The 576716-nt window shown below is 41.9% G+C and overlaps 1 protein-coding gene and 1 non-coding gene across 2 annotated transcripts; one reads left to right on the top strand and one right to left on the bottom strand.

Annotated features, from left to right (window-relative positions):
• The first annotated feature begins 401346 nt into the window (after nt 1-401346).
• On the top strand, nt 401347-401421 carry Trnat-ugu (transfer RNA threonine (anticodon UGU)). The gene has a single exon. It is a non-coding gene; the product is annotated as a tRNA-Thr (tRNA).
• Nucleotides 401422-433124: 31703 nt separating this feature from the next.
• LOC126471251 (piggyBac transposable element-derived protein 4-like) lies at nt 433125-434777 on the bottom strand. The gene has a single exon (XM_050099369.1). The coding sequence runs from the start codon at nt 434775-434777 to the stop codon at nt 433125-433127; it is 1653 nt and encodes a 550-aa protein (XP_049955326.1).
• Between the last annotated feature and the right edge of the window lie 141939 nt (nt 434778-576716).

The following is a 576716-nucleotide window of genomic DNA, read 5'->3' as shown; positions in this document are numbered from 1 at the left end:
TTCCCAACACATTAAATTTTCGTCATGGCTATCAAGCCATGAGTTCTGGAACCATTCTATCCACCGATTAGTGAAACAAGATACCTAAGGTGACAAACCTAATAGTGACAAACAATAGAGAAGTATGACATAATTAAGATAAAATGTATTGGAGTAACAAGTATGTATAGAACCCTGGTAATATTGAAAGTACAAAGTGTTGTTTTATTGGAAATGGTCCAACAATAATATTTTAAAAAGATGTACAAATTCGTGTTCAAGCAGGATCTGAAGTGGCAGTGAAACCTAGTGTATGCATTAGAGCTAACTAATAAATAGTAAGAAAGAGATTGCTTAGTGTTATGGAAGATTATGCAGATAAGTTGTAAGAATGAAGTCACCTTGTGTAGCAAGGAATAGCAGTGTAATAGAATTGAGCAAGTGTTTGTGGTTGAGACGTGAAGGACACGTCCCTGAAGTATTTATAAGGTTGGAGCCGGCCATTATTTTGGTATAGTGTGTGACAGGACACACCTACAAGTATTGAGGTTATGAGTTGGAGGCGTGAATGCGACCATAGGTACCCTTATGTTAGATGAGACAGAGTAGCTCATGGTGTCCTATAGGTTTAAGGAATTTAGCATTACGCTCGTCCATAATTACTTGATGCGCTTTAGTGGTAGGTCGAGAGAGCGACTACCTGTGGTTTCAGCGTCCGATCGAGTGGAAATGGATTGCCACGTGAGCAAGCTGATCAGCTGCAATACACTAAAGATATGAAATAAATGTGCTATCCTATGCTTTAAATATTAATACAGTGAGTATTACTTAAGTTCATACACTAGCAAAGTAAATAAGTAACATAATGACAGACGTAAAACATTATTTATAGCTCAGCATAAATACACTTCGATGAAGTAAGTACATAATTGCAGATGTGGAACTGACACAGCAGCAGTGGACCAATAAGTGGATTTAGTAGTCAACTAAGCGTAGTGTGTTTTGAACACTCAGAACTGTACTATTACCAAAAGTTACTCACATGTACAAAGAAGCTGAGAATACAACTACTAACCAAATATACTCATACTACCTCTAAGAATAAGGTAATCAAAGATGAGTCAGCTAAGTGAATAAAATACAAATGTATCAAGAATGTACCGAGCATTGGTTCAGTGTTCCGGCCCAGAAATAATAAATTCAGATTAAATAGGAGTTATGATGGTATGCCTTGAGCATAAATTTTCTCTAGTACGTGACTAACGGCGTTTTGAGCCATTTGTTTATCGATTATGACAATTAAGTAACCATGAGAGTAAAAATTGAAAAAGTTCTGTTAACTTTGTTCCAGCAAAATATTGAAGGATAAAATGTATATATCCCCATTTCATTGTGACCCACCCTTAGATATTAAGTGAACAGAGTCTGAGGCACTCTTTTTGTTTGTTCTACAGGACAAACCAGATAATGGCAGCCTGGTAGCTGCGTGAAAGCGTGGAGTGACTTGGACACAACTCACAGTGAACCCTCCCCTTTCCCCATGTAATTTAGAGTGAACGTGAAGGACGCACACCATAGCAACTTCCCCTCCTCTACCCTTGTGAATGGAAGTGAGGAACGCCAGCCAAAGCGGCTACAACCACGTGTGAAAAAAAAAATATTTGTGAAATTTTCTTTCAGGTTTAGAAAAGACTGTTAAGAGATAATCATCTGTTTATGTAGCATGAATAACTTATTTTCTTTGAGTTTGTGTTTGTAAAAATGTATTTAATGGATTTAAGATTTCCATAATTATATATATTTTTATGTGTTTGTTTGTCTAAGGCAATATGTATGCCAAAGGGTTTCATTGATTTTGCTTAAATTTTGAGCAATAATATTGCTTAAGAGGCAGTGAACATGCCCACAATTTGAATAATTAATGTAGATAATCAGTTTTCTTTTAATATTTCTACATGTTTACATTTCAATTTTAATTTTTCAAAGGAAGTTAAGCTGTACTCTTGCTTCCCTTTTTGTAATTAAATTTGTTTTTCGTTCATTAACATTCAAACAAACAAAAATTTAAGTAGAGGGTGATGTAGGGAAGCAGCCTACTCACGCCGTAGTAAATTCGCATCAGTCTTTCCATTGTGTGCCAGCCAGTCCGCTGTAACTAGCTCTGACGTCATAAATGTTGCGCAATACTTTTAATATCAAATAAATAACCTAAAATGTTTCTAGTATGTCAGGAGTAATACTAAATTAATGTGTGTTGAATATCAGTTCGATAACTTTAGCCATTTTCGAAATTTGGACGTTTTTCTGCAAAAACCATTGGCGCAACAGAAAAGAGCTAGAGGCTTCAAAATTTATAATTAGATTCCTTTTTCATAATTATTTAATAGAAACAGTCTTCTGGATCTCAAAAATTAAGATTTTAGTTGAAATTCATGATTTTCTGGTTTTTTGTCTTATAAATTAAGGAAGAAAGGTAGATTAAGTAGGCTAATGAATAAGGGTAGGATGTTTATATTTAAGTAGAATGGAGATCCGCTATAACCATAAAGATGTGACAAGTTTCATTTGAATAACTATAAAACTATAGCGATAGCGTATCTCCAAAGGGCCAGTTCAGAGCTCGTCTACTGCGTGCAGTGTAATTAAATTAATTCTCTCGCCCAAAATATTTAACGTAGCCACGTCAAAATTTTATTATGAGTACTTACCTGTGTGCTGAGTGCACATTTAAATTAAGAGCTTCATCGGCCATCAGCGAGAGAAGCTATGATTTATTCGGTAAATTAATGTGGTGCATTACTAGCCCAGCGGCTAGTCGGGAAAGCCGATTTGATCAGTCGTTCCCTTAGCCGTCCGCACCGCGGCTTTATATATAAGAACGCTGCGAGAGGAAGCAAGGCCCCAGTTCTCTCCAGACGCTGAATAACACGCCATCTGTGTCGGGATTCGCGTCGCGTCGGTATCACTGCTACAAACAGCCTCGGATGCCGTATTAAGTTACTCGAGATACGCGTAACCATGAAATCATTTGCGGGTGAAGTGTTAATTCTGGGATGATTTTCATTATCTAGCTTCAGTTTGCGTATTGTCGTATTTTCACGTGCCGTCGCGGGACAGACATTCTACCAATTATTTAGCGTGGCGTTTGATGAAATATTATCATCAAATTATGGCGAGCATTCATTTTAACATTTAATTCGGACGTTTATAGTTGCATCAGCGCATTAGACTCTGAACTGCTCTGTTAGTTAGGTTGTATGGATACTTGTGTTTTTCATCAGTGACTTTCAGAATATACTCGACTATTTTGGAATATCGTTTTTGATTATAAATCCCGGACAATCTCCTAATTCCTCAGAGCTATAAGCTGCAGCTATAATTGTATTCTCAGATGAAGTGGGCACTAGGAATTCTAATTACAGGCTTCATGGTTTGTTAAATCACTTTCTGGTTACTAAAGTGTAATTAGAGAGCCAGTGTTGAGAACGGCGAAAGACAGCATACATACTAAATAATAGGAACTGTTTCTACATTCTTCAAACATCTATACAGCAATTATATATATATATTTTTAAAAAACAACACGCCGCCCCACAAGGGCCCACTCGTTCGATTTTTTTCTCTCTCCAGTTTATTTTCAGCTTCCATCTGCACATCAATATTTCCATTCCGACCAAGTGTTGTATATTACGTTTCATTAAGACCCATTTTCCCAGTCATATAACAAAATACTCCAGACAACCTTCTTGACGAATTCTTTCTTAATTTTAACACATATTATGTGCCTGCTATTCAGAAGCTGTTTCTTGTTACTGAAGGCAGATTTAGCAAGGGCAGTTCTCCTGCTGATTTCCGTGGTGTACCTATCGCCTTGAGTGACAACACATTCTATCTAGCATAAATGCCTCCATTGTTGTATGGTTTCATGACCTGTTTTAATATTTGTTCGTCTCTTCATTGGATTTTTCAACGGTCATTACTTTGGTTTTTCAAGTTTCCCTTTTTGTTTTGGTACCTTTAGTGCTACTGATACACATCACACCACTTTACTTAGATCCACATGAAATGTATTCTCAGTTGCGAATACGGACTACCATCAGATGAATAATGGAACGACGACTGTGAAAGTTGTGCCGGACCGGCACTCGAACCCGGGTTTCCCGCTTATCCCGAGCGGTCGCCTAAACATTAGGCTATACTAGCACAACTCACGGCCAGACTCAATCTTCCGTATGTCGTCAGCCATGCGTCCTCAACCTGTACTCGTACATCCATTATGTATATTCCCGTACAGGGGAGACATTTTACCTTGCCCGGTATCTGCGAATAAATAGAATACTGCAATGTCTGTATTATTCCGAATTACGATGCAAAGTTCCTTCGGACATGCATGCTTGTGTGAAGGAACTTTGCATCGTCATTCGGAATAATACAAACACTGCAATATCGTATATATCGCATTGCTTAGTTCCTTCTCCCAGCAATGTCATCTGCAAATCCTATAAAATGGATTTCCTGTCCGTTGAGTTTGCTGCCTTTAGGCTTTTGCTTGAATTTGGTTATAACCTCCACAACGAACAGTCTCACCCCCTTTTAATGGAACCTGTTTTACATTTCCATTCACGTTTGTGAATGGAAATGGGTTTTTTGGTTTTTGTACAGCAGTAGAATGAGTCTTTTGCCCCTCCTGTGTTTGTCATGGCCTTAAGGGGGAAAATCACATTAGGAGGTTCAAAAAATCCGATTTTTATTGCATAAATCGTTAGCTTAACTACCCAACAATACGCTGTCGGAACTTCAAAGCGAAATTCGCATTAGTTTAGATTTTACGAGCATAGAACCGAGTGCACATCGGGTATTATGGCGACATACTATCATATGATTTCCACGTATGAAAATCCTCAACACGAGTATTGCCCGGAGGGAGAAGAGTGCTGGTGTGAGTGGCAGAAACGAACAGCCCTTGGATGGAACATGAACTGCACCCTGCTCCATTGCACCCCGACGTATAGAAGGAAATTCTTCCAATATATGAAGATTTATCAAGCGGTGAGTTACTGGAGAGATGTTTCGGTGGCCACACCCAAAATGCGAATGAAAGTTTTAATTCCACTATATGGCGATTAGCTCTTTAACACTTGTACTCCAGACTAAGAGTCGTTGAATTGGCGTCGTATTTAGCAGAGGGCTTATTCAATGAAGGAAATTCATCCCTTGACATGGTCATGAACGATTCAGGAATTGTAGTAGGCACGCGAAACGTCAATTATGCAGAGCAAATGGATAACCAGCGCGTGAGGCGGCAGAATTGACTTACTTCATTGGAAACGAAGGAAGGTAGGAAAGCTCGGAAAGCACTGCTGCAAGTGTAAAACGAAGCCTATGAGGAAGAAGAAGGATTACCTACGAATGCAATTTATGTCTTCCTGTTAACGCTCAGTCTTCTTTCGAGATTAGTTTACGGCGGAAGAGAAAGTTGAGGAACGGCAATACATCGTCCTTTTCTACCTCCATGTTGAACTGGATGTTACTGTTAATGCCGTTGAGGTATTCCAAGAACTCGTCAAGTGTCTCACGTCCGTGGGGCCAAATGACAAACTTGTCGTCAACGTATCGAAAGAAACAGCTAGGCTTTAATGACGCCGTGTCTAAGGCAATCTCGTCAAAATTCTCCGTGAAGAGGTTTACATCAACTGGAGCTACGGGCTACCCATTGCAACACCGTCCATCTGATCATAATACTGTCCGTTGTTCAGAAAATCAGAAGACGTAAGAGTGTGCCTTAATACAGGGTGGGGAAAATAAAACTGGCCAGGACAAGTGAATACGTATGGACACCACTTGTGGCAGCATTAACGGAGGGGGAAAATACTTGCAGTTACTTTCAAACCGATGGAGCAACTGCCCATAGTGCCGACCGAGCCTTGGAGCACATTTACACAATCTTCACTCTTGACAGAGTCGTTGGCAGATGTCAGCTTGGTCGTGGCCCTAGTTGGTCACCCACGTCACCTAATCTATCAGTGTACGATTACTTTGTTTTGGAAGCCCTCAAGTCTAAAGCGCATCGCGACAACCCTCGCGGCCTTCAAGAACTGCAACAGAACCTTTCGGACGAGATTTCAGCAATATCAGGGTTCTAGCTTCGATCTGTCTTCAGTAACTTTCTGACCAGGGCTCAAAACTGCCAAAAGACGAATGATTTTCACTTTCAGCATCCTGCTACAGTCAGGTTAATACTGTCTTTCCTTTCCTCTGCCGTTTTCCTTTGTATCCAGGAACTCTGTTCTCCGGGCCACTTTTATTTGCCCCACCCTGTAGCTCGACCACTTCACTTACAACGAACTTCGGTATTAGGTCAAAACAGGGGCATTCGTAAACAGCGACACTTCATCAATACTGATCATAATGTCACCTTCACTAAATCGAAGACGGTTAATTCGTTTGCAAAAACCAGCTGAATCTTTAGTATGATGTTAGAGTGCCCCACATATGTAGCGAGGAGATTGGCCAAGCACTGCGCCAGCTTGTACTTTATACATGAAATGTATTCGCATATGTGAGTATGGATAACCATCAGGTATATAACGGAATGATGACTATGAAAATTTGTGCCGGACCGTGATTCGAATATGGATATCCCGCTTATCGCGAACAGTCGCCTTACCATTAGGCTATACGAGCATGACTCACACCCAGACCCAAATTTCCGTATCTCGTCAGCTATGTGTCTACAACCTGTACCCGTACATTTATTATGTGTGTTCCTGTACAGGGGAGACAGTTTACCTGAAAGTCGCTTGCCCGATGTCCGCGGATAGATACGATATGGTAATTGCGAAATACGATGCAATATTCCTTCGGACGGACGCCGAGTCAACATATGCCCGTATATGGCGATTCCGCGGACACCAACGACGTCACTTGTCTATAAGGGCGTACCAGCATCCCACTGGCAGTCATACCACGTGGCAATGTCCAAGAAGTGCTTGGGTGAAAGACCGTGTCATTTTAATTACTTGATGCGGCTGGAAACCCGAGAAATTTTAATTCAGTTTTCTTTTTAATCCAGTTCTTAATTACATTGAGCAATATTTTCGATGCATGCGACAACAGTATTAGTTTTCAATGGTCAGGATACTCACTGACATTTCCTTCCTTCGGTAAGGTGACTGTCCTGTTTTCAGCAAAAGTCTTCCAGGATTTATCCACTGTAATAGCTTCTTACAATGACGTTGTACAGTTTTTGATTCACTTTTTCTCCTATTCTCTTCAGAAGTGCTGTTGGGGTGTCGTCTGTTCCTGTTGCGTTCTTGTTCCTCAACTGCTGAAGTGCTGGATCAGATTCTTCCCCTATGATTATCGGTATTTAATTATCTTCGTACACTATATGTTCAGGTTAGAGATGGTTGTAATATCCAACACTTCTTCATCGTAGTACAAGTCTTCAAGACCTACCTTCCTGCGGTACGTCACATCTTCTCTGTCAATAAGTAAATGTCTATTCGTATCTTTTATCGTAGTACCTCTTGTTTAAGAATGTACCGCAGTGGCTTTATCTCGCTATATGCTTTATCTGTTCTTTCTACACTACATCGTTCTCTGTACTTCGCCTAACTTCCTTCATCCATTCTTCTTTGGCCCCTTCAAATACTGTCAATGATATTCAGTATTTTTCTGTATTGCATTTGGCTTTCTTTGTATTATCTTCCTATAATGATCTCTGTAATATAATAAATCTAGTATTTTTTTAGTAATCCCAGATTTCTTGCACCCCCTGTCAGCTTGAAACTATATGTACATCAACCACTGGCAAAAACTGTACATCTAACCGCATATTTTAAAGCATTAATCAATGTATTACCCCAACGTTTAGGCAGTTATTACATGTACACATATAATCTTAAGACCCCCTGCTTTGTAAAGTTTGCTCTCAATACAATCACACCTTTTACCCTCTCCCTCCACCTCACTTTTTCTTTCTTCCTCTCCTTCTGCCTTCATCCTAACTGCGAATCCCAACCAAATGTGTCATTTGTGTACAATTTTACGACTGTAGCCAACATAATTATTGTACTTAAAGTTTGTAACATGCCACCTGATTGTATAAACAAGTATGAAGTTTAACTTGTCAAATTAGGATTGATATGCCACCAGAAATATTTATTCCAAAGCATGCATTCGATACCTCAAAACAAACATCTCTAAAATCCTTTAAAAATTTATTATGTAATAATGTTGCAAGGATGTATACACATAAAAAAGAAGTCTTGATTCACCTCGGTTCCGAGGGTTCCGAAAAATGTACAAAAAACTGGAACAGAGATCAACATAAACATCATTTCCGCCCTTTTATTGCTCATGAAAAACGCGCACTGCATGTTGTACCACCATACTGCGAGACATTCAGAGGTGGTGGTCCAGATTGCTGTACACATGAGTATATATAATACGCAGTAGCATGTCCTCTTGCATTGATGCATGCCTGTATTCGTCGTGGCATACTATCCACAAGTCAATCAAGGCACTGTTGGTCCAGATTGTCCCACTCCTCAACGGCGATTCGGCGTAGATCCCCGAGAGTGGTTGGTGGTTCACGTAGTCCATAAGCAGCCCTTTTCAGTCTATCACAGGCATGTTCGATAGGGTTCATGTCTAGAGAACATGCTGGCCACTCTAGTCGAGCGATGTCGTTATCCTGAAGGAAGTCATTCACAATATGTGTACAATGGGGGCGCGGATTGTCGTCCATGAAGGCGAATGCCTCGCCAATACACTGCCGATATGGTTGCGCTATCGGTTGGAGGATGGCATTCACGTATCGTACAGCTGTTAACGGCGCCTTCCATGACCACCAGCGGCGTACGTCGGCCCCACATAATGTCACCCCAAAAGAGCGGGGAACCTCCACCTTGCTGCACTCGCTGGGCAGTGTGTATAAGGCGTTCGGTCTGACCGGGTTGCCTCGAAACACGTCTCCGACGATTGTTTGGTTGAAGGCATATGCGACATTCATCGGTGAAGAGAACGTGATGCCAATCCTGATCGGTCCATTCGGCTTGTTGTTGGGCCCATCTGTACTGCGCTGCATGATGTCGTGGTTGCAAATATGGACCTCGCCATGGACGTCAGGAGTGAAGTTGCGCATCATGCAGCTTATTGCGCACAGTTTGAGTCGTAACACGACGTCCTGTGGCTGCACGAAAAGCATTATTCAACATTGTGGCGTTGCTGTCAGGGTTCCTCCGAGCCATAATGCGTAGGCAGCGGTCATCCACTGCAGTAGAAGCCCTTGGGCGGCCTGAGCGAGGCATGTCATCGACAGTTCCTGTCTCTCCGTAACTCCTCCATGTCCGAACAAAATCGCCGTGATTCACTCCGAGACGCCTTGGCATTTCCGTTGTTGAGAGCCCTTCCTGGCACAAAGAAACACTGCGTACGCGACAGAACCGCGGTATTGACCGTCTTGTCATGGTTGAACTACAAACAACACGAGGCGTGTCCTGGTGGAATGACTGGAATTGATCACCTGTCTGACCCCCTCCGTCTAATAGGCGCTGCTCATGCATGATTGTTTACATCTTTGGGCTGGTTTAGTGACATCTCTGAACAGTCAAAGGGACTGCGTCTGTGATACAATATCCACAGTCAACGTCTATCTTCGGGAGTTCTGGGAACTGGGGTGAGGCAAAACTTTTTTTGCAGTCAGGTCCGATTAAATAGCCCTGGGTCAAATCTGTATTTATGTTCCACTGCTATGATGTTTACAGACGATGTCTCTTAAATAGTAGCTCGGACAGTCATCATGGAAATCTTGAGTCATTTGACCAAAGTGTTCAGGGCAGACAAAACGATTTAAGACCTTCCACAAAACTCCTCTGCTCATTGTATCAAAGGTTTTTTCTAGGTCATAGAACACAAGCAGTAAGGGCTTATGTTGTGTGCTGCACTTCTCCTGCAGCTGTCGTGGACAGAAGATGATATCAGTTGCTCCTGTGGAGAGGCGAAATCCGTACTGAGATTCAGGAAGTACTGTCTCGGAAAGAGTATGGAGGCGATTCAAAAAATTCTAGCAAATGTTTTACCACTCACGGAGAGCAAGGATAAGTCAGGGTAATTGTCACATATGGGTCCGTCTCCTTTTTTTTTAAAGATGATGGCAATTGTGAAGTTTTTCATGTCAGCTAGTACCTTACGGGTTTCTAACATTAGAAGAAACAGGGAGATGTTTTGAATGGTTTCCAGGGGAATGCTGTCAGGTCTAGATGCCTTTCTCGGTTTCATACTATCTAGAGCCTTGCTGAGTTCATGAAATGTCGGTGGAACTGCCATACAAGGCTGTATTGGATGTTGTGGGACATGTTCGAGAAAGTCGGCAGCAGCAATAGAGCTATGGTTTGAAAGTGAGTTGTAAAGCTCTTTCTAGCCGTTTAAGATGTCTGTGATTGTAAGAGATGATGGCCATGCTGTCGGCGGCTTTCAGGATTCCTGATGAGGAACGAGCAGGCCCATATATATTTTTTTATTCCATGATTAAAACTCGGCAAGTCCCTAGCATCTAACAGACTTTGACGTTTTTGGCTTTTTGTTGTCACCAGTCGTTCTTGATTGTTCTTATTTCACTTTGACATTTCTGCTTGATCTCTTGAAAGAGTGTTTTCTTTTCCAGGTAGGATGGACCTTGAGCAATACATAGGAGTACATCCCGCTCTTTACTTATGAGGCTCCTAATCACTTCATTGATGTCATAAAATGAGTCATTTGTCTACTTTGCATCAAAACCAATGACCTCTGCAGCCTTCTTGATTTTTTGTTTTTAAGTGGACCATTCCTTTTCAACATCTGATGTGTTAACAGGGGTATTGCTAAATCGTTCCAAAAGTGTGTCTTGCAAGAGAAAACGAACCGTTTCATTCTGGAGGACTTGATGCTGAATTTTCTCCTTGAAGGAATTAAGAAGAAGGCTCGTGGTTTACGATAGACGAGAATCCTCAGATGGCTAACCAGCAGTTTGTGATCGGTCTAGCAATCATCGATGTTTGGAGTCGTTTTTTGTGATTAGGACGACTTTCTTGTCATGCTGGCGAGTGTTGACATAGTCACTTCGATGCCGGTGTTTGGAGCGGGGGTGAAACTATGTTGCCTTGTAACGATTAGGTAATCGGAAACGTATGTTGGTGATACAAAACTCATGCTCACCACAGAGACCTCGAAGCAGCAGCCCATTTGCAGTGCAGTTTCCGACACCTTGGTTACCCATTGTTACCCCAAAAACGATTTTCTCTTCCCACTCTAGAACTGAAGTCGCCTAGTAACAAGACTTTATTTTCGGTTGGTATCTTGACGAGAACATTACTCAACTGATGGGAGAACTGATTCTTTGTATCCCTCTCGCTGCCTAATGTGGGAGCGTAGGCAGAAACGAGAGTGACAAAGCTATCTCCAGAAATAGGAATTCGAAGAGTCACAGCTATCATTGATACGAATAGCGGTTAATCGACGTTGTTTCACTAATTTTGTTTTTACTGCAAATCCCACACCACGGGTACGTGGTTCTCCTGCATCCTATCCTTTCCAAAATATGGTGTACCCTGAGCTAGCCACAGTAAGGTGTCCTTCGCCTGATAGTTTGATTTCATTTGAGGCAGCAACATCTACATCTAATCTAGCTAGCTCGTGGATGATAAGAGCTGTTCTTCTTTCTGGTTCAAAAATGGTTCAAATGGCTCTGAGCACTATGGGACTTAACTTCTACGGTCATCAGTCCACTAGAACTTAGAACTACTTAAACCTAACTAACCTAAGGACATCACACACATCCATGCCCGAGGCAGAATTCGAACCTGCGACCGTAGCGGTCACTCGGTCCCAGACTGTAGCGCCTAGAACCGCACGACCACCCCGGCCTGCTTCTTTCTGGTCTGTTACCATTTACATCCAGAAGAGTCGTGACATTCCATGTTCCAGTAGTCACTATCATATTGTTCTTTCTTGGTTTTCGTCTGCAAATTAGGAGTAACTATCTGGGTGCGGATTCCCAGCAAGGTACAAGTGAAACTACTGTTGATTAATTTGCATTTTATGGGGCCTTGCTCATTCAGGGCGGGCAGAGGTTATCCTAAATAGGCCTGTCCAGTCGCAGACGAATGACCACATCCCTGAGTAGCCACATGAGTTCTCAGGAAGGCGACCATCACAGACCTGCCGCTAGTATGCAGGTCCAGACTAGTAGCTTTCAGCCTTATTCGAGGCTGCTACAACCGTCTTTATTCCATCGCCACTGGCCTTCAAGGAGGATGGGAGGAGAAACTGCCAATCGCGTGTCTTTGTTTAAGGTAGATCTCAACTTACGAGGAAGTAACCCGCTCACTATGATTCTGGAACAATTCATCGCGGCACGTGGGTGTGAGACATGTGATTTCAGACCCCAGAACTGCAGCGAAGTGCCGCGAGCTCTAGGACAGTAGAGCAGCGCGTTTACAGCCAGTTCTTGTGGCATGACCTCTTCCGCCTACGCGACCGTTGGGAAACTCGGTTGTGAGATGTTCCTCTTCCATCCGCTTCGCTGTTGGGTCCTAGTATGTTAGGGAGAAGCACTATGGAAAGAGATGCGAAAAGGGATGGGGCGTTGTGGGACACACTTTGTCTGGTTCATCCGCTGAGACCTGTCCAGCTTGGAAGACCCGGCCAGTAGCTACGCTACCGCCAGCATAGCCCTCAGCTTGACATTAACACGCAAACCTCTCTTCCCACAAGAGCAGTGCTACGATAATGCGTTGTCCTCTGGAAAAGGAACGCGTATAGTGTTGATGACAATCCCGCATCTTATCCAAAATACAAGAGGTTCACCATTTACTTCGTTACAGGTACGCGATATACGGTAATTCCTCACCCGTTTCCTGAGTATCATTTTTTTTTATACCCACAATTAATAAAAATCATTTTCCAACGAAGGAAGGTTGCTCTAATTCCAAATGGGATAAAAACACTCCAGTGTCAAAGTAAAAAACTCTTGCAGGAAGTGAGTGATGAGTGGGATTAGGAAAAAGCATACAGCATGACTGTGTTTGACATGAAAACAGTCGGCCACGTAATAATCCTCCAGTCTGCCTCCCTACATGTTTTGAAATTATTAACTGAAATGAAATATAAGAAAAGCGTTACAAGTGGCATATGCATTTGGAAGATCGTAGTACTTTAACTGCAAAATTGTGATAGAAACTCTAAATTAGAGCACCAAACAATTTTCGTGAAAAGAACGTGACACCGTTGAGTATATATCACTTAAAGAAGAACAGAACAGTCCGTTTACTAGTAATATCCTGTTTCCGTACTTCATCGATGTAAAAAGAAGTAGCAAGTTTAGTACGTTTAGTGTCGCTTTATTATATCAGAACACGAAATACGGTATAATTTCCGCCAGCAAATGCACATAACTGATACTGGTGAGGTATTTAAGCCTATCTAGATCGGCAAGACAATATGGAAGAAGCTAAATTTGAGACTGGGAGCACATTGGTAAATCAATAGCCTCACAAGGATGAAGATCATCCACCGTATTTGCCGTAATGCAAGTTATTCTATGGCAAATATGTACGGGATGTACATTTATAAGCCAAAACATTATCACTTCTGCCCACTGTGAGGTTCAATGGATCCTGGTGGTGTTGCGGTCAAGTGACGCAGTAAGGAAAAAATCTAAGTGGAAGAGACGAATGGGCAGACCTTATAGAGAAGATGCGGGCCACAAATACGGAAATCAACTGATATAAGCGGTTTTGACTAAGGGCAAATTGTTGAGGTGCTGCGGGTAGAAACGAGAACCTCTGAAACGACGAAGTTGGTCGGCTGTTTGCGTACTGCTGTCGTGAGCACCTGGGAAAGTAGTTGAAGGATGGCGGAACAGCGCGTGGGCCGTATGGTACTGGACGTCCACGTCTCAGTACAAAACGTAGAGGTCGGAGGATCCCCCACTGTGCAATCCACGATCTGAGGCGGATATGACGTCACAGTACAATGCTGGTGCAGGCACAAGTGTTTCGGAGCACACCGTTCAACGGCCATTGTTGAACACAGAGCTCCACATCACACATCTCCTACGTCAGTTACGACTGCAGTGGGCACAGCATCACTGGGTTTTCACAGTGGATCAGTAGATATGTTTCGTCTGTCGAATGAGTTGCATTTCTTGTTACACCATATCGATAGCAGGGTTCTTACACGCCGTCAAAAAGGTGAATGGCTGCTTGAAACTTGCATTGCGCCACAGATGCGGGCCGGTTAGAGCAGAATTATACCTGTACCTGTTGGAACACATATCGGGCGCCAGCTGCGTGCCCACAAACCGTGGTTCCGTAATGTGCGAAAATTTAGAGACCTGCGAGTAGCCATCTGCTGCCACATGCTTCTGGAAACCTAGCAAGGACTTGTAGAATAGATCGCTGTTGTACTCTTGTATGTGTTTGAAAAATGCCCCAACACACTATTAAACAGATAATCATAAAGTTTTGGTTCATCAGTGTAAATTTCATCTATTAAAGTATAACTCAGCCTAACAACTCAGATTAACCAGTTGTTGTTGTGATCTGCAGACCAGAGTCTGGTTTGATGCAGCTCTCCGTACTACTCTATCCTATGCTAGCCTCTTCATCTCGAAGTACCTACTGAAACGTACATCCTTCGGAATTTTCTTAGTGTATTCATCCCATGGTCTCCCGCTACAATTTTTACCCTCCACACTGCCCTCCAGTACTAAATTGGTGATCCCTTGATGCCTCAGAACACGTCCTACCAACCGATCCCTTCTTCTAGTCAAGTTGTGCTACAAATTCCTCTTCTCCCCAATTCTATTCAGTACCTCCTCATTAGCTACGTGATATACCCATCTAATCTTCATCATTCTTCTGTAGCACCACATTTCGAAAGCTTCTATTCTCTTCCTGTCCAAACTATTTATTGTACACATATCACTTACATACTTCCATACAAACACTTTCAGAAGAGACTTCCTGACACATCTCTACTCGATGTTAACAATTTTTTCTTCTTCAGAAACGCTTTCCTTGACATTGTCGGTCTACGTTTTATATCCTCTCTACTTCGACCATCATTGGTTATTTTGCTCCCCAAATAGCAAACCTCGGGACTTACTAGCAGTTTTTCCATTCGTCTGTAAAGAATTCGTGTTAGTATTTTGCAGCCGTGACTTATTAAACTGATAGTTCGGTAATTTCCACGCTTGTCAACACCTGCTTTCTATGGGATTGAAATTATTATATTCTTCTTGAAGTCTGAGGGTATTTCGCCTATCTCATACATTTTGCTCACCAGATGGTAGAGTTTTGTCAGGGCTGGCTCTCCCAAGGCTATCACTAGTTCTAATGGGATATTGTCTACTCTTTTTTCCGACTTAGGACTTTCAGTGCTCCGCCAAACTCTTCACACAGTATCATATCTCCCATTTCATCTTCGTCTACGTCCTCTTCCGTCTCGATAATATTGCCCTCAAGTACATCGCCGTTGTATAAACACTTTAAATATTTCTTCCACCTGTCTGCTTTTCCTTCTTTGCTTAGTATTGGTTTTCCATCTGAGCTCTTGATATTCATACAAGTGGTTCTCTTTTCTCCAAAATTCTCTTTAATTTTCCTGTAGGCAATATCTATCTTGCCCCTAGTGATATGTGCCTCTACATCCTTACATTTATCATCTATCCATCCCTGCTTAGACATTTTGCACTTCCTCTCGACCTCATTTTTGAGACGTTTGTATTCCTTTTTGGCTGCTTCATTTTCTGCAATTTTATATTTTCTCCTTTCATTAATTAAATTCAATATCTCTTCTGTTACCCAAGGTACTCCTCGAGCGTTTGGGACCCCTACCAGGTCGAATTGAGGGAGGAAATAGAAGAAATTCAGAGGCGGGCTGCTAGATTTGTTACTGGTAGGTTTCATCATCACGCGAGTGTTACGGAAATGCTTCAGGAACTCGGGTGGGAGTCTCTGAAGGAAAGGAGGCGTTCTTTTCGTGAATTGCTACTGAGTAAATTTAGAGAACCAGCATTTGAGGCTGACTGCAGTACAATTTTGCTGCCGCCAACTTATATTTCGCGGAAAGACCACAAAGATAAGATAAGAGAGATTAGGGCTCGTACAGAGGCATAGAGGCAGTCATTTTTCCTTGGTTCTGTTTGGAACTGGAACAGGGAGAGAAGATGCTAGTTGTGGTACGAGGTACCATCCGCCTCGCTCCGTATGGTGGAGTGCGGAATGTGTATGTAGATGTAGATGATTTCTACTAGCTCTCGTCTTTTTACCTACTTAATCCTCTGCTGCCTTCACTACTTCATCTCTCAAAGAAACTCATTCTTCTACTGTATTTATTCCCCCGTCTTGTCAATCGTCCCCTATTGCTCTCTCTGAAACGCTCTACAACCTCTGGTTCATTCAGTTTATCCAGGTCCCATCTCCTTAAATTGCCACCTTTTTGCAGTTTCTTCAGTTTTAAACTACAGATGATAGCCAATAGATTGAGGTCAGAGCCCACATCTGCCCCTGAAAATGTCTTACAATTTAAAACCTGGTTCCTAAATCTCTGTCTTACCATTATATAATCTGTCTAAAACCTTCCAGTGCCTCCAGGCCTCTTCCATTTATACAACCTTCTTTCACGATTCGTAAACGAGGTGTTAGATATGATTAAGTTATGCTCTGTGCAAAATTCTACCAGGTGGCTTCCTCTTTCATTCCTTACCCCCATCGCATTCGGGAGGACGACGGTTCAATCCCGCGTCCGGCCATCCTGATTTAGGTTTTCCGTGATTTCCCTAAATCGCTCCAGGCAAATGCCGGGGTGGTTCCTTTCAAAGGGCACGGCCGACTTCCTTCCCCGTCCTTCCCTAATCCGATGAGACCGATGCCCTCGCTGTCTGGTCTCCTTCCCCAAACCAACCAACCAACCTTACCCCCATTCCATATTCACCCACTATTTTTCCTTCTCTTCCTTTTCCTACTGTCGAATTCCAGTCCCTCATGACAATCAGATTTTTGTCTCCCTTAACTACCTGAATAATTTCCTTTATCTCATCATACATTCTTCAATCTCCTCGTCATCTGCGGACCTAGTTGACATACACTCCTGGAAATGGAAAAAAGAACACATTGACACCGGTGTGTCAGACCCACCATACTTGCTCCGGACACTGCGAGAGGGCTGTACAAGCAATGATCACACGCACGGCACAGCGGACACACCAGGAACCGCGGTGTTGGCCGTCGAATGGCGCTAGCTGCGCAGCATTTGTGCACCGCCGCCGTCAGTGTCAGCCAGTTTGCCGTGGCATACGGAGCTCCATCGCAGTCTTTAACACTGGTAGCATGCCGCGACAGCGTGGACGTGAACCGTATGTGCAGTTGACGGACTTTGAGCGAGGGCGTATAGTGGGCATGCGGGAGGCCGGGTGGACGTACCGCCGAATTGCTCAACACGTGGGGCGTGAGGTCTCCACAGTACATCGATGTTGTCGCCAGTGGTCGGCGGAAGGTGCACGTGCCCGTCGACCTGGGACCGGACCGCAGCGACGCACGGATGCACACCAACACCGTAGGATCCTACGCAGTGCCGTAGGGGACCGCACCGCCACTTCCCAGCAAATTAGGGACACTGTTGCTCCTGGGGTATCGGCGAGGACCATTCGCAACCGTCTCCATGAAGCTGGGCTGCGGTCCCGCACACCGTTAGGCCATCTTCCGCTCACGCCCCAACATCGTGCAGCCCGCCTCCAGTGGTGTCGCGACAGGCGTGAATGGAGGGACGAATGGAGACGTGTCGTCTTCAGCGATGAGAGTCGCTTCTGCCTTGGTGCCAATGATGGTCGTATGCGTGTTTGGCGCCGTGCAGGTGAGCGCCACAATCAGGACTGCATACGACCGAGGCACACAGGGCGAACACCCAGCATCATGGTGTGGGGAGTGATCTCCTACACTGGCCGTACACCACTGGTGATCGTCGAGGGGACACTGAATAGTGCACGGTACATCCAAACCGTCATCGAACCCATCGTTCTACCATTCCTAGACCGGCAAGGGAACTTGCTGTTCCAACAGGACAATGCACGTCCGCATGTATCCCGTGCCACCCAACGTGCTCTAGAAGGTGTAAGTCAACTACCCTGGCCAGCAAGATCTCCGGATCTGTCCCCCATTGAGCATGTTTGGGACTGGATGAAGCGTCGTCTCACGCGGTCTGCACGTCCAGCACGAACGCTGGTCCAACTGAGGCGCCAGGTGGAAATGGCATGGCAAGCCGTTCCACAGGACTACATCCAGCATCTCTACGATCGTCTCCATGGGAGAATAGTAGCCTGCATTGCTGCGAAAGGTGGATATACACTGTACTAGTGCCGACATTGTGCATGCTCTGTTGCCTGTGTCTATGTGCCTGTGGTTCTGTCAGTGTGATCATGTGAGGTATCTGACCCCAGGAATGTGTCAATAAAGTTTCCCCTTCCTGGGACAATGAATTCACGGTGTTCTTATTTCAATTTCCGGGAGTGTATATACTTGTATTACTGTGGTAAGCGTGGGCTTCGTGTCTATCTTGGCTACAATAATGCGTTCACTATGCTGTTCGTAGTAGCATACTCGTGCTCCTATTTTTTATTCATTATTAAACCTACTCCTGCATTACCCCTACTTGATTTTGTATTTATAGCCCTGTATTCACCTGACCGGGGGATTTGTGTCCCCTGCCACCGAACTTCACTAATTTCCACTATGTCTAGCTTTGATCTATCCATTTCCCTTTTTAAATTTTCTAACTTGAATACCCGATTAAGGGATCTGACATTCCACGCTCCGATCCACAGACCACCAGGTTTGTTTCTCCTAACAACGACGTCCTCCTGAGCAATCCCCGCCGGGAGATCCGAATGAGGGAGCATTTTACCTCCGGAATATTTTACCCAAGAGGACGTCATCATCATTTAACCATACTGTAAAGCTGCATGCGCACGGGAAAAATTATGGCTGTAGTTTCCCCTTGCTTTCAGCTGTTCGCATTACCAGCACAGCAAGGCCGTTTTTGGTAATATTACAAGACCAGATCAGTCAACCATCCAGACTGTTGGCCCTGCAGCTACTGAAAAGGCTGTTGCACCTCTTCAGACTCCACACGTTTGTCTGGCTTCCCAACAGATATCCCTCAGTTGTGGTTACACCTACGGCACGCAAGCCTCCTCACCAACGGCGAGCTCCATGGTTCATGGAGGGAGGGGGGGGGGATTAAACAGAAGGAGCATAAATTTATAGCGAATAATTCTCATAACTATCTCGTTGTCTTAAAAACTGAACCACCGACTTCCAGAAAAAAGAAGCACCTTGACAAAGGCTTCTATTTAATAACAAAATTACAGAATGAATGCGATTTTGCTGAATTGTACTGAATCTTGAAACGATTCACTATTTTATCATCTTTGAGAAGGCACAGGAGTATTTGTCAGAGTGATTACAATACAATTCACGCATTTCCCCTCGAGCGGGTCTCATGCTTTCATTAAGAAAGATAACATTTAAGTACGCGAGCTAAAGAAGATGGAAATCTGATACAAGACGATGAAACATCAGTAGCTGTGAAAATGGGAGGCGCGGACGCTCATCCACGGAGATTTAAATTAACTGAAGATTGCAAAATAATATGAGAAAAGAATTTACTCGCATGGACAATGGAAGAAGAGGATAACATGAGAATTACAACAATAGAAACTTCATTTTAACTGAATTTTCCGTCGGTTCTTGGTAGAACAACATTATAATAAATTAAAAGCACTAGATATTCACTTCATATGCGATAGAGGCATAACTGTACATAGTTAAGGTACTTGAGCCAAAGACACGTATTTTGAGAGGATCTATCGTGTGATCCAAAGCGACACTGGACGCTTTCCATTCAGCTGCCACATCTCTGTTTCATAGAAATCACATTCTTTGAAAGTAGTTAATAAAAACAATTACATATTAACAGAAAAAGTTCAAACTTTTAATATTCAGCTTAATGATTAAAAATATTTTAATGATGTTGCAAAGGTACATCTGTCTGCGAATAGAAATTGATATTACAGAGGTGACTTTACTCAGGCGTGAGCATGGGCTTTCGGACGAAACAAAAACTTCAAAATGCTAACGTAGTCACTCATGTTATTGAATAACGGTGCAACAATGTCGACTATGGGAAATAGATATCAAATACTAATGAAATTCCGTACTAGATTGGAAGCCTGCAGAAAAACATGATTGATAAAATGCGAGCATGAGGTAAATCGACAGACAAAGAAAAAATGGTAGTATGACAGAGACAGAAAAGAGGTTTTTCATTTAAGTCAATTTACTGTAGTAGCACATATTCCACCAAACTGTGATACTTGGTACACGTAGATAACATGACGCATTTTCTTTCAGCAGTAGCTACCGAAAGTAACAAACGACTGTTTTAAGCATCTGAGACACCAGCGAAAGAGTTGCCAATGAATATGAACATCAGCGAAAGAGTGGCCAATGAAGAGAGAAACTTCAAGCTAAGAGAGAACAATGTACATGGCTTCATCTAAACAGATATCAAAGGGCACAGTATACCATACGTCCCAAAAAACTGCTAACAAGCAATAATGACACGAATTTCATTTACTGATGAAGTGAAAAAATGGATGACGATGTACACGCATTATCATTATATTAATTTTTTGCATGGCTGATGGTGCAAAGCTTCTGTCATCAAAAGATATATAACTGATGATACTCTACAGTGGAAAAAGAACTATAATTTCACAAAGGGCAAACGGAATTAACCACAGAGCATCAAAGGGCTAAAGAAAACGATCGCAGTATTTATTTGTCAAGTATTTATACGACAGAAATGACATACCTTTTAGCAAAGCAAAATCATATTGGATCCTACGCTTACCAACTTGTGTCATCATTTTAAACCACCGGGAAATATTAATATAGCATCTATAATTTTTAGAGGGTGTGCAAAACAATGGAAACGTATAGGAGGATGGACAACTGAGAAGACAATGATAATTTTTTACTTCTTTCAGCTTCTATTCATCTCGAAATTGATCAAAAATATTCAAAAACAATTTCTAATAATCTCCACGTTTCACAGGCTATACTAGAGCAAATTTATATCCTGTTGTTATTGTTCGTCAAAGTTCCTACATGATTCGCAAAACATCCGTGAATAACTTCTCCCAGAGTGCAAAGAATAAGAAGAAAAAAAGATTTCATCTATCTTCTCTATCCTGAGACCACAAAAATCGTCGAAGAGGGTCGTAGGCGGCCTCTAGCATGACTTAGGTCTTGAGAAACAAGTTCTAATACCGAAGGTACATCGTAATGCGCTAAAGTGAAAGAGCTTCTTGTGATGTTGTTTCATCTTCTATGTTCGAGTTTCTTGCTACGGTAGGTATACAATTTCTTAAGAAACAGTTGGTGATCAGTATCCCTCAACGTAAGAAGGAAGCAATGGCTTCGATACGTGTAAGATACCGTATGCCACATTATCTGTAGTGTGTCAGCTAAGCGATATTGCCGGATCTGGTACATCGATGAAGATACCTGCCGGTGCGCTTATAAGCAGCTGATGGATGAACTACGCACCCACCAGAAGCTGGATGAAGGTTTGTTGCTTTTCTTGTTGTCCTGCCATTCCCCGCGCCGCAACGGCGCATCACTGGTGGAGCTGCTTCATGGACGGTGCCACCGCACCTTGCTCCAGTTGCTGCGTCCACCGCGGTGGCCGGCCGGGGTGGACGAACGGTTCTAGACGCTACAGTCTGGAATCGCGAGACCGCTACGGCCGCAGGTTCGAATCCTGCCTCGGGCATGGATGTGTGTGATGTCCTTAGGATAGTTAGGTTTAAGTAGTTCTAAGTTCTAGGGGAGCTCACTGAGCTTATGAAGCGCTTAACTTCTAAGTCCCATAGTGCTCAGAGCCATTTGATCCATTTTGAACCATTTTGAACCACAGCGGTGGCCGGTGCCTACTCCACTCCCTCATGCTACGAATCAAACTAATAACTTAGTTTTTTCTTGAGGTCAAGTAGCGATCAGAAGTGCTGGGAATTCGGCTTCGTTGTTAGGTTGCTTGGTAATTGCATATTTTTGGTAGAGGGTCCAGGCGCATTGCAGCGAAGGCACCTGAATAAAATTCGCACCTGTAAATTGCGTTATCCTACTACTGACTCGTTGTTCACAGATTCACTGCCTGACCGGGTGATGCACCCTGTATCTCCTCTGGCTACCTGGGGTCCTGCGTCGCCAGCACCTGGCCATGAACCTATGGTCCTGGACCCTACAGCTCATCCGGCGCCCAGCGGACAGCAGACGTCCACAGGCGTTACTCCTCTCCACTTCACGGTCTGCCAGGGGGCCGACGCACCAATTCAAGACACCTTATCGGTTCGAACACCAGAAGACCTCATACTATTGCTGGATGCAGAGAAGCACATTGCGTCTCGTTTCTCGCTGGCGTTCCACGTCAAAGCGAATGCCGGGGCGCGGACAGGAGCTCGGCACCAGCACAGCTTCGGCTCCTGCCTCCTCGTCTCTTCCTTCATTCACGCCTCCCGCCCCGCTGTTGTTGCAGTTGTCGTCACTACACGACAATGGAGAGGATGTTATAGGGGAGGAGTGTAGTGTCCAGCTTATCGATACTGCCAGAGCTGGTGTCTCGATGAAAATTCCTTCGGGCACTGCGAGCGGCGCTTTGAATATTGTCACCAACACGATGACCTGACCAATGAAGAACATCCAGGTCGCCGACTAATGAACACTACCAGGACGGTGTTACAAGCGACGGCCAGCTTGGCATCAGTCATATAGTTCGAGATTAGTTCCGTGTTACTAGATGGTGCCGAACATTAGATCGAGCTGTCGATAGCTAACTCTACGGTCAAACTTTCGGTGTACATAGCCGCACGCATCACTCTGCTTCCATTCGTGCCTGTTTTTCTTATCGCTTTCTGGATATTTTTTCTTGCGCTTTTACCATTTCTGGTTCTCGTTATATCTGCTTCAGATCCGTGCATGTCATTTGCTCTTATTTTACTTGTTTGTGCTGCCACATATTGATTTAGCTTTAGCATTTTTTGCTTTGCCGTGGCTACCGCATCGCCCCAAGCCCCAAGCTAGCCTGTCTCGTAGTTAGCGGCGCCACAATTGCAAGCGCCTTTGGCATCAACGCTCGATCTCACACAGCTTCTTCAGATAGAGAGGCCGCAAATGACGCAGCTCACTGAGCTTATGAAGGGCTTCATTCGGATGCAGACGGCAGCCAATGAGAATCACCGTCAGGCGCCACCAATTACGGCAGCGCCACAGCTTACACAGCCGTCCTTAGCGCTTCCATTTCGCCCATTTCAAGAGGACAAAGTGGAGTGTGTTGAGTAACTGGCCCAGTTTGAAGCTCATCTATCTGCACACCAATGCCAAGTACCGTTAAACAGTATCTTTTTTAACAACGGCTTTTGTGTCAGTTAATAGGATGTATTGCACATTGTTCCCCATTTCGTGGCCAGAACTTATGATCTATGAAGAATTAATCCACGCTTGGAATAGATATTATGACAAGAAATTCCTTTTGGTGGATGCCAGTTTTAAATATGTCAGACTAGAGGAGCAGCCAGGGTGGTGTGTGACAGACTTACAAGAGTTTACGTAAGATCAAATGTGGCTGTGACAAGTATTATAGTGACCTCATGATACGTGGCGCCGTTACTCAGAACGTGGCTGATAATAGAAGAAGGAAACTTGCTGTCAAGAGTCCCTACTTTTCCTAGCCACGGCTGCCACAAACTGTTAACAGTGTATCAGTTCTTCAGTAGCCACTTGAGTAAAATATGTTTATTTGTAGTGCGCTTGTGTCAACTAATCTTTCGCTAGCCTGTCCAGATTCCTACGGCGACATATCTCTTTGGGCACCATCTTCACAAAATTTCCATTCTTTTGTCCAAAATCTGATCGTTTTCAGTAACAATTCTTTTTTAAGAATGGTTTTGACGAAAGAGATAAGAGGCATGTTTTTATCAAGAGCCAGAATTAGAAACACAAAAAAAATGACTTAAGGGGCTCTGGAAAGGCTCAAAATCATGAAAAGTTCAATTTTTACTTTTTTGCGTTTTCTGAATCTGCAGACTATTACCTTTTAATAGATATATAATTTATTCAATTCCGAAGACTACAACTATTTTTAAATTTTTTTTGAAATGTGTTCTACATGGGCGTGACCCACTGTGGCGCTGTTAAACTGCTGTCAAATGGTGTTATTATTAACGTCCGTGTTCATCAGGTACATTTTAATGATGTGAGATAAAGTATGTGTTGTGGCTAACCTGTGATGGTTCAATATATATCGCTGGTGTGATTGTCGATTGTTTCATGTTTATCTACTCTGTCGTTATCTCGAAAATATTCGTAATTAATTCTGTTTCTTGAGTCTCTGTTTTGTTGAAGTATAATAATGAGTAAAAGTAAAGTTATTAGAAATCCTCTGAAGGCTTTTAAGAAAATGAGAAATGTTGGAAAGCCAAAGGTATGTGTTATTACTGTAAACAATAAAGACGATAACCAAGTGAGTGAACCTAACCTCTCAAGTACACCTGCCCATAGCAGTCAAAGTGGGAAAGAAAATACTTCACAGAAGAAGCTTGGTTCAATGAGTGAAAACTATGAATGTTTTATGGGCGAATCGGATGTGAATGAAATATTTGATATGTCGGTTCTCAAAGGAATTTTTTCAAACTGTGTAAGATGTATTCATTGTAGTGAAGTTGGTCTGGAACTCTCCATAATAAAGCACGTAGGACTTGCTAGTGAAATACAACTGAAATGTGATAAGTGTTCATACATGACCACCTTTTGGAACAGTGTTGCAGTAACTGCAACTGAAGAAAATGGTAGCAAAATCTACGAACACAACAACGAGCGATGCTTGCTTTAGACAAGGAACGCCTTCGGGCTGCAGACAGGGCTGTAAAGAGTCTAGAAATACAAGCAAGAGTAAACAGGAGGAGGAATAAGAGGAAGCTGGAGGAGGAGTTTGCAGAGGATGAAGATAATCCATCCTATGGACCTGGAATGCACTAAAAAGTTAATCCAATCTTTGTCGCTCGATTCCCAAAACTGTTATTTTCTCATACTAATTACATGTTTTCTAAGGATCTTCCAAACATATTTGTTTCAAACTTTCAGTACATGTTACACAGTACCTTCTGCATAATTTAACACAGCCTTTTTCCAAAAAACTGTATATTTTTGAATATATAAATAAAAATTGCAAAAAAATGTTGTGAATTTTCATTACAATTGAAAAAAAATCATCTTTAATAACTGAACTAAAATTTTGTAAAATCTCTGTGTTAAGTTGTAGCCCATATTCCAATAAATAATCTGTAAAAAGTTCAACTTCCTACCTCAAATACTTTGTGAGGAAAGATGTAATTTATAAGCGTTATTTTAACATTGCAAGTATAGGGCGTTCCGGAGCCCCTTAAAACGCATCAAAAGATAATGTATTTCAATTCGATAAGTTATCTGTGCTGAACAGAAAAAAAATTTCTGCAGTATCGTCTCAAAACGTGCAAGTTATGTAAGCTGAATGTGATGTGGATCTCATGTTTCTAAAAGCGATGTATGGATCCTCACGAATGTATTTGATTTTATAAAAGTCATATACTTTATCAAAAACAGCTATTATTGTATCACAACGAATGCCACAACAGACTGCTTCGTAAGAACAACTGAAGAAAACCAGACTACTGAACAGGTAGAAGAATGAAGGTATGAAGAAAAGAAGTCGATAAGAAGAACATAGAAGATACAGCACGAAGTAATTAAGCTTTTCCATTCGTTTACCTTACAAATATCAAAGAATACTTCCACAGGAATTTAATAATGCAACAGAAAGAGTTTTCTGAATAAATTCCAAATCGGAATACAAGAAAGTTTTGATTCATCGTAATATGCTGGATGGACTTTTTACCTGACCACCAAATCCCGAGAGACAGTGATAGAAAGAATGGAATATTTGTTAGAAATTCATGTGATGTTACACTCTTCCGGCTGATCTGTGAGTGTTGGAAGTTCCCAAGGATTGTGTGTGATAATATCAGCTGATCTACGTGTCTTGCAGAGTCCAAGAGTACTATGTGAAAATATTTCAAGTGATAACATACTTTTACAGTTCTTAATAGGCCTGCAATACTTTAAATAGCTTTAAATGCTCTAAAAAAGAAATATTAGTTCTCGGATAATAATGAAGATTGATAAAGAGGGCAGCAGACGAATCAGTGCGGATCTGCCGTCCTCTACTGTCTTAAATCGACGATGAAAAACTTTATGAATGTGCAGTCATTGTATTAACTGTAAAATAAAAGAGAACCATTTCCAACAAATTAGAGCACTTAAAATTTAGTAGAAGATTACTTTCAAAAGAAAAAACGGATAACTGACTTTACCTTTTAAGAAGAAGAAGATCGCGCACCTGTCTTGCCTCTGCACATCTACCTCAGAGATACTGCACGGACAGTGCTGCACAGTGATATAGTCGGCTGCTGCAAGCACGATGTGAGTATCAACTCTGCTGACTCTGACACTACTGCCGAGCTGCGATGAGCAAGCATGGCCGTCTACAGGGCACTCAAAGAGCCTGTGGTCGCCTAAATGTCGAGGCACCAGCAAAGAAGACAAAGCCGCCGCCAAATCAATGTGGGAAGACGACCAAGTCTTCCCTATCAAGTTGGAACCTTTCCCTCCGGTCGTGGACCCTAACCCACATTGCTTCAGTTGCCGGGGAGAGGGTCGAGTGGCAAAGTACTGCCGCAACACACCGAGATGCGTCAGAGGCTCAGGCTAGCATCACAGTCGCTCCAGCAGGCGACAAATGGAGGTCGCGGGTGCTTGCTGTGCCATGCACCGTGTCGTCAACTATCGTTGCTGCCCGGCCGTCTCTAGCGGCAGCCAATCCGATGGCGAAATGCGGCCCCAGACTCAGCGCACGCAGATGCAGGAGAAGACGACAACGCCAGTCGTCAGCAACCGCTGCAAACCCCCCCTTTCCTCTGAGTGGCTGTGATATCCCACCAATTATGAGGAGGATCGGCCGCCTTTAGGGAGGCGGGAACAGAAGCCGCGATCTGGAAAGACACAGCAGCAGCAGAAGACCGTCCACATGCTCGTCACAATGCGTTTTAACGTCTCAGGAACGACTACGGCCATCCAAGCTGTCATGGTACAGAGAGGACTGCGTTCTTAGCATCACAGAAAGACTGCGTCCAGAGTTTGCTAGAGACTTTCTAGCAGGCAGAGGGGTACGTGCCCCTGCCACTGCCCCAACATAGTCGTAGGAGAAGGTAGCTGTCAGGCAGACATCCACTCCTCAGACAATGCCCCAAGCCACTAGGACTGCCCCTGACGAACAGTCAGCAGTATTCAAAGACAGAGATGAAATGGAAATGAGCGTATGCTATCGTTGGCCAGGAGGCCCCATTCAGGGATGTTTGGCCAACAAGTGCAAGTATGATTTCATTCGATGCCACACTGGGCGACATGCGCGCCGGTGATGAGGATGAAATGATGAGGACAACACCCAGTCCATGAGCTGAGAAAATTTTTAATTCGGCCAGGAATCGAACACAGGCCAACTTATATGGGAGGCAGGAGAAGACGACGACGCCAGTCGTCAGCAACCACTGCAACCCCCTTTCCCCTGAGTGGCTGTGATATCCCACCAATTGTGGGGAGGACCAGCCGCCAGTAGGGGGGCGGGAACAGCAGGCAGGATCTGGAAAGACACAGCAGCAGCAGAAGACCGTCCACATGTTCGCCACAATGCGCACTAACGTCTGAGGGACGACTATGACCTACCGAGTCGTCATGGTACAGAGAGGACTGAGTTCTTAGCCACACAGAAGGACTGAGTCCAGAATTTGCTAGCGACTTTCTAGCAGGCAGAGGGGTATGTGCCCCTGCCACTGTCCCAGCATAGTCATAGAAGAAGATAGCCGCCAGGCAGACATTCACTCCTAAGGCAATGCCCCAAGCCACTGGGACTGCCCCTGAGGAACAGTCTACAGTATTCAAAGTATGAGATGATACGGAAATGAGTTTATGCTATCGTTGGCCAAGAGACCCCATTCAGGGAAGTTTGGCCACCAAGTGCAAGTTCTATTTCATTCGACACCACATTGGACGACATGCGCGCCCGTGATGAGGATGAAATGATGAGGACAACACAACACCCAGCCCACGAGCAGAGAAAATCTCCATTTCGGCCAGGAATCGAACACGGACCAACTTACATGGGACGCAGGAAAAGACAACGACGCCAGCTGTCAGCAACCGCTGCCTGTCCCCCTGCCCCTGAGTGGCTGGAATGTCCCACCAGTTGTGGGGACGACCGGCCGCCAGTGGGAGGGAGGGAACAGTAGCCGTGATGTGGAAAGACACAGCAGCAGCAGAAGACCCAGCTAAGCAGGCAGACTTTTTTTTTCACTAGCTGCTTATATTTTATGACCCACCGTCTAATTTCTTATGGTGGGTCGTATGTTGCCACTTAGCCGCTGTGACTGGGTCCGGGGTCCGGAGTGACTGAAAGTAACACCACACCGGCTCCCGTCCCCACTCACACCGTTGCCCGTGTCCCGCCACGTGGAGGCGGGCACTGTTTAGATCCATTTGATATCTTTTTTTTGTGTGTGTGTGCAGCATTAAAAAAAACTTACAACTAATACAAAATCAAGTAAGATATTAATAAACAAAACGAAATAAAATATTTAGAAAGAAGGAAGGAAGAGAACTGAATAGAGACGGGATAGGTATAATGTTGCCCGTCACCTGGTTGTGGGCGGCGGCCCGGGTCTTGGAATGACCCTCAAGACGCTGGTCGTCGCTCACCATGCCTTTAACATCTACCATCCTAAAAACTAACTTAAGTAGAAGAGATTAGGGTACGTTAAAGCTAGAAACTAAGACTAAGACCTCCATGTCCAGCCTGCTAAACTATTTACGATATACAATAGAGAGGTAACTGATTTTGTGCTTGGCTCAAAGTTGCTAATTAAAGGGTACTTGTGGTAAAAGTAGTAAGGTAAAGACGCTAACGGTTTGTGTTGAGCCTACAAGGCTCCTAGTAGAGTACATCAGGCGCAAGCACCTCCCGGCCCCGCCGACAACACGACCTGAACGGTGGTTTTCCCCGATCTACCATAGGTATCCGTCGGGTTGGGCTCAAAAGAGAGCAACCACAATTAAGATCCTTCCATACAGGCAGTGCGCCGCCTCTTACCAGGGGGCGTAGGTCCCTTGAAGAGGTGCCTAACTTTAAGCTTCAGATCAGAAGTTGATAGTGTAGTGGCGGTTGAGGTATAGGCTGTGTAGGTTGACCGTACAAACAATTCACGCTGAGCCAATGAGACTTACAATGATACGTGGTGTGGCAGTTAGCACCTTCCGGTCCCGCCAGCAACACAGCCTGAACGGTGGTTTTCCCCGATCTACCATAGGTATCCGTCGGGTTGGGCTCAAAAGAGAGGGACCACTATTAAGATCCTTCCATCCAGACTGTGCGCTACCTCTTAACGGAAGGCGTAGGTCCCTTGAAGAGGTACCTAGCTTTAAGCTCTTATTAGACATGGAGATGCTGTTAACTATTTACATATAAGGTGCAATCTGTTTTTAGGATTGTGTGTGACTTGTGCACCTCTTGTCGGTTGTTCCAGACTGTTCTTTGAAGTTGACTTGATTGACACTATGGATCATCCGCGCTGGACGCTTCAATATCTGTGTTGGTGCCCTGGTCTGTATCTGTTTCTTCTTCATCACTCGTGGTGCTAATCATATCTGTGTCCCCCTGGGCATCGTGACGTCTGTTTGGACCGACTTGCCTTCGGTAGGGTCTGTTGCGCAAGTATTCTATTTGTTGGATCTTCGAGATTTCGTCCGTTAGTTTGTTGAGTCCAGTCCACCTTTCCGGGTCGCGTATTATGGCATGTAGTTCGTTCTGTGTGTTCAGGCGATTTATGTGTACTGTGTGTCTTATGTTCGTGCGTTGTCCGCAGAAGAAGACAGTATGTTCAGGGGAACCTTCTTCCCCGCATGTGCATCTATTGGTCTGCTGCAGACTCACGCGGTACAAGTGCGTGGGATAAGGGCCATGTCCTGTGATGAAATGTACCATACCGCGGCTGGGATCAATATGTTTTAGTTTTAGTCTTTCCCGGATGTCAGGGAAGAAGTTGTATACACGGCGGCGCTTATCGCTGTTGGCCCACTCGCTCTGCCAGGTATCCACTCGCCATGCTGTGAGTTGGCGTGTTGTCTCAATCGGTACACCAGTGGTCTGCCGAACCTGGTCTATTCTCCCCATCCTAAGCCAGTACAGGGAGACTATGAGATGGAGAAGTAACTCGACGGCAAGTGTTTGCAAAGACAAGGGGATCGTCAGGAGTGACCCAGGGAAGTGTGATAGGACTGCTGCTGTTGTCTATGTACATAAATGATTTGGCAGACATTGTGGGTAGCAATCTGCGATTGTTTGCTGTAATGTACGATAAGGTTTCGAAGTTGAGTGACTGTAGGAAGATACAAGATGACTTAGACAAAATTTCTAGTTCCTGTGATGAATGGCAGCTAGCTCTAAATGTGGAAGTATGTAAGTTGATGCAGATGAGTAGGAAGATCAAACCTGTAATGTTCGGATACAGTATTAATATTGTCCCGCTTGACACAGTCAAGTCGTTTAAATATCTGGGCGTAATGCTGCAAAGCGATGTGAAATGCAACGAGCATGTGAGAACTGTGGTAGGAAAGGCGAATGGTCGACTTCAGTTTACTGGAAAAATTGAAGGAAGGTGTGGTTTTCATGTAAAGGAGACCGCATATAGGACACTGGTGCCACCTGTTCCTGAGTACTACTCGAGTGCTTCGGATCCGTACCAGGTCGCATTGAAGGGAGACATCGGAGCAATTCGGAGGCGGGTTGCTAGATTTGTTAGCGGTACGTTCAAACAACACGTAAGTGTTAACCGGCATTTGAAGCTGAATGCCGAACGATTCTACTGCCCCAAAATACATTGCGCTTACGGACCACGAAGATAAGAGATGACAAATTAGGGCTCCTACGGACGCACATAGACTGTCGTTTCCCCTCGCTGTCTTTGCGATTGGAACGGGAAAGGAAATTACTAGTAATGGTGCACTGTATCCTCTACCGCAGTTGCGCCCCACAACAGCGTACTGTGCCTGCCGCACAGATTCGAACAGATCTCATTATGACGAACAAATGGCTATGACACTGTATCGGCTCCATGATACCCACTACTAACACAACCTACCTTTTCATGACACATCGTAAACAGCAAGAAATCCGCTAGTGTTCTTACTAGTCATCCATATTCTAGTGCATTCTTCTTTTCCTTGACGCTTGCTTTGGTACTTTTTTCCCTCCACCCTTAAAACCACTCTTCTTTCAAACGAATTTCTACCACTTTCTATCACGCGGTGGGCCCGTGTTGATGGGTAATCTTACCTAGATGGACGGACATCACAGACCCTGCTTCTGTGTTCTCCTCGATGTAATTACTAACAAATGCAGAGGCGGCAGTAGATCTTTTGAGATGCTCATCATGCTAGAGCGGGCTTGGGGGGCCTCCACTCAGTGTTTCCCACTGTGTCCCTTGCGGCGTGGATGACATTCGTCCTGCTCTCCCTTTCCCACCAAACACTACTTGTGTTGACAAAATTATACCAGTGAACTTCAAAAACTATGTTACACATTATTATGACAGACCAAGTAACTTTTCTTGAATGCTGCACTACACTACAAAGTGACGTAGATACTGTCGTTCAACATAGTCACCAAGTATCTAGAAATTCAGGGCAGGACGTTTTTCTAACTGTTTAGTTGGTCGACAATAGAAATCCATTCCTTGGTGACGAAACCATTCGAGAACTGCTGTCTGAATGTCTTTATCGTTGAAAATCTCTTTCCCCGTGATATTCTCCCTCGATACCCGGACATTGTCGTCTATGGTCGATGTCGATGGCCTGCGTTCCCGACGACAATAACCCACGTCAGTGGGACCTGGGTCACATTGTTGACACCATTTCTCATTTGGTCCAAATACTGCCATAATATCACAGTCAATCTGTGTAACTGAGACATTTTCCTCACAAGAATCGTACGGTCCAGCGCAGTTCGACTTGGGAGTGTGTTTCCAGTTGCCGCACCATTACACTCCCCCCACCACCCATGTTATCCGTACTGCAGGAGGGCTCTGTGCACAGTCCTTTGATTTGCTCCCTTAATGCTTCAACCAAGTGAGCCATTTGTTCTTCAAATAGTTCGACCTTAACTTCGTCTTTCTTTTCACCCTTCTGTGTCCCATTTGTGGTAAAGAAGACGGACTTCTGTTCATGTGCCCATAAGAACAACTTTCTTTGGGGACGAAATTTAAAATAAGAATGGCCAGGAGACCAATGGAGAATTAATCCTGCCTTAGCAATCCAATCGGCTCCGAGGATATAATTGGCAGCTAAATATTCTATCGCCTTCATATCCATCTTCCAGACAAATTCCCAACACTGATTTTAATTTAACACAACCATTCGCTCTTAAATTTGTTTTATTTGCCGTTCAGTACTCTCCTGTCTCTCGCCTTAACCTTCCCCATATGCATATATGTTTATATTTGACAAAACAGTCTTAATTTCCATTAAATGACAATGCATAAGTGCAACAGTCCACACATAGGTTCCCCATTGCGTTAAAGGCTGCACATAAACAGTAACCGAGAACCCGTCTTTTCGAGAATCGCACTCATAATCTTTCCCTGACTGTTAATTTTCATAATACTTGCTGGGCCCTTTGCATATCTGCGCACTCATTCTTCCCCCTAACATCTGCGTTCCCATCTGCTCCTCCATATACTGGAGAGCAAAGGCTACGGCACTCTTTCTAACGCGTTCCACATGTTCTGCTAATGATTCACCAAGGTCTTGTTCACATTCGGCTGCGAGACTTACCTTCTTGGGGTCCGAAATCTTACATGCGGATGGTATATGGTATTTTGACGTAATGCTTCCATCAGTTCCCGAACAGTACCTTCCGCTTGAATATTCCTTATTTGCAACTCACAGATCAGCTCACCCCGCTGCAAACAAGTCCCATCCCCGGACATACTGAAATCACAACGATCGATCTTCTTTCTACAAGCAACAGTACGAGGAATAAATATATTACTGTAACTACAATAGTTACACCTCAGTCAGTCAGCCACACTCTGCTACTAAAGTGTTTTGGAAGCATGGAGTTGTGGCTCTAAATAATTACTCGTGGAGTCGACTGATTGAGTATACTATACAAAGCCAAATTTTTTCGTCAGATTACACAATAGTGATCTCAAGTATAAATAGTATACTTAATACAACGTAAGAAATGCTAGTTAATATAAGAATGACCAACAGGATGAAGCTACTAAAAATTGAATTGCTGCAGCAAAATCTTGTCAAACAACTGCTTCGAGCCTTTACCTTCCGTAATGCTTTGTATAGTTTCTCATAATCAAAGACAACAAGATGTTAAGATCAGAGTTATTAAAAACAGCAAACACAAAATCCAAAATTATTATTTTGATGAAACCACCGAACAACCATCTAGATTTGTCCCTGAACAAATCATAATCATGGAATCCACGAGTTTTTCGATCCAGGTTAGAACCCAGTAGGTGAACACGCTTTTCGGAACTACAGAAATCTATAGTGAATACAAACTGAGGCTTCCCTTCTGTTGCAGGACGCCAGTAGAGCTGCCACTATCCTGTCCAGTAATTCAGCAGCATAGGACGTGTATATAGCGTTTTTTCCTTTTACAGAAGCAACATCACATGGAGTTCATCGGCACAGACCGTGCCCTCATATACATAATACTTGAACACTGGTTTCATTAACCTTAATTCAAACGTCAGCTTCGTAAGTTCTTACATCACAACAAAATTCAGCTGCCACGTTTTTCGATTAAGCACCGATACTTGTGCAATAACAATGTCTGAGCATGGCTCCAGGTACACCATAGTCCCCGGTCAGTTCCCCCGATCTACCAACCACGCTTCCGGCTTGCCTCACTCCAGGTGACTACCACCTCTCTCGCCGCCGACCATTGTGCCAGAGTGCCTCCCACAGCCTCCTAGCCCCAAGATAGGTCATTGCTCTGTGATGCGACAATCGGCAAGTGCCGACATGGTACAGCGAAGAGAGAATTTAAAATAAGTGTAAGAGGTCATAAAGACCAAATACTTGGTAATAACTCCGTCGTTTCAAATGCTGTCGTTCCATTTTGCATTTCACATCTCGATATTGTCGCTTATTTGCGATTCATCCGCCTTAGAGAGACATTCCGACCTAGTATAAATACTGTATTGTAGATATCTCCATGCTTCACGGTTCTTTTATTATCAGACTGGGAGGCACAGAAAGATATACACACTTCGCCCAAAAGGTATTAAAGACTTCTCTTTCATCAAGTTTCTGTTTGTAGATTCAATCGTTTGATTGCCAGTAATTGCTGGTGTCCTCAACACGTATTTGCACACTTTAGTTAGAGTTTGGCATTTGGTCGCCAGTAAACTGCGAACTGTCCCAAGAGCATATGTCTCTACACATGCTTTGTGCATAAGGTAGGGACGTAGGCTCTTGGATTTTGGGCGGCTTACTGGTCCCCCCTGTGGACCCCAGACCTTGCTGGGGTGGGGGTGGGGGCTTAACTGTTCCATCCTCAAAAAACCTGACAGTCTCTTAAGGACTGTACAGGCCTGGGGACGGACCAGGACCAACGAGGGGTTCATAGAAAATCTGTATAGGGAAAGTGTGGCCAGCTTTCGGCTGCTGCTGTTTTGGGACCACCGTGCTGCTGGTCATGCATTAACCACTACAGTATATTTAGAGGTTTCTATTGAAGAAGCATGCTCCACTAGCGCACATGTTGCTAAGGTAGAGCAACAGCTTCAAACTGAACGTTTTGAATCTTCAGCAATAGAAATGTGAGCAAAATGTTTCGAAAAGTATCTTCGGTGACGACGATAATCCCTAATTTTCACGCAACTACCATCTGGAGAGTGGAAATTGAAGGCGTTCTAAGTGCCACATCATATCCAAAAATGTGAGAATGTATTCTGATATTACTTAATTATACTGTTCACCGCATCATCGCAAAAAGGAGACAATTATAAGTGCCAACAAGTTGATTCTTGCAAAGCAGAAAACAGCAAGCACTATTTACACAATTAGCGTTGTTACCGGTTTTGAACCGACGGGTTCATCTTCACACGCCTGTTGACGATTATATTAAATTTAGTGTTGTTTTCAGTAGTTTTTTTCAACAGAAAATGTAAACAACAACAAATGCAATATAAAACTGGGCAGCCGTTGGAAGGTGAACCTGTCGACTCGAAAACGATACGGCGCTATTTGCGTACTTAAACAGCATTATGGAAAGTGGATGGTTACTATTTTGTTCACTGTATGAATCAGCATGTATTCTGTTCAAAGCCACAGTCTCAATAATGTCATTTTTCGAGAAAATAGGCGGAAGGAAGTATCTGTTCAAGTGCCGTTAATACTAAAGCACTATGTTTTATTTCTGATAATACAAATGCAGATACACAGCATTCAGTATTTTAACTGGTACAAGTGTAGTCAATAAAAACCACTTCTCATATCTTTTACATTTTTAAATTCCAGAGAGAAGGCCAGCTTGTCAGATAGACCTTGCGCCATCTACAAACGCATATTTGAAAAACTGTCCCCTTGGTTTGGCACCTGTATCAAGTCTAGAGGCACGCAGAGTACCGCGAACACAGTAGCACAGAGAAAGGGTTTTGTGACATAATGGCCCGTAGAATGTTTTCCATTTCCACTCCCCTTTTATTAACGTCGGCATGGATTGATTTAACAGTTCGTGTTATGACAACTAGCTCAAATAATTACTGTTAAGTGAGTAGCTTGAAACTGATCATCTCGAATCTTCATTAACAGCAGTAGGAAAAGGTAAGTAACGGCTATTACATTTAGAATGTCGTTTCTACAAGAAAAAATCAGAGGTGTGGGACAAACTCCAGAGTTCTGAAACAATCTTCGTTACATAAATTAAAATACCTAAAACTAACCATTTACTGCCCGCCAGACTAGCTGTTAGGTCTAACGTGGTGCTTCTCGAGCGGGAAGGTGTGCCGATCCCTGGCACGAATACGCACGGCATAATAGTGTCGAGGTCCGGTGTGCCGTCCAGCCTGAGCAAGGTTTTTAAGGCGGTTTTCCATCTACCTCGGCGAATGCGGGCTGGTTCCCCATATTCTGCCTCAGTTACACTGTGTCGGCGATTGCTGCGCAAACACCGTTTCCACGTACGCGTACGCCATGATTAGTCTACCACGCAAACATTTTGGGTTACACTCGTGTGCTATGAGATGTTCCCGTAGGAGGGGGGGGGGGGGGGGAGGAGGGGGGGGGAGGAGTGTCCATTGGGGGCCGAACCGCACAATAACCCTGGGTTCGGTGTGGGGCGGCGGTGGTGTGGCGTTGGGGTGGGTGGACTGTTATGGAGTTGTGAACCACTGAGGGCTACAGCGGGACGCAGCCTCTCCGTCATTTCTAGGTCATCGGTTTAATATAATACAATACAACCATTTACTAGTAAAGAAACTGTGCTTCCCGACGACTAGGTTTATTTAAGAAATCAGATTAAAGGTTTTTCTTCTGCAAGGTTCTATATTACACTATTTTGGTAAGGTCTCATTAGCAACCAGACTGAATCAGAGTATATTACATACTGTGCATGTTGTAATATTATTGTATCTCAGACGAGGAATTTTGAACCAAGGCATATCTCGACTACAATGCGACTTATACATGTCATGCACAGATAACTTTATTCTTTCAACTTACTGTAGAAATTATTGTAGCCTACACATTAAATACGAGGGTAGGATTTAAAGTAATGACAAAAGTGTACATATTGCTTACTAATACGGGATGACTTTACTGTTCCTTGCCCTGCGGCACAATACATAACTATGCTCTTCCACAGAAACTGATAAATGAAGAATAACATGAATTCAGTAATCATCCTTAAAAGGTCAACGCTATTTACCGGAAATGACCTTTACACTTTACGTTTTTTTAAACATATACTCTTCAGGACAGGTCCACTTACCGAAAAGCATAATATTTAACGTTCGTTATCTTTCATGGGTAACAATGAACATTGTTGGCACATACACACTGAGCAGCCAAATCGTGATGACCTCCACAGCGGGTTAGTCCACCTTTATAATGCAGTACATCAGCTTTTTTGCGTGTCGCGGCTTCTACTAGTCTTTGGTAGGTTTCCAGAAGTACGGTGGCACCAGATGTCTACCCCCAGGTCACGAAGTTCCCGTAAATTATGACCCGGTGGTTTGTAGGCGTTGAGCTGACACCAGATTGCGTATCACATGTGTTTCATCTGGCTCATATCAGGCGAATTTGTGGCCAAGATATTGAAACGGCTTCACCATCCTACTCCTCTGCTGGAAGATGTCATAGTCGTGTGAGAAGACATGTAGCATTGAAGGATGCAGGTAGTACACAGTAATTTTCACTTAGCGCACACCTGTCATGGAACCTTTCATTGCAAACACCAGTCCCACTGAAGTCCAGGTAATGTTGCTCATAGCATAATACTACCCCCACCGCCCTGCTTCCGAGACGCGATGCATATTTCGAATAGACGTTCGCCTGGATGACGATGTATCTGGACACGAACATCAACATGGTGTTACAAGAAACTTGAATCACCCGACTCCGGTGGTCTCCGGTCAAATACCGACGATCCCGTATCCACTGTATTCGCAGTTGACGATGTCGTTCAAACAGAAAGGAAGATTACAGTGTAATGTCCCGTCGACAGTGAAGTCATTAAAGACAAGGCACAAGCTCGCTTAAGGATGGAGAAGGAAATCAGCCGCACCCATTTCAAAGGAACCACTAAGACATTTTCCTTAAGCGATTTAGGGAAATCACGGAAATTGGATGGCCGTACTGGGATTACGACCGGCGTCCTCCCGAATACGATTCTAGCGTGTTGATCATTGTGTCACATCGCTTGCTCACGTCATTAACGGGCAGTATCGTCAGCTACGGAGTCCCATGTTCAACAATGTGCACTGAATAGTGTGCTCCGAACCACTCGTACCTGCACGAGCATTGTGCTCTGTCGTCAGATGTGCCACAGACAGCCGCCTATCCTGCGCTACAGTATGGACAAGCCCCCGATCTCCAAGTTCTGTGATGAGGTGCAGCGTCCTTGATCCATCTTCCATAGATATTCACGGCAGTAGCATGCAGAGATGCAATCGGCTTCGCCGATTCCGAGATGCTCAATCCCAGGTGCTGGACCGTAAAAAAAAAAGCTCTTTGTCAAAGTCGCTTGTGTGAGTGGATTTCCCCATTTTCAGCCCTTATCACAGTACCACTGAACCCCGTTCATCTCTTCTTTAGTTCGAAATTGCTTAGTGTTACATAAAATATCTGTCCATATATTGTCTCTCACAGAAAAAAGGTAAACTGAGGAAGAAAAAAGTATTTCAAAAATTAGTCTAATTAGTTTTTAATACTAAAAGGGAATATAATCTTAGCAATATTTTCTCTGCTGTATCAGTGTTACAAACGTCTCTGTATTCCTACACCATCGTCCGTAGCAAATACTCTAAACTACACAAACTAAATTTTATCGACATACAAAAACAAAGTTTTCTTCATGAAAATTTGTTGTTAACTAGTAAGACCTCCTTGTCACGTTCGAATAAAAACATTGACAACTATACACATAAAAAGAAAGTTTTACATCACCCCAGTTACCAGAATTGCTGAAGACAGACGTTGACTGTGGATATTGTATCACAGACACAGTCCCTTTGACTGTTTAGACATGTCACTAAACCTCGCTCTGGCCGCCAAAGGGCTACTACTGCAGTGGATGACCGCTACCTACGGATTATGGCTCAGAGGAACCCCGACACCTATGCCACCATGTTGAATAATGCTTTTCGTGCAGCCACAGGACGTCGTGTTACGTCTCAAACTGTGGGCAATAGGTTGCATGACGCGAAACTTCACTCCCGACGTCCATGGCGAGGTCCATCTTTACAACCACGACAGCATGGAGCGAGGTACAGATGGGCCCAACAACATTCCGAATGGACCGCTCCGGATTGTCATCACATTCTCTTCACCGATGAGTGTCGCACATGCCCTCAACCAGACAATCGTCGGAGACGTGTTTGGAGGCAACCCGATCTGGCTGAACGCCCTAGACACACTGTGCAGCGAGTGTAGCAAGGTGGATATTTCCTGCTCTTTTTGGGTGGCATTATATGGCGCCGACGTACGCCGCTGGTGGTCATGGAAGGCGCCGTAACGGCTGTACGATACTTGAAAGCCATCCTCCGACCGACAGTGCAAACCATATTGCCAGCATATTTGAGAGGTATTCGCCTTCATGGACGATAATTGACGCACCCATCGTGCACGTCTTGTGAATGGCTTCCTTCAGGATAACGACATCGCTCGACTAGAGTAGCCAGACGTGAACCCTACCGAATATGCCTGGGATAGATTAAAAAAATGCGTTAATGGACGACGTGACCCACCATCCACTCTCAGGGATCCACGCCGAATCGCCGTTTAGGAGTGGGACAATCTGGACCAACAGCGCCCTGATGAACTTCTGGATAGTATGCCAAGACGAATATAGGCATGCATCAATGCAACAGGACGTGCGGCTGGGTATTAGAGGTACCGGTCTGTACAGCAATCTGGATCACCACCTCTGAAGGTATCGCTGTATGGTGGTACAACATGCAATGTGTGGTTTCCATGAGTAATAAAAGGTCGGAAATGATGTTTATGTTGATCACTATTCCAATTTTTTGTACAGGTTCCGGAATTCTCGGAACCGAGGAGATGCAAAACTTCCTTTGATATATTTTTGTCCAATACAGAATACATAATGTTAATTTAAAAATAATTCACAAGTATGTATTCCACGTTCAGTATGAACTACTAGTAAAGTACATGTGGTTGGTGAACTAAATTTTTTTCTTAATTAAAATATTTTTTCCTATTTTATGTGAATGAAGAATTGCTTATTTTAGGAAAATCGATGTTTCGTGCCCCTTCGTTTTCGTATTATTGTTAAGCCACATAACCGTTGTTGACTCACTGCATAATGTAAGCAGTATTTGATTTTTGAAAAAGAATGCTTAGATTTTGCAACAGTCAAAGGTACTCTTAGGTACGTTAGAACTTGGGAGTATACGTCCTGGTAATTGAATATAAGTGAGCTAAGATTTAATAATGAGATCTCTGCTAACTAGTATAGAGTTCAGATATTCGTGCTTTAAACTGACTTGTTATGAACATTAGCGGTGCTGAAAACAGAGGACAAACGACATCAGCAAATGTCACTATAAACTTAAACGCTTCATTTTAGGACCTTCGCCAGACATGGATATGAGCGAAGGTTGTAACCCTCTGTGACTTTGTCTTCATGATTTATAATTATATCCTATTTTCATAGCAGTACACAGGAATGGTTAACGCTGGTCAAGGTCATTCGCCAATTGTCTGAACCGTGGATATACACTGTGGTCAGAAACAGTCTGAAAAGCTTCTAACGGTGTTGCAGGATACGTTGTGCTGAGGAATAATTGTTAAGCAAAAACTCGGTACTTTGCACCGTTTGCGAGTTAGTTAACATTAAAGTTAGACAATCAGGTCGTAGCCCACGCAAATTCAAGCTGTCCGCCAGAGACAGTGTCTCCGAACGTGTACTTCGTTTGACTTGGGACGGTAGTAAGTAGAGAAAAAGACTGAACAGTCCAGTACTCTGTCATCTACGCTATGAGAAAAATGACACTAATTCTCTCTAGCAAACTGCTTCAATTTGCGTTCGCAAGGACCTGATTGGGTACTTCAGTTCTAAATAACTCGGAAAAGGCACAATGTATCGAACTTTTTTGGTATAATTATGTCTTAGGACAATCTCCCCACCAACAAGCTTATCAAACTGTTTGTGACCATCCTGTGTAGACTACCATGTAACTGTGAATAGACATACATAGATTCTACGAAGAAAGTAGTGAAAACGAACAGAGGGGCATAAAATTAACGTTCAGTGGAATGAAATGGACACATTAGCTGCACTGTCACACGCTTTGCCAAGAGGAAGCTATAACATTCTCTTTGATATAACCTTCGTTGTCCTGGCCACGAACGGATACTATCGCCGGCTGTGCACAGAAACGACAGAGGTCACAACACACGACAATAATTTTGACCATAAAGAGGAAAGATACTAATACTTCGTTATAGAGATGAAGTGTTTCAGTGATCAGTCTTATAATGTTAGTTGGTATCGGCAGTGTTGACAACAACCAATAATGACGACATGACACTCTAAATTAAAATTAAGTGACGTCACGTCTCTGTGCCGAGATATGTAGCAGTCAGTATTGAGCCAAGTGAAACAGCCGAAAAGGAATTTTTCCCCTCCCCCGTAAGCAAAAAATTCCCAAACATGGCATATTAACTTACAACAACAGCTCACATCCCACGTTTACTGTATGTGCAGCGTAATTTGGCACGGTCTGCTGGGGGCGATCGTAAGAGATTTTGCCCATGTTATCGCATACATCATCAGAGTGAGGTGGGAAGTCGCATTGCGCGTATATTATTGACCACGTGGAGAAAAAAATCGCGTAACACTTCGAGGTTCTCAGTTTCTTAAGTCTGAAACATCTTCCAGAACAATCGTGTTGTTGCAGGTAACATGATATTCAGCCTAAGCGAATGAATGTGTTACAAATCGTAAGGTTCAAATGGTTCAAATGGCTCTGAGCAATATGGTGGGACTTACCTTCTAAGGTCATCAGTCCCCTAGAACTTAGAACTACTTAAACATAACTAAACTAAGGGCATCACAGACAACCATGCCCGAGGCAGGATTCGAACCTGCGACCGTAGCGGTCACGTGGTTCCAGACTGTAGCGCCTAGAACCGCTCGGCCACCCCGGCCGGCCAAATCGTAAGGTAAAGCTGTCATTCAACCGAAGGTAATAATCTTGCAGCATGATGATGTTGCCTTATTAGGTAGCAAAACGTTGCCTTGTCTCCAACTGATGCATCTGAGGCTACGAAAAGAGACGCATTTCGTCGCTGTGTGGCTCTTCCTGGCATCTTGTTGGCTGGGGGAAAAAGAACAGAAGCTTGCGTTCAGCTGAAGAAACACAAAAGATGAGATAATAATTGGCGATGGATGGGTGTGGACGCATCAGGAGCGGTCGCACATCTGCGAACAAGGCAGATAGATGTTTACTGTGTTTAATAGAACGGTACGAGTCCTTTGGTGGACCTGTCAAATTCGTGTGCAGTAAGCGAACATGGCATTGTGAATACTTTCGTTAATTATCAAGTCGAAGTCAGTACAAAATGTCTTGACACCCTAAATGATTAGTTGAATCATTGTCAGTTGTGATGTAGTACCATTGTAACATTTAACTCTTTTATAGTATTATTAGTACTGTGACAGGAAAAAGCCACGTGTAACATTTAAACGTCCTGTCACAGAGAGGCAAGTACAACACTATCCATGTGTAACATTCTATTCTAAATGTGGCCTCCTGTCGGTATCATCGAATCAGCACTTACTCTAACAATTCCTAATAAAAGTTATCCTAAAAGCAGATTCTAAATCACATTCCCTGAGTTAACGTTGCCCCTTTTACAGGAATTTTAGAAGTTTGTTTGACCATGTAGTGTATTCCTAATAGATGCAAGTGTCAGACTACTATTTCAAATATGAAGCAATTTCACGCAATCAGAAATCGAACCAGTAATCTTTTGGTTCCAGGCCTTTTATGTGGTCAAGACTATTTATGATCCGTCGCCAGTCTAATTAGGCACGAAATTCCCTTCATTGGAGTATTCTGAAGCCAAATTGTGATTTCCTGTTTTGTATGTATCTTACTGTGCTTAGGAAAGCAGAACCAGTTTCTCATGTACAGCAGAACAGCTAACTTTCATTCTTACTTTGTCAACTCCAGAATAATTATACTACAGCACCCAGATACATCAAAACCTTATTCTTGTGTAGATAATATTATTCAAGTGCAAACAAAGAAAAATCGGCCATGAGGGGTCTCTATAAATAAGATTTGATGAACCAGTTATTATTCTAAGTTAGCTAAGCAGAATTCCTGCGTTATAATACTATCACAGTATTAAAACATACCTTGAATTTATCATTCTTTCATTTATGCATCATTTCAGCAGGTAACCAAACGCTGGCCCTTAAACTGTATTTTGTCTGAGAATGCTAAAAACTTTAAACTCTTATGAAATCTGCACTGAACACTGTTCGAAAAATAAGACAGATCTAACTGATTAATTTCTATGTTAATTATAGCATTATATTTCAGAAGTTTAATCTTTTATAAACATTACAGTATATTTTATAATAACCATTTCAGTATACTACTTTACTTTTTATTATCAGAGTATGCTACTCTCGAAGTCATTTATCAAAATCACAAGATAATTTGTTTTTAAATAAACAATTTTCTTTCCTACTTTTGTTTTCATTAAGGAGGTCTTTCATGTTACAACTAACTTTAGGTTAGAGAGTCTTAGGAAACCACAGAAAGGGCGTCCGTCTATAAGGGGGCAGGTAAAACACAGTAGGGTAGTTGTAGCAACGATCGGTATTGTAGTCGTAAATTGTCGTAGCTGTTTTGTGAAAGAGCCAGAGCTCCAAGCCCTAATAGAAAGCATTGAAGCTAAAATAGTTATAGGTATAGAAAGCTCGCTAAATCCCAAAATAAGTTAAGCCGAAATTTTTTCAAACAATCTAACAGTGTTCAGAAAGGATAGATTAAATACAGTTGGTGATGGAGCAGTTATTGATGTTGGAAGTAGTTTACCTTGTAGTGAAATTCGAGTAGATAATTCCTGCGAAATAGTGTGGGTAGAGGTTATACTTGACAATCGGACTAAACTATTAATTGGATCATTCTACCGATCACCACGCTCAGAAGGTACAGTTGCTGAACAGTTCAACGAAAACTTGTGTCTGGTTTCAAGTAGGTACTCCATTCACACAATTATAGTCGGTGGTGACTTCAATCGATCGTTGATATGCAGGAAAAATTATACGTTTAAAGGCGTCGGCAGGGCTAAAACGTCATCCGCAATTGTACTTAATGCTTTCTCAGAAAATAATTTTTTACAACTAGTTCATGAGCCTACTCGAAGCATAAATGGTTGCGAAAGCATACTTGACCATTAAGGAACAAATAATCCTGGACAAATTGTGAGTATCTTGACGAATACAGGGATTAGCGACCACAAAGCAGTTGCCGCTAGACTGCATTTCGTAACACCAACAACCATCAAAAGGAGACGCAAAGTACATCTATTTAAAAAAGCTGCTAAAATGCTCGTAACGCCTTTTTAAGAGACAGTCTTCACTCCTTCCGATCTGATCATGTAGGCGTAGAAAAGATGTGGAATCATTTCAGATAGATAGTATCGATGGCAATTGAGAGATATATACCACTTACAATAATAAGTGATGGTACTGATCCCCCATGGTACCCAAAACGGGTCAGATCGCTGTTGCAGAAGCAACGGAAACAGCATGCCAAATTTAAGAGAACGCAAAATCCCCAAGATTGGCAAATTTTTTCGGAAGTTCGAAATATAGCTCGTACTTCAATGCGAGATGCTTTTAATAACTTCCACAACGAAACTGTGTCTCGGAATCTGGCAGAAAACACAAAGAAATTCTGGTCATACATAAAGCCCAACAGTGGCCAGACGCAATCAATACCTTCACTGCGCGATAACAACGGTGAAGTCACGGTTTTCCGAAACTCCTTCACTAAAGAATACGAACTAAATATTCTTGAATTCCAATCAAGAATAATATGAGAAACATAGAAGTAGATATCCTCGGTCTAGCAAAGCAACTTAAATCACTTAATAAAGGCAAGGCCTCTGGTCCAGACTGTACACAAGTCAGGTTCCTTTCTGAGTATGCTGATACAATAGCTCCATATTTAGCAGTTATATGCAACCGCTCGCTCACAGAAAGAGACGTATCTGAAGACTGGAAAATTGCTCAAGTCACACCAATACCCAAAAAGGGAAGTAGGAGTAACCCGCTGAATTACAGGCCCATATCACTAACGTGATTTACAGTAGGTTTTTGGAAAATATTCTGCGTTCGAACATTCTGAAGTACCTGGAAGAAGCCCGTCCGGTTAGCCGTGCGGTCTAAAGCACTGCTTTCCGGGCGGGAAGCCGTGCCGTTCCCCGGCACGAATCATCCCGCCGGATTAGTGTCGAGGTCCGGTGTGCCGGTCATTCTGTGGATGGTTTTTAAGCCGCCTTTCCATCTGCCTTGGCGAATGCGCGCTCGTTCCCCTTATTCCGCCTCGGTTACAATATGTTACACTGTCTCCACGTACGCGTACGTCGTAATTACTCTACCACCCAAACATTTGGGGTTACACTCGTCTGGTGTGAGACGTTCCCGGGGGGTTCCACTGGGGCCAAACCGAACAATAACCCTGGGTTAGATTTGGGGCGGCTGTGGGATGAGTGGACTGCTGTAGCCTGTTGAGGGGTTGTGAACCACTGAGGGCTACGGTGGGGACGCAGCCTCTGCGTTGTTTCTAGGTCCCCTGTTCAACACAGTACATACAATACCTGGAAGAAAACGATTTATTGACACATAGCACGGATTCAGAAAATATCGTCCTTGTGAAACACAACTACATAGATCTTTACACTCATGAAGTAATGAGTGCTATCGACAGGGGATGTCAAATCGATTTCATATTTTTATATTTCCAGAAGGCTTTCGACACCGTTCCCCACAAGTGTCTTCTAAACAAACTTTGTGCCTATGGAATATCGCCTCAGCTGTGTGATTGGATTCGTCATTTCCTGTCAGAAAGGTCACAGCTCGTAGAAACGAACGGAAAGTCATCGAGTAAAACAGAAGTAATATCCGGCGTTCCCCAAATGAAGTATTATAAGCCCTCTATTGTTCCTGATCTACACTCCTGGAAATGGAAAAAAGAACACATTGACACCGGTGTGTCAGAACCACCATACTTACTCCGGACACTGCGAGAGGGCTGTACAAGCAATGATCACACGCACGGCACAGCGGACACACCAGGAACCGCGGTGTTGGCCGTCGAATGGCGCTAGCTGCGCAGCATTTGTGCACCGCCGCCGTCAGTGTCAGCCAGTTTGCTGTGGCATACGGAGCTCCATCGCAGTCTTTAACACTGGTAGCATGCCGCGACAGCGTGGACGTGAACCGTATGTGCAGTTGACGGACTTTGAGCGAGGGCGTATAGTGGGCATGCGGGAGGCCGGGTGGACGTACTGCCGAATTGCTCAACACGTGGGGCGTGAGGTCTCCACAGTACATCGATGTTGTCGCCAGTGGTCGGCGGAAGGTGCACGTGCCCGTCGACCTGGGACCGGACCGCAGCGACGCACGGATGCACGCCAAGACCGTAGGGTCCTACGCAGTGCCATAGGGGACCGCACCGCCACTTCCCAGCAAATTAGGGACACTGTTGCTCCTGGGGTATCGGCGAGGACCATTCGCAACCGTCTCCATGAAGCTGGGCTACGGTCCCGCACACCAACATCGTGCAGTCCGCCTCCAGTGGTGTCGCGACAGGCGTCAATGGAGGGACGAATGGAGACGTGTCGTCTTCAGCGATGAGAGTCGCTTCTGCCTTGGTGCCAATGATGGTCGTATGCGTGTTTGGCGCCGTGCAGGTGAGCGCCACAATCAGGACTGCATACGACCGAGGCACACTGGGCCAACACCCGGCATCATGGTGTGGGGAGCGATCTCCTACACTGGCCGTACACCACTGGTGATCGTCGAGGGGACACTGAATAGTGCACGGTACATCCAAACCGTCATCGAACCCATCGTTTTACCATTCCTAGACCGGCAAGGGAACTTGCTGTTCCAACAGGACAATGCACGTCCGCATGTATCCCGTGCCACCCAACGTGCTCTAGAAGGTGTAAGTCAACTACCCTGGCCAGCAAGATCTCCGGATCTGTCCCCCATTGAGCATGTTTGGGACTGGATGAAGCGTCGTCTCACGCGGTCTGCACGTCCAGCACGAACGCTGGTCCAACTGAGGCGCCAGGTGGAAATGGCATGGCAAGCCGTTCCACAGGACTACATCCAGCATCTCTACGATCGTCTCCATGGGAGAATAGCAGCCTGCATTGCTGCGAAAGGTGGATATACACTGTACTAGTGCCGACATTGTGCATGCTCTGTTGCCTGTGTCTATGTGCCTGTGGTTCTGTCAGTGTGATCATGTGATGTATCTGACCCCAGGAATGTGTCAATAAAGTTTCCCCTTCCTGGGACAATGAATTCACGGTGTTCTTATTTCAATTTCCAGGAGTGTATATTAACGACATAGGAGACAATCTGAGTAGCCGTTGTAGATTGTTTGCAGATGATGCTGTGATTTACGATCTTGTAGAGTTATCAGATGAGCAAAACGAATTGCAAAATGATTTAGATAAGATATCTGTATGGTGCGAAAAGTGGCAATTGACCCTGAATAATGAAAATTGTGAAGTTATTTACATGAGTACTAAATGAAATCCATTAAATTTCAATTACGCGATAAGTCACACAAATCTGAAGGCTGTAAATAGGGGAGATAATGCCACAGACATTATACGGGACTTGGAGTGGCAATCATTAAAGGAAAGGCGTTTTTCGTTACGACCATGACATTTCAGTCACCAGTTTTCTCCTCCGATTATGAAAACATTCTGTTGGCACCCACCTACATGGGGAGAAATGATCATCACGGTAAAATACATGAAATCAGGGGTTCGCACAGAAAAATTAAAGTGCTCGTTTTTCCCGCGCGCCTTTTGAGAGTGGATCGGTATAGAGACAGCTTGAATGTGATTCATTGAACCATCTGTCAGGCACTTTGTTGTGAATAGCAGAGTAACCACGTAGATGTAGATGCAGAAGTTCAGCAAAACTGTAATTTCCAGAAAACTATAAATTTATTTGTCCACAAATAACATTTACAGATTATGCAAAAGGATGGTCAATGTATTTTACTAGATTAAGTTTACAAAATTATAATTCTTTATAAGTTTAGGATACTGAGATTCATTTTCACTGGGAGAGGAGCGTGTCTAGAAATACGTCTTCCGAAAATGAACTTCCTTGAACCAGTGTTTAGTAGGAACAAATTATTATTTCTAAATGCACAGGCAAAAATTTACAGGTTCAACCTATTACTACAGTTCGAAATGAACTTGTTAACCATTTGCTGTAGGTGATGTGTGTGGTGATGGGAGTGATGACTATACAACCTATGCACTAGCAGTCATGGGTCTTTGAGTTTTGGGGCTTAATAACTTCCTCTTGGCGTCGGTTTATATATATAATGTAGCCCAATTGTAAATGCAGTGCTACTGTAAAACAGCAGTCTCCATCTGAGGCTATTTGGGCATTCTTCTTCGTTCCACTTAACTACAGCGCACCAAGTCCTTTCACTTTTTCGCCTTCCAGCCTTTCTGTTCCTTTTGTGATAGGAATTACTACCCCTTTTACTTTTCACTTTTGTAAAATTAATGCCCTCAGCATGAACCTGTTTTCATGTTGACAATATTTCTTTTAATACATATATCTTATTCAGCAATAAATTGTTTTCAAACATCTTTATACAAAAATCCTTTACAAATTCATCTTATTACTCTATGGACATAAATGTTCTTACAGTACCTTTGTTTAAAGCTATTGACTTTCACAGATAAGACATAAAACTTACAATCAAGTCTTATAAGCTGGTTGTAAAGAAATATTTTTTATTTAGAAAGTTACATATGCATCAGGGCTGTTCTGTTACATATGTCCCTGTTTCCATGATGATTCTCAGTAGGTAATCGTCATTAAAACACTAACAGGAAACTACAGCTCTATTATCATTAACTACAAGTCTCTTTCAAAATAACATTTTTATGCATCACGCACAGCATTTATCAAAACATATTTTAAAAAAAACTTGAAATTTACTCAGAAAATTCATTAAATCTTTTCATTCCTTTTTATATTAAAGTCATCATATTTACTTATGTTTTTATAATTTTCATTTTAAATGAATCAAAAATGTAAGTTTAATAAGTAAGTTTATTACATACAGCACACATATTTTACATAAGATCAGAAATTTATGTTCCTCCACATACATATATGATGACAGTCAGTTTTCTATTTTTTTATATAAAAACCAATATTTTCGTTGCATGGCACTTGTCTGCCTCTTCATAAGAGTTTGGCAGTCCATTTGTCACATGTCTTCCTTATCACATTTCACAGAATACCTGCTGCCCCTTTTATATACAAATTAGGCAGTTAAATCTTTGCCATGTGATTTCATCTTCCATTTCATACAACTTTGGCGGCAAAAAACATTGCTTTGCTGTCCACTATATGACACTTTGGGGTTATTTGCATATTCCATGTACATACGTATTTTGGAATCTGAAACGTTTGTAAATGTTGGAATTTTGCTTTATATCATAACACAATAATTATTTATTTATCATCATCATCAAGTAACACTCACTTCCTTTCAGTTCTAGTTCCATACGTTTTTCAGGTCAACTATATTTCTGACCACAATGGATTTTTGGATCTAGAGTATACCAGAAAATATGCGTTTGGAGGCAGAACCCCTGTATTTCGTGATTTGCTTCACAGGATTTCTTGTGTGTCTTAATGGGAACTAATTCGCACATAGTTAATTTTACTGCTTTTCATATTAAATCATTTCTTTTAGCTACCGATTCTGCTTTCCTTTTTATCAGTTCCTTTACCATTGCCTTTTTTCTGTCCAGACTTATTTCTTTGCTGGCTGAAAATTCAAGTATTTCTTCGACTAAGCTTTTACTTTTGTAGCCTACCATTATTTCTTCAGTTGTGAAACCAGTGGATTCCTGTTGCAGTGTATTCATGACTACTTCAAAATATGAGATAAATTACCTCCAAGTTCTATGTCTTACGTAATAGTAAGTTCTACATAATTTTGCCAATTCTCTCAAATACCGTCCTATAGGATTGCTGGACAGGTGGTGTACCAGTGCGTATGTTACTTGTACTCCCATTTTCTCCAGGCCCTCTAACCATATTTTAGCAATAAACTGACGTCCATCGTCCGACAGTACTGTTTTTGGTATTATTATTTCGTTAAAGTATCCTAACATTTTACTAAACACTGCTTTAGCTATAGCTATTCTAATAAAATTCTAATAAAATCCATATAATCCGAGGAAAGCTTTTAATTGTGTCGATCTTTCGGGGGACGACATTTTTCAATGGCTTTGAGTTTCTCAGGGTTCTTTTCTATTCCAGAAGTCATAATGACATGGCCTAAGAATTTTCTTTCCTCACTAATTAACAATTTTTAAATTTTAATCATAACGCCTTTTTTTTAGAGCAATGAATACTTGTTCTAATAATACACAATGTTCTTTCCATTTCTGCGTAGCTATTCATGGATCTTCTACGTAAATTATGAGTTTTTTACTTAAGGCTCTTCCTAGTACCCAATGTAGTTCATGTATAAACACAGAAACCTACGTGTTTAAGCCGAGAGGTACCAATTTGTAACGTCAACACCTGCCAGCAAAGAGAAAAGCGGTACATTTTCTAGATTCTGCATCAAGGGTGATTTGGCAGCACCCTAACATCAGATTCAGACTGGTTGAATCTCTAACACTATACAATTTTCGCAACATTTCGTCCAACGATTCTGGCCGATCTGTTTCTCTTTCCACAATTTTGTTCACTGTCCTGGTGTCAATGATTATTCTCACTCTTCTATCCTTTTTGCTTATAATAATCATTGGATTATTGTATTCAGTGTTACTATACTCTATGATTCCCCATTCGATGACTTTGTCAATTTCTTACTGAACGGCTCGTTTTTTCGCTAACGGTTTCTTCATCATGTGACTTCTTTCTTCTTTCGATTGCAAATTCTTTCAAGATAGCCATTCGTTGCTGATTACTGAAATTTTTGTACAGTGGTTTTTTTTCCTTTGCATCCATAATGTCTTCTGGATCCTGCATAAAAATAGCGTCTACTTTACTTCTTTCATAATGTGGTAATGTTACATTTCCTTCATAAATTTACTCTTCTTGTTCCATGTTTCGATTTGGCAGATTTTCATACAGAGTAAGCGCTTCCTTTTGAACTAACATCTCTGTAGAACTGAGGTTTTCAAAAATTTCTTTTTCTCCAATTTTTGAATCACGTATCTCGTCGCTCTCTTTATCTTCATCTGAGTCAGAATCTTCAAAGTCGATATCTGGTTTCAACATAAAAATTGTTTCTAATGTTGTCATGAACTCCATAACTCATGCAGTACTCCATGCATTGTAATTAGATCTTTCTTTCCTTCTGGAGCAGTAACATATTTTCCCTTATCTACAGTTTTTCAATGGAACTGTCTGCTTTATCTTAACGTATGATGTCACCTCGAACTTCTGATTGATTATAATCCTCATGGATTTCTATACCTTGCATATATTCATTCTTAACAACTTCTTCAGCATCTTATCTTCTTCGTTATTGCGGAATGATTATTATGCAATTCTCATCATTTCACCTTCCGCTCAACGTTTGTTCACGACTTCGTTATTTTCCCTAACCATTGCAGTTCGCGATCTTTGCACGGCGTGATTAAATTGAGACTAAACCTTTTCTTTTTGTCGGTAGCACACGAGATCTGAACAGCTCATTTTAATAATCTCTCTGTTTCCATTTCATCTCTTGTTTCCCCAAAATTTTTGGTCGTTTCAACGCCACATTTTTCGCCATTACGTTGCCTTAACCTGTTATAGAGATAATCCATCTCTAAACGCCATTCATTAATTCCGAATAACTCTTCCTTTGATTCCTTTAATAATTGTTTAGTATCATTACTGTCGTTAGCCTTAAATTCCTTTCCTACTTTCCCCACTCGCCCCTGTGACGTCACACACAACCTGCACAGCTACTGACACGGGTGTTTCCGCTTCTGCTCGCCGCTGGCGGTCTTCACTCGCTAGAGAGGCGCTCTTGTTCTTAGCCGACCATGAATCATGCTTCTGACCATCTATTGCGGCAGTCGCATTGTCTCATACGTTATTAGCATGGTACTGGTGTGCTTTAAAATTTCTGTCTATTCCGAGCAGTATTCCTTCGTCCATCAGGCCCCTAACATTTGTGGATCTTAGTTTTCTGCTTCACATTTACATAATCATTACGCCATACATTTCCCTTAGTGCATTTTTTTGGCCTAAGCCTGTCTCTGTCTCTTCCCTTTTGAATCATTTATACTCTGTACCTGTTATCATGTTTGTGATTGTTGTGTCCATGGTTCCTAAGCCGCCTTGAGTGGCTGCGCGGTTAGAGGCGCCATTTCACGAATCTGGTGGCCACTCCCGCCAGAGGTTCGAGCCCTCCCTTGGGCATGGGTGTGTGTGTGTGTGTATGTTGTTATCCTTAGTGTAAGTTATTTTATATTAGTTTATGTAGTGTGTAAGTATAGGGACTGATGACATCATCAGTTTGGTCCCATATAAATTCACACATATTTGAACATTTATGGTTCCCATTATATTCGTTATGCCAGAAATTATTATTTTCACGCCACTTGTCTTCGTCGATCGTATTTTCTAAGAGCGATGAAAAGGATTTGTGGTTGTTACCCAAATAATTTTTTTAAGTCTTCTGGTAATTTTTTCCAAACTTCTCAAATTATATCGGAACACGACCTTCGATTCCGAAACAAGTCAATTTCCTATACTGTGACTCACAGAATTGTTTCCTTGTCATTTAACCTTTCCCTTCCAACATCTTCACGATTATAAATTCTCTCCGATGACAGTTTCGCATTTGTTCAGACCAATATTCATCCAAAAACTTGTTGTTTCTTCAGCACTTCGTTTGATCCCCCTCCGTTTAGCACCGCTGTTAACAGTATTTACTTTTTCCTGATCTGTGAGATTATCTTTATTGTAGGCAATCCTGTCTACCACGTATGTAGTTGCAGTGTTGATTTTTCCTTTGAAAGTGACGGAATTTTCTGTAAATACCCTAATTTTTGCTGTTACACTTCTTTGTGTATTCTTTATTTTAATAATTTCTCAGATTCGCGAGCAATAGTTCTCGTTTGCCTCCAGCAGTTGCCGTTCTTACACACGAAATTTTGTCCTGAACTTTAGTTTCTACAATAGGATGACATTTTCTTGAACTTTCTCTATTTCAGTATCAAATCTTTCCTTAATATCATTGATTTCTCCAGCATGCTATTAAAATTTTGATTTAGGTAGTCAGTCTCTATTCTCATGTTTTTCATTTCATTAGTTATGATACCTGATTTGTTGTCAACATTTTCGAGGTTCTGGTTAACTTTATCTCCTTGTTCTTTCATATGTTTACGATGTGCTTTACGTTGGTCATTTATATTACCAGTTTGTTTTTTAAGCTGTTCATATCACTAAGCTATTCATATCACTAGTCTGTGCTACTAAACTTTGCAGTACTTTATACATGTCTATGTGCGCCTGTATGTTTTGTTCTGGACTGTTTTCCTCAATTGAATCTGCTTCCTCCTAGTTTGAGGTTTCTTTCTTGGTCTGTGAGAAGTTCAATATATCAAAATATTGACTCCGATATTCAGTATGTCCTCCATAAGTTTGCTTCTGTAAAATAGATTGCTCTGTCTACCAATTAACACACCTACTTTCTGATGATGTTTCTGCCCTCCTATCTTGTTCTTATAACTCCCTGTTCTGTTCTGAATGTTTGTCCTGCCTTTTCTTTTCCATTTTGAAATATTGTTTGAACCACATGTACTAATTTAATTTCGTGTTCTATTTCCCTCCTAATTACCGTAATGGGTTAATGTCACTAGACACTTTCTATCTCTATGAGTTTGTACTGCAGTCAGTATCTTCTTATTAAAATGTGCCATGTAATGATAGTTATCACTGATGAATGCTTTGAATAAATATATAGACAATGCCCACTAAAAGCCCCTGTCAAGGGACAAATATAGCATTTAACTCTAACAGAGTTTTAGAGTATTCTTAGAACTGTCACAGAAAGAACTCATGTGTAACATTAAATCGTCCTGTCAAAGAGAGATAAGTGTAACAATACTTAAGTGTAAACTTCTCTTCTAAATGTGGGCTCCTGTTGGAGTATTTGGATCAGTATCTTCTATAAGAATTCCTATAAAGCTCATTACCAAAGTAAATTGTAGATCTTAGACTTCCTAAATTAACGTTGCCCATAATGGATACAAGTATCAGACTACTACTTCCTGTCCTGAAGGAATTCCAGTATAGAGAAATACCAGGGATCGAACCAGTAACCTTTTGGTTCCAGGCCTTTTATGTGGTTAGGACTATATATGAACGGTCATTAGCCTAATTAGACACCAAGTTACCTTCATTTGGCTATTTTAAAGTGTATTTGTGATTTGCTATTTTGCATATACTGTACCTTAATGTACTTACGAAAGCAGAATCAGTTTCTCATGTACAGCACAACTACTAACCTTTACTATTACTATACCAGATCCAGAGAAATTACAGAACAGCACCCAGGTACATTAACTCTTTCTCTGTTCTTTGTGTAGATAATATTATTCAAGTGCAGGCAAAAAAAATCGACCTTGACATGTCTCTACAATTGAAATTTGATGAACAAGTTATTATAATAAGGTAGTTAAGGCAAATTTACATTATGATACTAACACAATTTTAACACATACTTAGAATTTATCATTGTCAGTAATTAACCTAATGGTGGCCCTTAAACTGTACTTCGTCTGATAATGGTACAAACTTTCAGCTCTTATGAAATCTTCACTGAAGACTATTCCAAAAGGAAGACAAATCTAACTGATTAATTTCTAATTTGATTATAGCAGTGGATTTCAGCAGTTTAACCTTTTCTACAACAGTTTAGCATTTTTTACTGTAACTATTTCAGTATACTACTGTCCTTTATATTATCATATATTATTTATCAAAATAACAACATCATTTACTCATAAGTAATTAATTTTCTTTGCTATTTTTGTTTCACTAAGCAGTCTTTCCTTTCATTTTATAACTAACATGTAGAGTTCAGCAACAGTGTAACATCCAGAATACTAACAATTTAATTCAACACAAATAACATTTATTGATTATACCAAAAAATTTGAAGATATTTTACTAGATAAAGTTTGCAGAATTATAATTCTTTGTCATTTTAGAATATTCAGAACCATTTTCACTAGGACAGCCGTGCATGGTAGCCGTTCATTCTAAGGTTCCTTGTAATGGTTTGCACAGCTCTCCCCTGTCGGAGGTTCAAGTCCTCCCTCGGGCATGGGTGTGTATTTGACTTAGCAAGGTGGGACAGTGGTTAGCACACTAGCCCACTGGACTCGCATTCGAGAGAACAACGACGGTTCAATCCCGCATCCAGCCATCCTGATTTAAGTTTACCATGATTTCCGTAAATCGTTTCAGGCAAATGCCATGATGAATCCTTTGAAAGGGCATGGCTGACTTCCTTCCTGATCCTTTTCAAATCCAGTGAGACTGATGACCTCTCAGTTTGGTATCTTCTACATAAACAACCCAACCCTCACTAGTACAAGACTCTGACTAGGTCTATGTCATAGCAAGATGATCCAAGATGCTACTCCACGTGGGTACAAAATTAAGGCATGCAATGGAAAATACTGAATGTGAAAATGAAAATTTGGCTCTGTCTCACCACCCCTTGAAGGTGATCTTAGGATCTCTTAATGGTAATATTATTTCCTCTTTGTTTCTCTTTAACATATAAATTACAACATGACACATAAATGAACGATTAGGGGATCTGGTAATTAAAAATGATAAATGTTGTTTGAGCTTATGCATTCACTGTAGATTGAAAAGTCGTTTATATAACACAAATGTTTATATACCAATGTCCAATGGACATATTACCAATCAATTGCCGAAATCTGATTTTTTGGGTATGTGATCTGATATAAATAACAAGAGATGACTGAAATCATTTAGGTACCAAATACTAGAAGACACTACCTTCAAAGATGGTTTACAGTGGTGCACAACCTCAGTGGAATTAAAGATATGTGACTACAGCTATTTAGCTTTATAGCCCTAATAAGCTGAAGCGATTAGCAATATCACTGTTTGTACTGCGTCCGGTATGTCGGAGTGATGATTCTCATAGACGTCTGCAACGACGGAAGAACTCCAACCACAAAATATTTAAAAAACTCATTCAGACACTAGGATGGCAGAAAGCAGTCCTCTGACTATTAGAATCTAATACTGTCTTCTCCTCTCTGTGTCCTACAGACAAGAAACTCAAACACCCAGCTACAAGGACGGATTTCAGATAATGTCTCAATGTGAGTATAGACAGAAGAAGTGCTCTCAATCACGGAATGCTGCGTACTTAATGACGACTCCCTACCTGGAGGCAAAATCCATAATCATATAAGTTCACAACAGTACAATGCCTAACCATTCACTAACTATAAAAACTCCTGAGAGTAAACACAGTCCGTCTGTAGCAACAAAAGCTGATACTGAGCAACCATCAAATACGAGCACTCAAAACGGCAGAAGTAGATACATTTTGCCAGTTTTGGCACACTAATGCAATTTAAAATAAATTCTGTATTTTATAAGTAAAACAACTGATTTTTAAAAATTCAGTATAATTAATTAAGTAAACCGATTTTATGACATTAACTAAATACCTATTTTTTGCAATAACACAACTAAATACAATAAACAACTGATTTCTACCTTTATTATTTCATTTACAATGTGACTGTGACACAATAATTTGTATTAGTTAAGAAAAGTGAGATATTTTTAAAAATTTTACATTGCAGACATAAGTAAATTAATTAAAATGTATTAGTTAACAAAGTACATTGTAATAAAAAATAACATTGTGAATGTAAGTAAAGAAATAAAAACATATTAAATAACAAATATTAAAAATTTTACATTGTGAATATAAGTAAATTATTAAAATGTATTAGTTAACAAAGTACATCATTTTAAAATTTTAATTTTTATTTTTCTTATCTTTCTTAAAATGTTTCAGAAATGTATATAAACATGAAGTTAACACTTTTATAAATTTTTTAAGTTTTTCATTTATTTACATATAAGCAAATATTAATAATTTAAAATTTTCAGTAAGTAATCTATATTGTGCATCATATGTAAGGCTCTTTTAACCTAACATAATTATATAATCAAGTGTATAACTTGTTTTTTGTGTAGTTGTAACATTCTTTCTACATGTCATATTGATTACATAAATTGGATAATTAGTTATAAACCTAAATGCATTAAAATCTAGAAATACATCATATGCTTTTAGAAAATTATTTAGTGGATTAATATTCCACATTTCTTGTGGAAAAAAGTCCTTTTTACTACTTTTTAAATATATATTCTATAGTTTAACATGATGAATCAACTATTAGATTATTTTTACGATTTTTCTGAAATACAACAAAAACAAAATATGGCTTATCAAATTCTGTGGAGTTATGGTAATTTTTTATATCTAGATCAAAATTGTTATACCAGTTAATCCAGCAACTTCTTCTGTTTGAAGTTCATAAAAAGAAATAAGTATTATAGGATTTCCAAATCGTTCAAGTTCATAATGTTGTTCATATTTAACAACATGTACAGGATTTCCATAGAATCTATAACTATTTTACCTTCTTTAGGAAGTGTATCTTTTATTTCAACACCAGCATCAGTATTATCAAACTAGCATAGAACTGCATCTCCAGAATATGAACTATGTGTAAAAACAACAGTTAAGTTTCCTTCTAATATAATTTCCTTATAATGTTTAAAAACACACCAAGCATTGAACTGGATAAATTACTTCATTTTTTACTATTTATTTCTCCTGTATAAAGAATATGTCCTTCCAAACTTATTTTGTCAGTAACAGATGAAGTCAGATGTATGATACTGTTGATGAAATTAAACGATTCTAGAGAAATTATTATTTCCTTTTTTATTTTTATAAAATCAAACAATTTTCGCTACATAATTATCAATTAATATTTTGTTTGATTTTCCATCATAAGTTGGATAATCTGTACCATCATTCGAATAATACTAAAATTCAAGTATAAAGCCAACCATCACCAATATTCATTTATATTTTTGTATTTTTGTTAGGAACATTTAAATTATTTTTACATTTTTCATTAAAAGGAAATGAACAAAACTGATAACATTCAATTTTATTCATGAATGTCCTAGCAATTACTTATTTACAAAAGAAACAATTTATTAAGAAATATCTAAAGTGACTGTTACAGTAGCACCATTAAAATCAGTTAAATTTTTATTTTTATCAGTTATATTAACCTTTAGATCTTGAATTGTTTTAAAAACAGGAACATTTATAGGGTAATTTGGTTCATAAATTATTGGTTCAAATGGTTCAAATGGCTCTGAGCACTATGGGACTCAACTGCTGAGGTCATCAGTCCCCTAGAACTTAGAACTAGTTAAACCTAACTAACCTAAGGACATCACAAACATCCATGCCCGAGGCAGGATTCGAACCTGCGACCGTAGCGGTCTTGTGGTTCCAGACTGCAGCGCCTTTAACCGCACGGCCACTTCGGCCGGCCATAAATTATTGGTCCACCAAATTCTGCATTATGTTTAAATGAAGCAATAATGGTACTTTCTTTATTAAAATAATCATAGTGTTTCACATACATTCCATCAGCAATACAAAAATTTGTATTGATTAATTCAAAAGTAATTATTATAGGAACATCTTTAGCTACAAATTTTCCATTGGCTTGAACAACTTGATTATTAAAACCAAGTAAACTACCAGTACTATCTACTGTATCCATGTACTATTTTACATCACTGTCATTAACAGTTCTCTTTAAAATTTCATCTGCTTTAATGTTGTAATATATTTTTTCAAATGTATAATTTTTTTAAAAATTTCAACCTTTTTTGACCTACAGAAATTTCTAATCTTCCTCCAACAGAATTAAGTTTATTATTCTTTGTTGTAATATTTGTTGTTAAAAAATTAAAATAAAAACCAACTAATGAAACATTAGTAAAACTATCTGCTTTAATGTTATAATAGATTCTTTCAAGTGTATAATTTTTTTAAAAAATTTCAAACGTTTTTAACCTACAGAAATTTCTAATCTTCCTCCAACAGAACAAAGTTTATTATTGTTTGTTGTAATATTTGTTGTTAAAAAATTTAAATAAAACCAACTAATGAAACATTAGTAAAACTATCAAGTATTAATCCTCTTCCAATTATAAATGGTTCATCATTAAGTTGAAATAGGTGGCTCATTTACTACTGAAAAATTATTAAGAAGTGAAAAAATATTAATAAATGAAAATCTACTAATAAATGATAAATTATTAATAAATGAAAAAATATTATTAATTAATGAAAAAATTGTTAATAAATGAACAAAACAGATCGGGAACCTAAAGTAAGAATTCCAGAAAAAAGATAAAAGCAAACATGGTAAACTTCTACCAAATTCTGTTAGATGTGCAATAATTGGACCAGGAGGTTGTGGTAAAACAACATTAATGATTGACAATTATATTATAGCTAAAGGATGGTTGAACTGGAATAAATTTAAATATTTGTATGTTTATTCAAAAAGATTAGAATTACCAGAAAATGAAAAATTTATAAAACAATGTACAAAATTGAAGATAAAATAAATAAGCAAATTGTTAGTTTTATTAAAATAATGCAGGAATTATTCCATTAGATGAATGTAAGGATAATTTAGTTGTATATTTGATTACTTTAGTCTAGAAAATCAAGATATTGTCAGAAATTATTTCACTCGAGGTAGACACAAAGGTAGAGATTGCTTTTATTGAGCTCAAACGTATTCAAAAATTTCGAAACAACCAGCAAGAGAAAATTTCAAATTTTTAAATATTTTTAGATAAGATGATACAAAATTAAATGATATTTACCATGAGTCTGATGGTGGAAATTTACAGTTTGATAATTTTAAAGAAATGTGTAATAAATGTTGGAATCATGAACTTGGTTTTGTAACAATAAGTATGTCAAGAAAACCAAATGAAGGTAAGTTAAAATAATTTATTACTTAAACTTAACTAAAAACATTAAACAAAAACATTAAACATTAAGCTTTAAACATTTACTTTAACATTGACTTTAACATTAACATCAACTTTAGCTTTAACATTAGGTTTAACTTCATCTTCAAGTCTAACATTAAGTTTAACTTAAACATAAACATAAATAGAAATTTAGTTATAAACAAAACATAAAAACAAACACAAACATTAAATGTTAAACATAATATGAGAAATATACAAAGGAAGATGATCCTGTTATTGATGATATTGAAAAAGTAAAGCAATTGAAAAAAATGAGGAAGATCAAAAACAAATAATTCCATATAGCCATCATATAGATAATTTTGGAGATTTATCACCAATAAAAACCATTAGAAGATTAGTTTGATGATATTCCTGGAAAATATGATTATACATCAAGTGAGACAGAAATTAAATATGTCCTGAATAAATATGGAGAAGGAAATAAAAGTAGAAAGATAAATTAAAGTAAAAAGGCAAATGTTAGTGAAAGAATGTTAAAGTATGTTAATCACAATTAAGATAAAATAATTGGTTTAAAACCTGTTGGTATGTTAAAATACGTTGGTAATTTACGTCTAGAATTTAATGGTGATAAATTAACAACTGGTAAAAAAAACATAGGAAGGTACAGATGGATTAATGAGACTTTTAACTGAAAAAGAATTATAATAGAAGATTTAAATAAAGGGTTTAGTGGTGAAGATTTATCAAAATATACAGATATGTTATTAAATTCAGTAGCATTATATTCTGATAATAATCCAAATAATCCAATAATGTTTGGATGATAGGTGTTACTAAATTAATTGAAGGATTAGCAGTAATTCAGTGTGAAACACTAGCAGGATGTAAAAACTAACGTTATGAAACGTTAGTATTGCACAAATGTTAACAAATAAACTTTATAATTGATAAGCCAAAAGGAATTTAATATTTAATTCGATTTTTGAATAATCTTCCACATACATTTTGGAAAAGTGAATAATATGGAAAAGTATTAGTAAACACTTCAATTAATTTAAGAATTTAAGCAAATGATGGTTCATTTGGTAAAAAATTGCTGCAACAGCTGTTAGAGGAATAATGTGTGGAAAAAGAAAATTATGTATAGGAAACTATATAACACATATTTAATCATTTTGCAACTACATACAAAATCTTTATAAACATTTTACTATATCAAAAGTGTTTATACCTTTTTGATCTATATCAATTATTAACCTATATAAATTTTTAATCTATATAAAAATCTTTATACATTGTTGACTATGAAAAAATTTTAACAATATAAAAAATCTTTATTAAATTTTTAACTATATATAAAATAACTTTAGAATTGATTATTCTTTCCTACCTAGTGGTAAAAGTAAATCAAAGTATGTTAAATTAAAATTAAATAATGAGCAATTAAATTAAATTAAACCATTTTAACAGATGTTCAAAAAAGAAAAAAGAAAAGAAAGTTGGTGGAAATTTACTTGACACATTTGCTATTAATGTTTCAAAAATATAATAAAATATTTAAAAAATAAAGATGGTAAAGATTAATACAACATGAAGGTGGATATCATCCATTGTTATTAGCTGCATTACCTTATTTAGCAACAGTTGGTTAACTAGCTGGAGGATCAGCCACAATTGCAACCAAAAATAAAAATGATAAAGATTTATAAGAGCAAACTATACACAACTTGGAAATGGTGAAAAAAGATGATAATGTCATAAAGGAAACAAAAAAAATGAAAAAGTATTTGGTAAATATCCTAATGCATTAAGTAATTTTGATATAGAAGAACTTACTAAACAATTAAAAATTAATCACATATGTGGTGTATACATAATTAATGAATTAGTAAAGAAACCATTAGAAATTGAATGTGACATAGCAAATTTTTTATACATCTGATAATTCTGGTACTCTTTGGATTTCTTATTATAAAAATAAGGATCAAAAATTGGTTTTAGATTCATGTGGTGGTAATATACCAAACCAATTAGTGAACTATTTAGGAAAAAATTAACTATATTGCAATGCAGAAAGAATACAATATTTTGAAGTAATAATATGTTCTTATTTATGTTTGTTTCTTTTGCTTTATGAGAATTATAATTTTAATGTTCCTTTAGATTTATTAAATACACATTTTTGGGATTAGATACAATAAACCTATGTACAATTTAGAAAAATTGAAAAAATTGAGAAACTTGAAAATATTATTAAACAACGACAATTTACAATAGATCCAAAGAAAACTAAGCAATTAAACAATTTCAAAAAGAATTTAATGCTATTTTTAAAGTAACTATTGGTAATATTGGTTTTAAAAATAGAAGACTTGCTAATGTAAAAGATCCATTTGATGCCAAAGATGTAGTTAACACACAATACTTACAAAAATAATATGTTACAAAACCACAATACACTAGCATTTTAACACAGTTCAAAACGTAATTTACCAAAAAAGAAGTAGCAATAGTTTTTCAGATTATTTCTCAAAAACAGATTAAACTCCACAGTGAGAATAGTTAAATAATCTTAAAGAAAAGATGCATCATAAACAAATAATTCAATTTACTTTTATAACATGTGGTGACAAATTTATGGACAATATTGAATAAAATTTCATACTTAAAACGATTATTGGAAAAATTATAAATAGAAATTTAAATTTTGATGATTTTGATATAACAGTATGTGTAGCTGATAAGCTATATCAAATAAATATTAGTAATCAATCAATATTGGTACACATATAAAATTTGTTAACTGCAACACTTAAATATTCTGTCAAAAATGTTCCTGTCGATGTAAATATAATTGTATTCGGTGAAATAATTTTAGCTATATAAATTTTTAATACATATATATATATATGTATTAAATTCATAATGTATTAAATTCATATATGGAAATTCATAATTAAAATTTAGTTCTTATTGATGGTTGTATTTATTGTTTGAAATGTAAAGAAATTTCAGAAACACTTAATCCACATAGAATAAAAATAAAAAGGAAGACATAGAATTGAAGGTATTTGTACAATCTGTAAATTTATAAAAAGGAATTCATTGAAAAGTTTTTGTAGAAGGTGAAGATTTAAATAATAATCATGAAACTATAAAGAATGAATTACATAAACCAACTTAGAAAGAAGTTTAAATGTAGTAATTTGTTTCTTTTGGTATAGATGATTTATAACAAACTGATTCAATTGAGATCGTTTCAGGTAATATCAAAAATAAAGAAAGAGTATAAATATTTAATAACAATTATTGATGTTTTGTCAAAATATGAATTTTCTTTTCCTATTAAATATGTCAATTCTAAAAATATAGTCGACATTACAACAGATAATGGTAAAGAATTCTATAACAAAGAATTAAAATAATTAAAGAATAAATATAACATTAGCCACTATTCAACTTTTTCAGAATTAAAAAATCTGTTGTTCAAATTTTTAACAGAACAGTAAAAGAAAAAATGTTTAAGAAATTTGTTTAACAAGGAAATTACAAATGGTGTAATTTAGTAAAAAATTTAATTGATGAATACAATAATACAAGACATTCAGTAATACAAATGACACCAATAGAAGTTACTGAAAAAATCTAAAATTAAGTAACACTGTATGTAATGAGATTGCTAAATAGAAAAAATGTGATAAAATTAGAATTAGGACACTAAAAGGTCTTTTTGAAAAAGGATATTTAGCTAATTGCTCAACAGATATATTTGAAATGGAAAATGATTTTCATTGCAATGTAAGTAGATATAAATTAAAAGATATAAAAGGTAATTTGAACTGCCAAGAACTACAGAAAACAAAATATTCAGATGTATACTTAGTTGAAATTTATTTTATAAAGAATGGCAATCAAGTCTATGTTAAATGGTTAGGTTTTGAAAATTCACACAACTTTTGGATATATAGAGATAGAGTATTTTAGAAAAGAATTAGTTTACTAATAAGTTTAACAATCATTTACTACTTAAAAAATTAATTTTTTTAAAGAAATAGTTTATCACTTAGTCTAACAATCAATTAATTTTAACAGCCAATTAGTATTTAAAAAATTATTTGGACTATCCATAACTTTAATAATCAATTAATTTTTAAAAAATTAGTTTAACAATCAATTAGTTTTTTAACTATTAGTTTTTAAAAGAATTTGCTTACTATTTAGTCTGCTATTTAGTTTAAAATTAATTAGTTTTTTAACAACTGTATTTTAATAGAATTAGTTCATTATTTATTTTACTATCGAGTTTAACAATCAATTAGTTTTTTAAAGATAATTGTGTACTACTTAGTTTAACAAGTAATAAGTGTACTATTAAGTACAACAATCAATTAGTATACTGTGTAGTTTAACAATCAAATAGTTAGGCAATCGCCCAGTGTTTTAAAAGAATTAGTTAGGTATGTGGTTTATCCACTAATTATTTTTTAAATATGTATCAAAACTTTCCATCAAATTTTTGAATTTTAACTTCATTTGATTTAATAATTCCATTTTTTACTTTAATTCATCCATCGTACACTTTAATACTCTCATTTTTCAAATTAACTGTATTATCTTTTGTGTTTTATTAGATCATTGTAAAAAATTTCTATTTATATCGAAAATTTTTATATATAAAATATTTTATTAATTTTATATAAAAATATTTTAATTAATTTTATTTATATAAAATTTTTTATAATTTATATATATAAAATGTTATTTTAATAACTTATAATTACCATACGGTAATGAATCTATTTTATGTCCCAATACATATTTAGCTACAAGTTTAACACATACTATGCTATTTGAATCTAATTTCGTATCTTGTGTTTCTTATATTTTCCATTGTTTTACCAAATACAGTATAATACATTACCAAATACAGAATTATTCGGTATTTTATAGAAATGCTTTACAAAATCATTTGTCGCTTTAGTTCTTAACTGTGACTTTAAATCTACAAACATTTTTAACCAATTAGTTTGTTAAATTTTTTAAAGTTTATGTATTTTGTTAAGTTCTATTCCAAGAAATAAGTATTGTTTAAAATTTATATAAAGTACTACATAATTATGCTTTTATCTAAAGTAGTTATTAAGTTACTTTCATTTGTACCTGGAACAATTTTTGCTTCAGGAGCTAATGGAAAATCTTTATGTAAATAAGGTAATTTTTTGGATATTTTAAATCTGCTTCAACCATTTTCACAATAGTTTTATATTTCGTTTATTTTTGTTCAATGAAAATTATTTGGTTCATCTCATTGAAATCCACCACATGGTAAATATTTGTTCATAGTATAACCATTTTAGTTATATGCAACTAGATAAGCCATATGCATTGATATTTCTTTATTTTTAAAATGTTTTAAAATATTCTTATTTGCTTTTACATATCTTTTACATTGTGATACCTATTTATTTCCTTATATAATCATTCGAAACATACCATTAAGACAAAACATTTCCATTTTTGGTTCAGTCATTTTTAACATTGCATCCCAAGATTAATCTGGTGCTGTAAAATACCATGAAGAATCTAGATTGTATGCATTTATAAATAATTTTCTAAAATTTTCAAAAATATGACTTAAGAATAATGCATCAGTTTTAAGATAAAACTGTGATATTCTCCATGATTTCTTCTACTGAATTTTTCCCAAAATAATTTTACATGTTTATAATTTTCATCAGTTATGTGAGAATCATTCTGTTTATTGTAAAATTTTTGATTTGTTGGTAGTTTGTTTCTTCAAATTTTATCCAAGAATTCACAAAAAATATGGATAAACACCTTTTCTAATCACAAAATTAAATAATTCTGGAGGAATATACTTTTTAATTAATATTTCTTTAAATTTGTTGAATGTTTATCAAGTGCAGAAGCCACAAAATCTAAATGTATAAAGAATCTGATTTTCTAAATTTATGTAAGTACACCAAAAATAATGTATTTATTTTATTGTTTGGTAGTAAATTTATTTTATCATCATAATCAAGTTCTTTTACAAAAAGAGGTGAATAATAACCATATAAGTTATGTAAATAAATGGGTACAAAATCAATTATAATTATTGCACAATGGAGCAATATGTTTTCCAGTTTGATGATCATGATGACAAACCTTTTTTATTATTCTTCATATAATGATATTTATGCAATATACTAACATTAGAATTGTTGTGCAATTGTTTTCTTCAGATGTAAGTGGTAACAGAATAATTTTTCTAATTTCTTCAACTTCATGTTTCATACATTCAATAAATTTTTTATTACAGTTTGGTCCTCTATAAACATGATTTTTAAAATTTCCATAAACATATTTTGTATAGTAACAAAATCCACTTATTTGTGATTTTGTTATTTCATTGTATATGATTTTCCGAATTTGGTTCACGATTGTCCATTTTCAAAAGTAAACTTTCAAAGTCAGCATGAATAACAATTGGAACTTTTTGTGTGTTCCGATATTTTTTTGAAATATACACATTCTCCTAACACTTTGTATTTCAGCTTTTAATGGTCTTCTAGTTAAACAATTTGGTGTATGATTATTTAATTTTTCTTTACTACAGAAATGTAGTAAACGTAAATCACAAATAAAATTTATGTTTTCATGTATATTGATTTGACTTTATACATCTCTAGATAAATGTTTTATATTACAATAATGTGAATCATTATCATTCGTGAAATAATGTGGATTCACATTTTTTCCATTTTAGATGTTGTAGTTTTTAATGGCTACACTTGATGTTTTTCATCATCAAATGAATAAACACTAATAGATACATTAATTATATTTTCTATTTTACAAATATGATCAACAAATAAAGGAAACACAATATTTTCAATTTTCTTAATCAAGATCAAGACCGACATTTTTATTTTTATTATTCCTTTAGCATCTTTATGTACAGGAAACAAAGCTGCTTTTACAGACCATAAAATCATTTTTCATCATTACTTTTTACTTTAATAGATACTTTTTGTTTTTTATTATTTTTGTTAAAACTTTGTAAGATGATCATTTTAGTGGAATATATATATTAAATGCTAGTTGCAAGCCAATAATTCTATTTAATGTCCATCCTGATCCTTGTGCTTAAAAGTTATATATTGTTTCTAAAATATCTCTTTTACCTTTTAAATATTTTATTGAAGTCATTTTCTTGATTCGTGTTTGTTGTCCAAATGCTTGATCTTTTTCATTTAATTCATTTGTGTGTAGTTTTTATTCACAACATAAATTAAAATTTATCTTTAAACCATAATACTTTCAAACAGTCTTTAACAATTTAAGAGGCAAAAAGAGAAGGGGATGAAGCACAGAAAGGCCCATACGTAGCAACAAGACCAAGAAAACTTGCTTATACACCAATTATAGATGTGATGGAATAGAACACCACATCAGTAAGACACTTAACAAAAAAGGAATGAAGACACCCCCAAAGAAAGAGAAACAACATCAAACTAAGGAAAAAGACAATGTATTGGAACCTGTAAATGAAGAAGATGTAAAAGAAGTAATAAAAGCACTGAAGAACAAGAAAGCTGCAGGAACCAATATATATATATATATATATATACATATAAAATGAGCATATAAAAGCTGTGAAAGAGGCCCTCCAACATGTATGGATCAAATTATTTAACAAACACCTGGAACTTGAGAGAATTCCAACACAATGGAGACACTCGACAATAAAAGTTCTATACAAAGGTGGAGGAGACCCAATGGACCCAAACAAGTACAAAGGCATTGCCCCAGAAAATACTCAGTTCAAGATGTTGTCAAAGTTAATTACACAAAAAACGAGAGCCTCTATGGATAGTCATCTCCAAGAACGACAAATGGGTTTCAGATCTGGAAGATGAGCACTTACGGTAGTCAGGCTTCTTCTAAACAACATCAACAAAGCGCTACAAAAGAAAGAAATTTTCTACACAGTGTTCATAGACTTTGCCAAAACCTTTTGACTTACTGGAAAGAGATCTTATAGTCCGAAAACTGGAGAACAAAATGGGAGAAGATAGTGTATGGGCAAGAATAATAAAGTCAATCCTCAAATACTACTTAATCACAATATCAGACAACCTCTCTTTTTCGAACCTCATTCCTCAATCGAATGGAGTCTTACAGGGTGACCCAATGGGCCCTTTGCTGTACATTCTTGGCACTGAAGAAGGACTCCAAATTGGAGAAAATGTATATATGTATATGCATATGCTGATGACATAGCTGTAGGTTCAACAGATATACAGAATCTGAGAAAATAGACAAATGGTGCAGTGAACACAAAGTACACATAAACATAACAAAGACAGAAATGGTGATTTTCAGAAAAGGAGGCAAAACACCCAAGAATGCAGAAATCAACATCAGAGTACAAAAAATAAAAATCTCATCAGACTTTAAATACCTATGGATGACACTGCAACCAACAGCCAAATCCTTCACAAAAGATACAACATAACATGCAGCCCAAACAATAGTAGCAATACAGGGCAACAAAAACATCTGCCGGCTTAGTCTAGAAACAGCCATGAAATTATTCAATGCAAAAATCTTGCCAATCCTGGCCTATGGGATGGAGGTTTTATGGGACAACCTGACAGAAAAAATCTAGAAACACTAGAAAAGGTAAAATCGACTTATCTAAAAAGAGCAGTAGGTCTCTCAAGGGCAACAAGATCTAGACTAGTGTACCTGCTACCAAGAGAGACATTCCTAATTGAAGACATCCAACTTTGATATATGACGCCACACACCAGAGCTTCCTGAAGGCAACTGAAGATAATGGAGGACAAATGAGAAAAAGTGTGGCCAGAGTTCTATGGCACCAAAGCAATGACGAACCACTCATGTACAGCACCAATCTTTGAGCTGTGACATGTCATAACTAGACTTTCTATTCACGGCTTTCATCATCTAATTTGCAAAAACAAAACTTATCACGACCCAACCACAACATGTGTATGTGCACTGTGTAACGAAGCCTGTGAACGATATCACATAGAACTGTGCTGTAAAAGAGTGAAATCGATAAATGAATATGCAAAACTGTAAAGGTAAATGTAAAATCTTAAGCAAAGTAGCTGTATGTGGTTATTTGGCTGCAATTTTACTAAATAAATAATATGCCACCTCATCTTGATCATCAAATATAGAAAAAATATCAATTATATGAACTGTTTATGGTGCTTTATTTTTAATAATAATTCTACAAAGTGGACAATTTTATTTTTCCTTTAACCATTCATCGATACATTTTTTATGAAAAATATGATTGCAATTTGTTTTCACAAATTGATTATTGTTTTCCTTACTTAAACAAATAGGACAATCAATAACTTTTTCAGATTGCTCAATTAGTTCATAACTTTCTTTTAGTTTAGTTAGCATTACCTTCATGTTTTCCATTTACAAGAAATAATTTTTATTAGATGTATAAAAAATAAAAAAGAACAATTTTCAATGAATCATTTAGCTATAAGTACAAAATTACAACTTTTTAAAAATATGTTGAATACAAACCACAAATTAATTTTTGAAAAACTAATAAAAATTTTTCTTTATAAATAGAAACTACTTTATTCAAGAAGCAAAACAATGTAAATAGTTCTAAAGAAATTAAAAAAGTAAGTGGGCTAGAGATAAATGTTTTATATAGTATTATGAACTGTGAATATTTAAATACTAGATATGGAGAACAACTTTGTCTAGAACTCAACAATGCTTTCAAAGTTATTTTCCAAATAGAATTTCTAAATTAATTGATGATTTTGATTTTGAAATAATTAAAAAAGGATAAATGAAATTGAAATATATAGGAACGAAGAAATTTAAAAATAGAAATAATGAATTTCATGATACAAAGTTCCCAATGTAAAATTTTTAAAATAATGTACTTTTGTTCTAACTAACACATTTTATTATCTTGCAATCATGCTGTAAATTTGTTTATTTTACTTTCGTTAACTAATATATTTGCAATTTATTTACCTATGTTCACAATGTTATTTTTTAAAATAATGGACTTTGTTAACTAACACATTTTAATTAATTTATTTATGTTCACGATGTAAAATTTTTAAAGTTAACTTACTTTTGTTAACTAATACATGTAATTGTGTAATAATCATGTTGTAAATCAAATAATAAAGTCAGAAATCAGTTGTTTATTGTATTTAGTTGTATAATTGTAAAAAAATAGGTATTAAGTTAGGGTTGTAAAATCGGTTTAGTTAATTAAATATACTGAATTTTTAAAAATCAGTTGTTTTACTTATAAAATACAGAATTTGTTAACTAACACATTTCAATTAATTTACTTATGTTCACTATTTACAAGTTTTAATGTTAACTTACTTTTGGTAACTAACATATGTTATTGTTTTACAATCACATTGTAAATGAAATAATAAATTCAGAAATTAGTTGTTTATTGTATTTAGTTGTGTTATTGTAAAAAATAGATATTTAGTTAATGATATAAAATCGGTTTAGTTAGTTAAATATACTGAATTTTTAAAAATCTGTTGTTTTACTTATAAAATATAGAATTTATTTTAAATTGCGTTAGTGCGCCAAAACCGGCAAAATGTATCTACTGGCAGACCTCTTTCTCTCCACCTCTGTCTTCCCAGCAAAGCTCGGCTCCGCTCCCTCACAACTGCAGAAAGCGAATCATATTCTCGAAACTATGGAATATTCTCCCTCCCTACAGATTCTTCTGAACGGCAGCCAACCATGTTGTAGTGTTTTGTCGTCCAGCAAGGAGAGTTTGCGAGGAAATACCTATTCCTGTTAATTTTCGGTACACTACTGGCCAGCCACTGCTGTATTGTGCTTCAGTGCTCAGGTGTCCAGACCGTTCAACTTCGGCTACTTACTGTGTTATGAAGCCAGGATGTCACACCAGCCGTTTTCTGACACTCAACCTGTGTTAAGCTGGACCAACACACCTGTGTAAAGTTTTGCACCCAGGGTCTGAGTTACACCTTCCATTTCGTTTCTTCTGGCGTTCCCAGGGTCTGAGTTACACCTTCCATTTCGCTCCTACCGGCGTTCCAACCTTAGCTAGCATAAGCAATTATTCATTACGCCATTTCGATAATAAAGGCAATTCAGCACCTTTCATGCTATAAGTCTTAACAACTATTTAAAAGGTGTATGTGACAATGTCAGTCTTCCTTAAAATGTTCAAATATACAATGTGCAATCAGTCAAATAGTACCTAATTCCGATTGTAAATCACGCAATGTAAGTAGATGAGTCCTTGTAAGTTTCGAAATTATAGCCACCTTATGATGAACTTCTTTGAACCATTGTATGGTAGCAACAAATTATTATTTCTAAAAACACACAAAAAATTACTATACACTTATATGGATATGTCCAAAAGAACAGACACCATATCCATGTAAGTGTATAGTTCTGGTAATTCTGGCCATGACCTTCTTCTTCTGTGCTGATGTACACATATTACCAGAACTCTTACTGGACTTGGTAAGAATGTCTTCCACGAGTAATGAGTGCGTTGGAGTGGGACACTATGAATGTAGTGTGTGGACATACAAGGAGAGAATGGGGGTCTCACGGGAGGAGTGTGCGAGATAGTCCCTGCAGTCGCACTCTCCTCTGTGTCCTCAGTGGCTTAGATGGATGCTGGCACATCAGCTCAGCGTGTTTGGTCAGAGAGCTGGTTGGCCTCTGTAATAAAAAACTGAGTGAAAGGATCAAACAAGGAACTTGAACTGATGTCATGTGACATCTGTAACGACAAAACACAACAAAAAGAAACGGTTGGATACAGCATCTGCCATGTAAGCAGGAGATCCCAGGTTCGAGTCCCGGTTGGTGCACACATTTTCACCTGTCCCCGTTGATATATATCAACGCCCGTCAGCAGCTGAAGGTATTAATATAATTACAGATTCCAAAAATTACTGGTTCAAGCTGTTGTTACAGTTCTGAATGAATTTCTTAATCTTTTGCTGTAGGCGATAGGCGTGTCTTTTCATTGTGGCGGCTACAGAACCTACGCATTAGCAGCTGTAGCTCTTGCAGTTTTTGGGCTTAACAAATTCTTCTTGGCATCGATATATATCCGGCTGGAAAGTTGGTTAGTACAACATCGTTTGCAATGTTTGTAATATTTCTGGCTTTACAGCTATAATAATAATGAGCGTATGGCATTGGTGGCCGGTGACCCCTCGTGGGGCGGTTCGGCCGCAGCTCCACAAGTTCTTTAACGCCACTACGGCGACTTGCGAGTGAATGAGGATGAAATGATGAAAGACACACAACACCCAGTCATCTCGAGGCAGAGAAAATCCCTGACCCCGCCGGGAATCGAACTCGGGACGCCGTGCGCGTGACAGCTATCATATTCGGCTACAAGAAGGTCTTCTTATGAAGTTGAGAAGGCAGCTGTGGCATGATTACGTAATTTGGTGTGAGTTACCGATGACAGACGGTTTGTTCGATCGTGATAGTCCGCGATCGGCTATTGCATTCGAAATTTGCGAGCCAAAATGATAACCTTCTGTTATCAATATTAGAAAAACTGAACAGTGTATTTACTTCAATTACATGTAACAGCATCTCTCAGTAGCGGGCTATCATTCAGTTACTTGAAAAGTGTTAATTACCAACAGGATAGTAAACAATTTCTAAATGAAAAGACAGACGAAGCACTTTGGAGGCTTTCGGATCGCGCCTAACTTGAATGGCGGGCGAAGCGGTTTGGCAGTCTCGGAGGACAGACATGTTGTCTGCCGCGGTCGGTATCGATTGAGGACTTAAGTAGAAATCTCTGGTTATTTGGATACGTAATTGAGAAAAATTTTGCCGCCCGGTGTGGCCGAGCGGTTCTAGGCGCTACAGTCTGGAACTGTGCGACTGCTGCGGTCACAGGTTCGAATCCTGCCTCGGGCATGGATGTGTGTGATGTCCTTAGATTAGTTAGGTTTAAGTAGTTCTATGTTCTAGGGGACTGATGACCTCAGCAGCTAAGTCCCATAGTGCTCAGCGCCATATTTTCAGAAAAATTTCACAGTAATTACGCAAATTCGCAGTTCCTTGTTTTGTTCTTATTAAAGTGTGAGGATTAGAAATTATTTGTGATTCATAAAGTGGAATAATTGTGTAGTTTCTCGTATTCTGCTAATAAAAAGTGAATGACATCCCGTATAAGCAAACTAACAGAAAAAATTTTTATTCACCCAATATCAGTTTCTCGCTAAGACCTCACGTGTTCTGCCATCTTAGTACAAGTGTGATAAATGGCACGTCATCTGTGGCAACACAGAGGAGGTTTGAAGGACAGAAGTTTTCGAGAAAAGGGTTTATCATACACTCGTATATAACACTCTCTCTCTCCATCCCTTTTCTCAACTCGCCGTATTTTACAGTGGTATCCGAACCGCTATGTGTGTGTTCAATCGAATATTCGTTCACACCTGAATCTTTCTGGATACCGGGTTCATGTAGAACCGCTAGGCCACTCTGTCCGGCTCTGCGTTTACAGTGTTCTAATGCAATACTGTCCTTTCCTCATTCTGATACGGTGGAGAAACAGGTTACTTCGGATTTTCTCATGGTTAGTCAGATGATGCAGACAGCTTCAGGTGATGCATTGCCTGTCTCTCCATTATCTGATGATGCTGTTCATAGCTCCCGTTTGTTCCTCGCATTCCGCTGAGTGGAAAAGGGATGGCTCCCCCCCCTAGCCCCTCCCCAACATCAGTCCTTGATGAGCCCCCTATCCTTCCGCATTAAGAAGTTACGTTGTCACAGAGTGGTGTGAAACAACGATCTTAACCTGCAAAATGTTATGCTAAGAGCCCCTAACCAGACGTCTGGAGGGTGGATCCTCTATATCCTCCACGTGATTGAAACCAAACGATTTAACGTCACACAAATCGTCATGGAGATATAAAAGCAGCAGCCCCAGAGCTGGAGCAGTGATAAAATACAGAAAGAACGTTCGAGAGGCGACGTCCCCAAATCCCTTTCTATCTGGTTTGATAAAAAAATTCCTCAATAAACCTAAATTCTGAACAGATATAAATTCTCTACAGAGCCCGTGTTGTTCATCAATAGATTTTGGAATAATTAAGTGATGTTCCCAGCTGTTAATGACCACAGTTTCGTCCAGTATTACAAGTAAATTTGTAAAATGGTGTGTACCTGTGAAGTGTGTGTGTGACAGATACATATATATATGCAGGGTAGTCCATTGATCGTGACTGGGCCAATATATCTCACGAAATAAGCGCCAAACGAAAAAACTACAAAGAATGAAACTTGTCTAGCTTGAAGGGAGAAACCAGACAGCGCTATGGTTGGTCCTCTAGATGGTGCTGCCATGGGTCAAACGGATATCAGCTGCGTTCTTTTTTTTAAATAGGAACCCCCATTTTTATCACATATTCGTGTAGTACGTAAATAAATATGAATGTTTTAGTTGGACCACTTTTTTCGCGTTGTAATAGATGATGCTGTAATAGTCACAAACATATGGCTGACAATTTTAGACGAACAGTTGGTAACAAGTAGGTTTTTTTAAATTAAAACACAGATCGTAGGTACATTTGAACATTTCATTTCGGTTGTTCCAATGTGATACATGTATGTTTGTGAACTTATCATTTCTGAGAACGCATGCTGTTACAGCGTGATTAGCTGTAAATACCACATTAATGCAATAAATGCTCAAAATGATATCCGTCAACCTCAATGCATTTGGCAATACGTGTAACGACATTCCTCTCAGCAGCAAGTAGTTCGCCTTCCGTAATGTTCGCACATGCATTGACAATGCGCTGACGCATGTTGTCAGGCGTATATCCTTCCACTTTCCTCACAGAAAGATATCAGGGGACGTCAGATCCGGTGAACGTGCGGGCCATGGTATGGTGCTTCGACGACCAATCCACCTGTAATGAAATGTGATATTCAATACCGCTTCAACTGCACACGAGCTATGTGCCGGATATCCATCATGTTGGAAGTACATCGCCATTCTGTCATGCAGTGAAACATCTTGTAGTAACATCGGTAGAACATTACGTAGGAAATCAGCATACATTGCACAATTTAGATTGCCATTGATAAAATGGGGGCCAATTTTCCTTCCTCCCATAATGCCGAACCATACATTAACCCACCAAGTCCGCTGATTTTCACTTGTCGCAGCCATCGTGGATTTTCCGTTGCCCAATAGTGCATATTATGCAGTTTGCGTTACCGCTGCTGATGAATAACGCTTCGTCGCTAAACAGACCGCTTGCAAAAAATCTGTCATCGTCCCGTAATTTCTCTTGTGCCCAGACGTTCAAAGTCGTCGCCATGCAATTCCTGGTGCATAGAAATATGGTACGGGTGCTATTGATGTTGATGTAGTATTCTCAACATCGACTTTTTGAGATTCCCTTTTCTCGCGTAATTTGTCTGCTACTGATGTGCGGATTAGCCGCAACAGCAGGTAAAACACCTACTTGGGCATCATCATTTGTTGCAGGTCGTGGTTGACGTTTCACATGTGGCTTGAACACTTCCTGTTTCCTTAAATAACGGAACTATCTGGCGAACGGTCCGGACCCTTGGATGATGTCATCCAGCATACCAAGCATTATACATAGCACACGCCCGTTGGGCATTTTGATCATAATAGCCATACATCAACACGATATCAACCTTTTCCGCAATTGGTAAACGGTCCATTTTAACCCGGGTAATGTATCACGAAGCATATACCGTCCGCACTGGCGGAATGAGTACACGAATATGTAATAAAAATGGGGGTTCCTATAAAGAAACGCAGTTGATATCCGTTTGACCTTTGGCAGCGCCATCTAGCGGGCCAACCATAGCGCCTTCTGGTTTCCCCTCTTCAATCTAGACGAGTTTCGTTCTTTGTAGTTTCTTCGTTTGATGCTTATTTCGTGAGATATTTGGCCCAGTCACTATCAATGGACCACCCTGTATAAAACATATATGTTCAAGAAATGTAACACATGTTATTTGTTCTTAAGTGTGGCAAACTGCAACGCCATGCCTCTTCACACTATATTCACTATACTCTGCTATAGCACGTCACTGTATATCGCTGATATATATACATACACACAGGGTGTTACAAAAAGGTACGGCCAAACTTTCAGGAAACATTCCTCACACAGAAAGAAAGAAAATATGTTATGTGGATATGTGTCCGCAAATGCTTACTTTCCATGTTAGAGCTCATTTTATTACTTCTCTTCTAATCACATTAATCATGGAATAGAAACACACAGCAACAGAACGTACCAGCGTGACTTCAAACACTTTTTTACAGGAAATGTTCAAAGTGTCCTCCGTTAGCGAGGATACATGCATCCACCCTCCGTCGCATGGAATCCCTGATGCGCTGATGCAGCCCTGGAGAATGGCGTATTGTATCACAGCCCTCCACAATACGAGCACGAAGAGTCTCTACCTTTGGTACTGCGGTTGCGTAGACAAGAGCTTTCAAATGCCCCCATAAATGAAAGTCAAGAGGGTTGAGGTCAGGAGAGCGTGGAGGCAATGGAATTGGTCTGCCTCTACCAATCAATCGGTCACTCAATCTGTTGTTGAGAAGCGTACGAACACTTTGACTGAAATGTGGAGGAGCTCCATCGTGCATGAACCACATGTTGTGTCGTACTTGTAAAGGCACATGCTCTAGCAGCACAGGTAGAGTACCGCGTATGAAATCATGACAACCTGCTCCATTGAGCGTAGGTGGAAGAACATGAGCCCAATCAAGACATCACCAACAATGCCTGCCCAAACGTTCACAGAAAATCTGTGTTGAGGACGTGATTGCACAATTGCGTGCGGATTCTCGTCAGCCCACACATGTTGAATGTGAAAATTTACAATTTGATCACGTTGGAATGAAGCCTCATCCGTAAAGAGAACATTTGCACTGAAATGAGGGTTGACACATTGTTGGATGAACCATTCGCAGAAGTGTACCCGTGGAGGCCAATCAGGTACTGATAGTGCCTGCACACGCTGTACATGGTACGGAAACAACTGGTTCTCCCGCAGCACTCTCTATACAGTGACGTGGTCAACGTTACCTTGTACAGCAGCAACTTCTCTGACGCTGACATTAGGGTTATCGTCAACTGCACGAAGAATTGCCTCGTCCATTGCAGGTGTCCTCGTCTTTCTAGGTCTTCCCCAGTCGCGAGTCATAGGCTGGAATGTTCCATGCTCCCTAAGACGCCGATCAATTGCTTCGAACGTCTTCCTGTCGGGACACCTTCGTTCTGGAAATCTGTCTCGACACAAACGTACCGCGCCACGGTTATTGCCCCGTGCTAATCCATACATCGAAAGGGCATCTGCCAACTCCGCATTTGTAAACATTGCACTTACTGCAAAACCACGGTCGTGATGAACACTAATCTGTTGATGCTACGTACCGATGTGCTTGATGCTAGTACTGTAGAGCAATGAGTCGCATGACAACACAAGCACCGAAGTCAACATTACCTTCCTTCAATTGGGCCAACTGGAGGTGAATCGAGGAAGTACAGTACATACTGACGAAACTAAAATGAGCTCTAACATGGAAATTAAGCATTTCCGGACACATGTCCACATAACATCTTTTCTTTATTTGTGTGTGAGTAATGTTTCCTGAAAGTTTGGCTGTACCTTTTTGTAACACCATATACAGAGAGAGAGAGAGAGAGAGAGAGAGAGAGAGAGAGAGAGAGAGAGAGAGAGAGACTATCCACAATTCCAACTCCTGTACTTTCTATCCCTCTGCCAACGTGCCCCAAGGCTCTTTCCTTTCCCCTCTCCTCTATCTCCTGTACACTGCTGATATGCCGAACTCTCCCCCACCTGTTCATCTTCTCCAGTTTGCTGATGACACCGTCTTCCTAGCCCTTTATCCTACCCTTCAACGGTCTCAACGTACCCTCCAAACCTACCTTGGCCAATTCAACGCTTGGTGCAACCAGTGGTTCCTCCATATCAACCCCTCCTAGACCCAGGCGATCATCATAGGCTGCACCACCCGCTCCTGTCATCTCCATGATTTCTACCTCACCATTTATGGCTGTTCTATCCACCTTACTCCTACCCTCAAATACCTTGGCCTCACCCTCGACCGCCACCTTACCTGGACTCCCCATCTCCTGACCATCCAAAACAAATCTCACAACCGACTCCGACTCCTGAAACTCCTGTCCGGCCAGACGTGGGGTCTGATCCTTCCACTATCCTTCACACCTACAAATCCTTGATCCGCCCCATCTTCTGTTATGCCAGCGTAGCTTGGATTACCACCCCTCCCCAGTTCTATAAAGCCCTCCAAATCCTCGAACGCCATGCGCTCCAGCTCCCCTTCGCATCTGCCTTCCGTCCCCCATGCACACCCTCTATGACCTCATTCCCTTCGCCCACCTTCTCCTTTTCCCTTGAACACATCTGCATACTATATATTGTCCACTGCATTGATCCCCCTCAGCCCCTGGTGCCTCCCTTCCTCTCCACCCCCAACCAATTGCCTCACATTTACCGTTGTGTCCCATCCTCTCTCCCTCTCCACACCCTTTGCCTCCTTTCCCAATGCAGCTTCCACCATCCACCCCTCCCGGATGGTGAGCTTCACCCTGACATCTACCCTTCCTACCAACTCTAACCCCATCTTCCTGCCTCCTCCTCAGGGCTACCTCTTCTCCCAATCCCTTCCCCTGAGCGGCTTCCCCCTCCTAGTCCCCTCCCTCTCTTATGCTCCCTTTCAGTGTCTCTGCACTCCATCTTGCCTTGTCTCCCCTCTTCATCTCCTGCCCCACGTGTTTCCTGCCTCTTAGTGTACCTGCTTTCACCTCTACTCTCTTCATCCCACCACCTCCCCTGCTGCTCCTTGCTCTTCCATTCTTTTCCATTCTCTCTGACCTTCCCTCGGCAGGTCCCACCTGGAAGTTTTATTCTTCATCGTGTATGCTCCAAGTGGGTTTTAAGTGTGTTGTTCTCGAGTGTTTTTAATACTGTGGCTGACTTTCAACTTGTGCATGTGCATTCAGTGTCTTCATTGTGTTTTAAGGATCACCAACTGTGTTTTTTAACTTTCTGGTGGCTTTTTTAATTGTCCCCCATGAACGTCTCCATGTCAGTGTATTTTTACCTCCATTTTCTCCCCTTACTCTGTTTTATGTTCCCCTTTTTATCGCCTTATATATGTAACATTTTATTCTTGTTTTAGTTGTCATGTCACTCAGCTGAAGAGCGGCGGATTGTGCCACTGACAGCCCTCCCCTGCCCATATTGGGCAGGGGAATGAAATCACAATAAAGAAAAAGAGAGAGAGAAGAGACAGACAGAGAGAGAGAGAGAGAGAGAGAGAGAGAGAGAGAGAGAGAGAGAGAGTGGGAGAGTGGGAGAGAGAGAGAGAGAGACTAAACTTTAAATAATATATAAATTATAAATTCCGAAGAAAACGCAAAAAAAGAGAAAAAGAAACATGTTACCCTATGCACCTTCGTACCTGACCAGCTTTCTTCAATATGATCTTTGGAGTACTTATGCATAACATACATCTAAATATTGCCTCCAGCTTGGAGCAGTACGACTTTTATGTAATATATCTTCTTCATTCTTTATTATTTAAAAAAAATGTTATACTCCAAATGCGAAGAGATGCTGATTAATTCTTTATTTTCTATTGGATTCAATTTTCAGATTACGTTTGGGTATTATAAAGTTATTTACAACAATGTACATGAATACGTTATTACTACTGGAGTTAAATAAAACAAAAGCGATTCTGTAACACTTTCCACACTGGTACCTTCCATCAATAGTAAAATACATTATACAGTCGGCAGATAAACGTACTAACACAGTTAAGCACACCTCGTATGTTGATGTTATTACGGTACACCTCTCCTGTAGAGGCACACTACAGCAGACAGAGAGATTGCAAGGCACTCTCACTTCTGATTCGGTGTCATGCTGCTTAATGTTCTTAGGGGAGATAATCTTTATTACGATCAGACTTCATACATCATGGTCAAATGGTGGGCAGTAGTTAACGCTCTTGCTTGTGTGCTCTGGTGAAGGAATAGCGGTAAGCTTTAGCTGCGTTTAAAGCAATAGGGTGCCGATTTAAACGACTGCAGTAAAAGCATACAGCGACTACGGGCCAAGGGGAGCGCATTTTTTTTCTTCAGACCCTGGGTGAAAACATTTCTGGACTGCCGAATTCCAAGGTCTCATTGTGCAGACATGTTTGGATGGCGACGGTTGGTCGCCGGTCGCGTCCAGGTAGGCTGAGTAGCGCCAAGGAGATGGCGCCAAGGAGACGCCGCTGCAATGGACAAAGCATTGAACATCGGCAGCAAGCAGAGGATGGGCCCTTGTTAGGCAGGAAATCGATGAGACGACTGTAAGCGTTCTGCGAACTTCCGTGGGAGGTCACTGGCGCCCAGATGTCCAGGCTCTGTCACAAAAACATATTTGTAAAGGCACAAGGCTTTTAGCGAGTTTATGGCAGTTCTATGGAAACTTCTAAATGGACGCAAAAGGGAAGATAACAATCTTTTTATGGAGGGCTGTGGTTCCATCCTGGTCATATTGTTAGCAAAAGGCATAGCGTAAATGCATGAGAAAGAGGCTGCAAAGCTGATTTTTTTTTCTCCCAATTAACTTCAAAGCCTCTGACTGGTCAAATTGGTGTACGAAGAGCAAGGAGCAGTCCCCATCTTCGAAGACGGCACTCCAATTCGTGATTGGCTTGTGCTAATGTGGGAGTAGTCTAAGATGTAAATGTGCATTGCTACCGATCTGGCGAGGAAATCAGAGAGAAGGAGAAGTTACTCTTGTGCTGGCGCTTCGCTAGTAAAGAACTGCAGGTCTCTACTTAAACGGTGAGACTTGTGTCCTTTGCTATTGTGCCACCTAGAGCCTGTGGCAGTCACCTTCTGAACCATCAGAAGTACTGCTACTAGCATCACGGACACAACAAGTGATGCGTGGGTGTACTTATTTGCCTTGAGTCGGCCGTCTAAGATTTGACATATTACGTCACGCATAGCCGTCGGACGGAGTCAAATTGGTTTGGCAGATCAGCAAACGAGCTCACCTGCACACTGTAATCCACCGGGGTTTCAGAGGCTCATAGGGAAGTATCTGCATTACGAAGTAGCCGAACACAAGAACGTGTACTTGGATTTTTCGGGCGCGCGCCGTTAATATCAGATTGCTGCCGTCCATGACTTCAGTCGTCGAACGCATCATGGTGTGTCGCCCTGACCAGCAGAAGTGTAAGGTATCCACTGCTACGGCGTAGGGCTGCAATATATGTTTCTCAGGACCCAGTTCTTTCAAACCACTTTTCTTTTTTTGAAATAGTAGACTGTAGATGCTTGATTGTGGGGTAGTTTTTGTGCCATACCCCGAATTCAAGTGTATGAAGTCAGATAGACCGATTAGCGTTCTGGTTAGTGTCGTGTGTCTATCCCGGGCTTATCACTTTGTCCACCATAGACACCAAATTAGTGTAACCGTTTGTCAAATGAAAATGTCTGTGTGACGTTTCTTTAGACTTTTTTTTGTCTTGTGATGTTAAGAATGAGTGAATCTATTGTCATTTATGTCTCAATTTCTCCCTGTGTTCTGACTGACACTACCTTTTCCATATTTATTAAAGTCCTGATTATAAAAGAAAGTAGCAAGATTGCAGCCCGAAGGGCACTTAATTGTGTTAGTACGAGGGTGTGCTGGAAAGAAGGGCCACCGAATTTTTATGGAAAGGTTTTTAAATAAATCTAACGTTTTTAACATTCTATATCTTTATTCTTCAAGTCTACAGCTTTCTGCCGCTAGAGGGCTCGGAACTGTGACATGTAACATGGCGGTTTGTAACGTAACTATTGAGGTTTGTGCAGTAATCTAATTTCGAACTCGAAGAGTTCGTTCACACATGGAGCACCCTCTGCTTCAACATAAAAATGCCAGTCCACACACAAACGCTGCGATATTTGCAACAATCCTATGCCTTGGGCTCACTGTCATCGATCATCCTCCACACAGTCCCAACTGGGCCCATCCGATTTTCATCGGATTAAAAAACTTATAGAGAACCTTCGACGACGTCATTTTGACAGTGCCAAAGCGGTGCAAGCAACGGTGAGGTCGTGGCCCAGCAACAAAGTCAAACATTCGATAGTGACATAATCAACAAACTGGTCTCTCAGGGGGGGAAATGTGTTCGTTGCCTGGGTGATTATGCTGAGAAATAAATACAGAGACATGAGGAGTAAAGGTGTAGGATGTTAATAAAGTTTGTTTTGTTTAAAAAGCCTTATCAATTATCATGGAGGAATTACTTTTCAGCCCAGTTTTTATAGATGCATTTACAACTGAAACTAAAACAGTTATGTTATTGGTTTCAGTATATAATAATTACCTTCTTGCGCAAATGTGAAACAGGAAAAGCTTGTACACTTATTTCTGTAGCACAGGTTTATAAATAACATACGATAAAATAATCTCCACTACATTATATTCGTATTCTAAGTTAGTCAGACTAATTATATCACGTGCCTAATAGATGGGGCACTAGAAGCTATATAGATTCTTCAAGTAGATATAAACCAGACCCGGTATTCATTCTTGAAACGGACCACGAGGTTACAGGTCTTGTATCCAGCCCTCGCGCAACGAAATCAGACGTACTAGCACACATGAAATTACATGGGCTATTAAGACCCTGGCCCAGATGCCTTTTAGAACCGTGTCCTCCGGGAATTCACGAGCAAAGCGATAGAAAACCTAACACTCATTACGAAAGGAAATGACTGGTTGTGGTACAGGGTACCCTTCGTCGTGCACCGTGCGGTTGCTTGCGGTGTATCTATGTGGATGTAGACGTCGAGTACCATGCTGAGAGTACCATCCCGAACGGGAAAGCGTGTCGGTCCCCGGCACGAATTCGCCCAGTGGATTAGTGTCGAGGTCCGATGTGCTGGCCAGTCTGTGGATGGTTTTTAAGGCGATTTTCCATGTACCTCGGCGAATGCAGGCTGGTTCCCCTTATTCCAGAAATGTTCAAATCTGTGTGAATTCCTAACGGACCATACTGCTTAAGTCATCAGTCCCTAGACTTACACACTACGTAAACTCACTTATTCTAAGAACAACACACAAACCCATGCCCGAGGGAGAACTCGAACCTCCGGCGGGAGGGGCCGTCTTGTTCCACCTCAGTTACACTATGTGGGCGATTGCTGCGCAAACACTGCCTCCACGTACGCGTACACCATCATTACTCTACTACGCAAATACTTTAAATACTAGGGGTTACACTCGACTGGTATGAGACGTTCCCGAGGTAGGAGGGGGGAGTGTCCGTTGGGGGCCGAACCGCACAATAACCCTGGGTTCGGTGTGGGGGCAGCGGTGGGGTGGGTGGATTGCTGTGGCCTGCTGTGGGGTTGTGAACCACCGAGGGCTACGGCGGGACGAAGTCTTTCCGTCGTTTCTAGGTCCCTCGTTCAACACACACACACACACACACACACACACACACACACACACACACACACACACACACACACACACAAACACACTCACACACCAATCTAAGACATCAACAACACTTCCTTGCGTCTAGGAAGACGACCAAAGTAATGATTTAAGGAAGCCAGAGAAAGACCACTCCCACCCACAAAATTACCGACTCAACAGCTTTCTGTGCTCGCCGAGGGAGACTGTCGAGAAGAGAGTCCTAAAACGACTCACTAGGCACTGCATCAACAACAGCCGGCCGGTGTGGCCGTGCGGTTAAAGGAGCTTCAGTCTGGAACCGCGTGACCGCTACGGTCGCAGGTTCGAATCCTGCCTCGGGCATGGATGTGTGTGATGTCCTTAGGTTTGTTAGGTTTAATTAGTTCTAAATTCTAGGCGACTGATGACCTCAGAGGTTGGGTCGCATAGTGCTCAGAGCCATTTGAACCATCAACAACAACACCCTGAGACCGGAGCAATTCGGCTTCGGGAATTACCACTCCACAACAGAACAACGCCTTCGCGTCGTTGAACATGTAACAGACGGCTACAGTTCCAACAAAATAACAAGGGCTGTGTTCCTAGACATCGAAAAGGCTTTCGGTCGTGTATGGCACGACGCAGTCCCCCTGCGAACCGGGGCAAAAACTTGGTAGTGCCCCCCCCCCCCTTCCACCCCCCCCCCCCCGATAATTCCACCCCAGCGTTTCAGATAGAACGTCAAAAATTAAAAAAAAAAAACGATTTTTCGAAAATATGTTGATTTTATTGCTCACGTCTCTGTGGAGGGTTTGATATATAAAACATATATGTTCAAAAAATGTAACATATGTTATTTCGTCAAACTGCAGTGCCATGCCTCTTCACACAGCATTCTGCTATCGCACGTCACTGCATATCGCTCTGTGGAATTCAAACGTGTATATTTTGTAATGGAAGGCATCACATCTACATTCACGTCAGTGGCAATTAAAATGTCCTATGGTGCCTCTCCTATTCGCAGTCGACTGGTTTGATATCCTACCCCCTTTATAAAAACTCACAATTAAATAAGGGTGGTATTATTTGTGACCGGGAGAACAAGAACTCTTCCGAAAATTTGCACTCTTTATTGCCTATTAACTAATAACTTTCTCTTTTGTGTGACATAAAATTAAATATAGGAAACAAAACCAGTAAAGACGAGAGACAAGCAAGACAGTACACATTTCTTCAATCCTTAGGTCCCAGCATTTTTTCTCTCTAATCATGCGACAGCTTTACACGGCGTGCATTCATTTCTGCTAAAGAATCTATTACGTCATCGAAGTGCGTCAAACGTTTTGCTACATGAAAAATCAAATTGTCATTGTCTAATACTGAAAACGCTGTTACTACAAATAGTACCCAAGAGTGGTGTGATTTATCTATTTGATCACGTATATTATGTCCCTGTCTGCTAGACTAAGCGAGACTGCTCTGACACAAATGGTTTTTTTTATGTACCTCATTTACATAAACAACACGACAGAATATAATTCACGAAGTACCAGTCTCAAATGCCTATAAGGCCTATTACAAGCATAAAGTTTCATGTTAAGAAATAGTTTCACATTTCATTCATATGCTTCAGTTTCTCAAACATCAGATCTAAAAGTATTAATAGTACGAAGTTTCTATAGAAATTTGAAATCATCATTTTCTTCCATATAATTTGTGTGATGTCTCCTTTTCTTCTCCTTCCTCGTTCTAACAATCAATCTTGTCATCACTAATTCAGTAACTATTCCCGCCACTGTCAAAATTTATTATCCGGTTAACTTCATTAACCCTGTCAGACTCACCGGTTTAGTTATCCCGAATTTATTCTCCAGTTAGGCATTATTGCGTGTTCGTACAACGCGTTTTCCGCGCTATTCCGAGAATAGAACTTACGCGTCCGTTAACTGGGAACTGTACAACTGGCCCTTAGCAGTGTAGCGATCTGACCAAACGTTTTGTGTCAAAATTTCATTTTCTTGGATACACCGAGAAGCTAATATGTAATCTTTCTTACTTGTTATTCCTGTTAGTCGTTTATTTCTACTCTGATAGTCTGAATCTATGGATATCGCTAATAATAATAACAACGCTTATGAATCGCACACCCAATCAACTACATAAACAAACAGCGATTAGTATTCACCCTTTCAGGTTTGTTCGGCTCAGCTCGTACAGCCTCGTCCCCTTTTGCCTGCGGAAATGTCTTGTTTATTTCTTGATGCAACGGAGATTCCCTTGGCAGAGGCATCACGTACACTATGCATGCATTCAAAATTCAAGTTATTATTCGTTCAGAAATTAATTGAGAATGTGTTAAAAAATGTTCAAAAACCAACAGGGATGCGTTTTAAAATCACATGAATAAGCGATAGACCAACGCGCGCCGAAAGCTAGGAGCTTTATGAAACAAGATTTTTTTCTTCAAGAATATGAATTTGGCGCCTCCTCAAACTGACGCCCGGGGCAGATACCTCGGTTTTCCCCGCAGTCCCTAGATCCACGCCTGGCACAACGACCTCATTCGCAGGCCCAGCGACTCTTGTTTCCCTGTCGGACTCTTACTTTTCAGATGCTTGTACCTCACCAACACAAGCATCAACACCAATATTTAGGGCAAACAATCAACAAGGCCCGGTATACAAGATGGAGTACCTTCAGGGCAGCATCCCGGCGCGTCTCTTGTTTAACCTCTATATTAATGATATCTCAACTATACAAAACGCGGATGAAACCGTAATCCTAGCGCAAAACTGGAGGCCATCGAACATCAACTCACGACTACAGGCAGCACAAAACTGTAATGCCGAGCCTTGGTTGGAACTGTGGTGTAATAAGGTAAACGTGGACAAATGCGAAGCAGTTCTGTTTACCCGTAGACCGAAGCAACTACGTAAACACCAACAATAGAGACAAATAACACTACAGTCGCGCCCAGTACGTTTCCGAAAATTAACCTGGCTCTGAGCACTATGGGACTCAACTGCTGAGGTCATTAGCCCCCTAGAACTTAGAACTAGTTAAACCTAACTAACCTAAGGACATCACAAACATCCATGCCCGAGGCAGGATTCGAACCTGCGACCGTAGCGGTCTTGCGGTTCCAGACTGCAGCGCCTTTAACCGCACGGCCACGAAAATTAACCTGGGGGAACCACAACCAATGCTTTGCCAGCCGAGCACACCCGAGGCTCAAACAACTTTATCCAGCGCTGAAAAGGCAAAGGACACTGAACAGGCCGGTGTAGATATTCAAGCACATGACAGTGATTAGACCTCTTATGACGTACACAGCCCCAGTCTGGGGTTGGCAGCTCCAACAAGCCTACGACGCCTACAGGTTGTATAAAACAAGGCACTACGAATCATAAGCAGTGCTGCACGATACACACGCACAGCGGAGCTCGACAATAAATACCGCCTCGAGACTCTATCAGAGTCAGAAAACTCTCCACACGTCTGCACAGGAACTCAAGAAACGCGTAAAATCCCTTCATCACTTCTGATGATCTACGATGACAGCCACGCGGGATTAGCCGAGGGGTCTTAGGCGCTGCAGTCCTGGACTGTGTGGCTGGTCCCGGCGGAGGTTCGAGTCCTCCCTCGGGCATGGGTGTGTGTGTTTGTCCTTAGGATAATTTAGTTTAAGTAGTGTGTAAGCTTAGGGACTGATGACCTTAGCAGTTAAGACCCATGAGATTTCACACACATTTGATTTTTTTGAACCATAGCAACAATAAGGTAAGAAAAATACAAGCAGAAAATGAAGCTGAATCCAACACAAAATTCTGTGTAATAACGATTAGATTCTAACTTATAGGGAATATCTTAAATGTTTTCGGAGGGTAAAACCACTCAAGGAGCTCAGATATATACACAGAAAATCAGCTACTTTAAAACACTGCAGCGTTTGTTCAGTAATGAGATTGGTATAATACGTACAAACGTTTGGTATCAACAAGAAACAACCTCCAGGTGTCTGTAGAAGGAAAACTCAACTGATACCCACAGAAAATCTGTGAAAGACAGATACACGTCAACAAGGAATATAGACACGTGCGGTTCTAGGCGCTACAATCTGGAGCCGAGCGACCGTTACGGTCGCAGGTTCGAATCCTCCCTCGGGCATGGATGTGTGTGATGTCCTTAGGTTAGTTAGGTTTAATTAGTTCTAAGTTCTAGGGGACTGATGACCATAGATATTAAGTCCCATAGTGCTCAGAGCCATTGTTGAAAGAGTGCGATGAAAATAACTGACTCCTTCGTTTCACTCAATCCTAATCGCTTTCCATCCATTCATTACAAACTAAAAGCCAATCATCTGTGAATTCAGAATTATGTACTCTAAATGACACACACTTACGATATGAAACAACAGAAACGGTAGACACACAAACGTACACAATGTCATCACAAGTATACGGACACCCACAGAAGCATACGTTTTTCATATTAGGTCCATTGTGCTGCCACCCACTGCCAGGTACTCCATATCAGCGACCTCAGTAGTCATTAGACATCTTGAGAGAGTAGAATGGGGCCCTCCGCGGAACTCACGGTCTTCGAACATGGTCAGTTGATTCGGTGTCACTTGTGTCATACGTCTACACGCGAGATTTACACACTCCTACACATCTCTAGGTCCACTGTTTTCAATGTGATAGTGAAATGGAAACGTGAAGGGAAACGTACAGCACAAAAGCGTACAGGCCGACATCGCCTGTTGACTGACAGAGACCGTCGAGAGTTGAAGAGGCTCGTAATGTGTATTAGGCACACATCTATCCAGATCATCAAACAGGAATTCCAAACTGCATCAGGATCCACTGCAAGTATTCTGAAAGTTACGCGGGGGGTGACAAAACTTTGATTTCTTGGTCGAGCGGCTGCTCATATGCCACACATCACGCTGATAAATGCCAAACGACGCCTCGCTTGGGGTAAGGAGCGCAAATGTTGGACGATTGAAAAGTGGAAAAACGTTGTGAGGAGTGACGAATCATGGTGCACAATGTGGCGATACGATGGCAGGGTGTAGGTATGGCGAATGCCTGATGAAAGTCATCTGCCAGCGTGTGTAGTGCCAACAGTAAAATTCGGAGGCGGTGGTATTGCAGTGTGGTCGTGTTTCTCATGGAGTGGGCTTGCAGCCCTTGTTGTTTTCCGTGGAACTATCACAGCACCTTGCTTCCCACTGCTGAAGAACAATTCGGGATGGTGTTTGCATTTTTCAACACTATTGAGCACCTGTTCGTCATGCACGACCTGTGGGGTTGTGGTTACATGACAATAACATCCCTTTAATGGACTGGCCTACACATAGTCCTGACCTGAATCCTATAGAACACCTTTGGGATGTTTTGGAACGACGACTTCGTGCCAGGCCTCACCGACTGACATCGATACCTCTCCTTGGTGCAGCACTCCGTGAAGAATGGGCTGCCATTTCCCAATAAACCTTCCAGCTCCTGATTGAATGCATGCCTGTGAGAATGGAAGCTGTCATCAGGGCTATGGTTGGGCCAACACCATATTGAATTCCAAAATTACCGACTGAGGGCGCCACGAACTTGTAAGTCATTTTAAGCAAGGTGTTCAGATACTTTTAATCGCATAGTGTAGTAGCAACTCTCTGACTATTTCTTCAAAATCATTTGGCAAGGTGCTTAAACTGTGAAGTGGTGCTCAATAATTTCTCATACGTGAGTCTTGCAAAAACTTTTATTCACATATTCCTGCATCTTCCGAGATTTATTTCTCTGTACAGTACTTTGGTTCTGATTTTTCTGTGTAACTGTTTTCATGTGTTCAGTCCTCACCACGTTTCTTCACCTCCCTATCCCTGATATCCGTGTCTGATCGACATGACTGTGTCCAGAAGCTGGAGGAAAAAGGAAGGAATTACTTCACTATCATTAAATCAGACAACCAGTTTGTGGAAACAGAGGGACAAAACGTCGAATTTGTACGTGTATATTTCCATATTAGGATTTCTTGCTTCAATTCTTAATAAGGTAACCTTAAAGGATCACTTCGTGTTTATTTGTCTGTCTGTCTGTCCGTCTGACTGTTGAAAACTATTTTTCTCAGGCTCAGAAACAGGTAGACGTGTCAGATTGGAATTTATGTCGCATATTAAGGTCTATAATGCCTTGGCGTTGTAATAAATGAGATCTTCAGTGCAGTTAAAAGGCACGGCCATTTATGTCACGTAATTTGATTCTTGCAGACTCACTCATCAAAACCTATAGAGTACTTCCCGCTGCCCTTGAATCATGAAGTATGGTAAGACGCAAGGTTTCGCGGTGCAAGTAAAGGAAAAAATTTGGAAATTGATAACGTCTAACAACATCACACGAAAAAATATTTTTTTGTCATTTGTTTTTCTTCTGCCTTCTATTATGACCCCTTTTCCTCAGGAGTATACACGTATATCTTGCTTGTATCGATATTGACAAAAGCCAAAAAATCGTCGAGATTCTTGATGGTGGTTCAAATGGCTCTAAGCACTATGGGACTTGACATCTGAGGTCATCAGTCCCCTAGACTTAGAACTACTTAAACCTAATTAACCTAAGAACATCACACACATCCATGCCTGAGGCAGGATTCGAACCTGCGACAGTAGCACCAGCGCGGTTCCAGACTGAAGCGTCTAGAACTGCTCGGCCACTACGGTCGGGTCTTGATGGTGGATGAACTATTTATATACATAATGAAGTTCGTACGGGGCCCTCCGTGCATGAGTCCTCTTCGAACATACCCGGATTTTAATAAAATAATTAGAATAAACCACTAACACAACGTTTATGAGCTAATCTGAATTAGGTTAGTATACACAGGATATTAAAGGATTTTATAGCTATTCAATTTAGTCACTGGCGAATTATTGGTCTTCGCAAGTGGATGTTTAAAGTACATTATGTGATTTAAAGTATCCGGACACCCCCAAAGACATGTGTTTTTCGTATTAGGTGCATTGTGCTGCCACCTACTGCCAGGTACTCCATATCAGCGACCTCAGTAGTCATTAGACATTGTGAGAGAGTAGAATGGGGCGCTCCGCGGAACTCACTGTCTTCGAACGTAGTCAGGTGATGGGTGTCACTTGTGTCATACGTCTGTACGCGAGATTGCCACACTCCTAAACATCCCTAGGTCCACTGTTTCCGATGTGATAGTGAACTGGAAACGTGAAGGGACACGTACAGCGCAAAAGCGTATAGGTCGACCTCGTCTGTTTGACAGAAACCGCCAACAGTTGAAGAGTGTCGTAACGTGTAATAGGCAGACATCTATCCAGACCATCACACAGGAATTCCAAACTCCATCAGGTTCCACTGAAAGTATGACAGTTAGGTTGGTGGTCAGAAAACCTGGATTTCATGGTCGAGCGGCTGCTCATATGCCACACATCACGCCGGTAAATGAGAAACGACGCTTCGCTTGGTGCAAGGAGCGTAAATGTTGGACGATTGAACGTCATCTGCCAGCGTGTGTAGTGCCAATAGTAAAATTCTGAGGCGGTGGTGTTATGGAGTGGTCGTATTTTTCATGAAGGGGGCTTGCACCCCTTGTTGTTTTGCGTGGCACTACCATAGCACAAGCGTACATTAATGTTTTAAGTATCTTCTTGGTTCCCACTGTTGAAGAACAATTCAGGGATGGCGATTGCATCTTCCAAAAGGATCAAGCAGCTGTTCATAATGCACGGCCTGTGGTGGAGTGGTTCCACGACATAAACATCCCTGTAATGGACAGGCCTGCTCAGAGTCCTGATCTAAATCCTTTAGATTACCTTTCGGATGCTTTGGAACGCCGACTTCACGCCAGGCCTCACCGACGAACATCGATAACTCTCCTCAATGCAGTACTCTGTGAAGAATGGGCTGCCATTCCCCAAGAAACCTTTCAGCATCTGATTGAACGTATGCCTGCGACAGTGGAAGCTGTCATTAACACTAAGGTTGGGCCAACCACATACTGAACTCCAGCATTACTGATGGAGGGAGCCACGAAATTGTAAGTCTTTTCCGCCAGGTGTTCGGATACTTTTGATCACATAGTGTATCTTGAAACTCAAGCAATTTCAGGCAGAAGAGAACGGCGGCTTCGCGATTGAAAAAACAAGAACAGCACCAAACTTAGAACGTCATTTGACGCAACATCACTTTTACATTAAAAATTGGTGCATAATGTGTACCCAGGAATCATTCTTTGCTGTCACGTGGATTCGATAATGTATGCTTTCAATAAGTATTCATGTACCAAAGAACATGGAGCGATCCCAACAAATACGCCGTTTCATTCTATTACAAAAAATGTGTTTCTTATTCTCATTCTAGGCATAACGAGGGAAACGGAGTGTGCTGCCTAAATTTTAAAATATTGTCAGCCAACTGACTGCAAAATACGTAATAGATAACTGCACTTATATCGTGAGAAACTCGACTAACGTTTGAACTACATAGTGTCGCAGCTACAAGTTCTCAAAATAAAAACCCGGTTGGAAATTTAACGGCTGTATCGAGATTTCTATACGAAATAAGATGTATAGCCAGATATGAAAAAAGCATTAATTGAAATATCCGTAACTTTTAGGCCAAATAGTTTATTTTCTAGTAAATACTGCGTCTAAATGACTAATGCTGTAATTAACTAAACGTAAAGTAAAGATCGATCAATATATTTAGATTAACGAAGTATCCGGTCTCTTTTAAACTGCACCAAGACTCAGTCGGGTGAAACACAAACTATACCCAGGCGTGGCAGAGTGCATAGAATTAATAACAAAGTATAACACCGTCTCCTTTGTAGAAAACTCAAATGTTCGGACAACGTATATCCAAATGGTGGATAAGTGATTTTAGCTACACGAGGAAAAACAAAAGCTTGTATTTTATTGTAACTCAGTAGCTTCCTCACCTTCAACCTTCAGAGCTGTTGTTGATATCAACTGTATAACAACATTAGAGTATTTACATTAAGTATTGCTCTTGGTAGCAAATGTAGTGATTCAAATGGCCGTATGTGGATGAAGTAAGAATCTCGCAGTGAACGTGAAAACAGTGACACAATAATACCTCTATTTGGCATTGATTTATGCCTGATAATGGATACAGAGCAAAAAAGAGTAAAAAATTAATCAGAACGAAACTAAACTCCCCCCGAACAGGCCATGAAGGGCAAACCGTAGAGAGCGGATGCCGGGTCATCCTCAGCCGATAGTCGTCACTGGATGAGGATAAGGAGGGTCATGTGGTCAGCACACCACTCTACGTGCCGTATGTCTGTTTCCGAGAGCGGGGCCGCTACTTCTCAATCAAGTAGCTCCTCAGTTTGCCTCACAAGGGCTGAGTGCACCACGCTTGCCAACAGCGCTCGGCAGATCGGATGGTCACCCATCCAAGTGCTAACCATGCTCGACAGCGCTTAACTTCGGTGAACTGACGGGAACCGGTGTTACTACTGCGCAAGGCCGTTAGCAAAAAATTAACTGATAGGTTGAATGTTGCAATAAGTTCCTGTATAAACAGTGACAACTCCAACAGTAAATAACACCGTATAACAGCTAACAGAAAAATATGTGTGCATACAACATTCAGAAAAAGTTTTATATAAATTATCAAACCTGTCACGAGGAAGGAATATCTTAGAGTTAACTTTTACACTAATAACTAAATAAAGAAGAAAATCATCCATAGTATTCAAAACAAGAGCAAGCCTTACATTAGATTAGGGATATTTAGACTGAACTGCAGTTCACGTCCAAAGATATACACTGATTAGCCAAAACATTATGAATACTGCCCACTGTGAGGTTGGATGCCGCCTGGTGGCGTTGTGGGCACGTGACGCGGTAACAAAGGTATGTAGACGGAGCAGACACGGACGGGGGATCACCCTAGCGAAGACATGGGCTGCAAGTGGGGAAGTCCATTGAGATAGTCGACTTTCACAAACGTCAGATTATTATTACGTAGAGCCTGTGAACGAGTATCTCGAAAATGGCGAAGCTGGTCGAATGAGCTCGTGCTACTGTAGTTAGTATGAGGGATGGAACTTTAATAGTGGCAACTATTTATTTACAGCTTGTACAAAATAGATACGTGTTTCAAAGTCTTACTAAACTTCAAAGTAGTCACCAGCATTGTGTATAACCTGTTGCCAGCGATGTGGAAGTCGTAGGATACACTTAGCAGTGCCAGTTGTGTTGACAGTTCGAGCGGCCCGGTCTATTGCCCGACAAATTTGTAGCAGTTCGGAAGCGAATATCGCGAAGTGTTTCCTTCAGGTCCTGCAGAAAGTGTCCTCACTTCTGTCTCTATGCTGTTCATTTTTACAACACAACCTACGACCAGCTTAGAGACAGAAGTGATGACACTTTCCGCAGGACCTGACCATCATACCGAGCGAGGTGGCGCAGTGGTTAGCACACTGGACTCGCATTCGGGAGGACGACGGTTCAATCCCGTCTCCGGCCATCCTGATTTAGGTTTTCCGTGATTTCCCTAAATCGCTTCAGGCAAATGCCGGGATGGTTTCTTTGAAAGGGCACGGCCAATTTCCTTCCCCATCCTTCCCTCACCCGAGCTTGCGCTCCGTCTCTAATGACCTCGTTGTCGACGGGACGTTAAACACTAATCTCCTCCTCCCTCCTCCTCCTGACCATCATTTTGCAAGACAATCCTCAAGCACGTACAGTGCAAGCTGTTACTGATTTGTTTGACTGATGGGGCTGCTAAGTAATACATCACCGACTGCACTCCGCTGACCTAATCCATCGTGAGTTCAACTCGATTTCTAAACTGAAGGGAACACTTCACGGCATTCGCTCCAGAACTGCTACAAATTCGTCGGGCAATAGACCGCGCCACTGAAACTGTCAACACAACAGGCACTGCTAAGAGTATCCTACGACTTCCACATCGCTGGCAACGGGTTATACACAATGCTGATGACTACTTTGAAAGTCAGTAGAACTTTGAAACACGTATGTATTTTGTACGAGCTGTAAAGAAATAGTGCCACTATTACAGTTCCAACCCTCGTACCTACTACAGTGAAACTACCACTACAAGCTAAGTGGTTGGACATCAACGACTATTCACGGAACGTGGGGTCGGAGGCTCGTCTGCTCTGTAAAGCAGGGTAGATGGCGATCTGATCTGTGGCATCTCCGCCGAAAGAGCACAATGCTGGTGCACACATAAGTGCTCCGGAGCACACCGTTCATCGTACATTGTTGAACGTGGAGCTCCGCAGCAGGTTATCTCTACGTGTTCACATACTGAACCAACGACATCTGCAATTACGGATGCAGTGGGCACGGGACAATCGGTATTCGACTATCGGTCGACAGAGACGTGTCGGCTCTTCAGGTGAATCATGTTTTTGCTACACTATGTCGATGGTCATCTCCACAAACGCCGTCATCGAGGTGAACGGTGACTCGAAACGTGCAGAGCGCCACGGACGCTGGCTGGTGGGAGCAGTATTATGCTATGGGAGACATTCTCCTGTGCTTGCGTGGGACCCGATATTAATCGAAGACACGCTGACAGCTGCGAACCTCCTGAATCCCGTCATGCTTGATGTCTTCCCCGACGGCGATGTCATCTTTCACCAATACAATTGTCAGTGTCTCGGAGCCAAAACAGTGCCACTGTGCTTTGAGGACCATTACAGTGAGCTCACGTTCATGTCTCGGAAACCAAATTCACCTGATGCAAATCCAATGGAATATGTGTGGGTCGCTATTACTCACTATCACTGCGTACACAAATCAGCGGCTCGTATTTCCGCTGATTACATGACCTGTGCGCAGACACCTAATGCCGTATATCTCCACAAACCTACCCACAAACCGTAGGATCCCTGATACGCAGAACCAACGATGTATTTCGTTCTAAAGACGGACGAACAAGCTGTTAAGAAGGTGGTCATAATGTCTTGGCTCGTCACTGCACATAGCCCAAAAAGGAAAATATTTTAGTACACGATTTCTCGAACATGTGGATACTCTTCATTTAAAATGTCTAAACGAACCGACTTTTGCCTTTCACGTTGCTGTAGACGGACATCAAACGTCAGAAATGCTGCACCTGGTCAACAAAGGCAAGAGAATGAATCTGCTTCGAAGACAGAAATTAGTTCCCACAAGTGCACATCTCAAATGGCATCCTAATGGCTCAAACTCAGAAATCCTTAAATCACTCGTAAAATATACCCATCAAATACAGTCCTTGCAAAAATTTAATAATAATAGATAACAAAAAATGACATAATTTTCTGTTCTTCTCCCTAAAGTGACTGCTTAGTTGTTGTTCTTGTAGTAACGATTCCGAAGACTTCTTTGAAACTGCTCTCCTCGCTACGCTGTACAAGCATCTTCATCTCCTAATAACTACTATAGCCTACACCTCAATGGTCACATGATTAACCCATCTTGTATTCCTCATTCTGAAATTTTTTCCAGTATGTCAGTCCATTAACTGCACGTAGAGTATATGATATTATTTGTTGTGTGTAAAATTTCCGTTTCACTTTCGAAACATTCAGTCAGATTTATTTGTCATTCTGTTAATGACAGCCATTCTATGCTAAACTAGTTAGATAAGAATTCACGTAAAATGCTAGTGGAGTCGTTGTACATCGTTAATGTGAAAAATTAAAAACTAACTGTAAATAGCGTAGCACTACTCAGTACAGTATATAAATGATATGTTAAGCAAGTAACATGACACGATGTCGTTTCTTAGTCATTCAGAGGCATACATGAAGTTTTAAGGTCGACAATATTAATTCGATAATCACAAATGCCTTATAAATAATTCCAGAATGTATAAGAAAGTTGTAACTTGATTATAAGTGCAATTTGCGATATAAACAAATCCATAAATCATCCACATGGGGAAAGCAGCACACCATCAGTGAATCTAAAAGTGTGTGTTATATAAGGAAATGAGGAAATAACTTCTACTTAATGAATAAAATTAAGGGCATCAAATTATTAATTAAGCATAATTATGCAACTAAATACCTAGGAATTACAGTTTTACGAACAACTTAAATTTCAACATATCAATTACGTCATGAAATGCGTTTTGGTTGAACTAACTGAATATGAAAATTGTCTGGTTGCTGAATTCCTAGAAGTAACGCAGTTTGGATTGCTGAAAGAGTGAAATACTTTTCTTAAAAAGATTCTACTCCCTTAACGAAATTGCAGACTCATCACATGAGTGTAGTTTTTACAATTAACCCAATTTTTATTGAGATTTTTAGTTTCTCTCTTGGAGAATGCGTGGTCCTCCCAAAGAACTATCAGAACTGTTATATGTAAAGTGTCAGCTGAGTGTCAGTGGTCCACGAAAGGCTGTCATCCTAGTTGCGGACGCTACTAGTCTAAAAAATGGGCCGCCGCATAAGGCGATCAGCCTTTACTGGCCACACTGCGACCGCTACAGGAACTGAAACAAACATTATTCGCAGAGTAACAATTGAGAAGCGTGCCACTCGAGAAAGCCTTCTTCCACACACTTTGACCAGGAAGTTTATTACTGTCGTGACGACACTGCGCTCTTGTTCTGAAAGAAACCGTTTGAAGCCGTTTTCCGGTCCTTTTTGATTTATATTTTCTCCCACCGTATTTAGAGCAGATTCCATCATATGGTTCCTTTCCCAACGTTTGGTGAGCTGAACTACTTCTCTAAGCATGGGAGCTTTATTGTACAGAAATTCGATTCACGTTTCTGCCCTCCTCGATACTTTGACTTTTCTGTGGTTATCATGAAACCTAATTTCGGTGCGACTAAATGCAATTACTTCCCACATATTTCTCCAGTTCAGCACATAAGCTGAAGCGCCAAAGAAACTGGTATAGGCATGCGTATTCAAATACATACTGCGCTGCGGTCGGCAACGCCTATACTGTATAAGACAAAAAGTGCCTGGTGCAGTTGTTAGATCGTTTACTGCTGCTACAATGGCAGGTTATCAAGATTTCAATGAGCTTGAACGTGGTGTTATAGTCTGCGCACGAGCGACGGGACACAGCAACTCCGAGGTAGCGATAAAGTGGGGATTTTCGCGTACAACCATTTCACGAGTGTTCCGTGAATATCAGGAATCCGGTAAAACTTCAGATCTCCGACATCTCCGCGGCCGGAAAAAGATCCTGCAAGAACGTGACCAACGACATCTGAAGAGAATTGTTCGTGACAAAAAGGCAACACTTCCGAAAATTGCTGCAGACTTCAATGATAGGCCATCAACAAGTGTCAGCGTGCGAACCATTCAATGAAACATCATCGATATGGGCTTTCGGGGGCCCAAGATCCACTCGTGTACCCTTGATGACTGCACAACACAAAGCTTTACGCCTCGCCTGGGCCGGTCAACACAGACATTGGGCTGTTGATGTCTGGAAACATGTTACCTGGTCGAACGAGTCTTGTTTCAAATTGTATCGAGTGGATGGGCGTGTACAGGTATGGCGAGAACCTCATGAATCCATGGACCCCGCATGTCAGCAGGGGACTGTTCAAGTTGGTGGAGGCTCTGTAATGGTGCAGTTGGAGTTATATGGGACCCCTGATACGTCTACATACGACTCAGACAGGTGACACGTGCGTAAGTATCCTGTCTAATCACCTGCATCCAGTCATGTACATTGTGCATTCCCACTGACTTGGGCAATTCCAGCAGGACAATGCGATACCCCACACGCCCAGAATTTCTTCAGAGTGCCTCCAGGATCACTTGCCTGACTTCAAATACGTCCGCTGGCCACCAAACTCCCCAGAAATGAACATAATTGAGCGTAAATGGAATGCCTTGCAACTTGCTGTTCAGAAGAGATCTCCACCCCCTCATACTCTTACTGATTTATGAACAGCTCTGTAGGATTCATGCCCTCCAGCACTACTTCGGACATTAGTCGAGGCCATGCCACGTCGTTTTGCGGCACTTTTGCGTGCCCGCGGGTGACCGTACACGATATTACGCAGGTGTACCAGTTTCTTTGCTCTTGAGTGTATAATATCCCTAATAACACCGCTGACAACGGGACACTAAGTACTAGCATTTCCTCCTTTGGCCTCTCGTCCTCTCTGAAACCTCGCCACGATTGACTGTGTAGTCTGGAAGAAGTGCCTTATAGGGCAGATGAGACCTTGTACAGAGCAGGATGATAAAGCATGTAAGTTTAATAAGCAAAGTGAAGGATCTGCTACAGTAATGTAAAAGTAAGAATAACTGACAAGCAAGTGATGCTGGCAGAATGTTGCTGAAACGCTCCGTGGTAAAAGGTTTTACAAGAAGTGACTGAAGTGGCAAGAATTATTCCATAAATTAGAACATATTTGTCGTGCCGAGCAACAGGTGTGCCAATCAGAAGGCGTGACATACGTCGGATGCTGCTCGTCTATCAATAGAAGGATAACCACCTATCTAACATGCATCTGCTCGGTTCATTCCACTCTCTAATTTTGCTTCCTCATCTTAAACGCAACAGACTTTATGTCTGGTGTCTGCTCCGAGATATATACTAAGAAACTTAAGATGAGCTGATTGCTAGATTTTAATTGTTGGTTTAGCGGTCCAACAGTTAAAGAAGAGGGTACCTCAGTATTTGACAAACCAGGAGCATATGCGTGGAGCTCTGTTAACACGACTATTTTAATCTTGGAAGACGGAATTGTACGCAACGTATTCATCACAAAGATGTAGAGCAAAAGGAAACACTTTGTCTTCGAGAATGTTGAAATAAACGTATTGGATCAGTGGGCCCAAATCACGGTACGAGGAGTATTCAAAAAACATTATTGAATCATTCCCTTCGCTGAACTATACCATCAATATACTGGGGGCTTAGCGTCCCATTAGGCCGTCAGTGTACGTGATGTCTTGAATCACTTGAAAGCAGGCAGCATCGCCACTTGCTGGACCACACTACCTGCCTCCAGTCGTCTATTGCCCAGTTTCTACACCACTGGCCATTAAAATTGCTACACCAAGAAGAAATGCAGATGATAAACGTGTATTAATTGGACAAATATATTATACTAGAATTGTCATGTGATTACATTTTCACACAATTTGGGTGCATAGATCGTGAGAAATCAGTACCCAGAACAACCACCTCTGGCCGTAATAACGGCCTTGATACGACTGGGCATTGAGTCAAACAGAGCTTGGATGGCGTGTACAGGTACAGCTGCCCATGCAGCTTCAACACGATACCACAGTTCATGAAGAGTAGTGACTGGCGTATTGTGACGAGCCAGTTGCTCGGTCACCGTTGACCAGACGTTTTCAATTGGTGGGAGATCTGGAGAATGTGCTGGCCAGGGCAGCAGTCCAACATGTACTGTATCCAGAAAGTACCGTACAGGACCTGCAACATGCGGTCGTGCATTATCCTGCTGAAATGTAGGGTTTTGCAGGGATCGAATGAAGGGTAGAGCCACGGGTCGGAACACGTCTGAAATGTAACGCCCACTGCTCAGAGTGCCGTCAGTGCGAACAAAAGGTGACCGAGACGTGTAACTAATCGCACCCCATACCATCTCTCCGGGTGATACGCCAGTTATGGCGATGACGAATACACGCTTCCAATGTGATTTCACCGCGATGTCGCCAAACACGGATGAGACCATCATGATGGTGTAAACAGAACTTGTATTCATCCGAAAAATGACGTTTTGCCATTCGTGCACCCAGATTCGTCGTTGAGTACACCATCGCAGGCTCTCCTGTCTGTGATGCAGCGTCAAGGGTAACCGCAGCCATGGTCTCCGAGCTGATAGTCCATGTTGCTGCAAACGTCGTCGAACTGTTCGTGCAGATGGTTGTCTTGCAAACATCCCCATCTGTTGACTCAGGGATCGAGATGTGGCTGCACGATCCTCTACAGCCATGCGGATAAAATGCCTGTCATCTCGACTGCTAGTGATACGAGGCGTTCCTTATTCCATCCTGAACCCACGGATTCCATATTCTGCTAACAGTCATTGGATCTCGACCAACGCGAGGAGCAATGTCGTGATACGATAAACCGCAATTGCGATAGGCTACAATCCGACCTTTATCAAAGTCGGAAACGTATTTCTCCTCCTTACACTAGGCATCACAACAACGTTGCACCAGGCAACGCCGGTCTACTGCTGTTTGTGTATGAGAAATCGGTTGGAAACTTTCCTCATGTTAGCACGTTGTAGGTGTCGCCACCGGCGCCAACCTTGTGTGAATGCTCTGAAAAGCTAATCATTTGCATATCACAGCATCTTCTTCCTGTCGGCTAAATTTCGCGTCTGTAGCACATCATCTTTGTGGTGTAGCAATTTTAATGGGCAGTAGTGTATTTTGCTTGGTGCTTTGAAGACGTGAAGCTTTCAAATGGTTCAAATGGCTCTGAGCACTATGAGACTTAACATCTGAGGTCATCAGTCCCCTAGAACTTAGAACTACTTAAACCTAACTAACCTAAGGACATCACACATCCATGCCCGAGGCAGGATTCGAACCGGCGACCGTAGCGGTCGCGCGGCTCCAGACTGTAGCGCCTAGAACCGCTCGGCCACTCCGGCCGGCCGTGGAGATTTATGAGGCTCTGTGAGCAATGACCTTATGTGAGGTACCCGCCTCCTGTTACCTATTACCTGTAGCTCTCTTTGGCTGCGACTGGTATAGCGGTCCCAGCAGACCAGTTGGTCTATCTCTGTTGATATACCAGCAAACCAGGTAACTTCTATCGCGGTGTGACCATGAACACGTTCAATAACGATAGTTCCATTCTTTGATTCTATGACGTCTCCACGTCGACTATCCCACAACACTGATTCGCTGCAACCAACTGACATTCACACGACGTCATTGTCCCCATGGTAGCTGAGTGGTCACCGCGATAGATAGTCATACCTAACGGCCCAGGTTCGATACCCGGCTGGGTCGGAGATTTTCTCCGCTCAGGGACTGGGTGTTGTGTTGTCCTTACATTTACATGGTTTTCTATTTGCGCAGTTCTATTTTAGGACTTTTCCTACAGACTCATTATGACCTAATAAATCCAGCGGTTTTTCCAGTGATGGTGTTGATCGTCTTTGCTTGCCTGCCAAATTATATCACATCCAAGATTTTGGAAAGATTGTCCTATATGTAGCACCTTTTGACCTGAAAAGACTGACACCTACATCAAACACGTAGATTCAGTGATTCAAAGTCAAGTACTTATTTCTGTTACGCTCAGCAATATGGTCCACCCCCGTAGCGAAAAGCTGGAAGAGACGGCTAGCAAATACATGATTCTGTATTTATCTGAGACGAACGTATTTAACGAAAACGTTTGTAAGAGATTCTGGTCTTACAAATTATGTTGTCTGAATAACGGGAAAGCAAATATAGTAAATCAGAAACTATTAGAACAAAACCGGCAAGTCGAGCAAAAGCACATGTGTTGAATGCAGCTTCCTTAACACTACGTCGCATATGAATTAATGCGGAAGGCCCTGTTTTGCTATCAAATCCAAAAAATGTTTGTACAAACTACTAACTCGTTTGACATTATTAATACTAATGTTACCATAGTTATCACTGTTTTCTACGTTAGCAGCCAGAAAGAAGAAAAGAAAATTCGAGTTTGACAGTGTACGGATGACAACGCAATTACGGCCGGAAAGAAGCTCGAATTGGTCAATCAATCGGGAGAAAATCGATCGTGGCCTACCTACAGAAATCATTCACGTATCTGCCTTAATCTTTTTAGGTAAAACCTAAATCTAGATGGCCGGAGTGAGATCAAAACCCTTGTCTTCCCGAATGCGTGTCCGGTGACTTAATCACGGCCCCAGGTCTCTCGGTCTAGCGCAGAGAACTTATTTCCTTGATATTACGGGAATTGCAGGTGTGGTTAAAACTGGGAAAAGACCGCCCTTAAGAAAATGCACTTGAATGGGTCCTTACAGCTGAATTCTGATCCATGTGCAAAAATGGAATCTTACGCTTATACAAATTATTCTTCCCATGTACACTATCTAATCAAAAATACCCGGACATTAATATGGGGTGCGTCTACCCTTCGACTTTATGACGGCTTCAACTCTGTTGGGGACACTTTCAACGAGGTGACAGAATGTCTTTGGAGGGACTGCAGACCATTGTTTTGTGCAATATGTCAGTCTATTAACTATGTGCGAAGTATGTGATATTACTTGTTGTGTGCACGATTCCCAAGTCACTTTCGAAACATTCAATCCAATTTATTTGTCATTTTGTTAATGACAGTAATTCTCTACAACGCCAGTTAGGTAAGGCGCTGCAGACATAGATTGTGCGGCTGGTCCCGGCAGAGGTTCGACTCCTGCCTCGGGCATCGGTGTGTGTGTTTGTCCTTAGGATAATTTAGGATAAGTAGTGTGTAAGCTTAGGGACTGATGACCTTAGCAGTTAAGTCCCATAAGATCTCACACACATTTGAACATTTGAACAGTTAGATAACCGTTCGTGTCAAATTCTAGCATAGTCATTGTACATAATTAATGTGGAAAAATTAAAAACTAACTGTAAATAACACAGCAATACTACATTCAGTATATACATTAAATATTAAACAATAATATGACACAACGTCATTTTTTAGTCATTCAGAGGCATTTATGAAGCTGTAAGGTCGGCAGTATTAAGTCGATAAGCACACCGGACTTCAGAAGTAATTCCGAAATGTATACGAGAGTTGAAACTTGAGTTTAGGTGTAATTTCCAGTATAGACTAACTCATAAGTCGCCCAAATGGTGAACACTGCACATCATCTGTGAATCTTAAAGTGTGTGTCTTTTGCATACAATTTGGAAAAACTGACTTCTTATTACAGAAAAAGTTAAGTGCATCTTATTATTAATCAAACGTAATTATTCAACTAAATGCCTAGGAATTACAGTTAAGAACATCTTAAATAGACGCCAGTAGCAGATAGCGGAAAACCTAAGAGGTGTCTTGGCTGAACCAAATGAATACAAAAACAATTTCTGGTTGCTGAATTTCTTGAAGTAACGCAGTCTGACTTACTGAAAGAATGGCCTTTTTTGAAACATTTTGCTGGCGTAAGGAACTGAAGACTCATCATATGAATGTAGTATGCATAAAACTGAACAAAACTGAATTTTACAGTTTATCTGTTGGAGAATGCGTGGTCCTCCCAAACAACTATCAGAACTGTCATACGTAAAGTGTCAGCTGTGTGCCAGTGGTCCAAAAAGGTCCAACACCCTCGTTCCGTACACCAAAGGTGTACAAAATGGGCCTCTGCATCATGTGGTCAGTCTTTACTGGCCACACTACTACCGCGACATAAACAGAGCGACAGTTGAGAAGCGTGCCGGCACAAGCAAAAGCTTTCTCTCAGACCCATTGACCAGAGATCTTCTCGCTGTTGTGACGACACTGGGCTCTTGTTCTGAAAGAAAGTATTTGAGCCGTTTTCCGGACATTATGATTTGCATTTTCCCTTAAACATTTAGGGTAAATTCCATCACACGTTTTACAGAGCCAGGACCAATCCCATTCCGAACGCTTAGTGGGCTAAGCTACGTGTTCTTCTGCGCTGACTTGTATATATGTATTTGTGTGTGTGGGTGTGAGTGTGTGTTCAAAATAGTTCAAATGGCTCTGAGCACTATGGGACTTAACATCTATGGTCATCAGTCCCCTAGAACTTAGAACTACTTAAACCTAACTAACCTAAGGACATCGCACACATCCATACCCGAGGCAGGTTCGAACCTGCGACCGTAGTAGTCGCGCGGTTCCGGACTAAAGTGCCTAGAACCGCACGGCCACCGCGGCCGGCTGTGTGTGTGTGTGTGTGTGTGTGTGTGTGTGTGTGTGTGTGTGTGTGTGTGTGTGTGTGTGGACGAGACGTGAATCTCCAACTACTTATAAGCGTTACAGAGCGAGGTGCCTCGCTGATTAAAACACTGGACACTAATTGTAGAGAAACTGCAGTCACTTCCCTCCCTTCTCGGCGCTTTGATTTTCTGTGGTTAACATAAAACTTTACTTTGGTGTGACTGAAAACAATTACTTTCCATATACTTCTCTAACTGAGTACATGTAATTGCTATAATGACATTGCTTGCTTTCGAAGAGACACTGAACACCAGCATTCCCTCCTTTTACCCCTCGTCCTCTCTGAATCCTCAGTATGTGTTACTAATTTGTCCGCTAGTAATACTTTATAGCTCACATTAGCCCTCGAATGGAGCAACATTATAAAGCATCTTAGTTTAGCATACCAAGTGAGGAAAGATTCTACTATACCGTCACAAACGTATGTAACTGTAATGCACCTGACGATAGCAGCATGCTGCTCAAACGTGTTGTACTAAGAGATTTTAGTAAAAGGTGACTGAAGTTATAAAAACTGTTTTGTAAGTTTATAAATTATGTTCCGTGCCAAGCGGTAGGTGTGCGAGTCAGAAACCGCGATAGACATGACATGCCGCGCGGACGATCAATACAAAGGCAATCCGCCTGCCGAGACTGCGTCTGCGCGTCTCTCGACTTTCATTTCCTCTTCTGAAACGATACATCTCTGGTGTCCGTTCAAAGATCGAAAAGAAGAATGTAAATATATTAATGTTCAGGCCAAGGAAGGTAGCAACACACCGGACAAATGTCTACCCGATATCCATCAAGCTAATACGAGTGTCGTTCAAAAAGTCATTCAAGGAATTTTCTTTTTTGGCCAGTTTAGGTTGAAAGAATGCGGAATTTTCTGTGGGACATCGTGGAATATTCTCGCTTTAGCCCATATAGTTTCTATAAGAATATACCGCCTACAGTTGCAGGTTAACTTTATCATTTACCTAGGTTTCAACGTTAGTAATACCGTCTTCTTCAGAACCTGCAAAAAGTTAATATTAAAATGTGCTAGTAAATTAAATTAGATATGGTCATCCTACAGGATGCAACGTGTAGTACTTACATAAAATATTATTTACATGTTTGCCTAAAACAAGCCATGTCCTAAGTCAACTTTATAAAACTTGATGCATAACCATAAGGTTTTGTCACTTCTATTAAACAAGGTGTAGCAAATTCACTTTAAGCCCGTTGTATGGGCCTCGTCGTCTGACTAGAGACTGCGGACCGCGAGGGCTTTGCGATCTTCCTCACGGAGGGCGGCACGCATCCGCGAGACGAATAGAATCAAACTCTTATTACGCACGCGTCAGATAACATTTTTGCTATGAATTAATTTTATACTTTATTATTCTAAGTTAATTACATATCCAGCATGACTACGTTTTACATTCTACTACAGAGCCTTATAAACTGACCAACAAATCTCCTATGAACATCAGTAGGAAAGGTTCTGTTATTACAGAAACAGTAATGGTCACGTGCATTATGAATTATTGTAAACCTAATATATGCTGGAAGCCTTCGAAGTATGCCCTATTTTTTAGATACAGTTGATCGTTCAGTAAATTGCCTCTATCTGTAATTAGGTGTACATAAATTTTTAGTTCCTCAACCGTGCCGAGTCTGTATCCCTTAACTTCATGATCTAGTAGCTCTATGTCACGTAAAGATTTAGGTGTATGAGCCATTTGCACCACATGCTCCGCAAAGGCTGACCCCCGTGTTCCTACGCCCTTTATTGGAAGATGTTCTTTAATCCTTACTGCTATAGCTCTGCCTGTTTGACCTATGTAATAACATGGGCAATCATCACACATAATCTTATATACGCCTGATTTCGCTGACTTATCACAGTCTTTCTCAAGGGAATGAACCAAATTTTGCTTTAAACTATTCCTTGTCGAGAAGGAAATTTTTAAAACCTGAATTTTTCAGCAGGCGCCCTATCTTGTAGGACACATTACCTATATAAGGATCAAACAACCATTTCTTGGTCTGATCTTGGGTTTGAGTATTTGTCTTTACTAAAGTCGTTGACCTTTTTCGCGTTTTCTTATGATATAACTGCCTCACTATCTTTGGATCGTAGCCATTATTCTGTGCAATACTCTCGAGAATTTGTAATTCTTTTTCGAGGTTGACATCTGACAACTGGATGGAAATCGCCCGATGGATACTAGAATAGAAAAACGCCATTTTATGCGCTTGGGGGTGGGTTGAATCGGCCGGGATGATGTTGTCTGAATGAGCTGCCTTCCGGAATATGTTGAACTCTATTTTAGCATCTTTAATAGTTAACGTTAAATCAAGATAATTTAGTGATCTATCAGCTGATTCCAATTCTTGTGTGAATTTTATTTTTTCATGTAGACTGTTAAACGTTCCAAAAATTTGCTTTATTCCTTCTGGAGAGTTGTTAACCAGTAGAATAATGTCATCCACGTATCTCGCATGAAAGATAATGTTGTTCACTAATTCCAGGTAATTTCGGAAAAAACCAATTCCAGAGAATTTATAAAAATGTCAGACACGATACATGCAAGTGGACTCCCCATAGGTAGGCCACATGGCTGTGAATATAATTTTTTATTGAATGAAAAATAATTGTATTTAAAAGTCGTTCTAAGATGTAACATTAGCTCATCAATTTCTATGATGGATAATTTATTGTGGTACCTTAAGTTTTGATCTATAATGTTCAAGGTCTGACCCACTGGTACGTTTGTGTACAAGCTAATGATGTCAAATGACACCAATTTGGTGTTTTCGGAAAATGTTACGGTTGTAATTCGGTTGGGTAGGTCCACTGAATTTTTAATCGAAAAATTATTTTGAAACACGAAATATTCTTTAATTTTATAATGTAAATGTCTCGCTAATTTATGATAACCACTATTGGTGCTATCCACAATAGGGCGGATCGGATGGGAAATTTTGTGGAGCTTAAATTGACTCCTTAACGTCGGGGGCTTGGAGTTCATGTTTATCGATGCCTTTTTTCTAAATTCTCCGATCAACTTCTTAGTATTGCTAAGACTCGCTCTAATATCCCTCTGTATGGCGGGCGTCGGGTCTACCTCTAGTGGTACGATACCATTCTCTTCAAAGAACATTTCCGTTTTCTGAATATATTCTTTTTTTGTAGAAACGATAATCGTGTTGCCCTTATCGGCCTTAGTTATTTAAATAATATTTTATGTAAGTACTACACGTTGCATCCTGTAGGATGACCATATCTAATATAATTTACTAGCACATTATAGTATTAACTTTTTGCAGGATCTGAAGAAGACGGTATTACTAACATTGAAACCTAGGTGAACGATAAAGTTAACCTGCAACTGTAGGCTGTATATTCTTATATAAACAATATCAGTTGCTGTCGCTGCATAAAAATGATAAAAATTATGAAATTCTTGCCAGCCGAGGCCCAAAAAGCAGCTAATAAGTATGTAGATGTTATGCATAATATCTGCAAAACAGGTATGGCCATTACTTTTATTAAACAATGTAAATTTTGCAACGTAATACCAGAATTTGATAAGGTTTTTTAAACTGTAAAATGTGCAATAAGTCGCCTAGTCTGAAACGGAAATTGATACAGAAAATATTAGTTGAAAGAACCGCGGAATTTTACACTAAAAAAGATAACCTCAACGCTGAAGCATATGACCTCCAATTATATGTGTCTAAAACCTTTAGAGATAACTACAATTTTTAGATACATGGGTTCTGGCTACACGCCAACTTATGGTTAGATAATCGTAAAATGGAAATTGCTCAACGACATGACAAAAAGTTAAAGAGTTAATCCTGGTGTATCCCAAAATGCGCGCAAAAGGGAGGCTGCCCAGTCTGTGTTTCATCAACAGGTTGTAAATAAAACAGATATCATTATCACAGAGGACGAAAATAAATTGTGAAGTAATGTCTTCGAATACAATATAGAACCTAGTCTGACCCCTCAAAATCTTCGGAAGTTGGTAGTGGATCTTAAGGTTGGCCTTAATAGCGGTAAAGTAGATAAAAGTATCCACACAAGGCTTGCTTACGATGCTTGTAAAATAATACAAAAACAGTGTCTAAGTAGTAATACGTTCACGAAAGATATGTGCAATGTTAAAAACACTAACGAAGAACTAAGAAATAACGAAGCCCTAATAACTAAAGCCGATAAGGGGAACACGATTATCGTTTCTACAAAAAAAGAATATATTCAGAAAACAGAAATGTTCTTTGAAGAGAATGGTATCGTACCACTAGAGGTAGACCCGACGCACGCCATACAGAGGGATAGAGTGAGTCTTAGCAATACTAAGAAGTTGATCGGAGAATTTAGAAAAAAAGGCATTGATAAACATGAACACTAAGCCCCCGACGTTAAGGAGTCAATTTAAGCTCCACAAAGTTTCCCATCCGATCCGCCCTATTGTGGATAGCACCAATAGTGCTTATCATAAATTAGCAAGACACTTACATTATAAAATTAAAGAATATTTCGTGTTTCAAAAGAATTTGGCGATTAAAACTTCAGTGGACCTACCCAACAGAATTACAACCGTAACATTTTCCGAAAACACCAAATTGGTGTCCTTTGACATCATTAGCTTGTACACAAACGTACCAGTGGGTCAGACCTTGAACATTATAGAACAAAACTTAAGGTACCACAATAAATTATCCATCATAGAAATTGATGGGCTAATGTTACTTCTTAGAACGACTTTTAAATACAATTATTTTTCATTCAATAAAAAATTATATTCACAGCCATGTGGCCTACCTATGGGGAGTCCACTTGCATGTATCGTGTCTGACATTTTTATAAATTCTCTGGAATTGGTTTTTTTCCGAAATTACCTGGAATTAGTGAACAACATTATCTTTTATGCGAGATACGTGGACGACAGTCTTCTACTGGCTAATAACCCTCCAGAAGGAATATGGCAATTTTTTGCAACGTTTAACAGTCTAATTGAAAAAATAAAATTCACACAAGAATTGGAATCAGCTGATAGATCACTAAATTATCTTGATTTAACGTTGACTATTAAAGATGCTAAAATAGAGTTCAACATATTCCGGAATGCAGCTCATTCAGACATCATCATCCCGGCCGATTCAACCCACGCCCAAGCGCATAAAATGGCGTTTTTCTATTCTAGTATCCATCGGGCGATTTCCATCCAGTTGTCAGATGTCAACCTCGAAAAAGAATTACAAATTCTCGAGAGTATTGCACAGAATAATGGCTATGATCCATGATAGTGAGGCAGTTATATCATAAGAAAACGCGAAAAAGGTCAACGACTTTAGTAAAGACAAATACTCAAACCTAAGATCAGACCAAGAGATGGTTGTTTGATCCTTATATAGGTAATGTGTCCTGTTAAAAATTCAGGTTTCAAAATTTTCTTCTCGACGAGTAATAGTTTAAAGCAAAATTTGGTTCATTCCCTTGAGAAAGACTGTGATAAATCAGCGAAATCAGGCGTATATAAGATTATGTGTGATGATTGCCCATGTTATTGCATAGGTCAAACAGGCAGAGCTATAGCAGTAAGGTTTAAAGAACATCTTCCAATAAAGGGCGTAGGAACACGGGGGTCAGCCTTTGCGGAGCATGTGGCGCAAATGGCTCATACACCTAAATCTTTACGTGACAGAGCTACTAGATCATGAAGTTAAGGGATACAGATTCGACACGGTTGAGAAACTACAAATTTATGCACACCTAATTACAGACAGAGGCAATTTACTGAAAGATCAACTGTAACTAAAAAATAGGGCATACTTCGAAGGCTTCCAGTTATATTAGGTTTACAATAATTCATAATACATGTGACCATTAATTTTCTGTAATAATAGAACCTTTCCTACGGATGTTCATACGAGATTTGTTGGTCAGTTTATAAGGCTCTGTAGTAGAATGTAAAACGTAGTCATGCTGGATACGTAATTAACTTAGAATAATAAAGTATGAAATTAATTCATAGCAAAAATGTTATCTGACGCGTGCGTTATAATATTAACTTTTTGCAGGTTCTGAAGTAGACTGTATTACTACCGTTGAAACCTAGGTAAACGATAAAGTTAACCTGCAACTGTAGGCTGTATATTCTTATATAAACAATATCAGTTGCTGTCGGTGCATAAAAATGTTAAAAATTACCATACAGTTTCACAAAGTTCGATACGTGGCGGCACTATACGGAGTCTGTAACGGAGGTGCGTTCCAAGCAGAGAACCAGCTTTCAGAAAAAAAATGTGTAGCATTACTTATGAACACCCCTCGTAGCATGTAACACCATCTAGCACTGATAATGTCTTCGATTCAGCGAATAAGAGAATCCTTAAATTTCTTCATGTATACCATATCCAGATGAGCCGTTCGTGCCGGCCGAAGTGGCCGTGCGGTTAAAGGCGCTGCAGTCTGGAACCGCAAGACCGCTACGGTCGCAGGTTCGAATCCTGCCTCGGGCATGGATGTTTGTCATGTCCTTAGGTTAGTTAGGTTTAACTAGTTCTAAGTTCTAGGGGACTAATGACCTCGGCAGTTGAGTCCCATAGTGCTCAGAGCCATTTTTTTGAGCCGTTCGTTGATGATTAGATTCCGTGGAGCTACCAGATTGAAGGGACGCTGATTAATTCATTTCACCAGCTGTTCCAAATGGTTCAGATGGCTCTGAGCACTATGGGACTTAACGTCTGTGGCCATGAGCCCCTAGAACTTAGCACTAATTAAACCTAACTAACCTAAGGACATCACACACATCCATGCCCGAGGCAGGATTCGAACCTGCGACCGTAGCATTCACGCGGTTCCGGACTGAAGCGCCTAGAACCGCTTAGCCACCACGGCCGACCCCAGCTGTTCCATTTTGTATGATATTCAGATCGAGTGACTGAGCGGACGCGTCAGACACAACGGTACAGGACTACGGCAAATATGGCAGAAGTAAAGGATCGAAAACTCTAAGACATGTCTGTGGAACGAATGGGACAGTTACAGAGGTACTGCAGGGATGAGACTTTAGGTGCGGTGGAAAAACCAGAAGTCCCTTCTGTTTGTGTAATACAAGTCCATCCGGAGCCAAACACAAAGTCAAGATAATAATTGAGAAGGGCAACGTGAGATCCCGTAACAGAAAGGAACTAAAACAATGTAGGTAATGTCTCTTATCATTCTCGCGGTTTTTTGTGGCCGGGAAGTTATAGTGTACTGTAGGGATGTGACCCAGGCCATTTCAGATATATGTTCACCGACAATGAACGTGGGAATAAATGCGAGTGATCACTTGCAGCCGGCCGAAGTGGCCGTGCGGTTAAAGGCGCTGCAGTCTGGAACCGCAAGACCGCTACGGTCGCAGGTTCGAATCCTGCCTCGGGCATGGATGTTTGTGATGTCCTTAGGTTAGTTAGGTTTAATTAGTTCTAAGCTCTAGGGGACTAATGACCTCAGCAGTTGAGTCCCATAGTGCTCAGAGCCATTTGAACCATTTGATCACTTGCAGTAGGAAAACGATATGTTTAATTCTTTCGTTAACACTGAACTGAAGTCTTCAAGATCACTTAGCAGCTCACAGAACTGAACTTTCCTATTTCATTCATTATTTATTTTTTGTAATAAATCAATTCTCATAGTAAAAGCTATAGCTTCTTTCGTAAATTTTTTTATGTTCCTGAAAGTTTTATTGCAAAATTCTACAGCCGTTCCCTAATACGACTGATTAGCAATCTTAATACGTTACCCCTATGTGTGTATGGGGTTATCCATTAACTTACCTTTGCTACTCAACACACATGAAATTAAGAAAATATCGAACCTACAATATACAAGAAATCACCTGTCACTGTTTCTCCCTATGTCGCGAATGAAGTTTCTATTACGTTCTTGGCAAACCTATTTTGCTATATGAGAAGCTGATTTTCATGTGTTGTAGTATGCGTTGTGGGAGACAATAGCTAGTTGTTCTAATGTGTGTGAATTTCTAAGGGACCAAACTGCTGAGATCATCGGTCCCTAGACTTACACACTACTTAAACCAATTTATGCTACGGACAACACATACACCAATGCCCGTGGGAGGATTCGAACCTCCGGCGGGAGGGACGAATGGTTCAAATGGTTCTGAGCACTATGGGACTTAACTTCTGAGGTCATCAGTCCCCTAGAACTTAGAACTACTTAAACCTAACTAACCTAAGGACATCACATACATCCATGCCCGAGGCAGGATTCGAACCTGCGACCGCAGCGGTTGCGTTGTTCCAGACTGGAGCGCCTAGAACCGCTCGGCCACCCCGGCCGGCTGGGAGGGACAATAGCTAGTTAAAATAATTAACAAGTTATAATGTTCGTAGTCATAAACGATAACGAAATTAGAATCTCAGATAATCTTAAAGTTGAGGAACAAGTTTTTACTTTTCTTTTTAATTTTTTATTTATTTATTGCAAAACTAGACCTCACGCTGGTTAATTTGTCCATTTCTCACTGCTTGTGTGGCTAAGGAAGTTCTAAGAAATACATTGTATAATTTTTACCCATATCACTAATTACGTTTTTATTAGATACCCTGATTACCTTAAAATTAAATCTCTCACTGAAAAATTACACCTCACCCCATTTTTCCATTTCCTTCTGATACTAGACCCTATTGGCAGTGGCTGATTAGGGGAGAAGGACAGACACACAACCAAGGTACCCAAAATTTATTTTTAAATGACAATAAAAAATTTTATTCTTCCTTCGGAATTCAACAACACTTGCTGAATTTTCCATATACCTTTTACTATATTACATTAACAATACATTGTATTGACACAAATTCACCAGAATTAAATTGTAAAACACTAGGAATTCCGCTGAGATTTAACCAGAGAGATCTTTACAATCAACAGTTGAAATTTTAAAAAGGAAAAACAAGGTAAGTCAACCACGTAAATTTATAGTCCAGATAATTAAGCTGACCAAGACCTTCTAAATTAAAGCCTTGTGAAAAGACGTATATACATGCAGTATTTTAAATTTCTTCACATTTCCCTGCCATTTAAAATTTTTCATACTTTCTTTCTCTTTGTCGGGCGCCAAAGGGCTCTTTCAAATGGCTCTGAGCACTGTGAGACTTAACATCTGAGGTCATCAATCCCCTAGAACTTAGAACTACTTAAACCTAACTAACCTAAGGACATCACACACATCCATGCACGAGCCAGGATTCGAACCTGCGACAGTATCAGTCGCGCGGTTCCGGACTGAAGCGCCTAGAACCGCTTGGCCACCGCGGCCGGCAAAGGGCTCTTTATGGCTGTGGATATTAGGATGTTGTTCCTGTCGCCTCAGTTTAGTTCAGTAGGTGGCACTATTTCTTTCATCACGGCCAGTGGTTTACATAGCAGCTTCTCGTCTAGCTTAAGGGATACTGCGTTCACTTACGAATCTTGGATCAAATGCAACGGAGAAACGACCATTGGTCTGGTGTGCAGAAAGCCAATGTTGTTTTTTAGGAGTTTGCGAAGATCAATGAGACAAATGCCTCTACGTTTTCTCCCTATAAAACAATGTACACAAACAGTTAAATTCAACGAGCATACAATAGAGTTCAGACGACTCACAAACGACTTTCCACCTTTGCGAAGTTTTTTTTTTCATTTTTTAATAGATTTCGTCCGTTAGGTTAACTGTAGCAGTAGGAAGAGCATTCTGCTGCAAAATTGTAAATACTAACAAGTAAAACCGCGAAAGAAAAGTAAGGTTAACCACAAGACTAAGGGCAACGATATTCAGAAAAAATGGCTGATATAGCACAAGGGAATTGTCAGGAATAATAAGGAATACAATTAAATAACCTTCCTCAATTCCTGAATCTTAATATTGATGTTGATAACCCATCTACAATATTAGGACACGTCTTGTTGTCTTAAAGTAGCAGTAATTTTCCTGTTAAATGTAGTTTCCGTAAATAAAGACAGACCATCTTCAGTTCCACTTTTTAAGTAATGCAAAAACACTGAAGAGTCACAGAAACTGGTACACCTGCCTAATATCGTGTATGGCCCCCGCAAGCTTGTTTAAACTAGGAAGAGTGTTCCAGGAGGCACCCTGTAGCAATTCTGAACGTTTGGGGTGTCGCATTGTCCCGCTGGAATTGCCCAAGTCTGTCGAAATGCACAATGGACACGAATGGATGCAGGTGATCAGACAGGATGCTTACGTACGTGTCACTTGTCAGAGTCGTATCTAGACGTATCAGGGGTCCCATATCATTCCTACTGCACACGCACCACACCATTACTGAGCCTTCACCAGCTTGAACACTCCTTTACTGACATTCAGGTTACATGGATTCATGAGGTTCTCTCCATACCCGTACACGTCCATCTGCTCGATAGAATCTTAGTCAAGACTCATCCGACCAGGCAACATGTTTCCAGTCATCAAAAGTCCAAAGCTTTGTGTCATGAAGTCATGAAGGGTACACAAGTGGGCTTGGGCTCCGAAAGCCCATATCGATAATGTTTCGATGAATGGTTCGCCCGCTAACACATGTTGGTGGCCCATCATTGAAGTCCGCAGCAATTTGCGAAAGGGTTGCACTTTTGTCACGTTGAACGATTCTCTTCAGTAGTCGTTCGTCCTGTTCTTGCAGAATCTTTTTCCGGCCGCAGCAATGTCAGAGATTCGACGTTTTATCGGATTCCTGATATTCACGGTACACTCGTTACATGGTCGTACGTGAAAATCCCCACTTCATCGCTACCTCGGACATGCTGTGTCCCATTGCTCGTGCGGCGACTACAACACCACGTTCAAACTCTCTTACCCCTTGATAAGCTGCCATTGTAGGAGCAGCAACCGGTCTAAAGGCGCCAGACACTTGTCTTATATAGGCGTTGCCGACCGGAGCGCCGTATTCTGCCTGCTTACATATCGCTGTATTTGAATACACAGCCTATACCAGTTTCTTTGGCGCTTCAGTGTAATTAACTTAGGACAGTAGTTTGAAATTGCTTTAATACGTCTGATTTATCTTTATCGGTATCTGCAGACGGAACTAATGTCGGGAGCTTTTAAGGTAGGGCAGGGAAATTCAAGTACTAAGAGCAATAAGTAAGGACAGTCCAGTCAGTATGACCCACCACACGTACTATTTGCTACACAGTTAGTCCTATAAGGAGAAAGAAACGCAAGGGTTTAATGTCCTATCGACGAGGAGATTAAGTTTTTGACCACTTGCCCATATTGGACAGATATGTTAAAAGAGATCGGTCGCGCCATTTTCGAAAGAATTATACGGGCATTTCCCTTAAGTAATTAAGGGAAATTACGTTCAACCTAAATCCGGATAGCTGAAAGCGGATACATTCTCCTGTTTCGACGGGATGCGATTCCTATGTCTCAACCACTGTCCCACCTCACTTGCTTGAATCTAAAATTTAGTGTATTCAGTTATAAGAATTGTTTGTAAATCATACATTCCCGACAGTGACAGGAGAAAGCTAAATTTTCGCTAATACTCAGCAAGTCCATACAGTGTTAGAAAATGTAGATTCAGCCTCCACTCACTGCACAGTCGCATAGTTTCTGTGTCGACAAACACAAGTGCGTTCTCTCTCCCTGGTCAGACTTCTTTCCATAGTGCTAGATTAAGGCAGCGCAATGCTTAAGACACTGGACTCGTATTCTGGATCAGTGGGGATAGAATCCCTGTGCAGTCACCCTGCATTATAGTTTACTTGGTTCTCCCGCGTCACTTAACGTGTATGTTGAAATCTACATCTACATTTATACTCCGCAAGCCACCCAACGGTGTGTGGCGGAGGGTACTTTACGTGCCACTGTCATTACCTCCCTTTCCTGTTCCAGTCGCGTATGGTTCGCGGGAAGAACGACTGTCTGAAAGCCTCCGTGCGCGCTCTAATCTCTCTAATTTTACATTCGTGATCTCCTCAGGAGGTATAAGTAGGGGGAAGCAACATATTCGATACCTCATCCAGAAATGCACCCTCTCGAAACCTGGCGAGCAAGCTACACCGCGATGCAGAGCGCCTCTCTTGCAGAGTCTGCCACTTGAGTTTGTTAAACATCTCCGTAACGCTATCACGGTTACCAAATAACCCTGTGACGAAACGCGCCGTTCTTCTTTGGATCTTCTCTATCTCCTCCGTCAACCCGATCTGGTACGGATCCCACACTGACGAGCAATACTCAAGTATAGGTCGAACGAGTGTTTTATAAGCCACCTCCTTTGTTGATGGACTACATTTTCTAAGGACTCTCCCAATGAATCTCAACCTCGTACCCGCCTTACCAACAATTAATTTTATATGATCATTCCACTTCAAATCGTTCCGCACTCATACTCCCAGATATTTTACAGAAGTAACTGCTACCAGTGTTTGTTCCGCTATCATATAATCATACAATAAAGGATCCTTCTTTCTATGTATTCGCAATACATTACATTTGTCTATGTTAAGGGTCAGTTGCCACTCCCTGCACCAAGTGCCTATCCACTGCAGATCTTCCTGCATTTCGCTACAATTTTCTAATGCAGCAACTTCTCTGTATACTACAGCATCATCTGCGAAAAGCCGCATGGGACTTCCGAAACTATCTACTAGGTCATTTATATATATTGTGAAAAGCAATGGTCCCATAACACTCCCCTGTGGCACGCCAGAGGTTACTTTAACGTATGTAGACGTCTCTCCATTGATAACAACATACTGTGTTCTGTTTGCTAAAAACTCTTCAATCCAGCCACACAGCTGGTCTGATATTCCGTAGGCTCTTACTTTGTTTATCAGGCGACAGTGCGGAACTGTATCGAACGCCTTCCGGAAGTCAAGAAAAATAGCATCTACCTGGGAGCCTGTATCTAATATTTTCTGGGCCTCATGAACAAATAAAGCGAGTTGGGTCTCACACGATCGCTGTTTCCGGAATCCGTGTTGATTCCTACATAGTAGATTCTGGGTTTCCAAAAACGACATGATACTCGAGCAAAAAACATGTTCTAAAATTCTACAACAGATCGACGTCGGAGATATAGGTCTATAGTTTTGCGCATCTGCTCGACGACCCTTCTTGAAGACTGGGGCTACCTGTGCTCTTTTCCACTCATTTGGAACCTTCCGTTCCTCTAGAGACTTGCGGTACACGGCTGTTAGAAGGGGGGCAAGTTCTTTCGTGTACTCTGTGTAGAATCGAATTGGTATCCCGTCAGGTCCAGTGGACTTTCCTCTGTTGAGTGATTCCAGTTGCTTTTCTAGTCCTTGGACACTTATTTCGATGTCAGCCATTTTTTCGTTTGTGCGAGGATTTAGAGAAGGAGCTGCAATGCGGTCTTCCTCTGTGAAACAGCTTTGGAAAAAGGTGTTTAGTATTTCAGATTTACGCGTGTCATCCTCTGTTTCAATGCCATCATCACCCCGGAGTGTCTGGATATGCTGTTTCGAGCCACTTACTGATTTAACGTAAGACCAGAACTTCCTAGGATTTTCTGTCAAGTCGGTACATAGAATTTTACTTTCGAATTCACTGAACGCTTCACACATAGCCCTCCTTACGCTAACTTTGACATCGTTTAGCTTCTGTTTGTCTGAGAGGTTTTGGCTGCGTTTAAACTTAGAGTGAGTCCTTGAACAATGGTACTCCAGATTTCCTTCCCCATTCTTGTTCAAACACGCGTATGATTCATCGCTAATGATAAAGCTATCAGAAAAGAGAAAATTTTCTTTATATTGGTTTTGCAATAAGTTGCAAGAGAGACTCTGAAAGAAGGAGTGAGTGACAAATTGTTTTCACTCTCGTTTCTTTCTTTTGGCTAAGAGTATAAGAACAGAATGACACAATTCTCGATGAATAAACAAAGATGAAGTCTGAATTGTGTCCACTGATAATGGAAGTAACTTTGGTGAATTAGATATCGTGTAAACATGATGTCCTGATGTGATGTGACGTGACGTGATGTACTGTGATGCCAAACTTACTGACCGCGCTAATGGACTTGAAGAGCAGCTTGTGAGCCCATAACAAGCCGGCCGGCTGGTCGATACTCCTTCTCCTCCATGTGATGTAATCCAAACGATTTATGGGCACACAAGAACACACAATCTCGACGCCCTGCTATAAAGGTGCTAGTTCCACAGCTGGTGCAGTGGCGTCTACAAATATTATTCTGGCTTGTGTGATTCAGAATTTCCTCGGTAAACCTTAACTCTGAATAGAAATAAATTCTCTACACAGCCTTTGTTGCGTCATCAAGAGGTGTTGGAATAATAAAACAAAGTAATGGTCTCAGCTCATAATGATCCCAGTTTTGTCCGATATTACACGTAAACATGTAAAATGGTCTGTGGGTGTAAGTGCGACAGAGAGAGAGAGACAGAGAGGAAGAGGGAGAGAGGGATATCGTACTTGCCGAGCTTTCTTCTGTATGATCTTTGACGGAACTCCCTCCCTAGGCCCGACAAGACGCCTCCTGAGACGCAGCAAGGTAGGAGTAGGCAAAATGCAACAGGGAATAACAATATTAATGTGCTAATAGTAAACTGCAGGAGCGTCTACAGAAAGGTCCCAGAACTGCTCTCATTAATAAACGGTCACAACGCCCATATAGTACTAGGGACAGAAAGTTGGCTGAAACCAGATGTAAATAGTAATGAAATCCTAAACTCAGATTGGAATGTATACCGCAGAGACAGGCTGGACAGTGAAGGGGGAGGCGTGTTTATAGCGATAAGAAGTGCAATAGTATCGAAGGAAATTGACGGAGATCCGAAATGTGAAATGATTTGGGTGAAGGTCACGGTTAAAGCAGGCTCAGACATGGTAATTGGATGTCTCTATAGGCCCCCTGGCTCAGCAGCTGTTGTGGCTGAGCACCTGAAGGATAATTTGGAAAATATTTCGAGTATATTTCCCCACCATGTTATAGTTCTGGGTGGAGATTTTAATTTGCCGGATATAGACTGGGAGATTCAGACGTTCATAACGGGTGGCAGGGACAAAGAATCCAGTGAAATTTTTTTAAGTGCTTTATCTGAAAACTACCTTGAGCAGTTAAACAGAGAACCGACTCGTGGCGATAACATATTAGACCTTCTGGTGACAAACAGACCCGAACTATTTGAAAAAGTTAACGCAGAACAGGGAATCAGCGATCATAAAGCGGTTACGGCATCGAGGATTTCAGCCGTAAATAGGAATATTAAAAAGGGTAGGAAGATTTTTCTGTTTAGAAAAAATGACAAAAAGCAGATTTCAGAGTACCTGTTGGCTCAACACAAAAGTTTTGTCTCAAGTACAGATAGTGTTGAGGATCAGTGGACAAAGTTCAAAACCGTCGTACATAATGCGTTAGATGAGTATGTGCCTAGCAAGATCGTAAGAGATGGAAAAGAGCCACCGTGGTAAAACAACCGAGTTAGAAAACTGCTGCGGAAGCAAAGGGAACTTCACAGCAAACATAAACATAGCCAAAGCCTTGCAGACAAACAAAAATTACGCGAAGCGGAATGTAGTGTGAGGAGGGCTATGCGAGAGGCGTTCAATGAATTCGAAAGTAAAGTTCTATGTACTGACTTGGCAGAAAATCCTAAGAAATTTTGGTCTTATGTCAAAGCGGTACCACCTACCAAACAAAATGTCCAGACACTCTGTGACCAAAACGGTACTGAAACAGAGGATGACAGACTAAAGGCCGAAATACTAAATGTCTTTTTCCAAAGTTGTTTCACAGAGGAAGATTGCACTGTAGTTCCTTCTCTAGATTGTCGCACAGATGACAAAATGGTAGATATCGAAATAGACGACAGAGGGATAGAGAAACAATTAAAATCGCTCAAAAGAGGAAAGGCCTCTGGACCTGATGGGATACCAGTTCAATTTTACACAGAGTACGCGAAGGAACTTGCCCCCCTTCTTGCAGCGGTATACCGTAGGTCTCTAGAAGAGCGTAGCGTTCCAAAGGATTGGAAAAGGGCACAGGTCATCCCCGTTTTCAAGAAGGGACGTCGAGCAGATGTGCAGAACTATAGACCTATATCTCTAACGTCGATCAGTTGTAGAATTTTGGAACACGTATTGTGTTCGAGTATAATGACTTTTCTGGAGACTAGAAATCTACTCTGTAGGAATCAGCATGGGTTTCGAAAAAGACGGTCATGTGAAACCCAGCTCGCGCTATTCGTCCACGAGACTCAGAGGGCCATAGATACGGGTTCACAGGTAGATGCCGTGTTTCTTGACTTCCGCAAGGCGTTCGATACAGTTCCCCACAGTCGTTTAATGAACAATGTAAGAGCATATGGACTATCAGACCAATTGTGTGATTGGATTGAAGAGTTCCTAGATAACAGGACGCAGCATGTCATTCTCAATGGAGAGAAGTCTTCCGAAGTAAGAGTGATTTCAGGTGTGCCGCAGGGGAGTGTCATAGGACCGTTGCTATTCACAATATACATAAATGACCTTGTGGATGACATCGGAAGTTCACTGAGGCTTTTTGCGGATGATGCTGTGGTGTATCGAGAGGTTGTAACAATGGAAAATTGTACTGAAATGCAGGATGATCTGCAGCGAATTGACGCATGGTGCAGGGAATGGCAATTGAATCTCAATGTAGACAAGTGTAATGTGCTGCGAATACACAGAAAGATAGATCCTTTATCATTTAGCTACAAAATAGCAGGTCAGCAACTGGAAGCAGTTAATACCATAAATTATCTGGGAGTACGCATTAGGAGTGATTTAAAATGGAATGATCATATAATGTTGATCGTCGGTAAAGCAGATGCCAGACTGAGATTCATTGGAAGAATCCTAAGGAAATGCAATCCGAAAACAAAGGAAGTAGGTTACAGTACGCTTGTTCGCCCACTGCTTGAATACTGCTCAGCAGTGTGGGATCCGTACCAGATAGGGTTGATAGAAGATATAGAGAAGATCCAACGGAGAGCAGCGCGCTTTGTTACAGGATCATTTAGTAATCGCGAAAGCGTTACGGAGATGATAGATAAACTCCAGTGGAAGACTCTGCAGGAGAGACGCTCAGTAGCTCGGTACGGGCTTTTGTCAAAGTTTCGAGAACATACCTTCACCGACGAGTCAAGCAGTATATTGCTCCCTCCTACGTATATCTCGCGAAGAGACCATGAGGATAAAATCAGAGAGATTAGAGCCCACACAGAGGCATACCGACAATCCTTCTTTCCACGAACAATACGAGACTGGAATAGAAGGGAGAACCGATAGAGGTACTCAAGGTACCCTCCGCCACACACCGTCAGGTGGCTTGCGGAGTATGGATGTAGATGTAGATGTAGATAATATACATGTAGTGCAAGCTGTCCGACATCTCAATATTGCCTTCAGCGTAGAGCACTACTACATATATACAATACTGGCTGAGATCCCGACGTTCCCTGGGTATGTATTTATTCTAGTCATCTATTAAGCCATCTCCTCTGCCCCGCTGCTCGTTTTCTCTCTGTCTATCTCCTCCTCCCTCTCCAGTTCCATCTACTCCTACCCTTCTCTCTGTCAAATCAGAGAGATTAGAGCCCACACAGAGGCATTCCGACAATCTTTGTTTCCACGGACAATACGAGACTGGAATAGAAGGGAGAACCGATAGAGGTACTCAAGGTACCCTCCGCCACACACCGTCAGGTGGCGTGCGGAGTATGGATGTAGATGTAGATGTAGGTGTCCTCGTCCCCCTCTCTCTGTTCATCTGCTCCTCACCAAGTCTATTTCCATCTCTTCGTCTCCCACCTCTCCATGTGCATCACCTCCCCTTTCCTTTCCTTTCTGTGACAATCTCCTCCTCTTCCCTCTCTCTGTCCATTTCCTCCTCTTCCCTACCTCTGACGATTTCCTCTTCCCCCTCTGCCTGTTTATCTCCTCTTTTCCCATCTCTCTGCCTGTCTCTTCCTCCTCATGTCTCTGTCCATTTTCTGCTCTGTCCATCTACTCCTCTCGCCTCTCTCTGTCCATTTCCTGCTCCCCTATCGGTGCCCATCTCAATTTCCTCTTTTATGTAACAATCTCTTGCTTCCACCTTGCCATCTCTCCATCCCTCGTCCTCCCTTCTCTCCAGGCGTTATCACAATCACCCCACCCCAATAGGAGGCTGGTGGCTCTTACCCCAACAGTATTTCTTTCCAAACTGCAAGTAATATGTGTAGCAAATTTGGTTCATTTCGTTCCAGGAGTTTAGGATGAGCTTTCTGCTCATGACTTTTCACACATGTTTAACATATTTCATGAGTATTTGTACACATATTTTACTAGTATGTCTAGTGAATTTTGCCCAGCAGTTTTTATTTTCACGCATCCAGGGGCGAAGATAATTTTTTCTTCTCGGGATGGCTGGGGGGGGGGGGGGGGGAGGAAGGGGGATGGCAGTTCGGTTCAAGTACAAGATGTTCATTCAGATCAATATTGCAGAATACCAGCAGCTGAATTTTCATAAACATTACTAAATATTCTGGTATGATGGTGGTAGATAGAAGTCGTAGTGCCAGGTTGAGAAGTATGCAACAAGATCCATGAAACATTTTTATTGAGCACACAAGCACATGAAGTCTTAACTGACATATCAGAATCAAGAGACGCTACCCTCCCCCACCCCAGATAGCCATTCAATACAATACATAGCTTGTATGGACCTCAAAACCCGTCCACTAAAGCAAAATACAGAAGAAAGGTCCCAACAGAACTAGATGCGTACCATCTCGAACTAAACAATATGATATGCATATCTGATGACGAACTACAGTTTCAAATACTGAAATTTATTCCTGTAATTGAACTTAACTGTAGTAGGTTTAGGTGTAATATCTAAAGTGATACATGAAAATTTGTCCCGGATCAGTACCCGAACTGAGATCTCTCGCCTATCGCGAGCAGTCGCCTTACCACTGAGGCAATCTGAGCGCGCCCCCCACAACGACCATAACTGCCGTATGTCACAAGCCTACCTATTTCTTCTCATAAACTACTGGCCATTCAAATTGCTACACCACGAAGATGACGTGCTACAGACAGGAAATTTAACCGACAGGAAGAAGATGCTGTGATATGCAAACGATTAGCTTTTCAGAGCATTCACACAAGGTTGGCGCCGGTGGCGACGCCTACAACGTGCTGACATGAGGAAAGTTTCCAACCGATTTCTCATACACAAACAGCAGTTGACCGGCGTTGCCTGGTGAAACGTTGTTGTGATGCCTCGTGTAAGGAGGAGAAATGTGTACCATCACGTTTCCGACTTTGATTAAGTTCGGATTGTAACCTATCGCGATTGCGGTTTATCGTATCGCGACACTGCTGCTCGCGTTGGTCGATATCCAATGACTGTTAGCAGAATATGGAAACGGTGGGTTCAGGAGGGTAATACGGAACGCCGTGCTGGATCCCAACGGCCTCGTATCAGTAGCAGTCCAGATAACAGGCATCTTATCCGCATGGATGTAACGGATCGTCCAGCCACGTCTCGATCAGTGAGTCAACAGATGGGGACGTTTGCAAGACAACAACCATCTGCACGAACAGTTCGACGACGTTTGCAGCAGCATGGACTATCAGCTCGGAGACCATGGCTACGGTTACTCTTGACGCTGCATCACAGACAGGAGCGCCTGCGATGGTGTACTCAACGATGAGCCTGGATGCACGAATGGCAAAACGACATATTTTCGGATGAATGTAGGTTCTGTTTACAGCATCATGTTGGTCGCATCCGTGTTTGGCGACATCGCGGTGAACGCACATTGGAAGCGCGTATTCGTCATCGCCATACTGGCGTATCACCCGGCGTGATGGTATGGGGTGACATTGGTTACACGTCTCGGTCATCTCTTGTTCGCACTGACGGCACTCTGAGCAGTGGGCGTTACATTTCAGATGTTTTGCCACCCGTGGATCTACCCTTAATTCGATCCCTGCGAAACCCTACATTTCAGCAGGATAATGCACGACCGCTTGTTCCAGGTCCTGTACGGGCCTTTCTGGATACAGAAAATGTTCGACTGCTGCCCTGGCCAGCACATTCTCCAGATCTCCCACCAATTGAAAACGTCTGGTCAATGGTAGCCGAGCAACTGGCTCGGCATAATACGCCAGTCACTACTCTTGATGAACTGCAGTATCGTGTTGAAGTTGCATAGGCAGCTGTACCTGTACACGCCATCCAAGATCTGTTTGACTCAATGCCCAGGCATATCAAGGCCGTTATTACGGCCAGAGGTGGTTGTTCTGGATACTGATTTCTCTGGATCTATGCACCCAAACTGCGTGAAAATATAATCACATGTCAGTTCTAGTATAATATATTTGTCCAATGAATACCCGTTTATCATCTGCATTTCTTCTTGGTGTAGCAATTTTAATGTGTATATTTTTGAATCATTTACACACCCTCGCACATCTTGTGATAACCTTGCAGATTTTTAGAATCAAGAGAACGAAAAATCATACACTACCATTGTTATTTTCGTCACAGGCCCGTCTTCGCTTTATGTATAGGATGAATCAAAAATGGCTCTAAGCACTATGCAACTTAACATCAGAGGTCATCAGTCCCCTAGACTTAGAACTACTTAAACCTAGCTAACCTAAGGACATCACACACATCCATGCCGAAGCAGGATTCGACCCTGCGACCGTAGCAGCCTCGTGGTTCCGGACGGAAGCGCCTAGAACCGCTCTGCCACAACGGCCCTCGTGTTGTAGGCTACGATAGTTTTCGTCGTGTTTCAGTGCCTTATTCTACAGTACTGTCAACCCTGGGTACGTATTATGGTGCTTTAACTTCTTCCAAACACGAATTCACTTATGTGTTTACTGTTATTGCGCTGTTTGTACTTACAAATGGTGTAGTACATTTACATTTTCTATCTTCCGGCACTTATTACCAATAGAAACCTACTAATTGACAAGTGAAATGGCGGATATGATATTCTGCTATGGTTTAGCAAACGGACGTAACCTGGGAGCCCATGCCCTCTAATTCTTGAACAATTGCTGTACCCATTTATGTACAGCACTTTCCGTTCGGGCCATAAGGCCACAGGATCATCATTGCAGACGGCGGTTCTGTCAATGGCTGTTGGAGAATTGTGCCACAGATCCCCTGTTCACATTCAAGATCTGACACAGACGTTTCAGGACTGCTGGATTGGTCGGGAATGGGGGAGTGGGCTTGGAGGAGCGGGGGGGGGGGGGGGGAGAAGAGGGGAAACACACCTTGGCCTGCCTGTTCCCAGATCTCAGTCCCCTAAACTTTTGGTTATGGGGACACTGGTCAGAGGAGGGGGAGAGGGGAAGCACACCCCTTGGCCTGCTCGTTCCGAAATATCAGTCCCCTAAGCTTTTGGTTATGGGGACACTTGGAGGAATTGGTCTACACCACGCCAGTCGACGACGTGCGAACAGCACACGGTCGCGTCTTCAATGCGTGCCAGCAAGCACAACAAGAACCGCGTATACTTCAAAGGATGCGTAATTCCTTACGCCGAAGGGCAGAGGAGTCCATTGTCATGAATGGACGCCACATTGAACACCTCCCGTACACCTCAGATAGTATGCATTTCCAGATCTACTTTTATTGGTATTAAGTTTTCTTGCTTCGGTATGTACTGCCACCTTTCAAGGTACTCGATACTTTCGTTTGAACACACTGTATTTATGCAAGCAAAATCTCATTTTTTTATGTTTCTGCCGCCATAATGGCACACTTGCCCGTCGTGAACTTTGTAGAAAATCACAACCTACTAGCTGCAGGCAAGGGCGGTGTAGCGCGGGCGCCTCCTGTTTGACAGGGACGATGCCGTAGCAGCCTTAACGCACTCGTACGTGGGATATGTTATACATGTGGTCTAGTAGTAAAATACGAATTTAATGAAAGATACAAATATTTGTCAACAATTTGCTAATAAATTATTGAATGGCTGGGTTCTGACGCAATGAACTCTAAAAAACTGAACTAAACTCCATCCGAACAGGCCTTTGAAGACCGTGTCATCATCAGCCCACAGGTGTCACTGTGGATATGGAGGGGCATGTGGTCAACACACCGCTCTCCCGACCGTATGTCAGTTTACGAGACGGAAGCCACTACTTCTCAATCAAGTAGCTCATCAGTTTGCCTCAGAAGTGCTGAGTGCACCCCGCTTACCAACAGCACTCGGCAGACCGGATGGCCACCCATCCAAGCGCTAACCTAGGCTGACAGCAGTGTTATCACTGCGGTAAGGCTGTTGGCCAGTGAACACTAAAACTACACATAAATTTTTTTCACTACCGGCCATGACCTGAAGTGGTACACGAAGCGTCCCTACACCATAACGCCTTAAGTAACACAGATGTGCTTCTCCTAAACATTAGAAGAATGGTAACTCTTTCCAGGTTGGCAAAGTACTCGCCGATGACTGTCAGACGGGGTGGTGTAGATACGCGATTCGTAGTTGAAGACATGCGGCACCATTCAGCAGTAGTAATGGCTTCCCGGTCACGGTACCAAATCAAGCGTAGTCGTTTGTGTTGCGGTGTTAAAGACAGCCGGGATCCTCTAGCCCAGGTGCTTCCAGTCTCCGACCAGCCATGCACGATGAGACAAAATATTGCATGGAATCCATAACCTGATCTCGAATGGCAGGCGCGGATGTGCCGGGGCTACGACGTTCTTAATGCACAATTCGGATATTCTCCCTTGTGGCGGTCAGACTTCGTCGGTTGGAATCTTGACCACGAGGATGCTTGCCCTCACGTTTCCGTGCGGTCCAACATTGGGCCACTGTCGCACCCGAATGCCCCACAAATCTGGATTCTGTCTGTTCGACCAGCCAGATAAACGCATACCCACAACGAGGCCACTTTCAAATTCTGACAGCTGCTGTGACGCTCTCTTACACGACTACGTGGCATCTCCGTGTTCGTCATAGTAATCTCTCAAAACATGATACAGTTCACGCCCCTGATACAGGGTGATTCACGAAGATATGCAAATATTTTGATACATTACTCAATAAGTAAAACTAAAAAAAGGTTCATATAAACGTAAGTCCGCAAATGTTTAGTTGCGGAGTTACGGCTAATAAAACATTTTGAACGAAATTTAGCAATTTCGCTAACATGAAGCCATCGCAAAACTGTACGAGTTTAAAGTCAAGCACGGTTTCCATTTATTTTGTTGTCATTGGTCTGGTGAATGTAATAAACCATGTTCCAGAAATGTATCTGCAGTAGTTTTCCAGAACATCCAGGGAAGCGAAGATTATTGTACACTATGTGAACTAAAGTATCTGGACACCTAGCTGAAAATGATTTACAAGTTCGTGGCGCTGTCCATCGGTAATGCTGGAATTCAATATGGTGTTGGCCCACCCTTAGCCTTGATGACAGCTTCCACTCTCGCAAGCATACGTTCAATCAGGTGCTGGAAGATTTCTTGGGGAAAGGCAGCCCATTCTTCACGGAGTGATGCACTGAGAAGAGGTATCGATGTCGGTCGGTGAGACCTGGCACGAAGTCGGCGTTCCAAAACATCCCAGTGGTGTTCTATGGGATTTCGGTCAAGCCTCTGTGCAGGTCAGTCCATTACAGAGATGTTACTGTCGAGTAACCACTCCGCCACAGGCCGTGCATTATGAACAGGTGCTTGATCGTGTTTCGTGTTGAAAGATGCAATCTGTTGTGAACTGGCAGGAGCCAATTCACGGGGTTTGGAGGAAGCCGAAAGGCACGCGTTTAAGCTCACGCAGGCGGGCGTGAGGTCTGGAACATTACAAGGAAATGAGAACTTAGAAAAACGGACGCAGTTGCTGTAATACTTAACTTTAATCCATAATTGTAGAACATCGCTCTTGATGATACAGAATTATAATCTCAATATAAACTGGTAATGGCGCCTTGCTAGGTCGTAGCAAATGACGTAGCTGAAGGCTATGCTAACTATCGTCTCGGCAAATGAGAGCGTATTTGTCAGTGAAGCATCGCTACCAAAGTCGGCTGTACAACTGGGACGAGTGCTAGGTCGTCTCTCTAGACCTGCCGTGTGGCGGCGCTCGGTCTGCAATCACTGACAGTGGCGACACGCGGGTCCGACGTATACTACCGGACCGCGGCCGATTTAAAGGCTACCACCTATCAAGTGTGGTGTCTGGCGGTGACACCACACAATCTCCATTCCCGAATTGCTCTTCAAGAGTGGGAAACAAGAAGGTGTTTAAAACATCAATGTAGACCTGTACTGTCATAGTGCCACGAAAAACAACAAAGAGCCGGTCGGTGTGGCCGTGCGGTTCTAGGCGCTTCAGTCTGGAACCGCGTGACCGCTACGGTCGCAGGTTCGAATCCTGCCTCGGGCATGGATGTGTGTGATGTCCTTAGGTTAGTTGGGTTCAAGTAGTTCTAAGTTCTAGGGGACTGATGACCATAGATGTTAAGTCCCATAGTGCTCAGAGCCATTTGAACCATCTGAAAACAACAAAGGGTTCAATCCCCCTCCAAGAAAAACACGAACACACCGTAACACCACCGCCTCCGAATTTTACTTTTGGCACTACATAGGCTGGCAAATGACGTTCACCGGGGCATTCGCCATACCCACACCTTGCCATCGGTCGCCGCATTGTGTACTGTGATTAGTAACTCCACAAAACGTTTTTCCACTGTTCAGTCGTCCAATGTTTACGCTCCTTACACCAAGTGAAGCGTTGTTTAGCATTGACCGGCCTGATGTGTGGCTTATGAGCAGCTGCTAGACCATGATATCCAAATATTCTCACCTCCTGCCTAACTGTCATAGTACTTGCAGTGGATCCTGATGCAACTTGGGATTCCTGTGTGAAGGTTTGGATAGATGTCTGCATATTGCACATAATGACCCTCTTCAACTGTCGGAGGTCTCTGTCACTCAACAGACGAGGTCGGCCTGTACGCTTCTGTGCTGTAGGTGGCCCTTCACGTTTCCACTTATCACATCGGAAACAGTGGAGCTAGGGATGTTTAGGAGTGGGGAAATCTCGCATACACACGTGTGACACAAGTGACACTCAATCACATGACCGCGTTCAAAGTCCGCGTTCAAAGTCCGTGAGTTCCGCGGAGTGCCCCAATCTGCTCTCTCGCGATGTGTAATGACTACTGAGGAAGCTGATACGGAGTAACTGGCAGTAGATGGCAGCAAAATTCATCTAGTATGAAGAACATATGTCTTTCGTGGTGTCCGGATACTTTTGATTGCATAGTTTACGTCATGCCCTAGCACTCTTTCCTGCCATGGTAATTGATAATGTTAAGTCTGATTTACTTCTCTTGCTGACTCACCTTGTTGTGGATGTGATATATCGTTGTACAGAATGGTTCCGTATTCGAATTGAGAGCCTGCCGAAATGGTATTTACTTGTGGAGAGGCAAATGGCAATGGACAGTGAGCAGCGAGGTTGTATCAGGAGACTTATCCCTGCTGACAACAACCACAGAATTCAATGTTTACAAGAGTGTTCGGCCGTTTGTCTGAGACAGGGTCGTTTCAGGAAGCAGGAAACCATGAAGGACGTACCCGAAATATTCGGACACCATACTTGGAGGAAAATGTGATTAACACCAAGGAATGCGACTGCCGAGTCAGTACCGGGCAGTTGCCCCGCCAGAACAGGGTAAGCCAGATGACAGTGTGGAACTTTCTCCATGACAGTTGTTACTGCCTTAACGGGTTACTACCTTATCGTTTACAGAGTGTGCAGGCCTTATTAGCGACAGACTTACCACATCGGAAGCAGTTTTGTCACTGGTTTCTTCGCCAGGCACCCATGATTCCGGGATTTGTGTCATCAATCCTATTCACAGAAGCCACATTTACGAGGAGTGGTATCTTCGACATTCATAACAGTCATTTGTGGCATAGTATGCGGAATCTCCGTGGTATGGTGAAAGGGAATCATCAACATAGGTGCAGCCGGAACGTGTGAGCCGGGATAATTGGCGACCGTATTTTGGGACCAGTTTTCCTTCCACGTCGCCTAACAGGCCGGAACTATGGGCGTTTCTTACGTGTGACTTTGCCTCTCCTGCTGGAAGAATTGCCATTGATGATTTGAAGGGTTGTGTGGGTGCTACATGACGGTTCTCCAGTCCACTTCGCCATTAACCTCCGGGCGCATCTTAATCTGGTCTTCCCTGGTCGATGGATCGGACGAGGGATTCCAGTTACACGGCCTGCTCGTTCACCGGCTCTCAACCCGTGCGATTTCTGGTTATGGGGCCTTCTCAAAAGAATCGCATATGCAGAGCCCGTTGCAGATGTGGAGACACTGGAACAGCGTATTCATGCTGCATTTGAAACTGTTTGGATGCAGTCTGGACAATGTGAACGTGTGAGACAGAACTTGCTTCAGCGTGGACACGTATGCTTTGAGGAACACGGAAACCATTTTCAACACATGCTGTAACTGTGGCTGCGTGGTACAGCACGTATTAGACCAAAGAGGACCATAGACACGGGTTCACGGGTAGACGCCGTGTTTCTTGACTTCCGCAAGGCGTTCGATACAGTTCCCCACAGTCGTTTAATGAGCAATGTAAGAGCATATGGACTATCAGACCAATTGTGTGATTGGATTGAAGAGTTCCTAGATAACAGAACGCAGCATGTCATTCTCAATGGAGAGAAGTCTTCCGGAGTAAGAGTATTTCAGGTGTGCCGCAGGGGAGTGTCATATGTCCTTTGCTATTCACAATATACATAAATTACCTTGTGGATGACATCGGAAGTTCACTGAGGCTTTTTGCAGATGATGCTGTGGTGTATCGAGAGGTTGTAACAATGGAAAATTGTACTGAAATGCAGGATGATCTGCAGCGAATTGACGCATGGTGCAGGGAATGGCAATTGAATCTCAATGTAGACAAGTGTAATGTGCTGCGAATACACAGAAAGATAGATCCTTTATCATTTAGCTACAAAATAGCAGGTCAGCAACTGGAAGCAGTTAATACCATAAATTATCTGGGAGTACGCATTAGGAGTGATTTAAAATGGAATGATCATATAATGTTGATCGTCGGTAAAGCAGATGCCAGACTGAGATTCATTGGAAGAATCCTAAGGAAATGCAATCCGAAAACAAAGGAAGTAGGTTACAGTACGCTTGTTCGCCCACTGCTTGAATACTGCTCAGCAGTGTGGGATCCGTACCAGATAGGGTTGATAGAAGATATAGAGAAGATCCAACGGAGAGCAGCGCGCTTTGTTACAGGATCATTTAGTAATCGCGAAAGCGTTACGGAGATGATAGATAAACTCCAGTGGAAGACTCTGCAGGAGAGACGCTCAGTAGCTCGGTACGGGCTTTTGTCAAAGTTTCGAGAACATACCTTCACCGACGAGTCAAGCAGTATATTGCTCCCTCCTACGTATATCTCGCGAAGAGACCATGAGGATAAAATCAGAGAGATTAGAGCCCACACAGAGGCATACCGACAATCCTTCTTTCCACGAACAATACGAGACTGGAATAGAAGGGAGAACCGATAGAGGTACTCAAGGTACCCTCCGCCACACACCGTCAGGTGGCTTGCGGAGTATGGATGTAGATGTAGATGTAGATAATATACATGTAGTGCAAGCTGTCCGACATCTCAATATTGCCTTCAGCGTAGAGCACTACTACATATATACAATACTGGCTGAGATCCCGACGTTCCCTGGGTATGTATTTATTCTAGTCATCTATTAAGCCATCTCCTCTGCCCCGCTGCTCGTTTTCTCTCTGTCTATCTCCTCCTCCCTCTCCAGTTCCATCTACTCCTACCCTTCTCTCTGTCAAATCAGAGAGATTAGAGCCCACACAGAAGCATACCGACAATCCTTCTTTCCACGAACAATACGAGACTGGAATAGAAGGGAGAACCGATAGAGGTACTCAGGGTACCCTCCGCCACACACCGTCAGGTGGCGTGCGGAGTATGGATGTAGATGTAGATGTAGAATCTCTGTAATAATGTATGACTGAATAAATGGTCTCCAGCATGGAAACCATGCATTTCCGGACATAAGTTCAGTAGACCTTTTTTGCTCCGTATCCTCTCATCGATAAAGTTCTAGAGTTTCTACACTGTGGAAAAATTGACTCTGTAGAAACGTAGCGCAGGGAGACTCAGACGTCAGCGGGGGGCTGGTGCCGACCGCACGTGGTCCCATCCAGCTCGTAAGTAGGCTGTTTTGGTTTTTATATTGGTAACGCCAAGTAGCGCTCTGTATGAAAATCACTGGCTGTGCTTTGTGCACTCTGTCGCTGGTTTGCATTGTTGTTTGCTATTGTAGTGTTGGGCAGCTGGATGTTAACAGCGCGTAGCGTTGCGCAGTTGGAGGTGAGCCGCCAGCAGTGGTGGATGTGGGGAGAGAGATGGCGGAGTTTTGAGAGCCGATGATCTGGACGTGTGTCCATCAGAGACAGTAAATTTGTAAGACTGGATGTCATGAACTGCTATATATTATGACTTTTGAACACTATTAAGGTAAATACATTGTTTGTTCTCTATCAAAATCTTTCATTTGCTAACTACGTCTATCAGTAGTTAGTGCCTTCAGTAGTTTGAATCTTTTATTTAGCTAGCAGTAGCGGCGCTCTCTGCGTTGCAGTAGTTCTAGTAACGAAGATTTTTGTGAGGTAAGTTATTTGTGAAAGGTATAGGTTAATGTTAGTCAGGGCCATGCTTTTGTAGGGATTTTTGAAAATCAGATTGCGTTGCGCTAAAAATATTGTGTGTCAGTTTAGTGATGATCAGAATAAGTAAAGAGCGAAATGTCTGAGTACGTTCAAATAACGTAAGGGGTTAACCAGCACTGTAATTCAATAATTTTTCTAAGGGGACGTTTCAAGCTGAGCGGGGTGACGTAAAAATCATGCGAAGGTAATTGGCGAGGAAGGTGCGGTATCGCAGTCGGTGCTCCATTTCATTGCCGGCGGTTCGTAAGTAGTGCCAGAAGTCAAGGCGTGATTTATCACCGTCATTATGCAGGTAAGTGATCGTCGTTCCCTTGACCCACACAAGAGCGTGACTCTTAATGGCGGGGATATGAGTGTCCTCAGGATGGATGAAAGTCCTTGGGTCAAACGAATCCGACGGAACGCGGAGTTAGCAGGAAGCGAACAGTCGACCCAGTTTGCAGAAGTCATTGGTGGCAGCACAAATCAGGTGGCAGTCATCATCGTCCACGAGGTGGTACCCAACAATCCGATTGCGTGAAGACATTGATTTGTGGCGCATTTTGTACAAACAACATGATAACATGTTGGAGGGAAGTAAAGGCTGGTGGACATGGCGCCAAACCGTGGACCACCACGTCGATGGATGTTTGATTTCTACGTTGTTGAGAGATATGCAGCGCAGTAGTGGAGTGTAGAAACCTGTGGTTCGAGGAAGGCCCGTGTTAGACGAGTGAGAGCGTTACTGAAGTCGATAATGAAGTCAGAAACGTGTGCCATATAGGGTTGATGTGCCTACTGATACCGGCGGTATTATGGTTGTGGGCGTAAAGATATCCAGCAAGCTTCACGTAAGGGAGGCGCCCGTCACAAACCTGGTGCATGGTGGTCACGTACAGTCGTGTTCAAAAGTATTCGAACGATCTGAATTGCATTTCGCCTGATTCGCATGCAACCCACATAACGCAGCTATCTAACAGGTCCTCTAATCGCTCCTTCGTACAGTCGTTTGACTATAGAAAATGGCTCCAACAAATCACCACTAGAAAATTCGGCTCTGTATCGCAATAATTCAAGATCTAATGTAATACCATGATACTACAAATGTCAGGGAACGCCTTATCACAGATAAGAGTGTCCTTAAGGCTTGTAAGCTCACATTTATTGCAACAAATGACATACCTGAAATGTTACCACTCTCATTATTACGTCAGATAGGTAATGCATGGAGTAAGTTCGTCGCATTCATGATTTCCTATTCAAAGTAACATACCGTACTTGTTATTTAACACCAAACGATATTAAAAATTTACGTTAATCACGAGCAGCTAGTAGAGAATAAGTATGAACTTCAAATGACACGACGAACCGTCTCGTTCTGCATTTGGATTCAAACCCAGGTCATGCAGACTAAGATTTCGTGACCGACGGAAACTAACAGTAATTCCTGACTAGGCATACAGAAAGTGATATACCACGATTTTAGACAGTATCAGTTAGCAAATATCAACTTTAAATTACATAAACATTTTTAAGGGACGCGAATTCCTACCCAGCATCTATTGTCCCTGTTAACGAACTACGAGAGATGTTAAATATTGCTTCTACACAAGTAACTTACTTGAAACGCCGTGATGTAAAGCTTTGTGTTGGACAGGGATTCGAACCCAGAACCTAATCGGATTGTCATCGAAGCACAATCAACTGTGGCATATCGGATTTTCTCGGCAGTAGCTAGATGTTGTAACTGAAATGACGAGACGAAACATTAATTTTTTCCTTCCCAGGACTCCAACGCAGAACCTGTCGCTGTTATTTATTAGAGAAAACGAACGTTAAATATGGGATTCTTACATCAGCAGCGACATGTGAGCATGTTTGAACTAGAGATAATATGACGAAGAGTTCAATGCTGACTGGGAATCGAACCCCACACATACCATTGTTGACTACACACAAAGAGACGTCAGCTACAGAATTTTTCTCCACCAGCTGCTCGGAATAACAGCCCTGAACTTAGAGTGATTTCTCAAATATTTCTGTGTCTCACTGGGAATCAAAAACTTCAGATATCGTTAGTGTTGACAACGAATGAAAATGCGTTAAAAATCAAAATTATTATCCATCAGCAGATAGGTGTTCACATGCTAGAGCTTGAAAATACATAATGAAAACTTTAGTGCCGGGCCAGCATTCGAACCCATTCACGTGCAATATGTGGAGATGTTGAGGAATCTGCAGTTTTGAACAAACAACAAATTGTAGTCGAGCTGTATTGTCTCGAAGGGATCAAATTCCGCATTAAGGGCGATCTGAGTTGCATTCCAAGTTCAGAACCAATTTTATCGACATACAGAAGCTCAAATAAAAGATGGAATAAGGGTCCTGTGACTCTACATAGCATTTGCTTCGTCACTATAAATAAGTAACTAGTATAAGAAAGGATACTGGTGACAGAGTTCCCACATTCCCTCACACCTGACTTTCTTGTGTTGCAACCTAACGACTACTTGGTAGAGAAGGAATATCATGTTTAATGTGAATTTCAGACCACCATGCCATTATACCTTCTTCACTTGGTGTAGCCACAAGAGAATAGAATCTGTCTCTCCCTGTTAAAAATAATAGACGGAAGTTGGAATCAAACCCGGACCATCATCGTAGCAACATATCATCAGTCCAACAGACCACCAAATCGTCTTCTGTGTGCCTCATTTTTCTTTCATAACACCGTTGCGACACACTCGATGAGAATTTTGACACACAGGCTCCCTGTAATGGTTGGCAGCATGTACAGTACATTCATTTACTTGGTTGACCGAATCGCCATGAACTACCTCCCTCGGCTACCCAGTGCATACATTCGACTCTATTTTGTAATCACCGAAATAAAATCATATAACTGCCACCTACACAGAACTGCCAACAGTGTAGGATGCAGAAATTTAAAGAGGAAGTGTTCCTTTCCATTTGAGCTACTCCATTGCGTAATCTGTTTGTTGAAAACGTCGTGCAGTGCAAAAGAAAAACTGTAACTGTCTGTCTCTCAGAAGTCTCGATCCGGACATATGTATTATCTCACAGCACTGTGAAATGCGGAAGTTCTGGAGGAACTATTGTTGACTCCTGGAGCTGCTGTAGGTAGGTGACAGCTAGTAGCGTCACGGTAAGCGTCACACACACAGTAGATAAGATGTCGCGAGTTCCATTTCATTTGCTGCTACATTTTTTACAACGCAATTCTGCTGTCTGCTGAAGTTACCAATTTAATGGAACTTTGAACGTAATTACCTTCACTTCTCAACCAAAATAGCCACATGTGGAAAAAGGGCTAACTTCTGCGACATTTTGTTCTTTTCATTTTTAATAGATGGCCAGGCAGCAGATGCATCTCGAAGCTTTTGTATTATGTATGGGGAGAGCGCATCGTGCCAAACTAGTCAGAAAAGTATTTTCTACATTAGCTGTCGTCTGGTAGTGGCATTTTATTCTTCTTCAAACTTTGTTTGACAGCTTTAAAGCAGAATAAGTTTTCTACATGCATGTAATGAATAAACTGCATGTGCAATGTCAGACTGTTATAGATCACATCAGAGAATTCGCATATATCGTTGATGATTAATTTCTCTCTCATGTTTAGTGTTGTTTTAACAACACTAAAAGAAACCTTAGGAAAATTGTCACTGTATTAAAAGAAATTAAATACCCTTGATAACCTTACAACGAAAGTCTGTTTTGTTAAAACTGAGTATCTGTGCACAAGCGTGCCTCTATCGGCACCAATTAGTAAAATACTACTCACTTCGATTTCGATTGGGTCTGTGTTTAAATGGTATGCTGTGTCATACTCAACAGGTATGCAAATGTGGCATTTCATAAATAAAGTTATGTATTCCTAGAGACCCAAAATTTGCTTGTCAGCAGCGGAACGAGGAGTTACCTGCTGTGCAGCATTGTAAGGTTTTCACCATTGCACTATGAGCTGAAAGTATTTTCTTGCGATTTCGTTATCGAGGTTTGATCTGACTGCTTGTAGTTCTTTCTCAGAAGGGATAAAAACGTTACATTCAGCGAGATTAGAACCGCGAACCACAACTAACGCTTTTTTAGAGGTCAGCACGTCGCCACAGAGCTAGCGAAGAGGTATGTGTTGCGCATTTCTCTTACGAGGCCAGTAGAGTCTAGGACTCGTAAACCGCTATTTAAAGGACGAGTTTAGTTGCGATTTACACATGCAATGACTTTCCTGGGCTGAAAACCGTAAATTTACAATCTTTTGTTACACCTGAAGCGATAATAACTCAGATTATGCAATGGAAATGACAGGAAACAATCAAGTGAACTTTGAGGCTTAATTCCGTGCACACCAGGAAGTAACTCGTCGATCACAGAGTTGCCAAATATACCTTGCCTTGTTGCCAAATCTCAGTTACAGTACTAGCAAGAAGAAGACGAACTGATGTGATCCTACAGTGGGCTGGGAAGTGACCACAGCTGGCCTTTCAAAGACGCGGCTGTGACGGCCTGGAATACGTAATGCGTCTGCTTCGCATTGCTGTAACCAGGTTTAGGGACTGGAGCGTAGTTACAAATAATACTCAGAAATGACTGCAAACTAAGCATTATAAATCAGTCACCTTCATAGTTGTTTTTATATTTCTTTCGTAACTATACTCAAACCGAAGAAACTCATTCACGGACGTTTTCGTGCCTCGCCGATACTCGAGCACACCAAACAAATGAAAATAAAAAAAGAATGTGTGTGTGTGTGTGTGTGTGTGTGTGTGTGTGTGTGTGTGTGTGTGTGTGTGTGAGAGAGAGAGAGAAAGAGAGAAGAGAGAGAGAGCGAGAGAGAGGAAGAGAGAGAGAGAGAGAAATAGGGATAAAGAAGAATGAGAGAGAGGGTAAAAAATTGTTGTAAGGAAATTGAATAACGGTATGTAAAGAAATCTTTCATTAAAATAACACGTTCCACATCATTACGAAGTGTCGTATTCATGATCTATAGAACAAGTATTAATCCAATCTAATCTAATCAATCATATTGCTCAGTAGCCTTGAAGTGTCATGAATTACCGAAATTTTGGCCAATATCAGTAACCAAATCTAAACTTGGAAATAAAAGACGACACTTTTTGAAATATACCGGGGCTCCTATCAAGACCCTTTCATCCCTGTTAACTAACCACGAAAGATGTCTGATATACCTCCATTCAGAAGTAACAAAGTGTGTATGCATTTAAAGATGAAGTGCATGATGCGAAGTTCTGTGACAGAGGAATCGGTTTGTTAACTAAGTAAAATCAAATGTTTCGTTTCGGTTTGAATCTAAAATAAGGATACAAATTTTTGCGTCTGAGCGACAATCGAACAGCACTCCTATCGTTCTTCTTTATCGTCCACGAATATAGCTTAAGTATCAATTGCTAACTCACCAGCAGTAAGATGTGTGCGTGTTTGACCAAAAATTGTTGGCAACACTTGAACAGGCATTAAAAATGCACTTTAATTTTCACTAGCAGGTCGGTGTGCACGTACGTGATAGAGCTTGAAATGAAATTATGAATATTTTTGTACTGGATCAGGAATCGGACCCACATACTTACCTTTAGAGGTGACAGAGAGAAGATTGCAGTATTGGAAAAAGGAACGAAATGATTGAACTATCCTGTTCCGAGAGATTCAGATCCTCGAAAGAGGAGATACGAATTCGAATCATAGTCCAGCACCAAATTTTTCAACGTCTCTAGTTCAATGAAGTACAAGTAAAATAAGAGCCATGTTTCTTTAAACGGCTATCGGTTCATCAAATAAAATAAAATTTTGTAATGTACGTAAGTTTACTGGCGACAGTATTTCTGTTTACAGTGACCTCCGCCTACGTCATTTCCCAAAGGAAACCGGCTCTGTCCAGTTGGGCATGAAGGAACGTGATGTTTAATGCGGATTCTTTATTATAACGTCTTCCTCTTGAGGTTACCAGAACTGAAGTAAATCTGTTTGTGCCTCTTAAATGTAAATGCTTCTACCGACACATTGCACTTGTGATAGTTCGTTCCACCAGACCACATTTCCCAGTCCCAGGAGTGTGCCGTAACGGATGATGTACTTATCTTACAAAATTAGTTACGGTGGAAAAAATGAGAGTCTATTATGTGGTTAAGTAGAAGGAAGCTTGTGACGCCGATATTATGCTATTCTCACGTCAGCACTATGTAAAGACTCTACTAGACATCATAGCCTTGATGTGAAGCCATTTTGAAATTGTCACTAATTCAGGAAATATCTTAGTTCGAGAAAATCTACTGTGAAGTGTGAAGTTACCGGATAATTCAATTATTACCGTACTTATTATTATCACTTTCTTCATACTGCTGCTGGAACACATTTGCTTGAAGATCATTTAATGCCTTTTAGTCATTATGGAAGTACATCTACATCTACATCTACATTGATACTCCGCAAGCCACCCAACGGTGTGTGGCGGAGGGCACTTTACGTGCCACTGTCATTACCTCCCTTTCCTGTTCCAGTCGCGTATGGTTCGCGGGAAGAACGACTGTCTGAAAGCCTCCGTGCGCGCTCTAATCTCTCTAATTTTACATTCGTGATCTCCTCGGGAGGTATAAGTAGGGGGAAGCAATATATTCGATACCTCATCCAGAAACGCACCCTCTCGAAACCTGGCGAGCAAGCTACACCGCGATGCAGAGCGCCTCTCTTGCAGAGTCTGCCACTTGAGTTTATTAAACATCTCCGTAACGCTATCACGGTTACCAAATAACCCGGTGACAAAACGCGCCGCTCTTCTTTGGATCTTCTCTATCTCCTCCGTCAACCCGACCTGGTACGGATCCCACACTGATGAGCAATACTCAAGTATAGGTCGAACGAGTGTTTTGTAAGCCACCTCCTTTGTTGATGGACTACATTTTCTAAGCACTCTCCCAATGAATCTCAACCTCGTACCCGCCTTACCAACAATTAATTTTATATGATCATTCCACTTCAAATCGTTCCGTACGCACACTCCCAGATATTTTACAGAAGTAACTGCTACCAGTGTTTGTCCCGCTATCATATAATCATACAATAAAGGATCCTTCTTTCTATGTATTCGCAATACATTACATTTGTCTATGTTAAGGGTCAGTTGCCACTCCCTGCACCAATTGCCTATCCGCTGCAGATCTTCCTGTATTTCGCTACAATTTTCTAATGCAGCAACTTCTCTGTATACTACAGCATCATCCGCGAAAAGCCGCATGGAACTTCCGACACTATCTACTAGGTCATTTATATATATTGTGAAAAGCAATGGTCCCATAACACTCCCCTGTGGCACGCCAGAGGTTACTTTAACGTCTGTAGACGTCTCTCCATTGATAACAACATGCTGTGTTCTGTTTGCTAAAAACTCTTCAATCCAGCCACACAGCTGGTCTGATATTCCGTAGGCTCTTACTTTGTTTATCAGGCGACAGTGCGGAACTGTATCGAACGCCTTCCGGAAGTCAAGAAAAATAGAATCTACCTGGGAGCCTGTATCTAATATTTTCTGGGTCTCATGAACAAATAAGGCGAGTTGGGTCTCACACGATCGCTGTTTCCGGAATCCATGTTGATTCCTACATAGTAGATTCTGGGTTTCCAGAAATGACATGATACGCGAGCAAAAAGCATGTCCTAAAATTCTACAAGAGATCGACGTAAGAGATATAGGTCTATAGTTTTGCGTATCTGCTCGACGACCCTTCTTGAAGACTGGGACTATCTGTGCTCTTTTCCAATCATTTGGAACCCTCCGTTCCTCTAGAGACTTGCGGTACACGGCTATTAGAAGGGGGGCAAGTTCTTTCGCGTACTCTGTGTAGAATCGAATTGGTATCCCGTCAGGTCCAGTGGACTTTCCTCTATTGAGTGATTCCAGTTGCTTTTCTATTCCTTGGACACTTATTTCGATGTCAGCCATTTTTTCGTTTGTGCGAGGATTTAGAGAAGGAACTGCAGTGCGGTCTTCCTCTGTGAAACAGCTTTGGAAAAAGGTGTTTAGTATTTCAGCTTTACGCGTGTCATCCTCTGTTTCAATGCCATCATCATCCCGTAGTGTCTGGATATGCTGTTTCGAACCACTTACTGATTTAACGTAAGACCAGAACTTCCTAGGATTTTCTGTCAAGTCGGTACATAGAATTTTACTTTCGAATTCAATGAACGCTTCACGCATAGCCCTCCTTACGCTAACTTTGACATCGTTTAGCTTCTGTTTGTCTGAGAGGTTTTGGCTGCGTTTAAACTTGGAGTTGAGCTCTCTTTGCTTTCGCAGTAGTTTCCTAACTTTGTTGTTGTACCACGGTGGATTTTTCCCGTCCCTCACAGTTTTACTCGGCACGTACCTGTCTAAAACGCATTTTACGATTGCCTTGAACTTTTTCCATAAACACTCAACATTGTCAGTGTCGGAACAGAAATTTTCGTTTTGATCTGTTAGGTAGTCTGAAATCTGCCTTCTATTACTCTTGCTAAACAGATAAACCTTCCTCCCTTTTTTTATATTCCTATTAACTTCCATATTCAGGGATGCTGCAACGGCCTTATGATCACTGATTCCCTGTTCTGTTCATACAGAGTCGAAAAGTTCGGGTCTGTTTGTTATCAGTAGGTCCAAGATGTTATCTCCACGAGTCGGTTCTCTGTTTAATTGCTCGAGGTAATTTTCGGATAGTGCACTCAGTATAATGTCACTCGATGCTCTGTCCCTACCACCCGTCCTAAACATCTGAGTGTCCCAGTCTATATCTGGTAAATTGAAATCTCCACCTAAGACTATAACATGCTGAGAAAATTTATGTGAAATGTATTCCAAATTTTCTCTCAGTTGTTCTGCCACTAATGCTGCTGAGTCGGGAGGTCGGTAAAAGGAGCCAATTATTAACCTAGTTCGGTTGTTGAGTGTAACCTCCACCCATAATAATTCACAGGAACTATCCACTTCTACTTCACTACAGGATAAACTACTACTAACAGCGACGAACACTCCACCACCGGTTGCATGCAATCTATCCTTTCTAAACACCGTCTGTACCTTTGTAAAAATTTCGGCAGAATTTATCTCTGGCTTAAGCCAGCTTTCTGTACCTATAACGATTTCAGCTTCGGTGCTTTCTATCAGCGCTTGAAGTTCCGGTACTTTGCCAACGCAGCTTCGACAGTTGACAATTACAATACCGATTGCTGCTTGGTCCCCGCATGTCCTGACTTTGCCCCGCACCCGTTGAGGCTGTTGCCCTTTCTGTACTTGCCCAAGGCCATCTAACCTAAAAAACCGCCCAGCCCACGCCACACAACCCCTGCTACCCGTGCAGCCGCTTGTTGCGTGTAGTGGACTCCTGACCTATCCAGCGGAACCCGAAACCCCACCACCCTATGGCGCAAGTCGAGGAATCTGCAGCCCACACGGTCGCAGAACCGTCTCAGCCTTTGATTCAGACCCTCCACTCGGCTCTGTACCAAAGGTCCGCAGTCAGTCCTGTCGACGATGCTGCAGATGGTGAGCTCTGCTTTCATCCCGCTAGCGAGACTGGCAGTCTTCACCAAACAGTTGCCCATAACAGGTTCTTTACCTGTCTACGGTATTCTTTTCATGTTAATATCAAACATCAGCAATTACTCGTAGATTACATCGAAACTAAAGTAATTGATGAAGACATAACTTGCTAACAAAAACGCGCTGCCTTTCTTCATTCACTTGCGGCTAGAATTGGCTGTCGAATACTTCCAAACCAAAAGCCAAGTGATCTTACTGCCTCCCGAAATACGTCGCTGTCAGTTCTTCCATATGATTTGGTCGACGTGACCTGTTTCAAATTGAGTATGACAGAGAATGTTATAGAAAATCAATTGTATTCCTTTGAAATAAACAGAAAGATTTTCATTCTAAGCTATCCAAGTTCAAAATTTTCGGAATATTAGTTCAAATTCAATATTCGCTTCTATAATGTAGGAAAGTATTTCACAGTTGCAAAACCTGCATCCGACTCATTGTCCTTACACTTAGTCGCTGACCACAAATTCTAGCTCAGAGTGACACCAATTTAAGTAACCTAATGTAGCGAAGACTGTTTCCCAGTGCTCTTTCTCATCGGAAAATATGCAATTCACTAATTGGGCTCCATTAGTAAAGTGTAACAGTAATTTCTATGTGTATGCAATGCATACGGGTTGTAGAATTTAGTGGTGCTCTCTGTTCCACTTCTGTATGCAATATGCCTGACCCAAACGGGCCCTTTATCATTACAGGCCCTGGGCGGTGCAACATCATACTCACAACAGCAATGTGCTTACTTACATTACAAAATTTTATTTTATTTGATGAACCGATAGCCATTTAAAGGAAAATGGCTCTTATTTTACTTGTACTTGATTGAACTAGAGGCGTTGAAAAATTTGGTGCTAGACTATGATTCGAATTCGTATCTCCTCTTTCGAGGATCTGAATCTCTCGGAACAGGATAGTTCAATCATTTCGTTCCTTTTTCCAAGACTGCAATCTTCTCTAGGTCACCTCCAAACGTAAGTATGTGGGTCCGATTCCTGATCCAGTACAAAGAGATTCATAATTTCATTTCAAGCCCTATCACGAGCACACCGACTCGGTAGTGACAATTGACGTGTATTTTTAATGTCTGTTCATGTGTTGCCAACAATTTCTGATCAAACACGCACACATCTTACTGTTGGTGAGTAAGCAATTGATACTTAAGCTGTATTCGTGTACGATAAAGAAGAACGATAGGAGTGCGGTTCGATTGTCGCTCAGGCAAAAAAAATGTGTATCCTTATTTTAGATTCAAACACCTAGCAGCTGGTAAGAAAACCGATATGTAACATTTGATTTTACTTAGTTAACAATCCGATTACGTGTTGGGTTCGTACCTCCATCACAGAACTTCACATCATGCACTTCATCTTTAAATGCATACACACTTTGTTACTTCTGAATGGAGGTATATCAGACATCTTTCGTGGTTAGTTAGCAGGGATGAAAGGATCTTGATAGGAGCCCCGGTTTATTACAAAAAATGTCCTCTTTTATTTTCAAGTTTAGATTTGGTTACTGACATTGGCGAAAATTTCGGTAATTCATGACACTTCAAGGCTAGTGAGCAATATGATTGATTAGATTATATTGGATTAATACTTGTTCTATAGATCATGAATATGACACTTTGTAATGATGTGGAACGTATTATTTTAATGAAAGATTTCTTTACATACCGGTATTCAATTTCTTTGCAACAATTTGTTACCCTCCCTCTCACTCTTCTTTATCTTTATTTCTCTCTCTCTCTCTCTCTCTCTCTCTCTCTCTCTCTCTCTCTCTCTCTCTCTCACACACACACACACACACACACACACACACACACACACATTCTTTTTTTATTTTTATTTGTTTGGTGTGCTCGAGTATTGGCGAGGCACGAAAACGTCCGTGAATAAGTTTCTTCGGTTTGAGTATAGTTACGAAAGAAATATAAAAACAACTATGAGAGTGACTGATTTATGATTCTTAGTTTGCAGTCATTTCTGAGTATTATTTGTAACTACGCTCCAGTCCCTAAACCTGGTTACAGCAATGCGAAGCAGACGCATTACGTAATCCAGGCCGTCGGAGCCGCGTCTTTGAAAGGCAAGCTATGGTCACTTCCCAGCCCGCTGTAGGATCACATCGGTTCGTCTTCTTCCTGCTAGTACTGTAACTGAGATTTGGCAACAAGGCAAGGTATATTTGGCAACTCTGTGATCAACGAGTTACTTCCTGGTGTGCACGGAATTAAGCCTCAAAGTTCACTTGATTGTTTCCTGTCATTTCCATTGCATAATCTGAGTTATTATCGCTTCAGGTGTAACAAAAGATTGTAAATTTACGGTTTTCAGCCCAGGAAAGTCATTGCATGTGTAAATCGCAACTAAACTCGTCCTTTAAATAGCGGTTTACGAGTCCTAGACTCTACTGGCCTCGTAAGAGAAATGCGCAACACATACCTTATCGCTAGCTCTGTGGTGACGTGCTGACCTCTAAAAAAGCGTTAGTTGTGGTTCGCGGTTCTAATCTCGCTGAATGTAACGTTTTTATCCCTTCTGAGAAAGAACTACAAGCAGTCAGATCAAACCTCGATAACGAAATCGCAAGAAAATACTTTCAGCTCATAGTGCAATGGTGAAAACCTTACAATGCTGCACAGCAGGTAACTCCTCGTTCCGCTGCTGACAAGCAAATTTTGGGTCTCTAGGAATACATAACTTTATTTATGAAATGCCACATTTGCATACCTGTTGAGTATGACACAGCATACCATTTAAACACAGACCCAATCGAAATCGAAGTGAGTAGTATTTTACTAATTGGTGCCGATAGAGGCACGCTTGTGTACAGATACTCAGTTTTAACAAAACAGACTTTCGTTGTAAGGTTATCAAGGGTATTTAATTTCTTTTAATACAGTGACAATTTTCCTAAGGTTTCTTTTAGTGTTGTTAAAACAACACTAAACATGAGAGAGAAATTAATCATCAACGATATATGCGAATTCTCTGATGTGATCTATAACAGTCTGACATTGCACATGCAGTTTATTCATTACATGCATGTAGAAAACTTATTCTGCTTTAAAGCTGTCAAACAAAGTTTGAAGAAGAATAAAATGCCACTACCAGACGACAGCTAATGTAGAAAATACTTTTCTGACTAGTTTGGCACGATGCGCTCTCCCCATACATAATACAAAAGCTTCGAGATGCATCTGCTGCCTGGCCATCTATTAAAAATGAAAAGAACAAAATGTCGCAGAAGTTAGCCCTTTTTCCACATGTGGCTATTTTGGTTGAGAAGTGAAGGTAATTACGTTCAAAGTTCCATTAAATTGGTAACTTCAGCAGACAGCAGAATTGCGTTGTAAAAAATGTAGCAGCAAATGAAATGGAACTCGCGACATCTTATCTACTGTGTGTGACGCTTACCGTGACGCTACTAGCTGTCACCTACCTACAGCAGCTCCAGGAGTCAACAATAGTTCCTCCAGAACTTCCGCATTTCACAGTGCTGTGAGATAATACATATGTCCGGATCGAGACTTCTGAGAGACAGACAGTTACAGTTTTTCTTTTGCACTGCACGACGTTTATAATATACTCTCTCGTTCCATTTGTTAACAGGTTCGTGTTTCACGCCACATTTTTAATCCATAACTATCGGTTTATGTGGAACTTCCCGAATTTTAAAAAGGGGTTGGGATCGGTCTGTAAAAGAGGCTTGACTACTATAAGCCTTGTGGCCACTTTTTGTTACTGTGATATGGTCTTTGCGTACCACTGTCCACGGTCTCTTTCTTGTTTTTACACAGATTTGCGTCTGAGGATGTAATTTCGATTATGAAACCGGCCGTGCCTTTAATAAAGGATTTAGAACAGCTGCGGCGGATTTTATTCAATACGCTTCTGTTTTTTATTGTCTGAACGGCTTATCGCCACGTTTCACTCGCGTACAAGCCTGCATTTAAGATAAATTCGGACTGAAAAGACTTCCTAACATTTAAATTTATTATCAGTGTAAGCAACTTCACAGTACACTTTATAGTGGTTTGCGTAATATGAATGTAGAGGGAATGCTCTGTTTTATCTTGCGTTTCAAGGGCTGGCTGGACAGTTCTGGCGATATGTGCTGTCATATGTCCTCCGAGTTCATTAAGTCATGCGCGACGGTGTCAGTGTTGGCATACTGTAAACAGTTTCTGGTTTCCGCATCGCTGAGCGCCGCCTGGCGGGGTAAGGCGTTGCTATCCGCTCACATTGGCCGGGCGGGACAGTGCGTAGAGGGAAGCCTTGTGGGCGCGCGTGTCTGACCATCTGGACAGCTGCCTGTCTGCCCGTTCCTCGTAGCGGACGGTCGTGGAATCGGATCCTGCTCCGTCACACGGCGCCCACGCATCGCCAGCCGGCTTTGTTCCGCCGCGACACCATCCTCATCGCAGCCCGAAGATGCAGGCAGTGAGTGTTGAACTGTTATTGTTCTAGGCCACCGCGAGACTGCTGAGCCGGAAAACTGAATAAGAAAACCCGAGAATATTTATTTTAAGTTTAGCTTTATTTGCAGCTTAACAGTGTCACGAAATGGTGCCTGGCTAGGAAATGCCGAAGCGTCCGATACCGCCCGTCTGCTTTGACCCATGACGTCACAAATATGGCGGAAACAAAAACACACACACACACACACACTTTCCACAAGAAGCCTAATGACACTAACGGGACAAGCGCGGGAAATGAGGTGTTTTGGGTGGGGGGCAAACTAAATATAAACAAATTTAGACGCCTTGCGTAGCTACAACGTGTAAGTGAAGACAGCCATGCATGAATCCCCACCCACCTCCCCAAGGGTCGTAACCCCTGCAACCCATAGAAGATAAAGATGCTTCAGTAGCTGATTAGTGTTTTTTGTCTTTTTTTAAAAAAATCTCATGGGATAGAACGAACAGATCAGAAAGATAAATATAATAAACTAAAACAGAAATTGGAGGAAACAGATAATTAAAATAAGTAATAAGTGTTCTTAAATTTAAAAAAAAATCTCACGAGATAGAACGAACAGATCAGAAAAGTAAATAAAATAAGATAAAACAGAACTGGAGACAGCCACACTCAAACCAAACTCCGCGCCGTCATGACGTCACACACGACAACAACCTTACGTCACGGGTCAAAGCCGACGCGTGGGATCGGACGCTTCTGTCGACCCCCTGGCTACTCTACTTTCATTGAAGCTGCATTTGTCAACAATATCTACATCTACATACTTACTCCACAAGGAATTGTACTGTAAACATGGCGGAAGGTACCTTTTAGTACTGTTATTCCCTCTCCTGTACCACTCACAAATGGAGAGAGAGGGAAAAGTTACTGTCTATACGCCTCTGTACGAGCACTAATTACTTTTATCTTGGTTTCGTGGTCTTTATGGGAAATTTACGAAGGTGGCAGTACAATTGTACGGTAGTCATCAACAAATGCCGCAACTCTAAATTTTCTCAATATTGTTTCGCGAAAAGAATGTCGTCTTACATGCAGGGATTCCCATTTGAGTTAACGAAATATCTCCGTGTCGATCGAACCTACTGGTAACAAATCTGCAGCACGCCACTGAACTGTTTCGAGGTCTTCCTTTAATCCAACGTGGCGGGGATCACTAACATTCTCTCAATAATCCGAAGACGACCATTCGCCCTCCCTACTACCGACCTTACGCTTTGCGACGTTGCGCCTGTATATTTAATCGATGTTACTGTGTCAAGCAGGAAATCACTAACACTGTATTTGATAAGTAGTGCAGTGTTCTGCCAAATCATCCACATCAACTTCGTTTTCTACATTCAGAGCACACACTAAATAGATGTTGTGTCTAAGTCATTATGTTTTCCTCTGTACTTACCGGTACAGGTATACGACAGAATCATCAGCAAACAGTCGCAGATTGCTGCCCACCGTATCCGTCAGGTCGTTTATGTATAAAGCAGAGTTTCACATGACCTATGCTTTCTAAACCGTTGCTGATTTGGGGACGGAAGCTTTTGTCTCAAGAGACTTCATTATGTTTGATCTTAGAACATGCCTAAGAATTCTGCAGTGGACAGATGTTCGGGATATTGGTATGTAATTTTGCTGGTCCGTTCGTTTACCTTTCTTATATACGATAGTCACCTGTGGTCTTTTTCCGTCGCTTGGAACTTCGCACTGGCTTTGAAATTGGCGATAAATGCAAGCTAAGTACAGGTCTGACGAAGAGTACTTTGTATAAATCGGACTTGGGAGTCCATTCGAACTTGGCGACTTTCCTGTTTTCAATTGTATCAGTTGCTTCTCAACACCAGGGATTATTTCTGTATCTAGTGCGACGGTTAAACGATGGTATGACTGTACGATCCTCCTTCGTGAATGATGTTTTAACCGTGATATTTAAATATTCAGCTTTCTTTTTTCTGCCTATTACACCATTTTGTTTCGACGAGTGGCTGCATAGAATCCTTCGACCCACATACTAATTTAGCTTCGGACAGAATTTTCTCAGATTCTCGCCAAGATCTTTCGGTAAGGTATGACGGGGGACGTTGTGTGCTTCACGCAACAGTCTTTTAATACACGCCAGATTTACTATTAACTGTTGCCTGTTGCCACTTCTTTGTTGTTGTTTTTTTGACCGAGAATGTAACAATTTCTGCTTTCTCAGCATTTTCCTGATTTCGTTATTAAATCAGAGCGGGTAATTTCCGCCTCGGCACATACGTCTCCAGAGCACGATTTACAGTCGGGTTAAATCTGGCCACAATTCCTCTACGTCCGTCATATCGGAAATAAATGATGTCCATTCACTGCTTAGTAGGATGCTAACAACTGCTAATCTGCTGTTTCTAGCATAAAAACTCTCCCAGTATTCTTAATAGATTTGTTTACTTTGGAAATCGTCGTTATGTCATGATCACTGATACCTGTCTGACACTGTCCATAAGGTCCGACTTCTTTGCACCTAGAAGGTACAGAATATTTCCATTGGGTGTGGGTTGTCGAACTAGCTGCTGAAGACAATTTTCGGAAAATGTACTCAGAACTAAACTTTCTGTCCATACCACCTGCAATGAATCTACAGAGGTCCCAGGCTATATTCTGTAAGGTAAAGTCGCATTTCCGCGTTTCTGAGTGCAGACTTCCTTTGAATGATTCTACTACTGTTACGGCGGAATCGCGTGGCCGGTAAAAACATAAGATGATTATCTTTTCACCTGCACCGGTTACACCCATCCACATGAATTTTGCAGTCAGACCTCTATAGGCACAATAATTTTGTCCGCTGCCGTTAAGTCCCTCACCTATGGTGTCTAACCTGACTTTTCGATATACGTTCCACACCTCGCTAAAAATTTCACTGCTTTCTATTTTGGGTTTCATCCAGCTTTCGGTTCCGAGTGTAATTTGTACGCGACAACTTTCCTGTAGAGCGTTAAATTCAGGTACTTTGTTACAAATACTCCGGAAAAACTTGCCGTTAAAATTTTGACAGTCTAAATGTCAGTATTTTGTACGCGGTCTCATTTAGCCCCACGCGGTCGACGAACGAGCATTCATCAGAAGACCTTAAACTATCGCATAGCCTTCTTCCTTAAAGAAAAAAGGGAATGTGCGCTCCGCACGTACTCTATCCTACCCGACTAGCTGCTTGCTCTATATAGTGCAGTACAACACTGACTTGTCATGGCGAGTCCTTCAACTCTCCACCCCATAACGCAAGTCCGTAAATCTTCAGTCAAGATTTTCACAGAATCGACAGAGCCTCTGGTTCAGACGCTCCACTCGGCTCCATAATAAAGGACTCGATCAATTCTAGCTAAATTATGAACTCTGTTTGAACCCCGTGAGAGAAGTCAGCAGTCTTCATCACTTCCGCCAGCTTCACCCATGAACGGGGGATGCCCTCAGAACCCATGCTACACGCATCACTGATGTCGACATGAGCCTCAGATTAAAGATGACTGCACCCTGTACCCTCGATATTTAGTTATTATTATTGATTTAATGACTTGTTTAATTGTAGTGTGGCACTATGCTATTTCTGTTACTAGTTTACTATTTCTGTGAAATGGGGGAAAATTTTTAGAATATAGGTAGAGACAAGAAATGGTTACGACTAGCAGGTGTGATGGTAAATGGAGCAACACAGGTGTTACTAGTTGCCAGAGTGGCTACTATTTCTCTTGTTATTTAATTAATGATTGAATTATACGTTACTCACTTTAAATACTGATCCACGAGAAAGATTTTTGTATATAATTTTAAACATTCTGTACAAATTGTCGGAATTACAATGAATTGAAATAGTTATGAAAACGGAGCCACTGCCACCTACGAGACAGAGGCCGTAACTTGAGAGAGCAACAGTGCCTTGACTTGGCAGAAAGAGTGGCCAAGTTTGCATCAGGTGTTAAGGTTCTGCCTGTTCCCGCCTCTATCGTAACGCTGCGAGAGTTTCCTTGTTTGCCCTCAGTTCTGCGTGAGTAGTCGTTGTCCACGTCACATCGTGGTTTGTCTCTCGCCGTCTCGTGTTTGTTATTCCATTTTGACGCGGCGTTGTCTTGGTTCATTTTGACGTCCATGTCTCCCAGGAGCGTTCCCGCAGTTTTAGTTCTGACAAGTCCACGCATCATGTGCCTCCCAGTTTGTTAGAAATTCATGTTTGGCTTGTAGATACGATCAAGGTCACTTCAGACCAGGTTCACACGTCTTGCTTAGATTCTGAATCGTTTGAGTTTTTAGTCAAGATTCTAGACCCGCTTCAGATTAACAGGTTCGCTTTACAGCACGGACAAGAAGTCCCTTTCATTCGTCGCCATGGCTCTAATATTTTGGTTATTGTGGCGAATGCGGAGGTAGAATACACGAACGACTGACGACAGTTTCCTCAAGATAGTTCTGCTTCCGTTTGGGGATATACGGAATATATGGAGCGAACGCTGGTCCGCTCAACATCGTTTGCAATTTCATAGCGGAGTCCGATCCGTGGACATTGGTGTCAAACTGAATATTTAAAGGGACATATAATTTACACAGGACAAGAAGATACTTGTCTTATATGTAAGGAGAGTGGACACTTCCGAACAAATTGCTCGTGTCGTGTTACGGTCTTAAACTCCACTTACTAACAACGTAAGAAGCTAACTTTAACGGACCTGGATTCCCAAGTGTCAGCCACAGTGCCTAACTGAGTTTCTGAGGGGCGAAACGAGTCATTTCGTGATGGTCCTAGCGCATTTCCGCCGTTACCTCCCGTAGGCACTTTGCCACTGTAGCTTCCGCGCCGGCACCACCTCCACTTCAAAACAAGCGTAGACGGATGCAAGATGGTGAGGAGTCAGAAGATTCCTCTTCGCTGCTCCGCTCTACTGAACAGATTCCAGTGAGGAAGCCTCTCATCTCCCTGAGTTTAGATCGGATGATAACATGTCGGTTACTGTTCAAGATTCGAAAGCGTCCCGCAATCCCTCCGACTTGACTCCCTAGACAGAGAGCGCCCCTTCGGAATCACGCGAGGATAGACATGTTCCGGAGCTCCGTAATATATCTATGGACTTGCCAGACATCCCTGAGTCTGTAATATATTCCTACCATTCTTCTGCGGCCCCGTTTGGGGAAAGAACGCCACAAACCGTAGCTGTTTAGAACCTGATCGGTCCAAATGTGCAAGCGGGACATGTGATGGTAAAAACGTACCGTCAGTTTCCTTTTTCGTTGATTTCTAGGAGCCGCACCACCCACCTGTGAAAGAGTGGGGTGTATCCTCTGTACCTGATGCTGAATTTCCGCACGATTCATCCCCCCCCCCCCCCACCCCAATCCCCTTCTCCACTCACATTACCCCATGAGGCAGTCGCCTTCCCCAACAGCCTCGTCAGTGTTTTCTACCTCAGCGTGCGGCATCGCGGAAAAGTAAAAGCAGAAAGATGGTGGGAGAGAGGGTTCCACCTCTCTACAGTCAGATTCATTCGTTGACTCTGCCATGCATTGTTAGCGGTCATTTGCAAGTAACAAACTGCATAGTTTTTGTACTAAATAGATGCGTGCCTATACCTTTCTTACTTTGAGTGTGAACAGAATTAGTTACAAGCTTAGACTTACGGCGTTGCGACAGTTCATTTACGATTCGCCGGCCGTTGTGGCAGAGCGGTTCTAGGCGATTCAGTCGAGAACCGCGCAGCTGCTAAGGTCAAAGGTTCGAATCCTGCCTCGGGCATGGATGTGTATGATGTCCTTAGGTTGGTTAGGTTCAAGTAGATTTAAATTGGCTCTAAGCACTATGGGACTTAACATCTGGGGTCGTCAGTCCCCTCAAGTAGTTCTAAGTCTAGGGGAGTGATGACCTCGGATGTTTAAGTTCCATAGTGCTCAGAGCCATTTGAACCATTTTACTTAGGTTCAAGTGAAGACGTGATATTTTTTGCAAGAAGTGCTATTTGACAATTTTTCTCTTCCCAGTTTTTCTACTTTCTTTAATGTGGCTCCTGAACTATCTACTGGTACAGCGTTATTTTACATACAGAAAAACCCATGACTGATTTCTAAGTTCTTTATATTGGACGAAGAATAAGCTGCATTTCTTGTGACCTTAATTTAATTCTTTTTTATTCCTCTTAGGAATATGGTAGTTCCACAGATCACGCTCGTTTTCATAAAAAGGATATACTTCATTTATTTCGTAAAACTCCGCAGAAACTTCTGTTACGCGAAGATTTTAATTTTTTTGCGTCCTGTGGATGAGACCCATAATTTTAATTTCAGGAAAGAACTAGACGATTTGGTCCGTTCTTCGCTAATACGAAATGGGTGGATCTGTCAACATTTCACTCTCGTGTACGCACTTTACAGCTACTTCCCGCAGCCGATTCGATGGCTTTTATCTTTCTGACACTTCATGTGGACAGCTTTTAGCGATAGACGTGATACCAGCTTGTTTCACTGATCGCTTTGCCGAAGCTGCAACTTTAAATCATGTGCTGCAACCAGTAAAACTATATGGCCTGCTGTTGATGCTGAACACATCCCTCATAAAGGCCCCTTCCATCGAGATTATCGTTAGAGAGGTTTGAGCTCGTAGCTTTCGTTCGCAGGACCGTTACCCTTGTCTTATGGAATGGTGGTCATGGCATGCCAAACTTTTGCTCCGGAAATCATTAATGCATTACGGCGCTGAGAGAGCGAGGTATCTCCGTCGGACGCAGGAATTTTATTACTCCGTCTTGCGTCAACTTTATGACGGTGCCAGACAAACTCCCTTACGGATTATGAAAGTCCTCCATGTTAAGGCGAAGCATTTTCGGTTAAATAGGCAACAACTGGAAGGACTCAGGGTGCGATCAAAATCCCGCTCCTTCCCACAGGATGAGCTGACCACCTTACATCACCTTATCCGGTGGCGGAAGCGTCGAAAAAGAGCATATATCACATCCCTTACAAAAATTGTCACATACTGACATCCCGATGTTACATTTCTAAAGCGATCTATAATTACTTAAGACCTTTACGATATCCGTGCTACTGATGCGTTTCTCCCTGATGGATTTAGTCCTCTCCTGGACTGTGGGGTTACTATCGCATTAAATGATGACTTTCTAAGTAATTTTACTTGTGTGGTGTCCAAAATTAAAGGGACAAACGGAAATAATTATGAGCTTCACTTCACAAGGCAAATCACAGAACCTTAAAAATAATATATCTACTTGCGAGCCTAAGAGACCGAAAAGACTAAAGCTGGTCATTTAGAATTCCAGACTGTCGCTATTTGACAATTTTTCAGAAATATATGTCACGTAAATACTTTACGAAGTCTGGAAGCCTCTCTGTCTCCGATATTTCGTTCGTTTTAATGTTACGTAGAAAAAAGTGACTTCTTTCAAACCTTTACGATTTTCTCTTTTCGTTCAGCGATGGTATTCTACACGCTGCTGTTGCAGCCGATAATTGTCTGTTACACTTAAAACGTTCCTTTCGGCCGTGCCTCGTCGTTTCCGCAGCGTCGCGCTGACTCTCACGCACGGCCGCTGCCAGAATACCCGCACTCATAACGTACATCGCGCGGAGTAAGTTACGCGATGCACAGAGTGCCAGAATCCTGGAAACTTAGCCAAAAGTTTAAAATCTGCTCCAATATGGGCATGATGGGGTTTTGACCCTTCTGATAACGATTTTTATATCAAAATTGAAAAATTCAAAATAGCGTATCCAATATGACGAAAATAATCTGGAATAAATTAATGGACAGGCCATGTAAGCGCCAAACGGAAAGCGCCACCGCAAACACTAGATGAGAAGCGAAAGCACTCTGCCTGGCGCGCTTTTCGAAGAGCCGGACACAACTACACCTCAACCCCGCCCCCCCCCCCTCCCCCCCCCCCCCCCCCCCCCCCCCCCGCCCATAGGTGACCGATTGCGATTACATCTCAATGCCTGTCTACCACGAGCGGCAGCAATATTTCGGCGCGCCCCATTCCAATTCTTCTTAATCAGACATGGGGTTACCCGCTCGGGGATTAGGACTTGAATCCGCCACAAGTTCGACAAGCGGGAATTGACCAGATAGGCGAACAATAAAGAAGCTGAAGAAACTTTCAACTCCTCGTGTACCGCCGTATTAAGTGCGAAAAGTTGATCCACGGTAAATTGGAGTCCCACCTACTCGGACTACTTTGATGGTAAATTATGAGGGCTGATTTCAAGTTCCTATTCACCCGCTCTTTAAAAGATCCCTGAGGGTAGTGTGGGGTAGTGGTTCACCATACGAATGAACTTTGCCACTCCCCGCTTATCCTTATGGGGGGGACAAGGCGCGCAAGGCTTTCGTGCGATCCTGATCGATCCGGACTGACTGCCCCGAGACGGTATGGCCCAAAAAGGAAATTTGTGGTTTCGCCTGCGTAACCTTAGGTGGTTTGACTGTTAGAACGGCCGTCTGGAGCCTAGCCAGGACCTGAAGCAAATGTTCTTCAAATGACCTACTATAACTAGATCGCCTAAATAATTGCAGACGCAACGTAACTTTAAATCGCCCAACAATAAACGGGTCAAAACAGCAGCCCCAGTACCAAGACCGAATGGAACGCGATTGAATTCATACAGATACCAATCGGTACACAAGGCAGTAACATGCTTACAATTTTCAGTCAAAGGAATCTGATAATAGGCCTGATTCAAGTCAAGTACAGTAAACCAAAACGCGCCAGCAAACCAAGTAAAGGAGTTGTGGAGGTCGGGAAAGGGTACTGATTCCAAAATGACTTTCTCATTATAACGTCGGTAGTCTACTACTGGCCTTAAATATCCCCCCCCCCCCTTTTATGTTTGGGGACCAGAAATATCGGGGAGGCATACGGAGATGTGGAGGGACGAATAACCCCCTGGTCTAACATTTTACGTACCTTCCCTCGTAGTATTTTCATTTTGGGAGGAGACAACCGGTACGGGGACTGCCTAACAAACGCCATCGGTCAAACGAATGTCATATTCCAGAATGTTAGTCACCCCCAGTTTATCTCTCAGTAAATCCGGAAGCTCTCCTAATAACTCACGCACCTGCCGACCTTGCTGGGGCGAAAGGTGGCTAATATCCCCTTCATAAACAGAAGCTACCGGAAAGGCAGGGACCACCGACGACAACGCCTCCCAACATTCACAGAGACCAAACTTCTGCAGAGGAACAAACTTACAGATGAAAAGCCCACCAAAATAACCCAACACCAGCTGCGTTTTAGAACTAAAGTCACAGCCAAGTACCAGGTTCACTTGCAAAAGGGTCACGAGAGCGAAGGTGATTGGCCAAGAAAACTGCCCTACCGAAACACTAACCTTAACCACCCCACTAGAGTCAACACATGACCATTAGCGACAAGACATCTCCGAAGCGGGATGTTCTCGGGTTTAAGTTTAGTAAGATGGCCGAACTCCAAAAACCAAGCCTCACTAAGTAAGGAGTACGTGCTACCAGAAGCCAACAAGGCGCAAATGGATTCGTGGTTAAGTTGAACACAAATATAGGGAAGACGCGATCTGGACTCGGCTATGACGGCACGCCCACAACAAGCTGTAAATTTACCAAACAAGGTGCGTCGCTTTCCCTTGTGTCATTTGTTACTCCTACTACAACGGGGAACAGGACAATCCCGAACTAAATGACCACCCTCACCACAACGAAAACATCGCCTTGTCTCAACCCCGGTGGTTCTACCCCGACCGCGCTCCTCGGCCACAAGTTCTTTTACGGGCCTAGAAACCCTAGCGCCCCCTGTTTCCTCTAGCAACTTTAACGCAGACGCCGTGACTATTTCTCCACGCAAATCCTCCCATGTAACCGGAGGGGATTTGAAGATAAAATGCAATTCATCTTCAGCAGCCATCGCTTGTTGGCAACTTTCACCCTCTCCACATACTGCTGTAGGCTCTCGCACTCCCCTGTACCCTCCAAATGTAGTGATACTAAATGCTTCCTAAACCCGCAGTAAGTCTCTCAGTAATAATCTTCTGCCTAAGCTGAAGCAAGGACATCTGTTCAGCGAGAGCTGTGGAGACAAGATCTCTAAGACCCCCTTTGGCTAAAGGGTAGAGTAAAGCTAGAAGGGTGGAGTGCGCTACCCCAAAGGAGTGGGCGTGCTGTTCAAAGTGAACCAGCAACTAAAGTATCTCCTCGATCTTACTCAAAGAATCGACACTTAACTCTCCTATATCCTTCAAAAGAAGTCCAATCGGGTTAGGTAATTTAGCAGAAGGTTCCAAACTAACTTCCATCTTCTGGTTTTGAACACTAGGCAAGACCCCCGCCTGGGCCCGATCCGGTTAGACCTGCCCACTGAATTCCTCAGAATCAAACTCTAAATAAGCTAAGCTTAGCTGCAACGCAGCCACCTTCTGCTGCAACTCCGAAACGATCTTACGATCAGCGTCACTCGAAACTATTTGCTCCAAGTCAGAAATCCAGTTAGAATTATGCACCAAATGTGCACGTTATCTAGTAAGTTTCCGGCTAGGCTGATATACTGAAAACCAACTAAGAGACTTTTCCAACTCACCCATCGCCTCAACGGCCGCGGCTACGCCGGCCGGCTGACCAATGACTTCCTTAGTAACAACAGGCCGCTGCAAGGAATCTCGTAAACATGTGGTCAGCTCTAGAACCGTGCCCTCCTTGTCAATCCCATGAATTTTAATTTCGTACAAAAGCTGCTCGCGCCGGAGCAATCCTAAGCCCGGGCACTCCCTCGCCGCCATCACACCCTGGAATATACACTTTAAGTAAATGTGAACAAATAAAACAAAATATTAATAAATACTAACTAAAAAACTTCCACCAGCAAGTAAAGAGGATCAGGTAGCGAACGTACAACCACGCTCTGCTACCAGTAATGAACCGTCAATTAGGGCGATTCAGAAACCTCTAGAGTACACATTTTATTCCAAAACGTTATCGTGGAAGTGGGGGCCAGGAGGTGCTGGTGAAATAACACACTGCTAAAGATACCTGTTCATTTTAAACTTTCTCAATAATAAAATTTTAAGTCTGGCACTTGTTTAAAAAAATAATTTCAAATAGCTTGACAGTTTTCATTATGAAAAGATTACCAGGTATGATATTAGCAACTTGCCAATAATAAGATTTTAACTTAACACACACACACACACACACACACTATAAAGACAACAGTAAAAAAAAAAACCTTTTTAAAAATAGCTCTATGTAAAGGATATTGCAAGGTTTGACGTTAACAGCAGTAAGAAACCTAGCTAACCGAAGGACATCAAACACATCCATGACCGAGGCAGGATTCGAACCTGCGACCGTAGCAGTCGCGTGGTTCCAGACTGAAGCGCCTAGAACTAGAAACGCTCGGCCACGGTGGCCGGCTATCGAGAACGTTTTGAGATTTTTTGAACAGTGTTTCCCCTTTATTTATTTTATATATAAAATATTAGCCTGTGCCCGTCTGAAGGTTCATTAGAATATCGTGTAAAAATTGGTTGAAGTAAATCGGTCAAGGAATTTGAGATTTTTGGTTACGACGTTTCAATTTTATGTATTACGTGTTTTCTATATATAGTATATATTTAAAAAATAGGTACATGAAAACAAGCTCTTTTTCGAATGCAACTTTGTATCAAAATTTTCGAGTTTTGCGAGCACAAACATACGCAGGATGAATATTTATATGTTACGTAACTGACGAACCGGCCGGCTGCTCATGGTTAGCATTAAGTATATACGGCCAGACGACTTAAAGGAAAGACAGATAGACAGAAAGAGAGACATTCATATAACTTTCTTAACGACCAGTTAGTCAGCTGACCATAATTTTTTTTAGCATTTTTGATCGTATATTATGTTTAGGTAAGGTAGTAGAAGAGACTGTGTTACAAAATTGGCTGGTTTATGACTAAAGTGCGTGTTAACGGATATGCAGGCGCTTATAGTAAAACAGTCTGAATGTACCATGGCATTACTCCCAAATCTCATACGTAACCTGTCCCACAGGCAATCTTCACACTGTATGTTTGATCCAGCACTTAGCGGGTATCTCATATGGCAGTCATTTAGTATTTAATCGTCTCGTGCATTAATTTGAAGCTTGGTCAGTGTACACCCTCAGGAGTTGCAGATGTATTCCGTCTCATCCCTTAGCCATTATACTAAATATGGACCTCGTACTCACCACATTTACTTCATTTTCGTCATTGCTACTGCCCCTGTTTACAGTAATCTTTGACGCAGGGCATGGATTTGCCCTATCCACATACGCACTACTACGACCTATTCTTATTTTTAATTTTATTGTAGCCGTCTATATACTTTTTATATTATCATTTCGATTGATTCCATAATAGACACCTCGCACCAGATAAGGCTTGCCCTTGAATTAGATTTTGAAGTACTGAAACGCAACAAGTTATTACGAGACGACATTCGTTGCAGTAAGGCACGCAGCCTTCTAGTACGGTGGCAGCAGGATAGCTACTTTTTTTCGCTCTGTTCAGAGTACAGTTGACGCTGCCTGCTGTGAGAACTGCATATCGTAAGATCCAGTCGATACGAAGATTCATCCCCTCTACGAATCTGAATCCATATTAGTTATTATCCGATTTTGTTCAAATCTGGTTCACAGCCTTTTGTTATTAATGGAATTATGCTGTCAAAATTTCAGATTTTTGTTTACTACGGTTCTTTAGGTAAACAGAATTACCTAAAACCCCCAAAACATACGCTTGTTTTTTAAAATCCAAGTTAGGAACAATAACCGATTGACTTTCATTATCATATTACGTAAAACATTGTGTACAAATGAACTGTGGGGAAGTTATGTTGCAACCAGGATTCAGGTGACGTATGTCGGTGTGTGCTTGCTTGTGTATAAAAGTGGCCAGAATGGAAGTGAGAGGCGGAATAAGTTCATCAATTTGATGAATATTTCGCACTTCGTTTTTTTATTAAACAAAATACAAGAAATTGAAGTTTTGCTGATATTAGTGATTGGATAAGGCAAGATTTGCCGCAAGAATGATCTGGAAAAACTTCCTGATTGGTCGTTTAGATCAACAGCCAATCAGAATTAAGCTGTTCCCGTGCGAAAAGTGGAGTGGGCATATAGGAGAGTATCTCGAGGAGAGTCGCTTGCTAGCAGGTTGTGGGGCGGCGGATGGCTATTTTTTGTTATATAAGTGTTTGAATGTAGAAACACTTCCCGGCCGATTAACCATATGTGGGGCGGCGGTTAGAAAATTTACTGTTGTATAAATGTTTGAATGTTGAAACACTTCACGGCCGATGCACCATATGTGGGGCAGCTGGTGAAATTAATTGTTTATATAAATGTTCCTGAATGCAAAACCAGTTCCTATTATTTATGCTTTTTTTTGCCGTTCTCAACACTGGCTCTCTAACTACAATATTGGCAACCAGAAAGTGATTAGCAAAACGTGAAGCCTGTAATTAGAATTCCTAGTGCCCACTTCATCTGAGAAATACACTTATAGCTACAGCTTATAGCTCTGAGGAATTAGGAGATTGTCTGGGATTCATAATCAAAAACGATCGTGAAAAAAAACGTTGTCTCTATTCTGAAAGTCACAGATGAAAAAAAAGAATCCACACAACCTGACTAACAGAGCAGTTCAGAGTCTAATGCGCTGATGCAACTATAACTGTCCAAATTAAATGTTTAAATGAATGCTCGCCACAATTTGATGATAAGGTTCATCAAACGCCACGCTAAATAATGGTAGAATGTTTGTCCCGCGGCGGCACGTGAAAATACTACAATACGCAAACTGAAGATAGATAATTAAAGTCAACCCAGAATTAACACTTCACTCGAAAATGATTTCATGGTTACGCGTATCTCCAGTAACTTAATACGGCATCCGAGGCTGTTTGTAGCAATGATACCAACGCGACGCGACTCCCGACACAGATGGCGTGCTATTCAGCGTCTGGAGAGAACTGGGGCCTTCCTTCCTCGCGCAGCGTTCTTATATATAAAGCCACGGTGCGGACGGCTAAGGGAACGCCTGAACAAATCGGCTCTCCCGACTAGCCGCTGGGCTAGTAATGCACCACATTAAGTTATTGAATAAATCATAGATTCTTTTGCTGATGGCTGGTGAAGCTCTCAATTTAAATGTGCACAGGTAAGTATTCATAATAAAAGTTTGATGTGGCTAAGTTAAATATTTTGGGCGAGAGAATTAATTTAATTACACTGCACGCCGTAGATGAGCTCTGAACTGGCCCTTTGGAGATACGCTATCGCTATAGTTTTATAGGTATTCAAATGAAACTTCTCACATCCTTATGATTATAGCGGATCTCCATTCTACTTAAATATAAACATCCTAGCCTTATTTATTAGCCTACTTAATCTATCTTGCTTCCTTAATTTTTAAGACAAAAACCAGAAAATCGTGAATTTCAACTAAAATCTTAATTTGTGAGATCCAGAAGACTGTTTCTATTAAATATTTATGAAAAAGGAATCTAACTATAAGTTTTCAAGTCTCTAGCTCTTTTCTGTTGCACCAATGATTTTTACAGAAAACGTCCAAATTTCGAAAATGGTTAAAGTTATCGAACTGATATTCAACACATATTAATTTAGTATTACTCCTGACATGCTAGAAACGTTTTAGGTTATTTGCTTGATTTTTAAAGTATTGCGCAACATTTATGACGTCAGAGCTAGTTACAGCGGACTGGCTGGCACACAGTGGAAAGACATGTGCATTTATTACGGCGTCAGTAGGCTGCTTCCCTACAAGGTCTATGGATAACATGTCACATCACTCCTTAAAAATGTTCTGTAAGATGAGGAACTAGTAAGCTAATTTCGGTATAAAAAGCAGAGGTAATCTAATTTTAAACTCTTTTCCGCAAGTAGACTGAAGACTCATAACGCGCGACTTTTGAATCAGAGACTTTCAGGAAGTGACTTTCAACAAGAGTTACGCGGCCTGTGTGGTAGGTATTAGGTGGTGGTTTCATCAACGCTGCTTTACACTGCTGGCACGTATCTGCAACCACAGAGTGAAAGGACATTATCAAGATCCTATTGAGGTAGGTGGAAAGAACGATAGTGTTAACAAAAGCAAATACGTAGAAGAATCATTGCAAAAATTTAAAGGTGCAAAATTTTTCACATCGATGGATATAACTGGAACCTACCCATAGTGAAAGAATCTAGGAGATACACAGCTCTCCTGTTGTCAGATAAGTTTTCAGAACATCACAGGGAAAGGGGTGGAAAGAAACAAAAAATAGACAAAATGGAGTTTATGAGGAAAGAAATAAAGTTCCTGGGACATATTGTTACTCGAAAAGGAATTATGCCCGATCTTGAAAAAATTAAAGCTGTTACGGGTTATTTAGCACCTACTACCTGCAAGGAATTAAAAGGTATGTTTGGCATTTTTCGATTCTATAGAAAATTCTTACCTTGACAATTATTCAATGCACCTTGTCTGAGAGAACTATAAATGAAAAATGTACTGTTTAGATGGACAAATGAGTGTGAGAGAGCCTTTGAAGAACTTAGAGGCGCTGCTAAGTAGTCAGATATTAAACCATCCTGACTTTACCAAGGTTTTCTCTCTTGGATCAGATGAATATGATTGTGGTCTGGGGGTGGAACTGATCTAAATTGAAACAGAAGAAGAAAACGAAGGTCACAAAACGATAGCGTTTGTTAGTCGATCGTTGCAACATGCGGAAAATAGCTACGACATTTCGGAGATGGAAGCACTAGCAATTATATTTGGACTACAGAGATTTGAACATTACCTATTAGGCCACAAAGTAATTGTTTACAGTGACAATCGGGCTTCAACATATTTGGAGACGCACCAACAGAAACACGGCCAACCGAGGTCGGTGGTTTTCGCGAGGTCGGTGGTTTTCGCGAGGTCGGCGGTTTTCGCGAGGTTCTTCATACATCTATTGCAATGCAGTGATTTATTCGAGATATCGATTTCTTTCGAGATAGCGGCACTTTTCGAGATAGCGGCACTTTTCGAGATAGCGGCACTTTTCGAGATAGCGGCACTTTTCGAGATAGCGGCACTTTTCGAGATAGCGGCACTTTTCGAGATAGCGGCACTTTTCGAGATAGCGGCACTTTTCGAGATAGCGATACCTTCCGAGATAGCGATACCTTCCGAGATAGCGATACCTTCCGAGATAGCGATACCTTCCGAGATAGCGATACCTTCCGAGATAGCGATACCTTCCGAGATAGCGATACCTTCCGAGATAGCGATACCTTCCGAGATAGCGATACCTTCCGAGATAGCGATACCTTCCGAGATAGCGATACCTTCCGAGATAGCGATACCTTCCGAGATAGCGATACCTTCCGAGATAGCGATACCTTCCGAGATAGCGATACCTTCCGAGATAGCGATACCTTCCGAGATAGCGATACCTTCCGAGATAGCGATACCTTCCGAGATAGCGATACCTTCCGAGATAGCGATACCTTCCGAGATAGCGATACCTTCCGAGATAGCGATACCTTCCGAGATAGCGATACCTTCCGAGATAGCGATACCTTCCGAGATAGCGATACCTTCCGAGATAGCGATACTTTTCGGCGTGCCGGCAGCTTTTTCGGGGTGCCGACAGCTTTGTAGTGGATCGATGGGTAGGCAATAGCTCGCCTCAGGAATCCGAAATGACAGGACACATTCTCGCAAATACTGTAGATTCAGGTTTTGGGTCCTCACCGTTTTCTCAAATAAGTCAAGACACATTTTCTGCTTGTCAAAATGTGAATGTTGCCGGTGCAAATTCACTGCCAAAAAGCACTGAGGAACATGTTTCAGACACCAGCCAATGTGACGATCTGGCATTACGTCGATGCGATAGCAAAAGGAGCAAATGGGCCGATTTTTTAGGTTATTCTACATATGAACACTTTTCACATTCTCTCGTGTAACGTGGCTGCCAGACCCCGTTTCATGCCAAATCTTAAGGTCCTCGGTCATGTCCAAGGCACCAAAGCCGACTAATAAGTGAATAATCGATAGCTAAAACTTGAAATGTACTGCTTCTTACTGGCCGTTAACATCAACCTAGAAACTTCTTCTGTGTTGTAGTGTGATGCTTTTAGTGTCTCCGCATACCGCAGCACGCGAAATATGTTTGCAGACGATAAATGTAAGCGTTTCAGACAGAAAAGCGGCCAATGTGATGATTTGGTAAGACGTCGATGCGATAGCTAATGGAGAAAAAGGAGCAGCTTTCTTAGGTTTTTACTACAAATGAACACTTTTCACATTCTCTTGTGTAACATGGCTGCCAGACCTCGTTTCATGCCAAATCATAAGGTCCTCGGTCATGTCCAAGGCACCAAAGCCTGCTAATAAGTCAATAATCGATAACTAAAACTTGAATTGTACTGCTTCTTACTGGCCGATTACATCAACTTAGAAGCTTCTTCTGCGTTCTAGTGTGTTGCTTTTAGTGTCTTCGCATACCGCACCACGCGACATAAGTTTGCAGACGATAAATGTAAGCGTTTCAGAGAGAAACGCGGCCAATGTGACGATCTGGAATTACTTCGATGCGATAGCAAATGGAGAAAACGGACCGATATCTTTGGTTTTTACTACATATGAACACTTTTCGCATTCTCTCGTGTAACGTGGCTGCCACACCTCGTTTCATGCCAAATCGTAAGGTCCTCGGTCATGTCCAAGGCACCAAAGCCGGCTAATAAGTCAATAATCGATAACTAAAACTTGAATTGTACTGCCACTTTATTGCCGATTACATCAACTTAGAAGCTTCTTCTGAGTTCTAGTGTTTTGCTTTTAGTGTCTCCGCATACCGCACCACGCGACATAAGTTTGCAGACGATAAATGTAAGCGTTTCACAGGGAAAAGCGGCCAATGTGACGATCTGCCATTACTTCGATGCGATAGCAAATGGAGTAAAATGGCCGATTTCTAAGGTCTTTACAACATATGAACACTTTTCACATTCTCCCGTGTAACATGGCTGCCACACCTCTTTTCATGCCAAATCTTAAGGTCATCGGTCATGTCCAAGGCACCAAAGCCGCCTAATAAGTCAATAATCGATAACTAAAACTGAATTGTACTGCTTCTTAGTCGCCGATTACATCAACTTAGAAGCCTCTTCTGTGTTCTAGTGTGTTGCTTTTAGTGTCTCCGTATACCGCACCAGGCGACATAAGTTTGCAGACTATGAATGTAATCGTTTCAGACAGAAAAGCGGCAAATGTGAGGATCTGGCATTACATCAATGCGATGGGAAATGGAGAAAACGGGCGGATTTCTCAGGTTTTTACTACATATGAACACTTTTCGCATTCTCTCGATGGAAGGAGCAGCTGAGCCATAAATTTGGCAACCATGGACCAGAAGGGACAAAAACAAAGACGGTGAGGAGTCAAACAATCTGCACCCCCCCCCCCTCCCCCCCAGAGGTGTGGGAAAGGAAGTGGAGGACCTTGAGTTTATGGAGACAGCCAATCTCCAGAAGGCGGATATGGGGTGACCTAGTAAATTTCTTGTCAAAAAGAAGACCCAAGAAATGGAACTGGGGGATCACAATCAGAAATTGGGTCTCGAGATAGAGCTCCAGAAGGTATCGAACACAATATGGTGACACAAATGCACCACCCACAATTTAAGAGGAGAAAACTGAAAACTGTGTGAGAAGGTACATGCAGAAGCATACCACATGGCACCCTGGAACTATCACTTCACAAAGGCCACCAAGTGTTAAATAACTCAGACACAGAAGTCATCCACATGCAGAGCAGGGGTGACCAACAGTTTGACAGAGGTCACAAGTCCTTTAATAGTGATGAGGAAAAGGATACTTAACACTGAACCCTGTGGAATGCCATCCTCCTGAGCAATGAGAGTTTCCTCATCCCAGGACTTATGTTCCTCCTTCTCTTTTATCAGTAGAGGAGGACAGAAGCCAGAGGCCAGAGAGGCAAGGGGATGGGGAGAGAGAGAAAAATAGAGAGGCTTCTGCTAGTTCTATAAAGAGAGACCAGGCAACCTTGGAGATGCTAGAGCTGACGGCTCCACGGCCAATGTGTACCAGCAGACACCAGAGAAGAGGCACTTCTCTGCTGGATGAAAGGAGCAAAGGGAGTTGTGTTCAGGGGAGAGGGAGAGAAGAGTGAGGCATCACTGGGGTAAGGAGGAGGAGGGGGAAAGGATGTAACAGAGTCAATGGTAGATGTCGTAGACACAAGGCGAAGCTGATCATATTTCTGAAGAGCACATGGTATAGGGGCTGTTGCTGGGAGTTCCAATGCTCCACAATGACAAGCCACTACTCCTAGGCATACACAGGGAGGTAGCAGCTCGTGTATCAGAACTGTCATCCCTGTGTTTTCAGAGGACTCCATCAAAAGAGTACATAACACCCCAAGCACACGAAATGACTACTGTGCTAGCTGTATAGCACAAAAAGGACAATGGCTTCAGGTAAAAAATGGAAGAGGTGGTAAGGCCACAAGCCAAAGACTTCATGTATGGTGTTGTTCCCCAGCTGGCTCACACCATGGAGATAAAATTTAGAGGAGTTGAATCCCCAAAGAGGGACCAAAAACTCCAAAAAGGAAAGTGTAAAGCAAGAAGAATAATACTGTAAGGGATAGAAAAAAAAGATAGCCAGGCCAATGTAAGCAAGGAAACAGAGATGTAAAGAAGGGAAGAGGGTAAGGATTGAGGACAGGGATGGACGAGCACGGGAAAGTTACTGCAGATAGGATCCAATTACTAGAAGCCTCATGTGCTCCAAGCACAAACTCACAAAATAATTGTGACCCCCTTCCACTGGGGAGTGGGGAGGGGGTATGGGGCAGATATAGAAACATGATTCCGTGATGTCAAAGATAAACAAATCTTCATATCTGAGTATTAATGGATTTGCTCCAAATACCCACTGGCCAACATGCAAACCTGCGGTACTGAGGTCAGACTGGCCATCGTGACAACTCTATTTCTCATGCACCACCATCCAGTGAAGTAGACAACACTACCCAGTGCTGTTGACACCGTTACAGTCGCATGCTGTATTGCCATGCTAGGGGTCACGACAATGGACCATAGTGCACACAACTACACACTGCTTAGTCTAGAGCCCTGCAAATTAATATTAAACTGACTGAGCATATACTAATTCAGAGATGACTCACAATGCATTTCAATAATGTGCATAACAGAGAATCAGTTTCATACCTAGCGTGAAATGAAATGACAGTATGGCATTTCTGGCCAGGAGATCGTATGCAGGAGCAATCGGCCGCCTACTGCAAGTCTACATCAGTTGATACTGGTTTTTTTTTTTTTTTTGCATCTAAACAAAAGGTAAAATGGTGATAAGCGCAACACAACACCCAACCTCTGAGAGGATAAATTCTCCAAATCGGCCAGGGATTGCACAAAGAACTTATTTGAGAGGAAATAGCGTCAAATTTAAATTTCCTTTGTTTCGTATATTTGCTGTAGTGTCCATTCTTGTCACACAACTGAATATTTGCATCCCCATAGAGCTTATTCTTGGGGGGGAAAAAAAAAACATAGTGTAATCTGAAGTCCCGATAATTGCGACGTAACGTGAAATTTTGCATGCCAAAACACAAAAAATTCTATTCAAGTATTCTTGATAGTGCAAAATTCGTTTAAGACAGACAGCTACTAGTTTCATCAGTGTCTATTGTCACAATAAAAGTATAATTAAAAAATTTTAAAATGTATTTAACTAACACATTTCATATTGTTAACTAGTTAGAGGTGATCAAGGCATAAATTTTTGGAGTTAAAAACATTTAAAGCCTGACCAAACACTAAAGTAAATTCTCTAACAGCAACGTAATTACTAATACATTCTTCTGTCATTCTATCTCTAAATCAGTACAAAAACAACAATAACGGCACGTAAGACCTTCGTGTTGTTTTTGTTTACATATAGCAAATCTCGTGTCCTTGACAAATTTAAAACTTAATTATTCTTTCGAAACTGATCATGAGTGAGAAATGTCGAAGCTGTTATAGCGTTGTGAGTAGAGTGATTTGTTACTAATCTTGTAGGAAATATTTTCACTGGAGGAGGGAGAGGTGGGGGGAGATGTAGTGGGGAGAATGTTGGGAGAACAGAAGAGGCTCTCTCCTGGAACTGCAGAGTATGCAAGGAACATTTTGATTGGGGTACAGGAAAGGAAAATCTGTGCCCTTGAGGCACAGTTGAAAGAAGGAACTGATAAGGATCAAGAGAGCTAGGGAGTAGGAGGAGGGTGGTTGTGAACTGGCAGCTTGTAGGAGGATAGGAAGAAAGAGAACATGATCTGATAGTTTTATCATCAACCCCAAAAACATGCGTCTACCACTGCCAGAGCCTCTGGTAGAAAGAGGAGCAAGAAATGTGCAGCACACTTCAACTGAGGCCAAGAAGCTTAGAAATATACAAAATGTTAGGAAGAAGAAAGTGCTGCTGCTAGGTAGTAGCCATGGGTGAGTTGTAGGCCCTGAGTTACAGGAAAGTTTAGGGGCAGCATACCAGGCCACCAGTATCTTCCAGCCAAATGCAGGGCTAAGTTATGTGATAGTGGACTTAGGGTCTTTACGTAAGGACTTTACAAAAGAAGACCATGTAGTGATAGAGGGTGGGGTAGGAAACAGTTTGGACAGGGATGGGGCATATGACATAGGTGGTGACCTGGGCAAGATAGCTTCCCTGACTCGTGGCACCAACGTACACTTTGTTGAGCTGTTCCGGTGTCACAGTTGGCCACACCTTGATGGAGATGTGAGGCAAATCAATGGGGGTTAGGGATTGCACTGAGGGTAGCCAACTTTGCTCACGTTTCTCTGGTGCCCGTCGGGACTATCGACAGACGGGGTTTTACTAGGCCTGGCCTATACCTAAACAGAACTGGCAAGAGAAGATTGGTACAGCTGATTTGTGAAAGTATAGGGGGTGGATCTCGGGCCACACATGGGCAAATACCTGTTGTCATCCGTCTGAGAAGTAGGTCTTTTTAGGATAAATCTAGACAACAGGTTCCCCTGCCTAAAGAGTATCTCCAGCAGTTTGAATTAACAGGGCTTGATATCACCAAGATATTAATAATTTTGTGTGTGTATAGATCTCCCAGTGATAGTGTGGACACTGTTTTTCAATAAATTAAAAGAATTTCTAAATAAAGTCTCAAGTGGCTCAGCACAATACTGTGTGGGGACATTAAAATCAACACGAACATCATAAATGAATCCAGCAGCACCCTCATAAATATACTTCAAAGTTTTGGCCTGTCCCTATTGGTCAATAGTGCAACAAGGGTTACTACAATGACTTCATCAGTAATTGACCATGTGGCCACAAATATGGAGAGGGAAAAATGTGATGTAGCTGTAAAAGATCTCGGATTATCAGACCATCTCCGTCAAATAACAACAGTAAAATGAGACATCAAATCATTCCCTAAACTACAAGCCTACAAACGACATCCATCAGAAATGAAAATAAAAGATTTTTCAAAGGAACTAGCAAAACAATGCTGGGATGAAGTGTATAAGGAAACCAATGTAAATAAGAATCCACATTATTTAAATTGAACTTTGAAAAGGCATTTCCAAAAGTATGCATGTCTGTATCCAATGTCACACAAAAGTAGATGGATAACAGCAGGTATTAAGAAGTCCTCCCAAACACTTAAATACCTCACTTCCATGAAAAAAGTCACAATGATCCAGAATTCTTAAATTTCTATCATAGATACAAAAAGATCTATAGGAAGGTGCTGATAGCTGCAAAAAAGTCGTTTAATGACACAGTAATATATAATGCAGGGAATAAAAGCAAGGCAGTCTGGGATGTTATAAAAACGGGAACGGGGAGAGGCAAAGAAACACAGAATAACATACTGCTGAGGGAGGGGGATAAGGTAATAAATAAGCCACAACACTTATCAAACTATGTAAATGAGCATTTTTTCAAGTATGGCAGGGAAGTTACAACAAAAATTCCCCAAAACAAATATAACCCCTGTAAATAATGTTGCACTAAATACAATGATGTTACTTCAAATCACAAATAATGAAGCCAGTAAAACTGTTCAAGAATTAAAAAATAAAAAGTCAGTAGGCTTGGATGAAGTACCAATGTGTGTACTAAAACAATGCATAGAGGTTATACAAGGTCCCTTAACACACATAATAAATGAATCCTTTACATCAGGGACATTTCCAGAGCAGTTAAAACAGGCAAGAGTTGTGCCTTTGGTTAAGAAAGGTAATGCAGAAAATTACCAGCCGGTTTTCCTGTTGTCACCATTCTCAAAAATAATAGAAGCAATTATGAAAAACAGATTAATGAATTACCTGAATAAATACAATCTTTTAAGTGAATCAAAGTTTCGTTTCTAATGTGGCAAACATATGGAGTCCGCTGTGGTAGAATGCACAAAAGTTGTACTTGATGCTCTTGATAAAGAAGAGTCTGTCAGAGGGTTCCTTTATGATCTTTCTAAGTCCTTTGATACAGTCAACCACTAGATTCCATTAAATAAATTAGAAGCATTAGGAATAAGAGTGGAAGCTAAGGACTGGTTTTGATCATACCTAGCAGATAGGGTACAAAGAATAGTGATAACACATACTTCCAATAGACCTAAACATTTAGTAAAACACTTATCAGAACAAACCTAAGGACTTCACACACATCCATGCCCAAGGCAGGATTCGAACCTGCGACCGTAGCAGTCGTGTGGTTCTGGACTGAACTGCCTAGAACCGCTCGGCCACCACGGCCGGCCAAAAATACTTTGATATGCGATTTCCGCAAGGTATCAAATTATGACCAATACTATTCCTGATCTATATCAATGACTTTCCCAGTAGTGTTTCTCATGGCGAAAAAATTCTCTTCGCTGATGACAGCAATATTCTAGTCACTGAGAAAACAAGAGAACTACTCTCAGAGAAAGCAAATGAAAATCTCACGGAAGTTTACAATTGATTGATTTTTATTGTCATAGAGACCTCAAAGGGCATTACAAAAGTCAATATTACATAGTATAAATGTTACACAAATAGTTACAAAAACAAGACAATATTACACAAGTAATTATGGTACCTTCACACAAAAACAAAACAGAGAAACTTCTGGTACAAATTGATATTGCATAATAAATTTAGCCAATTACAGACTTACTCATATATAGAAGCATATAAAAACTGATCAGAAAGTGTAGTCATACCATATTCTTTGCCTCCCTTAAAAATTCATCAGTTTCATAAATGCTGAGCTCAAGAAGAAATTCTTTTTTTTGGTTGACACAAAGGGAATTAGCTTTACACCAATTTTCAACTTTGACAGTGCTCTGGTCTGCTTCATATTTCACCTTCTGTGCTGTTTCTGCAGTTATACAGACGGCAAGATCATCTGCAAATAAGTACGTCCTAGTCGACGGCCCAACTATGTTACATGGTAAGTCATTTATATAAATAAGAAATAGAATTGGGCCAAGTACAGAACATGCCCACAGGTAAGTAATCTGATTCTGCACCATTAAAAACCACCTTCTGCACTCTATTACTTAGATAAGATTTTATCAATTCCAGAGCACTTCCTGTAAAGCCATAGAATTGCAGTTTGTTCAATAAGATTTCATGAGACACAGTGTCGAATGCTTTTGATAAATCAAAAAGTTTATTCTGAACCACCAGCTTGCTTTCTAGTTGCTTCACACACTGTGTTAAGAGTAATAAGGCAGATTTAACAGTTCCTAACCCTGATCTGAAGCCAAATCGACTATGAGTGAAGACTTTTATTTCTTCAAAGTATTTTACTATTTGATTATTTAATATAGCTTCTATCACTTTAGACAAGATTGGCACAATTGAAACAGGCCTAAAATTATCACAACTTGAGAGGCTGCCTTTTTTGTGTATTGGAGTGACTTTAACACACTTTAGTGCCTTTGAGAACTGAGCTTCCAAAATACATGTATTTACTACATGTGTTATCAATTCTGGCAGTTGAACTGAATCACACTTTAACATGGCTGAACTTAAACCATAAACGTCATTACTAAAACTGTTCCTCATTTTCCTCAGTATATTAGTAACATCCTGTACCTTGACCAGTTTAAAGCTAAATATACTTTCAGGCTTTGTGGTGTTTCTCAGGTAGCATTTATGGTCAGTGGCTATATTGGAAGTGCCAATCACCTTTATTATTTCCTGCACCTTCTCAGTGAAGAATGTATTTAACTGTGCAGCATTCAGCCTGTGAAGTCATTTTCCTGTTGCACTGACTGTTAATGATATTCCACATTCCACATTGCACGTGTCTTATTTTCAGATGTTAGTATTATATCTTCATTTTTTTTTACACCTAGCTTCGCTTAAAGCCTGTCTTAATCTTTTCTTTTTCACTGTGAGCATGTCTTTAAATACTTCAGAACCTATACTTCTATACCAGTCATAATATTCATCACACTCCCTCTTGATCTTCAACACCTTTTCATTCTTGACCTTATTTACTCTTAGTGCCTTTTTATTATTTAGTAAGTTAATGGGAAAGGACATCTTAGCATATACAGAAAGAATAGATATGAGTTCTTCCACCTTTCTATCTATTGCATGTTCTCAATAAACCTGCAACCAATTACCTTTATCAGTTTGAGACTTAAACATATTTAGATTATCATAATTGACCACACATACTTTCTCTCCTGCCATGTGCACTGAGTCAGTGTTACAATTTCTTGTTATATCTGTTCTAAGAAGTAGTGGCCAGTGGTCAGATACTCAGGTCTTAATTATCCCTGACTTGAGATGCATTAACTCATTTGATACAAATATATTGTCAATACAGGTACTAGTACCTTTATAATGTGGCCTTGTTATTTCAGTGGTTGGAATATAAAGACCAAAAGAATTTAATAAATTATTTACATATGAGTTATAGATAGTGGACAACTGAAAATTCAAATTGAAATCTCCACAGACTACTTTCCTACACTTATACTTACAGACTGTCTCACATAAAGACACTAACTTGTTAACAAAATCATCTGTTGAATTGCCTCCAGTCTTAGTTGAGTACAAAGCTACAACTATTAAATTTAAATCTGTTAACCTAACAGCTGCAATTTCACATAACATTTCTAGAGATAATGCTTTAACTTTTGCTCTTGGTTCATATTTAATCCCTTTTTTAGAAATATAACACACCCACCATGATTTTTATTAGTTCTACAATATTTGTCAGCTAGGGTGTAGCCCTCAGGCCAGTATAGATCTATTTCATCAAGCTTTAACCAGTGTTCTATGAGACAGACTACATTTAAGTGATAAGTCTCTATGACATCTCCCACTACTTCCAACTTATTAGATAAACACTGTACATTCCAGTGAAGGACGTTAAAATTGTCTAATCTGTGCCTTGGTCAATAATCGACAAAGTGGCATTTAACATAACGAAAATTAATGCCATGAATCTCAGTTTGAAGAGGGAAAATGACAATGTTAAATTAAATGTAGATTTCACCTATATAGACTGTCTAACAAATGCAAAATTTCTAGGAATGAATATTGATTCTCAGTTGAAGTGATGAGAACACATAAAGATACTTGCAAACAAAATGTCATCAGCATGTTATGCCCTTAGAATCCCATCATCAGTGTATAACATGCCAAGTCTTCTAGTTACATTCTATTCATAAGTACAGTCAGTTATTAGCTATGGCATTCTGTTTTGAGGAAAAAATGCACAAAATATGAACAAAATTTTTGAACTTCAGAAAAGAGCCATAAGAATGATAACCAAAAATAGTAGTTGAGCTCATTGCAAAGATCTGTTCTAAACACTGTGGATTCTAACTGCACCATGTGAACACCTTTACCAGTCAGTTGTACATATCAAAACTAACATTAGTAATTACTGCACAAACCTTCCTGTCCATGACGATGGAACAAGATCAAGACTCAAGTTGCATTTACCAAGAAAATATAAACATAAAACAAAAAATAGCATTCAATTAAACTTAAATCAAAATGCAGTCATTGTGAATTGGAACAGAAAAGTGACACTGAGGATATTTGAATTCGTAGACGTATCACAAGGCATTTCAGTTTTGTGCATAACACAGAATTAATCTCATAACTAGTGGGCTGTGTGGAAGCTCTTGCTGTCATGGTATGCCAAAAGCTTCCCCCCCACACTCGGTACTGTTGGACATAAATGAATATAGGGATAACTCACGAGGCATTTCAGTAATTTGTGTAACTCAGCATAAATCATGTAGCTGGTGTGCTGTGAGAAAACATTACCTGCTATGGAATACCAAAAGATTTCACCTTACACTCAGTCACAGGCACTGTAAGTAAACAATTAATCATTAAAGCAGAATACAGGCATTGTGCATTGGAACAGGAAAGTAATATTGAGCATATTTGAATTTATAGAGGTCTCACAAGGGATTTCAGTATTGTGCATAACACAAAATTAGTGACATACCTGGTCTGCTGAGTAGAAGTTATTGCTGCCGTGATATGTCAAAAGCTTGCCCCTCTTAGTCAGTGACAGTCACTGTGAGTAAGCAATTAAACATTAAATCAAAATACAGGCATTTGGCATTGGCACAGAAAAGTAACATTGAGTGTATTTAAATTCATTGATGTCTCACAAGGAATTTCACTACTGTGCATAAGGCAGAAATAATCGCATACCTGGTGTGCTGTGTGGAAGCTGTTGCTGCCATTGATTTGAGTTGTTTTGCAACACCTAAAATATCTACTTTTATGTCACTCATACTAACAGCTGCTCTGTTTCCAAATTCTGGAATATTTACTTTGTCTTCGTTCGTGGAGGAATGACAGAAAACTGTATTTAGTAACTCCGCTTTAGTGGCACCATCATTGGTAACATTTCCATCCCTATCAAACAGTGACGGCATTGTCTGTTTTTTGCCACTGGTGTAAATTACATATGACCAGAATCTCTTTGGGTTTGCTACCATATTTTGAGACAATGTTTCATTGTGGAAACTATCAAAAGCATCTCACAATGACGTCCACACTGAAATTCGAGCTTCTGTGAAACTTAGCCAGTCTTGGGGATTTTGCATTCTTCTGAATTTGGCATGCTTTATTCACTGCTTCTGTAACAGTGTTCTGACGTGTTTTGTCTACCACAGTGGATCAGTCCCGTCTCTTATTAACTTATGTGGTATGAATCTATCTATTGCTGTCGATACTGAATCTTTGAATTTGAGCCATATCTGGTCTACCCTTACATAATTAGCTTGGAAGGAATAGGGAGCCTTTCTTAGGAAGGCATCAAGTAATTTTATTAAATCAGAATGTGACCATTGTCCATATGAACACAAAAGTAACAATGAGCATATTTGGCTTTATAGATGTCTCACAAGGTATTACACAATTCTGCATATCACAGAATTAATCTCATTCCTGGTGTGGTGTGTGGATGCTCTTGCTGGCATTGTATGCCAAAAGCTTGCCCCCTTACACTCAGTGACAGGCCCTTTAAGTAAAGAATTAAACATTAAATCAGAGTGCAGGCATTGTGCATTCAATCAGAAAAGTAACGTTGAGCATATATATATATCTCTATCTCTCTCTCTCTCTCTATATATATATATATATCTCTATATCTCTCTGTATCTCTCTCTGTATCTCTCTCTGTATCTCTCTCTGTATCTCTCTCTGTATCTCTCTCTGTATCTCTCTCTCTATCTCTCTCTCTATCTCTCTCTCTATCTCTCTATCTCTCTTTGCTGGTACAAGCAACATGTATGCAGGTATACCTTTATCCAAATGTTTTATCTGCTTTGCGTTACCATGTATGTATTTCAGTGTCTTATGCATACTCTCCAGGTGCATGTCTGTGTTGAGCCGGTTCGCATCCTATGACAATATGCCCAACACTTCATCTCTTTTTCATAATACATCTGGAAGTAGTGACTATATTGTGATGTCTCTGAATCACTGTTGAGTTTCTGAAGTGCTTTTATCAACGATTCCTGAAACACGGCAATGTCTCTTACCTGAATTAACGTCTTAAGGAGTTTGTACACCTCATTTCTCTTGTCAAAATTTTGAATTTTGCTCTTAATATTGGTTCTCCAAGCTCTGTCGACATGCCAGGTACAGAAAAGTCTCATGTCAGGAAGTCCCATTGATTTGTTCCAAGCAATACTATACGATTCTGCCAGAACTGTCATGAATACTTATGGGGAAATATGTTCAAACTGAAACTTGACACAATTGAAAAATATACTCAAAAGATCAGAGTCATTCCTGTTAGATATGAGGAAAGCACACAGAAATCCTTGCCTCATATCACCCAGTACAAGTAATTTTGTAACTTCAAAATCGTACCCATTTAGGCTATGAGTTCCATCAACACAAATACAATCACTTCCATATTTTGCTTATATGTCATTCATTATAATTAACACAAAGTCTTCACTTCTCAGTGCAGGGTGTAGATCATTAATTGTTTCTTGAGGCCTATAGAACAATACACATGGATTATCATTTTGCTGCACTTCTTGCACCCAAGCTTCAACACTGATCACATCATTTGTATGTCTGACTGACTTTGAAGACAAATCCTGCATCATTGTAAGATGCACTTTCTCCAAATTTGAATTGTGCACTATTTCTTCAATTGTTTGGAGGACAGTAGGAAATGAGATTCATGCAGCAATGTCTTCAGTTATCTTCATCCATTCTTTTTCTGTCAGATTCAGATGACCTAGGTCCAGATCGTGACCAACATGAGTTGACACAAAAGTAACATGGCATTTTGTTTCCTTGTATTAGATTTTAATGTTTGCAGGGCACTTTTCACTGATTTTGTTGCTCCCTGTCAACTTTAGATGTCTGCTCCCATCACCTTTGGAGATAATGACCTGAGCGATGGCAAACATGACAACATTTGGTGCCATCATTGTAAAATTTAGTGCCACAGCTTTTAATGAATTTGGAATGTGCTACACATTCCATTTCTTATTTCCATTTTAAAAATTCTTCTTCACTGGAGAATTCTAAGGCTTCTGGTTTCACATATAAGGCATGTGCAGACTAGAAATGATCCATCCAGTACTTTTGAGAATCGGTTTCATAATGTACACATCATGCTGTACAGTGGTTCCACTCATATCTTACATGCCATCAGTAATGCATAATGATTGAAACAGAGAAGTCACAGAGAAAGAGCTTAGTATCAAGGGACCCACAAGGATCTGTATTGGGCCCATTACTTTCCTCGTTATATATTAATGATGTGTCGAGTATTGTCTCCCACTGTGAATATGATTTATATGCTGATGACCTGCAGTTATACGTAAGTGCAAGCCGAACAAATCTTCGCTCAGCCATCCAGAAAGTAAATGCTGACCTACTTGCCTTATCACAATGGATGCAGAACACTTCATTCACTACAGAAATATAAAAAGATATTTCCTCTCGAACTTAAAAAGAAACTTGTAGAATCAATAACACTCCCCTCGTTGTTTACGGTGATCCTATTCTCTGAGGAATTTCGTGTGAGAGCTCATGTCAGTTGGAACTGATGAAAAATGCTTCTGTGATACATTTGTGCCTTACACTATTTCTACCATATCACTCCTATGAACAATTGCCATGCCTATGTGCTGATAGACATACACTGTGTTTGCTGCATCGTTCAGATGTTCAAATGTGTGGTAATTCCTAAGGGACCAAACCTGTGAGTCGTCAGTCCTTAGAGACTTACACACTACTTAAACTAACAATACACACACCCATGCCCAAGGGAGGACTCGAACCTCCGGTGGGAGGGGGCATGCAAACCATGCCACGGCGCCTCAAACTGTGTGGCCACTCCACGCGGTTTGCTGCATCATCTTCTCAATCATTGCACTCCTGCCTATTTATCTTCAAGTCTTACACTGCTGCCTGAATAGCACAGCAGATATACTCATTCTCAATAAAGTAAACTCCTCTCTGCGTCACAACACAGCACTGCCATTTTCTGTAAATCATTTTCTGTATGAGGATCCTGTTTTTGGAACAATCTTTCTCAAAAGATTAGAGAAATAAAATCATTTCAAACTTCAGAAGAGAGCTAATGACTCACTTTCTATCACAACAGTGAAGTATCTCTTCTTGCAACTCACTGTCATCAGCCCTCCCTCCCCCTCTACTTTTCCCTCCTCTTGTTTACAGAGTTCTCTGTTGATATTACCTTCTTTCCTACAAGCCATTGTCACTTTAATTTAAACCCTTTCCTCCTCCATTATTTCTTCCACTTCTTCTAATACCAAGGAAGGCTTCAAACTAATCAATATCATTCATAATGTCTCTGTTATTTTATTGTTCTTATTACTATAACTTTATTATTACTTTTTTCCTTTCTCAGACGTTACGTCTGGTTAAAAATGGAAAGTGACACGGACTTTGATCAACTGTGATTTCCTTTTAACTGTACGGTGTATGTTACATTGCATTTAGGAACTTTTGGGTAATTGAACATGTATCAGTAATAACAGATTTCTGTAGTTGTATATATACGTTTGGATGTAGCTGTATTGCGTTGATGTACTGGTGGATATTGTGTGGTATGACTCCTGTAGTTGACAGTATAATGTCAACTTTATCCTGATGCCACATGTCCTTGACTTCCTCAGTCAGTTGCATGTAGTTTTCAATTTTTTTTCCTGTTATCTTCTGTGTATTTGTTGTATTGGGTATGGATATTTCGATTAGTTGTGTTAATTTCTTCTTTTTATTGGTGAGTATGATGTCAAGCTTCTTATGTGGTGTTGTTTTATCTTTTATAATGGTTCTGTGCCAGTAAAGTGTATGTTGTATGGCAAGTTGTTGATGTATTATTTTTGCTACATTGTCATGTCTTCTGGGGTATTCTGTATTTGCTAGTATTGTACATCCGCTTGTGATGTGATCTACTGTTTCTATTTGTTGTTTACAAAGTCTGCATTTATCTGTTGTGGTATTGGGATCTTTAATAATATGCTTGCTGTAATATCTGGTGTTTATTGTTTGATCCTGTATTGCAATCATGAATCCTTCCATCTCTCTATATATATTGTCTATTCTTAGCCATGTGTTGGATGAATCTTGATCGATGTGTGGCTGTGTCAGATGATACGGGTGCTTGCCATGTAGTGTTTCCAATTTACTTTCCTTGTATCTGTTGATGTTGTGTGATCTAAAGGGTTGTAGAAGTGGTTATGAAACTGCAATGGTGTAGCCGATGTATTTATATGAGTGATTGCTTTGTGTATTTTGCTAGTTTCTGCTTGTTCTATAAAGAATTTCCTTAAATTGTCTACCTGTCCATAATGTAGGTTCTTTTATGTCAATAAATCCCCTTCCTCCTTCCTTTCTACTTACTGTGAATCTTTCTGTTGCTGAATGTATGTGATATATTCTATATTTGTGGCGTTGTGATTGTGTAAGTGTATTGAGTGCTTCTAAGTCTGTGTTACTCCATTTCACTACTCCAAATGAGTAGGTCAATATTGGTATAGCATAAGTATTTATAGCTTTTATCTTGTTTCTTGCTGTCAAATTTTTTTCAGTATTTTTGTTAGTCTTTGTCTATAATTTTCTTTTAGTTCTTCTTTAATATTTGTATTATCTATTCCTATTTTTTGTCTGTATCCTAGATATTTATAGGCATCTGTTTTTTCCATCGCTTCTATGCAGTCGCTGTGGTTATCCATCACGTAATCTTCTTGTTTAGTGTGTTTTCCCTTGACTATGCTATTTTTCTTACATTTGTCCATTCCAAAAGCCATATTTATATCATTGCTGAACACTTCTGTTATCTTTAGTAATTGCTTGAGTTGTTGATTTGTTGCTGCGAGTAGTTCTACATCATCCATGTATAGCAAATGTGTTATTTTGTATGGGTATGTCCCAGTAATATTATATCCATAATTTGTATTATTTAGCATGTTGGATAGTGGGTTCAGAGCAAGGCAGAACGAGAAAGGGCTTAATGAGTCTCCTTGGTATACTCCATGCTTAATCTGTATTGGTTGTGATGTGATACTATTTGAATTTGTTTGGATATTAAGTGTGGTTTTCCAGTTTTTCATTACTATGTTTAGGAACTGTATCAATTTAGGATCTACTTGGTATATTTCCAATACTTGTAGTAACCATGAGTGGGGTACACTATCAAAAGCTTTTTGGTAATCAATGTACGCATAGTGTAGTGACCTTTGTTTAGTTCTAGCTTGATATGTCACCTCTGCATCTATTATCAGTTGCTCTTTACAACCTTGTGCTCCTTTGCAGCAGCCTTTTTGTTCTTCATTTATAATTTTGTTCTGTGTTGTATGTGTCATTAATTTCTGTGTAATGACTGAAGTTAATATTTTGCATATTGGTAGGCATGTTATGGGGCAATAATTAGCTGGGTTTGCTGTGTGTGCTTTATCTTTAGGTTTCAGATAAGTTATTCCTTGTGTAAGTGTATCAGGGACAGTGTATGGGTCTGCAATGTAATTGTTAAATAATTTAGTTAGATGTGAATGTGTTGAGGTGGACTTCTTCAGCCATAATTTTGCTATTTTATCTTTCCCAAGGGCTTTCCAGTTGTACATAGAATTAATTGCTCGGGTGACTTCATGTTGCAACATGATCACTTCAGGCATTTGTGGTATCACCTTGTATGTGTGTGTTTCTGCTTGTGTCCACCGTGCATGTCTGTTATGTTGTAGCGGGTTTGACCATATTTTGCTCCAGAAGTGTTCCGTGTCTGTTATGTTTGGTGGATTGTCTATTTTAATTTGTGTGTTATCTATTATCTGGTAAAATTTCTTTTGGTTTTGTTTCATTCTATTTTCACTCTTTTTGTATCTTCTAAGTCGTTTGACCAATGCTTGTAATTTCTGCTTCTTTTCATCTAATTGCTCTATCACTTCTTGTGAGATTTTACCTAACCTTTTTCGTTATTTCATTTCTTATAAATTGTGTTAGCTGTCGGATGTCTTTTCTCAGTTTTTTTATTCTGATCTGTAGTCTGTGTTGCCATGCTGGTTTTGTGGGTTTCTTGGTTCTGATGTCTGCCTAGTGTGTATATTTAGTGTAGTGAGTGCTCCTATATAAACCAGTAGTTGTATTTTCATCTATTTTGTTGTGTATGATTGTGTTGATAGTTGTTATTGTTGGTTTGACTTGTGGGTTATTTGGTGGTCTATGCAAGAATGGTCTAATGTCTGTATTTGTGTGTTTGTATTCTATATATGTCAGCTGAAATTTTTCTTCTATATCTAACATGTGTGTTACTTTGTGTTCTATTTGTGCTTGTTCTGGTGGCTGTCTTAAGATTATGTTTCCCTCTGATTGTTTAATTGATGCGTGTTGTTCTTTGTTTGTTTGCTCTGGGATGTTTGAGTCCATTACTGTATTTTCTTCTTCTTCTGATTGAGCATTATTTTGTTCCAATATTTGTTGTACTTGTTGCTTGATGTTTTCTAATTCTGAGTGGGGTACCCTCTTATTTTTGATTATTACAAGGATCTGATCAGCCAGTCATTGTTATGTTAAAAATTTTAATTCTGGATATCTGGTAACAAATGTTGTGTATACTTGTGGTCTGTATCCAGTTGTGTTGGTTCCTAGGTTTGTTGCTTGGTAATAACAGAACATGAGGTGTTGATTAACTTCATCTGACCATCTCATCCTCTGTCTTCGTTTTCCGTCTAGGGTGGTTGCAGGAAGCATATCCTGCAAAACACCTCTGTTTGGATTTAAATCATTTTCCAGTTGCCTAGCAGTGTCGTTACCATTGTGGGCGGGGATATGGTTCAAGCGTCGTCCCCGACCATGATGGCGCTTGTCCAAGGCTTCTTTAGTTCTGTCCTGAACCAAGTAATCACACTAAAAGGGGGGTTAGCCCTATTAGTGGTTTGTTCTTTTTGTCATCTTTTACGACTGGCAGAACATACCGGAGGCCTATTCTTTTCCCGGACCTCCACGGGGTTTGTTGTTATTATTATTATTATTATTATTATTTATTATTATTATTATTACTTTTTATTGTTGTTCTTGTGGTCTTCAGTCCTGAGACTGGTTTGATGCAGCTCTCCATGCTACTCTATCCTGTGCAAGCTTCATCATCTCCCAGTACCTACTGCAACTTAGATCCTTCTGAATCTGCTTAGTGTATTCATCTCTTGGTCTCCCTCTACAATTTTTACCCTCCACGTTGCCCTCCAATACTAAATTGGTGATCCCTTGATGCCTCAGAACATGTCCTACAAACCGATCCCTTCTTCTGGTCAAGTTGTGCCACGAACTTCTCTTCTCCCCAATCCTATTCAGTACCTCCTCATTAGTTATGTGATCTACCCATTTAATCTTCAGCATTCTTCTGTAGCACCACATTTCGAAAGCTTCTATTCTCTTCTTGTCCAAACTAGTTATCATCCATGTTTCACTTCCATACATGGCTACACTCCATACAAATACTTTCAGAAACGACTTCCCGACACTTAAATCTATACTCGATGTTAACAAATTTCTCTTCTATAGAAACGCTTTCCTTCCCATTGCCAGTCTACATTTTATATCCTCTCTACTTCGACCATCATCAGTTATTTTGCTCCCCAAATAGCAAAACTCCTTTACTACTTTTAGTGGCTCATTTCCTAATCTAATTCACTCAGCATCACCAGACTTAATTCAACCACATTCCATTACCCTCATTTTGCTTTTGTTGATGTTCATCTTACATCCTCTCTTCAAGACACTATCCATTCCGTTCAACTGCTCTTCCAAGTTCTTTGCTGTCTCTGACAGAATTAAAATGTCATCGGTGCACCTCAAAGTTTTTATTTCTTCTCCATGGATTTTAATTCCTACTCCAAACTTTTCTTTTGTTTCCTTTACTGCTTGCTCAATATACAGACTGAATAACATCGAAGAGAGGCTACAACCCTGTCTCACTCCTTTCCCAACCGCTGCTTCCCTTTCCTGTCCCTCAACTCTTATAACTGCCATCTGGTTTCTGTACAAATTGTAAATAGCCTTTCGCTCCCTGTATTTTACCCCTGCCACCTTCAGGATTTGAAAGAGTATTCCACTCAACATTGTCAAAAGCTTTCTCTAAGTCTACAAAATGCTAGAAACGTAGGTTTGCCTTTCCTTAATCTAGCTTCTAAGATAAGTCGTAGGGTCAGTATTGCCTCATGTGTTCCAATATTTCTACAGAATCCAAACTGATCTTCCCCAAGGTCAGCTTCTACTAGTTTCCCCATTCGTCTGTAAATAATTCACGTTAGTATTTTGCTGCAGTGACTTATTAAACTGATAGTTTGGTAATTTTCACATCTGTTAACACCTGCTTTCTTTGGGATTGTAATTATTATATTCTTCTTGAAGTCTGAGGGTATTTTGCCTGTCTCGTACATCTTGCTCACCAGCTGGTAGAGTATTGTCAGGACTAGCTCTCCCAAGGCTGTCAGTAGTTCTAATGGAATGTTGTCTACTCCGGGGGCCTTGTTTCGACTCAGGTCTTTCACTGCTCTGTCAAACTCTTCACGCAGTATCATATCTCCCATTTCATCTTCATCTACATCCTCTTCCATTTCCATAATATTGTCCTCAAGTAGACCCTCCATATTCTCCTTCTACCTTTCTGCTTTCCCTTCTTTGCTTAGAACTGGGTTTCCATCTGAGCTCTTGATATTCATACAAGTGGTTCTCTTTTCTCCAAAGGTCTCTTTAATTTTCCTGTAGGCAGTATCTATCTATGGTGATATGCGCCTCTACATCCTTACATTTGTCCTCTATCCATCCTTGCTTAGCAATTTTGCACTTCCTGTCGATCTCATTTTTGAGACGTTTGTATTCCTGTTTGCCTGCTTCATTTACTGCATTTTTGTATTTTCTCACTTCATCAATTAAGTTAAATATTTCTTCTGTTACCCAAGGATTTCTAGCAGCCCTCGTCTTTTTACCTACTTGATCCTGTGCTGCCTTCACTACTTCATCCCTCAAAGCTACCCATTCTTCTTCTACTGTATTTCTTTCCCCCTTTTGTGACAATTGTTCCCTTATGCTCTCCCTAAAACTCTAAACCAGAGGTTGTACAATCAGTTTATCCAGGTCCCATCTCCTTAAATTCCCACCTTTTTGCAGTTTCTTCAGTTTTAATCTACAGTTCGTAATGAACAGATTGTGGTCAGAGTCCACATCTGCCCCTGGAAATGTTTTACAATTTAAAACCTGGTTCCTAAATATCTGTCTTACCATTATATAATCTATCTGATACCTTCTAGTATCTCCAGGGTTCTTCCATGTATACAACCTTCTTTTATGATTCTTGAACCAAGTGTTAGCTATGATTAAGTTGTGCTCTGTGCAAAATTCTACCAGACGTCTTCCTCTTTCATTCCTTACCCCCCATCCATTATCACCTACTACATTTCCTTCTCTCCCATTTCCTACTACCGAATTCCAGTCACCCACTACCTGAATAATTTCTTTTACTTCATCATACATTTCTTCAATATCAGCAGAGCTAGTTTGGCATATAAACTTGTACTACTGTAGTAGGTGTGGGCTTCGTGTCTATCTTGGCCACAATAATGCGTTTACTATGCTGTTTGTAGTAGCTCACCCACACTCCTATTTTTTTTATTCATTATTAAACCTACTCCTGCATTACCCCTGTTTGATTTTGTATTTATAACCCTGTATTCACCTGACCAAAAGTCTTGTTCCTCTTGCCACTGAACTTCACTAATTCCCACTGTATCTAACTTTAACCTATCCATTTCTGTTTTTAAATTTTCTAACATACCTGCCCAGTTAAGGGATCTTACATTCCACACTCTGATCCGTAGAATGCCAGTTTTCTTTCTCCTTGTAATGATGTCTTCTTGAGTAGTCCCCGCCCGGAGATCCGAATGGGGGACTATTTTCCTCCGGAATATTTTAACCAAGAGGACGCTATCATCATTTAACCATATGGTAAAGCTGCATGCCCTCAGGAAAATTTACGGCTGTAGTTTCCCCTTGCTTTCAACCATTCACAGTACCAGCACAGCAGGGCCATTTTGGTTACAAGGCCATATCAGTTGCCCCTGCAACTACTGAAAAGGCTGCTGCCCCTCTTCAGGAACCACACATTCGTCGGGCCTCTCAACAGATACCCCTCCGTTGTGGTTGCACCTACGGTACAGCTATCTGTATTGCTGAGGCACGCAAGCCTCCCCACCAACGGCAAGGTCCATGGGGGGGGTTACTTTTTATTAATAATCCAAATTATTAGCATTGAGTTTTTTGTGTCTTAACTTATTGTTATAATATATTATTTTATCAAAATGGCTCTGAGCACTATGCGACTTAACTTCTGAGATCATCAGTCGCCTTGAACATAGAACTAATTAAACCTAACTAACCTAAGGACATCACACACATCCATGCCAGGCAGGATTCGAACCTGCGACCGTAGCGGTCACGCGGTTCCAGACTAAAGCGCCTTTAACCGCACGGCCACACCGGCCGGCTATTATTTTATCATCATTATTAATGTTACTGTTATTATTATCAGTTACTATTTTTCATTAATAATGCAAATTATTATTATTGTGTTTTCTGTGTAATATTGTTTGTATGTGTTGTTCCTGGTCATACATAAGTTAGGGCCTTAAGCATCTAATCTAGTCAGCCTAAATAAGCCATAAGTAAATAAATAAATAAATTTGGGAATTTTCTTGCAAATACTTCAACAATTAACTGATAAAATTTTTCAAAGTGTCTTCACTCTGAATGCAGTCTGATTTTGTTATCTGCATGTCAACTGATGAGTGTTCATCAGAGTATCTCAGACTACCATCTAGCCTAAAAACCACCATTTGCACCCCGCAAGTACTTACCTAACTGAGTAGCTGCTCCCTTTGTGTACTGTACCCCGACCTGTCAAGGAGAGTCCTACAATTATCCACCCAATAATGCAGGTCCAGCCAAGACTGTCAGACTCAACAAAGCCTCTGGCAGAGATTGTCCACTCGTCTCCAGACCGTAGGACCCCAGTCAACTCTGGGAACAATACTGCACATCATGAGCTGTGCTTGCACTCCATACGTGAGGCTAGCAGCCTCCACCACCTACACCAGTCATCTGTACGAACTGAGGATGACCTCGGAACCCTTGCAAAAGGCATTGTCGGAACTGATGCGACTCCTCGCAGATGACTGCACCCTGCAAGCTCGATAGCCACAGGCAAAGCCACCACATCTCGTATGACGCTCCCTGACAGACATACCGAGTGCATATTGGCTATCTTTCTGGCTCTGAACAATATTTCTCTAAGGATCTCCCTAATGTGTCCAACACTAGTGGTCCCAATAAGTAGTAAACACCCCCCCCCCCCCCCCCCCCATGTGCTTGCTCAGACGCCGTCGGAGGAGTGACTCACAGAGGAATGGGCGAGGCCGGACAGCCAGCCTCCACATTGACGGTCCACATGCCTACCCGAGCAGTGTAGTTAGTCGTTCAAGAGAAATGATGACTTTGCTACACACTGCCTGAATTTACACTTTAAAGTTACAAAAATGTGTGACTGCACCTCTTAAATAGAAGACAACTAATGGAATTTAAGAATTAATATATGAAGAAAACAGAAAAATCTAAAGACATAACTAGCTGTTCTCCTCATCTTTCACAGGTGACATCTGGAACCTGTATGTAACTCAGCTTTACTTGTTTCTTGGTGAAGACGAGATTTAAAGAAGATTGTGCTCTGGGTTGATCTATATTTATTTTTGTCGTTATGAAATTTTGAACTTTATTTTCAAGTCAGTCAGTGGCCCATTGTGAATTTACAGAAAAGCTGAATGATACAGTAATAGTGAGCATTAGGTGAAGTTTAGATATATTAGGAACCTGTGAATACTATCAGTCTTTTAGCCGCCTCCTTTCAGAGAGTCGTTGTACATATGATGGGCTACAAGCACACTTTTATAATGACAGCTTCATAATCATATATTTTACTCTTGCATAAAAAAATTTTCTAAATAACAATCAGTACATTTGAGCCATGACTTGAACCTAAAAAAAAAAAATCTATGTGAACAGGCCTTGGACGTCTAAACAGTGATGGTACAGACTTACAACTGTGTCATCCTCAGCTAACAAAATTCACTGGAGGGGCATGGGGTCAGCACACCTCTGTCCCGGCCATTGTCAATTTTTTGGCAGTGGCGATGCTACTTCTCAGTCGAGTAGCTCCTCAGTTGGCCTTACAAGGGCTGGGTGCTCCCTTATTGAACCTTGCCCACATAGCACAGTACAGAGAGCTTCACTCACAATGTTTCATCAAGATGTGCATCAGTTAAAATCACACTTGGTTTCTTACAGGGCTCAGGATTTGGCTGCCAGGCTGGATAACAGACATGTCTAATCGCAGAACCGTAGTTTTTTCTTACACTGCCGATGTATTTGATTAAATTGCTTGCTAACAAATGAATACTTCACTTACCAACATTTACAGGCTTTTTGAAAATTGGCTACATCTTTCAACAGAACTTTGCCCACTTTGTCATAGCTTGACATGAGGAATATCGTGGTCAAAATTTTGTTTTTGCTTCCCATAACAGTATGCTGTTAATCACTTGACTTAAACCATATGCTAGTGCATTTGTATGTCATCCTGTTCCCAGGTTCTCACCATATATTTCATTCCCTTGAGAATCAGCTAGCAAATCTTCTTACACTCTATTCATTCATGATACTCTATGAGGGTATGATGTATGACGAGCTGTCTGCCATCCTGAATGGACTCTTCCAAACTGTGACCACCTACACTAACTAATGTGATGGAATGGGGCATTTACACAACATTTTAAAATATTTCACATTCCAAGCTTAAATTTCAATTGAAACAGGAACTTTCTTTCTGTGGCCATAAAATGATGTAGACCTAAGTATGAAGCTATAATAACTGTCACAGGACAATATTTCAACACTGTCATACAACATACACAAATTCTTGTGAGTTCATAGTAGAGGCCCACCTTGAAGTGCAAAATTAATTATGAATGAAGCATGGTATTGATATTAAATGTGTGAGTGATTGTCAGTTTAGAGAGTAATTTAAAACAGATTTTTACGTTAGCTGGGAATAAGGGGATGCTGGAAGCACATTCAGTGACACAGACTGAGCTGAGCAATTGAACAGTCGGGGACCCAGCTGAGCTCGTCTGAAAAGCAGCAGTGAGGGGAAACATTCACTGTGGCAGCCTGGCCCAGTAAATGTCTTTATGATCCCTAACGGCACCACCGTGCAATTGGACAACAGTCGAGACATTCTGTAGTGTTCGCTCACACAAATGTTTTACGAGTTGGAGTGAGGAGTAATGTTAGTGAAAGATGCTATTGACTGCCAAATGCAGAAAATTTGGCTTTGGGATGCGTGCCAGAGATTGCTATCTTACAGCCAAAGTCCCAGCTAGGCCTATGAAATTTTTGAGATGCCACCAAACACATAACTCTTACAAAATTTTTGTTTAAGGATTTAAGACCTATGGACAGTGGTTCATCTTGATGTTTTTCAGAGTGACAGAGAGCCCAACAGAGCCAAAAAGAAGCTGCCTCATTGACGGGGGATAGAAATAGGAATAACGAGGCACAACTTTTTCTGAGGAGTATAGTAGAAAGGGAAGCACTGGTTACCCGAGTAAAACATAGCCCAGGGAAGGGGAGTTGTGCTCTCTGAGGAGCATTTTTGACAGTCTGAGCTTGGAAGATCCAGAACACAGCCATTAAAATTAAGCATGTATTGAAAAATTTGACAATTCGAGGTTTCTCTCACACTGAGAAATCAGATCAATCAACACAATCTCTCCTCACAGATGAACTTCGATTCACAGCTGCTACACCAATGTGTAAGGAGACTTGTCAAATATTTGGCCAACCAACACACAGCCACAGAAGAGGTCTGCTGGTGTTGCCACTGCCACTACGGTGAGACCAGCCGCTACTGAATGGGATCGAGGGAACTTCAAGTCACCTTATAAATACAATCTCAGAGATTCATTCTGAATATTTGTATTGCAAAGTCATGAACACTCTGCTTCTAAAATCCACAAAAAGTATGGCAAATTACCTCCCATAACTTATTAGCTTCAGTAGTTCTATTCTGTGCTAATAAACCTCATCTCCTACCATCCGAACTTCACAGAAGCTGTCCTGCAATGCTGCAGAACTAGCACTCCTGGAAGAAAGAATATAGCAAAGACATGGCTTGTCACAGAGTGGGGGATGTTTACAGAATGAAATTTTCACTCTGCAGTGGAGTGTGTGCTGATGTGAAACTTCCTGGCAGATTAAAACTGAGACTCGAACTTGGATCCTTTGCCTTTAGCAGGCAAGTGCTCTCAAAGCTTGTCACAGTTTGGAGTTACCATGTACACAAAGACATTGCTGCTAATTTTGGCTAACAATAAAAGACAAGCAAAAACTCTTCGTATGTAGCATAACTGTTACAGATTTATTTGCTTGCCTCATCTAGCTGCTCCATTATACTCAGTCCAGCACTTGCTCCATCTAATATATTGTTGATAGAGTAATTTGTATTAGGAAACCTGCAATACAGTTCTGTGCATGCACATGGATCAGCATTTTACTTAAGTGTCAGTGTACACCATTTTCCTAAAACTGCAAAAAAGATAATAATGTATCATGTAATATAAATGTAGGAAAATGTAATGTAGCCCGTTTGATGCATCATTGCAATTGTCACAACCAACTGGAGTTGAGTAAAATAGTGTCAATAGCAGACTAAGTGTTAAGTGTGAAATGGTATATTGAAACTTACTTGTAGGTAGAATGTCAGGGACACAGATTATTAACAACAACTTTTTCATTTATGGTCTTGTGGTGGTATGAACTACCAATTTTTTGTTTTTGGTTCCAACTGTATGGAATTGAATTCTTGCAATCTTTTTGCTGAGTACTCGTAAACTGATATCAGATGGTAACTGACTCTCACACCAACCATGACCTCATTCACAGCCATGTTGCCAACACTATCATGAAGATGGCTGCAGTATAATTGGATAAATAAGATGATCTACTCACCAAGCTGGTGGCAGCAGAAACTATGTATAAAGGATATAGAAATGTGGAAGCTTTCAGAGCCAATGGCTCTTCCTTCTAGCAGAAGATTTGAAGGGAAAGAATGATAACTGAAGAAAGAAAACTGGCAAGACTTAAGAAATGGAGAGAGTTGTGGAAAAGTTGCCCAAAACCCTAGGTCGGAGGAGACTTACCAGACAGGATGAGAAGGAAAGACTGATCCTTGGTGCCTGAGCTGGATGAGATTTGAAAACCTGAGACCTTAACGATGGAAGATATGGTAATCAGCAAGACACAATTTACTGAAAAAAATCATGTGGAGTCAATATGAGCTGAAAGCTAAGTGCATTGTACATTATAGGCATATATGGGGAGGGGGAAGAGGGTGGAGATGTGTGGGGGGGATAGACAGGCTGCAAAATGAAAGATACAGAAAAATGAAAGGGGAGCAAAGAAAAGGAATAGTTACTGAGAACACTAAGATTCTATTTTACTTTTTTAAGCTGATGTTTCTCATTGATTCAGTAAACAAACCAAACGGATCACAAACTATGTATTTATATGGCCAAAATTAATAAATAAAGTAGACTGATTATTGGCTTCAGTGTCCAAGGTTGTTGAATAAGTCAGTTTGCAGTCTGCTTGTTTCTATTAAATCACTGTCCGCCCATGGTAGCTGAGTGGTCAGTGTGACATACTGTCAATCTTAAGGGCCCGGGTTTCATCCCCAGCTGGATCAGAGATTTTCTCCGCTCAGGGACTGGGTGTTGTGTTGTCCTGATCTCTCTGCTAAAACTGTTAATTTTGAAAACTAGGTGGCCATTTCATTGATCCTTTTTACTATTAGCACATTATCTGCCCCCGGTAAATCGTGAGAATTTACTGCTTCTGATTCCGTTTCCATATCTTGTGACTCTATGTTACTGTTGGTTGCTACGGTTAGATTATTTAGGTTCTGTATTTCATTTACTGTTTCGCTTGTTTGAGCATTAGTGTTTTGAGCAAGCGTAATTTAATTCTATGCATCTTCATTGGATACGGAACTTGCAGTAGGCGAACTGTTTATATTATCCATTCTATTTGCCATACGGGTCATGACCATATCAATAGCAAAAGTGTAGTAAGTTTTTTTTGAAAATTCAGTAAAGTAAATGCATGAAATATTTTTAAACTCATCTCTACAGCAAATGAGTATCTACAATGTTTAGCTTGTATATAACTGTTATTCAAACAATGCATAGAGTTGATCTATTATTGACGATGTATCTACACGCCATGTTGTCTCCACTGAGCTGTGTATCAGCCATTTTGCAATAATTATTGTCGTACTTTGAAAATCTGAATAATTTAAAAAAAAAAAAAAATCACACTCAGCAGTAAAAATCACTTTTTAACTTTTGCAAAACTTCACTATATATCGCGAGTTAATGAAAGATTGCACCAGAGTCGAATGCGATAGATATGATAAGTCTGTCCTACCTTCTCTGTTGTGGTCATTGTTGTCACAGTCTGACCAGATTTTCCATTATGCTTTCTGGATTTAATATTCTTTCCATTCCTTCTTGGTGATTTCTCAGAGTAATGTTTGCGATGAAACATGAAACAAAAACATAAATAAATAAATTTGCTCACCAATAACGTTCCGGCCAACGTGTTGCCAATGTAAATAATTTAATACATATGTATGTAAATATGATTATTTATATTACTTTATGTTTTCTTATAATTTTTGTTGAACTGAACTGAGATGGATGGAAATATTTAAAAATCAGCAAATGTATTTAAACCATGATAAGGTGGCATTGGACATATGCTTTGACAATTTCGTCACCGTAAGGAGGAGGTTTGTGGGCCATGTTATTTCTGAGCTAAAATGAGGTAAATACTGAAAATACAGTTTACATATAATGTCGAAATTTTAGGATCATGGATTAAACAAATAACGAAATCACAATAGCGTTAATCATAACTATAATGACTGAAGTGCACTATGCTACTTACATTGGGAATACAACATGAATCACTAGTGATATGTTGATTAGCCGCACGTCGGTATCTCATCTGTGCGCAGTGGAAACTTCCTTACATAATTACTAGTATGCGCCCTGCAGTACGCAGTGACTTTTTATAAAATCAAAGAGTTTAAATTAGAACAGCTAGTCTAACGCGCCCCCCCTGTGGGTCTGGGGTAAGAATAGGCCCAAGGTATTCCTACCTGTTGTAAGAGGCGCCTAAAAGGAGTCCCTCCCCCTCAAGGGGGTAGTTTGCATCTGCGTCCAGAGGTGGACGGTTCAACGACTTACATTTGTGGTTATTTTGGTTTTTCGCTTATTCTGGTTTCGTCCTTCCTTTGATTGTTTCCTTTCTTTGTTCTCCCTGTCTCACTGTCTTCCTTACTTTTTACCTTGCCTTCTTCTCCTTGCCTTCTTGTCCACCCTATGGTCTCCGCCTCAGTGTTTGAGACAGTCTGTCCTTTATCTCCCTCTCTCCCCCTTTTTTTCCTATTCTTCTTTCCTCCACGTGTGTGCCTGGAGGCCAACCCACGCATTCACATGCATAGCCAATGATGGGGTAATGCATAATTCCCCGCCCTGGATAGACAAGTAAGGCACGCACGTACCCCCTGATTAAGGCCAGGCCCAGGGAGAGGCGATTGCCTGAGCTGACACCTTCCGACCATGCCGATTGGTCCCTCCATCCATTACTCAGGAGGTGTGACCTGAGGTGTATACATTCACCTAAGGTGGGAGCGCCCTCTGAGAGGGTCCCCACAAGGAAGAATCCCGCCATCTGAGAGTCTGGCAATGATGGGGGATTCATCCGCAATGGATTTCTCTTCTTCTTCTCTCGCAACTTCTGCCCAAAAGCGGAAACTTGTCCAGCCCCAGAAACAAAAATGCTACTGCCTGCCCCAAAGTTCCTCGTAGTTTCTAGATCTGAGGACGGAAAAGATTTTTCAACTGTCAACCCTTTCATTGTTCAGAAGGGCGTAGATGCCATAGCCGGACCTGTGAAGTTTTGTACAGTTAGAAACTGAGAGCACCTTTCAGGTATAAAACCTCCTTCGGGCCACACTCCTGTACACATTCCCTGTCCGGATGGTTGCTCACCACACTTTGAATTCTTCGCGTGGTGTGGTATATACTAGATCACTCAACTTGCTGAGCAGGGCGTGACGGCTGTTCATTGGGTCATGAAAAGGGTCGACAATGACCTTGTACTGGCCCGGACCCTTTTCTTGACCTTTGATAGTGTTCAGCTGCCGTCGCGCATCAAAGCGGGCTATGAGGTTATTTCTGTTCGCCCCTATGTCCCAACACCTACGCGCTGCTACCAGTGTCAGCATTTTAATCACACCCACCAGTCGTCTTCTGATGCAGCTAAATGCGTCATTTGTGGCAGGGACACCCATGAGGGTGACTGTCCACCTCCATCTCCTCATTGTGTGAACTGTCAGGGTGACAATGCAGCATCCTCCCGCGACTGTCCCATCTACAAGGATGAACGCTGTATACAGGAAATTCGGGTCAAAGAGAAAGTGTCCACCTCGGCTGCTCACAAGCTATTTGCTAGTAGGAAGCCAACGCTGCTGCCAGTGGGGAAATACAGTACTGTCCTCACGTCTCCTCTACCTACCAGGGAGTTGTAGACACAGACATGCGATCTGACCTTTAGTGCTACGGTCGTTCGCTCGGCCAGTGCTAAGATTGCCCGGTCAACATATCCTCTTCCTCCCATCGCCCCTAAGACACAATCACCTTCATCAGCTTCTGCCAAGACTAAGACCCAGAAGTCAGATGCACTTGCCTTCAAGAAGGAACCGTGCCGTGAGGACTTCCTACGTACCCCGAACTCCCAGCCATCGACCAGTACTTCAACTAAACAACCTTCCAAGAAGGCTCATAGGAAGCAAAGTTCTCCTTCTCCACCACAGCGCGTTTCTTCTCCTGCATCACCCAGCGATTGCTGCCCCAGGCCGTCATCCGTTTCGCCTGGCCGCACCACTGGTAGCGGAACATCTGGCTGTTCACCAGCGGAGGAAGCTCCCCCTCCTGGCCATCTTAACACGGTGGCCAACAAACCTATTGAAAAAATGGAGGATGACTCTCCACCTATTGATGGCGGCAGCAGTGCTCGCTCGAAGCCAGGCCCTCAGTGGCCTTCGAGGTGACCCCTTCTTGCTTCTCCTTTTCCTTTTTCTTCTCATGAAGGCACTTCTTCATTGGAATATTCACAGCATTCACTCCAACCGCAACGACTTAAAGTTGCTGCTATGCTTGAACTGTCCACTCGTAGTAGCTCTCCAGGAAACAAAGCTATGCCAATGTGATCGAATTGACTTGGCACACTATGCCTCTGTGCGTTTTGACCTACCCCCTGTGGCAGGTATTACAGCTTTCGCAACCAACGGCCGCCCCATCAGGAAAGAGGGAAGGAGAGGGAAAGACGAAAGGATGTGGGCCTAAGGGAGAGGGCAAGGAGTGGAAAGACCCACCTTAGGGCGAAAAAAGGACAGGTACACACTTGCACGCACACACACAAGCAGACATTTGTAAAGGCAAAGAGTTTGGGCAGAGATGTCAGTCGAGGCGGAAGTACAGAGGCAAAGATGATGTTGAAAGCCAGGTGAGGTATGAGTGGCGGCAAATTGAAATTAGAAATTAGCAGAGATTGAGGCCTGGCGGATAACGAGAAGAGAGTATATGCTGAAGGGCAAGTTCCCATCTCTGGAGTTCTGACAGGCTGGTGTTAGTGGGAAGTAACCAGATAATCCAGATGGTGTAACACTGTGCCAAGATGTGCTGGCTGTGCACCAAGGCATGTTTAGCCGCAGGGTGATCCTCATTACCAACAAACACCGTCTGCCTGTGTCCATTCATGCGAATGGACAGTTTGTTGCTGGTCATTCCCACATAGAAAGCTTCACAGTGTAGGCAGGTCAGTTGGTAAATCACGTGGGTACTTTCACATGTGGCTCTGCCTTTGATAGTGTACACCTTCCGGGTTACAGGACTGGAGTAGGTGGTGGTGGGAGGGTGCATGGGACAGGTTTTACACCGGGGGTGGTTACAAGGGTAGGGAAGGTGGTTTGGGGATTTCATAGGGATGAACTAAGAGGTTACGAAGGTTAGGTGGATGGCGGAAAGACACTCTTGGTGGAGTGGGGAGGATTTCATGAAGGATGGATCTCATTTCAGGGCAGGATTTGAGGAAGTCGTATCCCTGTTGGAGACCCACATTCAGAGTCTGATCCTGTCACAAGTGGGGCACTTTTGGGGTTCTTCTGTGGGAGGTTCTGGGTTTGAGGAGATGAGGAAGTGGCTCTGGTTATTTGCTTCTGTACCAGGTCAGGAGGGTAGTTGCGTGACGCGAAAGCTGTTTTCAGGTTGTTGGAGTAATGGTTCAGGGATTCTGGACTGGAGCAGATTCGTTTGCCATGAAGACCCAGGCTGTAGGGAAGGGACCGTTTGATGTGGAATGGGTGGCAGCTGTCATAATGGAGGTACTGTTGCTTGTTGGTGGGTTTGATGTGGACAGATGTGTGAAGCTGGCCATTGGACAGGTGGAGGTCAATGTCAAGGAAAGTGGCATGGGATTTGGAGTAGGACCAGGTGAATCTGATGGAACCAAAGGAGTTGAGGTTGGAGAGGAAATTCTGTAGTTCTTCTTCACTGTGAGTCCAGATCATGAAAATGTCATCAATAAGTCTGTACCAAACTTTGGGTTGGCATGCCTGGGTAACCAAGAAGGCTTCCTCTAAGCGACCCATGAATAAGCTGGCATTCAAGGGGGCCATCCTGGTACCCATGGCTGTTCCCTTTAATTTTTGTTATGTCTGGCCTTCGAAACTGAAGAAGTTGTGGGTCACGATGAAGCTGGCTAAGGTAATGAGGAAATAGGTTTTAGGTAGGGTGGCAGGTGATCGGCGTGGAAGGAAGTGCTCCATCGCAGCGAGGCCCTGGATGTGCGGAATATTTGTGTATAAGGAAGTGGCATCAATGGCTACAAAGATTGTTTCCGGGGGTAACAGATTGGGTAAGGATTCCAGGCATTCGAGAAAGTGGTTGGTGTCTTTGATGAAGGATGGGAGACTGCATGTAATGGATTGAAGGTGTTGATCTACATAGGCAGAGATACGTTCAGTGGGGGCTTGGTAACCAGCTACAATGGGATGGCCGGGATGATTGGGTTTGTGAATTTTAGGAAGAAGGTAGGGGTGCGGGGTGTTGGTGGGGTCAGGAGGTAGATGGAGTCAGGTGAAAGGTTTTGTAGGGGGCCTAAGGTTCTGAGGATTCCTTGAAGCTCCACCTGGACATCAGGAATGGGATTACCCTGGCAAACTTTGTAAGTAGTATTGTCTGAAAGCTGACGCAGTCCCTCAGCCACATACTCCCGACGATCAAGTACCATGATCGTGGAACCCTTGTCTGCCGGAAGAATGATGATGGATCGGTCAGCCTTCAGATCACGGATAGCCTGGGCTTCAGCAGTGGTGATGTTGGGGGTTGGATTAAGGTTTTTTAAGAGGGATTGAGAGGCAAGGCTGGAAGTCAGAAATTCCTGGAGTGTTTGGAGAGAGTCATTTTGAGGAAGAGGAGGTGGGTCCCGCTGTGACGGAGGAGGGAACTGTTCCAGGCAGGGTTCAATTTGGATAGTGTCTTGGGGAGTTGGATCATTGGGAGTTGGATTAGGATCATTTTTCTTCATGGCAAAGTGATATTTCCAGCAGAGAGTACGAGTGTAGGACAATAAATCTTTGACAAGGGCTGTTTGGTTGAATCTGGGAGTGGGGCTGAAGGTGAGGCCTTTGGATAGGACAGAGATTTCGGATTGGGAGAGAGGTTAACTACTGAATTAGGCTGCTGTGGCTCCAGATTGTGTTGATTGGAATTTTGAGGTTTTGGGGGGAGTGGAGCTGGAAGTGGGAGATTGAGTAGATGGGAGAGACTGGGTCTGTGTGCAATGAGAGGAGGTTGAGGTTTGCTGGAAAGGTTGTGAAGGGTGAGAGAGTTGCCTTTCTGGAGGTGGAAAACCAGGAGATTGGATAGTTTTTTGAGGTGGAGGGTGGCATGCTGTTCTAATTTGCGGTTGCCTGTAGGAGGATGCTCTGAACAGCTGGTGTGGATGTGGGAGAGGAAAGACGGAGGACTTTTATTAAGGATAGGAGTTGACGGGTGTGTTCATTGGCTCAGTTGATGTGTAGGTGAAGGATTAGGTGGGTGAGGGCAATGGATAGTTCAGTTTGGAACTGGTATAGGGACTGATGGAAAGAAGGGTTACAGCCAGAGATGAGAACTATAAGTGTGAGGCCTTTGGGGGTAATGCCAAATGTCAGACAAGCTTGAGAAACTAAAATATGGGAGTGTAATCTGGCTAGGGCAAAGGCATGTTTGCGGAGGGAATGTAAATAAAACTTAATGGGGTTGTTGTGGGGATGGTGTGAGGGTGACATGGTATTAGAAGGTGGAAAGTGTAACATGAGGTTGAAATGAAAATGAAAATAAAAATATAAATATATGGGGAGAGATAAAGGTGAACTGGAAAGCAACTAGAGATCTGTGTGAAAAAAGGCGAAAAAGTGTTGGTTATAGCTGGGCTTGTTGATCCTGTGGTGAACAGGGGGAGGGATGGGGGGATGTGGGTTTTTTGGGGGAGAGGGTGGGGAGTCGTTCCTGTCCCGGGAGTGGGGGGACTTGCCTTGGGGGGAGGGAGGGGCGGGTGTTCGCTCGCACACACACCCGTGTCCGGCCGCATGTGCACAGACACAAGCAGACATTGCCATGGATGCACAAGAAGCAACTATTATGAGCTTATTACAGTATAGTAATGCCTTTGACACTGTCAGCTTTGACATTTATCTTGCCAGACTTAGCATTCTCAATTTCTCGGCAAGTGCAGTGCAAAGGTTTCACTGATATCTGACATCCCACCAGCAATACATCATGCCACAATGGAGGCAGGTAGTATTAGGCAACCCCCAGGGTTTGTGTCTGTGTATGTGTATGTACGGTTGGATATGGGTGTGTGTGCGCGAGTGTATACCTGTCCTTTTTTCCACCTAAGGTAAGTCTTTCCGCTCCCGGGATTGGAATAACTCCTTACCCTCTCCCTTAAAACCCACATCCTTTCGTCTTTCCCTCTCTTTCCCTCTCCTTCCCTCTTTCCTGATGAAGCAACCGTTGGTTGTGAAAGCTTGAATTTTGTGTGTCTATCGACCTGCCAGCACTTTCGTTTGGTAAGTCACATCATCTTTGTTTTTAGATATATTTTTCCCATGTGGAATGTTCACTGATGTTGCAGTTTTCTATAACAAAGTAGCAATGCCATAAGACAGTAATGATTTGCCGAATGAGCTTCAGAGAATTGATGAATAGTTGGCAGTTGACGCAGAATGTAAATAAATGTAACATATTGTTCTTACATAGAAAAGGAAATCCACTATTCTGTAGCCACACTATTGATGAAAAACCACTGGAAATAGTATCTGCCACAAAATATCTAGGAGTAACTATTCAGAGCAACCTTAAGGGGAATGACCACATAAAACAAGTAGTTGGAAAAGCAGAAGCCAAACTTAGATTCATATGAATAATCTTAAGGAAATGTAACTCATCCATGAAGGAAGTGGCTTGCAAGGTGCTTGTTTGACTGATTGATGAGTATTGTTTATCTGTCTGGGATCCGTACCAGATAGGACTGATAGCATAGATAGAGAAGATCCAATGAAGAGTGGCATGTTTCATTACATCATCACCTTGTTGCATGAGAGTGTTACAGAGATGCTCAACAAATTCCATTGGCAGATGTTATGAGAGACACATTGTGCATCACTGAGAGAGATTTACTATTGAAATTTTGAAAGAGCGCTTTCTGGGAAGAGTCAGACGACATATTACTTTCTCCCACATACATTTCATGTAATGACCACCAGAAGAAAATTCAAGAAAGCAGAGCCAATACGAGGCTTCTTTCCAAGTGCTGTTCATGAGTGGAGGACTCAGTTAGTGGTACAAAGAGTACCCTCCACCATACACCTATATGTGGCTTGTGGTGTATGATGTAGATATAGATGAACACTGTTTGCCCAAGTTATCAGTTACAATTTGTGGGCATAGACAGAAGATGTATACTGGCAACACACAATATCCTGTATCAGAGGATGCTCTACAACATGACTGTTATGACCTCAGTGCCTGTTTCCAGATATGTGCCTCACACAAGTTTCTCAGAATTCTGCATGTTGCAACTGCCATGTGGTTGGTTCTTACCAGCCACCTGGTCTTCATTTATGCTAGTTTCTGTGATCTCAGCTTTTATTTTCAGTAACTGTTGCTCTTTTTCACTCCCCTTCCGTTTTTCTATATCTTTAATTTTGCAACCTGCCTATTCCCCCACCTCACTGCCCTCTCCAACACCTGTCTAGCATGTATAATGCACTTTACTTTCTGCTCTTATTGACTCTTGCATGATTTATTTTTCAGTAATCTCTATCTTGCTTAGTACCCTATTCTCCATCATCCCATCCATAAAGTCTCCCATGACCCTAGGTTCGGGGCAACTTTTCCATAACTCTCACTGTTTCCTAAATCTCACCCACCTTCTTCCTTCATCACTCTACCTTTCCCTTCAGTCCTCCTGCCAGAAGAAGGAGCCAATGGCTCCAAATGCTTGTGTATTTCCATGATCCTTGTATGTGTTTTCTCCAGTCAACACTTGGCAAGTAGATCTTGTATCTATCCAGTAATATTTTCAAACATTGGTTATTTTTGTTGACACATTATCCCTACAGAACAGATTGGGAAGCTTGCATTTTTTTGAAATTCTGTGGTTGGAGAATATTTGTCAGTTCCTGAAGAGGCAAACTGTTATACCAGTCTTCAGGTCGCCATGGAATATAACTGTTTAATATGCTATCAGTGATGAGGTCATCAGAGATTGGGGATGAGATCATATTGGGAAAGGAAGGAAAGAGAAATTGAGTGTGTCCTTTCTAAGTAACAATCCAGGCAATCACTATAAGCAGTGGAAAAAATGGGAAACCTAAATCTGGAAGCCCAAAGAGTTTGGGCCACCATTGGCCTGAAGATTTATTTAGGTTGTTACATTTTATTTGCATAGAGCCAGCGGAATGATGGATTTTGCAAATGTCATAAATAATAATATGACAGTAATTACATTAGCAAAATATTATGTTAACAGAATCTTCCTTCACTTCTTGGTAGAACAACATTATAATAAATGAAAAGCACCAGTTTGTTTTTGCTCTACAACATTACTTTTGTTGTGTTAACCGGTTTTCGGCTTACAAGGCCATCTTCAGATATTTACTACGTATTTTCACCAAAGAAGTTGCAAGTTTACAAACAACATTGAAAGAGAAGCAAAAACATACAGCAAGCAACATCTTTGACAGTGTGGTTGTAGTGCATTGAAGACTGGGATGTAAATAGATAAAAATGGACTAAACAGGAAAAACTTTAACACAAAATAGGAACAGCATGCCTACATAACAGTTTCTATTAATAAACAAAACTAATAAAATAAAATTAGTACTTGACAAGGCTACATCAGGAGGTATAAACAATGGAGAGTGATACACAAACCTATTAAAAGAAGAAACAATCATCAGCATGTTATACCCCTATAATCCTATCATCAGTGTCTAACATGCAGTGTCTTTTAGTTGCCGGCCGGAGTGGCCGTGCGGTTCTGGGCGCTACAGTCTGGAGCCGAGCGACCGCTACGGTCGCAGGTTCGAATCCTGCCTCGGGCATGGATGTGTGTGATGTCCTTAGGTTAGTTAGGTTTAATTAGTTCTAAGTTCTAGATGACTGATGACTCAGAAGTTAAGTCGCATAGTGCTCAGAGCCATTTGAACCATTTTTTTTTGTCTTTTAGTTACATATTATTCATATGTTCTCTCAATTCTTAGCTATGGCCTTCTTTTTTGGGGAACAAATGCACAGAATATGAATGCAATTTTCAAACTCCAGAAAAGAGCCATAAGAACAATAACCAAAAATACTAGTCAAGCTCATTGTAAAGATCTGTTCAAAACACTAGGGATTTTAACTGCTCCATGTGAATACATTTGCCAGTCAGTTGTACACATCAAAAATAACATTGGTAATTACTGCACAAACAGCTCTGTCCATGACCATGCAACAAGATATAGACTCAACTTACATTTACCAAGAAAAAATAAACATAAAACTCAAAACAGCATTTTCTACCACGGAATAAAACTGTACAATAAATTACCAAAAGAGATTAAAGAAATTGCCAAAATACTTATTTAAAAAGGCAGCTAAAAATTACCTGTTATGCAATACATTTTATACATGGAAGGATTACTTAAATAAAACAGAGTAGGGGTTTCATAAAAAATGTTATACAAATAAATAATAATAACACTGCAGGAGTAGATTTAATGACTGTCTCTAACTAGAATTCTGTAAATATATGTGTACACAAATTAGCTTATTTTAAATTGATATAAACTTATAAATACTTTGCCATGTCCTATGTCCTTGTAAAAAGACATCTACGGATGAATAAAGATACTACTACTACTACTACTACTACTACTACTACTACTAATGTATCTACTGAATACGTAAGGAACTTAAGCAATATCAATAAGATAAACAGAAATAAATAGATGCAGGAAAATGGAGGCATCTGAGGGAACATACTGTAAATGCAGCCTTTGAGAGTGTGGCGGTACAGAACTTTGTAACAGTTTGCATTAAATAAATGAATCAAGTAATATATAAACAATATTTGGTGAGACAACTGCAAGAGGTGTTAAACATGGACAGTAATACAAGTTAAGAGAAAGCCTTAACAATTGAAACAACAGTCTAGTCTCTTGTTAAATTTCCAAAAATGCTGAAACACTAAATTCTTTATTTCTGACCAAGAAACCAAATACCAATTTTTGTAAGTCTAGCTTCAAAATTGCCTTAATAGAAACATTTTTGAAAAAACCCTTCATCCCATATTTCACCCCCTTGATGTTGGTATTTCAAAAAATCCCTGCTTAAATGACACCGGCAATATAAGATCCACACCTCCAAATTTCAAGTTTCTATCCTATCTATCACTGGACTGGGCAATGATGAGGCAGTCAGTCAGGGCATTATATATAGAGATTGTGTTTGGATGTTTCACCATCATGTCTTATGCTAAATGGTTCATGTTCATCATCTTTGAACTTAAATTCATTCTTTAATTAGTTCTCAGAAAGCTTTACTTTTATTATCAGACTGCTCTATTGTTTTGTTGCTAATCCATTTCCTAAGATTAGCAATTTCAGTTTTAAAAGTTTTCTTTGCCTCATTTCATTTCTCCTTCAAAAGCTGTACAGCATTAGCTTTATAAAGTAGGTTTAGATGTGTATTTGACTGAGCCTAATCAGATTTGGGGAGTTTCATTCTAGGATTACTTCCATTTTGGTAATGTTTAAGTACCTGAAGGGTTTCTCTGAAACAGTGGCAATAGTCATAATGTCTCATCAGGGTTTCATAGAACTTATTCCATTTGTCATCAGTTCCTTACACCTGGTACACAGAACCTCATTTCTCCTCTGATTGTATTTAAAGGCATTACTATTCAATCTATTCAGAGTTAATTTCACCAGAACATCCTTTGTTACTTTTCTATAGCTGAATTTATGTACTCTACCACATGACAAAAGTGATCAAAATAATTTAAAGCTAGGCTACCTGACCTATAAAATTCCTGGTGGTTATAGAATAATCCATTTTAGTGGAGTATTTGTCATTTACTCTAGTACCTGATGCAACAGGAAGCTGAGGCTTCATTGCAGTTAACAAAAATATTGACTCTACTGATACTGAATTCGAATGTGACAGTGAATTTACCTGGTCATGTCTAACAGGTCTAGATGAAATCAAGTTAATTGTTGCATGTTTTTACTGGTTACCCAATTTCATTGTGACAGTTCTACAGTCATTCAAGAAAGTCTTCAGTCAGAAGCACCTAAATACCCAGATTATACAATATTAGTTTTAGGTGTCTTTAACCTACTGAGTATGGACTGGTACATACAGATTCATTGCAGGGGTACAGACAGACAATCCTGCAAAGTACTTTTGAACATATTTTCCAAAAACTGTCTTGAGCAGCTAATTCAACAGCCCACATGCTATAGGAATATTTTAGACCTTGTAGCTACAAACAGGTGTGGCTCTATTGATGGCATCACTATAGAGTCAGGGATTAATGATTATGATGTCATCTTAGTAACTATGGTTACTAAATGAATCAATCAAGAAAGCTTGGAGAGTGTTTCTGCTAGAAACAGCAGATACACTATGTGATCAAATGTGTCAGGACACCCCCAAAGTCATACGTTTTTCATATTAGGTGCATTGTGCTGCCACCTTCTGCCTAGTACAACATATCAGCAACCTCAATAGTTATTAGACATCGTGAGAGAGCAGAATGTCACTCTGCGGAACTCACAGACTTCCAACATGGTCAGGTGATAGGGTTTCACTTGTGTCAGACATCTTTATGCAAGATTTCCACACTCCGAAACCTAACTAGGACCACTGTTGTCAATGTGATAGTGAAGTGGAAACGGCACAAAAGCGTAAAGGCCGACATCATCTGTTGACTGACAGTTTAAGAGAGTCACAGTGTGTAGTAGGCATACATCTACCCAGACCATCACATAGGTATTCCAAACTGCATCTGGATCCACTGCAGGTACTATGATAGTTAGGTGGGAGGTGAGAAAACTTCGATTTAATGGTTGAGCAGCTGCTCATAAGCCACACATCACGCCAGTAAATGCCAAATGATGTCTTGCTTGGTGTAAGGAGCGTAATCACTGTATGATTAAATAGTGGAAAAACATTGTGTGGAGTGATGAATCATGGTACAAAATGTGGTGATCGAATGGCGGGGTGTGGATATGGCGAATGCCCAGTGAACGTCACCTGCCAGCATGTGCAGTGGCAACAGTAAAATATGGAGGTGATGGTGTTATTGTGTGGTCATGTTTTTCATCGAGTGACCTTGCACCTCTTGTTGTTTTGTGTGGCACTATCACAGCACAGGCTACATTGATGTTTTAAGCACCTTCTTGCTTGCCACTGTTGAAGAGCTATTCAGGGGTGGCGATTGCATCTTTCAACATGATCCAGCACCTGTTCATAATGCACTGTCTGTGGTTACATGACAACAACATCCCTGTAATGGACTGGCCTGCACAGAGTTCTGACCTGAAACCTGTAAAACACCTTTGGGATGTTTAGGAATGCCGACTTCATTCCAAGTCTCACCAACCGACATCAGCACCTCTCCTCAGTACAGCACTCTGTGAAGAATGGGCTGCCATTCCCCAAGAAACCTTTGAGCACCTCGTTGAATGCATGCCTGAGAGAGTGGATGCTGTCATCAAGGATAAGGATGGCCAACAAGCATATTGAATTCCAGCATTACCGGTGGAGGGCACCACGGACTTGCACCTCATTTTCAGCCAGGTGTCTGGACACTTTTGATCATATAGTGTAAGTAGTTGTTGGCATCCCCACTTAGATAATGAACTGACATCATTTTGTTCCAGTGAGCCGTGGTGCCATTGAGTTAGTAGACTGGAGCCACTGACTCAAGAGTAGTACCAACTGTCCCTCGTGCAACCCCATTGTCAATATCTATGAGGAAGAGTGGGTATCTGTGGGTTGTGTCCTTAGAAGGCCTTTGCTTGCTGATATCTACACGGGGTTCACTGGCCTGAGAAGGGAGGCACGAAGTTTGGAGATTGGTGGTAGCATTGCGACAAGAGATGGTCATGAGGTCTGAACGGCCAAAGCCGTGAGCTATGCAAGGAGGGCCTGCACAGAGTGAAGATACCAGAGTACTTCACTGGGGTCAGCATCAACTACAAGCAGCAGGCTGACATTTTGTTGGTTGGTTATCAACATTAATGTCAGATGACCACTTGGGGCCTGGCTGCCCTCTTCTACCTGGCTTTCTTTGGCACACTCAGTAAGCACCGTGGATCCATGGCACTGCTTGCTGATAAAGGGGAGTAACATTCTGTAACACTCATGGTGATTTGTGTCATTGCCTACCTGCCCTCCTTACTATTTTCCAGTTAAGTGAACTTTTGGGAGAATTTCCCGAAGTACTTCATGACAGGTTGGGAGTCACAGACATCATTTGATACCATATTCATGTTATGGATGATGTGCTGGTTTGCCAGTCACCATATCACTTGTCACCTTCTTAAAAGATGGAGTCATAAGACCATCCACCTCCCCCCTTTTCTTAGTACCTAAAGATCAGGGGCAGGATTTCTGACCTGTGGTTGATCACAGGCTTCTCAATTAAAAGGTGATCTTGAATTTCGTGCCACTCCCTGATCTCCACAGCTGTTTGACCTGGTTTTAGGGAGCATATTGGTTTACTGTGTTAGATCTTAATCAGGCTTATTACCAGATACCCTTAACAGAGGAATATAAGCATCTCATTGCCTTCACCCTGGATTGGAATTTATACGAGTTCATCTGAGTTCCATTTGGTTTGTCAACCAGTGCAGCAGCTTTATCCAATTTATTGGATAAAATTTTAGATGATTAAAAGTTTAATTGTGTCTTCAGTTATTGGGACAATGCAGTCATATTCAGTGCCTCCTTTGAATAGCATTTAGAGCACATTTCACATCTGGAAGGTACTCTCCAGGCTTAGGGGTGTGGTCCTGACTGTGAAACCCTCAAAGATAACCTTGGCTAAGCGCGAAGTGTCATTTTTGGGTCATTTGGTATCTGGTGATGGAATTAGCATTGATCCAGAATGAACTAAGGCATTGATGAATTTTCCGCAACCACGAAATAAGAGGGAGGTTGCTGATTTGTAGCAATGACTAATTATTTCCACAAATTTGTCCCAAATTCTGTGCAACCTTCAGCTGCATTAAATTTGTTACGCAGAAATAATGAGAAATTCATGTGATCTAAAAGTCAGCAGGCAGCCTTTGAGGGAATCAAAACTGTGATTTCCAACCCACTGGTTTTAGCCATACCTGACTTTAAGAAATGATTTGTGATCCACACTGATGCTTGCATTACTGATATTGCAGCAGTTCTTTTACAGAAAGATCAAGATATCAGGCATCTGCTTCCTGACATCTGGAGGGGCCTGAACTCAATTACTCGGTATATGAGTGTGAAGCGTTAGCTGTGTTATTTGCTCTGGAAAAATTTTGGTTCTATCTCAAACATAATGAATTTGATCTAGAGATGGATAATTAGGTCCTTAGTTGGGACCTAGCTTGTCCTAAGAAGACAGAGCGTATTGCAAGATGGGCGGTCCGCATTTTGGCTTTCCATTTTAAGGTTCAGGACATTGAGGGCTCTGATAATCAGTCTGCTGATGCTCTTAGCAGGATGTTCCAACAGCATGAGCTTGATGAGGAAATGCTAGACAGTTAACTAGTACTATCCTTGCTGAGGTACCCAAACTGTTTAATAATTTGTAAACTGAACAAGAATAATACCCACTTGGGGGGGGGGGGGGGGGTGGCGGATCAGGAAGCAAATACTAGATGGACAGGAATCCAGTGACTGTTTTCTGAAGAACGGGATTCTGTGTAACTGCAGGGGTAGGTCTGGGGTAGCTAGATTTTATCTCCCTTGACCCTTAGTTATTCTGGTCTTCCGGTACTTTCATTACTTTATAAAACATTAGAGATAGTCAAGGAGCAGCTGACCTGGCCAACACTTTTTAAAAACATTAGAGGTTTAGTCAAAGAATGCCGAGATTGTAAGAATGGAAGACCAAGTAACTCCCTGGCGAGGGGATTGCTGCAGTCGGAATGGGAAGAGCATCCACTGGACAAATTGTTTCTTTATTATGTGGGTCAGCTTCCCTGGACAAAAAAAGGCAATCTGTATATTCTCATAGTAGTGGACACCTTCTCCAGGTTCATACCTAGCTGGGGTGAGAGCGCTCTTATCATCATCTCTCATGGTACTAATATATTTACGTGGTTTGGGCCACTGCAGCCATTGGTTATGGATAACATTCCTGGATTTCTGTCAAGATTGTTTAGACAATTCTGTTTTGGCAATGGGATAAATCATGTTACCACCACACCTTATTATCCTTATGGTTCCTGTGCCAAAAGGATTAACTGCAACTTGAAGTCAGCATTGATTATTTACCACCATAAATCACCCGAGAAGTGGGATATAACCACACCCTGATTAAACTTAGTGTTTAACTCCATGTGGGATGAAGAATCCCATGCCACCCCAGCTAGCCTAATGCTCACATATCCCATGAATTCCTGACTCTCCAATTTATGTAAGATAAATCATCTTTCACCTCCATCTATCAGTCCGAAGGTACTTAGAGAGCAAAGGGACCAAATATTAGGAATGTTCACGATTTTCAGGCCTGTCACTATAACAGAAACAAGTGCCCCTTTCAAGGGGAGATAGGGGATCTTGTCTACATCAGAAATATTTCTGGGTGGACTTCCCAGGATAAATGTTTAGAGAAACTTGTGCCACATTTCCTAGGTCCATATTCCATTGTCAAAATTTTAAGCCCAGTCACTCTTTTAGTCAAGGACCCAGAAAAGAGGAAGCTCATCTCAGGCAGATTAAAATTTCCAGCAGAGTGAAGGGTTCTTAGATCTGGGGGAAGGCTTGTTCAGGTTTGAGAGGAGGATGTTGAGATGTGGCGCCATTGAGTTAGTAGACTGTTCTGTCTGGCACCAGTGGCTCAAGAACTGTATCGACTATCACTCTTGTGGCCCCATTGCCAATATCTGTGAGGAAGAGTGGATATCTGTGGTTTGTGTCCTTAGAAGGTCCTTGAGAGGGGTCTGCTGGCCTGAGAAGGGAGGCACAAAGTTTGCCGATTGCAGTAGCATCACAACAAGAGGTGGCTACAAGGTACGAGTGGCCGAAACCACAAGCTGCACAAGGAGGGCCTCTGCAGAGTTACGATACCAGAGTACTTCACTGGGGTCAGCATTGACTACAAGCAGCAGGCTGACATCCCGTCAGTTGGTTGGCAACATTTGTGTTGGACGACTGCTCGTGACCTGGCTGCCCTCTTCTACCTGGCTTTCATTGGCACCACTCAGTAACCACTGTAACGCACCATGGATCCTTGGAACTGCTTGCTGATAAAGCAAAGTAACATTCTGTAATCCTTGTGTTTATTTGTGTCATTGCCTACCTGCCCTGCTTATGATTTTCCGGTTTGTATCCGATCCTCAGAGTTTTACTCGGTCAGCTCTTTGGTCATTAATAGAGGCCATAATATTGTACTGAGACACTAGTTGTCATTTGAAAATTTGTCCTACTATTATATTTCCTTTCCTTTCTGGTTTTTACCCAATCATTAATGTTCTAATGACCAGCTCCTGGCCATAAATACAGCCAAAACAATTATACTAAGGCACATGTTGCCATTAAACAAAAGAGGGACCTTCTAGTTAGATTTAGGTGTTAACCAGTTCAGTTCTTTGATTGCATTTACATTTTTAAGTCTTTAGTTATAATCTGAACAACCTGTTGTACTAAGGTGTGTTTGAAAGACCGGATCATTATTGGTGTATTTTAGCTGGATCTTGTGGTTCTGGCAAGTGAGTTCTCTTGTACTAAGTATTCACAAGTGATGTTTTAAGACGTTCCTTCAGAATGGTCTTAATAACTGAAATCAGTTTAACTTTGAAAATATTAACAGCCAACTGTCACCAGGGCATTAGTCAAAATAAGATTGTCAAAAGGGACAGGTTGGGATCCAATCGCACCTTGGCTGTTGATTGAAATTAAAAAGTTGGTTGCTTTTAAGTAAGCTTTATCATTGTCATATTGTTTCCTAATCTGTTTAATCTTTAAGCACATATTAACCCAGAACCTTTAGACATACAGCCTTCTAATTAAAAATTATGTCATCTGTTTTGAGTAACTTAAACACTCTTGTCATCAATGGTGCTTATATAATTTTCATATGTTGCAGAAAGGCATGTAATAGCAGAGGCTTTGTCCAGTGCAATAGTAAACACTGCCATTTGACCCAATAACATGTAGGCTGCAGGTATGGTTGTATATTGTTAAATATACAGGTTGTGTGAAAAGTAAGTTACATGTTTGGGTCCTTCCTCCCACATTTTCTTTAATTCTGGTAGGTACCATGTTTCATTCAGTATGATGGATGTAGAGGAATTATAGAAAATTTTAAATGGACTGTATATCATGCTCTGGAGAAGTATGTACTGATTAAGTGGATGAAGGACAGAAAATATCCTTTGTGGTTTAACACTGAAATTTGGAAAATACTGAGAAAGTAAAGGCTGTTGTACTCTCAGTTCAAAAGAGAATGAACAAATGATTACGGGAAAAGTTAGTAGAGATTCAAGCATCTGTAAAAAGATAAATGTGCAATCCATACAGCTGTCATACCTAAGCAAAAGATATTGTTTAGAACACAAGAAAATTCTGGTCATCTATAAGACTACTAATCAAGTCTTATGCTTTTATCCAGTCACTCATTGATCAACCTGCATGCAGGTAGAAGACAGCAAAGAGAAAGCTGAGGTTTTAAATTTTGTGTTTAAGAAATCATCCACACAGGACAATCATACAAACACTGATCTGTTGCAAAGACTTCCATATGGTGGACACAGTAATGGTCACCCCTGGCATAACAAAATAACTGAAATAGTTAGAAACAAATAAGTCACAGGTCCAGATGGAACCCTAATTAGCTTTTACAAAGAGTAGTTTATGGCATTGCCCTTTTACTTAGCTTGAATTAATGAATCTCTCATCCACTGAAAAGTTCCAGGTGCCTGGAAAAAGGCACAGTTGACTCTTGTGTATAAGATGGAAAAATGAAGGACCCAAAAAATTACAGACCAGTATCATTAACATTCGGTTTCCTGCAAAATTGTAGAACACAATCTGAATTCGAATGCAATAAATTTCCTAGATACTGTGAAACTTATGTCCACAAATCAGCATGGTTTTAGCAAGTATTACTCATGTGAAGCTCAGCTTGCCTTTCTCTCACATGATATACTGCAAACTATGGAAAAAGGGCAACAGGGTGACTTCATATTCTCAGATTTCCAAAAAGCATTGGATATCGTGCCCCACAGCAGACTGTTACTGAAAGCATGAGCATAAAGGTTAAGTCTCCAGAAATGAAAGTGGCTCAAAGACTTCTCACGTAGCAGGACCCTGTGTGCTGTCCTTGAGGGCTGGTGTCAGTCAGTGACAAGGATATTGTAAGGAGTGCCCCAGGGAGATGTGAAAGGACTGCTATTTTTTTCTGTATACTCAAATGATGTGGCACACAGGGTGAGCAGCAATCTACAGCCGTTTGTCGATGATGCTGTCACACACAGGAAGCTGTCATCATTGACTGACTCTAGGAGAATACAAGATATCTTAGACAAAAATTTCTATTTGGTGTGATGAATCTCGGCTAGCTCTAAATGTCTAAAAATGTAAATTAATGTGGATGAGTAGGAGAAACAAACCAGAAATGCTTGAATAAGTGCTACTAGTGTAATGCTCAAAACATTCGTGTCGATTAAATGTCTAGGCATAATAGTACAAAGCGATGTGAAATGAAACAAGTGTGTGAGGACTGTAGTAGGGAAGGTGAATGATTGACTTTTAGTAAAGTATCGTTCAGATGACATACTAACGAAAGCCATGGTACTATTTGAGTTTTTGGGTCAGATTAAAGGAAGACATAAAACAATTCAGAGGTGGGCCATTATATTTGTTACTGGTAGGTTCAGTCAACATGCAAGTATTGTGGAGATGCTTAGGGAACCCAAATGGGAAACCCTGGAGGTAAGGAAACATTCTTATCTAGGAACACTATTGAGAAAATTTAGAGAACTAGCATCTGAGACTTATTGCAGTACAATTCTACTGTCACCAACTTACATTTCATGCAAGGATAATGAAGATTAGACATGATAAATAAGGATTCTCATGGAAGAATGTAGACAGTCATTTTTCCCTCGTTCTGTAAGCAAATGGAACAGGAAAGGAAATAAGAAGTAATTGTTCAGGGCATCCTACACCATGCACCAGCTTGTGTAGTATTGATGTAGATGTAGATGTATTATATTTAAAAGATTTTATGAGTTTAATATGTCAGTGAGCTTCAAATTTACTACATTCTTTGGATTTGCATCTATATTAAAATCACCAAATATTTCAACACTGTAAAATCCAGGATTAAATGTAACAGTACTATTAAAAGGAAAGTTGCTACTAACCATATAGCAGAGATGCTGAGTCGCAGATGGCCACAACAAAGAGACTCACAAAAGGCCTCGGATGCAACAATATCATTTACAATTACGGTTACAGGGCGAATTAGAAACTGAGCACACAGGTTTTTTTACAGTAGACTTACTTGTGTAGATACATATAATAATTAATGAAAAGGAAAAACCAAAACTTTATTTATAATTTAGTTTAATAAATATAGGCAGTCAACTTTTCTTTCAGCTGCAGTACTTGAGTGTTGACAGAACATAAGAAACTTTTCACATTTACTTGTCATCGATGCCTTATATGTAACACATTTCTGAGGAAAGTGCCATAGTAGAGCAATTTCTTTCCGATTCTTTTGGACTATTCCCAAAGTATTCCTTAACTTTGTACAGCCAAACTATTGTCTAGAACTCTCTTACTTTTGTTTTAAAGACTGGTAATGCCTTTGTATTTTGTAAACTGTTTGGTAGCCTATTGCGTAATAAGCACCCAGCTTTAGCAGGACCTTTATCAGCCAGTTGTAGTCAAGTACCATTGATGTGATAACAGACTATGTGATAACAAACTTTAACTTTTGTGCTACAAATGTGTACTTCACTGTTTAGCATTAGTGCACAGTTTGCTTTGACATACATGATAGTTTCACATACATACATAGATGGAACTGTCAAAATTGTAAATTGTCTGAATTTGATTTTACAAGATTCTCTTGGTGATAGCCTTATATACCAGGTACAGGGATTTCTTCTCATTTCATTCACATATGGAGTGCAGGAAGAAAGATTGTTTGGATACCTTCATGTGTGCTGTAATTATTATTAAGAGCCTGCCACTTCCATTTCTTCAGCATCTCTGTGGCACTCTCCCTTGGATTAAACAAACCTGTGACCATTTGTGCTGCCCTTGCCTGTATATGTTCAATATCCCCTGTTAGTCCTATCTGGTACGGTTCCTACACATGTGAGCAGTATTTTAGGATGGGTCACATGAGTGATTTGTAAGCAATCTCCTTTGTAGAGTGAGGACATTTCCGCAGCATTCTCCAATAAATCAAAGTATGGCACCTGCTTTACCCATGACTCAGCCCACGTTAACATCCCCCTTTAATATCCTCACAAAGTGTAACACCCTGGTATTTGTATAAGTTTGCTGATTCCAACAGTGACTCATTGATATTATAGATACAGGTTACTATGCTTTTTTCATTTTGTGAAGTGCACAATTTTACACCAGTGAACATTTACATCAAGTTGAAGAACACCACTTTCAAATCTTATCAAGATCTAACTGAATATTTATGAAGATTCATTCAGGCAGTACTTCATTATAGATAACTGCATCAACTGGAAAAAGCCTGAGTTTACTTCTATTATTGTCCGCAACGTCATTAATACACATAATTTACTTGTGCATACACCGATCAGCCAGAACAGCACGATCACCTACCTTATCACCGGTATGGCCGCCTCCGACAGGGATGACAGTGGCAATGCATTGTGGTATGGAAGCAATGAGGTCTTTGTAGGTAGCTGGCACCACATAAGTTACCTAATTCCCATAAATTCCAGGGAGGGATAGTGATCTCTGACGCCACGTTCAGTCACATCCTGACCAATTTCAGATATGGTGAGTTGGGGGACCAGAACATCAACTGGACTTGCCACTGTGTTCCTCGAACCACTCCGTCACTCTCTCTTTGCCTTGTGACACGGTGCATTATCTCGCTGAAAAATGCCACTGCCGTTGGAAAACATAATTGTTAAGAAGGGGTGTACAATACTCCTTGCACGAGCTCCACCAGACCTATGGATGCCCACTTGAATGTCCTCAGAGCATAATAGAGCCACCGCCATCTGTTCCTTTGGAAGACAGAGGCTTTGCGCCCTCCCATCAGCGTGATTAAAAAAGTATCACAATTCACCAGACCTAGCAATGCTCTGTCACTGTACTAATTTCCAGTGCCAATGGTCACATGCCCATTTCAGTTGTAGTTGCCAATGTTGTGGTTTAACGGTGGCACTTTCTACCTTCTTCCTAAAATCCACAAACCCAATCATCCCGGCCGCCCCATTGTAGCTGGTTACCAAGCCCCCACAGAACGTATCTCTGCCTATGTAGATCATTACATGCAGTCTCCCATCCTTCATCAAAGACACCAACCACTTTCTTGAACGCCTGGAATACTTACCCAATCTGTTACCCCCGGAAACCATCCTTGTAACCATTGATGCCACTTCCTTATACACAAATATTCCGCACGTCCAGGGCCTCGCTGCGATGGAGCATTTCCTTTCTCGCCGATCACCTGCCACCCTACCTAAAACCTCTTTCCTCATCACCTTAGCCAGCTTCATCCTGACCCACAAATTCTTCACTTTTGGAGGTCAGACATACCAACAATTAAAGGGAACAGCCATGGGTACCAGGGTGGCCCCCTCGAATGCCAACTTATTCATGGGTCGCTTAGAGGAAGCCTTCTTGGTTACCCAGGCATGCCAAACCAAAGTTTGGTACAGACTTATTGATGATATTTTCATGATCTGGACTCACAGTCAAGAAGAACTACAGAATTTCCTCTCCAACCTCAACTCCTTTGGTTCCATCAGATTCACCTGGTCCTACTCCAAATCCCATGCCACTTTCCTTGACGTTGACCTCCACCTGTCCAATGGCCAGCTTCACACATCTGTCCACATCAAACCCACCAACAAGCAACAGTACCTCCATTACGACAGCTGCCACCCATTCCACATCAAACGGTCCTTTCCCTACAGCCTAGGTCTTCGTGGCAAACGAATCTGCTCCAGTCCGGAATCCCTGAACCATTACACCAACAACCTGACAACAGCTTTCGCATCCCGCAACTACCCTCCTGACCTGGTACAGAAGCAAATAACCAGAGCCACTTCCTCATCACCTCAAACCCAGAATCCCCCACAGAAGAACCACAAAAGTGCCCCACTTGTGACGGGATACTTTCCGGGACTGGACCAGACTCTGAATGTGGCTCTCCAGCTGGGATACAACTTCCTCAAATCCTGCCCTGAAATGAGATCCATCCTTCATGAAATCCTCCCCACTCCACCAAGAGTGTCTTTCCGCCGTCCACCTAACCTTTGTAACCTGTTAGTTCACCCCTATGAAATCCCCAAACCACCTTCCCTACCCTCTGGCTCCTATCCCTGTAACCGTCTCCGGTGTAAAACCTGTCCCATGCACCCTCCCACCACCACCACCTACTCCAGTCCTGTAACCCGGAAGGTATACACGATCAAAGGCAGAGCCACATGTGAAAGCACCCACGTGATTTACCAACTGACCTGCCTACACTGTGATGCATTCTATGAAGGAATGACCAGCAACAAACTGTCCATTCGCATGAATGGACACAGGCAGACAGTGTTTGTTGGTAATGAGGATCACCCTGTGGCTAAACTTGCCTTGGTGCACGGCCAGCACATCTTGGGACAGTGTTACACCAACCTATCCGAACTCCGGAGATGGGAACTTGCTCTTCAATATATCCTCTCTTCCCGTTACCCACCAGGCCTCAATCTCCGCTAATTTCAAGTTGCCGCCACTAATACCTCACCTGTCATTCAACATCATCTTTGCCTCTGCACTTCCGCCTCGACTGACATCTCTGCCCGAACTCTTTGTCTTTAAATATGTCTGCTTATGTCTGTAAATGTGTGGATAGATATGTGTGTGTGTGCGAGTGTATACCCGTCATTTTTTCCCCCTAAGGTAAGTCTTTCCGCTCCCAGGATTGGAATGACTCCTTACCCTCTCCCTTAAAACCCACTCCCTTTCGTCTTTCCCTCTCCTTCCCTCTTTCCTGACGAAGCAACCGTTTGTTGCAAAAGCTAGAATTTTGTGTGTATGTTTGTGTGTCTATCAACCTGCCAGCACTTTCGTTCGGTAAGTCACATCATCTTTGTTTTTAGATATATTTTTCCCACGTGGAATGTTTCCCTCTATTATATTGATATCATTAATTTGAACCCAACAATTACGTTTGTTATTGTCACTGTTGCATTTCGAAATCTTTTCTGTCGCCTTATTTTCTCTTTCTGTTTTTGCCAGTAGTTTCACTTTGTATTCACCTTCTCCTTTTTACCGTAATCTGCTATACAATTTTATCCCGCCTATATATACTCAATAATACGTAACCCACTTCCAAACCATAACCAAAAAAATTTGTTTGCCGCTTTTAACACTACCGCCGCTATAAAATCCACCATTTCTGGTTCACAAACAGTTCCTTTCACCTTTTAAACAACCATTTCGGCTAGTTCTAATAACTTTCACTTTATTTCCATTTCCGTTTTTCCCACATCACTGATAATTTTTAGCCGCTTCCCACAGGTTTTAACGTCATTATTTCTTCGTCAGACAATTGTTAGCCTCATTTTCATAATCTGCCACCACAAAACCACTCCTTTTAATATATTACACGCAGTTTTTTCGAAATTTTCCCGAATTTCTCCGTCCTCTAACGTGTTTTGGCGACAACACAACCACCTAACCTTTGTGCACATCATTGTCTACCAACCCAAGTCCAACATAGCCCAGCTGTAACCAACACCTTTTCGCCGTTTTTCGCACCAGATCTCCAGTTACTTTCCAGTCTACCTTTATCTCTCCCCATATATTTTTATTTTCATTTTCATTTCAACCTCATGTTACACTTTCCACCTTCTAATACCATGTCACCCTCACAACACCCCCACAACGACCCCATTAAGTTTTATTTACATTCCCTCTGCAAACATGCCTTCGCCCTAGCCAGATTACGCTCCCATATTCTATTTTCTCAGGCTTGTCTAACATTTGGCATTACCACCAAAGGCCTCACACTTAAAGATCCCATCTCTGGCTGCAACCCTTCTTTCCATCAGTCCCTATACCAGTTCCAAACTGAACTATCCATTGCCCTCACCCACCTAATCCTTTACCTACACATCAACTGAGCCAATGAACACACCCGTCAACTCCTATCCTTAATAAAAGTCCTCCGTCTTTCCTCTCCCACATCCACACCGGCTGTTCAGAGCATCCTCCTACAGGCCACCCGTAAATTACAACAGCATGCCACCCTCCACCTCAAAAAACTAACCAATCTCCTGGTTTCCCACCTCCGGAAAGGCAACTCACTCACCCTTCACAACCTTTCCAGCAAACCTCAACCTCCTCTCATTGCACACAAACCCAGTCTCTCCCATCTACTTAATCTCCCACCTCCAGCTCCACTCCCTCCTAAACCTCAAAATTCCAATCAACACAATCTGGAACCACAACACCCTAATTCAGTAGTTAACCTTTCCTCCAAACCTCTCTACCAATCCGAAACCTCAGTCCTATCCAGAGGCCTCACCTTCAGCCCCACTCCCAGATTCAACCAAACAGCCCTCGTCAAAGATTTATTGTCCTACACTCGTACTCTCTGCTGGAAATATCACTTTGCCATGAAGAAAAATGATCCTAATCCTACTCCTAATGATCCAACTCCCCAAGACACCATCCAAATTGAACGCTGCCTGGAAGAGTTCCGTCCTCCGTCGCAGCGGGACCCACCTCCTCTTCCTCAAAATCACCCTCTCCAAACCTTCCAGGAATTTCTGACTTCCAGCCTTGCATCTCAATCCTTCTTCAAAAACCTTAATCCTACTCCCAACATCACCACTGCTGAAGCCCAGACTATCCGTGATCTGAAGGCTGACCGATCTATCGTCATTCTTCCGGCGGACAAGGGTTTCACGACCGTGGTACTTGATCATCGGGAGTATGTGGCTGAGGGACTGTGTCAGCTTTCAGACAACACCACATACAAAGTTTTCCAGGGTACCTCATTCCTGATGTCCAGGCGGAGCTTCAAGGAATCCTCAGAACCTTAGGCCCCCTGCAAAACCTTTCACCTGACTCCATCAACCTCCTGAACCCACCGACACCCCGCACCCCTACTTTCTACCTTCTTCCTAAAATCCACAAACCCAATCATCCCGGCCACCCCATTGTAGCTGGTTACCAAGCCCCCACAGAACGTATCTCTGCCTACGTAGATCATTACATGCAGTCTCCCATCCTTCATCAAAGACACCAACCACTTTCTCGAATGCCTGGAATCCTTACCCAATCTGCTACCCCCGGAAACCATCCTTGTAACCATTGATGCCACTTCCTTATACACAAATATTCCGCATGTCCAGGGCCTCGCTGCGATGGAGCATTTCCGCTCACGCCGATCACCTGCCACCCTACCTAAAACCTCTTTCCTTATCACCTTAGCCAGCTTCATCCTGACCCACAACTTCTTCACTTTTGAAGGCCAGACATACCAACAATTAAAGGGAACAGCCATGGGTACCAGGATGGCCCCCTCGTACGCTAACTTATTCATGGGTTTCTTAGAGGAAGCCTTCTTGGTTACCCAGGCATGCCAACCCAAAGTTTGGTACAGACTTATTGATGATATTTTCATGATCTGGACTCACAGTCAAGAAGAACTACAGAATTTCCTCTCCAACCTCAACTCCTTTGGTTCCATCAGATTCACCTGGTCCTACTCCAAATCCCATGCCACTTTCCTTGACATTGACCTCCACCTGTTCAATGGCCAGCTTCACACGTCCGTCCACATCAAACCCACCAACAAGCAACAGTACCTCCATTATGACAGCTGCCACCCATTCCACATCAAACGGTCCCTTCCCTACAGCCTAGGTCTTCGTGGCAAATGAATCTGCTCCAGTCCGGAATCCCTGAACCATTACACCAACAACCTGACAACAGCTTTCGCATCCCGCAACTACCCTCCTGACCTGGTACAGAAGCAAATAACCAGAGCCACTTCCTCATCCCCTCAAACCCAGAATCCCCCACAGAAGAACCACAAAAGTGCCCCACTTGTGACAGGATACTTTCTGGGATTGGACCAGACTTTGAATTGGATTGGAATGACTCCTTACCCTCTCCCTTAAAACCCATTCCTTTCGTCTTTCCCTCTCCTTCCCTCTTTCCTGACAAAGCAACCGTTTGTTGTGAAAGCTAGAATTTTGTGTGTCTATCGACCTGCCAGCGCTTTCGTTCGGTAAGTCACATCATCTTTGTTTTGAGATATATTTTTCCCACGTGGAATGTTTCCCTCTATTATATTTGTAACATTATAAACACATGAAATATTTTCTTGAACTTGAAATAGCACTTCATACATGTTTTGTCTATTGGAAGGAGAACATGACACTCAGCCAAGATTTTATGAACCTAAAATTTTGTATCTCAGTCTTGCCTTCTGTTTAATTTTGAAAATGTGACATAATTTTTTTTTATACTTGACTTTATGGTGTTTAGCAAACATATTGATGTATGACAAAGTACTTCTTATAATATGAACATTTTACATTTGTATGATCTGCCCAACGAGGCAGTTAGTTGACTTTGTTTATTAATTGATATGGGATATGTTGTAATTTGATGCATTTGGCTACCTTATTTCTATATTTTCATGTTTATGTACTAATTTATGTTTGAGCAGCAACAGATATCAGAGGAACACAGTAATTCTGTACCTCTCTTTATTATTTTCATGTTTATGTCTCAGATATGTCAGAGGTTCCAATATTTCATGTTTATGTAAGATCAAACCCAGATATTAGAGGGGCTGCTTGTAAGTCAGTTGGTAGTATCTAGCACTTGTTACTTGAATTAACCAATACGGCATTATATATGTCATTTACTCTGTCCTGCAGAATGCAAATTGTTCACCCTTTGTTGATTAGTCAGTAGGGAGTGTTGGGGTTAATATTTGAGGACTGGGAAGGTGAAGCAGTGTCAAGTCCATTCTGCAGGGAATGCTGAACACTCTTTTCTCTCCAGTGCCACAGTGAAGTTCCGGAACAGTGGGGGTCCTGGGTAGGGGGGTGTGTTGTCTTTGGGGTCTGTCATCTTTTCTTCTTCAACTACAACACTCTGAATCTTCTGTTTAATTTCTTACTTCTCATCAGAGTACCAAGCTCTCCTTCCCTCTGTCCACATGCATATGCCTCTATTGCTGAGATCCTTCTAGCTTACCGTGTCAACAATTGCCATTGTTGACAAAAGCCTATTTCACAGGAGGATCTGGGAAACAAGCTAGTATTTCTGCACTCTTGAAGATACTTGGTCAGGCATGTCATCTTATAAAGCAGTCTGCGTACTGCACACTTCAAGATTCTCTACGAAGCAGTCTGCATACTGCAAATATCAAGACTATTTACATTTATGTAAAGTACAGACATTACTGCATTTACGCTTCGGAATTTTTACTAGCTTTGAAACTCTAAGTTACATATTAGCTCATGTAGTTAAGAAAGAACTTGTTCTTTCCTTCTGCTATTGAGTAATAATTTTGTATTATGCTTCATATTAATTTACATACTTAATCAAATAGTGGATTTATTTCATACCATAAGTAAAATTCTTGGTCCTCCATGTGTCAGAAAAGGTTTTGTTCAACTTTCAGTTTCACAAATCCCTTTGGGTGTGTTGAAACATAACAGACTCACTTAAAACATGCATTCTCCAGATGAATTCAGAATTACACATGCATACAAAAAAATATGTAACTCATCTAGAAAAATTTATAACTGCAAAAATAACTGCTTGATTTCATTTACTTCAAAGTGTAGAAGCTCTATACATTAAGGGAACAATTTCCATGAAGGGAGACTCAAGTACTTAACGAGATATGTAAATGCATTATTGCAATTATGTATTCGAAAAATTATACTCAAATAGTATCACAAATATGACCCAACATAGAATTGTACTTGTCGTTCTGGAGTAAACATACGTTTATACATGTATTTTCAGTTTTTATATGTTAATTTTAATTGTTAGTTAATCAAAAAATGATCCTAAACAACGCTGCAGATTGTTCGTGATTGTTTGGAATTTATACATAGGGGTAGACATATTGGCATAGGGGGTCAGTACTTTGTGTGTATTTGGACAGAAAGTATGTTGCTTGTTGAGCGTGTTTCATTTCATTATTGTAAGTATGTTACAACTTATTTTAGATTTGTCAAGATGGTTTTATTTACTTTGAGATGATAATAAATATTCAGCTGAAACATTATACTAGATTAAAAATTCATTTAACTTTATGGTTCAATCCTACAGTCGCTGTTTTCTGCTGTGACAGATCACCAGCAATGGTGAGTACTTTAACTTAAATCAAAATTAATTCATAGTAATGTTTTAGAGATGTGATAGGAATGGAACATGTGTCAGTGAAGAATGTGCAGGACAATTGTCTGACTCGTACCACTTCCTCTTGCGATTCTGTAGGAACTAATGTGCAGATCAACTGCAAACAGTAGCAAGAATATTAATTGCCCCATCTTCTGTCCTAATTTGTTTATTTCCATTACAATGTTTAGGTGTTACACTACCATATTTAGTAACTCATTGAAGATGATAAATAATTGCCAAGATGGTCAACATCTATTGGGATATCTTGCCTCGTACACTGTACAAGAATTAACTACAGTCTTATGAAACTCTTTGTACATCATGAGTGTGTCTGCTTTTTAGGCATTAGTAAATCCCGTCAACCACTCATGACCTACTGCTTGGACTGTCACATATTAACTGATTAGCAAGTCTTTATGCGCTCAAGAAACATACAAGTACACTGTAAGCAAACATAAGAACATTGTACGTAGCAACTATGCAGGTTCAGTGGCACAGACAAGTGTCAGTGTGGAAACTGTGTACAATATTATAATGCATAAATGACTCGTACTAGATTCCTGCAACAAACGCCACTGACATTCTGAGGCATACCACTTTTAGTTTCTTAATGTCAATAGGCATTGTTCCACTTAAAAAATTGTATGTTTGCACAAACAATACACTTTCTAAGTATTATTTATGATCTGTTTCTTGGTTAACAATATGAGCTCCTGACTACCAATTCGTTTTGTGAAAACCACACCTGTTCCCATTTCCACAAGATTTGCCGGGAGTGTTTTAGATGATTCACCCTGCCTTTACTTGCAGAATCTCTTCTACTTCTTTACAGTAATTTCTTTTTTATATCCAGTTTAGCATCCTGATATTAGGCTCATTATTTCCACCTACATCCATTCTGTAGCATGGGAAACGCAGCTGGCACATCATCAGGTTTCAACTTGTGTTTCAGAGGAAGATTCAATAGTTTGCTTGTCAAATCCTATTCATAAACCATGCAAAAGCATTAGCAAGTGAAAGTGAATCATTATGTTTATAAGCTTTTTAATCATTTTTGTTTGGTGTAATTGTTCTTAGGATATATATGATGCTTAACTCCTAATATTTATGATGTCTGCAGTGGTTAGTACAAATTGTGATCAAACCATTGTTTTTCATGGAAAACATTTCAAACCACACTCTCAAACTACTGCTAATTGTAGCATGACTCTGCACTAAAATATCATTTGCCAGTAAGCACTCAAACTCATGTAAAGAATCTTCGAGGTACCCGAAAACCCAACATCAACACAGTGGGTTATGGCTGTGGAAATCAGTGGAATGCTCAGCTGCTACATCAGCATTGCATCTTGCCATCATCGAGGTGCTGTAATAGGTGTTGCTAGTTCATCTTACTATTCGTGCGTGCTACCCATTTTTATTATTGATGCTGCTTGTCCTCCATTTATTACAGTCTGAGTATTTGCTTCATGCAGATACCAGTTCCTCTTTTAACCCTCCATTGCTTGTGTAGGTGACACTTGTCCCACATGATTTTCCCATCTACATTTTGTCTCAGGTGGATGGAGTTCATGCCCTTAACTCTCTATCTGTAAGCTTCAGCCATTATTGGCTTTCAGTTACATTGGGTTGAACTGTTTGTGAAACATTATTATACTTTGGAGGACACTTGTCATCTGCACAAGTACAAGTGCTACAATCTGAAACAAAGTGTACATTACTTCACTGGTTTCCTACATTCGCTTGAACTTTTATGTACATTACTTTAGGTATATCAAAACTAATTACAGTTAATTTGCTTTTTAAATAGAATACTTACCTATGATAAATAATGCTCTCTGCACCTCTAGTTTGTGGAATAAACATCTTAGATAAAAGAAAACTAGGACAGAGTTTAGCAGCAATCTTAATGTCTGACTGGAATAGTTCCATGAGCTGAGTGATGAAGTTCCTGACAATGAAGAGAACGAGAATTTTGTACATTAAATTGGTCATATTTGAGCAATGGAACAAGAAGTATCAGAAAATCATGAATATCACAGGAAGAAGTAAATCAAGAGGGCATATTTCTTTTACGAAAAATTGGAATGGCTAACTGGAAGAAAACTAAATTTTCTACAAATTTTATAAAAAGATCTTAGAATTATATTACACATTTATCAGGATCCATAAATGAAGCCCATATACGAGGGTGGTCCCATAAGTACCTGGACTGACTGAGAGATGGCAGTTGTTGTTGAAAAATACCACTGAATTAGAAAGTATATGATCTATGAAGCATATGTTTCAAGTCTGAAGACGCCACATTGTTTAGTATTTGTTTGGCAGCCACCAGTAGTGAATGTTGTGTGAACTTGTTAAAATGGAGAAAATTGGTCATTGTTACCTGATGCAATATATTATTTGAAACGCTTCAGTGCAACCAATATTAAAGCTTCTACTTTCAGAGAGTCTGCTCCTTTGTTGACAACAGTAAAATATTGGGTGCCTGAGTTTAAGCAAGGCCGTATGAGCATCGCAGTGGTTGACCAAGTGAGGTAATGACTCCAGAAATGGTGAAAAAAATTCACAAAGCAGTACTGGATAATCGTCTACTGTAAGTGCATTTCAGAATGTGTGGTACATCACATATTGTCTGAAAACTTGGACATGAGATAACTGCGTGCAAGATTTATGCTGTGTTTGCCCACACTCAAGGAGAAACAATGTCATAAAGATGTTTCAGTTGAGTGTTTAGAGAAGTTTCAGAATAAAAAGCTGATTTTTTGCACCTTTTCATAACCATGGATGAAATAAGGGTCCACCACTTCGCTCCTGAGACAAAAAAGGAATCAAAGCAATTGTCACAAATTGGAGAACAGACTCCAAAGAAGGCAAAGACTGCTTCATCTGCAGGCAAGGTCATGGTGTCGGTTTTTTTGGGATAGTTTTCATTGACTACATTGAAAAAAGAGAAACTATCAGTGGCGAGCATTATGCAAACTTACTGCAACATTTGGGCAAAGAAGTCAAGCAAAAATGGCCACATCTGGCCAAGAAGAAAGTGTTGTTTCTTCAGGACAAAGCACCAGCTCACACGTCCCTCATTGCAATGGCCAAAATTAATGAATTAAAGTTTCACTTGCTACCTCATGCACTCTATTCACCAGATTTAGCTGCATTGGATAATTTTCTGTTCTCAAACTTGAAAAAAAAGACTTGGTGGTCGAAAATTTTCTACAAATGAAGACATGATGTCGGCAGCTAATGGCTATTTTGAGGAGTTAGGCAGTTCTCATTATAAAAAGGGTATCGAACATCTTTTAAAAATATGCCTACAAGATGAGCAACTACAAACCCCACACATTGTTCTAACCACTTTCTTTTGAGCAATGAATACTTTTTGTCTAAATGTTGAGTTACCACAAAATATTATACTGCGTGACATTAGAGAGTGAAAGTATGCAAAGTATGTTAACTTACTAACTTCTATATCCTCAAATTTGGCAATTATTCTGAGTGCAAAAGTTGCTGAATCTAGTCACTTTAGAAGATCCAAAATACGAATTTTCCAATTAAGATTCTCATCTATATGTACACTCAATCTTAGTGTGCTCTACCCTGTCTACTGACTTCTGTTGATGTGTTATATATATTGAAGGAACTGTACTTTTTGCAGCAGAAAATTGGATGTACTGTGTTTCTTCAAAGCTTACAGCAAGCCCATTTGCAGAAAACCAATTAATGACTTTTCCAAAGACCTTATTTGTATCATTTTCAATTGCACTTTCTTCTACTGGATTAATAATGATGCTTGTATCATCAGCAAACAGTGTCAGTTCAGCTTCCTGTTTCAGATAAGAAGGGAGGTTGTTCACATATATCAAGAACAGAAGGGGACCGATGATTGAATCCTGTTGAACACCTAATGTAATTTAACACTAGTTAGATGAAGTGGTAAACTTATTTCAATCACTTGACCCATATAAGGAAACTTTTTGGTTCCTGTTCTGTAGGTGACTTAAACCACTCATATGCTATTCCATTTATACCATAGAATTGTAATTCCTATAACATAATGCTTTGGGCAAGTCACAGAAAATTCCTATTGGTGACTTTTTACTATTGAAAGACTCTATAATGTGGACAGTGAAATTGTATATTGCTGTCTCAGTGGAACAGCGTTTTTGAAATCCGAGCTGTGATTTACTAAGTATCCCATTACTGTTGAGATGGCTAACCATTATTGAGTACCTTATTTTCTCAAGGATTTTTGAAAATGCTGTAAGCAAGGATACTGGCCGATGATTATTGACATTTGAGGTGTCCCCCTTCTTGTAGAGAGGCCTGACAATGGCATATTTTAACCTGTCTGTGTGTGATTTCTTTTATTTTTTGGAGAAGGCTTTGTCCAAAAACTCAGTGTTAAACAATCTATTTCATGTGCCTGTCTGCAACTCTTTACAGTGAGTAGCAATCTACCCTTTTCATAACTGTTAATAAGTGAAAGTTGTTAATACTCATTTCTGTCTTCTAGAGGATAGAAACTTTCATTTCTGCTAAAACTTCCTGTTTAGCACAAGCTTTTGCGTATGCAGTACATAATACAGGTGCTTAATTTTTTCTCCTTTCCAGCTATGATGTATGTAAATTGGCTGTCAAAGTTGACTAGTAGATTTTTAAAACCAATCATTCTTGTACAAGGTATGAAACAATGCTAATTCTAGTTGTTCCATGCAATTATATTCATAACACTAACTGCATCACAGCATTTAATTGTACTAATGAATGCCTGGTTACATTATAATGCTTTTACATGCATGGTCATTCTTACAGCTGTTGTATTGCTTTATGTGCAATACTTCTTGTTTTAACTCTTCAAATAGTTCAGCACTGTTCGTGGAACAGATATGCACTCTGTCACCATCAGCCATAGTCAACAGCTGCAGTAGGTCTGATTCACAATTGTTGTTAATCGGCATTTTCAGTACACTAATAATTTTGTCAGTATATTTATGCAACAGAGGAATGGTGAATTTTCTTTAGTCATTAAACAACCTACTCACCAATGTTATAAACTGAAATGAGTGGCTGTAGTTTAATATCAAATGTATTTCCTTTTTCTCTTGTTTTTTCTTAATTACATTACTTTATTTCATTCTTTCCTGAAGATAAAGAACTCTTGACATTGACTGTCAGTTCGTTTTTCTTCTGGTGGACCAATACATCTTTCAAGTATCAAATGGTATATCCAAATGACTAGGCAACTTGATTCTAAAGTAGCATAACAATTTGATGTAGGTGGTAGGAATTTTATTATTTATGCATTTACTTTCATATGATATAATGATATGAGAAGCTGTGACAGACAGGTTCACTTACAGCCTTATGTTTGTTGTAATGTTACACAAGTTTTGTCATTTTATTCGATTGGTGCTACCGGGGGATGAAACTTAAGTAGGGACTTTGGGTAACATCACCTTGGTTTGCTGCTTAACCATGTGAAGCACACATCATTTTCTTGTTAAGTAATTTAAAGGATTCAATATTGTTTTTGTTTCATAGTAAACAGAAGCTGGTTTCATTCCATTGTGTTCCTGGTTATTACTTCTTGTTTGTATTGCACTCTTTGAATCTGAGGTGTGGGTAGGTCATATTGACCATAGATAACAGTAATCTCTGGAACTCAGGTCACTCATTTGAGCCACCATGTTAATCCAGTCTGTTCTTATATCTTGTACTGTGTGCATGTGTATGATAGTTATCGAACTATACATATGTGCAGATATCAGTGGGAACAGTTTATTCTGTATACTGCTATTCGCACTGTCATGTACAATTAACCCATGCCTAACATAAATTATTTCACTCATATGTTACTGGTAGCTATGATCTTCAGTGTTATCGACTGTAAACATGCCTACCATCAGATTCCCATAGCATCGGATGACATCCCTAAAACAGCTATTATCATGCCACTCGGTTTGTTCCAATACCACTTCATGCCATTTGGCCTAAGAAATGCAGTGGCGTTTCATTGACTCCATCCTATGACAGTTAGAGTTTTGCTCCACATACCTGGATGATATACTACTTTCCAGCAAGTCAGCTGAGGAACATGAAAATCATTTATCCAACGGCATTGAGGTCAGCAAAGACAAATTACAGTTGTGTCAGCCTTCCATCACTTTCTTGGGTCACACCATCTCCACTGACATAATATAGCATCCCAAATCTTGTGTGCAAGCTGTCACTTCACTGCCGCCCCTGGCTACTTACAAAGAACTCCGATGTTTCCTGGGCACAATAAGTTACTGCCGTCATCACCTGCCTTCTGCTGCTGCCGTGCAGGCCCCACTGACACTCGCTGTTGGGTAAACAGACTTCAGGACTCAAACCCGTTCACTGGACTGCACCTATGCTGGAGGCTTTCAATGCATTAAAGACTTATTTAGCTCATGCCGTGACACTCGCCCACCCTGACCTCTTGGCTGAGCTGTTCATCACTACGGACGCCAGTGACATTGGAGTGGGAGTGGTACTACAGCAACGCAAGATAGACATGGTTTCCCCTCTTCATTTCTTCTGTAAACAGCTCAGAAGAAATTCTCCACTTTCGATAGAGAACTCCTTGTGGTCTACAAGGCTGTCAAACACTTCTGCCCCGATGTGGAGGGGTCACTCGTTCTTCATCCTCACATATCACATACCACTAACCACTCACAGATGCTTTCTGCAACCCACCCCCCACCCCCCTCCTCCCAATCCTTCCTCCCCGGTCCGCATTTCTGTCACTTTAATCTAGTCTCCCAATTCATAATCAATGTTCGCTAAATCAAATATCGCCGCAGATCAATACTATTTCACGCATCATTGACTTATCCAACCTGGCCACTCTACAAGACTGTGACGAGGGATCTCAAAATCTGCTCATGGACCCTTAAACATCCCTTGTGTGTACTAAAGCTAAATTCCCCAGCATTGTGGACAAAGTGTGGTGCGACTCTTCTACCAGTACCTTACGCCCGTTACTCACACCCCCCCCCCTCCCCCCTCCCTCTGCGCTGGCAGGCCTTCGAACTCTACATAACCTTACTCACCATGGTGTCTGCTCCAGTCCACAGCTCATCTCTGAGCGTTTCATTTGGAAAATTATAAAATGGGACTGTCAGACCTGGGCACACAGCTGCATCCCCTGCCAATGCAACAAATCGATCCTCTTCCACCATCGCGGAGGGACACAGATACATTCTATCCACAATTGACCACACATCCCGCTGAGTAGAGGCAGTCCCCTTACGTAACATCAGTGCTGAGACTGTGGCCGAGGGTTTTATCTCCTCATGGATTGCTAGGTCCGGTCATCCAACTCATCGAGGTCAGCAGTTTGAGTCTTCCCTGTTCACCATTTTATGTAACATCTGTGGCATAAAGAAAATTCACACCACAGCCTACCACCCACAAAGCAACGGGCTAGTGGAATGGTGGCACCGCACTCTAAAAGCAGAACTCAGGTGCCACAACTGCCTCTGGTCTGAAGCACTTCCGTTTTTTGTGGAGAACCCCATCCTACCAGGGGAATTTATTCAGCCTCAAGTACCTAAAGACTTCTCCCCCCCAATGTCATAAGTTGCGTGCACAATCACTTCAAACATGCACGTCTGCACCCACCTATCAGCCACTCCCGCCAGACACTTACTTGCCGACCACTCTCAACACTTGCTCCCATGTAATGCTGAGAGACAATTCGGTCTGACAACCTCTGCAACCACCTTACCTAGGCCCCTTTAAAGTCCTCCAGCAGGGCAATACAACTTTCGACATCAACGTCAAAGATAGTCCTCAAACTGTTTTGTTACACCAACTCGAACCAGCATTTGTGGATCACGATGTGCCTCTGCTGGCTCACTCTGATCCTCCTAATGACTCTACTGCCAGTGTCCCTCCCGCTGTGGAGTCTGACACTGAATCTCCTCGGACCACCACACTGTTTTATTCACCTGACACCCCTCCACCTCGTGTGCAGGTTTTGCTGCTACCTCATCGACTATGGAGACACCATCTCCCATTGTCACCCTGATCTGCAATGTACCCCCACACTGCGTGGACGACATTTCAGTCAGCACTCTCGATGTTTGAGTTCTCATTCTACTCACAGACACCACAGCCCCGCCACCCAATGACCAGTTAAACATCAGTGTTGCACATAGCCTCACCCTCCCTTGTGAGTGTGACCTGATGACAATTTGCGCCTTCATCTCACCGGACAGCGCGATCAGCATCCGGGCTTGCCACACACACACCCACATCCACACCTCACCATCCGCTGTTCAACCCACCTGCTCTCAGGCTGGCCGCCGCATCATCCACCCTCACTGGCTCAACGACTTCAAGGTGGACCTGCCTCCTCGTTGTGCCACTCCCAGCTCATACGAATACCAGCAACATCGATGCCCACACGGTCTTCCCTCAAGACTCATATGCAGTACTCCTTACTGCCAGGGAACGGGGACGATAGACAACATTAATCTTTGGGACTCATGTAACTCATCTGAGCCGCCATTTTAATTCAGTCCATTCTTATACCTTGTGCTGTGTGCATGTGTATGATAATTGTCGAAATATATGTATGTGCAAATATTACTGGGGGAAGTTTATTCCATACACCGCTACTCATAACCTGTTCCCATAAATCGTATTGTAAATATGTTACTCCTACTCTGTCTGATTTTTGCTAATACCAGTAATATTGCAGGGGATAAATGATTCCACATTAGGTGGCAGTGGCCATGAGTGTCTGAATATATAAGTGCTTTCTATCTCTGAACATGGCCTTTCAGCCAAAAGCTTAAATGTTTAGTACTGTTTTCATTATACCTGTCTGCAGCTCACTGATTGCTCCATGTGGTGAATAGCAGTCCATCTTTTTCATAATACTGTTCATATTGTGTTTTTGTTTCATATAAAATAGAAGCTACTTTAATCACATGATTTTCTGCAGGCTCATATATATTTGTTTCTGCTTACAAAGCCATGTATGAACTGCTAAATTGTAAGTATATTGCTCATATTCTACCTTATTTTTGTTAGAGTTCTTTTCCATACTTTCTTGCATTTAATGGAGAACTCATTGGACTGGGAGGATGATTCTAGTGCATCAATTTTTGCTAAAATGTGTTGTTTTTAGTGCTTGTGAATAATGTGCGAAAAAATATTTGAAGCTGCTGTTGAATTTTTTAGTATTTGCAAGGAAGAGTTCTGTAGTCACTGAGATTACAAAACATAGTCTGTGGCAAAAAGCAATAGTATTCAAAGCAGAATTGCATAGTCATTCAATGACAAGATGTAAAAAAGTTAAATACCAATTTAGTCAAAAGCTTGCTAGCATGAAGTTCTCCATTAAATGTGAGAAAGTACAGAAGAATGGTGTGAACATAAAGTAGAAAATGTGCAACATATTAAAATGCATTAACATCAAGTAGTTCACATGCAGATTTGTACGCAGGAACAAACATAAGTGAACCCACAGAAAAGCATGCGGTTGAAACCAGCTTCTATTTTATATGAAACAAAAAGAAATATGGAATCATTTACCCCACAAAATGTTATGGAACAGTGCAGTACATACAAAATGTTGTAATCAGGAACACAATGTGATGAAACCATCTCTCTTTGACATGTGCTAACGTGCAGTTATTCCCACATGATCAAAATTGCAATATTGGGATTAACAAATCAACACTTTTACAGTCAAAAGGTGAACATATTGTCATTTACAAACTCTTTCATGACTGTAGGTCTCGAAGATTCACTTCTCATAATTGTTTTTTGATTGAGATTTCATGAATATATTACCTTGTACAGTCACCAAAAGATTTCCATGCATGCACTTAATCACAAAACTACAAAGCCCTCCAATAAAGTATAAATGAAAAATGTTATCATCTAATACTCATATTCTATTTGCTGAATGACTCAGTTTGTGCTCTTCTACAACACGTTCCTCATTTATAATGTGACACTCTGGTCACATCCAATGACAAGGCCATTTCCCTTATTTATAGTGGTTCTGTTAACTTCGTCGGTAGAAACCTGCAAACAGCCTGTTGTAAAATTGAAATTGTGTGGTTTCAATAAAGAATAGAAACATAAAACTGTGTTTTATCATGATTTTCAAAGAATTACTTACAAATCATCACATAATTAAAATACTGTAGTTAAGTACTGTATTATTATTCTTTACTACGCATTATGATTTATTTATTATTGTAGTTGGGGATGTCTGATTCTGAACTCGAGTAAAATGCTGAGTGGTTACAACTGAAGTGCGGCTGCTCAGGGAGATCAAGTGTGGGCTGTAATTACCATATGGTGGTGAAACTTGGTAGATACACTAATGGGATAATGCAGAATCAATTTACATTGGGAAAAAATTAATTTCAATTTTTGCCACCAGGTGCAAATCTAATGCCATACAGCATTTTGTAGACATCTCTGGTGCTCATATTGAACAAATTGTGTAAGAAGTGCTTAGTAATAAACTGACAATTATTCCCTTCTGTCTTGTTCGAACTTTTCTACTCGTGTCCTGTTCCTAATCCACTTCATGTGCAAACATGTCTATACATCTTTCTTGCATTCACAGTGCCAGATTTGCACTCGGCAGCCAAAATTGGAACTTATTTTTTTCCAGAGTAAATCACTTCTGTATTTACGCATTATAATATCTACCAAGTTTTGCTGCCACATGATAAGTACAGCGCACACTGGACCTCTGTGAGCAGCTGCATTTTAATTATGATCACCCAGTACTAGGGTGTTAAATTGTTCTTTAAAATCATTTATTTGCAAGATACTACACATGAATCTGTTGGACTGGGCCTAATTCCTAGTATGTCTCAACCTTACACTAACTCAGACAACATGCATTGTAATCGGCTTGTGTTAGCTGCAAATTGCATATAATATTTTGATGTGTGGATTTATGACATGTTGTTAAACATATAGACTGTTAATATGCTTCATTGGGTATTAAAAGTTGTATGATACACTGTAACATGAAGCAATGGGTATGGATAATAATATGCTTCCCATGCAGACTGTTGTATTACTCTAAAGTATTGACAAAGAACAATGAAGCAGTTGTAAGTAATGCCAGTGTGAATGTTTACCACAGTATTGGAGATCTGCATGTTTATAATGAAATTAAACAGAAAAGAGGCCAAGATAAGGAGATTCATTTAACTCTTAATGCTACAGCAGTTGGTTGGAATTACAGATTGAAGGGCTTTGGGAGAAAGGAGGATCATAGCAAGGAATATGAAAGTAAAGTACAATTAGCAGAACTTTAAAATTAATTTTGTTATGTGTGCATTACAACATGTGAAGGTTGACTCAAAAGAAATAAAATTTTAGATAGTAGAAAGTTTGCATACTTGCTTACTTAGAGCAAATCACTTCTTTATAATTGCCAGTTGTCGTGGTTTATTGAAGAATTTCTTTGCTCAAACTCCCACATGTAATTCGGCCACACACATTCTCATATTAATGTATCAAACCAACATTTTGGTAGCAGAAATGTGAATTAGGAGGTATTTGACATAACTTCTTGTCAAGTCGCAAGAATGTCTTATTTTTTAGTCAAGTACTGTTCCTGTCAGGACACAAGTGGAAAAGTTCTCAATGTTCTTTCTGTAGCATATATTAGGCATGGAATTACTGAAAAAAAAAGAAAAGTTTAAGATTATGTAGATTCATAAGGGTTGTACACTCAATGAAAATTATGCAGTCTTCAAAATTAATGGTCATATGAAGAACCTAAGCTTTTGACACTGATGACAAGAACCCAGATTTAAAATTCTGAAGCTATGGGGATAAAATACAGGGAGCAAAAGGCAGTGTACAGGTTGTGCACAAAGGACATTGCCATTACAAGAGTCAAAGGACATGAAAGGGAAGTGGTAACTGAGAAGGAGGAGAGACAGGGCTGCAGCCTATCCCAAATGTTATTCAGTCTCTACACTGAGCAGGCAGTAAAGGAAACCAAAGACATATTTGGAATGGGACTTACAGGTCAGGAAAGAAGAAATAAAAGAAATGTATTATGACAGTGAAGACTAAGGATGAAGGGCAGCTGAATGGTATTAGTAATATCTTGGAAAGAGTTTATAAGAAAAGCATCAATTAATGTTGTTCTAAAATGTAGTAGGTTAGGAAATGAGACACAAAAAGTAGTAAATGAGCAGTAAAGTAGCTGACAATGGCTGAAGTAGAGAGTATATAAGGGGTGTCCCATAAGGAATGCAGTTTTTCAATTGAGCACCTTTTTCAGTTTGTTAGGTTGCCAGATATGAAATTTAAGCTACTGCTATCTGACTATATTGTGATTACTGACTGTCATTGTCAACTGGCATTTGTGTGTATTGTTATCAGCTAAAACAGAGTGATACATGATGAATGAACAATCCAGATTTTGAAAGGGCATTTCAAGTACATTGAATGCCATGCAGAGACCATTTGAAGAAGTGTAATTTTTGTATCCAAAATGTGCCTAATGTGTCAACAGTGCAGAGACTGGTAAGGAAATTTTAAGATACAGGATTGACAGGAAACATAAAATCACATGGATGTCCTCATTCTTGTCAACTGGTAGGGAATGTCTCGGTCATTAGTGTCCCACTGCTACAAGTGCAGTGAAGTGAATTCACTGCCATTCTCAATGGTGAGCCCTTCTGAGAAGGAATTTGCATTGAATTTCAACAAAAGATCTGCATTTGCATTCTTTTATGATCCAAACAACACATGAGCTGAGGTCAAGGGACAAGTGTTTGCTGATTGGGTTTTCATAAAAAAAAAAATAATAATTTTCTGTGACAAGGCACCTTTCTGGCTTAAAGATTATGTGAATAAACATAATTGCCAGGTTTGGGGCACAGAGAATCCTTACAAAGTCAGTGAGAAGTGTCTTTACCCAGAAAAGTCACTGTTTTGTGCAGGTTGTGGGCTGGCTGACTAAATGGGCCATACTTTCTTGAAGGCAAGACTAGAAATGCAGTGACAGTGACTGGTGATTGTTATTTCCAGATGATGACACAGTTTTTATGGGTGCAATTGCAAGGGCAAGAATTGAATTTGAATGTGAATGTGAAAGACAGCCAACAGGATGAGGGCAACCTGCCACAATGCTTGTTGAAACAACGAGGGTGCTAACAGAAAGATTTCCTGCTTGTCTCATCTTTGCAATGACGATCTGAAACGGCCACTGGTGTCATGTGATATGACACCATATGACTGTTTTGTGGAGGCATGTCAGATCTTGCATTTAGTTGAACCATACCACACCTCAAGGTGTGGTAACAAATCTAGCAGCACACCTCTGACTTGCTTTGATGTTTCACTTTTAACGGACCTGGTGCTGATCCCAAGTAGTTGATCAGTATTTGAGAAAGTGTGCAGTTGTGTCCTATATAGATGAAGCACACTTTTTCAAAAATCTGCCAATAAACCAGAGCAGACTGTTTGTCTTCCCTACCACAGTCCTCAGATGCTCGTTCCATTTCATATTGCCGTCTAACGTTCCATCCCGGTATTTAAATGATGTGATTGTGTGAAATAGAAGATGTCTACATCTGTGTGTTCTGTATTTGAACATTACAGGTTTTGTTTTTCCAGCTCATCTGCATTAACTTACATGTTTCTACATTAGAGCCAGCAGCCATTCATGACACTAGCTAAATGTTGTCTGTAACCTTGTATCCTTCTACATTCACTCTTCCTTCCCATACACTGCAGCACCCAGATGCAGATTGCTTCCCTCCATATCATTTATGTATACAGAAAATAATATTGGCCCTATCACACTTCCATGGGGCACTCATGATGATACCCTTGTCTCTGATGAACACTTGTTATCATCTGGCCAGATTACCACTGACGCACAGTGACGCGGGTGTCGTGAAGGGGTCAAATGGAATATGAAGAGGTGCTCTGTTGTCATTGCTGAGAGTAGGTTCTGTCTGTCTGTCTGGGAACATACTTTTTCTCCAGAGCTTGCAAGGACCATTGCCAAGTTGCAACAAACAGCCCAAGATGCTTTGGGGCAATGTATCACAGGATGCCATTTGGCAAATTTATGATCATCTATGTGTGTGACAATATACACCTGCATTGTAGTGATGTGACAGGACACCCTTCACTGTGACACGTGTTTCATTTGACCTGAATTACAATGATGTCACATCATGTGACAAAAAATTACCATTTCTTTGAGGGTGTTGTAGTTTCCTTTTTCAGCAGAGTACATGGTACGCATTTCATTGTAACCTGTCTACTTTAGTAAATAAATCACCTTCCTTGACAAGGATCTCAATATTTGCTTATTTTCTGTTTATTGTTGTTACTAAGTATATACTACAGGTCAAAAGTATTCGATCACATATGAAAAAAGCTGTACTCTTTATTTTAATTGACAACCACACTCTTCAAACTAAATAGGCTAACAAGACAAATATTTTCTCTCTCTGTCATTAAGTACCCTTCGTGCTAAGAACAGCTGCACAGACTGTTGGCATTACGGAGATAATATTTTTGCAGAGATTACAGTCCAATACATCCGTAATCCACAGATTTTCAACATTAGATGACCTCAGTTCTCTGATCTCTCTGCCATGTTCATTCCAGTGCTTGAGGTGGTGCAGTGGTTAGCACACTGGACTCGCATTCAGGAGGACAACGGTTCAAACCCGTGTCCAGCCATCTTGATTTAGATTTTCTGTGATTTCCCTAAATCGCTTCAGGCAAATGCCGTGATGGTTCCTGTGAAAGGGCACAGTTGACTTCCCTCCCCATCCTTCCCTAATCTGAGCTTGTGCTCCATCTCTAATAACGTCATTGCCAATGGGACATTAAACACTAATCTCCTTCCTTCCTCCCTCAAGTTCATCCAGTAAGTATTTGATGGGATTTAAGTGAGGTGGCTGACTTCACCAGACCGTATTCTTCAGATTCCCAAATTTCTCTCCTCTATTGACTTACTGTCGGCACAATTTAGAAGTCTGTCTGGGAGCATTGTCTTGCTGCAGAAAAACCCACAACTAATATGTCTCTTGGCAGATTGAACTGAATTGTTGATCAGCATATTGTCATATCCTTCCTTCTTTAATGTTCCATTAATTCTCACTACAAAACTGATTCTATCACCCACAAAACATCCCCACACAGTGACCAAACCTCCACCACTCTTTTTCATTAGCATTACATACTGACTTCATATGTTCTCCATGAAGTCAATGTGTAAACATTCAGTGAAGGCTTCAAAATTTAAAACTTGATTCATCCACAAACACCACCTTGGACCATTGCTGCACTCTCCAGGTTTTACGTTGCTGTGCCCATTGCAATCAGTTCAACTTCTTTCTCTCTATCCATTTAAGTCATGGTCACATAAATGGCATTGCTCTGCTGAGACAAAGGTTGGAGCTTCTCACATATTGTTTACTTTGTTGTTAATTTCAGGTGCAGGAAGAGTCCTCACATTTAATCTGTACACATATGAACTAATCTTTGCTTTACAATGTTACTCAGGGTCTTCCAGATTGTCAAACACTTGTGCTGGCACCAGTCTGCTTGAACTGGAGCAATGTATACACCACTGTAGGCTTGGTTAAGCCAAATTTTGTTACTATTGCCTTGCTAGAATAGCCTTTGTGATGCAGAGCTACAATTACAGCACTTTTTTCAATTCCGAACTCCTCCATCCATATTATTAGGAGGTAATACGGCATGAACTTGATCAAGTATACAAACTCACTACTAGATGCACACAGTGCACAAAGGCAGCAGGAGAAATGAGACCTATTTAAATGGAATCCTCTTAGGTAAATGCCATCAGTGTTGTGGATACTCACCAGCACCTCTCTGGGTGAACAATGATTTGGATACATAGCAGATGAGCTTATTTTTAGCATGTTTCTACTTGTTTTACTATCAGAACAGGTTTATGGTAGAATACTCAAAATTAAATCCCTGTTTTTAACACAAATCAATAGCTGTGACTGAAAATACGTGTCCTACCAACCGGTCCCCTCTTCTTGTCAATTTGTGCCATAAACTCCTCTTCTCCTCAATTCTATTCAATACCTCCTCATTAGTTATGTGATCTACTCATCTACTTCTACAGCATTCTTCTGTAGCACCACATTTCAAAAGCTTCTATTCTCTTCTTGTCCAAACTATTTATCGTCTATGTTTCACTTCCACACAAGGCTACACTCCATAAAAATACTTTCAGAGACGACTTCCTGACACTAAAATCTATACTCGATGTTAACAAAATTCTCTACTTCAGAAATGCTTTCCTTGCCATTGCCAGTCTACATTTTATATCCTCTCTACTTTGACCTTCATCAGTTATTCTGCTCCCCAAATAGTGTCTCATTTCCTAATCTAATTCCCTCAGCATCACCCGACTTAATTCAACTACATTCCATTATCCTCATTTTGCTTTTGTTGATATTCATCTTATATCCTCCTTTCAAGACTCTTTCCATTCTGTTCAACTGCTCTTCCAAGTCTTTTGCTGTCTCTGACAGAATTACAATGTCATCGGTGAACCGCAAAGGTTTTATTTCTTGTCCATGGATTTTAATACCAACTCCCTAGTTTTATTTTGTTTCCTTTACTGCTTGCTCAATATACAGATTGAATAACATCGAAGAGAGGCTACAACCCTGTCTCACTCCCTTCCCAACCACTGCTTCCCTTTCATGTCCCTTGACTCTTGTAACTGCCATCTGGTTTCTGTACAAACAGTAAATACCCTTTCGCTCTCTGTATTTTACCCCTGCCACCTTCAGAATTTGAAAGAGAGTATTCCAGTTAACATTGTCAAAAGCTTTCTCTAAGTCTACAAATGCTAGAAATGTAGGTTTGCCTTTCCTTAATCTAGCTTCTAAGATAAGTCGTAGGGCCAGTATTGCCTCACGTGTTCCAATATTTCTACGGAATCCAAACTGATCTTCCCCATGGTCAGCTTCTACTAGTTTTTCCATTTGTCTGTAAAGAATTTGCGTTAGTATTTTGCAGCTGTGGATTATTAAACTGATAGTTCGGTAATTTTCACATCTGTCAAAAACTGCTTTCTTTGGGATTGGAATTATTATATTCCTCTTGAAGTCTGAGGGAATTTCGTCTGTCTCATATATCTGGCTCACCAGATGGTAGAGTTTTGTCAGGACTGGCTCTCCCAAGGCCGTCAGTAGTTCTAATATAATGTTGTCTACTTCCGGGGCCTTGTTCCGACTCAGGTCTTTCAGTGCTCTGTCAAACTCTTCACACAGAATCATATCTCCCATTTCATCTTCATCTACATCCTCTTCCATTTCCATTATATTGTCCTCAAGTACATCACCCTCTATATACTCCTTCCACCTTTCTGCTTTCCCTTCTTTGCTTAGAACTGGGTTTCCATCTGAGCTCTTGATATTCATGCAAGTGGTTCTCTTTTCTTCAAAGGTCTCTTTAATTTTCCTGTAGGCAGTATCTATCTTACCCCTAGTGATATGCGCCTCTATATCCTTACATTTGTCCTCTAGCCATCCCTGCTTAGCCATCTTGCACTTCCTGTCAATCACATTTTTGAGATGTTTGTATTCCTTTTTGCGTGCTTCATTTACTGCATTTTTATATTTTCTCCTTTCATCAATTAAGTTCAATATTTCTTCTGATATCCAAGGATTTCTACTAGCCCTCGTTTTTTTTGTTTTACCTACTTGATCCTGTGCTGCCTTCAGTACTTCATCCCTCAAAGCTACCCATTCTTCTTCTACTGTATTTCTTTCCCCCATTTGTGACAATTGTTCCCTTATGCTCTCCCTGAAACTCTGTACAACCTCTGGTTTAATCAGTTTATCCGGGTCCCATCTTCATAAATTCCCACCTTTTTGCGGGTTCTTCAGTTTCAATCTACAGTTCGTAATGAACAGATTGTGGTCAGAGTCCACATCTGCCCCTGGAAATGTCTTACAATTTAAAACCTGGTTCCTAAATATCTGTCTTACCATTATATAATCTATCTGATACCTTCTAGTATCTCCAGGCTTCTTCCATGTATACAACCTTCTTTTATGATTCTTGAACCAAGTGTCAGCTATGATTAAGTTATGCTCTGTGCAAAATTCTACCAGACGTCTTCCTCTTTCATTCCTTACCCCCAATCCATTGTCACCTACCACATTTCCTTCTCTCCCATTTCCTACTACCGAATTCCAGTCACCCATGACTATTAAATTTTTGTCTCCTTCACTACCTGAATAATTTCTTTTATCTCATCATACATTTCATCATCTGCAGAGCTAGTTGGCATATAAACTTGTACTACTGTAGTAGGTGTGAGCTTCGTGTCTATCTTGGCCACAATAATGCATTCACTATGCTGTTTGTAGTAGCTCACCCGCACTCCTATTTTTTTATTCATTATTAAACCTACTCCTGCATTACCCCTATTTCATTTTGTATTTATAACCCTGTATTCACCTGACCAAAAGTCTTGTTCCTCCTGCCACTGAACTTCACTAATTCACACTATATCTAACTTTAACCTATCCATTTCTCTTTTTAAATTTTCTAATGTACCTGCCCAATTAAGGGATCTGACATTCCACACTCCGATCCGTAGAATGCCAGTTTTCTTTCTCCTGATAACGACGTCCTCTTGAGTAGTCCCTGCCCAGAGATCCACATGTGGGACTATTTTACCACCAGGAATATTTTAACCTAGAGGACGCCATCATCATTTAACCATACAGTAAAGCTGCATGCCCTTGGGAAAAATTACAGCTGTAGTTGCCCCTCGCTTTCAGCCATTCGCAGTACCAGCACAGCAGGGCCGTTTTGGTTAGTGTTAAAAGGCCAGATCAGTCAATCATACGGACTGTTGCCCCTGCAACTACTGAAAAGGCTGCTGCCCTCTTCAGGAACCACACGTTTGTCTGGCCTCTCAACAGATACCGCTCCGTTGTGGTTGCACCTACTGTACGGCCATCTGTATCGCTGAGGCACGCAAGCCTCCCCACTAACGGCAAGGTCCATGGTTCATGGAGGGGGAGGTGGAACCATATAGTTTCATTTAATTAAAGCAGCTATACCTGGGATTCAGGTAGGATCTCCTGTTTCATTTGATTCTGAGGTACTATTCCAATACTGTTGGACATGTTCCACACCCAGGAGGATCCCCTCTTTTGAAGGTCTATGGAATAAATAATTAATCTAATCTGAGAGGCCCTGCAGTGCTGTTAGAGTTTCGAGGGAATACCGCGAGGGGACTTGGGTTTGAATCCCAGCCCTGCTAACAATTTTCTTTTGTCACTTCATATACATCAAATGGAAATGTCAGATATAAGGTAACTGAAACTAACATGAGATATCAATTCAGTGTAAATTTCATGTGAGAACTGACCCCTCCTCTTGTGGCAGTTTATTGGAGCAACAAGTCATTCCATGTGACTGCAAAGGGCACACCATTCCCATTTTCTGGAATGGTTGCAAGGCAGATGCACGTAATTGCAGGCTTACATTACGGATAACAATCTGTTGAAGCATTAAAGAACACAGTTAACATTTGTGACACTCTTTGTAGACCAGATTTGTCTTCTCTAGGTCTCAACAAGAATTTGATTAAGGGTAATTGTCTGAAACCTTGCCGATGAAGGATTGGAGCAATAAATGAAATACTCAAAAGTGTCATTCATTGGTTCTCAGTAAATGGTCTAGCACTTCATTTACAAAGAAAAGGCATCTTATTCAGTTTTGTACAAGGAAAGACAAATCATCACTAATAATGAAGCATGATGGAAAAGAAACATGTGAAAACTGATTGTTAAAAATACCTGGGGGTACATAGTGATGAGAACCTGAATTATAAATCACATATTAAGGAACTTTCCAAACAACTGAGTGCAGCAACATTTGCTCTAATTGTGATTGCCATAAGTGGCAATGACAGCATTAGAAAATTTAACTTCCTTCTTTCATTGATGTCATATGGAGAATGTGGGCCTGTGCCCCCCACCCCTCCCCCTACATACACACACACACACAAATGCACAGTGCCTATCCTGAAACATCACATAGATAATGAAATTAGGTAGCCTCACAACACATACACTCTTACAAAGTTTATTGTAAAGGATCAGCACAATTTGAAAATAATACTAGAATTCATAAATACAATACTAGGAAGAAAAACAGAGGGACTTAATCTTGTTGTAGCACAGTAAGAAGCATAGTATGCAGCCATAAAAATATTTGACCACCTCCCTTTAATTAACAAGGTGCTGGCTGATAATAAAAGTTGACAAGTGCTATTCCATAGATGAATTTCGGAGAATGAACCAACAGGTTAGCCATCAGCACTGATGCGCTGCTTCCTGGACTTGTGTAGGTGTGGTGGCCCCAGACTGAATCAGCGCAGCAGGTTAACAATGAGGGTCGGTGTGCCGGCAAGTCTGGATGTGTTTTTTAGGCAATTTTGCACATCCCACAAGGTAAATACTGGGCTGGTCCCCATGTACCACCTCAGTTACACAACTTGCAGACATTTGAAAAACATTTGCACTAGTTCATGGCTTACACTAGACGCAGACAGCTAGGGTACATTACTTCTGTCCTGTGGGGTACGTGATGGCGACAGGAAGGGCATCTGGCAACCCTCTGACACCAACATTGCCAGCTCCATAGTATCAGGGTCGACCCCATGTTGAAGTGGAACAAAGGCCCAAGCAAATATTGAGAAGGCTACATCCAAAAATGAACATATCTACTAAATGCCATTTTTCACAGTCAACATGAAACATATTTTGGGCATACATAAGAATGAAAATAGCATATTGCAGTGTGAATGCCTTTTACTTTTAGGCCAAAAGGCAGTTCATATCTGTAAATCAAATCTACAATAAAAATATTCCTTTAAAAAGCACATTTAAATATGGACATGTTCTCATTACATGAACCATGAGTGATTTTCAAAAGCAATAATCTTCTGTTTTCTTTCAAAATAACTTACCTCTTCCTGTATAATGCTTGTTATACCATATCATTTCATATATTTTTATAGTGTAGTATGTGATATCATAGAACAAAATTGTAAATTGGCCACTTTAGCACTAATATTAGTTTTCACTCTATTATTCAAATTTCAGGTTTTATTGTTACTTCACAATTATTTTCAATGTTTCAGATCACCATACCAGAATAAAATTATGTAACTGTGGCATTAACTATCTTTAGAAATATTCTTTGACATAAGTGTTACATTGAAACATGGAAACCAGAATAATTTTCTTAACAATCACAAGCAACATGGAAATATCATCAGTGATGGTTGTTTTCCAACTTAACTCCTAGTGATTTCTCCAGTTTTCTTAAAAAATAGTTTACTGTAAACCATCAACATCTTTTTTCCTGTTATCTTAGACTGGATGGCTGAAAAGTACTTTGGATTTTGTCCAAGGAAAGGGTTTTGCAATGGTTCATCTGATCTTTTACATCTAGCTGGGACTTCTAGAACACAGTTGCCTTAACATCAGTACGAGTGTTTCCCATAGCTTTGTACTTGTGTATGAAAATACATTTTATTTCACATATGTAATGTATATCTTGAAGGCCCTTAGATAGGGATTTCATATTAGTCAGCAAGGTTTCTTAGCTCAGTCACTGTTGATCTCATTGTATTCCTCTTTCGTTACAACTGTTGGCTTTTTTCTGAGAAGTTTTCCTATTCTATCAAAAATGCAGTCAGTGGATAAGTAACTGTGTCCTTGTAATAATAATTATTAGCACTATGCAACATATTATGAGGGAGCACAGAAGCACAAACTGTTGCTCTGCATGAGAACAACAGTGTGACTGGAATGGAAATCACTCGACTGGATCTGATGGATTAGTTATCCTTCACACAAAATGTGTATGTGGACACACATGTATTTTCATAGGCTTGTATCTTGGCAAATGTTTGATTTCACTTACATTGTATGATTATTTAGGTTCTGCTTATCCTGTTTGTTGTTCCATTCTGTGTCTCATTTATTTTAAATTCCAGACATGTTTGCCTTTGCATATAAGCTCCTCATATGTGGCTGGGTCACACATATAAAATTTTGTTGAAGATTGAGACTGAAACAAAAAGCAACAAAGTTCAGTAAATAGTCAGCATGAACTAATGTTGTGCAATGAGAACCCCAGAAAAACACGATAATAGCTCTCAGGTTACAATTGTCTTCCTCAACTTCCAGAAAACACTTGGTTGGGGGGCAGGGTGCATGTTAAATGCAGGCTACACCATCATTATTCTTTATGCCACTTTTGATTTTTAGGTCATGACAAATGCTGAACATCTTGATGAGATCAGTCTCATTGAGTGGGTGCACATTTGTCAAATATGGATTTCATGAGCTGGGGAACAGTCCATTGCCACTCGAAGCTCTGGACATGCTTTTGCCTACCATACAATGACACAGTAATGGAACATTATACGTCATAGTGGATGGGATTTTGAATTTATTGGCTGAACTGTGAAAATTGTAGGAGAAAAAATAATTTTGAAGATGCACCATTTGTCAATAAGGGTTGAGGGGATTGGTTATTCAAGTGAAACAATCATTACTGAGTAACTGCTATGGAATATGCTGTACTGAGGCAAGCAGGGTTCTGTTTGGGTGGGCCCCAATCTCCCTACCTGGGACCAAATAGGCTTGTGATTATCTCACTGTATAAATTTCCAGAGAGATATTGGTTGACCGTACCACCCCATCATCAAGTGAGATCAGCAAACCTCATTTAACAGTAAAAATGTGATAGTAACACAGTATCAGGAGAATTATTAAAGAATGTTGCACTACTTACAGAACAAAATGCAGGTTAGCATTGCTTAATTCCAGAGAATTTTCTGTTGCAGAGGGAAGGCATAATTTCTTCAACTTGAGCAAAGGTTGGACACAGATTTGAACTGTTGCCTCCTGACTCGCATTCATGTGCGTATCTTCTTCTGCTTCTACACAATGAGCACTGATCCAAAAGAATTGCTGAAGACATGGTCCTGGATGGTTATTGAATCATTAAAGAGACATACTTGAGGTATAGGGACTTGCGAAATTAAGTTACACATCATCTCATGCTAAGACCATTACGCAACAGGCACGGGACACTGTTGGAAGTGTGTGCATGTTCCCGATTTCCTGCAGAGACAATTCTGCTGCAGTATGGACAACAGGTTCATCACATTGTGGGAGTGAAATGGCACTCCAAAGTTGAAGTACAAGGAACAGTATGGCTCTTGTTGGCAAAACATCTAAATTGCACACAAATTCGCCATGAAATTCTGGCAGTGTATGGCCCAAATGAGGTGCAATGCAATGTAGCATCCAGTCGTAGTGAAACAGTGCCAACAATTTGATGAAGACCATTCAGTCTTTCCAGCAAGCTGCTTGGATATCTGGCAGGAAAGATATTTTCCATCAAAGAGGAAATTCACACCAGTCCTCAAATTGTTCCATGACTGAGGGGCAGATTTATATTGTCAAGAAACTGAACAGTTGGTGGGATGTTACAATTGTTGTTTACAGATCTTGGTGACTGTAGTGAAAAGAAATATCTGCATCACTTTGAATTGTATTGCAGCATACAGTAAAAGTTACTCAGTGTGTCATAGTAACGGGTAACTTTTGTTTTGAAGTCTCATAGTTTCCTGCTGCTTCCACACCTTTCTTTGACAATCATCAGATGTCAGGTTACTCCTGGATGCATCGGTTAATGGAATCCTACCCCACTGATTGAGCACCCATTCTGTGTTTTCCGGTACCCATCTCCACAGACCAGTGATTTGGGGGAGGGATGTTAGCGTCATATGTAATGGAGGCCACATTGATAATGTGGAGTCTTGGATTCTGTCTTGACCATAGTTGCCTGATATCCCAGTATAGGTGGGATCATCCCAAATATCTGGTTGTAAACCCAACTCCCAACTGTACTTTGTTGGGATAGACAACAATCCTGGTTACATAAAAATTGACAACATTTTATATAATGTTGTGGTCTTCACATCAATTTGTTCATTACTGATTTCAATGAGGGGCAGTCTTGCAAGAGTTACTGACTTTAAACTTCTGCTTTTATTAAGAGCGCTAAGTTGCCATACTTGACTCAATAGCCATTGTTTTCGAGTAGTGCATCAGAGGTCAATCGTGACAGTGCTTTGTAATTCTCCAGTGGAAAAATTGAATAGGGTTGTGCAGTTTCCTTCCCCTGTGGCAGCCTTAGTCGTCTTGATGCCAATAAATGATGATCGTATCAAAAGAGAAGTTGTGACTAAGGAAGCTGGGATAATTTTTACTTCCCCCTTGTTTTGCCACATGCCTCCTTAAAATTCATTTTTTCACTTTCAACTAATTACTATTAACATATGTGAATGTAATCTATATTTTCATAAAAGAGAAAGGTTGGCCCTTAGTTTTAAAGAATTTAACAGCAGGTCGAATTTTGTGTGTACCTTTTATTATAGGGCAAAATCAGTCATTTTTATGTAACTTGAATTCTATAATTGCATTGTTGATCTATAAACAAATGTAAATCTTGTAATAATTGCAAACATTTGGAATATGAAATGCTAGTATTCGTAAAGTATCTATTTGGCTCTAGTTGGAAACATGTTAGCAAAGCCAGCCCTTAATTAATTCTAAGGTAATTAACAGATATGACAAAAGTATTGCTTGCTAAACTATATATGTGAATTTCATGATTAAAAGAAATAATTCGGCGTAACTCTTGTAGTAGAAGAAACTGTTAAAAAGACGGAATTTTTAAATGCATTCAGTTAACCGAGTAAATTAAATTTTTATCGCAATTTCTGTAAATTTAACTTTGCTCAATGTGTAGTTTCAGTATCTATTATCGTGGTGATATATAAGGGTCGTGAGACAGTCAGTCCATGGCCAAGTTTCAGACGAGGAAGCTGTGTTGGTTAGAACAACCACGATGCATCACCTTAACAGTGATGTAAGTGGTACATGAACAGGCCATGTGTTGAAGCAATGACAGTGTCTGTTCCATACGTACCTGATTATTCTGAAAGAAATGTGAATTATTTGGTTATGTTTTTATTGCTTGTAGATGTTCAACAGTAAGCATTATGTGGATGTTTGCCTGGAAACTAGTAATGAGGCTTATGGGAAGTTCTACACTGGCCATATATAACCGTGTATTATTGGGAGGCTGTGAAAAGTGAAATTAAAAGACTGTGAAATGCAACTGTGCATGTGTCAGCTACATCATTTACAGTAGACAGTACTGCACGTCCACCCCCTATGTTTTCAGCCAGTATGTCGACACTGAGGACAACAAAGTAGGCAAACCGCAACAAAATGGCAGTTTACTGGCAGCACAGTATAAACTATGTTGTAAAATGAATTGACTTTGAAGAAAGTGTCTACAGGACTTTCAAACCATTTCCCTGACAGTGAAACAGAGCTGATTTTCAGAAGTGATTTCTTGTAGATGGGGATTTGATGTTTGAAAAATGTGTGCAGTTAAAGAACTTTCTCATGGAAGAAGAGAAGAACTTTTTAAGCTGAAATCTGATTAGTGGAAGGAATTTTTTTCATTGTTATGAAAACTGTCAACTTCTTCAAACTTTTCCATTTTGCTTCAGATGAGTTTTCAGCCTGATGATGAACACTTGGTGAGCTGAGAGGAACCTTTTCCCAGCAGCAACATTAGAGGCTGAAATAATAATGAAGATGGTTTAGTGATTTAAATGTCTCCAGTTTTGTTGCTTTCTTGATGAGGAAGAAGAGAAGATTCTATGAAAGAAATTGAAAAGTGAGCAAAAATCTCAATAAGGTAAAAAACAGTGGTTTGTAGCCTGTGTGAGATTAATCTTGGTTTTTAAAAAATATCCCGATTTAGTTCAGAAAAAGCTTGGTGACTGGTCTGTACAAATACAGCTGCCTTCTAAATGGGCAGTGCACAGCTCTTTTGCATTTTCTTGCTGGTGCCTATGAGCCACAACTTTTATGCTGTAATCAGGTTGTTGACTCCAGGCTACCACTGGAAGATAGTTTGTCTCACAGTAGTGGTTCTCTGTTTGAATGATGTCACTGTGGTGTATGACAAATTGACAGGCAACTTACCATGCTGCCAACCTTCCTGCCATATACTGACAATGTGGATAAGCCTCAAATGATCCTACAGAGCATGTTTACAGGCAATGCACTGCACACAGTTGAAAATTTTAATGAATCTGTCTCACAGAGACCTCTGTTCAATAGACGATTATGATAAATATTCTGGTTCACAAAGTATCTGATTCCATTCATTTTTCAGCTATGTTTTTCCAGTAATTGCAAATCTGCTGTTCAAAAATGGAAGCCTTTAGGATTGATATTTTGTTTGTGACTTCTTTCTTTTTCTTTGATGTTTGAGAATATCAATTATATTATAAATTTCATTTTTTTCAACTGTAAAATGGCATGTGTTTGACATTTTGGAATTATTTGGTTATGAAAATGCCTCATAGCACTTCTCTATCAAATAGAAACTGTTATAATTTTTCATAAACACCAGAACAGTTCCTGAAGTTAATATTGTAAAAATGTGCCTTTGATGTTTTGCACCAGTGTGTTGAGTTGTGCTACCTTTGTTAACTTTCTCAATAGTTTTAGTGAGGTTACTGAATGAGAGTTGTTGTGTTGGACCAAGTCTTCGACTTGATGTCACATGGAACCAAGTGCAGTTTTATCTGTTGGACTGAGTAATGTGAACTCAGTGTATATTATGAACTGTAATTTGTTTTTATAATTCTGCAACTCTGAAGTCAGTGTCCATTTAAAAGTGACTCTTTTTAGCCAGTTTCCAAAGCTTTAAAAATGTGGTGTTAATTGTTGATTACATTTGGAGAATTGGGCTTAGCAAAAACAACAATGTTCTTTCATCTGCCAGTCAAGATATTAACTGAAACTATTCGACCTAGAGCACACGATGAATTGTACTGCTAAATATATTTGGATGGTGAGCTGAGCCACAAAATACTTCAAATCATGTCAATGATTGTTGATACTGTTTTCTAGGTCATGCAACAAATGTCATTGGAACTCTATCCTGCAGTGTCATATCCCAACGTTAAAGTTCTGACAAAGAAATGTTACAGCTTTAATTACATAATTTCTTGTTGTTAGGAGTGAGTAACAGGACTCTTAGAAGACACAGGAAATAATGCTTAGAGAGAAAAAATAAAGCTCTTGATATTAGCTGATGATATCAGAGGCAGGAAAGGACTTGGAAGGGATAAAAATCATACATTGTAGAAATTCCTACCTGGAATTTCCGTTGGTTGTTTTAAAAATGGTAAAATTCCACCAACCAACATGTTGGCCCCTGCCATTGGTGTAATGTGATGCAGCATGGAGGGGCAGCTGGTGAGCACACCTCTCTCCTGGGATTTTTTGACTGTGGAACCACTACTAATCAGTCAAGCAGCTCCTCAGCTAGCCTCACAAGACTGAGTGCATTCTGTACCAGTCACCCCCCCACCAAGAAAAAAATCACTGCCAGTACCAGCAATCGAACCCACGTCCGCCAAATGGCAGTTAGTTGAAGGGTACAGCTAAGGAGGCAGAAAATGGAATGGATAATGTGTTAAAGAGCAGTTCTAAGATGCACATAAGGCAAGGATAATGGAATGTAGTCAAGTTGAATCAGGAGATGCAGAGGGAATTACAAGGGATGATCAAAAGGTTTCCATTTGAAAGCTGTACAAGCAGGGTTCAAAAAGCTCTTACCCTAACAAATAAAGAATGACAGAAATTTCATAATATCAATTCATTTGTCTATATAATACCTGTGTACACTAATACACTTGAAGGCATGCTCAGATAACTTCTGCAAACCATTCAAATAAAAGGTCTTTGATTCCAAGTCCAACAAAGCATCAGTCACTGCATTATCATCCTTTGAGGTTTTTTTTTTTTGGTTTGGGAAAAGGAAAAAGTCTGACACAGTCAGATCTGGAGAATATGGCAGGTGATCTAAGAATTCGAACCCACAGTCGTGCAGAGTTTCCAATGTTGCAAGGCCTTTGTGCACCGTTGCATTGTCCTGATGCTAAAGAGTTCAGTGAGCCAATTTTCCACACCTCGTTTTCCTTATCTCTTCTCTCAAATGGCACAGGAAGATGCAACAGTATAAAGCATTGATGGTTGCAACCTTCAGCAAGTAATCCACCATAATTACCCCTTTTGCACAACAGGAGACAAATGCCGTCACCGTACCAGCAAATTTTTGCAAGTGGATTGTTTTTATTTTTTGTGTATGTGTAGGATGTTTTCATTGCTGTGACTCCTCTTCTGTCTCAGGATCAAAGTGGTGAACCCACATTTTGTCCATTGTGACATACCTTGCCAGAAAGCCATCTTCATTCACTTCAAATTGGCGGATCATTGCTTCACAACACTGCATGTGTTCCTGTATCTGATTTGCACTCGAGTCTTTGTGGACCCACCGAGATGAAACTTTCAGCATTCCCAAAATATCCACAACAGTGTCATGAGCACACCCGTGGGAGATTCTAAATGTGGTTCAATGATCCTGCAAAACTGTATCGTGAATTGTAGTCACTGTTTCATCAGTGGCAGGCTTTCCATTCCTTGGTGCTTCTCTCGCACTCATTCTTCTGTGTTTGAAGTCAGACGCCCAGTTTTTCACTGTTGCACAAGACGGAACACTTGGACATCATTCCCTTCAAATGAAGGTATTCAACCACTACACAGTCCTTGATTCTCCCAATATTCGCCACTTTGCTTACACCACAGTATAGAATGCATCTTAGTGGCTACACTAATGAAGCTGGAGCTGCGACATTTGACTTGCATACCCATAAAAGTAGGTGGTTGTATTTGTGTGAGACATTACAGTAACTATCTGGGGCTAGAAACTGTTGAGCCACCCCTCATATGCCAATTGGGCAAAATTATGATGAGAACTGAGGCAATCATCCTACCAGTGCACTAGGTTGAAGATGCCCATTTGTAGAACACTGTGTCCTGCTTTGTCAAGAAGTCCATCACTGCTTGCTGCACACCCTCTTCCAACAGGAGTCATTGATCCTTCAAGGCCTTTCTAAGGGACCAAAGGCATGATAACCACACAGGTAGAGAGATCAGGACTGTAGGGTGGCTACTCGAGTGTCTCCCACTTTAGCTGGTGTCTGCAATATGGGGATGTGTATTATCCAACTTGATGCACCATTGCACAGTGGTGGTTAACAGATGTGCTGCTTCATACACATTGTTCAATCCATGATGGATACCTACCAGTGTTTGGCCTCCAGCAGCTGAGAAAAGAACAACAGTATGTGATCCTGTTTGGACGTATTTGGTAATAACGCTGCCGTAGCTCAAATTTGTAAATGCACTTCAGAAAAGCACAAATGCCACACATTGCTTACATGTCAGTGCTACCGGAGTCATGCTACGTTGCTTTTACTCTGTGGCAACAACCCTGAATGGGAACTTTTTGATTGTCCATTACACGAGGTTTGTCCGGAAAATACGTATAAAAGTTGAATAATGTCTTTATGTTACAGGTTGCAGTCACCGCCGGGTGGGACTACTGCTGTAATCAATCCCATCAACGCTCAGTTTGAGTCAGAGCACTCTGCATGAAGGTGGGAGTGTGCAGCAGCTTGTTGACAGTTACCCTTTTTCACCTGCCATCGGCATGGAGCTCTCTCTGATTGAGGAATAGCGCGTCAACATCAAGTTTCTTGCAAAGGTAGGCAAGAATACCCATGAGATTTTTGAGGGTTTGAAACAGGTTTACAGAGGCAATTCTCTGAGGAAACCAACCGTGAACAAGCGGTTAAAAAGATTCCGGGACGGCCAAGAAGAAGTGAACGATGACTCTCGCCCAGAATGCCCATCAACATCGAGTTCCGATGCAAATGTTGAACAAATTCGGGCTTGTGTTCTGAAAGACCGTAGATTGACAGTCAGAATGATTGCTGACGAGCTGTCAATCCCCAAAACAATCGTTCATGAAATCCTGATACAAAAACTTGAAATGAAGAAATTGTGAGCGAAAATCGTACCAAAGCTCTTGATGCCAGAACAGAAAGCAAAGAGGGTTGTGAGGATTGGTTGGAAGCAGAGGAACGAGGGGACTTTCTCAACTGAGTCATCACTGGAGACGAGTCCTGTTTTTACAGATTCTATGTGGTGCTCAAATCTCAAAGCAAGGAATGGAAACTAGCAGGAGAACTGAGAACAAAAAAGTCGTTAAAATCAAGGTCCGATGTGAAGACAGTGTTGATTGTTTTCTTTGATTCTAGGAGCATTGTCCCTCCCAGCCAGAGTGTGAACAGAAATTTTTACGTTGAAGTTCTGACACGTCTCAGAGCTCATGTGGCCCGAGTTCGACCGGAGTTGGCAAAAGGGGGCAGGTGGATCCTTCATCACGACAATGCGCCCCTGCTCACATGTTGCTCATTGTGCCCAAGGGTTTGGCCCAAAGCTCAATAACCGTGACAGACCACCTGCATTTTTCACCTGATTTAGCCCCATGTGACTTCTTCATGTTCCCGAAATGCAAAATGGTGCTTCGGGGGCGGCACTTGGGAGATGTGGAAGCCATCAAGGCGAAAATGACACGGCAACTGAAGACTTTCAGCAATGTTATCAACAGTGGAAATGGCATTGGCAGAAGTGTATAACATCTCAGGGCGAGTATTTTGAAGGAGACCATATTGTAATACCTGAATAATTGTAAAATAAATTTATTATTCAACTTTTATACATATTTTCTGGACAAACCTCGTAGATTAGGAAATGAGACACTGAAGATAATAGAAGTGTTTTGTTATTTGGCTAACAAAATTATTGATGATGGCTGACACAGAGAGGATATAAAATGCAGGCTGGACTGTCTGATGGAAAGAATATCTGAAAAAGAGGAATATGTTAAGAGAGGATGTAAATTTAAATGTTAAGGGGTCTTTTCTGGAGGTGTAGCCTTGCTCCAAAACAAGATGTGAACAACAAGCAGTTCAAGCTAGAAAAGGATAGTATCTTTTGAAATGTGTTTCTAGAAAGAAATTTTGATGATTTTGTGTATAAAATGTAAAGGTAAACTCTGTCCATTGGTACTGGCTGACCACCGTGTCATCCACTGCCAATGACATCCGGCACACCACTATCCTGCCTGGTCAGTTTTCTTGACCCCAAGCCCTGCTTGATCGAGTAGCTTCTCAGCTGGCATCACAAGGGTGAATGGACACCGTTCCAATCCTCTCACCCAGGAAAAATCCCTGGCAGTACCGGGGATCTAAACCTGTGTCCTCCCCATGATAGGCAGCAGCAGTGAACACTAAGTTACAGAGGTGGTCAATAAGTGGATGGATGACTGGGACTGGTACTAGATACCCTCTGCAATGCTCCTAGAGGTGGCTTATGGAATAATTATGCAATTGCAGATCAAATTACTAAGGAGATGGTACTGAATGAAATTGAGGAGAAAAGACATTTTCAGCATGACTTGACTAAAAGAAGGAAATGGTTGATAAGACATACCCTGATGCATAAAGGAATCATCAATTTGGTATTGGGGAGGAGAAACTGTTGAGGGGGAGCAAGGGGTGATACAGTAAGCAGGTTCAAATGGATGTACGCTTGCATATGACAGATTATCATAGAGAGTTGCATCAAACCAGTCTTTGGACTGAAGACCACAACAAAAACAGTTGGCTATATGTAGGAATTTTCTGTGGTCAGGAAAGCAATGAGAAAGGATTTTTCTGATAAAGAAAACTGCAAACACTATACATTAATGTGGTGTAAAATGTTTCTTGAGCTGTTTATGAAGCCAGAGAAATCCTATATTAGTTCTTTTGGCATGAAAAACCTGTAGAGGATGATTAAACTACCCCTACCTATGAGTTTTATGCAACTTGCAATGCCTACAAATGTCATGGGCAAGATTTTCTTTTCTCTCACTCACTGCATGCAAATTACTAGTCCTACATAAAAAATGAACAGGATCTTAGGATCTTTTTGTGGGAAATTTAATGTAGTCATTTTTTGTTGGGGGAGGGGAGATACATTTTTGCTAGAGGCCATAGTTTTTGAATTATTCAACAAAAAGTACAAAAATGGCATTCAAATGCATTTTTCTTGAATGACACAGAAACTGTGGTCTCCAACAAAAACTTATTCCAGTTCATTATTTAATGTAGTTAATTTTCATACAAAAAGATCCTGTTCATTGTTTTTGTAGGACTAACAGTGTGCATGTAGGGAGGAGAGAAGACTAAAATCATGGGTGTGGTTCTTGAAATGTTGCAGGTTCCATAAAACTTTATGGCATGGGCAGCTGAATAACCCTGTGTATGATCCAGAAGATTCAACAACATTCTTAACACACCTCATGGTCAAACTTGGCTGCTAATAGAAAATAGGTGGTTCATATTGGCTTTGTGTATCCCCATTATGTGACTGCAGTAAAGAAGAGGATGTGGGATGTTCTCTGCATTGGAATGCCAAAAGACATTAAAATATACAAGGCACACCAGAAAAGTAAGTACCATTGTGGGGGAAAAGGACTCATGAAAACATTTCTTCAGACCAAAATTTCTTTTTTTGAAGAGATACTCTTTTTCTACATAACAGCCACCATTGTTCAGACATTTGTCATAGCAGTAAGCCAACTTTTCTATGCCCTCTTCATAGAAAGATACCACCAGTAAAGACCTCCAATACTGATCACACTTTCTTACATCATCATTGGTGTTTAAGCACCTTCATCCTGCTTGATGATGAAGTAAAAGTGGTAGTCGGAAGATGTGAGATCAGCACTGATTGGCAGGTGGTCGAACTGTTCCCAACTGAATTGTTAGTAAGGTTTTCAGTGCCACCAGCAGAAATGAAACGTGATGTCATGAAGCAACATAATAATTCAATTGAGAATTTCGCACCTTTTGTTTTGAATAGTGTGATGGAGTTCTCTCGGTGTTTTGCAGTATCATACTGCTTTCATGATTTCAGCTCGGAGAAGGAACTCAACAAGCAGAATGCCTTGTAGGTCCTAGAATCCACTCGATTTTTTTGCACTGACAACTTCGTTCTGATTTTTTTTTTTTTTTTTTTTTTTTTTGTGGGGTGGGGGGGGGGGAGGAGGGGGGGAGGAGGAGGAGGAGGAGGAGGAGGAGGATGATTGTCGTACTGTGAGTTCCTTCACTCCATAGATTGTTGTTTTTATTTTGGGGTGTCATGAAAAAACCCAAGTTTCATCACCAGTGACGATACTATTTAAGAATTCATCTTCCTCATCATTGTATTCAGTGCTGAAATGTCAAAACCCTGCCAAGGCACATAATTTTGTAGGCATTTTTGGAACACAATTCACAAAAATTTAAGCAATTTATCACTGAGTCATAAATACATTCTTATTGTGAACCATCTGTTTTCATGAATGTTCTAATTCATTTTCTCACACGTACCATCAGTGACAACAGAAGGCTGTCCAATACATGCTTCACCATGAAAGTTGAACAAACAGTCTCATCCACTTTCTCACCATAAATATCTGCAAGTTGATGAATTTCAGCTGGCTTAATGTTCTGTGTGTTGAAACACAACATAACATAGCACACTTCACAGTCACTGGGCTCAGAGGTTGTCTTAAACATTTTGAATGATCACTAACAAATAGAAATACAACAAAATCCTGCTCCAGTGTTGACTGTGGAAAGACAATGAACCAGAGAAATGTGTGAACCTACAACACAAGTGCTGCAGTGGCAGTAGAATGATTTGGTACTTACTTTCAGGATGCTCCTCATACTTTGAACTTCAATGGAAGTGCCCGTCACCTGTTAATGTAAATTTTTGCTTATGATGGAAACTATGTTTAAACAGTGTGTGTGGGTAGCAAGGGGGGTTATTTAACAGTTGAACTATCTTTGGTTTGTTTATCTCTCTCTAGTCATGACAGGTAATGCGATTCAAGGACAAAGGTACTTTCTGACTTACCTTAGTCAAGCTCCAACTCTTCTGTCCTGTACAGCTACTTGCTTTTATCCTGAGGTTGTTACTCTCTGGCCTGTTTGGGCATGAAGCTACTCCTAAAAAATTGTATACATTGTGTAAAAAAAAAAAAGAAAACTACATTTACAAAGAATTTGTGGGGTCGAAGGTGTGCACCATGTTCCTGATATGGATCTGTTAAAGTTTTGATGATAGTAATGCTCAAGAAATGGCGTGATTATTGGTATATGGGCATTTCTGAAAATATCGCCTGTCTACATTATGGCACAACTGGAATATGCTTGCTCAAAACAACCAAGTGTGAATAATGGCAGTACATTCAGCTGAACTGGTAACCCGTTCTTCTGCAGTGCTTCATACACCAACATTGTCTCCCCCTATAATGAAAGAAATTTAGAGGCAGTCACATAAAAAAGCTTCTTTTTCTCTCCTAAACACTCGAAAATTGTGTGTATGTAGTTTTTTTGCTTTTTTTTAATACACCCCGTATATGAAAAGAGCTGTCACCATTACCTACACTGCTTACATGGTGTTAATTTGCACACAGATTTCTGGTTGTTCCACTGGAAAGCTTACCAAGACATTTACAGTATAAAGCCAATACTCAATTGTAACTTAAAAATGTACACAGCTCAAACTGCAACTCTGTAGAATTACAATGTCTTTCATGCAGTACAACATTTTTAACCATGCAATTATAATATTCATGTAACTGATATTATTTAATGATGAGGCTTCTGGGATAATAAGCTATGAAGTAATTACTCCATGCTGTACAGAAAAACAAAGCAGTCTGAACAGCCTCACTGTTAATATTTCTCGTATACGGAATAGGTAATGGGAACAAAGGAACCAACAAAGTTAAGAAGAACATTAGAATTTTTTTAAATTCATCTATCTTTTACAGAAAAGAACAGTAAATTTCAACCATAAATGTTTCGTAGGCGCGTTACAACATTAACAATCACTGCATTATAATTTGTGACCATACATGATATATATTTTCACTGAAAATGTCTTTAGTAACAATGCACTACACTTGTTACAAGAAACATTGTGTCCTGTCTTATTAAGTGGTCTTTGTTTTACTTCTTTAATTATTTGGCACTTAAGTTCCATGGAACACTAATGTGCAGCTATATACTTGATTATTTTTATTACTTAAAGGTTCATTTTATCATCAACTTACAGCAACAGGTTAAGAAACAGTGATGTATGCCAATGGTCACTTGGTGGTTGTCTATTATATACCTGCAGTCTGTCACTGCTACATAGTGTTGAAACCATAGGCTAGGTGGAAGACTCACTGGACGAAAAATTGTTAGAACTACCTACCTACATACATGGGTGAAAAGCAGTTCTGCTGGTCTCAAAAAACTTTATTGTGTGCTTCTGTTCCAAATGACAACTTAAATGAAACTTCACATCTACAGTAATTTCACCAATAAGGTCGGCTACAAATAGGTTGCAATATTCTGACCTGAGTAGCTCTTCAGCAAGTAGAGCTACATAATATGTGCTACTGTTTTTATATGAACACTAACACTAGTCATGTTTACAATAGAAACAATAATTAGGTCCAATGCATTTAAAATTGTATGCCTACAGCAAGCAACACTACAACCAGAATGTACTGCTTGTTGAAAATGAAAATTCATCAAAATATTTGTACACACTGAAATACCTTACATTCATTCTCTCTTGCTGCAATAATGCTAAAACTCATAGCCAAAGGCAATTTTACATTGTTGAGGGGAACTAGAATAGCTAACAAATATAACTAAATAATATCTGTATTCATTTGAGTTTGTTTCACTAAGATCCAGATTATGTTGTCACAGTGGAAACAGCAACTTATGTCCCCTTGTTCTCACATTAACCAATTACAGTTTTCAATTTTGGCCAATCGATACAAGACAGACTTATAACTCCTTCATGTTCATTGTTATTGGCAATAAATTTATTAGCTCTTATCATCTTTGATGACAAAACAAAACTCAGAGTTTGTAACCTTCGTTAGTAAACAAGTCAATGCATTCTGTGCCAGCACTTAACCATTAAAACAAAACCTCTTTCAAATTTTGTTTACATTCATTGCTATTCATTTTGTTCTAAGGCTTGTGTGTAGTGCATCTGTAGGCCTTATCAGTTTCAACATAAATGTTACAGTTTTAAAGTATTCAGAGCATTTGGCTCAATTTGATCCCATAGATTGCCACTTTACTGATGTGGCATTTAATAAATTAAAAAGAGCATCTCTCTTGAAATACTTACAAACTGAATACTGTTGAACAACACATATGTACATTTCGACACCAGTTACACAACTGAAAATATTGACAGATGCTCCTAAAATTTCTTTTGCAACCTGAATACTGAAACATGTTCTAGGAACTACCTTAAAATGTTAAAATTCTACAAGAGGCTCTACACTAGAAGACATTCTATTTCATTTTTATATTAGGGCAGAAGCAAGATAAGGTACTTTCAGGGAACGACCACCAAATACAAGTAATTACCAATATCTTGCAGGTTCCAGTACTGACCATGGTCTTATTATCATCCAGTTAGAAACATTCACAGCAGAAGCACTTCCACTACAATGGTTGTGCCAAGTATGTTCCTAAACCCTGTTGTTCTCATTTACTTTTATGTGGTTTATATTGTTCATTGATAAACAATGGCATCCTAGCAGACACTGTAGAAATAAACTTGTTTGGACCAAGTACAGTATAACAGATGTTAACTCTTTATTAGTATTTCTGTCACAACAATAGAAGGTAAGTAAGGTTGCTCCACACCAAAATTATAAAAATGTTTACTGCCAACACAAGTTGTTCTACTCCAAAATCAAACTAAATTGTCAGGTCTTCTGTGTGGTTCCTGCCAAGCAGAGTTCCTTTATGTTGGGAGCATACATTTTACTGAATTTTATGAAGCAGTGCTTAAGAGACAAGTTTTCTAGAACTTGTGATTTAGTGGAAAGCAAAGAGAAAACTAAAAGTCAATGAAATGTGAATGTGTGAGAATCACTCCGATCAGGCCGTGGCTATATAATCCTGGTGGTGCATGGAACTGGGTTCTCAAGGCTGAGAAGAGACAGCAAAATGTTTATGTTCCTTTGAAAGATAAGGATTACGAATGCCAATCAAGGACTATTTAAGACCATGACAATTAGTCCTCTTGACTAGGGGCACAAGAGAACAAGCCACACACACCAGAAGAAAGGGAAAAAAATATTGTGAATTGCCATGCCAGATAGACAAATGTGTAAATTCATTATCAGAACACGTAATACGAGTGTCTACATCCATCTCAAACCTTAGAGGAATTCTTGCCTCAGTGAGTAAAAAGTTCAAATGACTGCATTTGGAATTAATTATCTTTAAAGACATATTTTGCTCACTAACTGGGAGTTTTCATTAGGTCAATACATGCCTAAGATGTCATTTTTCATGAGCAACACTGTGTTGATCACTAACTGTGTGAACAAAGAACAGCTCTCAAGCATACTAAACATCAATGACCCACTGCCTACTGGAATAATGAAGCTTTCTTTATGGACCGCATTTTGATCACTAGTTTATAAATATCTCACTTCACCTCATACAATTTATAACTTTGGCATTCTGCTGTTATTAGTGCATTGCTCAACAAATCAAAGAAGTAAACAACAGTTAGCCAAGATATAGGACCTCTTTTCCTTTCCGTTCTTTATAATACCTGCCACTCTGCTTGTGTCATGTTAATAGAAACTGACAATCATAGCACCCACAATGGTTCAATTTTCACTTTCACCAAAAGAAAACCAGACTGTCTGTGGGTTCGGTGATCAGCAGGAGGCAAAACCTTGTTAGTGGTCTGGCTGTGAGACTCGAAAGCATTCTAACCCCTGTGCTTACATCACCGGGTTTTGAGAGAACTGTCGGGAGGCGGCAGTGTTCTGCTTGGCAGGTCCTGAAACACACAAAGTGTGGCAAAAATTATTATTGGGACAGTAATGCATTAAGTCACTAGAAACTGCTGTCAGGTAGAATCACTGTACTGAATGACAACCAAAAGCATTTCTATAAGTATTGCATATGAGTGCAGCTTATGGACACGAGTTCAGAATCCCTTTCTTATGTGCAGGAATTTACACTAGATTATAGCGCAACAGCTGTAGGGACCTAGATTAAGTTTGTTCATTGTGGATGTTTATTCAGTGTAAATACAGAAAATTGCAACACTCTCATTTCATTCTTTTCAACAGAACAACCAAAGGAAATAGAAAATCTAACTGAAGAAATTAATAAATTACACCACAAAATTCAATTCACTTCACTGTAGAAATGAAACACCAGATGACATTAACAAAGCCTTATATAGAAATGCTACAGTTACCAGTGTTACCATACATAACCCTTCTTGCTATCCAGATCAATATAAAAAAGCGTTCTTCAGAAGAATGTTTACTCACATGCTTAAAGACGCAATGGATACAAGTGAAAGATAAAAAGAAACAAAAATTGCAAAATCAGCTGCCTCCAATATGAATACAATCCTGCTGTAATACATAAATTAAACCAACCAATTTCTGGACAGCCACCCCCAAACAGGAAGACCATTTTTGTAATAAGCTGACCTTCCTTATGGAAGATTTCATACCAAATTGCCAACCTCTTCAAGTTGTATTGTAAACGTTTTGCGCTTGGGGCACACGATACTCATTAAAGCCTGTACTATGGTAAGTTAACGGGTTTCACCTTACGAGAAAGGATATTTGTATAGATATTGGCCGCGTGTACCTGAATGGAGGCAAATCAGACTTACACCCACTCTGTAATAACAATGATACGTCAAGCAAGTTCGAAATGCAACTACACGTCAGAATGGACAAAAAGCAACACAGAAGATGCTACCAATTTGTTAATAATACGGTCGCCAGCCTAATTAGGCATTAACTGAGTTTCTTTCCTGTACAAGTTGATGTACATTCATGCAAAACACGTAGTAACACTGCATAATATAATGAATTTTAGAACCAGAAAAATCTATTGAACTGATAATTTCACTTTCTGTACTTATATGGATAATCCATATATACATAACACTACACTGTAATGTTTACTACAAAATTTCGTACTGTCTATTGATCTGATTAAAATCGGGCATAGGTTACCCTAGAAAAAGCAATTTCGAGCCACAAACAAAATGTCAATTTTAATAAAGATAAAACACTGATAAATTTTTGCTGGTCAAATCAATTTAGAACACTTCAGAATTCAAATGAATAAAAAAAAAGAAAAGGGGTGGGGGGGCCTTGAAACTGTTATGATCACTGTATTAAAAAAAAATTAATTACTGACACCATTATGCGCTCAAGATTTCCAATATATGAGTTACTACTCTTTTTATCTTATTTCCTACTCATTTAGATACCTTTATATCTGTCTCAAAATAATTAAACTTCATTACTAAATCAATATTAAAGTTATCTTCCAACTTTGTCAGACCTTCGTTATTCATTTACTGGTTCATTAACAAAACAATTCTTTAAACACCATTCTAACATAGTTAGGTCTGCAGGTAATTATTATTAACACAAACTTTAATTTTTCATCTCAGGACACTCGGATTGCACAACATTTGGAAAGGACCCTGTCTAGGTTAGTTGTGAGGATAATTAAATGATAGGAAAGTTGTGGTAAAATTTAAGTTGTTATGGAACAAAAGTAACACTGGTCCATACCAATACAGTACTAAAAGTTTCAACCTGTTTGTATCGATGCGGCGGTTGGCAGGCGGCGAGGCACAGAGCACACATACAACCACAGCTATGGCTCTTGATGTATCGGCACTTTATTTCTTCATAGCGTCGCAGTACTTTCCCATTTAGTGCCTATGGAATTTTGCCATGCTGTATAGGCGTTGGAACGGCATACCCGAGGCTCAATGAAACTACGTCTTCCAGGAGAGCCTCCTCGCTTCAGAATGTATTGCTCAGACCAATGCCAAACTCCAACTACTACTGCTGAGCCCGTTATGCCGTACAGTGCCCGCGTGCATTTTCCCGCGCTCACCTGCCATCCACCTTTTACCGCTCCCTTACAGACGGGGTATTCACCCGATGTTTTGCATTCTACATATCCTAATACATTGCCTACGTATGGACCAGATGCACAATTACAATTTTAACATCTTACAACAGTCTCAACATTTGTTACACTTCAATTCTATTACAATATTGCTTGAAATTTGACATATACATTAATATTCACGTTGAAAATTGTTTACAGTTTCCTTAACACAATGGCATGAAACAAGAAAACAAATCAAATCAGAACATAAACTTGAGTAATTGAACGAAAAATCAGATGGAAAAAAATATTATTTATATGTACAATAGTACAACGTCGTTGTTGTTGTTACAGTACGACATAAAAATAAGCTTCTTCACAACCAACAAAATACAGAATAATATCATCCACAGTACTGAAAGCACTAAGCAAGAATATCAAAAGTCAGGTATGTCCAAACTTCTTCACTTAACAAACTGGTAGAAGCACAGGGATGCACTCTGTCTTAACATCCAGAACAAATCCGACTTTGCAGAATGACTTGCTGGGCAAGAATTGTGGCAAACAGTGTAGAAAAGAACCAGGCAAGAAATTTGACTTTCTTGAAGGAACTGAAATATCTTTCAACACAGATACAGCACCAGTCTACCTACTCAATGACAAATCTTGCCATTACAATTATGAAGACTTACTATTTAAAAAAAAAAAAAAACCCTGCCCCCTCTCAATCTCTCTTTACATCTTACCTACATTGATATCACTATAAAAAAAAATACCAGAAAATAAATCTTGCATGATATATCTAAGCCTTCTTCTCTTGTTTTTAAAAGTAAAGTTCATGTACATATCAAGGGCTGCAAATATTGGAACTTCACTCTATTTTTGGGCATTCATCTTCAGTTTTAATTGAAGTATTCACCCACACATTACTTTTATTATATGCAAACAAACACAATAAAATTGTCTCTGAGCAAAGTATGTAAGATCTTCATAACACGCATCAGTTGTACAGTGCATGCTGGATGCTGGCTAAGTTTAGTAATCGATTGTGTGTCTGAAGTAGTGATGGAAGGAATTGACACTGTGAATTCTGCATGCAGGGCTATGTGAGGGTCTTTTCTGAGCAGCACATTGCAAATCATCCCAGATATGCTCAATGTTCAAATCTGGGGAGTTTGGTGGCCACTGGAAGTGTTTAAATTTATAAGAGTGTTCCAGGAGCCACTTTGTAGCAATTCTGGACATGTCAAGTGTATCATTATCCTGCTGGAATTGCCCAAGTCCATCGGAATCCTCGATGGACAGGATGCTTATGTATGCGTCACCTTTCAGGGTCATACCTAGCCATATCACTCCAACTGCATGCCTCCTACACCATTACAGAGCCTCCACCAGCTTCAACTGTCCCCTACTGACATGCATTGTCCATGGATTCAAGAGGATGTCTCCATGCCTGTACGTGTCCATCTGTGCGACACAGTTTGAAATGAGACTTGTCCAACCAGGCAACATGTTTCCAGTCATCAACAGTCCAATATCGATGTTGATGGCCCCAGGTGAACCATAAAGCTTTGTGTCGTGCATTCATCAAGGGTACACAAGTGGACCTTCAGCTACAAAAGTTCATATCGATGATGGTTCACACTCTGACACTTGTTGATGGCCCAACATTTAAAGATTTGCAGAAGGGTTGCACTTCTGTCACTTTGAACGATTCTCTTCAGTTGTTGATCCTGTTTTTGCAGAATCTTTTTTTGGCTGCAACAATGTCAGAGATCTGATGTTTTACCAGATTCCTGATATTCACTGTATGCTCATACGGGAAAATAACCACTTCATTGTTACCTTGGAGATGCTTTGTCCCATTGCTCGTACGCCCACTATAACACCACATTCAAATTCACGTAAATCTTTATAAGATGCCATTGTAGCAGCACTAACCAATCTAACATCTGTGCCAGACACTTGTTGTCTTATATAGGCATTGCCGACTGCAGTGCCATATTCGGTATGTTTACATATCTCTGCATTTGAATATGCATGATTGTGCCAGTTTTGTTGGCAATTCACAGTATATACATATCCTGTGAGAAGATAATGATATATTACCAACTGCCGGCACAACTAATCCACACACTGTGATGGAAGAGGTACATGATAGTGAATGTGTTGTGTTGTTGTGCGGTTGATGGTATTCTGGAACCATTTTTTCCTCAGAAAAAAAACCGTTACTTTGATATGCTCAGGCTGTTACTGTGCTGGCTGACTCCTGAGACACAGTCTTTTTCCAGTAATATGGTGCAAGGCCACATTGGGCTCAAGCTGTTGCGGACCAGGTGTTACGAAGTATGCTGAATTGGCAGGGGTGGTCCTATTCCCTGGTGTTCTAGGCCACCAGGAATTTGAAAGATGGGCTTGTTTCTATCAGCATATACCAAGGACAGAGTCTACCAAGCAGCTGTCAACCACATCAAAAATTTAATGAACAAAATCATTTCTGCCCTTGCCACAGGTGATGGATAGATCCTGATAACAGACAGGAAATGTGGGCACCAGTGGTGGTGGGCACAATGTTGAAATTGATTAACCTGCATAAAATCTTTGTGACACTAGGTCACATAAGCCAAACATGGTGTGAATACCTTAGGTCTAATTAGTTTGGATGCTGTAACTTTTGAGACACTCTGTATATCCTCTGCCCATTGCAGGTTAAAAACCTTATTGTGCTGTCAGAGCCCTTGATATGTTCTCAGGAAGAGGCAAAACCACCACACATCTCAAGTCACCTACTGTCCAGTTTATGTGGTATTTGCTCCACTGACAACATGTACATTTTTATGCCTCAGTAGTCTTCTGCAAGGGACCCATTGCATGCAACTTGCCATCACAGTATTTGGCTGAAAACTAGTAGACATGGGTCTGCAGTGATCCCTGTTGTGTTTGAGACTGACTGTCAATGGAAACTTATAACGTTCATCTCTATGACAAACTACGAGTTAGGATCTTAATGTGGCCACGTTTATTATTATGTGGTACAACATTCCTTGTAGACAAGCTGGATAGTCTTCACTGATGCACCAACAAATTGGGCAACTTAATTCGTTGGCACATCCAAAGACAATAGCTCAAATCTGTGGTTTCAATCCATTGTACTACACTGATTCCTTATAATCGACTGGCACATACACACCTCTTCAATGATGTGGCTTATGTCAGCAGTGAAGGCTCAGATAACTGGCAGGTATCAGTTCCACTCCATCTACAGCACTTCAAAGGGACCTCTGTGCCTTTTAAGATGGCGACTAATATGTTGTCTGGTGACCTTATAATGATGTTAACACAATTTTTAAAGTACACTCTAAGGAAAGAAGAAAGTTGCACCACACAGGAATTATCCAAAGGGTTGAAACGAGTAGATGTGATGTTCATGTGCAGAGAAACAAATGATTACAATTTCAGAACACTTGGATGAGTTATTCAACAGGAAGAGCATCACAAACTGAGGGAGTCATTAATGCATTGACAACCTGCAGCCCATACGCAAGCAGTAATTCGGTTTGATATTGGTTGATACAGTTGTTGGATGTACTCCTGGGGGATATCATGCCAAATTCTGTCTAAATTGTGGACTGGAGCACTGAAATCCCAATATGTTTGGAGGGCCCTGCCCATAGCACTCAATTCTCAATTGGGCATGGCAGGTCTTGGAAAGCATGAAGACGAGCAGTAGAAGCGCTTCTCATATGCAGGTAGGCATATCTGACTGAAATGTTATCTCAATGTCGTCTGCAATGAAGGGCAATAAAACGGGGTGTAGCACATTGTTGACATAGCACTGTGGATGAAAACTGAAGGGATCTTGCTACCAAACTAATGGCACCCCAGACGATTGCACTTGATTATCGGGTCATCTCCAGGCATGTCTTCTGCCTGGAATCTCAATGACAGGAGTGGATTGAACTGAAACCAATGGCCAGCAAAGACATGTCTGGAGATGCTTTGGACTGCAGTGTGATACCAACCTCACTATTGCCTGATAACCAGGAGTGATTGACTGGGATTCCATTTGTATTTTGCAGAAGGACCTCTTTTTCGTTTTCATCTGTGGCTTTCTTACAGCATACAACAATGTTCTAAGTACCATTATGTTGCCTTTCATAGCAAGCCATCCTTGTGAGGAGTGGCACCTTATATTGCCCCTGTGTATCGGGAGAGTGACTCACGCCTGTACAGTGACAGACGGTCTCAACCAGTTCAGTCGAGTACGTACTTCTAATTTTCACCCACCAGAGTCAGGTAGTGCACAGACTTTCAAGAAACAGGTCAAGAGAATGTTTTTGGGAATTTTTCTGTTTATTTCTTGATGGCTCTTTTGTTTGTTTATGTTTGTACTGTTTTGTATAAGCTTATAGCAGTGTGAATGAGGTCTATAGTAAATATGTAGATCATTGTTCTGCTGATGTACACTGTACGGTGGGGAGTTTAGTATCATAATATGTTAAGTAAGTTTATGCTGAAAGGAAAGCCAATTCGAGTGCAAATGAAAATGGTTCATACTTTGTTAATAATGTAAAGTATCACAATGTTTAGTATTTATTTTGGGAAAGTCATGAAAAGTGTGGACTAATGTGGGAGAATAATGTTTTTCTATTGGCCTTAAAGAAAACTGACCAATCAGAAAGTACCATAGTATTCTTTGTGCATCTTTTCTCTTGGATATATAGAATGCTTACAGCAGTGTAAGGATTCAGAGCCCTGCCTTTAAATGGTATGGTCACATGTAGTATGAGATGCAAAGGAAGTTACAGTTTGCCAGTTTTTAAATGTGTAGCACAACTAAAAGTGTAGGCATATATATTCTGTTGTGTTTTTTAGAAAGTTCAGTTTTCTAAGTAACTTTGCATATGAGAAAACACAGTAATTCCACGTGGCAGATTGGTGAGTAAAATCATGAGTGCATTGCACACTGATAGTCTTAAATGGAAATGCTTGCCATACTATTAAGAACAATCCATGCTTAGTAGCTCTTCAGGTTTTGGGAAATATGTCAACATAAACTTGCTAACATAAATGAAAGGATCTGTGCATGACAATGTTAAGATTAGCACGGGCTTGGCAGTGAACGTCTACATTATCATTGTTCAGAATTTACAAAAGTTTTTCCAGTATTTCATTCAAAATTACGATTTTTTCCTGATGCGAGTTGCAGTACATTAGGTCTCTGCTCGGATTTCCTGCTGGCGAACTGTTGCAACCAGTTGACAGGTAGGTGCTGGTACAAAGGATCTGCGCCACCAAACTTGGCTTACATTTCAGCAATATAATGCCAGCATGTGCATGGTAAGAATTTCTAGAACTTCTTTCATGCTTTCCAAACTCTACCTTGGCCAGCAAGGTCACTGAATTTCTTTCCAACTGAGAATGTTTGGAGCATTATGGGCTGGAGCCTCCAACTAGCTTGGGATTTTCACAATATACTACACCAACTGGACAGAATTTGCCACAATATCCCTCAGGAGAACTCTGTCAATCAACACCAAGCTGAATAATTGCTTGCATAAAAGCTGGAGGTGGAACAATGTGTTATTGACTTGCTCAATTTGTGAAGCTCTTTCTGTGGAATAAATAATCCAGTTTTTCTGAGAACGTAATGATTTGTTTGTTGGTACTTGTACATCACTCCTACTGGTTTCCATCCCATTCAGAAAATTCCTTTGTAGAGCCTCTTTTATGTCTTAGAGTGTACAAAATGCATCTGAACATTTGATGAATTGTCTCGGAAAGAAACAAGAGTTATAAACAAAATGCTTTTACCGGCCTTCAGAGTAATCACCATTACCTACTACAGACTTCTGTCTTCAGTTGTCAAACTGTAGGAAATGGTCAGCCAACACTTCTTGTGGAATCACTTAAATCACCATGGGCACACAATGCTGGATGTGTGCATCATTGCCAGAGATGATACCTGATATTATCAGTACTATCCACAGACCTCGCAGCAGTAAGTGATATGGAGTTCATTGTCTTCCCAACATCCCACAGGTAGAAATTCATCATGGATCAAGCCCTTTCCATCAAAAATTGTGATTGATATGTCTTAATGCCAGAGTTTTTTTATCAAACTTCTTTTGGGAGGCAGGGAAGATGATGAACACTGTTGATTGATCTGTGGATTGTACTGGTGGCTCCGCCTCTCATCTATAATAGCGCAGATATCCAACAATGCATGACAACTGTGTGTTCAGTGACTACACAAGAACTGTTTGCAGACAGTTTCCAATAGCTTTACAACAAATGCCAGAAGTGTTTTGTAGCTAATGGGGATTACTTTGTAACTTATGTTCCCTTCATTTTCTGAGACCATTCACCAAACTTTCCAGATACACCTTGTACAAGAAGCAATAGACACATTGTTCTCTTACATATACCATCAAGTAACGTGTATGAAGATAGGTCACATTTTGTCCAAAGAATGTGCTGCTGAGAACTGGACAGGCATGTAGAACAGGTTGGACATGGGTTAGATTTGAGGTAACAGTCATTGTTGTCTCCCGGTATTGGCATATTAGTTGGGAGAGAATAGTCCCATGTGAGGAGGATTGAGGAAAGGGCATGTAAAAGGCACATTATAAAATATGTGAGGAGGGGAGGCAAATAACCTAGAGTAGCATCTATCGACCCACTTCACTGAGTGGTCAGCACATCTGACTGCCATGTCACACATTCTCTATGCTCAGGGAGTGGGTGATATGTTGTCCATATCATTGATTCATCATCGCCAGCATGAAAGTAACCCACCATGCGGTCAACAGAAAAGACCTGCAACTTACCCAGCAAGTGACTCCTAGGTATCAATGTCCATATGATCACTTCATTCCACCTAGAGCAGTAGAAAGGGAAATGTACCAAAGAGGGAGCAATAGCCAAGTATGCTAAATGTGATGGGCTATAAACAAACAAGGATATTTTTTCAAAATTTAAAAGCTTTTGTCCAGATTGGTCACCAAAGTCTGAACATTATGGCCTTTGCTCAGAAACATACAGTGATCAGAAGTCCAAAGTAGCAACTGGAATGATATCTTATCAGTGTACATCAGATATGAGGCTCCGCTGAGATTGTTTATGGAGGTTTTTCATTTTCTCCTACATAAAGGGTGAAATGAACTCCACTGACAAAATTCAGGTGGTCATTCAAGGATGTTTTATGAGTATTTTGGTACAATGGACCCTTGGTCTCCTGTGGCTCACTGTGGAGTAATAATGTAATTATGATTTATTTAGTTTGCTACCTTCATTTCTTCTGAAAATACGCTGTCCAGACACGTTAATGTGACTACCCGTCAAAACCTAGAATAACCTCTTTTTGCCGTGCACACCATTGCGAGACATGCAGGAAGAGATTCAATGAAATGATCATATGGCATTAATGACTGGCAGACCCCATCTGGGCTTGATCAGTTGCCTACTGCAATTCTTTTCGATTTATGCTGCTTTTGAGACTTGCTTGTTGATAACAAGAACAACACAACGCCCACTTTCCGAGGAGACAAAAATCCTGTATCCAGCTGGGAATCAAACTGGGGCCCCCCCACGTGGCTGTGAGGTTCTGTTCTAACAGGGGTGTGGAGCCATACTGATTTCATTGCCAATTCAAGCTGTTCTAGGTTTTTCATGTGAGGATCCACAGGGAATACAGCCTGGCAGAGGGGTTCCCACAGATTCTCAATTGGTTTACATCCGATGACTTCAGTGGCTAGGGGCATATGATAAACTCGTCCTGTTGCTGTTTGAACCACACATGTACACTGCAAGCTGTGTTACATTGTACTGCTGGTAAATGTCACTATGCTGAATAAAAACAAACTGTGTGTACGGGTGAACATGGCTCTCGAGGACAGATGGATACATCTGTTGATCCATCGTGCCTCCCACAATAGCATCAACACCCAGGGAATGCCACAGACCCCCTCCCCTGGTGTGCCCCCTTCTGACGGTTGTTGCAGTGTGTTTTGCTTTCAGACATTTAACAATGTGCACGACAATGGCCATCTGTCATTTGAAAAGGCTCTCAGTTCATCTGGATGGTCAGTTGTTCAACAGCTGCATGTCTCTGCAGCTGACATTTACCCCTGTCATCTACGGCCCACGACTGCACCACAGTAGCCTCGGCACCGATTCTGAATAGCGCCATTTTGCTGAACACAGTATACTTTAACCATACTGACATGCGAACAGTTTACAGACTTAGTCTTTCCAAAATGCTTCCACCCTTTCCCCAAAAGCCAATGACCACGCACATGTTGACATCATCTTGTCTCCTACTTACAATGACAACTGCACTATTTTCTGTGGCTCCCAACATGCTTTACATACCGTTCACTGCTAGTGGTGTCGTCTGTGAGTGGTTACTATATGTCGATTTTGGTAACATTAATGTGATGGACCAGACCGTGTATCTACACAATAAAGAAAAAAACCCAGTGTAGCATACCAACTGTATTCCGTCACAAAATATTCAAGTTTTTTACCACAGAAACTGAAAATTTCTAAAGTCGTTCACCTGCTGAAAAAGAGTGATAAGTTTAAAACAGGGAACTATAGACCTGTCTCACTTCTCCCAACTTTCTCTGAGGTTTTAGTGATACTAATGCAATATAGAGTCACACATTATCTTAATTATGGAATGTGATAAACAGTAATCAGCACGGATTTCTAGCTGGGAGAAGTACCGAAACAGCTGTACTGGATTACACAAAATACATAATTAGTAGATTTGGAGAGGGAAAAAGTGTTGTCGGGCTAAATCTAGATCTGTCAAAAGCCTTTGACACTGTTGACCACAGCATACTTTTTGAAAAGCTTGAAGCTATAGGTATCAGAGGACTGGGAAAAAAAAGTGGCATGAGTCTTATCTGGAAAGAGGATGCCGGTGGTTGAAATTACAGCACCAAAATATTACACTAAGATCAGATCCAAAGAAGTGTATTAGGCCCCTTGCTGTTCCCCATTTACATTAATTTAATTCGGGTGTCGGAGAGAAAAGCTGGAATCGTGTTATTTGCTGATGATACTAGTTTAATTGTTTGTTATATGAAGCAGTCATTGCACAGTACTGTGGACTATCTCCTACAAGATACACAAAAATGGCTCAGTGCAAACAAGCTAACACTGAATGCAAAAAAAACTAATTATGTGCAGTATGGAGGAATAAGTGAACATGACGACCTACATCCCACTATGTAGGGAAACAACCTGAAAGAGTACAGTGTGCAAAATTTCTGGGTATGCACATTGATGAGAAGATAAACTGGAAGGACCATGTGGTGAGCTTAGCACTAAAACTAAATTCAGCATGTTTTTACTTAGAATAATTGCAAGCGTTTGTAGTAATGGCTGTACAAGATTAGTATATTTTGGCTATTTTCAGTCAATTGCGGCCTATGGGACACTATCCTGGGGAAAAACAAATTGTCGTCTAAATGAGATTTTCAAATTACAAAAACGTGCTATTCAGATAATGACCCAGAGCCCACACCAAACACGTTGTAGGTTCCCTTTTTAAAGCATTGAAAATTTTAGCAATTCCATCATCATACATTCTGAAATATCTGTTGGTGATCAAAAGAAATCAGGACAAAATGAAAACCAGTACCGATTACCATACACGGCAATGTACATATCTCCCCTTACAAGCTGTAACAAGGATCCAAAGTCAGAAACATGTATGTAATCAAGGCATCAAACTTTTTAATGCACTACCAAAACATATCAAAGAGCTGGAAAATTAGGATAAATTTAAAACTGTTATAAAGAACCACATGCTTGACAAATGTTATTACAGCATAGGTGAATAGCTCTGCGCAACTGTATAAGGATTTAATTTCATGTGACAAATGAAATTTTATCAAGGAATATGCCTGTCCAGCATATAATTCCTTGTGTTATAAAAACAGTTAATTGTTGTATATTGTATTAAACATAAGATAGATTCATATTAATACTGCACAAATGTGATCATTGGGATGTTACTGTGGTCTTCAGTCCTGAGACTGGTTTGATGCAGCTCTCCATGCTACTCTATCCTGTGCAAGCTTCTTCATCTCCCAGTACCTACTGCAACCTACATCCTTATGAATCTGCTTAGTGTATTCATCTCTTGGTCTCCCTCCAGGCTGCCCTCCAATACTAAATTGGTGATCCCTTGATGCCTCAGAACATGTCCTACCAAACGATCCCTTCTTCTAGTCAAGTTGTGCCACAAATTTCTCTTCTCCCCAATCCTATTCAATACATCCTCATTAGTTATGTGATCTCCCCATCAAATCTTCAGCATTCTTCTGTAGCACCACATTTCAAAAGCTTCTATTCTCTCCTTATCCAAACTATTTATCATCCATGTTTCACTTCCATACAGGGCTACACTCCATACAAATACTTTCAGAAACGACTTCCTGACACTTAAATCTATACTCGATGTTAACAAATTTGTTGTCTTCAGAAACACTTTCCTTGCCATTGCCAGTCTACATTTTATATCCTCTCTACTTCGACCTTCATCAGTTATTCTGCTCCCCAAATAGTGTCTCATTTCCTAATCTAATTCCCTCAGCATCACCCGACTTAATTCAACTACATTCCATTATCCTCATTTTGCTTTTGTTGATATTCATCTTATATCCTCCTTTCAAGACACTATCTATTCCGTTCAACTGCTCTTCCAGGTCCTTTGCTGTCTCTGACAGAATTACAATGTCATCGGCGAACCTCAAATGTTTTATTTCTTCTCCATGGATTTTAACACCTACTCTGAACTTTTCTTTTGTCTCCTTTACTGCTTGCTCAATATACAGATTGAATAACATTGAAGAGAGGCTACAACCCTGTCTAGCTCCCTTCCCAACCACTGCTTCCCTTCCATGTCCCTCGACTCTTATAACTGCCATCTGGTTTCTGTACAAATTGTAAATAGCCTTTCGCTTCCTGTATTTTACCCCTGCCACCTTCAGAATTTGAAAGAGAGTATTCCACTCAACATTGTCAAAAGCTTTCCCTAAGTCTACAAATGCTAGAAATGTAGGTTTGCCTTTCCTTAATCTAGCTTCTAAGATAAGTCATAGGGTCAGTATTGCCTCACGTGTTCCAATATTTCTACGGAATCCAAACTGATCTACCCCGAGGTCAGCTTCTACTAGTTTTTCCATTCATCTGTAAAGAATTTGAGTTAGTATTTTGCAGCCATGACTTATTAAAATGATAGTTCGGTAATTTTCACATTTGTCAACACCTGCCATCTTTGGGATTGGAATTATTATATTCTTCTTGAAGTCTGAGGGTATTTCACCTGTCTCATAGATCTTGCTCATGAGATGGTAGAGTTTTGTCAGGACTGGCTCTCCCAAGGCTGTCAGTAATTCTAATGGAATGTTGTCTACTATGGGGGCCTTGTTTCGACGCAGGTCTTTCACTGCTCTGTCAAACTCTTGACACAGTATCATATCCCCCATTTCATCTTCATCTACATTTCCGTAATATTGTCCTCAAGTACATCGCCCTTGTATAGACCCTCTATATACTCCTTCCACCTTTCTGCTTTCCCCTCTTTGCTTAGAATTGGGTTTCCATCTGAGCTCTTGATATTCATACAAGTGGTTCTCTTTAATTTTCCTGTAGGCAGTATCTATCTTACCCCTAGTGATATGCGACTCTACATCCTTACATTTGTCCTCTAGCCATCCCTGCTTAGTCATTTTGCACTTCCTGTCGATCTCATTTTTGAGATATTTGTATTCCTTTTGCCTGATCATTTACTGCATTTTTGTATTTTCTCCTTTCATCGATTAGGTTCATTATTTCTTCTGTTACCCAAGGATTTCTAGCAGCCCTCATCTTTTTACCTACTTTATCCTCTGCTGCCTTCACTATTTCATCCCTCAAAGCTACCCATTCTTCTTCTACGGTATTTCCTTCCCCATTCCTGTCAATTGTTCCCTTATGCTCTCCCTGAAACCCAGTACAACCTCTGGTTTAGTCAGTTTATCCAGGTCCCATCTTCTTAAATTCCCACCTTTTTGAAGTTGCTTCAGTTTTAATCTACAATTCATAATAATGCGTTCACTATGCTGTTTGTAGTAGCTTACCCCCACTCCTATTGTTTTATTCATTATTAAGCCTACTCCTGCGTTACCCCTATTTGATTTTGTATTTATAACCCTGTATTCGCCTGACCAAAAGTCTTGTTCCTCCTGCCGTCGAACTTCACTAATTCCCTCTATATGTAACTATAACCTATCCATTTCCCTTTTTAAATTTTCTAACCTACCTACTCGATTAAGGGATCTGACATTCCACGCTCTAATCCGTAGAACGTCAGTTTTCTTTCTCCTGATAATGACGACCTCCTGAGTAGTCGCCACCCGGAGATCCGAATGGGGGACAATTTTACCTCCGGAATATTTTACCCAAGAGGACGCCATCATCATTTAACCATACAGTAAAGCTACATGCCCTCGGGAAAAATTACGGCCGTTGTTTGCCCTCACTTTCAGCCGTTTGCAGTACCAGCACAGCAAGGCCGTTTTGGTTAGTGTTACAAGGCCAGATCAGTCAATCGTCCAGACTGTTGCCCCTGAAACTACTGAAAAGGCTGCTGCCCCTCTTCAGGAACCACACGTTTGTCTGGCCTCTCAACAGATACCCCTCCATTGTGGTTGCACCTAAGGTACGGCTATCTGTATCGCTGAGGCATGCAAGCCTCCCCACCAACGGCAAGGTCCATGGTTCATTGGGATGATGATAAATAAAAGTTGTAGCTGCGAGTGGATGAGTGTGTTATGCATTGCAAGGCAAAACACAGACAGCTGAGCACGGTATAGCAAGAGCCAACGCTGCAGCACACTACTGGAACAGAAACCTTTCATCATTTGCCACTATGGAAGTGTTTAGCTCACGTACTCTAAAATCCTAAACGAACATAGTGTGGACGTGTAAGCCCTCAGCCTTCGTGCACTAAATTCTTCTCGTATCAGTATCACAGCCTTCGCCATGGGCGTAATCGTGGAATGCAGTAAGGGGTTGGCTGTTCGACCACAAGAAACGGCAGCCTGACCTGAGTTACAAGGGGGCTGCCCGCTTGCTGGCGGAAATTCACGGCGATCATCAGCTGCACTGTTTTGCTGCTTTACCTACAACTCATCCTATTGTGGTCGTGACATTTCTTATACCTACTAAATGTTGCAACAATGTATTTGTATGATTTCAGCTGCTACACCTGCGACTCTTTGGCATCACGGTAATAGGGTACGGCATTTTTTCGCTTGTTTAAGTCCACAGTTTTATTTTTCGCTATCGATTTATTGTAGTACCTTAGAACGTATTTCGAGAATACAGATCATGCAAAACCCAATTCACTTAATAAGCACAGTTGTGCTTGTGAGTGAAATGCGTTTCGGAAATCAGTAAACACCGTTTTCCCCCGTCTGCCTTGATCCGTGGCTTTCAGACTGTCGTTCGAGTCGGGTTGCACGTAATCGATGTTTTCGGAATCCGTGCTGCTTAGCAGGGGGGAGGTCATTCAGTCTGAGATACCTCGTTACGCCTGAGTTCAGAATTATAAATTTTCTGCTTGCACCAAGATTTCGTGCCACCGTGAAGACCAGCCTAGACTTCAGGGCGGCTCTAATGCCACTCTTGATTCCTTGTGGATGGCTTGGAAGTTAATGCAGATAATCTCTGAGAACTGTACAAAGTCGAATGTGTGCATACAAGGTGCGCTGATAAAAAGTAAAACATTTATTAACTGTCGGCTGCTACTTGGATAATCAGCACGTGGTGATTACCGACGCAAAAGGTAACACAGAGTTTGACAGTAGGCGTACAAAAATATCTCGTGGCCAAAGACGTAAGCGTAGCTATGGCGATTAGCGCGTTAAAAGTTTACACAATTACAGATGGAAATTGTGCTCGAATATGTGATACAAATAAAGCAATATACTGAGTTTCTGATGCGAGTTGGGCGTTTTACTGCCCTGTAACTAGCAACACCAATTAAAATAAATCCTCCTCCCTCCCCCCCCCCCCCCCCGCCCCCAATAAGCATAAAAAAGCAAATGTCGGGCTTTGTAGTCTAGCGATAATGAGCGTGCAGGAATAGTAGAAGTCGCGAGTTCGAATCTCGGTGCCTTTCTTTTTTGTATTTTTAAGAGTAGTGTGCCATGTTTTTGTCTAAATATACCACTTAATCTTTTATAACTGGAGCTACCATATGCTCTCAACCTAATAATGCTTTTTCTCTTTCTTCGATTCCGCTCCTCAATCGGAAAAAAAACGGAACGCTTGTTTTTCGTCTGTCTGTTGCAGATCCTTTGCTTCAGGAACGGGGAGATGTATCAAATTGAAATTTTTGTCACATACTGAGGTTGCGTTCCCTTGACGGTGTAAAAGATACAGACCTAGAGGGCATTTTCTGTTGACCTACACTTAGCATAACTGGCAAGAAGCAAGGTTTTATGGTACACGTAAAGGGAAAGTCCGAAAACTGATAATATGTAATTATATCAAACGAAAATTGTTATCGAACATCGAACTTGAAATTACAACATCAGTAGTTATGCGTTCATGTTGGCTGGGTCGCAATACTAAATGTCAAATATTGCGCAAGGAATGGCTGTATTGCGTTTGGGAATTTAGCCGTCACCAGATATCCAGATGCGATTACTGCATGTGCTTAAGTGGTTCGAAGTTGCACGTGAAGCAAAAATACGCAGTCAGCCTCAGTTCAGAACTACTAATTACTTTAGTAATAATACTTAAATATCTTCAACATTTCGCGGCCCTGTCTACAACTGTATAAATATTAATTTTAATAATGAACAGCCTCAGTTGCACCGTTTATCTAGAATTTACCTATGTTTCAGTCGGGATAACCCATCCTTCTTCAGAATAACATTATCTACTGTTTGTCCATAGTGGGCATCGTCAAGTTAAAACTACAAATTCATAAATTATCGTCAGACTGTAAAACTTACGGTACCTGGCACTGCCTCGGCCCCACGCGATGCAGCAGCTGTGCTGTACTGGAACTCCACTATTGACAAACAGTAGACACTGTTATTCTGCAGAAGGTTGGGTTATCCCGTCTGAAACCTGCGTAAAGTCTAGGTAAGCGGTGCAACTGAGGCTGTTCATTATTAAAATAAAAATAATAATAATACTGGTCACCTGCTTCCAGCATGACTTTGTCACATTTATACTATTAAAATGAAAACATTCTCGAAAATCTCTTAATCCCTGGGATCGGTATCTTGCCAGGACCAATGTCGATAACATGTGAAAATAATCGAGATTCTCTATTCCCGGAACGTATGAACTGTCTACATACATAATTAAGTTTGTACAACATCCTCACTGAGCGAGTCCATTTTTTCGTTTTTTTGGTGTTATGCTATGTACCTTTTTTCCCTTTCGAAAATGTGTCTGAATGGCGCGTAAGATTTTGCAGTTCATGGATGACTGACATGCAATGATTCAAACCCATACAGTAATCTGCAGCGTTAGCACAGTGGCGCGCAGGACAGAGCAGTATTGCAATACGTTATCCAGATTTGCGCAGAATAGAGGTAAGGAGAAAAATTATGTTTTTTTTTATTTACTCAATCAGGGCCAACTTATGTTATTCAGAGACAGTTTTTGTGATTCATTTTGCAAAACCAATTACTCTAGGTTTCATGTCAAAGTTAATTATTCAGACAGTTTACACTGTTCAAAATTCTTGCGGTCAGATTACTAACGTTTACAATATGAAAGCTCCCCTTTTCATTAGGACAATTAATTGTTATTACAATGCAACTTTGCCTTCTCATTGCGACAGTTGATTTATTATTACAGCTCAGAGCTTACAATCAGAAACAGTACGTCAGTTGCTATATTTTTATTCATTCAGGTAACTTTCAAGTTTATGTCTACCTGGAAGAGTCAGCCAGTTCAATTTCTTCAACACCTCTATGACGCTTTCCCACGAACCGAAGAAACCTGTGACCATTCGTGTTGTCCTTCTCTGTATATGTTCAGTATCATCTGTTACAGGTCCTACACACTGAAGCAATATTCTAGAATAGGTCGTACTAGTAATTTATAAGCAATCTCCTTTGTAGACAGACTGCACTTCCCCAGTATGATACCTGCCTGCCCACGACTGGGTCTCTGTGATCGTTCCATTTCATATCGTCCCAAAGTGTTACACCCAGGCATTTGTATGAATTGGCAGATTCCATCAGTGTCTCACTGTTGTTATAGTCACAGGTTACTACGCTTTTTTCGTTTTGTGGAGAGCGCAGTTTTGCATTTCTGAAGATTTAAAGCAAGTTGATAATCTTTGCACCACTTTGAAATCTTATCAACATCTGAATATTTATGCACTTGCTCTCAGATAGTACTTCATTATAGATAACTGCATCATGTACGAAAAGCCTGATTTTACTATTGATATTGTCTGCAACGTCATTAACATACAAAATGAACACCAAGGGTCCCAACACATTTCTCTATGGCACACCCTAACTTAATTCTACGTCTGACTATGACATCCAAGACAACATATTGTGTCCTCACTACCAAAAATTCTTAAGCCCAGTCACAAATTTCACTCGATCTCCCCCCCCCCACCCCCCCCCCAATACGATCAAACTTTTGACAATAAGCGTAGGTGTGGTACTGAGTCAAATGCTTTTCGGAAATCAAGAAATGCTGCATCTACCTGATTGCATTGATCCAAAGCTTTCAGCATGTTATGTGAGAGTTGGATTTCACATGATCGATGTTTTCGAAATCCATGCTGGTTTGCATTGAGAGGCATCACGATTTTGGTACGTATTTTGTTTTTCCAAGAAAACGGTCTATTGGCACACAGTCAACACGATGAAACACAACTAGCTGTTCAACCACAACAAGTGCTGAGCACTACTGCAAGGGACTTTCGTCTAATTCCGTATGTCTAGATTTCCAGAAGGCTTTTGACGCCGTACCTCACAAGCGGCTTGCAGTGAGATTGCGCGCTTATGGAATATCGTCTCAGTCATGTGACTAGATTCGTCATTGTGGATCACTTCTACTACCCTTCTTGTAGAGGTGTGTGACCTGAGCCTTTTTCCAACAACGGGGCACGGTTTTCTGTTCGAGGGATCTACGATAGATGGCAATTAGCTCCTTCTTCTAACTCCACCACAAATTCAGTATAGAATTTGACAGTCATTCCATCGGGCCATGCAGCTTTGTTCAATTTTAACGATTTCAGCTGTTTCTCAACTCCGCTGACGCTAATAACTACTTCATCCATCTTTTCAGTGGTACGAGGATTAGGCTGGAGCAATTCTCTTGGATTTTCCTCTGTAAAGGAACATTTGAAAACTTTAATGTTGGTCGGAGTACAAGTGTTTCTGAACAAAGAGTACGCCGAACTATGGGCCTCTGGAGCTGACGACCCGTGCATTTGCCAGTGTTAACACCATCACATAGGCAACTACGACTGAAATGCCCACGTGACCATCGGCACGGGACGCATTGGCATAGCGTTGCACGGTCTGATTAGTCCCGATAGCGTTTTCTTCGTGCCAATGGAAGTGCAAGAACCCTTCCTCATCCAGAGGGACAGCTCTTTGACACCCATACTGTGGTACGAAGACAAGCTCCATTATGCTCTGGGGAACATTCACGTGGGCATCCACGGATCCAGTAGAGCTCGTGCAGGGCAGCATGACGGCCAAGAAGCATCGTACACCCCTTCATGGTGGTCATGTTTCCAGACAGCAGTGGCATTTTTCAACGTCACAGGCCAGAAATATGGCGGAGTAGTTCGAAGAAAACAGTGTCGAGTTCCATTTGATGTGTTGACCCCCAACCAGATCTGAACCCAATCGAAAACAACTGGCATGTGGTTGAACGTGGGGTCAGATCTCACCGCGTCCTTCCCTGGAATTTGGTGACTTGGGCGTCTCCAGCGGCCTACGAAGGCCTCACTGCTTCCATGCCGCGATGCGTCGCCGCTTTTATCCGTGCCAAACGTGGACATACCGGCTATTAGGTAGGTGAAGCATGCCTGCGTGTATCTGGTATATGAATTCACAGACCAATCAATCTTGGAGTCCTGAAAATCCTCGGCATGGAGTGTGTAGTGCAACACGAATTTTTGTCAGGGAACTAACAACTTGGGGAAATGACGTATGGTTATTTCACGTACAATGATGTGAGTGTACATACCGCCAATGCGCCTTTGACGCCATTATTGCAGGTTTTCTCTAATGGAAACTATCGTCGTCCATAGACCTACTTTTGTTGATTTTCAGCTTAAAACCTCTTTTACGCTGCTGTTCCAAGTCCTTTGCCGCCTGCCAGAATTGTAACCTCATCATCAGACCTTCAAGTTTTCTCCCTGATTTCTTACACTCTTTCCTCATTCTCCTTGGTTTCTGTTACAGATTGCTCAATATACAGACTCTAATGTTCTGAACTGTAAGAAAAGTAAAAAGTATGAATTTCCAGGTAGTAATTATGGTCCAGTTTGACTCTTCAAAACTCTTGCATACCCATCTAACAGACGTAATTTTTTCGCTTGGGACATCGCATGTAATCAGCAATGTGTCACAGGTACGTAAATCTACCTTGTTTCGTCTCATTGTACTTATTGCCTCTTATATCCTTTTCCCACTTTCTTACACCTCTTATCTTAAGGAACTACACCGAGTGCGTGGATTCTGTAAATCGCTATATTTATCCTTAATCACGCCCATGGATACACCTCTATGCTATTCAGTGCCGAATTCTCATCATACTTTTCGGCCCTCGTCATAAATTTTATGAATGAAAGTTTATATGCCTTGTTTTAAGACGAAATAAGATTTATATAACTGGTTTGATTTTCCAAAATTTTAGAACACGTTCAAAGTGAATGCTGTTTATGTTTCTCAGTACTGTACATATTTAGAAGACCCAAAAATTGTGCAAACAATGCCTCTGGAATGTCGAAGTACAGCTCGTTGTTGGAGCGCTACATCGATAAAAATACATCGCTGATTCCTTGCGAGGAAATAAACGATCACTTATTCGAAAGTATAGGTTCTATCAGCATATTGCAACTTGTCGTAAACGCGTTCTAGTTCACAGTTACTAGAAACAAACAATGAATTCCTGCATTTCTCAGAGACACGCTGACACTGTGATAAACAGCTTTCTTTAAGATAATGAGACCACCTACTGGGATCATACAGATACCGGAACAAGGGAAGCACTGATTAGCACACGTTGTAAAATGTATGGTACAATAAGGCAAAGCGAGTTTGATTCCCTGAGATGGAAAGAAATAAAGCCTTGTATGGAGCATACGTGGTACATAACGACTGAGGACGCTAGCTGTCAACGCAATTTACGGCTTTCCTTGGACTGAGTGTTTTGATTTTTTCCCATTCGAGCGCCACAACAGCAGATCGATCCGAGGGTAATTCCAGTAACGGCTGTTACGTAAACACGACACGTCTGTTTATAGTTGCGTCCTTGACCGGGTTATCCCTAGATAATAGCCCGATTTTTGCTCCTAGTAATTCAAGTAGTGTCCAAGAGTGCAATGTAAATTCGACAACGAAAAATAATAGGAATTTTAGTACATGAGTGAATGACTGTCAAAAGTATCCACAACTAACTACGAACAGCTTGGAAAACAATTGTTATCTGTAATTATTCGGTAACGGTAACTAGCAAGGGGATAGGCCGATAAGTGGGTCGCCTGTTTTGATCAACTTTCTGTAAGGACGTTCTGTAATGAAAGTAGAGGGAAACGTGTTTCGGCTTTTTGTTACACACTTTTTTTAAGAAAATCGATGTCAAAGTTGATGACGGAAAATCATATTTTCAGTCCTTTACAACGAAACATCTTCTAAGCGCATACATTTTTTATCAGTATAATATGGGATACAAAGTTAATAATGTTCGAGTTATTAACGTTTTTGTGTTCACATGCTGTAGGTTGGGCACCTCTGATTCGGCGATTTGGTATTAGATTGCTGGACGGTGTTCGATTCTTGGCTGTAGCTTTTTTAGCTGTATCTGATAATAATCTGATAACTGGAATACTTTTCTTTCCCCTTCCTGAAGTAAAACATCGGGAGATGTGATTAATTATTAAATAAGTATATGTGATACAGACTGTAAAAATAAATCTAAAGAATATTATTGTTAATCGTAGATGATCATCTATTTGAGGACCTTTTTGCAATGAATGAGATGAAACTTAGCGTAAGAACAGGCAAAACATACATACTTATGGCACCATGCGCAAAACACGCACAGGATCTCGCCACATTGACATATTTTCCGGTACACTGTTCTTGGAATGCTTATCCGAGTCACGTTGCTAAACAGAGACGTGTCAGATATCGATTTAGATGCGTGCAAGGCGTCTATAAACATATCTAGAAAGATAGGCGCGGACAACTAGTTATGGACGGAGGCATGAATTTTGATAGCATACGTCCTATCCTATAATTCTCTGCTCTGCTGTGATGTGATGTCGCAAGATTTTCAAGTCGTGCTCCTAAATTCTTTACTTGTCCGAAAACGTTGCTGTCACACGGTTGACAAAGAAAGGTACATTCCGGTGGTGTCAACTTCAAGATGCATGTCTGTTGAGCATTATCGTCTCGTAGCGCGTCATGTATCCCGAAGTCCTGGGTGATCAAAACGTCAGTATAAAACCCCATGTCATTCCAAGCATGTGTGTCAATTTGTACCTCTCTATCTACATTATTCCGTGATTTATTCAGTTTTCAAATCTATACTGACTTTTTGATCACTCGGTAAATCAGCTGTCACATTATGTGCGCTCGATTATTAATGACACCTGCCGATGTTTTACTTAAAAAGAGGAAATAAAGGTACTTCCAATTATGAGAATATTATCAGATTCACCGAGAAAATATCGTACTAAAAAAAAAACCACGACCAAGAAGTGAACATGGTCCAGCAGTCTGATAGTTTAATGTCTCGACCGATGATTTCGCTCTGCTAGATATCTACAATGACGGATGCACAAGTTACAACACAATAATGCTAATAACTCCGTCGTTATTAACTTTGGACCCCATATCATACTAATAAAAATGATAGTTTTTAGTCGGTCTTTATACATAAAGCGTGGAAAATACGGTTTTTCCGCCGTTAACTATGACCTAGATTTTGTTTCAAAAACTTGAGAGCGTCTAGCAAAAAGGACGAAACACCTGTTTCTCTGTTTTTCAATACAGAACAACGTCCTTCAAAACTTGATCAAAATTGGCGTCCCACATGGCAGACCCCTCCCCATGTAAGTCCATGTGTGGCACAGACTTCATTTTCTTCACTGAAAATATGTTTCAGAAGTTTTAAGCATATCATCCCTCAGTGAAAGAGAGGAATGAGGGCGAAATGCGGAAGAGTATTACACGACTGCGCCGAAAACCTGTGTCCTAGGACTTCATAGCCTAGAGCGTAAAGCAAAGGCGTACGGCCAGATGGCTGTAGCGGAATTTTCTCGCGTGCCGTGACGGTTCCACAGACTAGCTTGTGCCGCTAACCCCCGGGCTTAAATAAGAGTCTCTGTTATTAACAAACAGCTCTCAAATAGATTTCTCTGTTTGCAGCCGGGCCGAATGTTTTCTGACGTCCCTGCCTCTCGCACAGCGGCGTGCCGATTCTTGTAAATATTACGGCTGCCGGTTTTAATTTTTTCGTAAATATTACCCCCCTCCGAATCTTTGTGCCTGGACCGCTCGCTTGACGTGTTTCCATAAACCGCCTACAAGCACGGTGCGCGGAGGGGAGAACGCGCGGGCGGAATTATAATCATCACCGCCTTAACGTCTCCTCCAACTCTAGCACCCTCTCCTCTAGTTCACTTCGTTTCCTCTAGCAACTGGTTCAACGTTCTAGGCAAGCCTAAAGAGACTGCCTGTACTACGCTTGTCTGTCCTTTTAGGGTGTGCGAGGGTGGTTTGATAATTCTGGTAACAAAGCAAGAAAAAAATGTAGACGAAACATACAGCTCACCTAACTTCTCAACGAAGTCTCTTTTGAGGTATATACACTTTATTCAGCGGTCCTCCAGCTTTTTCGTGCCATCGGAAAAATAGGTTCTGTCGAACTCTGCAAAATACCCGTTGACTGCAACCATCACATCTTCATTTGATGAAAATTTCTTCCCAGAAACACAAAGTTTCAAGTTGGGGAACAGGAGAAAGTCGCTTGAGGCTAAATCTGGTGAAAGCGGTTGATGAGGAATCAATTCATGCACCTCCGCCACTGTTATCGCTGATGTGTGGTATGATGCATTTTCCTGGTAAAGAGCACTTTTTTGCGTGCCAGTCCTGGTCTTTTTTCAGCCAACGAAAGTTTCGCACGATCAACAATGAAGCATAATAGCGTATCTTTCCCCTTTTCCAGGTAATCTATGAGGATCATTCCTTGCGGGTCCCAAAAGAACAGTTGTCATCACCTTCTCAGACGACAAAATAGTCTTCGCCTTCTCCAGTGCACCCGATATAGTGCGTCGGCTTTAATCAGTGACGTCATAGTTTACTTGCAAGTATTAATGTCTTTATTTTCGAGCCAATGATAACAATCGTTTATCTTCTGTGGCGAGGCGTCATCATTGTAAACTGGAATAAATAAAAGGTTTTTAAAAGACAGGGCTAGACATTGTGGATGATTTCTGTCGTTTGTATTAATGAAAATCATTTGTTCATTCCTATTCATTCGGTAGCTACTCTAATTCTTAGGGAGTTTGACATATTTTGGAACAATTTTTTTTTCACTCTGGAGAGTTTTTACTTTTTGATATTCGTTTGTAGGTATGGATTTATCTATTCCTGTGAACATGGAAGACTAGAAGCAGTTCTGCATTACGGAATGCAAATTTTACTGTTGTTGCTTTTTTCCGCCTTCACTAGCAATAGTATTATTACGATATTTTTTAGCCGATACTAATACTATCGAAGGCGGAAAGGCCGACATTCGAAAACTTTGTAGCCCCTACTTCAGTCGACATATATAGGTCGGTGAAGAATAGGAAACTAGGATTCAAAGAAGCAATATACTTAATATTATGTTCGAAATATGGATGTACGTGATATGTTCTCTCCATCCCGCACTCCTTTGTTTCTCAACATTGGTCTTTGCTGTTAAATCTGTTCAATACATCATCTGTGGTAACTTCTGACGTCATTGGTCAAAGCGGGACTGCTTGTATCCCATTACTTAGTAATCCCAATTTCACTAGCGTTTGTCCATTGTCTAAAGGCAAACATACGACACATTAACTCATTTGTAAAGTAATCAGACGTCTGAACCTGTGTTATATGTGTGAGTTCAGTTCTTTAAGGAATTGGAGGTGGGCAGGATGACTGGTTAATAATATGTAGTACGCTGTGGTTTCACTTGTTGTTTGGACTTTGATGTGTAATAATGGATCCAGGTTTCATCGACAGTGACAAGTCGATGACAAAAATCTTGCGGACTGCGATTAAACAGATTAAACAACCAGTCATTGTGCTGAAATATTGTGCCGGATACGCTTTTGGTCGACTGTGAGCAATCGCCATATCCATCTGTCACATTGATTTTTCATAGCCAATTCTCCGTGCAGGATATTATGCACTCGTTCATTTGAGATGCCTACAGCCTCAGTAGTCAAACGAATTTTTATTCGACGTCTTGCATTACCATACCACAGGTTTTGGCAATGGGTTCATTAATACAAAAGTGAATGATATTCGCAGATAGTGCAGCATCGGTGTGAATTACATCCAATTATGTTTTGATCTGTGCAGCACTTCAATCCTTCAAATGAAAATGTTTAACAACGGTACGAAACTCGGTGTTCTCCATTTTCAATCGCAGTCGACACACTGACTATTTGAGACGGTTGTCAACGATGAACTGTGCATTGAACAATGTTGAAAGCATTTATACGATCCTTGGAGTAATCAGGCTTACCAACGATGAAGGTGCAACGAAAATGTTCCATTCCTTCATAGAAATTCACCAGACTTACCGAACAACCCTAGTATTGCTAGGCGGTATGGAATCGTTATGGTACCACATAGGGTTTGCGAAGTATATTGAAAGAAGGGCATTTCGTTTTGTACTATCCTGAAAAAAGAGTGTGTCACGGATGTGATACGTGCTATGGTGTGGCAATCATTAGAAAAGGGCGGTTTTCTTTGTGGTGAAACCTTTTCACAAAATTCCAAAGACAATTTTCTGTTGCGAATTTGAAAATATTTTGTACATATGGAGAAACTGGAACACACTTTCTTAAATTCTGATGGCGGCATGGGTTAAACCCAAGGAGTGAAGGGCTATTAACACATAGTACAGAAACCAGTCGGCAGCTATAAGAGTCGAAGGCCCTAAAGGGAACCAGTGATTGAGATAGGGTTGTAGTCTGACCCCAATGTTATTCAATCTGGACACTGAGGAAGCCAAAGAAACTCTTCCATGTTTTCTGATGACACTGTAATTCTTTCAGACACAGCGAAGTACTTCGAAGAGCAGATGAACGGAACGAACAGTGTCTTGAAAGGAGGATATAAGACGAACATCAACAAAAGCAAAACGAGGATAATGGAATGTAATCGAGTTGAATCAAGTAACGCTGAGAGAATTAGATTTGGAAATGAGACACTGTAGTAGATGAGTTTTGCTATTTGGGCAGCAAAGTAAGTGACGATGTTTGAAGTAGAGAGGATATAAAATGGCAAGGAAAACGTTTCTGAAAAAGAGAAATTTGTTAACATCGAGTGTAGATTTAAGTGTCAGTAAGCCTTTTCTGAAAGTATTTGTATGGAGTATTGCCATATATGGATGTGAAACATGGACGATGAACAGTAGACAAGAAGAGAATAGAAGCTTTTGAACCGTGGTGCTGCAGAAGAGTGCTGAAAAAAATGGTTCTCAGCACTATGGGACTTAACATCTGAGGTTAGCAGTCCCCTAGAACTTAGAACTACTTAAACCTAACAAACCTAAGGACATCACACACATCCATGCCCGAGGTGGGATTCGAACCTGCGACCGTAGCGGTCGCGCGGTTCCAGACTGTAGCGCCTAGAACCGATGGGACACTCCGACCGGCTAGGCACATAGGTCATAAAAGCTGAACTATGAAGTAACGGGGAAAAGTCCTCGGGTCGAATGAATCTCGTTTACACTGTTCCCAACCTCTGGCCTACTTTACGTCCTAAGAGTGAAACATGGAGGGGTTCAGTGACGATTTGGGGCGCCGTAGGTCGCGTTTCTGCTAAAGTTCATACACACACCAAAAAAAATTTTGCATCACCTCATGTACCAGAACTCCTGAAGATAGACGTTGACTGCGGATATTGTATCAGAGACACAGTCTCTCTGATTGTTCAGAGATGTCACTAAACCCGCCCAAAGATGTAAACAGCCACGCATGAGCAGCGTCTAGTAGAAGTATGGGGTCCGACAGCCGATCAGTTCCAGTCATTCCACCAGGAAGGAGGTACACGGCTAGAGTTGTCTGTAGTTCAACCGTGCCTAGACGGTCAATACTCTGACAGCAACGCCACCGTGTTCAATAATGCTTTTCATGCAGCCTCAGGACGTCGTGTTACGACTCAAATTGTGCGCAATAGGCTGCACGATGCGCCACTTCACTCCCGACGTCCATCTTTGCAAACACGACATTGGAAGTGTGTACGGGTTGCACGCTGCTGCGCGGTACTTAACACGCGCTCGCCAGCTGACAGTTTGCTCGGTCAGTACACGTGTGTCCAGTTGCAGTGCGACGCAGGAAGTCAGCCTCTGGCCGCAGCGCGCCCGACTAACTAGCGCCAGCTCGGGCGCCAATGTGTCTCAGATCGCAGTGGAGCCTTTCGATACGACCATAATTAGGATGTCAGACACAGTGATAATGGGTGCGCGTAGCGAGCGTGTTTTATAATCCGCCTTTGTTAACAAAACTGTTTAAACTTACTTCTCCTGTTCGCCTATTTGCCGTACCTCGAGGACCCACAGCTTACAAATATTTCGTCTAATTTTTATCCGGGGCAACAACACCCTTATAGAAGTGGAGTCAGAAGTGGGATAATTATGGAAAAATCCACAGTCCTGAAGAGGTGCAACACAACGTAAACTTAGAGCAGCAGCACGAACATTTTTCCGACTACGCAGGGACACCCAACGCTGGAATTCAAGTTTCTCTATTCCAGTTTGGCTAGAATACCAAAGGCAGTGATGGATTTTTATTTTACATTTGATTGACTCACTGGCGTTAAATTAAACGAAAAGTGGCAATCCAGTCAGAGTAACGTTGTCGATTTACAACCTGTTATTAATGAACTGCAAGAAGAGATTCGGCAGTTAAAAGCAGAAAGAAGCGAGTGTAACATTGCGAAAGACTTGTCAAATGATAGTTCGTGCAGTACAGGTACAACTACAGTAAAGAATTTTTCATTATTGCCGTTAGTACCAGTGTTTAGTGGGGAACCCGAAAATGATGTCAAGGTATTTCTTCGTAAACTTGAAGGTGCCGCCCTGTTAGGATCGTGGTCAGATTCCGATAAGCTAGTGGTTGTCAAATTAAGAATTCAAGGAGCAGCACAAGATTTATTTAGCGCGGAGCGTACTTGCGAGAAAACAGAAGATTACAATGGGTTTAGAACGGTTGTTCAGAGATTTAAACGTAAAAACGCGATAAGATTCTACAGAGAGCAGCTTCACAGTTTGCGAATGCGACGAGACGAATCTGTCGAGCAGTTTGCCGACAGAATTCGAAACATCATCGCTCAAACATACGAGTTACTAGATAATGAAAATGAACATCGCATTCAGTTGTTGGAGGCCGGCCAGAGAGCACTCACTAAAGCTATACAGGTTTCTGCTGCCAAGTCATCATCACTTGTCATCGATGAAGGGTGAAAAACAAAGGAAAGAGTATTCACTCTCTTTTGCCTGGTGGCGGATTTAGGGAGTGGGGATGCATGGCAGAAGCGGATTCTTACGCAACTTTGGTGAAAATAAACGTACACTCTTTGACATAAAACTCGACCGGCGGCCGGCCGCTTCAGAGGCTAAGTCCGCGCCGATCTCGACATGGGACAATAAAACTGGCCAACTCGCTAATTCTCTAAGTCCGGTTATCTGCACAATCTGGCAACACTGCAGACTGCGGCACTTCCTGGAGGAAAACTTGTCCCATGATAGAGAAACACGAGGCTGATTACGCCTGTGGTCTAGCGGTAGCGTGCGTTGTTTCTGTTCGTAATGCCAGTGGATCGAGAGCAGCTGGCATAAAATATTTTTATAGCCTCTTCTGTCTGAATGCTGAAGACGTGAATGTAATGGTAGCGCAGATTCAATCTATTTCGCTTTGTGACACACCGATATCAAAATTTTATCCAGTAACGATTTTGCGGCAGATTTCCTGCAGACTGTCCTCCTCTGGACGCCGTATGCGGCAAAGCTCCGGGATCCATTTGCTGGCTACCGGCAGCGGCCGTGGCGACAGCAGCGGTGCTGCACTCCCCCGTTCTTTATCGAAAGCGCCTGCTCCCGCTCATCGCCTTTGATGATTTAAAACGCTTTATTATTAAATGTTGCTCCACAGAAAATTTCTACAATTTCCATTCACGCTCAAAAGCAACGGAGACAGACGCCCTGATTAGTAGGCGGGTATTATATTACATTAATCGGCAAGAGCTGAGTATGGCCCGAAATTAATTTTATAGACTGGGACGAAATTAAACCACCTCGCTACATTCGATGAATTTATAAATGCTTCATACCTCGTTTCTTTTCCTTTCAAACTCAATAATTTGTGCAACTTTTGGTCAATGTTCGGATGTTTTCGTCAAGTCGGGGTGAGCGTCTGTGGTGTAAAGTGTATTACAGTTCTTGTTTCATTCCTTGTGGTAACTCTATGCGATAAACTGTGTGAATGCCTTGCAATGCATGCTCTGTAGCAGCGCAGGAACACTGCACATTTGGAGTTCCATGTATGGGTTCATGAAGTATTTAATGTTGATCGGAAGTGATAGTTAAGGTCATCAGATTTAGACCAGAAAAATTTGTCGTTTTGGAGGTTTCAGAGAACGGAAAGGAATTGCTAACGCCGGTGTTCGAAAACGTCTACAGTTAAATGCTATTGCAAAAATTTAGAAGAGGGGAACTATATTAATCAACATGTGCACTTCATAAACAACCTTCTGACATGTTAGACCTATATGACGAACAAAACTCAAATTTATATCGTTGACAGTCGCTTTGAATCTTTTCAGGATCTATTTTACAGTGAAGCAGCTTGGCATTTGCAAAGCAGTCATCCATGATATTAACTTAATTTACTAAGTCGAATCGGACGAAGATTGATGTTTAAAGGCATTCTTCAGATTTCGTATAAAGAATTTTTACTAGCCGTTTGCAACTCCATTAATTAAAATGGAAAATAAAAGGTTGTAGTCAGCGGCTTCCACCGAGATTGGAACTGCTATGTCATACAGTACGACCACCGCAACACACAAGTGAACCTCTTTTTTTGAATTTTGCTTTTTTTCTTTTACATTTTTTGACGATTACCCCTTTTTTTCTCTCTTATTTTAAAGCCCCTGAGGAAAATGGCAATAAAAAAAGAAACTAAGTGCCACCGCCACTTTTCAACTGATAACAAAAAAAAATCTGGTCCACTTCAGGCATTGGCTCCTGACTAAACCTACCCCAAGAGCTGCCTATATACCAGGGGAAAAACGGGAATTCAAGGTTAGGGCTATCATTACAAACAAAACAAAATCTTCCTTTTTCTGAAATTTATTTTGATTTTCATTTTTGTTTTGTTTATTTTTGTTGTGTAATTGTTCAGACGCCTCCTGCGCCCCGCTGGTAATATGTTGAGTCACGTCTTCTCGAAATTGGTGTGTTCCGTTCAGTAGTTCAGAAATGTTCATTGGTTCAAACTGGAAACCTCCTTCACTGTTGGCTTAACACATTCCAGCTGCGGGGCGGGTCGTCGAAAGCACTCCCAAGGAAGTTCGAGAAAAATTGTCTGTATTTTGGGTGGCGGACAACGACATAATGACGGTCGTTGAGGTATGTCCAAAAATCGAGTACAGAGTCTCCAGTTTGTCCAACTAGGTAGTGAATGGCATGTCCGCGAATCCAATTCACAGCATTGGTCTTTGTCCGAGGAAAATAGTCACGTCCCGGAACTAATAATGAAAGGGGAGTATTCCGATTCAGAATGTCCCGCGTTAGAAAAGCCACAATATGACGAATAACCTCTGAGCTAACGACACACTGGCGACCACAGACGGACTATAGTCACTGCGATGTTGCCTGAGCCTCAAAACGCAACCTTAAAACACACAAACAGGTGTTACTTATATGAAGGACACCGTTCTTGGAGTCCAGAAATTAATTATACTTTCTAAGTGTCTCATCTTACAGTGGATTCTATCGTACGAGTCTTCGATGTGGAAAACGAATGTCAAGTGAATTTAGCGAGGTAACGCAGGCCTACACCCGGAAGTAAATGCACTATCAGAGTGTTGATAAATACTTGCTACGACGCTGCCATTTCTCGGTTCTCTTACGAGGCAGCTCTTCAGCGAAATGCTTGCCGTGATTCTCCGATACGGTCTTTCAGAGTGGAGACGCGCGCGCACGTTTGGTTTTTATGCGGCGTTCTCCCCTGATGGTTTCTGACGTCGCCTTGTGGGCTATATCCACATTTGAGACATTCAATTATCATTAATCCAAAATGGTACAAGTTTCAGCTTCCGGCGTGGAAGAAGGCTGTTGACGCCGACATTATATCATTTCAACGTAGGGAAAGCAAAACGGGTCACTCAATGTTTCTCATTCAACACAAAGCATGTGAGATAATTTTCCGTAACGTTCAAGTAAGTAAAAATACATCTGAAGCTTATTCGAATTGGATATAATGTAAGATACCAAACGCTTTGCACCTCTATGTCGAATCTGTCCTCGTGCAATCTTTTGCAGCATACAAAAAGAATGTCATGATTACCACGAGAATGAAGAAATATGTTGGTACGGATGGAAGCAAGGAGAGACGCAGTCAACAAATATTCGATTCCTCATGGCATTCATTTCATTTGAGACGTAAGAAGAGTTAAAGCGGGATATTACTTTCGTTAACACGAAAGATATGCCGCACATATTGATAACGAGGAAGTCTGCGTCTTCATACGTTTCCTCCTTGAAATCTGTATGCTCTCTTATATACTAAGTAGCCTGATCATTGTTTCAGTAATGTTACCCTCTTGTTTGACCCCGTAACGATGAACAGATTCCAAATGCATGTCTCTGCATGAAAGTAGCTGTTCGAACCCTTCCTGGGTTGCTTTTTGTGTTTTATTGCTTGGAATTCCTGAAGCAGACCACTGTGCCTTCTCCCCTTGTGGGTTAGGTCTCAAAACTAAACCGCTTTTTATCCAATGGCGTAATTTATTCAGACAGCATCAGCACAAGACTGTCAAACAAAGCCTTTCATTTACAGTTGCAACACTCTAACCAGCACTGACCGAAGTGTAATCCACGGTCATGGTCCGAAATTAGCAGCAGTTTGCTACTGTGGCGAAGTCCGTACTACACTTTCGATTCCGCAGCACCATTTTATCTGGTAACACTGCGTAGTTGCAGAGTTGTGCCAGCACGTCTGTCCTCACACTGTTAACTTTATGTATCTCACTTCTCCTGCAGCGTTGATCACGAGGAGCAGGAGTAAATGAGTGTATTCTGCATGACGTAACATTCTGTATTCCCTTTTTTCATAGCCACTCTTCATGTGCATCGATACCAAATAGGAATGTGAAAACTCTTGCGAGTGAGAGAATGACAATAACAATCGTAACAAGAACAATCAAATAATGAATGATGTTTATTCCAACGCAGAACGAGAATGGCTTTAAATATAAAAATCTATATCTATATCCATATCTATTGATCTTTGAGTTGGCACAATGCAAATATATTGTTAGTGTCCTGTGACCATACGTAGCGTATGTGTCGTCACTTTAAATAAATAACTAGTATAAGAAAGGTTACTGGTGATAGAGTTTCTACATGTCGCCACTCCAGACTTTATTGTGGTTCAACCTACCGTCTACTTGGTAGAGAAGGAAAATCATCTTTAATGTGAATTTTCAGACCACACTGCCATTACATCATCTTCACTTGGTGTAGGCAGGAGAGAATGGACTCTGTCTCTCCCTATCTAAAATCATTGACAGAAGTGGGAATCCAACCCAGACCATAGGTATAACAACCTACCATCCGTCCAACAGACCACGAAATCCTCTTCTCTGCGAGTCATTTTTCTATCGTAACGCCGTTGCGCCACACTGGATGAGAATTCTGACACACAGGCGTCCTGTAGTAATTTGCACCATGTTCAGTAAATTCATTTACTTGGTTGACCGAATCACCATGAACTAGCTGCCTCGGCTACCCAGTGCATACATTCCACTCTATATTTTGTAAGCACCGAAATAAAATCACGTCACTGCCACCTACACAGAGCTGCCAACAGTGTAGGATGCAGAAGTTTAAATAGGAAGTGTTCCTTTCCACTTGAGCTATTCTATTGCGCTATCTGTTTGTAGAAAACGTCGTTCAGTAAAAAACAAAAGGAAAGCTGTAACTGTTTGTCTCACAGAAGTCAAGACCTGGCCATATGCATAATCTCACAGTGCTGTGGAATCAAAAAGTTCTGGAGGAATAGTTGTCGAGCTCTGGAGCTGTTGTAGCTACGTGTCAGCTAGTAGCGTAGATAAGATGTCGCGAGTTCGAATACATTCAGTGCTACATTTTTTAAAACGCAATTCTGCTGTCTGCTGAAGTTGTCAATCTCATGGAACTTTGAACATACTTCCCTTCACTTCGCTACCCAAAGTCGTCGCATGTGGAAAAAGGTCTAACTACTGTGACATTTTGTTCTGTTCAGGTTTAATAGACAGCAGGCAGCAGATGCATCTCGAAGATGTGTAGGGAGAGCGCATCATGCCATAATATGTCAGAAAAGTATTTTCTACATTAGCTGTCGTGTGGTAGTGAGATTTTATTCTTCTTCAAACTTTGTGTGACAGCTTTAACTCAGAACAAGTTTTCTACATGCATATAATCAATAAACTGCACGTGCATTGTCATACTGTCATAGATAACATCAGAGAATTCGCATATATCGTTGATGATTAATTTCTCTCTCATGTTTACTATTGTTTTAACAACACTAAAGGTAACCTTACGAAAATTGTGCACTGCATTATAAGAAATGAAATAAAACTAACCACGATAACCTTACGACGAAAGTATGTTTTAATAAAACCGAGTATCTGTACACAAATGTGCCTCTGCCGACACGAATTAGTAAAATACTACTCACTTAGAATTTGATTGGGTCTGTGTTTCATTGGTATGCTGTGTCGTACTCAAGAGGTATGCAAATGTGGCATTTCATAAATATAGTTACGTATTCCTAGAAACCCAAAATTCGCTTGTCAGCAGCAGAAAGAGGCGTTACCTGTTGTGCAGCATTGTAAGTTTTTCAACATTGCACTATGAGCCGAAAGTATTTTCTTGCGATTTCCTTATTGATGTTTGATCCGACTCCTTGTGTAGCTCTTTCACAGAAGGGATAAAAACGTTGCAGTCAGTGAGACTGGAACTGCAAACCATAACAGACGCTTTTCCACAGGTCAGCGCGTTACCACAGAGCTGGCGAAGAGGTATGGGTCTGAGCTTCCTCTTACGATGGCAATGGTGACTAGAACTCGTAAACCGCTATTTGAAGGTCGAGATTAGTTGCGATTTCCACCTGCAACGACTTTCCTGGGCTGAAAAGCGTAAATTTACAATCTTTTGTTACCCTTCAAGCGATAATAACTCAGATTATTCAATGGAAATTACAGGTAAAATCAAGTGAACTTTGAGGCTTAATTCCGTGCACACCAGGAAGTAACTCGTCGATCACAGAGTTGCCAAACATACGTTGCCTTGTTGCCAAATCTCAGTTACAGTACCAGCAGGAAGAAGACGAACCGATGTGATTCTACAGCGGACTGGGAAGTGACCATTGCTGGTGTCTCCAAGTCGCGGCTGCTGCGGCCTGGAATACGTAATGCGTCTGACTCGCTTACTGTAACTAGGTTTAGGGACTGGAGCGTAGTTACTAATAATACTCAGAACTGACTGCAAACTAAGCATCATAAATCAGTAACTCTCATTGTTGTTTTTATATTTCCTTAGTAAGTGTACTCAAAACTAAGAAACTCATTCACAGGCGTTTTCGTGCCTCGCCGATAGTCGAGCACAACAAACAAATAAAAATAAAAAAGAATGTGTGTGTGTCTGTGTGTGTGTGTCTGTGTGTGTGTGTGTGTGTGAGAGAGAGAGAGAGAGAGAGAGAGAGAGAGAGAGAAAGAGATAAAAAAGAATGAGAGTGTAAAAAATTGTTGTAAAGAAATTGAATCATGGTATTTAAAGAAATCTTTCATTGTAATGACACGTTCCACATCATTACGAAATGTCGTATTCATGATCTATGGAGCAAGAAGTAATCTAATGTAATGTAATCTAATCTAAATACATCATATTGATGACTAGCCATAAAGAGTCATGAATTACCGAAATTTTTGCCAATACCAGTAACCAAATCTAAACTTGAAAATAAAAGACGACAAGTTTTGTAATACACCGTGACTCCTATCAAGACCCTTTCGTCCCTGTTATCTAACCACGAAAGATATCTGATATACCTCCATTCTGAAGTAACAAAGTGTGCATGCATTTAAAGATGAAGTGCATGATGTGAAGTTCTGTGACAGAGATACAAACCCAACACGTAATCGGATTGTTAACTAAGAAAAATCAAATGTTACGTATCGGTTTTTCTTACGAGCCGCTAGGTGTCTGAATCTAAAATAAGGATACAAACTTTTGTGCCTAAGAGACAATCGAACTGCACACCTACCGTGCATCCACGAACGTACCTTAAGTATCAGTTTCTTACTCATGAACAGTAAGATGTGTGCGTGTTTGACCAGAAATAGCGACACCTGTTGCGATTGTTGGCAACACATGAACAGACATTAAAAATGCGCGTTAATTTTCACTAGCAGGTGGGTGTGCACTTGATAGAGCTGGAAATGAAATTATGAATATTTTTGTACTGGATCAGGATTCGGAACCACATCTTTACCTTTGGAGGAGACCTAGAGAAGACTGCAGTCTTGGGAAAAGGAACGAAATGATTGAACTATACTGTTCCGAGAGATTCAGATCCTCGAAAGAGGAGATACGAATGCGAATCACAGTCCAGCACCAAATTTTTCAACGTCTCTAGTTCAATCAAGTACAAGTAAACTAAGAGCCCTGTCCCTTTAAATGGCTATCGGTTCATCAAATAAAATAAAATTTGCTAATGTAAGTAAGCTTACTGGCGACTGTATTTCTGTTTACAATGACTTCCGCTATGTCATTTCCCAACGTAAATTGGCTCTGCCCAGCTGGTAATGAAGGAACGTGATGCTTAATGCTGATTCTGGATTATAACGTCTTTCCCTTGAGGTTACCAGAGGTAAAATAAATCTGTTTGTGCCTCTTAAAAACAAATGCCTGAACCCACGCATTGGACCTGTGATAGTTCGTTCCATCAGACCATTGTGGCCCCATTTCCCAGCCCCTGGAGTGTGCTGTAACGGATGATGTGCTTAGCTTACAAAATTAATCACGGTGGAAAAAATGCGAGTCTATTAAATGGTTAAGTAGAAGCAAGCTCCTGACGCAGAGATTATGCTATTCTCATGTCAGCAGGATGTAAAGACTCTTCTAGGCATCATAGGCTGGTTGTGAAGCCATTTTGATTTTTCACAAATTCAGCAAATTTCTTAGATCGAGAAAATCCACTGTGAAGTGTGAAGTTGCCGTATAATTCGATTATTACTGTTGCTATTACTATCATTTAATTCATACCGCTGTTGGAACACGACCGTAGTCTTGAGGTGAAACGAGAGACCAGTTAATATGACGTCTGGCGACCGAAAGCACATATCGACAAAATTTTTATCGCCCCTTTCCTCTCGGTGCTGAAGCTATGAGTGTAATTCAAGCGAATCTACTATATAATATTATCTGGTCTCGGGTTTTACCTCAAGACTACGGTCGTAGAGAAGAGTAATGTACTAAGACTGGAGTCAAGACTTCCTCTGGGAAGTGCCGCAGTCTACATGTTGCCAGATCGAGCATGTTGCCAGACATAGAATTCTGAGAGGAGCACGACTGTATTGTCCACCTTACGTGAACGACTCGGCGGTCAATTTTTTGGTCTAAGACTGTATCTACAACACATATGGCACGCTGAAGACCCAGAAGAATTAAAAAAACAAAAGTAGTTTATGAGAGCAACGTTAACCATAGCGTTCGAAGTATTCATAGTATTGTATACGTGTGTGGAAACGCCTTCCAATGACCACTCAAGGAAGACAAGGATACACAGTCTAGCTTCAATGTTATAAATTCATCTCAGTTTGTGGATGAACTCAGACTTAGGTTGATAATAATTTTGAATATTTAGCAGCACTGTACCCATTGGTGTTAAACTCGTTTTCAGCCAATGATTCCCACAGCTACAGGGACACTACTTGTGATACCTCTTAGACAAAATACTTAAGCAGTGTTATCAGACGAAAAGATCAACCTGACACAAACTGTGGGAAGTTTGTTTTACAACCTTCGTACCTGGATAATGAGCTTTTTCCTATTTGAGATATCTGTGAACGTTGCTGCTTAAGACGACTTAGCAGAAACTAAATTCCCTCAGCTTCGATAATGTTTAAAGAAATCGTCTTATCGGCACTAACTTGTGATTTTTGAATTGTTTACCGGCCGCACTCTGCCGTATTTCGCCGGTTGGAAGGCAAAAGCTTACTGACAAATTTCATATAGAAATTACTGTTACAGTGTACTTATGGAGCCAAATGAGTGGATTGCGTATTTTCCAGTGGGAAAGAGCACTGGCAAAGTCTTCGCTACATGAGGTTATTTAAACTGGTGTCACTCTAGCTAGAATTTATGGTCAGGTCAATGTTTCGGATGCGAGTTTTGCAACTGTGAAATACTTTCCTACATTATAGAAGCGAATATTAAATTTGAGCTAATTTTGCGAAAATTTTGTACTTGGACAGCTTAGAACAGCCGCGGCTCGTGGTTTCTTTACTGGGGAAGGCTGCGGCATTTATCGATCGGAGCCAACATAGACCTCGGGTCATGCTACAGATTAGTCTGACATAAACAACTAAGAATTCAGGGGGAGGGGGGGCGGGCATATCACTCTCTACCCATAATTTTACGTACCGTATCTTCTATAATCAGGTATTAAATATCATTAGAAGCTAACTTCGAGTTGAAATCTTTCGTTAATGTTTTTAAACGTCTTCATTACATTTTCTGACACTTTGCAGCAAATCATACGAAAAGACGCGTTTCGGAGAGATCTTTAATGCGATGAATGTTAACTTTGCGGCTGCTTAATATTTTAGGTGTTTTCAGTTCTAAACTTAAGGCGTTTATTGTGGTTTACCTCCAAAGCTCGAAGTTTGCGAGTTCGCATGTCGATACTGTGATGTTTTGGTGACATCACAGGTCTTGTGCAAGTAAAACTCACTAAAATCTTGCAAAATACACTCCGAAAAAGAAACTTGCTAATATCACACGATATCAACAAAAGCAGTCGATCAGCAAACAAGGAAAGTTATGTAATGGGACAAATTTCGTGCGCTTTGTCCTCTAATCACTTATGAAACTCTCACTAGATGGCAGTACTGTTATGTTACTGCAGTCTAGTGCACTCTGGCGGGATATTTGCAAACTTATTCTAAATGTGGATAAAATAGCCAATGGCAGAAACAAAAGAACTATGTAAAACATTATCAAAACAATAATACTAAACGTCGATTAATGACGCATCGAAGCGTAGTAGAGATGTGCAGAGACAGAGATTGGATAGCGAAGTTTCGGCCACTCTACATTCCTTTATAACATAGATAGTGGTGGTTGGTATGACACCCTTAGGCTGCAAACTCTGAGCCTTCTGGTCGCCCATAAAGAGCAGTACTATGTAGAAGCCACGCCCCCAAACCGCCACTACATGCAGCTTACGGACGTTCCAAGGCGCAGCCTAAACACTACTAAGCGTTCAGAAAACATCTACCGATCAAACAGTTCCAAAAACGTTGACCGTCGTTATTTTAATTGGAATGGGAATTATGCGAAATTCATCCTGATAATTTAAATTATGTAATACGTTCTTGCGAAATTTACTTTAACATATATTTTGGGGCGGCTCCGCCTCAGAGCCTTTAATTACGAGCCGCGCCTGGCTTAGAATGAAAATACTTCTGTTTATTTCAAAGGGAAACAATAGATTTTCTAAAACATTGTCTGTCATACTCAACTTGAAACAGGTCATGTCGACCAAATCATGTGGAAGAACTGACAGCGACGTATATCGGAAGGCAGTAAGATCTCTTGCCTTTTGGTTTGTCAGTACTCGATAGCCATTTCTAGGTGCAAGTAAATGACGAAAGGCAGCGCGTTTTTGTCATCAAGTAACGTCTTCGTCAATTACTTTAGTTTTAATGTAATCTAAGAGTAATTGCTGATGTTTGATATATACATGAAAAGGGTTCCGTAGACAGGGAAAGAACCTGTTCTTGGGAAACTACTTCTATAGTAACCAAAAGGCATTAAATGATCTGCAAGCACTTGTGTTCCAGCAGCGGTATGAATAAAATTATATTAATAATAACAGTAATAATCGAATTATCCGGCAACTTCACACTTCACAGTGGATTTTCTCGAACTAAGAAATTTGCTGAATTTGTGAAAAATCAAAAAGGGCTTCACATCCAGCCTATGATGCCTAGAAGAGTCTTTACATCCTGCTGACATGAGAATAGCATAATCTCTGCATCAGAAGCATGCTTCTACTTAACCATTTAATAGACTCGCATTTTTTCCACCGTGATTAATTTTGTAAGCTAAGCACATCATCTGTTACAGCACACTCCAGGGGCTGGGAAATGTGGCCACAATGGTCTGGCGGAACGAACTATCACAGGTGCAATTCGTGGGTTCAGGCATTTGCTTTTAAGAGGCACAAACTGATTTATTTTACCTCTGGTAACCTCAAGAGAATGACGTTATAAGTCAGAATCAGCATTAAGCATCACGTTCCTTCATTACCAACTGGGCAGAGCCAGTTTACGTTGGGAAATGACATAGCGGAAGTCATTGTAAACAGAAATACAGTCGCCAGTAAGCTTACCTACATTAGTAAATTTTATTTTATATGATGAACCGATAGCCATTTAAAGGGACAGGGCTCTTAGTTTACTTGTACTTGATTGAACTAGAGACGTAGAAAAATTTGGTGCTGGACTGTGATTCGCATTCGTATCTCCTCTTTCGAGGATCTGAATCTCTCGGAACAGTATAGTTCAATCATTTCGTTCCTTTTCCCAAGACTGCAGTCTTCTTTAGGTCTCCTCCAAAGGTAAATATGTGGGTCCGAATCCTGATCCAGTACAAAAATATTCATAATTTCATTTCCAGCTCTATCAAGTGCACACCCACCTGCTAGTGAAAATTAACGCGCATTTTTAATGTCTGTTCATGTGTTGCCAACAATCGCAACAGGTGTCGCTATTTCTGGTCAAACACGCACACATCTTACTGTTCATGAGTAAGAAACTGATACTTAAGGTACGTTCGTGGATGCACGGTAGGTGTGCAGTTCGATTGTCTCTTAGGCACAAAAGTTTGTATCCTTATTTTAGATTCAGACACCTAGCGGCTCGTAAGAAAAACCGATACGTAACATTTGATTTTTCTTAGTTAACAATCCGATTACGTGTTGGGTTTGTATCTCTGTCACAGAACATCACATCATGCACTTCATCTTTACATGCATGCACACTTTGTTACTTCAGAATGGAGGTATATCAGATATCTTTCGTGGTTAGATAACAGGGACGAAAGGGTCTTGATAGGAGTCACGGTGTATTACAAAACTTGTCGTCTTTTATTTTCAAGTTTAGATTTGGTTACTGGTATTGGCAAAAATTTCGGTAATTCATGACTCTTTATGGCTAGTCATCAATATGATGTATTTAGATTAGATTACATTACATTAGATTACTTCTTGTTCCATAGATCATGAATACGACATTTCGTAATGATGTGGAACGTGTCATTACAATGAAAGATTTCCTTAAATACCATGATTCAGTTTCTTTACAACAATTTTTTACACTCTCATTCTTTTTTATCCGTCTCCCTGTCCCTCTCCCTCTCCCTCTCCCTCTCCCTCTCCCTCTCCCACACACACACACACACACACACACACACACACACACACACACACACACACACACACACATATATATATATATAAACATTCTTTTTTATTTTTATTTGTTTGTTGTGCTCGACTATCGGCGAGGCACGAAAACGCCTGTGAATGAGTTTCTTAGTTTTGAGTGCACTTACTAAGGAAATATAAAAACAACAATGAGAGTTACTGATTTATGATGCTTAGTTTGCAGTCAGTTCTGAGTATTATTAGTAACTACGCTCCAGTCCCTAAACCTAGTTACAGTAAGCGAGTCAGACGCATTACGTATTCCAGGCCGCAGCAGCCGCGACTTGGAGACACCAGCTATGGTCACTTCCCAGTCCGCTGCAGAATCACATCGGTTCGTCTTCTTCCTGCTGGTACTGTAACTGAGATTTGGCAACAAGGCAACGTATGTTTGGCAACTCTGTGATCGACGAGTTACTTCCTGGTGTGCACGGAATTAAGCCTCAAAGTTCACTTGATTTTACCTGTAATTTCCATTGAATAATCTGAGTTATTATCGCTTGAAGGGTAACAAAAGATTGTAAATTTACGCTTTTCAGCCCAGGAAAGTCGTTGCAGGTGGAAATCGCAACTAATCTCGACCTTCAAATAGCGGTTTACGAGTTCTAGTCACCATTGCCATCGTAAGAGGAAGCTCAGACCCATACCTCTTCGCCAGCTCTGTGGTAACGCGCTGACCTGTGGAAAAGCGTCTGTTATGGTTTGCAGTTCCAGTCTCACTGACTGCAACGTTTTTATCCCTTCTGTGAAAGAGCTACACAAGGAGTCGGATCAAACATCAATAAGGAAATCGCAAGAAAATACTTTCGGCTCATAGTGCAATGTTGAAAAACTTACAATGCTGCACAACAGGTAACGCCTCTTTCTGCTGCTGACAAGCGAATTTTGGGTTTCTAGGAATACGTAACTATATTTATGAAATGCCACATTTGCATACCTCTTGAGTACGACACAGCATACCAATGAAACACAGACCCAATCAAATTCTAAGTGAGTAGTATTTTACTAATTCGTGTCGGCAGAGGCACATTTGTGTACAGATACTCGGTTTTATTAAAACATACTTTCGTCGTAAGGTTATCGTGGTTAGTTTTATTTCATTTCTTATAATACAGTGCACAATTTTCGTAAGGTTACCTTTAGTGTTGTTAAAACAATAGTAAACATGAGAGAGAAATTAATCATCAACGATATATGCGAATTCTCTGATGTTATCTATGACAGTATGACAATGCACGTGCAGTTTATTGATTATATGCATGTAGAAAACTTGTTCTGAGTTAAAGCTGTCAAACAAAGTTTGAAGAAGAATAAAATCTCACTACCACACGACAGCTAATGTAGAAAATACTTTTCTGACATATTATGGCATGATGCGCTCTCCCTACACATCTTCGAGATGCATCTGCTCCCTGCTGTCTATTAAACCTGAACAGAACAAAATGTCACAGTAGTTAGACCTTTTTCCACATGCGACGACTTTGGGTAGCGAAGTGAAGGGAAGTATGTTCAAAGTTCCATGAGATTGACAACTTCAGCAGACAGCAGAATTGCGTTTTAAAAAATGTAGCACTGAATGTATTCGAACTCGCGACATCTTATCTACGCTACTAGCTGACACGTAGCTACAACAGCTCCAGAGCTCGACAACTATTCCTCCAGAACTTTTTGATTCCACAGCACTGTGAGATTATGCATATGGCCAAGTCTTGACTTCTGTGAGACAAACAGTTACAGCTTTCCTTTTGTTTTTTACTGAACGACGTTTTCTACAAACAGATAGCGCAATAGAATAGCTCAAGTGGAAAGGAACACTTCCTATTTAAACTTCTGCATCCTACACTGTTGGCAGCTCTGTGTAGGTGGCAGTGACGTGATTTTATTTCGGTGCTTACAAAATATAGAGTGGAATGTATGCACTGGGTAGCCGAGGCAGCTAGTTCATGGTGATTCGGTCAACCAAGTAAATGAATTTACTGAACATGGTGCAAATTACTACAGGACGCCTGTGTGTCAGAATTCTCATCCAGTGTGGCGCAACGGCGTTACGATAGAAAAATGACTCGCAGAGAAGAGGATTTCGTGGTCTGTTGGACGGATGGTAGGTTGTTATACCTATGGTCTGGGTTGGATTCCCACTTCTGTCAATGATTTTAGATAGGGAGAGACAGAGTCCATTCTCTCCTGCCTACACCAAGTGAAGATGATGTAATGGCAGTGTGGTCTGAAAATTCACATTAAAGATGATTTTCCTTCTCTACCAAGTAGACGGTAGGTTGAACCACAATAAAGTCTGGAGTGGCGACATGTAGAAACTCTATCACCAGTAACCTTTCTTATACTAGTTCTTTATTTCAAGTGACGAAACAAACGCTATGTATGGTCACAGGACACTTATTCCATCTTTTATCTGAGCTTCTGTATGTCGATAAGATTGGTTCTGAACTGGGAATGCAACTCAGACCGCCCTTAACGCGGAATTTGATCCCTTCGTGACAATACAGCTCGGCTACAATTTGTTGTTTCTTCAGAACTGCAGATTCCTCAACATCTCCACATATTACGCGTAAATGGGATCGAATCCTGGCCCGGCACTAAAGATTTAATTATGTATTATCAAGCTCTGGCATGAGAACACCTATCTGCTGGTGGATAAGAATTTTGATTTTTAATGTATTTTCATTCGTTGTCAGCACTAACGATATCTGACGTTTTTAACTCCCAGTGAGACACAGAACTATTTGAGAGATGACTGTAAGTTCAAGATGTTATTCTGAGCAGCTGGTGGAGAAAAATTCGGTAGCTGACGTCTCTTTGTGTCTAGTCAACAACGATATGTGTGGGGCTGTATTCCCAGTGAGCGCTGAACTCTTCGTCATATTATTTCTAGTTCAAACATGCTCACATATCACTGCTGGCGCAACAAACCCATATTTAACGTTCGTTTACTCTAGAATGTAACAGCGATAGGTGCCGGGTAAGAGTCCTGGGAAGGAAAAAATTGATGTTTCGTCTCGTCATTTCAGTTAAAACATCTAGCTACTGCCGCGAAAATCCGATATGTCACATTTGACTGTGCTTCGATAGCAATCCGATGAGGTTCTGGGTTCGAATCCGTGTCCAACACAAAGCTTTACCTCACGACATTTCAAGTAAGTTACTTGTGAAGAAGCAATATTTAACATCTCTCGTAGTTCGTTAACAGGGACAATAGATGATGGATAGGAATTCGCGTCTGTTAAACATGTTTGCGTTATGCAATTTAAAGTTAATATTTGCTAACTGATACTGTCTAAAATCGAGGTATATCACTCTCTGTATGCTTAATCAGGAATGACTGTTAGTTTCCGTCAGTAACGAAATCTTTGCTTAGTCTGCATGAGCTGGGTTTGAATCCATATGCGGAACAAGACGGTTCGTCGTGTCATTTGAAGTTCATACATATTCTCAACTAGCTGCTCGTGAATAACTTAAATTTTTAATGTCATTTTGTGTTAAATAATAAGTACGGTATGTTACTTTGAAGAGGAAATCATGAATACGACGAACTGACTACGTGCATTACCAATCTGACGTAATAATGAGAGTGGTAACATTTCACGTATGCCATTTATTGTAATAAATGTGAGCTTACAAGCCTTAAGGACAGTCTTATCTGTGATAAGGTGTTCCCTGATATTTGTAGTGCCGTGGTATTACTTTACGTCTTGAGTTATTGCGGTACAGAGCAGTGTTTTCTAGTGGTGACTTGTTGGAACCATTTACAATAGTCAAACGACTGTACCAAGGAGCGATTAGACGACCTGCTAGACAGCTTTTTTTGAACAGGACAATTTTCCTGTCCAATAATTTTTAGATTAGTTACAATAAGCTTACGCTGCAAGAGAACTCGCTTGTATTTTTCAATATGTGGTCTGTTGTCGGTTTGAAGGCCTTACATTGCAACGGCAACGTAGTGCAACTCCACCGAGGGCTGTCTGGAGTAGGGTGGAGATAGCAATGTGAAAGTTGCGAGCTGTCGAAGACGATCTTCATATTCCTAATGCGATTAGGCCATCGTATACTCTTGACGAAGTTTAGCACCTGTGCGGTGAGTCAACCAATTTCAGAATTCATGTTGAGTAATCCTGCTAAATTCCCATAATATTGTCTTTTTATATTGATGAGTAATATGGATAGTCGTCACGTTCATGTGCCGTCTACAACGCAAATGTAATGTTACTACCCTAGGAACTAACCTGCAATACGTTTTGTATTTCATAATCGGAACTATCTGCATTAACCGTCATCAGAGCAATGTCAGGGAACAGAATGCAGCAGTGCCTTGGTACCTACTTGGGGACCTGCTTGAGTCGTGTTCTAAGGAAAGGGTAGTTGCTGGTTCACATTATATTACACTAGCGAGAAGTACCGACTTTTCCTTTTCTCTGCAAACATCCCGAACTAAATTCAGTAACTAAATGCTAAGAATATATTTGCATTGTGCCAACTCAAAGATCAATAAATATGCATATAGATATAGATTTTTATATGTAAGCCATTCTCGTTCTGCGTTGGAATAAACATCATTCATTATTTGATTGTTCTTGTTACGATTGTTACTGTCATTCCCTCACTCGCAAGAGTTTTCACATTCCTATTTGGTATCGATGCACATGAAGAGTGGCTATGAAAGGAGGGAATACTGAATGTTACGTCATGCAGAATACACTCATTTACTTCTGCTCCTCGTGATCAACGCTGCAGGAGAATTGAGATACATAAAGTTGACAGTGTGAGGACAGACATGCTGCCGGCCGCGGTGGTCTCGCGGTTCTAGGCGCGCAGTCCGGAATCACGCGACTGCTGCGGTCGCAGGTTCGAATCCTGCCTCGGGCATGGATGTGTGTGATGTCCTTAGGTTAGTTAGGTTTAAGTAGTTCTAAGTTCTAGGAGACTGATGACCACAGCTGTTAAGTCCCATAGTGCTCAGAGCCATTTTTTGACAGACATGCTGGCGCAACTCTGCAACTACACAGTGTTACCAGATAAAATGGTGCTGCGGAATCGAAAGTGTAGTACGGACTTTGCCACAGTAGCAGACTGCTGCTAATTTCGGACCATGACCGTGGATTACACTTCGGTCAGTGCTGGTTAGAGTGTTGCAACCGTAAATGAAAGGCTTTGTTTGACAGTCTTGTGCTGATGCTGTCTGAATAAATTATGCCATTGGATAAAAAGCGGTTTAGTTTTGAGACCTAACCCACAAGGGGAGAAGGCACAGTGGTCTGCTTCAGGAATTCCAAGCAATAAAACACAAAAAGCAACCCAGGAAGGGTTCGAACAGCTACTTTCATGCAGAGACATGCATTTGGAATCTGTTCATCGTTACGGGGTCAAACAAGAGGGTAACATTACTGAAACAATGATCAGGCTACTTAGTATATAAGAGAGCATACAGATTTCAAGGAGGAAACGTATGAAGACGCAGACTTCCTCGTTATCAATATGTGCGGCATATCTTTCGTGTTAACGAAAGTAATATCCCGCTTTAACTCTTCTTACGTCTCAAATGAAATGAATGCCATGAGGAATCGAATATTTGTTGACGGCGTCTCTCCTTGCTTCCATCCGTACCAACATATTTCTTCATTCTCGTGGTAATCATGACATTCTTTTTGTATGCTGCAAAAGACAGCACGTGGACAAATTCGACATCGAGGTGCAAAGCGTTTGGTATCTTACATTATATCCAATTCGAATAAGCTTCAGATGTATTTTTACTTACTTGAACGTTACGGAAAATTATCTCACATGCTTTATGTTGAATGAGAAACATTGTGTGACCCGTTTTGCTTTCCCTACGTTGAAATGATATAATGTCGGCGTCAACAGCCTTCTTCCACGCCGGAAGCTGAAACTTGTATCATTCTGGATTAATGATAATTGAATGTCTCAAATGTGGACATTGCCCACAAGGCGACGTCAGAAACCATCAGGGGAGAACGCCGCATAAAAACCAAACGTGCGCGCGCGTCTCCACTCTGAAGGACCGTATCGGAGAATCACGGCAAGCATTTCGCTGAAGAGCTGCCTCGTAAGAGAACCGAGAAATGGCAGCGTCGTAGCAAGTATTTGTGAACACTCTGATAGTGCATTTACTTCCGGGTGTAGGTCGGCGTTACCTCGCTAAATTCACTTGACATTCGTTTTCCACATCGAAGACTCGTACGATAGAATCCACTGTAAGATGAGACACTTAGAAAGTATAATTAATTTCTGGACTCCAAGAACGGTGTCCTTCATATAAGTAACACCTGTTTGTGTGTTTTAAGGTTGCGTTTTGAGGCTCAGGCAACATCGCAGTGACTATAGTCCGTCTGTGGTCGCCAGTGTGTCGTTAGCTCAGAGGTTATTCGTCATATTGTTGCTTTTCTAACGCGGGACGTTCTGAATCGGAATACTCCCCTTTCATTATTAGTTCCGGGACGTGACTATTTTCCTCGGACAAAGACCAATGCTGTGAATTGGATTCGCGGACATGCCATTCACTACCTAGTTGGACAAACTGGAGACTCTGTACTCGATTTTTGGACATACCTCAACGACCGTCATTATGTCGTTGTCCGCCACCCAAAATACAGACAATTTTTCTCGAACTTCCTTGGGAGTGCTTTCCACGACCCGCCTCGCAGCTGGAATGTGTTAAGCCAAGAGTGAAGGAGGTTTCCAGTTTGAACCAATGAACATTTCTGAACTACTGAACGGAACACACCAATTTCGAGAAGACGTGACTCAACATATTACCAGCGGGGCGCAGAAGGCGTCTGATCGATTACACAACAAAAATAAACAAAACAAAAATGAAAATCAAAATAAAATTCAGAAAAAGGAAGTTTTTGTTTTGTTTGTAATGATAGCCCTAACCTTGAATTCCCATATTTCCCCTGGTATATAGGCAGCTCTTGGGGTAGGTTTAGTCAGGAGCCAACGCCTGAAGTGGACCAGATTTTTTTTTTGTTATAGGTTGAAAAGTGGCGGTGGCACTTAGTTTCTTTTTTATTGCCATTTTCCTAAGGGCTTTAAAATAAGAGAGGAAAAAAGGGGTAATCGTCAAAAAAAGTAAAAGAAAAAAGCAAAATTAAAAAAAAGAGGTTCCTTGTGCGTTGCGGTGGTCGTACTGTATGACATAGCAGTTCCAATCTCGGTGGAAGCTGCTGACTACAACCTTTTATTTTCCATTTTAATTGGTTCAAATGGTTCGGAGCACTATGGGACTTAACATGTGTGGTCATCAGTCCCCTAGAACTAAGAACTACTTAAACCTAACTAACCTAAAGACATCACACACACCCATGCCCGAGGCAGGATTCGAACCTGCGACCGTAGCAGTTGCGCGGTTCCGGACTGCGCGCCTAGAACCGCTAGACCACCGCGGCCGGCTCCATTTTAATTAATGGAGTTGCAAACGGCTAGAAAAAATTCTTTATACGAAATCTGAAGAATGCCTTTAAACATCAATCTTCGTCCGATTCGACTTAGTAAATTAAGTTAATATCATGGATGTCTGCTTTGCAAATGCCAAGCTGCTTCACTGTAAAATAGATCCTGATAAGATTCAAAGCGACTGTCAACGATATAAATTTGAGTTTTGTTCGTCATATAGGTCTAACATGTCAGAAGGTTGTTTATGAAGTGCACATGTTGATTAATATAGTTCCCCTCTTCTAAATTTTTGCAATAGCATTTAACTGTAGACGTTTTCTAACACCGGCGTTAGCAATTCCTTTCCGTTCTCTGAAACCTCCAAAACGACAAATTTTTCTGGTCTAAATCTGATGACCTTAACTATCACTTCCGATCAATATTAAATACTTCATGAACCCATACATGGATCTCCAAATGTGCAGTGTTCCTGCGCTGCTACAGAGCATGCATTGCAAGGCATTCACACAGTTTATCGCATAGAGTTACCACAGGGAATGAAACAAGAACTGTAATACACTTTACACCACAGACGCTCACCCCGGCTTGACGAAAACACCCGAACATTGACCAAAAGTTGCACAAATAATTGAGTTTGAAAGGAAAAGAAACGAGGTATGAAGCATTTATAAATTCATCGAATGTAGCGAGGTGGTTTAATTTCGTCCCAGTCTATAAAATTAATTTCGGGCCATACTCAGCTCTTGCCGATTAATGTAATATAATACCCGCCTACTAATCAGGGCGTCTGTCTCCGTTGCTTTTGAGCGTGAATGGAAATTGTAGAAATTTTCTGTGGAGCAACATTTAATAATAAAGCGTTTTAAATCATCAAAGGCGATGAGCGGGAGCAGGCGCTTTCGATAAAGAACGGGGGAGTGCAGCACCGCTGCTGTCGCCACGGCCGCTGCCGGTAGCCAGCAAATGGATCCCGGAGCTTTGCCGCATACGGCGTCCAGAGGAGGACAGTCTGCAGGAAATCTGCCGCAAAATCGTTACTGGATAAAATTTTGATATCGGTGTGTCAGAAAGCGAAATAGATTGAATCTGCGCTACCATTACATTCACGTCTTCAGCATTCAGACAGAAGAGGCTATAAAAATGTTTTATGCCAGCTGCTCTCGATCCACTGACATTACGAACAGAAACAACGCACGCTACCGCTAGACCGCAGGCGTAATCAGCTTCGTGTTTCTCTATCATGGGACAAGTTTTCCTCCAGGAAGTGCCGCAGTCTGCAGTGTTGCCAGATTGTGCAGATAACCGGACTTAGAGAATTAGCGAGATGGCCAGTTTTATTGTCCCATGTCGCGATCGGCGCGGACTTAGCCTCTGAAGCGGCCGGCCGCCGGTCGAGTTTTATGTCAAAGAGTGTACGTTTATACCGTAACAGCGTTGCTTACGTTGATTAGGACTCTACAATCATACTGATATACTAAAAAGGACAACCAAATCAGCATCCACTGCAACGTGGATAGTAGCATGAGAAGATTTGTTTCTACTTTTTAGACATTACTGCAGACTCTAGAAAATTCGAAGGTCAGGGGACCGTTACAATCGAGTTTGCACAATTCCAAGTTCAAAGGATCCATGAAAAAGTTCGAATAATTAATTCTATTTAACTCGACTTTATACTAGATGAAATCAGCAAAAATCGAAATAAAATTTTGATTTTTTTTTACTATTGTATTCCCAGTTTTCTTACATGTTGTTTGCTTTAGTATTTGAAACGGAAGGCACACACAAATGTTCGAAAATACATAAATTCAGCTTCATTCATTTTTCAATGCTGAACAAACTGTCACGAATGGATGCATTTTGTGAACTAAATTTCTTATAAACGATCTTATGTCTTTGGAGTTAGCGTGTCACTCCTTATTTGTATCTGAGACTTCGGTTCCCAGACTAACAGTTAATGATTTAGCGTTTCGTTAAGCTATAACCTCCGACAAATACCTTTTGTACCCTGCATCGAGTAAGGCAATTCCATAAGCTTTCAGCAAGAGGCGGGGACTCGCCTCGCCCGGTCTGCTTGCTCCCGCCTTTTAATATTTATCAGCAACGTTATCTTTCCGCTCGATGATCGTTTGTAGCATGAATGGTGGAATCCCGAAACAATTCGTTACCTGCTACTTCTTGTTGCATTCCACAGCGACGAAACTCGTTTCTGTTTTACGAAAGTCGAAAACTTCCTGGAAGTTATTCTGACGTGAAAACGTCTACTTTCTCCTTGGTCGAAGTTTCTTGTGTGACAAAATGGCGTCAGATTTGAATCACTAATAACTACGAGACCGACAGTGCGCAAACAAAGGTTAAGTCCACGCCGTTTGTACGTGGTTGTCGCTTGTTGCCTGTGTTGTCATCGTACCAGTGTAGGCATATGCGCGTCATTGTTACAAATCATCTTTGTGTAAAGTTATAAACTGGTGTAGCTGTAAGCTAGGATACTGATTTGGGTGTCATTGCGATGAACAGCTTAGGGAGCGCCGGAATAGAAAATAAAAGTATTCGCCGGAATATAAGCGAAATCTATATTGAGTTTAAACCTATGACACAAAGGAAGAGTTCGTCTCACAGGACTTGTAAATATGCTCTAAATTACAGAAAACGCGAGAAAAGCCCTCCCAGAAGCCTAAAAAGTGCAGCGCTGAGAGAAGGCGACAGCTCCCGCAGAGTCGGAAAAAAAGGAAGAAACGGCGCGACGCGATAACGGACTCAAAGGCTATATCGTACACCAGCCACTGAAAGTCCTAAATTGTGAGTAACCGTGTGACCACTGTATTACAGATATTGATAATTAAATTACATATTAATATGAAACACATGTTACGATTTTATCCCGACGTTTTCACAAAAAATCTACGGCGCAGACCTGAACTGCACACACAGGCATTTATTTGCAACTGATTAATATGCTGTGGTATTTCGTGCATTGTAAAAAACAGACGCCTGTCACAAGGTGCTGAATGACAGTATAATTACCTTAACAACTGATAAAACAAATAGAATTATCCGGTGTAAGCTAGGCGTTGACTTGTAATTATAGAATGTCTGCGGGTCGTTCTGCTATGACAGTCACCTCGATTAGTGAAGAAGTTTCTTCGGTTTTATCGAGTCATTTGGGAACAGGTTGAAGCAAATGATTAACAAGTGTCAACTGCATACAGTCGCAGAGGCTGATTTCAAATGTCTTTGATAACTGTAAAGCAACTACAGCCACGCAATAAAACTTCAGCTGTGTAAGGGGGACAGCTAGCAGTCGGAGGTAAACACTTCCCCCTCACAGCGATCTAATGTCGCCGGCTAGAGTCCGCCACTCAGCGTCCGATGTAAACACAGCCGACAATAGGAAGTGTTGTACTGTGACAGGACTACCAGATCGAGTTCAGGGCAGGAAACGGCCGGGGTCCCCGGTGGTAAGGGGTCTGGAACGTTCCAGCGCCTCGGCTGGGGCTATTCGCCCCAGCCGGGCCGGGGTTCTATCCCCGGCCGGCGCTGGAATTTTCAGACTTCCGAACACTAGCCTCCACCTCTGCCTTGGCATGTGGCGCATGCCGGGCACCCCCGTGGGGTCCGTGCTTCGGATCCCACGTGGAGCTCACTCCCACACTACAAACTAAACCTGATTATGCTGCTGCAAACACTTATTTTAAATTTTAATACGCACACTTTCTTCACCAGACCAGATCTACATATATTTTCGAGGTACTTTCTACATAATATATCTCACTGTCAAAAGAAACTCCATAGTATCATGAATATTTGTAGGATTACAACAATGAAATAAAATCTTTACTAAAAAAACTAAATACGTTTCATTTTCGTTTTTGTGCTAAATGCTGCTAAGATAAATACCAAAACAGCTTCCATTTTCTTGTAGTTAACAATCAGTAATTGGAAAAATAAGTTTGCCTATAATACTGATACATATATTACATATTTACTTAGCACATTCTCAGTGCTGAAACAGGATAAATTATTTCATTGTCAGAAGAAATGCAAAATATTACATCAATACCATGACACAAGTGAATAGTAAAAGAAAAAAATATTTTCAGGTGTCTCAGTCTGCCTTTTCTTTTTAGTATCCTGATTGATTATATGATAATAAATAAATTCTGTATCAGAAATCGTTTCGTAACAGTTCACACTCAATGCCTTTTATAAACGTATATTGTCACTAATTGTATTTTCAAAACGAACACACGCCTTTTTTTTCAAATTATTCAAGTGTCAAAATGAGATTATGATAGGACACAGGTCACTGATGAGATAAACTCTTTCTTTGTATGAAGGAGGATAATTCTCCTGGTCTTATGTGAGCTGAATGCTAAATTACACCGATGACATTTAACATTTAAAAATCGAATTTCTTGACGACTTTACTGACAGGTCTACATGTTTCATACAATATTTCTGTTGGTAGTTACATAACAACCTCTCAGGCTCAGCTTTATATGAAAGTATCTTGCAGGTCAGAAAAGAAATTATGTTACTACCTCTACAGATTCAGTTGGTCTATTATTGTCGTACTATTGTATCTTTGACGTTGCACTGCAAGAGAGAGACTGCTACTATGGCTGTTTTCTTTTGCTATTAAATTCCGTGCCATATCTCCATTCTAAATGCTAAAAGGCGTGGATAAAACTTTTAGCAGTACTATTTTCCTATTCTCCACATAGCTGCTAGGTGTCGCTACTAGTCCCTCACACAGTCAGTCGTCTATAGCGCAGGGCTTCGCTACCAGAGGGCTGTACCGGAACTCGCGGCGACTCACTCTGCCGGGATTTGCTGCTTCACTCCTGAACGTATACGCCAGCTGAAATAACCGCTAAATCCTCACACTAAACGAGAAACGTATTAGCACCAAAGGCAAATCGTGGTCAGTGCGAATACTGCCAAACCACCACTATGATAACTCCTAGCTGAAAATACTGGTACAAACTATTTACAGAGGAATGGAGCACCTTACAGAAGCTGATCTAGAGGAAAATCAATTTGGAGGGAACAGAACCCATATTGATAACATCTTTATATACAGAAAAATCTTTTGACAATGTTGACCAGAATATACAGTTTGAATTTAAGATGCTACCAGGAAAAAATTACAGCGAGCGAAATATTACTTAGAACTCCACCAGAAACGAGACAGCAGCTGTACGAGTTTAAGGACATTAAAGAAAGGAAATACGTGAGACAGCGTTCTAGTCCATTCCCTGATGTTATTCATTCTATAGACAGGATGTTTCACAAGCCGTGCTTCACACTACTCGGGGCTGTACAGGGGACGTAACTGATCAAGTTTTACATAGGAATCTACTTTTGAAAACGTCATCTAGCGACGCTACAGAGCGTCAAAGTTATAGGCACCGGCGCCTGTGTATGTATACAGGGGGATCACACGAAGATGTTACAAACTTTCTAAGATGATGCAGGTGGATAAATGTATAAATTTGAGATTATGTCCTTGTACCGGAAAATTAGAACAGAAAACCTTTCTGTTACCTCTGACAGTATGTACCGTTATCGTTGTTGCTAAGATGTAGGACAGGAAACTTTCAGAGGCGGTGGTGTGGAGCGGGGGCGGTGGTGTGGAACGAAAGAAGAAAACAATGTGCAGTACACATAGGCTGTAAAATGCATACATCATGAACCATGAGCACTTGTTCATCTTCGCTAGCGTGAAACCAATCTCCACTATTGAACAAGCGCTTATAGCTCCAGGAGCATGCAGTTTAGAGTCCATGTTTTCTGCACATTTTTTCTTGTTTTGGTCTATACTGCCGTCTCTGAAAGTTGCCTACCCTACAATCCTAGCAACAACAGTACAAGTACTTGTATTCCACTGTCAGAGGTAGGATAACGATTTTCACTTACAATTTTCGACACGTTTGTTTCCGGTACAGGGGCCCTTACCTCAAATCGATAGATTTGTCTGTTTCCATCATCCTAGGAAGTTTGTAACACAATCACGGATCATCCTGTATATACATACATTTACCGGAGGTAGCGCATGTAACTTTGATGCTCCACGGCGTCGTTGGGTGACGTTTGCCGGCATCAGTTTCTAAGTAAAACTGAAGCTCTAGAAATGTGTAACGTGAATTGTGAAACACCTTGTATAAAGACAGCAACATACAAAAAGGACGAGGAATTCGGGAAACTAACCAAAAGTGAAGAAGAAGAAGAAGAAGAAGAAGAAGAAGAAGAAGAAGAAATAAAAGTAGTTCCCTAATTGAACTCTCACTTTGCAGTGGCGTGTGCACTGATTTGAAATTTCCTGGCATTTATTCGCCCTGAAGAGGATCGCTGAAAAGATGGTCGAAATGTCGGTATTTTCAGTGTTTTATAATGATATGGCCTAGTACCCAAAATGATTTTCTTCAAGTTCTTTGTAGGAACTATATCGCTTCTCTCCGATATTTTTAGAATGATACAATTATTTTCTGCTAAAACCTAGCAACTGAAATAGTGCTTGAAATGATATAAATGGTACTTATGCTTTATGGTATGGATACAGAAACGGTACTTGGCTTTAACGATAACAATATACAGGAAAATTCAGTAATGTTTCTGCAAAGTGCCGTAACACCGAAATCCTGAAATATAATCGGATATTTCGAATGTGGCACGACACCAGCTGTACAGTTTACTGGACAGATACTGAGTTTTCCGAAATTCTAGCACTTTTAGAGGGAACTAAGCGACAATATTTTAAATTGGAACCCACGTACGGAAACGTATACTTTCCGTGCTACAGCCGTTTGAATACATGCTTGCTAGGTGGGTATGCAACAGGGTAGTCATCGTGGGTGGCGGAGGGGGTGGGGGGAGGTGCTTACGCCGGATGTCATTTACCGTCTGTCCTACCACTCTGACATGGCTCGTGCGTCACTCACGTGTCTGTCAGTATTAGAGCAACATTGCGGAGCGCCCTATTGCCGAATACACCGACATGATCCTTCTGTATGGCGAAGCTCGTCGCCTCTATCAAGCTCGTTCTCCGCAGCGTCCGACTTCATGGCATACGCTTTTCTCCACAACTGCGCAACGACTTTGAGAAAATGATTCGTTCACCGTCAGCAGGGGTGACTGTAGTGCTTCAAAGAGACGCAGCGCACCCGAGTTGTAGAAGGCCGTATTGTAAAGAACAGTGTTTCTGAAAACTTATTAGTTTCCTTTTAATGAGTGGAATTGTGGAACTACTGATGTACTGGGTCATACCTAATAACTTACGTGTACAAGTGGTCGCGATACCAACATGTTTTCAAATGGCTGTAGCGAGGAAACAGTGCGTTACAGGAGTTTGTAAAGGGGATTTCCGAACATACTGCATGTTTACGGTATATTGTACAGTTGTTGTCCCACCATAATTGAAATTTGCGAATACATTTCATAATTTATGAGAGCTCATCAGGCGCGACTACGGTGTCCGCAGTATAAAACCCAGGGGCGTCATGGCTACGGCGGCTCTGATGCCCACGAGAACAACTGTAGGTAGAGAGCGCAACACAGCTACTTTGATGGACATTTTCCTATAATGCTGCCAGAAGTCTATTTTTAGAGGTATATTGACCCGCCCCGCACCAGCCTTAAGCGGAAAGCCAAATATCCCAACTTCTGGCCACTGCTAACATTCTGAAATACACTATCCGATCAAAAGTATCCAGACACCTAGTAGTGGACTTCAACATGCGGTATGACCACCTTTTGTCTTTACGAGGGGTTAAACTCTGCTGGAAACGCTTTCAGTGTCGACGATATTTTACGCACCACACATGGTGAGAGTTTCATCTGTGTGTACCTACCAGACAATACACTGGCCAGCAAGATCGCCGCCTCTCTCCCCAATTTTGGAACAATATGGGCAGCTCCTTGCAACCAGGTCGGGAGTTTGACGATGTAACGAATCAATTGAACTGAATGTGGTACGACATCCGTCAGGAGGACATCCACCAACTTTATCAATCAAGATCAAGCCGAATAGCTGCTTGCTTAAGGGCCAGAGGTGGACCAACGCGTTATGACTTTCTCCAGAATGAATCACCCAATTTTCCTGCAATTGTTATCATTTGTTTGCCTCTACACGTACATCACATCTACCGATTTCCTTCATACTGGGGTAATTTCTTGGTGGTACGGTTTAGAGTGTAAATATACGGGGTGTATCAAGAAGAACCAACCGATTAAAAAAAAAAGTAACTATTATGTTATTCGACATATGTGCGTGAATAGCGTACCGCTGGAAAGAGCAAAGCCTCGGGCTTTACATGGTCACCGCTTGGCAGCAGCACTGACCGCCCATTTCAGTCCTAGTAAAACTGGTGTCGCGACGACAGAAAGCGTTTTGTGTTCTGCATTTTGCGCAGCGTGGGCAGTAATAAGTGTTCGGCGTGACTTTGGTACAAGGTACGGTGCGGATCCTCCTACAGCACAGAGCATTGGACGATGCCATGAACGATTAAGAGAAACAGAATGTTTGCGGAAAGGCGAATCGCCGGGCCGTCCCCGAGTGCCTGACACAGGCGTCCAACGCATCCGCCACAGTTTCACGGGGGGGCCGCAGAAATCCGTTCGCCGTGCAGCTCGACAGCTCAGCACGCCCCCGATGTCCGTCTGCCGTCTATGCGTCGACGTCTATGCATCAAATAATATTAAATTCAGCTACTGCGAGCTCTTCGTGAGGGTGATAACATCGTGTGAAGTTCCGTAATTTCACTCTTGGCAAGGTGGAGGATGGCTGTTTTCTCCTACAGTTAGTGTTCAGTGACGAGGCAACATTCCATTTATACGGACAGGTGAACTGTCGTAATGTGACAATATGATGTACGAGACAACCGCATGAAGCTGTACAACATAAAATAGACCCTCCTAAATTAGTGTGTTTTGTGCAGTTTAACGGGAACAGGTGTAAGATTCATTTTTCTTTGCCGGAAACACTGTTATAGGAAGCATATATCTCGATATGCTTGAAAACTTTCTTTTCCTACAGTTTGATTCGAACGACTTCATTTACCAATGGGATGGAGCACCGCGACAGTGGCATCTGGAAGTGCGGGAATTTGTAAATCAAACGATTACTGAACGATGGATCGGTCACACTGGACTAAATGACTCCAAGGTCACCGTACCCGACTATATGTGATTATATATGTATGATTTTGTAACAGACTCTTTATGTACCTACGTTACCAACAGCAATAAATGAACTGAGACATCGCATAACAGCACCTGTGGAAACTCAAGACATGCTTGCTGCAGTGTTGGTACAATTTGAACACCGCATTGACACATTCCGTGCATCTCAGGATTGCATATTGAACACCAATGAAAAGGATGAAAAAATCTTTTTCAGTTTCCGTTCATCAAAAAACAAAATTCATTGTATATGTTTCTTAGTTCCAGAAATATAGACGGCCAAGATCGGATGATCGTTTTTGATACACCCGGTATAGATAACGCACTTCAAAACCTACCAATAATTAGGCAACTACCAAGATGGGAGATAACAAGTACTCACACATGCGTCTTTGCATGTGTTGGATAAAAAGTAGTAGCACAATGCCGTAACATGAAGGATGAGAGTCATTTGGTGTGCACGCTTTCTGTTGCTGATAGATGGTGCTTAAGTAGTAAAGTTAGCGGCATACGTGTGTTTGAGTCAGTTACGGTGTGTACTATCTCAAAGTTGGAGAGGCTAGCTCAAGTGCCTTAATAGTATGTTTGGGAAACACGAAAAATGTGCTTGGGTCAACACTGAAAGGGCACGTGGTCCGAGCGCGCAACAATCTTTGCTTCCGGCGCTGCATTCCACCAACTTTCACAATGCACGACGCCAAACGACGAGCCCTGTGCAGGAGCTCCGCGTATGTGGCAGCGGGACATACTGGAACATCCACCGCATTCATCCGGTAGAGTCCCCCCAATTATGACCTGATCGCCCAAATGAACGAAGTATTTCGTGGCACGCGTTACAGCACATGATAAGACACCCTATGGCGGTCCTAGCGAGACATCATCGCAGATGGATGCACTGACAGTGTATGACATCTTTCATGTGGATGTGGAAAGTGATCGAGACGCGAGACGGAAATGTAATAAAGTGAATTTTAGTCAGTGAAGTGTGGCATGAATTATAACCGAACTGCTACTACTTTTCATCCACCCCATGTATATTACCATACCCGTTTATTTTTACTCATAAAAATTTGTCAGTAGTCTTGTATGAAATGTTTTCACAATTTTAGTTTGTTTTCTAGATGTATAGCAATTCGTTACGAAAGATGGAAGCGTTTGATTTTCACTTAGAGCATGAATGTCCGATTTCCAATTACAGTACTGCCCGGGCTGCACGTTTTTCTGGATTAGGAATTGATGCCCTTAGCATGAATTTACTTTGTCTTGCACCACAGCACATTTACCTGACGTAAAATACGATGAAATACTCCGCCAATACAGTTCGATTACCATCTCGTAACTGTTGGACCTGGTGGTCTACCGGCACAGCGCGTGGCTGCAAATCGAGAATCGCGGGATTGAGTCCCAGTTGAACCAATAAATTTTTCAGCCTGCGTTTAATCCAGCCTTCACCTCTCAATGATATGAGGAATCGGTAGAAACAACACGTGGTGCGGATTCCACGTTAAACTGCCGATTCCCTTTCCCCGGTTGGACAACTGGTGTACGTTAATGATAAGCAAGTCGCCAAATTGCCGTCCAATTGAAAGACTTAAAGAAGGGGCACTGAAATACGCGAAATTTGTTAGTATTATTACACTGTCGAAACGCAGTAATGTGACCACGTGTTAAAATCCCGAATAAACGCCTTTTGCAGCATGAGATGTACAGGAATAGTGTCGATGAGGTAATGACAGTGATAAGAAGCCATCCCGACTCCAGTACTTGTCCTGCTGCGATAGAATTTTATCGATTGAGGATCCGTGGCACAAACTACTCGATCTAGGTGGCCCCTCAGATTCTCGATTGGGTTTAAAACCGGGAAATTTGGCGGTCAGGGCAGTACGGTAAATTCATCCTAGAGCTTTCAGAACCACGCACATACACTGCGAGCTATGTTACACGTGCATCTAAGGGTGGATATGGTCCCCCAAGGATAGGTGCGTACTTGGGTTGATCCATTGTGCCTTTCAGAATGACGAGATCACCCAGGGAATGCCGCGAAACATTCCCCACACCATTACGCTCCCTCAGGGTTTCAGGGCGTTTGCTTTCAGACGTTACACGCCAATGAAAATCTGTCCGATGTGGCATAAAATGTGATTAATATGGAGAGGCCACCTGTAGCGCTCAGTGGACTTTCAGTTATGGTACCGGCGTGCAAATGAAAGCTTTCAACGCCAATGAACAGCAGTCAGCATGGGTGCAGGAACCAGGTGCCTACTGCGGAAGACCATACGTTGTTGAGGAAACATTGGTGGTAGCCCTTGGTTCGTCTGGGCGGTCAGCTGCACAGAAGTTGCACGTCTATTCGCCAGCACACATATCTGCAGCTATCGTTCACCTGTGTCGCCTACTGCCCGTAGTGCAACACAGTTGCCTCGGAGCCGGATTAGAATACCAAGATTTTGCCACGCACGGTTTACTTTACATACAGTGGCATGTGAAAAGATTACAGATTTTGCCGTTTCGGAAGTGCTTCCACCTTTGGGAAGAAAGCCAACGTTTATGCCCTGTTGGACGTCACATAAATCGCCCCTTTTACGCATGATGACAACGACTTCACTGTTTGCAGCATCCCACCACGCCCCCCCCCCCCCCCCCAATTCATCACCTACTAATGCTGTCACCTGGCGTCTATGAGTTATTACACGTTGACCTCAAAAATAGGAGTTGGTCACATTAATGTGACTGGACCTATTATTATTATTATTGAAACTTCCTGGCAGATTAGAACTGGGTGCCGGACCGAGACTCGAACTCGGGACCTTTGCCTTTCGCGGGCAAGTGCTCTACCATCTGAGCGACCCAAGCACGAATCACGTCCCGTCCTCACAGCTTTGCCAGTACCTCGTCTCCTACCTTCCAAACTTTACAGAAGCTCTCCTGCGAACCTATTATTATTATTATTATTATTATTATTATTATTATTATTATTGTCTAAATGTGTGTGTAGCGTTGCCAGGTTACTTGCTACAGTAAAATTTTCTTTGCCGTTGCTAGAGTCGTCTTTCAAGTTTGCAGGGGCCACCGCTAGTTGGCGCTATTGGACTGCGACATTACTGTTCTTTCAAAATGTGCCGTTTGTTACGCTTAAAACTAACAAGGAGAGCTCCCCAGCGGTGGGATCGACTCTTTGAAACCAAATAAGCGGTAGTGTAACTTAAGATCCCCTGTATCAGACCCCAGGTGAACCTCCGTTCGCAAGTAACTAACGGAAAAGATATCCAAATTTTGCGTGATGATAGCGGTAAGGAAGTCGTATTCCATAGTCTGGTTACGTGTCATAATGGTTAGGATAGAAGCTTAACCATGCCTCGTCAGGTGCAATAATTTCTTTTATTGTTAAATCTTTATCGAAATGACTTCGATGCCTATTTTTACTCAATTTATTGGTTTAAATGAAATTTCTTTCGTTCTATTCCTTTGTCACATCGTTTTAAGCACCGTATGAACTTTTCCATTTGTTCAATTTCTCTTTGCATCATTCTTCTTCCAATCGGAATTTTTGTGAATGTGTATTTTATTATACCTGTCTATTTGACTATTCAATTATTTCAAAACTCCGATATATTAATTAGAAAACAAAAGACGAAATAATCTATTTACATTGACTGTGCATTAGTGTGAAAAATGTATTTTTCATTACGAGACCTGCCTTTTTTTGCGTGGTAATCGACATACAAATATTTAAAACAGAACCTAAATTCTTTGTGCACTATGGAAATAATAGTGTAGACGAAGATTTAAATGAGAGAAGGTTTTATAAGTAAAATAAAATTCAAGCAAAGTGAGAAGTCGATATAATGAACACAATAACGTAGACGAAAACAGAGTCATAAAAACAGGAGAAATTAAATCGGAATTGATAAATGAGGATAATTAAAAGTTCACGAACAAACATTTCCAGTGGAGAAGGGACCAAATGAAGGTGTTCATATCACTATTGAATCACGTGACCGAGAAGTGGAAATAAAAAATAATATTTACATCAATTTAATGAAAATGATTATCAATGTCACTTCGCTAAAGACCTAAAATAGATTTCTTTCTCTGGTGAGATTCATGCATGTGAAGCCAGTATCCTTTCCATTACCCTCACAACCAACTTATGTCATTCGGCTTTCTTCATGCTATCGAGTCTCACACGAAATTCGGAATTTCTTTTCTCATCAGTTCCTCGCAAACGTCGACCCACCAGGATGAATGGCTGCAGTGTGTGATACTTGGATGCTTAACTTACATAGCCGTATAGATGGTTTCAAAAAGTCGATCCTACCGCTGGAGAAATCTCGTTGTAAGACATAACGAAAGATGGCCGCCGTTTCATTATATCTATTGATATGGTGATGGACACACATTTAGTAGTGTAGCCATAGTGACACAAACGGTCTGAAACCTGCACGATTTAAGCAAAGAAGAACGACTTCGTACTTAGTCCAAAGGAAAATCTCCAGAATTACTAGAAAACTTGTAGCCAATGCACCAAGTCCCCGGCAGTCATTTAGTCCGCGGCGACTGCTGAGAACCTTCAGACCAGTCATTAGGATTCGCACTCGACTACTTTGATGTTACACGTTCGGTGTCCTACTCTATGGCGCTGAGTCATGGACGGTATTACGCATTTGAAATGCGATCATGTCGAAAAATATTAAGGATACCATCGACGGATATAGACAAAAATTTGGCGGTACGAAGACGCAGAAATTCTCAACAGCATCCAGAGAGCAAAACTCGATTGTTTTGGTAGCGCAATTCCGCAACAATAAATAAAACCTGTTGAAATTAATTATTCAAGGAAGCATTAATGGCCGGCCAGTGTGGACGAGCGGTTCTAGGCGCTTCAGTCTGGAACCGCGCGACCGCTACGGTCGCAGGTTCGAATCCTGCCTCGGGCATGGGTGTGTGTGATGTCCTTACGTTAATTAGGTTTAAGTAGTTCTAAGTTGTAGGGGACTGATGACCTCAGATGTTAAGTCCCATAGTGCTCAGAGCCACTTCAACCATTTTTTTTGAAAGATTAATGGCATACGTGATCCACGACGCACGGAATTATCCTGGCTAAATAACTCAAACCAGCAGTTTGGGTTCAGCACTGAATCAATGTTCTGAAAAACCATGGACGGACAACAGATCATGCTGCCGATCGGCAGTGTTATTGGAGGACGAGGCACTTGGAGAGGAAGAATGAAAATACAGACAATGCTTAAAAATTACATAAATGCTCACCATTAAATCTAATATTCCACTCATATAATCGCGGTAGCTGCAAATAAAATTAATCTGCAACTGCCATACAGTTAAAATTTTTTGAACCTAGTGCTGTTAACAGCATTCATGTCAACACTTATTTTGACCAATGTACGTATTTTCTCAGACATCCACTGTACGAGGACGTACTGAAAAGTAATGTCGACAGATGTTTTATGTGAAAACTCGCAACGCTTTTTAAATAAAACAAACTTCATTAACATTCTTCATCTGTATTCTTCACGTCTATAAATTTATTTCTCAACACACTCACTCTGGAAACCAACACAATTTCGCCAACTACATACTATTTTGTTGATACCGTCACAGTATATTGTTTGACTATGTTAACAGAGCCACAACCTTTCCTCTGCTTGCACCGCTTGAAACAATTGAAGTCCTCGAAGGTTTTCTTAGTTTTGCACGAAGACGAAAATCGAGACTCTGTGTAGGATGATCGACGGCAGTGAACCAAGGACGTCGGATTGCTGCAGATGCCGCAGCGCTCGTGTGTAGCTTGGCACTGCCATGCTTAAGGAGAGTGTGCTCCACATGCAGAAGAAGTCTTCGAATTCGTGCTTTTAGTTTTGTGAGCTCTTTCTCACCCACCAACATGGTCACGTCGCACACCGCTATGTTACGAAAAATCGGAGCCCTCTAACAGCAGAGGGCTGCAGATATCCATAGCAAAGATGTAGAATGTTACTGACTTTATCAAATAAAACAGACCGAGTCATTATCTTCTCAGCACGCCGTCGTGTTATACACACAAAAATAAAAAAAAATTGTTTCCCAGTAAAGTATGCTGTATTTTTAAGTGAAGATCTATGTAATGTACACTCTTTGACATAAAACTTGACCGGCTGCCGGCCGCTTCAGAGGCTAAGTCCGCGCCGATCGCGACATGGGACAAAAAAACTGGCCAACTCGCTAATTTTCTAAGTCCGGTTATCTGCACAATCTGGCAACACTGTAGACTGCGGCACTTCCTGGAGGAAAACTTGTCCCATGATAGAGAAACTCTAGGCTGATTACGCCTGTGGTCTAGCGGTAGCGTGCGTTGTTTCTGTTCATAATGTCAGTGGATCGAGAGCAGCTGGCATAAAATATTTTTATAGCCTCTTCTGTCTGAATGCTGAAGACGTGAATGTAATGGTAGCGCAGATTCAATCTATTTCGCTTTGTGACACACCGATATCAAAATTTTATCCAGTAACGATTTTGCGGCAGATTTCCTGCAGACTGTCCTCCTCTGGACGCCGTATGCGGCAAAGCTCCGGGATCCATTTGCTGGCTACTGGCAGCGGCCGTGGCGACAGCAGGGGCGCTGCACTCCCCCGTTCTTTATCGAAAGCGCCTGCTACCGCTCATCACTTTTGATGATTTGAAACTCTTTATTATTAAATGTTGCTCCACAGAAAATTTCTACAATTTCCATTCACGCTCAAAAGCAACGGAGACAGACGCCCTGATTAGTAGGCGGGTATTATATTACATTAATCGGCAAGAGCTGAGTATGGCCCGAAATTAATTTTATAGACTGGGACGAAATTAAACCACCTCACTACATTCGATGAATTTATAAATGCTTCATACCTCGTTTCTTTTCCTTTCAAACTCAATTATTTGTGCAACTTTTGGTCAATGTTTGGATGTTTTCGTCAAGCCAGAGTGAGCGTCTGTGGTGTAAAGTGTATTACAGTTCTTGTTTCATTCCTTATGGTAAGTCTATGCGATAAACTGTGTGAATACCTTGCAATGCATGCTCTGTAGCAGCGCAGGAACACTGCACATTTGGAGTTCCATGTATGGGTTCATGAAGTATTTATTGTTGATCGGAAGTGATAGTTAAGGTCATCAGATTTAGACCAGAAAAATTTGTCGTTTTGAAGGTTTCAGAGAACGGAAAGGAATTGCTAACGCCGGTGTTCGAAAACGTCTACAGTTAAATGCTATTGCAAAAATTTAGAAGAAGGGAACTACATTAACGAACATGTGCACTTCATAAACAACCTTCTGACATGTTAGACCTATATGACGAACAAAGCTCAAATTTATATCGTTGACAGTCGGTTTGAATCTTTTCATGGTCTATTTTACAGTGAAGCACCTTGGAATTTGCAAAGCAGAAATCCATGATATTAACTTAATTTACTAAGTCGAAATCGGACGAAGATTGATGTTTAAAGGCATTCTTCAGATTTCGCATAAGAAATTTTTACTAGCAGTTTGCAACTCCATTAATTAAAATGGAAAATAAAAGGTTGTAGTCAGCGGCTTCTACCGTGATTCGAACTGCTATGTCTTATAGTACAAGCACTGCAACGCACAAGGGAACCTCTGAGCTAACGACACACTGGCGGCCAGAGGCGGAATATAGTCACTGCGATGTTGCCTGAGCCTCAAAACGCTACCTTAAACACACGAACAGAGGAGGTCGAGATTACTGTTTTAACGTCCCGCCGACAACGATGTCATTAGAGACGGAGCACAAGCTCGGATTAGGGAAGGATGGGGAAGGAAATCGGCCGTGCCCTTCCTAAGGAACCATCCCGGCATTTGCCTGAAGCGATTTAGGGAAATCATTGAAAACCTAAATCAGGATTGCCGGGCGCGGGATTGCACCGTCGTCCTCCCGAATGCACACACAAACAGGTGTTACGTATGTGAAGAACGCCGTTCTTGGAGTCCAGAAATTAAATATACTTTCTAATTGTGTCATCTTGCAGTGGATTATATCGTACGAGTCTTCGATGTGGACAACGAATGTCAAGTGAATTTAGCGAGGTAACGCCGACCTACACCCGGAAGTAAATGCACTATCAGAGTGTTGACAAATACTTGCTACGACGCTGCCATTTCTAGGCTCTCTGACGAGGCAGCTCTTCAGCCAAATGCTTGCCGTGATTCTCCGGTACGGTTCTTCAGAGTGGAGACGCGCGCGCACGTTTGGTTTTTATGCGGCGTTCTCCCCTGATGGTTTCTGACGTCGCCTTGTGGGCTATGTATACATATGAGACATTCAATTATCATTAATCCAGAATGATACAAGTTTCAGCTTCCGGCGTGGAAGAAGGCTGTTGACGCCGACATTATATCATTTCAACGTAGGGAAAGCAAAACGGATCATTCAATGTTTCTCATTCAACATAAAGCATGTGAGATAATTTTCCGTAACGTTCATAATCATCTAAAAATACAAACGAAGTAAAAATACACCGGAAGCTTATTCGAATTGAATATAACGCTTTGCACCTCCATTTCGAATTTGTCCACTTGCAATCTTTTGCAGCATACACATAGAATGTCATGATTACCACGAGAATGAAGAAATATGTTGGTAAGGATGGAAGCAAGAAGAGACGCAGTCAACAAATATTCTATTTCTCATGGCATTCATTTCATTTGACACGTAAGAAGAGGTAAAGCGGGAATTTACTTTCGTTTACACGAAAGATATGCCGCACATATTGATAACGAGGAAGTCTGCGTCTTCATACGTTTCCTCCTTGAAATCTGTATGCTCTATTATATACTAAGTAGCCCGATCATTGTTTCAGTAATGTTACCCTCTTGTTTGACCCCGTAACGATGAACAGATTCCAAATGCATGTCTCCCTTCCTGGGTTGTTTTTTGTGTTTTATTGCTTGGAATTCCTGAAGCAGACCACTGTGCCTTCCTCCCTCGTGGGTTAGGTCTCAAAACTAAACCGCTTTGTATCCAATGGCATAATTTATTCAGACAGCATCAGCATAGGACTATCAAACAAAGCCTTCCACTCTAACCAGCACTGACCAAAGTGTAATCCACGGTCATGGTCCTAAATTACCAGCTGTCTGCTACTGTGGCAAAGTCCGTACTACACTGTCGATTCCGCAGCACCATTTTATCTGGTAACACTGTGCAGTTGCACAGTTGTGCTACCAGGTCTGTCCTCACACTGTCAACTTTATGTATCTCACTTCTCCTGTAGCGTAGATCACGAGGAGCCGAAGTAAATGAGTGTATTCTGCATGACGTAACATTCAGTATTCCCTTCTTTCATAGCCACTCTTCATGTGCATCGATACCAAATAGGAATGCGAAAACTCTTGCGAGTGAGAGAATGACAATAACAATCGTAACAAGAACAAGCAAATAATGAATGATGTTTATTCAACGCAGAACGAGAATGGCTTTAAATATAAAAATCTGTATCTATATCCATATCTATTGATCTTTGAGTTGGCACAATGCAAATATATTCTTAGCATTTAGTTACTGAATTTAGTTCTGGATGTTTGCAGAGAAAAGGAAAAGTCGGTACTTCTCGCTAGTGTAATATAATGTGAACCAGCAACTACCCTTTCCTTAGAACACGACTCAAGCAGGTCCTCAAGTAGGTAGCAAGGCACTGCTGCATTCTGTTCCCTGACATTGCTCTGATGACGGTTAATGCAGATAGTTCCGATTATGAAATACAAAACGTATTGCAGGTTAGTTCCTAGGATAGTAACATTAAATTTGCGTTGTAGACGGCACATGAACGTGACGACTATCCATATTACTCATCAATATAAAAAGACAATATTTTGGGAATTTAGCAGGATTACTCAAAATGAATTCTGAAATTGGGTGACTGACTGCACAGGTGCTAAACGTCGTCAAGAGTATACGATGTCCTAATCGCATTAGGAATATGAAGAACGTCTTCGACAGCTCGCAACTTTCACATTGCTATCTCCACCCTACTCCAGACAGCCCTCGGTGGAGTTGCACTACGTTGCCGATGTTATGGAAGGCCTTCAAACCGACAACAGACCACATATTGAAAAACACAAGCGAATTCTCTTGCAGCGTAAGCTTATTGTAACTAATCTAAAAATTATTGGAGAGGAACATTGTCCTATTCAAAAAAAGTAAAATGTTACACACTGTTGACGTCAAACGGACATTATCTATGTCCTGTCTTGTGTCCTACTCATCTATAATATCAAGTGTACTATGAAAATGATTATATATAATGGATGATAGGGTAATGCATTGATACCAGATGGTGGGGACCGGCCGGTGTGGCCGTGCGGTTCTAGGCGCTTCAGTCTGGAACCGCGTGACCGCTACGGTCGCAGATTTGAATCCTGCCTCGGGCATGGATGTGAGTGACGTCCTTAGGTTAGTTAGGTTTAAGTAGTTCTAAGTTCTAGGGGACTGATGACCTTAGAAGTTAAGTCCCATAGTGCTCAGAGCCATTTGAACCATTTGAACTATTTAACACAAAATGACATTAAAAATTAAAGTTATTCACGAGCAGCTAGTTGAGAATATGTATGAACATTAAATGACACGACGAACTGAAATAATATGACGAAGAGTTCAGCGCTCACTGGGAATAGAGCCCCACACATATCGTTGTTGACTACACACAAAGAGACGTCAGCTACCGAATTTTTCTCCACCAGCTGCTCAGAATAGCATCTTGAACTTACAGTCATCTCGCAAATAGTTCTGTGTCTCACTGGGAGTTAAAAACGTCAGATATCGTTAGTGTTGACAACGAATGAAAATACATTAAAAATCAAAATTATTATCCACCAGCAGATAGGTGTTCTCCTGATAGAGCTTGATAATACGTAATTAAATCTTTAGTGCCGGGCCAGGATTCGATCCCATTCACGCGTAATACGTGAAGGTGTTGAGGAATCTGCAGTTTTGAACAAACAACAAATTGTAGCCGAGCTGTATTGTCACGAAGGGATCAAATTCCGCGTTAAGGGCGGTCTGAGTTGCATTCCCAGTTTAGAACCAATTTTATCGACATACAGAAGCTCAAATAAAAGATGGAATAAGTGTCCTGTGACCATACATAGCGTATGTGTCGTCACTTTAAATAAATAACTAGTATAAGAAAGGTTACTGGTGATAGAGTTTCTACATGTCGCCACTCCAGACTTTATTGTGGTTCAACCTACCGTCTACTTGGTAAAGAAGGAATATCATCTTTAATGTGAATTTTCAGACCACGCAGCCTTTATATCTCCTTCATTTGGTGACCCAGGATAGAATGGAATCTGTCTCTCCCTATCTAAAATCATTGACGGAAGTGGGAATCGAACCCAGACCATAGGTATAACAACCTACCATCCGTCCAACAGACCACGAAATCCTCTTCTCTGCGAGTCATTTTTCTATCGTAACGCAGTTGCGCCACACTGGATGAGAATTCTGACACACAGGCTCCCTGCAGTAATTTGCAGCATGTTCAGTAAATTCATTTACTTGGTTGACCGAATCACCATGAACTAGCTGCCTCGGCTACCCAGTGCATACATTCGACTATTTTGTAATCACAGAAATAAAATCACGTAACTGCCACCTACACACAACTGCCAACAGTGTAGGATGCAGAAGTTTAAATAGGAAGTGTTCCTTTCCACTTGAGCTATTCTATTGCGCTATCTGTTACTAGAAAACGTCGTTCAGTCCAAAAGAAAAGCTGTAACTGTTTGTCTCTCAGAAGTCAAGACCTGGCCATATGCATAATCTCACAGTGCTGTGGAATCCAAAAGTTCTGGAGGAATAGTTGCCGAGCTCTGGAGCTGCTGTAGCTACGTGTCGGCTTGTAGCATAGATAAGATGTCGCGAGTTCGAATACATTCAGTGCTACATTTTTTAAAACGCAATTCTGCTCTCTGCTGAAGGCATCAATCTAATGGAATTTTGAACATAATTCCCTTCACTTCTCAACCCAAAGTAGTCGCATGTGGAAAAAGGGCTAACTACTGTGACATTTTGTTCTATTCAGGTTTAATAGACAGCAGGCAGCAGATGCATCTCGAAGATGTGCAGGGAGAGCGCATCGTGCCAGAATATGTCAGAAAAGTATTTTCTACATTAGCCGTCGTGTGGTAGTGATATTTTATTCTTCTTCAAACTTTGTTTGACAGTTTTAACTCAGAACAAGTTTTCTACATGCATCTAATCAATAAACTGCATGTGCATTGTCAGACTGTCATAGGTAACATCTAAGAATTCGCATATATCGTTGATGATTAATTTCTCTCTTATGTTTACTATTGTTTTAACAACACTAAAGGAAACCTTACGAAAATGGTGCACTGTATTATAAGAAATGAAATAAAACTAACCATGATAACCTTACGACGAAAGCATGCATGCCTCTATCGACACGAATTAGTAAAATACTACTCACTTAGATTTTGACTGGGTCTGAGTTTAATTGGTATGCTGTGTCATACTCAAGAGGTATGCAAATGTGGCATTTCAGAAATATAGTTACGTATTCCTAGAAGCCCAAAATTCGCTTGTCAGCAGCGGAAAGAGGCCTTACCTGTTGTGCAGCATTGTAAGTTTTTCAACACTGCACTATGAGCTGAAAGCATTTTCTTGCGATTTCCTTATTGATGTTTGATCTGACTGCTTGTAGCTCTTTCACAGAAGGGATAAAAACGTTACAGTCAGTGAGACTGGAACTGCGAACCGTAACGGACGCTTTTTCACAGGTCAGCACGTTACCACAGAGCTGGCGAGGAGGTATGGGTCTTAGCTTCCTATTACGAGGGCAATAGTAACTAGAACTCGTAAACCGCTATTTGAAGGTCGAGATTAGTTGCGGTTTCCACCTGCAACGACTTTCCTGGGCTGAAAACCGTAAATTTTCAATCTTTTGTTACCCTTCAAGCGATAATAACTCATATTATTCAATGGAAATGACAGGTAAAATCAAGTGAACTTTGAGGCTTAATTCCGTGCACACCAGGAAGTAACTCGTCGATCACAGAGTTGCCAAACATACGTTGCCTTGTTGCCAAATCTCAGTTACAGTACCAGCAGGAAGAAGACGAACCGATGTGATCCTACAGCGGTCTGGGAAGTGACCATAGCTGGTGTCTCCAAGTCACGGCTGCTACGGCCCTGAATACGTAATGCGTCTGACTCGCTTACTGTAACTAGGTTTAGGGACTGGAGCGTAGTTACTAATAATACTCAGAACTGACTGCAAACTAAGCATCATAAATCAGTAACTCTCGTTGTTGTTTTTATATTTCGTTAGTAAGTGTACTCAAAACTAAGAACCTCATTCACAGGCGTTTTCGTGCCTCGCCGATAGTCGAGCACAACAAACAAATAAAAATAAAAAAGAATGTGTGTGTGTGTGTGTGTGTGTGTGTGTGTGTGTGTGTGTGTGTGTGTGTGTGTGTGTGTGAGAGAGAGAGAGAGAGAGAGAGAGAGAGAGAGAGACAGAGAGACAGAGAGAGAGAGAGATAAAAAAGAATGAGAGTGTAAAAAATTGTTGTAAAGAAATTGAATCATGGTATTTAAAGAAACCTTTCATTAAAATGACACGTTCCACATCATTACGAAATGTCGTATTCATGATCTATGGAACAAGAGTTAATCTAATGTAATCTAATCTAATCACATCATATTGATGATTAACCATGAAGAGTCATGAATTACCGAAATTTTGGCCAATATCAGTAACCAAATCTAAACTTGAAAATAAAAGACGACAATTTTTGTAATAAACCGTGACTCCTATCAAGACCCTTTCGTCCCTGTTATCTATCCACGAAAGATGTCTGATATACCTCCATTCTGAAGTAACAAAGTGTGCATGCATTTAAAGATGAAGTGCATGATGTGAAGTTCTGTGACGGAGATACGAACCCAACACGTAATCGGATTGTTAACTAAGAAAAATCAAATGTTACGTATCGGTTTTTCTTACGAGCCGCTAGGTGTCTGAATCTAAAATAAGGATACAAACTTTTGTGCCTAAGCGACAATCGAACTGCACACCTACCGTGCATCCACGAATATAGCTTAAGTATCAGTTGCTTACTCATGAACAGTAAGATGTGTGCGTGTTTGACCAGAAATAACGACACCTGTTGCGATTGTTGGAAACACATGAACAGACATTGAAATTGCGCGTTAATTTTCACTAGCAGGTGGGTGTGCACTTGATAAAGCTAGAAATGAAATTATGAATATTTTTGTACTGGATCAGGTTTCAGACCCACATACTTACCTTTGGAGGAGACCTAGAGAAGATTGCAGTCTTGGGAAAAGGAACGAAATGACTGAACTATACTGTTCCGAGAGATTCAGATCCTCGAAAGAGGAGATACGAATTCGAATCACAGTCCAGCACCAAAATTTTAAACGTCTCTAGTTCAATCAAGTACAAGTAAAATAAGAGCCCTGTCCCTTTAAATGGCTATCGGTTCATCAAATAAAATAAAATTTTCTAATGTAAGTAAGCTTACTGGCGACTGTATTTCTGTTTACCATGACTTCCGCTGTGTCATTTCCCAACGTAAACCGGCTCTGCCCAGTTGGTAATGAAGGAACGTGATGTTTAATGCGTATTCTGGATTATAACGTCTTTCTCTTGAGGTTACCAGAGGTAAAATAAATCTGTTTGTGCCTCTTAAAAGTAAATGCCTGAACCCACGCATTGCACCTGTGATAGCTCGTTCCACCATACCATTGTGGCCACATAACCCAGCCCCAAGAGTGTGCTGTAACGGATGATGTGCTTAGCTTACAAAATTAGTCACGGTGGAAAAAATGCGAGTCTATTAAATGGTCAAGTAGAAGCAAGCTTCTGACGCAGAGATTATGCTATTCTCATGTCAGCAGGATGTAAAGACTCTTCTAGGCATCATTGGCTGGATGTGAAGCCTTTTTCATTTTTCACAAATTCAGCAAATTTCTTAGTTCGAGAAAATCCACTGTGAAGTGTGAAGTTGCCGGATAATTCGATTATTACTGTTATTATTACTATCATTTTATTCATACCGCTGCTGGAACACGACCGTAGTCTTCAGGTAAAACGCGAGACCAGCTAATATGACGTCTGGCGACCGAAAGCACATATCGACAAAATTTTATCGCCCCTTTCCTCTCGGTGCTGAAGTTATGAGTGGAATTCAAGCGAATCTACAATATCATATTAGCTGGTCTCGCGTTTTACCTCAAGACTACGGTCGTAGTCAAGAGTAATGTACTAAGACTGGAGTCAAGACTTCCTCTGGGAAGTGCCGCAGTCTACATGTTGCCAGATCGAGCATGTTGCCAGACATAGAATTCTGAGAGGAGTACGATTGTGTTGTCCACCTTACGTGAACGACTCGGCGGTCAATTTTTTGGTCTGAGACTATCTGCAACACATATTGCACGCTGAAGACCCAGAAGAATTTAAAAAAAAAGAGTAGTTTATGAGAGCAACGTTAACCATAGCGTTCGAAGTATTCATAGTATTGTATACGTGTGTGTAAACGCCTTCCAATGACCACTCAAGAAAGACAAGGATACACAGTCTAGCTCCAATATTATAAATACGCCTCAGTTTGTGGATGAACTCAGACTTAGGTTGATAATAATTGTGAAAATTTAGCAGCACTGTACCCATTGGTGTTAAACTCGTTTTCAACCAATGATTCCCACAGCTACAGGGATACTACTTGTGATACCTCTTAGACAAAATACTTAAGCAGTGTTATCAGACGAAAAGATCAACCTGACACAAACTGTGGGAAGTTTGTTTTACAACCTTCGTAACTGGATATTCAGCTTTTTCCTATTTGAGATATCTGTGAACGTTGCTGCTTAAGACGATTTAAGCAGAATCTAAATTCCCTCAGCTTCGACAATGTTTAAAGAAATCGTCTTATCGGCACTAAATCGTGGTTTGTGAATTGTTTACCGGCCGTACTCTGCCGTATTTTGCCGGTTGGAAGGCAAAAGGTTACTGACAAATTTCACACAGAAATTACTGTTACAGTGTACTTATGGAGCCAAATGAGTGAATTGCGTATTTACCGGTGAGAAAGAGCACTGGCAAACAGTCTTCGCTACATTAGGTTATTTAAACTGGTGTCACTCTGAGCTAGAATGTATGGTCAGCGACTAAGTGTAAGGTCAACGTTTCGGATGCGAGTTTTGCGACTGTGAACTACTTTCCTACATTATAGAAGCGAATATTAAATTTGAACTAATATTGCGAAAATTTTGTACTTGGACAGCTTAGAATGAAAATACTTCTGTTTATTTCAAAGGGAAACAATAGATTTTCTAAAACATTGTCTGTCATACTCAACTTGAAACAGGTCATGTCGACCAAATCATGTGGAAGAACTGGCAGCGACGTATATCAGAAGGCAGTAAGATCTCTTGCCTTTTGGTTTGTCAGTACTCGATAGCCATTTCTAGGTGCAAGTAAATGACGAAAGGCAGCGCGTTTTTGTCATCAAGTAACGTCTTCGTCAATTACTTTAGTTTTAATGTAATCTAAGAGTAATTGCTGATGTTTGATATATACATGAAAAGGGTTCCGTAGACAGGGAAAGAACCTGTTCTTGGGAAACTACTTCTATAGTAACCAAAAGGCATTAAATGATCTGCAAGCACTTGTGTTCCAGCAGCGGTATGAATAAAATTATATTAATAATAACAGTAATAATCGAATTATCCGGCAACTTCACACTTCACAGTGGATTTTCTCGAACTAAGAAATTTGCTGAATTTGTGAAAAATGAAAATGACTTCACATCCAGCCTATAATGCCTAGAAGAGTCTTTACATCCTGCTGACATGAGAATAGCATAATCTCTGCGTCAGAAGCTTGCTTCTACTTGACCATTTAATAGACTCGCATTTTTTCCACCGTGACTAATTTTGTGAGCTAAGCACATCATCCGTTACAGCACACTCTTGGGGCTGGGTAATGTGGCCACAATGGTATGGTGGAACGAGCTATCACAGGTGCAATGCGTGAGTTCAGGCATTTACTTTTAAGAGGCACAAACAGATTTATTTTACCTCTGGTAACCTCAAGAGAAAGACGTTATAATCCAGAATACGCATTAAACATCACGTTCCTTCATTACCAACTGGGCAGAGCCGGTTTACGTTGGGAAATGACACAGCGGAAGTCATGGTAAACAGAAATACAGTCGCCAGTAAGCTTACTTACATTAGAAAATTTTATTTTATTTGATGAACCGATAGCCATTTAAAGGGACAGGGCTCTTATTTTACTTGTACTTGATTGAACTAGAGACGTTTAAAATTTTGGTGCTGGACTGTGATTCGAATTCGTATCTCCTCTTTCGAGGATCTGAATCTCTCGGAACAGTATAGTTCAGTCATTTCGTTCCTTTTCCCAAGACTGCAATCTTCTCTAGGTCTCCTCCAAAGGTAAGTATGTGGGTCTGAAACCTGATCCAGTACAAAAATATTCATAATTTCATTTCTAGCTTTATCAAGTGCACACCCACCTGCTAGTGAAAATTAACGCGCAATTTCAATGTCTGTTCACGTGTTTCCAACAATCGCAACAGGTGTCGTTATTTCTGGTCAAACACGCACACATCTTACTGTTCATGAGTAAGCAACTGATACTTAAGCTATATTCGTGGATGCACGGTAGGTGTGCAGTTCGATTGTCGCTTAGGCACAAAAGTTTGTATCCTTATTTTAGATTCAGACACCTAGCGGCTCGTAAGAAAAACCGATACGTAACATTTGATTTTTCTTAGTTAACAATCCGATTACGTGTTGGGTTCGTATCTCCGTCACAGAACTTCACATCATGCACTTCATCTTTAAATGCATGCACACTTTGTTACTTCAGAATGGAGGTATATCAGACATCTTTCGTGGATAGATAACAGGGACGAAAGGGTCTTGATAGGAGTCACGGTTTATTACAAAAATTGTCGTCTTTTATTTTCAAGTTTAGATTTGGTTACTGATATTGGCCAAAATTTCGGTAATTCATGACTCTTCATGGTTAATCATCAATATGATGTGATTAGATTAGATTACATTAGATTAACTCTTGTTCCATAGATCATGAATACGACATTTCGTAATGATGTGGAACGTGTCATTTTAATGAAAGGTTTCTTTAAATACCATGATTCAATTTCTTTACAACAATTTTTTACACTCTCATTCTTTTTTATCCGTCTCCCTGTCCCTCTCCCTCTCCCTCTCCCTCTCCCTCTCCCTCTCCCTCTCCCTCTCCCACACACACACACACACACACACACACACACACACACACACACACACACACACACACACACACACACACATATATATATATATAAACATTCTTTTTTATTTTTATTTGTTTGTTGTGCTCGACTATCGGCGAGGCACGAAAACGCCTGTGAATGAGGTTCTTAGTTTTGAGTACACTTACTAACGAAATATAAAAACAACAACGAGAGTTACTGATTTATGATGCTTAGTTTGCAGTCAGTTCTGAGTATTATTAGTAACTACGCTCCAGTCCCTAAACCTAGTTACAGTAAGCGAGTCAGACGCATTACGTATTCAGGGCCGTAGCAGCCGTGACTTGGAGACACCAGCTATGGTCACTTCCCAGACCGCTGTAGGATCACATCGGTTCGTCTTCTTCCTGCTGGTACTGTAACTGAGATTTGGCAACAAGGCAACGTATGTTTGGCAACTCTGTGATCGACGAGTTACTTCCTGGTGTGCACGGAATTAAGCCTCAAAGTTCACTTGATTTTACCTGTCATTTCCATTGAATAATATGAGTTATTATCGCTTGAAGGGTAACAAAAGATTGAAAATTTACGGTTTTCAGCCCAGGAAAGTCGTTGCAGGTGGAAACCGCAACTAATCTCGACCTTCAAATAGCGGTTTACGAGTTCTAGTTACTATTGCCCTCGTAATAGGAAGCTAAGACCCATACCTCCTCGCCAGCTCTGTGGTAACGTGCTGACCTGTGAAAAAGCGTCCGTTACGGTTCGCAGTTCCAGTCTCACTGACTGTAACGTTTTTATCCCTTCTGTGAAAGAGCTACAAGCAGTCAGATCAAACATCAATAAGGAAATCGCAAGAAAATGCTTTCAGCTCATAGTGCAGTGTTGAAAAACTTACAATGCTGCACAACAGGTAAGGCCTCTTTCCGCTGCTGACAAGCGAATTTTGGGCTTCTAGGAATACGTAACTATATTTCTGAAATGCCACATTTGCATACCTCTTGAGTATGACACAGCATACCAATTAAACTCAGACCCAGTCAAAATCTAAGTGAGTAGTATTTTACTAATTCGTGTCGATAGAGGCATGCATGCTTTCGTCGTAAGGTTATCATGGTTAGTTTTATTTCATTTCTTATAATACAGTGCACCATTTTCGTAAGGTTTCCTTTAGTGTTGTTAAAACAATAGTAAACATAAGAGAGAAATTAATCATCAACGATATATGCGAATTCTTAGATGTTACCTATGACAGTCTGACAATGCACATGCAGTTTATTGATTACATGCATGTAGAAAACTTGTTCTGAGTTAAAACTGTCAAACAAAGTTTGAAGAAGAATAAAATATCACTACCACACGACGGCTAATGTAGAAAATACTTTTCTGACATATTCTGGCACGATGCGCTCTCCCTGCACATCTTCGAGATGCATCTGCTGCCTGCTGTCTATTAAACCTGAATAGAACAAAATGTCACAGTAGTTAGCCCTTTTTCCACATGCGACTACTTTGGGTTGAGAAGTGAAGGGAATTATGTTCAAAATTCCATTAGATTGATGCCTTCAGCAGAGAGCAGAATTGCGTTTTAAAAAATGTAGCACTGAATGTATTCGAACTCGCGACATCTTATCTATGCTACAAGCCGACACGTAGCTACAGCAGCTCCAGAGCTCGGCAACTATTCCTCCAGAACTTTTGGATTCCACAGCACTGTGAGATTATGCATATGGCCAGGTCTTGACTTCTGAGAGACAAACAGTTACAGCTTTTCTTTTGGACTGAACGACGTTTTCTAGTAACAGATAGCGCAATAGAATAGCTCAAGTGGAAAGGAACACTTCCTATTTAAACTTCTGCATCCTACACTGTTGGCAGTTGTGTGTAGGTGGCAGTTACGTGATTTTATTTCTGTGATTACAAAATAGTCGAATGTATGCACTGGGTAGCCGAGGCAGCTAGTTCATGGTGATTCGGTCAACCAAGTAAATGAATTTACTGAACATGCTGCAAATTACTGCAGGGAGCCTGTGTGTCAGAATTCTCATCCAGTGTGGCGCAACTGCGTTACGATAGAAAAATGACTCGCAGAGAAGAGGATTTCGTGGTCTGTTGGACGGATGGTAGGTTGTTATACCTATGGTCTGGGTTCGATTCCCACTTCCGTCAATGATTTTAGATAGGGAGAGACAGATTCCATTCTATCCTGGGTCACCAAATGAAGGAGATATAAAGGCTGCGTGGTCTGAAAATTCACATTAAAGATGATATTCCTTCTTTACCAAGTAGACGGTAGGTTGAACCACAATAAAGTCTGGAGTGGCGACATGTAGAAACTCTATCACCAGTAACCTTTCTTATACTAGTTATTTATTTAAAGTGACGACACATACGCTATGTATGGTCACAGGACACTTATTCCATCTTTTATTTGAGCTTCTGTATGTCGATAAAATTGGTTCTAAACTGGGAATGCAACTCAGACCGCCCTTAACGCGGAATTTGATCCCTTCGTGACAATACAGCTCGGCTACAATTTGTTGTTTGTTCAAAACTGCAGATTCCTCAACACCTTCACGTATTACGCGTGAATGGGATCGAATCCTGGCCCGGCACTAAAGATTTAATTACGTATTATCAAGCTCTATCAGGAGAACACCTATCTGCTGGTGGATAATAATTTTGATTTTTAATGTATTTTCATTCGTTGTCAACACTAACGATATCTGACGTTTTTAACTCCCAGTGAGACACAGAACTATTTGCGAGATGACTGTAAGTTCAAGATGCTATTCTGAGCAGCTGGTGGAGAAAAATTCGGTAGCTGACGTCTCTTTGTGTGTAGTCAACAACGATATGTGTGGGGCTCTATTCCCAGTGAGCGCTGAACTCTTCGTCATATTATTTCAGTTCGTCGTGTCATTTAATGTTCATACATATTCTCAACTAGCTGCTCGTGAATAACTTTAATTTTTAATGTCATTTTGTGTTAAATAGTTCAAATGGTTCAAATGGCTCTGAGCACTATGGGACTTAACTTCTAAGGTCATCAGTCCCCTAGAACTTAGAACTACTTAAACCTAACTAACCTAAGGACGTCACTCACATCCATGCCCGAGGCAGGATTCAAATCTGCGACCGTAGCGGTCACGCGGTTCCAGACTGAAGCGCCTAGAACCGCACGGCCACACCGGCCGGTCCCCACCATCTGGTATCAATGCATTACCCTATCATCCATTATATATAATCATTTTCATAGTACACTTGATATTATAGATGAGTAGGACACAAGACAGGACATAGATAATGTCCGTTTGACGTCAACAGTGTGTAACATTTTACTTTTTTTGAATAGGACAATGTTCCTCTCCAATAATTTTTAGATTAGTTACAATAAGCTTACGCTGCAAGAGAATTCGCTTGTGTTTTTCAATATGTGGTCTGTTGTCGGTTTGAAGGCCTTCCATAACATCGGCAACGTAGTGCAACTCCACCGAGGGCTGTCTGGAGTAGGGTGGAGATAGCAATGTGAAAGTTGCGAGCTGTCGAAGACGTTCTTCATATTCCTAATGCGATTAGGACATCGTATACTCTTGACGACGTTTAGCACCTGTGCAGTCAGTCACCCAATTTCAGAATTCATTTTGAGTAATCCTGCTAAATTCCCAAAATATTGTCTTTTTATATTGATGAGTAATATGGATAGTCGTCACGTTCATGTGCCGTCTACAACGCAAATTTAATGTTACTATCCTAGGAACTAACCTGCAATACGTTTTGTATTTCATAATCGGAACTATCTGCATTAACCGTCATCAGAGCAATGTCAGGGAACAGAATGCAGCAGTGCCTTGCTACCTACTTGAGGACCTGCTTGAGTCGTGTTCTAAGGAAAGGGTAGTTGCTGGTTCACATTATATTACACTAGCGAGAAGTACCGACTTTTCCTTTTCTCTGCAAACATCCAGAACTAAATTCAGTAACTAAATGCTAAGAATATATTTGCATTGTGCCAACTCAAAGATCAATAGATATGGATATAGATACAGATTTTTATATTTAAAGCCATTCTCGTTCTGCGTTGAATAAACATCATTCATTATTTGCTTGTTCTTGTTACGATTGTTATTGTCATTCTCTCACTCGCAAGAGTTTTCGCATTCCTATTTGGTATCGATGCACATGAAGAGTGGCTATGAAAGAAGGGAATACTGAATGTTACGTCATGCAGAATACACTCATTTACTTCGGCTCCTCGTGATCTACGCTACAGGAGAAGTGAGATACATAAAGTTGACAGTGTGAGGACAGACCTGGTAGCACAACTGTGCAACTGCACAGTGTTACCAGATAAAATGGTGCTGCGGAATCGACAGTGTAGTACGGACTTTGCCACAGTAGCAGACAGCTGGTAATTTAGGACCATGACCGTGGATTACACTTTGGTCAGTGCTGGTTAGAGTGGAAGGCTTTGTTTGATAGTCCTATGCTGATGCTGTCTGAATAAATTATGCCATTGGATACAAAGCGGTTTAGTTTTGAGACCTAACCCACGAGGGAGGAAGGCACAGTGGTCTGCTTCAGGAATTCCAAGCAATAAAACACAAAAAACAACCCAGGAAGGGAGACATGCATTTGGAATCTGTTCATCGTTACGGGGTCAAACAAGAGGGTAACATTACTGAAACAATGATCGGGCTACTTAGTATATAATAGAGCATACAGATTTCAAGGAGGAAACGTATGAAGACGCAGACTTCCTCGTTATCAATATGTGCGGCATATCTTTCGTGTAAACGAAAGTAAATTCCCGCTTTACCTCTTCTTACGTGTCAAATGAAATGAATGCCATGAGAAATAGAATATTTGTTGACTGCGTCTCTTCTTGCTTCCATCCTTACCAACATATTTCTTCATTCTCGTGGTAATCATGACATTCTATGTGTATGCTGCAAAAGATTGCAAGTGGACAAATTCGAAATGGAGGTGCAAAGCGTTATATTCAATTCGAATAAGCTTCCGGTGTATTTTTACTTCGTTTGTATTTTTAGATGATTATGAACGTTACGGAAAATTATCTCACATGCTTTATGTTGAATGAGAAACATTGAATGATCCGTTTTGCTTTCCCTACGTTGAAATGATATAATGTCGGCGTCAACAGCCTTCTTCCACGCCGGAAGCTGAAACTTGTATCATTCTGGATTAATGATAATTGAATGTCTCATATGTATACATAGCCCACAAGGCGACGTCAGAAACCATCAGGGGAGAACGCCGCATAAAAACCAAACGTGCGCGCGCGTCTCCACTCTGAAGAACCGTACCGGAGAATCACGGCAAGCATTTGGCTGAAGAGCTGCCTCGTCAGAGAGCCTAGAAATGGCAGCGTCGTAGCAAGTATTTGTCAACACTCTGATAGTGCATTTACTTCCGGGTGTAGGTCGGCGTTACCTCGCTAAATTCACTTGACATTCGTTGTCCACATCGAAGACTCGTACGATATAATCCACTGCAAGATGACACAATTAGAAAGTATATTTAATTTCTGGACTCCAAGAACGGCGTTCTTCACATACGTAACACCTGTTTGTGTGTGCATTCGGGAGGACGACGGTGCAATCCCGCGCCCGGCAATCCTGATTTAGGTTTTCAATGATTTCCCTAAATCGCTTCAGGCAAATGCCGGGATGGTTCCTTAGGAAGGGCACGGCCGATTTCCTTCCCCATCCTTCCCTAATCCGAGCTTGTGCTCCGTCTCTAATGACATCGTTGTCGGCGGGACGTTAAAACAGTAATCTCGACCTCCTCTGTTCGTGTGTTTAAGGTAGCGTTTTGAGGCTCAGGCAACATCGCAGTGACTATATTCCGCCTCTGGCCGCCAGTGTGTCGTTAGCTCAGAGGTTCCCTTGTGCGTTGCAGTGCTTGTACTATAAGACATAGTACAAGACATAGCAGTTCGAATCACGGTAGAAGCCGCTGACTACAACCTTTTATTTTCCATTTTAATTAATGGAGTTGCAAACTGCTAGTAAAAATTTCTTATGCGAAATCTGAAGAATGCCTTTAAACATCAATCTTCGTCCGATTTCGACTTAGTAAATTAAGTTAATATCATGGATTTCTGCTTTGCAAATTCCAAGGTGCTTCACTGTAAAATAGACCATGAAAAGATTCAAACCGACTGTCAACGATATAAATTTGAGCTTTGTTCGTCATATAGGTCTAACATGTCAGAAGGTTGTTTATGAAGTGCACATGTTCGTTAATGTAGTTCCCTTCTTCTAAATTTTTGCAATAGCATTTAACTGTAGACGTTTTCGAACACCGGCGTTAGCAATTCCTTTCCGTTCTCTGAAACCTTCAAAACGACAAATTTTTCTGGTCTAAATCTGATGACCTTAACTATCACTTCCGATCAACAATAAATACTTCATGAACCCATACATGGAACTCCAAATGTGCAGTGTTCCTGCGCTGCTACAGAGCATGCATTGCAAGGTATTCACACAGTTTATCGCATAGACTTACCATAAGGAATGAAACAAGAACTGTAATACACTTTACACCACAGACGCTCACTCTGGCTTGACGAAAACATCCAAACATTGACCAAAAGTTGCACAAATAATTGAGTTTGAAAGGAAAAGAAACGAGGTATGAAGCATTTATAAATTCATCGAATGTAGTGAGGTGGTTTAATTTCGTCCCAGTCTATAAAATTAATTTCGGGCCATACTCAGCTCTTGCCGATTAATGTAATATAATACCCGCCTACTAATCAGGGCGTCTGTCTCCGTTGCTTTTGAGCGTGAATGGAAATTGTAGAAATTTTCTGTGGAGCAACATTTAATAATAAAGAGTTTCAAATCATCAAAAGTGATGAGCGGTAGCAGGCGCTTTCGATAAAGAACGGGGGAGTGCAGCGCCCCTGCTGTCGCCACGGCCGCTGCCAGTAGCCAGCAAATGGATCCCGGAGCTTTGCCGCATACGGCGTCCAGAGGAGGACAGTCTGCAGGAAATCTGCCGCAAAATCGTTACTGGATAAAATTTTGATATCGGTGTGTCACAAAGCGAAATAGATTGAATCTGCGCTACCATTACATTCACGTCTTCAGCATTCAGACAGAAGAGGCTATAAAAATATTTTATGCCAGCTGCTCTCGATCCACTGACATTATGAACAGAAACAACGCACGCTACCGCTAGACCACAGGCGTAATCAGCCTAGAGTTTCTCTATCATGGGACAAGTTTTCCTCCAGGAAGTGCCGCAGTCTACAGTGTTGCCAGATTGTGCAGATAACCGGACTTAGAAAATTAGCGAGTTGGCCAGTTTTTTTGTCCCATGTCGCGATCGGCGCGGACTTAGCCTCTGAAGCGGCCGGCCGCCTGTCAAGTTTTATGTCAAAGAGTGTACATCTGTAGCAAACTTTATGCTGGTGATATATGGTGACAATTCGTATTTATATTTACAATGAAAAGAGATTGACCAGTGGCCAACAGACAACTAAAACGCAAGTTGCCAGATGGATATTAACTGCAATACCGCCCACGCTGTCACGGTAAGCAGTAGGTTTTGTTTCCCGATACATGTCGCCGTGTAACTGCCGCTCGTGGCGATACATTAAAGAGTTCTTGTCAGAGAGCCAGTACCCAGATTCACTCTAAAGAAATAAAGACGCGAATTCTGTGAACCACATTTGAAGATGATCCTGAAACGACTCCAAAACTAGTTAACTCGAATTTAAAAAATTCAAAAACTGAGCTGTTGCAGTTTTCCACATTTATGTTCAGTACACATTCACAGGCACTTGAAGAGTGGTTCCCAGCCTTTCTTAGACCATTGCTCCTGAGTGCAATCAGACATTTGCCAGTACCCCCTGCCCTACCCCCCTTGCTGCCGTCTGTGGCCGAAGCAACTCTAGGCACGAAGGAGATAATGATGTGTCCGTCCGAGAATAATTTTGCCTGGGCTGTAAGCGGCGCACAGCTCAGCGTTTACAAAGTTGCCAATTACATCTCACTCCGGGAATATTATTATTAAGCCCAGTTTCCACAGCAGCGAATGGAAGCGAACGCAACCGTATGAACATTTGCAGACCACTTGCCAGTATTAACTACCTTTCGTCTACGAGGTCTGTTCAAAAAATTCTGGAACTTCTCTATGCATATCTCCACTTATTTGTATATGATCTCCCCCACGACTGATACACCGCTCCCAACACCGTTTCCACTTCCGGGAGCAGACTTGGTTCGCCTTTCGCTGGACCGCGCGTCTATCGTTACAAATCTTCGTCCTCTCAGCTTGGTTTTCAACTTTGGAAATAAAAAAAAGTCAGCAAGGGCCAAGCTGACCTGACAAGCTTTTTATTTTTTGATCATTGAGAACATTTCCCTACCCATTGTGAAGACTGAACCCTGTTCTCAACGTCATAACGGCAGACCCACGTCTCATCACCAGTTGTAATTTTCTTAAGGAACATCTCGTTCTCATTTGGGTGATCCTAAAGCTCTTCTCAGATCGCGAGGCGGAGGTCTATCTGCTCTTGACTCATGAGCCGTGACACGAACTTGGCGGCAACATGATACATTCCAAGATTCTGTAATAGAATTTCACGATCCAACTGCAATGTTACATTCTTCTGCAATCTCTCGGACAGTCAGTCTTCGTTCAACACGCACAGTTTCGTTGACGTTCCTGACACAAGCGTTGCTGGCAGAAGTCGAAGGACGTCCTGCACGGGGATCGTCTTCCGTCCGGCCGTTTTTAAAACGTGTGAACCATCCGTAACACCGAGTACGGCTTAAGCACTCATCACCATAGGCTTCCTGCATCATTTTGTGTGTGTCTGTAAAGGTGTTCTTGAGTTTAGCTTTTAAATTCCTATGGGGCCAAACTGCTGAGGTCATCAGTCGCTAGGCTTGCACCACTTACACACACCCATGCCCGAGGGAGAACTCTAGCCTCGGACGGGGGGGGGGGGGGGGGGGGGGGGAAGCCGCACGAACCGTGGCAAGGCCCCGAAGACTGCGCGGCTACCCCGAACAGCGGCTTTCTTGAGTTTCAAAATTTTGTGCAGGCGCATTGCTCCTCTAACTATCCCCTCTCGAAGTTCGCCAACTGTGCGACACAACGTTCTACTCAATACAGCACTGAACAATAAGCTAACAGACATACAACAATGAAACTTCCCGCAGTTACACATTAAGCACACACGCGTGTGCAGGGATGTCAACTGCATTTCGCCCCAACACGCCATTGGCGCGAAATTACGAATGTTCCGAAATTTTTTCGAACACACCTCGCGTATTCAAAATTTAGGGTATGTTCCAGAAATTTTTAGCAAGTAGGCTTTCTCCGGATAGCTTACGTGTATCTTCAGGCATCTGCCGACTTCTTCAGCATCTCTGTTACATTCTCCTGTGGGCCAAACAAACCTGTAACCATTCGTGCTGACTTTCTTATGAACAGTTCAATATCCCCTGCTAGTCGTATATGGGACAGGTCCCACACACTGGAGCATCTTTGTGCACTGATTATATTTCCCTTTAATTCTAACAATGAATTACAGTCCGCCACCATCTTTACCTTTGACTGAGGCAATGTGATGGTTCCATTTCTTACTTCGTTATCACCAATGTAAAGATTCTCGCTGCTCCCGTTTATGCTTCATCTCATCACTTTTGTCTTTGATTTACTCTCACCCCAAAATCTACACTTATTATATTGTATATTCCATTCATCAGATCCTATAGTAATTCACTTTCCTGAGGACGATAATATTATCAGCAAAGCTTGTCACTGATATTCTTTCACCCCGTATTTCAGTCTGATCTTGAACCTCTCTTTTATTTTCTTCGTTGCTTCTTTGATGCGTAGATTGAACAGTAGAGGCGAATGACTATATCGAAGTCTTACTTTTTAATGCTTGCACTTCGTTCTTGGTCTTCCATTCATATTTCCTCTTGGGTCTTGTACGAATATATTACCTGTCCCTCCCTACAGCTATTTTTTTCAGAACTTCGATCTTGCACCATTTTACATTGTCGAACGCTTTTCCAGGTCTACAAATCCTATGAACGCGTCTTGAGTTTTATTCAGTCCTGCTTCTATTTCGTATCCTTACAATGTGTTACACCGAGGTATTTGTGTGAGTTGACCGATTGGAAATGAGAGCTATTGCTGCTGTAGTCATAGGATACTATGTTTTTCGTTTTGTGAACTGCACAATTTTAGGTTTTCGAACATCTAAAGAAAGCTGCAAAAATATCCGAAATTCTGTTTGAGTCTACGTACAAAAATGTATTGTTAGAAAAACAAACCAAACCAAGAAGGGACAAAATATCAGTAACGAACAACGTAGAATCTCTACGGCTAATCTGCATTAAACTGCGCCATCATCTTCAGCAACAATCAGGGCACAATCCAAGGAGGGATCTACACCTACATGGATATTCTGCAAATTACATCTAAGTGCCTGGCATAGGGTTTATCGAATCACCTTGACAATTGTCTATTATTCCAACTTCATGTTTCGAACTGCCCAAGGTGTACTGAAGACTAAAAGGAGTCTGTCACGGAAGACCGTATTAAGTGTGATAAGTACTCCCCACATGGCATGAAGAATGCACAGCTTATGAAGGTCATGGTGCATTTTCTTGTTATTGGTGTTAGTGCGTACTCTAACCAGATTATGCGGCCACGAGTACGAACGAGCAGTGTCATATATATAATGACATTTAAGGTTTGGGTTAAATGTTACTCAGCTGTATCTGATAAATGTTGTTCGTAAATAAATCAGCAATGTTTTGCTATTTGTTTGTTTTAACTTTCTCATCAACTAGAAATGACCGATTAAATACTAAGAGCATACTCCTTCCTGACTTTCCCCTGCAGTTTGTAGGAAGAATTTTTGTAGTTTCATGACTTTAGGTTGGCATGACTGAGATGAGTTGAGAGCGGCTGACTAACAAAAAACTTTTTTTTATAACCTTAATGTTGCAATGAACAATGACGCGTCGGGTTCAAGTTTCCACATTAACTGAGCAACATTCAGCGATGCGTTTTCCCTTTCAGAAGGTGGAAAACGGCCAAAATATTTTCTCTAATGATTTTTCAGTGTGGTCGAAGCTGTGCGAACGACGGAAATTTTCGATAAATACGTAGGACAGTTCAAAAACAATCTAACCTCAGTGACAAATGAAAAACGCCGTGGCCGGCCAATTTAAGTGTCTCCTCCTTCGTTTAAAGCCGGCTCTGACGACATTACTCCTGATGGCCGACGTGTTGCAGTAGAACTGAATAGCAAAATAGCTGCAGTAGGTAGTGGCACAGTTCGTAACGTTGTCAGTGACATGCTCAAGTACAGCAAAACAAGTCCAACGTGAGTCCCGAAAGAATTCACACAAGAACACCAGGAAACAAAGAGTTCTATGAATGTGAAGGTGAACCTTTTCTGAACGAGATTTTAACGTGTGATGAAACTTTCTCTCTAAATGGTGAACCCGACTCGAAAGGACAAGGCGTGAAATGGAAGCACAACAGCTCACCTGTCCGAAAGAAATTCAAAACTCGAGCATCAGCGAGGAAAGTGATGCTGGCCATCATCTGGATGCCACAGTTGTCGTATTTTGGTGATTATTTGGAAGATCAGCGTACAGGATGTAGCGCTGACCACTCACACATACTGATGAGCAAAGTAAAGCCAGCGATGAGAGGAAAACCACTGGAAGGAAAAAGAAACCATAATGGGTTGGGAAACTCTACGTCATCGTCCCTACAGTCCAGATTTGACTTCCGTGAATTTTCATTTTCATGTTGCTGATATTATGCAGAATGGAAGCTGTCTGCAGTGTAATTAACTCGTAAGAAACGGTACAAAAGTCAACCTCATTTGTAGAGCATTTATTGCTACCTGTTTGAAACGCTCAAGGTCGCATCGCGTGGAAAGAATTCAGCGACAGCGAGTAGGTTAAAACAATTTCGGTTTTACCTACTTCATTCGCATTTATCGCCTATCTCTTGCCCAGCAGTATTTCGCAAACGACTGGGAAAAGCGCAAGTGGCACCCGTATATAACGAGATCAATATACATTTGCCTTCTGAATATTACACCCGTAATGGGTACAACCTAAGGCAGTTTAAAAAAATCGCAGGTGACACTCGTGTAGTAGAAGAGTAAAAGAAAGGATGTGCAAAATTACAGACCAGTGTCCTTGACATCGATTTTCTGCAGAATTTTAGAACGTATTCTGAATCTGATTATAATAAATTTCCTAGACACCGAAAAGCCTATGTCCATAAATCAGCACGGTTTTAGAAAGCTCGTGTGAAACCCAGCTTGCTCTTTTCGCACGTTATATACTGCGAACGACGGATGAAGGGTGTCAGGCAGATTGCACTCTCCTAGATTTGAGAAAAGCCTTTGACACGGTGCTCCACTGCACACTGTTAACGAAGGGCCTAGTATGAGCATACGGAGTAGGTTCCCAGATATGTGAGTGGCTAAAAGACTATAATAGATACCAGTACGTTCTCGACGGCGAGAGTTGATCAGAGACAAGGGTATCGTCAGGAATGTCCCAGGAAGTGTAACAGACAGCTGTTGTTCTCTACAGACATAAAAGATGTGACAGGCAGAGTGAACAGCAATCTGCCGCTGTTGATGATGCTGTCGTGTACGGGAGAGTGTCGTCATCGACTCACTGTAGGAGGATACAATTAACGCGAAGCGCGGACAACTGAGAAAGGTGCAGGAGTCAGTGAGGTACTGAGCCATGCCGACGCCGGTCCCTCAGTCAGCTGCGCTACGTTTGTCGGTTGAGGACCCAGGACACGAACAGCCTGAGCCAGGTGGTCCCACATATTCTCGATTTCGTTAAGCCCGGGAAGCCTGGTGGTCGGTGGAGTAAAGCAAACTCATCCTGGTGCTTTTCACACCACGCACGTACACTGCAAGCTGTGTCACACATTCAGTTGTTCTGCTGGTAGATTCCGAGGGAAAACAAACTCGATGTAGGTGTGGCAACGGTTCCGACTGATATTTCTGCTCATCCACTGTGGCTTCCAGAACGACGAGATCACGTCGGGAGTGTCACGATAACATTTCTGAGACCATAACGATCCTTCCTCCTGTCTTAACCCCGCCGTCGACTGTTGCAGGGTGTTCACTTTCAGGTGAATCACGAACTACACGCCAACGTCTAACTGTCACTTGAAAAGCCCGCTTGTCACCGTGTGGTGGACGCCCAGTCGCAGAACTGGCGTGGAAATTCCAGCCTTCGTCGCCGGTGAACAGCAGTCAGCATAGGTGTGTGGACCAGGCGTCTGCTGTGGTGACCCATACACAGCATTTTTCGCCGAGTGGTCTTTGAGGAGACACTGTCGGTAGCCCCTTGGTTCATGTGCGTGGTCAGTAGCTCAACAGTTGCACGTTATTCACCTGCAGCTTTCTGTAACTCCTGTCATCTGTGGCCCGTGGGGCACCACAACGGCCTCAGCGTCGGTTCTGGACAGCGCCATGCACGGTGCGCTTTAAATATGGCAACACACCAACATTTTACGAACTCTGCCGTTTCGAAAATGCATCCACCCGTGGCCCGAAAGGCAATCATCACGTGCTTTTGGATGTCACATAAATCGTTGAGTTTCCGCATTACGCATACCCAACACTGCTAGTGCTGCCACCTACTGTCTGTGAGTGGTTATTGCACATTGACGTCGGACACAGGCGGTGATGATAATGTCACTGGTCCGTGTAGTTGGAAAAAGAAAAGGAAACAGAAAGGGAAAAGGATGCTAATTGGTACCAGGAGCACCAAAAATGTGGTAAGTACACGAATTGCCTGTGCATGAACTCCGAACGAAATAGGAGCAGCGGCAGTTTAGAAATTGTAAATGGTAGAATCACTGCTGAACAGTAAGTTTCTCGCCCAACCTGACGAAACAGATGTGGAGATTGAGAAACGAATGCATTACTGCTGGAAAAGAGTCTGCAGAGAGAAGACAGTACCTGTTTTCCGAAGGTTTAAAGAGAAATTTCAAGATTTGCGAGATACACGTTTAGATTACGTCGCACGTATGACGAATTATGAGAAAGACTGCACACTGTAAGGGAAGCTACTGGGATGTCCCATAACCATGGCACTAATTCAGGGATTCAGCTGTGCGAAGAGATTTTGAAGGTGACCGAAGTTTTTTTGAAAGTAGATAATAAATCTGTTCCCGACAAATGAATCCTGGTGATCAGTTACGAAGAAGGGGAGAAAATGTATGAAAATAAATCTCTTCTTACGGAGGGACATTTCAGAGTTGTTCGAAACAACTGAAGCAACTGTACACCATTGCATGTTGATATCTGAAGCACGGAAGACTAGCTTTTTTTACCAGAGGAAAGTCAAAATAATTGTGAAATTTTTTTTTTCTGAATCGAGAAATGTCGTAACTGGGTTGTCATTTAAAACTGCAGTGCTAGACTTGGAAATGGCTGCAAATTAAGCTATGGAAACATTTTTCTCCGAGCCATCTATTTCCAGTTGTAATTTTCATTTCAAGCGATGCCTCTGGAGGACATAGAAGAACTGGGATTAGTGGAGAAATACAGGGATGAAGAAGTTGTTCGATTGTCTTGCCGCATGTATGCTGTAAAGCACATCTTTCACCGGACTGCCTTGATGATGCATGGATGGTAAGAGCGTATCAAATGCCCAGTGGCGAAAAGATCATGAATTCGTAGACTATATAGTCAATCAATAGATGGAAAATCCTAGTACACCATCTGAAATGTAGAATTGGTGAAGACAGACAGTCGACCGAAATTATTTCGAAATAAATTCACTCTTAACTTGGCTTCAGTTGCGTTAGGTAATACCTCTATACCTAACACAACTGTATCAAAGTTATCTGCGTTCAGAGAATTTATTTCCAAGTGATTTCGGTCAGCTATCTACCGTCATCAATTCGATGCACAGGACCATGAATGCTGTCGAAGTTTGGCATAGCAAAGGTATCTGAACCTACAAATTCTGATCAATACGCTGAAGGAGAATGCAATAAAATCAATACCTGAAATTAAAAAAAAAATCCATTGGTCAGCCTCTTCAGTGAAAGAGGTAAAAGATACATAGTGTTGAAAAAAAGTTAAAAGATATTTTTAGAACACATAATGACTCGGTGGATTTAAGACGTTTAAAATTTACGACATTCCTACGAAAAGTTCGTAAAATAAGACAGGAAGTAATGTTGTAGAATGGAAAAGGTAAAAAAAATAATATTTTTTAAAACACGGCTATGCACTATAGACAGTCTTAAGCCTAGATAAAATGTGGAGGGGCGTTCTTATTACAAAAACGACAGGCAGAGCCTCCCCATGGTCGCGGCTTCCTTTGAAGGTCGGAGAACCCGCAGCTAAAATGTATGTGGTCAGAAACACCGCGTTGACTCAGGGGTCGCCAAGTCACACGGCCGCAGAATCCCATGACACCCTTCAAGAGGCGGAGAGGCATCTCGTACAGTAGTTATTTGAGAGTGAATTTATTCCTCGCTCCTCATGACACGTCATCAAACTGATCTTCCTGCTTCTGGAGTGTCTACAGCGAGTATGAGGGAATCCCTAAAGATTACATCTTAGTTTTGTTCTGCTCTCCCTTCCACACCTTCAAGGACCCACTTCTTTTCTGTGGTACTCGAACACTTGTACTTCTTCGATGTCATTTTCGCGACGGATTTATGTACTGTGCTTATGCTTTATTGAGAAAAAACGGGACTTTTTCGAAGTGTATAGGGGTGAAACGATTATCTTAATAAACGATAAAACAATTCCACATATCGAGTATTACGTACCGGCTGACACTTCATTACAAAATCTTTACGGGGCTGTCTGTTATGACAGTCGCTTCCGTTTATGGAATGTACCGAACACATGCGGTTTCTTCGATAAATCGAAGTTCTTACATGGGTCTTGACAACACGATCGAATTACAGAGGTTCAAATAATGAGACTCGACTGCGTGTAACTGCATAGGCCTATTTTCGGTCCCCGCAAATAATTGTAAGGCAACTAAGAACATTATAGCGACACGAACGTCAGCCGGGTAAATAAGTCGTACGCTAAGTGGACATCCAGCGGACGCAGGTAAACAGTTCCTGTTATACCATGCCACTGCTGCCTCGGTGTAAACACGGAGGACAGCAGGAAGTGCTCTGGACTCCAGAGCAGGAAACGGCCGGGGTCCTCGGTGGTCTAGTGGTAAGGGGTCTTGAACGTTCCAGCGCCTCGGCTGGGGCTATTCGCCCCAGCCGGGCTGGGGTTCTATCCCCGGCCGGCGCTGGAATTTTCAGATTTCCAACACAAGCCTCCACCTCTGCCCTGGCATGTGGCGCATGCCGGGTACCCCCGTGGGGTCCGTGCTTCGGATCCCACGTGGAGCTCACTCCCACACTACAAACTAAACCTGATTATGCTGCTGCAAACATTTTAAATTTTAATTCACACACTTTCTTCACCAGACTTCTTCTACATGTAATTTAAGGTACTTAATATATCTCACTATGATTAATATTTCTAGGATTACAACTATGAAATAAAAACCTTGCAAAAAAAATAAATAAAAGATTTTGTTTTGCTTCGTGTGCTGAATACTGCTGAGGTAAATACCCAAACATCTGCCATTTTCTTGTAGTTAACAGTCAATATTCGAAAAAAGAAGTTTATCATACTGATTCATATATTACATACTTTATTTCACACATTCTCAGTGCTGAAACAGCAGTAATTATTTCAAAGTCATAAGAAAATGCAAAATATTATATTAATAGCAACACACAAGCCAACAATGTGTCCTTTTTAGTATCATGATTGACTATGTGATAAATAAATTCTGTATAAGAAATAGTTTCGTAACAGTTGACAATACCTTTTGAAAATACATTGTTTTCACTAAATGAATTTTCAAAAACGAACCCAGGTCTTCTTTTTTTCTCAAATTATTCTAGTGTCAAAACGGGATGTTTGATATGACACAGGTTACTAATGAGATAAACTCTTTTTTTTGTATGGAAAACGATATTTCTCGTGGTTTTATGTGAGCTGAATGCTGAATCAAACAGATAACACTTAACAGTAATAAGAGGAATTTCTTGGCGATTTTACTAACACGTCCATATATTTCATGTAATATTTCGATTAATAGTTGTATGACAACCTCTCTGCCTCTACTTTTCGTAAAAGTATCTTGTGGATCAGAAAAGAAATTATATTACTACCTCTACAGGTTAAGTCTAGTTGAATGAAAGAGATTGTAAAGGCCGTAGCCGAAGATGCAGAATGTTACCTTCTCTGCAAGGCGTTTGCCATCAGTAATGAGTGAAATTGAAAAATAAGAAAAACGGATGACAAACGTCTGTTATTGCTGTACTATTATATCACTAACGTTGCATTGCAAGAAACTTACAGTTCCCCTTGCTGTTCAAAATTCTTTAACCCACAATACTGTGCGATTATTTTGGTACCATTTAATGTAACAGTAGCCCCGACACGTCACTGCGCAGAGGAAATTGAACCTACATTTCGTATTTTTGTTCATGAGAGAGAGAGACTGTCTGCTAATATGGCTGTTTCTTTTGCTATTAAATTCCGAGCCACATATCCATTTTTAATGCTTAGAAGTGTGGACAAAACTTTTAGCAATACTAAATTACAAAGAGGGAATGATGAATGTAACATGCTGTGTACATTAATGTCGCTGGAGATGTAGTTTTCATTATATGCTACGAGAACAGAAGGAAGAAATAAACAGCAACTAGACATTTAAGTTACTCAATTTTCGCGGCCATTTTGCGGTTCATCACTTTGCTGCTAGGTGTCACTACTAGTCCCTCACAAACTCAGTTATCACTTCGCTGCTAGGTGTCACTACTAGTCCCTCATACACTCAGTTGTCTATAGTGCAGGGCTTCGCTACCAGAGGGCTCTATCAGCCCCGGTGAGGACTCACTCTGTCGGCGTTTGCTGCTTCACTCCTGAACATCTATGCTAGCTTACGTGACTGCTAAATCTTCAGACTAAACGAAAAACATAACACCAATACCAAATAAGGCAAATAGTGATAAGTGCGAATACTACCGAACCATCACTTTCATACGTCCCAGCTGAAAATACTGATCCAAAATATTTACAGAGCAATGGAACACACTAGAGAAGACGAGCTAGAGGAAAATCAATTTCGAGAGAACACATTAGCCGCTAGAGATCGGTGGAAGAAATTCAACTAATATTTATAACATCTTTAGACGTAGAAAGTAACTTTTGACAGTTTTAACCAGAATATACAGTCTGAATTTAAGATGCAACCAGGGATAAAATGCAGTGAGCGGCATGTTATCTAGAGCTCTGCCAGAAATCAGACAGCAGGTGTAAGACTTAAAAGAAAGCTGGTAGTTGATAGTTGACAAGTGAGAGAGAGAGAGAGAGAGAGAGAGAGAGAGAGAGAGAGAGAGAGAGAGAGGAGGTTCTAGCCAATTCTCCCATGTTATTCACTCTGCATACAAAATGTTTCACACGTCATACTGCACACTTATCGAGTCTGTAGAGGGGACCTAGCTGATGAAGTTTTACATAGGAATCGATGTCTGGAAACAGAGTATACTCGTGTAAGTTACAGGGGCTGGAGTCTGTAAAATATGTGTATACACGGAGATCCAATGAAGATGTTACCAATTTGAGGTTATGTCCCTATTACGGAAAATCAGAAGAGAAGACATTCCTGTTACATCTGACAGTATGTTCCGGTAGTGTTGTAGCTGAGATGTAGGGCAGGAAACTTTCAGAGGTGTAGTATGGACCGAAAGAAGAAAACAATGTTCAGTACACATGAGCTGTAAAATGCATACCTTAAGAACTGTGAGGACTTGTTCGTCTTCGCTAGCATAAAACATATCTCCACTATTGAACAAGTGCTAATAGCTCCTCAGGTATGAATTTTGCAGCACATGTTTACCGGACATTTTTTCTTACTTTGATCCATACTACCACCTTTGAAAGTTAGCAACAACAGTATCAGTACTTGTATTCCACCGTCAGAGGGATGATAACGATTTTCAGTTTTAACTTTCTACTCATTCGTTTCCGGTACCGGGGCCCTTACCTCAAATTGATACATAATCACGGCATCACACTACTTACGTACATTTGCCGGAGCTGGCGCCTGTATTTTTATGCTCCGTAGGCTCGTTAAATGACGTTTGCAGGCATGAGTTACTATGTAAAATTGCAAGCTCTAGAAATGTATAAAGAAAGCAACATACGAAACGGACGAGAAATTCGGGAAATTAATCGAAGATAAGAAAGAAGAAATAGAATTTGTTTCAAAATCGAACTTTCATTTTGCTGCTGATGATTTGAAATTTCGTGGCATTTATTCGCTCTGAAGATGATCGTTCAAACGATGGTCGAAATGTCGTTATTTTAGTTGTTTCACTGTTTTATAATGACATGGCCTAGTACCCACATTTATTTTCTTCAAGTTGTTTGTAGGAATTCTATCGCTTCTCTCCGATATTTTCAGTATGATATTGGTATTTTTTCCTACACGTAGCAACTTTAGCAGTGCTTGAAATGATGAAGATAGTACCTAATACTTTTTGATATGGGGACAGAAACGGTGCTTGGTTTTAATGATAACAATATACAGGAAAATTCAGCCATGTTTCTGCGAAGTTGCACAACGACGAAATCCTGAAATACATCCCTATATTTCGAATGTGGTACAACAGCTGTACGTAGGAGACGAGGTACTGGCAGCAGTAAAGCTGTGTGGGCGAGGCGTGAGTCTTTCTTGGGTAGCTCAGATGTTAGAGCACTTGCCCGCGAAAGGCAAAGGTCCCGAATTCTAGTCTCGGTCCCTCACACAGTTCTAATCTGCCAGGAAGTTTCATATCGGCGCACACTCCGCTGCAGAGTGAACTAATTCTGGAAACAGCTGTACAGTTACTGGAGGAATACAGGATGTTCCAAAATTCACGTTAAAAACTTCTAGGGAACTGAGTGACGATATTTGGAAATGGAATCCATGTATGGAAACGTATGTCCGTGCTACAGCCGTATAAATATATCTTCGCTAATGTTGTATGCAACAGGGTTATAATCACTGGGGAGGGGGGGGGGTTACTTACGTCGGATCGTATGATGCTGCTGTCTCCTCTCTGACCCGGTTCGAGTCTCGTTCGTATGAGTGTTAGAGCAACATTGCTGAGTACACTTTTGCCGAATACACTGACACGAGTATTGTGTGTGGCCAAGCTCACACTACTGGAAGAGCTGCTGGTCGCCTTTATCAAGATCGTTGTCCACAACGTCTGACTCCTCCCCACACGCTTTTCGTTACCATTGCGCAACGTCTTCGAGAAAGGGTGCCTTCACCGTCAGCAGGTGCGTCTGTGGTGCCCCGTGGAGACGCAGCGCACGCGAATTGGAAAATATATTTATATGGATATGGTGTCTGTTCCTTCGGAAACGTCCGAAAGGACACTACGAATGTAGTGTGTGGACACACAATGTGAGAATGTGGATCTCGCTGGAGGCATGCGCGAGATAGTCCCTGCAGTCGCACTATCCTCTGTGCCCTCGGTGGCTCAGATGGATGGAGCGTGTGCCATGAAAGCAGATCCCGGGTTCGAGTCCCGGTCGGGGCACACATTTTCACCTGTCTCCGTTGATATATATCAACGCCCGTCAGCAGCTGAAGGTATTAACATCATTCTAATTTCGAATTGGAAAAGGCCCTCCTGTAAAAGCAGAGTCTGTGAAGACCGATTTTTTTTGTTTCTTTGGTTATTAACGAGTGGAACTGTAGAACAATAGATGTACTGGGTCACATCTACTCTGAATTGCCAAAGAAACTGGTATAATAATACGTATTCAAACACAGAGATATGTAAACAGGCAAAATATGGTGCTGCGGCCGGCAACGCCTGAGTAAGGCATGTGTCTGCCGCGGTTGTTAGATCGGTTACTGCTGCTACAGTGGCTGGTTATCAAGATTTAAATGACTTTGAACGTAGTATTATACTCGGCGCAAGAACGATGGGACACAGCATCTCCGAGGTAGCGATGAAGGGGATTTTCCTGTACGAGCATTTCACGAGGGTACCGTGAATATCAGCAATCCAGTAAAACAACAATTCTCCGACATCGCTGCGGCCGGAAAAAGATCCTGCAGGAATGGGGACTGAAGAGAATCGTTCAGCGTGGCGAAAGTGCAACCATTCCGCAAATTACAGCAAATTTCAGTGCTTGACCGTCAACAAGTGTCAGCATGCGAACCATTCAACGAAACATCATCTATATGGGCTTTCAGAGCCGAAGGCCCACTCGTGTACCCTTGCTGACTGCACAGCACAAAGCTTTACGCCTCATTTGGGCCCATCGGTACGAACATTGGACTGTTGATGATTGGAAACATATTGCCTGGTTGGACGTGTCTCACTTCAAAATGTCTATAGAGTGTGAACGTGTACGGGTATGAAGACAACATCATGACTCCATGGACCCTGCGTGTCAGCTGCGGACTGTTGAAGCTGGTGGAGGGTCAGTGACGTTGTATGGCGTGTGCATTTGGGGTGATGTGGGACCCCTGATACGTTTAGATACAACTCTGACTGGTGACACGTGCGTAAGCATCCTGTCTGATCACCTGCATGCATTCATGTCCATTGTGCATTCCGACGGAAGTGAGTAATTCCAGCACGACAATGTGACGCCCCACACAACCACAATTGCTACAAAGTGGCTGCAGGAACACTCTTCCGAGGTTAAATACTTCCGGTGGCCACCAAACTCCCCAAACATCCTGTACGTTTACAGTAAATTGTATAGCCGTTGTCCCATTACAGTTGGTATCTGCGAATACATTTGATAATTCGTGACAGATCGTCAGGCGCGACTGCAGACGTCCGCAGCGTTTACCCAGGGCGCGTCTTGGCTACGGCAGCTCTGACGGCCACGAGAATAACCGGAGGTAGAGAGCGCAGCACGGCTAGTTTGAAGGCGACTTTCAACTGCTGTTGCCAGAGGTGTCTCTTTCTAGAGATAGGACGACTCGCCGCACGTAAGCTTTAACCGGAAAGCCAAATGCTCCAACTTCTGACCTCTGCTAACATTTCGAAATACACTGTCCTATCAGTAAGTGTACAGACACCTATTAGTGGACATTAATATGCAGTGTGTCCACCCTTTGTCTCTATGGCGGCTTGAACTCTGCTCGGGACACTAAGTGAGGTGCCTGCCGACAATTTACGCACCACACACGGAGATAGTATCTACGTGTTTGTTTTTGAACATGCCAGACAATACAGTGCTCAGCAAGATTGCCATGTCTCTCACCAATTTTGAACGTTTGGAACACTATGGGGAGGTTCTTTAAACCAGGTCGCGATTTTGACGATGTAACGAACCAACTGAACTGAATTTGGTACGATATCCGTCAGGAGGTCATCCACTAACTTTATCAATGTCAAGCCGAATAACTGCCCGCGTAAAGGCCAGAGTTGGACCAACACGTTATCGACTTATCAATTTGTGAAGCTCTTTCTCTTGAATTAATCATCCAGATGTAATGTCTCTTGCAGCGGTCTCTCCACGATATTTTCAGAAATTTTAGAAATTATATAACTCAGCACATATCTCGAAATATCTCTTCTTATCTTACCGATTATCAATGCAAAGTAGTTTCAAGCCCAATTATTCCTTGGAGCGTCCATTTACTCCATGGAATAGCTTCTCTGCTATCTATGTTTTCTCTTAGGAAAAGAATAAAAACTTCTTGCCGATTAGTCGTAAAAGAAGGATCTATATGTACGTACTGTTGAGCGAGTCGCCATCTTGATGAGATTCTGTATGAGAAGGAATTTAATACATGAACTAAACTAAAGTAAGTGTGTTCGCGTATTATTTAACGGATTATTATTATTGACAGTGTCTGCTTACTACGTTGTATTGCACGGGATCAGTGGGGAACGTCTGATTTACACTGGACGAACCTGCCGTTTTGAATGCTCAAGACATCCAGTTACTTCAAATAAATAGGCTAACACGGTCTTACCAGCAGATCTCCGGTCTTCCCCATGTGATCACCAAAAGTTAATAATTATTACAAATGTTTCCAGGAGATCGACTGACAATTTTCGTCGCACCGAGACTTCGAAATTGCTTCACTGCCTTATGGAATTTAAGTTAAGCTTAATTTATTCAGGACAGAACAGTATTGAACTGTGTGAAGGTGATAAGTCTGCTTTGTCAATGAAAATTCCCTTAATATACGCATGTTTTTACTATCCTGATCAGTGAAGCTAAATCAGGCCGGTGTGAGAGAGGTTCTTTAAATTTAAGAAATATTAAACATTTTTTCTGCAACTGTAATCATTCATTTGCCCCTACACGTACATGATGTGTATCGATTTCCATCGCACTGGGGTAATTCCTCCGGGATACGTTTATTTTCCTTAGTGTGTAAATATATTTGGATCAGGTCATTCAAAAACGTTTGAAACGAAATAGAGGGGAGCTGGTTGTTGTTAGGAGAACAGAATGTCTTAGACTCACAGATCATATGGTGTTATTGGCAGAGAGCGAGAAAAGTATGACTGAAATGTTAAAAGAATTAAACAAGAGACGTGAGTAAATTGGAATGAGAAATAATATGAGAAAGGCAAAATGTCCGGTGGTAAGTGCAAGAAAAGTAAGAACAACTATAATATTAGGCAGGAAGATACAGAACAATCTAGTGTTTTTAGATAACTGTCGGCCGGAGTGGCCGTGCGGTTCTAGGCGCTTCAGTCTGGAACCGTGTGACCGCTACGGTCGCAGGTTCGAATCCTGCCTCGGGCATGGATGTGTGTTATGTCCTTAGGTTAGTTAGGTTTAAGTAGTTCTATGTTCTAGGGGACTGATGACTACAGATGTTAAGTCCCACAGTGCTCAGAGCCATTTGAACCATTTAGATAACTGCGACGCGCTATTATGGACGACATTGGATGTAATAAGGAGGTGAAAACACGTATAGCAATTGCCAACGAGACGTTTCATAACAGGAGACTTTCATGTGGGTGCGTTGATACGGGATAAAATAGGCAGGCACAATGAGAAATTAGGTGGTGTTCAGTCGGAGAACAAAGAGAAATTTTAAAGGTAGAAGGATGAGGAAACACAATTGGCATGGACACTGAATGAGAAGAGATTGTTTATTGATGGATGGTATGGAGGAAATAGTGAATGGAAGAAGAAGAACAAGTAGAAGAAGAAGAAGTCGCAGAACATACCAAGTGGTGGACAGTGTAGGGACAGAAAATAGTTGTGAGAAAACAAGAGGGTAACAAAAGATGGGACTGCATGGAGAGGCACATGTGAAGACCTGCCCTAGGGCAGAACACTCATTATGATGATGATGATGATGATGATGATGATGGTGGTGGTGGTGGTGGTGGTGGTGGTGGTGGTGGTGGTAAAGAAGACTTATTTAGGACATTTTGCAATACGCCCATTTTCTTGTAATCCAAATTTAAACAAAAAAAAAAATAGGCAGCTTATAATCTGTACTCTACAAACGACCGTGAAGAGCATGGCACATGGAACTTGCCATTATACCAGTTATCAGAACTTATTCCCAATCCACTGACACGTATGGAGCGTGCGAAATGTAACTGCTTAAAATCCTCTGTGCGTGCTGTGCTTTGTCTAATCTGGTCTTCATGCTTCCTACAGTTACGATACGTAGGCGGTTTCAGTATATTCCTACATTCATCATGTAACGTCGGTTCTAGAAACTTTCTAAGTAGGTCTCCTCGCGATACTTTGCTCTTCCACAGGATAGTCTGTGTCTATCATCAACTGTCCGTTAGTTCAGTTCTCTGAACGCCTTCGTGACAATCTCCTATGGGTCAAATAAACCTGTGAGCATTTTTGCAGCCCTTCTCTGTATAAGTTCAATATCCCCTGTTCGTCCTATCTGTTACGGGTCCCATGAATCTGATCAATAATCCAGGATGGGTAGCACGATTATTTTGTAATCAGTCTCCTCTGTAGACTGATTGCAATTCCCCAGTATTGTACCAATGAACCGCACGTGCTTTACTTACAAATGTGCTTATGTGATCGTTCCATTTCATACCGCTACAAATTTATACACTGAAGTATTTACACGAGTTAACAAATTGCAGCTGCAGCGCACTGAAGCTCTAGCCATCGGAGTCTACGTAGTCTCATTTTTGAAATGTTGATTTTGTCGATACCGTCACAGTAGAATATCTGGCTATGCTAACAGAGCCTCAACCTCACCTCTGCTTGCACGGCTTCGAACTATGAAAGTCCTCGAATGTATTCTGTAAGTTTTGGAGACAGATGAAAATCGGATGGGACCAAGTCGGGGCTGTGTGGAGGTCAATCGACGGCAGTGAATGAACGGTATCGGAGTGCTGCAGACGTCGCAGCGCTCGGCTGTAGTTCGGCGTTGTAATGCTGAAGAGGAGGGTGTTCCACGTGCGGACCAACTCTTCCAATTCATGCTTTCAGTTTTCTGAGCTGTTTCTCACGCACCGACACAGTTACATCACACACCGCTATGTTACACGGTACAAATCGGAGCCCTCTAGCAGCAGAGGACTACAGATATGTGGAATAAAAATGTAGAATGTTACTAACGTTTTTTAACTGGAAAGCTTAAGAGTTTTCAAATAAAACATTTGGAGTCACTACTTCTCAGCACGCCCTCGTGTTATATGCACAAAAATCAAAACACTGTTTCTGAGCAAAGTACGCTATTCTTTTGATTGAACATCTTTGTAATGTACATCAGTAGTAAACCTTATGGTGATCGTGAAATTTCGTATTTATATTTACATTGAAAGGCGATTAATCTGTGGCCAATACACAATTAAAATGGCAGTAGCCAGGTGGATATTAACTGCAATACCGCCCACATTGCCACGGTAAGTGGAAGAATTTGTTTTCCGACACATGTCGCCATGTAACTGTCGCTCATGGCGATACATTAAAGAGTTCTCTGTCTCCCTGTCAGAGAGCCAGTACCCGGCATCACTCTACCGAAATAAAGACGGAAATTCTGTGTGCAACATTTGAAGGTGAGTCTGTAAAGGCTACAAAACTAGGTAATGGAATTAAAAATATTTCAAAGAGTGAGTTGTTGCAGTTTTCCGTATTTATATTCAGTACACTAGTCACAGGCTCTAGAACACCCTTAGGGGATATGCTTAATCGGTTGAGAGTGTGATGTGTCCCTCCGAGATTAATTGTGCCTGGGCTTTAAGCGACTCACCGGTCAGAATTTACAGAGCTGCCAACTACATCTCACACCGGGAATATTATTAGGCTTAGTTTGCATCGCAAATCGAACGTGTATTCGCAGTCATTCCCTCTATTGACTACCACTCGCCTATATTCAATATTTAAGGATTCCTCCGGAAATATTCCAAGTAGACTTTCTCTGGATATTTTACGTCAATTTCCAAGCGCCTGCCAGTTCAATTTCATCAGAAACTCTGTGACACTCTCCAACGGATCAAAGAAACCTGTGCCCATTCGTGCTTCCCTTCTCTGTATACATTCAGTATCGCCTGGCAGTCGTATCTGATTAGGATCCAAGAATCTCGAGCAATATTGGGGGATGGGTCGCACGAGTATTTGTAAACAATTTCTTTTGTGCACAGATTGTATTTTCTTATAATTCCACCAATAAATTGCAGCCTGCCACCGTCTTTCCCTAAGACTGCGACTATGTGGCGGTTCCATTTCAAATCTATAGAAATTTTTACACCCAGGTATTCGTGTGGGTTGAGCGATTGCGAATTTGACTCGTTGACACTATACTCGTAGGATAACCTGTTATTTCGTTTTGTGAACCGAACAATTTTATATTTCGGGAACATTTGAACCAAGTTGTCATGCTTTGCACTACACTGAAATCTTATGAGGGCGTGACTTCTTTCAGACAGTACTTCATTACAGACAACTGCATGATTTGCGGAAAGACTGAAGTTCCAAACAGACCGCGTAACCACCGCCCCCTTCTCCCCCCCAAGTTGCTATCTGAAGACTGGAAGTCCCATATGTACACCACTTTCAGAAGTTCGTTTACTTTCCGTATCAGTTAATGTGTTAAAAACTTGACCTGAAGAATCATATCCCTTTGCAGTTGAAGACGCTCTGTTTTAAGAGAAGCTAGTTTTTCGAAAACATCTCAATGTTTATGTACTGAACTAGGTATTGTACAATGCTATAATTTTCAGGTACATTCGGCGATGTATGTGGATACTGTGTGGAAAATGTGTTGCGAATAGAGTAGTAAAGAAGTAATAAATTCAAAATTCGTGACTGATGCTGACGCTTTACTGCATGAACAGCGAAAATGTAGGAGTCATAAAAGTCGTTTTTCCTTTCATCATTCTGTCAGGGATGTCAGAGGGAAAAAAAGTTTCACAAAGTTTCAAAATTAAGTGCGAAGTTTGTTGTAAGTCGCCAGGTGCTGCCATTCACTAATGCTCGGTGAATATAATATGTATAATTTTCGCACCATGAAATTATGCTACCTTAGACGAGTACGAAGTTCTTAACTTTTAACGCCCGACTTATTGCGTTAAACCTATGCCTTTAAAAGAAGGACAGGAGGAGGATTGTATTTAATGTGCCATCGATGTCGAGATCATTAGAGACGGAGCAGGAGCTGGCACTCCGTCAAGGAAGGGTAGAAGTAGTCCGCCGTGCCCTTTCAAAAGAACCATCCCAGCATTTGCTTGGAGCGATTCAGGAAAATTACGGAAAACATATCAGGATGGCCGGACGCGGATTTAAACCGTCGTCCTCCCGAATGCGAGTCTAGTGTACTAGTTGACAGCTCGTCGTCTAGAAGCTAGCGTTGCTGCTCTGCATCATGGGATTCACGGCTGGGATGCGTTCTCCGCCAGGGAACTAGGTGTCTGTGTTGTACTTATCATTTCGTCATCATTCGTGAAGGTGGCGAGATTGGACTGTGTAAAGATTAGGGCTTTGAACAGACGCTGATAACCGCGCGGTTCAGCGCCCAATAAACCAATCATCATCATCATCATCATCATCATCATCATCATCATCATCATCATCATCATCATCATACAATGTACTACCACTGCACCAGCTCGCTCGGTATACATTTAAATGAGTAGATTATGTCAGCATTTTAATATTTACATTGACTTCATTCTTCAATGCATGAACTACGAGAAGACCAAGGAATTGGGATAACGAATTAGAAATACCTGAACGAAATATGCAATGAATACAACTTTAAAATTTCTAGTAATAAAACGTAAATAAGTGCACTCCGAGGAAAATATTCAGTCAGATTAAAACTAGTTTTGGATAATCCTGCTTTAGAACAGGTCTCTTAACCTTTTATTTAGGCTACGCTGTAAGTTTTGATTTTTACTCTGATACTGAAAACAAATTGTACAAATTCTAAGCTGTCTGTGGCACCGTAATCCGAACATTGGGCAATAAAGTACCGACAAAAACAGATTGTCCCGAAATTCTATGAAGTGTTCGCGGTTCTTGTGTTATGTTATGAAAGATAAAGTATGGTTGGAACAAAAAAAAAATCGGACGGCAGAGATGAGGTTCCTAAGAAACACGAAGGGCTGCAGACCAAGGCATGATTAGAAATGAAGATAACAGAACGAAATTAAATATTTTCAACAGAAACTAAAAAATTCAAAAATATCGTGAAGACTGGTGAGAATGCTAAGTTCCGGACTTCCCCAAAAGATCCAGAACTACAAGCGGAATGGCAGAAAATATATTGAAAAGCCTCGGAGTGGAAATCGTTTGAGGGACTACCCCGCGCGGCGACTAATGAAGTACTTACACATTATACAATTCTTAAGTTATACACCAAAATAAGTTTTTAACCTGGTTTATGTTCACTGATTTATAAAAAAAGCATTTTTGCTTTCTAAAGTGGGCTATGATCTTTCTCAGGGTTGAAACAGTCTCCATGCCAAATTTCAACGACATCTGTTAAGCGGTCTAGTCACGAAAACGAAATAGACTGTGTTCTAAAGAAGAAAAACAACTGAGAGAAAGCGGCGGCGTCACTTTGTGCAGGTCGCGCTCATAATTTTGCAAGATAATGTTGGGACACGCTTGGTGCAAGTCGCAACTGATTTGATCGGTATATGGGGATGGGAAGCGCCGCACCACTCACCACACTCCCCGGACTTACGCCCTCGTGAGCTCAGCTTGATTCCTAACGTGAAGGACGAACTTTGTGGTATTCGGTTCAGAGCTGTTACGGAGATTCGCCGGACAATCGACTGCTCCACTCGAACTACCTATACAACTGGCGTACCCAGGGGTATCCTGCTCTTTCGACGTAACTGGCGACGGGTTATATTAGGAGAGCTATTCAAAAAATATCCGAGCTTTTTTAATTGTAGAAATCAACACTGGTATCAGGGCGTGTCTGCGCTCTATGGTTGCAGGCATACGTAGCACACACACCCGATTTTTTTTTTCACTGCTTCGGAAACAACCAGTCGCTGGATAGCCTTTGACAAGCGAACTCGTGTAAATGGTATTTGTCGGATTTAGTGTTGTGGACAAAATGATATTATTGCAGCAAACTTTGTTTTAAGTTTGGCTGTTCTCGAGTTGAAACAATCGACATGTGTCTGTGGACGAAGCAATGGGTACGACACAGCTATAGGAGTAATACAACCGGTTCAAAGGTGGCCGCTGATCAGTGAAGAGAAAAGCACGTTAAGGTACGCCCTCAATATCCGCATATCAGGTGGTTATTGACCCCGCAAGGTCCCTGGTGAAGCAGAAATGACGAATCACAATCAGAGGAGTTGCAGACGAGGTTAAAATTAGTACTGGATCCATTTATTCCATTTTAAAGTAACATTTGGACCTCAGGATGGTCTCAGAAAATCTTGAGCCTAAGTTGCTAACAACTGAGCAGGAGCAACTCTGATCGCAGATCCCATAGGACATGCTGGATACTGGGAACACTAATCTAAATTTTCTTAACACAACGAACACTCGTCACTAGTGCTCGGTTAATGGGCAGGGGCCAGAAACAAATGTTCAAACATAACAATGGAAGCATCCATCATCCCATAAACCCAAAACAGCGAAGCAGGTCCGCAGAAATGAGAAAATCATGCTGACTGTGTTTATTTGAAGCGAATGGTGTCGTCCATGACGCATACGTACCAGATGGTACTAATGTCAATACACAGTTGTGGTATGTTAGCCTCGATATTCCCCTGACCTAGCACTGAGTGACATCTGGGTTTTCTCCAAACTGAAAGTGACTCTGAAGGGGATCAAATTCCAGAACAGGGAAGACATTATGCAGAATTTCACGGAGCAGTTGCGCACAATACCAAAAGACTTTCCAGAGGTGCTTCCAGCAGTGGCAACAGCAGTACGGGAGTTGTGTCGAGGCTGAAGGGGACTACTTTGAAAGTGAGTGGTACCAAACAATTGTATCTCAATAAAGATGATTTTATAAATAAAAGTCGGATTCTTTTTCAACAACCGTCGTACAGTGCTGGTGACGGCTTTGGGGAGTGAACCTTTGAATCCTGTATCTATTTTGTACAAGTTGTAAATAAATACTTAGAAAACATCCCAAAACTTAAATGTTATTAATGTAGAGTAATGAAATGACGCTAATACACTTGTCTAGATAATATATTTAAGTGATTAACATTGCAAAATCACCAGGTAACGCAAGTGCGAGATAAGCCATTCGAAATGTGAAATGCTGTTACACTAGTAGCCGTTGTAACAACCGGAATGTTGAACGCAAGCATCAAAAAGTTAATGCATTGTGTTGTGCATGTGACGGATGTCAGTTTGCAGTATGGAGTTCCAAGTGTATGGTACTTGGGCGGTCAACACAGGGACGGTTAATGCTGTTTGCGGATAATACTGAGTTGTCTGATGATATCCCATACGTGCTCGACTGGAAACAGATCTGGTGATCGAGCAGGCCAATGCGACATGTCGACACCGGTATGTGGGCGAGCCTTATCCTCTTAGAGAACAACCCCTGTAATGCCCAACAGCACAAGAGGTCGAGTCACCAAACTGACGTACACATTAGTAGAGTGCGTGGGATATAACCACGAGAGTGCTCCTGCTGTCCTATCAAATCGCACCCGGCACGGTAACTCCAGGTGTAGGTCCGGTTTATCTAACATGCAGACTGGTCGGTTGCAAACCTCACCTGACCTCCCCTTAACACACACACGACCGTCACTGGCGCTGAGGCAGAACCAGATTTCACCAGAGAACACAAGAGACCCCCACCCACCCTGTCCTCCAATGAGCTCTCATTTGACATCACTGAAGTCACAGTGGTGGTCGTGCGCGGTCAGTAGAATGCACATTACTCAGGAGTCTGGCTCGGGGCTGTCACTGAAGTAACCGATTTGTAACAGTTTGTGGTGCCAGCAGCTGCTGCAGGTGCAGTATGTTGCTCCACAGTCCTACGCTGAAAACGATGGTCCTCCCTCTCGGTAGCGCCACGTCGCTATTCGGAGCCCGGTGTTCTTCCGGCTGTACATTCTCGTGACCACTGCTGCCAGAAATCATGCACAGTGGCTACATTTCTGCCAACTCTCTGCAGTGCTGCAGAAGAAACATCCACCTTTTCGTAGCTCCATTACACGACCTCGTTGAAACTTAGTGAGGAGCTCGGAATGCCGTGTTTGTTCCCTTAAAGGCATTCTTGACTAACATCAGTTCACCACGACCAATCTCAAAGGTCATTAACGCTCATGACTGTTACAGTGTATAAGTAAATTAAACTTTATTTCCACCCTCATAGTGACGCTACTAGCACCACTCTTATGCGACTGGCGCGAAATCTGAATAGACATCATCTTTCAGGTGTAGAAACACGCCCACCAACATTTGTTTATGTCACACAACTAGTCCATGGTGTTGCGACTTTTTCTCCCCCCGGCCGGGTTGTTGCCACTACCTTTGTATGTTGTTTAAAACCGGTTTCAGTGGAATCTGGAAACGAGTCGACTTGGTCCTTCCATTATAATTCGACCATGACAGACGAAGAGACTCAAACAGCGTCCCAGAAATTTCTAGGCTCCAGTGGCGCGACCCTGGAGCAGGCGTGGATCGCAGCGAAACCAGTTCAAGCAGATGGAGAGGCTCACGCTGCACCACGAAGGGCTCACCGCCACTTCCTATGACTCGGCCCTGGCGCCTGTGGGGGCACTATACCGTCGGGTCGCCGCCCTCGCCAAGCCTTCCACCAGCGAAAGTGCCCCACAGGTAAAAATCTAATCACTTTGACAGGTGTATCCCAACAGCTGCATGTTTGGAACTAAGCTGTTGTACAGGTTCCGTCAAGAAGACCGTCCCACATTTCAAACAGTAGTAACAAGCAAGCAACAAACAACCAACCAAAGATTCAGAGAAAAAAATTTTCTTTTCCCATAAATTCGCTATGAAGTTATAGGTAACTTTCAACATTTAAATTCTGATGAAGGCACTCTTCGACGAGTTGAGACCTGGTTAATAAGACTGAAAATTGTGACCAAGGGCTGATTTTGTTTCATCTTTATTCAGAGGAACAATATAAATACCATGCCAGTTTACATCGGCTGGTTTTAAAAATTATGTCTGGTAAATGGCCTCCTCCATTGTTGAGACACTGAAGAAACCTTTTCCAGAAGTTCTCCATGGTCCTTCAGTGGAATGACACCCACTTCCTGGATGATTGCCTCCTTAAGTTCTCGCAGGTTTGAGGAGCGATATTTGTACACTTGACCCTTTAAGTGTTCCCAAAGAACAAAAATTACAAGGCGATAAATCGGGTGGCTTTGGGGGCCAGACGATATCTCCTCGCGAAGGCAGAACAAGTCCAGAAAACAACTCTGTAAATCATCGATGACGCACCGAAGTGTCACACGATGGCTGTGAAGTGGTCGTTGCTGAAGCTCCTGACGGTTTTTTGCTGTGAGGAAGCGGTAATTTTATTTATTTGCAGTACCTGATAATTGGAAGCAAACCTCAAGAGAAGAAATCAAAACAGCGCCAGAGGCGATCATCTCAAGAATTCGCAGTATCTCAATTCTAGGGTAACCATCATCATGGGAGTATTAAACACTTTGGGGACTGCCCAACGGAGAGCGCGCGCGCGCACACACACACACACACACACACACACACACACACACACACTTCACAGAGTCATTAACAGTCCGAGGTCGGCCAGCAGTGCAGAACCTGATGTTTCAATGTTTGACTCCAAAATCGAATAGCTTTTATGTCAGGAACAGAACCACGTTGGCCAAATTCGAATCGAATGTGAAACGCTCGATGAGTAATAATCACGAAAGGACCATTACGAATATATACACTATCCGATCAAATGTATCTGGACACACCCAAAAATATATGCTTTTCGTATTAGGTGCATCAGGTGCATTGTGCTGTCACCTGTTCCCAGATATTCCGTATCAGTGACCTCAGTAGTCATTAGACATCGTGAGAGAGCAGAATGGGGCGCTCTGCGGAATTAAAGGACTTCGAATGTGGTCAGGTGACTGGGTGTCACTTGTGTCATACGTCTGTACACGAGATTTCCACACTCTAAACATCCCTATGTGCACAGTTTCCGGTGTCATAGTGAAGTGGGTGGTCTAGGGGTAGCGTCTCTGATTCATAATCAAAACGTCTTCGGTCCCGGGTTCGATTCCCGCCACTGCTTAAATTTTGATAAATAATCAGCATTGGCGGCCGAAGACTTCCGGCATAAGAAGTCAGCTTCATTCTGCCAACGGCCTTGTCAAAGAGGGCGGAGGAGCGGATAGATGTTCAGGGCACTCTCTTGTCCTAGGGGTGGTAAATTGCTCCTAAAGGCGGAAGAATCAGCAATGATCAACGACATGAGGATGCAGAAGGCAATGGAAACCACTGCATTAAAGAGACGTAACGTGTATCCACAGGACATGTGGCCTGTATTTGAAGAAGTGTCATGATGATCTCTCCATTGGCAAAAGATTCCGGAATAGTCCCCCATTCGGATCTCCGCGAAAGGACTGCCAAGGGGGAGGTTACCATGAGAAAAAGGTTGAATAATCAACGAAAGGATAACGTTCTATGAGTCGAGGCGTGGAATGTCAGAAGCTTGAACGTGGTAGGGAAACTAGAAAATCTGAAAAGGGAAATGCAAAGGCTCAATCTAGATATAGTAGGGATCAGTGAAGTGAAGTGGAAGGAAGACAAGGATTTCTTGTCAGATGAGTATCGGGTAATATCAACAGCAGCAGAAAATGGTATAACAGGTGTAGGATTCGTTATGAATAGGAAGGTAGGGCAGAGGGTGTGTTACTGTGAACAGTTCAGTGACTGGGTTGTTCTAATCAGAATCGACAGCAGACCAACACCGACAACGATAGTTCAGGTTTACATGCCGACGTCGCAAGCTGAAGATGAACAGATAGAGAAAGTGTATGAGGATATTGAAAGGGTAATGCAGTATGTAAAGGGGGACGAAAATCTAATAGTCATGGGCTACTGGAATGCAGTTGTAGGGGAAGTAATAGAAGAAAAGGTTACAGGAGAATATGGGCTTGGGACAAGGAATGAAAGAGGAGAAAGACTAATTGAGTTCTGTAACAAGTTTCAGCTAGTAATAGCGAATACCCTGTTCAAGAATCACAAGAGGAGGAGGTATACTTGGAAAAGGCCGGGAGATACGGGAAGATTTCAATTAGATTACATCATGGTCAGGCAGAGATTCCGAAATCACATACTGGATTGTAAGGCGTACCCAGGAGCAGATATAGACTCAGATCACAATATAGTAGTGATGAAAAGTAGGCTGAAGTTCAAGACATTAGTCAGGAAGAAATAATACGCAAAGAAGTGGGATACGGAAGTACTAAGGAATGACGAGATACGTTTGAAGTTCTCTAGCGCTATAGATACAGCAATAAGGAATAGCGCAGTAGGCAATACAGTTGAAGAGGAATGGACATCTCTAAAAAGGGCCATCACAGACGTTGGGAAGGAAAACCTAGGTACAAAGAAGGTAGCTGCGAAGAAACCATGGGTAACAGAAGAAATACTTCAGTTGATTGATGAAAGGAGGAAGTACAAACATGTTCTGGGAAAATCAGGAATACAGAAATACAAGTCGCTGAGGAATGAAATAAATAGGAAGTGCAGGGAAGCTAAGACGACACGGCTGCAGGAAAATTTTTTTTTTTTTTGTGGTTTTAGGGCGCAAAACTTCTATGGTCATTAGCGCCCAGCCCGTGACGTAGAAAACAGGAAAAAAACGAAATTTAAAATCAGCAGCAATGGAAACAAAGTCAGAAAATTTGAGAAACTAAAGGCAGAAGGAATGCTTAAAAGTCCACTATAGAAAAGGGGTTGGTTGTCCCCCAAAAAAAAAGCTTCAAATGACTGACGTCATTTCACTGTCACTAATAAACTGTAGAACGCGGTCAGCTGAGCGCGTGTCATCTGCTAAAATCGACGATAGATCAGGCGATAGCTGTAGACGGGAGCGTAACGGATTAAGATAGGGGCATTCAATTAAAAGGTGTCTGACCGTCCACAGCTGAGAGCAGTGGCGAAAGAGTGGGGGAGGATCACCGCTTAAAAGATGTCGATGACTAAAAAGACAGTGCCCTATCCGGAGTCGAGCTAAAATTACCTCCTCCCGACGACGCGTTCGGGAGGAAGAGGTCCAAGCGCAAGGAAGGGCTTTCACTTCCCGCAATTTATTGTGGGGAAGTGTTGACCAATGCACATGCCATAAATGAGTAACTTGGCGACATAAACCGCTCCGTAGATCGGTAAACGGAAGAGACTGAAGAGCTGGCCGAGGAAGAGAGACTGCAGCCTTGGCCGCTATATCGGCCGCCTCATTTCCACAGATACCAGCGTGTCCCGGGAGCCAGAGGAACGCCACTGAGACGCCCCCGAGGTGGAGCAAGCGCAGACAGTCCTGAATCCGGTGGACCAGAGGGTGCACAGGGTAAAGAGCTTGGAGACTTAGGAGAGAGCTGAGAGAATCTGAGCAGATTACGTACTGTATCCGCTGATGGCGGCGGATGTAGTGGACAGCCTGGAGAACAGCGTAAAGCTCCGCAGTATAAACCGAACACTGGTCGGGAAGCCGAAAGTGATTTGGGGTGTCGCCAACAATATAGGCACTCCCTACACCTAACGATGTTTTCGAGCCATCGGTGTAAATAAATGTGGCTTCCGTCATTTGTGCACATAGAGCAGCAAATGCCCGACGGTAAACAAGTGTAGGGGTACCATCCTTGGGAAATTGACATAGGTCTCTGAGCAAGTCGATCCGGGGACGGAGCCAAGGCGGTGCTGTACCCCAAGTTGTCAAGAAGGTTTTAGGAAAGCGGAAGGAAAGAGAATGGAGCAGTTGACGGAAGCGGACTCCCGGGGGCAGGAGGGAGGAGGAGCGGCCTGCATACCCGACATCAAAGGAGGCGTCGAAAAAAAGGTTATGGGCTGGATTAGCAGGCATGGAAGACAGATGGCTAGCATAACGACTCAGAAGGACTGCCCGCCGATTGGACAGCGGAGGTTCAGCAGTCTCAGCATAAAGGCTTTCCACAGGGCTGGTGTAAAAAGCTCCAGACACTAAACGTAATCCACGGTGGTGGATAGAGTCGAGACGCCGAAGAATAGACGGCCGAGCAGAGGAGTAGACTATGCTTCCATAATCCAATTTCGAGCGCACTAAGGCGCGATAGAGGCGGAGAAGGACCACTCGGTCCGCTCCCCAAGAGGTACCATTCAGGACACGGAGGGTGTTAAGGGAACGCAGACAGCGAGCCGAAAGATAGGAAACGTGGGAGGACCAGCACAGTTTTCTGTCAAACATAAGACCCAAGAATTTAGCGACGTCGGAAAACGGAAGGTTGACAGGACCTAGATGTAAGGAGGGCGGAAGAAACTCCTTACGTCGCCAAAAATTAACACAAACGGTCTTACTGGGTGAGAAACGGAAGCCGGTTTCGATGCTCCACGAGTGGAGGCGATCGAGACATCCTTGAAGACGTCTTTCAAGAAGGCTGGTCCGTTGAGAGCTGTAGTAGATCGCAAAATCGTCCACAAAGAGGGAGCCCGAGACATCAGGAAAGAGACAATCCATAATTGGATTTATGGCGATGGCAAACAGTACAACACTCAGCACGGAGCCCTGGGGTACCCCGTTTTCTTGGGAGAAAGTACGGGAGAGAGTAGTGTTCACCCGCACCCTAAATGTGCGCTCTGCCATAAATTCGCGAAGAAAAAGGGGCAGCCGGCCTCTAAAGCCCCAAGAGAACAGTGTGCGGAGGATGCCTGTCCTCCAACAGGTATCGTACGCTCTCTCCAGATCAAAAAATATTGCTACCGTTTGGCGTTTCCGGAGAAAATTGTTCATGATATAAGTGGAGAGAGCAACAAGATGGTCAACAGCAGAACGATGCTTTCGGAATCCGCATTGGGCTGGTGTTAAAAGACTGCGGGACTCCAGCCACCAAGCTAAACAGTAATTCACCATACGCTCCAAAACCTTACAGACACTACTCGTGAGAGAAATGGGGCGATAGCTAGAGGGGAGATGTTTGTCCTTTCCAGGTTTCGGAACGGGAACGACGATAGCTTCCCGCCATCGCCTGGGAAAGGTACTGTCGGTCCAAATTCGATTATAAAGGCGAAGGAGGTAACGCAGGCTATGGGTTGATAAATGCAGCAACATTTGGACATGGATACCATCCGGTCCTGGGGCGGAGGAGCGAGAAGAAGAGAGTGCATGTTGGAGTTCGCGCATGGAGAAAACAGTATTGTAGCTTTCGCGATTTTGAGAGGAGAAAGCAAGATGTCGCACTTCCGCTGCACGTTTCTTCGGGAGAAACGCTGGCGGGTAATTTGAAGAGCTCGAAATCTCAGCAAAGTGCTGACCCAATGAGTTAGAAATTGCGACGGGGTCCACTAAGGTATCATGCGCGACAGTGAGCCCAGAGACCGGGGAGAAACTAGGCGCGCCTGAGAACCGTCGAAGCCGACTCCAAACTTCCGAGGAGGGAGTGAAGTTGTTAAATGAGCTAGTAAAGAATTTCCAGCTTGCCTTCTTGCTATCGCGGATGACGCGACGGCATCGCGCACGGAGCTGCTTATATCGGATACAGTTGGACAAAGTTGGATGGTGACGGAAAATGCGAAGAGCACGTCGCCGCTCACGTATTGCGTCACGGCATGCCTCGTTCCACCAAGGGACTGGAGGGCGCCGGGGCAATTCGGAGGTGCGTGGTATTGAACGTTCCGCAGCTGTGAGAATAACGTCGGTAAAATGTGTGACCTCATCGTCGACGCTGGGAAAGCGACGGTCATCGAATGTCGCTAGAGACGAAAAAAGTGTCCAATCGGCTTGGGCAAACTTCCAGCGTCGCGAGCGCATATATGGCAGTTGAGGCTGCAGTCGAAGAACACATGGAAAGTGGTCACTCGAGTGTGTATCATCAAGGGCGAACCATTCGAAGCGCCGAGCTAGCGGAACAGTACCGACCGCAAGGTCCAAATGGGATAAATTTGCCGTGGAGGCAGACAAAAATGTGGGGACCCCAGTGTTGAGGCAGACTAAATCCGCTTGGTGGAAGACGTCTAGCAATAGTGAGCCACGTGGACAAGGATGTGGAGATCCCCAAAGCGGGTGGTGGGCACTGAAGTCCCCAACCAGCAAATAGGGGGGTGGAAGCTGATCAAGAAGATGAAGGAGATCAGCTCGTGCCATTGGTGTAGACGATGGAATGTATACCGTACAAAGAGAGAACGTGTATCCAGAAAGGGAAAGACGGACGGCGACAGCTTGGAAGGAAGTGTTTAAGGGGATTGGGTGACAATGGAGAGTATCATGGAGCAGAATCATGAGTCCTCCATGGGCTGGAGAGCCTTCAACAGAGGAGAGGTCATATCGGACGGACTGAAAATGAGGGAGAACAAAGCGGTCATGGGGACGCTCGGCTGCAGGAAAAATGTGAAGACATCGAAAAAGATATGATTGTCGGAAGGACAGACTCAGCATACAGCAAAGTCAAAACAACCTTTGGTAACATTAAAAGCAACGGTAGTAACAATAAGAGTGCAACGGTAATTCCACTGTTAAATGCAGAGCAGAGAGCAGATAGGTGGAAAGAATACATTGAAAGCCTCTATGAGGGTGAAGATTTGTCTGATGTGATAGAAGAAGAAACAGGAGTCGATTTAGAAGAGATAGGGGATCCAGTATTAGAATCGGAATTTAAAAGAGCTTTGGAGGACTTACGGTCAAATAAGGCAGAAGGTATAGATAACATTCCATCAGAATTTCTAAAATCATTGGGGGAAGTGGCAACAAAACGACTATTCACGTTGGTGTGCAGAATATATGAGTCTGGCGATATACCATCTGACTTTCGGAAAAGCATCATCCACACAATTCCGAAGACGGCAAGAGCTGACAAGTGCGAGAATTATCGCACAATCAGCTTAACAGCTCATGCATCGAAGCTGCTTACAAGAATAATATACAGAAGAATGGAAAAGAAAATTGAGATTGCGCTAGGTGACGATCAGTTTGGCTTTAGGAAAAGTAAAGGGACGAGAGAAGCAATTCTGACGTTACGGCTAATAATGGAAGCCAGGCTAAAGAAAAATCAAGACACTTGCATAGGATTTGTCGACTTGGAAAAAGCTTTCGACAATATAAAATGGTGCAAGCTGTTCGAGATTCTGAAAAAAGTAGGGGTAAGCTATAGGGAAAGACGGGTCATATACAATATGTACAACAACCAAGAGGGAATAATAAGAGTGGACGATCAAGAACGAAGTGCTCGTATTAAGAAGGGTGTAAGACAAGGCTGTATCCTTTCGCCCCTACTCTTCAATCTGTACATCGAGGAAGCAATGATGGAAATTAAAGAAAGGTTCAGGAGTGGAATTAAAATACAAGGTGAAAGGATATCAATGATACGATTCGCTGATGACATTGCTATCGTGAGTGAAAGTGAAGAAGAATTAAATGATCTGCTGAACGGAATGAACAGTCTAATGAGTACACAGTATGGTTTGAGAGTAAATCGGAGAAAGATGAAGGTAATGAGAAGTAGTAGAAATAAGAACAGCGAGAAACTTAACATCAGGATTGATGGTCACGAAGTCAATGAAGTTAAGGAATTCTGCTACCTAGGCAATAAAATAACCAATGACGGACGGAGCAAGGAGGACATCAAAAGCAGACTCGCTATGGCAAAAAAGACATTTCTGGCCAAGAGAAGTCTACTAATATCAAATACCGGCCTTAATTTGAGGAAGAAATTACTGAGGATGTACGTCTGGAGTACAGCATTGTATGGTAGTGAAACATGGACTGTGGGAAAACCGGGACAGAAGAGAATCGAAGCATTTGAGATGTGGTACTATAGACGAATGTTGAAAATTGGGTGGACTGATAAGGTAAGGAATGAGGAGGTTCTACGCAGATTCGGAGAGGAAAGGAATATGTGGAAAACACTGATAAGGAGAAGGGACAGGAGGATAGGACATCTGCTAAGATATGAGGGAATGACTTCCATGGTACTAGAGGGAGCTGTAGAGGGCAAAAACTGTAGAGGAAGACAGATATTGGAATACGTCAAGCAAATAATTGAGGACGTAGGTTGCAAGTGCTACTCTGAGATGAAGAGGTTAACACAGGAAAGGAATTCGTGGCGGGCCGCATCAAACCAGTCAGTAGACTGATGACCAAAAAAAAGAAAGTGAAGTGGGAACGTGAAGGGACACGTACAGCACAAAAGCGTACAGGCCGACTTCGTCTGTTGACTGACAGAGACTGCCGACAGTTGAAGACAGATATAATGTGGTACAGGCAGGCATCTATACAGACCATCACACAGGAATTCCAAACTGCATCAGGATCCACTGCTAGTATTATGGCAGTTAGGAAGGTGAGAAAACTTGGATTTCACAGTCGAGCAGTTGCTCATTAGCCACACATCACGCCAGTAAGGCCAAACGACGCCTCGCTTGATGTAAGAAGCGCAAACATTGAACAGTGGAAAAACGTTATCTGGAGTGACGAATCACGGTACACAATGTGGCGATCCGATGGCAGGGTGTGTGTATGGCGAATGCCTGGTGAACCTCATCTGCCAGCGAGTGTAGTGCCAATAGTAAAATTCGGAGGCTCTGGTGTTATTGTGTGGTCGTGTTTTTCATGAAAGGGGCTTGAACCATTGTTGTTTTGCGTGGCACTATCACACCACAGGCCTACATTTATGTTTTAAGCACCTTCATGCTTTCACTGTTGAAGAGCAATTCGGGGATGGCGATTGCATCTTTCAACACGATCGAGCACCTGTTCACAATGCATGGCCTGTGGCCGAGTGGTTACACGACACTAACATCCCTGAAAAGGACTGGCCTGCACGGAGTCCTGGCCTGAATCCTTGGGATGCTTTGGAACGCCAACTTGGTGCCACCCTAACCGATCGACATCGATACATCTCTTCAGTGCAGCACTCAGTGAAGAGTGGGCTGCCACTCCCCAAGAAACTTCCCAGCACCTGATTGAACATATGCCTGCGAGAGTGGAAGCTGTCATGAAGGCTAGGGGTGGGCCAACACCATATTGGAGTCCAGCATTACTGATGGAGGGCGCCACGAACTTCTAGGTCATTTTCAGCCAGGATACTTTTGACCACATAGTGTACAACAAACGTACTGTCCTCACCTAGTCAAGCCACTGCGCCTACTGAAAATGGGAGGCATACCAGCATCGATCGATACCACCTCAACATTAGTATCCCCACTATAGCTCACAGAGTGTCCCCATCACGTACGGGAGGTCCTTTTTCCGGACCGTGTACCATAATAACCTTGCAGACAGTATCAATACTATCCTCAGACACTGTTGAACACAACTAAAGGGTCACTTTTTCGAAGCCCCATAATTGTTTCCCACGGCAGAGTCGAAGTTAGAAGTTTGGCTCAAAGGTGCCTGCAACCTTCCTGTGTAATAGTTCTGAAACGTGGCGCTCTGCGACTTCACACTCGGTATCAGCGACGGTTCAAACTGCAAGGGTCAACACATGCCAGAGAAAGGCCAGAGCTCAAAAGTTCATGTGACATTTAAAGTGGGTTAATGAAGTCACATTGGCAACAACTTTCACCATAATCCTGTCAAGCATCACCGCGGTCGTGTCACGCGATAGGAAGGTCGGCACACCCCTGTTACCCACATATCACCCCTTCTTTTGACGCCTATGTCATAGAGGCCAAAACCGCGCACCCAGCGTTGGAATCACGCGGTTTTCGTATAGGTGACCGAGGAAAACATTTGAGATGCACCGCTTCTCAGAATCAACATGCAACGATCTCAGGGAATGACATACAGGGTTTTCATAAAAATTAATGAGACTGATTCTCTGCTGACGCGACTGTACTTCACAGCGCGCGCTCGCCGGGGCGCCGAAAACGTGCGGCGTGCCAGTCGCGTTGAGTGGACACGTCACAAAGTCGTCGGTTGTGGTGCAACAACAGTTTAGTGTGAAACTAGGAAAATAGGGTACGGAAACGTTGGATATGTTTCGTCAAGCCTACGGCGATGATTGCCTGTCAACAGTCCAGCTTTTCAGGTAGGTGAAGAACTTTAAATAGGGCGAGGAGAGCTGAGGACGAGAACCATTCCGGACGCCCTTCAACCAGCAAAACTGACGTTTACATCGGCCGTGTGAGCGTTTTATCGAACACGGACCGTCAGATGAGTGTCAAGATGATAGGAGACCACCTCGGACTTGCAAAATGACAGTGAACAACATCATTACCAAAGAATTGTCGACGAAGGAGATCTGCGCCAAGATGGTCCCGAAGATTTTCTGAGACATTCAAGCACGTATGGACGCAAGAAAATCTGCAGAGCCTTTAAGCTGATCCGGAATTTTTAGATAAATCCCCGGAGACGAAACCAGGGTGTTTCAGTACGACCTGGAGACAAAGCGCAATAGTGCCGAATTGCACACTGCAGCAGCCCCAAGACCAAAAGAGGCTGGCATGAGCAAATCGAAGTTAAAGCCATGCTGACGGTGTTTCGGTGTCAGGTGTAAGTGACCAAGAGACTTAAAACCAGGGTCCACTGCGTGAGGCCATTCATCGCTAATGAACGGAACCTGCATGATGACAATGCACCAGACCCTGTAAAGGGCGTCACTGGAAGCACGCCTTCTCTTGCAACCACACATTTCGCGGTAAAAAATAACAGGGCATTGAGCAACAAAACGACGTCATCGACCCCTTTCTTTGGGGTGTGCCTCAGCACACTTTTTCTTTGCTATACAGGGTGTTACAATTACATACCTGTCTGAACCATTCGACGGAATTTGAACGTGACCTGAAGTCGCAAGGGACAATTACGCTTTTTCAGCCATGTTACATCAGGCCATCCTCTGGTGTTATCACGGAAGGGCTACACATTCACACATGCGTGAATAAAATGGCAAGGGTCCCTCTAAGAATCCCCAGTTCGGCAACATCCTCGGTGTCTTCTGCGCACCTTTCTTGGACACCTTAAAGATGTACCTGTCTACAGGGACACTAATTTCTAGGCACGAGAGTGAATGGAATCCCTTTCAACATCCCTCAGGCCTGTATTACACTATCATACTTCTTTGACAAAGAAATATGATCAAATATTTGTCAAATTTCCTTGACAAGGCTCCTCGACAAGGCTCTTTGCGTGTTACATTGTCGTCATATTTTTTGTCAAGGTGCAAGATGGTGGGCCACAATAACCGGTTATTATGCGCTGCAGTGGCTTGTACCGCAGTTGCATTGTGTATGCATTTAGAAGAGAAGCGGTGGAAAAAAAGAAGGTTAGGTCAAGCCATGGGTCTTATGACGAGACGATAAAAGCATTCAGCAAAATTTGTCATAAGAGCTGCAAGTAGTGGACGTCAGATCTTATACAAATTACTTACGGATAGAAGAGAGTGAATTTTAGTACCTTCTCAGTATAGTGGCTCCTAATATTAGAGAGCAGAACACTCACTTCGGAGTGCTAGATGTGCACAAGACAGGTTCACCGTAACACTGTGATAACTTACTACAGGAGAGAGCTACTCTAACTTACTATACAGCCCTCTAAATACCATAGTGCACATTAACCACAAGAAGTGCAGAAACGTGTCAAGTGATTTATAATGCACTGAACGAGGGATATCTGAAGATAAATGTGTGTTTAGTTCACTATGTAGGTAACTAAAAACTATTTTATTTTCGAATAATTTAATTAATACAATTAGTTTTCCAACAAATACAAAATGAATTAAAAACAGATGAACACTTTTTATCTTGTGGCATCCACAGTTCAAATGTAGACGAACTAGAATAGGAGAGCAGCAAATATTTTTTATTTTAAGGTGTGTCGTCCTCTACACACACACACACACACACACACACACACACACACACACACACACACACACACACACACACACACACACACAACCTTGCAGCCATGTTTACAAACACGCTTTAGATATCAAATAGCTGTAGTGATGCCAGCGCTTCAAGTGGTTACATTTCACACTGTAGGGAAGCCCTTGATCTGATCATATTTCTTTGACAAAAGGCGAGATTTGACAAAGTTCCTTATTACACTATAAACTTTTTTTGATATAAGTATTTGATGAATCATCTCTTACAAAAAAATATCGTGGTTTAATACCGGCCTTAGATTCCGCATGTGGCCAGCAGGTACTAGTTCTGCGATGTCGTGAGTGCTACTCAGCTGAGATCTGCCAAAACGGTTGTCTGTCAAGCCTGTGTGTATGAATCACTGAATGGCTGTCTCTGTACAGGGAAATTTTTTAAGTGCCCAACAAAGGTGAGCAGGTAACACTGAGGATGGTGCTTAACTGGAGTTCCAGCCTGTGTATCAAAGCAACATTCCATTAGAACTACTAAAGCTTTTGGGAGAGCCTGTCCTGACAAAACTCTACCATCTGGTAAGCAAGATGTATGAGACAGGCGAAATACCCTCAGACTTCAAGAATAATATAATAATTCCAATCCCAAAGAAAGCAGGTGTTGACAGATGTGAAAATTACCGAACTATCAGTTTAATAAGTCACAGCTGCAAAATACTAACGCGAATTCTTTACAGACGAATGGAAAAACTGGTGGATGCCGACCTCGGGGAAGAGCAGTTTGGATTCCGTATAAATGTTGGAACACGTGATGCAATACTGACCTTACGACTTATCTTAGAAGAAAGATTAAGGAAAGGCAAACCTACGTTTCTAGCATTTGTAGACTTAGAGAAAGCTATTGACAATGTTGACTGGAATACTCTCTTTCTAATTCTAAAGGTGTCAGGGGTAAAACACAGGGAGCGAAAGGCTATTTACAATTTGTACAGAAACAAGATAGTTATAAGAGTCGAGGGGCACGAAAGGGAAGCAGTGGTTGGGAAGGGAGTGAGACAGGGTTGTCGCCTCTCCCCGATGTTATTCAATCTGTATATTGAGCAAGCAGTAAAGGAAACAAAATAAAAAATTGGAGCAGGTATTAAAATCCATGGAGAAGAAATAAAAACTTTGAGGTTTGCCGATGACATTGTAATTCTATCAGAGACAGCAAAGGACTTGGAAGAGCAGTTGAACGGAATGGACAGTGTCTTGAAAAGAGGATATAAGATGAACATCAACAAAAGCAAAACGAGGGTAATGGAATGTGGTCGAATTAAGTCGGGTGATGCTGAGGGCATTAGATTAGGGAATGAGACACTTAAAGTAGTAAAGGAGTTTTGCTATTTGGGGAGCAAAATAACTGATGATGGTCGAAGTAGAGAGGATATAAAATGTAGACTGGCAATGGCAAGGAAATCGTTTCTGAAGAAGAGAAATTTGTTAACATCGAGTATAGATTTAAGTGTCAGGAAGTCGTTTTTGAAAGTATTTGTATGGAGTGTAGCCATGTATGGAAGTGAAACATGGACGATAAATAGTTTTGACAAGAAGAGAATAGAAGCTTTCGAAATGTGGTGCTACAGAAGAATGCTGAAGATTGGATGGGTAGATCACATAACTAATGAGGATGTATTGAACAGAATTGGGGAGAAGAGAAGTTTGTGGCACAACTTGACTAGAAGAAGGGACCGGTTAGTAGGACAAGTTCTGAGGCATCAAGGGATCACAAATTTAGCATTGGATGGCAGCGTGGAGGGTAAAAATCGTAAAGGGAGACCAAGAGATGAATACACTAAGCAGATTCAGAAGGATGTGGGTTGCAGTAAGTACTGGGGGATGGAGCTTACACAGGATAAGGTAGCATGGAGAGCTGCATCAAACCAGTCTCAGGACTGAAGACAACAACAACATGCTGTTTGTAGTAGCTTACCCACATTCCTATTTTATTTTATTCATCATTAGACCTACTCGTGCATAACCTTAATATTAGCCTTCCTAATACTTAAAACTATATTCGATGTTAAGAATGACACAGGTGGACAGACTAACATGAAATTACTGACCGTCGAGATAGTCACGAATATAACCGACAAGCTAATGGGCCTTCACAGGAAAAGGTTTTTCGCCGCAAAACGCGGAAAACTGAAATCCGGCAAATGAGTAAAAAATATATATTCACTGACAAAAAATTAGTGTACGTAAACAACATAACACAATAGTCTGGGATTTCTCTATTACATAATAGTTGTGATTGTATCTTGCAGCGTTACTTTTTTAAATTAAAAGAGATTTTAAAAGGACAGAAAGAACGTTTTGGACTACGCTACAGATCGTTCTGTTAGCACGGTCTTTACTTCGTAATCACTTTCGTTGACTTCGGCGACTCTCAACCAAAATCTCCAACCTAACCGAGACAATGCGCTACGATACAGCCGAGATCATGACAAGAGAATGGGCTACATTACACATGAAGTAATTTTATATACATAAGGATCTCCATGACCTGTGTACGTCTAATATGAAAAATCTCCGAACCACTCTCCTCAAATAGATCGCAATCTTCACTTGACCTTTAACTGTTACTATTTCAGAAGCTGAAAGCAAGGGGAAACTACAGCCGTAATATTTCCCGAGGACATGCAGCTTTACTGTATGATTAAATGATGATGGCGTCCTCTTGGGTAAAATATTCCGGAGGTAAAATAGTCCCCCATTCGGATCTCCGGGCGGGGACTACTCAAGAGGACGTCGTTATCAGGAGGAAGAAAACTGGCATTCTACGGATCGGAGCGTGGGATGTCAGATCCCTTAATCGGGCAGGTAGGTTAGAAAATTTAAAAAGGGAAATGGATAGGTTAAAGTTAGATATAGTGGGAATTAGTGAAGTTCGGTGGCAGGAGGAACAAGACTTTTGGTCAGGTGATTACAGGGTTATAAATACAAAATCAAATAGGGGTAATGCAGGAGTAGGTTTAATAATGAATAAAAAAATAGGAGTGCGGGTTAGCTGCTAAAAATAGCATAGTGAACGCATTATTGTGGCCAAGATAGACACAAATCCCATGCTTACTAAAGTAGTACAAGTTTACATGCCAACTAGCTCTGCAGATGATGAAGAAATTGATGAAATGTATGATGAGATAAAAGAAATTATTCAGGTAGTGAAGGGAGACGAAAATTTAATAGTCATGGATGACTGGAATTCGTCAGTAGGGAAAGGTAGAGAAGGAAACATAGTAGGTGAATATGGATTGGGGGGGAAGAAATGAAAGAGGAAGCCGCCTTGTAGAATTTTGCACAGAGCATAACTTAATCATAGCTAACACTTGGTTCAAGAATCATAAAAGAAGGTTGTATACCTGGAAGAATCCTGGAGATACTAAAAGGTATCAGATAGATTATATAATGGTAAGACAGAGATTTAGGAACCAGGTTTTAAATTGTAAGACATTTCCAGTGGCAGATGTGGATTCTGACCACAATCTATTGGTTATGAACTGCAGATTGAAACTGAAGAAACTGCAAAAAGGTGGGAATTTAAGGAGATGGGACCTGGATAAACTGAAAGAACCAGAGGTTGTAGAGAGTTTCAGGGAGACCATAAGGGAACAATTGACAGGAATGGGGGAAAGAAATACAGTAGAAGAAGAATGGGTAGCACTGAGGGATGAAGTAGTGAAGGCAGCAGAGGATCAAGTAGGTAAAAAGACGAGGGCTAATAGAAATCCTTGGGTAACAGAAGAAATATTGAATTTAATTAATGAAAGGAGAAAATATAAAAATGCAGTAAATGAAGCAGGCAAAAAGGAATATAAACGTCTCAAAAATGAGATCGGCAGGAAGTGCAAAATGGCTAAGCAGGGATGGCTAGAGGACAAATGTCAGGATGTAGAGGCTTGTCTCACTAGGGGTAAGATAGATACTGCCTACAGGAAAATAAAAGATACCTATGGAGAGAAGAGAACCACTTGTATGAATATCAAGAGCTCAGGTGGCAACCTACTTCTAAGCAAAGAAGTGAAGGCAGAAAGGTGGAAGGAGTATATAGAGGGTTTATACAAGGGCGATGTACTTGAGGACAATATTATGGAAATGGAAGATGATGAAGATGAAATGGGAGGTAAGATACTGCGTGAAGAGTTTGACAGAGCACTGAAAGACCTGAGTCGAAACAAGGCCCCGGGAGTAGACAACATTCCATTAGAACTACTGATGGCCTAGGGAGAGCCAGTCATGACAAAACTCTACCATCTGATGAGCAAGATGTATGAGACAGGCGAAATACCCACAGACATCAAGAAGAATATAATAATTCCAATCCCAAAGAAAGCAGGTGTTGACAGATGTGAAAATTACCGAACTATCTGTTTAATAAGTCACAGCTGCAAAATACTAACGCGAATTCTTTACAGACGAATGGAAAAACTGGTGGATGCCGACCTCGGGGAAGAGCAGTTTGGATTCCGTATAAATGTTGGAACACGTGATGCAATACTGACCTTACGACTTATCTTAGAAGAAAGATTAAGGAAAGGCAAACCTACGTTTCTAGCATTTTGTAGACTTAGAGAAAGCTTTTGACAACGTTAACTGGAATACTCTCTTTCAAATTCTGAAGGTGGCAGGGGTAAAATACAGGGAGCGAAAGGCTATTTACAATTTGTACAGAAACAAGATAGTTATAAGAGTCGAGGGGCACGAAAGGGAAGCAGTGGTTGGGAAAGGAGTGAGACAGGGTTGTGGCCTCTCCCCGATGTTATTCAATCTGTATATTGAGCAAGCAGTAATGGAAACAAAAGAAAAATTCGGAGTAGGTATTAAAATTCATGGAGCAGAAGTAAAAACTTTGAGGTTTGCCGATGACATTGTAATTCTGTCAGAGACAGCAAAGGACTTGGAAGAGCAGTTAACGGAATGGACAGTGTCTTGAATGGAGAGTATAAGATGAACATCGACAAAAGCAAAACGAGGGTAATGGAATGTATTCGAATTAAATCGGGTGATGCTGAGGGAATTAGATTAGGAAATGAGACAGTTAAAGTAGCAAAAGAGTTTTGCTATTTAGGGAGTAAAATAACTGATGATGGTCGAAGTAGAGAGGATATAAAATGTAGACTGGCAATGGCGAGGAAAGCGTTTCTGAAGAAGAGAAATTTGTTAACATGGAGTATAGATTTAAGTGTCAGGAAGTCGTTTCTGGAAATATTTGTATGGAGTGTAGCCATGTATGGAAGTGAAACATGGACGATAAATAGTTTGGACAAGAAGAGAATAGAAGCTTTCGAAATGTGGTGTTACAGAAGAATGCTGAAGATAAGGTGGGTAGATCACGTAAGTTATAAGGAGGTATTGAATAGGATTGGGGAGAAGAGAAGTTGTGGCACAACTTGACTAGAAGAAGGGATCGGTTGGTAGGACATGTTTTGAGGCATCAAGGGATCACAAATTTAGCATTGGAGGGCAGCGTGGAGGGTAAAAATCGTAAAGGGAGACCAAGAGATCAATACACTAAGCAGATTCAGAAGGATGTAGGTTGCAGTAGGTACTGGGAGATGAAGAAGCTTGCACAGAATAGAGTAGCATGGAGAGCTGCATCAAACGAGTCTCAGGACTGAAGACAACAACAACAACATTTCAGAAATAAAAACCTAATTCATAGAAAATTTGGCTACCAGTCACAAAACTAGAAAAATAAAAATAATAAAGGTGAGAACGTGAAACAGGTTAGCAAAAACCATGAACAGGAGATTCTACAGGAAATAAAAGTGAGAAAGGAAATTAATATTATCGACCGTTTAGGAACTCTAGGCTACGAAAGGGATGAAACCACATATCGAATAATTGGTGGAAGAGTTAATGTGTTTTAGGATTAACTATAAACAAGAATTACAGAAGAATATATCGAAGCTATATTATGAAAAATTGCTAAATGTGGAGACAAATTGTGTCCTTCAGTATTAAATGAGTTTGTGCACCTAGTACGAATAAAACAGTATCTGCAGCATCAGAAGAAATTTCGGATGTGTGTTTAGTATTTCATCGAAGTCAGCCGTCTATAAATAAACAAAAAATCACTATAGGGAAATTACCTACGATTAAGTTTTTGGTAAAGAAACATAGGACCCAAATACGTATGTAGGCTTAATACGCACTACATCTGTGTTTAAAAATCGCCATAGGTGCCTTGGACTAACGACGAGCGATTATCAATATAACCTGTACAGCCTGTACGCTTTCCAAAGCTGTTATCCATGAAAGAGCGAAACGACGTTTCTTGAACCAAATACAATTTAAGACCGAAACAATTAATAACATTATCTGACAATGGGCACCGATTTAAGTCAATGGGAACTGTTGAAAATTTGTGCCAGACCACGATTAGAACCCGAGTCTCCCGATTACTAGGCAGATGCAATGATCACTGTGTCCCAATTTCGCAGTGGTCAACCCAATTGCACGAAATGCCCATGCATGCCGTCCGTCAGAACCAAATTCCAAATTCCTCCACAGACTGCTAATGTCGTGCTCCTTGTACATTATCCTCCTCGCCTTAATTATACAGTATATGCCGAAAAGAACAGACACCGAATATATACAAACTTAGCCTTACGAACATTGCAGACGCCGTCTATGTAACACACGTCGGGTCAACAGAAACATCCGATCTCACGCGTCGGCTTTGACCCGTGACGTAAGGGTGTTGTGGTGTGTGACGTCATTACGGCGCGGAGTTTGGTTTGTGAGTGTGGCGTGTTTGTAGATGTTGCCTCGTTGACGTTACCTTAGTAGGAGTTTTAGGGCCTGTAATATATAGTTTACCTTTTTACTGTACTTTTTGTTTTAACGTCGTCTATGAGGCTTTTATCAATTTGCCATTAGATTGTTCAATCTGTATGGTCTATGTGTTTTGTCGCTACTCGTTATGTCTAATGAATCAATATTGTTTTTTTCTTTTTTTGTATTTGTTTCTTTTTTTTATCTTTTGATTGACCTACACATTGATCTGTAGCGTAGCCCTGAATACGAGGTTAGGTTGGGAGTTTTTTTTTGGCGGGGGGGGGGGGGGGGGGGGGGGTCGGGGGGGGGGGCGCAGCCCCCCCCTGCCTGGCCTTGAGTACCACTTGTTTATTATTATCTTTGTTTGCTATCAATGTTAGCAGATTGTTCTTGTGAAACCTTTGTGTGTGTTGTTTTTCTATGTGTTTTCGTCTTTGTGATACGTATGCAACGTTTCTATATCCGCCATATTGGAATTGTCGTTTCCGCTATATTTGTGACGTCATGGGTCAAAGCCGACGGGTTAGATCGGACGCTTCCGTATTTCCCACACGTCACACTTCAAAGAATTTACCAATACATTGCATTGTTTACTATAGACCACGAATCAAGTAACGTAAAAAAAGCTCTGCTTCTAATGAGATCTTGATTCCGAGTTAAAAAGAAAAAAAAAAAAAAACACTAATAAGTCGCCCATATATTTTAGTTGCTGCCGAAAGAGGAGAACTACTATTTTCCCACAAACGGAAATATAGTAAAAATTACATTCTATTTCGGCGGTTATTAAAAATTGTAGTGAGAGTTGCATAGTGGACTCTCCCCTCCCCTGACCTCCCCCCATCCCCAGAAACGTAGTTTTCGTCGCTTTTGTGCGACTTTTGTATACAGCTAGAGAAAGTGTTTTACATATGGCGCGGACGGAAACACTTGGCTACGCTACAGGGCAATCTGCTCGCACAACGTTTACTCGTCGTTCATAATCGTTGGCACAAACAACTATCAATCAAATTATGCCCTTCCAACCTAATTTGGATCTCGGGCTACACTACTCATCGACCTGTCATCACAACCAAAATTCATTGTGATAAGGGAAGGGGGGGGGGGGGGATTTCCTGTATCTCTCTCTAGGCGAAACTGTCAGTTATTGTAGATTGATTGTCAGTCTCAACTACAAGATTTACTAATGATAAACACTTTTGAGACGGCTCATAATTTTAGAATAGTCCTCTTCGTCTTACTTGGCATAAATTGTTCGCTGGCGTCCCAGCAGCTAGCTCCCTCAGTGTGTGCTTCTGCCATCGCACCACGCCAATCTGTTGTTGTCCTAGCAGACCCAACGCACCGCACATCCGACATCTTCGGAACCACTTACTGGTCAGTTAGCAACTGACCTGGGCACTGTTTCCATCTTAAAAGGAAAACTATGCAAAGATGTACACTCAAATGGCACGACTGAGTAGCACACACGCACAGTAATATCTGTGGAATGTACATCCACACGCGCAGAACGAAATTCTTCTCGCGAACGTACATCGTCTCCGAAAAAAAATCTCGTGACTATATTCCGGCGTTACGGCCGGGCTCTCATTCAAATGAGCAAAAAATTGTACATTTGGAAATTTTTTTGAGGCAATGAAAATACATTCGAAGGATCTGTTTGGGAATTACGAGTGATCATACTATGAGGTTTATTTTAGATTTTCAGTAAAAAAAAATGGTGCCGTAATTATGATTTGATCAAGGGCCTACGAGCCTGAAGTACGCAGACTGCGTGCAGTGTGGCCTCTCAGATGTTACCTGAAATCAAAAATGGATAACATCAGTTGATACCACATTAAATTTATCGGAGCTCATACTTCTCTCAAATTAAACATGGATAACATCAGTCGATATTACATAAAATTGATGGGAGCTCATAACTAACCACAATGAAACAACCTTAAATTTAACGATATGGTGATAATTCGAACTTTGGGGGTTTGTTTCACTCCTTATGCCTTAACAAAAATTGGTTAGTATTAACAAATGTGATATATTATAGGTATAAGCTCCTAAGAAAAGTGTTTACTTTTCGGGGTGATAGGTAGAAGTAAAGCGGTTCTAACCATTTTTAGTTTATGCTGCATGCCGTTCTGAGAAAATCGTTTCTCGAAAAATAAAAACTTAAAGGTTTAGGGAAAACTTTTAGTTGTATTATTACTTCAGTTTGCATGAACTAAGTGTTACATATATATTTTGAATGTCGCTCAACACGAATCTGAAGTTAGATTTTCAATATTCAAAACGGCTAATCCAATATGGACGACCAAGGATTATGTTTTGACCAATTTTTTTACCAAAAATATATTTTCGGTATTTACGTTTAGTCTGCAATTCAGGGAGTACTTACCAACCCTTCTTCTAGCTCGAATTGTTCCTAGATAGCAATTCCCTGTTCTTCTTGGCAGGAAAAGCCGATCTGTCTAATAATCTGGATATCCAGCACTAGGCAGCCTGCACTCGTCATTCGTCAGTATTTTCGGCGAGTATGTTTGCATGCATTCTGCAGTATGAATCATTTTGTGCATGTGCGTCACGGGTCGAGTTTTCATCTACATCTATATGTATACCCTGAAAATCACATTTAAGTGCCTGGCAAAAGGTTCATCGAATCACTTTCACAATTGGTAATTAATTGAAACCCTCAGCTGCCGATAGGTGTTGTTGATATACCTCGATGGGGACAGCTGAAAATGTGTGCCCCGACCGGGACTCGAACCCGGAATCTCCTGCTCACATGGCAGACGCTCTATCCATCTAAGCCACCGAGGACACAAATGAATAGCACGACTGCAGGGACTTATCCTCTTGCACGCTTCCCGTGAGACCCACATTTCCAACTGTCCACAATCTACATACGTAATGTACCTAATAGGTATTTGCCCATCCAGTTATTACTAGCGCACACTGAGGTGGCGATTCCCGTAAGAGTTCGTGGAGCCTGTGCCCATTCGCACAGACGGTCAGCAGCTGGGTAGCCTTTAACTATATATATGAAGATAGTAAATGTTCTCGAAAGAACAGGCGCCACTGACGACCGTGCAGCTTCTCTAGAATAAATGATAATTAATTGAAACCCACGGCTGCCGACAGGTGTTGGTTCAAATGGCTCTGAGCACTATGCGACTTAACTTCTGAGGTCATCAGTCGCCTAGAACTTAGAACTAATTAAACCTAACTAACCTAAGGACATCACACACATCCATGCCCGAGGCAGGATTCGAACCTGCGACCGTAGCGGTCGCTCGGTTCCAGACTGTAGCGCCTAGAACCACACGGCAAAGTCATCATCAATGGTATCTGTTCTTTCGAGAGCGGTTACTATCTTCATATACCTTCACAATTCTCTATTATTCCAATCTCGTATAGCGATCGGAAAGAACGAATATCTACATCTTTCCGTGCGAGCTCTGATTTCCCTTATTTTATCGAGGTGATCGTTTCTCCCTATGTAGGTCGGTTCAACAAAATATTTTCGCATTCGGAGGAGAAAGTTGGTGATTGGAATTTCGTCACAACGAAAAACGCCTTTGTTCTAATGATGTCCAGCCCAAATCCTGTATCATTTCAGTGACACTCTCCCATATTTCGCGATATAACCTGCTGCCCTTCTTTGAACTTTATCGATGTACTCCGAAAATCCTATCTGGTAAGGATCCAACACCGCGCAGCAGTATTCTAAAAGCGGACGGACAAGCGTACCTGAGCAGAGCGTTTCCGACTCAAGTGTGTCCCAGGGCAACCGTCTGTCTATGGGAAGCTCCTATGGAACCAAACTGCTGAGGTCATCAGTCCCTATGCTTACACACTACTTACAGTAACTTATGTTAAGGACAACATACACACACACACACACACACACACACACACACACATACACACGCCCGAGAGAGGACTCGAACCTCGTAGCCAATCGTAGCGACGGGGGGAGCCGCGCGAACCGGTGTAAGGCGTTTGAGACAGCACAGCTGCACCGCGCGGATCATGGCAACCGTGACACTGCTTCAAACAGTGGGCTGTAGAAACTTTTGTAAAGCACGGATTACAAAAAACCTTTCCGTTCCAAGAGTCTAGACAAGTGCACCTTTCAAAAAATGTAACTACAAAGAAATTGAATTTTCGAACGTTCTGAATGAGAACCTGACCTTAAGCAACACCGTTGATCAAATGTCGCAAGCATTATGTACCCAGGTTTCACATGTGGGTTAACAGTTTCTAATCAATATCCGCAATAAGCAGGACTTAAAACTTTGAAGCGTTAAATTTCAAGGGCCGTTCTCTTGTTTGCAAATAGTTTCACAGCGGAAATGTCTCTAGTTTTTTTGCTATAGGAATTTTTTTTGTGTTTTTAGGGCGCACAACTTCAATGGTCATTAGCGCCCAGACTACGTTAGGAAGGCACCGCGAGGCACAAGTTTAAAACAGCAACTAAAAGGGAAAACACGATAAAAGACAGATTGACAGGCATAGGATTAAAAAAAAACCGCATAATCAAATGTCCTTAGAGAGGTTTGTCAAGTTGATAAAACGAAGAACGCGAGCAGCTGCTCGTGGGTCATCCGCTAAAATGGCATCTAGAGTACATGGCAGGCCAAGATCAAGACGCAGTGTGTTAAAATTCGGACAGGACGTTAAAATGTGGCGGACCGTCAGCGATTGCCCACATGGGCAGAACGGCGCCGGCGCAGCCGTCAGCAGATGGCGATGGCTGAACCGGCAGTGTCCAATTCGTAACCGGGCCAAAACGACCTCCTCCCGTCGAGAAGGGCGGGAGGTGGACGTCCAAGCCGCGGGAAGAGGTTTCAAGGCCCGAAGCTTGTTGTTCGTAAGTGCAGTCCAATCGGCATGCCACAGCGATAAAATGCGCCGACAAATGACCCTGCTACAATCTGACGAAGGGACACAACAAGAAGCTGTCCGAGGCTGGAGGACCGCAGCCTTGGCCGCGGCATCTGCAGCTTCGTTCCCAGGGATACCGACATGGCCAGGAACCCACATAAAGCTAACCGGAGAACCGACGTCCACCAACTGCTGAAGAGAGCGTTGGATTCGGTGCACGAAAGGGTGAACCGGATACGGATCACTGAGGCTCTGGATGGCGCTCAGGGAATCGGAGCATATGACATAAGCAGAATGTCGGTGGCGACAGATGTAAAGAACAGCCTGGTAGAGGGCAAAGAGCTCAGCTGTGAAGACCGAACAATGGCCATGGAGCCGGTATTTGAAACTTTGTGCCCTGACAATAAAAGAACACCCGACCCCGTCATTGGTCTTAGAGCCATCTGTATAAATGAAGGTCATATTAATGAACTTCGAACGAAGTTCGACAAAACGGGAGTGGTAGACCGAAACGGGGGTAACCTCCTTTGGGAGCGAGCTGAGGTCAAGGTGAACGCGAACCTGAGCCTGGAGCTAAGGTGTCGTGTGGCTCTCACCAACTCGAAAGGTTGCAGGGAGTGAAAAATTAAGGTGTTGAAGGAGGCGACGAAAGCGAACTCCAGGGGGTAGCAGGGCAGAGACATACAACCCGTATTGACGGTCGAGAGAGTCGTCAAAAAAGGAACGATAAGACGGGTGGTCGGGCATTGACAGCAGCCGACAGGCATACCGACAAAACAGTATATCGCGCCGGTAGGTGAGTGGCAATTCACCAGCGTCAGCATGAAGACTCTCGACGGGACTAGCGTAAAACGCTCCTATCGCAATTCGTAAATCCCTATGTTGTATGGAGTTGAGGCGGCGTAAGATGGATGGCCGTGCAGAGGAGTACACGAAGCTCCCATAATCCAGCTTGGAGCGGACGATCGACCGATAGAGACGAAGTAGGACGGTTCGATCCGCTCCCCACGACATACCACTGAGAACACGGAGGACATTTAGAGAACGGGTACAACGGGCAGCCAAATATGACACATGTGGAGACCAGCTAAGTTTCCTGTCAAATGTAAGACCTAATAATTTTGTTGTCTCCACGAATGGGAGAGCAACGGGACCGAGTCGTAAGGACGGTGGGAGAAACTCTTTGTAGCGCCAGAAGTTAATACAGACCGTCTTCTCGGCAGAAAAACGGAAGCCATTGACGACACTCCAGGAGTAAAGTTGGTCAAGAGAACGCTGAAGACAGCGCTCCAGGAAACATGTACGCTGCGCGCTGCAGTAGATGGTAAAATCGTCCACGAAAAGGGAGCCTGATACATCAGCTGGGAGGCAATCCATTATTGGATTGATCGCTATGGCGAAGAGAGCGACGCACAAAACTGAGCCCTGTGGCACCCCATTCTCCTGGCGAAAGGTGTCTGACAGGACAGAACCCACACGTACCCTGAACTGTCGATCCATTAAAAAGGAACGAATAAAAAGAGGGAGGCGACCGCGAAGGCCCCATGTATGCATGGTGCCGAGAATGCCCGCCCTCCAACAGGTGTCGTAAGCCTTCTCCAAATCAAAGAACACATCCGCGGTTGGGCGCTTCCGCAAGAAGTTATTCATAATGAAGGTCAACAAGGTAACCAGATGGTCAACAGCAGAGCGGCGCCTACGAAATCCACATTGTACATTGGTAAGTAGGCGTCGAGACTCGAGCAGCCAAACGAAACGAGAGTTAACCATTCGCTCCATCACTTTACAGACACAGCTGGTAAGCGAGATGGGTCGATAACTGGAAGTCAAGTGCTTGTCCTTCCCCGGCTTAGGAATCGGGACAACAATAGACTCGCGCCAGCATGAGGGAACATGTCCCTCAATCCAGATGCGATTGTAAGTACGAAGAAGAAAACCTTTACCCGCAGGAGAAAGGTTCTTCAGCATCTGAATATGAATAGAATCAGGCCCTGGAGCGGAGGACCGTTACCGGCAAGTGCGTTTTCGAGTTCCCGCATGGTGAATGGGGCATTATAACTTTCACGATTCGAGGAGCGGAAGTTAGGTGGCCTAGCCTCCTCTGCCTGTTTGCGGGGGAGGAAGGCAGGGTGGTAATGAGCGGAGCTCGAAACCTCTGCGAAAAAGCGGCCGAAGGCATTGGAGACATCCTCAGGGGCCACAAGGACGTCATTCGTGACCGTCAAGCCAGAAACTGGTGAGTGGACCTTAGTGCCAGAAAGACGGCGCAGGCTACCCCAGACAACAAAAGAAGAAGTAAAACTGTTGAAGGTGCTTGTGAAAGCAGCCCAGCTGGCTTTCTTGCTTTCTTTAAGAATACGACGACACTGTGCACGTAATCGTTTATAATTGATACAATTCGCCACTGTAGGGTAGCGTTTAAAGGTGCGTAAAGCACGTCGACGAGACGTAAAGCGTCTCTACATGCTGCGGTCCACCAGGGGACCGGTACGCGACGTGGAGAAGAAGTAGGGTGAGGGATGGAATATTCAGCAGCAGTGAGAATGACTTCCGTGAGGTGTGCGACCTGACGATCGCAGCTTGTGAAGGTTTGATCCTGAAATGTCGCCCTGGAAGAGAAGAGCCCCCAGTCTGCCTTGGAGATGGTCCAACTAGATGAGCACGGAGAGGGGGTATGCTGCAGGAGATGGATAACACATGGGAAGTGGTCGCTCGAATATGTATCAGAAAGTGCATACCACTCAAACCAGCGTGCAAGTTGGGTAGTACATATAGAGAGGTCTAAATGGGAATAGGTGTGAGAAGAGTCCGAAAGAAAAGTAGGGGCGCCAGTATTGAGGCAGACAAGATTGAGCTGGTTGAAAAGGTCTGCTAACAGGGAGCCCCTCGGGCAGGATGCTGGAGAGCCCCAAAGGGGATGGTGGGCATTGAAGTCTCCAGTTAACAAAAATGGTGCAGGTAGCTGAGCAATAATTTGCATCATGTCTGCCTTGGTAACGGCAGACGACGATGGAGAGTAAACGGTACAAATGGGAAATGTAAAAGTGGGGAGAGTAGTTCGGATGGCAACTGCCTGCAGGCCGGTGTGCAACGTGATGGGATCGTAGTAAATATCATCCCGGACCAGCAACATAACCCCTTCATGAGCCGGAATACCTACCACAGGGGGTAGGTCAAAACGCACAGAGGTGTAGTGTGCCAAGGCAATTTGATCGCATGGGCGTAGTTCGTTTCCTGGAGGGCTACAACGAGCGGACGGTGCAAGCGGAGCAGCAACTTCAAGTCCTCTCGCTTGGAGCGAATGCTGCGAATATTCCAGTGAATAAGTGCCATCGTAAGAAGAAAAGGAAGATGAAAGAAGGGGTCACCTAGAAGGCCGCTGAGGGCCTGGCTTCGAGCGAGCACTGCCGCCGCTCTCAGTAGGCGGACAGTCATCGTCCATTGGTTCTATAGGTTCACCGGCCATCTTGGTAAGATGGCCGGGAGGGGGAGCTTCCTCCGCCGGTGAACGGCCATATGTTCGGCTACCAGCGGTGCGGCCAGGCGAAACAGATGACGGCCTGGGGCGGCAACCGCTGGGTGGCGCAGGAGAAGAAATGCGCCGTGGCGGAGAAGGAGAACTGTGCTTCCTATGAGCCTTCTTGGAAGGTCGTTTGGTGGAAGTACTGGTCGATGGCTGGGAGGTCGAGGTACGTAGGAAGTCTGCACGGGACGGTTCCTTCTTGAAGGCCCGTGCATCTGACTTCTGGGTCTTCATCTTAGCAGAAACTGATGAAGGGGCTTGTGTCTGTGGGGTGATGGGAGGAAGAGGAGACGTCGACCGCGCGATCTTAGCACTGGCCGAACGGACGACCGTGGTGCTGAAGGTCAGATCGCATGTCTGCATCGCCACCTCCCTGGTAGGCCGAGGAGAGGCGAGGACAGTACTATATTTCCCCTCTGGGAGCAGCGTGGGCTTCCTACTAGCTAATAGCTTGCGAGCAGCCGAGGTGGACACTTTCTCTTTGACCCGAATTTCTTGGATAAAGCGTTCTTCCTTATAGACGGGACAGTCGCGGGAGGACGCTGCAAGGTCACCCTGACAGTTCACACAACGAGGAGACGGAGGTGGACAGTCACCCTCATGGGCATCCCCGCCACAAGTGACACATTTAGCCGCATTGGAACAAGACTGGCGAGTGTGATTAAAACGCTGACACTGGTAGCAGCGCGTAGGTGTCGGGACATAGGGGCGAACAGAAATAGCCCCGTAGCCCGCTTTGATGCGCGATGGCAGCTTAACACTATCAAAGGTCAAGAAAAGTGTCCAGGTCGGTACAAGGTCATTGTTGACCTTTTTCATGACCCTATGGACAGCCGTCACGCCCTGCTCAGCGAGGAAAGACTGAATCTCCTCGTCAGTCAATCCGTCGAGTGATCTAGTATAGACCACACCACGAGACGAATTCAAAGTTCGGTGAGCCTCCACCCGGACAGGGAACGTGTACAGGAGTGTGGTTCGAAGCGGTTTCTGTGCCTGAAAGCCGCTCTCAGTTTCTAGTAACCATTACGCAACCTTGTACAAGACTTAACAGTACCGGCTATGGCATCTACGCCCTTCTGGATAACGAAAGGGTCGACAGAGGAAAAATCCTTTCCGTCCTCAGATCGAGAAACGACGAGGAACTGTGGGGCAGGCGGTAGTACTTTTGTCACTGGTGGCTGGTCATGTTTCCGTTTGTGGGCAGAAGTCGAGAGAGAAGAAGAGAAATCCATTGCGGAGGAATCCCCCATGATTGCCAGCATCTCCGATGGCGCGCTCCTTCCTTATGGGGACCCTCTCAGAGGGCACTCCCGCCTTAGGTGAACGTTTACACCTCAGGTCACACCTCCCGAGAAACAGACGGACGGACCAATCGGCATGGTCAGAAGGTATCAGCTCAGGCAATCACCCCTCCCTGGGCCTGGCCTTTACCAGGGGGTACGTGCGGGCCTTACTTTTCTACCCAGGGTGGGGAATTACGCGTTACCCCGTCACCGGCTACGTGTGCGAACACGTGGGTCGGCCTTCAGGCGCGCACAGGGAGGAAGGAAGAAGAGGAAAAGGAAGAGAGAGAGGACAGACTGTCTCAAACGCCGAGGCGGAGACCAGAGAAGGCAAGGAGAAGAAGGCAAGGAGAAGAAGGAGAAGAAGGCAAGGAGAAGAAGGCAAGGAGAAGAAGGCAAGGGAAAGAGTAAGGAAGACAGTGAGATGGAGAAGAACAAAGAAAGGAACCAACCAAAGGAAGGAAGAAACGAGAAGTGAAAAACCAAAAAGACCACAAATATAGGTTGTGGAACCGTCCGTCTCTGGACGCAGGCGCTAACTACCCCCTTGAGGGGGATGGACTCCTTTTAGTCGCCTCTTACGACAGGCAGGAATACCTCGGTCGTATTCTAACCCCCGGATCCGCAGGGGGGGCTATAGGAAAAGGAGGATAGCAATGGGTGGAGGGGGGAGGGGAGACGGGGGGGGGGAGGAATCTTGCGTCTCCCACCTTGGAATCTTCAGTACAGAATTTTTATTCATTACGAGATTCTCAGCCACTTGTAGAAGTGATTTCCCGTGATTCTGCAAAACTTTTCCTTTAGCCAATCGTAGCAACTAACTTTGGCACATAAATAAACTGTAGAGTGAACAACTTTTCTGGGAACACTTTTATTTTTAAAATCATGAGAGGTGGAGGGTATTTAGTTAGTCGTGATGCATTTCAAGTACTACCCACAACTACTTCTCAGATAAGAAAGATAACTATCCAAAATAAGGATAAACACTTGTTACAAAACGCTCCTCTTGCCCAACCTCTCTACAGTACGGCACTTGCTTGACCTGCACATTGCAACCTCAATTAAAATCAACTGAGCAAAAATGTGTGCACTTACTGGTTATAAATCACTTGATTGTTGCGCTCCTTACTTCTGAAATAGAAGACTTCAGGCTTTTAAATCTTGGTGTCCGAACACAACATGTGAAGCTATTATCCTTTCCATCACACCTCACAAGCAACTAATGTCACTCAGCTTTCTTAATGCTAGCGAGTGTCACACAAAGTACAGAATTTCTTTTCTCGTCAGTTACTCGCAAACGTGGACCAACCATTATGAGTGGCTGCAGTGTCTTAACCTACATAACCGTACATATGGTTTCAGACAAAGTGTTACTTGCAGAGGAGTAGGATAACAAGCTATCGGCCTGGCAATTGAATTGGAGTTTGGCCGAAGCAACTTTAGGCACGAAGGAGATAATGATGTTTCCCTCCGAGAATAATTTTGCCTGGGCTGTAAGCGGCGCACAGCTCAGCGTTTACAAAGTTGCCAATTACATCTCACTCCGGGACTACTATTATTAAGTCCAGTTTCCACAGCAGCGAATGGAACCGAACGCAACCGTACGAACATTTGCAGACCACTTGCCAGTATTCACTACCTTTCGTCTACGAGGTCTGTTCAAAAAATTCCGGAACTTTGTCCACAAAATTTTTCTACGCTTACCTTCATTTATTTGTATATGATCTCCCCCACGACTGATACACGGCTCCCAACACCGTTTCCACTTCCGGGAGTAGACTGTGTTCGCCTTTCGCTGGACTGCGCGTCTATCGTTAACAAATCTTCGTCCTCTCAACTTGGTTTTCAACTTTGGAAATAAGAAAATGTCTGCAAGGGCCAAGCTGACCTGACAAGCTTTTTATTTTTTGATCGTTGAGAACATTTCCCTACCCATTGCGATGACTGAACCTTGTTCTCAACGTCATAACTGCAGACCCACGTCTCATCACCAGTTATAATTTTCTTAAGGAGCATCTCGTTCTCATTTGGGTGATCCTGAAGCTCTTCTCAGATTGCGAGGCGGAGGTATATCTGCTCTTGACTCATGAGCCGTGGCACGAATTTGGGGGGAACGTAATAGTTTCCAAGATGCTGTATTAGGATTTCACGATCGAACCGCAATGTTACATTCTTCTGCAATCTCTCGGACAGTCAGTCTTCGTTCAGCACGCACAGTTTCGTTGACGTTCCTGACACAGGCGTTGCTGGCAGAAGTCGAAGGACGTCCTGCACTGGGGTCGTCTTCCGTCCGCCCTTTTTTAAACCCTGTGAACCATCCGTAGCACCGAGTACGGCTTAAGCAGTCATCACCATAGGCTTCCTGCATCATTTGGTGTGTCTCCGTAAAGGTGTTCTTGAGTTTAACTTTTAAGTTCCTATGGGACCAAACTGCTGAGGTCATCAGTCCCTACGCTGGCACCACTTACACACACCCATGCCCGAGGGAGGACTCTAGCCTCGGACGGGAGGCAGCCGCACGAACCGTGGCAAGGCCCCTCAGACTGCGCGGCTACCCCGAGCGGCGGTTTTCTTGAGTTTCACGCAAAATTTATTTCAGGCGCATTGTTCCTCTAACTATCCCCTCTCGAAGTACGCCAACTGTGCGACCCAACACGCCATTGGCGCGAAATTACGAATGTTCCGAAATTTTTTTGAACACACCTCGCGTATTCAAAATTTAGGGTATGTTCTAGAAATTTTTATTAGCAAGTAGGCTTTCTCCGGATAGCTTGAAACGCGTACAGCGATGGCGAGGCATGACAGAATCTCTGACCAGAGAGTTGTTTATCGTTGCTAGAGTTCAGTTCAGTAGCGAGTTGTAGTCGGTCGTTGTTGTGTGTGAGGAGTCGGCGGCCGTCGACATGGGTCTCTGGTCAAGATTCGGCACGAGGTATATTTTTAAATAAGGTAATGAAGCAGCATTGCGCACATGTGATAATGTAATGCATATTAACTGTAATTAATTTGTTGAAGAATCGCCCCAATAATAATTTTGTTTTCAAACCAAGCATTTTAACAAAACAAACATTTTATTGAAAGAAAATTTCCCATGCATTTCGATACGTCGATTTATTTCGATATATCGACTTATACCGATGTATCTATTTATTTCAAGATATCGAATTATCGCGAGATATCGATTTATTTCGAAGTATCGATTTATTTCAGTAATTGGTTTATTTCGAGATACCAATTTATTTAGGGATTTCGGTTGATATCGAGACATCGATATATTTCGATATATCGACATAAATCGATATCTATTTTAGCCGAATTAAAGATTTATTTCGCGATATCTATTTATTTCGACATTTCCATTTGGAGATATCGATATATATCGGTATATCGATTTTTACCGAGACATCTAATTATTTCGAGACAAAGGTTTATGTAGTGATACCGATATATTTCTGGGTATCGATACATTTCACGATATCGACACATTTCGCAATATCGATGAATTTCGCGGGGTCGGTGTATTTCGCGATATCGATATATCAGTATACGTCGATACGTCGATATATTTCTACATATCGATATATTTCGTGATATGTATATATGTCGATATATCGATATATGACTTCCTATCGATATATTTCGATATTTCGACGTATTTCGATAATTCGATGTACTTTGCGGTACACCCATATATAGATATATCGATATATATCGATTTTTCCATATTTACAGATGTATCGATATATTTCGACGTATCGATATATTTCGTGATGTTGAATACTTTCGAGATATCAATTTATTTCGATATATCGAATTGAAATCCTCAGCTGCCGACTGTTGTTGTTGATATACTTCGTGGCACACATTTTCAGCTGTCCCCATCGAGGTATGTCAACAACACCTGTCGGCAGCCGAGGGTTTCAATTAATTAATCATTTATTGGTTCAAATGGCTCTTTGCACTAATGGACTTAACATCTGAGGTCATCAGTCCCCTAGAACTTAGAACGACTTAAACCTAAGGACATCACACACATCCATGCCCGAGGTAGGGTTTGAATCTGCGACCGTACCGGTCCCGCGGTTCCCGACTGAAGCGCCTAGAACCGCTCGGCCACATCGGCCGGTCTATCATGTATTCTAGAGAAGCTGCTCGGTCATGAGTGGCGCCAGTTCTTTCGAGAACAGTTACTATCTTCATATATATGGTTAAACGCTACCCAGCCATTGACTTTCGTCTGTTCGAATGCGCACAGGTTGCCCAAATTCTTACGGGAATCGTCACCTTAGTGTGCGCCAGTAATGAGTGGATGGGCAAATACCTATTATGTACATTACGTACGTGGATTGTGGACAGTTGGGAATGTGAGTCTCACGGGAAGCGTGCAAGGGATAAATCCCTGCAGTCGTGCTATGTTATTCATTTGTGCCCTCGGTGGCTCAGATGGATTGAGTGTCTGCCATGTAAGCAGGAGATCCCGGGTTCGAGTCCCGGTCGGGGCACACATTTTCAGCTGTCCCCATCGAAGTGTATCAACAACACCTGTCGACAGCTGAGGGTTTCAATTAATTTTCAATTGTGAAGGTAATTCGATGATCCCTTTGCCAGGCACTTAAATGTGATTTGCAGGGTATCCATATAGATGTAGATGAAAGCTCGTCCCGTGACGCACGTGCACAAAATGATTCATACTGCAGAATGCATGCAAACATACTCGCCGACAATACGGACGAATATCGAGTGCAGGCTGCCGAGTGCTGCATATCCAGCTTAGACAGATCGGCTTTTCCTGCCAAGAACAGGGAATTGCTATCTAGGAACAATTCGAGCTAGAGGCAGGGGTGATAAGTACTCCTTGAATTGCACACTAAACGTAAATAACGAAAATACATATTTGGTAAAAATTGGTCAAAACATAATCCTTTGAAGTTAGATTTTCAATATTCAAAACGGCTAATCCAATACGGAGGTCAGATTCGTGTTCAGCGACATTAAAAAAATATGTGTAACACTTAGTTCATGCATATCGAAGTAATAATATAACTGAAAGTTTTCCCTAAACTTTGAACTTTTTTTTTTGTTTTCGAGAAACGATTTTCTCAGAACGGCATGCAGCATTATCTAAAAATGGTTCAATCTCTTAACTTCTACCTCTGACTCAGAACAGTAAACATTTTTCTTAGGAGCTTATACCTATAATATATGACATTGATTAATATTAACCAATTTTTGTGAAGGCATACGGAGTGAAACAAACCCCCAAAAAATCGAACTCAAAGTTCGAATTTGCACCGTATCGTTAAATTTAAGGTTGTTTCGTTGCGGTTAGGTATGAGCTCCCATAAATTTTATGTAATATCGACTGATGTTATCCATTTTTGATTTCAGGTAACATCTGAGCGGCAACACTGCACGCAGTCTGCGTACTTCAGACTCGCAGGCCCTTGATCAATTACGGGCGCCATTTTGTTCTTTTTTTTTTTTTTTTTTTTTTACTGAAAATCTAAAATAAAGTTCATAGTATGATCACTCGTAATTCCCAAACAGATCCTTCGAATGTATTTTCACTGTCTCAAAAAAAAATTCCTAATGTACCATTTTTTGCTCAGTTGAATGAGAACCTGGCCGTAACGCCGGAATATAGTCACGAGATTTTTTTTCGGAGATGCTGTACGTTCGCGAGAAGAATTTTGTTCTGGGCGTGTCGATGGACATTCCACAGATATTAATGTGTGTGTGTGTGTGTGTGTGTGTGTGTGTGTGTGTGTGTGCACTACTCAGTCGTACCATTTGAGTGTACATCTTTGCATAGGTTTCCTTTCAGGATGTAAACAGTGCCCGGCTCAGTTGCTAACTGGACAGTGAGTCGTTCCGAAGGTGTCGGATGTGCGGTGCGTTCGGTCTGCTAGGACAACAACAAGGGACGCCAGCGAACAATTTATGCCAAGTAAGACGAAGAGAACTATTCTACAATTAGGAGCCGCCTCAAAAGTGTTTATCATTAGTAAATCTTGTAGTTGAGAGTGACAATCAATTTACAATAACTGACAGTTTTGCCTAGAGAGAGATACAGGAACTCCACCCCCCCCCCCCCCCCCAACATCTCCTCAATGAAATTTTGGTTGTGATGACAGGCCGATGGGTAGTGTAGTCCTAGATCTAACTTAGGTTGTAAGCGGGTAATTTGTTTGAGAGTTATTTATGCCAACGATTATGAATGCCAAGTAAACGTTGTGCTTGCAGATTGCCCTGTAGCGTAGCCTAGTGTTTCCGTCCGCGGCATATTTAACACACTTTCTCTAGCTGTGTACAAAAGTTGCACAACAGCCACGAAAACTACGTTTCGGGTGGGTGGGGGGGGGAGAGAGTCCGCTGTGTAACTTTAACTACAAATTTTAGTACCGCCGAAACTAGCCGAAATAGAAGCGTAATTTTAACTATATTTCCGTTTGTGGAAAAATAATGGTTCTCCTCTTTCGGCAGCAACTGTAATATGTAGGCGACTTCTTAGTTTTTTTTTAACTCTGAATCATGATCGCAATAGACGCAGTGCTTTTTTTTACGTTACTTGATTCGTGGTCTATAGTAAACAATGCAAAGAATTTGTAAATTCTTTGAAGTGTGACGTGTGTTACATAGACGGCGTCTGCAATGTTCGTAAGGCCAAGTTTGTATATATTCGGTGTCTGTTTTTTTGGGCATATACTGTATAATTAAGGCGAGGATGATAATGTACAAGGAGCACTACATTAGCGGTCTGTGGAGGAATTGGGAATTTGGTTCTGCGGACGGCATGCTTGGGCATTTCGTGCAATTATGTTGACCACTGCGTAATTCGGACACAGTGATCATTGCCTCTCCCTAGTAACCAGGGGACTCGGGTGCTAATCCTGGTCTGGCACAAATTTTCAACAGTGCCCATTGACTAAAGTCAGTGCCCATTGTCAGCTAATGTAATTGTTTCGGAGTCAAATTGTATTTTGTTAACCATACGCCGTTTTGCTTTTTCATGGATAACAGCTTTGGAAAGCGTACAGGCTGTACAGGTTATATTGATATTTGCTCGTCGTTAGTCCAAGGCAACTATAGCGATTTTCAAACACAGTTGTAGTGCGTATTAAGGCTACATACGTATTTGGGCCCTGTGTTTCTTTACCAAAACTTATTCGTAGGTAAATTCCCTTTAGTGATTTTTTGTTTATGTATAGACTGCAGGCTTCGATGAAATATGAAACACATATCCGATGTTTCTTCTGATGCTGCAGATAGCCCTACTGTTTTATCCGTACTAGGGGCACAAACTCATTTAATACTGAAGAACACAATTTGTCTCCACATTTAGCAATTTTTCATAATATAGCTTCGATATATTTTTCTGTAATTCTTGTTTATATTTAATCTTAAAACACCTCTTCCACCAATTAATCGATTTGTGGTTTCATCCTTCTCGTAGCCTAGACTTCGTAAACGGTCGATAATATTAATAATTCCCTTTCTCACTTTTCATTTCTGTAGAATCTCCTGTTTATGGTTTTTGCTAACCTGTTTCACGTTCTCACTATTATTATTTTTATTTTTCTAGTTTTGTGATTGGTAGCCAAATTTTCTATGAATTTGGTTTTTAATTCTGAAATGGTAACAGTTAAAAGGTGAAGTGAAGATTGCGATCTATTTGAGGAGAATGCTTCGGAGATTTTTTATATTAGACGTCGACAGGTCATGGAGATCCTTATCCATATAAAATTACTTCGTTCGAGTGTGATGTAACGCATTGTCTCGGTTAGGTTGGAGATTTTGGTTGAGAGTCGCCGAACTCAACGAAAGTGATTACGAAGTAAAGACTGTGCCAACAGAACGATTTGTAGCGTAGTCCAAAACGTTCTTTGGGTCCTTTTAAAATCTCTTTTAATTAAACAAAGTTAAAGCTGCAAGATACAATCACAAAAACTATTACGTAATAGAGAAATCCCAGACTTGTGGTGTATGTTGTGTACGTATACTAATTTATTGTCAGTGAATATATATTTTTTACTCATTTGCCGGATTTCAGTTTTCCGCGTTTGTGGCGAAAAACCTCTTCCTGTGAAGGGCACATCAGCTTGTCGGATGTGTTCGTGACTTTCTCGACGGTCAGTAATTTCATGTTAGTCTGCCCACCGGCGTCATTGTTGACATCGAATATAGTTTTAAGTATTAGGAAGGCTAATATTAAGGTAATTCACGAGTAGATCTAATAATGAATAAAAAGATAGGGATGCGGGTAAGCTACTCCAAACAGCATAGTAAACGCATTATTGTGGCCAAGAAAGACCGAAGCCCACGCCTACCAGAGTAGTGCAAGTTTATATGCCAACTAGCTCCGCAGAAGACAAAGATATTGATGAAATGTGTGATGAGATAAAAGAAATTATTCAGGTAGTGAAGGGAGACAATTTAATAATCATGGGTGACTGGAATTCGATAGTAGGAAAAGGAAGAGAAGGAAATGTAGTAGGTGAATATGGAATGGGGTTAAGAAATGAAAGAGGAAGCCGCCTGGTAGAATTTCGTACAGAGCATAACTTCATCATAGCTAACACTTAGTTCAAGAGTCATGAAAGAATATTGTATACGTGGAAGAGACCTGGAGATACTGCAATATTTCAGATAGATTATATAATGGTAGGACAGACATTTAGGAACCAGGTTTTAAATTGTAAGACATTTCCAGGGGCAGATGTGGACTCTGAGCACAACCTATTGGTTATGAACTGTGGATTAAAACTGAAGAAATGCAGAAAGGTGGGAATTTAAGGAGATGGGACACGGATAAACTGACAGAACTAGAGGTTTTAGAGAGTTTCAGGGAGAGCATTAGGAAACGATTGACAGGAATGGGGGAAAGAAATACAGTAGTAGAAGAATGGGTAGCTTTGAAGGAAGAAATAGCAGAGCATCAAGTAGGTAAAAAGACGTGGGCTAGTAGAAATCCTTGGGTAACAGAAGAGATACTGAATTTAATTGATGAAAGGAGAAAATATAAAAATGCATTAAATGAAGCAAGCAAAAAGAAATACAAACGTCTCAAAAATGAGATCGACAGGAAGTGCAAAATGGCTAAGCAGGGATGGCTAAGAGGACAAATATAAGGATGTAGAGGCGCATATCACTAGGGGTAAGATATACTGCCCACAGGAAAATTAGAGAGACCTTTGGAGAAATGAGATCCACTTGTATGCATATCAAGCCAGTTCTAAGCAAAGAAGGGAAAGCAGAAAGGTGGAAGGAGTATATAGAGGGTCTACACAAGGGCGATGTAATTGAGGAGAATATTATGGAAATGGAAGAGAATGTAGATGAAGATGAAATGGGAGATATGATTCTGCGTGAAGAGTTTGACAGAGCACTGAAAGACTTGAGTCGAAACAAGGCCCCGGGAGTAGACAACATTCCCTTAGAACTACTGACGGCCTTGGGAGAGCTGGTCCTGACGAAACTCTACCATCTGGTGAGCAAGATGTATGAGACAGGTGAAATACCCTCAGATTTCAAGAAGAATATAATAATTCCAATCCCAAAGAAAGCAGGTGTTGACAGATGTTAAAATTTCCAGTTTAATAAGCCATGGCTGCAGAATACTAACACGAATTTTGTACCGACGAATGGAAAGACTGGTAGAAGCCGACTTCGGGGAAGACCAGTTTGGATTCCATAGAAATACTGGAATGCGTGAGGCAATGGTGACCCTACGACTTATCTTAGAAGATAGATTAAGGAAGTTCAAACCTACATTTCGAGCATTTGTAAACTTATAGAAAGCTTTTGACAATGTTGAGTGGAATACTCTTTCAAATCCTGAAGGTGGCAGGGATAAAATACAGGGAGCGAAAAGCTATTTACAATTTGTACAGAAACCAGATGGCAGTTATAAGAGTCCAGGGACATGAAAGGGAAGCAGTGGTTGGGAAGGGAATGAGACAGGGTTGTAGTCTATCCTTGTTGTTATTCAATCTGTTTTTCAGCAAGCAGTAAAGGAAACAAATGAAAAATTCGGAGTAGGAATTAAAATCCATGGAGAAGAAATTAAAACCTCGAGGTTCACTGATGTAATTCTGTCAGAGACATCGAAGGACCTGGAAGAGCAGCTGAACGGAATGAAGTGTCCTAAAAGGATGATATAAGATGAGCATCAATAAAAGCAAAACGAATATAATGGAATGTAGTCGAATTAAGTTCGGTGATGCTGAGGGAATTAGATTAGGAAATGAGACACTTAAAGTAGTAAAGGAGTTCTGCCATTTGGATAGCAAAACAACTGATGACGGTCGAAGTAGAGAGGATATAAAATGTAAACTGGCAATGGCAAGGAAAGTGTTTCTGAAGAAGAAAAATTTGTTAACATCGAATATAGCTTTAGGTATCAGGAAGTCTTTTCTCAGAGTATTTGCATTGAGTGTAGCCATGTATGGAAGTGAATAAAGGACGATAAACAGTTTGTACAAGAAGGGAATAGAAGCTTTAGAAATGTGGTGCTACAGAAGAATGCTGAAGATCTGATGGGTAGATGACATAACTAATGACGAGGTATTGAATAGAATTGGGGAGAAGAGAAATTTGTGGCACAACTTGACTAGAAGAAGGGATCGGTTGATAGGACATATTCTGAGGCATCAAGGGATGACCAATGTAGTATTTGAGGGCAACGTGGAGGTTAAAAATCGAAGAGGGAGACCAAGAGATGAATACGGTAAGTAAATTCAGAAGGAAGTACATTGCAGTGGGTATTGGGAGATGCACATGATTTAGTAGCATGGAGAGCTGCATCAAACCAGTCTCTATACTGAAGACCACAAAAACAACAATATGAAGGTATTTGTCTGATATGTAACCTTCAACAGAAGTGGGACAGACAAGAGGGTTATGTTGGATTATATGTACTTTCTGTTATAATTGATCCATAATGAGGAGATACTCAATGGGAAACTAATATGCTAATTTATCTTCCACTGATTGCAACTGGAGTGATCATGGACATGGAATGTGGAATGAAAATTTAGACATACTTTTGATTGTACTTGCATTATTTGACCCCCCCCCCCTCTCTCTCTCTCTCTCTCTCTCTCTCTCTCTCTCTCTCTCTCTCTCTCTCTCTCTCTCTCAATCGCGCGCACACTATTCCTTCTAAAAAATTCACTTCATTAATGGGGTCGGAGGAGATGGTTAGCAATAAATCCTTTAGGCTCCTCATAAACTGAAATTTATCAGTAGTAAAGCTTTTTATGGCTGCTGGCAAGTTATTGAAAAATTCGTTTTCCTGAATGATGGAGACTTTCTTGCACCAAAGTAATTAACTTCCAAATTTTTGTGGAGATTATTCACGTTTCTAGTAATGCCTTCATGAAATGAGCTGTTGATTTGAAAATATTCATTTGTTTTTAAAGACAAATTTCGCGGGGAGTACGTATCTTCTATCTTCACCATGTTAAATTGATCTATTTCCATGTCCCTTATCTCAAGCTGTGTTATTTTAACGGTAAAACACAGAACATATCTTATATGCATCTCCACTATTTTCCAACAAGCTGACTATTTTTCATGAATAATATATTAATAGTGTAATTTTGGAAAAATTTAGAAAGACACGTTTTGAGGGAAAATTTCAAAAATAAAAAGCCCACAGTGTTCTTTATAATACAGCTATGAAGCATTAAAAAATATTACTTCATGCCCTCGAGTTAGACAACTGATCGCTAGAATTCCATGGTTCTGGGATAAATGGTTTGAGAGGAAAGGTACATTTAGTTAGAAAAGTTACGGAAAATTTAAAGTTGTATTGCACTTAACGACATACATGCACCCATTTAAATTCATAGTTTCTTTCACTGCATGTGTAATAGATTTCTCTGCCGTTTATTTGCAAGCAGTGCACAGTAAAGTTTTTTTTTAATTTTTTAGATGGCTCGTAAAGCTTATCGTTCCTATCCAATAGTACGGGTGCTGTACTAAAACATAACATTTGTTTCATGATATTTACTATTTTATTTCTTGCAAGTCTTCTACAATTTCTCTCGAAAACTTTGTGGGTAGATCTTGGCATTTGTTTTGTTCAGAAACGAAAAACACCCCTGACACGTTATTACTGTAGCAAACAACTGACTACGAGACAAGAAAAAATGTATTCAATAGGTGAAAGCTCAAAGCAACGGGCAAAAATGTCCCTAGGCTTATCATCTCAGAGAAGAGCTGTCACAGAGAAACAAGTGGGCATGTCTTACATAGCAAGCTACCATTTAAACTGACATTTAGGACCTTCAAATAAGGATTTGAACAAAAATGCTTTTATATTCGCACTAAGTGTAAATCAAACTGGTATAATCACCAATAAAAATTATTTTCATTGTTTTTGAGGTACCTTCTGCCCTTCGGAATATATATATTGCGAATCAGTAGTTAATATGCCTGGTTCCCCAAACAGGAGACGACTAGAAACTATCGAAATGTGGTGGTGTAGAAGAATGCTAAAAAAGTTCGGATCGAATAGCTGATGGGGAGATACGAAATCAGATTAGGGAGCAGGGAAATTAATGGCACAACTTGACAGAAGGAAGCGACCGTGGGCAAAGGGTGTATTTCGATTCCACCCGTCCGCTTTGACTCATGACGTTCAGCATGACGGTCATTAGTTTGAGTTTAGAAGGATATCAGTGGCCTTATTAAATGTCACCTGCGATTGACTTCGTTTCTAGAGCAATTTATAATGTTCGTTAACTACGATTTTTTTCGGAATATATCGTGATGAACGATGGGAGGAACCCGAGAGCACAGCTTAAATTGTCGTTAAAGAAACCAGTAGCGATTGTATTTTTGTCTTGGGAACCCAGGGTAGAATGGGGTACAAAGTTGAAATCTTGGAGTACATGTACAAAATTGATAAGTAAGAGAATTACCAATTCTTATATGAACACATTATGATGTATTAATCACAAAAATACAAGAACATTGCCATAAAATAAAACAACAATATTTTTCACTCAGAAACAGAAATGTATGACATTTGCCCCATTCTGCCCTGTGCACGCGGCAGAATGGGGTGGTAAGTACAAGTGATTACAAAACCGTATAAAATTATCAGAAATGCAGAAAATATTGGCTTACTCGGTATTTATTTAGTTTAAAGTGAATATTAATGTCAAACTACAGTTTTCATGTATTGTCTCCTTTTCTTAAGGCTGTTTACAAAATTCACACACGAGGACTCATCATCGTCGCTATCTATTCCTGCACAAGAATCGTGTGTCCATTTTTTGCACGTGGAACAAGCGACCCAACCTTCAACTGATTTTGAATATAACCCACCACAATATAAACATTCGCAGTCAGAACTTTCCTCATAATCACTCTCGTTAGCATTGTATTCTCTCTCCTGTTTTCCATTTGTCTTCAGGCCCTTTCTTTCTTTTTTGAATTCTTAATTTTATTCTCTTTCGGAAATAGTTTTTTCTTTGCTCTTTCTTCCTTACCAAAGTTCTTTTTCTATTTTTCCTAATAACGGCTTTTAACTGTTTTTGTACGGCGAATCAGTTAAAACAACGGTCTTCCACATCTTCAGTTTCGCTCTTTCCTTGCTTTCGTTAACTTTTCGCAAGGCCATCAGAATTTCAGGTGAAATATGAAATGAGGAGGTCGTGTTGTCAGTTGTCATCCAAGAGCACCCAACATTAGAACAATTAGCCCCAATAACTTTGTCATTCTTAGGCAGCAGTTCATTGTTACAATTCGCTGAAACCTCGCCCACTTGATTATCGAACCCGTTGCCGTCGTCTTTTTTAGCTGGTGTGCTAGGTGGAGGCAATTACAATTGTTCAGATATAATAATCTCTTTATATGACGGCCTGTCACGTCCGATGTCAGTTGTCTGCCGGGAGGAAATCTGGATCGGTGAATATGGATGGGTCCGTGGGCCATATTCTAGTAGCTTCGAAACCTTTAATAGCGGTTTTCATTGTTGCACTTTAGACGAAAGCTGAACCAAAAAGCGTTGAAATTTGAAAGATAGTTACGAATTTCCCTGCGTGGCTTCGTAGCCATTTTCGAAGCTGATCACTATAACGAGGACTTAAAGGCTTTATAAAACAAACATCAAGCGGCTGAAGTCTGTGAGAGCAATGTGGTGGTAAAGATAGCAACGAAGCGCCACTCTCCCTCGCGTAGTCCTTAACGTCAATGTTCGTGGTATGTGCTGAATGCCCATCTGATATAAGGAGAACTGGGAAGTGCTTTGATGCCTTAGAAAATTCGACAAATTTTCGAAACCATACAAGAATTACTCTGGCCATCCATGCGGTCCTGTGGACCTCAGCGCAACCTCCTGCTGCCAGTCCTAACTCAAATTATTTCTGCTTCTTCTTTCGTGGAAGAATAAGCTAGGAGGCATGTAAGCTCCGCTTGCTGACGTACTAATGAGGCAGGTTGCAGTTTCGCCCCTTTCTGCAGATGTTAACGTTCCTACTTGACGTTTCCCCTTGCAAGTCGTGATCTTCGATTGGTTTTTAGGATTAACCGAAACGACTGTTTCATCACAATTAGATATTTGAGAAGTCATTACTTTGTGTTTGTCAGTTACATTTGTTAGCAACGAAATAAACCTATCGACAGCTACTTTATTAAAACCCATGACTCTTGCACCAGATGTTGCTTCGGGTTTTGTGAACAAACCCGCATTTGCATCTTCATTGTTTCTTGATGTAATAAACATTTCGACTTGTTTTGCTCGATATTTTCGAAAAAGTATCTGGGAAACGTGCAAAAATTGAAAGGCAAAACTGTGCACCTGCTGAAATACGAATGCGTATACTCATTTGAAACAATTTTCCTAAACCGCTTCTGATACGCTAGAGGTTACCGCACAGTTAACAGCAATTGTAGTTGACCGTTTGCCTGTATCGTATAAAGTACGACACAGTAAAATATTTTTGTAGGGAGGACACAGCATCTCATTTTGAATGGAGAGTTTATCTATACGTGTAAAAGTAACCGCTTGGGCCACAGGGAAATGTGTTGGGAGTCTTACTGTTCATGTTGTATATTAACATTACAGATAATATAAGTAAGCTCACATATTTCGAAAATGGTGCAGATAACGACATCGAGGTAACAGAGTTCGTGGGAAGTGATATGCACATACAGGGGATAGGAAAAATAATGTGAACACCTATACTTAAATCTGCATGGATACTCTGCAAATCACATTTAAGAGCCTGGCAGATGGTTATGGAAACCACCTTCACAAGTCTATTATTCCAATCTCGTATACCACCCGTAAAGAATGATCACCTGTATCTTTCCGTACGAGCTCTGACTTCCTTTATTTTATCGTGGTGATCGTTCCACCCTACGTAGATCGGTGTGAACAAAATATTTTCGCATTCGGAGGAAAAAGTTGGTGATTGGAATTTCGTGAGAAGATTCCGTCGCAACGAAAAACGCTCTTCTTTTAATGACGTCCAGCCCAAATCCTGTATCATTTCTGTGACACTCTCTCCCATATTTCGCGATAGTAGAAAACGTGTTGCCTTTCTTTGAACTTTTTCGATGTACTCCGTCAGTCCTATCTGGTAAGGATCCCACATCTCCCAGCACTATTCTAAAAGAGGACGGACAAGCGCAGTGTAGACAGTCTCCTTTGTAGGTCTGTTACGTTTTCTACGTGTCCTGTCAATAAAACGCAGTCTTTGGTTAGCCTTCCCCACAACATTTTCAATGTGTTCCTTCCAATTTAAGTTGTTCGTTATTGTAATACCTAGTTATTTAGTTGAATTTACGTCCTTTAAATTAGACTGCAGCTTCTCTGATACTGATTCGTCTATTCTGCTTCACCAGGGATCTTGCGGTGTCAGTAACGACCCGATTTGCGGATATTGAGGGCGTACCTTAACTGGCTTCTGTCTTCATTGATTAGCGGCTACCTTTGAAACGGTTGTACCACTCCTTTAGCCGTGTAGTACCCATTACGTCGTCCACAAACACACGATGGTTTCAACTTGAGAATCGCCAAGCTTGAAGCCTGATGTGATGCAACGACGTCATTTTGCTCACATTACTAAATCCAACGTGTACCACTTACAAGTGTTCCGAAGTAGTGGAGAAAATCAGGTATGTGTGCTATGTATGCCTGAAAACATGAGCGCACGCACGCCCTGATACCATTGTTGATTTCGACAATTACCAGAGATCGGATATTTTTTGAGCAGCTCTCGTATATAGGCCGTCGCCAGTGATGTCGAAAGAGCGAGATACCCGTAGCTACGCCAGTTGTATAGGTAGTTCGAATGGAGCGGTCTATTGTCCGACGAATCTCCATAACAGCTCCGAAACGAATACCCCAAAGTTCGTTCTTCACGTTAGGAATCAAGCTGAGCTCACGAGGGCATAAGTCCGGGGAGTGTGGTGAGTGGTGCGGCGCTTTCCAGCCCCCACACGTCGAACAAATCAGTCACGACTTGAACCAAGCCTGCCCGAACATTGTCCTGCAAAATGATGGGCGCGTCCTGCAGAAAGTGACGCCGCTTCTTTCTCTCAGTTGTTTTTCTTCTTTGTAACACAGTCTGTTTCGTTTTCGAGACTAAACCGCTTAACAGATACTGTTCAAATTTGGCATGGAGACAGTTTGAACCCTGAGAAAGAACATAGCCCACTTTAGAAAGCGAGAAACGTTTTTTTTCTTTTTTTTTTACATTAGTGAACGTAAACTACATTAAAACTTACTTATTTTGGTGTATAACTTAAGAATGGTATAAGTACTTCAGTAGTCGCCGCGCGGGATATTCTCTCAAACGAAATTACTCCCACGTCCGAGGCCTTCCAATATCACGTCTCCCATTCCGCTTGTAGTTCAGAATACTTTGGGGAAGTCTGGGACTTTGCATTCTCACCAGTCTTCACGATATTTTTGAATTTTTTAGTTTCTGTTAAAAATACTTAATTTTTCTCTAGTATCTTCATTCCTAATCATTTCTTGTTCTGCAGCCCTTCGAATTTCTTAGGATCCTCATCTCTGCCGTCTGAATTTTTGTTTTGTTTTAACCATGTTTTCGCTTTCATAGCATAACACAGGAACTGCGACCACTTTACAGAATTTCGGGAAAATCTCTTTTTGTACTTTATTCCCCAATCTTCGGATAATGGTGCCACAGACAGCTTAGAATTTGTGTAATTTATTTTCAGTATCAGAGTAAAAATCAGATCTTACAGCGTACCCTAAATGAAGGTTTAAGAGACCTGTTCTAAAGCAGGATTATCCAAAACTAGTTTTAATCTGACTGAATATTTTCCTCGAAGTGCACTTATTTACGTTTTATTACTAGAAATTTTAAAGTTGTATTCGTTGCATGTTTCGTTCAGGTGGTATATAGATCTTTGGAGGTCATTTCATTTACTTGAATCATGTCATCTACAAACAGAAGCACAATCAGGTATTGCTCATTCGTTATCCCAATTCCTTTGTCTGCTCGTAGTTCATGCTTCCATTTATGAAGAATGAAATCAATGTAAATACTAAAAATGCTGACATAATCTACCCATTTAAATGTATACCGAGCGAGCTGGCGCAGTGGTTAGTACATGGTACGATGATGATGATGATGATGATGATGATGATGATGATGATGATGATGATGATGATGATGATGATGATTGGTTTGTGGGGCGCTCAACTGCACGGTTATCAGCGCCTGTACTAAGCCCCAACCTTTCACAGTCCAGTTTCGCCACCTTCACGAATGATGATGAAATGATAAGGACAACACAGACACCTAGTTCCCGGGCGGAGAACAAAACCCAGCCGTGAATCGAACCCGGAATCCCATGATCCAGAGCAGCAACACTAGCTTCTAGACAACGAGCTGTCAACTAGTACACTAGACTCGCATTCGGGAGGACGACGGTTGAAATCCGCGTCCGGCCATCCTGATACGTTTTCCGTAATTTTCCTAAATCACTCCAAGTAAGTGCCGGGATGGTTCCTTTGAAAGGGCACGGCTGACTTCCTCTACCCTTCCTTGACGCAATACCAGCTCCTGCTCCGTCTCTAATGACCTCGACATCGATGGCACATTAAATACAATCCTCCTTCCGTCCTTCATTTAAAGACATAGGTTTAACGCAATAAGTCGGGCGTTAAAAGTTAAAAACCGCGTACTCGTGTAAGGCAGCATAATTTCATGGCGCGAAAATTATCCAGATTATATTCACCCTGCATTTGTGAATGGCAGCACTTGCCGACTTCCAACAAACTTCACACATAATGTCGAAACTTTCCGAAACATTTTTTTCCGCTGACATCCCTGACAGAATGATGAAAGGAAAAAGACTTCTATCGCTCCTATATTTTAGCTGTTCATGCAGTAAGGCGTCAGCATCAGGCATGAATTTTGAATTTATTACTTCTTTACTACTCACTGTATTCGCAACACATTTGCCAGACAGTATCCACACACATCGCTGAATGTACCTGAAAAATTATAGCATTGTACAACACCTAGTTCATTACATAAACATTGAGATGTTTTCGAAAAACTAGCTTCTCTTAAAACAGAGCCTCTTCAACTGCAAAGGGCTATGCTTCTTCAGGTCAAGTATTTAGCACGTTAACTGATACGGAATGTAAACGAACTTCTGAAGGAGGTTTACATATGGGACTTCCAGTCTTCAGATAGCAATTTGGAGGGGAGAAGGGGGTGGTGGTTACGCGGTCTGTTTGGAACTTCACATCATCCGCAAATGATGCAGTTGTCTGTAATGAAGTACTGTCTGAAAGAAGCCACGCTCTGATAAGATTCCAGTGTAGTGCAAAGACTGGCAACTTGGTTTAAATGTTCCCGAAATGTAAAATTGTTCGGTTCACAAAAAGAAATAACCTTATCCTACGACTATAATATCAGCGAGTCAAATAAGCAATCTCGGAAACATTTACATTTATTGTCTGGCAATTAATGTCGGCTGCTGAGGTATGCAGTCGCACCACTCTGTACGAAATAGAATCTTCTAAGTTTCTGCAGTCGACATGTAAGGAGTAGTACAAGTCATGTTTTAGTTATCGAAAATACAATTATTGGCCGCATTAGGTGCCTTGCAGTTGACCTACGACCTTAAGATTTCGCATGAACCGAGGTATGGCGGCCACAATACAGGAGAAAATGCGAGAAGTGTTACTGTGTAGTAAAAACCGAAGTAAACATAGCGTTTTGTCATTTGTTTTCAGAATGACGTAATGACAGATCGTCACATTGGTCGCTTTTCTCTCGGACACATTTACATTTATCGTCTGGCAATTAATGTCGCCTGCTGAGCTATGCAGTCGCACCACTCTGTACGTAATAGAAGCTTCTAACATTATACAGTCGACAAGTAAGGAGTATACAAGTCATGTTTTAGCTATCGAAAATATAATTATTGGCCGCATTACGCGCCTTGCAGTTGACCTAGAACCGTAAGATTTAGCATGAACCGAGGTATGGCGGGCACAATACAGGAGAAATTGCGAGAACTGTTACTGTGTAGTAAAAACCGAATTAAACATAGCGTCTTGTCACTGGTTTTCATAATGACGTAATGACAGATCGTCACATTGGTCGCTTTTCACTCGGAAACATTCACATTTATCGTCTGGCAATTAATGTCGGCTGCTGAGCTATGCAGTCGCACCACTCTGTACGAAATAGAAGCTTCTAACATTATACAGTCGACAAGTAAGGAGTATACAAGTCATGTTTTAGCTATCGAAAATACAATTATTGGCCGCATTACGCGCCTTGCAGTTGACCTAGAACCGTAAGATTTAGCATGAACCGAGGTATGGCGGGCACAATACAGGAGAAATTGCGAGAAGTGTTACTGTGTAGTAAAAACCGAAGTAAACATAGCGTCTTCTCATTTATTTTCTCCTGTAATGTGGCCGCCATACCTCGGTTCATGCTAAATCTTAAGGTCCTAGGCCAACTGGAAGGCACCTAATGCGGCCAATAATTGTATTTTCGATAACTAAAATATGACTTGTACTACTCCTTACATGTCGACTGCATAAACTTAGAAGCTTCTATTTCGTACAGAGTGGTGCGACTACATACCTCAGCGCATTAGGTGCCTTGCAGTTGGCCTAGGACCTTACGATTTAGCATGAACCGAGGAATGGCGGCCACAATACAGGAGAAAATGCGAGAAGTGTTACTTTGTAGTAAAAACCGAAGTAAACATAGCGTTTTGTCATTTGTTTTCATAATGACGTAATGACAGATCGTCACATTGGCCGCTTTTCTCTCGGAAACATTTACATTTATCGTCTGGCAATTAATGTCGGCTGCTGTGGATTGCTGTCGCACCACTCTGTACGAAATAGAAGCTTCTAAGTTTATGCAGTCGACATGTAAGGAGTAGTACAAGTCATGTTTTAGTTATCGAAAATACAATTATTGGCCGCATTAAGTGCCTTGTAGTTGGCCTAGGACCTTACGAGTTAGGCACCTGCAATAATTTAATTTGATAAATAAGTTAAATAAACGAAGGTTTCATTAACATAGTGAGGAATGATAGGGTTGCTCTACCGATTAACAGAATGAAAGTTTTGTCCATAATAACAATATGATTTATTAAGACTAACACAAAATAATAAACAAAAACACTTGAAACCTTTACAATACATCAAATTGACTCAAATTGGATACTCAAACAAACGCTGTGAATGTGAAGTTGTCCCTAAACTAGATTGTGAGGATTATGACGAAGTGGTATGTGGAGCCAATTCCTTGCAACTCAAATCTTAAGAGAAAACACACAGCCAACCCAACATTAATTGCGGCTACTCAAGACACAACAAAGTTAGAAAAAGACGAACAGGCGCGCTCTGCTGACCTCTGATTATCACCTAGTAAAATCCCTATCTGCCAGTGCTGCAGACTTACATTACCAAACTGTCTTCTTAACTGCAAGAACACGATCTGGCGTACCGCAGGCGATGGCTGGTTGCTTCGACGTCCTCGACCGAAAGGCGAGAGCCGACTACTCAGAGCATCCGTACAATGCCGAACACCGAACATTCCCGCCCCCACCACAGTGGCCGTGGTTAAACGTTCCAATCAGCAACTCGAAAACCGGCGGAAAATTCCACTCCATTGCCGGAGCACTACCATTCCACCAATGGAGATTCTTGGCGCCAATTTCTGCGCTGATATTGCTACGTCACGGAGCTATGCCCTGAGCAAGCCAATCACAGTTACTATTTTGCAGAAAGCGCGGGAATTTTCCCGCCACAACTGCCTGGGTACACAAGTCATTCCCCCGCCTCGCTGGTAGCCCGCCAGAAAGTGTTTTCGCTAAGATTCTGTGTAGTAACGGAACCTCTAGCCCAGCCGCTACTTCAGACCCCTCAGGGCGTGTCTTTTGACAATGTCGGCGTTTGCAAAGCATTCACTCGACTTCCTCACACCCGTCGGCTTAGCAGAGCTGGCCTGTCACCGGACCACCCGGGTGACGAGAGACGGTGCGTGGGAAGTCCGCGTGTGAAGGAATAGCAACTTTTCACCACATGCAATTAGAGAGGAGAATCGTAAGATAGAAATATGAGAGGGGGCTCATGCCACCTCTCATTGCCCCTACGCCATTTTAGATTGTAATTGGTGAGCGGTTGGCTCACTTAGGAGCAAGGTAGTGAGTCAATCGCCCAAGAACAATCTTGCAAACTGACTCCACATGCCGCACTCAATAAAGAAAATCACTGCAACTGAAAAATGCAGCTCATAGGAGGAGGATTATTTATGATGTAGCCAACTTCACCTTCTTAATATGGAACTCTAACACTCACATCACACATCCATACCCAGGGAGCCCTTTCCAAACACCGATTCACACAGATATTCACTCTCTAAATATGGTCCGGGCATGTGAGGCAAATATGGAGCAATTTATTCGTTACAATCAGAGTTGGAGTGCTCCGCAATTAAATGTCCAAGATTTTACAACAATTTGAATCCTGAAACTAACCTGAACTCACTCACACATGATACTATTTAAGTTAACAATCTCTTTGTGAGCTTTCAGAATCTAATTACAACCTCCGATTCATTCTGTCTCCCTGCAGCAAGAATAACCTTTACAAAATGTTCCCTGAACTGATGGTCCATTCACATTGACAGTGGTGGTATCTGCTTCAGTTTATGGGGACTTCAGGCACACTGTTTGCATACACACAACAATAAATACAAAATACAAAAAAAAACATGGTGTGGAGAACAATACAGTAATTTGTAATCAGAATTACAGTGTAAAACACAACCACATACCAGGTATAACATACATTACAAAAACAACACTAGAGAAAGAAATTTAAGAAAGAAAAGAAAGGGAAAAAAAACAATGTTCATGGGGCATCAAGTTGTGCGTGCACATTGCACAATGTTCACGACTGTGCTGAGAATGAGGCACTAAATCACATTGTTAGAAATATTCGAAGCACTTCACAAATTACACATTACTGACATCACATAGGGCTAAACGTCGGGTGTTGTTGCTACGTTGTTGCAACGGCAATAGGGTATGCTGGAGCATCTGCAGTACTCTGTTGAGATTGGACCAAGACCCACGCATATGATGACGGCAATATGGTAGGAAGACACAGTGATAGGCTCTCCTCACGTCGATTAATTGTCTCTGAGGTCTACTTGTTGGGATACATCACTAGTCTAGGCCTCTTCTCTCGCTGGACAGTACTTTATGTTTCCCAATATTGCAGTTCGACGAGGGATGATGGCACGTGGAGTGACTCCACAAGTGTGTGAGGTCATCCTTACAGGATCGAACTAGGAGCGACGATTGCTAAAACTGCTCTCTAATAGAGAGGAGAAGTTAGAAATGAGACCATACATTTGTTAGTGTGGCACGATACTGGTTTGTGTATGCAGATCGGCCAATGCTAGTGAGTTGTAAAAACCCAAGCAGGTCAGTATATAGCGTCCCTTTCTGTCCTGAGGCACATGGGGCGCAGGTTATTACACGATATGTGATCTTCTTCGTGTACTCACGACAACGTGGTCTGCCGCAGGGAGTCCCTCCAAACGGCTGCTGCGTCCGGAGAGCTAGCAGGCTGTCGCGTGTGGGTCACGTGTCAGTGTCAATGGCCAGCCTCACTTTCGCTTGTGGCCCGGCGAGGATCCCGCGTAATCCCTCAGGTATACGGCCCGGTGACTGTCAGCTTGTAGGACCGGATGTTCTCGCGCCTTTCACGTCAGGTAGCGCGCTGACGCTTTCTTCTTGCAGGTAGCCGATGACCTCCGGCTGGCCTCTGCATTGCCACGATCCCCGTCATCTGCACAATTCTTACAAAAATCTTATGCCTAACTTTTCCCCATGACCTTCTATGTTATAATAAATTTACATCCCGATACATTGATGGTCTGTCATTTCAGACACTCTAATTTTAATTTTATAGTTATTTATCTGTAGCTATCATAACAAAAATCATGGAAATAATTTATCTTGATATTTGTATAGAGACCGATCTCACTATTGTACATGGTGTGTGACGCTATATTGGATGAAGAACTAAATGTGCGGGCCCGCACTAATATTACCATTAATGATATAGATCGACAGTAGACATGCTCAAGAATTAACTACCATTTGCCAACGATCTACATCCTATGTCATTTAATTCAATTATGTTGTTATGCAGGTCTAAGTTTTACTGTGCTATAAGGAACATGCAACTATGCTACTTTCGCTCGCCCGTCGTCCCTCCATCTCGGGTCTGTGGTTTGGTGACCTGAAAAATAGCATCTCAACAGGCGCGCGCCACACTTGTGGTAGAAAACCCCCACAATAATAATCTAGTTATTGTTAAATCCTACAGTTTAACTTATCCTAGTATATCGTACTTTCCCATTTATTTATTTATTTATTTATTTATTTTGTTTACCTTATACAATACTCTTACATAATTCCTGTTGCGCTGAGATGTCTCGCTCCTCGCCGCTATTGACTACAGTGATGTGCGCACCGTACGACATGGCCTCCGAGTTCTCACTACGCCTCACTGAAACTCCAGAGACTGGGTTAGCCATGGCTATACAAGACAATAAATTTATAGTTGCAACTTCTTTATCTATGTTATGCAGTATTCGCGATCAAAGCACACCTTTCCAGAGGCAATGTAATATGACCAAGCCAGGACTGGTTCCTGTTGAGGATTCCGTCACCCACCACACATCAGCTACACAGTATATCACGAATTTCCAAGTATAATTCCTTGGTTATTCATCTGTGACAGTCACGAGCAGCACGCTTAATCCCCAACCGTCACATTGGCATGGTAGGCTTTATGCCCGCATTTCTACCGTCTGGGCCCTAGGGCACCATTGGAGTCAAACGCTCACAGGTTCACCCCGACTTGCAAGCCAACGATGCTGGCGCAGCTCTGCAAGAAACTATACTGCCCATATTCATCCTCGAAATCACGCAATATACCACAATCTTGCAGTGCACTGACGCGTGCCTGCAAGCATTGGTATGAACGTCTCACGAATTGGTTGTAGCCGCTATGGAGCGTATCACGACTTCTCAGAACGCTTCTAAGAGCACGTTCTTGTATGCGCCCGTTTGTACGACATCTCGTCACTCATATTTACCCATTAACATGGACACCAGATAGGAAAGGACAAAAATATTGCTCATGGAAAGGTAGTGCCTCTTATCGCAACGACAGAGGAGATCCCGAACATAGACAAAAAAGGTTAACAGCAGTAAATTCTTATGCGAGAAAACGCAGCGTGTTAATACTTTAACAGTCTTAATCTACACTCCTGGAAATGGAAAAAAGAAAACATTGACACCGGTGTGTCAGACCCACCATACTTGCTCCGGACACTGCGACAGGGCTGTACAAGCAATGATCACACGCACGGCACAGCGGACACACCTGGAACCGCGGTGTTGGCCGTCGAATGGCGCTAGCTGCGCAGCATTTGTGCACCGCCGCCGTCAGTGTCAGCCAGTTTGCCGTGGCATACGGAGCTCCATCGCAGTCTTTAACACTGGTAGCATGCCGCGACAGCGTGGACGTGAACCGTATGTGCAGTTGACGGACTTTGAGCGAGGGCGTATAGTGGGCATCCGGGAGGCCGGGTGGACGTACCGCCGAATTGCTCAACACGTGGGGCGTGAGGTCTCCACAGTACATCGATGTTGTCGCCAGTGGTCGGCGGAAGGTGCACGTGCCCGTCGACCTGGGACCGGACCGCAGCGACGCACGGATGCACGCCAAGACCGTAGGATCCTATGCAGTGCCGTAGGGGACCGCACCGCCACTTCCCAGCAAATTAGGGACACTGTTGCTCCTGGGGTATCGGCGAGGACCATTCGCAACCGTCTCCATGAAGCTGGGCTACGGTCCCGCACACCGTTAGGCCGTCTTCCGCTCACGCCCCAACATCGTGCAGCCCGCCTCCAGTGGTGTCGCGACAGGCGTGAATGGAGGGACGAATGGAGACGTGTCGTCTTCAGCGATGAGAGTCGCTTCTGCCTTGGTGCCAATGATGGTCGTATGCGTGTTTGGTTTGGCGCCGTGCAGGTGAGCGCCACAATCAGGACTGCATACGACCGAGGCACACAGGGCCAACACCCGGCATCATGGTGTGGGGAGCGATCTCCTACACTGGCCGTACACCACTGGTGATCGTCGAGGGGACATTGAATAGTGCACGGTACATCGAAACCGTCATCGAACCCATCGTTCTACCATTCCTAGACCGGCAAGGGAACTTGCTGTTCCAACCGGACAATGCACGTCCGCATGTATCCCGTGCCACCCAACGTGCTCTAGAAGGTGTAAGTCAACTACCCCGGACAGCAAGATCTCCGGATCTGTCCCCCATTGAGCATGTTTGGGACTGGATGAAGCGTCGTCTCACGCGGTCTGCACGTCCAGCACGAACGCTGGTCCAACTGAGGCACCAGGTGGAAATGTCATGGCAAGCCGTTCCACAGGACTACATCCAGCATCTCTACGATCGTCTCCATGGGAGAATAGCAGCCTGCATTGCTGCGAAAGGTGGATATACACTGTACTAGTGCCGACATTGTGCATGCTCTGTTGCCTGTGTCTATGTGCCTGTGGTTCTGTCAGTGTGATCATGTGATGTATCTGACACCAGGAATGTGTCAATAAAGTTTCCCCTTCCTGGGACAATGAATTCACGGTGTTCTTATTTCAATTTCCAGGAGTGTATTAATGCAACACTTACTGTTCCCCGAAGAAAGGTTCATATATTTGCTTATTCTACTATGTACACCACTTAAACTACTATTATTCCACAAACTCCTTTATGTGAGAGATGTGGTGGAGTCCTATGGACTTCTTTCCTTTCAGCGTCTCCAATTCATAAGCATTGTGGTGAGCTGCTCTCCTTATACGGTACGGGCCGTTGTAAACAGAATAGAATTTTTGGCATTTCATTTTTTGTTTGTTCGAAAGGCGGAAAGACTTCACGGGCACCTTTTGTCCAATTTGGAAGTGTCGTAGACGAGCTCCCCTGTCGGCACGTCTCTTCCTGACCTCTGCTGCAGCCCGTATCCTCTTGAGAGCCAAATCCACTATGGCTTGGTGCTGCGTTCGCGCCCTTGGTGGGAAGTTTACGACCTCGGTTATCAAGTCCTTAGGAATCCGGTTTTTCAGTACTGTAATGGATGCCAATTTTGTTATCCCATGGGGTGCCTCATTGATCACCTCCTGGAAGTCTTTAAGGAAAACGTCCCATGTCGTGTGCTGTTTGTTACAGTACAACCGGCACAAGTTTCCGAGTTCCTTAATAACCCGTTCTGCAGCATTCGAGCTCGGATGGTGTGAAGATATAAAAATGGGATCAATTTTACATCCACGCAACGTCTCCTTCCATGTTTTTCACTTAAACTGTGGCCCGTTATCAGAAATAATTTTACTCACATGACCAACCTTTGGTAGGAAATCCTGGATTAGGGCTCGTGATACAGTTCGTCCTGTCGCCCTCTTCAGTGGCGTAAAGGTAACGTATTTGGACGTTAGTTCAACAAACACTAATACGTAAGTATATCCTCTTCTTGTTCTTGGCAAAGGTCCCATCAAATCTGTTGCTGCCTATTGTCTTAATTTGGTCGGTACGATTGGGTATAATGGTGCCTGCATGCTCACAGTGGTGTGCTTAGCCTTTTGGCAGTCTTTAAACACCGACAGTACCCTCCGTATTCGACGCTCCATGTTTCGAAAGTAACACATGGTCCTTAGCGTGAGATTGCACTTGCGTGGTCCGAAGTGTCCATAGCTGAGGTGAGTATGCCATATAACCTTGTTTATTAGGTGTTCAGGGATGCATACCCCCCATTCAGTGTCATTGGCATAATTTCGGTGGAAAATTATGCCTTTCCGCAAGAGGTAGAACTGCTTGATGGTGGCGTGTCTTCTGTCTATCCATTTCTGTTTCAATAACACTAGGGCAGGGTCCTTGTCTTGCTCCTTCTTGATGTCCTGCATACAACAGGTAATAAAATTTTCAAAGGCTACTTTCTGCATATAGAAAAGGCAGTAGTGATTTTCCTCCAGATCTTCTTCCATGTTGTGCTCAAATCCGATCGGTGACCGTGATAAGGCGTCTGCAGTAATGTTCTGACTGCCGGGGATATATTCTATCCAAAAGTTGTACTGCTGCAGATATGATGCCCACCTAATGAGCCGCCTGTGATTAAGCTTTGCAGTCATCAAGAACTCGAGTGCCTTGTGGTCTGTGTAGACCCTCGTCTTGCGACCAAACAGAAGGTATCTGAATTTTTCAAACGCCCATACAATAGCCAGCGCCTCTAACTCGGTTACTGAGTAATTCCTCTCACTCTTGGCTAGTACTCTGGTACCAAACGCAATTGTCTTCCACACCCTGTTTCCTTCATGTACATAGTCTTGGAACACCATGACACCCAGACCTGAGTATGAACTGTCCGTTACCATGCAAAGCTCTTCTGCTAAATTAGGGTGTGATAGGATGGGTGCTTGTAATAATGCGAATTTTAATGCTTTCCATTCGGATTCGGCCGCCTCATCCCATTCCCAAGGAATCTTCTTTCCTGTAAGTTGATGCAACCTAGGACTGCTCTGAGTTTTGACATGTATAAAGCGGTTGTAAAAATTTATGATCCCCAAGAACCCCCTTAACTGCTTCTTTGTCGTAGGAATGGGAAACTTTTCAATCGCTTCGATCTTTTCGGGATTTGGCGCAATGCCCTCACCCGTGATGATATGTCCTAGAAATTAGACAGAGGACGTTCCAAAATTCGATTTTTCGATATTGATAGTCACTCCGTATTCCTTGAATGTCGCAAGGAGTTCATCGAGGACCGCATTGTGCTCTCCCCAAGATTTCTCCGCGATCAGCAAATCGTCCACATAGCTGGTGACATGACGTTTCAAATTATCGCTTAGTATGCCGTCCAGCCCCCCAATGAATGCGGCAGACGAAATGTTCAAACCAAATGGGAGACGACGAAACCGGTAACGTCTTCCAAATGCTAAAAAGGCTGTGTACTGTCTGCAATTTGGATGGAGTTCGATCTGCCAGAAACTCGATTTTAGATCAACTGATGAGAAGATTGATATTCCATGGAAGTTTTGTAAGAGTTCCTCTAATCGTTCCGGTCTGTCTGTTTCGGGTTCTATTATGGTATTAATTTGTCGCGAGTCCAAGACTAAACGAATACTGCCATCTGCCTTCTCGACTACTCTTAACGGGTTATTATAGGATGAAGCCGTAGGTTCTATTATTCATTCACTCAGCATTCGCGTAATTTCAGCTGATACTTTCTGTCGATATGCCAAGGGGATTGGATAGGGTGGCACACGAAACTGGTTGTGCGGACGTACACGAAATTCGTATTGGAAGTTCTTTATTGATCCTGTCTTGGGAAGGAAGACCTCCGTATGTTCTACTAGTAATTTATGAAGTTCTTTGCGGTGTTCGCACCTTATATTCTTTATTGCTTCCACTTTTTCTCCTATTTTCTCCTTTATTTCTCCCATTATTCCGACTTCATTCTCATCCGTGTTCTCTCCCCTACCCGCAACGTCGACCTGTTCTTCCTTTCTGTCTTTCAGACACGCATAGTTTATCCGTACACAGTTAGACGGTAGTTGAGCTGGGATCAGCTGGTCGTCGAACTTATTGTGGACGGGATTCCCTTTCCTCAAAACCACTTCACCTCGTCCTAGATCAACTATCGCTTCATGTTCATTTAGGAAGTCCGTTCCTATTATCATGTCGATCGCCAGATTTGGCACGATCCAGAAGTTAGACTCTATTTTGTGTCCTTGGCAGGAGAATTCCAGTCTTGTTTGTTGGGTGACCTCCGTACATTTACCCGCTAATGCCCCTTTTATTTTGGTTTTCTTAACCGATAGAACAGGCCAGTCCATCTCCTGAGAGCACCTCTTGTATGCTGCCTCAGATATTGCTGTTATGTGGCTTCCACTATCTATTATCGCATTCATACTCTTTTCAGCTATTGCTACTGTGATAAGAGGCTGCCGATCTTGTCGAGGAGTTGCTTTATGTTCCTCGAGCAGGATTTCTGATAAATCTTCGTAATGTATCATCCGTAGTTGGCCAGGTCCGAGATTACGTGCGAAATTCCGGCGGCCTGTGTTCGCACTAGTCTGGCGTCAATCCCTTGTTAAGCTCCCCCTCCTCTGACGTGCATTAGGATTTGCGGGTCTAGTTTCAATCTCCTGGTTCCACTGTTGTCCTTGGTTTCGCTCTCTCCAATTACGGTCGCTTTGCCGTTCGTTACTCCTCCTATCCCAGATTCCTTGCCTAGCTTGACCCTGCTCCCTGACGTTCTGGTTTCCGTGTCTTTGGTTTCCATAACCTTGAATAGCGTAACCTTGACTTCCGTAACCCTGGTTTCCTAACTGACCAGTGCGATTATGCGATCTGTTGTCGTCTTCCCTTCTTGGCCCGTGGTATTTGTTACTTTGCCCCTTCTTCCTGTCCTTTGCGTCTTGTTTATCAAAGACTACTTCGAGTTCGCGCAATAGACGCTTGAATGCTTGTATGTCAGATCCACACTTGTCGACAAGTGTCTGTTGGTACCTAACTGGCAATTTGGAAAAGCAAAATTTAATGATTTCTCCGTTGCTATATGGACTAGCTAAAAATTGATTCTTCTTGAGTAAATCATCAAGAAATTTCGTTGCGCTCCTATGCCCGGACACTTCCAGTTCAGGACAAAATATTATTTCCTCTTTAATCCTGTCTTGCGTTTCCTTTGACCAGTAGGTCCGCAGGAATGCACCAACAAATTCCTGATAAGTCCGACACGTCACTGCCACACCCCGCATCTTCTCCGCGGCTTGGCCTTCGATGTGTCCACACATGAATTCTAATTTTGCCTGGGTTGGCCATGATGCCGGTAATGAATTTGTAAACTGCATTACCCAGCTCTTGGGATGCATCGACCCTCCATTATCTCTGAACTTTTGGAATTTTAGTATCGACAGGAAGTGATTGTGATCAAAATCCTGTCTGATCCTCGCACTGGTGTTGTCACTCGTTTCCGATACTTGCACGTCTGTTGAGTGTCCTGATCTATCTTTCTGATAACTGTGTGCTACCTCTGTATCACACTGGGAGTGGCATTCAGCATTCACTCTTCTAAGCGGGCTGCAATTATTGGAACTATTACTCGCTGTTTCTGTGTATGCATTGTTAGTTCCGCACTCTGTCACTGGGCTGGAGCACGGCGGGCTTTTCCTCGGAGACACAATTCTGTGTACTCCATCATTGGTATCCGAACGCGCAGTACTCGTGTGCCCGTTTCGCTCTAGTTTTGCTATTCGACTCTCTACTTCTTTCATTCGTTTCGTGATGTTCGTAACCGCGATACTACCTTGGGTTTTTAAGAACGCTCGGGATTTTGAGTGAGCTTGTGTCGCACGTCGCAAGCGCCGTACGAGTTGAGAAGTTACTTTTGCGATTTTCATTGCCCCTGTTGCTGCCGTTTTGGCTAGGCCTGCTACTTTTTGTGCAGCCATTGACATTTGTTTTACTTCTCCACATTCTTTCTTTATTGTTAGTAATTCCCCACGAATTTCCCCTATGTGCGAAATTATTGCCTCAGTGTCCTTCTTACGCTGTTCGTCAGCTTCTTCCTTCTCCTTCTTACGTTGTTTCTCGTCTTCTTCCTTCTCCTTCCTTTTCCTTCTTACGTTGTTTCTCATCTTCTTCCTTCTCCTTCTTACGTTGTTCATCAGCTTCTTCTTTCATTGATCGTAGGAAGCTCAGTATTGGGTTTACGTCATCTTTTTGATCCTCTTCAAACATGGGCGATGTAACTCTGGACACCTGGGCGCTAGAGCTCTGACGTGACCGAGCTGGCCTCTTTCTGCACTCGTTCGTTTGACTATAAACTTCTGCTACCGTCTCGACCTGTGTGCCTGTCTCTGTTCCATCCTCCAATTCACTATCATAATCATGGCCGTGACGTTGCTCTAAGATCGCGTCCAAATCACCGTGCTCATCAATGACCCTGTCGTCCTGTCCTGCTAAAAATGTGCCCATCTCATCTGCGAACCTATCCCCGTCAGTAACGTGTTTCTTATCCATTATAGTATCCACTTTTGTTTTAGCTTCGCTCACTAATAGTCGTGCCTAACTTCTCGTGATCATTCATGAGAAACAAAATTTATCTAAAATACACAATAAAAATAATCTACTCCCTGTATTTTTACACATAGACATAAAATTTCAACAACGCTGTTCCAACGCTGTAATTACAAGCACAATTTGATGTGGTACAGAAACCCAAATCCGACAAAGTGCGATGTGGTACGGACACCACATCAACGAAACACAAAAAACAATGAACAAACAAACAAATATATATATGCTGAAAACAAAAACAGTGAACATGCGCCGCTACTTAAAAACTAATCGCGGAACTACAAGAAAAAAAACTTGGGTATTAATCAATAAAAAAAATTAAGCAAAAAAAATTCTGAATGTCCCTACTACAAATAATAGTTGCTTATCAGCGATTCACAGGAAAGATCCGAGGCTAAGGGTCGCCATTTTATGCGAGGTGCCGGGGCTAGAAGTGTATTTAACACTAAATTCTTCTAGAATCCACATACGTAAATAATGATCTAAGCCCCCCCTATTCTAACTCCGACCTTTGCTGTTGCACAAGGATAAAAAAAATACGCAAACTGACTCTAATCAACCCTGCCAGTGGAGTAGAAGAGAGTATGGCACCTGCAATAATTTAATTTGATAAATAAGTTAAATAAACGAAGGTTTCATTAACATAGTGAGGAATGATAGGGTTGCTCTACTGATTAACAGAATGAAAGTTTTGTCCAAAATAACAATATGATTTATTAAGACTAAACACAAAATAATAAACAAAAACACTTGAAACCTTTACAATACATCAAATTGACTCAAATTGGATACTCAAACAAATGCTGTGAATGTGAAGTTGTCCCTAAACTAGATTGTGAGGATTATGACGAAGTGGTATGTGGAGCCAATTCCTTGCAACTCAAATCTTAAGAGAGAACACACAGCCAACCCAACATTAATTGCTGCTACTCAAGACATAACAAAGTTAGAAAAAGACGAACAGGCGCACTCTGCTGAACTCTGATTATCACCTAGGAAAATCCCTATCTGCCAGTGCTGCAGACATACATTACCAAACTGTCTTCTTAACTGCAAGAACAAGATCTGGCGTACCACAGGCGATGGCTGGTTGCTTCGACGTCCTCGACCGAAAGGCGAGACCCGACTACTCAGAGCACCCGTACAATGCCGAACACCGAACATTCCCGCCCCCACCACAGTGGCCGTGGTTAAACGTTCCAATCAGCAACTCGAAAACCGGCGGAAAATTCCACTCCAATGCCGGAGCACTACCATTCCACCAATGGAGATTCTTGGCGCCAATTTCTGCGCTGATTTTTCTACGTCACGAAGCTATGCCCTGAGCAAGCCAATCACAGTTACTATTTTGCAGAAAGCGCGGGAATTTTCCCGCCACAACTGCCTGGGTACACAAGTCATTCCCACGCCTCGCTGGTAGCCCGCCAGAAAGTGTTTTCGCTAAGATTCTGCGAAGTAACGGAACCTCTAGCCCAGCCGCTACTTCAGACCCCTCCGGGCATGTCTTTTGACAATGTCGGCGTTTGCAAAGCATTCACTCGACTTCCTCACACCCGTCGGCTTAGAAGAGCTGGCCTGTCACCGGAACACCCGGGTGACGAGAGACGCTGCGTGGGAAGTCCGCGTGTGAAGGAATAGCAACCTTTCACAGCATGCAGTTAGAGAGGAGAATCGTAAGATAGAAATATGAGAGGAGGCTCATGCCACCTGTCAATGTTTTAGTTATCGGAAATACGATTATTGGCCGCATTAGGTGCCTTGCAGTTGACCTACGACCTTAAGATTTAGCATGAACCGAGGTATGGCTGCCACAATACAGGAGAAAATGCGAGAAGTGTTACTATGTAGTAAAAACCGAAGTAAACATAGCGTTTTGTCATTTGCTTTCATAATGACGTAATGACAGATCGTCACATTGGTCGCTTTTCTCTCGGAAACATTTACATTTATCGTCTGGCAATTAATGTCTGCTGCTGAGATATGCAGTCGCACCACTCTGTACGAAATAGAAGCTTTTAAGTTGATGCAGTCGACATGTAAGGAGTAGTACAAGTCATGTTTTAGTTATCGAAAATACAATTATTGGCCGCATTAGGTGCCTTGCAGTTGGCCTAGGACCTGACGATTTAGCATGAACCAAGGTATGGCGGCCACAATACAGGAGAAAATGCGAGAAGTGTTACTGTGTAGTAAAAACCGAAGTAAACATAGCGTTTTGTCATTTGTTTTCATAATGACGTAATGACAGATCGTCACGTTGGTCGCTTTTCTCTCGGAAACATTAACATTTATCGTCTGGCAATTAATGTCGGCTGCTGAGGTATGCAGTCTCACCACTCTCTACGAAATAGAAGCTTCTAAGTTTATGCAGTCGACATGTAAGGAGTAGTACAAGTCATGTTTTAGTTATCGAAAATACATTTATTGGCCGCATTAGGTGCCTTGCAGTTCGCCTAGGACCTTACGATTTAGCATGAACCGAGGTATGGCGGCCACAATATAGGAGAAAATGCGAGAAGTGTTACTGTGTTGTAAAAACCGAAGTAAACATGAAACGTCCCCTTAGAAAAATTATATACGACTGTGCTTAAACTGACACTCAATATTTTTAACGCAACGCAATTTGACTTTCAATAATCCCTACAAATGAATGGCCCTGACTAACATTAACCTATACGTTTCACAAATCACTTACCTCACAAAAATCTTGGTTACTCAAACTTCTGCAATACAGCGAGCGCCACTACTGCCAGCTAAATAAAAGATTCAAATTACGGAAGGCACTAACTACTGATAGGCATAGACAGCAAATGAAAGATTTTAATAGAGAACAAACAATGTATTTACCTTAATAGTCATAATATATATAGCAGTTCATGACATCCAGTCTTACAAATTTCAAAACTCCGCCATCTATCTCCCCACATCCACCACTGCTGGCGGCTCACCTCCAACTGCGCAACGCTACGTGCTGTTCACATCCAGCTGCCCAACACTACAATGGCAGACAACAATGCAAACTACCCGCAGACTGCACACAGCACAGCCACTGATTTTCATACAGAGGAGGCGTTACCAGCCTACTTACATAGCCCCCATGCTCCCCACAAAAAATTTTACAAATTGTTTTGGGCACTGGCCAATACAGATTTGAATAATTTTTTTCATAATTACAGTAAGAAAGATGTCAAATGCACACACTTATTGATACAGTGTTGGTCAAAAGCTAAAATTTTCTCACAGCCCATAAAGACAGTCTTGATCGTTCATCATAGTAAAATAACAGTGTTTTTCTCAATGTCTGAGCAGTAAAAGAAAATGCACACGGCAATAGTGGATTTCCATGCAATCTTGAAGAAGTAGTGTTGTCCTTCCAACGGAAAGACAGTGCTGACTCTTGACATGCAGACAGGTAATGGGCCACAACAGAGCAAACCCACAACAGAGTCATTCGAAGTTTTGAAGACTATTGGTAGGTAGGTCATCACAGAGCGGACCCACTGTAGTCCTGGTAGATAGTATGGTATTGGTGGGCCACCAGAGGCGCAGACCCACTGCAGTCCTTGTAGAAATAATGGTACTGGTGAGTCAGCAAAGACGCAGACGCACTGTAGTCCTTGTAGAGACGGCCAGCAGCCATCTGTTGCAAATGTGCAGGTGCACAATCACCATCGAAGAGTCTTGCGGACAATGCAGCAAGTCCATAACCACCACTTGTGCACTCACAAAGATTTATTTTGAAATGTCCTTCGAACCAGCAATGCTGTTATCCAGTCCCTTGCTGAATTATGAACACACGGGCAAACACTATCAGTCCCTACTTCTCACATATTATCCATATACTATGACCAACAGAAACGTGTGCAGTGAAATGTACCTTACAAGGTACTTAATTCGATAAACTGGTGTCAACTACAATTTTATAACATAAGAACACAATAACAAAGGCACAATATATATTATTAAAGACATAATAATAGAGATAACATTTGTTGTAATACAGGTTTTACAAAAGAATAAAAATAAACATATACATCAGTGTTACAGGAATTATGACATGAGTACATACATAAAAGATCCGAATAACTTTCGAAACATCAACTTCACACATGGACATTAAAACAAAACAAAACAGAATAAATGTCTAAACATCTTTACAAAGTGAATAACATATTATTATCACTCTCTGTACCAGGCCTATTTTATGCACCCGTCCCTAGAAACCGGGCAATTTTACCAATATTAAAAAAATTACTGCATCAAATCTACTGTTTGGATTGTGGCAAATTTGGTACCATCTTGAAGCTGCACATTTCTACTTTAATTCTGAGTGAAAGAAACTACTTTACAATGCACAGCTTTAAGGTACAGTTATAGAAATCACTTAGATGTTTTAAGAATTTAGAAAAAGTCATACGAATAAGGGAATACAATTGTGATTTATTTTTAACCAAAATTGTGGCACTACATTACATGTTTCTGATAGTATACAGTATTACATATAAATTTCACACAGAATCATATTGTTTTTTAGTGTGGAAAATTTTAAAGCAAGGTTCCAGGCAGAGTGCAACGCCACACTGTTCACATTCGTATCGTGTCTCTTTGCGAGAAGCCTTGCCACTCTGTTTCTTGCTCCTGGAACTGCACACGTGACACACACGAGCAGCATACTTCTTAGTAGTTGCAGGTATGTGCTGCAAAAAATGTCTCTTTGTTAGCCGACCTACAGTTCCTTCATTTCTTGGAATGAATTCAAGTGTGTCGTCTTCAACAAGCTGAACTGCAAGCACTGTTATAAAGTCTGTTATTGTAATTTTCTTCCTGTGCACTGCATTGTACAGCCAAAATGCATTTGATACTCCCATAAGCAGCAAATGGAAATATAATTTTCGCCACCATTTCACAGTTCTGTGCTGGAACGGATTGTACTGCAGGCGTTGGTCTCCAATATCCACTCCAATTTTATTGAGGTTGTAATCAAGTACCTGAAGTGGTTTCAATACTACAGACCCATTTCTCTTAGTATGCGTACCAAATGTTGCTTGATGCCTTGTAGACAATGTATACACATCTCTCTTATCTTTCCACTTCATTGCCAATACATTATCTTTACGCCGAAAAGACATTTCGCCCTTTTTCAGCTTAGCAGATACTAAATCTTTAGGCAATCCTTTCCTGGATTTGTTCACAGTACCAACAGCTCCAGTGCCTTTCTCTGCCAGTTGCTGAAATAGCTCTGGACTGGAATAAAATCGATCTAAATACACAGTGTGGCCTTTGTTCAGCAAGCTGCTGTCAGACAACAATCGCAAAATAACCGCAGACGAAGAATTGTCAACAATATGCTTACCAGCATAAACTTCAAAATTTACAACATAGCCACTACTGGCTTCAGCAACAGCATATACTTTCAGTCCATACTTATGAGGCTTATTTTGCATGTAAACACGGAAACTCACACGACCTCGAAATGGGCAAATTCCTTCATCAATTGTCACTTTTTCTGAGGGACGATATGCCTGGATACATCGCTCCTTCAAATTATTATAATATGGCAAAACTTTGTAAAGTGGATGAAATCCATCTTCGCCTGGTTTTTTCTGATTTGAATTGTCAACAAGATGCAAGCATGACAGTATCTGAGTGAAACGCAAACGGCTCATGACATGGGGACAAAAGTTACAACTAAGAACAGGATTAGTGCTCCAATGGTCCGCAATTTTTGGCTTTTTCGAAACACACATGTGGAAAATAATACCCAAGAAACGCCTCATCTCACTTATAGTCACTGGCTTCCACGAACTCAAAACTGAATGGGGCTTCAGATTATTTCCTCTTCTTTTCTTCTGTATTGTCTGTGATGCATACAAATTTGTCTGTCTCTTGAGTTCATTTACGTCACTGTCAGTAAGGAACACTTTACTGCAATCCAGTACAGAACTCGACTCATCAATATCCACTAGTATCTGCCTGGGTGTCGTGTTGACAGGCAGAGGTCGGTAGGTGTCAACTGCAGTCCACTCACTGTCTTTCGGATACGGCACAGCTGCTGGATTTGAAGCAACACCTTCAACATCATTCTCGTCTTCATCTGAAGACAAACTGTCATCAATCTCGTCTTCTAAAAAGAATATCACATTATGTGTAACTACATACATCGTTTACACATGTTCAACAGATATGTGCGTACTGCACAATTACGTGGAAAATTCGGAAATACGTACCTTCAAACACACCATTGCATTCAGAATCGTCTGAATCACTCTCTACATTATCCAGAGTGTCGCTATGATTGATCAAATCCGCAATTTCTGCGTCTGATAAACCGCGCCGAAACATGATGACAAACAACTGAATGATATACAGACTGAGAACGCAAAGATAAGTTTTAACATGAATTACAGCGCTGCCGTGACATCTATGGACGCATTTTGTTAATAAACATCTGAAAAACGTATAGCGCTGGCCAAACCCGTAGAAATAACGTTGCAGTGTTTTGAATGAAATTAAATGTAGCGGCCCGTAAATTTTACGGGCTTGGTGATTTTCGCGCGATCCCAGGCCCGTAAATTTTACGGGCTTGGCGCTTAGAGTGTTAATGCAAATTATATCGGAGGATAACAGTATTCCTCATCAGAGTAAATATAGCTGAGTATTAGAGAAATTCTACAACATAAATCTTATTAGCTAAACACACAAAGACAGGAAAAACACAAATATACAAGAGTACACAAACACATATGGCAATAATAGAAAGGGAAAGGACAGGGTTTGTTTTACTGCAGTATCTTGCAAAGAAAACTTTCTTTACTTCTTGGAGATCTCCCTTCGTTCTTCATTATTTCAAAAAGTGCTATCTATACCTGCTTTCTGTACTTTTTTCGTAAAACTTCTCAATGCATTTCTTCCAATTCATCGCAACTCATTCTCTTATATAGCCTACCCCCTCTTAAGCTAACTTAAATCTACTGAGCTCAGATGCTAAACTAAGGGATGAGGCAATGCAGCAGCACAAAACAATTAACACAAACAGCAATGATAAAAAATACAAAAGGCAAAGCAATTGCAATATTACAACTAATATAAGGCAATGTGCAGCAAACAAGAAAAATAAATCTGGCTTAGCAGAGTAACACAAATTAAAATTCAGTAGCACTATGCCTGGCAAACAGCAGCTTATATCTAAACATGACAAAGCTCAAGCAGAAAAAATAGTACACTAAAGATAACAATGCAGATAAGGGAAATGTATAATCACATCTTAATGTCTAAGTAATTAAAGTGGTGCACCACAACTATTTCTACAAAAATAAATTACCAAGTACTTGAAAAGAAAATTATGATTGCAGTTCCCGTGAAGGTAAATGTCTTTTTGTGCTCCCTCATTTTTTTTGAAAAAAATTATTATTTACTCCATCTGTAGAATAAAATATTTATATTAGTACATCTATAAAATTTTATTTTAACCAATGCTGCAGTGCAGCTAGAAACTAGATATTAAACGAAATGAGCAAATATATACATAAAGCAAGCCATATGGCATTTCTCTCAGCTAGCAAGACAATAGCTATGAGATGTTTCTCATCATTTCATTAGGCATTTTAGTAAATATCATAAATTAAGAACTCTACAGTGTAATCATGTTTTCAAGTTTGAGCGTGTCATATTTACGATGCTTTCTACAAAGGAATGTCAATAGCGAGGTTAACGGCCTCCCTTTTTTTTTCTTCTCCACTTGCGCCTCTGGCACACACTACTGGCTTTTTTTTTTCCCAGGCGTCTGTCACGCAGCTGGGTGCTTACAGAGACCGACCTTTCAGCTGGGCGCCAAAAACGCATTACGCCAAGGTCACTTACCTTTCTTAACGAAATATTTACGACAGCAGTTTCCGCTACAGTGACAGTCTCATATAAAAATTTCATAGGTCGTGAATTTGCGTTACAAATGTAGAAACAAAATCCTGTAAATATAACATTGTCCAAAAAATTTTCGCTGGCATTGTGATACATTCACGCATTTACACACAATTCATAACTCTTAAAGTACGATTCTTGGTTTCCAACATCCTTTTTCACAAATCAGCGTCCCTAACCACTACTCATTATTCCTTACCTTATTCGTCGACACTTCTTCAATATTTCATCATAACAGATGCGTAGCATATTCGAATAACTCATATAGCATCAGCTTATTGATCATAACCATACTGCAACAGCATAATACACATAGTCATCGTAATAATATCATAACACCTCAGTCAACTCTCAAAATCGTCGTAACTTCCTCCAATAATTTCTAAGCCTAAAAAAATTCTCTGCTCATGTCAAAAGTGTCAGCTGCCTCAAACGTACTTCAAAAATCATGATCTCATACCAAATACATCATTCAAAGCTCTCATAGTATCACAATGGTTCCGAAAAAATATGAACAGTTCACAAAGTACAGACAAAATACAATTTCATAAGTGTGAAGTTACCCAACTGTGTAATTGCGTAAACATGTCACTGATGTCGTAAAAAAATGTTTATCTCTCAGTTAAATGATCAGATAGCTGTGTAATTTGTGTGTTAGAGAAATATGGTACCGATGTGTAAAGTTGTATAAGCAAATACCATATTAGCTAGGGCTCCTTGTGCTTGCCAAACACATGGTACACAAAGTGAGCGTGTACCCCCCTGAGGATTAATGTAATTATACCCTCAGGTGTTACAGATTACAGCAATGAAATGAAATGTATCACTGAAAACTTTCTTTGTAATTCAAAAACCTTTAAAAATAAATGTTTTAAGTATAAAATTAATCACTCAAATACATGTACTGTAGCGCTAAACTATGCGTCTTGTTGTAAGATAATCTCTGTGGAAGTGTCGTAGTTGTCGTCCTCCAAAAGCTAAGTTCTGCAGAAGCCAATGTACTTACCTCATGATAAACAAAAGTGAAATGCTTTGCATATAGAAATCTTAGTTATTACGCTTATTGCCATGATGAAGAAAGTACTGTGCTGTAACGTATTGTTGTGCTCCTGTTTCCGCGTTCCCCGATTGTCAGTGTCAATTTCCAGTTCTTGTAACAGTCCCTGAAAAGCCTCAATGTCTTCTTTGCAACGTCCTGCTAAAATAATATGTCGTAAATGTTCAGGTAATTTGATTAAGCAAATGCGGATGAGTTCCGAGGGGCTGTATGGGTTTGACAGGTACTGATTCTTGTGCAACATGTCTTCAAAATATTTCACAAGACTGGAGAATTAAGATTGTTCGAAATGTTTCATCATTATGATGCCATTTTTTACTCGGTCTTGTGTGGCTTGAGACCAATATGCTGAGAGAAAGGCATGGTAAAATTCTCCTTCACTGTGGCAATCGTGAATGACCGATCGCATTCTTACAGCTGGTTCATTCTCTAAGTAGCCACACATAAATTCTAATCGGTGTTCTAACGACCAGTTGGGAGGAAAACAATGAGAGAATTGATGGAGCCATGCTTGTGGATGAATGTCGTTGCCAGAATTTTTAAATGTTTTGAATTTACGTGTAGTAATGAACAGCTTATAGTCAAAATCATCGTGTCGGCGAGTAGCATATCGGTCATTGTTACGTCGTGTCGGCGGTTCCATCTCAAAATTCGGTGCACCTTGCCAATTTCTTTCATAACTTCCGAAATGCGCTGTGTTATTATTTTGTGGCTGTTCCGTATTTCTATGTCCCTCTTCCTGTACTGCAGCGCGAGTGTCCTCTGAAATATGTAATTCTTGTATTACCTGTGTTAGCTGATCTTGTACTTCCCGGATTTCTCTTTGGTGTTGCGTATTAATTTGATTCAGATTTTGTTTAAGTTTCCTAATTTGTTCGCACTCTTCTGTGTCATTAAAGACTACCGGTTTTGTGTCATTCAGATTATGATCTACCTTCGTAGATAAATTAGTGAACTGATCCGAAAGTTCGGCTACCTTCTCCGATAGTGTACTTATTTCCTCAGTGTGTTTTTCCGAACCAAGTTTCAGAGTATCTACTGTGTCCTTTAAGTTTTCCTGAGCTTTTGCGAGTTGCGTAACCGAATCGGTAGATGCAACTGAGTCAAATTTAGCTTGCAAGGTCTCATGATTTTCATGAACAATAATTTGCAGTTCTTTTATGGCTGCTTCGTGATTCTGTAATGCATTTTCATGCCGCGAAAAAATAGGTTGGAAAGGCTCACAAATTTGTGTTTTTACGTCATTACAAACTTTTTGACATTTCGATTCGATGTTATGTAGCTCAGTAGTTAAATCTTCACACGTTTAAGAGTTTGTTCCAATGAGTCTAACTTTTGAAGCTGTTGCTGTGTTTGTCTCTGGTGTTGTTCCATTGTGTCTAACTTTTGAAGATTTTGTTCCATTTGTCTCTGATTTTGTTCCATTTGTTGCATTAATTGCAATAATAATGTATTAGTGTCTGGAATCTGTTTCTCTACGCTTTTTGGCAGTGCATTTTCACCGGCAACATTCACATTTTGACAAGCAGAAAATGTGTCTTGACTCATTTGAGAAAACGGTGAGGACCCAAAACCTAAGTGTACAGTATTTGCAATATTGTGTTCTGTCATTTCGGATTCCTGAGGCGAGCTCTTGCCGACCGATCGATCGTTAATGCTTCCCTGTTCACTAATTGTTTCACTGTCTACACCATTGTTTGCAGCCCGCTCCTTTTCCCTATGCACAATTACCAAATTACTACTTCGAACATCAGTTAATTCATTACTCGGTGGCGCTAAAACACTGCTTTCGTTTTCACTGTCATTTCTCAGTTTACTTTGGAGCCTAGTATTACGTTTTTCACACGCCATTATTGTCACAATATTTCACACGATAACACAGAAAAGCACAATTTGAAGAGCAAAAATAAGAGAAACATTAACATAGTACTGAAAATAATATCTCGTTAATTGCAAGCGCAGCAGCGAAGTACTTGGTGCAAATTAACATGCATGCCACAACAACAATGAAAGACTGCAACTACAAAGGAGATTCTCTCTACAATTACGCGCTAGCAATAAACAATAGCTACACTAATTACACAAACTACAAGAAAAAAAATCAGAAGATTCCAGTGAGGTATCCTCGGCTAAGGGTCGACATATGAAACGTCCCCTTTGAACAATTATACACGACTGTGCTTAAACTGACACTCAATATTTTTACCGCAACACAATTTGACTTTCAATAATCCCTACAAATGAATGGCCCTGACTAACATTAACCTATACGTTTCACAAATCACTTACCTCACAAAAATCTTGGTTACTGAAACTACTGCAATACAGCGAGCACCACTACTGCCATCTAAATAAAAGATTCAAATTACGGAAGGCACTAACTACTGATAGGCGTAGTTACCAAATGAAAGATTTTAATAGAGAACAAACAATGTATTTACCTTAATAGTCATAATATATACAGCAGTTCATGACATCCAGTCTTACAAATTTCAAAACTCCGCCATCTCTCTACCCACATCCACCACTGCTGGCGGCTCACCTCCAACTACGCAACGCTACGTGCTGTTCACATCCAGCTGCCCAACACTACATTGGCAGACAACAATGCAAACTACCCACAGACTGCACACAGAACAGCCACTGATTTTCATACAGAGGTGGCGTTACCAATAAAAAAACCTAAACAGCCTACTTACAAACATAGCGTTTTGGTCATTTGTTTTCATAATGACGTAATGACAGATCGTCACATTGGCCGCTTTACTCTCGGAAACATTTACATTTATCGTCTGGCAATTAATGTCGGCTGCTGAGATATGCAGTCGCACCACTCGTTACGAAATAGAAGCTTCTAAGTTTATGCAGTCGACATGTAAGTAGTAGTACAAGTCATGTTTTTGCTATCGTAAATACATTTATTGGCCGCATTAGGTGCCTTGCAGTTGAGGTAGGACCTTAAGATTTAGCATGAACCGAGGTATGGCGGCCACATAAAAGGAGAAAATGCGAGAAGTGTTTCTCTGTAGTAAGAACAGAAGAAAACGTAGCGATTTCTTCATTTGTTTTCATAATGACGTAACGACAGATCGTTCCATTGGACGCTTTTCTCTCCGAAACATTTACATTTATCCTCTGGCAATTAATGTCGCCTGCTGAGGTATGCAGTCGCTCCACTCTGTACGAAATAGACGCCCCTAAGTTTATGCAGTCGAGAAGTAAGGAGTAGTACAAGTCATGTTTTAGCTATCGAAAATACAATTATTGGCACGCATTAGGTGCCTTGCAGTTGAAGTAGGACCTTAAGATTTAACATGAACCGAGGTATGGCGGCCACAATACAGGAGAAAATGCGAGAAGTGTTACTGTGTAGTAAAAACCGAAGTAAACATAGGGTTTTCGTCATTTGTTTTCAAAATGACATAATGACAGATCGTCCCATTGGACGCTTTTTCCTCGGAAACATTTACATTTATCGTCTGGCAATTAATGTCGACTGCTGAGCTGTGCAGTCGCACCACTCTCTACGAAATAAAAGCTTCTAAGTTTATGCAGTCGACAAGTAAGTAGTAGTACAAGTCACGTTTTAGTTATCGAAAATACAATTAATGGCCGCATTAGGTGCCTTGCAGTTGACCTACGACCTTACGATTTAGCATGAACCGAGGTATGGCGGCCACAATACAGGAGAAAATGCGAGAAGTGTTACTGTGTAGTAAAAACCGAGAAGACATAGGGTTTTGTCATTTGTTTTCATAATTACGTAATGACAGATCGTCACATAGGCTGCTTTTCTCTCGGAAACATTTACATTTATCGTCTGGCAATTAATGTCGGCCGCTGAGGTATGCAGTCGCACCACTCTGCACGAAATAAAAACTTCAAAGTTTATGCAGTCGACAAGTAAGGAGTAGTACAAATCATGTGTTAATTATCGATCGAAAATACACTTATTCGCCGCATTAGGTGCCTTGCAGTTGACCTGCGAACTTAAGATTTAGCTTGAACCGAGGTATGGCGGCCAAAATACAGGTGAAAATGCGAGAAGTGTTATTGTGTAGTAAGACCAGAAGAAGACATAGGGTTTTCGTCATTTGTTTTCATAATGACGCAAAGACAGATCGACACATTGGACGCCTTTCTCTCGGAAACATTTACATTTATCGTCTTTCAATTAATGTCGCCTGCTGAGGTATGCATCGAACCACTCTGTACGAAATAGATGCTTCTCGTTTTATGCAGTCGACAAGTAATGTGTAGTACATGTCAAGTTTTAGCTATCGAAAATAGAATTAATGGCCGTATTAGGTGCCTAGCAGTTGACATAGGACCTTAAGATTTAGCATGAACCGGGGTATGGCGGCCACATTACAGAAGAAAATGCGAGAAGTGTTAGTGGGTGGTAAAAGCAGAAGACACCATATCGTTTTCTTCATTTGTTTTCATAATGACGTAATGACACTTCGTCACATTGAACACTTTTCTCACGGAAACATTTACATTCATCGTCTGCCAGTTAATGCCGCCTGCTGAGGTATGCTGTCGCAAAACTCTGTACCAAATAGAAGCCTCTAAGATTATGCAGTCGACAAGTAAGGAGTAGTACAAGTCATGTTTTAGTTATCGAAAATACAATTATTGGACGCATTACGTGCCTTGCAGTTGAGCTAGGACCTTAAGATTTAGAATGAACGGAGGTATGGCGGCCACATTACTGGAGAAAATGCGAGAAGTGTATCTGTGTAATAAGAACAGAAGAAAACATCGATTTCGTCATTCGTTTTCATAATGATGTAATGACAGATCGTCACATTGGACGCTTTTATTTCGGAAACATTTACATTTATCATCTGTCAATTAATATCGTCCTCTCAGGTATGCAGTCTAACCACCCTGTACGAAATAGAAGCCTCTAAGATTATGCAGTCTACAAGTAAGGAGTAGTACAAGTAATGTTTTAGTTATCGAAAATACAATTATTGGCCGCATTAGGAGCCTTGCAGTTGACCTAGGACCTTAGGATTTAGCATGAATCGAGGTATGGCGGCCACATTACAGGAGGAATTCGAGAAATGTTACTGTGTAGTAAGAACAGAAGAAAATATAGCGTTTTCATCATTTGTTTTCATAATGACGTAATGACAGATCGTCACAATGGACGCTTTCCTCTATGACACATTTACATTTATTGTCTTGCAATTAATGTCGCCTGCTGAGCTGTGCTGTCGCACCACTCTGTACGAAATAGAAGCTCCCAAGGCTATGCAGTCCACAAGTAAGGAGTAGTACAAGTCATGTTTTAGCTATTGAAAATACAATTATTGGCTGCATTAGTTGATTAGGTGCCTTGTAGTTGACCTAGGACCTTAAGATTTAGCATGAACCCCCCCCCCCACCCCGCCCCCCCCCCCCCCCTGCGGGTTCGGGGTTAAGAATAGGCTCGCGGTATTCCTGCCTGTCGTAAGAGGCGACTAAAAGGAGTCTCAAATATTTCGGCCTTATGTGATGGTCTCCTCTCAGATTTGACCTCCATCTTTCGAAATTGTTCCGAAGAGCGAGCCAATTGTGGAAGGGCGCCTTACATGGTGCACTGTATCTGTCGTGCATTGAGATCTTTAGCCGGCTTTCTCGTCGTTGCAATGGTGTCCCGCTCGTTTTCCATCTCTTGGGCGAGGATATGTCCCTTTGTGCGATTATCACGCTGCACTGTGCAGTGTTGGTTTTAGCTGTGACGACGACCTTATACATTTTTGCACCTAAGATACAGCACGGAAGCCAGTTCGTTGTGGTGGGGCCGCCATGTACCCTGTTGGTTGTAGCCCCCTGACAACACAGGGATCACTCTACTCATGCCTGCGCCGTTTACTCCCCATGTATGCCAAGGAGTAGATGCCCGTCTCCCTGGGGCATCAGGACTCCCGGCAATGGCCATCCTGCCAGGTGGCCCTTGCTGTGGCTGGGTGGCGCCCGTGGGGAGGACCCTTGGTCGGAGTAGGTGGCATCAGGGTGGATGACACGCAATGAAGCGTGGCACATCATCTCTTGCTGATGACCAGCCACCAGCAGTCTCTAAGCGTTTGAGGGCTCATTTTAAAGGTAAAGTTTATGACCCCAAATCGTCCCCTTCCCTGGCCACACCATGGGAGGAACGAAAGGCAATGAATGACAGTGACACGTATTCGCCCAGGTATCTCGTCTGTACCAGAGCTGATGTCGAATCCTTTGTATCCGTGAAGCCTCAGTTCTTTGTAGAGCATTTAGACGACAAGTTTGGGGAGGTGGAGGGCTTGCCACAATGCGCTCTGGGTAAGTTTTGATATAAACGGCATCCTCCGCCCAGTCACGCAGGTTACTTGCTTGTGTCAATTTGGGGGATGTTAACGTTACCGTCACACCACACAAGAGTTTAAATATGGTCCAGGGTGTTATTTTCCATAGGGTCCTACTTTTGCAGTGTGGTGACGAGCTGTGCGCCAACTTAGAGCGTAGAGGTGTTCATTTTGTCCGGCGCGTTCATCGGGGTCCGAGGGACAATCAGGTTGCTACCGGTGCCTTCATCTTCCTATTCGAGGGTGATACATTACCGGAGAAGGTCAAGGTGATGGTCTGCCGTTGTGACGTCAAGCCCTGTATCCCTCCCCCGATGCGGTGCTTTAAGTGCTGGAAGTTTGGCCATATGTCTTCCCGCTGCACTTCCAGCCTCACATGTCGAGATTGCGGACGCCCATCTCATCCCAATACTCCATGTGCTCCTCCTCCCATCTGTGTCAATTGGGGAGAGCCTCATTCACCTTGCTCGCCAGACTGCAGGATCTTATAGAAAGAACCCAAAATCATGGAATATGAGATCCTGGACCGACTGACTTACACTGAGGCTAAGCAGAAATTTAAACGGCTACATCATGTGCGCATGATGGCATCTTATGCCTCAACTGTCACTCCTGCTCCAGCCCCTTTAGCTGCACCACAAACAGTCCGCTCTCAGAGTGAGAGGACCTCACCTGCCCCCTTGAAAATGGGAGCCCCTTCTCTCGCTGTTGCTCCCACACCATCTACCTCAGGAGCAGCACCCACTAAACCACCGGGGACACCAGTCCCCACTTCTAAGCTGGAGAAGCGTAAGTCTTCTTCAGCTTCTCTCGCTCGGAAGGGATCCCTTGGGTCACTCCCTTCCCAGGTTCCTACCAGCGGCACAGCAGACACCAACCAGTGGCTGAAGAAGCCACAGGTCGCTGGTCGTCGAGCTTCGCAATCATCTTTGGTCCCAGAGACTGACTCCAATAAGCCCTCTCAACAACGACAACCAAAGGAACAGCGAGAGAAAACGACATTGAAGACCCGTAAGACCAAGGCACCTGCGGTGGCACCTACTCCACCTCTACCTACAAGCTCTGCGTCTGAGGATGAGGTGGAGACTCTTGCGTCCGCTGAGGACCTCGATCTCGCCGGTCCCTCAGACGCAATGGGTAGCAATTGCACGGGTGCTCCATCGGAGGCAGCAGGCGACCCAGTGGCGTAATCTGCCTTCCCAGTCCCGTCACGTCTTTCTCAGCCATGGACAATACCATCCTCCAGTGGAACTGCAGCGGTTTCTTCCACCATCTAGCTGAGCTCCGCCAATTTATCGGCCTTCACCCTTTCTTCTGCATTGCGCTTCAGGAAACTTGGTTTCCAGCAATGCGAACCCCCGCCCTCCGTGGCTATCGGGGTTATTATAAGAACCGGGCAGCTTATGAAAGGGTGTCTGGTGGCGTCTGCATATATGTCCTTAACTCTCTTCACAGTGAGTCTATCCCTCTACAAACAGCTTTAGAGGCTGTCGCTGTTCGGGTGTGGACGCCACAGGCTGTTGCCGTCTGCAGTCTTTACCTTCCACTGGATGGTGCTGTCACGCAGCATGTCCTGGCTGCGCTGATAGCCCAATTGCCGCCACCTTTCTTATTACTGAGTGACTTCAACGCCCATAACCCTCTGTGGGGTGGGTCAGTGGCGACAGGTCGAGGTGCCACCGTTGAGCATTTATTGGCACAGCTCGATCTTTCGCTGTTAAATGATGGTTCCTTCACACACTTCAGTGTGGCACATGGCACGTACTCCGTCATTCACCTTTCGATCTGCAGCCCTAGCCTCTTACCATCTGTCCAATGGAGGGTGTATGACGACCTGTGTGGTAGTGACCACTTTCCGATTTTTCTGTCACTGCCACAGCGTCAGTCTTCTGGGCGCCCTTGCAGGTTGGCAATGAATAAGGCTGACTGGGACTTGTTTACCTCCATTGCCGCTATTGAGCCTCTCTCTAATGATGGCATTGATGCGGTGGTTCAATCGGTCACCACAGGCATCGTTACTGCCGCCGAATCTGCCATTCCCCGTTCTTCTGGGTCCCCTCGACGGCGGACTGTGCCTTGGTGGTCGCCTGACATTGCTGAGGCGATTAAAGATCGCCGGCGGGCACTACAGCGTTCAAATGGCTCTGAGCACTATGGGACTTATCTACTGTGGTCATCAGTCCCCTAGAACTTAGAACTACTTAAACCTAACTAACCTAAGGACATCACACACATCCATGCCCAAGGCAGGATTCGAACCTGCGACCGTAGCAGTCGCGCAGTTCCGGACTGCGCGCCTAGAACTGCTATACCACCGCGGCCGGCGCTACAGCGTCACAAGCGACATCCCTGCATTGAACACCTCATCACCTTCAAACGGCTGCATGCACGGGCCCGCCGCCTTATCCGCCAAAGCAATCAGGAGTGCTGGGAGCGGTATGTGTCCACCATTGGCCTCCAGGTCTCTCCATCGCAGGTCTAGGCCAAGATCCGACGCCTCTATGGCTATCAGACCCCTGTCAGCGTTCCTGCGCTCTCTCTGAATGGAGCAGTTTGTACAGACTCCGACGAAATTGCCAACAGCTTGGCAGAGCATTTTGCTCTTAGTTCCGCTTCTTCCAATTACCTACTGGCCTTCCGCTCCTTTAAAGAGCGGATGGAATGTCGGAGCCTTTCTTTTTGCATCCGCCATTCTGAATCCTACAATGCTCCATTCAGTGAGTGGGAATTTCACAGTGCCCTTGCCGCTTGTCCTGATACCGCTCCTGGGCCTGATAGCATCCACTGTCGGATGCTGAAACACCTTTCAGTAGACTGCCAGCGACGGCTACTCGATCTTTACAACCGCATTAGGGTCGAGGGTGAGTTTCCGTCGCATTGGAGGGAAAGTATTGTTATCCCCATTTTGAAGAACCCTTTGGACGTGGACAGCTACCTCCCCATTAGCCTCACCAACGTTTTTTGCAAGCTTCTCGAACGGATGGTGAGCCGGCGCTTGAATTGGGTACTGGAGTCTCAGGGCCTTCTGACTCCGTCTCGGGATGCATTCCGTAAAGGCCACTACACCACCGACAATTTGGTGAGTCTGGAGTCGGCCATCCGTACTGCCTTTGCCCGCCGTCAGCACCTGGTCGCTGTCTTTTTCGACATGCGGAAGGCATACGATACGATATGGCGTCATCACATCCTTTCTACACTTCATGGATGGGGTCTTCAGGGCCGTCTGCCGATCTTTATCCGAAATGTTCTGTCGTATCGTACCTTCCGCGTGCAAGTCGCGGCCTCTCATAGTTCCTTCCGCGTCCAGGAGAACGGGGTACTGCAGGGATCTGTCCTCAGTGTCTGTTTTTAATCGCAATAAACGGGCTCGCTGCAGCGGTGGGAAATTCTATCTCAGCTTCCCTGTATGCTGACGACTTCTGCCTTTACTACAGCTCTACTGGCATTGCAGCTGTTGAACGTCAGCTACAGGGCGCTATCCGCAAGGCGCAGTCTTGGGCTGTAGCGCATGGTTTTCAGTTTTCGGCTGCCAAGACCCGCGTTATGCATTTCTGCCAGCGCCGAACAGTCCATCCTGAGCCGCGGCTTTATCTTGCCTACGAACTCCTTGCTGTGGTGGAGACCCACAGGTTTTTGGGTGTAGTTTTTGATGCCCGGCTGACTTGACTGCCTCACATTCGGCAGCTTAAACAGGCGTGTTGGCGGCATCTAAATGCTCTGAGATGCTTGAGCCACACCCGCTGGGGCGCCGACCGATCTACCCTGTTACAGCTCTACCAGGCGTTAATCCAGTCTCGTCTGGACTATGGGAGCCTGGCTTATGGCTCAGCATCCCCATCTGCACTGCGGGTACTGGACCCAATCCTACACAGCGGCATACGCCTTGCCACTGGTGCTTTCTGGACCAGCCCAGTGAACAGCGTACTTGAGGAGGCAGGTGTCCCTCCATTGTGGTTCAGGCGCCAAAATTTATTGGCCGCTTATGCTGCCCATGTTTTTAGCTTGCCCGGGCATCTAAACTGTCGTCTTCTGTTCCCGCGATCGGTCGTCCATCTGCCAGAACGGCGGCCCCGGTCAGGTTGTACGATCGCGGTCCTCGTCCGAGAGCTTCTATCCGGGCTTGGGGCTTTACCTCTTCCGCCTACTTTCCGGGCACCTCTGCGTACACCCTCATGGTGTGTGCCTCGCCCTCGCCTTCAGCTGGATTTGGCACAGGGCCCGTAGGACTCAGTCCCTCCGGAGGCCTTCCGCCGCCGCTTTTATTCCATCTTAGCCACGTATCAGGGCTCTGGCGTTGCCTACACTGACGGTCCGATGGTTACTGGTCGTGTCGGTTATGCGCTAACTCTAGGGGACCATTGTGAACGACGTTAATTGCCGGCTGGCTGCAGCGTTTACACTGCTGAGCTGGTTGCCATCTTTCGAGCCCTGGAGTACATACGCTCCTGCTCAGGTGAGTCCGTTATCTGTAGCGATTTCCTGAGCGGTTTACGAGCTCTCGACCAGTGTTTCCCTCGTTCTCGTCTGGTCATGGCTATCCAGGTGTCCCTGTATACTCTTGCCCATTGCGGCAGGTCTGTGGTCTTTGTTTGCACCCCAGGCCATGTTGGTGTACCCGGCAATGAAACTGTTCACCGCCTGGCGAAAGAGGACACCAGTAAACCATCTCTGGACATTGGCCTCCCAGAGACTGATTTGCGAGCAGTCCTCCGCCGAAAAGTTTTTGCGCTTTGGGATGTTGAATGGCGCCATCGGACCACGCCCAATAATCTCCGTGCCATAAAGGAGACGACGACTGCGTGGCGGTCATCCAAGCGAGCCAACCGCAGGGACTCAGTCGTCCTTTGTCGGCTCCGCATTGGGCGCACCCGACTGACACACGGTTATTTACTGTGTCGTGAGGACCTTCCTCTGTGTCGTTGTGGGCCGGCCTTGACGGTGGTGCATATTCTGTTGGAGTGCGCCCTTTTAACTGTGCTCAGGCAGACGTTTGCGCTGCCTGATACGCTCCCTGCCCTTTTAACTGACGACTCTGCCATAGCGGACTTAGTTTTGTGTTTTATTCGGACAGGGGGCTTTTATCGCTTGAAGTAAGTGTGTGTCTTTTTGTGTTGATTCTGGCCTATGGCCTACGATTTTGGTCTGATTTTTTAATGTGTTTCTCCGTGGTTGGCTTTTCCTTTTTTGTTTCTATGGTCGGCCAGCCACTGTCACACTCTTTGTGATTTTAATTCGCCTTGTCTGGTCGTTGTCTGAGTTTCTCTTGTTCTGTGTCGTCTGTCATCTATTCCGTTTGATCGTTTTTATTCTCTGTGTGTGTTTTTAGTGTTTGGAAAAAGGGACCGATGACCGTAGCAGTCTAGTCCCTTTACTCCCACAAACCAACCAACTGTGTTACTTGTAGTGTCTCCGCATTCCGCAGCACGCGACATAAGTTAGCAGTCTCAAAAAATGGCCTTTTTTCACTCTGCCGTCCACCGAGCCACCTCCATACCACTAATGAGGAGATTAATTTACAGGGTGTTTCAAAAATGACCGGTATATTTGAAACGGCAATACAAACTAAACGAGCAGCGATAGAAGTACACCGTTTGTTGCAATATGCTTGGGACAACAGTACATTTTCAGGCAGACAAACTTTCGAAATTACAGTAGTTACAATTGTCAACAACAGATGGCGCTGCGGTCTGGGAAACTCTATAGTACGATATTTTCCACATATCCACCATGCGTAGCATTAATATGGCGTAGTCTCTGAATGAAATTACCCGAAACCTTTGGCAACGTGTCTGGCGGAATGGCTTCACATGCAGATGAGATGTACTGCTTCAGCTGTTCAATTGCTTCTGGATTCTGGCGGTACACCTGGTCTTTCACGTGTCCCCACAGAAAGAAGTCACAGGGGTTCATGTCTGGCGAATAGGGGGGCCAATCCACGCCGCCTCCTGTATGTTTCGGATAGCCCAAAGCAATCACACGATCATCGAAATATTCATTCAGGAAATTAAAGACGTCGGCCGTGCGATGTGGCCGGGCACCATCTTGCATAAACCACGAGGTGTTCGCAGTGTCGTCTAAGGCAGTTTGTACCGCCACAAATTCACGAAGAATGTCCAGATAGCGAGATGCAGTAATCGTTTCGGATCTGAAAAATGGGCCAATGATTCCTTTGGAAGAAATGGCGGCCCAGACCAGTACTTTTTGAGGATACAGGGACGATGGGACTGCAACATGGGGCTTTTCGGTTCCCCATATGCGCCAGTTCTGTTTATTGACGAAGCCGTCCAGGTAAAAATAAGCTTCGTCAGTAAACCAAATGCTGCCCACATGCATATCGCCGTCATCAATCCTGTGCACTATATCGTTAGCGAATGTCTCTCGTGCAGCAATGGTAGCGACGCTGAGGGATTGCCACGTTTGAATTTTGTATGGATATAGGTGTAAACTCTGGCGCATGAGACGATACGTGGACGTTGACGTCATTTGGACCGCAGCTGCAACACGGCGAATGGAAACCCGAGGCCGCTGTTGGATCACCTGCTGCACTAGCTGTGCGTTGCCATCTGTGGTTGCCGTACGCGGTCGCCCTACCTTTCCAGCACGTTCATCCGTAACGTTCCCAGTCCGTTAAAATTTTTCAAACAGATCCTTTATTGTATCGCTTTTCGGTCCTTTGGTTACATTAAACCTCCGTTGAAAACTTCGTCTTGTTGCAACAACACTGTGTTCTAGGTGGTGGAATTCCAACACCAGAAAAATCCTCTGTTCTAAGGAATAAACCATGTTGTCCACAGCACACTTGCACGTTGTGAACAGCACACGCTTACAGCAGAAAGACGACGTACAGAATGGCGCACCCACAGACTGCGTTGTCTTCTATATCTTTCACATCACTTGCAGCGCCATCTGTTGTTGAAAATTGTAACTACTGTAATTTCGAAAGTTTGTCCGCCTGAAAATGTACTGTTGTCCCAAGCATATTGCAACAAACGGTGTATTTCTATCGCTGCTCGTTTAGTTTTTATTGCCGTTTCAAATATACCGGTCATTTTTGAAACACCCTGTACTTAAAACCATAGCAGTCAATAATGAATATATGCCTAACATAGTGGACGATATCCTAAAAAAGAAAACTGCAAGAACTACCTCATGTACTGAAATTAACCCCAAAAAACGTTTTTCTATTCCTTTCATAGGACCCATTTCCTATCAGATTCCGCGCATGCTTCGCAACAAATATAACTGCAATGTTGCCATCTCTACTAATAATAATCTAAAGGGAAACTTCATTCATAATTTGAAATCCATGCGCTCCCCTACAGAAAGTTCTGGCGTTTATAAGATTTGCGATACCTGCTCCCCTATTATATAGGGCAAACCGGACGTGCTTTCACCATCAGATGTAGAGAACATCTTTTGAGAAAGAACGGCACCAGTCCCCTAAATTCATCCTTTGCCGATTATCTCTTAATTACTGGACACGTGTCTAAAGCCATAGGCGATAACAATATTCTGCATACCGAAAAGAAGGGGCGTAGGTTAGATGTCTTGGAGGAAATGGAGATTTTCAAACATCTCACTCGTCATGATGGCCTCATTCTCAACGAACAGCTGCAATTGCGAAATGAAAACTTTTTTGAACGTATAAAGCCATTGCTTTATCTTTGAGTCAGACTTCCTCATGCAGTTTACCGAAATGTTGTTTTCCTGTCACATCTTTGCTGTTTTCTTGTATGTCATAACTAACGTTTTTACGTTACAAAATGTATCTCAATTTAAAGCAGATACTTATGTAACTTCATGCTGCTATTATTAATGCTTACGTCATGCCTGAATCAGCTTCATTACAATTTCATGTGTGTAATTTTGAATGTACAGTAGCCTAGTTGTTTCTGCGGCTACTAGATGGCGCTCGTAGCAACAACATGTTTACTTGCCCACACTTTCTAAAGTGGGGACCTCAGTCTCCTTGCATCCCTTGTTCACAGTACGAGCAGCCCTTAGCGGCTCGCCATCTCACAACTGTTGATGACGTCGCCTTTTCACTTAGATGTTTTTTAATATGTGACTTGTAAGTACTGCATCTTTTAGAGTCAGTACATCCTTTAATTTTATTGATGTACTATATACCTAATGTTTTAGTACAGTTAGTCCAATTCTGAAGACGACGCTCATAGTAGTGACGAAACCAGGTCAATTTTGACTTAATATTTGTGACCAAGGGCTTATTTGTTAGAATATAATTCTGACACGGTCACTGAACCTTAGCAGCTATGTTCAAAGTTTTATGTTTCTTACCTGCCCAGGTATCTAAGGCTGCTTCTAAATATAAAGAATTAAAAAAGAAAATTTTAAATACAAGCATGGCTATCTATTTTAACAAGCAGTGTGAAAAAAGGGGGCTTGTCCCGACTTATAAAAATGCCTACGTCAATTTTTCTGTATGTAAGAAATATCCAAAGTCTTTTAGACCTATCATTAAGTATATTATTTGTAATAGGATAAAAGAGCTGTACGCTAAAAAAATACGGTCTTAACGAAGCATACCATGTGTGCTTAAATATCACAAACACTTATCGTGTTTACTATAATTTTAATATTGACGACTTGTGGACGCATATTAACGAACATCTAGTGATTTGTAAAATAGGTATAATGAAGAAACACGAGAAGTAGTTCAGCAATCATTTTTGTCTGCTTTCTGATGAAAAATGCCCTCAGAATGCATTTCAAAAAAGCAGTCACGTCTGTCATGAAACAATTTTAAATAAAACCAACATCGTCTTTACTGAGAATGAAAAAGTCCTGTTAGGAAAAAGACTAAAATACGTCAGGCCTAACTTGTCAGACAGAAATGTGAGAGAAAATATGTTTGTTGATTTAAAAATCGGTCTCGATTATAATGATAGATAATGCTTCTCAAGTAAGGTCATCAGAAGACCAGTATCAGTTGCAAAGCGATTTAGAAAAGATTGCTGTATGGTGTGGCAGGTGGCAGTTGACGCTAAATAACGAAAAGCGTGAGGTGACCCACATGAGTTCTAAAAGAAATCCGTTGGAATTCGATTACTCCATAAATAGTACAATTCTCAAGGCTGTCAATTCAACTAAGTACCTGGGCGTTAAAATTACGAACAACTTCAGTTGGAAAGACCACATAGATAATATTGTGGGGAAGGCGAGCAAAAGCTTGCGTTTCATTGGCAGGACACTTAGAAGATGCAACAAGTCCACTAAAGAGACAGCTTATACTACACTCGTTCGTCCTCTGTTAGAATATTGCTGCGCGGTGTGGGATCCTTACCAGGTGGGATTGACGGAGGACATCGAAAAGGTGCAAAAAAGGGCAGCTCGTTTTGTATTATCACGTAGTAGGGGAGAGAGTGTGGCAGATATGATACGCGAATTGGGATGGAAGTCATTACAGCAAAGACGTTTTTCGTCGCGGCGAGATCTATTTACGAAATTTGTCACCAACTTTCTCTTCCGAATGCGAAAATATTTTGTTGAGCCGAACCTACATAGGTAAGAATGATCATCAAAATAACATAAGAGAAATCAGAGCTCGAACAGAAAGGTTTAGGTGTTCGTTTTTCCTGCACGCTGTTCGGGAGTGGAGTGGTAGAGGGATAGTATGATTGTGGTTCGACGAACCCTCTGCCAAGCACTTAAATGTGAATTGCGGAGTAGTCATGTAAATGTAGAAGCCAGAATTGCGTATGATGTAACCCGCATGCTAGAGAGAAATGCAGCTACTTTGTCTTATGCTACACATAACGACGGAATTTTAGTAACTTCCATTAATAATAAACTTGAAACAGTAAATGCTTTAATAACTAAATCCGATAAAGGTTGTTGTCTAGTCATTGCTTATATTTCTGAATATATTTCTAAAACTGAAAATTTCTTCAGTGAAAACAACATATCGGAGCTGCATGATGATCCGATTCCTAAATTACAGAAAGAAGTATGGTCAGCCATTAACAATGCCAAATTTCTTATAAATCCTTTCCAAAAGAAACTCATCAATATGAACTCTCACCACCCTAAACTTCGGTCCCAGTTCAAAATTCATAAACCTAATCATCCAATACGTCCAATCTCCAATAGCATGAATAACGCATATCACGATTTGGCCCGGTTTCTGCACGAAACTTTGAAAAAATCCTTCGTTTTCGAAAATAATTATTCGGTTCCTAACAGCCACGTTTAGGTACAAAATATTAAAAACTTAGTATGCAGTTCACACACCAAGCTTTTTCCCTTAGATTTTAAAAATCTTTATAGCAATGACCCGGTACATGATACGCTCATCATTGTGGAAGAAAACTTACGTCAATTTAAAAACGATCAGTTGAACAGATTACTGATTTTATGAATCTCATTAATGTCGTTGTCAGGTACAACTACATTGAATTCAACGGACAACTGTAACAGCAGTCTGATGTGCTTGCTATGGACAACCCTTTAGCCGGCATCCTCGCAGACATCTTTATCAATTCCTTGAAAAAAAGCTGTTTAACTGTGTGTCTGCCGCTTCACTAGGTATCATTTCTTACACAAGATACGTTGATGATATTCTAGTCATCTATAACGGACCCGCCGATAGAATTGATCATATTTAAACTTAAAATCGTGCCTGCTTCCTCTTTTCATCCACAGTCTCAAAAAATTGCCTTTTTTCACTCTGCCGTACACCGAGCCACCTCCATACCACTTTCAACAGAAAAGTTTAATGCGGAGATTAATTTACTTAAAACCATAGCAGTCAATAATGAATATATGCCTAACATAGTGGACGATATCCTAAAAAAGAAAACTGTAAGAACTACCACACTCAACACCTCATGCACTGAAATTAACCCAAAGAAACGTTTTTCTATTCCTTTCATAGGACCCATTTCCTATCAGATTCAACGCATGCTTCACTACATATAAAACTGCAATGTTACCTTCTCTACTAATAATAATCTAAAGAGAAACTTCATAATTTGAATTCCATTCGCTCCCCTACAGAAAGTTCTGGCCTTTATAAGATCATCTGCGATATATGCTCCCCTATTGTATAGGGCAAACTGGCCGTGCTTTCACCATCGGATATAAAGAACATCTTTTGAGAAAGAATGGCACCAATCCCCTAAATTCATCCTTTGCCGATTATCTCTTAATTACTGGACACGTGTCTAAAGCCATAGGCGATAACAATATTCGGCATACAGAAAAGAAGGGGCGTAGGTTAGATGTTTTAGAGGAAATGGAGATTTTCAAACATCTCACTCATGATGGCCTCATTCTCAACAAACAGCTGCAGTTGCGAAATGAAAACTTTTTTGAACGTATAAAGCCATTGCTTTATCTTTGAGTCAGACTTCCTCATGCAGTTTACCGAAATGTTGTTTTCCTGTCACATCTTTGCTGTTTTCTTGTATGTCATAACTAACGTTTTTAAGTTACAAAATATATCTCTATTTAAAGCAGGTAAATATGTATCTACATCTTGTTATTATTAAAGCTTACGTTATGGCTGAATCAGCTTCATTACAATTTCATGTGTGTAATTTTGAATGTACAGTAGCCTAGTTGTTTCTGCGGCTACTAGATGGCGCTCGTAGAAACACCATGTTTACTTGCCCACAGTTTCTAAAGTGGGCACCTCAGTCTCGTTGCATCCCTTGTTCACAGTACGATCAGCCCTTAGCGGCTCGCCATCTCACAACTGTTGATGACGTCGCCTTTCCGGCTTACATCTTTTTTAATATGTGACTTGCAAGTACTGCAACTTTTCGAGTCAGTACAAACTTTAATTTTATTAATTTACTATATACCTAATGTTTTAGTATAGTTAGTCCAATTCTGAAGACGACGCTCATAGTAGCGTCGAAACCAGGTCAATTTTGACTTAATATTTGTGACCGATGGCTTGTTTGTTACAATATACAAGATAAATGTACACGTTTGTGAGAGAAAAGCGACCAATGTGACGATCTGTCATTACATCATTACGAAAGGAAATGACGAGAACGGAAGGTTCTTAGGATTTTACTACATGTTAAAACTTTTAGCATTTTTTCGTGTAAAGAGGCTGTCAGGCTTCAGTTCATGCAAAATCTTAAGGTCCTCGGTCAACGGCAACGCAACAAAACCGGCCAATAATTGTAATATCGATAGCTGAAACTTGGCTTGTACTACTTCTTACTTGCCGATTGCTTCAACTTGGAAGCTTATATTTTGTTGCATGTAGTGTCACCGCATACCTCGGCACGCGACATAAGGTTGCAGACGATAAATGTAAATGTTTCCGAGAGAAAAGCGACCAATGTGACGATCTGACATTACGTCGATTCGATGGCGAATGAACAAAACGAAAGGATTTCTTAGGTTTTTACTACATATTAACACTTTTCACATTTTCTCGTGTAACGTGGCAGCCAGACCTCGGTTCATGCAAAATCTTAAGGTCCTCGGTCATGTCCATTGCACCAAAACTTGCTGTTAAGTCAATAATCGATAACTAAAACTTGAATTGTACTGCTGCTTACTGGCCGATTACATCAGCTTAGAATCTTCTATTTTGTTACATGCAGTGTCACCGCATATTTCAACACGCAACATAAGTTTGCAGACGATAAATGTAAACGTTTTCGAGAGAAAAGCGACCAATATGACGATCTGGCATTACGTCATTACGACAGCAAACAACGAAAACGGGAGGATTCCTCAGGTTTCTCTTCTTAAATATTTGCTTTGGTTGAGTCTTATCAAAGAGAGAAACATAATGAGTAACCAGTCCAAATATATGCAGTGAAACACGTAATACGCCTTACGAAGCATGAATGAATAGCATGCTTTATTTGGCAAACAGGAAGTGATACCATAACAACCAATGTAGCCAACCAATGCAGCAGGATATTCACTGCAGATCAACATCAATCACCCGCCATCTAGAGCAAACAGTCCCTGCGATATGTTGTTGTAGCTGAACAAGTACTCATGGAACCTGTAAAAATTACTTGTGAAGGGAAGGTGACATTGTTTCTTGAGAACACTATTGACACAATTTAGAGAGAATAGCTAGATTACCTTCTATTAATAGTAAGAGGAAAAATCATTGTTCTGTGTATGATATAAATCTAAATATACATACATTCCTTCCATTTCAGCTGGCTGGAAATAAAATCATCTTCATGAACTCTTAAAAGATGAAAATTTCAATCATTCTTGGTGTGCTGCACATGCTGTTCGGAGTTTTTCTGAGTCTTTGGAATCACTTGTGTGTTCCTGATTATGTGATTTACTTTAAATATCAGATAATGTTTTCCTCATGAACTTTTCTTAGTGTGTAATTTGAAAAATATTGATAGTAATGGTTATGAGATAATTGTGCCCATAGATTGTTACAAGCATTGATTTGTGCGCCTTCATTGTGCCCAACATAGTTCACAATAGTGAGAATTACAAAGTAATATTTTCGTGCCTTTCTCTCTCTCTCTCACACACACACACACACACACACACACACACACACACACACACACACACACAACTTAAATCTGAATAATCATGTTCAATTTTTGCCACAAGTTTTAAGCATTGTGGAATAAACTTCAACAAAAAAGATTCTGCACATTTATTAAAAAACATAAAAGAATTATTTAACGGACTCTTGTGCTTCAAATGATCATTCCTGATAGATTATTGACAATTGACCATTCCTCTTGAGACATCGTATATATGATAGCTAAACAGTAGAAACTCCAGTTTGTAATAAGAACTATACAACAGACAGGATAGATTGCTACTCAACATAAAGATGATCCATTGAGTTGCAGACAGGCACAACATAAAGACTAATGAAGAGACTGTTACACATGCAGCTCTCGGCGAAAGCCTTTTTCATCAAAGAAAATGCACACATTCACACAAGCAAGCACACTTTACGCACACTCAGCCGCCACCATCATTATCTCGAACAGAACACACATTTATTGGTTCTGAGAGAATTTGGCATGTAGAATACAAAACATGACAATCTTGAATAATTGTTGAGCAGTTAGTATATGCCTGCACTGTAAATAATTAAAGAGGTAACATGGAACATGAAAAAAAGCTGAGAACTTGTTAATAGTGTATTGCACAGTATGGGAGCCTAAGTGCACTCAGTAGCTCCATAATACACACACATCTTCATGTACATAAAATACATAAACCCAAAACAGATGAAAACATTAAGTACCATGAAAATTAATCAAAAAAGCATGATTTATGTGTTGGCTATCAGAATGCATTGTCGTGAAGTCAAATACAAGGATGATATGTGTCTAGTAACACTGTTAATTAGTACCCATAACTATGAGTATATAATGCACAAACCATTTGCATTAGGGCTCACAGCTGTTTGAATAATAATGCACATACTGCTTACTGAAGCAGAATTTATGGCAATACTTGTTAGCTTATTGTTTGTTCAAATATGTGTACAAGATGCAGTTACACTGTGTACTAATAAACTGGAGATGTGATGCTATAGAATGGCACTGTGGTTCTAGGGTTGGTCAACACTGAAGAGATTGTTTTTCTGATGCAGCTTGGAAAGAAAACCTGAAAGCATAATTTAGACACTCTCATTTAAGGCAATCTACATATCCACATTGCTCATTTGCACCTTCACTATTTAATGAGTTGCCACTCCCATGTACAATAAAACCTTACCTGTTTCAAGCAGCCATTATTAATTTTATAGCATGGCAGTGCAATGATGATTTTAGTGCCACATCAGATTAATAATTGCACATGACTGTTGTATGAGCATTGAATGTTGTACATCTGCACATGACGCATTCAGTTAACAGATCATAATTATTGGGGTCGGGTTTCATATTAACAATACTTACACACAAAATAAGTTCAGAACACAATGTTGACTGTAACACAGTACAGAAACACATTTAAAGGGAGCGAATGCTACATTCTAATGATCAGCAGTTATCTGTATTTCCTATTCAGCCATGATTGTGACACAACTTTACTATATTAAAGGAAAAACCCTGCTAAAGTTTCAATGTACAGGCTATGTTGGCTAAATCTTTTCCTTAGATGCACTTAAACAAATGCTCCATACACCATTAGTCAAATATTACTGCAATTTCAGAGCAGTGGCTGTCTGATTCTCGCCAAGATCCCTGCTCGCATTTCTTTTCTTCAAATGTGTGTTCTGAATAGAAAAGTGTTCGACTAACCTAGTCTTCACTTGCCCACTTCCCAAACCAGCCCTTGTGGAAGTCTTCAAAAATATTTATAAAGTTTTACAATGTTGTTTTCCATTGCCCTCCTTCACGCACTGCTAACACATACTCATACATACAAGAAAATAAGAAGAAAAATACACTGAACATTTAAAGAACAGCAGTACGATTTTTGCACAGAATTAAAACTTACTTGCACAGACAGTGTATTACATGTCAAGATTTAATGGTTGTGCTATGTACAATAGTTAAAGAAAAGTTTTTATTTACTTAACAAAACGTGCTACTGTACTGGAAATATGAGGGGCATTTAATAAGTAATGCAACAAAATTTTTCCTGGAAGCAAGTTTCTTATTTAAGATGCCAATAGCCATATTACAGAAGCTCTCCTGCGAATCATGCAGAACTAGCACTTCACATCCCCCAGGTTGTGGCTAAGCCTCGTCTCCGCTATATCCTTTCTATCTGGAGTGCTAGTTCTGCATGGTTCGCAGGAGAGCTTCTGTAAAGTTTGGAAGGTAGGAGACGAGATACTGGCAGAAGTAAAGCTGTGAGTACCGGGCGTGAGTCGTGCTTCGGTAGCTCAGATGGTAGAGCACTTGCCCGCAAAAGGCAAAGGTCCCGAGTTCGAGTCTCGGTCGGGCACACAGTTTTAATCTGCCAGGAAGTTTCATATCAACACACACTCCACTGCAGAGTGAAAATCTCATTCTACTACCATAGTTGCCCTGGAAGTCCATATGAATGTCCCCACTGAATGGTGTGCTCCGAAACACTTAAGCTTGCACCAGTCTTCTACTGTCATCAGTTCTGCCACAGATTGCACCTGCCCTGATTTACAGAGTGGGCAGGCCTCTGACCTACACATTCTGTGATGCAGGGACATCCAACACCATGTTGTCTAATTGTTGTTTCACTGTCCGTCAACCACTTTCCATAAATGCTCACACAACACTGATGGTTACCCAGCTCCACCATTTCAGAGGTGCTCAATCATAGTCGCTGGACCGTAATAAACTGCCCTTTCACAAAATTGCTTAGGTCAATTATTTTGTCATTTGCAGTCTTTATTGTTGCTAGTTGTAGATCGACAATGATAGTTATGGAAGAGGGTCCTGTACACAGCGTGCAGTGCTTGCAAAAGTGCGAAGAGAGTGCAGAGATTCTCTTCAAAATAGAAGCTTCAGAATAGAAGCTTCAAATATGAAGATGTCTTTACAATTGGATGTTAAGGTCTGGTAATCTTAAATTTTTGGCAGACTTGTAAGATTTGAAGGTCAGTGCCAGGACAGGAGTTTCGTAAAGCAATAAGAAATATAAAAAAAATTAAATGTCCTATTAAAATTAGATGATTTCTGGGCACTAACAAGTATAAAGCAAGTATAATTCAGCAACAAAATCATCGAAAGATTGATTCAGATCTCGGTATCCTGTTTTCTAAATATCATATTTATTGAAAAAAGAAAATGGAAATTAACAAATATTGAATCATACAAGGTGTAAAACTTTGCTTCTGCCCTTTTTCCCCCCAAATATTTGAGGCTTTAATGAAACAAATTGGTTACACACGACCTAACAGGTGATAGTCAAAGGGAGCAATGTCTGGAGAATACGGTGGGTGGGTAGGACTTCCCATTTTAACATTTCCAAGTTTTTGGCCTCCTTTCAAACGAGGGGTCAAGTATTGTCGTGCTGCAAAATCACTTTATCGTGCCTCTCCATGTATTGCGGCGGTTTGTCTTTTAATGCTCTGCTCACACATTAATTGCATTCGATAACGAGCACCTGTGATTCTTTCACTTGGTTTTAACACCTCATACTACACGACGCCGAGCTGGTCCCAACAAATGCAGAGTGTGATTTTGAAGTTGCGAATATTCGGTTTGGCCATCGACATGGAAGCATTGCCGGGATATTCCCATGATTTTTTGCATTTAGGGTTATCGTAATGAACCCATTTTTTGCACCCGGTCACAATGCGATGCAGAAATACCCTCCGTTTTTGTCTCTGAAGCAACTGCTCACAAACACACAAATGCCGTTCAACGTCTCTTGGTTTCAGCTCACACAGGACTCAAGTTCTTTCTTTCTGAATCATGCCCATAGCCTTGAGACGTTTTGAAATGGCTTTCTGTGTCACTCCCCACTAATCGTGCCAATTCTTCTTGAGTTTGACGCGAGTCTTCACTCGGCAATGTCTCCAGTTCTGCATCCTGCATCTTCGAAAACATTCTCTCTCCCACCCCTATGCCGGTCTACGACGTTAAAATCACCGTTCTTGAAGTGTGTACTTGAGCGCATTCGATGAGGCTCAGCTTCTGTTTCCTTCATATTGAAGCAAAATCGTAACACCATCTGCAAATGACGAGAATTAGGCTCATAAACTGAGATTTTCAATCAAGAACAACTTTACGATGCAGACACAAATCGACTAATGTTTGAATGAAGTTATGTTGACTGAGGTCCAAGCTAACTGCTTGACGTCTGCAATCTGTTTCTTTCGTCCGCTACTTACCATTGTCGCCACCTAATAGCAAACTTTTTATATTTAATTAGTGTTAGTGTGAAAATGAATAAAAATTGATACACACGCAAAATACATTTTTGTTAAATGATAAAAAAATTATATACTCTATGGCCATAAACCACCAAGATACAGGGTGAACTCCAGTAGTAGTTTCTTCACTTGAACGTCCACGCTATATATATGTCTTCATGCACTGCCAGAGAACAACTGTGGGCAGATAGATGTGACACACTTCAAAGGTGGGTTAACTTCCTGCGTTTCTACCGTCTGTAAGTGTGGTGTCACCGCCAGACACCACACTTGCTAGGTGGTAGCCTTTAAATCGACCGCGGTCCGTTAGTATACGTCGGACCCGCGTGTCGCCACTATCAGTGATTGCAGACCGAGCGCCGCCACACGGCAGGTCTAGAGAGACTTCCTAGCACTCGCCCCAGTTGTACAACCGACTTTGCTAGCGATGGTTCACTGACAAAATACGCTCTCATTTGCCGAGACGATAGTTAGCATAGCCTTCAGCTACGTCATTTGCTACGACCAAGCAAGGCGCAATTAACGGTTTATATTGCTATTATAAAACATGCCTGTACCGACAGACCGATGTTCTACAATTGTGGATTAAAGTTAAGTATTACAGCAACTGCGTCCATTTTCTAAGTTCTCATTTCCTTGTAATGTTCCAGACCTCACGCCAATCTGCGTGAGCTTAAAAGCGTGCATTTCGGCCTCCTCTATCAACATGGTGTTGGCACTTTTGCCAACACTTCATATGGCGCCGAGGATTGTGTTCGTATTGATAGATTGATTTCATTGTGTCATGGCTTCGCTACAATCTCCAGATGTACTGTCCGAATTTTATCGCTTGCAGAATCTGCAGACGCAGGCCTTATTGGATGCCCTTGGACAGCTCGTCCAGGGTCAACGTGCAATGCAAAACGATGCAGCAGCCGCCGCTTTACCGCTACCACCGCCACCAAACGCAGTTGCACCACCTTTTCGTCCTTTTGATGCTGCACTGGAAAGCTGGACGGAGTGGTCACGCCAATTTGGATTCTATCTCGCCACCTACAGAATTCAAGGTAACGAGTGGCAGCCTTTTTTGTTAGCATCCGTCGGGGTGCACACCTACTGAGTGATAGTGAAATTGTTTCCCCGACGCGACATAGCAACTCTGTCCTACGACGAGATTTTGTCTGCATTAGATGCCTATTTCAAAGAATCAGTCAATCTAGTTGCAAACAGGTATACCTTCTTTCGTACAAAACGTATGACCGGTCAAACGAATGGGGAGTGGGTTGCTACTTTGCAAGGCCTTACAAGGGATTGTGCTTTTGAGTGTGAATGTGGACTCCCTTATTCAGCTACTATGGTGCGTGATGCAATTGCACAGAACGTTTCTGATGTTCGTATAAGGGAGCAAATTTTGAAACTAGTCAATCCCTCCCTTCAGCAAGTGGTGGACATATTGGATAAGCAGGACACACTTGACTTTGCTCAGAAATCATTTGAAACTTCGCCAGCTGTGTGTCACATTAACCGGCCCGCCGGGCGAGCTGCAAGGAACAGTAAACAGCCCTCGCGCTCGTCCGCGCAGCTGCCGCCAAGCTCTCCGCTATGTTCGTCGCGCAAGCAAGCCAATGCAGTGCTAAAATCATGCCCGCAGTGTGCAACTAGACATTCGCATGAGAATTGCCCGTCACGCCAAGCTATTTGCTTTTTCTGTAATAAAAAAGGACATGTTCAAAGTGTTTGCCAGAAAAAGCTCAGATCGGACACTCACAACCATTCCAGGCCCTTTGCTTCGCGCCGGAATCGCAATCGAACCGAGAATACTCAGGCTCGTGAACCTTCGCCCATCGAAATTCATGTAGTTCATTCCACTCCGCCCAGTGCCACTCTCTCTAACAGTGATTGTGTTCGTCCCACAAATAGTGTGCGTCTACATCGCCGGAAATCCCGTCAAGTCACAAGTGATTATGTGCCAGTGTCAGTTCCTGTTGCACGAGACAGTCGCTCTTGTCGTCAGCAGGACAATAAACTTTTTGTGATACCATTCCAGCTCGATACCGGAGCTACAGTTTCACTGATCAATCAAGACACATACAAACTGCTGGGCACACCTCCGTTGCGTGCCGCAAATGTTAAGCTAACTAGCTATGCAGGTCAAAAGATCCCTGTGTTATGACAGTGCAGCCTTCTTGCACCATACAAAGGTCAAACAAAACTTGTCATTTTACGTCCTTCGTTCTTCTTCTGCAGTGAACTTGTTTCGTTTGGATTTATTTCAGTTGTTTAACTTGTCTATAGTAAATCAGGTCCTATCAGTGAACCAGACTGTGCCTTCAGACAGTGTTTCTCGTTTATGTGAAGAATTTGCAGACATTTTTGCACCAGTCCTCGGTTACGCTAAGAATTATAAAGCACATTTGGAACTGAAAGTAAATGCGCAACCGAAATTTTTCAGTGCGCGCAATGTTCCCCACGCATTGCATGATGAGGTCGCAAAAACATTACACGATTTGGAATCACAAGGTGTAATTGAACGTGTGCATGCTTCTCTCTGGGCATCACCCTTAGTAATTTTGCAGAAACCTTCCGGAAAATTGAGACTTTGTGTGGACTTCAAGGCAACAGTGAATCCACAACTAGTGATTGCAACTTTTCCTTTACCCTGCCCGGAAGATCTTTTTGACAAACTGAACTCGGGTAAATATTTTTCGAAGTTGAACCTAGCAGATGCGTACTTGCAAATACCGGTGGACGAAGAATCCCAGCGAGTTTTGGTGGTTAACACCCATCTTGGTTTGTATCGCTTCAACCGACTGCCATTCGGACGCGCTATGTATCTGGTTTTGGGGGCCTCTGGTGAGGTGCGCCGGCATCTCAACCAGCTGCACCTCTGTCGTCTCATGGGATCTGACGCTCGCCGTCTGCTTTCAGCGACGGTGCCGTCCGGTCAGCGCCCTGGGGACCCATCTACTGGTTCGCCTCAGCCCCAGGTGTTACCGACGCTGCCTTCCATTTTGCCCCATGGCGACGCGCCGCCGCCTGTTCTCCCGCCGGCGACGCCCGCAGTGGACGCGTCGCTGCAACCGCCGGGCGCCTCCCTGGGTCACGCGGTGCCGATCGGATGTCCTCAGACATGGAACTCTTCCCCGCTCCGGACCATATGTCGTCTTTGCCCGTCGGGTGCCCCGACCCGATGGAGGTCGACCCATCGGCCTCGCCTGTCTCTGCGGGCGCATACATCGCATGTTGGCGTGCACCCTGGAGCAGGTTTTCAGGCGTTTCCTAGCTCCCCGCGGTCCGAATGGCAGGTTGCGGGTGACACAGCCTCGCCTGTTGTTAGGCTCCCCACCTCGTCGCATACGTCAACATTGGGTCCTCCCCACGGCACGCGGAAGCCTTATGTCACAACCGTACGCCGATTTGCGGGGGAGGAATGTGGTGTCACCGCCAGACACCACACTTGCTAGGTGGTAGTCTTTAAATCGGCCGCGGTCCTTTAGTATACGTCGGACCCGCGTGTCGCCACTATCAGAGATTGCAGACCGAGCGCCGCCACACTGCAGGTCTAGAGACTTCCTAGCACTCGCCGCAGTTGTACAGCCGACTTTGCTAGCGATGGTTCACTGACAAAATACACTCTCATTTGCCGAGACGATAGTTTAACATAGCCTTCAGCTACGTGATTTGCTACGACCTAGCAAGGCGCCATTATCAGTTACTATTGATATTGATTCATGTACCGCCCAGACCGACGTTCACCATTAATGGATTAAAGTTAAGTATTCCACCAGCTACGTCGTTTTTCCTAAATTCTAATTTCCTTGTCCTGTTCCAGACCTCACGCCAGCCTGCGTGAGCTAAAACACGTGCCTTTCGGCCTCCTCTAGTAACACGATGATGGCTCTCCTGCCAACCAAAACAGGTAGTACTTTAGCTTGATCAGCCAAGATGACTAAAGAGGCTAAGATCGGGTGTTTGTAAATCCAGGGACAATCTTGTCAAATGGAAATTTTCCAGTGGAATGGCACTGTGAAATGTGAAGGACAACAAAGAATGGATCACCTGTGCCACTGCCCATGCTGCCCTGAGTTGTGCAGTCATGTAGTGATGGATAGCTGAAGACTGAAGGCAGTGCAGTTGCTGTGGCCCAGTTCTGAGCCAAGATCATGTAGTTGATTATGTAAACCATGTAAATTGTGGTTTTAGTGGTATTACATAATATGGTAGAATTTTGTATGGCTTAAAAATAAATAAATAAACCTCTAGATTCAAATAATGTTTTGTTTTTTCCAACTGATGTTTCACATTTATGTAACAAAATTTAATTTGTGCGTACTTGGATTTTCACACTGATAGTAATTAAAAATAAAGTTCTATTAACAAATTTGAGTCCGTATTTGTTAACTAACATTTCTGTTAGTTAATTAATGAGAAATTCAGAAAAGTAAGAATGAATGTTATGCTTCTAGTGAGATTCAAAACCTCATGATTATAGTCTGCTTACGCTATGCACTTAGCTGCCAACAAATTTGTGAATGTCTCGTATTTATAATGCTTGGAAAGCATCTAGGCTTCAAATGAGATTTTTTTAAAAATTGTGTTGTACCCCTTAAGGAAATGGATGGAGGTTCAGATCTCATTTGGCTGTCTTGCTGTAGGTATGCATTGATGATTTCTTCAAGGCATCAGCAAATATTTGTAAGACTTGACACGGAACTGACTGTTGTTAATAAACAGGGGGCTGCTCATCATAAAAAAAGCTGGAAACCGTGATTTTGATGCGTCAATCGATTGTTAGTACATGTCTGCAAGTCTCTCTCCCTCATGCTGTGTTGAGTACTTGCGTGTGTCATTATGTTTGAGTAAGACGAGCACATGTCTTTACTGACTACATGAGTGCAACACAAACAAACAAAAAAGTTCATGGAAAACATGCTCAGGACTGTTAGTGTAAGAGATTGACTGGAAGTATTTTGGTAAAATCTCCAGCAAAGTGTACAATGCAAAACTTAGTGGCAAAATGGTACCAAACAGGAACTGTAGTGCATAAAAACTGTAATCCCACATCAGTCTTACTAAAATTATTTTCTGTGCCAGATTTATTTTGCCAAAACTGTAGATCTCATTGTGTATGGGTTGTTGAACCCTAGCCTCTCCTTTCCATATCTCTGTTCATCCTTAGTTGTTCCTAGACACAACTGATGTTCTCATTTTGCAAGTTGCGATTGGTATCGTGGAAGTAACTATTGACTTGCTCAGAGCAGGATTAAGCGAATGAAGCTGTGATGTGTAGGTTTTCTTGATGCATCAAAATTGATACATCCCATGTTATCCAATCACATTTTAGAGCTTGTATGTATTTGTGTTTCACTAGAATTCTCTCTCACTAATTTCTTCTGTTCCGTATGTCATAGAAAATATATATGTGATGGGGTGGTCAGTAAGAGTTAATTAAATATAAACCAGAATCTTCTTAAGTTTATTTAAGCTTTAGAAAAATTCATACACACAAAATTACTTTTCTGTGAGGTCAACTGACTTGGAAACACATTTTTCCCTGTGGTTAGACGGTGTCTTGATCTGTTTCTGTAAAATGAATGTGGCTGTGGCAGCAGCCAGTTGTCCATGAAAGCTTTGACAGCACCATTATTGTCAAATGTGTGCACTCAGACTGCTTTTTTTTTTAGTGGTCCGAACAAATGAAACATGTGGGGCATTAAGTCCAGATTGTAGAGAGCATGTTCTACTGTGGTCCACAACAGTTTCTGAATTTTTTTGTTGAGTTTGGGCAGCTGTGTTCGGTCAAGCATTGCCATGATGTTTTGTTTGGTCCAGTAGCAATTTGAGCAACTGTTATTCACTGGTTGTCTTCAGTAAGCTGGCTAACAGTGTGGATGTTATGTCATGCTAGTCCTTGTGCGAAGTTGGTGAGCTGCCTTCTCAATTGCTTCTTGTCCTGATACAAATGTTTGTGCCATGCATACTCTTGAGTCTTTCTCAGGGTGTTGTCTCCGAAATGTGCTGCAAGTCTTTCCAAAAAGTTGAACAGTTTTACAACCTTTATTGTGACAAACTTTATTATAATGTGATGTGCAACAGAGGACACTACCTTTCGCTCTGACGTTACTGTTTCTTCAGTCAATCTAGCTGTGGAGAACAGCCATTGGAAACCAAAACAACAACGAGGAGAGATCACACCACTCTCCGTTTACAAAAAGGCACACAAAATAAAAATTCTGATATATATTTGATCCACCCTTGCACTTACTTCCTGATGGTGAAATTCTGAGTATCATTGATAGAAGCAGAAGAAGAAGAAGAAGAAGAAGAGGAAATCACACACTTCCAGAACTTCTGTATTCTTTCTTTAGGAGGGCAGTTAGATAGGGTAGACAAATTTGAAGTGAGGGCAGTGTCTGAGGCCAGGTTGTGAACGACCTAGCTGTTGAGAAAAAGATGAAACAAAGGTTAGCGAGAAAGCAGGTAAAAGAGTGAGTAGCGTTAGTAGTAGTGTTGGATTGTCACACTTTCCCTTAAATATGATGCTGCTGTAGTGCCTACCTTTGACTTCCTACTTTCTCCAACATCTTTCATCTCTGCCTCCTATCATGCTTACAATAGGTGGGTCTGAGCAAGCTGCCACTCCATTCCAGCCTTCCCAAACTAATGCCACTTCCATCTCTAATGAAGGAATTCATATGTTCCCCACACTTGTAATAGTTTTCTATTCTTTTAAGTTTATCCATCAGCAGTACTTTGTATTTTGCCAGCTGAAGCTATGTTTTGGTGATGATTTTCTGAATTGAATTTTCCTTTTGGTACATAGTGTACATGTGTTAATTTTGATGTTAGTTTTCATCAGAGTCCATTTGAGTAATTCACATATCACTCTCATATTTGTTTTACAATAGAGTATTGACTCCATGTTTATTAAACAGGTGACGATAAGGCAAATTTATTTACGTGGCTCCATTTCTGTTCTCCAGGTATTTCAAAAATTCCATTAACATCATATGTGAGTTCGTCCCACGGATAACTTTTTGATCTTCTTGTTCCTCTACATGTGTATCTTGATGTTTGTCAAATGGGTGAATTATGGACTGACATTTGGTAAGTGATAATTAAATTTTGGACATTTTGAAATTCTACTATAATAGACAGCATTTGTGATTACAGTGGAGGTTTTGTTAAAGTCGTCTTGGTTTTCACTGTCGGAGCATTAGAATAAATTTATAGCTTGTGATTTGATAGATGACTAAACACAACCTTTCCTTTTTCAGGTTTCACAGCAGGCCCAGCGTGTGATCCATCAATGTTAATCACTTTCATCAATATGGTATTGTTCAAAGGTAGTGTTCCTACCAAAGGTTGTGATGAGTTCATGTATAGTGGACAGTTGAGCAAGAGTGGAAAAAAGTTTCATTGAATTTGTTTGGTTTCACTCTACATTATCTTCAGTCTTACCTCAAATAGAATTAATCTGTTTTCAAACAAGCCCTGGAAATTAATTTCACCAGTTTCGCATTTTTCTGTTACTTTTAGTATATGCAATTTTTTCTTTCTTCTGTATTGCAGAAAGGCTTGCAGAGGTTCTTTGTTGTTCTTGCTCTACTGTGTGTTGCTTGGATGCTTCTTGCAAAACCCATTGTTTTGATAATGAGGCACTGCAAAGCCCACCAAACGGTAAGTAATAATCTGTACCCCCTGCAATGTTTTGAGGCATTTGACACATTTCAGGGTAAATATCTCGCAGGAGATGATACTGTGTTGAGTCAGTTTGCTCTTTCATTTAACAGACAATCCTCTGACCTTCCCCAGCTTTCAAGCCATCTCGTACCTGCAGAGAACGGCATGGATGCGGAGGTGGGATCGATGTCAGGGACAGCCCACAAGGACAGTGCAGATGGGGCTCCCGTGCCACAGAGCAGTGAAGACCACAACCTTGGAGAAATCTTCATCCATCAGGGCATCCACACGATAGAGTACGTGCTAGGCTCTGTCTCTCTCACTGCCTCTTATCTGTGAATTTGGGCACTGTCACTGGCGCACATCCGTAAGTATAAGTGGCTATCTTTCACTTGTTTTTCAAATAATTTATTTCACTATGGCAATATATTTTAAATATAGAGTAAGAGAAATTATATTTCATAGAGGTGCCACTGAAAGTAAATAACTTTGGTGGCACTTAGTCTAATGAGAGGTCCTTCACTTCACATTGTCACCTATGAGATGAGATGCATAATGCCTTCCCCAGTGCAGTGCATATTGGTGAGGGAGCACCTTGCTTATTTCACCAGATGATATCATTAACTTGGCATTTTTGTAACTTACAAGGGAACTGAAAGTCAGTGTTGGGATGTAAATTCCTTAAGCAGAACAATACATCACTTCAGAGTTGTGTGTTTTGGAGTTCTACATGTTGAGCTTTTCCGCTAAGCACAGACTCACTGGATGGGAAACAATTTTTCCTTACTTTCTAAAAATTCCATATTTATTATAGAATAGAAGTTTGTCTCTCAACCTACAGTTTCAAGCTATTGACTTAATGTACAGGAGATTTGTCAAAACACAAAAACTGGTTTATACTTTTCCTTGTAATATCAGTAATATATGGTACTGAACAATTAATTAAGCAATTAATTTTTAAAAGTGTGTTACTTTTGAAGAAAAATTAAGTCCTAAGTACTTATCAAATTTTTAGATTGTCATTTATGAATTCTTCTACTGAATAGCAACATTTTGCACTAGTTTCTCATATAAGGTTTTTTCAGTGTTTTAAATTAATGCTGAGCAATTCGCATCCTTTAACTTTGTTATAAATTTTCATGGAGTTTGAGCACACAGTTTTAAATGATCAATGGGCACAAAATTATTTTGATTTTTGGTGTTGCAATCATGTTGAAAATGATTTGCTACAAATAAATCAGGGGTACTGTGTACAAAGATAATCAGCTCATATGTACAGTGAGGGAACACTTAATATGCTAAGAATTGTTAGGAGTGGTTGGCATGATTTTCTTCACCCTACATTGTTCGTATTTGTAATGATGGTTTTCTGAAGTTTTAGTATTAGACACACATTGTTTGAGTTAACACAAAATAAAATTCCATACCTTACTACCAACCCAAAGTAGCTGTGATATACTACTTTTCCTGGGCCTATACTGGTATCATTCTACAATATCTTCATTGCAAATGCTAGGCTATTTAATTTATTTGGAAGATACTGTATATGTGATGACCATTATAGATTTTTATCTAGTTGCATTACTAGGAATTTCACATAGTTAGCTTCCTGCAAATCCTGGTTTCTGTGACTGTCCTAGATATAATATAAATTTGCTTGTTTTTATTTAAACTCCATTAACTCATTCTTTTTCATGTTTAATTTTAACAAATTTAAATCAAACCAGGTATCTAATTTTGTTAAAGTATTTAATACAGATTGTGGAATTTGGTCAGTACCGTTACTTTCAATTTAATGGAAATGTTAATTGGCAAATATTGAAGCATTATTTTAATAAATCAAATATCAAATATGAAATAAAAATGAAATACTTCATTTTAGGGTCCTGTGCCTCTGTTGGCAGAAATGTGTCTAGCTCGAACTACAGCCCCATGTTCAGAGTTTAATTCCTTTCATGCAGCTGTAATCACATTGGACATGTTTTTAACAAGAATCACCCGAGTACAAATGATGGCCCCACCAATGCACTGGCCTTTTGCACCTCCTGTATGTGGTACTGCTGCTGTCTGTATATGTGCACATCATTGCCCCGTGACTTCTGTCGTCTCAGTGTATACAGCAAGTGTAATCTGCTGATGCAATGAGTGGGGTGCTATTTGTCTTTGGTTTATCTGAAGCACTCACTAATTTTATGTTGGTGAGTATCTACACTATCTCGATGCTGTGCTTTCAAAGAATGTGGCCGATTCCGTCCGTCACCCTGGGGATATACATTAGAGATGCTGTGACTGGAATTACTTCTATGAAGGTCTCATTTTGTCAGGTATTGTGGTTTACCACATTAATCCTTTATGGAACATCCATTGTGTTTCAAAAATTGTCTTGCATTGCAGCTGATGTGGCCTTTTTCACTTGTTAAAAGCATGGTGATCATGTGATGATTCTAGAGGTTATGTAAATACCAAGCTATAACAGGTTTGCAATATGTGATATAGCACATAGTACAGTATGTTACTGTAAATGTTGAGTTATCTGAAAAATCAATTACCTAAATGCTAAATTTTATTGTTTTATTTATTGAGGAAAGGTGTTTGATTTGGTTGACTATCGTATTCCCTTGAACACCTTGGAAGATGTAGTTGCAGACTGGAAGGACAAAAGAGCGATAAAGGGGCTGTATAAAAAGCAAGAACAAGCACAAAAAAATTGTCAGTGAGGAAACATATGAGAGGTGGTAGACAAGGATATTGTTGGAACAACCTGACTGATTAAAACCACGGAACTTTGCTTGTTGTGGGCAAGTCCTTTATGTTATTGAGCTATCCGAGCATGACTCATGCCAGCTCTCACATGTAAATTTTCAGAAGTTCATTTCGGGAGTGCAGTATTATAAAGCAATGAGTTGCGGACAGTCAGAAAGAAAAAGAGGAATAATCCTGTGGTGGTTTTGAAATATGGTAGTGGAAAAAATACATAAAGTGAAATGGAGTGACAATGATGAAGGAAGAAGTGCTTCTAGGGATAGAAGAGGAAAGAAAAGGTATGGAATGATATGAATAAGGAAAATATCTCGGCTAGAATGTAGAAAAATTATCTGCAATAAAGTCATGAAAAGAAACAGTGAGAAAGGGAGGGGGAGAACAATGACAATCTGGATTGCTGGATGATGTGAAAAATGGATGCAGTTAGCAGGTCAGGGAAAAGGCAGAGGCAAGAGGAAAACATCCATTTGATACCTGTCATGATAACATTAGATGTGTTCCAGCCAGGACGATCATGATTGTGTAAGCTATAGCATTGTTATTGGGTCATCTTGCAGTATTACTCATCTCCCAGAATTTTCTTTGATTTCTTTCATAGAGTGACACGAAAATTAAGTAATAGTGCTGATAAATAACGCCACCAATACAGCTCAGGTTCTCAGCAAAGAATTACTTGCACAGCAGCATTTGAGGAGATGGTGTCAGATTGCTAGGGAACAGATTTATTAATAAGAACGCATCAGCTTTGAATAACACATTGTGGAATGTGTTGATGCAGCAGTTACACTGTCAAATAACTTGTGCAAGTAATGCAGTAAGGTGATTTTGAACTCGGAGTTCTGTCCTGTCGGAATATTGTCTACTACAGTACTGTGATATGTGTATCAAGAATGGAAGATGTCATTTTGAACTACTGAGAGCTCAGCTTTCTGCAGTTAGGTGTTTTCACAGTTAAGAATTAAATATTCATTTCTGACAGTTTTTTTATGTTTTAGGTAATTTTGGTACAGAGGCCCAAGTCACCCCATATAAATCACATGAGACACATGCTTACTGAACCACAAATGATAGTACTGTACTGTGAGAGCAAAAACTGTAGTATGAAAACTTAGGCATAATTGTAATTGGAAGTGTTGTACTTTGTTCAGTATTATCTATCATATTTAATAATTTCATAAAATCTGTACAACATGGGATGAATAGTATAAACAGTTCATTGTACCTTTTTTTTATTTGTTATAGAGATTCTGTGCATTGTTCTCAGTAAGTTCTTGCCCTTTGTCTTCAGGTATTTTATGTCCAGTAGATTGCTTACTCCATGTGTTGAAATGGTTTTCCAGAGGTGTCTGAGGTGCTGTGGAGTATGGTGATGAAGAATGGACTGGAGGCTTTGCCCTATGGCTGGTATTTGCCTTGTGGGCAGTGCTTACCGTGGGCATTTTAGTGCTTATGGAGGGATTATCTGCATTCCTCCACACATTGCGGCTTCACTGATGAGTGCCCTGTCAATAGAGTAAATGTTCTACAAACGTTCAGTTAGTAGCCATGGCTATACAGCACAAGCGTAAATTGGTCATAAGCAGTTGTAAAGTGTCAGCATGAGTATTGAATTTTTGAAACAACTGCCCATTATTAAATTAGTTGAAATGTACACTGAAGAGCAGAAAGAGTAAAGATGTCCCATCACTGCGTAATAGGGGCATTCAGCGGTAGATCAGCACTTACAAGGAGAGATCCTCAGTGGTGAGATTGACTGTTTGTGAAACCATCTGTATGATGATGTAGGTTGTGATACCAGGTATTGCACTTGCAGTCATTCACCTCGGTGGGATCTAGTCTGAGAGTAATCAATGGAAAAAGAAATCAGAATTTTATGTGACACTCAATAGAATTAAAATATAATAGTATAATATTGGCTGGTTACATGGCATAACGAATAGGGTAAGGTTGTAGGTTTGAAACTCATAACGGCTTTAAATTTTTAAATCTAATTTTTTCCTTTATCACATCATTTTAATCACTGTGTAAATTTTTCCATTTGTACTCTTTTTTTCCCTTTGTAGCATTCTTTTTCCACTCAGATTTTCTGTGTATGTGAATTTTATCATATTTATAAATTACAATATTTAAATATTTGACACCGCCGATCTATAGGTTGAAAAAAAAGCCAAAATCTATTTATATTGACCGTGCAGCAATGTCAAAAAATATGTTTATCACAAGAGATGCAAGTGTGTGTGTGTGTGTGTGTGTGTGTGTGTGTGTGTGTGTGTGTGTGTGTGGGGGGGGGGGGTGGCGTGCATGACATGCAACTGTCATAAAACATTTTAAAAAAACTGGATGCTTTTGTTGCTGTGACATTAGAACATTGGACAACCGATGTGTGTTGGCAATGAGGCAGCGTGCCAGTCACCTTCAGGTGCAAGTGTGCAGAGGACTTCCAACAAGCCTATTTATATGCTAGTAAGGTGCCAGTATAAGGGGTTCTGTGAAGTCATTGGAGTGAAAGTTGACGTCCAGCCACCTTCCAGAGAAATGAAGCACAGATCCCGTGCTACACAGTCTGAGGCTTGTACTGGTTGTCGTGGTTTCATCCCCCCATTCAAGCATTTTCGCCAGAGTTCTTTTGTGAGAAACACACAAGCTTAACATACTGCCAACATAAGGAGGAGAACAGTCAGTCAAATTCTGTGTCTACTGCCTGCTCACGTTGTTTAAAGCAGGTTGCTCTAAATGCCCAGTGGATCTGCTTCCCTGATACCCATTCTAAACAAACTCTGAATGGAAAAGACCAAGCTCTGCTTATACTAATAGTCTCGAAAGTTGACATCTTTTAGACAGCAAAATATGATGGTTAAAGATGTCCACTAAGTATTCCGATATACAGTGAAATGAGCTTTGAAAAAATTAATAATTGGCCACCTTCTCTTACCTCAATAGCTGCTAAGAAACTTCACAGTTGAAGGTGACGTCCTTACGTCCCTTAGAGGATTCTGTAGTTTGCTGAGAATGATGTGAAATAACTGTGCCTTGTGATTTTCTGTGCAGGGTGGAGTTCCAGAGTAAGTTCTATGCTGGTGCAGGATATTCATTCCAGCCATTCTCATGAAACACAAAATCAAATAGGGGTAATGCAGGAGTAGGTTTAATAATGAATAGGAAAATAGGAATGCGGGTAAGCTACTACAAACAGCATAGTGATCGCATTATTGTGGCCAAGATAGATACGAAGCCCACACCTACTACAGTAGTGCAAGTTTATATGCCAAGTAGCTCTGCAGATGAAGAAATTGAAGAAATATATGATGAAATAAAAGAAATTGTTCAGATTGTGAAGGGAGACGAAAATTTAATAGTCATGGGTGACTGGAATTCGAGTGTAGGATAAGGGAGAGAAGGAAACATAGTAGGTGAATATGGATTGGGGCTAAGAAATGAAAGAGGAAGCCGCCTGGTAGAATTTTGCACAGAGCACAACATAATCATTACTAACACTTGGTATAAGAATCATGAAAGAAGGTTGTATACCTGGAAGAACCCTGGAGATACTAAAAGGTATCAGATAGATTATATAATGGTAAGACAGAGATTCAGGAACCAGGTTTTAAATTGTAAGACATTTCCAGGGGCAGATGTGGACTCTGACCACAATCTATTGGTTATGACCTGTAGATTAAAACTGAAGAAACTGCAGAAAGGTGGGAATTTAAGGAGATGGGACCTGGATAAACTGAAAGAACCTGAGGTTGTACAGAGTTTCAGGGAGAGCATAAGGGAACAATTGACAGGAATGGGGGAAAGAAATACAGTAGAAGAAGAATGGGTAGCTTTGAGGGACGAAGTAGTGAAGGCAGCAGAGGATCAAGTAGGTAAAAAGACGAGGGCTAATAGAAATCCTTGGGTAACAGAAGAAATATTGACTTTAATTGATGAAAGGACAAAATACAAAAATGCAGTAAATGAAGCAGGCAAAAAGGAATACAAACGTCTCAAAAATGAGATCGAGAGGAAGTGCAAAATGGCTAAGCAGGGATGGCTAGAGGACAAATGTAAGGATGTAGAGGCCTATCTCACTAGGGTTAAGATAGATACTGCCTACAGGAAAATTAAAGAGAACCACTTGTATGAATATCAAGAGCTCAGATGGAAACCCAGTTCTAAGCAAAGAAGGGAAAGCAGAAAGGTGGAAGGATTATTTAGAGGGTCTATCCAAGAGCGATGTACTTGAGGACAATATTCTGGAAATGGAAGAGGATGTAGATGAAGATGAAATGGGAGATATGATACTGTGTGAAGAGTTTGACAGAGCACTGAAAGACCTGAGTCGAAACAAGGCCCCGGGAGTAGACAACATTCCATTAGAACTACTGATGGCCTAGGGAGAGCCAGTCATGACAAAACTCTACCATCTGATGAGCAAGATGTATGAGACAGGCGAAATACCCTCAGACTTCAAGAATAATATAATAATTCCAATCCCAAAGAAAGCAGGTGTTGACAGATGTGAAAATTACCGAACTATCAGTTTAATAAGTCACAGCTGCAAAATACTAACGCGAATTCTTTACAGATGAATGGAAAAACTGGTGGATGCCGACCTCGGGGAAGAGCAGTTTGGATTCCGTATAAATGTTGGAACACGTGATGCAATACTGACCTTACGACTTATCTTAGAAGAAAGATTAAGGAAAGGCAAACCCACATTTCTAGCATTTGTAGACTTAGAGAAAGCTTTTGACAATGTTGATTCGAATACTCTCTTTCAAATTCTGAAGGTGGCAGGGGTAAAGTACAGGGAGCGAAAGGCTATTTACAATTTGTACAGAAACCAGATGGCAGTTATAAGAGTTGAGGGACAACAAAGGGAAGCAGTGGTTGGGAAGGGAGTGAGACAGGGTTGTAGCCTCTCCCCAATGTTATTCAATCTGTATATTGAGCAAGCAGTAAAGGAAACAAAAGAAAAATTCGGAGTAGGTATTAAAAACCATAGACTAGAAATAAAAACTTTGAGGTTCGCCGATGACATTGTAATTCTGTCGGAGACAGTAAAGGACTTGGAAGAGCAGTTGAACGGAATGGACAGTGTCTTGAAAGGAGAGTATAAGATGAACATCAACAAAAGCAAAACAAGGATAATGGAATTTAGTCTAAGTCGGGTGATGCTGAGGGCATTAGATTAGGGAATGAGACACTTAAAGTAGTAAAGGAGTTTTGCTATTTGGGGAGCAAAATAACTGATGATGGTCGAAGTAGAGAGGATATAAAATGTAGACTGGCAATGGCAAGGAAAGCGTTTCTGAAGAAAAGAAATTTGTTAACATCCAGTATTGATTTAAGTGTCAGGAAGTCATTTCTGAAAGTATTCGTATGGAGTGTTGCCATGTATGGAAGTGAAAAATGGACGATAAATAGTTTGGACAAGAAGAGAATAGAAGCTTTCGAAATGTGGTGCTACAGAAGAATGCTGAAGATTAGATGGGTAGATCACATAACTAATGAGGAAGTATTGGATAGGATTGGGGACCTCTGAAAAAAATCGGTATCGCGAAAGGGGAATCGACGTTCGGATAGGTATCGACATCTCGTTCGAAGAACGCGCAAAGCGCACTTGCTGACGTCAGAAACCGCAGGGGGGCGGGTCGTGGGTTGTTGTTGGCAAGTGATCAGTCAAGGCTATCCAAACAGATGTAGGTGTAAAAGGACTGCAGTAGACAGCAGATGTTCAGTACTACTATCACGGAGTAATTTGATCTGCATCTCTTCTGGCAAGTAGTCTTTGTTATGTAACAGCACTAACAGGTATTTATTACTATACTTATTTATTAATTTTATTTCTAGAAATGTCACATAATCCATCCTTTGAAGCTGTAGAAACTTTGGACACCAATTCGAGTGATTCTCTTCCATCTATATCAGACGCAAGGGCAATGTTAGAATGGGATTCAGACGAATCTGATGAAGATTGTTGGCAGTAGACCTTATATCTATGCAACTTATTCTCCAAGTCAAGATCATTATGCGTTTCAGACAATGGAAATTAGGTGTAAAGATATTACAAATATGTTTGAAACAATATTGCATATGAGCTCAATTCTGTTTTGCAATGTATGTTTAAAAGCGACATTTGGAGAAAGAATACATACAAAATTTGTTGATAAATATATTTATCATGATGTGTCACAAATACAGACTAAAGTGTAATTTTAAAATGTTTTAGGTTACTGAAAACAGGAAAGGAAGACATTTTCGTCTGAATCAAAAAGACATTAACCAATTATTTGGATCTAAAATCATGTCTAATAATAAAATTAGTGCTAATGTTTCCTCTTCAGACTATTCTGATACTGAAGACATTACTGACCAAGAACCTCCTACAACCCCAGGTAATGATTTAGTTGTTCAAGCAGAGGAATAACAAGAAAGTACCAATAAAAATTCAGCACCTAAGAGAAGGGGTAGAAAAAGGAAACTTGAAAGCACTGATTCAGTACCATATTTAGAAATTATAACTTTACTAATTAAAATTGTTAAATTATATCAATCAGAACAATAATGTATAGATTCCTTGTATGGTTATATAACCACTTTATCAAAAAATATACGAGTGTCACTATTCAAAATAGCGAATTGCATACAAGACAAGTGGAACCGTTCCAAAAACCAGAACATTTCGTTAATTTCTGCAATATGTTCAAATTCGAAAGCAATTGGTCACATAACGTCTTCAGGCAAAACCAATATAAAAACAATTATAAAATCATTACAAATTTTTATAGAAAATTCACACAAAATACAAAACATGGAAAATTCGTCTCTCTTCCTCGAAAAAGCAGGAAGTAATAGAGAACACATCCACAACTGTAAACGACGTAACGGATCATGCAGATGTATCTTCCATAACAGCATCACTTCTATCTTCGGGAGGGCCGAATTTACTAGTGTCATCGGACCTTATGACTTCGACGGAAAAATGAATCTCAAGTATTTCATTGAGAAACCAAGATGGATATGTTTCTTCGTCATGGTTGGACAAACCGGAAAATGTATTTAGGATTTGTCAATTTTACGATGGGCAGAAAATCAAAACATTACCCTGCAATATTTGGTACAAAGCCAAATTAAGGGAAATTCAAATGTCTGTGAATTTGGAGAATCCCAATTCGAAAGTGACTCAAGCAGCCCAGAATGTGATAACCAGTACACAAATTTATCTGGACAATTTAAATCGAGACCAAATTACAAAAGAAAGTACATGTTTTCAGAACTAGTTAGTATTGTAAAAAATCATGTTACTGTTCCAATTAACAATACAAAATACATTTTGGAGAAATATTTCTTTATGTACTTTAAATAAGATTTTTCAAATGTTGTAAAACATATTCAAATTATGCTAAGTGATTTTTCCTTATGGCAATTGTATAATTATCTTTTGAATGCAAAAGTGTATTTTCAGGCATATGCACAACAATTTGATTCATTATTTCAATGAAAAACAATCTTTAGATGTAATTAAACATTTGTTAGAATATCAATTTGGTGACGGATGTTATTTATGATTTTATTTGTACAATGTATTAAACAAAACAAATGGAAAAAGAAATTGTATTCAGTTAATAGGTCCACCAAATAGTTTTAAATCTACATTTGCTCATGTAATAGCGAGTGCTATGATAAATACAGGATGGTGTAATAAACATTTTACGTTTCGGTTGATGGAATGTGCTAATAAACGATTAATATGTATGGATGATCCCAATTTTGATCCAGGATCATTTGAACAATTAAAATGTAGTTTTAGTGGTGGTCCTACTAATATTCAAATAAAGTTTGAAAGAGATTTTACTCTTGATAAAACTCCTGTATTTGTACGTTCTAATATTGAATATTTCAAAGGGGATGTATGGGAACAAAGGATTTGTAAATATTATTGGACTACATGGGATATAAAGTTAGAAAAACAAATATATCCGTTTTCTTTGTATAATTTGTTTATTGAATATAAACTGTTACAAAAATAATACATAGTCTTATCGTAAATCCTCAACATCCTTTTCACCTAAAATAGGTGACTTACTATGATCACGATTCCTACCTTTTTTTCTTTATTTTTTGGTACATTTAAATTACTAGAAACACGTGCCGAAGACCCAGGTAATATATCAGTACCATAAATTGCATTAGAATCAAAACAAACACCTAAAATCATCTACAAATGATTTAGTAGAAGTCATCCACATTTCATCAGTATGACTTAATGTACGTGTTTGAGAATTATATGTTTCATAGTTAGTGCCTATAGTAGTTCTAGTTGTCATCTGAATTACCATTTTAGCATTTACAAATGAATTTTCTTCTGTAGGAGTATTATTTGGTACAGGATTAATACCTAAACAAACTAGTTATTTGAGGTGCTTGATGAATTTCATTTAATTTACCTATTTCCTGACCTTTTTCAATACACTGGTCATACACAAATAACGTTATATTATTAGATATTGGTTTTAATTTTTCGTTTTCTTCTTGCATTGCAAAACCAGATGGACTTACATTTTTCATTACAGTTGAAGAAGCAGGTCTATTCATTGAACCTAACATATATGTATCATCTGCTAAACCAATACCATGAGCACACCGTGCTGTTTTAGTTATACCTACTTGTGGCTTGTAATTCCATGAGAAAATTTCTGAGTTATCAACTGCACAACTAGCTATACCTTGTGAATATATTTTATTTAATAATACTGGTCCTCTTACTTCATTCTGTATACTCCACATATTCTTTTTTCCTGAACCATTATTATCAAATGGTATAATCCACGAATCATAATTAGGCCAATTACGTACTATTGTTGTACAAGAAGGATAATCGTTATATCCATCTCCCCACATAATTTTTGATACATCTTTCTTTCCCTTAATACCACTAATTAACATTGGATAAGTAGATGTGCTACTTATTTCAACTATTTCATGAGCAACAGCTAAATTTCCACCTTTATTATAAATAATAAATGGTACATGTGTTATAGATCCTGATCCACTTAATGTACCACTTGTGGAAAATGAAGCTTCTAATCCAACTGGAATTAAATCAATAGATATAGATTTAACATAACAATAATCAGGTAAACTATGAAATTGAGCTTTAGCTAAAAATTGACTTGATTAGAATACCATTGCACTGCAGACGTTACGTAACGTTTACCATAAATATTACCTTGAGCCTCTTTAATATCTTGCGTGCTGTGTCCATAGCCCCATACTTGGAACAAGTGAGTATTAATAAAATGTATATCACCATTTTTAATAGCATCTATACTTTTCCACATAAAAAACTGATCCACACTATTGGTACCACCATCAGTACCATTGTCACTATTTACAGAACGAATTTGTGCAGAATATTCTCCAGTCATTTCTATTTCGTTACCTGAAATTTCCTCACGTGGTAGCTTATGTTCTGCCGAATCAGGCTGAAGATCTGCTTTCCATTTTATTCCAAAATGTTTATCTCTTTACTCAATAGGTGGAGTCTTTAATTCGCTACTAGTCAACATCATAGTCATCATGTCAAGACCAATGTTTGCCAAGCTAGATCAAAATGTACAGTTGCTGAACAACTGTCAGTGAGCCATGATATGCAATTACTTCCTCTCTCTCTCTCCCCCCCCCCCAAAACAAAATGTACTGCTTATTGATTTAACAAAGTCTGTGTAGACAATCTTCCTTCTACTTGAGTGTTGTAGTCTGCTATCTTCATCCTCCTTGTTCCATATAGACCAACAAAAAAAAAATATGCACCTCACTTTACCTCTTATCCACCAAAACTCCAATAATCATCAGCATCACATAATGTCAATACATCGATACATATAAATCTTATCATCAATAAGATTTACCTTACCTCTTGTCCACAAAAACTCCAATAATCATCAACTTCATATAATCTCAGTACCTCAATAATACCTCTTCAATACGTCGACACATATAAACCTTTCGCCAATATCATTTCACTTCCATAACAACTCTTTCCTCTAGTCAGTCTCCTCGAACAAGTACAGATAAAATCCTAATGCAAACATCCCATAGAATCCGAAGACACACTGTCAACACACAACCTCTGTGTAATCCATCTGACCCAAATCTTCTACTCATTATAAATTATAAGATGGATTTTGGTTACCTTGTCCATCATTAAATAAAAAATGCATACATGACCTCTAACAGACTTAGTTCGAATAACTCTCAGTAAGTAAGTACGATTACGGAGTGTGAATGATCATAATGTTTCACAGTGTGTACACCACTTCAAGAATTATGGCAAACAGAAGCAAACATGTGGAGTATTTCTTGTGTCAAGTGTCACTTCCTATTTCAATTGCTCACGAAAAATGCAGTGTAATAGCTGTCAATGGTCTAAACCTAGTTTTGGTATGTCATGTCGTTAGCTTCCTTCCTATTAGCATAAATTTATACAGCTTCCATAAAACCTCCAGCTCATGTGGCTTCTATAAAGCTTCTTGTACTAATGTCGTTCGTCGAATTATAGCAGTTCATTTTCTTATCTTAAAAATATCAGGCACTGAGCGTAAGCAAAACATGCAATAGCGAGTAAATATACCAGTAGAGAACAGAATGTCAACAAGTGGATGCAGCACAATTCCTACAACGAGGCTCTGCCAAGCAAACAATCTATAATTAATACCATAGTGTGACCTAAACTATGTTTGTACACAGTATATCAGCATTTCTAGATACCAAATTAAAGAGTAGTTATTTTTTTTTTTTTTTTTGTTTGTGGTTTTAGGGCGCAAAACTTCTATGGTCATTAGCGCCCAGCCCGTGACGTAGAAAACAGGAAAAAAACGAAATTTAAAATCAGCAGCAATGGAAACAAAGTCAGAAAATTTGAGAAACTAAAGGCAGAAGGAATGCTTAAAAGTCCACTATAGAAAGGGGTTGGTTGTCCCCCAAAAAAAAGCTTCAGATGACTGACGTCATTTCACTGTCACTAATAAACTGTAGAACGCGGTCAGCTGAGCGCGTGTCATCTGCTAAAATCGACGATAGATCAGGCGATAGCTGTAGACGGGAGCGTAACGGATTAAAATAGGGGCATTCAATTAAAAGGTGTCTGACCGTCCACAGCTGAGAGCAGTGGGGACAGAGTTGGGGAGGATCACCGCTTAAAAGATGTCGATGACTAAAAAGACAGTGCCCTATCCGGAGTCGGGCTAAAATTACCTCCTCCCGACGACGCGTTCGGGAGGAAGAGGTCCAAGCGCAAGGAACGGCTTTCACTTCCCGCAATTTATTGTGGGGAAGTGTTGACCAATGCGCATGCCATAAATGAGTGACTTGGCGACATAAACCGCTCCGTAGATCGGTAAACGGAAGAGACTGAAGAGCTGGCCGAGGAAGAGAGACTGCAGCCTTGGCTGCTATATCGGCCGCCTCATTTCCACAGATACCAGCGTGTCCCGGGAGCCAGAGGAACGCCACTGAGACGCCCCCCAGGTGGAGCAAGCGCAGACAGTCCTGAATCCGGTGGACCAGAGGGTGCACAGGGTAAAGAGCTTGGAGACTGAGGAGAGAGCTGAGAGAATCTGAGCAGATTACGTACTGTATCCGCTGATGGCGGCGGATGTAGTGGACAGCCTGGAGAACAGCGTAAAGCTCCGCAGTATAAACCGAACACTGATCGGGAAGCCGAAAGTGATTTGGGGTGTCGCCAACAATATAGGCACTCCCTACACCTAACGATGTTTTCGAGCCATCGGTGTAAATAAATGTGGCTTCCGTCATTTGTGCACATAGAGCAGCAAATGCCCGACGGTAAACAAGTGTAGGGGTACCATCCTTGGGAAATTGACATAGGTCTCTGAGCAAGTCGATCCGGGGACGGAGCCAAGGCGGTGCTGTACCCCAAGTTGTCAAGAAGGTTTTAGAAAAGCGGAAGGAAAGAGAATGGAGCAGTTGACGGAAGCGGACTCCCGGGGGTAGGAGGGAGGAGGAGCGGCCTGCATACTCGACATCAAAGGAGGCGTCGAAAAAAAGGTTATAGGCTGGATTAGCAGGCATGGAAGACAGATGGCTAGCATAACGACTCAGAAGGACTGCCCGCCGATTGGACAGCGGAGGTTCAGCAGTCTCAGCATAAAGGCTTTCCACAGGGCTGGTGTAAAAAGCTCCAGACACTAAACGTAATCCACGGTGGTGGATAGAGTCGAGACGCCGAAGAATAGACGGCCGAGCAGAGGAGTAGACTATGCTTCCATAATCCAATTTCGAGCGCACTAAGGCGCGATAGAGGCGGAGAAGGACCACCCGGTCCGCTCCCCAAGAGGTACCATTCAGGACACGGAGGGTGTTAAGGGAACGCAGACAGCGAGCCGAAAGATAGGAAACGTGGGAGGACCAGCACAGTTTTCTGTCAAACATAAGACCCAAGAATTTTGCGACGTCGGAAAACGGAAGGTTGACAGGACCTAGATGTAAGGAGGGCGGAAGAAACTCCTTACGTCGCCAAAAATTTACACAAACGGTCTTACTGGGTGAGAAACGGAAGCCGGTTTCGATGCTCCACGAGTGGAGGCGATCGAGACATCCTTGAAGACGTCTTTCTAGAAGGCTGGTCCGTTGAGAGCTGTAGTAGATCGCAAAATCGTCCACAAAGAGGGAGCCCGAGACATCAGGAAGGAGACAATCCATAATTGGATTAATGGCGATGGCAAACAGTACAACACTCAGCACGGAGCCCTGGGGTACCCCGTTTTCTTGGGAGAAAGTACGGGAGAGAGTAGTGTTCACCCGCACCCTAAATGTGCGCTCTGCCATAAATTCGCGAAGAAAAAGGGGCAGCCGGCCTCTAAAGCCCCAAGAGAACAGTGTGCGGAGGATGCCTGTCCTCCAACAGGTATCGTACGCTCTCTCCAGATCAAAAAATATTGCTACCGTTTGGCGTTTCCGGAGAAAATTGTTCATGATATAAGTGGAGAGAGCAACAAGATGGTCAACAGCAGAACGATGCTTTCGGAACCCGCATTGGGCTGGTGTTAAAAGACTGCGGGACTCCAGCCACCAAGCTAAACGGTAATTCACCATACGCTCCAAAACCTTACAGACACTACTCGTGAGAGAAATGGGGCGATAGCTAGAGGGGAGATGTTTGTCCTTCCCAGGTTTCGGAACGGGAACGACGATAGCTTCCCGCCATCGCCTGGGAAAGGTACTGTCGGTCCAAATTCGATTATAAAGGCGAAGGAGGTAACGCAGGCTATGGGTTGATAAATGCAGCAACATTTGGACATGGATACCATCCGGTCCTGGGGCGCAGGAGCGAGAAGAAGAGAGTGCATGTTGGAGTTCGCGCATGGAGAAAACAGTATTGTAGCTTTCGCGATTTTGAGAGGAGAAAGCAAGATGTCGCACTTCCGCTGCACGTTTCTTCGGGAGAAACGCTGGCGGGTAATTTGAAGAGCTCGAAATCTCAGCAAAGTGCTGACCCAATGAGTTAGAAATTGCGACGGGGTCCACTAAGGTATCATGCGCGACAGTGAGCCCAGAGACCGGGGAGAAACTAGGCGCGCCTGAGAACCGTCGAAGCCGACTCCAAACTTCCGAGGAGGGAGTGAAGTTGTTAAATGAGCTAGTGAAGAATTTCCAGCTTGCCTTCTTGCTATCGCGGATGACGCGACGGCATCGCGCACGGAGCTGCTTATATCGGATACAGTTGGACAAAGTTGGATGGTGACGGAAAATGCGAAGAGCACGTCGCCGCTCACGTATTGCGTCACGGCATGCCTCGTTCCACCAAGGAACTGGAGGGCGCCGGGGCAATTCGGAGGTGCGTGGTATTGAACGTTCCGCAGCTGTGAGAATAACGTCGGTAAAATGTGTGACCTCATCGTCGACGCTGGGAAAGCGACGGTCATCGAATGTCGCTAGAGACGAAAAAAGTGTCCAATCGGCTTGGGCAAACTTCCAGCGTCGCGAGCGCATATATGGCAGTTGAGGCTGCAGTCGAAGAACACATGGAAAGTGGTCACTCGAGTGTGTATCATCAAGGGCGAACCATTCAAAGCGCCGAGCTAGCGGAACAGTACCGACCGCAAGGTCCAAATGGGATAAATTTGCCGTGGAGGCAGACAAAAATGTGGGGACCCCAGTGTTGAGGCAGACTAGATCCGCTTGGTGGAAGACGTCTAGCAATAGTGAGCCACGTGGACAAGGATGTGGAGATCCCCAAAGCGGGTGGTGGGCATTGAAGTCCCCAACCAGCAAGTAGGGGGGTGGAAGCTGATCAAGAAGATGAAGGAGATCAGCTCGTTCCATTGGTGTAGACGATGGAATGTATACCGTACAAAGAGAGAACGTGTATCCAGAAAGGGAAAGACGGACGGCGACAGCTTGGAAGGAAGTGTTTAAGGGAATTGGGTGATAATGGAGAGTATCATGGAGCAGAATCATGAGTCCTCCATGGGCTGGAGTGCCTTCAACAGAGGGGAGGTCATATCGGACGGACTGAAAATGAGGGAGAACAAAGCGGTCATGGGGACGCAGCTTTGTTTCCTGAAGACAGAAGATGACCGGCGAGTAGGATCGTAAGAGGATCGACAATTCCTCCCGATTGGCGCGAATGCCGCGGATATTCCAGTGGATAATGGACATAGGGTGAACAGAAATGGAGGAACGTCACCAAGGGTGCTGTTAATTCAACGACTGCTCAGAGCTTGCGACCGACAGGATGGAATGGCATTCAGTCGAAGGCAGAAGATCCTGATCCATAGGTTGGTCAGGAGCAGCTCCTGCCACCAACGATCGGCCAGTTGACCGGCCACCAACAGTGCGCCTCGGCGACACAGAAGATGGCCGAGGGCGATTTCCGCCAGGTGGTGCTGTAGATGGGACACGCCGTGGCGGAGAAGGAGAGGAACTGTGTTTCTTCGTAGCCTTCTTGGAGGTATGTTTAGATGAAGGAGGAACCGATGGTTGTGAAGTTGCAGTACGTAAAAACTCTTCACGAGAATGCTCTTTTTTTGAAGACTTGGCGTCTGACTTTTGGGCTCGAGATTTAGCAGAACTCGACGAAGGGTGAGCCATAGAGTGGGCAGGCGAAAGAGGTGAGGTTGAACGGGCGATCTTTGCGCTGGCCGATCTGACGACCGTGGTACTAAATGTGAGGTCGCAAGTCTGCGTGGCCGCCTCCTTTGTTGGCCGAGGAGAAGCAAGGACAGCGCTGTATTTTCCTTTCTGAGGCACGGTGGGCTGTCGACTGGCGAGTAACTTTCGAGCAGCAAAGGTCGACACCTTTTCCTTCACTCTTATTTCCTGGATCAGCTTTTCGTCCTTAAAAACAGGGCAATCTCGAGAGGAAGCAGCGTGGTCACCCATACAGTTGATGCAGCGAGGGGATGGAGGTGGACAAGCACCCTCATGGGCATCCCTGCCACACGTAACACATTTGGCCGGATTGGAACAGGACTGGCTGGTGTGATTGAACCGCTGACATCGATAGCAACGCGTAGGGTTCGGGACATAAGGGCGAACGGAAATTATCTCATAGCCTGCTTTGATTTTTGATGGGAGTTGAACTTTGTCAAATGTCAAGAAGACAGTGCGGGTTGGAATGATGTTCGAGTCAACCCTTTTCGTAACCCGATGAACAGCGGTGACGCCCTGGTCAGACAGGTAGTGCTGAATTTCTTCGTCAGACAATCCATCGAGGGAGCGTGTATAAACGACTCCACGCGAGGAATTTAAGGTACGGTGCGGTTCCACCCGGACAGGGAAGGTGTGGAGCAGAGAAGTACGCAGCAATTTTTGAGCCTGGAGGGCACTGTGTGTTTCCAACAACAGGGTGCCATTCCGTAGTCTGGAACAAGACTTTACAGGACCCGCAATTGCGTCGACACCTTTCTGAATAATGAAAGGGTTGACCGTGGAAAAGTCGTGACCTTCGTCAGACCGAGAAACAACAAGGAACTGTGGCAACGATGGAAGAACCGTCTGTGGCTGAGACTCGGTGAACTTACGTTTGTGAGCAGACATAGTGGAAGGTGAGGAAACCATTGCGGAAGAATCCCCCATGATTACCGGCGTCTCCGATGGCGCGCTCCTCCCTTGTGGGGGCCCTCACCGAGGGCACACCCGCCTTAGGTGATTGTTCACACCTCAGGTCACACCTCCCGACAAACGGACGGAGGGACCAATCGGCACTTTCGGAAGGTATCAGCTCGGGTAATCACCCCTCCCTGGGCCTGGCCTTTACCAGGGGGTACGTACGTGTCCTACCTGTCTACCCGGGGCGGGGAATTACGCGTTACCCCGTCACCGGCTACGCATGGAAGTGCGTGGGTCGGCCTTCAGACACGCACAGGGAGGAAGAAAGAGAAAGGGAAAGGAAAGAAGAGGGGGTCTCAAACGCCGCAGCGGAGAAAAGGGTAAAGAGAAGAGGTAAGGAATGGAGAAGGACAAAGGAAGGAAGAAGACATACAAGCAAGGAAGAAGAAGAATGCGGTACATTGACAAGCGTCCGTCTCCGGACGTAGGCGCAAACCATACTCCCAGAGGGGGAGAAAGTGAAGGAAAGAGCCAGAGGTGAGGGGGGGGGGGTGAAGACAGGGGATGGGGAAGGATGCGGAAAGGGAAGGTATGCAGCCCGGAAAGGAAGGAAGGCCACATTAGCTCGGAGCCCCGTGCTCGCTACGCACGTATCCACAAAAGAGTTGTGGATCCCCTGGGGGGAAAGAGTAGTTATGACAACAAACAAATGTATAAATATGCAATCCATACGCATAGTAGCAAACATATCTTACGTAATAAACAGGTCATTAGCATCATATCAGCATAAGCAAATAAATGTTAATATGTAATCTTAATAAGTAAACATAAAGGCGCAAGCAGATGAATCACAAAGTGTAACCTACATACATAATCATAGTCAGCACAATTAATCAGGTGACAATTATAATTTAAATAAATAAGCACAGCAGGCACAAAAAAAATGACATCAGTGAAAAAGCATAATATATACAAATAACACTGTTCATTAATCAATCATTGTCAAAATCAGTAAATGTACGCAAGCACGTCGCTTCACAAGTAAATTCATAGAACATGAAATTAGCACAGAGTATGAATCACGTAATCGCGAGCAGCAAATTACGTCTAAAGTACGTACCTAAGTGGAATTATGTTACCTGAAAGATAAACTCAATTAATAGTTACCTTTTTAGTTTATTACTTTCTTCTTCGAAATTACATTCTTCCTGAAATTTTCTCGATAGCAAGTCCTCTTTAAGACGGACACACACAGAATTTACCTGAAGGTCTTAAATATTTTATACAACCGTATTCTGAAAAATACTGAACGTTAATAACATAATTTATCAAGTCACTATAGCTTTATACTGAATTTAATTGGAGAAATTAGACTGTCTATTTGTTTACGGCTGTCAGTGCATTCGCACTGAGTGCTCGATCAGCTGTAGGCGCGTGACGTAGGAAGTGATTGTTAGCGGTCAACGACTGCCTTGTGCGGCGCGCAGACTTGACTGTTGCTTTGAGTATATGCCGCCGCCAAAAAACAGCGCGGTATCCTTGTATTCTCTGCATGTTTACGTAAACTGTTGGTTTCTCGAAAGTATGTCATTCCACAAAAATTTTAACGTTTGATATATGATGTATTCCCTTAGAGGTCGCGATTTAAGAGTTTCTACTTCAACAGTGTTATCATGAATAATTTTGCGAATTCTATATGGACCGTTATAAAGCAGAAAAAATTTGCGACACAAGCCTTTTCCTTTGTGAGACAAACGATGAGAATTAACACCTTTTGACCAACTGACAAGATTTTTAAACGACCAGGACGCTTAGCTGATTTCTCTCTTCTAGCAGCCGCAGATGCAATATTTTGTAGAACAAGGTTGACAACTTCAGAATGCCGCAGTTTCCGTGAAGGCGGAAAAGGAACGATTTCAGAAATGCGATTTGTCGGTGCTTTGTTTTTTAATATCAGTATAGGCGGTAAAGAAGTTGAGTCATTAGGAAGTTCATTCAGAATGTTTTGAAAAATATGAAGATACTGATCCCATGTTCTGTGATTCTGATGACAATAAAGACGACACAATTTATTGATTTCCTTCATCCATCTCTCTGAAGCTATAGATTGAGGGTGAAAAAGTGAAATGAAAATTGGTTTAATTTTACGACGCCGTAGAGTACGAAGCCAAATTTTAGAACGAAACTGTGATCCATTATCTGATAAAACCTTATCAACATGACCAACTTCTTTAAGAAAATGGTTAATGAAAGCGCTAGATACTGATCGAGCTGTTGCTTTGCGTAAAGGTGTAAAACACACATATTTTGATGTCAACTCCACTGCTACTAAAATGTACGCAAAACCATTAGTAGAACGAACCACTGGACCGAACAAATCGACTGCAGCCATGTCCTTTAATTTCGCTGAAATGATAGGAAACAACGGTGCTCTGTGAGAAATTGTTGGCGGCTTAGCCTTTTGACATAATTTGCATTTGGCAAGAACAGATCGAATACGTTTTTCCATATTACTGAAGTAGTAATTTTCTCGTAATTTATGAAAGCATTTTCTGGGACCAAAGTGTGCATAACTGAAATGCGTATACCAAATCAGCTTATTAACCCACTCATCAGCAATACAAACTAACCAAACAGAGTTGTCGACCGATTTTCGTTTAAAAAGAATGTCATTGCGAACTAAATAATGCTGTCTAATCGCTACGCTTTCCTTTCTCCTCCACTTCTCCTTAATGTCTTTCCAGATTGGATCCTTATTTTGCTCCTTAGCGATGTCCTGGAGCGAAGACGCAATAAAGTTCTCAAACGCAACACCTTGAATATACATCAAACAATAATTGTTTTCTATGCAGTCCTCTTCAGCACTTTGTTTCAAACCCATAGGTGCACGTGATAAAGCATCAGCAACAATATTTGAAGAACCCTATATGTAAACAATACTAAAGTGAAATTCCTGTAGATACAACGCCCATCGTGACAATCTGCCATGAGTTAATTTTGTCGACATAAGAAATTCCAGAGCTCGATGATCGGTGTAAACCTTAGTATGTCTGCCAAACAAAAATGTGCGAAATTTTGTGAAATCCCAAACAACAGCCAAAGCTTCAAGTTCCGTAATCGAGTAATTCTTTTCTGATTGAGAGAGAACACGACTTCCAAATGCAATAGTCTTCTGTACTACAACGCCGTCTTCTTCTTCTATCTCTTGAAATAAATGTGCACCTAGGCCTTTGTATGATGAGTCCGTCGCCAAACAAAAATCTTTAGATAAATCCGGATGTGAAAGAAGTGGAGCAGCAACTAAAGCATCACGAAGTTGTTCAGATTCTGACTGAGCTTCCTCATCCCAACACCAATTAGAATTCTTTCCGGATAGTTCACATAAACGAGGTGTGGCCAAATCGTTCAATTTAACAAAGCGTCTAAGAAAATTACAGACACCAAGGAAACTACGAACCTCACGTTTTGTGGTAGGAACAGCATAATTACGAATAACGTCTAATTTTTCTGGATCAGGAAGAATACCTTCTGTAGAAATAATGTGACCGAGAAATTTCACCTGTGAACGACCAAATTCAGATTTTTCCAAGTTCACTGTAATGCCAACTCTTGCAAAAATACGTAATAATGAATCCAAAATTTTGTTGTGCTCACTCCAAGAACGTTTAGCAATAAGAATATCGTCAACATATGAAGTAATATTGTCACGAAGATAAACAGGTAAAATTTCGTTTAAACTAGGAATGAATGCTGCTGAAGGTACAGTAAGTCCAAACGGTAATTTCCGAAATCACTTTTAGGTAAAATAGTCATATCCGGTTATTCTTTAACGACTCTATAGATAGATTGATAGTTGAAGAGTTGTTTTGACAGATGCAAAGAATAGTAAAAGAGTAGGCAGCGGTGCAGAAAACTAAAAGGGAAATAGCACCACTACAGCTCGGGGCCCTATGCACGCTACGGCACATATTCACTTAGTGTAGTGAATCCCCTGAGGACTTTAATAGCCGCACATAATTCCAGTTTGTGACTTAGTGGCCAATTTGGTGGAAGTGCGTACATAAATTGATCTAACCATGAACATGGATGTATGTCATTCTTAGAATTGCGGAAGATCTTAAATTTCCGAACAGTCAAAAAGTGTTTATAGTCAAAGTTTTCGCCTCGTGGCGACAAAGACCTACCGCGTCTGTCCCAGTCACAATGACGATTATTGTTAAATTCACGCACCTGGCGCTCTCTTGTTGCATCCCGTACACGAAACAAATTACTTTCTTCAAACCCCTCTGCTATCTGTGATTCCAAATTTCTTTTGCTGTCTTTTCCTACAATTTCGCCTTCGATTTGTTTGACTTGCTTTCTTAATGCCTCAACTTCCCTTTTAACGCGTTCATTAAATTTTCCCTGATTTTCAACATGCTTATTTATGTTCTGGTACTCTTCGGTTTCTGCAAATGGTAATGGAGCTGTATCATCTGAATCTCTATCCCCATTTAAACTAAAACTTGTCAATTTATCTGAAAGCTCCTCAACTCTTTCCGATAAGTCACCTATTTTTTCTTTCTGTTTATTTACGTCTTCCGTAAGTGTCGCGACTCGGGTTTCAGTATTAACACATTTGGTAGTTAACTGTTCATATTGTTGTGTTAGGTTATTTAATCTGTCATTTGGTACGGATTCCTCGATTCTCTCAAATATTTCCTCCTTATCGTGTGCACGTTGTAAATTTAACTGTGAAAATTTTTGTACTATCACGCGATCTCTTTCTTCCTGTTCTCTATCCTGTTCCTTTTGTCTAATCTCTACTGCAATTAATCTATTATTGTGAGCATTCAGAATCGGTTGTACTTCTCTGATTTCTTTCTTTAATTCATCTTTCATATTTTTGAAACATGTCCCTATTCGTGAGTCTAACCGTGTTTCCATTGTTTCCGTCTCTGTTTCTAAACGTGTTGCCACTGTTTTTAATTCAGATCCTAACCGTGTTTCCATTGTCCTCATCTGTGTTTTTAATTCAGATCTCAACTGTGTTTCCATTGTTCCCATATCAGTTTTTAATTCAGATCCCAAAGTTCCCATCTCGGTTTTAATTGTTCCTATTTGTGATCCCAGTGAGTCTAACCGTGTTTCCATTGTTCCCCTATCTGTTTTTAATTCAGATCGTAAATTTAATATTGCACTCAACTGCTCCATATTAACTTGTTCGAAATTTTTTTCGCCCCTAACATTTCCCGCAAAACCAGTTTCCTTCGTCATAGCCGTAAAGCTATCTGTGTTCGATACTATTCCAGAATCTTCTATCGTTAATCTCGTACTCTGTGAATTTTCTGATTGAGAAAAATTTTGAAATGGTTCCGGACTATCTTCCCGATTTATTAAATTGTTTCCCACTTCATTATTCATCATACTGTTCTCCTGTGTTGGCGAGTTCGCCATGTCAACAATTTCGTCATTCTGACTATCCATCATTTTTGCCTTCATAGATCGCGTAATCATTTACAAAACATACAAAACTCGTCTCTGTACGAAAATTACACACAATGACTCCTTATCTCCAACAATACCATTCACACGAAATGTTTCCCTCAAACACAATTAACGAACAATTGAAATAATTGCACTAAATTGTCAAACCCATAGACAAGACAACAAATTTAAATTTTGAAAAATACCATTAGAAGAATGCCAATTACCAAATCTACACATGCAATATAAACTACAAATTACTACAACAATACTACTGTCTACTATTTTTACAATCAGAAGATTCCAAGGGACGATCCGAAGCAGCGGTCGCCACGTGCATGGGGGCTTAATTAAAAAATTTGAAAATTTTTATTTTTCGTAGCTGTATGTCCGATTACGCTGTTTCGTAAACGGTTGGCCCTGATTAGTATTTGTACGCAATCTGACTGAATAGAACAACAACAAGAATGAAATGAAAATTTCCGTTAATACAATTAAATAAATCCCCAGCAACTATAAAACCTACGAAACCAAAGCACAAGTATAACTGTTCTGTGTGTGGAAGTATGACTCAACGTACACATCTGGCACGGTTCTTCTTCGATAAGACAAGAAATTTCAAATACCATTTATACTGAAGTGATAAAAAAATAGAAATACTATAATTGCGCAAGAAAACCAGAATTACACTAATACAAGAACACAAGCCAGATGCTTTGTTGACTGAACCTGTAATGACGCATTATTTAAGACATTGAGATAATAAAAAGGAAAAATTTTTTTTCTTTTGCCTTCATATACTGACGAAAAGCACTCTGATCATTACAATATCTCCATTAGAACAACATCTTATCCATCAAACAACTGCAGAAAACATGGAACAAGCACTCTCCACTACGACTTCTCGATAAGAACTTTTCACTACGACATCTCAGCAAGCACTGACTACTACGAGTTCTCGACAAGCACTGCCCTCCGCTACGTCTCAATAATCACTGCCAGTGGAGGCGGCGAAACAAAACTCTCTGGCGCTGTCGCTCAGTGTAGCCACCTTTCAGCAATGACGAAAAAGAAGTAAATGTGCTGAGTACGAGGTCCATATTTAGTATAATGGCTAAGGGATGAGACGGAATACATCTGCAACTCCTGAGGGTGTACACTGACCAAGCTTCAAATTAATGAACGAGACGATTAAATACTAAATGACTGCCATATGAGATACCCGCTAAGTGCTGGATCAAACATACAGTGTGAAGATTGCCTGTGGGACAGGTTACGTATGAGATTTGGGAGTAATGCCATGGTACATTCAGACTGTTTTACTATAAGCGCCTGCATATCCGTTAACACGCATTTTAGTCATAAACCAGCCAATTTTGTAAACAGTCTCTTCTACTACCTTACCTAAACATAATATACGATCAAAAATGCTAAAAAATTATGGTCAGCTGATTAACTGGTCGTTAAGAAAGTTATCCGGATGTCTCTCCCTCTGTCTATCTGTCTTTCCTTTAAGTCGTCTGGCCGTATATACTTTATGCTAAACATGAGCAGCCGGCCGGTTCGTCAGTTACGTAACATATAAATATTCATCCTGCGTATGTTTGTGCTCGCAAAACTCCAAAATTTTGATACAAAGTTGCATTCGAAAAAGAGCTTGTTTTTATGTACCTATTTTTTAAATATATACTATATATAGAAAACACGTAATACATAAAATTGAAACGTCGTAATCAAAAATCTCAAATTCCTTGACCGATTTACTTCAACCAATTTTTACACGATATTCTAATGAACCTTCAGACGGGCACAGGCTAATATTTTATATATAAAATAAATAAAGGGGAAACACTGTTCAAAAAACTCAAAACGTTCTCGATAGCCGGCCACCGTGGCCGAGCGTTTCTAGTTCTAGGCGCTTCAGTCTGGAACCACGCGACTGCTACGGTCGCAGGTTCGAATCCTGCCTCGGGTATGGATGTGTTTGATGTCCTTCGGTTAGTTAGGTTTCTTACTGCTGTTAACGTCAAACCTTGCAATATCCTTTACATAGAGCTATTTTTAAAAAGGGTTTTTTTACTGTTGTCTTTATAGTGTGTGTGTGTGTGTGTGTGTGTGTGTGTGTGTGTGTTAAGTTAAAATCTTATTATTGGCAAGTTGCTAATATCATACCTGGTAATCTTTTCATAATGAAAACTGTCAAGCTATTTGAAATTATTTTTTTAAACAAGTGCCAGACTTAAAATTTTATTATTGAGAAAGTTTAAAATGAACAGGTATCTTTAGCAGTGTGTTATTTCACCAGCACCTCCTGGCCCCCACTTCCACGATAACGTTTTGGAATAAAATGTTTACTCTAGTTTCTGAACCGCCCTAATTGACGGTTCATTACTGGTAGCAGAGCGTGGTTGTACGTTGCTACCTGATCCTCTTTACTTGCTGGTGGAAGTTTTTTAGTTAGTATTTATTAATATTTTGTTTTATTTGTTCACATTTACTTAAAGTGTATATTCCAGGGTGTGATGGCGGCGAGGGAGTGCCCGGGCTTAGGATTGCTCCGGCGCGAGCAGCTTTTGTACGAAATTAAAATTCATGGGATTGACGAGGAGGGCGCGGTTCCAGAGCTGACCGCATGTTTACGAGATTCCTTGCAGCGGCCTGTTGTTACTAAGGAAGTCATTGGTCCGCCGGCCGGCGTAGCCGCGGCCGTTGAGGCGATGGGTGAGTTGGAAAAGTCTCTTAGTTGGTTTTCAGTAGATCAGTCTAGCCGGAAACTTACTAGATAACGTGCACATTTGGTGCATAATTCTAACTGGATTTCTGACTTGGAGCAAATAGTTTCGAGTGACGCTGATCGTAAGATCGTTTCGGAGTTGCAGCAGAAGGTGGCTGCGTTGCAGCTAAGCTTAGCTTATTTAGAGTTTGATTCTGAGGAATTCAGTGGGCAGGTCTAACCGGATCGGGCCCAGGCGGGGGTCTTGCCTAGTGTTCAAAACCAGAAGATGGAAGTTAGTTTGGAACCTTCTGCTAAATTACCTAACCCGATTGGACTTCTTTTGAAGGATATAGGAGAGTTAAGTGTCGATTCTTTGAGTAAGATTGAGGAGGTATTTTGGTTGCTGGTTCACTTTGAACAGCACGCCCACTCCTTTGGGGTAGCGCACTCCACCCTTCTAGCTTTACTCTACCCTTTAGCCAAAGGGGGTCTTAGAGATCTTGTCTCCACAGCTCTCGCTGAACAGATGTCCTTGCTTCAGCTTAGGCAGAAGATTATTACTGAGAGACTTACTGCGGGTTTAGGAAGCATTTAGTATCACTACATTTGGAGGGTACAGGGGAGTGCGAGAGCCTACAGCAGTATGTGGAGAGGGTGAAAGTTGCCAACAAGCGATGGCTGCTGAAGATGAATTGCATTTTATCTTCAAATCCCCTCCGGTTACATGGGAGGATTTGCGTGGAGAAATAGTCACGGCGTCTGCGTTAAAGTTGCTAGAGGAAACAGGGGGCGCTAGGGTTTCTAGGCCCGTAAAAGAACTTGTGGTGGCCGAGGAGCGCGGTCGGGGTAGAACCATCGGGGTTGAGGCAAGGCGATGTTTTCGTTGTGGTGAGGGTGGTCATTTAGTTCGGGATTGTCCTGTTCCCCGTTGTAGTAGGAGTAACAATTGACATAAGGGAAAGCGACGCACCTTTTTTGGTAAATTTACAGCTTGTTGTGGGCGTGCCGTCATAGCCGAGTCCAGATCGCGTCTTCCCTATATTTGTGTTCAACTTAACCACGAATCCATTTGCGCCTTGTTGGCTTCTGGTAGCACGTACTCCTTACTTAGTGAGGCTTGGTTTTTGGAGTTCGGCCACCTTACTGAACTTAAACCCGAGAACATCCCGCTTCGGAGATGTCTTGTCGCTAATGGTCATGTGTTGACTCTAGTGGGGTGGGTTAAGGGTAGTGTTTCGGTAGGGCAGTTTTCTTGGCCAATCACCTTCGCTCTCGTGACCCTTTTGCAAGTGAACCTGGTACTTGGCTGTGACTTTAGTTCTAAAACGCAGCTGGTGTTGGGTTATTTTGGTGGGCTTTTCATCTGTAAGTTTGTTCCTCTGCAGAAGTTTGGTCTCTGTGAATGTTGGGAGGCGTTGTCGTCGGTGGTCCCTGCCTTTCCGGTAGCTTCTGTTTATGAAGGGGATATTAGCCACCTTTCGCCCCAGCAAGGTCGGCAGGTGCGTGAGTTATTAGGAGAGCTTCCGGATTTACTGAGAGATAAACTGGGGGTGACTAACATTCTGGAATATGACATTCGTTTGACCGATGGCGTTTGTTAGGCAGTCCCCGTACCGGTTGTCTCCTCCCAAAATGAAAATACTACGAGGGAAGGTACGTAAAATGTTAGACCAGGGGGTTATTCGTCCCTCCACATCTCCGTATGCCTCCCCGATATTTCTGGTCCCCAAACATAAAAGGGGAGGGGGAGGGGAGATTTCATGCCAGTAGTAGACTACCGACGTTATAATGAGAAAGTCATTTTGGAATCAGTACCCTTTCCCGACCTCCACAACTCCTTTACTTGGTTTGCTGGCGCGATTTGGTTTACTGTACTTGACTTGAATCAGGCCTATTATCAGATTCCTTTGACTGAAAATTGTAAGCATGTTACTGCCTTCTGTACCGATTGGTATCTGTATGAATTCAATCGCGTTCCATTCGGTCTTGGTACTGGGGCTGCTGTTTTGACCCGTTTATTGTTGGGCGATTTAAAGTTACGTTGCGTCTGCAATTATTTAGGCGATCTAGTTATAGTAGGTCATTTGAAGAACATTTGCTTCAGGTCCTGGCTAGGCTCCAGACGGCTGGTCTAACAGTCAAACCACCTAAGGTTACGCAGGCGAAACCACAAATTTCCTGTTTGGGCCATATCGTCTCGGGGCAGTCAGTCCGGATCGATCAGGATCGCACGAAAGCCTTGCGCGCCTTGTCCCCCTCATAAGGATAAGCGGGGAGTGGCAAAGTTCATTCGTATGGTGAACCACTACCCCACACTACCCTCAGGGATCTTTTAAAAAGCAGGTGAATAGGAACTTGAAATCAGCCCTCATAATTTACCATCAAGGTAGTCCGAGTAGGTGGGACTCCAATTTACCGTAGATCAACTTTTCGCACTTAATACGGCGGTACACGAGGCGTTGAAAGTTCCTTCAGCTTCTTTATTGTTCGCCTATCTGGTCAATTCCCGCTTGTCGAACTTGTGGCGGATTCAAGACTTAATCCCCGAGCGGGTAACCCAATGTCTGATTAAGAAGAATTGGAATGGGGTGCGCCGAAATATTGCTGCCGCTTATGGTAGACAGGCATTGAGATGTAATAGCAATCGGCGGCAGGTTAAGTCCGGTTAAGTTTGCTTTCGGTTACCAGTGCGTGGTCACCTTTGGCCGGGGGTTGGTGGGGGGGTGGGGGTGGGGGGGGGGGGGTGGGGGGGAGGTTGAGGTGTAGTTGTGTCCGGCTCTTCGAAAAGCGTGCCAGGCAGAGTGCTTTCGCTTCCCATCTAGTGTTTGCGGTGGCGCTTTCCGTTTGGCGCTTACATGGCTTGTCCATTAATTTATTCCAGATTATTTTCGTCTTATTGGATACGCTATTTTTAATTTTTCAATTTTGATATAAAAATCGTTATCAGAAGGGTCAAAACCCCATCATGCCCATATTGGAGCAGATTTTTAAATTTTGGCTAAGTTTCCAGGATTCTGGCACTCTGCATCGCGTAACGTACTCCGCGCGCTATACGTTATGAGTGCGGGTATTCTGGCAGTGGCCGTGCGTGAGAGTCAGCGCGACGCTGCGGAAACTACGAGGCACGGCCGAAAGGAACGTTTTAAGTGTAACAGACAATTATCGGCTGCAACTGCAGCGTGTAGAATACCATCGCTGAACGAAAAGAGAAAATCGTAAAGGTTTGCAAGAAGTCACTTTTTTCTACGTAACATTAAAACGAACGAAATATCGGAGACAGAGAGGCTTCCAGACTTCGTAAAGTATTTACGTGACAATTTTCTGAAAAATTGTCAAATAGCGACAGTCTGGAATTCTAAATGACCAGATTTAGTCTTTTCGGTCTCTTAGGCTCGCAAGTAGATATATTATTTCTAAGGTTCTGTGATTTGCCTTGTGAGATGAAGCTCATAATTATTTCCGTTTGTCGCTTTAATTTTGGACACCACACAAGTAAAATTACTTAGAAAGTCATTTAATGCGATAGTAACCCCACAGTCCAGGAGAGGACTAAATCCATCAGGGAGAAACGCATCAGTAGCACGGATATCGTAAAGGTCTTAATTATAGATCGCTTTAGAAACGTAACATCGGGATGTCAGTATGTGACAATTTTTGTAAGGGATGTGATACATGCTCGTTTTCGACGCTTCCGCCACCGGGTAAGGTGATATAAGGTGGTCAGCTCATCCTGTGGGAAGGAGCGGGATTTTGACCGCACCCTGAGTCCTTCCAGTTGTTGCCTATTTAACCGAAAATGCTTCGCCTTAACATGGAGGACTTTCATAATCCGTAAGGGAGTTTGTCTGGCACCGTCATAAAGTTGACGCAAGACGGAGTAATAAAATTCCTGCGTCCGACGGAGATACCTCGCTCTCTCGGCGCCGTAATGCATTAATGCTTTCCGGAGCAAAAGTTTGGCATGCCATGACCACCATTCCGTAAGACAAGGGTAACGGTCCTGCGAACGAAAGCTACGAGCTCAAACCTCTCTAACGATAATCTCGATGGAAGGGGCCTTTATGAGAGATGTGTTCAGCATCAACAGCAGGCCATATAGTTTTACTGGTTGCAGCACATGATTTAAAGTTGCAGCTTCGGCACAGTGATCAGTGAAACAAGCTGGTATCACGTCCATCGCTAACAGCTGTCCACATGAAGTGTCAGAAAGATAAAAGCCATCGAATCGGCTGCGGGAAGTAGCTGTAAAGTGCGTACACAAGAGTGGAATGTTGACAGATCCACCCATTTCGTATTAGCGAAGAACGGACCAAATCGTCTAGTTCTTTCCTGAAATTAAAATTATGGGTCTCATCCACAGGACGCAAAACAATTAAAATCTTCGCGTAACACAAGTTTCTGCGGAGTTTTACGAAATAAATTAAGTATATCCTTTTTATGAAAACGAGCATGATCTGTGGAACTACCATATTCTTAAGGGGAATAAAAAAGAATTAAATTAAGGTCACAAGAAATGCGGCTTATTCTTCGTCCAATATAAAGAACTTAGAAATCAGTCAGTCATGGGTTTTTCTGTATGTAAAATAACGCTGTACCAGTAGATAGTTCAGGAGCCACATTAAAGAAAGTAGAAAAACTGGGAAGAGAAAAATTGTCAAATAGCACTTCTTGCAAAAAATATCACGTCTTCACTTGAACCTAAGTAAAATGGTTCAAATGGCTCTGAGCACTATGGAACTTAAACATCCGAGGTCATCAGTCCCCTAGACTTAGAACTACTTGAGGGGACTGACGACCCCAGATGTTAAGTCCCATAGTGCTTAGAGCCAATTTAAATCTACTTGAACCTAACCAACCTAAGGACATCATACACATCCATGCCCGAGGCAGGATTCGAACCTTTGACCTTAGCAGCTGCGCGGTTCTTGACTGAATCGCCTAGAACCGCTCTGCCACAACGGCCGGCGAATCGTAAATGAACTGTCGCAACACCGTAAGTCTAAGCTTGGAACTAATTCTGTTCACACTCAAAGTAAGAAAGGTATAGGCACGCATCTATTTAGTACAAAAACTATGCAGTTAGTTACTTGCAAATGACCGCTAACAATGCATGGCAGAGTCAACGAATGAATCTGACTGTAGAGAGGTGGAACCCTCTCTCCCACCCTCTTTCTGCTTTTACTTTTCCGCGATGCCGCACGCTGAGGTAGAAAACACTGACGAGGCTGTTGGGTAAGGCGACTGCCTCATGGGGTAATGTGAGTGGAGAAGGGGACTGGGGGGGGGGGGGGGGGAGGAGGAATCGTGCGGAAATTCAGCATCAGGTACAGAGGATACACCCCACTCTTTCACAGGTGGGTGGTGCGACTCCTAGAAATCAACGAAAAAGAAAACTGACTGTACGTCTTTTACCATCACATGTCCCGCTTGCACATTTGGACCGATCAGGTTCTAAACAGCTACGGTTTGTGGCGTTCTTTCCCCATACGGGGCCGCAGAAGAATGGTAGGAATGTATTACAGACTCAGGGATGTCTGGCAAGTCCATAGATATATTACGGAGCTCCAGAACATGTCTATCCTCGCGTGATTCCGAAGGGGCGCTCTCTGTCTAGGGAGTCAAGTCGGAGGGATTGCAGGACGCTTTCGAATCTTTAACAGTAACCGACATGTTGTCATCCGATCTAAACTCAGGGAGATGAGAGGCTTCCTCACTGGAATCTGTTCAGTAGAGCGGAGGAGCGAAGAGGAATCATCTGACTCCTCACCATATTGCATCCATCTACGCTTGTTTTGAAGTGGAGGTGGTGCCGGCGCGGAAGCTACAGTGGCAAAGTGCCTACGGGAGGTAACGGCGGAAATGCGCTAGGACCATCTCGAAATGACTCGTTTCGCCCCTCAGAAACTCAGGCACAGTGACTGACACTTGGGAATCCAGGTCCGTTAAAGTTAGCTTCTTACGTTGTTAGTAAGTGGAGTTTAAGACCGTAACACGACACGAGCAATTTGTTCGGAAGTGTCCACTCTCCTTACATGTAAGACAAGTATCTTCTTGTCCTGTGTAAATTATATCTCCCTTCAAACACTCAGTTTGACACCCATGTCCACGGATCGGACTCCGCTATGAAATTGCGAACGATGTTGAGCGGACCAGCGTTCGCTCCATATATTCCGTATATCCCCAAACGGAAGCAGAACTATCTTGAGGAAACTGTCGTCAGTCGTTCGTGTATTCTACCTCCGCATTCGCCACAATAACCAAAATATTAGAGCCATGGCGACGAATGAAAGGGACTTCTTGTCCGTGCTGTAAAGCGAACCTGTTAATCTGAAGCGGGTCTAGAATCTTGACTAAAAACTCAAACGATTCAGAATCTAAGCAAGACGTGTGAACCTGGTCTGAAGTGACCTTGATCGTATCTACAAGCCAAACATGAATTTCTAACAAACTGGGAGGCACATGATGCGTGGACTTGTCAGAACTAAAACTGCGGGAACGCTCCTGGGAGATGGACGTCAAAATGAACCAAGACAACGCCGCGTCAAAATGGAATATCAAACACGAGACGGCGAGAGACAAACCACGATGTGACGTGGACAACGACTACTCACGCAGAACTGAGGGCAAACAAGGAAACTCTCGCAGCGTTACGATAGAGGCGGGAACAGGCAGAACCTTAACACCTGATGCAAACTTGGCCACTCTTTCTGCCAAGTCAAGGCACTGTTGCTCTCTCAAGTTACGGCCTCTGTCTCGTAGGTGGCAGTGGCTCCGTTTTCATAACTATTTCAATTCATTGTAATTCCGACAATTTGTACAGAATGTTTAAAATTATATACAAAAATCTTTCTCGTGGATCAGTATTTAAAGTGAGTAACGTATAATTCAATCATTAATTAAATAACAAGAGAAATAGTATCCACTCGGGCAACTTGTAACACCTGTGTTGCTCCATTTACCATCACACCTGCTTGTCGTAACCATTAATTGTCTCTACCTATATTCTAAAAATTTTCCCCCATTTCACAGAAATAGTAAACTAATAACAGAAATAGCATAGTGCCACACTACAATTAAACAAGTCATTAAATCAATAGTAAAAACTAAATATCGAGGGTACAGGGTGCAGTCATCTTTAATCTGAGGCTCATGTCGACATCAGTGATGCGTGTAGCATGGGTTCTGAGGGCATCCCCCGTTCATGGGTGAAGCTGGCGGAAGTGATGAAGACTGCTGACTTCTCTCACGGGGTTCAAACAGAGTTCATAATTTAGCTAGAATTGATCGAGTCCTTTATTATGGAGCCGAGTGGAGCGTCTGAACCAGAGGCTCTGTCGATTCTGTGAAAATCTTGACTGAAGATTTACGGACTTGCGTTATGGGGTGGAGAGTTGAAGGACTCGCCATGACAAGTCAGTGTTGTACTGCACTATATAGAGCAAGCAGCTAGTCGGGTAGGATAGAGTACGTGCGGAGCGCACATTCCTTTTTTTCTTTAAGGAAGAAGGCTATGCGATAGTTTAAGGTCTTCTGATGAATGCTCGTTCGTCGACCGCGTGGGGCTAAATCAGACCGCGTACAAAATACTGACATTTAGATTGTCAAAATTTTAACGGTAAGTTTTTCCGGAGTATTTGTAACAAAGTACCTGAATTTAACGCTCTACAGGAAAGTTGTCGCGTACAAATTACACTCGGAACCGAAAGCTGGATGAAACCCAAAATAGAAAGCAGTGAAATATTTAGCGAGGTGTGGAACGTATATCGAAAAGTCAGGTTAGACACCATAGGTGAGGGACTTAACGGCAGCGGACAAAATTATTGTGCCTATAGAGGTCTGACTGCAAAATTCATGTGGATGGGTGTAACCGGTGCAGGTGAAAACATAATCATCTTATGTTTTTACCGGCCACGCGATTCCGCCGTAACAGTAGTAGAATCATTCAAAGGAAGTCTGCACTCAGAAACGCGGAAATGCGACTTTACCTTACAGAATATAGCCTGGGACCTCTGTAGATTCATTGCAGGTGGTATGGACAGAAAGTTTAGTTCTGAGTACATTTTCCGAAAATTGTCTTCAGCAGCTAGTTCGACAACCCACACCCAATGGAAATATTCTGTACCTTCTAGGTGCAAAGAAGTCGGACCTTATGGATAGTATCAGACAGGTATCAGTGTTCATGACATAACGACGATTTCCAAAGTAAACAAATCTATTAAGAATACTGGGAGAGTTTTTATGCTAGAAACAGCAGATTAGCAGTTGTTAGCATCCTACTAAGCAGTGAATGGACATCATTTAGTTCCGATATGACGGACGTAGAGGAATTGTGGCCAGATTTAACCCGACTGTAAATCGTGCTCTGGAGACGTATGTGCCGAGGCGGAAATTACCCGCTCTGATTTAATAACGAAATCAGGAAAATGCTGAGAAAGCAGAAATTGTTACATTCTCGGTCAAAAAAACAACAAAAAAGTGGCAACAGGCAACAGTTAATAGTAAATCTGACGTGTATTAAAAGACTTGCGTGAAGCACACAACATCCCCCGTCATACCTTAACGAATGATCTTGGCGACAATCCGAGAAAATTCTGTACGAAGCTAAATTAGTATGTGGGTCGAAGGATTATATGCAGCCACTCGTCGAAACAAAATGGTGTAATAGGCGGAAAAAAGAAAGCTCAATATTTAAATATCACGGTTAAAACATTCACGAAGGAGGATCGTACAGTCATACCATCGTTTAACCGTCGCACTAGATACAGAAATATGAGAAGCAACTGATACAATTGAAAACAGGAAAGTCGCCAAGTTCGAATGGACTCCCAAGTCCGATTTATACAAAGTACTCTTCGTCAGACCTTTACTTAGCTTGCATTTATCGCCAATCTCAAAGCCAGGGCGAAGTTCCAAGCGACGGGAAAGACCACAGGTGACTATCGTATATAAGAAAGGTAAACGAACGGACCAGCAAAATTACATACCAATATCCCGAACATCTGTCCACTGCAGAATTCTTAGGCACGTTCTAAGATCAAACATAATGAAGTCTCTTGAGACAAAAGCTTCCGTCCCCAAATCAGCAACGGTTTAGAAAGCATAGGTCGTGTGAAACTCAGCTTTATACATAAACGACCTGACGGATACGGTGGGCAGCAATCTGCGACTGTCTGCTGATGGTTCTGTCGTATACCTGTACCGGTAAGTACGGAGAAAAACAATGACTTAGACACAACATCTATTTAGTGTGTGCTCTGAATGTAGAAACTGGAAGTTGATGTCGATGATTTGGCAGAACACAGCACTACTTATCAAATACGGTGTTAGTGATTTTGTGCTTGACACAGTAACATCGATTAAATATACAGGCGCAACGTCGCAAAGCGTAAGGTCGGTAGTAGGGAGGGCGAATGGTCGTCTTCGGATTATTGAGAGAATGTTAGTGATCCCCGCCACGTTGGATTAAAGGGAGACCTCGAAACAGTTCAGTGGCGCGCTGCAGATTTGTTACCAGTAGGTTCGATCGACAGGGAGATATTTCGTTAACGCAAATGGGAATCCCTGCATGTAAGAAGACATTCTTTTCGCGAAACAATATTGAGAAAATTTAGAGTTGCGGCATTTGTTGATGACTACAGTACAATTCTACTGCCACCTACGTACATTTCCCATAAGGACCACGAAACCAAGATAAAAGCAATTAGTGCTCGTACAGAGGCGTATAGACAGTAACTTTTCCCTCTCTCTCCATTTCTGAGTGGTACAGGAGAGGGAATAACAGTACTAAAAGGTACCTTCCGCAATGCTTACAGTACAATTGCTTGTGGAGTAAGTATGTAGATGTAGATATTGTTGACAAATGCAGCTTCAATGAAAGTAGAGTAGCCAGGGGGTCGACAGAAGCGTCCGATCCCACGCGTCGGCTTTGACCCGTGACGTAAGGGTGTGACGTCATGACGGCGCGGAGTTTGGTTTGAGTGTGGCTGTCTCCAGTTCTGTTTTATCTTATTTTATTTACTTTTCTGATCTGTTCGTTCTATCCCATGAGATTTTTTTTAAAAAAGACAAAAAACACTAATCAGCTACTGAAGCATCTTTATCTTCTATGGGTTGCAGGGGTTACAACCCTTGGGGAGGTGGGTGGGGATTCATGCATGGCTGTCTTCACTTACACGTTGTAGCTACGCAAGGCGTCTAAATTTGTTTATATTTAGTTTGCCCCCCACCCAAAACACCTCATTTCCCGCGCTTGTCCCGTTAGTGTCATTAGGCTTCTTGTGGAAAGTGTGTGTGTGTGTTTTTTTGTTTCCGCCATATTTGTGACCTCATGGGTCAAAGCAGACGGGCGGTATCGGACGCTTCCGTATTTCCTAGCCAGGCACCATTTCGTGACACTGTTAAGCTGCAAATAAAGCTAAACTTAAAATAGATATTCTCGGGTCTTCTTATTCAGTTTTCCGGCTCAGCAGTCTCGCGGTGGCCTAGAACAATAACAGTTCAACACTCACTACCTCCACCTCCAGGCTGCGATGAGGATGATGTCGCGGCGGAACAAAGCCGGCTGGCGATGCGTGGGCGCCGTGTGACGGAGCAGGATCCGATTCCACGACCGTCCGCTACGAGAAACGGGCAGACAGGCAGCTGTCCAGATGGTCAGACACGCGCGCCCACAAGGCTTCCCTCTACGTACTGTCGCGCCCGGCCGGTGTGAGCGGATAGCAACGCCTTACCCCGCCAGGCGGCGCTCAGCGATGCGGAAACCAGAAACTGTTTACAGTCTGCCAACGCTGACACCGTCGCGCATGACTTAATGAACTCGGAGGACATGTGACAGCACATATCGTCAGGACTGTCCAGCCAGCCATTGAAACGCAAGATAAAACAGAGCATTCCCTCTACATTCATATTACGCAAACCACTATAAAGTGTACTGTGAAGTTGCTTACACTGATAATAAATTTAAATGTTAGGAAGTCTTTTCAGTCCGAATTTATATTAAATGCAGGCTTGTACGCGAGTGAAACGTGGCGATAAGCCGTTCAGACAATAAAAAACAGAAGCGTGTTGAATAAAATCCGCCGCAGCTGTTCTAAATCCTTTATTAAAGGCACGGCCGGTTTCGTAATTGAAATTACATCCTCAGACGCAAATCTGTGTAAAAACAAGAAAGAGACCGTGGACAGTGGTACGCAAAGACCATATCACAGTAATAAAAAGTGGCCACAAGGCTTATAGTAGTCAAGCCTCTTTTACAGACCGATCCCAACCCCTTTTTAAAATTCGGGAAGTTCCACATAAACCGATAGTCATGGATTAAAAATGTGGCGTGAAACACGAACCTGTTAACAAATGGAACGAGAGAGTAGATTATAAAAAACACCGAAAAGAAAATGAAGGAGGGGCAAACACAAAATATAGAGTAAACGGTACATCTGCCGAAGCCGCGCCGGAACGGAATGCTGCGACTGCCGTACATGAACTAGCAGGTTATGAAAACATAGCCCCGAGAGACGCGGCGCATACACGGATGCGTAAATATCATCCGATGATCTTTAAGGATCCGCAGCTCGTGCTCGTGAGGTAGCGTTCTCGCTTCCCGTGCCAGGGTTCCCGGGTTCGATTCGCGGCGGGGTCAGTGATTTTCTCTGCCTCGTGATGACTGGGTGTTGTGTGATGTCCTTAGGTTAGTTAGGTTTAAGTAGTTCTAAGTTCTAGGAGATTGATGACAATAGATGTTTAGTCCCATAGTGCTCAGAGCCATTTTGAACTTTAAGGAAACAGTTGGGAATCGAGCATACAAAAATAAACATATTAATAACTCATAGCCATAGGGATAAAAGCCTAGAACCTGTTGTGGGCCATTTACAAACATAACCTTTCGAATTTAAATTCTTAAAATTTAAAAAAAAATAAAAAATAAATTTGAACGATTCTTAAAAATTTTCAGTAATCTAGAATCGTTCTAGCAAAGGCACCAAGGAAGAGTAAGTAAGGGGTCAGCGAAACTGAACTACACTATTCATTTAAGTAATCAAAGCTAGCCAAAATTACTTTATGACTTAATTCATTTTGAAAATTAAGTGGTTGATTTGAAAATTATCTTAATGCACGGTAGATCTCCTACTGTTCGAAGATATTGACAACGTTACCCTTGCGTCCCGTACGCAAAACTGAAAAACGTCATGTAATACCAGAAGCTGAGTGACACGTTCCGGATAAATTTGAACGCAAGGCATAACTGGAATACCAACCAGAAAATTGTTTCCTAAACATAACTTCCAACGACCTTCCAATTTGATCCATATATTTCGACTGAATCATCACTTGTTATGTTGTAAGCACCTGACGACTTTTGTTGTTCACGTTTCGTCCTTTCCCTGTATTTAAATCTCGGTGCATTATTCCTAGGAATGAAATGTGCGGGAACAATATCTTTGTAGTCAACTGTATACCCATTGCATTTGAAACAGTGTCGTAGTACTGAATACTATGATAAGAAAAGACCCTAGGGCCATTCCCGTTCCCAGAGAGTAATGAAGATGAAATACCCTGTTGATCCTGGGCCGGAGCAGTCCTACGGCTCTTTCCTTTTTTTCTTTTTTAGAAGACTCTTGCCATTACTCGGGACAAAATGTACGTGGTTTCCATTAGAATGTCCTATGAACTAGATGGCCCTATATTCGCGTTCATATGCTAGTTAACGTAATGAGGTGTTATGTAATCTATAAAGCATTGACCGGAAAGCTGCCTTTTTGTACTCTAGAGGGTGATAGGAAGAGCTGTGAAGAATCAAATTCGTGTTTACTGGTTCCTATAAATGCCATTCTCTAAGAATTCCCTAACGTAGTGTCCAGAAATAGGATGTTACCATTTTTGGACATGTCAGTCACTATGTCAGGGAATCCTTTTGAGAAACGACATTCATAGGAAAACAGCAACCACGGATTTGGCTATTCACAGCTCTTCCTCCTACCATCTGGAGTGTAAAAAGACAGGTTTCTGGTCAGTAGTTCATGGATTACGTAACGCTCCGTTACATAAAGTAGCTTATGGACGCTAATATAGGGCCATCCAGTTCGTAGCAGGTTCTAATGTGTACCACGCTGATTTTGCTCCGAGCATTAACAAGAGCCTTTTAAAACAGGTAAAGAGAAAGAGCCGTAGAACTGCTCCGGCCCAGGATCAACAGGATGTTTCATCTTCACTACTCCCCTAGGATCTTCTCTTATCATAGTATTCGGTGCAATTGAACGGTTTCAAACAGAGTGGGTGTACAGTTGGCTAAAAAAGATATTGACCCAGCACGTTTCATTCTTAGAAATTATAGACTGAAGTTTAAACACAGAGCCGGCTTCTGTGACCGACCAGTTCTAGGCGCTTCAGTCTGGAGCCGCGAGAGCGCTACAGTCACAGGTTGGAATCCTGTTTCGGGCATGGGTGTGTGTGATGTCCTTAGGTTAGTTAGGTTTAAGTAGTTCTAAGTTCTAGGGGACTGATGACCTCAGATGTTAAGTCCCATAGTGCTCAGAGCCATTGGAACCATTTTTTAAAACACAGAGCAAGGACGAAACGCGAGCCTCACGAGTCGTCAGGTGTTTACAACATCACCAGTGATGATTGTCAGTAGAAATATGTGGGTCAAACTGGAAGGACCTAGGAAGATAGGTTTAAGGCATATATCCATGTTGGCTAGCTTTGATCACTTAAATGAATAGCCTGGTTCATTCGCTCTTTCCCCCTTACCTCCTCTTCCTTCGTGCCTTTTGCTAGAACGATTCTCGATTATGAAAATTTAAGCTTTTTTTAGTTTTTTAAAAGCTGTAAGAAATTTTAGATTTTAAATTCAAAATATTACGTTTATATACAGCCCAGAACAGGGTCCAGGCTCTTATTTCATAGTCTATGAGTTATTCACTTGACATTTGCTATCTTTATTAAGATGTTTACTTTTGTATTACTGGCACACTTTAACACTCTGATAAGGTCTTTGTGTAACCGTATGTACGGTCTCTTTCTCGTTTCTATTCAGATTTGCACCTGATGATGCAATTTAACTTACGAAACTGGCCGTGCCTTAAATAAAGGATATAGAGGAGGTGAAACGGTTTTTATTTGACATGCACAAGTTTCGCTATTGATGCCCGTCCATTAAATTCTGTGTGTGTGAAATCTTACGAGACTTAACTGCTAAGGTCACCAGTCCCTAAGCTTACACACTAGTTAACCTAAATTATCCCAAGGACAAACACACACACACCCATGCCAGAGGGAGGACACGAACCTCGGCCGGGACCAACTGGCAGGTAAGGAGATTTTCTACGCCGGAGACTGGATGTTGTGTTGTCCTAACGTTCATATCGTCATAAGTGACATTCCACTGCGGAGATGGTTATATGGAGATGTCCCGGAAGCCAATAGAAAATCATTTGATCCCCTTGATTCAACACATTGTTTATGATGACATGTAATTGCTGCTTCAGACACATACTTCACACTATATTCTTCGACATTTGCTTTTCACCGACAAGTTGAAGAGCAGTTATTGATAAGTCCTCTCCCACACAATCCAAGGACATCTCCTCAAACCCTGTGTTGTGAACAATTCTTTGTCGAGGACTTTTTTCCAACTCTCTTTGGTTTTGAACAATCTTTCTTCGCTCTCGTTTTCCTCCACAATTATAAATTTGTTTCAATTAAGGAGATTCATTGCAACGTTTTATCTGTTACAGGGAGTTCGGAAATTACAATTACAAACTTGTAGAGGCGTGTGAATACATAGCATTTTGAATAGGAACCCATGTCCAGAAACGTACCGTTTCTGTTGTACAAGGGTTTTATTTCAGATGTGTAACGTGACCAAGTCTGCTGCGGGAAGAGAAAATTGTCAGTCACTTATCCTGGTATGAAGTAGGGTAGACAGGATGACGTCTACTGCGTCTGACGTTCACCTGATGTCACTTAATATCTGCCTTGTTACGAGACTGTTGTAGAGACAGAGAAACATCTGCTGGCACAAGTTCTGGCTGCTGCACTAGAAACTGAAGAGACACCAAGTGGGATGGAGAGAGTGTGTAACAGAACGTACTTCGTAGGGCACAGTGTCTGTAACAGCGTAGGTGGTCGCCACATCGAGCTGCTGTTGTAATGCGTCATTACTGTTCTGCACGTACGGTACGGTGGGTTATTTTTGTTTTGAAATAACGTAAACACGTACTGTTTAAGTGTTCACACAAAAAAAATGTGCTTGGACGTTTCGTTATGTTCCTTTCCAGCTGCCACCTAATAATTGTGAAACGTCCCCTTAGAAAAATTATAAATGACTGTGCTTAAACTGACATACAATATTTTTTAGCGCAACGTAATCTGACTTTCAATAATCCCTACAAAAGAATGGCCCTGACTAACATTAACCTATACCTTTCACAAATCACTTACCTCACAAAAATCTTCGTTACTCTAACTACTGCAATACAGCGAGCGCCACTACTGCCAGCTAAATAAAAGATTCAAACTACTGAAGGCACTAACTACTGATAGGCATAGTTAGCAAATGAAAGATTTTGATAGAGAACAAACAATGTATTTACCTTAATAGTGTTCAAAAGTCATAATATATATAGCAGTTCATGACATCCATTCTTACAAATGTACTGTTTCTGATGGACACACGTACAGATCATTCGCTCTCAAAATTCCTCCATTTCTCTCCCCACATCCACCACTGCTGGCGGCTCACCTCCAACTGCGCAACGCTACGTGCTGTTAACAGCCAACTGCTCAACACTACAATAGCAGATTCCAACAATGCAAACTAGCCACAGGCTGCACACAGCACAGCCAGTGATTTTCATACAGAGCACTACGTGACGTTACCAATATAAAAACCTAAACAGCCTACATACAATTGTACTGCGTCACTCCTAACTCATGTCGTCAAGCAGAAGTGGATGAGTTCAGCGTCTGAATGAAAACCGTCGTAGAAAGGAAACAGTACTTATGCGGACAAGGTTTTCTATTCAAAATATTATGTACTCACTCCCCTCTACAAGTCCTAGAAGCTTGTAACGGAAATATCCGAACACACTACATTTATTTGCCTTTGTGGTCACATCTTGTTGCACCGTGTTTTGAATGTGTGACTACGACTTTCATGTTGCAAGTACTGTACTACTTATGAAGATTAGTCATGAACTGTAAACATTTGTAACCTCCGCCATGGATACGTAATAGACTGATCTTTATTGTTTTCCAAAGCAGCTCCTCCAACGTCGATGCTCCGAGTATTAATTTTTATATCGTATAAGCAGTTTACAAAAATGTGCTTCACATGCATTGCTCATACAAGACATTGTACTGTCTGAAAGTTCTATTTTAACCATAAGTTCAGAATACTGACTCATAGCTGTAATAATATTCAATCCTCTGGCTTGTACCTGCATACTATACTTTCTGTAGTTGTCCATTAACAATAAACAAGTGTCTTAAATGCCCCTCGAACCAAACGCAGGAACATCTACACACAATAACTGTCCATTAGTCGTGTGATATTCCTTACTCGTTACATAGGCGAAATATTAATTTGTTATTCTCATTATACATAATTCATATACATTCTTTATTTATGATGTCAGTTTTTGAAATCAAAAGTTTAAAATTCAAAGCTACTGTTTCGTGATTTTCTCAGTTTGCCAAAATCCATATTCATCAGCCGTATTATGTATTATGAACCAACAGCCCTCGTGAAAATATTGAACTTTCTACACTGAGTAGCCAAAGAAATTGGTACACCTGCCTAACATCGTGTAGGGGCCTCTCGAGCACGCAGAAGTGCCGCAACACGACATGGCATGGACTCGACTAATGTCTGAAGTAGTGCTGGAGGGAACTGACACCATGAATCCTGCGGGCTTGCCTGTAAATCAATTACAGTACGTGGGGGTGCAGATCTCCTCCGAACAGCACGTTGCAAGGCATCCCAGATATGCTCAATAATGTTCATATGTGAGGAGTCTGGTGGCCAGCGGAAGTGTTTAACCGTAGAATAGTGTTCCTGGAGCCACTCTGTAGCAATTCTGGTCGTGTGGGATATCACATTTTCCTGCTGCAATTGCCCAAGCCCGTCGGAATGCACAATGGACATGAATGGATGCAGATGATCAGACAGGATGCTTACTTGCGTGTCATCTTTCAGAGTCGTATCTAGACGTATCAGGGGTTCCACTCCAACTGCACATGCCCCACACCTTTATAGAGCCTGTGAAACGTCCCCTTTGAACAATTATACAAGACTGTGCTTAACCTGACACACAATATTTTTAGCGCAACGCAATCTGACTTTCAAAATTTCCTACTAAAGAATGGCCCTGACAAACATTAAACTATACCTTTCACAAATCACTTACCTCACAAAAATCTTCGCTGCTCAAGCTACTGCAATACAGCGAGCGCCACTACTGCCAGCTAAATAAAGGATTCAAACTACTGAAGGCACTAACTACTGATAGGGATAGTTAGCAAATGAAAGATATTAATAGAGAACAAACAATGTATTTACCTTGATATCATCATATATAAATATATCAATTCATGAAAAATTACAAAACTCCGCCATCTCTCTCCCCACATCCACCACTGCTGGCGGCTCACCTCCAACTGCGCAACGCTACGCGCTGTTCACAGCCAGCTGCCTAACACTACAATGGCGAGTATTACAACAATGCAAAGCAGACACAGACTGCCCACAGCACAGCCTAGAGGTGGCGTTACTAATAAAAAACCTAAACAGCCTACTTACATAGAGAAAACATAAACAGCCTACTTACATAGCCCCCATGCTCCCCACAAAAATTTTTACAAATGGTGTTGGGCACTGGCCAATACAGATTTGACAAAAATTTTTCACAATTACAGTAACAAAGATATAAAATGCACACACTTATTAATATTATGTTGGTCAAAAGATCAAAATTTCTCACAATCCATAAAGACAGTCCACATTGTTCATTACGGTAATCACAGGTTTTTTTTTTTTCACAAAGTCTCATTAGCAAAAGAAATTGCACACAGAAGTAGTGGATTTCCATGCAGTCTTGAAGAAGTAGTGTTGTCCTTCCAACGGAAAGACAGTGCTGACTCTCGACATGCTGACAGGTAATGGGCCACAATGGAGCAAACCCACAGCAGAGTCATTCGAAGTTTTGAAGAATATTGGTAGGTAGGTCATCACAGAGCAGACCCACTGGAGTCCTGGTAGAGATTGTGGTATTGGTGGGCCACCAGAGGTGCAGACCCACTGCAGTCCTTGTAGAGATAATGGTATTGGTGGGCCATCAAAGATGCAGACCCACTGTAGTCCTTGTAGAGATAATGGTATTGGTGGGTCATCAAAGATGTAGACCCACTGTAGTCCTTGTAGAGATGGCCAGCAGCCATCTGTTGTGACTGTGCAGGTGCACAATCACCATTGAAGAGTCTTGCGGATAATATAGCAAGTCCATAAACCACCACTTGTGCACTCACAAAGTTTTTGAAATTGTCCTTAGAACCAGCAATGCTGTTATCCAGTCCCTTGCTGAGTTATTAACACACATGCAAACACTAACAGTCCCTACTTCTCACATATTGTCCATATACTATGACCAACAGAAACGTGTGCAGTGAAATGTAACTAACAAGTTAATAATGTCATGAACTGGTGACAATTACAATTTTATAACATAAGAATACAATTACAAAGGTACAAAATACATCATTAAAAACATAATAATACAGATAACATTTGTAGTACAGGCTTTACAAAAGAATAGAAATAAACATATACATCAGTGTTACAAAAATAGTGACATAAGTACATACATAAAATAATGAGAATAGTTTTCGAAACATTAATTTCACACATGAACATTGAAACAGAACAGAATTGTAAACAACTTTACAAAGAAAATAACATATTATTAATGCAACTTATATTTGAGGATAACAGTATTCCTCCTCCTAGTGAATATAGCTTAGTATTAGAAGAGAAAAAAAATTCTATGAAACAGTACACAGAGACAGGAAGAAAACAAATACTCAAGGGTACACAAACACATAGTGGGATAACACCAATAGGAAAGGACAGGGTTCGTTGTCAGTGTAACATGTGGTACTGCAGTCCAACCCAAAACTTCATATATCTTTCCCCTTATTTCATCCTTTGTTTCCACCAAAAAAAATCCTATCCAAGCATGCTTTCTGTATTCTGTTCATATTTCTTTCAAAATAATTATTTCTGATTGTACAATACTCATTTGGGCCCAAATCCTTTTTATATAACTTCGCAATGCATTCTTTACCTATTCTCCATAGTCAGTTTCTCATATAGTCTACCCCCTCTTAAGCTAACTTAAATCTACTGAGCTCAGATGCTAAACTAATGGACGAGGCAATGCAGCAGCACGTAAAACAATTATTATAAACAGCAATAAAAAAATGGAAAATTGCAAAGCAAGCTACAGTATAAATCTACAGTATAAATTAGTAAAAGTCAAATTCAATAACACTATGCCTGGCAAACAGCAGCAACTTATACCTAAACATGACATAGCGCAAGCAGAAAAAATATTACACTAAAATGGCCATGTCTAATACCTATGTCACATCTTAACATTAGAGTGATGCATCACGAGAACTTACACTAGCAGATAAGTTACCAAATCGTAAAGAAATTATTTATGCAATTCCTGTGAAGGGAAATGTCTATTTATGTGCCCTCGTTGTCTTGTAAGTAGATCATAAATTTCTTATTGACTGGATCTGTAGGCATAAAATAACTATATTAGTACATATATTAAATTTTATTTTAACCAATGCTGCAGTGCAGCTAGAAACTTGATATTAAACAAAATGTGTAAATAAATACATAAAGCAAGCCATCTGGCATTTTTCTTAACTAGCAAGACAATAGCTGTGAAATGTTTCTCATCGTTTCATTAGGCATTTCAGTAAAATATCATAAATTACGAGCTCCACAGTATGCTTTCAACAAGGAGATGTCAGTAGCGCGGACAATGGCCTTCCCTTACTGTTTTTTTTACCTGTGCTTCTGACGAGGCACTCACACTAATGGCTTGTTCTCCAGGTGTCTGACACACCTGGGTGCCCACGACGCATTATGTGCAGGTGGTCACTTAACTTTCGTACGGAAATATTTACGACAGCAGTTTCTGCTACCGTCTCACATAGAAATATTTCACAGGTCAAGAATTAGCGTTGCAAATCTGTAGAAACAAAATGCTATAGATATAACAGTGTCCAAAAAAATTTTCGTCTGCATTGTAATACATTCACGAATATACACACACATTTCATAACTCTTAAAGTACGATTCTTGGTTTCCAACAACCTTTTCCACAAATCAGAGTCCCTAAACACTACTCATTATTCCTTACCTTATTCGTCGACACTTCTTCAGTATTTCATCATAAGAAATACGTAGCATAATAAACATTCCTCAACAACATAATACACATCGTCGTCGTAATAATAACATCATAACACCTCAGTCAAATCTCAAAATCGTCGTAGCTTCCTCCAATAATTTCTAAGCCTAAAAAGAATTCTCTGCTCATTTAAATAGTGTCATCTACCTCAAACGTACTTTAAAAATCATGATCTCATACCCAATATATCATTCAAAGCTCTCATAGTATCACAGTGATTCCGAAAAAATATGAACAGTTTACAAAGTACAGACAAAATACAGTTTCATAAGTGTGAAGTTATCCAACTGTGTAATTGCGTAAACATCTGTCACTGACGTAGTAAAAAAAATGTTTATCTCTCAGTTAAATGATCAGATAGCTGTGTAATTTGTGTGTTAGAGAAATATGGTACCGATGTGTAAAGTTGTATAAGCAAATACCATATTAGCTAGGGTTCCTTGTGCTTGCCAAACACATGGTACACAAAGTAAGCGTGTACCCCCCTGAGGATTAATGTAATTATACCCTCAGGTGTTACAGATTACAGCAATGTAATGAAATGTATCACTGAAAACTTTCTTTGTAATTCAAAAATCTTTAAAAATAAATGTTTTAAGTACAAAATTAATCACTGAAATGCGTGTCCTGTAGCGCTAAATGTGCATAATCTCTGTGAAAGTGTCGTAGTTATTTTCCTCCAAAAGCTAAGTTCTGCAGAAGCCAATGTACTTACCTCATGATAAACAAAAGTGAAATGCTTTGCGTAGAGATATCTTAGTTATTACGCTTATTGTTGTGATGATGAAAGTACTGTGCTGTAACGTATTGTTGTGCTATGGAAAAGGCTGTCTCCTTGTAGCTATACCACAAAAGTTACTAATAAAACATGTTTTGATTTCCAGAAGAATTCAGAAAACTGTGCAGATATAAAACAGATACACCGCAAAAGCAACATTGTAAATTGTCACTCCTTAGTAGCGTCGTGATAAAAATCGTGTAGCTGTTACATAAACTAACCTCTGTGTCATCTGGTATCTCTCAGAAAGCACTTTAAATTCAGAATGTATTTTCAAATAAACCAAAATGTTGCATTAAAATCTCATTAGCAGTACTGGTAAATGTTAGCGAAGATTTTTGTGAGGTAAGTGATTTGTGAAAGGTATAGTTTAATGTTTGTCAGGGCCATTCTTTAGTAGGAAATTTTGAAAGTCAGATTGCGTTGCGCTAAAAATATTGTGTGTCAGGTTAAGCACAGTCTTGTATAATTGTTCAAAGGGGACGTTTCATATGGCGATCCTGGCAGGGTCGCCATATGAAACGTCCCCTTTGAACAATTATACAAGACTGTGCTTAACCTGACACACAATATTTTTAGCGCAACGCAATCTGACTTTCAAAATTTCCTACTAAAGAATGGCCCTGACAAACATTAAACTATACCTTTCACAAATCACTTACCTCACAAAAATCTTCGCTGCTCAAGCTACTGCAATACAGCGAGCGCCACTACTGCCAGCTAAATAAAGGATTCAAACTACTGAAGGCACTAACTACTGATAGGGATAGTTAGCAAATGAAAGATATTAATAGAGAACAAACAATGTATTTACCTTGATATCATCATATATAAATATATCAGTTCATGAAAAATTACAAAACTCCGCCATCTCTCTCCCCACATCCACCACTGCTGGCGGCTCACCTCCAACTGCGCAACGCTACGCGCTGTTCACAGCCAGCTGCCTAACACTACAATGGCGAGTATTACAACAATGCAAAGCAGACACAGACTGCCCACAGCACAGCCTAGAGGTGGCGTTACTAATAAAAAACCTAAACAGCCTACTTACATAGAGAAAACATAAACAGCCTACTTACACCTGCACCAACTTGAACAGCCCCACGCTGACAAGCAGGGCCATGGATTCATGGGGTTGTCTCCATATCCGTACACGTCCATCCACTCGATACAATTTGAAACGAGACTCGTCCGACCAGGCAATATCTTCCCAATCATCAGCAGACCAGTGTCAGTGTTGACGGGCCCAGGCGAGGCGAGGCGTAAAGGTTTGTGTCGTGCAGTCGTCAAGAGTACACGAGTAGGCCTTCGGCTCCGAAAGCCCGTATCGATGACGTTTCGTTGAATGGTTCGCATACTGATAATTGTTGATGGCTCAGCACTGAAATCTGCAGAAGTTTGCGGAAGGGCTGTACTTCTGTCACGTTGAAAGATTCTCTTCAGTCGTCGCTGGTCCCGTTCCTGCAGGACCTTTTTCCGGGCGCAGCGATGTCGGAAATTTGATGTTTTAGTAGATTCCTGATATTCTCTGTACATATTGCTACCTCGGAGAGGCTGTGTTCCATCGCTCGTGCGCCGACTATAAGACCACGTTCAGACTCGCTTAAATCTTGATAACCTGCCAATGTAGCAGCAGTAACCGATCTAACAACTGCGCCAGACACTTGTTTTATATAGGCGTTGCCGCACTCAGCTCCATACTCTGACTGTTTACATATCTCTGTATTTTAATACGTATGCCTATATCAGTTTCTTTGGCACTTCAGCGTATTAGCGCAATGGGCCACTTCTTCAAATTAGTTACACAACATATGAAAAACCGAAGGGCGAGATATCGTTGCAGCTACTCAAGTTTTAGGCGTATACTGGGACACAACAATCGACAGTTTATACATTAATACGGATGACGACACAGAAAACTTATCTGATAGACCTAGTACCAAAAATAAACTATTACAGACTACAGCTAATTTTTGCGACTAGGGTTATTCTGTCAAGTGTGAATCATGGCAAAACTATTAGTCCAAGAAACCTGGTGTAGGGAAATGATTGGAATGAATTACTGTCCAACAATCTGGTAAAACGATGGAAGACTTGGGTGTCCATTGTACCTCTATATCTCTCCGTATCCCGCAACTGATATTAACTACTAAAGATCACGATGTTCTAATTCAAGTATTTTGTGAAGCTTCGGAACGACCGTATGGGGCAGCTCTTCTGTTCTTCCACAGTGTTCTACACGACAACACAATGATTCACTTAGACTGTAGCAAGAACAGACCTGTACCTATCAAAAGGATTATATTGTCAAGTCTGAAATTTCAAGGTGAACTTGTGGGAGCACTATTACTAAGTTATTTCTACACAGCTGAAAGCTATGACATTACTCAGGCAACTTTGTGGACGGGCGCCACAGTGACCTTGGGCTGGATACGCAGTTACGCGAATCGATGGAAGACTTTCATCTGCAATAGAGTGACAGATATTCAATAATACACGTCGCCTAGTCAGTGGAGGCATTGTTCTGGACGTGACAACCCAGCGGATCACCTGATACGGGGCCTTATTGATAATCAAATCCAATCTGCACATGTTTGGTGGCAGGGACGACCATGGCTTACACGCCCAGAGAAAGTTGGCTATCTGGTACTCCAAACATGAGTCTTGATCTCCCGCAAGAAAGGAATAATGTAAAAAACCTGTGATGGCATTGCCTCTTGGCTTATAGGCATTTCTTAATTCAGTTCCTGCTGAAGATTAAATCGTACGACGGGTTGGATCCTCCGCTTCACACATAACATTTGTTACAAAGGAAAACTTTCTGAAGAGTTCACAAAAATCGATCTTGCATGTGCAAGCGCTTACTGGATTAAAACAGTCTAACGCCAATGTTTCACGCGGGAATTTCATGCACTCCAGAACGGTGAACCGACCTAGCAAGAATCTAAAATTGGACACTTTCATCTATTCATTCAAGATGGACTCATCCGTCTGGGAACAATGACATCCAATACTTGTAGAGTAGTTACATCACTTTACGAGACACCTCACCTTTTACAAATACGTTGATCTTAATCATCTTGGTGTCAGAATAGTGTTATTCGAACTTTGGAAAGAATTTAGGATATTTAAAGGTCCTCAAACCATTGAAGAGGTCCTGTATACATGCTTACCATGCAAGATCATGAAGAATCCAAGAGCACAAAAAATTGAAGCACCTCCACGTGCAGATCGAATGAGACCATCTAAGCTCTTTACTGTCAGTGGGATAGACTTTGCAGGGCATCTCTACATCAATATATGCATGACCATGGAAACGGCCTGTACAGCTCTCTTCGCAAGTGCAGCAACATGTGCAATACATTTAGAACTTTGCTCTAATATGAACATCGACACATTTTTGATGGTTTCACAGAGATGGGCTAGTAGACGTCGACTGTCGCACACAATCTACACCGACAACGCAAAGACCTTTTACTCTTCCACAAAGAAATGTTGGAACTATGAAACTCAGTGACCACCTGAGAGACCCATCGCTTCTTCGCCAAGAACGGGATCGCTTGGAAATTGATTGCGTCACAAGCGTCCTGAGGGGGAAGATGGTGGAAGAGGATGAAGGGCGCCGTCAAGCGAAGCTTACAGAGGGTGTTGGGACGATCAGGATTAACTGCAGAACAACTCTGTATCATACAGGCCATCACTGAAGCCTCAGCAAACTCGAGGCCAATCTCTCTGGGTGATGATACGGAAACTCTGACGCCAGCACAATTTCAGGTTGGTGATGGCTTGTTAAAACTGCCCACTGGACCACAACCTACTGTCCCCCACAATCTCACTAAAGGATGTAAACTACGGCAAAAAGTGGCAGACGACTTCTGGCAAAGGTGGACCAGGAGTTTAGGAGATTCCACGAAGTTAGAGGCACATTGCTAGATCTTTTGCATTCCGATCTGGTGATCTGGCATTCGTTCAAGAGGACGGACGCCCAAGACACATGTGGAGGAAAGGGAAAATGGAAAGCTGTGTATAGCGGAGAGGACAGCAGACAGTACGTTCGGTTAAGCTGGTCGTCTTACCCTGGAGGTTGACGAGTGTGGGTGGGATGCTGGAAACTGAGGTGTTCTACAGTTTTATATCTCTCATTTCCAATACCAATTTTCACAGACATGACATGACATGACTTTTGTTTACGTTTCGCGGCTTTGCCTTACTTTCCGAGTGTGCATACTTAGCCTTATACCGCAATCTTAAGTGCATCTGCTGTAGATTAACTGATTAAATACGTTCATTAGTGTGCTCTTCAAGCTTGCCATTAAAGCTTACTCTTTTATTTGTGTATTCTTCCTGTAATCGCAAAAAGTTCTTTTGGGTTACATTCGGCTGCTTAGGCCTAATTTTTGAACGTGCATACTTAGCGTTGTACCACAAATTTAAGTGCATTTGCTAATAGTTGACTTACACATTAGTTTCCAAAACATATTTAGTGTCCTTTTACATCTGTATTTAATATATTATCGTTAGCACTTAGTAAATCTCTTAACTAATTTCCAAACTACCATGGATACTTAGTGTGTGAGCTGCAGTAGGAGAGTTAGTTCAGGGGTTTTGTGCAACTGTTGTGACAGGTGGTTTCATTGAGGAAATTGTAGCGGCGTGGGAATTGGGGAAGCAAACGAGACTCTTCCCTTCTTGTGCAGGGTTTGCTCAAGAGATAGGATTGTAGCTGAAGAGGATGAGAAAATTAGTGCCCTTCAGGCTGATTTGGACAGAGCGAGGGAGAAGCTGAAGAGGTTAAGGGGGGAGGAGGATAAGCAGCGGTTGGAAGTGGTAGCTGGGAACAGGGGCCACAGAAAGATAACAGTAGCTGACAGTTTCCCAATTGGCACACCCAATAGATTTGCCTTGCTACCACAATTAAGTAAGGAAGAGGCTCCAGTAGAAGTAAATGTAGCTAAGACGCAACAGAATCTCACTAGGAAACTAAATGTTTCAAAAAAAGTAGAAAGTAAGAGGAAAGTTCTGTTGCTAGGTACCATCCATGGAAGAGGTGTGGGCCAGATTTTGCAGGAAAAATTAGGTGACACGTACCAGGTACCAGGTCACAAACTTTTTCAAGCCAAGTACATGTCTTAGCCTGGTGGTAGAGGATATAGGTTCCTTGTGCAAGGGTTTCTCAAAGCAGGGTCATGTGATGATAGTGGGTGGAGTGGGAAACAGTATTCATAGGGATCAGGGCTAGAGTATTGAGTGTGACCTGGCGAAAATAGCCTCTGCAACTACCCATACCAATGTTGGGCTGGTGCCTGCTTTTGTGCAGCATCATCAGCCCCAGTTGAACTGATCTGACAGGAGGGTAAATATGGAGTTGGATCAGTTGCGTAGGGCGGCCACTCTGTCAGACACTGGATTCGTTCCTGTCGAGACTATTGATAGGGGGATTTCACAAGGCATGGCCTACACCTCAATAAGAAAGGGAAGGGTAAACTGGCAGGGTTGTTAGCGAAATCCGTAAGGGGGGACACTAGTACTCATGGATCTACCTCTTTTTTAGACTAATATCGGGCAGGCAGGTCTTAAAGAGGTCCAAAACTCATAAGATTCTCATAACAGTAAAGTAAATAATAATGTTACCATATTGTTGTGGCCTTCAGTCCTGAGACTGGTTTGATGCAGTTCTCCAGGCTACTCTATCCTGCGCAAGCTTCATCATCTCCCAGTACCTACTGCAACCTACATCTTTCTGAATCTGTTTAGTGTATTCATCTCTTGGTCTCCCTCTACGATTTTTACCCTCCACGCTGCCCTCCAGTACTAAATTGGTGATCCCTTGATGCCTCAGAATATGTCCTACCAACCAATCCCTTCTTCTAGTCAAGATGCGCCATAAATTTCTTTTCTCTCCAATTCTATTCAATACCTCCTCATTAGTTATGTGATTTACCCATCTAATCTTCAGCACTCTTCTGTAGCACCACATTTTGAAAGCTTCTATTCTCTTTTTGTCTAAACTATTTATCGTCTACGTTTCACTTCCATACATGGCTACACTCAATACAAATATTTTCAGAAACGACTTCCTGGCACTTAAATTTATACTCGATGTTAACAAATTTCTCTTCTTCAGAAACGCTTTCCTTGTCATTGCCAGTCTACATTTCATATCCTCTCTACTTCGACCATCATCAGTTATTTTGCTCCCCAAACAGCAAAACTAATTTACTACTTCAAGTGTCTCATTTCCATATCCAGTTTACGGAGCATCAGCCTATTTAATTCGACTACATTAAATTACCCTCGTTTTGCTTTTGTTAATGTTCATCTTACATTCTCCTTTCAATACACTGTCCATTCCGTTCAGCTGCTCTTCCAGTTCCTTTGCTATCTCTGACAGAATTACAATGTCATCGGCGAACCTCAAAGTTTTTATTTCTTCTCCATGGATTTTAATTCCTACTCTGAATTTTTCTTTTGTTTCCTTTACTGCTTGCTCAATATACAGATTGAAGAATTTCGGGGAAAGGCTACAACCCTATCTCACTCCGTTCCCAACCACTGCTTTCCTTTCATACCCCATGACTCTTATAACTCCCATCTGGTTTCTGTACAAATTATAATAGCCTTTCGCTCCATGTATTTTACCCCTGCCTTCTTCAGAATTTGAAAGAGAGTATTCCAGTCAACATTCTCAAAAGCTTTCTCTAAGTCTACAAATGCGAGAAACGTAGGTTTGCCTTACCTTAATCTATTTTCTAAGAATTCGTCATAGTATTCTGCAGTCGTGGCTTATTAAACTGATAGTTCGGTAATTTTCACATCTGTCAACACTTGCTTTCTTTAGCATTGGAATTATTATATTCTTCTGGACAACTGAGGGTATTTCGCCTGTCTCATACATCTTGTTCACCAGACTGTAGAGTTTTGTTAGCCTGACTCTCCCAAGGCTGTCAGTAGTTCTAATGGAATGTTGTCTACTCCCAGGGCCTTGTTTCGACTTAGGTCTTTCAGTGCTCTGTCAAACTCTTCACGCAGTATCATATCTCCTATTTCATCTTCATCTACATTCTCTTCCATTTCTATAATATTGTCCTCAAGAACATCGCTCTTGTATAGACTCTCTATATACTCCTTCCACCTTTCTGATTTCTCTTCTTTGCTTAAAACTGAGTTTCCATTTGAGCTCTTGCTATTCATGCAAGTGGTACTCTTTTCTCCAAAGGTCTCTTTAATTTTCCTCTAGGCAGTATCTATCTTACCCCTATCGATAAGCGCCTCTACATCCTTACATTTGTCCTCTAGCCATCCCTGCTTAGCCATTTTGCACTACCTGTCCATCTCATTTTTGAGATGTTTGTATTCCTTTTTGCCTACTTCATTTACAGCATTTTTGTATTTTCTCCTTTCATCAGTTAAATTCAGTATCTCTTCTGCTACCTGAGGATTTCTATTAGCCCTCGTCTTTTTGCCTACTTGATTCTCTGCTACCGTCGTTATTTCATCTCTCAAAGCTACCCATTCTTCTATTGTATGTCTTTCCCCCATTCTTGTCAATCGTTCCCTAATGCTCTCCCTGAAGCTCTCTACAACCTCTGATTCTCTCGGTTTATCCAGGTCCCATCTCCTCAAATTCCTACCTTTTTGGAGTTTCTTCAGTTTTAATCTACAGTTCATAACCAATAAATTGTGGTCACAGTCCACATCTGCCCCTGGAAATGTCTTACAATTTAAAACCTGGTTCCTGAATCTCTGTCTTACCATTATATAATCTATCTCAGACCTTCCAGTATCTCCAGACTTCTTCTATGTATACATCCTCCTTTTATGATTCTTGAACCAAGTGTTAACTATGATTAAGTTATGCAATGTTACCATATTTAACAAAAATATTTGTGGATTAAAGAAAAAATTAGATTTTCACAAAAGTAAAGTAAAAAATAATGTTACCATTTTTCACCGAAATATTCCGGGATTGAAGAATAAAGTAGCTGAGCTCCTGATTTGTTTAGATGACATTAAATCTGATAACGTGATAGATATACTATGCCTGTCTGAGCATCATATTGTGTCTGATATGGAAAAGGTAAATGTCAGTGGTTATAAACTAGCTGCACGTAAGAGTAGAGAGAATAAGGTGCGAGGAGGAGTTGCTGTATATGTCAAAAGTTATCAGTGTGTTAAAAGTTTGGATACAAAAAAGTTTTGTCTAGAACAACATATGCAAGCATGTGCCTGTCAACTTAAACTGAAGGAGGGCTCTTTTGTAATTGTAACAGTATATAGGTCCCCTTCAGGAAACTTTCATTTATTCCTGGAAAACTTGGATGCCTTGTTGTGCTATCTGCAGATAGGGGTAAGCAAATTATTATTTGTGGGGACTTCAATATTGATTCACTGAAAGAGTGTAACACGAAGAATGACCTGGAAGTCTTTCTCGGTTCTTTCAATTTGACATCTGTCATTGATTTTCCTACTCGGGTAGTAAAGGACAGCAGCACATTGATAGATCACACTTTTATAGACCAAGATAGGTTTAAAAACATAAGCTCTTGTCCTGTTGAGAATGGCCTTCCTGATCATGGTTCTCAGCTAGTTAGAGTATATGACATAGCTTCATTCAGTAGTAAGTTGTGCGTTCAATTAATGACTCAACGATTAGAAATTTCAGGGAAAATCTTCAGCAGTTAGACTGGGATGAGGTGTACAAGCAACCCCATGCTAATGTAAAATATAACTTATTTCATGATAAACTTCTAAGAGAATTTGAAAACTGATTCTCCAAGAAAGTAGTTAAATCTAATTATAAGAAACCATGCAAAAGACCTTGGCTTACTAAAGGAATAAAAATACCTTGTAACCGCAAAAGGGAACTGTATCTAACAACAAGAAAGAGTAATGACCCAGAAATAGCCAGATATTACAAAAAACTACTGTGCTACATTAAGAAATGTTATTAAAAAGTCCAGAAGCATGTGCATAATGTCTGAGATTAATAGCTCTGAAAACAAAATCAAAACAATTTGGAATATTATTAAAAGGGAGACAGGGCAACCAAGAGTACAGGATGATGGCATTACCATCAAAGCGAATGGAAACTTGACAAACAACAAGCTGGAAGTCGAAAACATTTTGAATAATCATTTTTTTAATGTTGTAGAGAAAATAGGATCCAAATGTTCATTAGAAGAAGCAAGGCAATTAATGGAAGAGGCCTTACTCACACGATTTGATACAATTGCAATTCCACCCACCATTCCTTCTGAAATTAGGAAGATAATAAAATCTCTCAAGAATAAAAGCTCACATGGTATTGATGGCATTTCCAGCAGCATAATAAAAGCTTCTTCCCAAGAGATAAGTGGGATTCTTAGTCACATATGTAATAGGTCTCTGAAGCAGGGTATTTTCCCAGATAGACTGAAGTATGCCACTGGATAAAAAAGGGGATACGTCTGATGTCAACAACTACCGCACAATCTCTCTTCTGACTGCCTTACCCAAAATTCTTGAGAAAGTAATGTATTGTACAGTAGCTTCACACCTTCCTAAGAATAAAGTTTTAACAAAATGTCAGTTTGGATTCCAGAAAGGTTTCTCAACGGAAAATGCTATATATACTTTCACTAATGAAATATTAAATGCTCTGACTAACCGGTAGTCACTCATTGGGACTTTTTGTGATCTCTCAAAGACTTTTGACTGTGTAAATCATGGAATACTTCTAGATAAGCTCAAGTACTATGGTATGAATGGGACAGCGCTCAGATGGTTTAAATCATAGCTAATTGGAGGGGTGCAGAAAGTTGAAATAAGCAGTTCACATAATATGCAAAAAACTGGTGATTTCTCAAACTGGGGAACAATCAACTATGGGTTGCCACAAGGTTCGGTCTTGGGTCCTCTGCTGTTCTTAATGTATATTAATGACTTGCCATTCTATAGTTGCGAAGATGCAAAGCTGGTACCTTTTGCCGATGATACAAGTATAGCTATCACACCTAACAGACAAGAATTAACTGATGAAATTTTAAATGAGGTTTTTCAGAAAATCATTAAGTGGTTCTCTGCAAATGGGCTCTCATTAAACTTTGACAAAACACAGTATATACATTCCACACAGTAAATGTAATAACACCATTAATAAATATAGACTTCGATCAGAAAGTCGGTAACTAAGGTAGAATATTCAAAATTTCTAGGTGTATGCATTGATGAGGGGTTGAAATGGAAAAAACACACTTAAGATCTGCTAAAACGTTTGAGTTCAGTACTTATGCTAGTAGGGTCATTGCAAATTTCGGCGATATACATCTCTGTAAATTAACTTACCACGCCTATTTTCAGTCTCTGCTTTCGTATGGCATCATATTCTGGGGTAACTCATCATTGAGTAAAAGAGTGTTCTTATTCCATGGCCAAGTCTAACACATGACCCTAAGTTCTCTGCTTCTTCTATAAAAGTAATAGCTTACATGGTTTGCGAATTTAGAAATTATTATTTTTGCGTCCTGTTTGTTTCTTTCGAAGTTCACCTTACACTTTATCAACTGTAATCAATTATGTGAATAAATGTCTGCATGTCATGCAGCCGAAACTCAGTCTTGCTTTTAGTGACAACCTATTAGGAACTAGGAAAATTTTTAACGGATCACGTTTCACACAGCCGTGGAATATAAATTTAGCTAACAGCATGTGAACGACTATGAACAACAATAATTGTCTTATATTCGGTATGTAACATTATCTGCGATTTTTAATTTATGAAAATATTCTCATTATCGTTGTATTCAGCAGTGAGTCCCATGAGTAACAAACAATTTGTTTTACTCTAATAGAGAATATTGGTTACATGAAGTGTCTGCTGTTTGCATTTTTTAAGGGACAGAGTGATGACAGAAATATTTTTTACTTAAAACATGAATTTATTGTATGAAACGTTTCCTGTTTGCATTTCTTCAAGAAGAGAGCTATATTTGTAAGAAAAGACGTTATTTTTCTTTATACTGTACTAGTGTTGCTACTAAAAGTCAACAAAACACAGCACGCTGTATCTCTGGTGAGTAGTACGTTAACTTATGATTGAAAACGATAAGTTTTGCAATTTTACAGCTCATTTTGCATGGATTACTTCACAGAACAAACAAGAGGAAGAAGGCGAACATAATTTTAATCTGAAAGTTCTCGCACCGTGAACTGAAATTTTTCCAAAATGACATACTTCGAAATATAAATTTCAGCACCAGTAAGTAATTATGTACCTGTATGTTGTCTGTTCAGAAAATTACAATAACGAGTCAGATGCCCTTGGCTTATCTTTCTTGTGTGCACGTAGTCTCTTCTAAAATTAATTTTGTTTTGCACTGAGTTCTCGCTTTTTGGCCATTCGGCCATGCGGACAGTACATCTATTGATACATTCATCATAAATTTACTCACTGCCTTATAATCTTGATTATTTACTTGCATAATCTTATATTCGTTACTGAAATATATCTGCAATCATTTCCGTGAATGCTTTCTTTCAGCCTGAATGATTCACTCAGTAAAGTGAATTTCAAAACACAAACTTATGTTCGAGTATGGACTCCAGTCTAGGACATCCACGTTGCAAGCCAGCGCAGTTCGTAAACGTTAAGTTATTCATTATATGAAAGACAGCATTTCCTTCCGCGGGAGCTGCCGCCCGCTCGATAGCTGTCCGCGCCGGCCGTAACCATGGAGACAGCCACGTGCTCCTCCCACGCTCAACCCTCCGGCCGAGGCCAGGTGAAATGCTACGTATCAGCCATACTGCAAGTATTGATTGTTGTGCGTCCCTATGACATCCACTCACTATTCGCAGCAACTCTCTCTTACCATTTGAGGTGTGAGTGAGGTTTCCTGCAGATTCGAGGAGTGTAAGGGTAGCTCATGCTGAAGAGAACAGAGCATTTACTGAGAAAATCAGATGTCTGCTACAAACGTATAATAGGTCATAAATGTACACGAAATTTAAACTGTTACAAAAGACCTTATTTGATCGGCATGTGTTATAGAGATGGGAAAATAATGCAGAATACCGAGCGCAAGTACTCTCTCAGCGGTGAATAGAGCGATTACGCATCTCCTTAGCTGAGGTACCTATCTGGTCTCACGTTGCGATAGCAGAATTTTTGTCGTCGTGCTTATGCGGACGTGCTTCTCCCCTTAGTCCGGTCGCCGATCAAAACGCAAATAGTAGCCGATTTGATAGCAGTGTACGTAGCTGCAGCAAGCAGTGCCAGGCACGTCGCTAAAGCCTCGGCGATGTCCATTGGACGCGGCCTCTCACACGACGACTTCGCACCCCTCCAGTGCGTCCATAACCTACGATACTTTGGTATTATTTTCATCCCCACCGTGCGCCGCTCCGTTCCCTCTAATTTTCAGCGTAGTTTTTAAGTTTCCGCATGGCAGTGCGACAAAATCTCCTCCGCCGACCCGATTCTTTATAAAATATCCAATACCTCAATCAACATATGGCGTCCAAGATGTTCCACATCCCACTGCCATCAGATATTGGACGCAGCATCCAGGTCGGGTTCGGCTACTTTCTTACAGCCGGTACGCTCTTTAAGGTGCGTTACGAGACGCTCACCCTCCCCATGGGAGCGGGGAGCCTCGGCCTTGTCAAAGTGCCATTCCGAGCGGCGTCTATGTACGTGACCACCGCGCACAAGGTTTGGGACGGGGCGCCTCCCTTACGTGCAGCTTACTGGACATCCTTACGCCCACAACCATATCACCACCGGTATCAGCAGGACACATTACGCCTCATATGGCACACATTTCTGATTTCATCACTGAGTTCAGTAACGCTCTCAGTCACTTAGTTAACACGCGCCTTCCTCGAACCAAAGGTTTCTACACTGGGTGTTGCTTTGTCCGGACGTGTCTCGCGCGCGCTCCCGCAACTACGGTCTTTTTGTCGGTTCTATCGGGAACAATCACGCCAGTGAATGGAAAAACAGTGACCAGTGATGGATAATAGTGAAGTGAAGCAGTCCTACAAATTTTTCTCTGGTTTCGGCTAGAGAAATAGTGCATTTAGTGACTTCGCGGGCACATTTACAGCATGTCGAACCTCATCAAAGGTATTTCACTACAACTAACATCCACAAACACTACTAATACGATTAGGAACGCTTGACATTACTAACATTACTAACCACAGTGCTGTGAAAGTGTTAAAAATAATATTAAAGGAAAGTTACCGTGTGACGAATTATCAAAGTAACATATGGTAGGATTTTTCTCCGTAATTAGACGGTAACTATCCACCAAACTCACGATAACATGTTAGAACGGTGAAGGGTAGCTTCCAAAAGTGTCTCGAATCAAAAGCTCTGATAATAACGGACTTAGACTAAAAACAAAGACTAACATATGGTAGCAAATCTCGCAGAAAAGACTAGCTTAATCTGAACAAAACCAGTGTGAACTGTTGCCGGCCGAAGTGGCCGTGCGGTTAAAGGCGCTACAGTCTGGAACCGCAAGACCGCTACGGTCGCAGGTTCGAATCCTGCCTCGGGCATGGATGTTTGTGATGTCCTTAGGTTAGTTAGGTTTAACTAGTTCTAAGTTCTAGGGGACTAATGACCTCAGCAGTTGAGTCCCATAGTGCTCAGAGCCATTTGAACCATTTTGAACTGTTGTGGCGTAACAAGCTTGCTACGCCACACTGGGAAGGGAGCCGAAAGAAAGGCACGCGTACACACACGCCGACTGGCGTCAAGTCTGGAACAGGATAACTATTGAATGGTAGCAAGAAAAGTACGTAGCTGCTTTATACTTAACTTTTATTATTTGATGAATACAGCGTTCTTCTTGAGACATTTATACGATAACTCTCAAACTAGGTAAGGCTAATGGCGCCTTGCTAGGTCGTAGCCATGGACTTAGCAGAAGGCTATTCTAACTGTCTCTCGGCAAATGAGAGGAAGGCTTCGTCCGTATTGTCGCTAGCAATGTCGTCGTACAATTGGGGCGAGTGCTCTATCGTATATCGAGACCTGCCTTGTGGTGGCGCTAGGTCTGCGATCACACAGTGGCGACACGCGGGTCCGACATGTACTAAATGGACCGCGGCCGATTTAAGCTACCACCTAGCAAGTGTGGTGTCTGGCGGTGACACCACATGAACAATACCCATACAGTGAAGGGAAACGAACATAATTCTGAGTTATAGACATATTATAGGTAAAAGTCATAAACTGTCGAAAGTGAGGAAAACTGATTACGAGAAACGTAAAGCGATACGCCGAGTGACGGAAAGCAAAGTCCCGAGAGTAGGTCGCAGTGCGCCAGCTGATACGCACTACGCGTAGGTTTCGCAAGTAGGCCAAATTGCGCTGGCCGCAGCGAACCGGAGTTGCTAAGCACGACTCGTGTTTCCGCGCCCAACCGCGGAGTCAGCAGCGTACGCGAGCTCACAGTCCCCAACTGGTCCCGCGAACTATGTGGCCGGCTGACGTGAGGAGCTGACCGCGGCGCTCAGTGTCGATCGGGCATCGCCGGCGAAGCCACCCAGCCCACATTCGGCCTCGCTCTGTGGCGTATCGCTTTTGGGACTTACGTGTCGTAGTGTGGTGCCGCACACGCAACACACGCCAAATAAAGGTCACTCTTTAAGAACTGTAACACAGATCCGCAATCCTGGATCGAGCACGCCAACTAAGTGGTGCTAACACCACACCCAAGCCCACGAAAGGGACGTTTAGTAGAGCGCAGAGCAGCACCAGTAGCAAAGTATCGCCTATAGGCATGGCGTCTAGTGCTCACGAATATGCCGTCATGTCACCGAGCCAGAAGATCGCACCGAGCGAGGTGGCGCAGTGGTTAGACACTGGACTCGCATTCGGGAGGACGACGGTTCAATCCCGCGTCCGGCCATCCTGATTTAGGTTTTCCGTGGTTTCCCTAAATCGCTACAGGCAAATGCCGGGATGGTTCCTTTCAAAGGGCACGGCCGATTTCCTTCCCTGTCCTTCCCTAATCCGATGAGACCGATGACCTCACTGTCTGGTCTCCTTCCCCAACACAACCAACCAACCAGAAGATCGCTGCAATTGACGAGCTATTAAATGACATTGGGGCGAAATTAAAGGCCAAACACGTATCGAGTAGCGTACTGAATACAATAAGGAATAAAATATTCCCTTCGGCTTTCCAACTCACGTCAGCAGAAGCAAAGGTCGAGCTGCTCCAAGAGCAGAACAAAGATCTACTGCGCGAACTTCAGCACTCAGCTGACCCAGTTAAGGACCTTAGAATTGAGTCTCTCACAGAACAGGTCAACAAACTCGAGGAAGACAATACAAAACTCTTTGAAATAAATCAAGAGCTCAGGGACCAATTTAGGGATCTGACAGGAAAGGTTACTGAACAGGCACAGCAACAGGCCAAGACACTAACATACGCTGCGGCACTCTCCACCGCACCCAAAGAACATAAACGCATTGAGGTGGCAAAAGCCAAGCAGGCAACCACTCTCTTCATAACGTCTACCAACAACCAAGACACGAAAACTATAAAACAAACGTTGACAAAAAACATCAACCCAAGACGAGACAACCTACACATTAAGTCAATAAGAAACACGAAGACAGCTGTGACTGTCGAAGCAGCAACACAGGAGGACTGTAGGAAAATAATAGAAAAGACGAAATACATTGAGAGTATCGCGTGTGAGGGGCCCAGAAAGCGGCAACCTTTGGTGATAGTCTATCGAGTGACAGACACTATCTCGGATAGAGAATTTCTTGAGTGTCTATACGACCAAAATCTCAGTGACGATTTCACAAAAGACGAATTCAACAAAGACGTGAAAATCAGATTCTGCATAGGGCCCAAAGGAAAGGGATACAACCATCAAGTGTTGAAAGTCACACCCAGAATTTATTGGTACCTCACCAAAAAAGTAAGAGTGTACATAGACTTCCAATCCCTTTCTGTTAAAGACTTTACGTCAGTGAGCCAGTGTTACAAATGTTGTGACCTTGGCCATACAACCAAAGCCTGCGCAGACACAGGTACGACCTGTTCATGGTGTGGTAAAATGGGCCACAAACGCGCGGACTGTCGAGCATCAGAGCCCATCGATTGCATTCCCTGCAGGAACAGAAACCGAATCTGCAATAAGAGCAGGGGTGGCATCTGCCAGACCTACAAACAGCTGCTTGATAGACTAATTGACAGTACTGACTACGGCAACTGAACACCCCCCCAGAGTCAACCAGCATGTTCCATAAATCAACCCCTGAAAAAACAAGATCATACAAGTCACCATCCACCAGGCACCGAAACCATCTACGAGCAATACTCTGGCGCAAGAGGCAAAAACTATTACCTGACGACTATCCCAACAATGGTCACATTCCAGGTTTGATACACAATACAAACCTGGACGACAGCCATCACGCAATCACTGAATACATAGACGACCTAACACTCACAGGACAAATGTCACCAGAAGCCGCCAAACTAATCGAAAGACAAATAATGTACTGGATGACATTCCAGACAACCCTTATGAACAGGATAGACGAACTCGAAGACGAAATACTGAGAATAGACATGATAACCCCAAATCCTGATACCGACAGACCAGAAAACCATACCACACACGACCAACCAAAGTAACTGCACAAAACAGCGTTGCTAACGACTCAAGATCATCCATCCACTCCAGCACAACGACGCACATACGACACTACAAAATGCGAAGGACGCATAAAACCAATTAAATTCATACAAGGTGAGATCTTGAACCCAACGGTGCTAAACACAACCGTAACGAAAGCCAGCACAACTGGAGCCCAAACGGAAAACACGGACAAATCAGACACCCCAGACACCCCAGACTGTAATCAAATCAAACGCAAAACAACTCTCTCGGACTCACTGACAGAGGAAGAAGTCGACGTCTATTACTGCCCATACGCCAGAGATTGTAGTGTTCATATCAATGATATTCAAAACCGTAATACCGACCTTGAACAGGCCACAGCGCCGGCAGACACCACGAATGCCACACAAAAAGCCGCAGCAACAACCGCAACAAAAGTTTGCAGAGGGTCTGGCAATAGAGGCGACAGTGCGCATAACATGCCAAAAGCTGTTATGTCTGTCACAAATAACGTAGACGAGCACTCAACACATTTGATACACATCTAGACTGCACAAACGAAACACACGCACAAAAAAAAAACGAATCATCACAGCCTTTAGGAAACTAAAACCGCATTGAAAACCCAAACAGCCTAAGAGAGTCAAGAAAGTGAAAGTGTGTGACGACCAATCGCCGCAATCGCAGGCTGCCTCAAAACCTAGTGATACAAAAGTGCATACCCCTGATGATACCAACACCTTCGCAGCCCCCCAACCAACAACCTCAATGCCGACGCCCAAGGAAACCCCCACAATAATCAATCAACATGGACGCCAATCCAGCGCCCCCCGCAGAGGTGCACAGCAACGTCACTACACCATCACGACACGTCACGGCTGCAGAGACGCCAACACACGCCATCGACACCGCTAGTTTTAGTCACGACAAGCTAGATATAAATGTAAAATTAAGTAGACTAGAAAAAGGAGACATCTTAGAGACGGTACAGCGGATGCTCATCCGCACCTTACAACCGTACGGCCAATCTGTTTGTTTCCGTACATCAGAGCAAACCGATAGACTGATTCTCAAAACGGAGTATATTCCAACAGATCCAGACAGCCTACTAGACCCGCTCATGCAGGTGTGCGCCCGCAGGGAGGAACCATTCGATATGGACAAGCTTTACAAGGATCACGTAAGGGCTCATGGGAGAACATACTTCGATTACAGTCAAACTGGCAGCAAGTGCTACGCCACCGTTAAACTCCCAAACTGCTAATAGCACAACTTAATGCTATGCGGAGTATACTTGTAAATTCGGAGCTCCCACGGGTCCTACGTGAACTAAAAAGTGACATTCTGTGCATACAGGAGCCCTACACTAGACAAGGGCATATCCCCAACTTTCCTCCAAGTGCGGTGACAGTTGCGAAGGGGACAGGCTGCACGGCATCTGTCATAATCTTAAACAAAGAAATACATCCAGTCAAAATTACAGAACTCTGTTCCGAGCACCTAGTTACAGTTGAAGTCACACACTTGGATCATCGCGTCGCTGTACGCCCACTTCTGTCATTGCATCAAACCATTCGCAGACCTCATCAGAGATGTTGCGCAATACGCTGACACCAAATACTTCTCATCTGTGCAGACACAAATGCCAGATCAACCTTGTGGCATTCAGACAGAACTGACGACAGAGGTAGAATAATAAATGACATCATCCAAGAAAACTGACTACACGTACTCAACAAGCAAGGACATCACCCGACTCACATCTGACACAACTGTCATTCATCAAACATAGACATCACGCTCGTTAATAATGCCGCCATCAACCACGTACGAGACTGGACCGTACATGACCAGATCACTGCTAGCGACCACATCATCACACTAACCGTAAGTGGTACACCAAACGTCAACACAGAAACACAACCAAAAAGACTATTATTTGACAAAACAGACTGGGACAAGGTCAGACTAAAAATTCATGAGCACATACCGCAAGACAGCACCGGCAGTGTTGATTACAGAGCACACATGCTGACAGATATCATCACACACACACATACACACCACACACACACACACACACACACACACACACACACACACACAGACACAGAACACCTGCATACCCACACAAAGAATGACAAAACACCAAAATATTCCCTGGACTACACAATTAACACGACTCAAACAAGACTCAAAACGAGCAATTTCAGATAGAGAAAGACAATTACGACTACACGACTACCGGCTTGCCAAGGACAAATATAAACTTGAGCTGAATAAGACCAGGAAAGACCATTGGAATAGCCATGTAGCAGCACAAACACAACTAAACATTTGGGGGGAACCATACAAAAGCGTGACAGACAAAATTAAGAGCACACTGGTTCTGGGAACGCTGCGACAGGAGGATGGTGAGATGACTAAGGGCTGGAGACGCACAGCGGAGTCCCTGCTGAGCAAACTCCTGCCTGACGACATCGCAGACACAGACACACCACAACATGCAGCACTGAGACGCGAAGTAGACACAGTATACACCACACCAACCGTCACCTGTCCATTTGCGCAGGAAGAGGTGGCGACAGCGATCTCAGAACTCAAAAACAAAACGGCACCTGGACCGGATGGTATCCACTCTGAGGTACTGAAAGAAATTGCACCGCAGATCACCCCGTTTCTCACAACGTTGTTAAACGATGCATTAAGGCTGGACCGTGTGCCTGCAGTGTGGAAGACCTCGAAGGCGGTTATCATAAAAAGGCTCCAGACAAAGACACATCAAAATGGTTCAAATGGCTCTGAGCACTATGGGACTTAACATCTGTGGTCATCAGTCCCCTAGAACTTAGAACTACTTAAACCTAACTAACCTAAGGACATCACACACATCCATGTCGGAGGCAGGATTCGAACCTGCGACCGTAGCAGTCGCACGGTTCCGGACTGAGCACCTAGAACCGCTAGTCCACCGCGGCCGGCAAAGACACATCAGACCCCAAGTCATACAGACCAATTTGCCTTATCAATACACTCGGTAAAGTGCAAGAAAAACTACTCTGCAAAAGACTACAAGCACACCGAACACTACGGGGACTGACACCACACCAATACAGCTTCAGGGAAGGGAAATCTATAGACGACGCAATTAACAGAGCACTCCAAATAGTACACGACACACCCTCCAAATACACACTTGCAATTATGATAGACATCTCAGGTGCCTTCGACAACCTCTGGTGCCCGGCCTTGTTTAAGAGGCTCAGACACCTGCAGGTACCGGAGTCTCTGTATAATAGTTTCATGGACTATTGCACAGACAGAACGGTCGTTTCGCAAATGGACAACCAGAAAGTGAATAAACGAATTACAAAGGGCTGTCCACAAGGGTCGATCTGCGGCCCCATATTCTGGGACATAGTTATAGAACCGCTCCTACAGTTACTAGAGGAGCACATCTTGACAGATGGAGTTGTCGCTTATGCTGATGATCAACTCGTCGTAGTTTCAGCAAACAACCGTGCCCAGCTAGATGAAAGAGCCAATGGAACACTTCGGACAATAACCCAATGGTGCACAGATGGTAAACTAAAGATAGCAGGAAACAAAACAGCTTATACATTGCTAAAGGGTATCCTGCGCAGGAACCCAATAGTCAAAATCGGGGACACAAACATAAAAAGACTAGCAGTCACACGCTATCTAGGAGTATACATTGATGAACGATTGAACTTCCACGAACACATGCGAATATGCACACACAAAGCAGAAAAGATACTACACAAACTGGCTAGGCGAAATTCAGAACAATTCAGACTATCCCTGTCAGTCACACGAACATACCATTGCGCTCTCTTCGAGTCAGTACTATGCTTTGCTGCCAGTACGTGGGCCCACAGATTAAATCTCTCAACCAACAGAACCATTGTACGTCGAGGCCAAAGAAGTGTTCTACTTCGACTAACAGGGGCATTCAACACAACATCAAATGACGCACTATGTGTCGTCATGGGAATCTTCCCCATAGATATCACCATCAGGTACCGCGCAGCAATGTAATGACTTAGGATGGGGAGAATAGACAAGGTTTGGCAGATCACTGGTGTACCGATTGAGACAACACGCCAACTCAGGGCATGGCGAGCGGATACCTGGCAGAGCGAGTGGGCCAACAGCGATAAGGGCCGCCGTGTATACAAGTTCTTCCCTGACATCCGGGAAAGACTAAAACTAAAACATATCGATCCCAGCCGCGGTATGGTACATTTCATCACAGGACATGGCCATTATCCCACGCACCTGCAGCAGACTAATACATGCACATGTGGGGAAGAAGGTTCCTCTGAACATACTGTCTTCTTCTGCGGACAACGCACGAACACAAGACACACAGTACACATAAATCGCCTGAACACACAGAACGAACTACATGCCATAATACGCGACCCGGAAAGGTGGACTGAACTCAACAAACTGACGAAATCTCGAAGATCCAACAAATAGAATACTTGCGCAACAGACCCTACCGAAGGCAAGTCGGTCCAAACAGACATCACGATGCCCAGGGGGACACAGATATGATTAGCACCACGAGTGATGAAGAAGAAACAGATACAGACCAGGGCACCAACACAGATATTGAAGCGTCCAGCGCGGATGATCCACAGTGTCAAACAAGTCAAATTCAAAGAACAGAGTGGAACAACCGACAAGAGGTGCACAAGTCACACACAATCCTAAAAACAGATTGCGCCTTATATGTAAATAGTTAACAGCATCTCCATGTCTAATAAGAGCTTAAAGCTAGGTACCTCTTCAAGGGACCTACGCCTTCCGTTAAGAGGCAGCGCACAGTCTGGATGGAAGGATCTTAATTGTGGTCCCTCTCTTTTGAGCCCAACCCGACGGATACCTATGGTAGATCGGGGAAAACCACCGTTCAGGCTGTGTTGCCGTCGGGGCCGAAAGGTGCTAACTGCCACACCATGTATCATTGTAAATCTCACTGGCTCAACATGAATTGTTTGTACAACCAACCTACACAGCATATACCTCAACCTCCACTACACTAATAACTTCTGATCTGAAGCTTAAAGTTAGGCACCTCTTCAAGGGACCTACGCCCCCTGGTAAGAGGCGGCTCACTGCCTGTATGGAAGGATCTTAATTGTGGTTGCTCTCTTTTGAGCCCACCCCGACGGATACCTATGGTAGATCGGGGAAAACCACCGTTCAGGTCGTGTTGTTGGCGGGGCCGGGAGGTGCTTGCGCCTGATGTACTCTACTAGGAGCCTTGTAGGCTCAACACAAACCGTTAGCGTCTTTACCTTACTACTTTTACCACAAGTACCCTTTAATTAGCAACTTTGAGCCAAGCACAAAATCAGTTACCTCTCTATTGTATATCGTAAATACACTCCTGGAAATGGAAAAAAGAACACATTGACACCGGTGTGTCAGACCCACCATACTTGCTCCGGACACTGCGAGAGGGCTGTACAAGCAATGATCACACGCACGGCACAGCGGACACACCTGGAACCGCGGTGTTGGCCGTCGAATGGCGCTAGCTGCGCAGCATTTGTGCACCGCCGCCGTCAGTGTCAGCCAGTTTGCCGTGGCATACGGAGCTCCATCGCAGTCTTTAACACTGGTAGCATGCCGCGACAGCGTGGACGTGAACCGTATGTGCAGTTGACGGACTTTGAGCGAGGGCGTATAGTGGGCATGCGGGAGGCCGTGTGGACGTACCGCCGAATTGCTCAACACGTGGGGCGTGAGGTCTCCACAGTACATCGATGTTGTCGCCAGTGGTCGGCGGAAGGTGCACGTGCCCGTCGACCTGGGACCGGACCGCAGCGACGCACGGATGCACGCCAAGACCGTAGGATCCTACGCAGTGCCGTAGGGGACCGCACCGCCACTTCCCAGCAAATTAGGGACACTGTTGCTCCTGGGGTATCGGCGAGGACCATTCGCAACCGTCTCCATGAAGCTGGGCTACGGTCCCGCACACCGTTAGGCCGTCTTCCGCTCACGCCCCAACATCGTGCAGCCCGCCTTCAGTGGTGTCGCGACAGGCGTCAATGGAGGGACGAATGGAGACGTGTCGTCTTCAGCGATGAGAGTCGCTTCTGCCTTGGTGCCAATGATGGTCGTATGCGTGTTTGGCGCCGTGCAGGTGAGCGCCACAATCAGGACTGCATACGACCGAGGCACACAGGGCCAACACCCGGCATCATGGTGTGGGGAGCGATCTCCTACACTGGCCGTACACCACTGGTGATCGTCGAGGGGACACTGAATAGTGCACGGTACATCCAAACCGTCATCGAACCCATCGTTCTACCATTCCTAGACCGGCAAGGGAACTTGCTGTTCCAACAGGACAATGCACGTCCGCATGTATCCCGTGCCACCCAACGTGCTCTAGAAGGTGTAAGTCAACTACCCTGGCCAGCAAGGTCTCCGGATCTATCCCCCATTGAGCATGTTTGGGACAGGATGAAGCGTCGTCTCACGCGGTCTGCACGTCCAGCACGAACGCTGGTCCAACTGAGGCGCCAGGTGGAAATGGCATGGCAAGCCGTTCCACAGGACTACATTCAGCATCTCTACGATCGTCTCCATGGGAGAATAGCAGCCTGCATTGCTGCGAAAGGTGGATATACACTGTACTAGTGCCGACATTGTGCATGCTCTGTTGCCTGTGTCTATGTGCCTGTGGTTCTGTCAGTGTGATCATGTGATGTATCTGACCCCAGGAATGTGTCAATAAATTTTCCCCTTCCTGGGACAATGAATTCACGGTGTTCTTATTTCAGTTTCCAGGAGTGTAGTTTAGCAGGCTGGACATGGAGGTCTTAGTCTTAGTTTCTAGCTTTAACGTACCCTAATCTCTTCTAGTTAAGTTAGTTTTTAGGATGGTAGATGTTAAAGGCATGGTGAACGACGGCCAGCGTCTTGAGGGTCATTCCAAGAGCCGGGCCGCCGCCCACAACCAGGTGACGCACAATATTATACCTACCTCTTCTCTATTCAACTCTCTTCCTTCCTTCTTTCTAAATATTTAATTTCGTTTTGTTTATTAATATCTCACTTGATTTTGTATTAGTTATAAGTTTTTATAATGCTGCACAAAAAAGATATCAAATGGATGTAAACAAATAGAGCCCACGTCCACGTGGCTAAACACGGGCAACGATGTGAGTGGGGAAGGGACCCGGTGTGATGTTGCTTTCAGTCACTCCGGACTCCGCACCCAGTCACAGCGACTAAGTGGCAACATACGACCCACCATAAGAAATTAGACGGTGGGTCATAAAATATAAGCAGCTAGTTAAAAAAAAATAAAAAAAATCCACTAGTGTGCTGCATATCCCTCAACAACGTAGAACTCAAACATCCATCGACGCGGTGGTCCACGGTTTGGCGTCATGTCAACCAGCCTTTACTTGCCTCCAACACGTTATCATGTTGTATGTACAAAATTCGCCACAAATTAATGTCTTCACGCAATCGGATAGTTGGGTACCACCTCGTGGACGATGATGACTGCCACCTGATTTGTGCTGCCGCCAATGAGTTCCTTAAACTGGATCGACAATTCGGTGCCTGCTAACTCCACGTTCCGTCGGATTCGTTTGACCCAAGGATTTTCATCCATCCTGAGGACACTCATATCCCCTCCATCAAAAGTCACGCTGCTGTATGGGTCAAGGGAAGGACGATTACTTACCTGCATAATGACGGTGATAAATCACACCTTGACTTCTGGCACTACTTACGAACCACCGACAATGAAATGGAGCACCAACTGCGATATCGCACCTTCCTCGCCAATTACCTTCGCACGATTTTTACGTCACCCCGCTCAGCTGGATAGGACCACGCGCGGTCGGCACCAGCCCCCTGCTGACGTCTGAGACGCCCTGCGCTACGTTTCTACAGGGCGATTTTTTCCACAGTGTACAAACTCTAGGGCTTGATCGATGAGAGGATACCGAGCAAAACAGGACTAATGAACTTACGTCCAGAAATGCATGGTTTCGGTGCTGGAGACCTTTTATTCAGTCATACATTATTACAGAGCTTGTGGCCTAATACGCGCTGTACCACGCAGCCACAGTTACAGCACGTGTTGAAAATGGTTTCCGTGTTCCTCAATGCATACGTGTACGCGCCGAAGCAAGTTCTGTCTCACACGTTCACATCGTCCAGGCTGCATCCGAACAGTTTCAAAGGCAGCATGAATACGCTGCTCAGGTGTCTCCAAATCTGCAACGGGCTCTGCATACGCGATACTTTTGAGATGGTCCCATAACCAGAAATCGCACGGGTTGAGAGCCGGTGAACGAGCAGGCCGTGTAAGAGTGTGAAAGAGTGTTGTGATGGCAGTGTGTATGACAACCCAGTATTGCCCGGGTTCGGCGCTCAAGAGCTAGGCGATGAGTGTAGTGACGGCCGTCAGTACCTTGGTAAGGATTTGAACGGTCGTGTGTCGAGGGAATAGTGTTTCCAGTATTTCCCCAGGTGATGTGTTGGTGTTCGGTGTGGCAGCCTGAGGTGCTGTTGTGGAGTTAGCGGCCGCTTGTGTGGGTATTGGTGTGTTGTTAGGAGTGGCATTTGTGTTTATGTTTTATGACAGAGGTTGTGGCGCCTGTGTTACTTCTGTGGTGAGGGGGATGGTTGTGTGAGTTACAGTCTCGGTGTCTTGTTGACTGTTTTCCTGTGTGTTATTGATCTGTTGTTGCTGGGTGGCCTGTTGTGGTGATTTCGTGTTCCCCGCCCCGTGTTTACGTGTACGTCTATTCCTCCTCTGGGCTTGGGGTTCTGTGGGTTCTTGTGTGGATGTGTTTTCCTGTATAGCGTGCGTTTCTTCGCAGTACGTGATTTCCGGGAGTGGGGTCGTGTTGTTTGGGGGCATAGTTGTTGGTACCGATGCTTGTTGGTTTCCAAGTGTTGTCTGCGGCTGTTGTGTAGCTGTTGCAGCGGTTGTTTTGCGTCTGTGTGAAGGGCGCTGAGGTTCCGCGGCCTGTGCCGTTCCGCCGGGGCGTGCAACCGTGGCAAACGTTACGCCGTTCCTTACTGGGTTCGGCGATGGCCTCGGGCGTGGTATGTCGTACTGTACCCTGCTCTTGTCTCGTTTACGCTTCAACGCCTGTTTGTATGCGCTGCACTGTCTGAAGTTTATCGCATGGAGCCCACCGCTGTTGGCACAGCGTCGCTGGTTTGGCTGTGTTTGTGTGCAAGTGTTGGATCTGTGATTGCCAGCGAATCCGCGGCAGCGAGTTGCCAGGCCGCAGCGGAGGGCGAGTGGCCGAACCGCTGGCAGTTGGTACATTGTTGGGGGACGTTGGGTGGTTCGTAATGTTCTACACGTACGTCCATCCGCAGAAAGCTCTTTATCTGCAGGATGGCGCGGTAATCAGCCGTGTCGGCTAACTCAACCGTGTAGTGTGGTAGCGGTGCGTGTGTACGGAACCCTGTCATCCGGGAGGCCCTTTTACAGTCGAATCCCAGATAACAGAGCGCCGCCTGTACTGTCTCGTTGGGGGTACTGAGATCCACTCCCTTCATCACGTACTGCTGGGTTCTCTGGTCCAGCGTTCTGTACGTGTAGTGTTCGATCTTCCGATCTCTGAGGAAGATTAGAAGATCTTTATATTCGTTGTCTGTGGCAACGTACAGTGAGGCCCTACCCCTAGAGTACTTTGCGTGTAGTGTACCGATTATGTGCCTTTCCGCGAATGCAGTGTTAAGGGCACTAAGGTTCCCATAGGTTTGTATAACGACTGGGGGGAAACCAGTCTTATGTTGTGTGGGCACCGCTGTGGCTTTGTGTGCTTTGTTGTTGTTCGCCACAGCTATGTTTGCGTTTTGTTTCGTGTTAATATTGTTGCTAGCCGGAGATGAGCTGGTAGGTGCAGGCAACAGCGCCTTTCGGTTGCCTAGCGAGTTTGGTTGCTCGCTTGTTTGTGTTGGTGTTTTTCTGGGTCTGCGTTTTGGGCCCTCCACCGGCCAGGGCTCTGTGTAGTCGTTTTCTGGGTCCGCTTCCGCCGCCTCGATCTCTTGAGGCTGCGGCGTCGGTGGGACAATGGTAAATGACTGTCCAGTGACAGGGGAGTGTAAGGTTATGTTAAGTGTTGCTGTTTCGGTGGGTGAGACGTCCGCCCCGAATAGTTCGGTGATTAGCCGGCGTGACTCGAGCTGCTTTTGCACTTTCGCGCCAAGCTATCGAACGTCGCCAGTCGCTCCCTTGCCTTCGGTAGCGGGCGGGGCGCGAGTTTCGGCGGGTGCAGTCGATCCTCGCGCCTCGTGTGTTGCAGTCTTACTGTGGGTAACAGCAGGGGAAGTGCTAGCAGCGTCCGCCATCTCGCACTTAGGATTATTTATTAGGTGGGAGGGGGGAAACGACAATTTTGCTTTTCTCGATAGGCGAGAGAAGTGCCTTGTTCCCTATTGAAGTGGGTGTTCCCTACGTTATGCTAACATGTGCTTTTGGTGCAAGCGCGGCACCTAAAGGAGGTGCGGAAGAAGAATGGCCTGTAGCACGCGGGCGTGGTCCGGTGTAGGAGCCCTGGTACTGCCTCAGAGTCCCTAAAAGAACGTGAGAATCACGTTGGGTAACCGGAGGCTACCGGGAGCTGCGAGCCGAAGCTCTTTCGCGGGAGTCAGCGACTGATTGCGCGACTTTGTGCCGGAGGGGAGCGAGCTCAACCCTTGGGCACTCGGCCGATTGCCGCTGGGCGGCTGCGCCGGAAGCGTCTGATACGAACTCCCCGGGCGCTGCCGGGCGACTGGCTGCGGAGCGCTGGTAGCGGCCGGCTAGCGCGCGGCCGGCTGGAGGGGGTAGAGGGCGAGCTACGGCTGCTGGCGGTCTGCGGCTGCGCTGCGGGATTCTCTCCGCTCGGAGTCCACGCGACGACAGTATGGCGATGACGAATACACGCTTCCAATGTGCGTTCACCGCATTGGCGCCAAACACGGATGCGACAATCATGATGCTGTAGACGGAACCTGGATTCATCCGAAAAAATGACGATTTGCCATTCGTGTACCCAAGTTCGTCGTTGAGTGCACCATCGCAAGCGCTCCTGTCTGTGATGCAGCGTCAAGGGTAACCGCAGCCATGGTCTCCGAGCTGATAGTCCATGCTGCTGCAAACGTCGTCGAACTGTTCGTGCGCCAGCCGAAGTGGCCGTGCGGTTCTAGGTGCTGCAGTCTGGAACCGCGAGACCGCTACGGACGCAGGTTCGAATCCTGCCTCGGGCATGGATGTGTATGATGTCCTTAGGTTATTTAGGTTTAACTAGTTCTAAGTTCTAGGGGACTAATGACCTCACAAGTTGAGTCCCATAGTGCTCAGAGCCATTTGAACCATTTTTGAACTGTTCGTGCAGACGGTTGTTGACTTGCAAACGTCCCCAACTGTTGACTCAGGGATCGAGACGTGGCTCCACGATTCGTAACAGCCATGCGGATAAGATGCCTGTCATCTCGACTGCTAGTGATACGAGGCCGTTGGGATCCAGCACGGCGTTCCGTATTACCCTCCTGAGCCCACCGATTCCATATTCTGCTAACAGTCATTGGATTTCGACCAACGCGAGCAGCAGTGTCGCGATACGATAAACCGCAATCGCAATAGGCTACAATCCGACCTTTATCAAAGTCGGATACGTGATGGTACGCTTTTCTCCTTCTTGCACGAGGCATCACAACAACGTTTTACCAGGCAACGCAGGTCAACTGCTGTTTGTGTATGAGAAATCGGTTGGAAACTTTCCTCGTGTCAGCACGTTGTAGGTGTCGCCACCGGCGCCAACCTTGTGTGAATGCTCTGAAAAGCTAATCATTTGCATATCACAGCATCTTCTTCCTGTCGGTTAAATTTCGCGGCTGTAGCACGTCATCTTCGTGGTGTAGCAATTTTAATGTCCAGTAGTTTATGAGAAGGAATAGGTAGGTGTGTGACATACGGCAGCTTAGGTCGTTGTGGAGGGCGCGCTCAGATTGCCTCAGTGGTAAGGCGACTGCTCGCGATAGGCGAGAAATCTCAGTTCGGGTACAGATCCTAGACAAATTTTCATACATCGCTTTAGATATTACACCTAAGCCTATTACAGTTAAGTTCAATTACAGTAATAGATTTCAGTATTTGAAACTGTAGTTCGTCATCAGATATGAATATAATATTGTTTAGTTCGAAATGGTACGCACCTAGTTCTGTTGGGACTTTTCTTCTGTATTTTCTTTTAGTGGACGGGTTTTGAGTTCCATACAAGCTGTGTATTGTATTGAATGGCTATCTGGGGTGGGGGAGAGTAGCGTCTCTTGATTCTGATATGTCAGTTAAGACTTCATGTGCTTATGTGCTTAATAAAAATGTTTCATGGATCTTGTTGCACACTTCTCAACCTGGCGCTACGACTTCTAACTACCACCATCATACCACAATATTTAGTAATGTTTATGAAAATTCAGCTGCTGTCATTCTGCAATATTGATCTGAATGAACATCTTGTTTTTGAACCGAAACGCCATCCCCCCTTCCTCCCCTTCCCCCCCCCCCCCACCCCCCCTCCAGCCATCACGAGAAGAAAAAATTATCTTCGCCCCTGGCTGCGTGAAAATGAAACTGCTGAGCAAAATTCACTGGACATACTGGTAAAATGTGTGTACAAATACTCATGAAATATGTTAAACATGTGTGAACTGTATTTGACGTGTGTGTATGTGGGAGAAGTCATGGGCAGAAAGCTCATCCTTAACTCCAGGAACGAAATGAACCAAATTTGCTACACATATTACTTGCAGTTTGGAAAGAAATACTGTTGGGGTAAGAACCACCATCCTCCTATTGGGGTGGGGTGAGTGTGATAACGTGGGGAGAGAAGAGGGGACGAGGGATGGAAAGATGGCAAGGTGGAAGCAAGAGATAGGTACATAGAAGAGGAAGAGGAGATGGGCAGAGATAGGGGAGGAGGAAATGGACAGAGAGGCGAGAGGAGTAGATGTACTGAGGAAGGAAAGAGCAGCAAATGGACAGAGACATGAGAGACATGAGGAGGAAGAGATAGACAGAGAGATTGGAGAAGAGGAGATGAACAGGCAGAAGGAAGACGACGTCGCCAGAGGTAGTGAAGAGGAGGACATGGAAGGGGAGAGGGAAGAGGAGGAGATTGTCACAGAAAGAGAAGGGGAGGTGATACACATGGAGAGTGGGGAGACGAAGAGATGGAAAGAGAAAGTAGTGAGGAGCAGATGAACAGAGAGAGGGGGACGAGGACATTTACGTACATCTACATCCATACTCTGCAAGCCACCTGACGGTGTGCGGAGGGTACCTTGGGTACCTCTATCGGTTATCCCTCCCATTCCAGTCACGTATTGTTCGTGGAAAGAAAGATTGTCGGTATGCCTCTGTGTGGGCTCTAATCTCTCTGATTTGACAGAGAGAAAGGCAGGAGTAGTTGGAACTGGAGAGGGAGGGGGAGATAGACAGAGGGAAAACGAGCAGGGGGACAGAGGGGGGAGGAGCAGATTGACAGAGGTAGGGATAGGAGGAGACAGAGAGCGAGTAAGGAGGAGGTGGGCACAGTGGTGTACATTGAAAGGGGTGGAGGTGGACAGAGAGATGGGGATAGAGGAGATGGTTTAATAGATGACTAGAAGAATAAATACATACCCAGGGAACGTCGGGTACTGAGCCAGTATTGAATGTATGTAGTAGTGCTCCACGCCGAAGGCAATATTGAGATGTCGGACACATTGCATTACATGTATGTAATGCAGAGATCCGTCAAAGTTCATACAGAAGAAAGCTCGGCAAGTACGAAATCCCTCTCTCCCTCTTCCTCTCTGTCTGTCTCTCTGTCGCACGTACACCCACAGACCATTTTACATGTTTACGTGTAATATCGGACAAAACTGAGATCATTATGAGCTGAGACCATTAGTTTGTTTTATTATTCCAACACCTCTTGATGACGCAACAAAGACTGTGTAGAGAGTTTATTTCTGTTCAGAATTAAGGTTTACTTGGGAAATTTTAAATCACACAAGCCAGAATAATATTTGTAGACGCCACTGCACCAGCTGAGGAACTAGTACCTTTATACCAGGACGGCGGGATTGTGTGTCCTTGTGTGCCCATAAATCGTTTGGATTACATCACATGGAGGAGAAGGAGTATCGGCCAGACGGCCGGCTTGTTATGGGTTCACAAGCTGCTCTTCAAGTCCATTAGCGCGGTCAGTAAGTTTGGCATCACAGTACATCACGTCATATCACATCACATCAGGACATTATGTTTACACGATATCTAATTCACCAAAGTTACATCCATTATCAGTGGACACAATTCAGACTTCATTTTTGTTTATTCATCGAGAGTTGTGTCATTCTATTCTTGCACTCTTAGCCAAAAGAAAGAAACGAGAGTGAAAACAATTTGTCACTCACTCCTTCTTTCAGAGTCTCTCTTGCAACTTATTGCAAAACCAATGTGGCCGAGCGGTTCTAGGCGCTTCAGTTTGGAACCGCGCGACCGCTACGGTCGCAGGTTCGAATCCTGCCTCGGGCATGGGCGTGTGTGATGCCCTTAGGTTAGTTAGTTATAAGTAATTCTAAGTTCTGGGAACTGATGACCTCAGATATTAAGTCCCATAGTGCTCAGAGCCATTTGAACCATTTTTGCAAAACCAATATAAACAAAATTTTCTCTTTTCTGATAGCGTTATCATTAGCGATGAAGCATACGCGTATTTGAACAAGAATGAGGAAGGAAATCTGGCGTAACATTGTTCAAGGACTCATTTCAACATCCACCTTAAGTGACGCGGGAGAACCAAGTAAACTATAATGCAGGATGACTGCACAGGGATTCTATCCCCACTAATCCAGAATACGAGTCCAGTGTCTTAACCATTGCGCTGCCTTAATCTAGCACTATGGAAAGAAGCCTGACCAGAGAGAGAGAACGCACTTGTGTTTGTCGACATAGAAACTATGCGACTGTGCAGTGAGTCGAGGCTGAATCTACATTTTCTAACACTGTATGGACTTGCTGAGTATTAGCGAAAATTTAGCTTTCTCCTGTCACTGTCGGGAATGTATGATTTACAAACAATTCTTATAACTGAATACACTAAATTTTAGATTCTAGCAAGTGAGGTGGCACTGTGGTTCAGACATAGGAACCGCATCCCGCCGAAAAAGGAGAATGTATCCGCTTTCAGCTATCTGGATTTAGGTTGATCTTAATTTTCCTTAATTACTTAAGGGAAATGCCTGTATAATTCCTTCGAAAATGACACGACCGATCTCTTTTAACATATTTGTCCAATATGAGCATGTGTTCAAAAACTTAACCTCCTCGTCGATAGGACATTAAACCCTTGCGTTCCTTTCACCTTATATGACTAACTGTGTAGCAAATAGTAGCTGTGGTGTGTCATACTGACTGGACTGTCTTTACTTATTGCTCTTAGTACTTGAATTGTCCTGCCCTACCTTAAAAGCTCCCGACATTAGTTCCGTCTGCAGACACCGATAAAGATAAATCAGACGAATTAAATTAATTTCAAACTACTGTCGTAAGTTAATTACACTGAAGCGCCAAAGAAACTGGTATAGGCTGCGTATTCAAATACATCGAAATGTAAACAGGCAGAATACGGCGCTGCAGTCGGTACCGCCCATATAAGACAAGTGTCTGGCGCTGTTAGACCGGTTACTGCTCCTACAATGGCCGTTTATCAAGAGGTAAGTTAGTTTGAACGTGGTATTATAGTCGCCACACGAGCGGTGGGAGATAACATGTCCAAGGTAGCAATGAAGTGGGGATTTTCACGTACGACCATTTCACGAGTGTACCGTGAATATCAGGAATCCGGTAAAACATCGAACCTCTGACATCGCTGCTGCCGGAAAAAGATCCTGCAAGAACAGGACGAACGACTACTGAAGAGAATTGTTCAACGTCACAAAGTGCAACCCTTCCGCAAATTGCTGCTGATTACAATGATAGGCCACCAACAAGTGTTAGCGGGCGAACCATTCAACGAAACATATCGATATGGCCTTTCGGAGCCGAAGGCCCACTCGTGTACCCTTCATGACTGCATGACACAAAGCTTTGGACTGTTGATAACTGGAAACATGTTGCCTGGTCGGATGAGTCTTGACTAAGAGCAGATGGACGTATACGGGTATGGAGAGAACCTCATGAATCCATGGAACCTGAATGTCAGTAAAGGAGTGTTCAAGCTGATGAAGGCTCTGTAACGGTGTGGCGCGTGTGCAGTAGGAATGATATGGGACCCTTGATACGTCTAGATACGACTCTGACAAGTGACACGTACGTAAGCACCCTGTCTGATCACCTGCATCCATTCGTGTCCATTGTGCATTTCGACAGACTTGGGCAATTCCAGCAGGACAATGCGACACCTCACACGTCCAGAATTGGTACAGGGTGCTTCCTGGAACACTCTTCCTAGTTTAAACAAGCTTGCGGGGGCCATACACGATATTAGGCAGGTGGACCAGTTTCTTTGAGTCTTCAGTGCTTTTGGATTGCTTAAAAAGTGGAACTGAAGATGGTCTGTCTTTATTTAGGAAAACTACATTTTCCAGGAAAATTACTGCTACTTTAAGACAACAAGCCGTGTCCTAATATTGTAGATGGGTTATCAACATCAATATTAAGATTCAGGAATTGAGGAAGGTTATTTAATTTTATTCCTTATTATTCCTGATAATTCCCTTGTGCTATATCAGCCATTTGTTCTGGCGATCGTTGCCTTCTTTCACGTTTTTAGTTATTAGTATTTACAATTTTGCAGCAGAATGCTCTTCCTACTGCCACAGTTAACGTAACGGATGAAAACTATTAAAAAATGAAAAAAAAAACTTCGCAAAGGCAGAAAGTCGTTTGTGAGTCGTCTGAACTCTGTTGTGTGCTTTGTCGAATTTAACTGTTTGTGTACATTGTTTTATAGGGCGAAAACCGTGAAGCATTTGCCTCATTGATCTTCGCCAACTACTAAAAAACAGCATTGGCATTCTGCACACCAGACCAATGGTCGTTTCTCCGTTGCGTTTGTTCCAAGATTCGTAAGTGAACGCAGTATCCGTTAGGCTAGACGAGAAGCTGCTATGCAAACCACTGCCCGCGATGAAAGAAGTAGTGCCACCTACTGAACTAAACTGGGGCGACCGGAACAACATCCCAATATCCACAGCGATAAAGAGCCCTTTGGCGCCCGACAGAAAGAAAGAAAGTATGAACAATTTTAAATGGCAGGGAAATGTGAAGAAATTTAAAATACTGCATGTATATACGTCTTTTCACAAGGTTTTAATTTAGAAGGCCTTGGTCAGCTTAATTATCTTGATTATAGATTTACGTGGTTGACTTACCCTGTTTTTCATTACAAAAATCTCAACTGTTGATTGTAAAGATCTCCCTGGTTAAATCTCAGCAAAGTTCCTTGTGTTTTAAAATTTAATTCTGACGAATTTGTGATAATAAAATTTATTGTTATTGTAATATAGTAAAAGGAATATGGAAAATTCAGCAATCGTTGTTGAATTCCAAAGGAAGAATAAAATTTTTTATTGTCATTTAAAAATAAATTTTGGGTACCTTGGTTGTGTGTCTGTCCTTTTCCCCTAATCAGCCACTGCCAATAGGGTCTAGTCTCAATATCATCCCAGAAGGAAATGGAAAAATGGGGTGAGGTGTAGTTTTTCAATGAGAGTTTTAATTTTTAAAGTAGTCAGGGTATCTAATAAAAACGTAATTAGTGATATGGGTAAAAATTATACAATGTATTTCTTAGAACTTCCTTAGCCACACAAGCAGTGAGAAATGGACAAATTAACCAGCGTGAGGTCTAGTTTTGCAATAAGTAAATAAACAATTGAAAAGAAAAGTAAAAACTTGTTCCTAAACTTTAAGAGTATCTGAGATTCTAATTTTGCTATCTTTTATGACTACGAACATTATAACGTATTAATTATTTTAACTAGCTATTGTCCGTCCCGCCGGAGGTTCGAATCCTCCTTCTGGTATGGGTGTGTGTGTTGTCCTTAGTATAAGCTAGTTTAAGTAGTGTGCAATTCTAGGGACCGATGACCTCAGCAGTTTGGCCCCTTAGAAATCCACACAAATTAGAACAACTAGCTATTGTCTCCCACAACGCATACTACAACACATGAAAATCAGCTTCTCATTTAGCAAAATAGGTCTGCCAAGAACGTAATAGAAACTTGATTCACGACATAGGGAGAAACAGTAACAGATGATTCCTTGTGTACTGTAAGTTTGATATTTTATTAATTTCATGTGTGTTGAGTAGCAAAGGTAAGTTAATGGATAACCCCATACACACACAGGGGTAACGTATTAAGATTGCTAATTGATCGTATTAGGGAACGGCTGTAAAATTTTGCAATAAAACTTTCAGGAACATAGAAAAATTTACAAAAGAAGCTATAGCTTTTACTATGAGAATTAATTTATTACAAAAAAATAAATAATGAATGAAATACGAAAGTTCAATTCTGTGAGCTGCTAGGTGATCTTGAAGACTTCAGTCCAGTGTTAAGAAAAGAATTGAACATATCGTTTTCATACTGCAAGTGATCACTCGCACTTGTTCCCACGTTCATTCACAGTGAACATACATCTGAAATGGCCCGTGTCACATTCCTACAGTACACTATAACTTCCCGGCCACAAAAAACCGCTAGAATGATAAGAGACATTACCTACTTTGTTTTAGTTCCTTTCTCTTACGGGATCTCACGTTGCCCTTCTGAATTGTTGTCTTCACTTAGTGTTTGGCTCCGGATGGACTGGTATTACACAAACAGAAGTGACTTCTGGTTTTCCCACCGCACCTAAAGTCTCATCCCTGCAGTGCCTCTGTAACTGTCCCATTCGTTCCACAGACATGTCTTAGAGTTTTTGATCCTTTACTTCTACCATATTTGCCGTAGTCCTGTATCGTTGTGTCTGACGCGTCTGCTCAGTCACCCGATCTGAATATCATACAAATTGGAACAGCTGGGGTCGGCCGCGGTGGCCAAGCGGTTCTAGGCACTTCAGTCCGGAACCGCGCGACTGCTACGGTCGCAGGTTCGAATCCTGCCTCGAGCATGGATGTGCTTGATGTCCTTAGGTTAGTTAAGTTTACGTAGTTCTAAGTTCTAGGGTACTGATGACCTCAGATGTTAAGTCATATAGTGCTCAGAGCCATTTGAACCATTTGGAACAGCTGGTGGAATGAATTAATCAGCGTCCCTTCAATCTGGTAGCTCCACGGAATCTAACCATCAACGAACGGCTCAGCTGGATATAGTATACGTGAAGAAATTTGAGGATTCTCTTATTCGCTGAATCGAATACATTATCAGTGCTAGGTGGTGTTACATGCAACGAGGGGTGTTCATAAGTAATGCTACACATTTTTTTTTCTGAAAGCAGGTTCATTGTATTTACGATTGCAGTATACCATATGATTCCCCACTCTTCTGGCTACAAATCCCCACTTCCAATACAATCTACATCTAATGTGACGGCCTTATGCCGCCTAACTGAGAGGGCCTGTATGCCAGCATGGTGCCACTCTACTGCTCGACGTCGAAGCGAACGTCTTTCTGAATCAATAAACTCCCCATCGTCCACGTATTGCTTTCCACAGAGTACATCCTTCATTGGGCCAGACAGATGGATGTCCGAGGGGGCGAGATCCGGGCTGTAAGATGAGGAAGATTTGCAATCATGACTGATGCCTCGTTCAACAACTCACCGTGCTTTTGTTCACTGCGAGCTCTCCGTAGACATTCTGCAAGTGCGATGCACTGGTTTTCCGCCAAAAGAAACTCAACGGCAGCTTTCTGCTTGGAACTCATCTCCGTTACAAACACCGTATAGCGCCGCCATGTATCGGAACTTTGTGAAACTATATGGGCTAAAGCGAGAATATTCCACGATATCCCATAGAAAATGCCGCATTCTTTCAACCTAAACTGGCCGAGAAAGAAAATTCCTTGAATGACTTTTTGAACGACCCTCGCATTAGCGTGATGGCTATCGAGGTGACATTTGTCCGGTGTCTTGCTACCTCCCTTGGCCTCAACATTAATATATTTACCTTCTTCTTTTCGATCTTTGAACGGACGCCAGAGATGAATCGTATAGCGTTTCAGAAGAGGAAGTGAAAGTCGAGAGACGCAGTCTCGGCAGGCGGAATGCCTTTGTATTGATCGTCCGCGTGGCATGCCATGTCTATCGCGGTTTCTGACTCGCACACCGACCTCTTGGCACGGAACATGATTTATAAACCTAGACAATAGTTTTTATAACTTTAGTCACATTTTACTAAAATCTCTTAGTACAACACATTTGAGCAACATGCTGCTATCGTCAGGTGCATTACAGTTACATATGTTTGTGACGGTATAGTAGAATCTTTCCTCACTTGCTATGCTACACTTAGATGCTTTATAATGTTGCTCCATTCGAGGGCTAATGTGAGCTATAAAGTATTACTAGCGGACAAATTAGTAACACATTCTGAGGATTCAGAGAGGACGAGGGGTAAAAGGAGGGTATGCTGGTGTTAAGTGTCTCTTCGGAAGCAAGCAAGGTCATTGTAGCAATTACATGTACTCAGTTAAAGAAGTATGTGGGAAGTAATTGCATTCAGTCCTACCAAAGTAAAGTTTTATGTTAACCACAGAAAATTAAAGCGACGAGAAGGGAGGGAAGTGACTGCAGTTGCTCCACAATTAGGATTCAGTGTTTTAATCAGCGAGGCACCTCCCTCTGTAACGCTCGGAAGTAGTTGGAGTTTCACGTCTCGTCCACACACACACACACACACACACACACACACACACACACACACACACAAATACATACATACAAGTCAGCTTAGTCCACTAAGCGTTCGGAATGGGATTGGTCCTGGATCTGCAAAACGAATGATGGAATTTGCCCTAAATGCTTGAGGGAAATGGAAATCATAATGTCCGGAAAACGGCTCAAATACTTTCTTTCAGAGGCCGGCCGCGGTGGTCTCGCGGTTCTAGGCGCTCAGTCCGGAGCTGCGCGACTGCTACGGTCGCAGGTTCGAATCCTGCCTCGGGCATGGATGTGTGTGATGTCCTTAGGTTAGTTAGGTTTAAGTAGTTCTAAGTTCTAGGGGACTGATGACCACTGAGGTTAAGTCCCATAGTGCTCAGAGCCATTTGAACTTTCTTTCAGAGCAAGAGCCCAGAGTCGTCACAACAGCGAAAAGATCTCTGGTCAAGGGGTGTGAGAGAAAGCTTTTGCTTGTGGCGGCACGCTTCTCAACTGTCGCTCTGTTTATGTCGCGGTAGTAGTGTGGCCAGTAAAGGCTGATCACCTGATGCAAAATGGTTCAAATGGCTCTGAGCACTATGGGACTCAACATCTGAGGTCATCAGTCCCCTAGAACTTAGAACTACTTAAACCTAACTAACCTAAGGACATCACACACATCCATGCCCGAGGCAGGATTCGAACCTGCGACCGTAGCAGTCACGCGGTGCCGGACTAAAGTGCCTAGAACCGCACGGCCACCGCGGCCGGCTCACCTGATGCAGAGGCCCATTTTGTACACCTATGGTGTTCGGAAAGAGGGCGATGTATCTTTTTGGATCACTGACACACAGCTGACACTTTACATATGACAGTTCTGATAGTTGTTTGGGAGGACCACGCATTCTCCAACAGATAAACTGTAAAATCCCGTTAAAATTCAGTTTTGTTTAGTTTTATGCATACTACATTCGTACGATGAGTCTTCAGTTCCTTAAGCCAGTAAAACGTTTAAAAAAAGGGCCATTCTTTCAGTAAGTCAAACTGCGTTACTTCAAGAAATTCAGCAAACAGAAATTATTCTTGTATTCATTTGGTTCAGCCAAGACACCTCTCAGGTTTTCCGTTATCTACTACTGGCGTAATCCATTTGTTGCAATTTAAGATGTTCGTAACTGTAATTCCTAGGAACTTAGTTGAATAATTAGGCTTAATTAATAATTAGATGCACTTAAAAAATGGCTCTGAGCTCTATGGGACTTAACATCTGAGGTCATCAGTCCCCTAGAACATAGAACTACTTAAACCTAACTAACCTAACGACATCACACACATCCATGCCCGAGGCAGGATTCGAACCTGCGACCGTAGCAGTTGCGCGGTTCCAGACTGAAGCGCCTAGAAACGCTCGGCCACTCTGGCCTGCAGATGGACTTAAATTTTTCTGTAATAAGGAGTCATTTTTTCCAGATGTATATAAAAGGGTTATATTCAGTGATAGTGTGCAGTGTTCGCCATGTGGGCGACTTACGAGTTTGTCTATATTGGCAATCACACCTAAACTCAGGTTACAACTTCGTATACATTCCGGAATTACTTGTGAATTCAGGTGTGCTAATCGACTTAATACTGCCGACCTTAAAGCTTCATACATGTCCCTGAATGACTAAAAAACGACGTTGTGTCATATTATTGTTTAATATATAATGTATATACTGAATGGAGTATTGCAGTGTTATTTACAGTTAGTTTTTAATTTTTCCACATTAATTATGTGCAAAGACTATACTAGCATTTGACACGAACGGTTACCTAACTGTTCAAATGTTCAAGTGTGTGTGAGTTCTTATGGGACTTAACTACTAAGGTCATCAGTCCCTAAGCGTACACACTACTTATCCTAAATTATCCTAAGGACAAACACGCACACCGATGTCCGAGGGAGGATTCGAACCTCTGCCGGGGCCAGCCGCACAGTCCATGACTGCAGCGCCTTACCCAACTAGCGTTGTAGTCATTAACAAAATGACAAATAAATTGGATTGAATGTTTCGAAAGTAACAGGGGAATTGGGCACACAACAAGTAATATCACATAGTTTGCACGTAGTTAATAGACTGACGTATTGCACAAAACAATGGTCTGTAGTCCCTCCAAAGACATTCTGTCACCTCGCGAAAGTGTCCCCAACAGAGTTGAAGCCGCCATAAAGTCGAAGGGTAGACGCACCCCATATTAATGTCCGGGTATTTTTGATTAGATAGTGTACCTGGGAAGAATAATTTGTATAAGCGTAGGATTCCATTTTTGCACATGGATCAGCTTTCAGCTGTAAGGACCCATTCAAGTGCATTTTCTTAAGGGCGGTCTTTTCCCAATTTTAACCACATCTGCAATTCCCGTAACATCAAGGAAGTAAGTTCTATGCGCTAGACCGAGAGACCTGGGGCCGTGATTAAGTCACCGGACACACATTCGGGAAGACAAGGGTTTTGATCTCGCTCCGCCCATCTAGATATAGGTTTTACCTAAACAGATTAAGGCAGATACGTGAATGATTTCTGTAGAAAGGCCACGATCGATTTCCTCCCGTACGATTGACCAATTCGAACTTCTTTCCGGCCGTAATTGTGTCGTCATCCGTACATTGTCAAACTCGAATTTTCTTTTCTTCTTTCTGGCTGCTAACGTAGAAAACAGTGATAACTATGGTAACATTAGTATTAATAATGTCAAACGAGTTAGTAGTTTGTACAAACATTTTTTGGATTTAATAGCAGAACAGGGCCTTCCGCATTAATTCATGTGCGACGTAGTGTTACGGAAGCTGCATTCAACTCATGTGCCTTTGCTTGAGTTGCCGGTTTTGTTCTAATAGTTGCTGATTTACTATATTTGCTTTCCCGTTATTCAGATAAGATAATTTGTAAGACCAGAATCTCTTAAAAACGTTTTCGTTAAATACGTTCGCCTCAGATAAATACAGAATCATGTATTTGCTAGCCATTTTTTTCAGCTTAACGCTACGGGGGTGGACTATATTGCTTAGCATAACAGAACTTTGAATCACTGAATCTACGTGTTTGTTTTGGGTTTCAGTCTTTTCAGGTCAAAAGGTGCTACATATAGGACAATATAATTCGCCAGGAAAATAAAAGACGATCAACACCATCACTGGAAAAACCACTGTATTTAATAGGTCATAATGAGACTGTTGGAAAAGTCCTAAAATAGAACTGTACAAATAAAAAACTATGTAAATATAAGCACAATGGGCAAATTATTACTCAGTCCTCAAAGGAGCACACCGTGGCATTGGAAGGTTGTAGATGTTTCAGAACTAGTACCAGTCACTCATGTGACCCTACACCGGTGACGTTAGTCATGGCAATGATGTGGTTGTATGGAATCAATGTAGTAGGATGTCGTGTGGCAAGCGCCTCCCGTCGGGTACACTGTTCGCCTGGTGCAAGTCTTTCGAGTTGATGGGGATGAAATGATGATGATAAGGACAACACAACACCCAGTCCCTGAACGGGAATCGAACGTGGGCCGTCAGGTGCGACTTTCCGTCGCGCTGACCACTCAGCTACCAGGGGGACAATGATGTGGTGTGAATGTGTCAGTTGGTTGCAGCGAATCAGTGTTGTGGGATAGTCGACGTGGAGACGTCATAGAATCAAAGAATGGAACTATCGTAATTGAACGTGCTCATGGCCACACCGCGATAGAAGTTACCTGGTTTGCTGGTATATCAACAGAGATAGACCAACTGGTCTGCTGGGGCCGCTGTACCAGTCGCAGCCAAAGAGAACTACAGGTAATAGGTAACAGGAGGCGGGTACCTCGCATAAGGTAATTGCTCACAGAGCCTCATAAAGCTCCACTTCTTCAAAGCACCAAGCAAAATACACTTCTGGACATTAAAATTGCTACACCAAGAAGATGACATCCTACAGACGCGAAGTTTAGCCGACAGGAAGAAGATGCTGTGATATGAAAATAATTAGCTTTCAGGAGCACATACACAAGGTTGGCGCCGGTGGCGACACCTACAACGTGCTGACATGAGGCAAGTTTCCAACCGATTTCTCGTACACAAACAGCAGTTGACCGGCGTTGCCTGGTGAAACGTTGTTGTGATGCCTCGTGTAAGGAGGAGAAATGCGTACCATCACGTATCCGACTTTGATAATGGTCGGATTGTAGCCTATTGCGATTGCGGTTTATCGTGTCGCGACATTGCTGCTCGCGTTGGTCAAGATCCAATGACTGTTAGCAGAATATGGAATCCGTGTGTTCAGGACGGTAATACGGAACGCCTCGTATCACTAGCAATAGAGATGACAGGCATGTTATCCGCATGGCTGTAACGGATCTTGCAGCCACGTCTTGATCCCTGAGTCAACAGATGGGGACGTTTGCAAAACAACAACCATCTGCACGAACAGTTCGACGACGTTTGCAGCAGCATGGAGTATCAGCTCGGAGACCATCGCCGCGGTTACCCTTGACGCTGCATCACAGACAGGAGCGCCTGCTATGGTGTACTCAACGACGAACCTGGGTGCACGAATGGCAAAACGACATTTTTTCAGATGAATCCAGGTTCTGACTGCAGCTTCATGATGGTCGGATCCGTGTTTGGCGACATTGTGGTGAACGCACATTGGAAGCGTGTATTCGTCATCGCCATACTGGCATATCACCCGGCGTGATGGTATGGGGTGCCATTGGTTACACGTCTCGGTCACCTCTTGTTCGCATTGACGGCACTTTTAACAGTGGACGTTACATTTCAGATGTGTTACGACCCGTGGCTCTACCCTTCATTCGATCCCTACGAAACCCTACATTTAGTAGGATAATGCACGACTGCATTTTGGAGGTCCTGTACGGGCCTTTCTGGACACAGAAAATGTTCGACTTCTGCCCTGGCCAGCACATTCTTCAGATCTCTCAACAATTGAAAACGTCTGGTCAATGGTGGCCGAGCAACTGGCTCGTCACAGTACGCCAGTCACTACTCTTGATGAACTGTGGTATCGTGTTGAAGCTGCATGGGCAGCTCTGCCTGAACACGCCTTCCTAGCCCTGTTTGACTGAATGCCCAGGCGTATAAAGGCCGTTATTACGGTCAGAGGTGGTTGTTCTGGGTGCTGATTTCTCAGGATCTATGCACCCAAATTGCATGAAAATGTAATCACATCTCAGTTCTAGTATAGTATATTTGTTCAATGAATACCCGTTTATCATCTGCATTTCTTCTTGGTGTAGCAATTTTAATGGCCAGTAGTGTAGAAATTGGGCAATAGACGACTGGAGGCGGGTAGCGTGGTCGAGCAAGTGGCGATGCTGCCTGCTTTCAAGTGATGCAAGACATCACGTACACCGACGGCCTAATGGGACGCTAAGCCCCCAGTATATTGATGGTATAGTTCAGCGAAGGGAATAGTTCTATGATGTTTTTTGAATACTCCTCGTACCGTAATTTGGGCCCACTGATCCAATACGTTTATTTCAACATTCTCAAAGACAAAGTGTTTCCTTTAGCTCTGCATCTTTGTGATGAATATGTTGCGGACAATTCCGTCTTCCAAGATTAAAATACTCTTGTTAACAGAGCTCCACGCGTATGCTCCTGGTTTGTCGAACACTCAGGTACCCCATTCTTCAACTGGTTGTCCGCTAAATCAACAGTTAAAATCAAGCAATCTGCTCATCTTAAGTTTCTTAGTATACAGTATATGTCTGAGCAGACACCAGACACAAAGTCTGTTGCGTTTAAGATGAGGAAACAAAATTATAGAGTGAAATTAACCGAGCAGATGCATGTTAGATAGGCGGTTATCCTTGTATTGTTAGACGGACAGCATCCGACGTATATCACGCCTTGTGATTGGCACACATGTTGCTCGGCACGACAGATATGTTCTAATTTATGGAATATTTCTTGCCACTTCAGTCACTTTTTGTAAAATCTGTTACCACGGAGCGTTTCGGCAAAATACTGCCAGCATCCCTTGCATTTAAGTTACTTTTACTTTTACATTGCTATAGCAGATCCTTCACTTTGCGTATTAAACTTACATGCTTTATCATCCTGCTCTGTACAAGGTCTCATCTGCCCTATAAAGCACTTCTTGCAGACTACACAGTGAAACGTGACGAGGTTTCAGAGAGGACGAGAGGTCAAAGGAGGAAACGCTAATTTTTAGCGTCTCGTTGTCAGCGGTGTTATTCGGGCTATTATACACTGAAGAGCAAAGAAACTGGTACACCTGCCTTATATCGTGTAAGGTCCCCCGCGGGCACGCACAAGTGCCGCAAAATGACGTGGCATGGCCTCGACTAATGTCCGAAGTAGTGCTGGAGGGAACTGACACCATAAATTCTGCAGAGCTGCTCATAAATCAGGAAGAGTATGAGGGGGTGGAGATCTCTTCTGAACAGCAAGTTGCAAGGCATCCCAGATACGCTCAATAATGTTCATGTCTGGGGAGTTTGGTGGCCAGCGGAAGTGTTTAAAATCAGGCAAGTGTTCCTGGAGCCACTCTGTACAAATTCGGGGCGTGTGGGGTATCGCATTGTTCTGATGGAATTGCGGAAGTCAGTGGGAATGCACAATGACCATGACTGGATGCAGGTGATCAGACACGATGCTAACGCAGGTGTTACCCATCAGAGTCGTATCTAGACGTATCAGGGTTCCCATATCACTCCAACTGCACACGCTGCATACCATTACAGAGCCTCCACCAAGTTGAACAGTCCCCTGCTGACATGCGGGATCCATGGATTCGTGAGGTTCTCTCCATACCTGTACACGTCCATCCACTCGATACAATTTGAAACAAGACTCGTCCGACCAGGTAACATGTTTCCAGTCAACAACAGCCCAATGTCGGTGTTGACCGGCCCAGGCGAGGCGTAAAGCTTTTTGTCGTGCAGTCATCAAGGGTACACGAGTGGATCTTAGGCTCCGAAAGCCCATATCGATGATGTTTCGTTGAATGTTTCGCACGTTGACACTTGTTGATGGCCCATCATTTAAGTCTGCAGAAATTTTCGAAAGGGTTGCCCTTCTGTCACGAACGATTCTCTTCAGTCGTAGTTGGCCACGTTCTTGTAGGATCTTTTTCCGGCCGCAGAGATGTCGGAGATTTGAAGTTTTACCGGATTCCTGATATTCACGGGACACTCGTGAAATAGTCGTACGCGAAAATCCCCACTTCATCGCTACCTCGGAGTTGCTGTGTCCGACTGCACGTGCGCTGACTATAACACCACGTTCAAACTCATTGAAATCTTGATAACCTGCCATTGTAGCAGCAGTAAGCGATCTAACAACTGCGCCACACACTTTATGTCTTATATAGGCGTTGCCGACAGCAGCACAGTATTCTGCCTGTTTACAAACATCTGTATTTGAATACGCATGCCTATACCAGTTCCTTTGGCGCTTCAGTGTATGTGCTGAACTGGAGAAATATGTGGGAAGTAATTGCATTTAGTCGCACCGAAATTAGGTTTCATGTTAAACACAGAAAAGTCAAAGTATCGAGGAGGGCAGAAATGTGAATCGAATTTCTTTACAATAAAGCTCCCATGATTTAAGACGTAGCTCAGCTCATCAAGCGTTGAGAAAGGAAACGTATGATGGAATCGGCTCTAAATACAGTGGGAGAAAATATAAATCAAAAACGGCCGGAAAACGGCTTCAAACGGTTTCTTTCAGAACAAGAGCGCAGTGTCGTCACGACAGTAATAAACTTCCTGGTCAAGGTATGTGGAAGAAGGCTTTCGTGAGTAGCACGCTTCTCAGTTGTCACTCTGCGAATAATATTTGTGTCAGTTTCTGTAGTGATCGCAGGGTGGCCAGTAAAGGCTGATCGCCTTATGCGGCGGCCCATTCTTCACACTACTAGCGTCCGGAACTAGGATGACGGCCTTTCGTGGACCACTGACACACAGCTGACACTTTACATATAACAGTTCTGATAATTCTTTGGGAGAACCATCCATTCTCCAAGAGAGAAACTAAAAATGTCAATAAAAATCGGGTTAATTGTGAAAACTGCTTTCTTGTTGTGAGTCTGCAATTTCATCAAGGGAGTAGAATCTTTTAAGAAAAGTATTTCACTCTTTCAGCAATCCAAACTGCGTTACATCTAGGAATTCAGCAACCAGACACTTTTCATATTCAGTTAGTTCAACCAAAACGCATTTCATGCTTTTCCCTATCAGCTCTTGACGTAATTGATATGTTGAAATTTAAGTTGTTCGTAATTGTAATTCCTAGGTATTTAGTTGCATAATTATGCATAATTAATAATTTGATGCCCTTAATTTTATTCATTAAGTAGGAGTTATTTCCTCATTTCCTTATATAACACACACTTTTAGATTCACTGATGGTGTGCTGCGTTCCCCATGTGGGCGATTTATGGATTTGTTTATATCGCAAATTGCACCTAAAATCAATTTACAACTTTCTTATACATTCTAGAATTGTTTATAAGGCATTTGTGCTTATCGAATTAATACTGTGGACCTTAAAACTTCATGCATGCCTCTGAATGACTAAAAACCGACATCGTGTCATATTACTTGCTTAACATATAATTTATATACTGTATTGTGTAGTGCTACGCTTTTTACAGTTAGTTTTTAATTTTTCACATTAACGATGTACAACGACTACACTAGCATTTTACCTGAATCCTTATCTAACTAGTTTACCATAGAATGGCTGTCATTAACAGAACGACAAATAAATTTGACTGAATGTTTCGAAAGTGAAACGGAAATTTTACACACAACAAATAATATCATATACTCTACGTGCAGTTAATGGACTGACATACTGGAAAAAACTTCAGAATGAAGAATACAAGAGGGTTAATCATGTGACCAATGAGGTGGTACTGAGTAGAACTGTGGCGAAGGGAACTTTGTGATGGTTGTAGTAGTTATTAGGAGATGAAGACGCTTGTACAGCGTAGCGTGGAGAGCAGCTTCAAAGCGGTCTTCGGAATCGTGACAACAACTAAGCAGTCACTTTAGGGAGAAGGACAGAAAATTATGGCATTATTTGTTATCTATTATTATTATGTTTTTGCAAGGACTGTATTTGATGAGTAGATTTTACAAGTGATTTATAAAAATATTTTACCAATATGTTTATGGGTTTCTGAGTTTGAACCATTAGGATGCCAATTGAGATGTGCACTTGTGGGAACAAATTTCTGTCTTCCAAGGAGATTCATTCTCTTGCCATTGTTGACCAGGTGCAGCATTTCTGTCATTGGATGTCCGTCTGCAGCAACGTGAAAGGCAAAAGTCGGTTTGTTTAGACATTTTAAATGAAGAGTATCCACATGTTCGAGAAATCGTGTACTAAAATATTTTTATTTTTGGGCTATGTGCAGTGATGAGCCAAGACATTATGACCTCCTTCTTAACAGCTTGTTCGTCGGTATTTAGAACGAAATACATCGTTGGTTCTGCGTATCAGGGATCCTACGGTTTGTGGGTAGGTTAGTGGAGATATGAGTCATTAGATGTCTACGCACAGGTCATGTAATCAGCGGAAATACGAGCCGCTGATTTGTGTACGCGGTGATGGTGACTAATAGCGACCCACACGGGTTCCATTGCATTTGCATCATGTGAATTTGGTTCCCAAAACATGAACGTGAGCTCACTGTAATGGTCCTAAAACCACAGTGGCACTGTTCTGGCTCCGAGACACTGAGAATTGTATTGCTGAAAGATGACATCGCCGTCGGGGAAGACAACAAGAATGACGGGATGCAGGAGGTTCGCAGCTGTCAGCGTGTCTTCGATTAATACCGGGTCCCACGCAAGCACAGGAGAATGTCTCCCATAGCATAATACTGCTCCCACCAGCCAGCGTCCTTGGAGCGTTGCACGATTCGAGTCACCGTTCACCTCGATGACGGCGTTTGTGGAGACGACGATCGATATAGTGTAGATAAAATGTGATTCACCTGAAGAGCCGACCCGTCTCTATCGATCGATAGTCGAATACTGATATTCCCGTGCCCACTGCATCCGTAATTGCAGATGTCGTTGGGTCAATATGTGAACACGTAGAGATAACCTGCTGCGGAGCTCCATGTCCAACAATGTGCGATGAACGGTTTGCTCCGAAGCAGTTATGTGTGCACTAGCGTTGTGCTCTTTCGGCGGAGATGCCACAGATCAGATCGCCATCTACCCTGCTTTACAGAGCAGATGAGCCTCCGACCCCACGTTCCGTGAATAGTCGTTGATGTCCAACCACTTAGCTTGTAGTGGTAGTTTCACTGTAGTAGGTACGAGGGTTAGAACTTTAACAGTGGCAACTATTTATTTACAGCTCGTACAAAATAGATACGTGTTTCAAAGTTCGACTGACTTTCAAAGTAGTCACCAGCATTGTGTATAACCCGTTGCCAGCGATGTGGAAGTCGTAGGATACTCTTAGCAGTGCCAGTTGTGTTGACAGTTCGAGCGGCGCGGTCTATTGCCCGACGAATTTGTAGCAGTTCTGAAGCGAATACCGTGAAGTGTTTCCTTCAGTTTAGAAATCGAGTTGAACTCACGATGGCTTAGGTCAGCGGAGCGCAGTAAGTGATATAGCACTTAGCAGCCCCATCAGTCAAACAAATCAGTAACAGCTTGCACTGTTCGTGCTTGAGGATTCTCCTGCAAAATGATGGTCATGTCCTGCAGAAAGTGTCATCACTTCTGTCTCTAAGCTGGTCGTAGGTTGTGTTGTAAAAATGAACAGCATAGAGACAGAAGTGAGGACACTTTCTGCAGGACCTGAAGGAAACACTTCGCGGTATTCGCTTCAGAGCTGCTACAAATTTGTCGGGCAATAGACCGGGCCGCTCGAACTGTCAACACAACTGGCACTGCTAAGAGTATCCTACGACTTCCACATCGCTGGCAACGGGTTATACACAATGCTGGTGACTACTTTGAAGTTTAGTAAGACTTTGAAACACGTATCTATTTTGTACAAGCTGTAAATAAATAGTTGCCACTATTAAAGTTCCATCCCTCGTACTAACTACAGTACGACGAGCTCATTCGACCAGCTTCGCCATTTTCGAGATACTCGTTCACAGGCTCTACGTAATAATAATCTGACGTTTGTGAAAGTCGACTATCTCAATGGACTTCCCCACTTGCAGCCCATGTCTTCGCTAGGGTGATCCCCCGTCCGTGTCTGCTCCGTCTACATACCTTTTTTACCGCGTCACGTGCCCACAACGCCACCAGGCGGCACCCAACCACACAGTGGGCAGTTCTCATAATGTTTTGGCTAATCAGTGTATATCTTTGGACGTGAACAGCATTTCAGTCTGAATATCACTAATCTAATGTAAGGCTTGCTCTTGTTTGAATACTATGGATGATTTTCTTCTTTATTTAGTCATTAGTGCAAAAGTTAACTCTAAGATATTCCTTCCTCGTGACAGGTTTGATAATTTATATAAAACTTTTTCTGAATGTTGTATGCACACATATTTTTCTGTTAGCTGTTATACGGTGTTATTTACTGTTGGAGTTGTCACTGTTTATACAGGAACTTATTGCAATATTCACCTTATCAGTTAATTTTTTACTAACGGCCTTGGGCAGTAGTAACACCGGTTTCCGTCAGTTCACCGAAGTTAAGCGCTGTCGAGCATGGCTAGCATTTGGATGGGTGACCATCCGATCTGCCGAGCGCTGTTGGCAAGCGTGGTGCACTCAGCCCTTGTGAGGCAAACTGAGGAGCTACTTGATTGAGAATTAGCGGCCCCGCTCTCGGAAACAGACATATGGCAGGTAGAGTGGTGTGCTGACCACATGCCCCTCCTTATCCTCATCCAGTGACGACTATCGGCTGAGGATGACCCGGCAGCTGGTCTGTACGGTTTGGCCTTCATGGCCTGTTCGGGGGGAGTTTAGTTTCGTTCTAATTAATTTTTTACCGTTTTTTGGTCTGTATCCATTATCAGGCATAAATCAATGCAAAATAGAGGTATTATTATGTCACTGTTTTCATGTTCACTGCGAGATTCTTACTTCATCCACATACGGCCTTTTTAATAACTATATTTGCTACCAAGAGCAATACTTAATGTAAATACTCTAATGTTGTTATACAGTTGATATCAACAACAGCTCTGAAGGTTGAAGGTGAGGAAGCTACTGAGTTACAATAAAATACAAGCTTATGTTTTTCCTCATGTAGCTAAAATCTCTTATCCACCATTTGGATGTACGTTGTCCGAACATTTGAGTTTTCTACAAAGAAGACGGTGCTATACTTTGTTATTAATTCTATGCACTCTGCCACGCCTGGGTATAGTTTGTGTTTCACCTGACTGAGTCTTGGTGCATTTTAAAAGAGACAGGATACTTTGTTAATCTAAATATGTTGATCCATCTTTACTTTACTTTTAATTAATTACAGCATTAGTCAATTAAGACGCAGTATTTACTAGAAAATAAACTATTTGGCCTAAAAGTTACGGGTATTTCAATTAATGCTTATTTTATATCCGGCTATAGATCTGATTACGTATAGAAATCTCGATATAGCCGTTAAGTTTCCAACCGGGTTTTTATTTTGAGAACTTGTAGCTGCGACACTATGTAGTTCAAACGTTAGTCGAGTTTCTCACGATGTAAGTAGAATTATCTACTACGTATTTTGAAGTCAGTTGGCTGAAAACATTTTAAAATTTAGGCGGCATATTCCGTTTCTCTCGTTGCGCCTAGAATGAGAATAAGAAACACATTTTTTGCAATACAATGAAACAGCGTATTCGTTCGGATCACTCCATGTTCTTTGGTACGTGAATAATTATTCAAAACATACATAATCTAGTCCACGTGACAGCAAAGACAACGTTTCGCAGAATGATTCCTGGGTACACATTATGCACCAATTTTTAATGTAAAAGTGATGTTGCGTCAAATGACGTTCTAAGTTTGGTGCTGTTCTTGTTTTCTCACTCGCGAAGCCGTCGTTCTCTTCTGTCTGAAATTGCTTTAGTTTGATGATACACTATGTGATCATAGGTATCCGAACACCTGGCGGAAAATGACTTACAATTTCGTGGCTCCCTCCATCAGTAATGCTGGAATTCAGTATGGGGTTGGCCCAACCTTAGTCTTAATGACAGCTTTCACTGTCGCAGGCATACGTTCGGTCAGGTGCTGAAGGTTTCTTCTTCACAGAGTGCTGCACTGAGGAGAGTTATCAATTTTGGTCCGTGAGGCCTGGCTCGACGTCGGCGTTCCAAAACATCTGAAAGGTGTTCTAAAGGATTTAGATCAGGACTCTCAGCAGGCCTGTCCATTACAGGGATGTTTATGTCGTGGAACCACTCCACCACAGGCCGTGCATTATGAATAGGTGCTTGATCCTGTTGGAAGATGCAATCGCCATCCCCGAATTGTTCTTCAACAGTGGGAAGCAAGAAGGTGCTTAAAACATTAATGTAGGCTTGTGCTATGGTAGTGCCAAGCAAAACAACAAGGGGTGCAAGCCCCCTTCATGAAAAATACGACCACTCCATAACACCACCGCCTCCGAATTTTACTGTTGGCACTACACACGCTGGCAGATGACGTTCAATCGTCCAACATTTACGCTCCTTGCACCAAGCGAGGCGTCGTTTCTCATTTACCGGCGTGATGTGTGGGATATGAGCAGCCGCTCGACCATGAAATCCAAGTTTTCCCACCTCCCACCTAACTATCATAATACTTTCAGTGGCTCCTGATGCAGTTTGGAATTCCTGTGTGATGGTCTGGATAGATTTCTGCCTATTACACATTACGACACTCTTCAACTGTTGGCGTGTCCCTTCACGTTTCCACTTCGCTATTACATCGGAAACAATCGAGCTAGGGATGTTTAGGAGTGTGGCAATCTCGAGTACAGACGTATGACACAAGTGACATCCAATCACCTGACTACGTTCGAAGACCGTGAGTTCCGCCGGCCGGAGTGGCGGTGCGGTTCTAGGCGCTACAGTCTGGAGCCGAGCGACCGCTACGGTCGCAGGTTCGAATCCTGCCTCGGGCATGGATGTGTGTGATGTCCTTAGGTTAGTTAGGTTTAATTAGTTCTAAGTTCTAGGCAACTGATGACCTCAGAGGTTAAGTCGCATAGTGCTCAGAGCCATTTGAACCGTGAGTTCCGTGGAGTGCCCCATTCTACTTCTCTCACAATGTCTAATGAATACTGAGGTCGCTGATATGGAGTACCTGGCAGTAGGTGGCAGCACAATGCACCTAATACGAGAAACGCATGTCCCTGGGGGTGTCCGGATACTTTAAATCCCATAATGTACTCTAAACATCCACTTACGAAGACCAGTAATTCGCCAGTGACTAAAGTGAATAGCTATAAAATCCTCTAATATCCTGTGTATACTCACATAATTCAGATTAGCTCATAAACGTTGTGTTACTGGGTTATTCTAATTATTTAATTAAAATCCGGGTATGTTCGAAGAGAACTGATGCACGGAGGGCCCCGTACGAACTTCATTATGTATATAAATAGCTCATCCACCATCAAGAGACGGCTGTGGTGACTGAGCGGTTCTAGGCGCTACAGTCTGGAACCGCGCGACCTCTACGGTCGCAGGTTCGAATCCTGCCTCGGGCATGGATGTGTGTGATGTTCTTAGGTTAGTTAGGTTTAAGTAGTTCTAAGTTCTAGGGGACTGATGACCAAAGATGTTAAGTCCCATAGTGCTCAGAGCCATTTGAACCATTTGAACCATTTTTGAGCCTGAGAAAAACAGTTTTCAACAGTCAGACGGACAGACAGAAAGACAAATAAACACGAAGTGATCCTTTAAGGGTTACCTTATTACCAATTGAGGCAAGAAATCCTAATATGGAAATATACACACACAAATTCGACGTTTCGTCCCTCTGTTTCAACAAACTGGTTGTCTGATTTAATAATAGTGAAGTAATTCCTTCCTTTTTCCTCCACCTTCTGGACAGAGTCATGTTGATCAGACACGGTTCAAATGGTTCAAATGGCTCTGAGCACTATGGGACTTAACTTCTGAGGTCATCAGCCCCATAGAACTTAGAAGTACTTAAACCTAACCAACCTAAGGACATCACACACATCCATGCCCAGGGCAGGATTCGAACCTGCGACCGTAGTGGTCGCGCTGTTCCAGACTGGATCAGATACGGATATCAGGGATAGGGGAGTGAAGAAACGTGGTGAGGACTGAACACATGAAATCAGTAACACAGAAAAATCAGAACCAAAGTACTGTACAGAGAAATAAATCTCGGAAGACGCAGGAATGTGTGAATAAAAGTTTTTGCAAGACTCACGTATGAGAAATTATTGATCACCATTTCACAGTTTAAGAACCTTGCCAAATGATTTTGAAGAAATAGTCAGAGAGTTGCTACTACACTATGCGATCAAAAGTATCCGAACACCTTGCTGAAAATGACTTACAAGTTCGTGGATCCCTCAATCGGTAATGTTGCAATTCAATATGGTGTTGAACCAACCTTAGCCTTGATGACAGCTTCCATTCTCTCAGGCATGCGTTCAGTCAGGTGCTGTAAGGTTTCTTCGGAAATGGCAGCCCATTCTTCACGGAGTGCTACACCAAGGAGAGGTATCGATGTCAGTCGGTGAGGGCTGGCACGAAGTCGTCGTTGCAAAACATCCCAAAGGTGTTATATAGGATTCAGGCCAGTCCATTAAAGGGATGTTATTGTCGTGTAACCATTTCCCCACAGGTCGTGCATTATGAACAGGTGCTCGATCGTGTTGAAAGATGCAAACACCATCACCGAATTGTTCTTCAACAGTGGGAGGCAAGGACGTACATAAAACATCATTGTAGGCGTGTGCTGTGATAGTTCCACGGAAAACAACAAGGGGTGCAAGCCCACTCCATGAAAAACACGATCACACTGCAATACCACCGCCTCCGAATTTTACTGTTGGCACTACACACGCTGGCAGATGGCGTTCACCGGGCATTCGCCATACCTACACCCTGACATCGGATCGCCACATTGTGCACCATGATTCGTCACTCCTCACAACGTTTTTCCACTGTTCAATCGTCCAACATTTGCGCTCCTTACCCCAAGCGAGGCGTCGTTTGGCATTTATCAGCGTGATGCGTGGCATATGAGCAGCCGCTCGACCAATAAATCAAAGTTTTCTCACCTACCGCCTAACTGTCAGAATACTTGAAGTGGATCCTGTGGTGTCACAGCCAGACACCACACTTGCTAGGTGGTAGCCTTTAAATCGGCCGCGGTCCGGTAGTATACGTCGGACCCGCGTGTCGCCACTGTCAGTGATTGCAGACCGAGCGCCGCCACACGGCAGGTCTAGAGAGACTTCCTAGCACTCGCCCCAGTTGTACAGCCGACTTTGCTAGGAAAGGTTCACTGACAAATACGCTTTCATTTGCCGAGACGATAGTTAGCATAGCCTTCAGCTACGTCATTTGCTACGACCTAGCAAGGCGCCATTACCAGTTAATATTGAGATAGTAAAACATGTACCGTCAAGAGCGATGTAAACCAATTATGGATTAAAGTTAAGTATTACATCAACTACGTACTTTATTTGCTACTATTAATTCCCTTAACTGTTCCAGACCTCGCGCCAGCCTGCGTGAGCTTAAGCGCGTGCCTTTCGGCTACCAGTCATAGTGGATTGGCTGTCGGGCCAGTCCACTACAGATCCTGATGCAGTTTGGAATTCCTGTGTGATGATCTGGATAGATGTCTACCTAATACACATTACGACCCTCTTCAACTATCGACGGTCTCTGTCAGTCAACAGACGATGGCGGCCTTTACGCTTTTGTGCTGTACGTTTACCTTCACGTTTCCATTTCACTATCACATTGGAAACAGTGGACCTAGAGATGTATAGGAGTGTGGTAATCTCGCGTGTAGACGTATGACACAAGTGACACCGAATCACCTGACCACGTTCGAAGACCGTGAGTTCCGCGGAGCGCCCCATTGTACTCTCTCACGATGTCTAATCACTACTGAGGTCGCTGATATGGAGTACATGGCAGTAGGTGGCAGCACAATGGACCTAATATGAAAAACGTATGTTTCTTTGGGTGTCCGTATACTTTTGATGACATAGTGAACGTTTGTGTGTCTACCGTTTCTGTTGTTTCATATCGTAAGTGTGTGTCTTTTAGAGTACATAATTCTGAATTCACAGATGATTGGCTTTTAGTTTGTAATGAATGGATGGAAAGCGTTTAGGATTGAGTGAAACGAAGGAGTCAGTTATTTTCATCGCACTCTTTTGTAGCTGTATCTTAACGAACATTGTTTCAAACGCTAAGTTAACTTATAATTTTTTTTGGTTTCACTTTAATATTTTCCGGCCAGTGTGGCCGTGCGGTTCTAGGCGCTTCAGTCTGGAACCGCGTGACCGCTACGGTCGCAGGTTCGAATCCTGCCTCGGGCATGGATGTGTGTGATGTCCTTAGATTAGTTAGGTTTAAGTAGTTCTAAGTTCTAGGGGACTGATGACCATAGATGTTAAGTCCCATAGTGCTCAGAGCCATTTGAACCATTTGAACTTTAATATTTTGGATTTTATTTTAAGGTTTGTAGATGCGTCTCTATTCTACTTTCGTGTCTTTATTCCTTGTTGACGTGTATCTTTGTTCCACAGATTTTCTGTGGGTGTCAGTTGAGTTTTCCTTCTACAGACACCTGGAGGTTGTTTCTTGTTGATACCAAACGTTTGTACGGTTTATCCCAATATTATTTCTGAACAAACGCTGCAGTGTTTTAAAGTAACTGATTTTCTGTGTATATATCTGAGCTCCTTGAGTGCTTTTACCCTCCGAAAACATTTAGGGTATTCCCTATAAGTTCGAATCTAATCGTTATTACACAGAATTTTGTGTTGGATGCAGCTTCATTTTCTGCTTGTATTTTTCTTACCTTGTTGTTGCTCTGGCTCAAAAAAATCAAATGTGTGTGAAATCTTATGTGACTTAACTGCTAAGGTCACCAGTCCCTAAGCTTACACACTACTTAACCTAAATTATCCTAAGGACAAACACACACACACACACACACACACACACACACACACACACACATGCCCGAGGGAGGATTCGAACCTCCGCCGGGAGCAGCCACACAGTCCATGACTGAAGCGCCTTAGACCCCTCGGCTAGTTGCTATGGTTCCTTGCGTATCTATTCTCATACTTTTTTGTAAATCGTGTGTCTAGTATATCTTCTCCTTTCATTTGGTTTTATATTTGGTTCGTTTTGTGACTACATTTCTTTGTAGCCATTGTTTTTGGCCATTTGCGTTATTGTGTTTTGGCATCCACTACCTGGCAAAGGAAGTAAATCACCCAGAAGACTTGATCGGATGTTAATGGAACTTATTGTATGTACACAATATCGGTGGATATGTAATTGATAAGAGTTGTAATTATCAGTGAAAAGTAGAATGGCCACCAGGCTGCCATAATATTCCTCGTGTTTAGTGTTGTTACTAGACCTGATAGAGTATGCAAGGGACGTGAACAGCGTCAGAGCCGGCCGCGGTGGCTGTGCGGTTCTAGGCGCTCCCAATCCGGAGCCGCGCTGCTGCTGCGGTCGCAGGTTCGAATCCTGCCTCGGGCATGGGTGTGTGTGATGTCCTTAGGTTAGTTATGTTTAAGTAGTTCTAAGTTCTAGGGGACTAATGACCACAGCAGTTGAGTCCCATAGTGCTCAGAGCAATTTGAACCATTTTTTTTTAACAGCGTCAGATGTTGAGTGATCACAGCCGGCCGGTGTGGCCGAGCGGCTCTAGGCGCTTCGGTCTGGAACCGCGCGACCGCTACGGTCGCAGGTTCGAATCCTGCCTCGGACATGGATGTGTGTGATGTCCTTGGGTTAGTTAGGTTTAAGTAGTTCTAAGTTCTAGGGGACTGATGACCTCAGAAGTTGAGTCCCATAGTGTTCAGGGCCATTTTTTGTCCATTAACCAGATTTGTGTAGCATTTGGGTGGGACAGTGGTTCGATGTTGGACTGTATGTGAACATAAGTTAAGGCATACTAACCGTCAAGGTTCCAATCGACGAAGTGTGACCGCCACAATGAAGGATCACAGTATCGTGGACCATGCACACCATGAACTTTTCACATCTGCACCTGCCATCCGAGAACGTGTGACGGACTTCATGCAATATTCCTCCCCACCATTTGCTGCAGAATAACGGCAGGCGGACTAGGGAACTGCCGAACCATGCTGCCGTTAACATCACAACACAAACGGCTGCGTCTGGAGTGGTGCCGTAACCGGGAACCTCTGACTGCTGATGAAATGCGTCTAATTGTGTTGAACAATGAATCGTCGTTCTGCACTACCCCAGATGACCATCATCGACAGGTATGGCGGCGACCTAAGAAGAGGTTCCATTCTTCCAATGTTTTGCAGAAGCATAGCGGTATTACTCTTGATGACTGTGACGGCTGAAGTGATTGGGGGAACTCCGACAGCTCGAATGTACGTCGCACGTCCTGGTCCCTCTTGAATTATCTCTCATACGACAGTGTAGTGGTGCAATTTTTTAACAGACCCATGTTCGTCCTCGCATGGTAAGTGTCTCTATGAACTCCCTGTGTGATATTCAGGTACTCCCGCGACCAGCAAGAATTCCAGATCTGTCCCCAGTAGAACAAGGCTGACACCACATTGGTCGACAACTCCGTCCCTGTGCGAGTATCATGGATAACAAGGACCAGTTACTACAATTGTAGGACCGCTTGCCTCAGGACAGGATACAATAGCTTTATGACATCCTTCGCAGCCTAATCAGTATATACATACGAAGCAGAGGGGGTGCAACGCCATACTGATTAAATGGGTTCATACCATCAGGTTCTTTGTAAACTGGACTCGTTAATGTAATCACTGAAGCAACATCACATACCCTCTCAGCCCGTCAAGTTTCATTTCTTTATCTCCTCCCCTTCTGGGTGATGCCCATTTTTTTTCAGGAGGAATATCTGGTAGCTGATCATATTAAGTCGTATTGCGTTTAGTTTTTAGATCTCGTCCACGAAAGCTGTTTGTTTCTGGGAGTTCTCGAATGATTAATTTATTATTGCCTAAGTAATTAACAAATATTACATGTGGGAAGATTGTATAATTTTCTTTTTGTTATACCTAGTTAATCCATTTAATTATTTTTCTCCTTTCTACAGCGAATTTGAACTTATCGTGTGTTGTGATTGTATCAGTATTTTCGTAAAGAGGTGGAGTCCCTCCACGCCCAAACTTGGATGGTACCATCGCAAATGTTCTACTGTCACGTTTGCGTTTGTTAATGTTAGTCGAGGAGTTCACAGGATGTGGGTCTGTGATGATGTCCGTGTGTCTGGTTGGATTTACGACTAACAAGGGCCCATCGAGATGAGATAGAAAATGGACGAAAACGATTGAAGAGTAACGGTTTTAAGGGCAGTAGGATAAAGTGTCAAGCAAAGCACTAAGGGAAAATTACCTCTGCGACAGTCTGGACTGGTAGTAAGAGCAGTAGCGGTTTTCATGCGAGAGATGGTGCAAGGTTAAGGTTATGTTTAGCTGTTGGGTATCGTCAAAGCTCGGTACCTAAGTGATAGCTTAGGTTCTTCATAAAGAGAATCAGTCTCAATTGATGAGAGGTACTACTCAGTTTGGTTACCGACGATGCCTCCTGGAGCAGCTGCAGCGTCTGCGTACCTTGTAACATGCCATGGTGCTGATGTGAGTGGTTGACTGGTCGTAAATCGATCGCACACTGTGAAGGTTTTGTGGATTTGTTTGTGTTAATGTGAAAATTGGCTTCCCTGCTTTTGCCGGCGGTGCGGCTGTGTTCATTCATCTGGTAGTTCCAGTCAGCATGATTGGGATTTATAAGTTCGCCGAAATTTGCGTTGTTTATTTTTCTTTAGTTTGCCATAGGTGGTTTAGCGTCCCTGGTAAGGAGTGTCTTGGACGATTATATTTCCACCTATGGTTGTCATCGTAGAAAAAAAAAATATTCAAATGTGTGTGAAATCTTATGGGAATTAACTGTTAAGGTCATCAGTCCCTAAATTATTCTAAGGACAAACACACACACACCCATGCCCGAGGGAGGACTCGAACCTCCGCCGGGACCAGCCACACAGTCCAGGACTGCAGCGCCTGAGACCGCTCAGCTAATCCCGCGTGGCTGTCATCGCAGATCCTCAGAAGTGATGAAGGGATTTTACGCGTTTCTTGAGTTCCTGTGCAGACGCGTGGAGAGTTTTCTGACTCGATAGAGTCTCGAGGCGGTATTTATCGTGGAGCTCCGCTGTGCGTGTGTGTCGTGGAGCACTGTTTATGATACGTAGTGCCTTGTTCTATACAACCTGTAGGCGTCGTAGGCTTGATGGAGCTGCTAACCCCCTACAGGGGCTGTGTACGTCATAAGAGGTCTAATCACTGACATGTGCTTGAATATCTACACCCGCCTGTCCAGTGTCCTTTGTCT

Source organism: Schistocerca serialis, chromosome 3 (genome assembly GCF_023864345.2).
Source record: "Schistocerca serialis cubense isolate TAMUIC-IGC-003099 chromosome 3, iqSchSeri2.2, whole genome shotgun sequence".
Lineage (NCBI taxonomy): Eukaryota > Metazoa > Arthropoda > Insecta > Orthoptera > Acrididae > Schistocerca > Schistocerca serialis.
The sequence above is the reverse complement of the archived record's forward strand: the minus strand, read 5'-3'. Positions and strand labels throughout refer to the sequence as shown.

Bases quoted from the DNA above. Each gene is read 5' to 3' on its own strand.
- LOC126471251 (XM_050099369.1), bottom strand. From the start codon at position 434,777: ATGTATGTAGTTACACATAATGTGATATTCTTTTTAGAAGACGAGATT.